The following is a 446985-nucleotide window of genomic DNA, read 5'->3' on the forward strand; positions in this document are numbered from 1 at the left end:
TGTTTTTGCAGAACAAAAACGGAGAAAGTATTCATCAGTCCTTTAATAAAAAATAATAGTATTTAAACAAATTAGAAAAGGAGATGGATATTTAATATATCAATATATATTTCTTTTTATTTGCCACCGAATTTCTTTTTATTTGCCACCTTTAAATTCTGTTGCCGGCGGGATAGGACCTTCCGGCGAGCCGGAGTTGTCCCTCGAGCCGTAGTTTGCCCATCGCTGCAATAGATGAAAATACGTGTGGATAATATTTTCATATGTTATCAATAATTTTAGTAAGATATAAAATTTTAAGCAATATTAAAAAATAAATTATGATGTCTATTTCTGCTAGTTGCAGAATTTTCACCTTAAACCTTTAAATGGACAAAGAAATTTTTTTCGCCTTCTGGCTATCGAGATCCAAAACCTTACTTATTCTAATTAGTTCTTATTAATAAATATTTTGTGTACATCAAACTTTTTCTGTACAAGTTCTTGGAAAAATCTTGATAATACCAGGGATAATAAGCTTTTTGTAAAAAATTATGCTGAATAGGTCAATATTGCGCAATAATAAGTGAAAAGAGCCTTTACGTTAAATGAATAAATTTATTATGTTCTTTGTTATTAAATATACATTTACCTTTTTTATTTCCTTGTACGAAGTAAAAGAAATATTACTATTATTAAAAATTACTACTATTATTAAAAATTACTACTATTATTAAATATTACTATTATTAAAATTTACTATTATTAAATTATGTACGAAGTAAAAGAAATTAATAATTTTGACTATTTTTTGGGGTGACTTTTGCCACCCGTACGTACAGAATAAAGTACTCCTCCTCCGGAGGTTTTCTAAAAATGCAACTGGCTCGTATCCACATTCCCGTCTGAGAAAATTCACGAAAACTCCCCTGCAAGAACTTCTCTGAGGATCTGAACACTAGTCGATTTAGCAATTTTCAGCTATTTTACCGTTTAACGGCTAATGAGTCTCAAGAATTATTTTAATTATTAAACAAATGCCAGGCCTTTTACTATCAGGTCATTAGGCGACGAACTCTCCAATACTTTTTAACAGTGAAATAAAAATCATTTATTGCAGAACACTCGTCCAGACAAGCAGCGGTCGTGCCTTGTTCAGAGGCATAAGCATTCCGTACCGTGCCCATGCGCATAGGTTAAAAATCTGTTCTCAATGCTTGGAAAAGGCTGTCAGCTGAATTCATTTCCTATAAAGTTTTAGGTATTGGTGTATGTGCTTACGGCAAAGCCTCAAGGGCTATCTGCCTAAGGAGAGGAATGCCTTCGTGGAGGACTTTCTAAGGGAAACTGGCCCGTATACACGTTACACATGGGAAAAACCACGAAAGCCCCATGTAGCCAGCCCATTCGCGGGATTCGAGCCTCGGACCGAACTACCAGTATTCAGCGACTTTACCTCTCGGCGGCTGGTGGGGCCTTATACACTTTTAGGAGCGCCTTGACTTTGCTTAGGCTCGAGAGTACACTTCCTTACCGTTTGCACTTTTATAGGAGTACCGAAAACATTATTACAGTTAATGATGTGCGTTGTATTTTTGTTACCATAAGATTTAATTTATATAAAAAAATGTAGTGAATTTTTTTTCCTGGAGAGAGAATTATTTTTTCCAGTTCGCTAACTTCGTAAATATGTATAAATGTTTTTAATAAATGTATTCTTTATTTAAAACCATTCATATTAAAGGTGTTGTAATAATTAATTCATTATTTCATGTTCATTACAGGTCTACCAACAGCCGAGCGGTAAAGTCGCTGAACACTGGTAGTTTGGTCCGAGGTTCGAATTCCGCGAACGAACTAGCTGCATGATGTTTTACTTATATGTAACGTGTATATGAGCTAGTTTCCCTTAGAAAGTCCTCCACGAAGGCATCACTCCCCTTATGCAGATATCCCTCGAGGATTTGCCATAATCACATACACCACCACCATGTTCATTACATATCCTTTCTCTGCAGATGCAGTCTTCGAAGGTGAGACAAATCAGCTTTCGCAAATAGCAAAAACGTTTAGGAGGTAACATAATGCACAGTTAATTCTCGATATTTGTAACCAGTCTGAAAAAGTAAAATTTACTTTTGAAGTTAGATAACTATAGATTTAGAAGAGAGAAATGGAGATACGTTATCTTTAAATTGAATAATATTACTTTGTGAATATTGCCCGTTTTTTCATGTGTAACATGTTTTGTACATTTGTATGCAATTAGTGTTTATCAGAGAAGGAAGTTTCATTTCTTACACACTTGTATTAAATTCAGCGATAACACTGAATGCATTTTTTCATTACACAAACACAAAATATTAGACATGGGAAAGACATGGAACATTAATATGGAAATAACGTATAAAGTTGCAAAGGAAGTATTTTCTGCAATGTGTAAAAAATCAAAATGTGCTATAAAATATCAATGATAATGAGCAGAGAAAAGCTTTACATTTGGGTCGAGATCGTCTTGTAATCTAACTTGTTTCGATTTTTGTACTAAATTCATAAATTCAGCTATTTATATAATCTAAGCACTTAAAATTGCTTCTGATATAACAGCGTCTTTAGAGGATTTTATAATTTTATTATTTCATGAAACAGGAAAGCCATCAGCATAAAGCTCCATGTAAATGTTTTCGTCTGGCATTAATTATTATTCAAAGAACACAAAGGATAAATTTCACTCTTCCGTGTCACTCATGCGCTTCATTCAACAAAACAAAACCATAAGAACCTAAATGTCATTACGGCAAGAGAAAATGATGTCATTGGAAAATATACCTAATCATAAGTACGGATTTTTTCCATGTGTGTGGCGCGGTACGGAAAGGCTTATATGCTGTCCGGAATCATACATCACGTGTTCAGGTGAATTATTCAATTTAAAACTAACAAATTAGGTACTAAGATCATCCTGAGCGGGGACTTAATGGGTGAAGGTTCACCGTCTGAGATTGTGCCTGCTTCCGATCTGTCTCTGCGAGTACGTCCGTTCAACGTGGTTTGCCTGTACGAACACGTGCCTTGCTTATCTGACTGCATCAGCATTTTTTAATGCTATTTTGTGGTTTGTATGATTTGTGAAATGCTGAAACGCTTTCACTAATTTTTTATTTTCGATTATTTTTTGGCCTTTTGAGTTTTATTATGAAATTTAATACCGCGTGTCTCGCCAAATAGCCTAATTGCTGGTTACTTGTTTTACGTTATATTACGCTTTACTGCTCGATTTAAAATAATCAGATAAATTTTTCTCTGTTCTGCACGACATTTTTGGATTTTATAACGCACGTAGTTACCCCCAAGCTTTCACTTCAGGTGACTGTCAGGGGCCTCGTGTGTTCTCCGCCTACACATCCGTCTGTGGAGAAGGCTGTCGAGCCAGGGCTCCATTCCGGGGTGTAGGACTACTGCCTTATGGGCGCTGGATTTCTGGATTTCTCTGCGTTTTGCTTTGGCTTAGCGCGACCATGGAGAGGCTCATAGAAAGTTACAAATTACAAATACATGAGTTGGAACAACTCAAATTGGATAAAGGTGAACTAATAGAAATTGAAACGAAATTCGTAAATTTTTTGTTAAGCTCACTAGAAATTGTCAATGCACTACTTATTCAAAGTAAAACTGACTCAGTTTTAAATCATGATAAAACACAACCTCAAATTCCAACCACAAGTAAAAATTATGAGGAAAATGAGAGGGCACATAGCGCAATTAGTATACATGATAGCACAATTGTAACTGATGATGAAAAAACACTTGATAAAGATTCTAGCTCTGAGGACGACTATCCACAACGTTTTGGAGACAAAACAGTCCGAACAAGAAATCCCAGACAGGGTATTAAGAAGATCAAATTAGACAATTTCACACAAATCATTTCACCAGTTATAACTCATAAAGATAACAATGGTACTAATGTACCGCAGAAAAATTCACAGAGTACTAGTCAGGAATCTGTCATTCCTGAACAACACACTACCTCTGATAACAATGAAATGGACACCAGGTTGCTGAAGATCAGCAAAATATCACAAATGATAACAACGCACAGGTTAAAACACCTAAAAAGAACAAACTACCTCCGATAATTCTCAAAGAAACTAAATTCAAATATAAAGCGTTAACAGGGTTATTCCATCAACACAAATATAAGTTCATAGGACAGAATATTAAGGATGGTGTTAAAATTATTACTACTGATCCTGAAAGTTATAAGGGAATTGTTAGGATCTTAAAAGAGATGAAAGTGGAGCATCATTCGTACATTTTGCCAGAGGATAAGAATCTCAAGGTAGTAATTAATGGACTACTTCTCACGACTGAAATTGAGGAAATTAAGGATAATTTAACAGAATTAAATTATCAGATAATTGAAATAAAACAAATGTCACGACGCAGAGGCGGTGAAGTTCAGAAACTTCCACTTTTCCTGGTTACCCTACCTAAAAATGAAAACTCTAAACAAATATATCATGAACGCTATTTATTTATTCAGAGTCAAAATCGTAGTAGAGGCCGACAGGGACCATTACAATGTTTTCGATGCCAGGGTTTTGGCTACACTCAGGCGGGTTGTAATTATGAACCGAAATGTGTCAGGTGTAGTAAAAATCATTATGTAAAAGACTGTCCGGACAAAAATAAGAAAGATGTTCCCTTAGTCTGTGTAAATTGCGGTGGCAACCACACATCTAATTTCAAAGGATGTGAAAAATTTCCGAAAAATAAAACAGAAAAGCCTAAAACTTTTTCTAACAGAATAGTTGAAGGTAAATCTTTCGCAGCTGCTCTTTCAACAGCTATCTACAGAGATACAATTACTGAGGCCAAAAAAGTCTTCACTGATCTCGCTGAACTGGTTTCAGCAATAAAATCCGCTGGTTTTTTCCAGCTCACACAACAAGTTAAGGACTTGAACAGAAATCATCAAGAAAGCAATCAACCCATCCAAATCATGATTTGGAATGCTCATAGCATCTTAAATAAAATCCAGGAATTTCATAATTTCTTATTGACCTATGATATTGATGTTGCTCTAGTCACCGAAACGTTTGCGAAACCATGTTTGAATATTAAGATCGCAAATTACAACTGTTACAGGTGTGACAGACTGAGTCACCGTGGTGGGGGGGCCGCTTGTAAGGATCTTAAGTTTTACTAACGTTTATTTTATTTTAAATCTTTACTATCACTTCTTATTTTCTACTTCCGGCCAGAATTATAAGCGTGAAGGAGTTTATGCAAAGTTGTCTGGCGAACGCCAAGTATTTAAGTGTGGCCTTTTTGCCAAGCAGAAGAGAGGAAGCCGTGAGTTCGAAGCAGGCCGCTTACCTTAGAAGTTACGCAGTTGCTACTTTGCCTTCCAGGCCAGAGGTTTTAATCCTCTTGATAAATTAAACGTATTGTAGTGTTCACAGTCTCTGTGCTACATACGCTTCCTGTTATTATAAGGCCAATCTTATTCTAAAGTTAAATTAGAGTTTAGTTTTATTTTGATATCTTTTAAGTTAGACCCCGAGTGGAGGGTCATTGTATTCCGAAGTACGGAAGTCATTGTATATAAAGAAAAAATAAAGGGTTTTGTATACCCTTCGTCTGTATCCTGTCTACTTACTACAATTAGTGAACATAGCTTTAGTAAGCTCTCTGTTCTAGTCAGGTCATTGTATGTTTCCGAAGAAGGTTAGAAGAAACATTGAACCTGATAGTGGCGCCCGACGAAGAATAACCATGGCCGAGTTTCAAGAAGAACCTGTGCTGCCTGCAGAAACAGCTCAGAATCCAGAAATGCCAGCTGCCGCCCTGGAAGGATTTGGGTACATTGTCCAGACCATGCGCGCTTCGATGAAACCAGAAGCAACGTTTAATGGAAACTCACAGGTAACCAGTTTTTTGGAAAAATTGGATGACCACTTCATGCTCTACCCCGTGCACGAGTTTCAAAAAGTTACCTTAGCTACCAGCGCTTTGAGAGCCAAGCGCTTAACTGGTTCAAATGTATCGGCAGAAGTCTCTTGGGTCAAGCAGGAAGTCCCACCTATACCTACGAAAATTTCAAGACTGCCCTACTAAAAGCCTTCCCTGTTGTAAGGGATCGTGCGAAATTAGAAACAGAACTTTTCAGTATATATCAACAAAGAATGGAAAACCTCTCGAGTTTTATTTTTTAAGAAAAATTCACGTTTTCAAGCTCTTGTATGGAAACCGTCCGGATCCTGAAATAATTCAAGTGATTTTGCCGAGGTTACTACCCCAAGTGCAAGACTTTATTGAATTGAGAAATCCGACTACACTGGAAAAATTATTTGAGCTAGCAATCCAGTTTGAAAGTAGAAGAACGGCGGACGTCGAAAGAAGACGCCAATATCAACAGCGAAACCAATTTGGTACGCCAAGACTACAGCAAACTCAAGCACATGGCTACGGAGAAAAAGCGAATCAGTGGGCAAGGAAACCCGAGCATTCAAAACCAGCCGGCGAACGTCGACAGTTCAATAGCAACCCAGGAAAAAAGTCTCAAGGCCAGTGGAGAAAGAAGGAAAGCACCGAAAGGAAAAATAATTTAAACTAAAACGGATTTCTGCTGACGAGAGGGTGCGGAAATCCGAAGGCCACGAAAACCCCTCTTCCTACAAGTTAAATACAGTAATGGTGAAAAATTTAACTCTTCCGAAGATTGAAGTCTTGGTAAATAATATCCCGGCCACCGCACTCCTGGATACCGGCGCGCAGTGTTCCTGTGTGGCAGAAGTCTTTTTTAGAAAGTATTTTCGCAAATACCGCATATATAATGCGGATAATACAACAGTATTAGCGGCGCAAGGAGAACAATGTAAGTGCGTAGGTAAAGTACCTTTGTACATCCGTATCAAGGACGAACAAGTAAAGGTGATGTTTTTTATAGTAAAGAATTTGCAAGCACACTTAATACTAGGAATAGACTTTCTTTCAGACGCACAAGCTACACTGGATTTTAATGAAGCGTCTCTTAAGCTGACGATGAAACCAGTGCGTGTAGAAAAGGTTGAACCGCCAAGGTTAAATCTTGACCACCTGCCTAATGGCGAGCAAGATAGAATCCGACAAGTGGTAAGTGAATTTGCTTCCTTATTTAGTGATATTCCAGGATTTACCCAGGTTACTAACCATAGTATTGACACCGGAGATGCATTGCCGGTTCGTCAAAAACCATACCGGTATGATAAGAATAAGGAAAAAATTATAGAATGGCATATTACCGATATGCTACGTAAAAAGATCATAACGCCTATCTCAAGTAGTTATGCTAGTCCGGTGGTTTTATGTAAGAAAAATAATGATTATCCTTTGGAGCATCCAAAAAGGTGGAGATTCGCTATTGATTACCGTAAATTAAATTCCATAACGAAATATCCGGTATATCCGTTACCGATCATAGAAGAAATTTTAAGGAACATAAAATCAACCAAATTTATGACGACTTTAGACTTAACGACTGGTTATTTTCAAATAGGGGTCAGGCCTGAGGACGTGCCTAAGACTGCTTTTATAACCAAGTCTGGCACTTATGCATTTTTGCGTATGCCGTTTGGCCTTTCTGGGGCCCCAGCAACATTTCAGCGATGCATGGACATTGTGTTAAGACCTGTTCTTGGAAAGTCCACACTTATCTATTTAGACGATATCATTATTACTAGTGATAATCTCGACCAACATATACAGGATTTAAGACAGGTGTTTTCTTTATTAAATGAGGCCGGTCTAAAAGTTAATGTCGAAAAGTGCAAATTTGCAGCCCCTGAATTAAAATATTTAGGTTACAAAATATCGCAAAAAGGGATCGAGACAGATGAATCAAAAATAATCGCTGTACAAAAGTATCCGACTCCAAACACGGCAAAGAAGCTCTCTTCTTTTCTAGGACTTTGTTCATATTATAGGTCCTTTATAAAAGATTTTGCGGCTATCGCTGAGCCATTGTTAAAATTAAAAAGGAAAAAGGCAAGATTCTCGTGGACGGCCGAAGCCAATAGTGCTTTCGAAAAATTAAAACAAGCATTAACGCAAGCCCCTGTGTTGAAATTTCCTGAAAAGGATGAAAATTTAGAAATTTCAGCGGATGCTTCGGATTATGCGGTAGGAGCGGTACTTTCGCAAAATCAGCAGCCAGTGGCATTTTTTAGCCGAACTTTAAATCAAACACAAAGAAACTATTCCGCGACCGAGAGAGAGGCACTTGCAGTTCTGTTAGCAGTGCAAAAGTTCCGAGTCTATTTTGGAAAGGCGCCGATAACAGTATATTCTGATCATGCGGCGGTAACTAGATTGTAGTCTGGGAAAAATTTATCCCCAAGGTTAATAAGATGGGCACTCAAGCTGCAAGAATATAATCTGGTAATCAAGCATACCCCCGGAAAGGAAAATATCGTAGCAGATGCCCTGTCACGAATTAAATTAGACGAACAGGATAATACCGTAAATGTTGCAATGCTGACAGCGTGTACAATAAATTCCCGAGAAACTGTAATAACCGAACTGGGTAAGGATCCTGAGTTTGGAAGTATTTATGAGTATTTGAAGGATCCTGAAAATTTTAGCCACCAAGATATTGTGGCGATAAGAAATAGGGCGGCCCATTACGAACTAATAGATGGTCTATTATTTTATACAAAAACTACGAATTCCAACAACGAATTTCGACCTGTTATCCCAGCTAGTCTTAGATTAAATATCCTGCAAGAGCTCCATGACAGCCCTTTAGCTTCTCATGCTGGTATTCGAAAAACTACTCAACGCGTACGCGAGGCAGTCTACTTTCCTGAACTGCAAAAGTTAACAAGGGCGTATGTCCAGTCCTGCGCAACATGTCAAGCCGTTAATTATATTAATTTCCGCCCGGCCGGGTTTCTAAATAGTATTAAATCCGAATTTCCAAATGAAATAATCGGCATCGATTTATTGGGCCCTTTCCCAAAAAGTCAGTTAAACAAAAGTCGCTATCTCCTTGTTATAGTTGATCATTTTAGTAAATGGACCGAAATTGTTCCCTTAAAACGAGCCTCCGCGAAATTAGTTACCGATTCTATTTTAAATAAATATATTTTAAAATACGGGGCGCCCCTAAAAGTTATATCGGATAATGGTCCTCAATTTGTAAGTAATATATTTGAAGACATGTGCCAAAAACTGGGCATACGTCATTTAAAAATGGTCCCGTATCGGCCGCAATCAAATATAGCGGATCGGGTCAACAGAAATATAGTGAAAATTATCCGTAGTTATGTTAAAAATTTTCATAAAAGCTGGGATAACTATGTCAATGAATTTGCTTTCGCCCTTAGGACCGCAAAACATGATACAACGGGCAAAACTCCTGCTGAGTTATTTCTAGGCAGAAAGGTTATAACACCGTTAGATAAACTATTTTATGTTCAACAAAGAGCCCCAGAATTTAAAATGGGTGATATAGAAAAACTAATAAAAGAAGCAAAAAAGAATACGGAAGTAGCACAAAGAAAACAAAAATTGTATTATGACTTGAAACGACGGGGAGTAACTTATAAAGTAGGGGATGAAGTACTAAAAATTAAGCATTCACTTTCTTCAGCACCAGAAGATAAAACTGCCAAATTTTTCCCACGCTTTGAAGGACCATATGTTATAGAAAAAATAACTCACGCTGTTGTAGTGTTAAAGGCAAGAAATGGTGAAACCTGTTCCGCAAACATTGATCAAATCAAGCCCTACTTCGATCGTAATAAAATGCAAATCTTTTCAGATCTTTTGCAGGATCCGGTACGGCAGACACCGCAGGTACAAGTTCCAGAGGTGGGAAAACGACAAGTACAAGGGCAAGCCAATGAGAGACAGAAGCAAGTGAAAAGAAAATTGCCCCGCGGAAAAACTGAAGGTAAAAAGAAAAAGAAGCCGTTCCACCGTCCAAAAAACAGAGTTCACGAACACCCCCAGAATGAAGAAGGGAGAAGGACGACGTATGTGGAAAAGACCGGGAGAAAGGACGGCAACTATAACCCGGCTGTGAAACGGAAGATTGACTCATCCGACAGAACTCTCCGCAGCAAAAGTCGCCGAACTGCGGAAGGGCCATCAGCGGCGGAGGAAAAAGTACAAGAAAAATTTGAACGGCCAACAACGAGGTCCAAGCAGGATCACGACAGAAGTTTCCCGGTTCCACCAAGACCAGCTGCCTTCAAACGGCCAAGACCACAAGCAGAGCACAAAAGGAAGATGTTCAAGGGTGGCCGTAGTGGTGAAAAACGGAAGCTTCCAGAGGAAAGCACTGAAGGGCGAGCCCGTACAAGAAGGAGGATCAACCAAGCTACGGTCTGCAGCACCTTTAAAGACTGGGCCCAGAAAAGGATGTCTGAATATTACAAAGATAAGTAAAATTTTATGTTACTTTACAAACTTAAGTTAATCTTTCATTCTTACTGCAAGTGGCAGATTTCAAGAAGTTTTACCTCATGCGAGGTCTACCTTTATCGCCAAAAGGGCGAGAAATGAGTTGTGACCGATTTTCTTATTATGTTTTTCAATTACTCGCGCGTAAAACTAAAGTTGATGTATAATAGCGTTGTATAAAGACTTAAATATTGTAAAAAGTTATTGTATAAATTTTATTTAAAACATTCTAACAAGAAAGAAGTTTTAGTCTGAAAGACTTTTTGAAATGTAGTATTATTTCAATGTAGAAAGAATTGGCACTTGCTTTGAAAAGAATAGAAGTGTACAATGTACAATGTACAATGTACTACTAATGTATGTTTTCAAATGTGTAAAATTAACGGCATCTTGATATGTTCTTGTATACATGTGAACTGTTATTTTGAATGTTTAGAAATACCGTGGTATGGTAAACGTGAAAGTAATGTTAAAAATTTGTTATTCGTGTGACTGTAAAGATTAAATCATGACGAATATGTGGTAAAGGTTGAATGATGTAGTTAGGCTCTCTGACGCTACACTTTAGAGTTAGCCACTTTTAGAATAGTACCTCAGGGTTTAGAGTTGAAATTAGGGTGTGTTAAGAGGTCTCGTTATGTTGAATTTTAACACGTTAGTGTTTTGATTGTAGGAGGAAGTGTGGCACACGTAGACAGAAGTTTGGTGTTCTTTTACAACACATGTCAGAGAGCACGGGGAGAGATAATTAAAATAGTCATGAATGAAATAAGAATGTTAAGAGCAGTATAATGGTATATGTTACTTGCCATGTCATTGTGTAACATTTCATTAAACTAGTTTTCCTTCCAGATCTCTGGAAGGAACCAGAATTGAATAAAAGCTCCTGGTTAGATGCAGTACAGATGAAAAAAAAAAAAAAAAAAAAAAAAAGATTGTTGTATATCCTGGGAGCTGCTATTGTAACAAATTTCTTTCTTTTAAATTTTCTAGTTTCTAACGAAGTTATGATTGTAAAAGGTTGGCCTCGCGTTAGATTCTAGAGCTAAAAGTTTTCAACAAGGTCGTTTTAGACCTCAGTTTCAAACTAATTAACTCTGGCGGGAAGTATGTAAGGATCTTAAGTTTTACTAACGTTTATTTTATTTTAAATCTTTACTATCACTTCTTATTTTCTACTTCCGGCCAGAATTATAAGCGTGAAGGTTTTATGCAAAGTTTGTCTGGCGAACGCCAAGTATTTAAGTGTGGCCTTTTTGCCAAGCGAAAGAGAGGAAGCAGTGAGTTCGAAGCAGGCCGCTTACCTTAGAAGTTACGCAGTTGCTATTTGCCTTCCAGGCCAGAGGTTTTAATCCTCTTGATAAATTAAACGTATCGTAGTGTTCACAGTCTCTGTGCTACATACGCTTCCTGTTATTATAAGGCCAATCTTCCACGTGTATTATTCTAAAGTTAAATTAGAGTTTAGTTTTATTTTTTAGAATTTTACGTTAGACTCCGAGTGGTGGGTCAGTGTATTCCGAAGTACGGAAGTTATTGTATATAGAGAAAAATAAAGGGTTTTGTATACCCTTCGTCTGTATCCTGTCTACTTACTACAATTAGTGAACATAGCTTTAGTAAGCTCTCTGTTCTAGTCAGGTCATTGTATGTTTCCGAAGAAGGTTAGAAGAAACATTGAACCTGATACGCTATCTACGTAAAGCACTCCTTGCAATCATGCCTGATTAGCGAAGATAGAGGAAACGGCTATGAAGCTGTTACAGCTTCTGTTTTGTTACCAAATTATGGCATAATTTATTTTGTTGCATTGTATAACCCTCCACACACTCCTATAGATGAGCATAAACTCGCACAGTTACTGCCCAATTCGGAACATATCATCTTAGCTGGCGATCTCAACGCGAAGAATGTAGAATGGGGATGCAGACGCACCAACAGAAATGGAGAACTTTTACTTGAATTCATTAATAATTATCCTATATATTTTTATGCTCCAGCTGACTATTCCTATCTTCCTGATGACCCTAGAAAAGGAGACATCCTGGATGTTATTCTTACCACCACTTCTATCCCGATTTATCTCGATGTGAAAGTTGAATTAACTTCGGATCACGTGCCTCTTTTAGCTACGCTTGGTACGAATAAAAACACTGATGAAAGGTTTAAAATCTCTACAGACTGGAATAAATATCATAATTACCTCATTGAAAACCCTCCGGCTATTAAGCACCTTAAAACAAAATTTGATATTGATTACGCAATTGATGTTCTCAATAATAGCATACTTAGTGCATATAACAGGGCTACTAAGAAAATTCCCGCTGATAAGTACAGTGCTAGATTGCCTAATAACATTAGAAACCTGATATCACAAAGAAACAAACTACACAAAAGATGGCATATTGCCTGGGATCCTAGAATCAAAAAAGAGTTAAATAAACTCAACAGAGAAATAAAGAAAAGTATTTATAAACATAGAGATGAGTCGTGGAACGCAAAAATTGAAACATTCAATGAGCCGAATAATGCATTCTGGTCTTTTGCAAGGAATCTTCGCGACAAAAAGCCGAACAATAAACCAATTTACGGAGATAATACTATAGCCGTCACCAATAAGGACAAAGCCAATGTAATGGCTGATTATTTAGAAAAGCAACTTGTTCCTAACCAAGATCCGAGCGACCCTTTATTTTCTTATGACACAAGGTATTTTATTCAAGACTGGATTAACGGCCCGGGACCCAAAAACAAGACTAATTATACTTCACCTAATGAAGTTAAGGAGATTATCAAAAGAATGAAGAATAGAAAAGCTCCCGGTTTTGATAACATCACCAATGTCGCTATCAAAAACATGCCTATTAATGTTATCACAAAATATGTCAGCATTTTAAATACCTGTCTTGAGAGAAATTATTTCCCCGATAAATGGAAAAATGCTAAAGTTATTTTATTACCCAAGCCTGGTAAAAATGCTACCTCCCCGGAGGGTTACAGACCAATTAGTTTACTGCCCGGTCTGGGCAAAATCTACGAACGAGTTATCTATAAGAGAATCGAGCCTTACATGGATAAGATACCTCCTGAACAGTTTGGCTTCCGCAAGAATTTGTCCGACTAAGCAGCTTGTCCGACTGTGTGAATACATCGGTTCTGCAGTTTTCAAACATCAGAGTGTCGCCTTACTCATGCTAGACTTGGCGAAAGCTTTCGACCGCGTTTGTCATGAGGGGCTTATTCTCAAGCTTATTTCCTTGGATTTTGACAGAGACCTGATCTTACTTATTTATTCTTTTATTAAAAACAGAAAATTCTTTGTCAATATTGGTAACGACAACTCTGATCCCAGAAGACTCAACGCTGGTGTAGCACAAGGATCAATTTTAGGACCTATTCCTTTTATATTTTATGTTGCTGATTTCCCTAAAATATGCACTGACCCAAATTTTTACTTCGGATGTTACGCCGATGACACGGCGCTTGCATATACGTCTCCCAACCAAGAACTTGCCATTTCTAAATTGCAGGATAAAATTCCAGAAATTGAGCAATGGTGCACGAAATGGTGCATAGCCATCAATGCACAAAAATTCCAGCTTATAATCATAGGAAAAAGGCACTCTAGAAGTCCTTTTGTAAACAAACTTAAAATCTTTAATGTCGAAGTTCCGCTTGTGAACAAAGCTACCTACCTTGGTGTTGTGTTAAACAATAAATTCAGATGGAAAGACCATATCCAAAAAGTCAGAGGCAAAACAGTTGCGGCTATCAGAGATCTTATTCCATTAATCGGAAAAAATTCAAAACTCGACTTACGAAGAAAGAGGCATATTTATACTGCCATTATTCGGCCTATCTTTTCTTACGCGTCTCCAGACTGGGCGACTTATTCGAAAAATGACCTCAAGAAATTACAGATCACACAAAACAAATTTTTAAGACAGATCACGAATGCTCATTTTTATGTTTCTAATGAAACTTTTCATAGAGATTTAAAAATAGAGAATATCGAGAATTTCCTCAATAATGCAAATCGGAAATTTTTTGATAAGGCGAGAAACTGCTCGCACATGAAATACTTTAAAGTTTTCGACTATACCGTGTTTCCTGAAAATGTCAAAATCAGACCTTTAGCGGCCTTCCTCACCAGGGACACCAATTTTCCTACTTAATCAGTCTTTTCATGCAACATCATCTTTTCTGTATATATTGTACATAAACTTTCGTATTGCAACTCGAACTCTTTTGTATTTTGTATTGTATATGCTCATTTATTGTATTTATTTTATGTAATAAAATTGTATTTGCTAATATATCATGTTTTTTCTTAGCATACCTATCATGAACAACTTTAACTCTGACACTCCACACCTTGCTGCCTCTCCTGGTCTTGGGCTTTAAGTTCGATTCTCTGCTTGTGGCGTCCTGTGGTCACCCCCTCTTTATCTCATTTCCTATTGCCTCCTATCACTCGGTCCAGACACTTTTATGTCATGTGCCCCTCGGGAATACTTGTCATGAGCCGGACACGTTGCATCAAATGCAATATTTCGGCATAAATTGTAATGAATGAATGAATGAAGGTACTAAGATAATCATATTCGGCCAAACGTTCAAAGTGGGCCAAAGCGGCAGATCTGGAACATTGTAAGTTCCAAGGTCCTTACAGTTCATTTTACTAACCTTGGTAAGTTGCACAAAACACACCCCAGGGCTTATCACCAGAAACGATTCGATAATGAAGAGAGTGCGAGAAATTCATACTTCAAATCATAGGCTCCGCAGTGGATGGTGTTGGGCCAATACCTGTTTATATATTTTAGCCATCAGGTGTGCCCGTCTTTCTTTACTTGTCACTTGCATACTTATCGCTTGTTCTAAATTTAACTTTAAATTAATAATTGAAAGTTAATTTAACCATACAACGACATTACGCAGAAAAGAGCGGAAAGAAGGAAAATAAGATGGAGATAAACTTTAAACCTTGAATTGAAAAGCAAATGCAAATTAGCTAAACCAAGTATAAAATTTAAAAAAAAAAAAAAAAAAAAATTATACAAAATGTAATAGATTTAAGTGTTATTTTACTGTTTCCTTCTCTTCTAGCATGCGCGCAGAATGAAAAGAATTGCACAAGCTCCTTTTGTAGGTTAGTTCTTAGTTCATGCAAGAAAATATTTTCCTCTCTACCTTTTAGATACTTTATACATAACAGTAAAAAGTATATTACTTCCTTTGGGAGAGGAGCAGAGGGCAACAAAACAACTTTTTCGGTAAGCGAAAAGACTTTTTGCTTATCTCTAAATGCCATGCAGGTATCCTGAGGCGGAGAAGGGGCAATTACGAATAAATAGAACTTGTAGAGAAATGCGCGATTCCTGTTTTCAATTTATAATGCTCCAATCAGAAGCTACTTCATGAACTGAAAATACTCCATAGAATATACGTGATCCTATTTCTTCACATTTTCGTGATCAGATTTTGCATTCTTGTTTCATTCTTAGCCTTTATATTTTGGATACTGTATTATTATTACTTTGCTTCTATACTTCCAAAATGGGTAGGCGTAAAGGTGAAAGTAGTCGTCGGAGAGTTCATCCAGTGCATTCATTAGCTTCAAAAACTCAAAGACTGCGCCGTCTGAAAGAAAGAACAGCGTCTCAGTCACCGATGAATATAGATCTTATAGAACAGTATGTTTTATGTACCCTTTTCCTCTTTTTTAAATAGAAGGTTTTTTTTTAATGCATCTCTTTAACATTTATTAATTATTGATGATTGTTGGCGTATTTGTCATGTACTGATTTTTAACGTTAACAGAGACGAAACTAAAGCAACATTTTTCAATATTAGCTCTTTATAGCAGTTCCACTTTTGTGCCAAAAAAATTTGTTAAAGTTAATAATATTTGAAATTTTAAAATATAATCAGTGAATAATGCATTCATCTTATTACTTAAGTGAATTAAATTCCACAGATGTACATACAGATAGCCAACAGTATTCACCAATGGCGTAGCTAGGGTGGGGCAAGAGGGGACATCTGTCCCCGGGCACAGCATCCAGGGGGCTCCAAATTGATGCTACGAAAATTTTTAATGGTATGTTTTCCATTCTTGGCACACAGAAAGGGGCGCAAATTCTTCAGTTGTCCCCGGGCGCTGAAAACCCTAGCTACGCCACTGGTATTCACGATTCGTTTATAAATAAATATATCCGTATGAGGTTAACCTGAAAATTATAGTGTTTGGATATAACAGCTTCAATCCTGATTAAACTTAGGTAACAAAGGGTATTCGAGAGGCTACTCGAAACTCTATTTTCTAAAAGATTTATCATGCTTATCATCACGTAAAATGTGTTTTCAAAGTTATAAAAGTTTCTGAAAATAAGATAGATAATTTTATAAGAAATATTTAAAAAATAGTATTTTTAGGTGGCTCTGGCTAAATAATATTCTCAATTAAAAGACAAATTTTTCGTATTCAAGCAAATACAAAAAAATAGAAATTTTTTGCAGAATTCGCAGAGGTATTTAATATTTTAATGGGAGACAGTCACAAATTCAAACGTTGGGGTGGGTGTGTGTAATTATGGCAAAGCCTCGAGGGCTATCTGCCTAACGGAAGGGATGCCTTCGTGGAGGACTTTCTAAGGGAAACTGGCTCGTATACACGTTACACATGGGGAAACCACGAAAACCCCATGCAGCCAGCCCGTTCGCGGGACTCGAACCGAACTACCAGTGTTCAGCGACTTTACCGCTCGGCCACTGGTGGCTCAAACGTTGGGAGTTGAAATTGTTTTACTGCAGGACGTCAAAACACTAAATTCTATTTTGTAATTACAATTTGAAAATCTCGATTGATAGGCTGTGAAATGTAATCTGAATTATTAAATTTGTATGCAAATACTATATCTTTGAATTTCATAGATTGGGCAAATACAGTATCTTAGGATACTCTAAGCTTATATTTGAAATAAGCTCATATTTGATGTAGGCTTTAAAAAACCTTTATCGATTTCGGAAAGGCGTACAGGTACAGGTTCTTCTTTGTTCCTAATGAAAAGGAAACTGTACCTGGTTGCCCTCAAAATCAGTCGAGATTTAATTAAAATATAAGGTATTTTCTCCCTTCTCTCAGCATGCCTTCGTGGTATAAAGGTAGCATACTCGGCGCGTATTCGAGATGTCTTGTGTTCGAGTCCCGGCAAAGGCACTGCTCATTTTTCATGCCTCCTGCTTCCAAAAATAACCGAATATCTCTACACTGGCGGCCAAACTAAAAAGGGTACTGAATGATGATTCTTCGCCCCAGAAAGGGAGATTATATAAGATATTTTCTCCCTTACCTCGGCATGCCTTCGTAGTGTAACGATAGCATTCTTGGCGAGTATTCGATAGATCTCGGGTTCGAGTCCCGGTGAGGGCACTCCTAATTTTCCATGCCTTATCAGGACTTAGTAGGAAGGGCTAGCTCATAGAGCTTTTCCCCTTGAAACAGGAAGTGAGAAGCGATACATAGTCACGGTGACATTGTCGGCGGAGATGCAATTCACAACATAGTAGTTACATTTTTAATTTTAAGCACCAGTCAGTGCTGTAGCTAGGGTTTCCAGCGTCCTGGGACAACTGAAGATTTTGCGCCCCCCTCCTCTTTGTCAACAGTGGAAACATTTCATTATAAAATTCCTTAACATCAATTTGGTACCCCCTGGGCGCTGCGCCCGGGGACAGATGTCCCCCCTTGCTTCCCCCTAGCTACGCCCCTGGCACCAGTACTTAAAATGAACTTATGTAAAAAATAGTTATACTTTGGAAGAGATGATGTTATTGCATTTTACACTGAACATTAAAAAAGTTAATAATATTTACTCATTTAAAAAATAATATGTAAAATAGGTTCGCTGTTGTAAAGTTTTCGTGTAAATACGATGGAATATTCCAAAATGTTTCATATATATATATATTTTTTCTTTGTCAAAATTCTGGGTGTTAAACTATATAAAAATGAGTATTATATATAGATGCGCATTTTCATACTGGCTACCTTTCAGTAAAAGAAAATAAAATATTTTATGTATTGCACCCTAATATTTTTTGTGACCAAAATAGTTTTTCAATTGATAGGTCTTTACTCGTTTAATACCGAATATTTCAGTACAAAATTATTCACTGAGGGATGAGTAATAGAAATTTGTATAATTTAAATGTAATTTATATAACTTAACCCCCAAATTATCTTTCTTGATTATCTTTTAATAAACCTGAATGATGAACTAGATTATTTGCTTTCATTAGAAAAGTTTTTATGTTTATTAGATTATTAGAAAAGTTTTGGTTTAAACAGAATGCGAAAACGTAGATTTTAACAGTATGTTTATATTATGTATAGTTAACGCTTTTATAAAGAATGATAAATAATTTAAGTGCGTTTTACAAGCATTTGTAATTGCTCCTCATCTTTTGTATAGTCTTTTTAGTGCTAGCTGTCGTGTTAAAATTTGTCAATGTCCTTTTCCTCGCTCAGTTTTTCTTTATGAAATCAAGAGGCTCTTATGTTCAAAATATTACTCTAATAAATTTCCCTAAACCCCATTGAAATCATAAAATTATAATCTGCAGCTTTGCACTGTATATATTTTTAGCTATATTCCAATTTTGATATCAATGCTCAGTTTTAAGAACATTTATAATCTTTTTCATATTGTTTGTTGTCACTAATTTAATTTCGATTTTCTTATCTACCAAAATGTACTCTTTTTGTCAATTTTTTTTTCTCAAAACTTTACATATCCATACAATCTATTTGGTAGTCATTGTATTTTTAATTTCCTTTGAGTGTTTTCATGAGCTAGCTGAAGTTCAGCTGAAGGCTTTGCGTAGGCTTACTGAGCCTGTGATTTCACCTTTCTACGATACGCAGATACTCGTATGTGTAAAAGCATTCATTCAGCTGATATCGCATACAGCTTTTTATCGCACTGAAATAATCCAAAATAGAGGCTGAAAATAAGTTCACGAACTTTAGTTCCTTTGGTGATAAAAGTGCTCAGAACATTACTTAAAAAGTAGGTACTTAGCAGCTAAGAGGAATTGAAATGGATAGATCGTGAAAATTATTTGGTACGACATCGAATGGCAAGAGAAATACTCTGAATTAGCCCTTCTATAATACTCTTTGTTCTATAGCTTTTATTGTAATTTCACATTTCCAAGGGAACATTTTTTTACTCTAGCATTGACTAAATCAACGAATTATCTTAATTTTTGCTGAGTAATTTTATCTTCTTAATCATAATTTATCGACAAGTTGTTGAGGATTCCTTGGAACATTTTTAGGGAATCTGGCTCATATTCCCGTCACACATTGCAGAAACCCCAAGAAATTCTACGCAGCCAGCTCGTTCTCCTGGAAGCGATCACCAGTTTATAAAACAGAATTTTTTTTCTTAATATGTATTTTCTTAATATGTATAATATAAAGTACATATAACAGTTTAATCGCCTTTGTTATAAATACGTTATATCAATAGAAAACGAAAAAGCTGAAAAAATGATTTTGAAGTTTAACTTTATTGCATTCAAATTAGATCTAACTGAATACATATACGCATTTTTTATGAGCATACATATATAGCTATATGTAACATCGAAATCGCATTTGTTTCCCATTTTCTTTTGTAATCTTTTATTTACTATTTTGCTTGTGTGTAATACACTGCTCGACACTGAAAATGCAACACCAAGAAGGAGTGGTCAGAAAGTGATGAAATTTGGAAAAAAGACAGAGACAGCAAGCAGCCATAAGTGATCTTTATTTCAAAATGATAGTCAGAATACAGAGCGAGAACGGCGTCGGCTCAGTAGGTTAGATCACCACTGTAGGGGCTTCTGACCTAAGGTTATACCTATCAGAATAATGCCCATACAGCGGAAACAGAACTCCATTACGTAAGCCCGGGAACGCAGCGAGCAATCCGGGGACATTTATTTAAAAAAATCTTAAAGTGTTACCGAGTCACAATTTTTTTATACATAAACGTCTTTGCACTTTCATGCTGCAATGTGCTTTCAGAAGAGACTGAACATAATTGCATAAAGTAGTGTAGGACCGCCGCGGACAGCGATGCACGAAGAAACACGTCTAGGCATACAGTCAATAAGAGGAATGGTGTTCTGAAGTATGGCTCTCCATTCCCTTTCAACTATTTACCACAGTTCGTCTTCTGACCGAGGCAGGGGCAGAGTCTGCAAACGGCGTCCAATCACATCCCACACATGTTCGATTGGTGACAGGTCAGGAGAGTACGGTGGGCAGGGAGCATCTGTATACCTTGCACAGCATGTTGGCTGATGCGAGTACTGTGTGGTCGGGCGTTATGCTGCTGAAAAATTGCATTAGGCAGACCCTGAAGGTAAGGGATTGCCACCGGCCGCAGTATATTATCCAAGTATCATTGGGCCGCCATAGTGCCCTGAATACGAACTAGAGGTGACCTGGAATCGTAGGCAATAGCGCCCCAAACCATTATGCCACGTTGTCGAGCGGTGGGGCGTTTCACAGTTACTGCCGGATGAGATCTGTCTCCACGTCGACGCCACACACGTATGCGGCGACTGTCATTGGATAAACAGAAGCGTGACTCATCTAAGAACAAGACGTTTCGCCATTCTGTCATCCACATCCGCTCCAGTCCGGCACCATTCTAAACATGAAGATTCTAAACATGAATAATGAAAGTAGATTTAGAAGATTCGGCCAGATATTGATGGAAAACTCTAAATAATCTTTCAACAGAAGCGTGACCTATACGGAAGAAAAATATAGTACTATTTTCAAGAGATGTTCATCCATACAAATTTAAAAGAACGCAGAAATGATAATCAAAACATGGTCGATTAATTCATACAGTGTATTTTATTTTCACACTTTGTTATGCACCTGTCAAACCTCCTCAGAATAACAGTTTCAAGAAAGACAAAACATATTAATACATAAATAGAAAAAGTTTGATGCATCTGAAAAGTTTCCTACAGAATAATAAACTTAAAAATAAACAAAGTGAAAATACTCTCAGTTTTCTAACAAACACATATATGAAATCAATGTACTGTATCTGCTTTTGGATGCAGTATGCACTTAAAGTTTTGAACAATAAAAAATAAATAACAGTGACATAGTGACAATGTTAGTATCCTTTCCAGAAACTGAAAGCCAAGATTTACAAAAACAATACTGTACAATTTCGGAAGTATTTTTTAAAATATTATTTAAAAGATGGTATTGAAATATATGATGAAATATGTGGTTCTAAAGGTGCCTGCAACAACATGTAACTTAAAAAGCTCAAAACCATTATTAACTAATCTAATTGTTTAATATTTTCTAATTTATCGCACTGTTTAAAATATTTTAACTTGATTTTCGTTTTAGGGGTATTTTGCTGCTATGCAACCAACCACGCTTTTTGGTACTAGCGTGGCGGGGCATCACCTGTGATGCAGTATGCGTGTGTTTTTACCATCTAATATGCTATTCTTATGATTAGTAATTATTTCAATAAAAAAGCCGCAAAAATACCTGGCATGTGCATAATGGAAAAGCAAAGGGTTTTGTTTAAAATTTTTTGTTGATGCTGGAATCGGAGAATGACAGCTTCAAAACCAAGCTTAATAATAAAAATTGCCGTATAGTTATGACTTGTCACAAAAAAATCGCCATATGTGTTGAATCAAATATTTTAAAGAAGTCCCATAAAAGTTAACAGATTTGTTTTTCAATTATAATTTCCTTGCTTCATCTACCATTAATCTCTTGTAATATATTTTAAAAAAATGACAGAGAAACTTAAAATCTTCTCAAAAGTGCCATTTTATTTATTCACAGGCCGGTTCCGAAACCTGAAGCATTGATCTTGCGTATATTTCATGACTAGCTTTAGTATATAAATTCGATTTAATATCGATTGGATTTAGTTTCGTCAGCTGTATTTGCTCCGTGAAAATTTGGGCTAAATAGCTAAATAGAAGCACGTTATTTAATATATTAATTTCTTCATAATCCATTTTCTTTCATTTTCACATTGCTTCTTCATTTTATTTTTAACATAAAGGAAGTTTGTGATTTTTTTTTACTTCTTTATTGAATGGTTTTTTGATGCTTAATTCAGCTTTTGAATCTCAATGCAAAAGTATTCGGTTTACAATGTTACATAGTTTAGAAACTGACGCATAAAGATAATAACAGCAGAAAAAGAGAGATATTCGACTTCTCTAAGATGAAACTTTGATCCAGAATGATTTAAATATAATTTAGTTTTATCTCTATTTGCTGCTATAAGTTTTGGCCAAGTTTGAAATCATTATTTACTAAAGTCTTGTATAAGTGTCCTGCGTCATTAGTTTTATATGAGAATTATATGACTGCAATTAATTTTGAAATGACGCAGTTCAGAACGATTTATTTTAAGTAATTACAATTTTATGTTAAAAAGATTAAATTGCAAATGCTAATAGGTATGTGTGCAAAATTTCGAGAAGAAACAGTAGAAGTGGTCAAACATTAATTTCAACATTTACAGCAGCAACCAGATAGAGAAACCAGTATAATTAAAACTACGTTAAGTTACTAAACTCTTAATTAATTTTAAAAGTTTCTTCTATTAAAAAATTATTCCTCTAATTTTTAAAACTATGTAATTATCTAGTTGTTTCTTTTGGGAAATCTAATTGCAGCTCTTCTTATCTAGCTTCTTTTGTCGTTAAATTTGCCTACGCCTCGCATTAGGTAACTGACTGAAAATATTTGGAACACTGAAATGTATAAAACTGATACATCAAGTAATATGGAAAATTTCATGCCTGTTAGGATTTTCTGAAAGTTATTAGCAATAATAAAGCCGGAGATGTTTTATTTTTTAAGTTGTAATTTTGCTTTTATTATTCAGTTATCATTAACATATCTGAATTTATTTTTCTCTCCCATAGATCTTCAAATCTAAAGCCAGTGGACACACTGCAGGTTAATGAGGACAGCAGAAATGATCTTCAATCAGTTGATGATATTGTAGTTCAAAGTGTCAAATAACGGAGGAAATTTTACCACCTTTGCTCACTGAATTTCATGAAGAACGTAAAAGTCAGGACTTGCCATCAGGCCGCTTTATCTGTAATATAGCTCTTGTCATAAATCAATCCAGAAAGGTAGAAGAGCACACATATAGTTGCAAATTTAGTGGGAAATATGTATTCTCGAGCGTTAAATATACTGGACTTGCTGCATCATTTAAATATGTTTGCAGCAGTCTGTTGTGCCCAGACGTAGCTATTATTGAATCTGACACAGAACCAAATGCGCTGAATAACTTAGCTGTTTTAGGGGCTTTAACAACGGGCTGTGGGTTTTCTCAAGAAGAAGAAAAATTTAGTATTATGAATATCAAATATATGTCACAATACATGTTTTCCTCTTGCGAAAAAATCACCGGTAAAATCATTGAAGCTTATGCGAAGGACTCAATGTATAGTGCTGTGGCAGAAGAAAAAAAAAAGGCAGAGGAACGTGGAGACAAAGATAATGATAATTTTTATTGTATAACGGCTATAACCGACGGTGGATGGTGCAAGAGAAGTAATGGGCACGGATATAATGCTTCAGCAGGAATATCAGTTATTATAGGTATGGCCACTCAAAAAATATTATTTATCGGTGTTAGAAATAAAGTGTGTCTTATCTGTAATTCAATCGAACAGGGAAAAATAAAAGCAAAAGAGCACTTTTGTTGGAAGAACTGGAACGGTCCTTCGACTGGAATGGAAAGTGATACGATAGTAGAAGGCTTGCAGTACTTAGAGGAAGTACATAATATTCGATGCACTCGTTTAGTGGGTGATGGTGATGCCAATACCATGATGAAAGTGAGAGAGAAAGTATCATATGGAGGCCGCGTAAGGTCGAATGCGCAAATCATGCTGTACGAAGATACGGACGAGCACTCGAGAAACTGCTACGTAGCAGCATCAGGTTTTCAGGGGCAAATGGCATTAAAGCCAGAAAAATTCTCAAGAGCCGTATGTCAAGATTAATACGAGGTGCAAGGGCAGCTATAAAAAATCATGCAATTTCGAACCATAAGGAACCAACTCAAGAGATAGTAGACGCATTAGTACAGGAGTTACAAAATTCACCAAACCACGTCTTCGGAAAACACGATGCTTGTGGGTCTTTCTGCAAACGAAAGTTTGCTGACCCTGATGAATCTGTTTTTGAGACAATGGAGTCTTCGGGTATGCTGCAAGCAATAGAAGTAGAAATTGGACGTGTTTTAGTAGCATGTTCTAACACACTAATCTAGAATGCAACAAATAACCCTGCAGAAAATTTTATGAGCCAGTTGTGCAAGACTTCGGGAGGCAAAAGAATCGATTTTGCAAAAGCAGGAAGCATAAATAGAAGAGCAAACATAGCTCTTATGGCCTTTCAAAGTCCTGCACAACAATGGCAGAGTCGTATTTATAAGGCAGTATCGAGCAGAAGTCCTCAAACGCCTTTACACAGATTTTTAAATTCCCGAAAAAAAACGACATTTTGAAAGAATGAAAAGGCGCAGATTATTTGATCTTGAAAAAAAGAAAAGAGTTCAGAGGAGACTTTTTCACATTAAAAGTGGAGGAGATAATCAATATGGTATTTCTGCTGAGAAACCAGACATATCTACAGAAGCCTAAATATTCTTAAAAAGAACTACATGTCGTCTATTCAAGTTCTGCGTAAAGACGAATTAGAATTAGGAACTAGAGGGCAAATTCTATCAGAAAAGTGGAGACAGGAAAGATCCAAAAGAATATCTTCTTCTTATTTCAAAGAAATTGTAACCAGACGACATACAACGCGAACTGCCAACCTAGTGAAAAGAATTGTGTATGAAAACACGACAGCATGCGAGGCAATGCAATATGGTTTAGCTAATGAAGCTAAAGCTCTGGCGCAATATGAACATGACAAACAATTATATGTTCATAGATGCGGATTATTTATAGATCCCGCAAACCCTTTCCTGTGCACTTCCCCTGATGGTCTTATTGGAGACATCGGATTAGTGGAGGTAAAATGCCCGTACTCAGCTAGAGATTCCACTAATCTTAAGGAATTCTTTAAACAGAACAAACAGCAGGGATTAAAATGGAATGCAAATGGTTCATTTTACCTTCCAGATACTCACAAATATTACTTTCAAATTCAAGGTCAGTTGAATATTACTAACCGAAGTTGGTGCGATCTTTTTTATTGGTGCCAAGGAGACACATTAACTGTTAGAATAGAGAAAAACGAGAAATTTTGGAAAAATATTCTTCCCAAACTCAATTCATTTTTCTTTGACTGTGTGTTACCCGAAATTTTAGATCCCCGGCTACAAGGAATATGACACTTAGGGAACCATATTATATAATAGAAAAAGTAAATAGTAAAAAAGGACTGAAATCGAGAAAGCTAAATACAGAAAAAACTGAAACTAAACTCAAACATAAGAAGACTAAGAACAGAAGAGTTGTCTCTACAGATGCATCTGAAAGTCAAACCAATACATCCCAATCTAAACGAATTAGAAAACCCAAAATTATATTTGATTTATAAAAAAAATTAGAAATTAAAAAAAAAAATAATGCTGTGAAAATACTTCAACTAAGCTCTCATGCTGGGAATGAACGATTTTTGTTCTCTGAAACTGTTTTTTCCGCTTTAGTCGCAGACAGCATCTAGACATTAGTGTATATATGTATATTTATATAGAAAATATATATATTTATATAGAAATTAGTGTATATATTATATATGTATATTTTGCATTTATATGTGTATATAAGTTTATTTTTATGTATTTATAGTTTCAATTTCAGATACCAAAGGATGCTTTCTTTCGCTGTACGTATTTACTGTGGAAAAAGGCCATTGTAAAATTTCAGTTTTAAATTTATTCATTAAAACTACTGCAAAAAAATTCTCTTTTACATTTGCATATCTCTTTACAAATAATTTTACAAAGAAAAGATATGCAAAGAAATTAACTCGATTTCTATGATTGATACCTTGGTGCAACTTTTTCCAAAAAACATAGAATTTATATTCCTATCAATAAATTATGAATTATTTCTCTGTGTAATCTGATTAACATGTTAATACCAGAATTTCCCTACCCGTACGTCAATTTTTAGTAGGATGTTCATATTTTAACGAACTTCGAGTGTTTCAAAGGCTGTAACTTGTCTCTTGACCGTGAAAACGGGAACGAGGCCAACATGAATTTGTTTCACTACCTGAAAGGAGATAGGTCTTTTTCGCATAATTTGATTTTATTTTGATGTTTCATCTTATATTTTAATGCCTTGTGTTTTAATATATCTCATATTTTATGATTTTAGTTCCGTTTACATCTAATATCATTACCTCAGAACAAGAATATAAAATTTGAAAACTCCTATTTGATGAAATATTGTACTGTCACCACAAAATCAGATCCTGCTAAGCGAGTCAAATAGCAAAGCAAGTCAAAAATTTATTTCAAAATTTTAAGTCAAAAAATTAGCAGAAAAAACAGAATAACATCTTGTAAATGTATGAAAAGTATAAATCTGTCTCTGCTATTTAATTTTCAGTTTTTAATTACAGAACAGATGGATAATTTAATACAGCTCAATAAATATTGATATATATTTTTGTATTTCTTTGGGTAGTTAAAATGAAAAAAGAGAGTTTACAATAGAAAGATACTATATATAACGACTGAATATTTAATTACTGAAAATAGCTGATTGGTTTGGTTTGGTTTTATTTAATTATGGTACTGCACTCAAGGGAAATCTGCCTCAGGGAAGGGATGCCTGCGTGGAAGACTTTCTAAGGGAAACTGGCTCTTATACACGTTACACTTGAGCAAAACCACGAAAACGCCCATGCAGCCAGCCCTTTCAAGAGATTTGAACCTCAGATCAAACTACCAGTGTTCAGCGCTAGTGGGTCAATAGTCGATTGATTGAGGGAAAATCGATAAAATTTGTTAACAGAAAAACTGGGAATAAATTATATGAAGTTTATTTTCAAACTGCCTAAAGATGAAAAGGTTAAAATTCTGAGATAAAACAAATTTAAGGCAGAATTTATACAGAAATCCGCAAAAATTGCGTCGAACTGAAATAATAACAGTATACTTATAGCATTTCGAATTCTATGACATAATGTACTATTTTTCCCATGTAATGATGTGGTATTTTCCGATATTAGCTTCTCTCTCTTATAAGGTGCTCAGCAATGCTATTCCTGCATTGAGAAAATAGCCCTTATGTGGTTTGCTTTGTTCAGTAAAAAAAAAAAAATTTCAATTTTTTTCGTTTTGACACAGGAAGTTTGAAGTTTTTGATTTGACACAGGATTAAAAATCAACTGCTGTTTAGGAAAAATGTTACTTTCGAAATGCCGTATGGTTTTTAGCCATCAGTTTTATTAGTATTAAAAAATTACATTCTAATAATTTCATTGAGCAGAATATTTTGCATGGTACTTACGAACGATTAGAAAAGAATAAGAAATTTGTGAAACAGACGATATCATACTTTACTCTCTTTTTTGCTAGTTTTCAGGTTAGGTTACACACATAAGGAAAAACACACGCAAGAGTTATCTTGCCTACTTGGAGTGTGTGGGATTATGGCAAAGCCTTCAGGACTATCTGCTTTAAGATGAGGGATACTTTCGTGGAGGATTTTCTAAGGGAAACTGGCTCATATACACGTTACCCCCACATGGGGAAAACCGCAAAACCCCATGCAGCCAGCCCATTCTCGGGATTCGAACCTCGGACCGAACTACCAGTGTTCAGCGACTTTAAAGCTCGGCCCGCTGGTGAGCCCTGCTTAGTAGGAGAGATGTCCATGTGGAGGACTTTCTAAAGGAAAATGGCTCGGAATTCTGCACTGGCTGCACGGAAGATAAAAATATTCTTAATTCATTTTTCAAAGATGATTTAAATTTGTTTCACGAGTTAAATGGTCACTGAATTTAATAAAAACTAGTTTTCAATCATCAAACTAGCTTTAATAAAACATCATCAGATGTTTATGGGTGTATGTGATTATGGCAAAGCCTTGAGGGCTATCTGCCTAAAGGATGGGATGCTTTTGTGGAGGGCTTTTTAAGGGAAACTGGATCGTGTACACGTTACACACCGGGGAAAACCACGAAAACATTCATGCAGTTAGCACGTTAGCGAGATACATCGGACTGTACTACCAATGTTCAGCGATTTTACCGCTCATTCGCTGATGGGTTCATCAAATGTTTAATTTTGCATTTAAGAAATAGTTCTGTATTATCAGCATAGTGTTCTGTAATAGGTAGTTTTGAAATCAAATATAATAATAATGATATTTTAAAAGGATGGAGTTAAAATTTTTCTCCAGAAATAAAGGAAGATTTTTTTAATTTATTTTCCTCTGTCATTTTTACATTCTTTAATGTCATTTGATTATACCAAGAGGAGTGAGAAGTTCAAAGGCTGCCCAGGCAAACAAACTCAGAACCAGCCCCGGGCGATGAATGTTCTAGTTATGTCATTGCTCAGATATGACATATATATCATCTTCAATCTCTGATTTTTCATTTAAATTGAATAAATTTACAGAATAGAATATAGATTTTCTAAGACAATCTTCTACAATTCCAAAAGATTTCGTTTTCTATGAAGACGATAGCCTAAAAAGAAATGATATTCAATACCAATGTTTCATGTATATTTTTAGAAAGACTGGTCATTTTCAGAAATGGTTTTTTTAAAGTAATAAACAAAAACAAAAGGTTTAGTAACAAAAAGTTTGAGTAATACGATTCAGCTACATTTTTATTTTACCTCTCTTACTACTTTTAATTTGGTAAAATTTTATAATATTCGATGCTTAATAGACAAATCAAAATTCTTAAATAAGACAAAAATTAGAATATTACCAGTACAACACATTTGCTTTCTAAAAGGACCTCCTCCCCCCCCCAAAAAAAAAAGAAAAAAAAGCTTTGATAATTAATAATTGTTATCCTGGAGTTTTTAATCCTATGGAAAAGCGAAGTATTGCAAATGAAAGTTATTAAATTTACAGAAGGCAATGAAGAGCAGAAGGTATTAATTAATTCATTATAGCGCTTAACATTACACAAGTAGTAATATTTTCTGTGACTATCCCCGAATTTATTTTCTTTCTACTTTGAAAAAAGCCTATAGACTGGTATTCGTAGGTCCAAGTTCCGCCATTTTTGCTGGAATATCACACTATTTGTGCGACGTTGTCCAGCCAAAGAACATCCATACATATTCTTTGGCCCAGCTCAGTTGATGTAGTGCCCTGGGGCGCATGACTAACAGTGTTTTCTGGAAGTGGTTCTCCAAGGCATGGAGGTAGGAAGTAACCCTTTCCTACCTCCATGCTCCAAGGAGAGAGGCAATGATGGGTAAATGAGAGGACAGGCCTGGGAAGTAGTATTCATTGCTTCAGGCGTTGCGTTATTTAAATCTTATGCGGTGTTGCTATGGTTACCCGAATCATTAGCTTCAACTCTCTTTGGCAAAAAATTCCAAGCACCTGGCCCCAGCCAAAGAATATGTATTGTGTACGTGGATATTCTTTGCCCAAGCTCTTGTGATGTTATGCAGGGACGAACCGAATTTCCAGCGGCATTTTTGCGCGCGAAAAACGTGAGCCGAGGCCATTTTACAGCTGAAACGGGCGAAACAATAGACCACGATAGAATAATTTGCCATATTTTTGAAAAAAAAAAAAAATAAATAAAAATAAAAATCAGCTTCAGAAACGTATTATTCATATATGGTATTATAAAAAAAAATGGTGTAATTCGAAATAGTATCAGAATTAAACATCCATAAAAATCACTCTTGCAATGACACAATCATTTATAAACTTTAAAAAAAACTCTCTTGTAATGAGAAATGCATAATTGCATGTAGAATATGTTGTTTCTTTGCATATAATTGTACTTGTTTCGATTACACAGTTTCCAATAGCATGTGCAGACATACATGCTGCTGTCATCTCAGAAAATCAGCAGTGTAATTACACTGACACATTTTAATACTTCTGCAACAAGTATTCCATTAGAAGTAAATAAAAATAATTCAGTTCCTTTCGATAAAGTCATTGATGAGTACAACTCAATATATATTCAATCAACAGTATATTCAAAATTAAATTCTGCACATGTTAATAGTATGTCAGCTCAAAAAATGATGGAACACCTAAATGCCATTGAATATTTATTGCAAATTGGCCAACTCCCAAATACACAGGATGAAACTTCAAATAAGAACAATTTAGAATCTGCAAATAAACTTTTAACTAAGCAAAAATGCTTTTTTTCAGTTATGATACAAAACCAAACAAAAGTTCAAATCCCATTAATTCTGAAACCATAAAATTGAAAAAAAAAAAAAAAAAATTCATGAGCCAGCCACTTGTGATTGTTTGATTACTGATCCTTATAATGATCATTTATAATTTAAAAGGGAGGCTACAGATTGGAAATTAAACTTTAAATGTACCCTAGTCTTTATAGTTTCTACATATAATTACTGACATTTGTAGGATTTTGCTTTTTGTATGCAATTATTTTAACGGGTGATAATATGTGATATCCTATTAATTCACAAGTATGGTAGATAATTATATATGCATCATGGTGAAAAGTTAACATTAATGTTTCTATCTCTATGTCCCAAGTTTGTTTTGTTATTTTTATGTCATTAGTTTGTTTTATTTTTATGTAGCATTTGTTTAAAGTAGTTTCAATGATTATAAATTATATATATATTTTTTCCATTTGCTTGATAGTAAATGGAAGTATATTGTGTAATATTGAAATTCTAAAAGTAGTGGTTAAATCTTTGATAGTAGCAGCAAAGAAATTTTAAAATAATGAAGTTTTATTTTTGTATGCTATCTCTAATCATCTAACTGAGTTATCTGACTTTGAGTGAATATTTTTGGATAATATTCTATTTTTTTATATGAATAACTATAAGTCTTTCTGAATTATGTATTGAATAATGTTCTTGTTATCATTTCAATTATCTGAAATCAGTTTATAAGTGACTGAAATGTAATTTTTACTCATTAATATGCATGGTTATCTTCAATTTTTCCATAAACTAATAAGTACTGAGAAAGAGTAGCAAATTGCTAGAGTTTAAAAACTATAAATAAAACTGATAGTTTAAGAAAATATCAGAATTTACTATTCAAAGTAATTGCAAAACATCATGTGAATGTAGTTCACTTTATATTCACCATACAAAAGGTGTGATTCATCTTTATAACCTCAATATTATAACAGCTATTCTAGAAATATCTGCCTTGGGCAGCAATATTTTTAGAATTTTGAGAAGCACTAAGTAGCAAAATTTTCAGGAGGAGACAATGGGCTGCAGAATTTAGGATTGCATCAGGCAACAGAATTTAAAACTGGCAGCAAAATGCCTAGTTCCAGCCCATTTTACAACTAATGTAGTTACTAAGGGTACTGGGTTTCATATATGCCAGATGAATAATGCATGTCTTATAAATACTGTTTTAATAATGGAATAAATTGCATACAACATTATTAAAATAATTAAAATCTAATTTCATATTAAAAAATTCATATTATTAAAATCTAAATTCATTACTGAAATTAAACTGAAGATTTCATTCAACTTTCAGTCTTCTACTGAAACATTTTGAAGTGTTGAGAATATTTCATCATGCTATCCTTTAGCTTTTCTGATATCTAACTTTAGAGAACATTGTAAATATAAACATCCAGTTTCTAATAAAGAAATGTCCTACTTTGATTGTTCTTTCCTAGAATTCAGCAACAGAAAGTATCCTGGTCTTGCCTCAGGGAGTTCATGTAACTATACAAATAAAAGACCATTTGACATAGGTAAAAAAAAAAATTAATGCTCCATTTTTACTTAACATGTCATTTTTTCCAGAGTTGCAGTTTTCAAATTATAGAGACATTTTTTAATCTACACTAACAAAGGCTGATACTAAAATTCCTATAGTGAAATATTGTGAAAACATTAGCATATTCAGTGAGGCATTGGAAATGTGAATTTTTAAACGTTGGGTATTAACTTCATAAGCTTATGTGAAAAATAGGCATAATAAAATTTTAAACTTAATCAGCATGCAATTTTCATAATAGAAAAGGAAAATTATATTCAATTTCATAAGTTATTTTACCTTTTATTTATTTAACAGTAACTTTTCTCCAAATAAGTTATACATTAAAGAGACTGTTAAATTTCTCACAATTCTAATTGCACAATTTTTTTTTTTTTTTTTTTTTGGCAAGAATTCAATATTGTAAAAATCTTCATTAAGAGGGAAAATTAATCAAATAATAATAAAATTTCATTTTACATTTATTCATCTTATGTATGAATTTTACTTACATGGTGATAGCTTCATATCCACAGATTCAGTATGACTGGGGGGGAGGGGATTACTAAATGGTTTCATAAATTACAAGTTTCAAAATGTTATCAGAGTAACAATTCATACCATAGTTGAAGTACAGAACTTCAGACATGTACACTACTGTCTTCCCATACATCCGCATAATTTTTTGGGACTGATGTAGCTAAAATATAGGAAATTAACATGTTCACTGCCAAACTGTACCTGCATTCTCAATTTACAGGAAACCTTTGTATTAACATTCCCCCCCCAAAAAAAAACCATAAATATGTTAGTAGGCAATTTCAGTTATATGTATTCATTCAAGAGAAAGAAAGTACTTAACTTATCTTTATTTGATGACTCATACTTTTTTTAGACTTTCTTCCATTCTTGCTTCTAGTACTCAACCTGCACATAATAGAAATATGCTATTGCAACTGTCTTATTTTCTAAATTCTAAAAGCCAATGGCTTGAAAACTACTAGCATATTAGAACATGCAAAATGAAATGTTTCTTCTTTTAAACTTTTGCCATGATGGATGAGATGTTTCATCTTCCAAGATTATCCGTTGTGCATTAGAGACAAGATATTTCACCCTCTACCCAATAATTTTTTTAATTGCTGCAACCATTCTTGTGACTTATTTATAACCTTTGCATATCAGTCTCTAATATTGTTTTCATAAAATTTCTACAAGATGGCACTAATCACAACGTTTTGAGAGCTTTGGCACAATTTTCATATCTGCAGAACTTGTTATGTTTGATACACATTTTACACAATTTTTGCATTTTTTGAAACGAAAAATGAATAAACAAAATCTTCTTTTGATTGACAAGCCAATAAAATATCTCAATTTATTTGATGAAGAGCTTGTTGATGAAATCGATTAAAATGGGAAAAGCAGTTGTAAACTTACTGACTTGTTTCCTATTCAAGCACCAAAGCTCTATCTTCGAAGCCATGATGATGACTTTGAAGATAGAGCTTAGACATCGCCTTACACACAAAAATAGTAATGGTGGCTATCCACATTATTGGTCATGTGAACAGTACACTGAGATATGTATCCACTGAGATCAGTACATCACTGAGATATGTATCCAATGGCATTCTATACTAGCAAACCAGATGCTGGGCCCATATGACAAATGCAAGCTATCTATGTTCATTCTCCTCAGTGCTTCCATGTACCATCATGATGCTGTATGCATAACTGTGATTTATCTGACAAGACGATGTGTACAACTCCTGTATCCAGCGTTGTCATTCATCATACCATTGCAGATGAACCTGTGTCTGCTGTAAGCATCAAGGTAAGCAACAGCAATGGTTACTGTGCTGACAGTGATGCTTCAGATTTCAGCATGAACACTTGTCATCCTACATAGAAACCACATTCCTTTCCTAGGAAACATGATGTTGCTGTACAATCCTGAAATGCTGAGATGATATATCTGTTCTCATGGGTGCTAGTGGATTGGAGCCACTGAAATCCTGCATGACATTTAGTCTAGCCCTCCTGGACCCATCAATTCCATATTAGCTTAATAATCATAGCATCTCAACCAGTACTATCATGGAACAATAAACCACAATTCTGTGGCAGTCGAAATTTAACAGATGCTGATAGAAGTTTCTTCTTTTTACGTGAGGCATAACATAACCTTAACACAAACCACCAACATTAAAATGAAATTTCTGAATGAGAAACTCACCATGCAATCTTTCTATTCATACATAATTCCCACACAAGTCTTTCTATTCATACACACAATGTAGATTACTCGTACCTACTTTATGTACATGCGCTGGAACGCTTATCATTTGCACCTCCCAGCATACAGTATTTTTCATGCAAATCTCTCATTGGTACATGCAACCTTCATGGTGCAGCAATCTTAATGGCCGCTGTGTATGTGTGTGTGTGTATATAGAATATATATAAGTAATTCAAAATGTTCAAATCAGACATAAAATTCATAATTTGCACTAATGCTGCAAATTAGCTAAATAACATATTTATAATGATTAAAAATAAGATTAAAGAAAATTATCTCTGAGGAATTAAAGAAAATGAGAATCTTATGCAAAATTTAATATATATAAGGAAAATACACAAAATACATCAATTGTTATTACAATATTATATAATACTGACAATTATTTATTCATTCATTCTTTCATAACAGTGACAACTTTTTTGGCTAATCTTTATTGTACGGCACTCCCTGGTTTTTCTTAAAAAATCGCGAAGGGTTTGGTTTTTTACCAAATCTGGAAGCTTTGCTGTACCAAACATGTTTTTGGAAGCCCTAATGTTGATAATGCTGTGTTAATTTGTGTGCTAATGTTAAGTATGGCTGAAGTAAGTACAAGGATGAATGTTGACGGGTTATAGTATGATGAAATTGTAAATTTGAGATTTTTGTATAGGTTAGATGATGGATGACAGACATTTTATTTTTGCATGAAAGCTGGTTTAATTGCTGAGAGATATGAATGTCCTATGTGTAGCATGATATGAAATTGTGTGAAAGGAAATATGTTGTTTGAGTTATCGAAACGAAATTTACAGCACTGTTCCTAGGTCATTGGCTGCCTGTGTACTTTCCTAAGATTGTCGCCCCTCAAATTAAAAAAGTGCTCAATACTTAATAAAATTTTAGAGTCCAGCTGCCCGTCAGGAACGACCCAGAAAATTTATGTTACAAAAATTAAAATTGTTATTTTATTATCATTCAAAATTTATATTTTTGGTTATTTATTCCTCTCTATCTGTTAAGACAGCATTTTGATGCCATCTTGGATTTGGCAAGTTTTTTTAAAAAATTGCCAAGGGTACAGTACAAGTAAATTTTTAACACTTTTTTTGGAGGAGGTATTTTATGAGCATCATTGCCAAAACAAGTTTATTATTGGTGCCTTTCATTCTAGGTCACACAAAACTAAACTTGATTTAGCAAATTTCTGAAAATGATTCAACCTTGAAAGATCATTAGAAATAAATACAGGCATTTCCTCTGCACTTTTCTTTATACAATTCAGAACTCTTTTTTTTTTTTTTTTTTTTTTTTTTGCTAATATTTAATTTATATGTGAATTCCTTGTAAAATACATTTTAAAGATTTTTAAAGAGATGCTTTAAAATTATCATCAAATGTTAAATCTTATCAGAACAGTCATTACCAACAGAAAGATCTGCTTATCATAAATAGTCATACTGTGGTTTAGAGAAATAGTTGATCATCAAACATGTTACAAATAAGTGAATCATAGCAATATTGGAAAAAAAATACTACACGGTAAATAGCATTTACCTAACTTAAAATATACAAGCTGTCTGTATATCCAGTCATATATATTCCAAAATATATAATTAATGTAGATACACTGAAAAAATACACAAAAATGTTTGTCTTCTTAACTTTCAGCATTCATTTCTTGTTTATATCTCTGCTTGAAAAGGAAACATTCAATTTTATTTCTGAGAAGCATAACAGAATGAGAAAAAATTAATATGCAGAATTCAAAATATTCATTTACTTATTTACATTTGACAGAAAATTGCAAATACGTGTCGAAACTGGCTAATATTCAGTCTTTTCATTTTTGTTTATTTCCTAAATTATTATTATTAAATCAAACATTAATTATCTTTCAGGAAGCAAATTTAAAATAATAAATGCTAGAACAAAAGCATAATAAAATCATTTAAATTATAGTTTAGCTTTACAGATGATGAAAGAAAAATTTCTTATATTATATTGATGGAGGGTGTACAATGTGGTGTGCATTACTCTAATGTAAGTACACCTAACCTAATTTAATTATGCAACATCAAATTTCAATCAAATATAGATTTCTGCAATCTAGATTAAAAACAACTGCTGAATAACAGACTGAGTTAGTACATTGCAAACCTACACAGCAGTAATAAAATAAAACATTACCCTCTATATCAGGGGTCTCCAAACTACAGCCCGTGGTCCGAATTTGGCCCACGAGCCTTATCAATTCAGCCAACCAATTTGTAAATAGTTTTATAAAATTTAAAAGAAGCAAGATACCATACACAATAACTATTTTATATAACAAATAATCGATAAATATATTTACAGTCATGCATGTTCTTTCTAAAGCATATTATAAATATTATACTACTGTTTCTAAATTTACAATGAGTAAAATACAGCCAACACTCTATTATAAAATTTGTCATATTTTTTTATGAGAAAAAAGGTTCCATACCCACTTTCATAGTAGTATTCTAGATTTGTTCATAAAAATTTTTAGCAACAATTTTGTTTAAATATTCAAAAATTTTTTTTAATGTATATGTTAAAATTTATCATCGCATTTTGAGCCCCCCACAAATATGAAATGCCTATGAGCGAGTTTTCATCTGATCAAAATGTGATGCTAAATTGTTACAACAAGCAAAGAAATCCACTTATAAGTAAAATTACATCGCAAACCAAAGAAATCTTTGATATGCTGCGACAAGATTGTTTTTGCAAACGTTTAAACAATTTTAAGAAATTCATGTTAGGTGAAACAACATGAAAGTCTAAAAACCCCATTTCTTCGGATTATCATAGCAATATAGATTCAAATTCATTATATTACATCACCACGGAGTGATGAATTAACTACGTATTGGCCGTCAAAAGATAGTAAAAGAGGTAATATGTCCTGCAGGCTAAAGAAGTTTGGAGACCCCTGCTATATATGAAGCAAATTCATAACATATAGAATGCTTTCATATTATGTAAAAATTACTAAACTGACAGTGCTGTTTAATGATAGCTTTCATTTTAATTTTAAATGCTATTTCTGAAAACAAATGTACATTGTGTGCATAGAATAAACACATTTTATAAGAAATAAAAGTTAACAAAAGAACACATAAAAAAATCATGATCTCTCTAATTGAGAAAGGTCAAATAAACTATGTTATTAAGTGCTTTAAAAATATCGCATCAGTTTACCTAATTTTTAACTATAAATGAACAGAAATTAATGCCTACACATAGCAAGTAAAAATTAATCTGATTATCAAATAATACTGATTACAAGCAATTACTACATAACAAAGAATTAACAAATAGAAAGAAATATTGTCCAGTTAACAAACAGTTTATGAATAACTAGCTTTTACATTTACATCGCTTTTAAACAGCATTTTTGTAAAACAAACTGCTGGAGACAAGATAATTCTTAAATGCTATAATGATAAAACTTAAATATTCAACAGATAGCATTAACTTCTTGCATGTTAAGAAGCAAATCTTGTTTAATGTCTCCTCCTATATGAAATTATGTAATTTCCTAATTTCAAAATATTCGGTAACTGAAAATGTTTCAACCAAAAATTAAATAACACGTCTAAATATCAGTATAGCGTGAGCACTTTCACTACTAATTGCATTGAACACACATGCTAGGCCAAACGATCTTTACTCACCATAAAAGTTTTATTTATTCCAATTAATATGATTAAAAAATTTTGATGAAAAGTACGTAATATGGACAATATAAAAATACTACCCCCGAATAAAAGAATCCTTACTTACCAGAATGCTTTTTTTATACTGTCACGTTTGTTTTACTTGCAAATATTTTGTTACGTTGCACAAATTCATAATAAAAATATGGCGCCAAGAACTTGTATTTTAACATGAGCGAAAACTTCGCCAAAGATAGCAACACATAATTCTGACGTCAGAAATCCAGGGCAACGGTCAGCGCCATCTATTGTCAAAAGACAGCATTCGTAATTCTCAAAACTTACTCTTAAGCATAGAAAATTAAATGCAACTTAGAAATTAAATGCAACATAGAAAATTAAATGCAAAAATATAATCTAGAGATTATATTTTTTATGAAAAATTGCAAGTAAAAACTTTATAAAAAATGATTTATTAATGGTCTTTGTTAGTTAACTATGTCGGTTTAATATTCTATTAAGTGCTATAAGTTGCATTAATTTTCTATCCTTAAGTTTCCTTCTTATTTTCTCAGCAAAAATTTATTAGTTAATATAAAATACGAAAGACAAATTATCCTTCTTTCCATCTTACGCTCACAAATTATCATGGGAATATCTATTTACAGTTATTAAAGCCTGAAAAAAGCATGTCTGCGATGTTATCGTCATGCGATGATTTGTAGATACTTTATTTTTTACCACGATATTTTCGACGACGCTGTTTTTAAACTGCGAAGTTTTTGAACCGCTTTATTTTCGACGACGATGTTTTGTACCACGATGTTTTAGAACTGCGATGTTTTCTCCCACGATGTTTTGTAGCACGACGTTTTCGCCTTGCGTTGTTTTCTCCGCGACGTTTTCGTCCGCGATGTTTTTGCCGCGATGTTATCGGCGGACACCTGATGAATTACGCATTGAAGAACTGAAATATTTTTATTGCCGGCTTGCCCAGAATTTTTATGCTAACCTCGCAAGTTTTAACAACCCTGTTATAAGGGTCTACGATTATGATATAAATGACCCAAATAATTGTAAACGGCCTATGGCCATACTTAGTACTCATATTGTCTAATTTGAATTATTTTACCTTTATGACTTATGCTATGAGTTAAGTGCACCAGTTGACTCACACTATCTGTATTGTATGTATTATGGTATCTCTAGGACTCATGTTAAAGCCAGCTCTTTTCCCCTTTCTCAGCTCTCCCACATGCTATTTTCAGATCTTTATTGGAACTCGGCGCACACTTTATTTCTCCTAGAATATCTTATTATCATATTACTCAAAAATATGGTCATAATTTATTTAAAAAATATTATATCTTATGTTAGTTACTCGTGACAGCATTCGAAACAACCTACATGTTCGACAAGGGGTAAGGTCCTTGACCGAGGCACCCTGGTGTTACACCGTTTCTAAGTGCGACATTATTGTTGCTTGGTCCTAATGCAGGTGTTTCAGTCGGTTTCATAGGGATATTAATAGTGTGACATGTGGCACTGTTTTGTTGGAACCATATGTCCTCTAACTCACACAGGAGTTGTGTGGTGTAATCATGAGAGTACTCGGGCAAGGGGCCCAACCTGTCTAAACTGGTTGTAATATTTATATTCACATGTTTATGTGAGGATCTACGTGACCTAAATTTCAAAATTAGTTCACTGCTATAATTCACTAAACTCAGCGTCCTCCAAATTTTGCCGCAAAAAGCTTATTATCATCCATCGGTATATCGATTACCAGTTACTGTAACTACATGTCCTACCTCCTTTTACAGAAACTTTGGACTTTATATAAGTACTTTAAAAACGTTGACGAGCAGTATTGTAGTTCATTAGTTGTTGAAGAAGATAATCTTTTGTTCCTTCCAAAAATTTAAAATTATCGTTTATGGATACAACCTGAAATCCCATAGACAAGGTAAGATATTTCCTTTTCCTCTTCTTCATTTATATTAGCTTTTACTGCTCATTATTTATAATCTTAATATGATTTTCGGACTTTATGTATGCATATAGTTCCTTTTTGTATAACGTCCTTACCGACGTTAGAGATTGTTTACATTCCGATCTCCCCTTTCGATAGGAGCCTTACCCCATCGTCTTAAGTAGGGAGAAGGTAATTCGAACCCAAAGATTTGTTGTTAAAATTAACGTTATGAGTAATTAGGTGGCGGATATTATCCTTCTGCGTTTCCGAAATTTTGGAGAATTCTGCGTTTCCGAATAAAGGCTTTCTCTGTAGGGGCGATGATTTGAGGAATTGAAGGTTTAGATGTCTTTGAAAAGTTGAAATTATATTTTAATACTTTTAACTGATCCTGCGAAAGATTACTATTGGAGATATTAACGAAGTGGAAAAATACTTTTAAATACGCTAAACAACAGTTTTAAGTACGCTAACATTTACGATTTTGATTGTCATATTGGCGTGTTTCTCTTCTAGTCTAGTATCTAAATTACTTTGGCTTTCTAAAAATTTGGTTTTCTACTCTTTAATTATTCTAGTCTTTACTTGATAATTTCTCTAAATTTCACTTATTTAAATTTATTTTTAGTAATTCACTACATTTGGTTTTTTCTTTTGGTTTTGAATCTTCCTTTTACCATTGTCTACGCGGATGACGAAACACGAAGCGAATAATTGAAGAGTTAGGTTTGGAGACAATTTCCCCTTGATAAGTGTCTGTCTCCTGCCTGCTCAACAATTATTCACTTATGCATTTTTACACATTTTTGGGATTAAAAAATTTATTGGAATTATATATTATTCATTTGTTATATATTCATAAATATTGATACTTGCACTTGATTTACATATGCTCTCAGAATTTAAATGATATAGTAGATTAGTTCGCAGCAATAATTAATCATTTATTTGTAATTCAATTTCATTTAAAATTTAATTAACTTTAAATTTGCTTTTTACGAAATGAGAATGTTTGTTAAATTTCATTCCTTGCAGCAACGGCGCAAGAGAATTATTTAAATTTAATTTAACTTTACTATATTCTTTTGAAACAATATATATATAATAGATTCTGTAGTAGAACGCCGGCCGTTGAATCCGTAATGAACAGCGAAATTTTTGATGGCTTCGAGATGTTGAAACTCCTGTCCACAATGAATAAGGAATTTAGCAGTCGAGGTAGATTTAATTCAACTTTTATTTCAGAAAACATGTTGCGGCCACAAACAAGTTGGCACATTATTTATGCCTATTCCAAAAGTTTACATTTTTGATAAATTTTCAGTAAGAAAGAAGGAGCAGACAGAATGCAGTTCAGCTAGGCCAAAGCGTAGTAAGCAAGTGCGTTATGTTCAAGGTGAAATCTTAATTCCGACTTAGCTTTGGTTCTCAATGTATTTTGATTGGATAGTTAATACTGCTGTAAAATTGCTATTGGCTATTTGAGTTTCCATTTACATTATCAGTATTATGTAAGAGTCATATGATATGGATTAATCTCGAAATAACGCAGTGCAGAGAGATTACTATTTTTAGAATAGAGAAGAAAAATAAATTTACGCTGCTAATTTTAATCTTTTACATAATCTTTACTTTTTTTACACACACACACACACACACAGAGATATATATATATATACACCCACTCTGTTACACGGCTAGGTGAGCTCAATTTTTTATTGTTATATGTTGGTAAATTGTGGGTTCTTGGCTTTGAAAACGATTTAATTATATTGTTCTTATGGTCCGATTAATGGTCCTTATAGTCCTTTAGTTAATTTGCATGCAGTAGCGTAGAATTATGAATAATTTATAAGTTGTTTAAGTTGTAATAATCCTAACGAAGCCTCTCTTTCAAGTTTACACTTTGTAGGGTTTATATTTATTTTAACTAACATTTATTTTAAGTTTAAACTATCTTTCCCGTCAAGCCTTACTTTGCCCTGGAACTGCCAATGCCAGAGTATGTAAATTTTAGTAGAACGCGCAAGGATTCAAATTATCAGCGGAAGTATTCTGAGTTAAATAGAAAGGAAACGAGTTCGAAGTGTGCTTTCTTACTTCACGAGCGCGGGGGTAGTTAGTCAGAAATTGAAGAACCACGCGTTTCGGCTTGTGTGCTTGCCTCGGAGAATTGTTAATCTTTCAACGTGATATTCAGAGTTTGCTGAATTATCAGCGGTATTGTAGAACGCGGTGAGGTCAGTTACGTTTAGAGAGCCTCGTAGTTAGTCTCTTATTATTATTTCTTTTCAGGTTCTTATTTTTTATTTTAACCGCCGGGTCGGCGTAGTTTGTGAGCGTCAAGAGCACGCATTTGTAATTTCTAAAGTTGAATAAAAAGGGACTTAAACCCTTCGCAGGACTCTGTCTGATTTCCAGTTTCAGCTGTCACCACTTGGTTGCGTGCAGGTTGGAGGCGCGCAACTCTACAACTTGAAACTCTTAATAGAAGAATGAATTAGGTTAGTCTATACCACCAACTTCAGGGTACTTTCTAACGAGCGGGATCAAAACTCAGCTTTTAATTTTGTGTACCAAAAAATCTTTGTTTTAACTGCATTTGGTGTCTAATGTTTCTCTGTACTTTACAATTTTTAATGAAGATGTTTTGAGTTATTATGTATTTTTGCCTTGCCGAAATGAAAACTGAATTAATTGAACAAGAAATATACTTTTAATGAAATTACAGGAGTGAAGTTTAAATGAAATGCAGCAAAAGATGTGTAAAATTTAATAGACCGTACAAGATGTGGTGTCCACATGAGATTTTTTGCTCTTGCTAAGAAATGCTTCAGAAGCTGTGTTTCATAGCATTTTTTATCCTATATATTTTTTAGAATCAAAATATTTTTAAGACGCCAAAATGAAATAGAATGCCATTTTAAAATCTGACATGGGAAAACAAAATGTTTCATTTTAATGCTATTTCCTTATTACAATTCCAATAAGTTAGCATTATTTTAACGATAGTTATCAATTTTATTATGTTTGTAAAAAAACAAAAAATTCGCATATCTCTGTATTAAAAATTTTGTATGCAAGTTGATCTTGAAATCAAAAAATGATAGCACCGAATAATAAAAGAAATCTTATCTCTAAAAGGAAAAGTTGTTTTTATTTAATATTTTTTTAATCCTTCATTTTCAAAAAAAGAAATAATTTCGAAATGTTAATGTTTCAACAAAGGCAGGATCTCGTGCCCAAAAATTCGGGAATCGCACCGATTATATTAAAAAGAATTCAAATGATGATCCTCCAAATGCATATTTGTCAATGAATCTCCAAAAAATATTCCTCAAAATTGTTAACTCTCAGAATGGCAATCGCGATAAACAGACAGAAATACCAGATGAATAAAAATAAGAACTTTTTGCAGATTGTTGGCCATAATTAAGGACTGTTAAGGGCCAAAAATTGTTTCCAAAAAACCTAAAGACCTTTAAATATTTTTCAAGACCATTCGAATCCTGGAGTATGAGTCTGAAATGCGACCGACAATGTTTCTTCCTGTTAGGTAGGACTTAATGATATTTGTGGTGTCGTCTGGGAATCACATGCTGAGTAATTCAACTGCCCCATGAGCGTCAATACACCTGATGCAGCTATTCAGTAAGCAAACCGCTCTACAACTTTAACTTCTAATAATTTTGTACTCTTTCAAGTGAATGTCTTGTAAATTCATTAACAGTGAGTTTTAGGAGTTCAGTGAGATTTCAATTCAGTTTTACATTCAGTGAGTTTTAGGACACTTAATATTGTTATGAAACGTACAGGCGCGGTAAGATAGCTTCCCCGCAAAGCAGTTTCAGGGTTGCCATAAAATGGCAAGGGAACAAATGGTTGCCACATTTGGAGAGAAATTGCTCAATTGGCGACAAAATTGACGATATGCCATGGACGGATGGAGAACCTTCTGGAACGAATTCTTACCGGTTTAGCCCAGAATGTTCTCGAACACAAGCCGAAAGCTATATAAACCCTGCTGGTCCGCAGTCAGTTAGTGAGTGTGCCTCAAGAGTGCGAGATAGTTAGTATCGAGTTGGCGTTACGCGAGTCAATCCCTGCGGAGTCGATCGAGTTGACAGCCGGGCATCGAGTGCCGAGTGGGTCGTCGAGTGCACCGAAAGAGTCTCGTAGTGTATTGCGGTTAGTGCATCGTCGAGAGAGCGTGTTGAGCTCCGGGAAGGACTGAACTGAAGAGTCGGGAGCTGTGCTCTGTGTGTCGTAGAGTGCATCGCGAGTTGTAGCGTGGAAAGTCTCGAGAGTACGTGGAGTTCCGAGAACGACCAAGCAGAGTCGAAAGCTGTACTCTAGTCTCAACTGTGATAGCCTGATAGCCTGGAGGCTGTGTCGCTGATCGTGTCAGCGTGTTTATAGTAGATCTTCAACGACTGTAAAAGTGTTTTGGAGCTGTCCTGATTAATATTGGTAAATAAAGTGTGTTTCGATACTTCATCAAGAAGTGTTGTCATTATTCACTCCAAATCTACGAATCCCGTACGAACGTGAAGGAAGAGAAAAACGCAACAACTGATGTCAGAAAAGAAAAACTTAACAATTTAAAGAGTCAAGTAACCACGAAAACTGATAGAATCACCACAGACGTAAAAAGTGAGGTTTTTGGAAGTACGAAGATGGCATGCGTATTCGAACTTCATGGGGTCTAGTCTGGACACCGGTCGAGATCGATATCGGAAAACCAGTCGGGATTCTCTTTCCACTCGACAGCAGAAAGGAGAGCGAGTCTGGCTCCTTCAAATTCTGTCGGCGGTAAGTGAAGTGGAAATTCCGTGCGGAAGTGACGTTTATTGCATAGCAACCAGTCTATCTCACCTCTACATTGCTCCAGGCTCAGAGAAAGGAGGTAGTTTGTTGTCAAAGGGGCTGTTTCGCACGTGCTTATTTCTGAGGATGGTGGTAGAAAAAAAAATTCGAGTTTGAGTAAATGGTGAAATTTTTCGAAAAAATACGCTGCTGGATTTAGTAAAGAGTATGGAAAAAAGAAATGGGGAACGTTAATGGATATTTTAAATGCGGAAAGAAATGGCCTTTTCAAAACTTCAGGTATGTGAAGAAACGTAAACATAATTTTACGTATGATCTTTTGCAAAATGGAAATTTTCTAAAAAGTTACATGTTTGTGAACTATTTGTTAACAGGAATTTTATGATTAAAATACATTATTTTGTCTGAAAAGGTTATGCAACAACGTCATAAATCACTGAAATATAGCACCGCGTACGCGTGTTTAATATTCCTAATGAATTTGAATCAAAAAATATTTTAATTTTTAGCAACCCATGATTATATCAATAATTTTATTTATTCAGGAATTATACCTACCACGTAGCTACAAATATACTGTGTATCGTAGATGCCAATAAACTGTGAGTAAAAATACTCGTATAACAAACTTTTAACAAAAGTAATAGGAAGAAAAATAAAAAAAAAATAACTATAGGTTAAATCATAACACATATTATCTTGCACACACACATATATTTTAACATATGCAGTGAAAGGAAATTGCAATACATATTCCGAATCCCGCGAACGGGCTGGCTGCATGGGTGTTTTCGTGGTTTTCCCCATGTGTAACGTATATTATGAGCCAGTTTCCCTTAGAAAGTCCTCCATGAAGGCATCCCTCTCTTTAGGCAGATAGCCTTCGAGGCTTTGCCATAATCACACACACACACACACCTTAATTTAGTTTATTTCTTAATCTTTTAAGTTGAAGCCCGAGTGTCGGCTGTATTCTACAACTCCAAGTCGGAGTTCTGTTAAATCTTATTTGAATAATAAAAGGGTCTTTTAACCCTTTTTAAGTTTATTTACTGTCTCACAAACTCAAACGATTATTTGCTTCCTAGTTCTTAACATTTTTCACTTTCAACTGTAACTTAGAATTACACACTGGGGAATCCTACAAGCATGTTGAAATAAAACGGAAACTATCTATTATAAATTAAAATTTTAAATGATAATTTAAAAAATTTTATTTTTAGATACAAGTTCTACAATAAGAAATAGAAGAATGAGAAAGAAAAGGAAAAGAATGGAAATGGAGAAAATTGAAGATGAAGAAAAGGACATCATTCAGAGTCAAAAAAATATCTGCAATTTATTAACTCAGATGCACAATTTATTTGAGAAATCTGTAGAAAATCAAAGAAAAATTATTGAAAACCAACATACAATCATAAATATATTGAGAAAATGAATAAAAAAATTTTAATATAACTTTATTTTCTATTCTAATATATTTTTTAAAAACATAGTTTTGAACTCGATACTGAATCATAACAAAAACTGATTTCTTTGCTTAAAATTTAGAAATCCACATATTTCTTGATTAGTTTTGGCATTATCAGATCTTTAATGATTATTACAAATTCACTTTTGACCAACTTCATGTAATTTTATTCTCACGAAACATGTCAGAGTGCTCAATCTAATTAGAGTATCTGCCTAAAGAGAGGGATGTAAATCCAGTAAAAGCATAATTATGTTACTAATAACTACACATTATGACCAATGTATAATGATACTGATCACTACACTTTAAAAATACTTTTATTTCACATAATAATCAAAAGATAATGAAATAACACTGAAGAAAAAACTGTATAGATGATCTTGCCATCTTCGAGAGGTAACACATTGGTCATAGAACTTCTTGGATGTTCTAATTTTCGTCAAAGAAAATCTGCAAGTATCCTAAAAGCACTTATTTTCTGAAAGCTAACCAAGCATACTATATAGACAGTCACAAAAACAAGTGCCATTGGGACTCCATACAGTACAGGGCGATACTATATTAAAATATACGAACGTCAATATACACTCATAATATTTTTGCACAGACATAAAACCATCATTTAACTGCATAACTCAAATTTAAACTTTTGTTTTAATAATAAAATATACAAATTATTCCTGAGAAAATTTCAGCCATTAATGAGATGAGGGAATTGAATATAATAAAATTCCTTCGACAACAAAAATTTAAAATAATTTTATAAACCTGCTTGAAACTGAAAACATTAAACATTAGAAAAAATCAGATTTGACTATGGTTAAGATATTCAGATTTACACACACGATTAAATATAAAATATTTCTATCAAAAAGATTTAATACCAGAGATTTTCTTATTATTATAAAAATACACAGGTTTTATGCCAAAGTAAGTAGAAAAATAGTTGTCCATAAAAGCTGCTCCACATGTCTTTCAAAATCTGAGCAAATGGAAAAAATGAGCTTTATAATTCTGTACACTCAAAGACAAATATTCTTTAATCTATTTTGTCAGAATCTCTGGTTATAAGTATTTTACATCTCTTTTTAGAAAGCTAAAAAGACTAGAACATAGTTACTAGAACATAATTATAATTTGTATATAAAACAATCTAAATACCACAACATGCAGTGTAAAACAGCAGAAAATGATTAAAAATGACTAAAATAATTAAAAAAAAAATGTCAAATAACAACACCTATAGCCACAGCAAATTCTGGAAATCAAATGGCAGACAATGATCTGTATGTCTACTAATTAGCATAAAAATACAACGAAGGCAACCTTTCAACCAATATCGCCAGGTAGACTTTCCGTGTTTGTCTGTACATAATTGTGCAAATTGTGTAATCATCATTTTGAAAACTTCCATGTGGAAAAAACATAAAATACATTCAGAACCTTAAATATATATATATGAAATGAATAAAAAAAAACACATTTTATTTAAATTTGTGAAATTTATTCTTATATATATATATATACATTCTTAAACAGTAATTAATTATATATATATATATCTGAAAATTTAATAAAGTATTTTTAAATAGTACAGACATGAATAATGTTATGCATGATTACATAACTAAAGTATCTAATATTGCATACAACGAGGCCTGGCACTGGGTGGTCAAATTTAGAAGCTATTTTTAGAGCAGCAAAGATTATGCAAGGTGAACATTACGCATTGACTCGAAATTCTCTGAATTATGAATCATATTGAAGCTTCATATGCAATATGATATCTACTCAAAGCTTTCCCGTTAACAATTATATAAAATGAGACGGCAACTTTCCAAAATCTCATTTTCGTTAACTACGTTATTTACTTTGGAGTATAATCATATAATTTACTTACGATCATTATTATATGACGGTCAAACTTTGAAATCGATGGGAATAAAGAAGTTCTCAGAATTGTCAAATTAAAAAGATTTTTGTTAATCTGCACTTGAAAAATAACTATGACTCAATGTTGATGCAAATATTTACAAAATACAATAAATAACTGCATATATTAATGGCAAAAACAACTATGATAGGGGAACATTAAAGCATGATTAAAATGAAAAAAATCCATTTCTCAGCTAATCACTAGCTTTATAACATTATATGACATCTGTTTGAAAGAAAACAATTTTGATATTGCAAATATTCTCTTCTAATGAATCACATTATATTAGAAATAAAAAAATTCTGAGATAATTTCAGATGGATTTTACCTAATAGCCAATGCATTAATGTGATAATATAAATACATATATGTATGATAATTCTTATCACCAGTAGTGAAAATCAGCCATTATACTGCAGTTAACAGCAATACAAAACGCATTTGAGTAATATGAATGAAATATTTTCAACAGCACATAATAGCAGCATTAACATTTAATACAAAAAGATAGATAAAAGTCAGAAGACAGTTGCATTACAGAAAATATAAGAAATTAAACTGAACTTTTTTATTTCCAATGCTGATTTTTCTTTTGATATTCTCTGGTTATTTCAACTAAGGAACTATTTCATGATAATGATAAAAGTACAAATATTTACAAGCTTTCGATAGTATAAAATTATTACTATTAGAAAAATAAACGTTTTATTTGAATGCATATAGAATACTAAATTTAGAAATGAAATTATAAAATGCTTATCCGTAAAAAACTTATGCTGGAAAGTAACACATGCCTGTTAATAAGTAAGCAATAATTCCCAAAATATTTCGGCTTTTCTTACAGCATCTATCATATACACACCTGAATTTCCATAGAATATCCAGCAACATTTAAATAAAGCCTCATTTCCTAGCATGAATTCTTACAGCCAAGCGAATAATACCATTATCGATAATTCGACAGAATTGTACTGATCTTTCAAACGCCAGAAATTAATCATGATTGTGATTTTGCCGGTCATCAAAATAATATAACTTCAGCCATCTTGTTTACAAAACTGCTGTTAAGAGAGTTTGCGGCCACTCCGATCTGGTCGCAAAATTTGCTATAATCGTAACGTCATTTTCAGAGGCGTGTCTTCAAAGCGTCGCACTTGAATTTGGTTTACCAGCTAAAAAACAGGCAGTTGCGACTGGTAACGTCGCACTTGAATTCACCCTTTACATGCCCCCCTTTTTTTTTCCTGGGCAGAAAGATGCAGACTCTACCAATTCCTACTTTCAAGGTGGTTAGGTCGTCTGTCGGCTTGGTTACATCGTCTGTCTGAAGTCTGGTTTCGGGTAGCTAATACTCAACGCATGCGCAATAGACACCTTTTGGGTGTATTAAAGTATGGCAACCATAGTTGAGGTCAGGTTGATAGTTTTTGCTTGGCGACGATTGATGTATAGTTAACTGCGAAGTGTGACGGAAGCCAATTTTAGCAGAAATTTCATTTGGAAAAGATTGATTTTGTAAATGATAGTCATAAGCTGAAAAATTACATTTAGTGCTGTCTGGATTAAGAATTACTGGTTTATTATTCAGATAAGCCTTAAGTATGTGGGAATTGATTTACTTAGGCAAATAAGCAAGATTTTACCTAAGTGTATATCACTTGGGTAAAATCTTATAGGTATAAGATATATCAATTTATGATCTTTATATTTAGCTAATGATTATCAATCAGTATTGACTGAAAACTAGATTAAAGTTTGGCAGTTTATTATGAACATTAAGCTTGTTCAACTTTTTAATTATAAACTTTACTGCAAAACAAAATTTTTTTTTTAACATTTGATGTATATTTTTATGCATTCAGAGTTCTCAAGTAATCATCAATTATGTATATAAAAAGTATTTAGTACTAAGAATAGATTATCATATCCAGCAAGCTTCCTATATCTGGTATATTCATACTGATTATTCAAAAATAGCCAATTATTGTACTTATAAAGCAAATTAAACGTGTATAAAGAAAGAAAATATTCCCCTTTATTTTAAATGCCTTTGAATTTTTATTACTTTAAAATATCATGGCAAAACATTTTTAATAAAAAAACAATCAAGACAACATTCTTTTCTTCAAACCAAGTTTAACAATTTTTAAAGTAATAAAATATTTCAAATCTTGTTGACTGGAGATTTATATATTTTTAGCATTCACATAATTAAGATGTAAAAATAGTGGGAAAAGTGCAGAATCGCCCACTGCTTGGCACGTTTTTAAGAATTGCACATACTCGGTATCCATGTACACATCGACCTATTTTCACCTAAAAAACATCCCAGAATTGCACAAAATGGCATTGTGCACTCCCTTGACTTTATCCATGTACACATCGACCTATTTTTCACTTAAAAAGTCAAAGAAAATTGACAAAAATCCAATTCTTACTCTCGTAAAAAGCGCCAAACAAATAAGTGGGCGATTCTGCACTTTACCCAAAATAGTCAGTGTTAATAAAATGACCATAATGTCCCGAATTTCCTGGAACAGTCCCAAGTTTTCAGTGCCAGTCCTGATTTTTTACAACTCGTTTTTTTTTTGTCTCAAATTTATAACATTTGTTCTAAATTGTCCCGAATATACATAATTTTATTAATTATCAAAGATGCATTACATGCTGCTAAGGATATGTTTTTATGTTTTACTGCAGTTTAATTTAATTTAATATTTATTTTTACGTTTTTTTTTTTTTTTTTTTTTTTAGCAATGGGTTAAAAAAGTGTACATTTAACGAAAACCTACAGAAAGAATACTACTTTATTGAAAAAACTATAAACGTACGGTGCAATACATGTTCTCAAAAATTTTCATTAAGCTATGGTGGATCTACAGATATAAAACTTCATATAAATAGTAATAAACATAAAATGTCACACTTGTGCTGCTGCATCTAGCTAATCATTAAAGAATTTCTTCAAATAGGAGAAAAATGAGTGATGAGAAAGAAGAATTAGCTGTAATAGAAGGTACTTTTGCATACAGTACAATCAGAAGGAAATAAAACTTTTTCAAATACTTGTTAGATTTATAGATTGGAGTTATGCAGTTCGTGTAAAAATTTTAGAATTTAAATCCTTACCTAGTTGAAACATCTGATATTGCCAGCAACTATTTAACTACTTGTCTTGAAGAAAATCATTTAAAGGAAAACGGTTATTGGTCTTTATGCCGATAATATGAACTCTAACAATTTTGGATGAACTAATAGAGATGGAGAAAATGTTTTTGTTGAACTTAAACAAACCTTAACCATGGTTTAAGTGGAGTCGGCTGTGCAGCAAATATTATCTATAACATCAGCTGATGTTTTGTTCAGAAATTAGGAATCAGAAATTAGGAACTACTCTGATATGCGCCCTCAAGTCGCCGAATTTCTCGCCAAATATTTTTGGCGAGAAACTTCACACTGCCATATTACTATCTAAATTTGTTGTCTACATTTTGAATTTTTAGCCTAAAAATGTCTCCAAAAATGCGGTTTTCGCACATGCAAAAACTACGTTTTGAACACACAATTTAGCTAAAAATCCGAAACAAAAACAAAAAATTTAGATAGCAAAAACGTAAAGTTTCTAACCAAAAATATTTGACAAGAATCCATGTACACAGCGACATGTTTTAACTTAAAAAAGCATCTACGAATTGCACAATGTAGGCAACGAACGAATCTACAAACTACGCACACCTCGCTTTAATAAATTAACATAACAACAATAAATTTCAAAGAATACCATGTACACAGCATCCTGTTTAAACTTAAAAAAAATTCTACGAATTGCACAAATTAGGCAAGGAAGGAATCTACGATCTACGCACTCCTCGCTTTAATAAAATAACATAACAACAACAACAAGTTTCAAATAATACCATGTACACAGCATTCTGTTTTAACTTTAAAAAACATCTACGAATTGTACAGTCTAGACACTAAACAACAAAATAAACTAAAATAAATTTCAAACAATTTAAAAAAACAACAATAACGAAGAACCAATGAACATAAGATTCTACAAAATAAGAACAAGGATAAAATAAAATGCACTTACCATGAATTAATGTGTTTTCGAATAGCAGAAATATAAATTTCATACCACCTTTAACATGCTGCCACGTAACCACTATCGTATTTACATAACAGCCAGACACACTATCGAGAAAATTTATACTATGGTTCACAAATAAATAAAATTACAAATCCCTACTTCTATTATGCACTGCCATTAAAAATAATCTCCCAGACCCTCTCTCCACACTTCCAAATACCCACTACCCCTCAACAGGATAGCCACAATCATATTTCCTTTTGCCGAACTTCAATTCAACAACTACCATTTTATCTTTCCCTCCCATCTTCTCAGACACAGAGGCGAACCAACGAGCTCCAGCGAAAGATTTTTCAACGTCAACAGGGTTGCCATAGAACATGCAATCATGCCAAAAACCAGCGCAGAACACATATCGCCACATTTGGTGAAATTAGGGCGTATATTAGAGTTGTACCAGAAATTATTTCTAAGATATAAATCTTATACTGTTAGAGAAGAAATATTGAATAATTCCACACTTCGTAGAAACTGATTTTTTAATGATACTAGGGTATTCACAAACAAGATGGTTAGCATTACTTCCTGGCATTGAAAAGGTATTCCAAATGTTTTTACCACAGAAAGCTTATTTTCAGTCTCAAGAAAAATGTCTCATGCTTTTTCTTTTAAATTCTGGGAAAATACTGTGGCAGAAGCTTGGCTACATTTTATTAATACTCAGGCTTCAATATTTCCTAAAGTTATTGCAACACCTGAAAATCAAACTGTGTCTGTATTTGTTGTAATTGCTTCAACGGATGCTCTGAAAGCTTCACTATTAAGCAAGATAAAGGATAACTTGTTGTTAAAAATAAATGTTAAAAAACTTGAAGAGAATGCAAACGTGTAACAATACAAAAGTATTGAATTTCGAGAAGCTATTGTTTCATTTTATTAGACTGCTTTTACTTATTTGGGGAAATGAACAATTTAAAACAATATCAGAGTTTTTTTTTTTTTTTTTGTCTTAATGACACTAATGCTGCAACTAAGTGAGTATTTAGCATTATAAACAGTTTATGGACTAGTGACAAGACACAGCTTAAAATAGACGATTCGAAGGGTTCGAATCACCAACATAAATTTTCATGAAAATTGTACGAATTGTTATAAGAAGATCAAAAGAGAAAAATAGGTTTTAAGAAATATTCATGATTCAGAGAAATATAAGGCTACTTCATCAAAATAATTTAGAAGGATTATAAATTTATTATTTTGTTTAAAAATGAATACTGCATTTTGATTTATTCTTTATTTATTAAAAAATATGGTACTATTCCGTTTTGAGGACTGTAAAAAAAATTGCAGTGAAAATATATGTGCAAAAGCGCAATCTAGCAAACGCGCCCACTTAACAGCGCGCCAAATCTAGTGTACGTGCTGATTCCAAATTGCGTAAGTTTAGATAGTTCTATATTTCTTAAGATGCCATTGAAATACCAGTTTAATTTGTAAATCCTTTTTTGATAACGCCAGGGATTTAACAATTTGGGAATTGAAAAGCCTGCAATAGAATTTTTTCAAAGAAAAGACATCATTCATTATAGAAAATTATGGTGAACAACCAACGAGATGAAATTATGCTTTAGCGATAACTCGGTAGTGAAATAGCGATGCAGGAATCCATTCAGTTATGTTTAGCCTTTACTTATATAAATTATAATGATCTGAAATAGTTATGTACTCTTATGCTTCCATTCAATTATATTTAGCCTTTTTTATATAAATTATAATTATAAAAAAGTATTATATGAAATCAACCTTTCATCTAATTTAAAACAATATTCTTGGATAATTATTTACTATTATACTTCCTTTCTTGTGTTAGAGTTGCCGCAATTATTTTTGGTAGCTCTGGCATCAACAATAGTTTAGCAATTTTTACGGTCCTCAAAATGGAATAATACCAAAAATATTATATATCACAATTTTAAAAACTTATTTATTTTGATTTATATATATATTTTGACGTGCATACCACCTCCACCACAATAACAATAATAAACTAATTTATTTGTAAAAAAAAAAAGTATTTAAAAAAATTATATATATAAAATGTCCTAAATTTTGAACTTTGAAAGCTGGTCACCTTAATGTTAACCAAATTTTTGCCAAACTTTGGCTATGCCTCTTTTCTCTAAATTACACTCATTTTTGAAAATAGCTTCTCGGTACATATCCTGGTAGTTGGGGAAAATGATATTTCAGTTCTTTCTGATAATCTGTAATTCCAGTTTCAACATTTGATAGAAATGTCCTATATTTGGCATATTTTCAAGTATGCATGGACCATTAGCCAACTTGCTCATATGCCTACCTCACTGCATGTCTGAGATCATGTCTTTCTATATATTTTACACTTAACCATCATTTTACTGACAAATGTTTTCGTTAATCAACTGTAAAAGTGTAAATATCAACCCTACAGACTATTGTTTTTCTCATAAAATTTCTTGCTACTTAAGAGATATAACTTTGTATTATTTTTTTGTCAAAGAATTTTACCTATGAGCTGTAAAGATACCCAAACAAGCATTTTTTGCCATTGAGTTGGTGACGTTTTGTTAGGATGCAGATAAGGTATTCATATTTCCTTAATTATTTTTGATCAGATAATTAGTTTCATTAACTTAGGTATATTGATGTTTCTTTTCTATAACTGGCTCAGAAAGGTATTTATTTAAACAATAATTAAAAATTAATTGGTCCTCTGACTGCAGATCTTAGGCATTTGAAGTTCTGTAAAACAGTCTCTGAAATGTTTAAGGATCTTACTAACATGATAAAAATTTTCATTTTTATATTTTAATTCAATTAATGATCTTTTGTTTCCTCTGAGAGAATTTGATTAGGAATTTCAGCTTTTTGTTTTAATTAATAGGTATAGAACAATTTAGCCAGTGCATTGTAACCTTGATTCTTATCTTTTCTTTTTTAAAAAAAAAGATTTTGAGTTTTCAATCCAAAATTAATTATGACTGTAAAAAATATTAATTTAATTCAGTCATTGAGAAATGCTTGTTTATATGTCCTTTGAAAGCGTCTTTCATGACTCCAACATCATATATTTCACAACATTTATTTTGAAGGGGCTAACTAGTGGCTGAGTGGTAAAAATCCTTGAACACTGGTTATTCCAGTCTGGGTTTGAATCCAGGCAAATGGGCTGGCTGCATGTGCATTTTCATGTTGTCCCCATGGGTAACATGCATATGAGCCAGTTTCCTTTAGAAAGTCCTCCACAAAAGCATTCCTCCTCTTAGGCAGATAGTCCTAGCATGCTTTCCCATTATAAACTAAAACTTGATTTTAAGGACTGATTTAATGTTACTACCGAATGATATACTGCTGAATGATTTCTGAAATTATTGTTCTTGAAGAACTTAATTTAGCGATTTTTTTTTTCAAAAAGTTAGTAAGTTGAAGTTTCTTTAAAAAAACAGTACAATAAATGTAAATGATTTGCAACTAGTAACCATTGATGCCCTGAAAAGTTTAGAACTTCATGTTCACTAGCAGATGAAAGAGAGAAATAATGGCTTCACTGTGTTATGCAAGTGGTTGCTAATGCATTTAAACATTATATTAAATAATTTTTTTCTTCCTATTCAGATTTATTTGTATGGAGGGAAAAAAAAAAAAATCTAAACCAGGGCTTCTCACCAAGTACTAAATTTTCTCTCCCCAAGGAAGAATTTCATGATCTAAGGATGAAATTGTTCAACTACGGATTAGTATATTTATTCATCAGGAAAGAACAGCTAAGTTGTGACTGAAATGAATGGGATGGAAAAAGTTAAATTTAAGCATGATTAAGTGCAGTGAAACTGATAGAAATGTTTCCTGTTTTTATTTTTTAAATTAAATAATGATTTGTGTACATAAATAATGTACATTTATTAAATATAATAAATTTCTTATTTATAAAAGTTTTTATACTGTACTGCATTTCAATTTTTAGTTTTACCTATTCTTTGAAATGCGCTACTCAAACCTGAGATGAAAGATATTGTACAGAAATGTAACAATGATGGTTAAGAACCACTAATCTAGACACATAAGTTACATTGTCTATGTACTGTTCTGTTATCAGGACCGAATTCAGAAATGTATGTATATATGCATGTGTTTATAAATGCTTATGCTGATGTATGCATGTGCATATTCTGTATGTATGAATAGTGCCTGTATGTATGTGTAACACGCAGATAAAAGCACATATATGCATATACATGTGCATACATATGAACAGTACCAAGATTTGTCATATGATTAAAATTTATGGCATTTTCATAACATACTAATATATAATTTTTAATTATACTCAATCAAAATTTAATATTTTCTCCTGAACCTTAATTTTAAGACATACTATACTTTTTCATTGAATTCGACTGCTGTTTGTACACATTGCGTCTGTTTTTCAACATTATTTTACTTATAATTTGACTCAAATAAATTTTATATGTAGCAACTAGGTTGTTGAACATTCTACCTCAAATCAAGCTGAGAATTTAGTATTTGGCCAACTTAATATTTTTTGTATTTTTAATTACTGCATTAAATTGTTTCATTAGTTGCTCCCAATTTACGTGTAAAGGTAGTTAGTTTACAATGTCCTCCATTTCTCAAGTTAGATGTAATCACATGTATAATCAATAATAATTATAATCAAATGAGAAAAATTAAATTGTATTTAAACAGTTGATGCCATTCAGAATTAATAATTTAAAATTAAATGATGATATGTATTTCTATAATGTTTATTACCAGTTTCTGCAATTCCTCGAGTTTCGAAGGATGGCTCATAATAATGCGCGCCCGTAGATTTTGTCGGAATGCATATAACTTCGAATGATCACATTACATATAACAAACTAATATATATAATACACGCTTAGCAACAGAAGCCAGACAAAATTTAACGCAACGGCATGTCTTTCATTGCCAATCCCGCGATATATCGCCAATACTGGCAAGCGTTAATGCTAGCAAGCGGTAGGCAATTGCTAAAACTAGTTAGTATTGTCGGTCTGTCTGACACTAGCGTCTACATCCCAAAACGGCAGCCTATGAGAGAGGCGATTCTATTATTTTCATCGGGGAGTAGGAGAGTTAGAATGGTTTTCTGAGGAATGCAACGGCAGTGGACTATATGTTTGCTTACATTTGGAAGTTCAAAAAATTGCTAAGTTGGATTGCCTTAGTTTCTACGGTTACTTACAGGGAAATATTAGGCAGTTTTTTCGGTTTGCTGATAGAGGGCAAATAGACAAATTACCTTTATAATTCGTGTTTATCTATTTAAACTTCAGAAGATTTAAGATGAAGCGAATATATTTAACACAACAGAACACAATCTTAAGACTTGTAAATCTTTTAAAAGACAACAGCAAATTTTTAAACATTACTGTAAAAAATATCTTCTCTTTTAATTATAATAAATAATGAGATAATGCATAGATGAATTGTTAATTATATGATAACTATGCATTTATAAAAAGTTTTTAATAATGAACTATAAATAATATTTTTAATTATCGATGTATTGTTTTTCTTAAGACTTGTAAATCTTTTAAAAGACAACAGCAAATTTTTAAACATTACTGTAAAAAATATCTTCTCTTTTAATTATAATAAATAATGAGATAATGCATAGATGAATTGTTAATTATATGATAACTATGCATTTATAAAAAGTTTTTAATAATGAACTATAAATAATATTTTTAATTATCGATGTATTGTTTTTTAAAAGATTTACAAGTCTTAAGCTTGCATTCTGTTGTGTTAAATATATTCACTTCATCTTAAATCTTCTGAAGTTTAAGTAGATAAACGCGGATTTATAAAGATAAATTATCTATTTGCCATCTATCAGCAAACCAAAAAAAAACTGTTTAATATTTCCCTGAAAGTAACCGCAGAAACTAAGGCAATCCACCTTTGCAATTTTCTGAACTTCCTAATGTAAGCAAACATCGCGCACAGCCGTTGGCGTTCCTCAAAAAAACCATTCTAACTTAGGTACTCCCTGATGAAAATAATAGAATCGCCTCTCTCATAGGCTGCCGTTTTGGGATGTAGACGCTAGTCTGTCTGACAATCTTAGAGATTGGCTCTCAGTTCGTGGTTGTTTGGGGCTCTCAGTTCGTAGTTGTTTGGCGAATGTGGCGTTGATACATACGTGTTTACCGCAGTGTTACGATATATTTTGCCGTTAAAAGTACTGTTATATAAAAGTAAATCTTTTGTAAATGATTCTGTAGATGATTAATATACGTTAACTGGCGATGATATAAATATTATTGTCTTTTATAATTTCTGCAGGAGTTCCAGCTGTTCCGATTGATTCCTACAGGTAGTTCCATAGTGTTGTAATGGCCGTTCCTCAAAGCGAACTAAAAATGTAAGTATAGTTTCGAAATTCGTTCGGACTGAATAATTGTTTCATATTATACCAACTGATTAAGGGTGATATATGTGAATGATACACAGTACAGCAGAATATTCGTTTTTTTTTTTTTTCATTTCTTTGAATTTTATTGAGTATTTTATTTTTTTTTCTCATTTCTTTGAATTTTATTGAGTATTTTATTTAAAAAAAATTTTTTTTTTTGGATAACATACATTTTTTTGCGCAGATGGGAATACGTACATTTTTTGTTTTGGTAGGAATACATAAATTGTTTATAAGAATATATTTATTTATTTAATATAAGCATTAAAACAATGGCTCACGATCTTTTTTTTTGGGCACTTCAACGCTTTTTGCTATTACTTTGATGGCCATCCCCCCTTTTCCAAAAATAGAAGAAAACATTTATTTAAATTCAGATTATTTTTAATGTTAAAACAAAACACGAAATATAATAGAAATAAGAATAAAATAAAAGCAAAAACAAGAAAAAAAAAAAAAGAAAAATGAATAAAAATTAAGCAAGAAAAATAATAGAAAATATTGATAAATATCAAAACTTGAATAAAAGTAGTTTTTTATATTTATAAACTAAAACTAAATACTGAATGTGTAAATAAAAGACTGCCTGCATTGCCCAACCCCTGAAGCTATGAAATTCCCTGCCTTTATGGGGAAATTCCTCAGTAGTTGGAAACCTCTGCACTGAATATAATTTATATTGTGAAAAGGAATTAAGTAATTAAATGCTTTAAAAAATTAGCAACAGGAATTGGCATAAAATATGTAAAAATTCTATTGCAATTCCCATTGCTAATTATTATATTTTTAAAGCCATGATTCCGTTAGCTGTCAATATGGTATTGTTTTTAAAAAATAAACACTTTGTATTTTATTTTTTGTTTTAGTTTCAGCCTTGAATTCCTTTTTATTGAGGGGAGGGGGCTAATTTTAGGAAAGTTTCTCTTAAAATTTGTCTGTCAACTTTTATATTTTTTTCCAAAGGATCTTTCTGGAGATCATTTAAGATTTTTCTAGCTGTTAAGTTTACTGAACCCTACAGGTTGCACCCTCTTAATTTACTAAATTACACCTTATGAAACCTAAAAGGTTTTGGTAAGATTAAGATCTGGGTTGGATGGTATGTGGTGCAGGATTTGTAGCATTCTAGTTTTGCTAAATAATTTGTGTAGAATCTCTAGTTATATTTAGAGTCATTATATTATTGATAATAACATAATTGATATAGAGAATTGAATACTTTAGGTACACTATTGATGAACAAGAATTTAATGGTACATATTCCCAAACTATTTTCATCAGTATTATGTAGTTGTTGCTTCATGTGATTACATTTGCCCATGGCTATTTTGGCAGCATTAACCAAATGATAATATTAAATGATGAGAAAATATATCCTTCAAATAAGCAATGGAATTTAACTGATTTAATATAAATATTAATAAAAGCACATAGTTACTTTCAGAGCATTTTAATTAGGAAAATACGCTAGTTTGTTTATAAAATGTTCATGTCTTTTACAAAGTTCTTTTATAAAATATTCATAATGCACCTGAAAATTATTTGACCAATGCTGTGTCCTTATTCTTAATACTGAGAAGATATTCATCATTGGAAAAGATTTTGCAAGTATAAAATATAAATTGAGCAAACAAGCAACCTGGCAGAAATGTTTTCAGAGAATTTTATTTTCAGGACTAGAAAAAATTCAGCAGAATTTTTTTTTGTTTCTAAAGAAGAGGGAACTGTGTCTGATCATCTTCAAAATCACTAAAGTTATTGAAAATCTGCATCAAACTCAGTGACATAACTAGATAGCAGCCTCGGGCAGTACATTTTTAGGGGTGACATTTTTTGTGTGAAGCATTATGGTAAAAATATATTTACAGGTACCTCTTGGCAAAAATTGGCGGTACATGGGGACCGAATTTGTGCAATTCTTTGTCTTGTTATTTTGACTTTGTGTAGTAGCGATTTTTGGCATACACAATGGCCTACTTTCACTTAAAAAAACTTCAGAGAGTTGCACAAACTTGGCATTGCACACTCCGTTGACTTTATCCACGTACACATCGACCTATTTTCACTTAAAAAAAATATCAGAGAATTGCACAAAGTGGGCATTGTGCACTCTCTTTGTCCATGTACACATCGAACTATATTCACTTGAAAAGTCAAAGCAGCCAACAAAAGAATATATAATCTCAATAAACTACATTTTAAATCAAAATATGAAATAACATAAAAAAGGAAATTCATCTTTGTACTACACGAAGGAAATATCCACTTACCTTATTTACGAATTAACATGTCTTCAGTCAAACAAAATTCCTTAACAGCATCTAAAAACTTCTTAAAATTATCTGAGCTAGAATCTGTATACTGGCGTTCCCACATAAATTCACAAAATAAGAGTAAAAATATCCTCCATAGCACCGTTTATGGTCCGATGTTCGACTATATGCATTTTCTTCCTACAAACAGGACACTTATAATACAAGGGGTACCCTTCTTGCTACTTTAACCAACATTATTTTATAGGAGATTATCAAGGTTCAGTGGTTAGTCAGGTGGATCATCAAAGCTGGTGATGAATGATTAGATTCTAAATTGCCATATGGAATTGAGAAGAATAACTGTTTTTCTCTAGATCAAAGTGGTCATGTGATTTCAACAGCTACATATGTTTGTTATATCTTTTTTATTCCGATGTAACTTTTGATTGCAAATTACAAATATCGACTAAATTATGATTAGGGTAACATTCATAAGGAAGAATTTCTTGTTAAGAAAAAAGTATTTCAAAATTTTATTTCTGTTATTGCTAGGAAAATTGAAACGAGAATTTGGAAGGGCAGTCCTTTTTAATATTTGCAATTTATTCAAAAATACAGTCTTCAAAACAAAGTTCTACATATTTTAATATTAGTGTAAACTTTCCTGTCAATTTCTGTTAAGTGTTGGTAGTTGTGAAAAGCATTTTCGGCTAATCTTTGAAATATGGTAACATGTAGTTTGGCGATATTTTGGTAAGGCGATGAAGGTTACTAGCTAGGACATTAGCAGTGTACATGGATAAAGTGAAGAGTGTGCGCAGTGCCATTTTTGTGCAATTCTGGGATTTTTTTTTAAGTGAAAATAGGTCGACGTGTACATGGATACCATGTATGTGCAATTCTTAAAAACGCGGCAAGCAGTTTGCGATTCTGCACTTTCTTCCAATTTCGCACCTAATCTTTGTCATGATTAAGTAGTTTTGTTCCATAAAAGTTCTAGCATATGCGTAATTCAGCTAGCAGATTGTTGGAAAAAAATGTTGAGTTAAAAAAGAAAATGCCTTTACTTCGTGAAAACAAAATGGCGTCCAAACAAAAACTAGCAGGTTGCTGTAGCAGGGTTGGTCGCCAAATTTTTGCCAAAAAATCGCCAAGTTACCATAATCCAAAGATTAGCCGCATTTTCTAAATAAAAATGATTTGAGAAATATTTAAATACTGCAAATGTATATTTTGCATTTAAGAAATCTTTCTCAATTGTCTGCATAACAACAGCAAGAGCAGGGCTTAATTTCAAAAATCAAAAGTGTAGGAGACCTAAGGAAGGCCATAAGGAAAAATAGACACAATTAAATAAATAAAAGAATAAATATTGAATAAAAATTAAATAAAACATAAATAAAAATATCCATAAATGAAATTAAAGTAACGATGAAGCATTAAATAATAAATTATAGAATATTCTAACTTAGTTGGGGCTCGGGTCAGAATCGCAACATTGCTGAGACTGAAAAGTCACGGAGCGGAGCTCTGCTGGGCTCCGGCTGAATTTAAGCTGTGAGCAAGAGCAACCAAATAGATCTCTTTATAATGGTTTTGCAAACAAGAAAACAGTTGAAACAATACTGCAATTTTAAAATGTTGGAATAAATGTTTTCAGTATAGCAAGGAGAAAAAACATTTGTTTCATTAAATAAATTGGTACTTCTTTGTTATAGCGGGCCCAAATCATATTTGGTGATTTTAGATTTGTGCCAAGATCTGCTCTATAATTTCGCGAAGCTTGTGAAGCGCGAATGTAAAAATAAATAACACAATATATCATAACAATAATACTCGCATGTCATTTCCTAAGAATATTTTTAAGAATCCTTATCATTATTATTATTTTTTTTTATATTATGTAATTTTCTAGTCAACTGCAGTACTTTCACACATATTAAGCTGTCTGTTACACCATTTCATGGACCTCAGCTCCTCTGCCCAAGAAGACATAAATCTAATAGAAGTGACTAACTGTATTCTGGAAGTGCTGAACCATTTTCTAACACGGAGGCCCTTCTTTTTGCAATTTTTAATATTGCATTTCCAAATGGTTTCACCATTAACATAATTTCTTGATGTAGCCATTTTCGCATACTCGTTTGTTAGGTACACAACCTCTTTCTTGAAAAAATGATATGATATCCACCCCATTACTTGATAAATTAAAGATCTTTTAAAATCCTGTTCACACATACACAATATATATTTTTTTAAATAAATCATGCGAGTTCGAAAATCTCATCCAAAATGAATAAATAATATAAGAACACCCGGTGAGAGCAAAAATGCAACATGGTGCTAATATACAATTATGTGGCAAGGTACAGCTGGTACTAATACGGTACAAAGTCCGATTTCGGGACTTCGGCGGTGCCAGATTTGGGATTTTTTCGGATGTTAGATCATGAGCTTAAATCTTGTAATATGGCATGTAGAAATTATAAAATTAAAAATATGAAATCGTGATTTATGAAATAATGAAGTATTTATGATCTAAAGGGTATGAAAATTTACAAAAAAAAGCTTAATACTTATTTGTTTACCTTATTAAATATTTCTTTCAGTGTAAGTTGTTTAAGTTGCTTTATTTTTTGTGCTAATACTTTCTCATTAATTCTGTAGACAGACATAATCTCTTGAGTTACATTGTTGAAGTCCTGCAACTGCTGTTTCAAGAACTCCGACTAACTTGTCAATCGAAATTTTCTCATTTTCAGTAACTTCTCTGTCACTTTCTTCTATCGGTAGCAGTGGGATCTAGAACCATACTACAGATTCATACGTTCATTTATTGATTGATGATTGAGAAGCATTGTCATCATAATGAAAAACTTCTTTTATATCATCTTCATTTATTACCGCTTCTCCACATTTCTTTACAAAATGCGTTAATTGAAAATTTCACCTTTGTTTTGCAATAGCTGAAAAACTTTAAAATTCGTGGCTATCATCATTAAATTTAGCTATCCTTCACTATACATGCAGGGTTGCTACCCTACCTGGTAAACCGGAAAAAGTCAGGGAATTTGAAAATTGACCAAAAAAAGTCAGGAATTAAAATATTTTAGTCAAAATCTTGAAAAGTCAGGGAATTTCGTACGGTGATCCCCCCCCCCCCAAAATGCGAGTTTTTCGCCAACGTTGGAAGCGATCACTTTCATGGTGAATTTTGTATCCGGTGAGCATCATTCGGGTAGCTGCCGTAGAGCTAATTTTCATAGCTCCAATCAAATTGTCTTTAAGAAGGCAAAGCTAGTTACTAGCAACTTTTGTTTCTAGTAACCTCGAGAATCGAGAGACTCATAAGCACATGTGCAGTGCGTGTTGAACTAAAGGAAATACCTTCCCATTCTCGTATAAACCCATAAACGTAATGTAAATCAGTTTGCTATTATGCCGCTAGAAAGCGGAGGGAAAAATTCGCCAAGGGATTTGGCGATGGAACCTAGCGGCAAGAATTTTCCCCTCCATGATATGTACATGAAATTGAGGAACACATTAAGAAAAAACATTCTTTGACGAAATGTTTTCATTGACTTTTCGCAATAATTTAAACTCGGATTTTCATCCTTTTTTTGTTCAAAATAACTAATCCAAGAATGAAATTACTTGTGTGAAAAAATATTTTCTTTTCCTTTAAAGTTTAAAGAAATTTAAAACTATATTCGTTGTATGAACTCTTGATAAACGCGAACTTCGACGCCGGCTTTGAGCTTTGGCGATAGATATTTCGGGCATGCGCTGCTGTTTCCCTCTACGTTGGGATGGAGGCACTCCTGTTGCCGAGAGGTTTTTTCTTCTTAATAATACATATTCTCTGTATAAAACAAAATCGGTTTAATCCTAATATATGGTGCACACGGGATTTGGTGACATTATAATGAGCAGTAAACGGGTCTTTTGGTGTTGGCAACAATTTTCAAAATTGTGCCAAGGCGGCAGTTTAAACTAGGATTTTAGTAATTGCTTTATTTGTCATTTTGCAGTAAAATAAAAAAATAGTAATCAGTCATATAAGGCTAACCATTTAATACAGTCAAAAGTCTTTAATCCGGACTCGTCGGGACTTCGGCGATTCCGGATTATCGATTTTTCCGGATTATAGATCATCAGTTTAAATCTGCTAAGATGGCATGCAGAAATTATAAAACTAAAAATATGAAACCGTAATTTATAAAATAATGAGCAATTATGATCTAAAGGGTATCCAAATTTACCAAAAAAAGAAGCCTAATATTTATTTGTTTACTTTATTAAACATTTTTTTAACGCGCGGATGCGTAAAGCATACCTTACTCATAGCTGAAATTAGAAAATTGCAACCAGAAAACTATGTGATTTGTATTCGTGATATTTATAATGACGAGGAATTTGATTTAAATCATATCAAAGACGGAGTACATCAAAATTAAATACTACATTTAGTAAGGAATTGTAAGCCGACTAAAATAAAAACATCTGCCCTGAAGATAACGATAGTGTTGACAGATCAACTTCCAGTCCATTGCGCGCCGCGACGTGCGCCCCCCCCCCCGCGCAGAGCAGCGTGAAATTGATAAACAGATTTCGGAACGGTTAGATAAACAAAGGATATGCTTTTATCCATTTTTTTGTAGCAATTCGTTTTTTGTTTGATGGACATCGAAACATACTTTCGTTTTCTAGATCCTTTGGGAGCTCTCCAGCATCAGAAATTCTATTTGACATAATCGAAAGTTCAAGCTTACTTTTAGAAAATTGCTCTTACAGTCTGCAAAAAATAATAAGCCGGATCCAATTTGAAGATTAAGGAACAACGCAATTATCAACATTAACTGAAATAGATAATTAGATAATTTTAGCTTATACCGTCCGTCATACATTAAACGCGCACGTGAAAACGTATTCTGCACTTGTGCAGATGCATATGCGCAGTCGTAAATGTCTTGCGTGCACGAGTAAAACGCCTATGCGCATGCGTCAATGCGGTGCATGCGCAGAAAGATTTTAGCTTTGAGGTCCAGATTATAGATCATTCCGGATTATGGGTGTCCGAATTAACGACTTTTGACTGTATAACTACATCCATCAAAATATCGTTGATTATTGTAATTCAATTTTTAAGTAATTAATTTTATTTTAATGTAATTCGTACTATTTAATGTGGCTTCCTCCCTCTAAATTTATTTATTATTAGTTAATAATACTTCCAAATTTCAGGTAATTTTCTCTGGCATAATCCTGAAACTAATTCTAGCAATATGTGATGATATACTATCACGAAATTTAATGCACATATTTTTGCTTATGTATACTGCTAAGTAAATATGAAATACCTGAATTTATTTAAAAATATCATTAAATATACTTCTTTCTTTCATTGCTAAGTAAATATGAAATACCTGAATTTCTTTCGTTTAGCTGCAGAATGTCTGCAAAAAGACATTAATCCAGATTGGGCAGATTCTAATCTCAGTTTTCAGTGTAGAAAGCAACTATTTTAGCTATAATAGTAATTCTTTGGGGGTTATATTATATATTTATATATTATATATATAAGTCATGTGTAATTGGCAAATTTTTGTGTTTTCAAGTGGTACCATAATTAATTTCTCTCTCAGCACAACGTAAGTGCATTGCATGGTTAGACTGGAATTATATTTATGCTTATTTCTTGCTTAAGGCCTATCAGAGCTCTGAATAAATAAATTCACACATATACTAAAGCCTTACTGAGGGCTGGTGCTAGATATCTTACCGCCTGATGTAGTGTCTGTGGGTCCTAAATTCTGTGACTCGGTGTGGCCATATGAGCCCTGGCGCTGGGTTTATGTGAATAACAAATCAGTTATTCTTAATTCAAATAGCCCTAAATGTAGTCTTTGGGTCTATGTGTATCGCCAACAAAAATCTATTTTTAGCATATGGAAAGAAATTTTTGGTAAATTTTTCCTCGTCAACAATTATTAGTGCATTTAACTTAAATCTGTAATCATCGCCAAGCCTAATGTAAGCATAAAAGGTTACTGTACTCCTTTATTATTCAATTACTAACATAAAAAAATTGTCTAGGCATCACTACATGAGTCATGGAGGAAAACTAAACTGCATTATAAATAAATTTCAGGAACTTAAAATTATAAAAATATTCAGATTTATAGAAGTATATATTCGTATATTTGTATGTACATGCGTGTGTGTGATTATGGCAAAGCCTCAAGGGCTATCTGCCTAAGGAGAGGGATGCCTTCGTGGAGGACTTTCTAAGGGAAACTGGCTTGTATACACATTACACAGTATGTACATGAGAAATGAACATAAATTGACATTTTGATAAGCATTAAAAAGTAAAGTTAAGGATTTAAGCATTCAGTTTAAACTTTTAAACAAGATTATAATATATGTGGTGTACAATTGCAAAAAGTTTAGTTTTTTGAATCAAAAATTTAATGTTTGCAAATTTGGAAATTGATAAATATTCATTTTTATTTGATTTCACCATGGATGGAGGTGAAGAAGAATCTAATAATCTGAAATAAAAATAATGTAAGCCGTCAACATTTACTTTTGAAAATATGTAATCTTGGATGTTTTTATGAAAATCCAGACAATATAATTAATACATAAACAGGAATTCTAATGGAAAATAGCATTATGAATTCTAATTACCCGTGTAAGTATTAATTTTCTTTCACTTTTATTACAGATATAAATTACAGATCTGTAATAAATTACAGATTTTATTACAGATCTGTAATAAAAGTGAGGTTTTCACTTTTATTACAGATATATATTGAGTTTCAGCTTCCTAGCATTCTTGTGCATGAAGTAATATTTAATGTCTACATATCATTGCCTTGTACCTGACAAATGGATGTGCGTAAGAAAATGAATCCCCATTTGTAGCATAATGATTTATTGTGCACTGTTTTCATCTTTTATTATTGAAGATTGAGGGAAAGATTTCTTGTCATTGTTATAAAACGGCTTTGGTCTTGGAAAAAGACAAATGCCAAAACTTTATTTTCTTCTGTACTTTCAAGATAATAAGCTTTCTTTAGATGGATGAAACTAGAGTCATCTGAAATAAATATATTTGTATCTTGTTCACCTTCTGCATCATTTTCAATGTTTCTTCTAACCTGTAGAAAAAAGAGATAGAGGGCGCTGTGCCACCCGTATGTTTAGCTAATTAAGAGTTTTCACCAGAGAGAGTTGAGAGGTTGATGAGAGTGTTTGAGATTGGTAGGAACTAGATATCCTGTAATCTGTATATAATACTTGTACATAGTCTTTGATTCATAAATAGCTTTAGTTAAAGGAAAGTATCTTTATTTGATATCATGACATATCAAGATCCACCGATGCTGCGTATGGAATATTGAGTAAGTTATTACATACATCAAGTTTTTGGTAACATCAGGCCAGAAGGTGAGTCATTTCATTTTTACCTGTATGCAATTTATCTTTGAAAATGAGTTTTGAAGAAACTATCGAGAGAAATAGAAAAATTAGAGGTTCAGTTCGTACCAGTATAACAAAATTAATAAGGAAATTGGAAGAGGAATTGCAAAGCGAGAATCCGAACCTAGAAGTGTTGCAGGAATCGCTTTCAGTGTTAATCGAGAGAGAAACTAGCTTGTTAAAATATGATGAAGTTATTAATGCTCAAAGCACTGTTCAGGAATTAGAGACAGAAGTAGAACATTGTTTAGAATACAGCGAATCCATCATTATATGTAAATCGAAAGTCAATAGATATATTCAAAATGTGGGTAAAACCGGAACAGCTTCACAAGTTTCGGAAATCAAAACTAATTATAATACTAAATTATCTCGCATTACCTTAGAAACTTGCCGTGGCAGTTTATGTAAATTTATTGAATTGTGGGCTGAATATAAAGCTGTCATTCACGAAAACAATACTCTTCAAGATGTTAAGAAATTTAACTATTTAAGATCTTTACTCACCGGATCAGCTGCAAAAGCTATAAGCGGATTGCCATTAATAGGAGAAAACTGTAAAAAGGCCATCGAAATCTTAACTGACAGATTTGGGAAAAAAGAAATGTTAGTTTGCATATGAACGTTCTCCTAGCTTTGGAGCCAGTATGTCATTCAAGTGATGTATCCAGTTTAAGAAGACTATATGGTGAAATAACGGTTTGAACAAGAAGTTTAGAGACATTAGATATTAATTTTAATTCTTATGGCAATCTATTACTTCCTATTTTATATAAGTGTATACCGCAAGATTTAGGGTTACAGTTTAGTAGGGAGCAAAAGGTCGGCACAGAGTCAACAGTGTCAGATTTATTGTTGTTTCTAAAGAGAGAAGTAGAAGCCAAAGTCATTAACTCTGGGTTTTAATCAACAAACACTTCCGAAATCAAGCGAAAGAAATACCGATAACTATCATAAGAGTGTTGCTCCAATAAAAAAGAAAATGGTATCATCAGTCGAAAATTATATGTGCGACTTTTGTCTTAAATCTCACCTCTCAAAAGACTGTGACTTAAGTATTTCAGAAAAACACAAAGCTTTATACAATCAATTTAAGTGCAAGCGCTGTTTAAAAAAAGGTCACAAAAAACCATTTTGTAAGGCAAAGTGGGTTAAATGTAATATTTGCAAATCTATGTCGCATTTAGAGAGCCTGTGTGATGCAAATATTCAAGAAAATAAATCCATAAAAAGTACTGCGAGCGCAGCAAAAGAGACAAATGTTAGTTCACTATTCCTCAAAACACTGAGTAAGCAAATTCCTTATGACGGGATTTATTATCAAACATCGAGAGGCCAACTACTCGGAAATAATTCCACATTTAATGTTAGGTTGTTATGCGACTCAGTGTCCGAAAGATCTTATCTTTGTCAGTCTATTTCTAGGAAAGCAAGTTTACCAACTATTGGTATAGAAAGATTAAGAATTCATACATTTGCATCTTCGAATCCTCCAGTAAGGTAATTTAAAAGGAAAAGACTTTCTTTAAGAAATAAGACTGGGTTCACTCTAATCATCGAAGCACTCGAAGTAAAAACCATATGTTCCAATGCATTACCCAGGCCATCAGCAGAAATTATACACAAGTTACGCGAAGAAGGTTTGACTTATCTGACAGCTGCGATAGTGAATTGGGAATGATTACTTGAACTGCATTTTAACGGGAAAAACACATCATTTAACAGACTATTTAGTAATTCAGAAGTCAAACAACAAAAATCAGCATTATATTTTCAAAATTTTCACAGGACTAGTTTCGATGGTTTTACCGAACCTCCATCCTCAGTTGCAAAACCACAAATGAACAAGATAGGAAATAATGATTAGATAAGATAAGAAAGCCGGGACAAGAATAAGCGAGTGGCGCCATCTGTCGGTGAAACCAGAACTAAAACATAATTTCTTTAAAGGCCGAAGGCAAAGATGGATTGGAATTAGAATCATTAACTAGAACAGAAAGATTTTTTGAATGTGAAATGCCTCTAGAAAATCCAGTTCTCCAATGGAAGATGTTTTTTGAATAATTTTCGCAGCAGAAAAATTGAAAGTGTGATTTTCGGACCAACAATGTTGAGCAACAGAAGACTTCTGTGTTTCCTTTTTTCTAACATATGCCTCATGTTCCTTGACGCGAAATTTTAAGGCTCTCTTAGTTTGGCCAATGTAAATTTAACCACACTGGCAAGGAATCCTATAAATACCCCAAGAATTCATATGCGGAATGGGGTCCTTGAGTATGGAATTCGGAATTTTATTGATAGGAGAATAAACAACCCGAAAGTTAAATTTCTGCAAAATATGTGCAACTTTATAGCTAATTGATGGAAAGAAGAGAATGACAACATAATTTTTATAATCTCCTAAAACAAGAGTGTGCCTTTTAGTGTGTTGAGACAAGAATATTTTAACTGCTCTAATAGAAAAATTAGAGGTTCAGTAGTAAATTAATTAGAGTTCAGTAGTAAAATATTTAGTATTGCACGAAAGCATATTCTGTTGGACGTTGAGTGGTAGAGTAGGAGAGAGTAAGAAGCTAAGTTCAGGGTCAGACTCCACCGGTTTGTTTATACACATTGATTTGGAAGAGGAATTAAAAATATCTGAACAGATTCGTCAGCTTTGGAAAATTGAAAGTCTAGGAATTTCTGAGTGCATGTCGGAAAGGAGCGCTGCCGATAAGCGGATAATTACACAATTTGAAGAGGATTTGAAATATGTAGATGGGAGGTATGAGGCTTGCTTGTTGTGGACTAGAAATCCAGAGTATTTGGAAAATAATTTTGGTTTAGCGAAAAGGCAGTTCGAAAGGGTGCAGCGAGAGTTAAAAAGTAACAGCTTTGTGAGGGAACAGTTTATGGAAATAATTAAATTTCAGACACAAAACAACATTATTCAAGAGTGTGAGGATACGAGAAAGGGATACTTTATGCCATTCCGAGTAGTGGTCCGTAAAGATAAAAAAAAGCACTCAAGTTCGAATGGTATTTAATTGCAGCAGTTGCGAAAGAGGAAAGCTATCATTAAACGATTGCTTAGAAAAGCTTTTCGAATTCTTGCTTTTCGAAAATTTAAAATTGGATTCTGCAGTGACATAGAAAAGGCGTTTTGGATGATTGGGATAGCAAGGGAAGATAGGCAATATTTAAAATCTCTGTGGTATCCTGATAATGACAGTGAGGTCTTTAAAATTATGCAAATGAACAGGGTATTATTTGGATGTAATTGTTCACCGTTTTTATTGAGTGCAATGATCAAACATCATTTAAAGAAATACACAGAAACAAACAAAAACTGTATCGAGATGTTAAATAGCTCACTGTATGCAGATGATTTGTGTTATGGAGGGGAAAGTGTAGAATCAGCTTTCAATCTTTCATCAGAGGCGGTATCTATTTTGAGAAACGCAAGTTTCAATTTGAGAAAGCTAAACACTAATTCTAAAGAGTTGTATGACTTGAGGCTTCAGAAAGGGTTTTGTGAAGAAAGTAAGTTTGACTGAGATAGTAAGTTTAAAGTGGTAGGCTTAGTGTGGATTTTAGCATGGTTTGAGAGTAGACTTTGCATCATTGTTGAGTAGTTTAGAATCATTGAGAAATAGCAAAAGATCAATGTTAAGCACAGCAGTTAAGGTGTTTGACCCAGTCGGATTTATTTCTCCATTTGTTGTGCTGGTTAAGAGACTGATGCAGGAAATATGGGAGGGAGGTTTGGAGTTTTGGAGTGGGATTCAGAGTAGCCAAAGGAGTTATGGTGCAAATGGATAAAGTAGTGCGTTGAAATTGAGGAATTAAACGCGTTGAAAATAGAGAGGTACTACTTTCCAGAAGTTCTAAGTAAAGGTCATTCGGTTGAAATTCATATTTTCAGTGATGCGTCAATAGTGGCATATGTAGCGGTGGCATATTTTAGATATAAGAATAAGAGAGGAGAGGTATGTACATCGTTTATAATGTCAAAGTGTAGGATAGCTCCGTTAAAAAAGTTGTCCCTCCCTAGGTTGGAATTGATGGGGGCTGTATTTGCAGCTTGGTTAGGGAAATATTTATTGGAAATGTTTCAGGATTTGGTAAATAGGTTAGTTCTGTGTATGGACAACAACTTGACCAAGGCCTTAGCATATAAATGATGACAGAATAACGTAATGGAATTTTATCTGAGTTTTGACTAAGAATCAAGGGGTTTCATAACCTTCTTTTAACACCACCCTCTCGAGGGGATTTTTGCTTCAATAGATTTTAAATGCCCACATGCCAGAAAATCACTATACATTTACAAAGCATTCGTATCTTCTCTGAGATTTGAACCTAGTCAGTTGTATGACAGCCTAGCTCTTCAAACCACCATATATTATTATTATTATTATTTACGTGTTCCACCATAAGGCACTATATGGAAGGGAGGGATGTCTTCGTGGAGGACTTTCTAAGGGAAACTGGCTTGTATTAACACATTACACATGGGGAAAACCCCAAAAATGCCCATGCAGCCAGCCCGCTCGCGAAATTTGAACCTCGGACCGAACTACCTGTGTTCACTATACTTTACCGCTCGGTCGCCGGTAGACCAAACCACCACTTTATCATCGACAATCATGGATGCTTTTGTGCAGGGCAGGTGTTGAATGCTATTGTACTGTGTATCATACCTCTGACTCTTGCTTTGTAAGAGCATAATTTTGGTAACATTTCTATTTTAAATCAAATGTTTTACTGAGGAGAAAAGGTCTCGTCGAAATAGATATGTTTGTGGCCAAATTTGCGAAGTATGAAGCCTTGAAAACTTGGATTTATTTATCATTATTCTATCCATCTTTGCAAATATAATTTTGCCACATCAAGGCAGCAAGTTACCAAGTCAGTGTTCTTAAAGCAATAATGGATGTTGATCCTAGTAAGATGCTGTCTATTAATTCACTGTTTCTTTGCTGAAGAATGAACATCACTTCTATATATAGCAAGATAATGCAATTTTGTCAAAATCTGGCGATTTAAAATTCTTAAAGCATGGCAAAATAATTGTTTCACAGGGCAGATAATTTATTCGGTGACGGAGTGGCGTGCTTATTGGATGTGTTCTTGAGCAAGTGGTGAAGTGCGTTATGAGCGACCCTTTCAAGTGTTAACGGTGCTAATCCTCTTTTTACAAGCTTTTATTTCGTTCACTCGTAGTGTTTGTTGGAAGAGTCAAAAGTTTGTCATCAATTTTAAACTACTTCTTGATATGCTATTGAGTTAAAGTTTTGTACACTTAATGTTTGTGGATGACAATGCAAAGCGATGAAACGATTTTTGGTACATATCTTCGTTAAATGAACAAATTAAAAATCTCATAAATTCACTGTTTACACTGTCGGATAGGGCGGAAAAAATTGATTGAGTGAAATTCTTATCAAAATTATTCTTCAAATCTTTAACATAATTTCTGATTTTTTAGCGAATTTTCGATTATTTCACGTTCATAATTTTAAGATTTCAACACTTTAAGAATGTATCGGTTAAACATTTTGAACTTTTCACAGATTATAAAGGTAAACACTTCGCCTTGTTTTAAAACAAGAATGATAAAATGTATTAATTGGGAAAATTTCTTCATTAAAAAAAAGTATGCTATAATGTGAAACAGAAGAGAAAATGTCACTCCTTCTTCTTCGGTATTTGTTGAGAATTTGTTAAAAGGTGATAATGTTGCAGTGTCATAATGAAATCCATCGCATCAATTTTTTACTTTTTCCATTTCATAAGTTTGTGAACATTTTTCTCAGCGTTTCTTTTTAAGAATTGATGTCTTAATTTTATTTTGGTACGTAATATTATATTATTTTATGGAAATTTAAAATTTCTGACTTCGAAACTATATCTTTTGTAAAGATTTGAAATTTTTAAGGTTATGAAAAAAACTTTTCGTCTTCTGATAGACGAATAATAAAAATATTAATTAGGCAACTTTCTAGATTTTTTTTTAAACTAGCCACATTAAATAAGATTTTAACTCATGTTATTTTTCATTATGGTGAAAATTTCCCATCCTGTTTTTGAACTATTTTTTGATAAGCTGACATGCTCTTATTTTCCACATACTCCAAAATTTGATTTAGATTTTTTTAAAAATTTAATGGTGAAATGATGTCTTTGTTTGATGAACAACTAAAGCTGTTAAGAATTCTACTGTTTGCCCCATCTGACAGAGGCAAAAAAATTTTTGAATGAAGTTTTTATGAGATTTTAATGTAGTTTCTTTCTTTTTTTTTTGGGAGGGGGGGTTCCTGGTTGTTTTTCGATCGTTTGAGGCAACAGGGATGTTGGAGGTAAAAGAGTGATTATTCACTGTTCAAAATTATTTGTCGTTTGATTAATTTAATCGATAACGTGTCCTTGAGACTAAATAAATAAAATAAAAATGAAATAAATAAAGAATTTTTAATAAAATCAGCTTTTATTTAAAACTCAAAATTATTAATGAGCTAAAAGGAGACATATTATTTATTTTATAGTTTAATGGGAGCAATAAATTAATTCTCTTTACAAAATTCATCAACTGTTTTTGAGCGCTTAACTAATGAAATCGAATAACTGAATTACGTTATACAAACTAAAAATCACAGAATTTTATTGTTTGCACCATCGGCTAGAGGTGGAAAAAATTTGTAAATGAAACCTGTATAAAAACTTTAAGATAATCCCTGATTTTTTGGTATTTTTCGAATATTTGGCGTCTATTGTATCAGTAAAAAAATTTTGAAATTTTCACAGGTTGTAAAACAAACACTTCACCGCCTTTTAAAACAAGAAAGATAAAAAATATTATTTGAGTGATTTTCTACATTAAAAAAATATACTATGAAGCAAAAGCGAAGCAATTTGAAAAGAGAAAAGAGTTTCAAGTTTATTATGTCGCACTAATTAGTGAATTCAGTTTGCATTTCAATTTCGAGTAAATTGTTTAAGGATATACATGAGCGATTCCAGTGATTTCAGGTGACATAAATTTTTTGTTCGTAAGTTTTGTTTATCGTTTAAAACATTTCTGTAATTGCAAAATTAAAGAAGGACAAATTGAAACTCGACGCTGAGAAATTAAGACTTGAACATTCCGGAAAATGACAAGATTATCAGTCTAATTAATTCAGTAGAGAATTGTAATGCTTTCAAAATGATCTTGATTTAGTAAAAAAGGTAGTACCTTTGGCTCTTTATGGAGGAAAAGATAATGTGGTGAATCAAGTTTTTCAAAATTCCGTGTGGAATTTTTAAATTTAAAGTTTAAATGATTTCTCGCATGTATCTATCTTTTACTATCTTTTGCATCATTGGATAGAGCATAAAAAATTATTTTAAATGAAATTTGTATGAAATTTAAACTTAATTTCCGTCTTTTTGGAAAAATCCCTTTATATTTTCTACAAATAAAAGCTTATTTTATAAAATCTTTATTTCATTTGATATTTCCTACCCTTCTCATTTACTATCTAAAATAGGCCACCATTGATGTGTCAAAGGAAATATAAACTTGAACCGAATAACAATTACTTAAATCTTTTGCCAAGTAATACCTTTCTATTTTGTACTCATTGAATTGCATAACTTCCTAGCAACATTGTATCCATTTGTACTGAAAATCTGCAGACAACTCTGAATCCCTATCCAAACCTTGCCGCCATATTTCCTATACATGTCTTTTAATTTATATCACAAACAAGGAAATAAAACTCACTGGATCAAACACCTTAATTTCAGCTCTTAACACTGATCATTTGGTATTTTGCAACTGTTCAGCCGTGATGTGGGTAACATTCCTTAAAGCATCCTCTTCCAAATTCCATATCAGGTCTAATACTTCTAGCTCACTATCCGTCTCGAACATTCTTCACACAGCCCATTCTGAATCTGTAAATTATACAACTCTTTATAGTGAATGTTTAATTTTCTCAAAACTCACTTTCTCCCAAATACCCTTTCTGATGAAAGACTGAAAGCTGATTCAACACTTTTCTCTCCATTACGCAAATCATCGGCATACATTGAGCTGTTTAATATCTCAAAGCATTCCTCATCGTTAGTATTTCTGTAAATGCTATTTAACTGTCGCACTCAATAAGAACAGTGAGCAGTTACACCCAAGCAAAACTCTATTTGCGTAATTTTAAAGTTATCATCAGGCTACCATAAAAATTTTAAATATTGTCCGACTTCTTTTGCTTTCCCTCTCTTTAAAAACGCATTTTCTACGTCTGTGCAAAAGCCTAATTAAAATTTTTGAAATGCAAATACGATATATAAGATATTTAGATATGGCCCTTTTTCTAAATGGTTGTTTTAACGATAGATTTCCTTTTGTGCAATTGCAAGCAATCAAGTACCATTTGAATTTGTGTATTTTTTTATCTTTATGAACCACCTTACGAAATGGCATTAAATACCCCTTTTCTATATCATCATACTCTTCGATAATGTTTTATTGTGTCTTATATTTAATTATCTCTATAACTTGTTCTTTCAAAACGTTATCATTTTAACCTCACTGCTTATTTGAACTGCCTTTTCGCTAAACTAAAATTATCTTCCAAATTCTGGACTCATTTTCCCACAATAAATTCGCTTCATACCTTCCCTCTACGTTGTGCAAATTATCCCCCAACTGCTGAATAATTTGTTTGCCTTTACTCTATTCAGAAGCGCCGGTTAGTAGTTCTTGAATTCTCGACTTCCCGCAACTCACGAATCTGCTTTAACAATTTTTCTTCTGCTAAATCAATTCGTATAAACAAACGCATCGAGTTTTCCTCTAATGAACTAAGTGACGCATCTGTGCTATGTCACTCCCGCCACAGACACATAAATCAAAATTCTTACTTTCATAACCTAGATTTGGCTGTCTGCACAATTGTACTGGAGCATATAGTTTTGATTCCAAGAGCTTCTCTAGTCAGAGTGGTGGAATCGTAGTTATTTTTTAATGCAAATCGTTCCTTTTAAATTTGGTCAGTCGAAAAGTTTGAAGATGCAAAGTGTGAATTATCAATCATTTTTTTGCCTACAATTGGTAAAATGTTTTCTTGATATGGGTTGACACACGTATGTTCTTTCTGATGCTGAATCCCACTACAGGGTTGGCCATGGCATAGCTCGCGAGCCACCCGTAGCTCTCGCATGCGAATAGTACGACTATTATGCAAATAAAATATATGTATGAAATAAGATAAACTCTATGTGTAAAAGAAAATAATTAATTTCATTTCTTTTTTTACACAGTTGTTAGTAAACTTATCAATGTCCAAACGTAATTATTATTTTTTTTTTTCATTTCTTGTTAGTTAAGAAACTTAATAATGTTATTCAAAAACATACGAAAAAGTATTGTACTGATTCTATCAAACAGTTTTGCAAAGAAAATCTTTAAAAGTTGAAAGTATGTTGGGGTAGTCTGTGTGTGAATCTGAAAACGCCATATAATGCACCAGAAACATTTAATATTGTACAGATTTTGATACAGGTTGAAAAGAGTTTAGAAGTTGATTCGATATCTGAATTGAGGAGAAAATTGTGACAATTTGAAGCTTTGGCAATTTCTAGTAAATATGAGCAGCTGAGAGGCTAATTTTAATTTAATGCAATATATCATTTTTACATATATAAATCCAGTCGTATACTGGCAAATCGAACATATGTATTCTTACATTCTCTCGCTCACCCAACTCTGCGCCCTCTTCAGGCGTCTTTTAAACAGTGCAGTCTGTTGGCAGATTACAACATTCGGCTATTCTGACACAAAAATCATCTCGATTGTTGCACATCTAGTTGATTTTCTCATTATTACACTTTCTGCATTAAAATTAACAATTAGTTAATGCCCTGTCCCAGCGAGTTAGATGGCCAGGATATTGATTGGAATTCATCCTTATGTTTCTTGAACCACTCCCAACACAATTCGAGCCTTGTCACATGGGGCGTTGTCCTAATGGAAGAGTCCATTTCGAGTTGGGAAGACGTACGCCATGTAAGAGTGCAACTGATTCGCAGTAATGTTCAGGTAGTCTGCATCTTTCATGGTGTATTCTAACAACCCAGAGCCACCCACGAGAACGTCCCCTAAATCATAATACCACTGCCACCACCAATGTATGATCTGTATATGACCTGCTGTACAGGGGTGAGCAACTGTTCGACTGGAAGACTGCGTAGCCTGACACGACCATCGACGTGATGAATGAAAAATCTTGATTCATACGACCAGACAACTGTCTTCCTATGGTTCTATCTCGGTGGTCCCAGGTTCACAGTAGACGTAATTCGCTATGACCCTTGTTAAACAGAGGCACATGAGTGGGACGTCTGCTGCGCAGTCCAATATCCTTCAGTGTCTGCTGAACTGTATGTTCCAAAACACTTGCACTCGTACCTGTATTGTATTGGGCTGTCAGCTTGTTGGGTTATTAGATTTTTTTTTATGCTGGAGACATGAAAAATGAGCATTGCCTTCGCTGGGACTCTAACCTGGATCTCTCGAATACGCACCGAGTGTACTACCATTACACCACAAAGGCATGCAGAAAGGGAGAAAATACCTTATAAACAACTCCCTTTTAAAGGGCGAGTGGAGGTTAGGAGAGCCAATCCACAAATCCTAGTGGTGAAGAAACATCATCCACCACCTTTTCGTTCGGGTGCCAATAAAGAGTCATTAGGTTAATTTAATACTGGAGACATAAAAAATGCCCTAGCTGGAACTCGAACCTGAAGCTCTCAAATACGTATCGAGTGTACTACCGTTACACCAAAAGGGCATGCCAAAAGAAGGGAGAAAATACTAAGCGGAGCTACTGTCTGGCGCCAATGTTGCTGTACCAAGCGGGACAGCAACATCTTTTTTCTTTGATGACGCAGGGACGTCCAACACCTTGGCATTTACTGCTGGTTTCAACGTCATTTATCCACTTTGCTTAACCACTTGCACTACGACTAAACTGCACAGTTGCGGTGCCGTGCACTACAATATAACAAGTGGTAAAGTGTCTCATTTATGCCGCTCGGCGTCTGCGAGTGCAATCCAGAGCTGTAACTCAAGAAATAAACAATCTCGTTGTTAAGCGACATGTGCACCACGTTATTTTTATTTTTGCAATAAATGCCTATCGATGTGTTGTTCACGTCACTCGTGGTTTGAGACAAAAGCATCTCGACGTGCGTGGCATGTCTTTTTAGCGCAAGTGGTTAAATACTAACAGTGGCAAATCGTGAACAACCTACCAGTCCTGTAGTTTTAGAGATATTCCTTCCGAGTTTTCGGGCCTTTACAATCTGCCCTTTATCAAATTTGCTTAGATCAACAGCTTTTCCCATCACTTATAAAATTAAGTGCAAGAATGATTCCTTACCTTCTCCAGCAGCAATTAAAAACCATTCCCACTTAATTGCAGACCATCCACGTCATCCAGACAAGTTGATTGAAAAATGTAGGAATGGTCATAATGTTTTGTTTCGTCAGTGTATGTATAAACACACAGTTTCATCAGACGTTAAACAGAATTTCGCGCTATGTAAAGGGAGTTAATTTAATTAAGAAATCGTCTAGATTTATCACTAAATATTAAAGTAGTTGTTTTTTTTTGTAATAATTAGCATTCAGTATTTATTAATTGTAAAGTGGTTAAAATATAGTAAGTGCTATTTTATGCATGCTTGAAAGGTAATTTCAAAGATTATAGATTTGTGCATCTGTAGTCATTAGGGTTTTTTAAAGCAGGAAACATGAAAAATCGCATGCGGGGAGAAACATTTTCCTTTACTTGCAGAGTAAAGATAGTTCCTTTACTTGTAGAGGGAAGGAGGGAACTTCAGTCACCAAATGCTGATGGCGACAAATTATCGTCCACCTCATTTTTGTTGGAGTGCCACTTGTAAAGTCATCTTGGTTTTTCAAAGCAGGGAGTGTGAAAAATCTGCGACACCCTGATCAGGATTCGAATTCCAGGTCTCTCTATTACCAGCTAGGCGTGCTTCCAATAACAGTATAAAGGAATACAGTACGGAAGGAGAACAATCCTTACATATCGACAGTTTTTTATGGCATTTTTCAACATATTAGTTGTTAATTAATACTGATTTATTAAGGTATTTATTTAAATCTTTGTGCTCAAGAAATCTTCCAGAAATGAACTTCATTTCTTTTCTGTTCATCTATGCTAGAAAAGCTGATTTTATTTGGTCATTAAATTAATAAATTTGTTAAGATTTTTATTTCTAGTGCTGTAAAAGTTCTATTTCCTTTAGTGCTGCATTACATGAAATTATTATATATGCATGTTTTTCAAAATGATGGTAAAGGGGGATATAAAAGGAAAAGTTTATAGTATATTTCTGTTCAGTTGTATTAAACTTCAGAACAGATTTAGCTTTTCTTATGCTTGATTGCTAACAGAATTTTCTATCACTATAAAAAGTGAAGCAGCACGGTCTTTAGTAAAAAAAAGTGGAAAGGCCATTAAGGTACATTAAAAATAATGTTTTACGAATTGTGCTAACACTACAGTATGTATGTTTATATAAATACAGTAGAAGACCAAAAGTCCTTACATAGACATGAGATAATGAGGATTTTAAATCATTTCAAATCAAAAATGCAAAATCACTAAACCGAAAAAGAACAGAGTAAATGAAAACAAGTTCACGAGAAATACATAGGAGCTATTTATTTTCTTTTGATTTTTTCATAAGGAATGATATCGTAAATATATTATAATTTTGCATAAAAAGCAAAAGTGTAAAAAGCATGTGAAAGATATTCGCTAGAATGTTCAAGCTTTATTTAAAATTCTGATACAATGAAAAGTACTACTTTTAGTTCAAATCATTGTAAAAAAGTTATTGCACTTTTTTTAAAATGGGGTAGTGGTCGTCGCCCAACATGAAACTCAGTGCTAAATATAGCCAGAGATAGTAATGGCAATCCTAATAATTTTTTTAAGACAGTGTTGTTCAAAAATATAGTTTTGTGATAAAGATGTACTGCTGCTCGAAAATATAATTGTGCATTAATGTTTGAGGACAGTATTTAAAAATGAGCATGAAACTCTTATATAAATATGAGTTTTATGTGAATAATTCGAGCAAACCAATTTCGAGTTCGCTGTCCTTCGTGTGGCCTGATTTGACCATTTCGATCTTTTATTGGTTCTAAAACATATATTTTTTTTGTGTGTTATTGAACAGAATTTGTTTTTGCTTTTCATGCTTCTGATTTGGGAGGATCTGAATCAAGTTCATAAATTTATCATGGCCAAGAGGAAATGAGCACCTGGTCACTGTCCGAGGCTTTGGGCACTTTACAGGTGACAGCTCAACTTTTTGCCTGTTTCTGTCCCGATATTGAAGGAAAGCATCGCATGGGATGGATGAGAGATTCCTCTTCCCCAACCACTAACCTCTCGCGAGGACTTTTAGGTGAGGGCCTCCATGCTGCAAAAGGCATGTGCCACCATGCCAACAGGGCAGCGAATATTCTTTCACAGCATGGGTAGTTCCTTTTGCCGGGAAGAATTTAATAATAGACCTTTTATCGTTTGTAAACTCCATCTCAGTTTCTTCGTTAAAATTTCACATGAAAAATGTGCCAGGGGATCAAACATAGTGAGTCCAAATATTTAATACTCTTTCCAGTGTAAGTTATTTTTAAATATTTATTTGTCGACGGTGGAAAAAGCAGTAATTAATAGAATATGGTAACATGCTTTAATAGTGAATGAGGAAACTAAAAGCCGTTAATCTCTAAATGCCACCTAATCATCCACATTTCACTATTGACATTTTAGGCCCAGGCATTGCAGATTTTCGATCTTCTACTGTATTTGTAAAATAGTATCATTAATCTATGTATATAAACATTATTATTTTTTCTTTTTAGACTGGTTGCTGGAGATGTTCTTGGACGGTTTGAGCTTCTTTTCGAAAAAGTTAAAAAAATGAATAAGGATAAAGGCCCATTTGACGTATGTACTTTTAAATATCTCTGTGTTGTGACTGGCAAAAATATTTAAGTATGTGTGAATTTTTATAATGTTTGCATTATATCTTAGATGGCTATATTTTCTTGCATTATATTGCAGAAAGAAAAGTGGTACTAATTTGTTTTAAGTACTTGAAAACCTATTTATTTGAATTACTTAACCATTCATTGTCTGCTTTTGAAAATTCATCATAATCGAGAATACTTAAATTATTCATTATGTACCTATAAGGATTATGTTAATTTTATTAACAGTTAAATTTTAAGTTAAAGTTGCTTTCCTATCAATTCTTAACTTCAACTTACCACTTCCGGTCAGAACATAGTTTTAGGATCACGTCTGCATACATAATGAGAAAGAGCAGTATTTAATCGCAAATTTCTTTGGTCTTAGAGAGAGATACTAGGTATTCTGGCTGCATGCATCCACCTTTTTAGGCTACTCCCTCGTAAGCTATTATTATGTTCGGCCGTACTTTAGGCCCTTGATAGCTTCGCAGTCTGTTAACGTTAAGGGACCAACTTTGTTAGAATCTTGATAGCTTCGGCTATATCTCTTTAGTTAGTATTATTCTTAGTCTCTTAAGTTCAAGCCGAAGTGTCGGCTTTATTGTACACTCCATGACGGAGTTTTGTTAAACCTTAGTTGGAATAATAAAGAGTTAGTTTACCCTTCTAACTTGTTGTTTCTTGTCACACGAAATCAAGCGATTTTTTGCTTATCAGTTCGTAAGATTCTTCACTTCCAACAGTAATTTAGACTTTCAAAGTGAGAAACTCTACAATTGGCTCCCGAAAAGTTGGCAACGGACCATGTCGTTAGAGTTTGGGAAATTTACGTTGACCCCTCTTACCTTTTAGGTTCCTCAGACCTCCACAAATCCAATGGAAGGATTTGGATTTATCATAGAAACAATGCGTGCGGCGATGAAGCCAGCCGCAAGATTTCACGGCAAAGGCTCAGTGATGACCTTCCTGGAGCTACTGGACCTGCATTTCAGCTGGTATAAAGGGATTAGTCTGTAACCTGCAAACATTAAAGTCTGTAACCTGCAAACATTAGAAGTTCTATTCCAGCTCGTGTTGAAATTCCAAAGTAGAAGGAACTCGGAGAAAGCACGTGCAAGTCAGTTTGGCCAATATTCAACGTTTGCTCCTCAGAAGAAACCGCAAGTTCAGCAGAATATATATCGGCAGACTGGAAAAGGTGGAAATTAGAATAACAACAGTGCGGATAAATCTAAGGGTGGCGGATATAAAAATCGGCGTAAAGAAGGGGCGGGGAACCAGAATTTAAACGCAAACCGGTGATTGAGAAGGGACAACGGTCGCTGAGAGGGAAGAAAAGTCCCTCATAAATTAGTCTCAATACAGTGGTGGTGCAAAATCTAGTCATGCCTGAGATACATGTCCTTGTAAATAACGTGCCTATTACTGCCCTCCTAGACACTTGGGCTCATTGTTTGTTTCTCTCAGAAGATTTTTTTTAAAAAACATTTTCGTTGTTATAGACCATTTAAAACTATGTTCTGGCCGAAAGTGGTCGGTTGAAGTTAAGAATCGATAGGAAAGGAACTTTAATTCAAAATTTAACTGTTAATAAAATTAACATAATCCTTACATACTATATAAAAGAAAATAATGCTGTCATTCTTGTGTTGCATTAATTTTTCTTTTAAGAGAATGGTTTAATGTTTCAAAAAAACTTAAGTTTATTTTGTAGAGTCCACTAGAGTAACTCCTGTGTGAAAACTTAAAAGTAGTAACTGCATGGAAGAAAGGTTAAAAGTACCCTTTATTAACTCTATAAAATTTACAATGCTCCAACTCGACGCTATCAAACTATGCCTCTGCTTGGGCGGTAACTGAAATAAAGAAGAATTAACTAAAGATTTAAGATATGTAAAAGTCATCGAACTAAACTACAGGGCTCAGAATAATGCCTGTGTATTAACCCTTAGGGCTCCTATGTTGAGTGTGGCTTGACATAATATTTGTTACACCAACTCCTTTGTTGAGCTAGACTTGACATTATGCATTGTATTTTCTAAAATAATTTTAAATGTTTAAACCTATTTTTCCCCTTTCAAATATTTTGTAATATGTAAAGGAAGACTAAAGTTATTATGTTTGATGTTTGACCAAGTTAGATAATTTAAAATTTGTGAGTATAATTTTAACATATGTCCAGTGTGGCTCAACATCATGTTTTTTACACCAACTCCTTTATGGAGCTAGACTCAAAATTATACATGGTAATTTCTAAAATATTTGAAAATATTTAAAACTTTTTTTTTCTTTCAAATTTTTTTGTACTATGTAAATAAAGACTAAATATATCATATTTGACCAATTTATACTATTTAAAATTTTTTTTAGTATTATTTTTTCATTAGGATCAAAAGAATCATTTATAGTGTGGTGTAGTGGTCAAACATGCTACCCAAAGCCTCTGTTGTATTTTAGGGTTGAAATGATTCCAAACTCAAGTTATAAAGCAATAGCCAGAATTTTAATAAAAATGTAAATGAAATTAAGATTACATCAATCTGATATGTAGATAACACTTAATCCATAGTACTTCTAAATGGTTACAAATGTACTGTGCTAAAACAACAGCATATTCGGAAAGATTAGTCCTTGCTAAATCTCCTAGCACAGTAAAATAATCCAAGCAGAACAGTGCTACCTCCAGTATTCTCGATGGGCATACTGTCTTCTAGCTTGGAAAAGTCGGCTCGTTGAATTTCGAAGTCCCGTATATGCTCATTGAGGTATTCGGCTACGCCCCTCTTGAAACAACCTTGCTTCATGATGTCCAAACCTCAACTTTCCTCTCGCTTGTCAGCCCACCAGCAGCTGAGCGGTAAAGTCGCTGAACACTGGTAGTTCAGTCCGAGGTTCAAATTCCACGAACTGGCTGGCTGCATGGGTGTTTTCATGGTTTTCCCTATGTGTAACGTGTATACGAGCCAGTTTCCCTTAGAAAGTCCTCCACGAAGGCATCCCTCCCCTTAGGCAGATAGCCCTAGTGTGCGTTGCCATAATTAAATACACCACCATGTCACACCTCTCTCTTGTCATACTCTAAATCATAGCGCGAATATCGCCTTGGGTAAGAAACAGGTACAGTTGCAATCTCCAAGCCGGCCAACTGGAAGAACATAGCCTGGTTAGCTATGGAGTAACATTATGGAAGGTGTCAGAGTCTTCCGTGACTTTGCTTCAGGTTTGAATACGCGCTTTTCGTTAAATGTTTAGATTTGTTTGTTTTAAATAATGTATAGAATTAAATTTTCAGAGACTTATTTAAAAACATATATGGAAGGTCATTTAATTATAGTTAAGATTGATAGCTCCATAAGAATTATTTTAAAAAGTATTGACAGAATTTCTATCCAATTTTTTACGACATTTTGTACGATTATTTTTATACTGCACAGGAATAATTTTTTAGGATTTGCTGAAAAACAAAGTTTTAAAATAATTAAATAAATAAAGGTGGCTATTTATTAACATAAATAAATCTTTATAGTTTGATTATTCTATAAATACTCCGAAAAATATAGTTACAAAATTAACTGTTGATTTCACTGATCCCAAATTTTGCAGATGTGAAGGAAAGATTCCCTAGTATAAATACACTCACGTTGTGAAAATTGCAACACCAAGAAGGAATCGTCATAATTGAATGCAATTTAATACACAGTTGAGTGGTAGTGGTACAAATAAATGATTAAATGTTCAAAGCAAACAAACAAGAACAAGAGATCAGAATCAGTATTTTGTGTGGCCACCACGCGCCGCAATAAGTGCTGCTACACGACGTGGCATGGATTCAAACAAAGTTTGAATGTCTGACTGAGGAAGAGCATTCCATATCGTTTGTACGCGTACCCAAAGTTCGTCTGCAGACGCAACAGGACGAGGATCACGAGCAAGATGCCGACCAATGACATCCCACACATGTTCAATTGGCGACATATCCGGGGAACACGCAGGCCAAGGAAGAAGCTGTACCTGCTGCGCTGCAAAGAAGGATTTAACAATCCGAGCAGTATGAGGGCGGGCATTGTCCTGTTGAAATACAGCGCCTGGCAAGCTTTGAAGGAAGGGAACAGCTTCGGGCTGTAGAACTTCACGGATATACCGGTTACTGTTCAGATTGCCCACAATTCGTAGCAATTGAGATCGTCTATGATATGCTATGGCGCCCCAGACCATAACTCCGGGTGTTCGTCCACTGTGGCGTTCGATAATGCACTCCGGAAGGTGGCATTCACCGGCATAGCGTCTGACACGAATGCGGCCATCATGGTACCACAAATTAAAGCGGGATTCGTCAGAAAACACGACATGCTGCCAATCAGCACACCAGTCTCTATGCTGATTGGCCCATTGTAGCCGCAGGCGGCGATTGTCGTGCATTAGGGGGATCCTGTATAAAGGAGTCCGTGCGCGCAGTCCACACTGCAGCAGACGTCTACGAATTGATGAAGCACACAATGAAACACCTGTAGCTATTGACCACAGTGCTGCCAATTGTCTAGAGGAAGCTGTACGGTCCGTCCGCGCCATGCGGACCAGGTGTCTATCATCGCGAGCTGACGTCACATTTCGGGGTCCACTCCCGGATTTCCGAGTTGTCCGACACTCGTCCGTCCACTGCTTCCAAACGCGCATCACTGTGCTGCTGTTACGCTGCACACGAGAGGCTACTGCACGATACGACAATCCAGCTTCACGAAGGCTGATGATTCTCCCTCGTTCAAACTCTGTAAGTTGTTCAAATCTCGCTCTCTTTCGTCGACGAGGCATAAGTACAGATTGAGTTAACGTTTACCACTAGCAGATAACCACCGATAACCATACACGCCTCGCTACAGCCGTCTATTTATTCGGATCCATCAGCCGTTCAGAGGGCGCTGCTCAGCATACGCATGCGCTACGGATTTGCAATTCTAATCATTTGCATATCATGCGCTACTTTGCATTTCCTGAAAATTTCAGCTCACTCGCGTAAGTCCTTCATGGTGTTCCAATTTTCACAAACGTGAGTGTAATTAACTGACGTTATTTAACCAATACTAAACACTAACCAATTAAAAGATATAAAACTGATTTTTCTTTATCACGATATAATTGTTTATTAATCATTATTGCATTTTTAATTTTAAGAACAACTTGAATGAACGATTAGTAATATACCCAATGCTTTAAAACTATAAATACTTCAGAGCTTTCAAAAAGTATGCAAGAGTACTTTTTATTCATTTCAGTTATTATCTAACAAAAAGAACAGAAGTTCAAAAGTCTCAGAAAAATTAAAATCCTCTTGGCATTTGCCAACGTAAATTAAATAAAGCGTAATTTTGTGCAGCGTTACCGTAAGTGAATTATTACTAATGTAATGATATCTTTATAATCTGATAAAGAAATCATAAAAGACTGAACAGATGTTGCTTCAGTACTTTCAAGATTCTTAGGAAAGCCAATTAATTTTTTTCCCTATCTATGTCACCTTTTTCACTCGAACTTCATCAATAAATAAATTCACGAATTGTTCATGTTCCAGTAATTTTTAAAGTTCATTGATACATCAGAGTTTAACAGGCCTAGGAGATGGTAAACGGACGGAAGACAGATTAGTTGACTGTCATAGAGGAAACTGTAACAAGCAGCTTGCTTAATGTGTAATGATTTCTCTTGACTTGATTTAGTTTATTATAGTAAAGCAAACTAGGGTTATCTGTCTGAGGGATGCCTTCGCAGAGGACTTTCTAAGGGAAACTGGTTCGTATACACGTTATACAGGTTATACTTCGGGAAAAATCACGAAAATACCCTTGCAGCGAGCCCCTTCGCCTGGATTCAAACGCAGGTTGGACTACCAGTGTTCAGTGATTTTACCGCTTGGTGGCTGTTGGGATAATATATAACGAATAAACAAAGACCAGTACTTCTAGCCATTTTATTACTCAAGTGATTTTTATTCAACATATGCTTCCTAGTTATATACTGATAAGTTGTAGTTCGATTTTAATGTTTTTAATATTATTCTTTTGACATAACTATAAATGTTTTAAAATTCAGTCCATAAATTAAGTTTAGTGTTTCCATTTAATGTATTTTTAAATACTCCCATTTCAACAACTTCTTGCCCAAGAAACGCTGCTATATTCATATGAAGTGATACATAGATACTTTTTCCAATTTTAGGCTGTAGATTAAAACTGAGCAATAAAATATAAATTTCGATCAGCAGATTTTATGTGAAATTATATTTAAATCATCTGAAATGTTTGGTTTATTCCACAATGAAGAAGAAAAATCCTCAAAAGATAAAATTTTGTCCTTTTTTCAAAAATTTATTAAAAATATGGTTATCCATATTGGCTTTTTTTTCCTCTGTGCTTATCCTTGGTGATGTCAGATTCTCAGCGAAGTATTTTGGACAACCAGAAAATGCATGGATAAGCATTAGGGTGTCCTTTACACACTTAAATAACAAGAGCCTTCGTTTTTCGATAAATAATCGTACCAAATGGTATCATCATCTCAAAAATTTTTCTCACATGCAACGCTCGTTTGGAATTTTTTATCCAGAAATCTTGTTTTAATGTATCTTTTGGAAACCTGAAAACCTGTATATACAGTCAAATGTCTTTAATCCGGACCTCATAGCTACAAACTTTCTGTGCATGCGTCAACCAACGCATGATGTGTTGACGCATGCGCGTTTAATCGTGGCCTTCGAGAATCGAAGGTCACGGTTTAATGTATTACGGATGGTATAAGCTAAGCTAAAATTATCTAATTATCTATTTCAGTTAATGTTGCAGATTGCGTTGTTCCTTAATCTTCGAATTGGATCCAGCTTATTATTTTTTGCAGACTGTTAGAGCAATTTTATAAAAGTGAGCTTGAACTTTCGATTATGTCAAAAAGAATTTCCGATTCTGGAGCTGTGAAAGGATCTACAAAGCGAAAGCATGTTTCGATGTCCATCAAACAAAAAGTGGAATTGCTGCAAAAAATAGATAAAGGCATATCCTTTGTTTCTCTAACCATTCCGAAATCTGTTTATCAATTTCACGCTGCTCTGTGGAGGAAGGGGAACACGTCGTGGCGCGCAATGAACTGGAAGTTGATCTGTCAGTGTTATCCAGTGTTATGTCAGTGTTATCTTCATGGCAGATGTTTTTATTTTATTCGGCTTATAATTCCTTACTAAATGTAGTATTTCATCTCGATGTACTCCGTCTTTGATATGATTTAAATCAAATTCCTCATTATTATAAATATCACGAATGCACATCAAATAGTTTTCTGGTTGCAGTTTTCTAATTTCGACTTTGCGTAATGTATGCTTTACACATGCGCACGTTGAAAGAAATGTTTAATAAAGTAAACAAATAAATATTAAGCTTTTTTTTTTTTGTAAATTTTGATACCCTTTAGATCAACCCCCCCCCCCGGTGTGTTCTCCCTCAAAATTGGGGTGGAAAGTTTAACAGTTAGCTAGGTTCAGCAATACCTCAATTACCTGTGGTACTACGGAGGTGCTAGCTTCTACCTGTACCTGTTTATTTCGTAAATTACGGTTTCATATTTTTAATTTTATAATTTCTGCATGCCATCTTACCAGATTTAAACTAATGATGTATAATCCGGAAAAACCGATAATCCGGAATCGCCGAAGTCCCGTCGAGTCCGTATTAAAGACTTTTGACTGTATATATATTCATTGGTTTTATCATAATTCGATCTGCAACTTGGAACACAACATCCTGCAGGAATGAAAGAAGACTTAACTCATTTTAGCTCTACATTGAAGTTGATAGCTATATTTATTAACAAATATTTAAGAAATAAGTAAACTTAATTATCAGTAATTAACTATTAACCAAAACAGCATAACTACTTTACTTAAATTATTTAACTCAAATTTAGTAATAAGAAATGCATGAATAATGAAAAAAACAGAGTGAAATGTTAATGTACAGCACGCAAACTAACGTAGAATTCTTCGCTTGCAATGCCCGCAGTGCAGAGTGAAGGTTGAAAGTTCAGACGCCTTTCGTGGCCTCAAATACGTGACTTTGAAGCTGACCGGGCCATCTAAATTCAGGAAGGTCACGGCAAGAGTCCCTTTGTCTGGGAACTATATCCTTGGAGGACGAGATAAGGAACATCTGCATGACCTTGTCTCAGTATTGCTGTCTTCAGGATAGCAAGTTCCCGACGTAGAGAAAAATCATATTCTTTTGTCGTATCGTCGTAATCGTATTTTTAACTGTATTTGTATTAAACAAAATATCTTTGATATTATGCCTTGAATCAAGATAAAACAATAATTCACCAATGAATATTAAAGTAGTGATGACGAATGTATGACTCAAATAGATAATGAACTTGAATTATTGGAAGATAATATAAATTTAACAAAAGCGAGCTATTATTATCTGAGCTATTATTTTCGGTTCCTTTTCAAACCTAGACCGATTCCGACGAAGAAATTATTGTAAGAAGAAGACTTATAAACGATAAATTAGGATAGCAACGAGCAACCATCTCTTTCTACATATAACAGGCAGTTTGTTGGAACTGATGAAACGTTATGGACAAATGTCACTGAAGAAGACAATTATCATCATAATATAAAATTCTTAGTTGGTGAAAATGTTGTTGAGCCACAAGTTCCATCCAGCTGCACATCCAGTTTTAGAATTTTTTGAGTTTTTTTTTTGGCTCCTACTCTACTAAAAAATAGTGAGTGGAACTAATACATACGCAGCAGTAAAATTGGAAAGATGTAACTGAGAGCGAAATGAGAGCTATTATTAGTGTCATCATAAATATGGGTCTTGTTTCACCAGCTTTGGAATCATACATGTTTTTTCCGAATATTTTGGTCACTACATTTGGAAACAATTTCACCAAACACTCAAAAGACGAAAACAAGGATAGAAAGAGTGAGCAACTTTCTGGATTACCTAAACCAAAAATTAATAGAAAATTATATATCTCGTGAAAATTTGGCATTTGACGAATCTACAATCTCGTTCATGGGGAAAATAATCTTTCTCATGTCTAATCCTAAAAAACCAACAAAATGGAGACTTCGAGTTTATGTTTTAGCAGATTCTAAGACAAGTTATTTATATACATTTGTTCCATATTATGGTAAAATTACAACAGAGGGCTTAATTAGACCAGATCGTAATTTCACTAGCAGAATTGTGATGCAACTCTATCGAAATTTACGAAATTCGATTCCTGAAGGTAAAGGGTATCATATTTTTACTGATAGATTTTATACGAACCCCACTTTAGGTGCAGAACTTCTAAAACCTAATTGCGTTCTTACTGGAAGAATTATGGCCAATCGAAAAGGATTGCCAGAAAAAAAAATTAGCTGTTGTACATAAAATTGCTTATAGAAAAGAAGAAAACGTTAGTAACATGGCGTGACAAAAGAGTGGTCACAATGTTTAGTACAAAACAGTTTTCTGTTTCACAACCTGCGAGAAAAAGATCAAAGACGACTGAAAATGCTAGTGAAAAAGAAATAAACAAACCGACTACCATATTAGATTATAGAGAAAATTTATTGATAAATCTAATTAAAGACTTTCGTGCTCCTACACAAAAGACTCGGGCGATTATCCAAAGATGATAATATCTAATGGTTAGATGGGAAGACTAATTTTATTTTTTCTCATAAAAACACAAGAACTGTGTGATGTGTTACAACCGGAAGGTCAAAGGAGGAAGAAAAGAAAATATTCTATTGTGATGCTTGTGATAGGAAACCCGGTCTTTATCCAGACGAATGTTTTAAAAAATAACATACTTTGAAAAATTATAAATAATTAAGGTAAATAAATTAGTTAAATATGTAAATTTATATTTATGTACTATCCTACTACTTAATTTAATCGAAAACATATCTGTTACAAACACTACACAGTTGCAATACAACCTTTTATTGAAACCCTCTTTTTTTTTTTTTTTTAAATATATTTGGTAAATGGATTAAAGAATTGTTGGTTAGTGAGGAAGAAAACATTAAGGAGTGGAAAGGGTTAAACCCCCGTCGAAAACTAGTGGCAGCAGGTAAATACAATTAAGCCACGCGAACCAGCAACAGCTCTGGGAGCAGATGCTTAAGCAGCAGAGGTGACGGCAAACAGTCTAACAACTCTCTTTCCTACTGAACCTTGGCTTTTAAACTCTTTCTTCCACGTGGAATTTGCATTCCTTCACGCGCGCTACCAAATTTAAGTATTCTGGCACTGACAGTTAGGGGAATGAAGACTTAATAGGAAAGAATAACAAATTAAATAAAATTGGTTATTTAAAATAAATATAAATCCCTACAGTTGCTCATGCCAGAATTTAGCAGACTTGGAAAAAAACCCTTAACGACCTGTTACAAACTGTTAAATTCTACATCAAACAAGCCCTGAGCCCTGTTTACATACAAAATCTAAAAATTTTTAACTAGGTAACAAAAGTAATACATTCTTCTTTTTTGCTTCTGCTGATTTGCTTCCCTGTAGTTGCTTTTGTTACCTAGTTAAAAATTTTTAGATTTTGTGTGTAAACAGGGCTCAGGGTCTGTTTGATGTAGAATTTAACAGTTTGTAACAGGTCGTTAAGGACTTTTTTCCAAGTCTGCTAAATTCTGGCATGAGCAGCTGCAGGGATTTATATTTATTTTAAATAACCAATTTTATTTAATTTGTTATTCTTTCCTATTAAGTCTTCATTCCCCTAATTGTCAGTGCCAGAATACTTAAGTTTGGTAGCGCGTGTGAAGGAAGGACATCTGGAAGGAATACTTATGAGTAGGCGTTGGTATCAAAAAATAAATAATATTTTATTTTCACAAATATTTATCCTTTTATTGAGGTTCTAAGCATCTTGCATTTAACAGTTTTCTTAAAGTTTACCAAACATTGCTGTTTTTACGGGACACATTTGCTCATACACAGTCCTGCTTTATTTTAGCTTAATCCCCTTTTTGGCTCTCCACAATGTGTGGTGAAAACGTAAGTGCTATATATCAGAGTGAACAAACTCTCCACCTAAACACACGAATTGTTAACACATAACAACCTTATTAGACACTCCCTAATTCAAATTCTTAATTTTCCATGAGCTAATAAACATGAAAATTAACTAGAGTGTTGGTAGAGAGTCCTACAAAAACTCATTCATACAATACTAAATTTTCCTCACTTTGGGGCAGGAAACATATGCAAGCTTTCGCTTGAAAACGCATGATTTGACTTGGCTAAATTTTTCTAATTCAAGCTCTTCTTTTGCATATATTAACTTTTAAATACATTCCGAGAATTTTCGCACTAAATAGTTATTCTATGTATTCGTTGAAATTTAAATATATATTTACAGTATCATTTACCTTAATACAACAAATATTTTCACATTTTTCAGTTACATACTCTTACCACAATAGATAATAAAAATGAAATAAATTTTACTTCATTTTTCTTCTTTCCAAAAGGGTGAACCTAAAAACAAATTTTCAATAACAAGTACATAAAAATTTTGGCTTGTATCAGGCCAGAACTTTTGGCATGTTAACATAAATAGTCTTTCCACAAACAAAACCTGGCCCACCAGCGGCCAAGCAGTAAAGATGCTGAACACTGGTAGTTCGGTCCGAGGTTCGAAACCCGCGAACGGGCTGGCTGCATGGGTGTTTTCGTGGTTTTCCCCATGTGTAACGTGTATACGAGCCAGTTTCCCTTAGAAAGTCCTCCACGAAGGCATCCCTTCCGTTAGGCAGATAGCCCTCGTGTGCTTTGCCATAATTGAATAACCTAACCAAACAAAACCTGAACTATTAGTTCTTTACATTAACATTACATTTCTACAATACACTATAGCTTTGTGCTTTCGTCAAATAAAACTAAAATAACTTTAGTCTTCTACCGAGGCAATTGACTTTAACATGTAACTTTGTATTTGAAAATGTTTGCATGTAATTTTACAAACAGAAAAGATTTATTAAAAAATTCACTTATCTTTGTTTTTTTTCACTTGGTATTCAGCCATCCTTTTATTGCAAAACTCGCTCCATGTGATGTTATTCACACTAGAGAATCTCAACCTCTAGTGTCCCTAGAGAAAGTTGGCCTGGCCTCTTCTCTACTCTGATCACCCTCCTCTTCTGCTGGAATGGTGGTGTCTCTGGTCTTTTCCTTTTGCTGGCAGGAACGCTGGTTCTTGGAGCGTCGGTAGTCGAGGACTTTACCCTGGTAATTCTTGGTTGGTTGCTTCGGCCCTTGCTGTGCGCCTTGAGCTTCGGCTGGTCTTTTCATTTTACCCACCGGTGGTCTTGTTTGTACAGTTCTTTCCGAGTACCGCCTTCTTGCTGTATTCTGGCGTTGTCTGCTGCGAGATCTTGTCAGGGCACGGCACGTTGTTTCTAGCTGGGGCCTTTCTTCTCGACGGTCCTTCATCTTTATTCCCCCCCCGGAGATTCTATTAGTCGAGGGAATCTTTTCTGAGGAACACTTCGGGTTGTCTGAGGTCTTATCATCTGGTTGGTTCTTCTCTTTTATTTTAGTGGTGAAAGCGCTGATAGGGCAGAAATGGACGTTGAGGATGTTGCCTCTTCTGATTCGGAAGCCTGCAAGAAACTTTTCAATATATCAAGGTCTTTACGTTCAAAATATCGCTTTAATTTATCCGGACTGGCCTGAATTCTTTCACCTGAATCTGAAGTAATATGGGCGCCTAGTCGGGGGGGAGGGGCTGGTCTCCCGAGCACCTTCCCACTTCACCACTACCTGTACTTAAAAAAAGCGCTAATTAATTTTCAATAGATAAGACTTAAGTTTTTAAAATATTACTTTCCAGCTTCCCAAAATATTCATGTGGTTAACAAAAAATGAACGGAAAGTCTACGATTTTCCATTTAGAAGTAAGAGCAGGAAAAATCATCCTTCTTCAGCTAAAAAGCGGCGGGAAAATACTTCGAAGGTTAGGGGACACTTTCAAGTCATAAAGCTTTTGTTCTATTACAGCTTTGAATATCCCTCCGGATCCGGTCCCACTTTGCCTCTAGCTATCAAGCTTAATGTCACTAAAGAAGAAAAAGCCCTTTCGTTTCGGACCAAGCATCTAAAAGCATAAAGTTTGAAAGAAAATAAGTATTTAAAAAAAATAAGTTGGAGTATTTAATTCTGATATTTGCTACTTATTATCTAAATATTGCACACAAGAGGGAAGGAAACACAGTAAAATAATTTTGAGTGATTGTTTTTTACATTAATTTCGAATTTCACTTAAGTCAATAAATGTAACAAAAATATTAAGTTTTTTTTTTTGAATAATATAGAGAGCATGCCAACTTCGATGCTTTCAATGCAATGAATTTTATTTTCTTAGTCATCTAGCAATTTAAATTATTGTCATTTAAAATTATCTAATAGGGTAGTTGTTAAATACGCAGATAAAAAATTCATTCACTGCCAAGTAATTTATTTTGCTTTATTATTAGCCCAAAGGGACAAATTGCCCAGAAGGGCTATTAATTTCATTTTGGAATTTTGCGGCGTTTCATTTACTCAGTATAGGCATCTGGAAGCCCAAATTTGGAGTTTAGAATTTGCTTTATTATCTATTTCATATTTTGTAAAACTTTAACGAAATTTTGATTAAGAAACTCATCAATTTCAAAATGAGCAATGGCAACACTGTACGAAAATTTTTTTTTTTTTTTTTTTTTATCTCCAGCGCGTGAGACTGTATATCAGAAATTCTACAGATATGCTCTTTTTAGTTTATTTTGTGGTATTGCTGTTGAATTCAATTTTATGGTTTACATGCGGAGAACATGATATTTAATAAATAAAATCTGAAAGCTTTTAGATTTATTTATTTTGTGTGCTTCTGTATTTGGAACAAATAATCAGATAAATACCAATTAAAAGAAGTATAAATTAAGAGATTTTAAATAGAATGAAAAAAGCACATAACCTAGTATTAGTGAGCAGAATGTATAAGTTTGATGAACGGTGATAGTTCGACATAGGTTAGAATATCCGGTAACGAGTTGCACGAGCTTTTATGGTTTTCCCTTGCGTAGAAGGTAAACAGACAAGTTTTCCTTTGAAAGTCCTTCACGAATGGGATGGCATCCCTTCCTCATAGACAGGCAACCATTGTTTGCTTTTCCATACCGATTTAAACAAGGAGTAGCAAGCATATATGAAGTACTAATTATAATGATAAAAATTTGATGATGTAATTGTAAGATCATCGTCGACATCATGCCGAAACCACGAATCAACAACATCCCTTTCCAAAAGAAATATATGAAATACTTTGTTTTGCAAAAATTGATCTTCTACACTATAGTTTTAATATGTTTATCAAAAACAAATGCATTTTACTTTTTGATCATAATGCAAAACAGAAAAATAATATTAAAAAATTCAGTATTAATATTAAAGACTATTACCGTTGTCCTTGATAGGGGAATGCAAAAATATTGTTAATTTTTTCCTGGTTCATTATAACAGGTTAGATTCATGGCCTAAAATTTTAAAATATTTACCGTAATTTCCGGAAGAAAGGCCGCATCAGCGTAAACGCCGCACTCGAGAAAAATGGCGGGAAAAAAATTAAAATTGCACAGAAACGCCGCAATAGATTAAATTGCGCGTGACATCGTCGTGGGCCGTATAGATGCAAAAACTCAACCTAAGTCCTGATATATGACATACCAGTTAAGAAAAATGCATGAAATGAAACCATAACTCAAAAATAAATTAAAGGTAAGAAATGTATAGCTTCTGTGCCGTTTAGAGATATTTTCAAAAATTTTCCGCTCCCTAATTAAAAACTATCCAACAAGTACTTGTACCCTAACTGATGGGATCTGTATTTGGCAGAATGCCAAGAAAAATCTATTCATGTTGAAGGGGAAATACGCCAGAGTTCGTTATTGCGAGGCAGGTGGAGTCGTGTCCGCCTTTGAAAAAAATTGCAGAAAAGGCAGGGGTGGGGAGAGGATGGGTCCTGGAAGATTCATCGAATGGCAGAGGAGAGAGACTATTCAAACTGATGAGAATGTTGATTTGAAAGGGGGGAAGAATGTTATTGTTCTGAGATCTCGTTTAGGGTGAATAAGGCATGTAGGTCCGTTCAAGGGAAAGAACGTAAACAAAATAACGTTCGCAAAAAGCAACTGAGTGATCTTTTGTGTGGGAACAGCACCAATCTATGCACAATGACAAGGCCATCCAAACTATGTACAATGACCATCATAGGAAATATTTTATTTTTAATGCACCTAAACACCGCATGGGTAGAAACGCCGCACCCGCTGAAAATTTAAGTTTTAAACACGTCAATGCCGCGGCGTTTCTTCCGGAAATTACGGCATTCATTTTTTTAATTCTATAGTGTAAAACATCGATTTTTGCAAAATTCTTAAAGCAGCTTTTTTTCTTCAGTTTTAAAGTTTCTGTTCCTTTTTAAGGAAAAAGTAAACATCTAAAAATAACACAAAATGTAGGCACATACTCTTTGCTCTCTTCCTCTGTTTAATAAAAAGGCGTATCTACGAATAGAACCGAGGCATTTTACTTAATTGCAGGAATCTCTATAGAAGGTCTAATTAACCCTTAAGGATAAACTATGAGGGATCCGGCCAATTTTATTATGAGAAAGTGAAAAGTAATAGATCCAATCTAAAGTCTTCGAAAGTTACTGTTTGTTTTTCTTACAAATTTTCCTGTGCGTTGTGTTACTAGAAATAATCCTTTAACTTGTATTGGGTTAATATAAATCACTTAATATGGGACGCCCTGAAAAAAGAAAGCATAAATTAGAAAAAAATGTAAAAAAATTGAGGTTCTTTTCTCCAAAAACATGTACATTTTCTAACGAAGTGAACTCTACCGGAAGCATTTCTGTTGTGAAAAGAGGCAACTAGTCTTTCCTCCTCGTTTGAAAATTCGGACTATTATATAATTATAGCTATTATTATAATAGGTATAATTATAATAAATAAAATAATTTTTCAATGCATTCAAAATTCATTCGTGTATTTATCTAAACTGAAAATTTTGGTAAGTGGTAAAATTTTTCAATTTTTAATTACCTGTGTTTATGAATTGTACCCGGAACATTAGTTTCATTTGGAATAATCTTAATTTTATTTAACTATACTGTTCAGACATATCATACAGATAGTTAATGCTTCCATGCTGCACAGTTAGAAGACATAATTTTCACAACAAAATTATCTCTTTAATGTATGATATTAATGAGGGGACAGTTATTTTAATTCTTATTTGAAGTTTTTCTTCGAAGAGCAACACTAATCACAAAGGAATGACTAGATTAAAATTTGCTAATAATGTCTCAACTTCACCGATTTTATAGAGCTGTAAAAGGAAAATGTCTTATACTTATTCGTATGCTATGACGTATTCCTTGCTCCTATATCCAAAAATTGAATTATTTAATCTTTTATGTTCTATTAAAAATTCTAAGAAATGTGAGAATCATTGAATTAGTGGCAGGAGAAAAAGTACAAAGCCTCTTTCTAACTCTTTTACGTTGAATAATCAACTGTAAATAACTTAAGCTGTGCTGCATCTGTTAATTAAAAACACTGAATCGATATGTAATTTGACTTATCGCTTATGAAATTACAAAAAATGTTTAAATGTGATCGATCATATGTAAAGTATTATCTAAAGTGCTAGGGAAGTTTTCTAAAATTCTAATCCATAAACTCAGAATTAAAATAAAGGTTTAAAAATAATTTTATGCTTAAATGATAATCCCAATGACATAAAAGTAAATTAATAAAAAGTAACAAAAGGCAAACATTTTTTTGTGAGATATCATTATTATTTCCAGCTATATATCCACATATTCGAATACTACACTGACTACCAATAAGTATTTGGACACCTATCCAAATGACGATATATGCGGTCATAAAGTACGTCACTAACTCCGCCGGTATATATCGTGTAGGAAACAGCATCGGCTTTAGTCGCATGCAAGATGCCTCGCATTTCGAAGCTCTCTGATTTCGAGAAAGGTATAATTATCGGGTATCTCAAATGTGGCCGATCCTTAAGGGACATATCTAGCAATCTGAAGTACCCAAAATCGACGGTGACCTATGTGATTAAGAAGTGGAAAGTGAGCGGTGATTGTCGGAATGTGCCCCGAGTCGGCAGACCAATGAAACTGGGAGATGGAGACCGACGAGTGCTGTCCAGAGAAATTCGGAAGAACCGCACCCAACCGATGAACCTCATCCGCTAGGAGTTTCAACAGGCGTCCAGGAGTATTGTTTCAATGAATACCATTCGTAAGGAAGCACATCTACTTGGTTTTCATGGTTATTTCTGCTGCCCATAAGCCTTTGGTCACAAAGTCCAACCGCGCTGCTCGGTTAATGTGGTGCAAAGCACATCGAAATTGGACCGTAGATCAGTGGAACGGGTTCTTTGGAGTGACGAATCAAGGTTCACCCTTTACCGTTCGGATGGCAGGGTCTGGCGTCTACCTGGAGAACGTCTCCTGCCAGAATGTATTGTGCCAACAGTCAAGTTTGGCGGAGGTGGAATTATGGTCTGGGGGTGTTTCTCCTGGTATGGGCTGGGACCCTTGGTTCCCATTTCATGGTAAGCTCAACTCCAATACCTACTGCACTATTTTGGATGACAATGTGCTTCCTACGTTGTGGCAGTTTTACGGGTTGGACCCCTGTTACTTTCAGGACGACAATGCCAGTTGTCATGTTTCGACGTTAACCAACGCTTGGTATGGTGCCAATGGAGTTCATCGAATGGACTGACCTGCCCAGAGTCCAGACCTGAACCCTATCGAGAACCTCTGGGAGAGTTGCATTGCTGAATTCAGGGGTGCACTACTCGTGCAAAATCGGTGAAAGAACTTCTATGTCTTCTCCAAGCCGAGTGGAAGAAAATACCACTAGCTGTCATACAAAGACTTGTGGAAAGTATGCCCGGAGGGTCCACGCTGTAATTACCTCTCGTGGAGGCTCTACGAACTATTGATTTTGAAGTTAGTTTTTCTTTTCTATCACAGGTGTCCAAATACTTATTGGTAGTCAGTGTTTTTATCAAGGAGAAAATATATGTTCCCTTGTCTGTTTTAAAAACAAATTAAATACAAAGAATCCATCTTCCTGAGAAGGTAACCTATAAAAGTGATGAGTATTTCTGAGAACATAGCAGATCAAAATTGTCTGCAATAAAGGACTTTCGTTTTTTTTTAAAAAAAAGACTCACAGTATTTAACGCATTCAAATTTCACACCGATAAAATAGTTGAATAATACAGATCAAATAATACATTTTTTATTCAAATAATAAATTCCGATAAACCGTTTAAATGAAGAATGCTAATAGAAAAATCCCTCAAGATATTGATTGACTTTAACGTAAAAGGCGCAAAATCGCTTTCTGTAGCTTAGCAGTCGTTAGCCCTTATCTCGCAGATAAAGAAGCACTGCCTGAAATCCGTCTTTATTTAAATTCAAATTAAAAATATTATTACTTATTTTGAAATAAAAATTGTGAAATGAATCTATCATATCATTTTAAACAGTGTTCATAGTATTATTCTTATTCTGTCGTGATGTTGGGAGGCCCCAATTTGTCAGCAACAGTAGTAGTGACTGCTATGAACTGGAAATTACACAGACTCTTAAAAAGGGTTTAACTCCCTTTTTATTTCACTTTAAAAATCACAGTTGCGTTCGCTTGACGCTCACAAACTACGCCGACCCGGCGGTTAAAGAAAAGTAGAAAAGTACAACTAAAAATAAATGACAGGATGCATAACTAATGAAGTCACTATCTACGAGGCTCTATAATTGTAACTATCTTAACCGCGTTCTAAGCTACAGCTGAGATTCAGCAAACTTTCTGATTAAGAATTTGAAAGATTCAACGAACGGTCGAGATAGGCACACAGGCCGAAACGCGCGGTTCTTAAACTTTCTACCAAGTCACCTTCACGCTCGTGATTCAAGAAGCACACTTACAAATCTCAAATTCTATTTAAACTCAATTACTTCTGCTAAAATTTGAATACTCTGCGCGTTCTACTATGATTTACATACTCTGGCATTGGCAATTCCAGTAAAAAAAGTAAAGGCTTGACAGGAAAGATAGCTTAAACTTAAAATAAATGTTAGTTAAAGTAAATATAAACCCTACATTTGCCGCTGCCAGAATTTGGTAAACTTGGAAACAGGTCCTAGAAACGACCTGTTGAAAAAGTTTCCACATTCTGATCTAAAACTCAAGAGCTCCGTTTACATAAAACAAACTGTTTTCTCAAAAATTAGAATCATTTCTGTAGATACATAAAATTACCATCTCTTCTTACAGGATCCTTTCTGGTCTTCAGCAATCAATCTTTTCTCTTCCTTCCAGCATCTGGAAGGAATAAGTATCAGTATCTTCTAAATACATTATGATTTACACTTTCTTAACACTGGATAAAGTTTTCGTTTTCGATCCTTTTATTTTTCTTAATTAACTGCTTAATTCACATTCATTCAAGTATTCAAACATGAATTTAACTTTACCCTGGTTCTCCACCATGTGTGGTGTCAAACGGGAATATTCGTGTTTTTGTATTACAACACTTCCCCTAACCACAATGATTTGTTAGAATTCCAACAACCAAATATGACGCACCTTAATCGACGTACTGAAACTCGATGAGCTATGTTTAACATTCTTAAAATTCAAGTGTAGGTGGAGAACCCTACAAAACACATTCATTCTAATTCCCCCTCATTCATCTTTAGACATGCAGGCTTTCGCTCTAAAGCATGTTTTTATCTACAGTTTAATACTTAAATTTGAATTCATTTCTTTCGAGTATTTACTTTTAGCATCTAAAATTTTATGCTTCTAGACTAAATTCTACTTTTACATAACTTTCAAGTATTTACGAATATTTACAAAATTCTAATACATATGATTTTTACAATTTACTATAAAATGAATAATATAAAAATAAAGTTTTACTTCACACTTTCTTCGCCAAGCTGGCGGCACTGAAACTAAATTTTTCATTAATACAAGAATACGAAGTTATTTTACTTTCGGCCAAATTTTGGCTTTAACATAACAGAATTAGTCATTCGACGAACAGGAACTGCTTGCTGCTAGATTTTACACTTAAAGAAAATAATGCTTTTGCCTTAGCTAAATAAAGTAAAACAAAACTAAGTCTCAACCGAGACAAATTGACTTCCGTCAAAACATAGAACTTCGTATTTACGCATAACATTTCAGAACAAAAGAAAAAAAAAATTATAGGAGATTTTAACTTATCTTTGACATTTCGATGCTTGGAAATCCGACATCCTCTTCTCGCAAAATTGGTGATAAGTTATAGAATTCATGGACGTCAATCTCCGCTTTTGGGTTCTTCTAGTTTCCATGGTGACTTTTCTTTTTCGCCCTCTGTACGCCCGCCTCTTGGGGTGGTAGTCTTCGGTTTCCTGTCTTTTCCGTTTTGCCCCTGGACGGCTGGTCTTTGCGGCCTCCAGTCTGGAATCTTGCTTGAATTTCTTCTGTTGGTGACAATCTTTTCGTTCCTCCTTCTGTCTTTTTTTTCTCGTGAACGGCGGCCTTGTTTGCTCCTGACTATCTGGCCCTGGAAGTGGTTTCCTCGACGCAAATTTTCTACTGTGGAAAGTTTTATCTGGTCTTTTCCTATTTACCAAAGATTCTTTACGCGGCGGCGTTGATTTCCTGCACTTCTTGAATGCTGGAGTCTGACCATTTTCCTTCCTTCTTTTCGGGATCCTAGAATGACTTGTAGAAGGGCTATGTTCCTCTTCTGTTCTCTGCTTCTTGGGTGGTGGAGCGGGTGGCGTTACTTCTGGACCTTCCACTTCTTTTGCGCTTGAGTCCTGCAAGAAACTTTTAAGGATTTCAAAATCATTTTGATTATAATATTTTTTCACCTGGTCGGGACTTGCTTTACAGATTTCCCCTCTCTCGTTCTTAAGGCACAATACGACTCCCTTGATTTCCTGAATTACATAGGGGCCTTCAAAATTTGGAGCCAACTTTGCAGTGAAATTGTCTGGGGCACTTGATAAAGAAAATTTTCGCTTTAACACATTATCCCCAACTTTAAAATCTGCTTCACGGCGTTTTTGATCATAATACAGTTTCTGTCTATTTCTTGCCGTATCCGAACTTTTAACCGCCTGATCAATGAGTTTCTGTATATCTTTTTGTTTGAATTCTTCCTCTCTTTGTTGCACAAAGAATAATTTATCTAGTGGCGTAATTAACTTCCGTCCTAAAAGTAATTCTGCTGGAGTTTTTCCCTTAGTATCATGATTTGCTGTTCTTAAAGCATAAGCTAACTCATTTATGTAGCCATCCCAGCGCTTGTGATGTGTGCTAACATAACTTCGAATTATTTTTATAATATTTTTATTAACTCTTTCTGCGATGTTTGCCTGTGGTCTATACGGAACCATTTTGATATGGCATATGCCAAGTCCAGTGCAAATGTTTTCAAATATTTGGTTAACGAATTGTTTACCGTTATCGCTAACGGCTTTTATCGGTGCACCGTATTTTAAAATATATCTGTGTAAGAATGCATCTGCGACCGTTTTGGCTGACGCGCGTTTAAGTGGAACAATTTCTGTCCATTTTGAAAAATGATCTACAACTACTAAAAGAAAACGATTTTTATTTAACTCACTCTGAGGGAAAGGACCAAGAAGATCTATGCCTAAAATTTCATTCGGAAATGTAGCGTGAATGCTATATAAGTACCCGGCCGGGCTGTAATTAATATCATTTATTAATTGACATTGATTGCAGGACCTAACATACGCAGTTACTATTTTGTATAATTGCGGGAAATATACCGCCTCGCGTACCCTTTTTAAAGTCTTTCTGACCCCTAAATGACCCGCTGTTTTCGCGTTGTGTAATTCCTTCAAAATGCTTATTCGAAGCGAGGCTGGGATGATTGGTTTATATTCGAAATTTTCGTTTGTTGCTTTCGTATAAAACAATAAATTATCTATTATTTCATAGTTTTCTGCTCTACTTCTTATTGCATCGATACCTGTGTGTTCAAAGCTTTCAGGGGTTTTTCAAATACGCATAGATACTGCCAAATTCAGGATCAGCTTTCAATTCAGCAATAATTGTTTCTCTAGAATTGTTTCTGTAAAATTTTTGAAGTCAACACAGCGAATTTGAGTTCATTGCCTTCATCGTCCAGTTTTATTCGAGATAGTGCGTCAGCAACATTGTTTTCCTTACCCGGTTTATATTTAATTATTAGGTTATACTCTTGAAGTTTTAAAGCCCATCTTATTAACCTGGGCGTTATTTTTTCCCCGAGTAAAGTCTACCAACAGCCGCATGATCCGAAAAGACTGTTACTGGCGCTTTGCCAAAATAAACTCGAAATTTGTGTACAGCCATTAATACGGCTAATGTTTCTCTCTCTGTAGCTGTATAATTCCTTTGCGTAGGGTTCAACGTTTTACTAAAAAATGCCAAAGGATGGCCATTTTGCATGAGAACAGCACCTACGGCATAGTCCAACGCATCTGCTGCAATTTCCAGGTTTTTGTCCCCTTCCGGGAATTTCAAAACAGGGGCATTGATGAGTGCTTCTTTTAACCTTTCAAATGCAGTATTTGCCTCTGCTGTCCACGTAAACTGACTTTTCTTTCTTTTAATTACTAACAACGGTTCAACAATGTTCGCATAATCTTTTATGAACGACCGATAATAAAAACATAACCCAAGGAAAGAAGAAAGTTTCTTGGCGGTGTTGGGAGGTGGGAAATTCTTGATGGCTTTTATTTTTGAATCCTGAGTTTCTATACCCATTTGCGAAATTTTATAACCCAGATATTTAAGTTCTTTAGTCGCGAACTTGCATTTTGATGCGTTAATTGTAAGACCGGCCTCTTTTAATAATTTAAAAACCTCTTCTAAATCTTTAATTTGTTGTTCCAACGTACTACTCGTTATAATTATATCATCTAGATAGATTAAAGTCGATTTTCCTAGGACAGGCTTTAGAACAATGTCCATAGCTCTCTGGAATGTTGACGGGGTCCCACACAACCCAAAGGGCATGCGTAAAAATGCATAAGTGCCCGATTTTGTGATAAACGCGGTTTTATGTATATCTTCGGGTCTCATAGCTATTTGACAGTAACCAGACGTTAAGTCCAACGTAGTCATGTATCTCGTAGACTTAATCTTTCTAATAATGTCCTCTATAACCTTCAAAGGGTAAACTGGGAACTTAGGTACACTATTAAGCTTTCTGTAATCGAGGGTCCACCAGCGGCCGAGCGGTAAAGTCGCTGAACACTGGTAGTTCGGTCCGAGGTTCGAATCCCGCGAACGGGCTGACTGCATGGTTGTTTTCGTGGTTTTCCCCATGTGTAACGTGTATACGAGCCAGTTTCCCTTAGAAAGTCCTCCACGAAGGCATCCCTCCCCTTAGGCAGATAGCCCTAGTGTGCTTTGCTATAATTAAATACACCACACCACAACTTTCTGTAATCGATAGCAAACCTTCAAGCCCTTTTATCCGAAGGAGGGAAATCATTCTTTTTCTTACATAGTACGACTGGACTCGCGTACTCACTATTTATGGGCGTTATTATCTGGTTCTTCAACATTTCCTGAATGTGTTCTTCAATTATTTGTTCTTTCTGTTTATCATACTGGTAAGGTTTAGTCCTACAGGGTTTGTCGGCAGTTAATTGTATATCATGCGTAACAATTTGACAATTACCAGGCCGTTCTGAAAACAATTTCGAAAAAGTACTGACCACTTGCTGGATGGCTTGGCTTTCATGGTCATTCAAATGGCTAAGGTTCACTTGCGGTTGTTTCACTGGCTCCACCACCCTCCGATCCATTTCCAGCATAATCGAATTTTCCTGAAAATTCAGTTTGGCCTTCGCGGCCTTTAAAAACTCCATGCCTAAAATGACTGGACTCTGCAAATTTTTGACCACAAAAATTAATACTTTGAGGCTTTCATCTATAACCTGTATTTGTAATGATAATTTCCCAATGCATTGACAGGTTTTTCCCTGCGCCACTATAATTTCTGTGTTTTTATTTTTAAATAATTGTAACCTATTAAAATTATTCTTAAAAAATGTATCACTCATAAAATTACCTTCTGCCCCTGTATCGATGAGGGCTTCTACTGGTACATCGCCAACCAGGACTTGTATAATCGGTAATTGTGAGTTCTTTACCACGACCGTATTTAGGTATCTTCTTGAGGGTTTTTTCGAAACTTCCGGGGTCTGGACCCTCGCTTTTACAGGCCCCTCTACTCGTTTAAAGGTTTCCTTTCAAATTCTGTCTTCTGGGTACGCGGACGGTTGTTTTCAAATTTCCTTTTTTAGGCCTTGACCTTCGAGCTTTGATGAGTTGGCTTGATAGCTCTTTCCCCCATAAGAGCGATTTGTGTTTTCGGTCTGTTGATTTGAGGATTGCCTTCGGTGACTTCGAGAATACGATTCCCCTCTAGCATTTTCCGCTATTCTGCGATTTTTGAACTTGACCGCCAACTTGAAGAGTTCATGCAAGGTGCTTGGGTTTCGTATTTCGACGTAATCTTGGACAGCAGGTTTGGCCTCCGAATTCCCCTAATAAAAATTTCCCTATATTCTTCCACCATAGTGAGGCCTGTCCTCTTAGTGCAGACGTGGCAATGGCAACTTTTTGTTTTTCAGGCACCAGGGTATTGCTGGAAATGATTTTCGAGGCCTTCTAAGAATATCGCCACCGAATTTTTTCCGTCGAAATTGACGTTTGGCTTGATTGATGCTCTCATCGTCTGGACCAGGTATCCAAATCCTTCTAATTTGTTCGCCATTTCTTGTTGTTGGAGTTGTACAGGAGCTTCCATCCAGTTTTCGGCCATTTCAGTTCGTAAGGTGTTCGGGCGCCAATGTGATGTTGGGAGGCCCCCAACTTGTCAGCAACAGTAGTAGTGACTGCTATGAACTGGAAATTACACAGACTCTTAAGAAGGGTTTAACTCCCTTTTTATTTCACTTTAGAAATCACAGTTGCGTTCGCTTGACGCTCACAAACTACGCCGACCCGGCGGTTAAAAAAAATAGAAACAGACAACTAAAAATAAATGACAGGATGCATAACTAACGAAGTCACTATCTACGAGGCTCTATAATTGTAACTATCTTAACCGCGTTCTAAGATACAGCTGAGATTCAGCAAACTTTCTGATTAAGAATTTGAAAGATTCAACGAACGGTCGAAATAGGCACACAGGCCGAAATGCGCGGTTCTTAAACTTTCTACCAAGCAACCTTCACGCTCGTGATTCAAGAAGCACACTTACAAATTTTGTTTCCCTTCTATTTAAACTCAATTACTTCTGCTAAAATTTGAATACTTTGCGCGTTCTACTATGATTTACATACTCTGGCATTGGCAATTCCAGGGGAAAGTAAAGGCTTGACAGGAAAGATAGCTTAAAATAAATGTTAGTTAAAATAAATATAAACCCTACACTGTTATGAATATATTTGTTCTTCTGTGTAATATTATTAAATGGGTAAGTTTAAATATAAGTCTGTTTGTACTTTATATTGTCTTACATTTTGGTGGCTAATAAATTTGCATTCTGGGTTACATTAAACCTATGTGATCGAGTCTCCTCATATGATTTAGGTCGGCAAAAATAATATTAGACCTTTGCCGGACTAGATGGACCATGCAGTATAAGGTGTACCAGCATTTTTATTAAAGCTTTTTCGATAAAATTGAAGACACATGTGTGCCTCAACTAAACTAGATGCTTATATGCATAATCAATGGAGTGCGCAATGTAAGCCAGACGCTATGGTTCTGCTGAGTTCAATCATTTCATTTACTTTCATTGTAACATTCATAACAGCATATTATCTATCTCATTTAGAAAGAATTACAGTTAAACTTCAGAGACAACCTAGAGTTTTGAGAGTATGTGATCATGATGGGCAAATGTGTAAAAAATTAGATGTAGAGTTTAAACTGCTACGCATCATTCAAAAGCAAGTCTATTGAAATAATGCTCATTGTGATTCTGTGCCTAATTATTATAAAATTATTTTAGCAATCCCTCTACTTGACCATCCCATTTTCCATTTAAAATCTCAATTTTTCAAATTTAGAAAAGACTGCATCATCCCCTGTTTAGCAATACAGCCATCGGTTTGCGCTGATCATGTAAATAAACTTGCTGTAAATAGGTTGAGGGTGATATATAAAGATGATTTACCCTCTCTGGAATTTCTAAACGAAGAGACGAAACGTTGGCGATGGCATTTTATGTCTATTCCCAAAGCAAAGCTCCCAAACACACCGGTTTTGGCTGTAAAAGGTTCAAGTAAAATCTTTTTACCAAATACTGATGTGCTTTTGCACATAGCAGCTACACTGCCGATAACATCTTGCTAATGTGAACGTTCCTCAAGTGCTTTGAAAAGATTAGAAAATTATAATAGAGCTTACTATAACAGAAGAGCACAGAAATTCTTTGGCATTAATGCACATTCATTATACCAAAGAAATAGCAATTCACAAAATTATTGATATATTTGCCTGTTTACAGCCACGAAAAATGGAATTCGGGAATATTTTAATTGCCGAATCAAAATGAAGGCCAGAAAAATGTTTGCCTTTTAATTTCATGTCCAAAATAAATTATGTGTTTACAATTTTTATGTATTTAATTCAATATCTTTATTATATGATTATATGCAACAGGAATATGGATTTTATATATTTATGGTTGTATAATGAAACCAAGGAAATATGAATTTCAAAGTTCTGTTAATATTTTAATAATAATTTTTAATTAATTTAAGAACAAAAATATTGAATTATGCATTTAGTATGTTTGTAAGGTAATAATTATAAATACTATAATGAAATGCAATATATCCATAATCATGTTACATAATTTTATTATTAATAAAATTCATAATATAATTATTATTTATATTAACATAACTGCCATTAATATAATATATTTGTCACGGCCATTACTGTAATATATTTGGATGGCCAACCTTTACGACGAGCGCCGATGACCGATATTTGTTGTTATGCGCACGAAGGAATAGAACTGCATCTCCGACTCAGATCCTCCCTTGCTGCGGCCACCAGAAGATTGGTGTCAATGTCAACTGTGCCTCGAAGTCTTCATGAAAGAGGTCTGTACCAGTCCCTCCTACATGTAGGAGGTACTGTCTGTACGCGAGGCATTTGTGTGCCACTCACGTCACCTCATAGAGGGAAACATTTCTGCTTTACACGTCAACATGTCCACTAGGCAGCTGACCATTGGAGGGTTGTTCTCTTTACGGATGAGTCCAGGTTTAGCCTGCAGAGCGATAATAGGCGTTATTTGATTTGGAGAGGATATGAAATCTGTTATCATCCATCAAACATTCGTGAAAGAGATGCATACGGAGGAGGCAGTGTCCTCGTTTGGAGTGCTATCTCTTTGAGTTGGACGCACAGACTTCCATGTCTACACGTCTTCCACGTGAAACCTTGTGAATGCTCAGGCCTATATGTATGACATCCTTGATGCTTATGTACGTCCTTATGCTGGGGCAGTAGGGGGTGGTTTCCTGCTACAGGACGACAACGCTAGACCGTACAGGGCTCGCATCATGCATGATTATCTTCAGCAGCAAACAGTTCAGCGCAGGGAGTGGCCAGCGTGATCACCGGACCTGAATCCTATCGAGTATGTTTGGGATGCTTTCCGTCATACTGTTACAGAGTATGTAAAGGAATGTGCTGTTTAATATTGAAATTATTAGTCTTAAAATTGCCAAAGTAATATGATTTAGATTATTTGCATCCGATACAGGAGTGAGTTACTTGGGGGATAGATGACAGTTGAGAGCGAACCCGGGCAGCTTACAAGGACTATTTGGGTATTGTTCGGAATCCGCAACTGTACCACTCAAGAATTCCCTGGCACCCCAGGGGTGTGGTTTCGGAAGTTTAATAGCATCTTCTGATTGTACACGGCTATGCAGGGGCAAGATATAAGACAACAGTTTCATACAAGTTAAAAGATGCTGTTACACTGATATTGTACTCTGATAATGCTGTTATACTGATATTGTATACTGATATTTAAACATTTTAACTGATATGTAGACATTTCATACTGATTTTACTCCGCGATATATAAATTCCTCACTGTTGCGCATTTATAAACATAAATTGCGCTGATGCGTTTGATACTCTAATACAGGGTTTGTACGGTCCTTAAGAGTCCTTAAAAGTCCTTAAATTTTTTGGAATTGATTTTTGGTCTTTAAAAGTCCTTAATTTTGGCTAAAATCAGCAGAAGGTCCTTAATTTTAATCATCTGAAATTTCTGTCTCTTTTTATGACTGCCATTTTGAGTGTGAATTAGCATTTTGGAGGAATATTTTTGGCGATTCACTGACATATATGGTTATCTTTTGAATGGGTTTATGGGTTATAATTTGTTTCTATTTCTAATAAAAATGATGGGATACTCGAGTTTCTAAGCAAGAAGTGAAACATAAGCATTTCGAAATTCCTTTTTTCTAATAAAGAACACTTAAACAACTTTTCGCTTTTGGGGATGTGAATTCTTTTATTAAACAGCTCTAAATTTGGCGACTTGTCAACATTTTGGCGATTTTAGGATCAGTTTCTATAGAAAATTTTTAATTCCGAGATCTGACAATTTTTCGACCAGTTTTTTTAAAGCATCATAACATTGATAAATTTCATTAAAATAATGGTAATATATTGAAATTATATATAAAATAATAACATTAAAATAAAACATTCTATTTTTCGCTGTCATATTATAAAGTTTCATTTTGGCAACTTATACAATATTATGAATCTGATAAATAAGGCATATTGCTATAAAGCATAATTTACGAAACAGCTCTTAGCAAGAACAAAATTAGCTATGCAATTAATTAAAAATGTCTTCTTTTTAATTTTTTCATGGTAAGCATTTTTCCCATGCAATTGTCTCGGAATATTCAAAATTCTCAGAATATGCATCAATCAGTTTTCTCTATAAAATTAATTTTACACTTTTTCCCTCCTTTTTTTTCAAAATATTTCTGACTTTTTGCTGTTACAGAATTGGTAGGGATAATTTTTCTTTAGTATTTTAGACATTGCAGCTTGGAAAGTTTAGAAGGGTTTGAAGTCAAGATTTATAGACCCACGATCCTAGAAGATTTGAGAAATATGTGACAAAATGAAAAATGTCTTCATGATATCGATACGTAATGGATGTATTTTACAGAAAGTTTGGGATGAATTTCTTACCTTTTGGAGAACGTCTGGAAGAACAATGAAAACATGATATTTAAATGTTTTACTCCTGATACTAAAATCTTTTTCTTAACATGTTTATCTTCCCTTTATTTTCTCTACCTTTCACTAGACACAAGCATCAAAAATATCAAAAATGCTTCTAATCTTATCACTGGGCAGGCATTATAGAAAGGAATTTTTTTATTAATAAAGAAATTGAAAATTTACAATTTAAAAGATTCATCTAATATGCCTTAATGCGTCATACACAGAGCTGGCACTAGGCATTTTCCCACCTGATACAATCTCTGTGGATCCTAAATTCTAAACGTTTTGCTATTTATAGATTTTGTTGTTCGGTGTGTCACTAAATTCTAAAAATTCTGCCACACCAGCTTTGTAACCAGGCTTTACCATATATATTTCATATTTCTTCTGAATGTTCATATTACTAAAGAAATAGAATTAGCCACTTTTTCTATACATTCTAAATGCATTTAGTGTTTTTTAGAATAACAGAAATAATTAGATCCAAAAATTCTAAAATGAAACGGAACTGTGTTGAAGAAAGAAACTGAATGCATAAAGAAAATTACTCCTCAAAGATATGTGCAGTTATTATTATGTAACTTACCCAATTGTTTATAATTTCAGCCTTTCAGTTTATGATTCAGTCGGGGGTTTGGGACTATTTAACTTTTACCAGATCAAGTAAACCCTCATAGGTACCTTGTGGAGAGGTTGACAAGTTAGGAGATAAGCACGCAGAAACTAGCATTGAGACAAATCTCTAATTGTTAGAAAAGATGATTAAAGAGAAGGAAATCAATATAAACTAGCCAAAATGTTTGGAAAGGCTTCAAATTAAAATGAAGGATAAATATTTTGTTGAGTGTTGTTACAAAACACATGTTTTGTAGCTTTTAATGTGTATCCTAATATCGTTTAAGAATCGATGTCATAAATTACATGTATTTTAAACTGTGAAATTTTATTAGATTTTGATTTTAATAGGCTTTTTTAACAAATATTGTTAAAACATAAAATTTAATAGTGACCATGTAAATCCATAATGACTAAGGTTATCTAATTACCTAATTTAATTATTTATAACTAACTGCTGACCCTTAAAAGTTATCTCTACATATTAAAGCGAGTTATTGCCTTTCATCAACACTTACTGTGGTCACAAGATAAAACACAAAAATTAAAAAATTCAAGTAAAACTTATTCTTTGCATCTAGTGAATACAAAACAACTTATCATCTGCGGTACTTTAATCGCTTATTGGAACATTAAAGTATATTAACTGGGCTACAATCCCTTGGAACTCTACACAAAGCTATGACACTAACTGCATCAAAGCCTGACTAAAGTTTCTACACTTGCCAACTGTGTCTACATCAGACCTTTCAGGTTTGTTCTAATGAGCATGTCTCTCTCTAGACAAGCAACAGCCGTGACAACATTCAGTCTTTTGTTATGAATCATGCTGATTATGATCTTACTTCTTATTTTAACCTATACGTTTGACGTAAAATCTACCTGCTATTTACTAAACCTCTAGACTGACTAAGTATGTAACAAAATGAGATAAAAAAATCAACATAAAGCTAACTATTAGTAAAACATAAGTAAATGTCATCTTCTTTCAAATATGTCCAACTATTATAAGTGTAAAATATTTCATCCTACTTGATAAATTGTATAAAGTTTATTTTATTCTCAAACTTATTAATCATTATGTTAATTAATTCATGTTTAGTAATAATGCATACTACTCAGGGATTTGTTTTATTTTTAGGATGGTATTACAAAAGTGAAATTCAGGCATAGAATAGTATTTTTAATTGAATTTATTCAGTTCCCATTTGCTCATAGGTCCTTAATTTTTTCATTAATGGTCCTTAAAAGTCCTTAAAAGTACTTAATTTCTGTGTGCAGAAATGTGTACGAACCCTGTAATAGGTTAAGATGCTGAGAATACACTGAAACAAAACTATCCATTTTACACTGATGCGTCTTTGCACTAACATAATCATACTACGCAGGTTTTTACAATGGCATTTAAACATTTCATACTGAATTTTCTATGATACATTTAAAAATTCTCTATTGGTACGTATAATTTTAAGATATATTACTCTGGTGCATTTTATCACCCCTTAGGTTTAGACACTGAGGATACACTTGTACTTAAATGTCTATTTGACACTGTTATGTACATTGTTGTGTATACATAAGCATGTACATTGATATTTTATATCGATATTTAAACATTTTACACTGAATTTACGCTGGGACGCACACAAATTCTACACTGATATGCATAAACAAAAATTGCCCTGTTGCATTTTTGTGCAGTTAGGTTTAGACACTGAGGATGCACTGGTGCATACGCAGTAGAATACAGATAAACATTTATTTTACATTGGTATTTAAACATTTTATGCTGATTTGACTCTGATCTTATATTTACAAGTTCCACACTGATGCGTATATTTAAACATAAATTACCGGTGCATTTCTTGCATACGTATAGCTTTAGACACTGAGGATACACTTATACAAAAACGTCTATTTTACAACTGTTGTGCATACATGAACATTTTCTGTGATATTTTACACTGATAAATTTTGTACTGATTTTATTCTGCGATGCACACAAATTCTACACTGTAATGTATATATTAAACAAATATTGGCCTGGTGCATTTTATGTGCGCCTTTTTGTATATATATGTTACCGTGAAAGACCGAAATTGGAGAATGTCGACTTTCACCGGAGAATATCAACATTCACCAAATACGTCGGTGAAAGACCGAATATTTCACTACATTCTTGTATATTCGGACCCTCACCGGTGTATATCGACAATCACAAGAAAGAGAAGTCGAAAAGAGAGGTCATAAAGTGCCATAATAGTTTAAGTTGTTGCAATAAATAAGATTTGAATCACATAATTTAGTAAGTTTTTTTATTACTGTTATTTTATTTTCTCATTTAGAACGTATTATATAATTAAGTAAGTTCTTAACTTCTATTATTTTCCTTTCTCATTTTGAATGTATTGTGTGTTTTAGGTTCTCATGTTCTTAAGTTCTTATTTCAAGTTTCAAGTGCGTTTATTCAGGACTGAATTACGGAGAAGAAAATATAATATTGTTATATGTTCAACATTCACCATTAGTACATGGTGAATGTCGACGTTGGCCGGTGTAAGTCAGAAATAAGAGTATTTGGAAAATATTTCGGACATACACCAAGAGACTATGTGAATGTTGACATTCACCGGTGAAAGTCGACATTCTCCAGATTTCGGTGTTTTACCGTAACATATATATGTAATAAGACTGTGCCATTATTGTGATAACTTGGTGGAAAGCAAGTTGCAACGGATTGCCGGTGGTTCTTTGCATTATAACTTAAAGAAATTTTAATGCGTATTTAGAAAGATGACATTCGAAGAAGACATAACGATGAATTTCACACATAATTTTATTCCTTGATAATGAACATCATCACTATGGGTGCGCTATGCACTCCACAATTTTTTACAGTTTACATTTCTTAAACAATGGGCGAAACTGGAAAAATAATCTCTGCGTGGCTAGCGGCAATGCGACACAGCAGTATGAAGCAGAAGAGAAGAGCGAATGAAGAGAGTTGCAATGCAATTGACCTTTTATACCGGATTACATTTCAGATCACATGACAGTTTAATGTCCTGAGGTTGGGTTTAGGTTTCATCTATAAGTACGCATGAGAATTTCAGGGAGTTTAGTTAGAAAACTTATTTCTCTATTATTTTTAGAATGAAGACAGGAGTTAAAGGGCTGTTATTAATTTATTATTTGAGAAAAGGATATTTCACATACATAAATTACCCTAGTGCATTTTACACATGTAGTTGCTGCGGATACGTTAGGTTACTTCTGAGTGTTCGTAAGCAAAGTTCCATCATACATACTAAATGTGGTATTCCGCAGAAGAGCGCTAGTAAGATACAATGAGACACGCTGGAGCAGCATAGGCTTTACGCGACTGACCAGGCTTCCGACCCGTGTGGAATAATGCCTGTTCGGTGGAAGAATCTACTTTAGACGAGGCTTCTTTATACATTGTTCGTTGTCACAGAAGAGTTAGCTATTTTAAGTAATGTTTGCTTAGACATCTTGCATAGGGATGCTACGGTTATTCGTCAAGTGAATTATTTTTGACAGTCAATAACATTAATTCGTGTTTGAATCCATGTTATTAACTACGAGGCCATAGTAGAGGTAAATATGGTAAATCCAAAGTTTTAAGAAAATATCGTACCTTTGTGGATATTTCCGGGGAATTGTTCATAAGATTGATGCACAGCGATCAGGCATTACCATTTAGAATTTTTGTACCGTTATGCTATTATGAATTATTATCACATACACGACACCCCCCTGCTGTACATAAATTACATGTAATATCAGTATCTTTTTCATGGGGATATATATATTTGCCATAGTTATTAGCAGATTAATATAAATTATCCTAGTAATACTTTGGGTTGTAACAGTATACTCAGATAATAGTAGACGTAAACATAGTATATGAATGCATTCATGTTTAAACATACGTACAAATTTGAACATTTTTAGCATAATTACAGTATGGCAGTTTACATATGCCGTATACATAGTATAAAAACAGTATATAAACACAGTGTGTAAGTACTGACATTACATATATACAGCATTGCCAATAATACAAAATACGGCATAATGTGAAGTTTTGCAATAATACAGTAATGATTTCACAATAGTGTATTACGACGATTGTAAGATGAAATATGGGTATGCTGTTCAGAACATACGCTTAAGCAAGTGTATATTAACAGTAGAGTGTACTGCAGTAATGAATTATATTAATCAGTTTATTAAGCGTACTGTTATACCTCATTAAATGCAATGCCCGGTCTTTCCAATATAGTTCTGATGGCTTTGACAGGTGGTATCTTTTTTGTTAATTCGTAGGAGAATGTATAGTGGTTAGGATTGCCTTGCTGACACACTCGCGTGTATCACCTTCGGCCATTCCAAAACTGTGCAGAAGCGTTGAGAATCGGCCGTGGCGAGGAAAGTAGTTAACGCTGATGAAAACGAAAGGACATCTGTAGAGACGTATGGAAGGAAGCGATGAGTTAAGTCTTTCGGTGGTTGATCCATCCAACCTGGTTTGCCATTTGAAAATTAACTGCAAAGATAGTCTTCTTAAGGAAAGAATTTGGGAACAGTTGTGGATGTTCTTGTAGATTCATACTCATTGCTTCTTGCTTAGCAAGTTCGTCTGGAATTTCATTACCAATGATGCCAGTATTCCAGCGCATACTGGGGGTCTGAGTACTGGCTAAATATGAAAGTTGTTTTTGTATTGCATGGACTATTGGGCTCCTGCACCCGGTACCGCCAATGGCTTCGAGACTCGAGTTCGAGTCCCTCAGAATTGGTACAGGTACATTAAGGTGGCTAGAGAGATTAGTAGCCTTTTTTTAAGGCCGTTAAATCCGCTTGCAAGACATTTATTTTGATGTAGCCTTCGTCACCATTTATGTATAGGAACACCATTTTTCAGAACACATAGGCCACTGCCAGTTCACGTTTCCGTCCAATAGCCGTCAGTATAAATCTTAATTCCACAGTGTATTATTGTTGAAAATTTAGTCCGAATATTGGCTTTCAAGATCATTACTTGAAGGATAGCAGAGATAATTATGTGTTTTCCCTTCGTAATCAGTATGCAAATATGTCCTGTTCCATAGAGTCCTATCTTGCCCGAGGCGCAGTACATAAGTGAGTGCACCCTCCTGCTTTGTATATAATAATGAGGGTGCACTTTAAGTTTTTATAAACTATTTATTTATAATAATAGAATGTATAATATTACAGAGACCTGCCATACCAGCATTGTTCTATTTTCATATCAGTATCCAAAGTGTTGCCAATTACAAGTTACAAAATATTAAATGTTGCCATTTACAAATTATTAAATATTATATCTTCCTTTTTTTCAAAAAGTTCTTTTTTTTTTTTAACAGTCTAAATACCTGGCCGGCTTTCTAATCACTCTCCCACTTCTAGTTCTATGCTCGTCATCCCTTGTTTCTGAGATAGCAGTATTTGGTAGTTCTTCTAAACTTTGCCCTTTAGAATATGTGGAATCATATCCTTTTACATCTGTTTTCCGTGCATTAACTCCTTGTTCTGTTCCTCTGATATTCTCTTCAACAGTTGAACTGTTTTCTCTAATGTCTTTTCTATTTCTTCTCAATACTGATTCACTTGATCTCAGTATATATGATCTAGGCGTCTTACATACTTCTTCTACAACTGCTGGTTTCCAGCGATTATCTTGATATATACCCTAACACAATCTCCTTTATTTAGCAATGGTAATAGTTTTGTATGACGATTATAATGCGACTTCTGCTTAATTCTTTCTTGGTTGATTTTTTCTTTTACGTTTTTCACAACTTGAGGTTTAAGTAATTCTTCGGATGTAGGAAGAATCGTTCTTGTTCTTCTATTCGTAAGTCGTTGAGCTGGTGATCCTAGCATCTCCTTAGTTGGAGTGTTCCTATGAGCTAACAATGTTAAATAAGGATCAGCATGATCTGCTTGAGCTTTCTTTGACAATTTCTTCGCAATTTGCACTGAATGCTCTGCTAATCCGTTCGACTGTGGATGGTATGGACTGCTTGTTATACGTTTAAATTGGTATTTTTTTGCAAATTCTGCAAATTCTTTACTTGCAAACTGATGTCCGTTATCAGATATCACTATCAATGGTATACCGTATCTTGCAAAATGAGATTTCATGTAACTGATCACTGTCTGACTTCGAGTATCTGGTAGTTTGGAGATTTCAAAAAAGTTGGAATAGTAATCTACAATTAATAAGTATACATCTTTGTTAATCTCAAATAAATTTGTTGCAATTTTATACCAAGGTAAATTGGGAACTTCGTGTGGTATCATAGGCTCTCTTATGTTTTTATTCTGGTATTCATTACTTATAGGACATTTTGAAATTTTATCTTCTATCTGCTTGTTCATAAGTGGCCAAAACAAAACATCTCTAGCTCTTTTCTTACATTTTTCTATATCAAAATGACCCTCATGAATTAAATTTAACATCTCTTTTTGCATGGATAAAGGAATAATTACCCTTCCTCCTTTGAAAAATAAGTCATTTTCCATTGTCAACTCGTTTCTGTAGTCCTAAAATACTTTGATTTGAGGTTCCACCTGATGTTTCCTTTCACCTCTTTCACCTGATGCCAACCTCTCAGAATATATTTCTTTAAGCACTTTAGTGTAGCATCACATTCACTTTCTTTCTTCAGTTCATAAATTTTGTCATCAAATGCTGGAATCAGCGTACAAATTTCTGTATCTTCATTATTATCTTCTTCTGTTGTATTCAAATATGCTCTACTCAAAGTGTCTGCTATTAATAAGTCTTTACCCTTTTTGTATCGTACATCTAGATCATATTTTTGTTAATTTAACAACATTCTTTGCAGTCGCTGTGGTGCTTTAAAAAGAGGTTTCTTAGTTATGATTTCTAATGGTCGATGATCAGTTTCAACTGTAATACTCTTGCCATATATATATATATTGATGAAATTTAGAACATCCAAAAGTAATAGCTAAAAGCTCTTTTTCTATCTGAGCATAATTTTTCTGACTTTTCGTTAGAGCTCTGGAAGCATAAGCAATTGGTTGGTTTTCTTGTAGTAAAACAGTACCCAATCCTTCAGAGCTTACTTCCTTATTAACATCATAGAATTTTAATACGGGTGCTTTTGCAACCAATTCTTTAAGTGTTTTGAAAGCTTTTTGATGTTTTTCAGTCCAGTGCCAGAGAACATTTTTCTCAACTGTCTTAAATGTGCAGTAATAGTAGATAAGTTAGGAATAAATTTGGCTAAATAATTTATCGTTCCCAAAAAGCTTTGTAGCGAAGGCACATCTGTAGGTTCTGGCATTTTAACAATTGCTTCCACTTTAGAAAAATTAGGTTTTAGTCCATTTTCACTTAACTCATGCCCTATATAATTCACACGATGAACTTTTATTTTACATTTAGCCTTATTGAACTTCAAATTATTTTCTCATGCTCCTGAAGTACTTTTTAAGTCGTAGTTCATGTTCCTTTTCATTAGATCCCCATATTAAGATATCATCTATAATACATTCAACGCCTTCTAGACCTTCTATTATTTGGCTTAATTTTCTTTGGCAAATTTCTATTAAGAGCTGAACATATGCCAAAAGGTAATCTTTTAAATTTGTATCTGCCAAAATTACTACTTTCTTCGTCAAGCTGGATTTGCCAAAAAGCACCATTAGCATCTAAAACAGAAAATATTTTTGCCTTTGGCATTCTAGTGACATCTTCGTTAACGGTTAACATAGGATAATGTTCTCGATTTATAGATTTATATATTTTATTTTATATATTTCTCGTTTTATAGATTTTTCTCGTTTTATAGTTCTCGTTTATTTAAATCTCTGGGATCTAAACATATTCTTAGTTTGTTCGGTTTGACAACTGTGACCATTGAATTTACCCATTCACTTGGTTCTCTCACTTTCTCAATTACATTTAAATTTTCCATTCTTTGTAATTCTTTCTTCACTTTATCTCGTATAGCTATGGGTATTTTTCTAGGAGGGTGAATTACTGGTGTTGCATCTTGTTTTAACTGGATTTTATATTCGTCATTCAAACAACCTAAGCCTTCAGATACATCTTTGTATTTCTCCAGTAAGTCTTCAGTGTAAACAGACATTACTTTTTGAATCAAACCTAGTTGCAAACATGATTTTAATCCTAATATAGAAGGTACTTCTTTGCCAATAACTTGGAATTCCACAACATAATTATTTTTTCCATATTGGCAGTTAAGTACTACTTTTCTTAAAGTATCCATTTTATTCCCAGAGAATGTAACTAATCTTTTAATTTCAGACTTCTGTATCGGAACATTTAGCAATTTCACTTTGCTTTTAGAAATAACATTGCACATTGCTTCAATATCTAACTGCAAATTTAGTTTACTTTTATTTACATTAACGCCAACAGTCTATTTCTCTTCCTTGTTATCTGAATTAAGGTTTAATGTGCCGACATACAATTCTAACTCTTCCTCACAGTCATGATTTATTAATTTAATTTGTCTATCTTTTTTGTTTACCCTGACTGCTTCATTTTTATTATATAGCTTTTACTCTGATTCGCGAAATGATTTGCCTTTTTACACTTATGACAGATTTTTCCATATGCTGGACACTTTCGATACTCATGAGATGTTCCAGATTTAGAACAAACATTTGTCTGTTGTTTCTCGGTATTTACCTCTTTGTAGGTATTCTTATTATGTTTACTTAGTTTCTTTTTCACTAAGTTTACAACAGTTTCCTCATATTTTATGATTTTCATTTGATGTGCACTTATTTCAGTAGATCTGCATATATTAAGAGCTTTTTCTAATGTTAATTCTGTTTCATGTAACAATCTTGCTCTCACTACATCATCTTTAATACTGCAAACGATTTTATCCTTTATTAAACTATCCGTTAATTGGGTAAACTCGCATGTTCGAGCTTTTTTGAAGATCAGTTACATATTCATCTATGGTTTCTGACGCGGTTTGATTTCTAGTAAAGAATTACTGTCTTTCATATGTAATGTTTTTCTTAGGAATACAATATTCTGTAAATTTTGTCTGAATTTCGCTTAATTTAATTTCTTTACTCTCGTCTATAGGAAATGTATTATATATTTCAAGACCACGAATTCCTATTACACGAAGAAAAGTATTAATTCTTACTCTCTCTTCTTTATTTTTTTTTTTATGTAATCCACTAGCTACTTCATATATTTCGAATGATTGCAGCCGTCTTTGCCAATTTGAAGCAAGATTTCTATCAAATTTCATCGGCTCTGGTGGTTTTAAACTTTCCATTTTGAAAGCAAAATACTCCTGACACCATATAGAATAATGAGGGTGCACATTTAGTTTTTATAAACTATTTATTTATAATAATAGAATGTATAATATTACAGAGACCTGCAATACCAGCATTGTTCTATTTTCATATCAGTATCCAAAGTGTTGCCAATTACAAGTTATTAAATATTAAATGTTGCCATTTACAAATTATTAAATAATATACTGTGCGGTCAAGTCCAGAGGCGGAGTACCTGTGAGCCTTTGAAAAGCTGTGGTAGGAGTGGTACGGTATCCCTTTTTAATTAACAGCAGGTGAAGTCGCGGAATTGTTAGAAGTAATTTTCGCTCATGTTTAGTAAGCGCAGAAGCCCAAATACCTGATCCATAGACAGCAATCCGCACCGTTACTGTGTTGTACCATTGTTTGAGCAGTTTTAGGAGACTATATATCATATTGTTGAATGGAAACAAGAGATTAAATAATTCACTTTACAAGTTTATCTACATTACAAACAATAAAAGCGTGGAGCGTCCTTGATAATAATACACACGTAATTACTTTTTATAATTTAACAATTTTATTTGTAAATAACAGTAATTTTGCCAAGATTATTTGCGTACGAATAATTTAAAAACCTTACGATAACTTAATTTGGGTGAAAATAATACACTTTTCGTAGTGCTATGAAAACTTTCACACTACTTTCATACTTACTGCGAAAGGTGTATGGAATGAATTTTTAAGGATGCTTGCCAAAAAGAGTACCTGCATTTAAATTGCCTGTTTGGCATCGCCTTATTGCTCGAGTAAACGACGAAACACCTTCGTATTTATTTCTTAATTATTGTTCATTGAACGAGAGTTGGTTTGTTCCCCTTGAAAATTCAACTAATTTCCGATCAATGGCAATGATTACTTGCATTTAATTTAATTACTTGCTTTTAAATTATTCCTTTTGCAATTGAAATTTTGTTATTCATGATTTAATTCAAGTCCCCGTTAAACATTTTTAACAATTTACATTCAAGTTACTTCAAAACATCTTTCGAAATAGAACTTACTAAGTATGGATATACTCTTTTCAGATAATTCTACTATAATTAATCTTAGGAGATAATATAATCAATATTATTTAGTAAATAAATTAACTTACTTTGCAGCAATTGCGCAAGTAGTAGAACAACTCGATTTCACAATTGCGCAAGTAGTAGAACAACGCTAAGTGAATTTAAGATCATTTTTCATAATAAGTATACTTATTATGAAAAGTACGAAATGAATTTAAGAGATTCACGCCCGAAAGAATGTATTAGAAACATGAAATTTAATGAACAATGATTTTCACTTCCATCATATTTAAATTCTTATGTAAAAAAAAAAATACTTTAAAAACATTGGGAAATTTACTACGGTTTACGTATCCAATATTGAAAGTATCTTTACTTTGAGCACAAATTAGATAATTCTTTTTAACATCTGCTTCTCAGACTAGTTTAATCTGTTGAAGCACTGAAAATTTTGTTTTGAATTTCATCTTGCAAAGAATATTCACCTGTAAATTGTGGCTTAGGAAGGAAATGCCTCTCAGACACCACACTAATTAATGTTTTAGACATTCACCATTCACTTAGTCTGTCTATCTTGCAAGTTAGTTAATACCATGTCTCAAAAAGCTCAAATCTGAGAAGCATTAAATGTTAACTCGACAAAAATAAAAGATCTTCGCGCCAAACTGAATCTGCATCCTTTGCACGGCGGATCAAATGCTGGAAACTAGTAGCTGAAGTCGGTTTCATATCTCGGCTCATGATCTGCGCATTTTTGTAGTTTTCTCTGTGTGTAATGTGTATATGAGCTCTGTCCTTTAGAATGTCCTTGTCAAAGTCATCCCTTTCTGTAGACTAAGTGTATTTTGCAATAATCGAATAATCTGCCCTTCTTTGCACATAAGACTATCGAATGCATTATAAGCATTTATGTTACGTTCTGTACAGAGGATTTTCTGAACTTTCGGTATCACGTACGTATTTTTGCAAATGATACTACTATTAATATTTAGGAAAGAGGTATGTCTGTTTCTGAATTCGAGCTCTTCGTGGGGACTTATTTCTGTACTTAATTCAGTTTTGTTAATTCATCCCATAACAAAAAATTAAAGAGTTTATGCAATGTAATGCTCATAAAATTGCAGATTTGTATGAAATGTCAATATTTTAAACTTGTTTAATTCCAATAAACGGTTTGTAGTGAATACTGCAATAAAATGCATTTATTTTCAGTTCTTCTTTTGTGTCGGCAGCTTTTTTGGCCCTGATGATACTGAATGGCAGAAAGTAATTTCTCGTGATATAACTAGTAAGAACAACTTTCTATTTATATTATTCTCTTTATATTTATATTTATATTATATTATTCTTATTTTATCAATCTTTCTATACATGTATTAATATTACTTATTCATTGCACCAAAACATTTCTCTCCTTTCTGATCAATTAAAGGTAATTTATTAATTTTCCAATAAATCGTTTTATATCTTGTATGCTATAGAAATTAGAAATATAGTCAAGTCTTGATGTGTAAATGTATATTTATTTTCCATTCTGCATTTTCGTTGTCCTTTTCTAATCTTTATATTGGTGTTATTTTGTTTTGAAATTATAATTTTTCAGAGAGGAAAGAAACGAATAATGAGTTTAAAAATAATTTAATGCGTAATTTTCGTGCTTGTACATGTTGATGCTAAATAAAAGGAACAGTCTCTAAATGTATAAATAAATAAAAATCTACATGGTATTGTAATGCAATCAAAACTTGAAAGTGTGTCATTCTTAGGACAGGTCGACTGATGGGGGAACTTCTGAAACGGAGCTAAAATTTTATTCACTTATGTATCTGTTTTACTTTGTTTTAAAATAACGGCAACTAATTTTAACCATTTTAGAAAACAAAACTTCCCCTCTTAATGTGTGCGCAACGTACCATTATTTTTATTTGTTGTGAGGAGTATTCCCCCTTTTGAAATCATTGAATCACCTGTAAATTGTGATTTGGGAAGGATATTATCTCAAAATATTTGCAAATGCTTAAGACATCCACTATTCATTCAGTGCATCTATAAAGTCTTGAAATACCATGACTCAAAAAGCTCAAAATTGACGAGGAAGGTCTTAACCTTGAAATTCAAATTTTTGTGATAAAAAAAATATACCGGATGATTAAAAAATATCTGGTTAAAGTATAAAACCAGGTAGAGGAATCGAATAAACATATTTTCTAATGGAATGTGTGTGCGGAAATAGCTTTTTGAGGTAGTGTAGGGTGGTGTTGAGAGGTAGGTAAAAAGCTTTTTGCTGACATAACTTTGCATTCTCAATGCAAATTTCGAGGGGTATGTGTCGTTACTTGAATGCGGAACCTCTGAGATACATTTTATCTCTGGAGGCTACTGCAAAAATAGAGAAGCTACTCTAAGGAAGGTGACTGAGGCTCAGTTTTACCTTAATTCTAATTAAACATATTTTAATATACATTACTTAAATACTCTCATATTCAGTTAAATTAACTCATTGAGTCTTAAACTCTTAAATTAAATATTTACTTGAATCAATAGTAATCTCAGTCCTAAAAGAAACGCGAATACTGCAGAATGAACTGACTCCGTCTCCCCGCAGTCTTTACTAAAGCTCTTCCCCCCTCAACGCTTCCGAACTTTTCGCCTCTCGGTTCTTCGGTCAGTGACTCTTTATCAAGGCTCTTAGCAAACGCTATAACCATTGAATCTGTTTGACCTTTCCCGAAGCAGTTGTAGCGATTTTAGCTGTAGCAATTTTTATTGGTAGCGTGATTGAAAATAAGGTAAGTGTTAAATTTCACAAATTGAATTTTAAGGTAAGTTCAACTGCTTATCATAACAAAGTAGTTTGCTTAGCAAAGTAGTCCTTTTCCAAAAGGAAACGATAATCACTTGAGTTCAAACAGAGGTAGCGGAGAAAAAGTCCGGCTACGCTTCCTTGAGGGTTTCTTTTTCCGCTCTTGACAGAGCTTAGTAGTGACTCGGGACGAGCCGTAAAATACACAAGAGAGAAAGGGGCTCTCTAAAGCTTACTAGCGACTCGGGAAGAGCCGTAAAATACAAGAGAAAGGCTCTCTCTTCTCTACGCAACGACTGCGTATCCTTCAGACTAAAAAAACTCTCTAATTATTTTCACTCACTGTTTTTATGTCCAGGTTTTCTGGGCGTGTCTTGTGCGTCTGCTGCAGTGATTCGCTAAACGTCTTTTTCGGAGCATCTCTCCATTGGTCAACAGGCGCTGATTGTTCTCAGATACTGTCTTGACAGCCTGAGAAACTGAAATTTTCCGTGGGAAAATTCAGAATGTCTTTTTGGGAGGTCTATCTAAATTATTTCGAGAAACAGGCAGTTGGCGACAGTCTGTCGCATACACACAATGGACACTCCACAACCCGTGAGAACTTGTACGAAAGTTTTCTCCTTTCGTAAAAACAATATGCTTTCCGCACTTTGTTGGGGGTCACACTCGACCTCAAGAATTCGTAAGTGTCATCAGGGTGGTCATCTGGCGCCCATTTGAAGTCTCCTTTACCCAGACTTCGTGGGAGCCCGTGGGAAAATAGCTGACGACGTTACACAGTCTTGGACTCGTTTCTCCCTCTGATATTGATACTCTGCATCCATTTCACGCTGACGCGTGCCGGGTTGCCTGCCCCCTTATCTTTCTTCTATCTGTGTTAAGTCACTCCGAGCATCACCATCGAGATAGATGACGATGGTGACGCTCCGGGCAGCTTGCGACCCGCGCTGTGAATAACAACAGGTCTGACCTTTATACTCCGTGCAACAGCTAAACGCTCTTTGTCTGTCATGGAGGACTGTCTTATCGATTTCATAGCCCATCGGCTCTCTTTTCCTCTTCTTTAGCGCATGCTTTTCTGAACCATTTTATATTTAATAACGATGATGTGGAGGTTTTTGCATTTATTTGAAAAGGTACTCCGTAACATAACGCCTTGGTCCTCATGCTCACAGTTCCAAGTACCTCCTTTGATCAGTTGCTCTGTTTTCGTTTGCAGCTCCATAGATTAAAGCGACCGCATTTTCATTGACACGCAGCGGGACAAATGGAATGAAATGAGAATTGTAGTTTAGTTATGAAAGCAGACGAATAATTCAAAAAAATATATCTTGTTATATAAATAAGATACATAGTGATTATGTATCTTATGTACATTCATATACTTGTCTATAAATATACAAAAATATATTTATTATTAACTATTGGTAACTATAAAAATATTTGTAAAAAACAATAATTTGAATATTATGTTTTTCATTAATTTAAAATTTTATTTAAAAAAAATATGATTTTCTTTCACGGTCATACTTTTTATCCGTGCGAATACTTTGCAATAAATTCGGATAATTTATTATTAAAATGTCGTGAAATTTCTCTCATGAATTGGTCAAATTATATTTTACGCTTAATACAGATTTTAAAATTTTAATATTGAACTGCGTTTTTTCAATTGTCCATATTTTATTGATACTAGAAAAAACACGTTCTGTTGCTGCATTTGTTTCTGGAAGGGAAAGTGCATGTTTTACAGTTTTCAAAATAGTTTCATAAAGAATATTATTCTGTTTAAAATGAAGGAATAACTCCATCCATTTTTTGTCTGTTTTCACATTTGCAGACAACCAACATTTAATTTTTTCATCAGTAACTTATCTTTTTACCAATGACACCTCACCAAAAAGATCCTTTTTTGCAAATATTATTTTTTGGAAAATGGTTACCAATATATTAAAAGATTTTTCCACATATTCCCATAAAATCTCCTTTTCTAATGTCACCCAATGAAAATACAGTCAAATACCGAAAATCCGCCATCCTGAAATCCGCGTTGCCTCTCAAAATATAAACATTTAGTTTATAGGTTCCGGAACTGCAACATGGAGTACGAAACAGGAGTTAAAAGAGAAGGGCTAGCTCATAGAGCTTTTCCCCCTGAAACAGGCAGTGGGGAGTGATGACGTAGCTATGATGACACTGAGCGTGGAGATGCAATTGACAACATAGAAATTAGTGTTTTTAATTTGAAGAACCAGCTTTTAAAATGAGCTGTGTGTGAAAGATAGCTATAATTTAGAAGAGACAATGTTACTGCAGTATGCATTTTACACTGAACATTAAAAAATTTAATAGTACTTACTCAATTTTAAAATAACAGATAAAATGCGCTACTCTTAGCATAAAGTTTTTTTTTTTTTTTTTTTTTTTAAATTTGCAGGGATTTTTTTCCTTTAAATGCCTGTTTATTTCTAATCATTTCTTTAGCTGCATGTTAACTAAGAGAACTGTACTACTGCTTCTAAGATAACTATAATAACAGCTATTTAAAATTAATCAAGAAACAACCTTAAATTGTCATAGTTTTCAAAATTTCTGCTAATCTAAGTTTAAGTTTCAGCCTAATTGTAAATTTTACATTGGCATATTTTCTCCTGATTCAATATAATAACATATATTTTTTAAAATAATTTTGTAACTTAACATAAATATTACATTTAAATAAATGCATGAAAGATTGTTATCCTAATTTAGACAAAACAACTTTACTCACAATACCTAAAAAAATTATTTAATTTTTCAAAAGTGGGGGTTAAGGAGGCAGGTTTTCTTATGCCAATTACTTTAATGTTATATTATTATATTTTATCTGGATTGCTAAGCTAGCACAAAATCGAATCAATAATAACACAGGATACAATAAAAATAACTTTAACTTTACAAAATTAGTTCTCATTTGAAATATGCTTTACGCTATTAACTTCTAAAATGTCATCTAGAAATATTTCAAATCAAAACATATTATGTATGGTTATTTGTACAGTCACAATGCAACTACAAGTTGTTGAGGCCCACCAGCGGCCGAGTGGTAAGTCGCTGAACACTGGTAGTTCGATCCGAGGTTCGAATCCCGCGAACAGGCTGGCTGCATGGGTGTTTTCGTGCTTTTCCCCATGTGTAACGTGTATATGAGCCAATTTTCCTTAGAAAGTCCTCCGCGAAGGCATCCCTCCCCTTAGGCAGATAGCCCTCGTGTGCTTTGCCATAATTAAATACACCAACACACCAACAAGTTGTTGAAATATTATTCATTGGCTACCACATTCGAAGCAATCCACTTTTTTGCCTTTTAAGTTGCTTTTCTTTGGGAAAAAACATATGCATTTCTATTTAAGAAACATATTCTACATAGCTCTTATGACAATGCAACATGAAATATTTTCACTTGTCCACCTTATTTTTTCCTAGCAATGCGTCAATCTGCAACGTTGTAAAAATATGATTTAGACGTTTTTCCAAATTCTCTGATCTGTGTTGTTTTTTCCTAAATTTCGCTGTTTGGGATTTTAATTTCTGAAATTCCATTACAAATTTCTTTGCAGATTTCGTCCACCTTCTTTGTCGCTGAACAAACATTCATTTTATAAAATTTTTCTTTTCTCTATTTTTTCAATATTTTATTACAATTTTCTAAGGATATTATTTTGTTCTTCAAATTATCAATACATTCTTGTTTATCTTTACACTTAGGTCATTCAGGGCTATTGTCACTTAGGGCATTGTCACTTGTGAATTTTATTTCAAAATCATTCACATTTGATTTATTATTGTCAGCTTGAATTTCGTTCTCGGCCTCAAAGTAAATTTTCTTTGGGCTTAATTCGTGTAGTCTTTCAAAAGCACTCTGCATTAGTTTTCTTTTCAAATGTCTCTTATTTCTTGGTGTTATTTAATTTACTGCACATGATAAATTTACTTTCGGCACAGCGTTGCATTTCAACAGTTTCTATTGCGGCAATCCAAGCGAGCGATTTCTCATGTGATCTTCATAATCACTGCACAGAAAATGTTCGCCACAAATTCTTGCTTTTTTCACATTAATAAAATCCTGTCTTCGACATTTATCTATCCATTCTTTCGACAAAAGCAAATTGTCCTTTGGGAAAGCATGAAATACAATATCTCTTCCTTTCGTATTTCTATAAGTGTTACGACACGTTGCTGCAGCACAAGAAGCCATATTACATAAAGGATACTTTAAATATAGAATTTAAAATGAAAACTGACTAAAACTATATATATAGATATACACAAATTATTAGATATTTGCATTATTAGAAAACAAATATGTATGACTAAAATTAATTTGAGATATGCGAACTCCAGAAAATTGTCTCACAACGCAAGTGAATGAAACTACAGTTTTAAATGTGGAAAATCAGAGCAGGTGCAACACAGACACGCCAGATTACTTCACCCCCTCCATAAGGCTCACGTTGGCGAGGAGTCAAACAAAGGAATGACCTAGCCTTTCTATTTATCCCTGAGTACGAAATATCAAAGAAAAAATACTTACTGGATAATTTTTGGAATTATATATTTACAATTTGGAAATGGAATGGAATTATATATTTGGAATATATACCCATAAAATTATTCGCAAGGCTTTGGAATGCAACACCACAATGACCTTGACAAAGTATGCAAAGAAGGATATTATTTCAGAGAAGTGTAGGAAGAAATTGGAGAGAGGGGTGTGTCTAAAGCGGTGAAAGTAATGACTGCGCGGCATTGACTGGTGTTGTTAGGGTAAAACATATTTTTTTTTAATTCTGTGATCTCAGTTTTCGTTTACTTTTTGTAGTAGGTTTCAGGAATAAAGAAATCTTTTTGATGATTTCTTTTCTTATATCTTCTTGATGTTTTCTTTTTTGAATTATTTTTTGATGAACTGCTCGTGCTTCATATTGTTACTGAAACTAACCATTTTGTAGATGAGTATATAAACCAACACCTTGCAAACGAAAAATCAAGAACAAAATTGTGGCATTCAACCCGTTCAGAAGAAATATATGTTTTTTTAGGCATACTGATTTCACAAGGTATAACACTGAAACCTGATATAGTACAAAGTCCGTGATCCGGTTGTCCATTATCCGGAATAATCTATAATCCGGACCTCAAAGCTACAAACTTTTTTTTTGTATGCCTTACGCGTTTAATGTATAACGGACGGTATAAGCTAGTCTAAAATTATCTTTACTGATTCTAAGGCATTTCAGTTAATGTTGCAGATTAACTGAAATGCCTGTTCCTTAATCTTCTAATTGGATCCGGCTTATTATTTTTTGCAGACTGTTAGAACACTAAAAAAAAATTAAGCTTGAACTTTCGATTATGTCAAAAAGAGTTTCCAATTCTGGAGCTGCCGAAGGATCTACAAAGCGAAAACACGTTTCGATATCCATCAAACAAAAAGTGGAATTGCTGCAAAAAATGGATAAAGGCATATTTGTCTCAAAATTATGCGAGGAGTATGACATTAGAAAGTCAACTCTATATGACATAAGAAAAATGAACTTTTTGAATTTTTTGTAGATTCTGACACCTCACTTGCAATGAATAACAGAAAAAGGGTTCGTTATGCTAAAAATGATGATCATGACAAAGTGATGATTGAATGGGTCAGACAGCGTTGCAGCGAGGGCGTGCCATTGACGAGTCCAAATACCAAAATATTTCATGAAGAAATGAACTTAAACACTGAGTGCACATGTTCGACAGGTTGGTTAACCAAATTTAAAAATTGCCATGGTATAAGACAATTAAAAATTTCAGGTGAAAAAGCTTCAGCTGATACTGAAGCTGCTGAACAATTTGCAGATGAATTCGTTGAACTCATTACTAGTGAACAATTATCTCCAAAACAAATTTACAACGCTGATGACAACGCAGCGTCTTTTCTGGCAATATGTACCGCGAAATACCTTGGCAACCTCTACAGGAAACGCTGCAACTAGTGTCAAAGATTTCAAAACGAGACTAACAATTTTAGCGTTCGCAAATGCTGCAGGAACGCACAAGTGCAAACTTTTCGTAATCGGATGGATTGGGTTATTCAATTATGGCAAAACACACGAGGGCTATCTGCCTGAAGGGAGGGATGCCTTCGTGGAGGACTTTCTAAGTCAAACTGGCTCGTACACACGTTACACATGGGGAAAACCACAAAAACGCCCATGTAGCCAGCCCGTTCGCGGGATTCAGACCTCGACCGAACTACCAGTGTTCAGCGTCTTTACCGCTCGGCCGCTATTTCGTAATCGGAAAACATTTTCCCCGTTATATATAGTGGAAATAAAAAGAGCATGGATGACACAAGCGTTGATGAATGATTGGTTTGAAAATCATTTTATACCCAAGGCTTGGCGACATTTGAATTCGGTTGGTTTACCTGATGACTTAAAAATAGTCCTGATTGTTGACAATTGTTCGGCGCATACTTCACTTAAAGTTTTAGTGAAAGATAATGTGTTCGTTTTATTTTTCCCTCCAAATTGTACGTCTATCATTCAGCCTATGGATATGGGAATAGTGCACGTGCTGAAATGCAAATATATAGTAGCATTTTAAAAATATATGTTAAATTTCTTGAACAATGGCAAGCCTATTCAAGACGTTTAGAAATTTTTTAGCATAAAATCTGCTGTCGGAAGATCGTAGGAGGATGTGTCTCCAGATACGTTAAAAAATGCTTTGCATAATTTATGGCCAGCTACCATATTTCATGGTGAGGACGATGAAGATGATATTGCGAATTTGAAGGTTTTCGGACATCGCAAACTAAAGGTGAAATTTTCCAGTTATTGGATTTTGTAAAGAAATGTGGAGAAATGGTAATAAATGAACATGATATAACAGAAGTTTTTCATTGCGACGACAATGCCCCAATCATCAATCAATAACTGAACGGCGAAATCTGTAGTATGGTTCTAGATCCACTGCTACCGATAGTGAAGAAAGTGACAGAGAAGTTACTGAAAACGAGAAAATTTTGATTGATAAGTTAGTCGGAATTCTCGAAACAGCAGTTACAGGACTTCAACAATGTGACTCAAGAGATTATGTCTATCTACAGAATTAATGAGAAAGTATTAGCACAAAAAACGAAGCAACTTAAAAAACTTACATTGAAAGAAATGTTTAATAAAGTAAACAAATAAATATTAAGCTTTTTTTTTTTTGTAAATTTTGATACCCTTTAAATCATAATTGCTCTTTATTTCATAAATTACAGTTTCATAGTTTTAATTGTATAATTTCTGCATGCCATCTTACCAAATTTAAATTGATGATCTATAATCCGGAGAAACCCCTAATCCGGAATCGGCAAAGTCCCGACGAGTCCGGATTACGGACTTTGTACTGTATTACACTTTACTGGTTTAAAAATGAATTGATCGAAACTCCATTTTAGGGATCTTTTTTTATTATAAAAACATCATTTTTATTATACTTTTACTCAAAACATTAAATTTTGTGCATTCATTTTTTTCTCTTATTCTTTATTTTGTGAAAGGAAACAGTTTTTAGAAAGTAAAACTTGCACTTATATAATCCCTAATACATCGTATAACTATGCGCGTCTGTGTGAAAAACCGTGGCACTGGGAAATGAATCTTGTACGATTTCCGCGGCAGTTTAGGGGTTAACGAGAGACTACGGAAATTCTAGTTACTGAAGTCTTGTTCAATTAAAGTAGTACAAGGTTAATATTTAGTAATAGATAGAAGTTTTGCAAAGTATGGAGAAAGTTAAGAAAATGTTGTTGAATGGAATATGATAGCTTGCCTCAAATCTGAAAGCTGCTAGCCCTCGCGTGCTTTACCCGTAATCAAATTATGCCTCAGTACTGAACAAGGAAATTTGTCACCATAGTTAAAAAGGGGGGAAAAAACTGTAAACTATATTAAAATTTTTAAAAAATCGTTCAAAAAAATTGGATTGCTTTTTGAAATTGTGTAAAAACAGAATTGGGGGCATTCTGTATTCTAATCGCTTCATTGACTAAATTAATTGTTCTTTTTTAGACTCTGTTACTGAATCTTATACTGCTTAATGAATGTAGTTAAATTGTTTTGTAATTTCTAATTATTTTATGTCAGATCCTTATCCACCTTTTTTTTTCTTTCCAAATTTAGCACCTATTAATCCTACATATGTTCTTGGACCGAATCAAACTGAGCATGTCAAGTATTTTCCTATGGAGACTGGTCTAATAGCACCTGGCATTATGTTTTTGGGTAAGTGTATGTGTACTTAAAAGTACTTAATGTTTTAGAGGAAAACACAGTTAAATCTTAACTAAAGAAACCACCCATGTTGCTATATACGAATTTTCGCTTATTTAATGTGAAGTAAAATACTTATTATATTAGGCAAACATTTCATGTAGTAAATAGAACACATGTCTATCCATTACATATATACATTTACATCATTTGGTCAGTATTAAACAGTGACATAGATGGGGGGGAGCTTATTTTCTGGGTGGCAATTTTTGAGTGAATTATTTTATTTTTGTTAGTCAGGTGGATCATCAAAGTAGGTGAAGAACAATAAGGTTTTAAATTGCCAGATGGAATTGAATTGAGAAGAAAAAGAGTTTTCACTTTAGTTAAGGTAATAGCTACATATTTTGTTATACCATTTTTTATTCCATCGAAACTTTTTAATGCAAATTACGAATATAAACTAAATTATGATCATAGTTGACATTAATAAGGAAGAATTCCTCGTTAAGAAAGAACTATTTCAGAGTTTTATTTCCGTTACTATTTAAGAAAATGAAACAGGAATAGGGATGGGCAGTCCTTTTGAATTTTTGCAGTTTATTCTAAAATACAATCTCCAGAACAAATTTCCAAATCTTGAAATATTAGGGTGATCTTCCCTTTCTATTGCTGTAAATGCTCCTAGCTGTGAGAAGCGTTTTCTAAATAAAAATAATTAGAAATACAAATGTATATTTTGGATATAAGAAATCCTTTACAGTCTACATAACACCAAGAACAACCAAATAGATCACTACAATGTCCCTGATGGTTTTGCTAATGAAAAACATTTGATTTTAAAATATTGAAATTAAAGTTTTTCTTTAAAATTAAACATAGAGTTTTATTTCCATGCATGCCATTTTGATATTTTTTGTAGTTTTTTCTTTGTATATCAAGAGGACATCAAATTTAGGGACGTTCTGGGTGACAAAAGTTCTAGCTATGCTACTGGTTGTATAGCTTGACTGTGGTATTTATTGAACTGTGAAGCTTTATTATGTCTAGTCAACTTCCTATGTTAAACAGTATGAAATGTTTTTTATAAAAAAGTGGAATAGATATCAGGCAGTCATTTGAATCTGTTCATTTCTGTTTTATTGGAAAGCATACCAACAAATAAATAAATAAAACCACTATTACCTTATTTTATTTCTACTTTTAAAGGGAAAATACTATATAATAAATAAATCTATTTGTTATAATAAAAAATATGTTTTGTTATAATAATAATAACTGTTTAAACTGCAGATCATTTGTTTTAAAATTTCATCCTAAATGTATTGATGCGACAAAGTGATTCAAACTCGGGAATTTGTCATTATAGGCGATCAAGGCGTGATGACTGCAGATTGTGGTTTAAAAATTGCCTATTTAAGCAGCATAGAACAACAAGGCAGCTATTTTGGATTTTCTAAAGAGAACGTTGATGAACTGATTAAAAGTGCTTCTGAAGTGAAAATTGATATGTTATTTACTTCACAATGGCCAGAGGGGATAAAAATTCATGCCAAAGAATCTGTATGTAGTATTTTTATATTTATTGTATGTATGGTAATTAAATAGCCACACAATTATTTGCTTCTAGAGTGCAGTTAAATTACAGTATGTTTTTTTTATTAACTTTTATTTGATTGATTTTATTTTCTGAACATGTAATAATCAGTTTTAGCATATACTGATTACTACATGTTTAGGGCTCTTAATTAGCTGGTTGACTTTTTCCTCTTTCAATGACATGTATATTTAAACTTGCTGTTAAATTATTTGTGTTTTAAATTCTTTTGTTCAACATATTAATGCAAAAGTGATAAAAGAATGTAAAGTAAACCTTGCTTCACCTAACTTCATTTAACCGGAATCCTACTTAATCAGAATGGGGAGGAGTATAACGATGATTCACTGATTGTGGAAAGTAGTCATTTGCAACTCCTGAAATAATTTCTTTCCATTGTTTCTTAATAAATGTCTGTCTGTGATCTTGATCCAGGAGACAGCTACAAGCCCCCCTACCATTCGTTGATATCTGTTACCCAAGTGCCAGTTAATTAAGGGTTGACAATATTATGCAATTATGGTGCTGCTGCCTCAATTCTGTGCATGCAAGGACACTACCTTAATGTACATATATAGCTGGATATATAGCCTTCTCTGAGCAATTGATAAAAGTAACATCATGGATAAAACTCACTATTTAGATGCCTTTTATTGAAAATAAGTAATAGGTACTAGGTAATTTTCAGACACACAAGTCAGTTCCTGAAATACTTCAAGAACTGGGTTCCATAGCATCAAAAGTATGGAGAGAGTACATAGATAGTGTAAAATGAAAGAGTAATTGGGCAAATTACTTGGGATAAGCAGCCTTGAATAATCATGATATTCAAAGTCTTAGCCAAATCGTACATAGCCGCTACACCAAACCTTAGTTCGGATGACCACCTGATATAATGAGGTGCCAGTCCAACAATCAGTAAGCATATTGTGCAACACTTGCTTCACTGGATTGCACTTCAGAAGCTGAAGACTCACCAGAGTAATACTTCTAACTACACGCCACTGCATACAATGTCTTGCATGGGCATGTCTTGCAAAAGCGAAACTGTTGACGATTGGAAATGAGTAGCACGGAGTTATGAGTCTTGATCCTGAGTGCATCAGGATGATAACCAGCTAAAAAATTGGCACAAGCCCCGTGGAATCATGTATTCAGCATGCCAGATTGGAAATGTAAAGGGTCATGATGGCTCAGTTATGATGTGTGGTATTTTTTCTTTGGCAGTGTTTGGGAACTCCGGTATTTATATCAAGGACCCTCATTACTTGCATTTACCTAGACTCTCACTATCTCACTTAGATATTTTCATGCTTTTCTACCATCTGGTTGAAAATATAATGTAGCAGCAGAACACCTGTTGATGTCACAGATTCTAGTTTACTACCACTTGGTTCACGGGGTATTTCATAGAATTCTTCCTGATGCAGAGTCTGATTTAAATCCCATTAAACACATTTGAGGTACACTGGAAGAGGAGAGGCTTGCATATCATCCACCGCTAACATTCTTATCAGATTTATAAGAAAATTTGAAGACGTTTGACATTTCATACCTCTGGAGCACTTCTGTAGACTTGTTGAATCCATGCCTTGTTATGTGGAATCCATTTTCAAAGCGAAAGAAGGCGGCAGCTCATTACTGATCACATATCCCTAATTAATTGGCTCTTCATAGTGTATGTTAAGTATTCAATGTATCGCTATTTATCTTCCGAAGTTGGTGAAATTTTTGTTCCAGTTTTATTGCTCCATGAGCATTGATTTTTTAATCCCTATTTGATATTTTCTTAATTGGAAATTCTTGTAAATAATTTTCTACACTTTTGCTGTGTTGTTTTGGTATTATTGCATTCTTTATTTTCTTTCGTTTCAAAGAATAAAAAAGTTATTTTCTCATATTGCCATTGACGAAAATTAAATCGTTTTGCTCTTTGTCTCTGCTATTTCATGCATCTGATATTTGCCACCTTCTTGTGTTTTTCTCCATTTGGTTTAATGTGCCATCAGAAAATGAACGGTTTTTATAAGTTACATCTAAAATGTATGAAATTTTTAATTATCTCCATTTTTTTTTGTTTAAGTACAAATGTCAGAATATGACCTCCAAATTTATACAATTAAATAGAATCATAAATCTTTTCACCTTTCTAAAATTACACATGAGTTCAAATTGTCACTTCTTCATCACATAATAAGAAACACGGGTAATCATTTGTCATGAATTACATCATTTTCATTTGAAAATTGATGATTGTTTTATTTTTAATTTTTTATCTCTTAATCATAAATCTTGATATAAAGCTGAAACTAACTGCTTATGAATGGTGTAAAAAAGTTTGTTGCCTCTATAGTCCCAAAAACTCATTCCTCAGTCATCTAGTCCCATCCATTCTGGTAATCTTATTAATACTGATCCCATAGTTAATGTACTTAATGTTAATCTTTCAGATGATCGGATGAAGGTTTCAAAATATAACTTCAAGCTTTCTCTAATATGTTAACCTTCAGCAACCCCAAATCATTGCTACTGTTAAAAAAGTTTTTAAATTCAGTAATATTTGGACATGTAACAGTTAAAGTTGCAGTCCACTCCCTACTAACCCAATGTTAATTTCATTCATTTAAAATCTAAATCAAAATCAAAATAAGGTCATGTATGGAATTCATTCTAATCCAAAAATTATTTCCATTGTTGATAAGGTTGACGTATTGTTGTTATGGACAAACACATTGATAGAGTCGTGAAACTTATAAGTGAGAGCCTATACTGCTCAATCATTAAAGATCCTTCAGCTTTTGAGCTCTCGAAAGTTCAAGCAGCTGTTAAACCTTCTCATATATTCCCAACTCGGTTTTAAAATGAGTTTTTGCTATTTCACCTTTTGCTAACTGTGTTAGGTTTTATACCCTTCACAAAGTTCAGAAAATCTGAATTCCTTTTCGCCCTTTAATCTAGGATGAGCATTATGTGTTTTAGCCAAACATTTGGTTTCAAATTTTTCCGATTATTTTCTAATAATATTTAAACTAAAAGAATTTTTTGAAGTTGTGGATAAATTTAAGTTTATTTCTTCTTATCGTGTAGTTATGTTTTTGACGTTAGAAAAATTCTATTTTCAATTTTAATTCTTGATGAATTTATAGCACATCTTGTGAATGTGGTTTGAGAAATATCGGGGGGACTAAAACAGCGTTAAGATTTTGCATCAAGAAACATAATCTTATGTTCGAAAAAGAGAAATAAACAAATCTTTGATAATCATAGTTGGACATGTAATCACAGTTTTGACTTTAGTTCTGTGAAAATTATCTCTGTAACTTCATCTCTTAATTAGATTTCCATGAAACTATTCATGTTCATAAAATTTATCCTATTTAGTTAATGACATTAGTTGCAGTCCATTTCTTCCTAACACTTTAGCTTTTTATGTTTCAGTTGGTCATGTTTTATTAGTATCTTCATTAATAAGTTCTGTTACGTTCGTTTTCGCTTTGCTCCACTTATTTCGTTCGATGTAAAATGGTTGTGCTTCTTCTGTTTTTTGCTCCTGAAGAAGAGAGACACGTGTCCGATTGCCCTTGAAGTCGATAGAATTTTATTCAAAACCTGTGTGGAATTAAATATGACTTTTTTTGTGGAATTTTAAATTCGTTCAAAAACTGCTCGAGAAAAGTAGTAATTTTATGTCGATGTATTTAATTAGCAGCATAAATAATTAGACTTCATTTTCTGATGGCTCAATAATGTAATTATCTACTAACTGTGAAAGGGATTATAACAATTTAATTTTACATGCTGTTTCAAGACTTGATATAAAAAAAAAGTGCAATTTAAAATTGTTCATGTACTTAAAGCAAGGTTTTATGTCTCAGTCCTTTGGTTAGACATTTGCATGCCTCCTTTCTTGATGTTTCTAATTTTTTTGCCTTTCTTTTGCATAGAAAAATGAATCATCAGCCATCAATTTTGAATCAAAACTGGTTGGAAATTTGGTAAAAGGAGTGAAACCTCGTTACCATTTTGCTGGCTTTAGAAGCTTAGATTATGAGACTCTCGCAAAAAAGTAAGCTCCTAAAAGTACATTCACTTTTGTTCAAAGTTTAATTAATTATTTATTTATTGAGTTTAAAAGGGTTTTCTGAATTTTTTAGTAATATTTTTGCTTTATGTACCACTTTTGGCATACTTATTTCATTTCAAAATAATGGAAGATTAGGACCCAAGAGGGGTTATTTTAGTAAGTCTTCAATGCAATGTTAATACAGCATAACAGTTTTCCTTTTAAGACTTTCCATTAAATAGACACATTAGAGAAGCTGTAAAGTAGGCATATTCATATAAATTATGTTTAATACAAACTATTTATTTATTTATATCAATTACTTAAAAACATTGTAGCAAACTAATCGGTTTTTTATTTCGTTTTCCCCAACTATTAAATAGCTTTTCTTAGATTGATTAAAGGAGCATGATTTTAATAGCATTCTAAAGCTAAACTCATAATATAGTAAAAATGATCTTAATTGAAATGTTAAGACATTGTAAATATTCTCCATTATGGAAAAATTCCATTTAACTAAGCTGTAATAAAAATATACAAAGTACATTACATAGACATTATTATTATGTAGTTTACTTCTCCTTTATTATTTCCAAACCCAAAACTTGCAAATATGCCAAACATTGTAACAAATTGTTTAATTTTTTTTTAATATCTTCAGAAATCAAACTGGGTCTTCTGGATACTAGTTGCACATTGAGTTCACGAGCATTTCTTTAAAACTTTAGCCTCAGAAATTACATCAGACACATCTAAGTATTTCTCACTTAGGCAAAATTTTGTAGCAGTTTTAAATTTTCTGATTGTATCTTGAAAAATCTTTAAACTGCAGTGTGGCATTTTCCCAACTTCCTTCTATTATTTCTAGTTTTTTAAAATTCTGAATAACAGACCAGGTATTTAATGTGGAGGTGTTAATTTATGCGTTTTGGTCTATATTAATGCCAACCTCAACCTTGCATTTACGAAATGCAGTTTCATTCTTGCTGTTTAATATGCCTTTAAGATCTGATCTCTTCCTACATTAATACATAGCATTAATTTCACTTCTTTGACAGAAGTTCTGCTTTCTTTCACACATTTTATGAGTTTTTGTGGATGTCTTCATAATATAATGTAATTGTTGCATCTAGAACTAAAGAAGCTGTCACAATTTGTGATATTAACAAGGAACACAGTACATTTGACAGTGTATTTTTGCACAGTTAATGATATCTTGGTTCATTGGTTGAGAAAGGTTAATGGTGTTTAGAGGACCAACAGAATTTGGAAAATTCACTGCAGTAAGTGAGATGCATCCAATAACAACAAACATGCTGATTTTGCTTATTCATTCTTCTTTTTTAAAGTCCTTAATTTGTCCATAATATGCAACATCATTTGAGCCCTTATGTAGGATCTCTGTTCAAAATTGAGTTTCTATATATCTATGTTTTTTGAAGTAGTGAAGGTATTCTCTTTCAAGATAATAAAATTATGATTGAAAATTACAATCACTCAGTACCATCATTCCAAAATTTCCCAGACTTTTTTTCTGAACTTAAATAACCTGCTTTCTGTTCAATATTTTCTTGAATCTGGAAAATTATGAAATTGTGTTCTTTTGCTCTTCTCTGCTATTAGTTTTCTTCAGAATCTAAAATTAGTCATATTTCCTTCTTTCTTTTGGTTGTGGGTTTTTATATTTAGAGTAGGGAATGGATGCAATAATGCTTCATATTGACATCATTATTGCTTTTTATATATTCTACCTAAATTTTAGAAAAATGTATATATCTCTTTAAATACAAAATTCCCATTGGTTTCAGTGTGGCAATAATTAAAGCATGGCTGACAGATTTAAGATAATGTATTCTATAAGTGTTTTAGAAAAATACTGAACTTTTCTAATAATTGATATAAAAAATTACATTCTATTCCATGTTCTTATTAAAATAATATGGTGAAGATATAACTGGTTTGAATTCACTTCTGTGCAGTTGCCATTGTGTGCGTAATTGGAGCATTGTCTTATGATCAATTACTAGCTACTCCTCTTATGTCTCTGCAAATCAACTAACTCAAAATAAAGCTTCTAAACTTTATTTTGAAATGAAGTGAGAAAGCTGCTTAGTGACCTGAAATAAAATTTTGTATTTAAACAGAACATATATTTGCTGTCATGTTTAAAGCAACTGACAGTTAGTGCAAAAGTCCTGCAGCCTCTGTTTGTACACATACATAATCCCATCTTACCACATTTTGAAGAGCAGTACAAGTTTCAAACATAATAAATAGTGTGCCATTTTGAAAAAGAAATTCAGAACATTTTACAAGTATAAAAATATGATCATTTGAAAGTAATTAAAATTTTTTAAAGGTGAAAAATCATTTCCAAAAAGAATGTTTCTTGAAAGCACAAGGGGCCAACAAAACTTGGGATCATTTGGTTGTAGTATATCTGTTTCAACTTGTGCATCTTGAAGATAAAATGAGTTTATGGTGTGTTTGATGGTGTTCAGAGTCATATGTGGAGACAATTATGTATTATAAATCTTTTATTAAAAGTATGTTTTATTCCCAATCTAAGCGCAGAGTATAATGAAGGAATGTCTTGTTTCCAAGTTTCCTTGAAATGTAGATGTCATTTCTTACACTGCATTAGTCATTCCAAAATTACTAATATTTTGGTAGATTATTATAAAAGAAAGACCTAGGGAAACTATCATGTGAAATGACTTCATTATTATTCCTATGAGCTGGAAGCTTTATTTCTATAATTATGAGAGATTGATAAGTAAGCTGTAGTTCTGATGCTGCCGAGTATGGTGTAGTTCTTTTGTTATTGTAGTTCACTTGCACTTCAGGTTGTAAAATGGAGCCTGAAAAAAATGCCATTGGAGCTAAGTTTCCATTAATATACAAAATCCTTTCAATAAAAAAGGATGAAGTGTCCATAGTGGGCATAAGATTATAAAGAACGGATTGCGGATCAATGGGGTAGTCTTGTAGAGTGATAGAAATCTATTTGATAGTGAAAGCAGAAATCTGTTTAACAATGCTGCAATATTTAATGCCAGTGAAAGGAGGTTAAAACTACTGTAATGTTTAAAGAATAAAGCTTCCTGCTTTCGTCATAATTTTTTTTTATATTGTTGGATTTTATATTGTTTTTTTATATTGTTAGCTCGTGGAATGGAATGCCTAATATATACTCATGCTTGAAAATGCTATGTATTTAACACCTAATATATACTTCATGTCATTGCTTTATTCACTGGCATTTTCAGAACAAGCAAATTCATTTTTGAAGGTCCTGCAACATCTGTTTTAAACATATATATACCCATCTTAACACACTTTGAAGAGCAGTAGGAGTTTTAAATATAATAGTGTGTCATTTAAAACACATTGTAGAAAAAGGAATTGATAACTTTTTACAAGCTTAAATATGACCATTTCAAAGTAATTTTTATTTTTTAAAGATGAAACATCAAATTTGTCAAAATAGTATTTCTTGAAAACACAAGTTGCCAACAAAATTTGAGATCATTTAGCACACATCTCTAGTACATTTGTTTAATCTTGTGCTTCTTGCAGATAAAATGGGTCCATAGTGGATGTGATGATCATTTGGTAGTTAAGAGCCGTATGGAAAGACTATTGCATACTGTAAATCTTTCTTTAATTGAAAATTATATTGAGACTGTCATTTCTCATACTGTCATTTCTCACACTGTTATTCCAAATTGTTCCAAGGGCATATGGCCCTTAAAACAATTTGGAATAAATGGGAAAACAAAAACGTGAAAAAAATCCTTATTATATGATTCATGTTCATCCACCTGATTTCGTGAATAAATGCATGTGTGTTTATGCTCATGATTGCAATGTGGTGATCAAGGAAACAGTCAGATATCATTTGCACTGCATAAGGAAGGTGTAAGCTGAACAAGTTGGTATACTCCACACATTACGTGCAGTCAAAAATGAACAAGGGACATCTTGTTTTTTCGTTGCTGTCTCTGCACATCATATCCATATTTATTCTTTTGCTCATGAGTGACAAAAAGTGGTCCAGTGTGATGTCTCCAAGCATACCAGACATTGATTGGCAACACCTGATTATGTTCCTTACACCTCTGGACTAACTCTGCACCCACAGAAGATCATGCTTTGTGCCTAGTGGACTAGTCATTAAATAATGCATTAAAAGCTATTGACACCAGGCCACGCCATCACTGAGGGCCTATACTTTCAGTATTTGCTATGGAGCAACATGCATCACAGCAGCAAGAGTCAGAGTTGGTTAATTGGAAGTTTGTTGTACCTACATGACATTGGAATGGCAAGGTCGACCAGGGATACTATTCTGTGATTTGGCTGGGAGGTACTATGCTCGCCTGACCTAGTGCCCATAAATTACCACCTCTTCCATTCCCTGGACAATCATCTTCGTGGGAAATCTCTTTGATGATGAAACAGACATGCACCACACAATCACAGACTTCTTTGTATTCAAGACTTCCAAGTTTTACTGCCAGGGCATTGCATAACTGTTGGTAAAGGGTGTCAGATGCTGATGGAGATTGCTTTGAGACCTAATAATGAGTATCATGCACTGCTTGTTTCTGATGTTCACGAATGGCAGGAACATTTTGGTGGTCCTATTTTATTGTGATGAATATGTCTCATATCATAAAGTTATATGAACGTGTATCATATCACGAAGTAGATTTACCCAAAATGTAATGTTGTTGTTAAATTGAGTGGATGAATAAATAATAAATAAAAACACGTATACGATAATGCTAAACACACAAAAAAAGAAATAAAAAGCAAACAGTAATGTTTGCATAAATTGTAACGATATGTAATAAACTATTGCTATTTTATGTGATATCGTACAATACATTATAAGGGAGATTACCATTTTATTTGACATTTGTAAATAGAGCATCATATAAGTTGTGATGAATTTACATAAGGTATTAAAAAATCAAAAGCATTGTCTAATGAAGTAATGATTTGTGAAAATCCTGCAATTGTAATACATTGCCTTTGTGATTTAATTCATTCCTGGCCGTAATTAGAATGCATTATTTCTTAAAATAAGGTGTAACTATCAGTTTAAATTTGGCTTTCATTAAGGTATCACCATGGCAGTGCTATGTTACGAAATGATTGTTTTACCCTGGGTGAGAAAATTTGAAAGCTTTTATTTTTTTAAATTTTATGTTTAGTTTCAAAATTTGAAAGCATAATTTGAGGTTGTTTCAAAGAAGTGTGTATTAGCACATGGACTAAAAAAATAAAATTTCTCAGTATTTATCGTACTTTTGCATATGTAATAAAAGTTTTTTTTAAAATAAATATTATGACCTTTGGTATGTTTTATACTGAGCAAGCTTCTGTAGCAGATGACTTGAGTGCGAGCAATGAAAGCATCTTTTAACAACTGATTTTTTTTCTTTTATGTATTCTGGTAAGATATTTGGATGTATTACTTGGAAATTCTTTCAGAATTCTTATACTTTGGAAAGTTTAGAAATCTGTTTCAAAGCATTTGTTTGCAAGCTTCATTCAAATGTAATTTTTGCTGTACTTTATCTTTTTAAAGGAGCTTTGTTCCGATAGAATCGCCAGGTTCTCGTCCCACAAAATTTATTGGGTTAGCTCCCATTGGAAATGAAGAGCAATTGAAGGTAAGTAATTATTTCAAAACTTTGTAATTTTACTTTAAGTGTGGGAATGAGCTCAGAATGCCACTGAATTACAAATTGTTCATGAATATTTTCAGTCATTTATTATTTATTGCATTAATTTAATGATGTATGTATTTCTTTACTATTTTCAAAGCAAAAATGTACTGCAACACTAAACTATACTTAAAAATATATTATACTCTAAAAATTATACTTAAAAAAAAAAGGAATATTTTTTGTACTTTGAAATAAAATTATGCAAATTTATTCTTTTATCTTTAATAATTTTTAGATATAATTAAACTGACATTTTTTATATTTTATGTTTCATAATTTTTAGATACAATTGAAATCTTAAATCTTATGCAATGCATGTGCATTGTACATATTTTATATAATCTATCTGTTATTAACAAACTAAACTATTTAAAAGCAGTAGATGCGTATCTTAAAAATATAAATTTTTTACTTTTAGTTTGATTGATTTAAGTAAAAATGCATTTAATTCATGTCTAAAAAAACATTAAATACTTTTATAGAATTACACATTTTTCTCTCTTTAAATATATGGAAGATATATAATGTTCCCATGTTAGACTAAATGTACACGCATGTGATATTGTATAGAATGCTTCACTATTCAACTTGAGCCATTTCTATCGTTAACCCGTACTGATAAACCATATTAAACTTTAAAAGTGGCCATAAGGGCGATCTTTAAAATATGAACCCTTTCAGGTTTTTTTTATTTTCAGGAGCAGGTGATTCATTTATGCATCCCATTCCTGTGGAAGTTTTATTTGCTATAATTTTTCATATCAGACATGCCTTGCTTTTACACCAAATTGATGGAGTTACCATACTTGTAAGGCAAAAATGACCTAAATAAATACTTATGCAATACACTGCATATCAATCAAGATTTTTATGCCATTCCTGCTACTTGAAGCAACTGTGAGAACCTAAGGCACTATCCTTGTAAGGTAAGAAAGGCTGGGTTGAAAGGGCTGGTCGCCCTGGCTAGTGGAGTGGCTAGTGTGAATGTGAATTCACGCTTGGCACTTGGCTTTGGTGTTTCTCGACTCCCTATTAAGCAGGAGGAGAGTGTCTGGGTGTTGCTATGCGATCAAGCCTTGCAGCTTAAGATATTCTAGAGAGCACCTGTTGGGCTAAGTCTCTCTTAAGCTTTGCATGCCATAGTAATACATTGCATATGACTTTCATACAAAGTTGCAAATGGAAATAGTGGTAAATTGCTCATTATTAAAAACTACCCATGAAATAAAATCAAAAGACATGACAAAGTATGTAGAAGCAGATCATAAACACATGAACACTAATGATTAATTAAATAACTTTTTAATAGTCTAAGATGTTTTTAGTTACAATATGAAAAAAGAAGCAATTCCAGTGGCTTTAGTAATGAAATTAAATTTGGAGAAAAATGTTAGTGTAATTACAGCACATTGTGTTGAATCACATTATTGAATAATACTATGGGAGCACTAGTGTTTTGCTACCGTAGGCAAACCTCAAAATTGCCGCCCCCATACTTTAAAAACTTCAAATTAAAAAGAAAACAGATTTATAAAAGTGATATCCAGAAAAATACGATCTAATTGAATTAAGACAATAACACTCATTCAATATTTATGAAATTCTTTTTATTAAAAACACACAAACTTTGGAATTAGTACAAACGATACTTTTAAAGGAAAGAATAAAGACTATTAGTACAGTATTCAAAGTTAAAACCTAAATTAAAATAATCTCTTTCGAACCTTTTTTTTTTTCTACAAAACATGACTAACTTGTTTTGCTAATTTATTACTCAGTTCATGTTCAATGGCCAACATTGCTAACCCATTAAGACGATTTTGTAGACATTGTTATTAAGTATTTTTTTATTTTTAGTTTAGGAAAAGGTCTGTTGCTGGAAGCAACAGTTATGGTCGGGTTTGGCAAAATTTTTAAAGCAATGCTTAAATTTGGCCCAATGGTTAAGGGAGGTAATAAGTTTAAGAACGTTAGCTGGACTTTCTTTCTTTTTTAAAGTGAAGAAACAAGGTCCATTTCGTCATACGATTCTAAAGCATTAAGATCGGAGGTATCACCATGTGTTAAGACGTTTTCCAGATCTTTACAATGTACTAACACTTCATTTTTACGCATTAAGTTTGTGCACAGGGTATAAAAAGTCAAAAGAATGCTTGTGACTATTGAGGTTGAATCTCAGCTCCAGTGCACTGATCGCCTAATCTACAGTAAAGAGAAATGAAATTCTATTTTATATTTTTCTCTTGAATCTTGTATAGGTTGTTCTACACTTTCATCAATATGGAAGTCAACAGTTCATTGTTGGTGATGCCCATTAACAGCTGAATGGTAAAGCTTTTAGAAAAGTTTTAGCTAGTCTAAAGTTCAGTTTCTTGTACTGAGTTGCTAGCAGCATGTGATTTTTATGGTTTTCCTTGTGTATAGTGTAAACACTTGTCAATCTCACTTAGCTTTGTTTGGTTTATTTAATTATAGCAAAGCATTCGAGGGCTATCTACCTAAGGGGAGGTAATCCTTTGTGGAGGACTTTCCAATTGAAACTGGCTGGTATACATGTTACAAATGGGAAAAAACACTAAGACATCCATGCATCTATCCCGTTCGCTGAGATTCGAACCCCAAACCGATATACCTGTGTTCAGCGACTTCACCGCTCGGCCGCTGGTGGCCCAATTTCACCCAGGAAGCCCTCTCTGAGTGTCTGTTATGCATTGGTTATAGCCAAAAACATCGTGGAGGAAACAACTCAAAGCGAAAACATTGTGGTACAAAACAATCGTGGGAGATAAAAGAAAGCAAAGAGAAAACATCGCAGTTCTAAAACATCCTGGTACAAAATATCATGGTTGAAAGTTAAGCGGTTAAAAAACTTCGCAGTTTAAAAACGTTGTTGAAAACATCGTGGTAAAAAGTAAAGTACCTACAAATCATCGCAAGAAGATAACATCGCACATATGAGTTTTCAGGTTTAAAAAATTGTAATTGCATATTCCCATAATGATTTGGGAGCGCAAGAAGGATAGAGGGATATTTTTACTTCTACATGTCGTATTTTTGAATGAACTAAAAGATTTTTGCTGAAAAGTAAGAAGGAAATTTAAACATTTAAAAACTGATAATGAGTAGATTTACATAGTTAATTAAGAAATATCATTGATAAATTAATCTTCATTTATAAATTTGTACTGATAATTTTTCATGACAAGTGCGGTCTAATGCTTAGAAAAAGGAAGATAAATAACTACATGAGGTTAATTTAAAATGCTATTAAGTGTTATAAGTTGCATTAATTTTCTACTCATTTTCAAATTTTAAATGCTGAAGTTTTCTTCTTACTTCTTCAACAAAAATCTTTTAGTTCATTCAAAAATATGAAATGTAGAAGTAAAAATACCCGTTTCCTTCTTGGGCTTCCAAATCATTATGCGAATATGCAATTAAACTTTTAAAACTTGAAAACTCATCTGTGCAATAATGTCATCATGTGATGATTTGTAGATACTTTTTTTTCTACCACGATGTTTTTGATGATGATGATGATGATTTTAAACTGCGAAGCTTTTTAACTGCTTTATTTTCCACCACGATATTTTGTACCACGGTGTTTTAGAACAGCGATGTTTTCTCTGCATTCGTCGCCGATGTTTTTGGCAGACACCATGCATATTGGTCTTAGTTCTGTGTCTTCGTTAACGAAATGATATTAATTGCTAAAAAAGTGTACCAAGTGAAGTAGCTGTCTTAGGTAAAAGATATTAAATGCTCATGTAGCAGAGCTTCCATTTGTTCCAATTTATGCAGTTTATAAAAGAGACATGAGTTCAATCTGAAATTTTGGTTTCCGTTGTTTTATTTCTACCATTTCATTTTAATATCGAATTTTATTTTGATGGGAAAACACGTGGGTGGGAAACGGTGTTGTGAGTGCTTAAATATAGGAGAATTCTCATGCAAATTTAGCTAATCATAGATTAAGTGAATGATTGCAGTGAAAAGAAAATATTACTGTTTTCCAATTGTTTATTATAACTATTTCAATTTCACACTGAACAACATCCATCACAAAAAGAGTAATTTCTAGGCTGTGTAGGATTTGTCTTCTGGTGTGGAATATGCAGTCGCTTATTCGACATAAACTGGCAGACAGAACATAGGATAAGCAAATATGCCAAGTAATAGCGAGATATTACGAAAAAGCCAAATAATATTGAGGGTGATGTTAAGAAAAAACGTCAGAGTATGTTGTAATTTTATACATTACGAGCTCTGTAATCATATTTACAACAAAACAATAAATGTCAACTGAAAAATTAACTTACAATCACAAAATTGTCTGAAGTTAAATTTAGTCCTGTTATGATTGAAAACATTTTTGATGGTAATTTCTGCTTTCTTAATGAGTGCCGTTTCTTCATTGCCAAATCTCATCATCTTTGTAGCATCATTTTTTTAATTCCTGTAGCTTTTTCTTTTTGCTCAATATATTTAATTGCAGTTTCTAGAGTCGTGACTCCGTAATGTGAAATTCTGCAAGACGTAACAGTTGGTGCTTGATGTTCAGCTGCGTTTTCATCACAACGAACAAGAGCAGTGGCGTAGCAAGGGTGGGGTAAGGGGGACATCTGTCCTCTGGCACAGCATCCAGGGGGTGCAAAATCGATGTTATGAAATTTTAAAATGAAGTGTTTTTGATTCTTGGTGCACAGAAAGAGGCAGAAATTCTTCACTTGTACCCGGATGCTGAAAACTCTAGGTACTGAACAAGAGCTACAGTTTCTTCATCAATTATTCCATATTGATCATTGTCATTCATCCAACTTTCAATTTCTTGCAAAGGTGCATCTTCACATCCAGGAATACATTGCACTAAAGGTAGAATGGTTTCTTTGGTTTTTCCGTTTTCATACATACGCCTAGCAGCTTCTATGATTTGGCAATTGTTGTAGCCTATACGTCAGCCCAGGCCCATGCAACCCAATAAGCAACAACCTTTACATTGATGCCTTGCAGTTTTTCAATTATATCTTGTCATTCTTCAGTTTCTTCTATCACTGTGGACAGTAGCTTTCTGCAATAGTTCCTTTCTATTGTTTCCAAAACACCTGGGTCCAGAGGCTGGCATATGGCGATTATATTGGGTGAGGGCAGAAACATTGCTTTAATGTCACCATCTTAAAAACTAATATATATAATAATAGCATTACTAATAGCTGAATAGATGAAAACCAAAGGTAGTAACATACTGAATTTCAAAATAAGATGTTTTCACTCTCAAAGGTGCTCTTCTGAAAATATTTGGTTGTTATGCACAGCCTAGTGGAAACATAAGGAAATATATCACCTAGACTTTAACTTTTATGTTAAAATAAAACTTAGTTTTACCTCAGAATATGGTATTTAATTCTTTCTTACAAAACCTTTAAACACAACAAATATATATGCAGGGTGTATATGGAACACCTCCAAAATTCTGTATATTCATTATTTAGCAGCAAAACAGCTTTCCTGTGTTTTTTTCTTGTATGTATTGGCAACATCATTATTATGTTCGATGAAAAATTCAGCCATGAGAGAGTTGATGGTCTTTAAGCTTAAATAAAATAATTAGATTAAAAGATGGAGTAATTTAACTAAATACAAATTTACATGCAACATAACAGACTTAAAAAGCCGGTCTTGGAAAATTTCACTGCTTATCCATGTGACTTTCTGACTAAAATATTTAATGGGAAGAGCGTTTTTTGAAAGTGCTTTAAAGACCAAGATTTTGGGACTTTCCAATCATTACAAAGTCCATTTTAAAGTTAGTTCTAGCATTAGTGCATGCTAAAATTGTCAGCCTTTCTTTACTACGCTTATAGCCAGGAGCTGCCGCTTCAATTATAACTTCTTGACTCCATTTCATCAAAATTCAATGATAGTTTTTAATCACAAACATTTAGTTGAGAGATACTTTAGCTTGTTTTCTGTCAGTCAAGTCCACTGACACTTTCTGTGAAATCTGTGTTTCTCTTTATTGAAATCATTATGAAACTGTAAAACCTTTTGCTGTAAAATAGGCCCTGAAATAGGCCCACCTTTGTCCCTGCACTATATAAATCAAACATGCAAAGCATCACTTTCTTTTTCATAGTCACATTTCTCCTTTTAATGAACATTCGGTAACTCTTGATGCCCATAATTTTTCTGTTCCTATTCCTTTCCTTTTCAAGTGTCCTACTGGTATTTTTCAAATGCCAAAGTAATTGGCTACCTTTTGTCATTGTCTTGATTGCCATTGTCTTCTGCCTGTCTCTTGATTACCTGAAGTTTTTGTTCATCAATACAACCTTCTTTCTTTTCATCACCATTCTTTCTGTACTTGTTTAATTTCAACTTTTAAACACCACAACAGTGTTTATCAAATTGGACATCACACAGTACAATGCACAAACAGTAATAGACGATAAGCTCATCTGCATACAATGATAAACTGCACTGCACTGCACTGAATGACAGACAAATGAGTCATAGTGTAGACGAGCATGCCAAGCAATACAGTTGGGAGCAACAACAAAAACACTATGTTCACAACTTGCAGTTCTTGTTGCCAACCGATGCAATTTTTTTCTCCCGATTGTATGTCAGATAAGCGAGATTCTGCTGTAGATGCAAACTAGTTTTCTATTAGAAAGGACACTATGATGGCATGTGCATTATGTAATTATTTGATACATTATTTTTGTTTACAGAAAATTTGTATTTTGAAAGCTGCATTGAATACGTGTACTAGAGTTACCAGATTATCAAATCATTATATGATCTGAAAGGCTGCATGAAATCAGGAAAACAAAATTATCAAAGTTTTTATAAAAGTAAGCTATATGTAATATTATAAAGCAGTATTTAGTAAAAGCAGTTTGTAAAGCAAGTTACGAGAAAGAATGCATGCAACAAAGGTCTATTCTGGAATGTTCAATATTTTTGAACAAAATACAGATAATTCTTCTCATTTAGAAATGTATAGTGTTAGAGACGGTGCCAGCAAAGTCTTTGTAGCTACGTAGCTGAAAAATTTTGAGAAATAATGTTATTTTTTGACTCTGCAGAATTCTGTAATGTTGTTTTCTTGAATCCTGCAAATAACTAATATATAGAATAATAGTATAACTAATAGCTGAATAGATGAAAACCAAAGGTAGTAACATAATGAATTTCAAAATAAGATGCTTTCACTCTCAAAAGTGCTTTTCTGAAAATATTTGGTTATTATGCACAAGTGGTTATTTAGTGGAAGCATAAGGAACTATATCACATAGACTTTTATGTTAAAATAAAACTTAATTTTACCTCAGAATATGATATTTAATGATCTTTCTTACAAAACCTTTAAACACAACAAATTTATTTGCAGAGTGTTTGTGGAACACCTCCAAAATTCTGTATGTTCATTCACTTGTTCAAAGTAAGGATTATACCTTGTGCGAAAATGGAAACTTGGATAATATGCATGAGTATGAATCACTTCTGGTAGTGAAGCATTCTTCCGTGTGCACACATATACAGGAATATAAATACTACTTTGATATTTGTAACTATCCCAGGAATAGAGAGTCTGGCATGTAATGAGGTAGAGAAGCCCATGACTCATGCTGCATTTTCAGTAGAAGAGATATAAAGTCTAGAACATAGAAAGGTTTTTAAGGAAAGAGCAAAAATGAAAGTAGTCATGAAGATATAGGTGATAAATCATCTTAGCAATTACTTTTTTCCAGGATATCGTAGCCAAAATGTTCAGTGATTTGCATGTTTGGTAATGGTTGTTTTACTGAAGAACTTAGCATTAATTCTTTGAAAAATTCCTTCATATTATCAATTTCTAAATTTCTGGTGGAATAACGTTCTGGAGGAGAGACAAGGAGCGATTAGTTTGTTCATTAGTATTTTACTTTCCAGACTCTGAAGCTTGTTCAAGTTTCTGTCACAGGTTAAACACATCACTGAAAGTATATTGCTTAGAATAGACTTGATGACAGTAAGAAAGATTTTACATCTGATATGATCTGTTATAACATAATGCATAAAGAATATGCTGCAAAGGCCAGTAGTTAACCAAAAGTAGATTTTTTAATCACATCATTCTGTTGCCTTTTGCTGTAAGCTCCTGAATAGCTAAACCTAAAAATGTAACTGTTCTTCTATAAACATAAACGCCGGTTAAGGATTTATTAATAGAGCACAGGAACAGTTACGAAGAAAACGCACATCAGAACAGAACATACACTAAAACTAAACACCTAAGATTTACAATTAACACTTAAAATTAAAAGTTAGTAATTAAGGACACATACAATGACCTATCCTCAATGTAGCTGGAGGTTGACTGACTCCACTAGTCGCTCTCTTCTCCATGAAATGGCATTTGATAAAATAGTTTGGTTGCAGTCAAAGTATTTAATGGTAGTAATTTTGTCAGCACAAATCTTTCCTGGAAGAAGTTGGTATCCAAAAGAGTATTTAAAATTAGTAATTTTGTTTGCATCAACCATGCATAGGAGTTGGTATATACTTAACTTATTTGTAATATAAATGGGAACCGAACTTTCTTAAAAATATTTTTTGAAGGGGGCCTTTCTGAAAGAGGGTAGTGCCATATGCTATGTCATAATCATTTACATACTTTTACTATGTATTTCTTACCCTTTGTTTTATCAGAAAAATTTTGTTACTAAAGGCTTAGTCATATATTTTACTTATATGAATAATAATGATGGACTTTTTAAGTAGTTAATCTGATTTTTCTTCTTAGTTAGTTTTCTACTTAGTTGTTAAGTTATTTATGTGTCTGTAAACTCTGTATGGACTATGTGCATTTATTGTCCTGTATATAATTAAGCATTTTATATTTTTATCCTCTAGAACTTCTATGCTTTTAAAATGAAGTCATCTGTTCAAGATTCTACAGGTGAAGGATCATCCACTGGGACTAAAAGAGCATTACCATACCAAGTAAATATTAAGATTAATCTGCATATAAGTAGTATGCATTATGTTGCAATCAATGACATGATACTGATTGAAAATTGCTTAACTAGAGCTCGTAGGGCATTAGTATAATATATTTGCCACAGTTACAGCCTTTATCCTTCAGGGAAGTCTTTCCATGTTCTGAAAGTATTTTCTTTAATTCTTTCTGCAATATGGCAAATACATTTTGTGACAGTTTGATCTCGCTCTAACTTACCCCAGATATATTTGGTTAGGATGATTATAATTTTATAATATAATAATTTAATTTTATAACCCCGCGAAACAGACCGCTAATTCAAGCGTCACCGCATGAAAAGAAAAATTAATATCCACACTGCTGTCAACATGTTAATGAGGATAATTATAGAAATAAAAAGTACATAAAGAATTGTTTAAAAGAGGAATAAAAAGAATCATTCTATATGGTGCTCCTATGTGATGGAACAGGGAGGAAAAGACGGGAGTCAAAAGTATACAGATCCAAAGAGTGGCTTTGCTGTTTATCATTGATTGCTACAAGACAGTGTCGGCTGTAAGCATATAAGTTTTGGTGGGAGTCATACCCCTTGATTTAAAGGCATATTTAGAAGTTCAAACTTATTTTACACAGAATTTATGGAAGTTTAAATATAAGTGATATGGGTATTGGTATAAAAGAAACTATTGTCATCTCACAAGAACAGAAAGTTTTAAATGGAATAAAGATAGCTCACAAGGTTGTGGCTTAGAAATGTTTATTGACGTCTCGGTGATTACAATGCGGAGAAATATGAAGATAAAGTTTTAGATTAAATGAAATGTGTACATTCTTTGAGATTAACTTGTCAGCTTTCAAAGACTCTTTAATATGGGTGGACACCTGAATAAGAAAAGGCAATTTGGGAGATTGACCTGCCTCAATTTATACCGATTCCCAAAGTGTACTGCAGGCATTAAGAGTGGATTTTGAGAAACATGGATGTAGCCTTTTGGCAATAGATGGCACTGACCCATTGCACCTGTTTTCTGATGTCAGAATAATGGGTTGCTACCTTTGGCAGGATTCTCGCCAAGGTTAAAATAAAACTTTTTGCCAAAGAGAGTTGACACTAATAACCGGGGTAACCATAGCAACACCGTATTAGGATTTAAATAACACAATCAGTTAAGCTAAGAAAACCACCTGGAATACTTCAGAATGGAAAATTTAATTGCTTCATAGGGGGTCTATAGGCTTTTTTTCAAAGCAGAAAGGATATACATTCAGTGATCATCTTTCACTTATGCAATGTTAAGTGCTGTAATGAATTAATACTTTCTATTCGTTCATTGCCTTCTGTTGCGGCAAAGCCAGCGAACTATTAAAAATAACGTTACCCTTTTGTGAATGGCATCACTTACGTTTTTGTATTCATAAATGTTTTTTTGCTTGTTCTATATTTTATTTTTATGTTAGGAAATAAATAAGTATAAAATACTATCTCCTAATATCTGGTGCCAAAAAAATCATTTACAAAACAGGACCTTAAACTTATACTTCCTACTGTTGAATTATTCTTGCTGAATTATTTTACTTCCAACATTAAAATTTAGTTTTTTTTCCCCCCTGTTCTACTACTCGGGCAATGGCGCCAACCGGCGAAGCTGTAGACAAAATGACACAACTGAAACAAAAGTGAAAAGACGTGCGAAGTAATGTTTCTCGCTTTTCCACTGAAATTGATACTTTGAACAATCATATCTCAATTGAGAAAGGTGAATATATTTGTAATCGCTCAACAACTGCTTTAAATGATATGAAACTAATAGATAATGAAATTCACAACTTCCTTTCTGACGATGAATATGAAAGGGATAATTTGCAGTGTGAAAACTACATGATACTGGTGAATCCGCAATTTTCAAAGCACGAAAAATTATTCACAACAAATTATCGCCAACTGCAAATAATGTTACTGCTTCGAATATCAATTCAATGATTTAGCGATGACATTTGGCGACCCTTTTACTACAGCGCCTATGTCGCAATCATATACAGTTAAATTGCCAACAGTTAAACTACAATCATTTACAGGAGAAATTGAACAGTGGCAATGTTTTTGGGAATGGTTTAAATCTTGTATAAATGCCAATCCACATCTTTCTGTTATTGATAAACATGTTTTCCTCAGAGGTTATTTAGATGGTGAAGCTAAACGCCTTGTTGATGGAATTAGTGTAATAGGAGACACCTATGAAACAACAAAAAAAATTGTTGGAGGAAAGATACGGAAATAAAGATCGTTAGAACATTTAAATGTTATTCAACACCCATCTCCTACGCATCTAAATGAGCTTTACATAGAATGTAACAGAAGAATTCAAGCTTTAACTGCTCTGGGTGAAAATATTGAAGCATACGGTAGAATCCTAGTGGCAAAAATTATTCGTGCATTCTCCAATGATATTTATTGCCGCTCGATTATCTATGCCAAGCGTGAAAAAATAAACGAAGGTGATACAGTCAAAAGTCGTTAATTCAGACTCGTCGGGACTTTGGGAATTCCAGATTATCGATTTTTCCGGATTATAGATTATCAGTTTAAATCTCGTAAGATGGCATGCAGAAATTACAAAATAAAAAATATGAAACCGTAATTTATGAAATAAAGAACAATTATGATCTAAAGGGTATCAAAATTTACAAAAAGAAAAAGCTTAATATTTATTTGTTTACTTTACATTTCTTTCAATGTAAGTTGTTTAAGTTGCTTCATTTCATGTGACAATACTTTCTCTTTAATTCTATTAAACAGACATAATTTCTTGTTTAGTTACAAAGTTCCACTGTTCAAGTCCTATAATTGCTGTGTCGAGAATACCGACTAATTTGTCAATCGAAATGTTTTCGTTTTCAATAACCTCTCTCTCACTTTCTTCACTATCGGAAGAGAATTATAATGACGAGGAACTTGATTTAAATCATATCAGAGTACATCAAGATGAAATACTACATTTAGTAAGGAATTCTAAGCCAAATAGAATAAAAACATCTGCCCTGAAGATAAGGATAGTGCTGACAGATCAACTTCCAATTCATTGCGCGTTGCGGCGTTTCTACCCCCCTACCGCAGAGCAGCGTGAAATTGATAAACAGATTTCGGATTTCAAAACATACTTTCGCTTTTTAGATCCTTTACATATTATTAAATATATATCGGAAATTCTATTTGACAAAATCGAAAGTTCAAGCTTACTTTTATAAAATTGCTCTAACAGTCTGCAAAAAATAATAAGCAGGATCCAATTCGAAGATTAAGGAACAACGCAATCTGCAACATTAACTGAATTAGATAATTTTAGCTTGGCTTATACCGTCCGTTATACATTAAACGCGCATGCGTAAACGTATTATGCTCTTGCTCACATGCATATTGACAGCCGTAAAAGTCTTACGCGCACGCGTAAACGCGACACATGCGCAGAAAGTTTATAGCTTTGAGGGCCGGATTATGGGTGTCCGAATTAATGACTTTTGACTGTATTACTAGATTGATACAGTTCTTGGCAGAAGAAGTGGAAGGTATAGTTCAGCACAAAGAATTAAAGGTATGTCTTTTTCTGATCACACCGTAAAGTGCACTGTAGAAAATTTTAATATCCATTCCAAAACAGTAAACAAACGTAAGAAAATTTCACCAGTTTGTGCATCTTGTGATACTACAGGACATTGGCTTCAGTATTGTGAAACTGTTACAGACTATGATACTTGTGTTCAGAAACTTAAAACTTCAAATCACTGCTTTCTGTGTACTAACCGTGGTCATAGAGTTTCAAACTGCCCAAGAAAAAATACTGCATGATGCACTAAATGCAAGAAAAGGCATCATGTTTCTATTTGTCCTCCTGTTGAAAACAATCAACTGCAGATAACTAAAAGTGCTGTAAATCACATAACCTTTCCTAAAACAATTTTCACACATTTGCAAACTGCTCATGTGTACGTTACCATCCCCACAGGCATTACTAAATTAACACGCTGCATTTTAGATGGTGGTAGCCAAGCAAGTTTTGTTCACACAAACCTCATTGAAAAACTTAAGCTTAACGTTGTCAGTTCAAGCATTTGAATCTTTTACTTCACAAGAACAACATAGATGTGTTCAACTGTCACTTTCAAGTTTATGGAGCAACCAAGCATTTTCGATCTCTGCATTTGAAAGCTCCAATTCCTACATCCTACTGCTCCACCAGAAATAGTTCACTTTGCTCAGAAGAAAAGATTGAGAATTGCTGATCCACCAGATGACTCTTCACTACCCATAGAAATACTTATTGGTGGTGATCATTATTGGCAAATTGTTTCCACAGAAGCTCCAATCAAGCTTTCAGAATCTTTTGCTATGATACTGTCAGTGTTTGGATGGGTTCTTAGTGGATTAAGAGTAAATACTACAATCGCTGAGAAGACTTCTGTCCATCAAGTTTATGTGCAAGTTAAAACTGATTGTTTAAATGATCAGGTACATCGCTTCTGGGAATTAGACTCCATAGGGATACAAGATGCGCAGAAACGGAGAATGTCTACTCGCAATGAAGAAATTTTATCAGAATTTCCCAAAACTTACAACACTGAAGACAATTGAAGAATTGTGTCTAGAAAACCATTGGTTTCACCTTTGCCTACAAATAAAATTATAGTGGAAAACATATTTTATTCTCTTCAAAAAAGACTTGCATCTAGTGATGTGTTAAAGACACAATATGACAAGTGCATACTGAATTACATTGAACAAAAGCATGTTGAAGTTTGTTCCATAGATGAATCCAATGAGAAGCCAGTATATTATCTTCCTCATCATGCTGTAAGAAAGAAAACGCAATCTGAAACCAAGTGGAGAGTTGTGTTTGACGCTTCCTCGCATGCTCCACAGAAATTGTTTCCACAGAATGATTTCACTGAACGATACCTTGGAAGCTGGCCCGAATCTTCTTCCTGAAACTATTGGTTGTCTACTAAGATTTTGATTGAATGAATTCTCTGTTACATGTGATGGTAAGCAAGCTTTCTTACAGTTGTCACAACATAAAAAAAATAGGGACGTCGCAAAATTTTTGTGGTACAAATTAAATTCTGATTCATTTCAACCTACTACTTTTACAGATGAAATAACTGTTTACAGATTTACTAGTTTACCATTTGGCCTTACTTGCAGTCCGTTTTTACTCTGTGCTGCCACACGAGAATTGGCTGCAAACCATATCGCAGAATTTCCAATTGCTGCACCAATGATAGATAAACATGTCTATATGGATGACTTTCTTGCTAGTATGGAAACTGAATCACGCATTATAATGCTATATCACGAGATCAAGAATTTAATGGCTCTAATGAAATTGCCTATGGAAAAATGGGCTACAAATTCTTTGAAACTCAAAGATGTACTACAAACACATGAAGAATCTCACAAAACAGAAACAACCGTCTTAGGTATTGGCTGGAATACAACTTCTGATACTTTGAAGCATGCATTCAAGACTTCCCTCTGTGTTTCTACAGACAAACCACTTGAGATGGTTACTCCGCTGCATTGCTAGTCTTTATGATCCCTTAGGACTTTTTTCACCGTTTAGTATTCTTGGGAAAATCGTATTCCAAGATACATGGATTCTTGGAAAGAAATGGGATGAATTACTATCTGCTAATTAATCAATTTTATGGTATGCAGCTGTGAAAGTACTTGATGACATTTGCTCCCTTCAAATTCCTCGATGCATAGGCATTTCATCACATGTTCCTTTTGCTATTCATGTGTTTTGTGACGCGTCTGAACATGCCTATGGTTTAATGGTTTAATTCTGTACATTGTTACCTTTAAAGGTGACCAATCGAATGTGAATTTAGTGTGTAGTCGCAACAAACTAGCACCTATAAAGTTACCTTACCTCGTTTGGAGCTCTTGGCAGCTCTAATGGGAGCACAGTTGTTGCAATATTTCTGTGCTGAAACGAACATCTGTTCGTCAAATGCAACATTGTGAAGTGATTCTCAAGTTGTCTTAGGTAGGATACGCAGTGACCCCAACTAATGGAAAACTTTTGTTAGCAACAGAGTAACAGAAATTATTTCCTATACTAATCCTTCATAATGGAGACATTGCCCTGGCAAAGATAATCCAGCTGACAAACTTTCTCGAGGTGTTTCATCATCAACACTAAAAACCTGGAAATTTGGTGGAATGGCGCTCCATGGTTAGTCAAATCTCCAGAATATTGGCCTCATTCTGATACTATTTCTAAAGGTTACAGTCATAACTTAGAAGCGGCCCACCAGCGGCCGAGCGGTAAAGACGCTGAACACTGGTAGTTCGGTCTGAGGTTCGAATCCCGCGAACGGGCTGGCTGCATGGGCGTTTTCGTGGTTTTCCCCATGTGTAACGTGTATACGAGCCAGTTTCCCTTAGAAAGTCCTCCACGAAAGGCATCCCTCCCCTTAGGCAGATAGCCCTCGTGTGCTTTGCCATAACTGAATAATCCAATCCAATCCATCCATAACTTAGAAGCAAAGAAAGAAAATGTTCAGACCCTTCACATTGTATCTACTCAACCAATCATTAAGGTTGGAAACTACAGTTCTTACTTTCGATTGTTACGCATAACATCCTGAATTCTTCGTTTTATTCACAACTGTACAAAACAGGAAAAGTTAGTGGGTGAGTTATATGCCACAGAACTGAATCAGGCTCGTATTTATTGGATACAGACCGTTCAGAAAGTATCATTTCCTTCGGAATATGAAGCTTTGTTGACAGGAAAATCACTCCCTAAGAAATCAAGGATAAAACAACTTAACCCTTTTTTTCAAGAACAATGTTACACTTCTTGGTGGTCGACTACAGTTTTCTGATTTATTTCATGCTGGGAAACATCCCATATTATTGGAAGGTTCTCAGTATTTTACAAGCCTACTGATACACCAAACACGTTTACGAATGCATCATGTCAATGTTCGGATTGTACTTTCTCAGCTTTGTTCAGAATATTGGATATGAAGAGCAAGGCAAGCCATTAAAAAGTTGATAAAGACTTGCCTTCCATGTAAAGTACTGAAATAAAAGAGAAGTGAACAGATAGAAGCTCCATTACCAGCTGAGCAAATTCAAAAGTCATCTCCTTTTGAAACTTCCGGAATTGATTTTGCTGGACCACTCTATGTAAAAAATAATCACTCCGTTACAAAAGCTTACATTGTCATCTTTACATGTGCTACAACTCGAGTTATCCACTTAGAATTAGTGTTCGATCTGCGTACTGACGTCTTCTTACTTGCATTACAACGTTTTGTCTCTAGACGTTCACTTCCTCATACAGTGTACACTGATAATGCCACAACTTTCTGTGCTGCGGACAAAGAGCTGAAATTATTCTGGGATACTATATCCTCTGCCAAGGCACAACAGTTTTATGCCCACCACAACATCAAATGGAAATTCATCGCCCCACGAGCGGCTTGGTGGGGAGGATGGTGGGAAAGAATGATAGGCTCAATTAAGCGAGCCTTCGGAAAACATTAGGTAAGGCTCTTTTGGATGACGCTGGTTTGATCACCGTATTATGTGATATTGAAGCCATTCTCAACAGTAGACTGATCGTCCATGAATACGGAATAAAAGATGACTCTGAGGAAGCTTTAACACCCTCTCACTCCCTCATAGGAAAGAAATTAACTACTATTCCTTCCAGCCCCACAAATCCTGAAACAAATTTAAATCGTATGTGGAAGAATCGTCAGCATTTGATGGACTCATTTTGGAAAAGATGGCAAAAGGAATATTTGATGGACTTGCGTACATTTCATCAAGTGCAGAATCCATCTGAAACAAATAAAATCCGGAAAGAGGACATTGTCCTACTCCAAGAAGATGTTAGACCTCGCCACACCTGGAAAAAGGCCTGTGTTGAGGAGCTAATTCTTGGCCATGACAAGAAAGTCCGTATTTGTGTTCTGCGCACCAATGGACGTACCATTACCCGACCTGTGCAGCTAGTCATCCCGCTCGACGTTGACCGGGGGGGGGGGAGGATGTTGTGGCAAAGCCAGCAAACTGTTAAAAATAACATTACCCTTTTGTGAATGGCATCACGTACGTTTTTGTATTCATAAATGTTTTTTGCTTATTCTATACTTTATTTTTATGTTAGGAAATAAATAAGTGTAAAATACGATCTCCTAATAGCCTTCTGCAGATTTAATAAATTTCATTTCCAATATTTGAGAATGCTGATTCGCTTTTTGATAAGATTGTAAACTCTAGGATAACAATTATTATTAATCAGAGCTATCTTTCTTTCTTCCCCCCTTTTTTGTGCCCTTGTGTTGCACTGGTAATATTTTTATTCTTGTCTTATTTAGGAATTTTGATTTGCCTATTCTGTATTGGACATTATAAAATTTTTACCACATTAAAAAGTAGTAGGAGCTGTAAAATAAAAATATAATTCAGTTGTTTTATAGCTAATTTTTTTGTATGATAACTTAAGACGACCACCTCTTAAAATGACCAGTTTTTTTGAAACAATACATAAAGCATTGCTTTTAAACAATCGTCTTCATAGAAAACCAAATCTATTAGATATGTTGAAGATTGTCTTAGAAAGGCTGTAATCAATTCTGTAAATTTCTTCAATTTAAATGATATTCGGCATAACTAGAACCATACCTGCCAACTTTTACGAATTTTTCGTAATTTTTACGAAAATGCGTTTGTCTTTACGATTTTACGATCGTAATCCATTTTTTACGATTTCTTTCCTTTTTCAAGTGTTTTTAGTGATTTTTGTCGAAATTTTAGAATATTTTGCCAATTCCGCGATTTTCCCCAATTGCATCGTGTTTTACCGCCAACTACCGACTACTTCGAATCCAGTAACCTGCGGTTTCTCCCAACTCGCCACTTAACCAGCCAGTCCAATGCGCTGAACTTGTTTCTCCCACTTTTTTCTTTGTGGGCGCCAGATTATTTTTTTCGCGTTCGCTTCAGCAGCAAGGGAATTACTCAGCTCGGACTCAGCGAGTGTGGATTGTTGCATTCTTTTTTTTTTCACGTGCTAAGAATTTTCTTAAAATGTCGTCGTTACGAAATGAGTTCAAAAAATCCGTATTCTCAATATTTTCGGCCTGCCTACAAAGCCGAATTTCCAACAATTAAAGAATCCTTCAAAGAAAATAACTATGCATTTTGCAACGTGTGCGTGTGTGACTTCATAATGAGTCACGGTGGAAGAAGCGACATTGTGAAGCATGTTAAGTCTAAAAAGCATAAAGTTAATGCTTCGGCTTCGACAACGTCAAAGAAAGTGGATGATTTTTTTTAAATTCGGCTACGAGTTCGGATGCCGATGTCATTTTGGCAGAGTGTTTGTTTACTGCATTCCTCATCGAACACAACGTGCCGCTAAGCGCTGCCGATCACGCCGGTGAACTTTTCAGACAGATGTTTCCTGACTCTAAGATTGCTCAGAAATATGCTTGTGCTCGCACGAAAACATCTTCTATTGTGAACGAAATTGCTTGCGATGCGCAAAGTAAAACGATAGCTGCACTCCAGAATCAAAGAATCTCTAAGGCATTTTCGGTGTCAATCGATGGCAGCAACGTCTTCTTTCTTCGAATTTGAACAAAGCATATTGTAGTTTTGTGTTAAGTACCATTAAGATTTTTGAAAGTATAAATACCCTTCTACAATCAGCTTTGCCAAAATCTGTCCTGCGTATCCAAATTCTTAATGATCTTTTGAAAGAACTTTATACTAAGTTTGTAAAACCGTCCGTTGTGAAAAACAGTGTGTTGATTCGGTTGCCTATTATAGTTTGGCAAATCAAAAGGATGGCAATGATCTTATAATTGGAAATCAAACCAGGGAACTTGTAAATTCTTTGCAATAATTTTTTTGTGTAACATTAAGTTCTTGTTTTATGTTTCCTAATAAATTTTTTAGTTACTACTTAATTGAGATTTACTAATGTAAGTATAATTTTCTTTTTTCTATTTGTATAAATTATTTTTTTAATATCAAAGCATGATATTAATTCTTCGTGTTCTTCTGAATTTTGGAGAAATCTTCTGAATTTTTATCTTTAGATGTTGGCAGGTATGCTAGAACATTTGCAGCCCGGGGCGGACTCTGAATGTGTTAGCCTAGGCAGTCTGTGAATTTGTCTCGTCTTGGTATAAACAGATGACTGAATGTAAAAACGACAAAGAGAAAAATACATTAAAAAATCAACCTTTAATTCTGAAAAAAAATTTTAATTTCATCATTTTAAAATTTAACAAATATTTGTTTGCAAAGCCACCTATTACAGAGTACTATGCTGATAGTACAGAACTATTTCTTAAATACAAAATTAATCATTTGTAGTTCTATAATGATTTTTATTTAAAAAAACACTTATCACAACTGGAAACACAATTGTGGGAAAAAAAAAAATTCTCAGCAGTAAAAAATTACATTATCTGCAAAACTGTGTTTTAGAACAAATAGTAAAACATCAATAGGACCCATATTTCATATTCCTGTTTTGCTTTTTTTAGTAGTAATAACGGAAATAAAATTTTGAAACACTTCTCTCTAGCTCCTCAACTGAGCTCAGCTTATATTCCTGTTACGCACTGCAGTGGGTGCAAATAAAAGCAGCTCGTATTACAAATTTACGTCTGACAGATATAGCTCGTATTTGGAAAGGAAGAATTGCTTTTGCTTAATCTCGCTACCCCCCTGTAGGTTTAATGCACCGAGATCACAATTTAGTTGATATTCGTAATTTTCAAGTTGTGAATGAATAACAATGGTGTAAGAGTGTGTAGCTGTTGAAATCTCGCAGTGATTCCTTTGGATACTAATCTACAGAAAAATTTATTTTTCTTCTTAAATTAATTTCATAAAGTAGTTCAGAATCATATTGTTCTTTATTTGCTTGAAAGATTCACAGGACTAACCTCCATCAAATATTATTTCATGTGAGATTGGTGCCTCAAAATTATGTTTTCTGTGGCAAACTAGTCCCCTCTAGCTACACTACTGTGTCTGACATCACAAAAAAGAAATGAAGATGAAATTTTCGTATATAATTAAAAGCCTTAATTAACTTTATAAGAAAAATACAAAGAAAATGGAACCAAATTATCTGAATAAAAATGTGTGTCTAAATTATAAGACATATGACTACATTGTAAATTTAAGTTCTGATTTCTGCATTTCAGCTCTTTATTAGCACTTGGAAGTAGGTCTTACAATTATTACTCAAATGGAAAAATTAAAGCTCTGTTCTTTTTAAAATAGGAAACTAAGCCACATACTGTAATACCTATGATAAGGAACTCGCTGACCAATTATCTATCGATATGCAATATACTTCAACTTATGCACCATAAAGAATATAAGGAGCAGTGTTGCAAATCATGCATTAACTTCAAATGTTTACCAGTATTAAAACTATTTATTGTTGAGATCCATTAGCGGCCCACGGTAATATTGCTGAAAACAGCTAGATCAACTCCATTTCACATCCCGGCGAATGAGCTGTCTGTACGGGAGTTTTTCGTGGTTCTTTTCCCAAGAAAAGATGTATACTTTTATAACATGTAAAAATACAACCAGGATCTCTTGAAGTGAGGCTTGTAACATTAGCAAATTAGGTTTTATGGATGAAAAAAAGTATTAAAAAAGGCATGACATATTGTTTCGTATATGATACTTTTTGGAAGTATAAATGAGATCATATATTTTCGATTTCATAAAGATTCCGAAGATTTATATAATACCTTCTTTATTTAATGAATCGGTAACTGAAACTGGAAATGGTACTTGCATAAGGATGCCGATAATCAGTTTCAAGGAGAAACTGAGCTTCAGTTTGTGCACGTTACCTCTTGCTGTGGCACCGTTATGAAGGCATACCAATTTGATTGCATCCTTGCCTCATGATAAAGTTCATTGAATTACCTTAAAAAAAATGATAGTTCAGCATTCTAACCATTATGTAACTAAAGACTGTTCCCGTCACTGGGGGAACTTTAAATATATTTCTTCGAAAATTCATTCTTCAAAAAAATAGCGAGCTATTTTTTTACATTTTTAAAAGTTTATTGAGGTCATTATGTTTTAATTGAAAATGATTCATGCAGGTTTAATCTTCTTAAATAAAATGAATTTTAAAATAAATCTTTCATGCAGTAGTAAAAAACATGTAGAACTATGAGACGTAAGTTTTCACATTTTTTCATAGTACACACCTTAAAATATATTAGTTTAATGATAAATAAAAAATACTGTACTCAGGAAAAAAATCTGAAAACTAACAGCCTTATGAGTAGCTGAAAGATTAAACCGCTGAATACTGGAGTTCGATCCCAGGCTAACGGTTAGCTGCAGGGTTGGTTTTCCCCTTATGTTAGGTAAAGACGAGCCACTTTTCCTTAAAGGCATCTCTCTTGCATGCTTTTCTATATCTGTATAACCTAACCAGAAAACTAGCAACAAAAGAGAATAAAGTATGAAATCTCCTTATACAAATATCTCATTCTTTTATAATCGTTTAGAAGTACCATACAAAATATTCTGCAACAATGAAATTATCAGAATGTATTCTTTTTTAATACTAACAAAAGTGATGGTTGAAAAGGATACGGCATTTCGAAAAGGAGCACTTTTGAAAGTAACTCTGCCTAAAAAAGCAGATAACTTTTAATCCAGTTTTCAATCGAAAACTTGATTTTGTGCAGGACCTCCACAAAAGTCAATAAACGTATGCAACCACCTGGTGGGCCCCCAACAAATGTTCGTTTACTCATTCCTTTCCCCCTTTTGAAAATTTGTCTCCATGTGACTAATTTTTATTTCAAAAATTAAATCTATCTGCTGAAGGAGTTTTTATTTTGATAATGAAAAGATTCAAAAAACTGAAACGTGTGTTTAGAAAAGAAAGGTATCTGCGAGAATCATCCCATTCGTTATCTAATTACAAACTTCCATGCAAGAGGTTTTTATTTCAAATAATATTCATCAATATCAGTTCTCAATATTGATGCTTTCCTTGTTAATTGTTCTGGGTTAATTTCTGTGTTATGTGCTTTTCCATGTTAATTGCTCAATTTTTACTCAAAGTGATCTCATTAAATATAATGGCTTCAAGGAATTTTCGACTTACTTATAAATCGTTTTCTATTTTTCACCACAATCTTTTCGATGACATAAAGAACTTAAACATATTTCAAAAGCAGTTTGTGTTTTTAACTTAAAATTACGGGCCTATTAATCTCTTTAAGCTTTATTTCAACTATTAAAAAGAACTATTTTATACCAGATTGTATCAAACGAAACAGCATCATCTAGTGTGTCCACCTTGGTTTAGCATGCAGTGCAATTCCTGCCATCGGTTATTATCAATAGAAAGCTCATTTAGAAAGACTTATCCTTAGTTTCAAAGTGCACCTCTTTTCCTGGATATCTTCGCCCGGATGTAGTAATGATGCCTTATCTTCAAAACTATTAATAAATTTGAATCCATAACCCACGATTGGCTGAGTAGGTGAAATCATGGGACACTGGTAGTTTAACTGAAGTTCGAATTCCAGCGAAAGGGTTGTGTTTTCGTGTAATGTGAACATAAGTGTGCTTTCTTTAGAAAACTGTGCATAAAGGATTTCTTTTTTCCACAAATCCAGAGTTTCTTAAACTGTGGGTCACGGGACCTGCAATCGGGGGTCGTCAAAAATTTAGCAATTTTGGTATTTCTTTAACTTATTATAATAATTTTACAATTACCAAATATTTTTAAATAATGTACCTGAAAATACATAAAGTTAAGACAATACAGACAAAGAAAAAACGAAAATGTCTCGAAGCATTTTTTTATATAATAGAAACTTTCATTTTACTTCAAAAATTAAAGTCAATGACCTAAAACTGCAATAGTATATACCAAGGGAAAAAACTGATAGTTTCACTCACGCGTGTGTCGGGTTTGCACAATACTTATGGGGTCCCACAAAATGTTCGCAAATATTAGGGGTTCCACATGCCCAAAAAGTTTAAGAAACCCTGCATTAATCAAAATGTCACATGCTTTCCCATATTCGACTAAAGAAATAAATTTCCATATCATTGTCACATTAATTCATTCCGGCCCCAATGAAAGTGCTACTTTCACCTTGGCTTATCATCTTTCAGTATCAAGGCCATTCAAATTGAAGCTCAATTCATTACTTGCACATTATCTAAGTAACACATTCATTCATATTGCCTCTCAAAAGTATGCATTAGTATCAGTAGCATAGCTAGAAGTCTTGGGCCCCTATGCAAAATCTTTTCTTGAGCCCACACACCAAGGTTTAGATACTAAAAAAAAAAAAAAAAAAAAAAAAAAAAGGTTTTAGATTTTAACAGTTATCCAGAGGTGTTTTTGTATGCTCTTGCGCTGGGCGCGCAGTCTGCTTGCTGTGTCACACTCTTGCTGTCCGAACTTTCTTTTTTTGCCTTTTTTACTCGTAGCTTTATTATTAAACATTGTTTTCTTTGCATTTACGCCACATACAGTTCAACACCAAAATCATAAAATTTTTAAAAGCTGAATAGCAGTACATGTTTAGAACCCCTGATGCAGCATTAAGTGTTGCTGTACATTTTTATATTCGTTTCAGTTTTTTCCCACTTCATTATATCAATATTCAGTTTTCTCAACAAGATGGCTACCTTTTTTTTTTTTTTTAATGTGTGTGTGTGTCTTTTCATTATTAACTTTTTATGTGTTTCGTTTATTAATTAAGTAGGTATCACATTAATTTCAATTACGTAAAATTCAGTTCAACGACAAAATCACGATATACAGTCAAAAAAGTCTCTAATCCGGACGTCCATAATCCGGAATGATCTATAATCCAGACCTCATAGCTACAAACTTTCTGCGCACGCATCAGCGCATGCACATAATACCTTTATTCGTGCGCGTTTAATGTATAACGGACGGTATAAGCTAAGTTAAATTATCTAATTATCTATTTCAGTTAATGTTGCAGATTGTGTTGTTCCTTAATCTTCTAATTGGATCTGGTTTATTCTTTTTTGCAGACTGTTAGAGCAATTTTATAAAAGTAAGCTTGAACTTTCGATTATGTCAAAAAGAATTTCCGATTCTGGAGCTACCAAAGGATCTACAAAGCGAAAGCATGTTTTGATGTCCATCAAACAAAAAGTGGAATTGCTGCAAAAAAATGGATAAAGGCATATCCTTTGATTCTCTAACCATTCCGAAATATGTTTATCAATTTCACGCTGCTCTGCGTTGGGGGGGATGACACGGAGCGCAATGAAATGGAAGTTGATCTGTCAGCACTATCCTTATCTTCAGAGCAGATGTTTTTATTTTATTCGGCTTATAATTCCTTACTAAATGTAGTATTTCCTCTCGATGTACTCAGTCTTTGATATGAATCAATCAATTAATATTTATACATCGATTAATAACAATGATGATGCTTTTTTCATGCCTTGAAACACTTTCAAATCTAACCATCAAATTTCAAACGTTTTAGGATACATTCTGTATCAAATTCAAATTTTCTAGTGAATATATTTTGGCAGAGCATTCTATACCTCTTTTAGCGATTTTATCCAGTTTAATAATTCTCTGGTAATATAATAAATAATAACTATAAATTTCACATTTAAAAAATTAACCTCAATGTCGTCAGATCACAGTCTTGATTGACTTACTCTACACAATATTGCTTCATTTTTTTAAAACAGTTTAAACAACTAATTCATCGAAATTCACAAATACCTCAAATGTTCATTGTCTTATTCCATTGTCTTGAAACTCTTTCAGAAATAACAGACCACTACTCAAAAATCTGCATTTTGTTTTGCTTATTATGTGCTTCACCCTTAGGCACACTACATGAAAAGGGAGATATGCCTCGTGAAGGTCTTTTTGGGGGGAACTGGCTTGTATCCATGTTACACGTGAGGCAAACCATGAAAACGCCCATGCAGCCAGCCCGTTCACCGGGACTCGAACCCTGGACCGAACTACCAGTGTTTAGCGGCTTTTACCACTCAGTTGCTGGTGGGCAAAGAATATGCATTAAATAACAAAGATTTTTCATTCATAATTTTGTATTATGTTTAGTCATCATTAAAACAAGTTGCTAAATAAAATTTTAAGAAAGAGAGACAGAACTTTATTTTTTCATTTAGAACCCAAAGTGATTATTTTTCAGTTATATAAAAATAAAATGATAACATGTGGATAACAAAACATGTATTTTATTTAAAACATTTTGGTATTTGTAACATAAATTAAAAGTAGCAAATCAAGGGTATCGAAAGACGTACAATTTTAAAGTTACCGCAAAATCGCTGTTGCAAGTTATCGAAAAATAATCGAGATGTGGTTTTTGCGGAAAATTGCACTAAACTATAGAAATTTCTATTTTTCATTCTACAATGAATATTTGTTTTATGCTAAAGTGTCCCGCTTTTCAATTTATATGGAACTGTCCTGTGTGGAAATACTATGAAAGCACTTTAAAGGAAGCTCTGGATGTAAACAAAAGATCTAGAAAACAAAGCCTGGGAGCAGTGCTTCACTCGTAGCACTTGGCCTCTCCTTTCATTCTTACCTGCATTTGGTACCTATGTGGCATTTAGAGATAAGCAAAAACGCTTTCCCTTACCGTAAAAGCTGCTTTGTTTGACCTTTTCTCCTCTTTCTAAAGGAGTAATAGATTGACAACTGATATACTTTTTACAGCTGTGTAAAGTATCTAAACGATAGAGAGGAAAGTATTTTTTTGCATGAATTGAGAACTGACCTACAGAAAGCGCTTTTATACAATTCTTTTCATTTGCGGCATACTCTAAGAGAAGCAAACAATAAAATTATACTTGAGACAAACCTATTATAATTTTGTGTAATTTTTTTTTATAATTTTTGTGTAATTTTTATATTTATCTAATTTTTATTCATTATTCGTTCAAGGATTACAGTTTATCTCCATCTTTTTTCCTTCCTCCTTTCAACGTTTTTTTTTGTGTAATGTGGTTGTATGGTTAAATTAACTTTAAATTATTAAATTCCATCCACTGCTGAGCATACAGAATGAAAATAACCTAGGATTTGAACTCTGAAATCCTTTTCCACTTTTATATACTCCCTTCATCATCGAACTTCAACCAGCAGGTTTCGTAGCAGTCCTTACAAGTGCTTATAATTCCTTATATTTGAAAATAAAATATAAAGGCCCTTATAGGTGCTTACTTTTTCTTTAAAGGCCTTTTTTTTTTTTTTTTTTGTTTTTAGTGCTTATTTTTTGCTTTAGTGCTTTTTTTAATGAACACGCATTTTTCCTCCGTACCAAAGCCGAAACTAAATAAACAACTTTTCTTCCTTATATGGAACGTCAGATGGTGAATCATACTCCCAGAAATAGCTTTTACCCCTTTCTCTGCATTAACGTAACCTATGGTGTGCGCGAGAGTACAGACAGGTGCACGTCGTTCTATTGGTCAAAGAATTGCGAAAACCGTAGAAAATTCCGGTAGATTCGGTATTCCTTTCCTCCCACCCAAATACTACACACGTTTGAATTTCTATCAAGATTTTAATAATTTGCATTCTCATTCCACGTGGTCAGTTCATTTTCGTGTTTATTATGATCGTTATGCTTATATTATGAGCATATGTATGAATGTTTATAATATAGTTGCAGTAGGTGCTGAAGTGTAGATAAACTTCCAAAAATGGGCGTATTTTTACACAGATTAGCTTTCTAAGGAATAATATTCGGAATGGCTTAAATAAAAAGAAAGTATCGAATAGTCAAAATATACATATATATTTTTTAATCCCAATACATTATACAGTGCGGAGGTTGGGAGGTTCTCCCCTTCTCCGCAAAATCACTTATAGTAAAGCAGCGGACTTTTTTTTTTGTCACTGTCCAATCTGGATTGAATAGGACTAAAAGTTTTACGGTCTACCCAACCCAATCAAAGAACGATTCTATTTGGGAAATTTAGCGCAGTCTGTTCAAAATTAGAATAAAAAAACACCCCAGATTAGTAAGTCTCTTTCTTTTCCTTTATTTAGTTCTTTATTCTCCAAATAACGGCAGCTGTTGATTCCGTTTGCGTAATATCACGTATGGAAGAATTACGTATTGTGCAATAACGTTTGCGGTATTTTGCAGAGATAATTAATTTTGATGTTCAGTCTGAGATTTATTTATGAACACTTAAAAGAGTTTTACTGTGCTTTCTAAGCAGAATATTTCTCAGTTCCGTTGGTCTATTTTTATATGATGCACATATTGAAATGTCAAAATCATTTATTTAGCTGAGAAATCTAAAGAACTGCTCCCCCCTCCTCTTTTTCCAGTAACGCTCGACTATACGGAATATTTGGCAATTTCCGAGTATGCGGGTTAGTTAACACGGGAAGACGCATGCTGTATTATGTAACACAAGAACCCACATGGGGTGTCAACACACCCCAAGCAGTTAAATGACGTACGAATTAAACATATTATTACAATTACGTAAAAGAATGCATTCTATATTAATTGCAACATTTATTGTATAAAATAGCTTAAAATAATGCTAATTTTAAAATTAATAACAAATAGATAATTTTTTTTTTTTTTTTTTTTTCAGATGTCTAGGAATCATTGATTTCTATGAGAAATGTTTGTTTTTTACTTTTGAATGCAATTATCCAAACAAGTTATATAATTAATATTGAAATCAATTAGGTCCAAGAAGCATTGAATATTTTGTAATATATACATGAAGCATTTATTTCACAGTGCTCTTGGCATATGTTTTGTACACCTCACACATATAGTTTGTGATTTTCTGTCTTTTTCTTTTTTAAGCACATGTAAAATCTCCTGTATTATATATTTTTTCTTTTTTTTTGTGATTCATCAAATCATTTTCTGTAAGAAATTGGCCAATTCATTACTGTTATACCAATTGTCTGTGGTAAAGTTTCTTTCAGATTTGTATAATGGAGCTAGGATGAGCTTTGCTATTTCACTAGAGCTGCTGACTTTCTTGTACGGCCTATCTGGCTGCTGATATGCGTAAGTTTCCATGTTCAAAGCATAAAAGGTTCTAGAATCAACAATAGCAAATATCTTTATACCATATCTTGCAGGTTTCTTAGGTATATATTGCCAAGAGGAGCATCGTCCTCGAAAAGTTTATAGCTTTTCTTTCAATGTAACATATTCCCCTCGCTGATATAATTTCTGTCAATTCTTGACAAAATTTTCAAATAAATCTCTTATTGGAGCTAATCTTTATCCTTTCCTATAAAATAGTCAGTTTGATCACAAGGAATGTCTTCTGAAGAGTTGCACTCTTCTTCTGATTCAGACTCATGATCACTAAATATAACTTCATTATTTGAATCTTCTAATTCTTCTTCTATAGAATCTTCATCTGACGAAACCCCTTCTAATAATTTTTGAAGTCTTTTCATTTCTTAATCATATGTCAAATGAGGAAAAGACTGAACGGTGCGACTTGCACACGCCATGGCCCACACTAAAAAATAGTAACACAAAAGCGCGCGTGGGGTGTCAGGACATCCCAAACTATTATTTAAATAACAATAAATGGCACGTCTTCCCGGGTTAAGCTTTTACTGTTAAAGGATGGCTGCATGAAGCAATTTCCCGTCTCCTGATTTCAAAAATGTTCCTCTTTTTTACTTAAATTACTTTACTTGGAATATATGTTAAGGGAAAACTGTTATGTAATGAAAATTTAGAAAAAATGTTCAGAGTTTTGATTTAAGTTAAACTATTTAAATATTAATATGAGTGGAAAAATAAATTGTATTTATTATTAGGTGCCAAACGAATACAATTAATATGGCTTATTATTATTTATTTTGTATATTTTAAACTGAAATTTCATCATTAAATCTTGTAATATAGTTTAGTTCTGCATAGATTTTTTTCCTCTCATTGTAAACTAATTCTGTAAGTTGAACTGTCATTTTAAATTTAAAAAAAAAAAAAAAAAATGTTTTCCATGGTTGAGGTAATGGTTTATTCTCTTAATAAATATTGCATTGCTCATATTTTAAATTGCAAGTCTAATTTTTCTTTTAAGGTTATGCAGTTTTGTATAATGTAATTAGACAGGTGCTTATTTTTTTTCTTAAAATGTGCTTGAAAAGTGCTTATATTTGCTTATTTTTTTAACTAAAATGTGGCTATGAACCCTGACCAGCGATCGCTGTTTGGAGGCCCTCGAGTGTGCATCTGCCGCTGTGGACCACTTTGGACTTTTGAGCGGATATGATAGTCTTAATACCTGTTTATTTCAATTTTAACTGAATAATTCCCCGGAATACGTGATGTATGACTCCAGAAAAGGCGTGACTGATGCTTATCTGGGCAAGTGTTATGCACTAAATAATTTTTATTGCGTTGTTAAAAGTATTGGAGAGCTTGTCGCCTAATGACCTGATGGTCAGTGGCATGTTTTTAATAATTAAAACAGTTCTCAAGACCCATTCGCAGCCAAATCTTAAAATAACTGGAAATTGATAAATTGACCATTGTTCAAATCCCCAAAGAAGTTCCTGCATGGGAGTTTTTGTAATTTTCCCCACACATAATGTGGATACGAGCCAGTTCCACTTAGAAAGCATCTCAAGAAGACATTCCTTTCTTTAGCCAAACAGCTTTCGTATGCTTTGCCGTAACCAAAATAATCCTGTTCAAAGCAATGTTTAAAAGCTACAAACAGAACAAGAAACAGTTTCAATTAAAGATGCCAGGGTTTTAATTGGAATAACATTAATGAAGTTTAAAAAGTTAGTTTTAGAAAAAACTATAACAAATTGCTCCTTTTAGCTTTTTGTTATTATGTCACCTTATATTTTATACAGTCAAAAGTCTATAATTCGGACACCCATAATCCGGAATGATCTATAATGCGGACCTCAAAGCTACAAACTTTCTGTACATGCGTCGCGTTGATGCATGCACGTAAGACCTTTACGGCTGCGAATATGCATGTGCGCATGTGCAAAATATGGTTACGAATGCGCGTTTAATGTATAACGGACGGTATAAGCTAAGCTAAAATTATATAATTCAGTTAATGTTGCAGATTGCGTTGTTCCTTAATCTTCGAATTGGATCCGGCTTATTATTTTTTGCAGACTGTTAGGTTTGCAAAGTATTGAATATAATTGATGTATGGGCACATTTTGTGTTGTAGAAGTAACATTTTGATGAACGAAACACGTCATGAGAATCTGTAAATTTTACTTCTTTTCCTAAAATAAAAATATTAACCATTTTAATGCAGAAAAATTAAATATTACTTCAAAATGAAAATTGACTATCTGCAGAAATGGAGTTGTGGCGCCCTATATTTTTCAATATAGGTACTAATCGAAAAAACGCTAAAAAAACAAAAGTGATATTCGGCAAATATTTATTAATTAATAACATGATAAAGTATGCTATTTTTTTTAATTCAGTAGAATTTCGAGGATATATGTAGCAGCAGACTTTTTCAGTACGGCACTGCATTTTTTTAATGAAATTTGTTTATGTTGAACGAATAGGCAGACATTTGTCAACAAACCGCCTTAAAACATTACTCATCTTTTCGCAATAAAACATTATTGTGGAAAGAAATTATGAAAAAATGGCAAAGATGGGAAAATGATTACACCAGAAGAAAAGTTTTTTTGGTTTCTCTCCAAAGTAAGACACAAGACTTTTCAGTGATTAAAGAATAAAATATGCATTAACAGGTCATGCCAATGTCCAAAATATTTGAATAGATTTCATAAAAAGAATATAAAATATAAATGTGGTTGGGATACACAATATGCAGATTTCAAACATTAATAATGGGAATGCATACACACAGTTTCTGTAAGGGAAGAATATTTTTAAAATGTTTCAAGAGAAAATGAGAAGTATTTATTTATAAATGAAAAACTAGAGTAGGAATTCTAAACATCTTGAATAACTACTATAGATTAATAATGATATAAAGTAGTTTAATTAACTAAAAACTTTTGATGGAACAGTTTGCTTTAATAGGTTAAGTTAGGTTACACATAACCATGTTGTGTAAATAATCAAAAGTGGCATTTAAAAAAAAATTCTTATTGGTAAATTTGTCCAGCTGCTTATGTGTGTGTAAACTCTGCATGGACTATCTATAATTATTGTCCTTTATATAACTATGCATTTTATCTTTTTGTCCTGTAGAATATAAATCCTCTTAAAAGATTCAAGCCTCTGGAAGGAACATCACCAACTGAAAGGAAACCAGTCCAGGTAAATATTAAGAAACTTGTAATCAATAATTTTTTCATAAGCTGATTCTGTATAGAGGTAGTCGGCCTTATGTTGCAATTAATGGTTTGATACTCACTGAAAATTGCTTAACTGAAGCTGGTTTGGGATTAGTATAATATAAGTTTGCTATTTGCCATGATCACAGCCTACCAATTGCATTGGTATCGAAAATTTTTACCAGTAAAAAGGGCAATGAAAAATACGCATATAAACAAATGAAGTTGACAAAACTAGGTAAGACATAATTTGGCAAATAATTAGTAAAAGTGATATTGTGTGCGATGCATATGATCTGCATATCACCATAGTGGAGTACTGTTTAGGAATGATGCAACAGGACACTGATCCAGCCAATGTCTTGCCTGAATTGTCAGAGTTCCTTTGATCTCTGTGGTGATGAGTGCCTTTTATCTGATGACACAGCAGTACTGAATTTTGTCATTTGTATTATCTTTAAGTCTCAGATGCTGGCTGTATTTCAGTGGACAGCTTCTCAGGTAGTGTTCAGCAGCATATGCTACTACAGATACATTGATCAATATCACTCAAGCCACGATTATGGAAATAGACACACTATATCATATCATAGGCCATGACGCATAATATATTGTGTCCACTATGAGGTGGTCTATTAGACAGGGAAACCTTATGGTGGATATCATCCTAAGAAGACCATTAAAGAACATTTTTCTTCATGTATGGCACAAAATGCTCAGTTGTTTCAAGATTCATCATGAAATTACAGCAATATATTGAGCAAATTCAATATCATGACCGTAACCACGAAAATGCCGCCAAATAGGACAGTGACACACAGATTTGACTGACACTAAACTTGCACTTCAAGATGATGAAAAAATTAACAGCAGTTACAGTGTGACTGTCTTAGAAATTGCACGGTCGTCTGAGTACATCTTCATCCTTAACCCGTTTGTGACGGGCACTTCTGTTACCGAAGTGTTCTCTTGGGACAGCATGTTAACTGGATGCGTTGTCCTGTGGGGACGGGCAATTTATGCTGCTAAGAAAAAATTTCGTATAAATGAAATTTGTCATCCAATTTTTCCAATTTTGGGTACATTATAAGCAGAACATTCAGGTAGTCGTCAGAATTAATTTTAAGCCTTTATTATTATATTTTCTTTAAAAAATTTATAAAATACTCATTCTAGAATAATATAATTTTCCCCTTATCCCACAAATAAATATATATAGAAAAATATCCATACAATTGCAGATTTTATTTAACACAACACACAATTAAAATTAAAAAATATTAAAACTGTCTTTCTTAAAAATTCAGCGAGCAAACAACGAAAAGTAAGCAGTGTTTGAAAATGAGACAGTGTATGATATTCTTTGAAAGATGGGTGTACGCAAAGTCCAGCATTGCATTAGTCACAGGAATATAATATCTGTGGCTATTTTACTCAGCAAATTTAACTCATTTAGCATTTGTATATGTTCTACGGTCAGACAGTGCTTTCGTTTTGTCATTTAAAAAAAAAAAAAAAAACCTTTGGCTAAGCGATACGAAATATTCATCTCAATGCCGGAAAACTTAAAGAGTAATAAAAAAGTCTCTAATGATAGAACATCTACTCCACTATAACTGATAAAAATATAAAATAAAGAAAAATTAATAAATTTAATTTAAAATATTCCAGAGCATCGAGAACATTTGTTTATATAAAAAGATGCAGTAAAAGCCATTACATTACTTAGCACTAACGAATTAGCGCTTGTGTATATTCTATGTTTAGATACTACTTTCGTTTGCCATTAAAAAAAATTACTGACGATTAAAAAATTCATCTCAAAGCACAAAAAAATCTAAGAGTAATAAAAAAGAGGGAAAATATATGAGTAATAAAAAATCTCTAATGATAGAACGTCTATCCCACTATATCGCAAAAATAAAAATAAAAAGTACCTCAATGCAGCGAAAGCACGGGCATTTGTTTATATCAAATGACGCAGTTAAAGAGACATTACATTGCTCAACAACCACCCACGAATCTCACTCTCATTACGAAACAGTATGGAAAGGAAAATATATGAGTAATAAAAAATCTCTAATGATAGAACGTCTATCCCACTATATCGCAAAAATAAAAATAAAAAGTACCTCAATGCAGCGAAAGCACGGGCATTTGTTTATATCAAATGACGCAGTTAAAGAGACATTACATTGCTCAACAACCACCCACGAATCTCACTCTCATTACGAAACAGTATACCAAAAATAAAAATCATTGCATAGGAATGAAGGTAAACATACTTAACTTTCGATATATTTTCCCATAACAGGCATACAGCTACATCTAGCGGCAACAAAAAATATTAATTAAATGTTCTATTTAAAAAGTCAAATGTGGTACTCCCGTCCTTTAGATTGAATTAATGGCAATTCAAATATGACACATCCGGCCATGAGGTAATGTTCGCTGCTGATGCACATATGACATGCCCGTACTAAACAGGTTAAAGTTGCATCCTTAAAGAGTGGGCCTTTTGTGAATGAAGGTGAAGTGAATAAGGGGGTTGCATACATTCATTTCTATTCCAGCTTATTTCTGCAATGGGGAGATCCTGAAATATTGGCAAATGTGGATGGTGATAGTGATAGGCTTTTAGTTTTGTACAAGATAAACATTCATGATGTATTCTTGTGGCAGCTAGCACTTTCTTAGCTAGTCTATATATTGTTTGAGATTATGATTCTGTGTTTAATTTTATTAGTATGTCATAATTTGTAGTATATTATTAACTGTGTGCCTAATCAGTAGAAAATTCATTGTAAAACCGTTTTTAAAGGAAATATAGTTAAACCCATTAAAATTAGACAAAATTCAAATGAAATTTGTGAAAAACTCTTTTAACTTCAAGTGGGTTTGCCATGGGTGAAACAATTTGTGTAATCCTTTTTTAATACGATTTTAATTTTTAAACATTTAGGAATAAGTGTTGTGGAAAAATAAAGGTTGTTTTATTTATTTGCAGGTTTTTCATAAAACTGTGATTTATTGAAATTTTAAGTGTAAATAGTGTACTTGTAAAATTAGAATACTGTAATTCTTTTCTTTGTTTACCATTGATGTAAGCACTGAATTGATTCTTCTTTTATAGCTTAATAGTGTATGAATGTGCTATGAGGAATTACATTTGACTTTTATTAAAAGCATGCTTTCAAAATTTTATATTTCTTTATTAGCAATTTTGTAATGATGCTTCCTGAACACTAGAATACTGCAAATAACATTAATAAATCAGTAGTTTCAGTTGTTGAGAAACTGCATTACTAATAGTTTCAAAATATGAACTTGGACCTCAGATGGAAAGCTGGTGTAAACTTGGTGTTGCATTGTTTTAATCGCTTTTGTTATATTGGTTGTTGAGTAATCTGAAACCTTTTTGTGCAATTCTTTTGCATGAAATTCATAGAAGCGATGAAAAGATTTTGAATATTTTCTGTTTTTGTAATATATTTTTTATGTATACTTTATTTGTATGGTGTATTAAGGTTAATGACATATTTAAATATTTTTTTATCTCAACAAGTGTGAATTAATTTTGAAATACTTAACAATATGCTTTTGAAGTGCCTTATATGGGAAAGTTGCTAGCTTGTTTTGATTTCTAGCAATCGCAATGATGTGCTGAAAATCTCGTAATTTTTCTGATATGATATTTAAAATTGGATTTTTAATTGCATTACTTTTTGTATACACTGGTGTGCAAAAATTAAGGACGAGACGGTTTTTTCAATATAACTTTGTACAAAAGCTTTCCAAATCAACACATTTAATACCGTAAGATCCCCAATACGTAAGGACATGAGTAATGTAAGCAACACTTACTAAAAGAGGAATCAGAGGGATAAAAAGAAGCTTTATTAAAAAAGTAGCATGGAGCGCAATGCGACTGAAGGCCGAAACATCCCTGTGATGGGTGTCCAGCAAGAAACATCAGGTCTTTAATAGGGGATATGATCTCCCCTGACTGCTAGGCAGGTTTCACAGCGTCTGCCCATGCTGAGAGTGAGGATGTCAGTGAGTTGTTGAGGCATTGCTGCCCATTCATCTTGCAGCGCCAATCGAAGCTCCGGAATCGTTACTGGTGGTAAGGTACGTCTGCCTAGAAAATCCCATACATGCTCGATGGGATTGAGATCCGGTGATCGTGCCGGCCAATCCATACATTCAATTATCCTCACTCTCTAAGAGCTGTTCGGCAGCTACTGTGCAATGACATGGTGCATTGTCGTCCATGAAAAGGAACTGCGGACCCATAGTGCCTCTAAAAAGATGCACATATGGAAGAAGAATCTCGTTACAATAACAGGTCCCTTTGACTGAACCTGCGTCGAAGATGTGAAGGTCTGTGCGACTACCAAGCATGATGCCTCCCCAAACGAGAACACCGCCACCTCCATACCTGTAACTTTCAATGATGTTCGAGGGATGATTGCGGCTTCCCCGCTCTCTCCAGATGAGTATGCGATGAGAATCGCTACTCCGACTGAATCTGCTCTCATCTGTAAAGAGTACTCGTCCCCATTCATTGTCTCTCTAATTCCGGTGTTCCCGGCACCACAGAGAACGCCTTCTCCGATGGGCAGGCGTTAGAGGTACACACCATACAGGGTGTCGTGCAAACAGACAACCACCGTGCAGTCTTCTGGCCACTGCAAAACGCGATATCGGTTGTCCAGTCGCCTGTGTCATGTGTCTAGCGATTTCTCCCGCTGTCTGCCGCCTGTTTCTTCTGGCCTGTAAGGCAATGTATCGGTCATCTGCGGGTGTGGTTCCTCGTGGACGACCACTACTAAACCCCCGAATAGCTGTTCCTGTAGTTTCAAATTGTCTCCAAAGTCGTGAAACGATGCTATGAGCAATTCCAATCTCTGCAGCCAGACTTGTCACACTGCGGACTTCCTCCAACTTCCCAATGATTTGACCTCGGGTGAAAGCATCCAGATGTCGTCTAACAGATTGATTATTTGCCATTTCTTGCTGAGGCAGCAACTCGGTGTGATTTTAACTGCTATACGGCGTGCAATCTCTTTGCCAGAAATACTGATCTTACACCGACAACATGCTTTATACTACTCAGACACTCCTCCATTACGTCTACCTGCATATCTGCGCATGTGCTACTGTACATCACCTTACGTAATCTCCTGATTTGTCTTTCTGTCCACTCTGCCTCTTTTCAGCTGATATGCTAATTTTTCGACTTCGTCCTTAATTTTTGCACACCAGTGTATTTCAAGAATGATCATGCATGGGGGCAAAAATTGTATTTAATTTCATCATTCATATCACAATATGTATCAAAAGAAGCATGATTATTCTCAAAAGCTTTACAACTTTCTGTACAATATAAGTGATTTGACAGAATTCAAAGAAATTTTGCTATTAGAAATAACATTAGAAATAACAATTCTGCTATTAGAAATAATATTAATAACCTTGTCATTTTTCCATTTCATCCTTTTGTCAGTTATAAACTTACATGCATTCTTCAGAAGTTCAAGTCATTTTCTTGCCTATCAATAAAATCCATGGTTTGACTCATAAAGATTCCATTTCTAACTTTAATTCTTGGGGAATTTATATCGTGTTAGCTTGGTTTGAGATACAGCAACCAAACTAAAAGAGCATGAAAGTATCATATCAAAGAACACAAATTTTATATCTGATAAGGCGAAATTAACAAATCTTTGGTAGCTAATCATTGTTAGAAATTTGATCGTAATTTTCACTTTGGGTCCACAAAATCATCCAGAAAGCTTCTTCATTTGGTGAATAGGATTTTCTTGAAACTTTCTGCATTCACAAAGATTCATCTTATTGAGATTATGACATTAGGTCCAATCCAGTCCTTCTTAACGCTCTTAAAATTTTATTAACGGAATTTCGCTAATATTTCCCCTGATAGATGGTGCTAGTTTCTCATTTGCTTTAGTGTGGAGTACAAATATGACCGTTGTGCCTACTGCTTTTCAGTCTAAAAAAGGAAGTGCTAAAGTGCACCAGATCTAAGGAGTTTCAAGAACTTATTAAGGAGCAAAATGCAGCATGCAAGCATTTTCAGTGCACTCAAAATCTTGCAGATAAACAGATACTCAATCGTCTGAACAATGCAGTCAAGTTCCATACTAAAAAACAAGCACATCTCGACTAGACGAACTACCTTAACTCACCTTCGACTGATGACAGCTCACTGTGGAGGGCTATACGGAAGTATACGAAATGCCACAATAAAATTCCGCCCCTTAAGGAGCCACAAAGGGTCTGCTGTACCAATACTGAGAAAGCAGAACTGTTAGCCGAGCATCTGGAATAACTGAGTGAAAAGGGAATTTCCCTGCTAGTTCGCAGTTAAAGAAAAAAGTAAGAATAATAAAAAATAGTCCTATCAAATGCGGTGCTCCTTCTGTCGACTTCGCACAGCCATTACATAATCGTCTGTCTGCAGCAGCCGTCTCCAACAGAAATGTTTAATAAAGTAAACAAATAAATATTAAGCTTTTTTTTTTTGTAAATTTTGATACTCTTTATATCATAATTGCTCTTTATTTCATAAATTATGGTTTCATATTTTTAGTTGTATAATTTCTGCATGCCATCTTACAAGATTTAAATTTTTGATCTATAATCCGGAAAACCCTCTAATCCGATCTAAAAAGCCAGCTGGTTTCAAAGACTTGATACTCAAAGGCAGTCAACTAATTTGATTCACTAATTAGGTCTAGAAATATTCAATGCAGTCTTAGCAAACATTGTTGTTCTGTCTTGATTCAGTACTTTTATGTTGCAGTCTGTCGAGTAATGCAGTTCAAAATCAATGTCACATAATTTTTCTCTTGTGTAATTTTAAAATTTTTATCCAATTAGAACAGACATTAGCTTTATTCTTGACTGATATATTCTCTTTGCAGAAGCAACTGGTACCTTAGCTGTCACAAGTGTAATATTTTCTCCATGTTTTAAAAATTCCAGATATGGAATAGCATTGTATGCTCTCTGTCCCGCTTCATAAAAATGATATAACTGATATGTTATGTGTAGCATTTTCTTCTTTTCACTATTGAATAAGTGAATTCTAATCCTAATAATATTGTAAAATGTATCTGTGTATCGCCGATGAGTGACAGTTCTCCTCAAAATAACTTGTAGAGACATTTTTTTGGAAGCAGGAGAATTGAAAAATTAGCAAATGATCAGAAGGTTGCGTGTTCAGATCATGTCTCAGTCACCATTTTATGGTGCATGGTGGTTATGGCTTGGTGTATATGCTTAAAAGACATGACTCCGTTTCATTAAACATAACTTTTATTCACACACACGATAATTTTAAACACAACTATCATAACATAACAAAATAACATAACAGAAAATTACTAAACTAAAATTCATACATCTTACGCTTGAGCTTAGGGCGAAGTGGGCGAGTTCACTGCCGCGCTAGCAGTTTTTACAAACACAACATGACATGGTCAAGTGGCGCATGCAACCGAACATCAGACTGCCACAAACTTCTAGTTTCATAGATCTGATAACACTTTCTTCCATTGCAGATTGTACTCTTAAGACTCCTGCATTAATATTGTCTCTAATCATAAAGGAATTAAAAATTTCTAATAGATCGTAAAATCATCTTAGTTTCCAGAACCATTCTGTTTGTTGATGCCATGTCATGGTTCTTCGCTGTGGCAATGAAATCTGCAATTTTACATTAAATATATTTTTTAAGGATCCATATATGCCCAAGGACTTTGTCAACATTCCTTTTTGAGCTGGCCTCTAAGTTCTGTTTCCAAATTTTCTGTACAGTTTCATTATTTGTCTTCCACTTTCTCATACTGAAGTTGGATATCTTCAGTATATTTTAGATATTCTTGCCTTTTTTGTAGCTGCTTTTTCATTTGATTCACTAATTAGGTCATTGATATGTAAGCATTCATCCAAAAAACTAAAGATCTTCGAATTTTTAATTTTTTTATATTTCTCTCTCTATATATCTTCAATGCGAGTGATAGGCATTTCCCAGCCCAGTGCAATCTCTGTGAATCCTAAATTTTGCTGCTTGTCATCTCTATAAATTCAAAAAATATCAATGCCCTTAAATTCTGTTGCCAAGTGTCATCCCTAAATTTTAAAACTTTGCTGCCCCTAAATACTACCGCACTAGTTGCAATGGCTTTGGCACTGGCCCTTTGTATCTTGATACTCGCTTCTAGGATAAAAGGGTTGGAATTTGGACCAAAAATAACTCTGGTCATGCTATAAAGTTTCATTTCGCAGACTAAAAAACTTTACTACATTTCGATTTTCTGCATTTAAAGCAATCTGCAGAAAGCCCTGCTTTATATCAGCTGTGTAAGCTACTTGTGATACTGAAATTTAATATGGAATTTGCAGTATTTCTATTCTCTCTATTGGCCGAGCAGTTAAGTCCCCTGAATACTAGAAGTTCGACCCTGGATAGATACTGAGCGAAAGGGATGGCTGCATGGTTAATTTGGATTTCCTCATGTGTAAGGAGAATTGAAGGCCAGTTTCGCTTAGAAAGACCTTTCCGAAAGCATCCTTCTTCTTGGGCAGATAGTCCTTTCATGCTTTGCCGTATTTGAATAATCAGTATTTCAGGGCAAATTTTGAAATTGAGCAATCATATAATGATACATAGCCTTTAGTATGAGAAGAAGCATCATAGTCAAATCGCAATTTAATGGAATCTTGATCTTCCTTTATTACCTGATGCAGCAAAAAATATGGTTTGAGTCTCAAAATAAGCTTCTTCTGCAATTCTTTCCTTTGAATGCGTGTATAAGATTTCTTTGTACTGATCGCAAAATGAAAGAAGTTCCCTTTGGAATAGTTTTATCAGCTGTTTTCATATTTCCTAATTCATTCGGAGGAAAAATGCATCTGATGTATACTATCTGCAAATTTTATAGTTCAGCAAAATTATTGAAAGGTTGGCTCCTCAATAATATTACATTTATTTTGAAAAGTGTATTTAATTGCTCCGGAGTCTAATTTCCTAAAATTCGTAATGGCATGTTAGCATCGTAAATAGGATTTGAATGATTTGCTACTTTTTAATATCGCAATTGAATTCTGAAGAATTTTGCTTCTTCAATGTATCATTGCCATTAATTATGCAACCAAAAAATGCGTGTGAAGCTATCAAATTCGTTTCAAATAACAATCTGATCCTACTAAAACAGGTATCTTAGGATCTGCTTATCTTGAAAGTTTCTATCTGTTAACCTCAGTTTATTTTCAAAACTGTAACTTTTAATTTCATTTCCATTGAAGCTTGTCTGATAATTTCTTTCTCAAGAGCCTCGATGGCGAGTTGTCCATTATGAGAATTTCGCAGATTAACTTTGTACTTCTTTCTTTTTTAACTGATTGGGGAAAAAAATCCCCCCCCTTGAAAAAAAAAAGCTTATATTTTTCTCACCCGTAATCAATAGCCTAAGTTGCTCTGCTTTAAGTTTCTTTAAAATGAAAGATTTCTGACTTGCATTGTAAAAAAAATAGTATTCTCTACGTTAAGATATTCAGATTATTTATGACACTTGCTGTAGCAATCTGTAGTAACACTGCATTGCGTGTTGTAGGCATACTGTTTGATAAATCTTTTTCTTCAAACTTTGATAACAAAATATTAGAATTTTTTAGGAGTGAGCTATCGCTACAAATTAATTCATGATGTTTGTGATTACAACCAATGCATTTTACGTCTGATTTGTAATTATGAGCTAAGTAATTTTTCTTTAGACAAGTGAAGCATCTTACTCCTTTTTTACTCCTAATGTTTGTACTGAGTTTTCTGATTTGCGTTTTGGGTTCTTACAAAATATACGGAATTCAGCAATCACACTTAAGGCTGTAGTAAAAGTTTTTATCGTATTCGTGAATGCTGTTTTCCTACAATGAAAAATTGCGCATATTTAATTTGCCAGACGCTCAACTCGATGTTCGTCCTCTGCTTTGTTTCGAAATAGAAACGTTCGTTCTCTGTTTTTTATTTCGGGTTTCAAATGTTATATATATATAAAATTCTGATAAACCCCACCCTATATCCTACCTATAATTTTTGTTAAATTGTAAATCAGTACTATAAGAAAACAGTTTAACTGGGATGGGAAATAACAAACTAAGTAAGAATTGAGTTGTAGTCCTAGTTATTTGAGATTCCTGATTTCGATTTTACAAGCATCATGCTATTCACAAAGCTCTTTAATTTATTTGCAAAACGCAGGTGGTTTAAATTAAGATCATTAGTAAATCCTCGAACTATAATTCCTTTATGGCTGCATCTTTCTTTCAACAATTTAGTGAATCATAGTTTTCTCCAAAATAAGTCCTTGTATAGTTATGGGTGTCAGTCCTTTCAGCATAGACTTAAGCTTGTTAAATTTTTCTATTTTATTAAGTGATGCATTCTTATGAATTGAACTTTCAAACGGAGGCCAAAATTCTTGAAATGTTTCTAACATGGCATCGAATTGTTCAATAACTAATTTCAGTAGCTGTGTATTGTATTTCTTTTCAAGACTCGTTTAAAGGATTACCAGTGAACTTCTTCCGGAGTTCAAACCCAGAAATTAATTTTTTGGCATTTTTAAGTTTACATTAAATTATTATTTTTTCGCATTTCTTAACAGATGGTTTAATTTTATACTTCGAATTGGGAACACGATCTCTATAAAATTGGTTACTTTCTTTTTCGGTCTCAAGTCTGTTTAAGTCATGTGTTCGACTTTTCAATTTAGAATTGTGTGCTGTGGGGAAGTATGCATCTCGTCCCTTAGCTCAAAAATACGTGTTAGTATGTTTGAGCTAATCATCTGACTTCAGTATATAAAAAAAGAGATGTATGTACACTGAGGGAGGGGGGAAGGTCAGTTCTATATCTCCCATTCTACTGAGTCAATTAACGAAATTCAACTTGCGTTTTTTATGTCTCGAAAGCGCAGCTTAGGATATGTATTAGATTTATATATAGCATTGTTCTAATATAGGTATTTTGACACAAAATCGGACTTTTTCTGAAATAACATGCCAATGATTTTCCATATTTCGACTCTACGACTCAAATTACGCTAAACTACTAAGTGTAAAAAACGCACGAGTAGTTTTTAAAAAATTAGCTCTCAAAATTTTAGCTACTCAATGTTAATTGAGTTTGGTACATATTCATAAATCTCTCTTTTTTTAATTAAACTTATTTGATTCTTCTTTTCGTATTTCGAAATTTAGGTTCATTCCAAATAAAATTCATCCATTTTTTATGATTTATTTTTAAAATTTCTATTTTTAAAGAATTTTTATAAATTTTTCGAAAACAATTTGGAATTATAATCTATAAAATTTTTACCATTGTCTTAAAGTAGACGTATTTCTAAGCATACCTGCAATAAAGATTACAGTTTTTATTCAAAATTTCCGAAGATATACGCGAATTTATATATTGGTGCGTTTTCAAATTTCGCATATTTGTTGAAAGCGATAAAACATCAAATGTATTTAGACACTTTGCTAAAATTATTTGGAAGTAGAAACGATGTGACTTGTTTTCCACTCATGCGCAATGTAAAAAGGTAGGAACGAGGTGCCTTTTTTTCCCGCTGCGGCATAATGGAAGGGAAAGGAAAAGGAAAATTGGTTGATACATATTAAGAAGCTCACCAAGTGAATTATTCTTGGCGAAAACTGAAAAAAATTGTGATAAAATAAATTTTTGAATTTCTCCGTAAATTTCGCACCAAATTTTACAAAATTTAATATCTAGGCATAATTTGAATCGTAGAATCGAAATATGGAAAAAAAAATTGATGTGTTAATTCAAAAGAAATCCGATTTGTGTCAAAATACCTATGTTAGAACAATGCTCGTAAGTCGGGTTTTCGAGGCATGAAAAACGCAATTTGAATTTTGTCAATCGGCCCAGTAGAACGGAAGATATAGTCCCAACATTTTTTTAAATTCGCCCCCCCCCGCAGTGTACACTTTCCGTGTCCTGACATAGTACTTTGGAATAAACGATTATTTAGTGCTGAGATTTTATGAAATTAATGACTATTGTGATGTCATCAAGAACAGTCTTATAATGAATAATGGGGGATAATCTTTTATCAAGCAGCGTATACTAGAATAATTTTTGGAAATATTTTTTTTAATAAACTTTGCAACACCAATAATTATGCCACTCATGGTCTGTGCTTCATCGGAACAGATATCAACGCATGGTATTCTATTTTCTTCAAGAAAAGGTATTTCTAATTCAGTCGTACGTGTTGGTAGAGATTCACGTAACAGAAGATGCTCCAATAATGGGATATCTTGCAGATTGCTTAAGGATGACTATTAATATCGCGATTCCAGCTACATTCATTTGTAATGAAAATTTGCGTGATTTTAGATGAAAAATAAGTTCTGTCTCTGATGTGCTTACCTACTGTGTCATTTGAAAATGGGACCTTAGCTATTTCTTTTGCGTTTTATCATCTCCATAACGGAATATTTAATAAGATTTTTTCGCAGCTGAGTAGAGTTCACTGTCCTAAACTATCTGATAGCTGACTAAGTGAGAAGCGTGAGTTGCTTTTTCGTTCACCGTTTTTTTTTTTTTATTTGAACCATAAGCTTTTTTAATATTAAAAGTTCACTTTCGAATGAACTCAGCATTTTTTTTTTTTTTTCTTTAACCCTCCCCTTATTGGCGGACACTTAGCCGACTTAGGCTTGCCTCTACTAAGGCCGGAAGAGGTAGCCACTTTATTGTGAAAGCACCTACTAGGTGGGTTACCGTTACCTCCTGTGAAGGAATGGACAATTACAGCCATGCCTTCTAAGGAATTGGAACACGGGCCCTTCAGTGTCGCAATAGGCTTCTTCCCTAACCACGATATCATGTGGGCGGCTTTTTCTTTAAACTCATCATGGACAGATTCCAAATGACGACGCGTTTTAGCTGGAGCAATTTGGGAAAAGTTTGCTGCATATGAGGATACTGTTCATAAATCCTAAAGACATAACTTTCATCATACTTCCTAATTTGTTTTAGTGGCTGCTCTAGGTTGATTACTTGTAGAAGCTTGCTTAGCTTCTTTTTGGGCGATTTCATTTGTACCACTCTATTTATTACCATAATTATCTTTAGCAAAAGAGCTAGTTATCGAGTCTGAAGCAGAATGCCGGTTCTTTTTAAGTCACCTCTCCATGGTGCAAGAAAATATTAGAAGAATTTTAACACAAAAAAATACAGTGACAGCTATATTTTAAGACCGAATAAAGTTTAAATGATTACTTGCATTAATAATATTGTTAACAGCGGAATATAAAACACGAACAAACTATTAATACAATTAATTTCTAGGTGCGTGAACTTCTAAGGCAGCAAATCTCGGAACGTCTCCTTCAACATTGGAAAACGTGGGGCACATTTTAATAATTTACGTGGGTGATTCACCAAGCAAACTTTTACATCGGCTGCAGATCACCTGATAGGATATTTCCTTTGGAAAGTGCTCACGATAGAATGTAGCCGCAATTTTGATTTATCTTGTATCTGAGTGTGTAATCGTCGAAAAATAAATGTTTATTACTCTGATTGGATTTGCTTATAATTTACATTATGGCCCCAAAGATGTATTTTTTACTTCTAATCTTATGGAAGATTATGTGTGATGTGATGTTATACGAAATAATAAAGTTTGTTAATAAGCAAAAACTTTCAATTAATTTATGTTTTATAAGAGACATCTTTGATGGTTAATTAAATGTGATGACTTCATGATGTGTCATCTGACTCCATGTGTTTTTCGCTGTTTTAAACTTTCTAATAAAAACGCTGTCTTGTAAATAAACTACAAATTTTTTGTTACACTATTAAAGTGCTTTTGAGCTTATCACAGTTATATTTTAGTAGTATAACCAGTTTGAAATAAGTATTTATAAATTATCTTTAAATAGCAATGATAGGCATGAGAATGCAATTTCAAAGCAATTAGTTCTTCAGTGTTACTTAAATATGGGCGAATAAAGTGACGGTAGTAAAGTTGAATTTTAGTATGTTATAACATTAATGAATAATACTTTGATGGTAAGCATGATGTAGTTTTTTAGAAAATCCTTCAGAGAATAGATAACCAGAAGAAAATAATAGATTGACTTCTGTATAAATTTATGAAACTTCTAAAATTATTTTCTGTACTAAATAAGAAAAGTAAGTTATTTCATGAAACATGAATAGAATTGATTTATAACAGAAATATGGATTTTGCCAGAAATTCAAAAAATTAGATTCCGTGAAGACATTTAAAATTACTGAGTCTTTTATCCTGCGGACATTTAAGTACCTACCTCGCAATACCTCATGCTTATTATAAAGAACTTGATTAAACGTATGAAGCAAACAATGTAATATAGATTTTTTATATTAATAAGCAGAATTTTTTAAGTTACATCGTAGAATTCTAAGGGAAAGATAGATCGGTATAAGGTCATATAATGCGAATAAGTTCCTTCATAACCTTCTTTGTGATATACATAGAAATGCGTACTATAATTCTGAGGAAATATCATGGAACAGAAAACGTATGTCTTGTTATAATTTAAGTAATTATAATATTTCATAAATTTTATTCATATTACTTTCAGCACCATTATTCTTACAATAAAGTTAACTGAGATCTTTTCAAACTCAGTTTGATTAAAATAAATGAAATAATCCAAATTAATTAATATAAAAATTTAAAAAAAATAAAATTTGGTAAGAACATCATTACAATTTTTAAAAAATCAAAGCATTCCTATGGTAGATCAAGAATATTTTTATTAACTTATTTTTATTATTAACATTCTTTCTTCTTAAATTAATTATCCAATCAGCTAATTAATGAACGTGAAAATCATTCTCTTTTAAACAGAGTTAATTTGTTAATAACGAAAGAATTAAAACAGACTAACTTTTGATTCTCAAAATATTATTTCATTAACACTATATAATGATCATTAGCATACATCATAAAAATTATTTGATTTTACTTATCGATAAAAATATGATAATTAATTTAATACAAAACTGATTTTAAGTAATTTAAAATTACGTAAATAAAATCTGTCAAATTTTCATTTTCAAAAAATCCTTCAAATAATCATAATTTCACCATGCTATATGATATTACTTTATGTATATTATCCATAAAAAAGTTGAAAAATATCATTTAAATAATAAGAAATACCACTTTATCCAGTATTATCTTATCTCCAATATAGACAGATAGATATTTACAATAAAAAAAGACCATACCTAGGGAAATCTAACAAAAAAGATAACAGGAGCAATGCCGAAGGGAAAAGGAAATAAATTACTTTCCATATTTAAAACAACATACCCATGAAGCTTAAATTTTTATTTATTTGTTTGTTTATTTTGATGCAGCAATTCTTTCTGGACATCCAATAGTAGAACAACAAAGCATGGTATCACTTCAAATTTAAAAAACATCTAAAATATTGTTGAGAGTATTATCGATGCTCATAGCATCAGAAAGCGATTTTTGGGCGAGGACTGAGTCGTTTCCGGTTTCAAATTTCGGGCACGCTACATCTGTTCACGTGAAACAATCACACATGCATTTGTTTCACGTGAACAACTGTTTTGGACAATTTTTCTGCCTGGTTTACTATTGAAAGAAAGACGTGCGATTTTTTCCTTCCTTTAAAAAAAAATTGCAAGTTGTTAGTTTTCAACCAATCAGCTATCAACTTGTTTGTAATAGAGAACGAATTTTTCCTGTGATAATCCGTGACCTTCCTGAATTTAGTTCGTGTTCTTCCAGTTGTCCGTGGTTAACCCCAATGTGATCTGTGGTGATTGTGACAAAGCAGAAAAATTGTTCCAAACGGTTGTTCTTCCGAAACAATCAGATGTGTGATAACAGCCTAACTCCATGCATAAATATTTTTTATAGTTTGCTGTGCGATGTGTATTCTAGAATTTTCTGCGCTGATGAACCGTGTGCACGATTATTGGTGTGTATCATGACTGTTTATGTGTATATATTCAAAGCCGTGCCTACATATTTTTTCACCTGCGCCAAAGAGGTAAATGGTCGTCCCTATATACAATGTAAGGTGTCTGGCCATTTGTGAGGGGGGAGAAGGAAAAAGCATATGTATGTAAGAAAACTAAAGAATTAACTAAAGATTAAATTAGCAACGTAAATTAATTTCCCTTCTCTATTCTAAAAATAGGCCCACCAACGCCCGAGCGGTAAAGTCGCTGAACACTGGTAGTTCGGTCTGAGGTTCGAATCCCGTGAACGGGCTGGCTGCATGGGTGTTTTCGTGGTTTTCCCCATGTGTAACGTGTATATGAGCCAGTTTCCCTTACAAAGTCCTCCACGAAGGCATCCCTCCCCTTGGGCAGATAGTCCTAGTGTGCTTTGCCATAATTAAATACACACGCACTTGCTATTCTAAAAATAGTAACGTCTATTTGCATTGCGTCATTTCGAGAAAAATCCATGTCGTATGACTCTTATGTAGTTCTGGTGATGTAAATTGAACTAAAGCAGCCAATAATAATTTTACAGCAATATTAATTATCCAATCAAAATGCTTTGAGAACCAAAACTCACTCACTCTGACTTAAGATTTCATGCTGAACAGTACGCACTTTCTGCGCTTTGCCTTAGCTGGACTGCAGTCTGCCTGCTTCTTCTTTTTTTGCGGCAAATCTATCAAAAATGTAAGCCCTTTAGAACAGTGTGTAGCCGTAACATGTTGCTGAATATAAAACTGAAGATTTAATCTCCCTTCGCCTCCAATTTCCTAGTTATTATGGATGAACACTTCTATGCCATTAAAATTCCTGCTCCTGAATATATTACATATATATTCTTTTTCCTTTACTTGTGTGTAACAAAAAAATGTGTAAATCAGAATTCTAACTGAAATTTGCAATAGCCTTTTATCTCTTCAGTTTGATTTGGGTATTTCCCATTTCTATTCTAAAAATAGTAGTTGTTTATAATAAACTTTTCTGGACTGCTTTATTTCAAAATTAATCCATATCTGACTTTTACATAACTCTGACAAGAAAAAACTTACCCATAAACCTTCTACCATAGTAATTTTAGTTTTAGCAGTTATCCAATCAAAATATATTGAAAATGAAACTAACCTACTTTGAATTAAGATTTCGTCCTGAACACGTCGCACTTGCTCCTCTGCTGCTTCTCTTCTTACTGCAAACATCTAAAAAAATGTAAATGTTTTGAAACAGACACAATTATTGTGTCAAGTTATTTGTTACCTCAAATGTCACTTCAAATACGAATGAATACAGTCAAAAGTCGTTACTTTGGACACCCATAATCCGGAATGATCTATAATCCGGACCTCAAAGCTAAACACTTTCTGCGCATGTGCCGCGTTGACACATGCGCATAGGCGTTTACGCGTGCGCATAAGACTTTTACGACTGCGCATATGCGTGTGCGCAAGTGCAGAATACGTTTTCGCGTGTGCGTTTTATTTATAACGGACGGTGTAAGCTAAAATTATCTAATTATCTATTTCAGTTAATGTCGATGATTGCGTTGTCCCTTAATCTTCGAATTGGATCTGGCTTATTATTTTTTACAGACCGTAAGCAATTTTATAAAAGTAAACTTGAACTTTCAATTATGTCAAATAGAATTTCCGATGCTGGAGCTCCCAAAGGATCTACAAAACGAAAGTATGTTTCTATGTCCATCAAACAAAAAGTGGAATTGCTGCAAAAAATGGATAAAGACATGAAGAAGGTGACAGAGAGGTTAGTGAAAACGAAAAAATTTCGATTGACAAGTTAGTCGGCACAGCAATTACGGGACTTGAACAGCGGAACTTTGTAACTGAACAAGAAATTATGTCTGTTTATAGAATTAAAGAGAAAGTATTATCACATAAAACGAAGCAATCTAAACAACTTACATTGAAAGAAATGTTTAAAGTAAACAAATAAATATTAAGCTTTTTTGTAAATTTTGATACTCTTTAGATCATAATTGTTCTTTATTTCATAAATTACTGTTTCATATTTTTAATTTTAGAATTTCTGCATGCCATCTTACGAGATTTAAACTGATGATCTATAATCCGGAAAAATCGATAATTCGGAATCGCCGAAGTCCCGACGAGTCCGGATTAACGACTTTTGACTGTATTAAATCTATCATGTCTGCAAGCTTTTCAAGTATGAGGCGTCAACTACCTTCAACTTTTCTTTATATATATGTAAGTTAAAAAATATGTAAAGCAAATTTCTAATTTAATTTTGTAATAATCTTTGAATTATCGGTTTTAATTTGAATATATCCCCTCTCCATCCTTTTCATGACACTGTAAGCGCAGATAATTGAATTGAAATTGAAATTACGAGTATCAAAACTTTCATAAGCAATTTGGGGACTGCAAATTAAAACCGTTTTCCTTCTCAGATCGGCCTCCCTCCTAAAATACATCACTTTTTTCGCGTATGCTTCTCTTGCTAACAATCCTGATGCTTTTGCTCTCGTCACATTTATATTTTGAAAACGTAATGATACCGATAAAAAATATTTGACTAACTATTTGACTAAATAAAAGGAGAGTATTCTAATCCAACCGTGATTACAAATTTCATCCTTCTATTATGCATCTACACAATGCCAACTTTTCTACATATTTATTGCATACACCCACACATATCCCCAAAACACAACTATATCAGTAAATTTTTATATTCATTAAAGATAATTATTTCAAAACATACCATATCTCTTATTATAATATTTAATCATTGCTTTATATATTTAAAAAAAAAAAGACTTAAAATAATTTACGGCTTTAAAATGAAACTCTTTAAAAAATTATCCTTTCCATAAATGGCAGTTAACATTGAAATATACTGCTGGTCATTAAAGTTGCTACGTCACGAAGGAAAGCAAATCGCAGAATCTTATTTACTGTGGAAATACAATATAATGCGAGGAAAACATTATAAAATTTTCAGATTGTTTGGGGTGCGTGCATGGCAACAACAACGGCTGTAATGCGGCTAAACGTCGAATCGAACTGAGCTAAAAGGCAATTCGACGCTGTGGATTTTATTAATGCTACCGGATTTCTAAAAAGCACTATGGATTTCAGGAAAAAAAACTTCGTAATATTTGTGAATTAGCTATTAAGGAAAATCATTATGTGGATGCTATGTTTCAAAGACTCTTCGCTGAAACTCAGATTAAGGAAATGGAAGCCAAACGTAAGGACGTATTAGGTAAGTGCGAAACTTTTAGGGCGCGTAATAGTTCTATTGAAAATTCTGTTGTTGTAAATTCAGATGTTAAGAATGTTATTGTGTTTTAGGTAAAATATCTAACGATAGTGATAAGAATACTAATAATGTATTGAAATGCTAGTAAACTCAGTACTTCTAATGAATTACTCTTCTCTGATGTTGTTAAAAATAGTAAAGCATTAGAAAAATCTAGTAAACTTAAACGTAATTCTAAAAAAACGTTGCCCAAGATAAAACCATGTGCTCGAATGGATTTACTTCCTCTAGGAAGACTACCAGGCCACGTAAAATGTTAAAAAACAATGTTCATATTGCAATCTGGAATAAATTTGCTACCCTTAACTGTAGTAAAAATAACGCTGAAGAGGGCTATTGAAAATGTTGATAATCTGGATACAAATATTGATAGTGCTAATGCTGCATATAAGGATAAACTACCACAACTACGTGTGATTCCGATTATGGTTATTTCCCCAATTAAATTTAGTAACTTTGATAAGAAACTTGTAATGAACTGAATGTTTTCTTCACAGGGAGAATTTCTGGTAATTTCTTAAAATTATTACCACTTACTGGGTCATCATCGTGAGATACCTAGATACCAATAGTATACAATACAATATTACTTACTACATGCTAAACGTAGGTTTAACACGTTACCTTCGATGGTTACCCTCTGAGTGCCCCAAGGAGAAAATTAAAGATGAGTTAATTGCAGAAGACCTTAATGTTATTAAAGTGAACCAAATGTTCAGATTTAAAACTCGTGTTCCACTACCTCTATTTCAAAGGCAATTAGCTAATGTTGAAGGCACTGATAAAATCTATGATATCAGTAATTTACTACGTTTTGATGTTAAAATAGAACCATACAAATTCGAAAGTGGTGTTGCTCAATTCCATAATTGCCAACATTTCTATCATTCATCGGAGGAGTGCAGATTTGCTCCGAGGTGTATTTATTAGATGTTCATTGCTGCATGTCCGAATTTTGCTTTGGACTGTGAAGCAAAATTCATTGAAACACCGGCGCGTTGTAACTGTGGCGGTGACCACGCAGCCAACTTGACTTTTTGCAGGTCGTTAGTGAAGTAAACAAAATCTTTAGTGAATTTTCTCTTTTTTGATGCAATTAAAATAATCGCGAATTGATTTGATAAAATTCGTGCTGCACCTCCTCCCATAGATAAAATTTTTGTCTTCTTTAACGTATTAGAAGGTATTTTTAGTCGGAAATTTATCTAGTATAAATGGAAACTAGCCTTTTTGCATTTTCGATTCCTTTTGAACCATCTATCGACATGTATAATTTAAATTTTGTGCTGGAACTTTGACTACTTTGAGCTATTAGTTTATGATGTTATTTGTGTTTATTATGTTAAAATTATATATTATGTGCCTTATATTTTCGTAAATGCATTTGCTCGTATTTTTCTCATGTTAATCACGTGTCGCCAGCTCGATATTTTTACGTACTTCTCAATATACATGATTACCTTATGGACTTGTGACTTTTATGAAATTTTCTCTTTTTTTATGGACTTTTGCTTAAACATTAGAACTTTAAATTTTGTATTTATTTTGATACATTGAGAAATAATTTATTTTTCGGTGGAGGTAAGGTCGTTGCACTTAGGTACTCCTGTGATGCACCATTCTACTCAGAACAAGGAAACGGGTTAGACCAAGGGAGATCTGTCCGTTAAGCACTGATAAGAGGTGAACAATAAACAGAGTGGTAACGGTCATATGCCAGGTGCGTTATAAACGAATTTAAGTCTTTATGGCCAGAACTTAAACTCGTACACGGTAAGCCACGCCACTATCAGAACCAAGGCTCAGTTGAACAAGTCAATCAAGATATTGAAAATGTGTTTGCCACATGGATGTCCGATAATGAAAATGTAAAATGATCAGAAAGGTCTACCATTTGTACAGTTTATGAAGTTCAGGCCCTCCCCCATAAGGAAAACTCCGCTAAGTTTTCCATCGAGTCTAGGTTTAGGTTAACTAGTACATCGTGTTTACACATAACAGAATTACACGTCATTATTGTTTATTCATGTCATTTCTTCTTTAGAGTGGGAAGAAGATTTGAAAAGTTATGGATGTCGTTAAAATTAAAATGTCGAAAACTCATAGAGAAGATTCAAAACATAGTTCAAATCAAAAGTTTCAAGTTTCACTGCTGTTGCCAAATTAGATATTTAAAAAAAAAAGAAAAAGAAAAGAAAAGAAAACTAAGCATCGCAGCGCCGTCTTGTGCGGACAAGATACAAATAGTTAACGCCTGACGCACAAATAGTTAATTCTTGACGAAATAATCTTCAAGTTGACAGATTTCTAGTACCTGCAATAGTTACAAATTGTACTAAGAAAAGAAAGCCGTGGTAAGGTTTATCACAGTGTGTTACTGTCCGTCTTGTAGCTCTGTTTCTTTGAATGGAGTTCCTACATAGAATACTAATTTGTTTGCCAGAGGAATAAAAAGAATTTTTTTTAATGTGGGTTGAGAGAACTAAAATTTAATTTCCTTTATGGTTCCTGCATGTGGCTTTCAGAGTATATACAATTTTAAAATATATTAAGAGCATTTTTCGAAGATAAATGTAATTTTTATAATGTGCTGCCTACATTACCAAGATTTTCATAATGACGAATTAAACAGAATGAAATATATTTTTGAAACTTGGATATTATTACACATTTTGAAACAGAAAAATCAATAAGTAATTTAATACCTATAATAAATCTACTATGATGTATAAAAATATGAATAATTCGGATATTTTTTCTGGAGATATTTTTTTTTGGGGGGGCAATTCTTTTGGCATTCGCTACGCATATTTAAAATTGAATATTATAATTCAGTCTTCTTCCACAGTTTGTAAATTTAATGTTCACAGAAGTCCTTAAAGACTTACAATCCATTTTAAAAGCACAGATCATTACAAGCATAACTTTATTAGACACAAAAAACTATTGTTAATAGCTGTGATAGCCATAGTGTTATTTATTCAAAATACCAGGACTACTATTTCGTCTAATCGCTTTGGCGAACAAGTGGAGTCCTGAGTAGAACAGTGAGTTCACTTTAAACTATGTCCGATGAAATTGTAGAAGATATGACAAAGATTGAAAGGGTGTAATTACCCTTTATTCTTCACATTTCAGTAAGAGCTACACTCGAATACTTTACAAAGTTTAGAAACACTAAGATTGGCCTTTTTATATCTTTACGTACGTAGTACGCAGAATGCCGGAAAACTACAATACGTCTTCAATATCAAGAGGACTAAATTTCTGGCCTTAAAGGCGGACATCAACTGACTGAAAAGATAGCGTGAAATAAGGTGGCGAGAAATCTCTCTCTCTCTGACCCTTCTTGGCTAAAAGCCACAACTAAATACTTAATAGTTTGCAAGCTCAATTGCATACTATAACTAACCCCGTTTATTCTGGCCGGAAGTAGAAAATAAGAGAGGACAGTAAAGTTTGAAAATAAAATAAACGTTAGTAAAACTTAAAATCTTTACAAAAATAGTTACTTAAAATGTATTTAATGAAAAATGCATAAGTACTTCTTTTGTCTCTTATTAACGTGTAGAGACCATTAGGCATTTTATTCTGTAGCAGGAGACGTGAAAATGTGCAGTGCCCTCGCCGGGACTCAAACTCTGGACCTTCCAATTGCTAGCAAGTACTTTCCAGTTACTTTCCAGTTGCGCGGTAAAGAGGGAGAAAAACCTTACATTCTGTCCCATTTAAAGGGCGATTGGAGAGGCCGGGACCCAGATGAAAAACCCTAGTGGTTGGTGACAAATTGTCGTCCACCATATTTTTAAGTCGTTTAGTTCCAGTACCACTTGTAGAGGGACCTTTTAGAATTTCTTTAAACGTGGGAAAACGAGCTATGCCCTTCATCGACATTCGAACTCCAGACCTTCCGATTGCTAACCGGACGTGCTTTCCAGTTATACTACAATATATATATATATATATATAGCCTGTTAAAGAATAAATATTGATGTAATTAACATCTGTGGCGATTATCATTTCTCTAGTTATCTCACATTGCTTCTCCCGGGTGTCGAATTATACCTTGTAATTTGAACGATTCATCGTAATCTGCCGTATGAAAAGTTTGGATGGAAAGAAATGCGTACGCAGCCAGCATAAAAGTAGTTAAAAGCACACGCAGCCAGCTGAAAGGTATTTATGCCAAGCTGTTTCTTCGAATGAGTGGAAGGTACTCAGTTCCCTCGCTGTTACTTATTTGAGACTGTGTTTGCGATTATATTTCCTGCTTTGCACGCTCCTAAAAGACTGGACGTAAAACGGCCTTACTGACGTGTGATGCTCATTGCGCTACAATTATTTCTGTTTTCTGGACCGTTGTTCACTTCAACCACACTAGCCATGGATCGGTTCCTGAATTTCCTGAGTGCTGAAATCACAAGCCTGGAGATAGTAAAAGATGAAAGAGACTAACGGATGGCCCGAAATCTGACGTTTTTTAAACACTTTAAAGACTTAGTTGACCAAGAATTTTAACGAACAAATGCTGACTCAACTGGGTATCTCCAAGAAAATGGCTACCTCTTTCATCTGTAAAACCATGTTGACGTCCTTTCTTTTCCAGCTAGTAAAGCAAATACTAGACATGCTCAAACCGGAAAAATTCCGATGAAGGCATCACTAAATACCATGGAGGTAGGAAAGGGAGGAGGTGCCATTCCGCGCTAGAAGTGAAGCACTGCTTTGAAGCTTGGGTCACCAGACGGGTGTTTTTTGTTTACATTCATTAGCTCGCTTGACAAAATTCTGATAGTATTTCGACACACGGCAGTTCCATAGAAATCGAAAAAGACACACTCTCGCATGAAAGAAACATTCATAGTGTAATGGATAATAGCAATTTGTATAGTTTACTGACATTTACGCAAAAATCACATCTTGGTTATTTTCCGATAACTAACAACAGCGATTTTGATTATGAATTTGTTTTATAAATTCTAAGCTGTTGCACTACAAAAATATAGATTTTAAGAAAATTGCTAAAAGAGATCTTCCAAAATTTATTTTCTAGAAGATTTGAAAAGTTTGAAACTTGATGGCTAAATGTAAATATAAAATTATGTATGTTAAAATATTTGTAATTAGGCTCATAAGTCAGATTAAGTTTTTATGAAATAGAGTAACACATGCAAGGGCTATCTGCCTAAAGAGAGAGATGCCATCGTGGAGGAATTTTGAAGAAAAACTGACCTTTGAGTGGGTATTAAAAATAATACTTATAATTTTCATTCAAATTATATTCATGTATATTTTTTATGTAAAACTTTCGGGTGTATGCTAAATTAGTGTAAATTACTTTACACGAAAAATATAGTGAATGCACAGAAATTAAAGATTTGCACATGCCGGAAATGATAAATAGGAAATATGTATGGGTATTTATGCATGTGCTTGCAAAAAGCGTGTATCTGCCTTTGACAAAATACTTAAATATTCATTAAATTATTTATAAATGTATTTGAAATGAAGAATTTATTCACTTATAAACAACTGTGAAAGTACTGTGAAGAAATCTAATGATTAAATGTATCTAATTTATAATGATTATAAATGTTATCTAAATATATAATAACCTTAATATTGAATTGTAAACATAAATTGAAATCCTGTTTACAAATACGTTATAAAACTATTTAAGCAAGAATTGTTCGTATTGGAAAGCAGTCTGTTAAAAGGTATTGTAAAGCAAATGCTATGAGATGCGCACTTAAGAACGTAATAAAGAGTTTTGGAATATGTATTGTTGAAATGAAGGGTAAAAAAAAAATCTGATAAGTATAATTAAAAGAATTATTCCCTTTACATTTTATAACTCAGTTACAAGTTTTAAATAATACTTAAAAAAAAAAAAAAAAAACTTATTTTATTCCCTTTCAGAAATGGTCAGAGAAAGTCAAATACTATTTAATGCCTATTTAATTTTCTCTAATTTAAAATGAACCGAATTGAGCATTAATTATAAATTGACTTACATTTTTCGATTTAAAAGAAGCCAAAAAATCATGTCATATTTAAAAAAGTATTTTAGGAAGAAGCTCTATAAATAGAAAAGAAATAATGCATAATTTTAATATTAATAATACAATAAACTTTGATCTTAATTTTTGTACCTTAACCGAATAAAATCGAATTACCTTAATTTTTTTTTTCTAATATAATTAACGAAAACTTGTGAAAATATTTCATTCAAATTAAACCATTCTCAGAAAACTGTCCTGTGAAAAGTATAGCACTTAATTCCGTTCAGAATGAAATGTTGTTTAAAAATATGTTGTTTTCACATACTTAGGACTCTGAAGTGTTGTAGAAAAAGAAAATGTATACATTTATATGTATATTTGCGACGTAATTACAAAATATTTACACCCGAACGCGTCTAATCCCATAGAACTCAATGGTAAATGACCCAATGTTTTGGTCACCACGTAGGGATTGCCGGTGCTTCAGAGCAGGGTACGGAGAAACTTGTTTAGGGCGACTCCTTCTTACTTCCTACCTCCATGCTAAATACAAAGTCCTGGATGAACGTTCGGACTCGGATAGCAGCCCTAAAGATGACGTCACGAGATGAACACGCAAACCCATCAGAAAACCAACCTCGCTGCAAGCTACTGAGAAACCTGATTCGTTGAGAAATAGTACGAGACCGTTATTTTGGACACTACGCCATCTAATGGCGCTGAGCAGTCATTAAACTTAGCACGTCAAACTAATTAATGGTAGAAAATCTCCTCCTATTATGTTAAGGGATTCCAGAAACAACTGGAACTAAATCCGTGCTTTGCTAAATAGGCACAACTTTTTACTTCACGACTGTTATGGCCAACAGATAAGGGATGGCATTAAAATATAAGCCGAATTGCCTACTACTGACAATGACAATGTGCTCAACGACGAAGGTATCTTCTCTCATTGCTGTGAACTTCCCAAAAGAAAAATTATCAAAGCCGTGATTAGGAGTTAACCGCCTCTATGAAGAGTGACGATATAGCTGAGGAACTAACTTCAAAGTGGTACAATGTTATCAGAGTAAACCAGCTGACAATACGGGGAAATAGTAAAAAATAAAGTTCCCGCTTTTCATCGTCACTTTCGCCCGTGCATAATTCAGTAAGGCAATCTTATGAAAAATTCGTTCTCGTAACGATACAATGGACGTGCAGGATCCTTACAGTGTTATCGCTGTCAAGGGTTTCTTTACTCCCAAACATATTGTCATCACAAACCGCGCTGTATCAAGTGTGGTGAGACTCGCGAATCTTTTAATTGTGTTAAAGATAAAAGTGAACCCCCAAAATGTGCAGATTGCCAGCAAGTGGGTCACACTGCCCACTTAAGAGGTTGCAACAATTCCCGAAGCAGAAAGTCGCCCCTCCACCAAAAACTTGTTTCGACACACTTCTGACAAACCAGTTCTACTCGCAAGCCCTTACCGGTGCTTTAATTCTTAAGTATATCAACATAGTCCAAGCAAGTCCTTATTGAAATGAAAATGTTTATTTCAGTATATAGAGAATCCAACCAACCTCTCCTTTTTAAACGTATCAGTGCTGAAAATAATACTGTACCTCAAGACCCCTTTTGCAAAGCAAGCTATTAATGGATAATTACATCAATTCCTGTACTCCGATCCGCTTAACAGTCTGGAATGAAAACGGACTTCAGAGCAGACTTCACGAGCTGCAAAATTTTTTCACCGAATACGACACTGATATTATTATTATTACTGAATGTTATGCTCAGCCTTGTTACAATCGATCATTTGTAAATCCCAAATTATCGGTCGTAGCGGGATCGTACAAGTCATCCCGGGGGCGTAATGGCAAACCGCACATTGAGTTAATCATTGTTAACGAATGTCTCTTACTGCGCATGCTCAATGGTTTACCGTTGGCGTGGGAGGAAATCCTGGCGACAAAGGGGGGCATAAGCAACCCTACACACCTGTTCGTCATGTAAGTCTTATCGACTGTTTACAACTATAATAGTACGAAAATTTGTTTGCAATGTATTTGCGTCTGTTTAATTTCAATTTGGTTTAGTTTGTTCATAAATATTATATTTAATATCAGTTATTTATAATGATTTCTTTGACATGAATTCAGTAATTTAAACTGAATTTATTCCTACATTTGTTATAAGTATATACGATTTGTTACAAGTATATACGATTAGATTGTATGGTAAATACTCAATTGCTTTTATTCCTGAGAAGTATAATCAACAAACATTCAGCTAATGTACTTTAAAAGCCTTAAAATTTCGCGTCAAGCAACATGAGGCATATGTTAGAAAAAAAGGAAACACAGAAGTCTTCTGTCGCCCAACATTGTTGGTCCGAAAATCACAGTTTCAATTTTTCTGCTGCCAAAATTATTCAAAAAACATCTTCCATTGGAGAACTGGATTTTCTAGAGGCATTTCACATTCAAAAAAATCTTTCTGTTCTAGTTAACGATCCTAATTCCATCTTCTTTGCCTTCGGCCTTTAAAGAAATTATGTTTTAGTTCTAGTTTCATCAACAGATGGCGCCACTGGCTTATTTTCTGTCCAGGCTTTCTTATCTTGTCTGATCATTATATCCTATCTTGTTCATTTGCGCTTTTGCAGCTGAGGATGGTGGTTCGGTAAAACCATTGAAACTAGTCCTGTGAAAATTTGAAAATATAACGCTGATTTTTGGTATTTGACTTCTGAATTAGTAATGTATCTTATAATGTTTCCTGTTTTGTAATACTTCTTAAACGAAAATTTTCATAGTTTACAATCTATATTTACACTCTAAGTAATGAATCAACTTACAATCTGACAAAGGTTTAACCTAAGTTTTAAAACCCCAAACTGTTTACGCCCAGATAAGAGAATATCAACCATATACCGTAGTTATGTTCTTTTAAAATTGCGGCAAATTCTGTTCTGGGCATGCGCAGTATGCGAAAGTCTTTTAATAGTGATGAACTGAATGTGCGGTCTGCCATTACGCATCCCGGAGGTGGTGTCATGCTTAATGGGAAGCGAAACTTCCAGTCTTGTCTTGTCTTATCGAGAAAAGCACGGACATCCTACTTACAAGGATTTACACTTTAGTGCTTTTTACAATCCCCCACTAAATAGATTGTGTGAGAAAATTTTATAATCTTATCTTCCTCTGGACACTCCTACTATTGTAGCTGGAGATCTCAATGGCATGCATGTAGCCTAACTGCCGACGGAGTAATCCAAACGGGATAGGCCCAGTCACTCTGTAGTGATTCATACTCCGAACGAATATACACATCGATCAGATAGGCTAGAGCATTCGGACATTTTGAATATTGCTTTGTCTTGCTACTACCATCCCTATCACATTAGATATTGCGCATGAAATGTCCTCTGACTATCTTCCTACTATTGTAGTCCTCGGAGTTTCAAAAACTGTTTACTCTATTAGATCTATTATCGACTGGAGGCTTTTTGATAATTTATGAAAGATTGCCCACTAAAGGACACTCCTAGGATTACCTAAATGGCTGAACTCTTCCGATGCACGAAATCTCACTAGACTGGCCACTTCCTCTGAAGTTTTGGATTTAATAAAAAATAGCAAAGAAAAGCACCAAGTATTGACGGTATTTCGAATAGTGCCGTAAGAAATCTTACGAAAAATACTGTGTATAATCTCACTAGCAAATTTAACCCACGCCTATCCAGCTGATATTTTTCCAAGCAATGGAAAACCCCCAAAATCATCATGATCCCAAAACCGGGGAAAAAAACCACACCCATCCAAATGGATACAGGCGAATCACTCTCCTGCCTCGGTTAGAGAAAGTTTACGAAAGGATAAAAAATTTTGATTGACAAATTAGTTGGTAGACACAGCAATTATAGGACTTGAACAGCAGAACTTTGTAACTGAACAAGAAATTATGTCTGTTTATAGAATTAAAGAGAAAGTATTATCACATAAAACGAAGCAACATAAACAACTTACATTGAAAGAAATGTTTAATAAAGTAAACAAATAAATATTAAGCTTTTTCTTTTTGTAAATTTTGATACCCTTTAGATCATAATTGTTCTTTATTTCATAAATTACGGTTTCATATTTTTAATTTTATAATTTCTGCATGCCATCTTACCAGGTTTAAACTGATGATCTATAATCTGGAAAAATCGATAATCCGGAATCGCCGAAGTCCGACGAGTCCGGATTAACGACTTTTGACTGTATACATTCTTTAAATAACTTATTGTATTTATCCTTTGTATTTATTGTATTTATCCATGCAACTCCAAAGTTCCCGTGGTATGTCAATATTGTGTGTAATGCAAATTATGCACCATTAATATGTCACTATTACGAATGCTGCAATGTAAACAAATTCTCGAACGTGGCGGTAGTGTGCCTCGTGAGGGTGCACTTCCATAGATGGGTAGTGCAGTGGGGCGATATCACTTTTGCCCATGGCGATGTTTTGGTGCCCCCTGTACTTGTTTCTGTCTGAACCATTCGGCTTTAGAGAACATCTCTGTACCACCAAACAGTTCGTTCGTGTCGTTGAATTTGCTGGTGTTGTTTTGCACTCCAAATTAAATGTTGCTATCCTCATGTTACATGTGGCGAAAGCATTTGACCGCATCTAAGGTGAGGGATTAATATCAAAGCTTATTGATTTTAACTTTGAAGAAGAACTTATCCTGCGTATTCTATCTTTCATCTCAAATGGAACTTTCGAAACTTCGGTTGGAGATGCATTCTGCGTTACAAAATACACTCATGTCCATAAATTAAGCATAATGCAAAATCAGGCAAAGGAAGAATTAGAAGGAAAACAAATTTGACTTATTTGTAAAGCTTATTTATTAAACAAAAGGTAAAGAGCAAAAAAAGATGCAATATGTTTGATATTATTAAAAAAAATTAGCAATTTTTTCTCCCTGGAGCAAATTAAAAAAAAAAAAATATATATATATTTCAAAAAAAAAATATTACATGATTGGTATGATTGTTAATACACTGTATGTCTCCCAGACGATGCAATACAGTCCGTAGAACGCCTAGGCATGCTGAGTTTCAAATTATCGATCTGATCTTGGGGGATATTACACCGCTCAAAAAGCAATGCTCTCCGAAGTTCCGGTAGACATGTAGGAGGAGGTTGACGGGCTGCAACTCGTCGGCGAAGCATGTCCCACACGTGCTCTACTGGATTCAAGTCCGGTGAGAATGCTGGCCAGTCCATACGGGTGATATCCTCCGATTGAAGGCATTCGCTTACGATGTTTGCACGGTGACGACGGGCGTTGTCATCCATAAACAGAAATTCTGCGTCCATGGCGCCCCGAAACAAACGTACATGTTGTTTCAGAATGACGTCTCGATAGATTTGGCTTGTCATGGTTCCAATCTAAACATGCAGGTCAGTTCTGGAACCCAGAATAATTCTACCCCAAACGAGCACTCCTGCACCATCGTAACGGTGTCGTTCAGTGATGTTTTCTTGGTGGTAACGGGAACCTGGAGCTCTCCATATGAAAGTCCGGCGAGAATCAGACTGCAAGCTAAACCTGTACTTGTCGGAAAACATCACACAAGCCCACTGTTGTGGTGTCCACAATGCATGCTCTCTACTCCATGCTAACCGCAGGCGACAGTGAGTTGCAGTAAGTGGAATGCATCTGACAGGTCTACGAGCATGTAAACCAATCTGCCCTAAGCGTCTGTACACGGTCTGCCTTGAAATTGCCGTATCAGTGGCTGAAGAGAGCTGACGAGACAGGTCTGAGGCTGTGCTCCGCCTGTTTCTTTTGGCAGTAACTGCCAAATACCGGTCTTCATTCGGCGTTGTAACTCTGGGGTGACCTGTGCTGTAACATCTGCTCACATTACCATCATCTTGGAATCGTTGCCAAAGCCTGGAGATGACACTCTGGGCAATTACAAATTCGTCTGATACTTCCAGTTGGGTACGCCCACATTCCAGACGGCCGATAATTCTACCACGTAAAAAATGATCCAAATGCGTCCTTTGTGTCATAACTATTCGGTTATTGCACTGAAATGGTTATAAAGCGCCTGCAAACAATTTTACTTCTTTGCCTGTATTCCTTATATATCACTCTCTTACACTCTCGTCATTGTGACGTATCATCGGTGTCATCTGGTTACTTCCTGAAATTTGCGTATGATTCTTGAAGATGTGTGTAGTGATTTTACAGGTGATATGTTTATTTTAGAGTTCGATTTCTGCGTGACTCCGAATTATGCTTAATTTATGGACATGAATGTACATACAAAGTGGTGTAATTCAAAGCTCAGTAACTGGGCCTGTACTTTATCTGTTTAATGTGACTGATTTTCCGAAAATACATCTCAATAACACCTCGATCCTTTCTTATTACGCTGATGAGACTGTTTTTCCGTAAATAGACATCATGCGATCAAGAAACTCCAAGACAATATTCCTTCTCTCGAACAGTGGTGCAAATACTGGAAAATTCGTATTAATACACAGAAATCTTAATTACTGATTATTAGAAGAAGCGAAATGTTGCTATTAAAAAAAATTTATATCTATTTGATGTACCAGTTCCAGTTGTTTCCCAGGCAAAGTATTTTAGTATCATCATAAATGACACAATTGACGTGGAGTAACGTATTGTGCATGTCAGAGATAAAGCTCCTTTAAAGTAAGGAAATGCCAACTCCCAGTTATTGGGAAATACTCAGTTGGACCTGGCGAAGAAGTGACTTATTTAGCTTTTCACTATTAGACATATCATGACGTATACGTCTCCTGCCTGGGCCGTCGTTGCTGCCTTGGACATTAAAAAACTTCAAGTGGTAAAATAGATTTCTATGTATCATCACGAATGCACACTGTTTTGTACGCAACAGTTTACTACACGAAGATCTTAAAATGGATCCTTTGGATAAATTCCTACGAGCTACAAATAACAAGTTTTTCCAAAACGCAATATTTTTTGAACATATGAACTATTTCAATTAGGATAGATATCTACGAGTTAATATTGCCTACCTTCTTAGCGAAAAGCATGACTTCCCCATTTAACGGATTTGTGTATATATTTTTGCATCTGCAAATCCATCATGCAAAATTATGATCTATCGTGCAGGCTCGAGGGAGTGCAAACTCAAGAACAGCGTGGGTGGTGGCAGAGGGACGTGATCAATTGTCACATCTGCGAAAGGAGACATCTCATACGTTCAGTGAAATTCCACCGTTAAAGGCTGGAAAATACATAATATAACAAATATAAAATACAAAAATAGAGTAATAAGTAATTAAGAAAGACGCAGACAATTGTTAATAAAGTTATGAAATATTTACAATGTGTATAGTCATGTAACAAATGCTATAAATTATACAAAGCGGCAGAGTCCGTAGTCACCCACCTAAGTGCAGTTTAGTGTGATCGTTGGACGTTACCGTACTGGCAATCGTCCGATGAATGTGTCTCGGATGTCAGACATTTGGCCGTGGCCAAATCTTCTGTAATAATAGAACCCGATGCGTTACGTGTAGCAAAGGACATTTCACATACGCGTTCCCGTTACCTAAGGACGACAAACCAACTCGTTGACAGTGTCATGAAAGTCAGGTTGTTTCTTTCAAAGGCCGCGTGTTATTCATAAACCGCGCAATAAGGACTTCAAGAATTCGTTAGCCGCAGACAAGGCCATCGAAACAGTAAAGGATATTCCTAGATATACGAAAGAAACTCAGCAAAGCACTGTGCAGAGTGTTTCCGCCCAACAGCAAGTGATGGATGCAATCGTAGGAAAGGATTTTAACAATTTTCTGTGGAAAATTATTGAAAGTTCTGTAAAGTTTAGGAATGTGAACTCACTTATCCAAAAACTGAAGCTGTCACTTTCTGTGCTATAATTTATTCGGAGAGGAGGCTTTGTAATCGTATCTCTCTCCTAAACGATGTCACGATGTTTGAATAGTCACGTGGTGCACTTTCTTTACCCAGCAATGTCTCCTATTGGTCAGTACAATAGGAATTTCGCAATTTGGAAGTTCCTCATTTCTTTCTTCGCACGGAGAAAGGATTAAAATTTCCCTGAGATTGTTTTAAACGTGATGTGCCCATGAGGCTTTAAATCGAAATTGCTTGGCCAGTTAAGCATAATCAACTGACTATCGAACCGGCGGAGAGAATGGCAAACTGTAATGGACTGAAGGAAGCAAGGTCAAGATGACCAAGCAAAGAATACTCGACTTTAAATCTTTTTAGCATTGCTAGTATTACATTTTTACAACGTTTCTTGATTAATGTCAGGGTGTCATTTGCAATTTTACTTTAGTTATGTTAGTTTACTAATTTTTGTTACCTAAATAGATCATGTTGAATAATGGTTTAGTTGTTAGCAGATTCTGTTTTATTTCACAGACCTTCTGATTAAATGGATTCATAAGGGAGTGAAGTTGTTTCTTGCTGCCACGTATCTACAGATTTGAAAACTTTTTTGAATTGCGAGAATGAATTTCTGCGATGGACGGTTAAAAAAATTGACGTAACATCGGTTCTGGTATATATGTGTTATATAATTTTCGAAGGAGCTACCTTAAACATATGTCCGATAATCAATGTAATGTACTCATGTTCTTATGCCATTGTATAGTTAATTAATACTAATTCCGTTTTGTAGCATAATGGACATTTAATACAACTTTTATAACAAAATTCATTCAGTGTTAAGGAACATTTCTTATAGGAAAGTAATATTAATGCATTATAAAATATATTAACTTAAGTAACATTTATACATAATAATTTCTCATAAGTTTATCAAGAAAAGAAATAAATAAATCAGTGATATATCTTCCGGGCATATTCTTTTTGTAGGACTTTTTTTCCTCGTGGATCTTATCCGTGTACCATGCATAATAACGTCGAAAGTTTTGATATAATATTTAACGAAATACACTCATGTCCATAAATTAAGGATAATTCGGAGTCACGCGGAAATCGAACTCTAAAATAAATATATCACCTGTAAAATCACTACACACATCTTCAAGAATCATATGCAAATTTCAGGAAGTAACCAGATTACACCGACGGTACGTCACAATGACGAGAGTGTCAGAAAGTGATATATAAGAAATACTGGCAAAGAAGTAAAATTCTTCGAAGGCGCTTTATAAGCATTTCAGTGAAATAACCGAATAGTTATGACACAAAGGACGTATTTAGAGGATTTTTTACGTGGTAGAATTATCGGCCGTCTGGAATGTGGGCGTACCCGACTGGAAGTATCAGACGAACTTGTAATTGCCCAGAGTGTCATCTCCAGGCTTTGGCAACAATTCCAAGATGACGGTAATGTCAGTAGACGTTACAGCACAGGTCGCCCCAGAGTTACAACGCCGAATGAGGACCGGTATTTGGCAGTTACTGCCAAAAGAAACAGGCGGAACACAGCCTCTGACCTGTCTCGTCAGCTCTCTTCAGCCACTGGTACGACAATTTCAAGGCAGACCGTGTACACGCACTTAGGGCAGATTGGTCTATATGCTCGTAGACCTGTCAGATGCGTTCCACTTACTGCAACTCACTGTCGCCTGCGGTTAGCTTGGAGTAGAGAGCATGCATTGTGCACACCGCAACAGTGGGCTTGTGTGATGTTTTTCGACGAGTCCAGGTTTAGCCTGCAGTTTGATTCTCACCGGACTTTCATATGGAGAGCTCCAGGTACCCGTTACCACCAAGAAAACATCATTGAACGACACCGTTACGGTGGTGCAGGAGTGCTCGTTTGGGGTGGAATTATTCTGGGTTCCAGAACTGACCTGCATGTTCAAATTGGAACCATGACAAGCCAAATCTATCGGGACGTCATTCTGGAACAACATGTACGTTTGTTTCGGGGCGCCATCGGCGCACAATTTGTGTTTGTGGATGACAACGCCCGTCCTCACCGTGCAAACATCATAAGCGAATGCCTTCAATCGGAGGATATCACCCGTATGGATTGGCCAGCATTCTCCAGTAGAGCACGTGTGGGACATGCTTGGCTGACGATCTTACGCTTTAAATGATAAATAACGTAAATCAGTTATCCAAAGTACTCCACATTACATGGGATAGTCGGGACTGTATTGTCAATAAATAAAAACTGATTAGAAAAAAAAATAATAATTGTGAAATTCCCGTGAACTTTTTATCAGTGTAGATAATGACATAAATCAATTAATGTACAAATAATTTTTATAGCATTTTTTTAAGTTGCTGTAGATAATCTACTGCCCAATATTTACATTACAGTACAGAGTCCAAGATCCAGAATCGTCGGGACTTCCGGAATTTTAGATAATCAGTTTAAATCTATTGAGATGATGTGGAAATTATTAAAAAAGTGTTCTTAATTAATATTTCTTTAAGAATAAAGTATTTTACTTAAAGTTTTTTTTTTTTTTTTTTTTTTTTTGAATCGCCATCTTAGGAAATTAAAATGGCATTCGGAGCCGAAATGTTTATATTATCAGGATTGAAATCATACTACAGATATTCACTGTTCCGTTAACTGATTGATCATTCAGGCATTATCATCGTACTGTAAGATTTCAGTTGTGTAACCTTTCATTTAGCATTTCTTCTCGTATTCCATTAATAGGAAATTTCGCTTTTGTGATATCCGAAAAGCTTCCGATTCGTGGCCTTTATCATCATCCTGATCATGAAGTTTGGTTGCTGGCTATTAATATATGCAAAACATTAAAAATATGTATATTTGTAGACACGTCCTGTCATGGTCTTGGAATGCCCCACGCATCAGATTTTATAATAAAATATTTTAAGAATTCTTAGGTGGTCTTACAACATCGGTTCTTAAAAACCTGTTTAATGTCTTCATTTCAGTGTGCGCTAATTTCCGATATCCATTGACTGATTGACGGATGTGCATTTTTGGGTAAGGAGTAAAACAGGAACGTTATCATTTAACAGTAATAGACAGAACAAATTAATAAGCTGTTCATGTCAGAAAATTGCAGTTAGCAATTTGCTATGTTAACTGAACTCAGGTGCCTCGGAATCTAATTCTTTCTCTCTTCGCATCAGCTATTCCAACAAAAAAAAGCCTGTGTAAGTGACATTCTACTCCAAATAAGTATGTCCCGGGTCTTTATTTAATGTTTAAGTCCAACAGAAAAATGCTACCCCCCCCCCAGCTACTCAAGGGCTGGAAGTGCGGTCATGGCGAACATCAATACAACGTCCACCAAGATATCATTTACCACAGTATAATTTCCTAGATAGCGTGTGCTTGAAAGTAACACAGAGTAATATTACTTAGTCGAGTGAATTATCGCTTTTACAGCATACCTGCTTTTTCTGCATTATTATATTGTCTAGTCTTAGACTATGTAAAGAAAAAAAATTTCTAGTGGTCCTGAAGTCCAGTTTTAGGACTTGGTAGACTTTGTATTGTAGTTGTAAAAGTCTGTATTTATTTGCGAATAATTTTAAATTTCAAATCAGAATTATTCGCAAATAAATGTATTGCGTAATTTAGTACATTATATGCATACAAATAAATATGTATATATTTTAGTTGTACACTATGGATACACTGCACATTTCGGTTTAGAAAAAAAAAAAATAATAATAATAATCGCATATCACATGACTTTACGTTTATAGGGAACAAATAGTGTAATTTACAAGTTTTGATTGTTTTGGGAAATATCTGGCCCGACGAAACGGAAAATAAAAGCGTGAATAAAAAAGAAAATGCTCATAAAAATTTCAAATAATTTCAGATGTATATCTGTTTTCGGTTTCATTAGTAGATTCATTTTAAGTTTCTAAAATAAAACATTAATTTTTATTTAGTGGCATAACTAGTCCTATTAACGACCGAGGAGTCCATTTGCCGCCTCTTTGAATGCACACGAAAAAATCAAATCTATAAAATGCTGAAACGACATATAAAGAAATAAGAGAAATAAATAAAAGCTCTCTGTTAATTTTTGAAATAAAACTTAAATTCCAGCGTTTTAAACTGTTATTCTGCTTGTTTTTCTGCTAACAAAATCGTGGATGACACTCTAGAAGTCTGTTTTATTACTCCAGTTGCTATTCTGAAGACAGTAGCGTATTTATTAAAAGCTTTTAGTGCATATTTTTTATAAAGGATATTTGTTTGTAATTCGCTGCTTGACAGTAAATGAATGAATATGGATAGATAAATAGATATACAGAAGCTAATGAGTTATCTGAATGATTAATAAAACACTCATCATTCAAATATTAAAAAGTATTCCATAAGTTAAAAAAGGATAATTATAATAAATAGCATGCTGATATGAGCATCTTCGCATGGTCTGTGCAATAACTAAAACTTGGCTGCTGTCTGTGAAAAAACTGTGTTTTTCCCTGTCTGTGCATTTAAATTCTAGATCAAAATTTTCAGTCTGATTATCCTATGATTGGTTTCGTCCTTTGTCTTTTTTTTTTTTTTTTTTTACTTCCAAATGAGCCTTTTAGTCTAATTAATTATTCATACATTTATTCATACTTTGAGAATCATGTATTATTTATTTTACTGTCTAAGATTTTTCTTTAGGTTAGAGCTATTTTAAAATAATCGAGTAATTTATTACGATTTTTAGAACTCTGTTTATCAATTTTCTTCGCAATAGTCATGACATGAAATTGAGATAATGAATGTAATTTGTATTAAAAGGTTTAATCTGTTGTCAAGATTAGACATAACAAGGGAAAAGAGTAGAAATCCTAAAATATCAATAGTAGAGCTGATATTTTAGGATTAATGGATGTTAAGACTATTTTTATCCAGTATGCTAAACGCTTTGATTTACAGAATTGCTTGTCTTTAATGAGCAAATGCTGAAACGGTGTTCGTACCTGAAGGCAATAGACAGAATCTGTGTTTCATGATTAGTAAATAATTATATGTTTGATACCTCTGATCTCAGTATGATCTCTGTCTAAGCGCATTTTCTGTCAGCAAAGCCCTTCCTCCCCCCACAAAGAAACTACAAACCCTAGTGTTTAAAGGATACGTCCATAATCTTCAACATGCTGCTCTGAAGAAAAAATCTGGAAATGTAATTTTAAAGGATGAGTTCATACTGAAGATGATATTATTTTGAAGAAATCTCTCAGAAATTCCGTAATATGCTACAAAAACTGCTGCAAAAGGGATTTAAGTTTTGTTAAAAGCATTTAGTAACAACGCAAGTAATGACACATTATGTAGCAATAAATGGTACAATTGGCATTCCTTGTGCTGTTTAAGGAACTTTATTGCCTGTGGAAAATTATTAAAAAATTATTAAATATATTTGACACTGCCCTTACATAGCCCTATATGTATTTCGAAGAATTAGTAGTACCAAAACATTTTGAAAAGCACTGAAGAGATAGATATTCTTTTTTTACGACTGTTTATCTATGTTGTAAACTACGTTGTGTTGATTCCTTTTTTTGCTTTTTTTAAATTATTAAGTTGTGCTTCAAAATATTGTTGGTATCTTTCTTGTGATTTGCTTTTGTGAGGTATCCTGTTAGTATCTCAGAAACATTTCAGTGTAAAATAGTTATTATGCAGTGTTTTTACTTAATTTTGGACAACGCGATCAGTTGTTATTGGTTTTAAATTGTTAGAGTACACTGAAGACTAAAAATACATAAATTTTATATTATGGAAACTAAGGTAACTTCTAGTTCAGCAAGACTTTTGTTTGCACAAAATTTATATCTGTAATAACTTTGGTGTTAATATTGTTTGAGAAGGTAAAATTTTGTCTGAATACTATGTTAAATTCTATATATCCTGTACATTTCAAATTATTTATGAGGGATCGGTGGCAATCTTTTGGCGCCATTGCGGGGTGAGAATTGTAGTTGAATGCTGGTCAGAAACATTCCCTCGCTGGTTCCATTGAACACGGGATAGAACCTACATTACTTGGCTAGAAGCCAAAGATTTTTCCTCAAGACCAAAAGTTTACTCAAAGCTATGGGGTTAATACTTGCAGCCATTTTGAGTATTTGTGTTGGTAAGTTTGTTTATATTCTTGCTAAAGGATGATCATGGATCTTAAGTCAATCATCTAAAAATCTAAAAGTAGGAAATAACAATTCTGTTTGGTAGAATTGTTTTTAAAAGAGCCCCTTTACCACCCCCCAAACACTAAAGCTATTAATATAATTTAAATTACTGTGTAATATCTACTTGTTTATCTTTTAGTGTAACAGCTGAAGTACTTGTAGGTACCACATAGGAGAAGGGTTAAAAGAGCCCTTTATGAAAACTATTTAAAACTCACAATGCGTCAACTTGACGCTAACAAACTACGCTTCGCTCAAGCGGTAACTCAAATAACAAGAACTAAACTAAAAACTTAAAGATATTAACAAACTGTAGAATTACTCTACAGGGCTCAGATAATCGTGTTACCTGAAACCGCTTCAAATTCTAGTGGCAGCCAAGTAATAGCTGTTACCCCACGTTAACCAGCAATAAATGCAGAATCAGAAGCTCACGCTACCAAGGTACAGTGCTTACCCACACTCGCTAACTTTCCCTTTTAAAACTCGCTATTTAAACCTTTTTCCCTCAAGGTGGAATTTGCATTCCTTCACGCACGCTACCAAATTGAAATATTCTGGCGTTGACAATTAGAGGAGTGAAGGCTTATAGGAAAGATAGTATAACTTAACTGGCTATTCAAAATAAATTCCTACAACTGTGTTGGTACAAATATAATGCCTGCTTTTTAGCAGCAGTTGTATAAATCTTCAAGGCAGAATTAAAATTGAATTTCTCAAGCATATCACCGAAGTTTGTAGTCATCATAGTATCCATGTTCTTGAGTAGAATTATTGTAGCCGTTGTTGATACTGAAAGCATTGCTTTGACTTGATAGTTATTGTTGTGATGAAAGTATTTGGAAAGGTTTACATACTTCAAGCATTTCATTTATACTGAGCCATTTGTTTCAAAAAATAATAGAAGTTTATATTTTATGAAAAGCATTGCTATACGTAGATGAATTACTTTGAGGTTAAAAGACTGATTATGCATTTTTCTGCATTAATAAATTAAAGATGTTTATAAATATTCTTCTAGAAGTATGTGAATGAAAACTTTTATCTTATTTATGTTGTAATGATTTTATGTTCTTAAATTCTAGTACTTTTTCGACATGGGACCTAGTACCAGCACTGAGAAACGCCCAGGAAGTGCTCTTAGCAAATATGGGGAGTCTTCGAAAAGCCAAGCTAATGAAGGTATAATGTTCATGGAATTTGTAGCTAATTACGAATTAATTTTTGTTTGAGTGTACATTTTGATAGTAAGCAAAAGTGGGTGTACGTATTAAGAACGCACTATGTATTAAGAAATTTGTATTAATCCTATGCCAAATCACAAATTGCTATATAAATCTGAATAAAAAGGTGAGAGAGAATGAATTATTGCATCATGTCATGTCTGTTGGAAAATGAAAGCGAAAACATTAATGATTTAATCTCATTATTGCTTTCATAAACCAGAACTATACAAGCTGTTTATGATTAAACAAATGTACTTACATACAGTGGGAACTCCTTTTATTTCAGTATAATACCAGATGAAAACAAAGAGGTTTTAACTCTTGCTGTTGACACTTTTTGATCAATGTTGCGTCATCCAGAAGAGTTTATTTCTTGGGGGGGGGCATAATACGTACGAATGAAGCAGTACAAAACAAAAGAAAATTTCATTGAATCAACATAAGCACCATTTTGTCCTACAATTTTTTGCCGGCTCTCCGGAAATTAAGAAATTCCTTATTTATAATAAAAAAAAAAATTTAAAAAAATTATGTTATACAGTTTTCTTTGGTAGCATAAACTAAGTCCAACTGTAATAGACTCGGAGCGAATTATCGCTTTGTCTGTGAATAATTTTAAAGTCTTAAGAAAGTTTTAAAGGAAACCTTTTTAATAAATCAGAACTGGCGCGCAGATGCACGTCTCGTCGTGCTTGATAACTCAGGCAACCACTTTGGGCGATGTAACTTAAAATAATAAGCAATTTCAAGATTTGAAACTTACTAGTAGTCAAAGGCTACACAATTGATTTAACGTGAAGTTGGCTAAACAATTTCTCACCGGCGTAACAATTTAAATGCCGTAACTGTATTGAAAAGCTAAATAGTACAAGCTTATCTGAGCTAGCGAAACCTACTAACGTGGAGGCAGAAATACGATCTGTCTTTATAATCCAACAACGTCACCTTAAATACTTTGAAACTCAATTTGCATTCTGGTAGAGGAACAGAAGGGAGAAGTGACAGGAAAATTATCATAAAATAGCTGGAATAACTTTAAAGTTTGATTTGTAAGGAAGGCATTGAGGTACTTTTGTTTCAGTTGCACAGTCCAGGTCCTTTCAGAGAATTTTGAAGTGACCTAATCAGATGAAAATCCGGTTACAGCCGAAGACATCGCGGCAAAAACACCGCAGACGAAAACGTCGCAGAGAAAACAACGCAAGGCGAAAACATCGTGCTACAAAACATCGCAGTTCTAAAACATCGTGGTACAAAATATCGTCGTCGAAAATAAAGCGGTTCAAAAACTTCGCAGTTTAAAAACATAGCCGTCGAAAATATTGTGGTAAAAAATAATCTACAAATCATCGCATGACGATAACATCGCAGACATGCTTTTTTCAGGCTTTAATAATTGTAAATGGATATTCCCATGAAGATTTGTGAGCGCAAGTTGGAAAAAAGGATAATTTTTGCTTTCATGTTTTTTATTCAATAATAATTTTTGCTGATAAAGTAAGAAGGAAACTTAAGCATAGAAAATTCATGCAACTTATAGCACTTAATAGAATGTTAAACCGACACACTGGTTAAATATCTAAGGTCATTAATAAATCATTTTTATAAAGTTTTTACTGGTAAAAATTTTCATGAAAAGTATAATCTAAAAAAGATTAGAAAAAGGAAGGTAACTGCATGACGTTAAATTGCTAAATTATGAGATTATATTCTTCACTTTTGTTTTAATCTAATACTCTTACAGTGAAACTTATTTCTTGTTTGGTTTCAGTTTATTTTTGCAGCTTGCAGTCAGTTACTTGAATGTCGATTTGCTAGTTATGACGAAAGTCAGCTATATAATATTTCGGCAGTGTTTGGATTTATTAGATTATGCCAAAGCACACTACGGCTATCTGCTTAAGGGGTGGGGGAGTACATTCTCAGGAACTGTTTCATATGCACATTATACTTCAGGAAAATCACGAAAATCTTCACGCAGCTCTTTTTGTTTGTTTTTTAGAAATAATGTATACTTGCAGTGAACATTCTTGGTGACTATCTCCCTAAGACGAACAATGTTTTTGAGAACAATAAAAATATGTTTTAATCATTACGCAAGTTCACCACATCCACACAAGAATATATGGAGTTTTGAGTGGTCGCTTTAAATTGGATTGCTTACATTTACTTTTAGATTTAGGCTGCCCAGACGGTATGAGGAGCCGGGCTGCGATACCAAAGGTCCCGGGCTCGAATTTCGGGGAAGGCAGGGTTGTAACTGTCCATCATAGGAGGCAAAGGTGGCCCACTTATTTGGTGCCTCCATAATAAAGTAGAAGGCAGTGTTGTAACTGTTCGTTATAGGAGGCAAAGGTGGCCCACTTATTTGGTGCCTCCATAATAAAGTAAGCCTTAATAGTGACCAAGCCGAAGTCGGCTGAGGGCCCGCCGTTGGTAAAAAAAAATTTTAGATTTAGACTAGACATTTCTTATTAAGCACTTAAAATTATTTTATTTAATTTTTCATATAAATTTTATTCGAAAATTTGGTAGTTAGTTATTGAACTTACAGTGACCAACTTCCTAAGAGAATTTTTAATTTTTTTCTTCTGTGTTTCTTAATTTTCAGAATATTTTAATTTATGTACTCCAAAAATTCTATAGCGAAATTAAAATTAATATTTCTGAGTGATATTCTATTTTGTGGTGATTCGTTGTCGTCGGAATTCTTTGCCTAACAACTTTGAAGCGACTAATTTTTCTTGTAAATTTTTAATTAAAGATAAAATTTAATGAAATAAAAACTTAATCAAATTTCCCTTAAATTTTATAAAGGATAAAAACTGCATATACTTTACATTGACTTTTATTTTCAGTGACTGAAACATTTCAGATACACTTTTTTTTTTTACTTAAATGACAATTTGTTTGGAATAAGAAAATGTAACTTTTTTATGTTTTATAAACATATGATTTTGAATATCAACCATAAATAAATTTTACAATCCAAGTTCTCTTTGTACATGATTATGTTTTAATTAAAATAATCAGAAAAAATATTTTTCCATAAAATGAAAGTATTTAGTGTTCTACGTATTCAACTAAAAGTATCTAACACATTTTGCAAAAAGATATCTTTAAAGAAGGCATGTTTTCCATCATTTATGTTTCAAATCAAACACAAATATCTTTTTCATCTTTGTACTTTATGGAGTTAGCCATTTCTTATACTTTGATATGCGTTCTCTTTAATATATGTGCAAGGCAAGTATGTTGGTTGTGATTCATACCATATATTAATACTTGTATGTACTGGAATCACATGCTTTTTTTGGAGCACTGGTTTGCTCAGACCTCCCTCTTTTTTGTTCATTTAATTGTTGCAACATGTTTAATTTTTATATAGTTTCGATGGTGTGGGACTCTGAGAAGTTGTATATAGTCCTTATTTATTTTAAATATTGTCCTCATTCATCTTTGTAGTCTTTATTATATTATACATTGTCCTTATTTATTTTAGTAATAACCGTGGTTTCTTACTGATCCTGTGACTCAATTATTTTAATGCTTGTTATATGTTAGTGCATATTCCCCACTGAAAATATATTATAAAAGTCTATTAATATACGTCTTCATATTAAACATCATTTGGATGTAAAAAGCACAATTAATTCAAATAGACTCATGAATCTATGAATTTTTTATGAGCAAAAATTTATAATTTTACGTGTCATATAGTGCAGAATATCAAAAACAAGGATGTACAAGTTGTCAAAGTATAAAATTTTTAAATGAAAGGAAAAATACTTTTTTTTTTTTTTTGAGGAGTTAAGTACATTTAACTAATATTACCCATATAAAAATGGTTAACTCTATGAAGTTATAAACTTATATGCAACATTTTTTCCCTTTTGTTTCATGCAGATGCAATAATAAACACTGTTGTAGAGTTTTTAATGGCTGGGAAAAGAGATAAAGAAGCCTTTTTTTCCTCCCTGTGAAGTGAAAGTTGAAGAAAATATTTAATCTTGAGGTAAAGAAATCCGACAAGCAATTAGTACATTTGTTATTTACAGTGATGTACATGGATAAACCAAATTCTACATTTACCAAATAACGCACCTCTCATTGATTTAGTTAATTCACAATATATCTTTGTTTATTATTATGAACTGTGAAATTGTTTATTATTAAAAACTGTGTGATCTGTAAAAACTACAGTTAATTACAGATGAAGAAAAACTATAAGATTTGTAAAATTATTAAAAAAAGATACTTTTGTTTGATTTAAAATGTAAAATATGGAAATTGACATGCCTTCTTTCAAGATGTCTTTTTCTAATAGTTTAATGCATAGAAGCACTAAATACTTTCAATTTATTAAAAGAATATTCTTTCTGGTGAATTTAATTAAAAAATAATCATGCAACGAAGCAAACCCGGATTTTAAAATTTAGTTATGATTGATATTCAAAATCATATGTTTCTAAAGCATTTAAAATGATACATAAAAATGTTACATTTTCTTATTCCAAACAGTTTGTCATTTAAATACAAAAAAATTGTACTTGAAACATTTCAGTCACTGAAAATAAAAGTCAATGTAAAATATGTGCAGTTTTTATCCTTAAAAATTATATAAGGGAAATTTGATTAAATTTTATTTCATTAAATTTTATCTTTAATTAAAAATTTACAAGAAAAATTAGTCGCTTCAAAGTTGCTAGGCAAAGAATTCCGACGACAAAGAATCGCCACAAAATAGAATCTCACTCAGAAATTCAGAAATATTAATTTTAATTTCGTTACAGATTTCTGGAGTGCATAAATTAAAAACCGCGGTAAGAAAAACATTTAAAATTGTCTTAGGAAGTTGGTCACTGTAAATTCAATAAGTAACTACGAAACTTAAATAAAAATTAGTCGCTTCAAAGTTGCTAGGCAAAGAAATCCGACGACAAAGAATCGCCACAAAATAGAATCTCACTCAGAAATTCAGAAATATTAATTTTAATTTCGTTACAGATTTCTGGAGTGCATAAATTAAAAACCGCGGTAAGAAAAACATTTAAAATTGTCTTAGGAAGTTGGTCACTGTAAATTCAATAAGTAACTACGAAACTTAAATAAAAATTAGTCCCTTCAAAGTTGCTAGGCAAAGAAATCCGACGACAAAGAATCACCACAAAATAGAATCTCACTCAGAAATTCAGAAATATTAATTTTAATTTCGTTACAGATTTCTGGAGTGCATAAATTAAAAACCGCGGTAAGAAAAACATTTAAAATTGTCTTAGGAAGTTGGTCACTGTAAATTCAATAAGTAACTACGAAACTTTCGAATAAAATGTATATGAAAAATTAAGTAATACATTTAAAGTGCTAGAAGATTTTCGTGATTTTTCTGAAGTATAATGTGCATATGAACCAGTTCCTTAGAATGTACCCCACAAAGGAATCCCACCCCTTAAGCAGATAGCCGTAGTGTGCTATGGCATAATCTAATAAATCCAAACACTGCTGAAATATTATATAGCTGACTTTCGTCATAACTAGCAAATCGACATTCAAGTAACTGACTGCAAGTTGCAAGAATAAAACTGAAACCAAACAAGAAATAAGTTTCACTGTAAGAGTATTAGATTAAAACAAAAGTGAAGAATATAATCTCATAATTTAGCAATTTAACGTCATGCAGTTATTTACCTTCCTTTTTCTAATCTTTTTTAGATTATACTTTTGATGAAAATTTTTACCAGTAAAAACTTTATAAAAAATGATTTATTAATGACCTTAGATATTTAACCAGTGTGTCGGTTTAACATAATATTAAGTGCTATAAGTTGCATGAATTTTCTATGCTTAAGTTTCCTTCTTACTTTATCAGCAAAAATTATTATTGAATAAAAAATATGAAAGCAAAAATTATCCTTCTTTCCAACTTGCGCTCACAAATCATCATGGGAATATCCATTTACAATTATTAAAGCCTGAAAAAAGCATGTCTGCGATGTTATCGTTATGCGATGATTTGTAGATTATTTTTTACCACAATATTTTCGACGGCTATGTTTTTAAACTGTGAAGTTTTTGAACCGCTTTATTTTCGAGAACGATATTTTTGTACCACGATGTTTTTAGAACTGCGAAGTTTTCTCCCACGATGTTTTTTGTAGCACGACATTTTTGCCTTGTGTTGTTTTCTCCGCGACGTTTTCGTCCGCAGTGTTTTTGCCGCGATGTTCTCGTCGGCTCAGGCAAACTCGAAGAGTTTCGCAAAAATGGGTACCTGCGTGAAGTCGCGCTATCCCGGCGTAATGCTTCCGACTTTCGAATTTTTGTAGTTTCGAACAGTTTATGGTACATGTCGATGCAAATGAAAGTTCAGAGCCGTGATAAAAACTGGGAGAGTACGTAAAAGAGTCCAATGGAAACACCCCTGCAGTGCAGGCCGTGACGAAGGTAAGTGCGCATGATAAGCAAATGGCATGGAGAAGAAAACAAAAAATGCCTAAAGCTTACTGAATATAAGAGTCCTCATGTGTGTAGTTAACATAGTAATAGTAATTAGCATAAAATAACATTGAATATAAAGCATAGTGGGAAGTAAAAAATAAAATATATACAATATATACAGGTCAGACATTTATAGCAAAGACAGCAACACCAGAAAACAATCAGTATGAGAAAGTGTATGGATATATTTAAATTGTGACAATTAGGTGAATGCATAAGTTACAAAGATAACTACTGATCGAGGTACCTGAGGACTAAGCGGTCGTTTTCTATTTCTTTGAGTGTTGTAGTCGTAGTAGGCACTGGAATAGTGCTGTTGTTGACGTTAGGTATATTTTTTAGAATTTTTCAGAAAGGAGAGCGCAATAAGCATATATCGTTAGAATCTCAAGCTCATGGTGAACTGCCGTGTTTCTGATGAAACATCGACAGTTCGCCGTATATATTTTGCAGTGTTTGAAGCTTCTTAACATTAGTTATACTAGCTTATCCCCAAACAGGACAGGCATATGAGAGTATGGGATGCAAAAGGCTCTTGTAAATGAGCAATTTGTTATCAATAGAGAGAACGTCTGACACCGAAAATCCAAAGGGGCAAGGTCTAGTGAATTATGGTAGGGATGGCACAAAATATCCTAGCTGTACTCAGTAAGTCTTTGATATTCATCAAAATGTGGGGATGAGCATTTTAATGATGGAAGACAGCATTCAATGAATGGTCAGTTCTGGGCTGTTTGCGTCCATTTTTGCTTTTAAAACTGCCATTTGGGAACAGTATTTTTTGGAATTTATTGTATGATTTGGCGACAATAATTCATAATGTGTTGTTCCTTTGTAGTCCCACTATGCACAAAGCATTACTTTTTTTGGGATGCAGCCCCTCTCTTAGAATTACTAAAGGTTTTTTTTTTTTTTTTTTTTTTTGGTCTTACTGCAGGATTTTTTTCGTGTAATATTCCTGTATAGTATCCACTTCTCATGTGCAGTAATGGGCTGTTTCAAAAAGAAACTTTTTGATTTCTTTTCAACAAAGAATCATATGCCGAAACTCGAACAAGCGTAATTGGCTATGTCTCAGTCTCAGGTTCCCATACATAATAACAGCTTTCATAGTCAATCTTTTACATAATAACAGATTTAATAGCCAATCTTCTACATAATAACAGCTTTCATAGCCAATCTTCTACATAATAACAGCTTTCATAGCCAATCTTCTTCAAATGATCATGTGCTGTACGTTTTTAATATTTATTCTTTTTGATAGTTCGTGAATTATATAATGTGGATTTTCAGCGTTAGCTTCTTTTTATAGACCTTTGCTTGCAAAGGATGTTGTCCAGAGTGAGCCTCATCTTCGAAGCTGAAATTAGACCTTACTTCTCGAACTACCTTTTAACTATGTCACTGGAAGCAGCACTGTCCATATATAGCACAAATATGTAAGTGTCCCGAATATCTAAGAGTAGTTCTCGCTTGATACTCCGACAGTAGTCAGCCATCGTACATCCCATCAACCTTGGTATCATGCCTCCATAACCTTCAAATCTGGGTGGAATCGCTCACCCTGCTCATCACTGACTGCAACAAGATTTTTCAGGAAGTTATCAAGATGGCTATGTAAAAAATGAAATTTGATGCTCATGTTGCAACCAAGGATTTTGAAGCTTTCCAAAGATTTCTGGACCGTTTTACTCGTTTATTTCCAAGAAAGTCTGACAACGGAGAACAGTTTTTGAATGCCAACCAAGCACTCTTTTGAAGTTCTGTCATTGTTTCGAAGAAATGTTCATCTTTAAGGAGTACCGAATCTGTGGACCATCAAACACATCAGCCTTTATCTTTTCAAATAACTGGCTAGGAAATGCCGAAATGAAACAATCTCCTTCAATTGGCAAAGCTTTAACAAATTGCATCATGAGACTCAGTTTTATATGCAGAGGTGATGTTCTTTCTGTCGGCTGTTCAATTTAAAATAGGCATGCGTGACAAAAGTATTTACGTTGGTCCATTGACTAAGAATTGTAAAATTGCCACATAAATAACAAAACAAAAAGCGGCTGTTTAAACACTAACGATGCGATGTAGCAGAGGCAGACAAGGGAAGGCTTCAGTTCATATAGAACTAAAAAGTAAACACCGCTAACCTTACATACAAACAAGAACTTGAACTCTATGTCGGAATGCGCTTCACTATATCAAAGCGACACACAACGTCTCACTACAGTATCTCAAGCTTAACTGAACTAATCTAGATAAGTATGCACCTATCGCTGGTCTCCTACGGCGTCATTCACCCGTCGCCAATCGGAGAGTTTGCAGCCAATAGGAGTGCAATAGTACTTCATATGATCCACGCTAGATGCCTCGGAGAGTGGTCATATTCACATAAGGTGAAGAGAAAAAACTTGACATAGTAGAAGAAAACTTAACTACAATTTTGAAATTAGCATGCCTATTTAACTGGAAAACAATTCAAAAATCGAACTTAACATAAATTGTGTTACTTACTTTTCCCTAGTATAAAAATAATGAAATTGAAAAGTACGCCGTTACAAAGGTCATCATACATAAATACTAGCTAACGGCAGCAGTACTAGTTGCTCGTATAGTTTCGGTCGTAATTAATCGTATTAAAGTTACCTTTTCTAAATTTATTTTGTAAATGCTGTTATACCATGTACTTCATATGAAAATTCCTGACTGTGATATAAAGGATACAGCTCTTGCATGGTATAATTCAGTTTAACGTCCTATGATATGTTGTTGGCCTAAAATTGCCATTAGGCTTAGGCACAAGATGATGAGGACTAGACTAATTAGAGTTGCTGGATGGCAGATACCATAATCTAAATTCTTGTACTGAACTCCCCCCTCCCGATAGGTAACTTTATAACTGGCTAACTTTATAACAGGATTTAATCTTTTAGAGGAAACAGGCTGTCTTGTTGCCTCAATTTTATGTACCATGTTGTGTTTAACCATAACATGAGAAGGGTAACAGCGAAGTTAGTATATCAGAATACTTTAATTTCAGGCTTACGAATTTAAGATTACCGACTATCAAAACTATCTGTACAGTATAATTTTTAGCTGTGAAGTCTTTGGCTGAAAATGTAGTGCAAGGATCTCTTAAGCAGAAATACTTTAAATCAGTCAGTAAGCCACAATGGAGCTGGAAATTTGTTCCAGTTATGTATTTATTTAATTTACTGCTAAAATAAATGGCCACTGAAATGTATACAAATTTAAGAGACCAATTTTGGTAAACAGTACAAATAGTTCTCGGCCCTGTAGCCAAACGGTTAAAAACTGCTGAATGCTGGTAGTTTGTCCTAGGTTCGAACTCAGACAGACGGGCTGGCAGCAAGGTTAGTTTTCATTGTTTGTCCCGCGTGTAATGTGAATACGAGACAGTTGTCCTTAAAAAAGTTCTCCACAAGTGTATTTATTTCCCTCTAGACAGATAGCTTCGAGTGCTCTGCCATATTAAATAACTAAACTCGACAGTTATCCATGCACGTCGTCGTCATTAGTGTAGAAAATCATAATTTTTGAAATAATTACCAACTCGCTACTTTGCTATGTGTGTATATATCTATCTATCTATCTTCTTGTTCTTCGCCTCTTCTCGTCGTCGAGATGACATCCTTCCTAACGGAGCCTGTGGTGCCTAACAAATTAATATCATCCCGATGAAAAAAAGAAGCTACTGGCAGACACATGCTTACTGATTCAAGCGTTGCAGGTTACATACTGTTAAATTACATGAAATATTACATGGTGCACAAGTTTCATGCTTTAGACGATTACATTCATTATTCTCAGTAGTAAATTCTAGCGTTGCAGATTACACACAATTATGTTATGTACAGCATTAGATGGTGCACAAATTCGTGCTTCTTTAGGCTTTTTTATTATCCACAATGATTTTTTATGCTACGCTGTGCGTGTAACATATTACAACATTTAATGTTTGAAGGGAGTATACATATATATATATGTATGTATTAAAAATAAAAATATAAAAAAAGTAAGAAGAAGAAAAAAATTATAAAAGTAGAGCTTGATTAAATAATATATTAAAGGTAAATAACAATAAGGATAGTGAGAAAACAAATATCAGACGTTGAGAGGTAAGTCTTCAAATAAATTCACTAAAGTTTAATAGTCAACTAGTAGTATCTATAATGCGCCAAGTCATGTGTCTACGATTGTTGCATCATTGATGTTTATCCCAATTATTGTACAATTTATGGATTCTAGTATTTATTTGTTCATTATATGTTAAATCTCTATCTATAACTAGCAACTAGCGAGCATTGTGCTGTTGTGACACCGTGCAGTAATGATCACGGCAGTGCATGAGTGTCTGCCAGCTTTGCTAGTATAATTCTGTTTTTTTAGAGTGGCACTGAACCAGGCTGACCAGTTTGCATCAGCTGGCTTATTGAGGTGGGATTTTTTAGTGTCCGAACATTCAAACGTATTATGTTCCGGATCTCGCAACTAGCCACAGTCGCATAGATCTCTTTCACTAATATGAAAAATAGGTTAGAAAAGAACCATATCCAGTGAGGAACCACGTTATCCAACTCGTGTTTCCCAGCAAACTCGTCAATACCATTTTGAAGGTTCTTCTTCCAGTTAAAGCTTGCCATTGCTGCATCAAAGATTGTCATGTCGAGGCTTTGAGGTGCGAAACTAGGACTTGTGTCATATATATATATATATTACAGGTCTTTTTTAGTTTGTTATCCTATCTTAAATTATATATATATATACATACATACATATATACAAAGTAGTAAGACAACATGAATTAGAGAGACCTTAGTGGTCAAGAATTTTACGCATTGAGCTGCAAAATTTTTAAAAAAATTTTAGAAGTAAGATGAATGTTTAAAAGCTTATGCTAAAAAAATACGTTTGACTCTATAGTTCCTTAGCAAAAATGTAAAATCATGCAACAACTAGAAACAACAATAAAGTAGGAAAAGCTAAATGTTAAAATTACATATATATATATATATATATATACACTGACTACCAATAAGTATTTGGACACCTATGCAAATGACGATATCTGCGGTCCTAAGGTATTTCACGAACTCAGCCGGTATATATCGTGTGGGAAACAGCATCGGCTTTAGTCGCATGCAAGATGCCTCGCAGTTCGGAGCTCTCTGATTTCAGACAGGTATAATTATAGGGTATCACAAATGTGGCCGATCCTTAAGGGACATAACTAGCGATCTGAAGTACCCAAAATCGACAGTGGCCTATGTAATTAAGAAGTGGAAGGTGAGCGGTGATTGTCGGAATGTGCCCCGAGTCGGCAGACCAACGAAACTGGGAGATAGAGATCGACGAGTGCTGTCCAGAGAAATTCGGAAGAACTCAATCGATGGCCCTCATCCGCGAGAAGTTTCAACAGGCATCCGGGAGTATTGTTTCAATGAATACCATCCGTAAGGAAACACATCTGCTTGGTTTTCATTGTCGTGCTACTGCCCATAAGCCTTTGATCACAAAGTCCAACCGCGCTGCTCGGTTAATGTGGTGCAAAGCACATCGAAATTGGACCGTAGATCAGTGGAAACGGGTTCTTTGGAGTGACGAATCAAGGTTCACCCTTTACCGTTCGGATGGCAGGATCTGGGTCTGGCGTCTACCTGGAGAACGTCTCCTGCCAGAATGTATTGTGCCAACAGTCAAGTTCGGCGAAGGTGGAATTATGGTCTGGGGGTGTTTCTCCTGGTATGGGCTGGGACCCTTGGTCCCCATTCATGGTAAGCTCAACTCCGATGCCTACTGCACTATTTTGGATAAAAATGTGCTTTCTACGTTGTGGCAGTTTTACGGGTTGGACCCCTGTTACTTTCAGGACGACAATGCCAGTTGTCATGTTTCGACGTTAACCAAGGCTTGGTATGGTGCCAATGGAGTTCATCGAATGGACTGGCCTGCCCAGAGTCCAGACCTGAACCCTATCGAGAACCTCTGGGACGAGTTGTATCGCCGAATTCAGGGGTGCAGTACCCTTGCAAAATCGGTGAAGGAACTTCTATGTCTTCTCCAAGCCGAGTGGAAGAAAATACCACTAGCTTTCATACAAAGGCTTGTGGAAAGTATGCCCCGGAGGGTCCACGCTGTAATTACCTCTCGTGGAGGCTCTACCAACTACTGATTTTGAATAAAATTAGTTTTTCTTTTCTATCACAGGTGTCCATATACTTATTGGTAGTCAGTGTATATGTAATGAAACTGTGGTTCAGTGACACGACGTGAATGGTTTGACTAAGAATGCGCCACAAACTTGCATTAAAATTTTCCGTGAAACTGGATTTTTTTCCTATGATTCACTGTGAACACAGAATAACAAACCCGTAAACATTTCTTCATAATTAGAACTAGTCGAAAAATGTAATCACAGAACACTTTCGGAGGCATTGAAATAAGAACGCTGAGACGTAGATGCGTAGAAATGCTGATTGCAGAAAGACGTCTGGCCGAAAGGAAAGCACAAGCAAAAGTGACCCATCAGTTCATAGAAAAAAGGGAGGGAGTCAAAAGTTTCAGTTTTAGTTTTGGTTTACAATTTGGTGATTGGTCAAGTGGCGTCTGCATTAAGGGTTACGTAAGATCGCATGATTAATTTGAATGACGTAGTTTAGACTTACAGGGCTATTTTTAGGACAGAGCGATGAAGTTTTAAAATGAAATAAAAAATAAAATAGATTATAGTGAATTAAATTTAGAAGTTTGCTTTCATATCCTATCTATATCTATATATATATGTAATATATCAAGCAAGGTAGTTATTACGATACTGAATGACCAATTTGGTCTAGATAACATTTTGCGCAATATGCTGCAAAATAAGGAAATTAGAAATTGTAGTAAGCTCGCCTAAAAGTTACCAGGAGCTGTTGCTCCAAAAAGTTCAACACGTTTTAAAAAAATTATACATATGAAAATCAAACCATGTAACAGGTAAAACATAAAAAAAAAAAAAAATATCAGATAAAAAAGTAAGCGGAAAATGGTAAATTAGCCGAACTCTACTTCCAAACTGGCTTTTCAAGGGAAATTTTTTGGTTTGAACGTCGAATCAAGCTAACCTCATTACGCGTTTCGCCGAAATAGACAATTGAAACTTTTTCGCTACAAAATTTTTTAATTTAGACAAAGTGTCTTGGAAATTTTAATAGTCTCAATTCTCTGTTCCAATTTCCCGACGCGTCCGCACAAAATGACACATTAAGGTGTTAAAATATGTAAAAACTATTACGATGCATCTAAAATCTAGACTAAAATAAAAATAAAAATTAAAATTAAAATTAAAAATAAAAACAAAAATAAATAGCGGTCTGCTATTAGTCCTAAATATACAAAAACATACGGGCTGGACCTGCAAGCTTAAAGATTTATAATTTTATATTTTAGTAATCTGTAATTAGAATAAAAGAAAATTAAGATGAAAACTAACAAAGTGGGTCTTGCTAAGACCAAGAAAAAGTTGTAACAAAAGAAACATAAAAAACTGACCTGTGGCGATGCAGAGCTGTCCCTCTTAAAACTAAGTAGAAAAATAGTTGTAATTCCCTTCTGTGTACTTCAGTCGTGTGACGTATGTAGGGGGGAGCGATGTTCTGTGGGCATCAGCCAATACGAAAAGACTGTCCGTTAGCTGCACATCGTCTCTAATTATCGAAGGGGGTCGGAAAACTCGGAAAAACGTGAAAAGATTTCAAAATGGCGTCTGACATGTAGTTGGAAGAAAAAATTGTGACTGAAAGTGAAAATGAAAATGAAAATGGCTAATTCAGCTAAAACTACAAAACTTGGCCACAAAAGCAAAAGTAAAAGGAAAAAACAGTCACTTGTTAAAAAAGTCGTAATTCTTCAAGCTAGCGGGCGATCAAGCTACTATGAAAAACGAAAAGGCCCGATTTGTTAATAAAAGCAGTAAAATTGGCCGTAATAGAAATTTAAAACTATTTAAACAATAGTATTTAAAAGTAAAGTGCTAAAATTTTGGAGGAAAGAGAATGAATAAACAAGAATTATCTGTACATTTTTACAATAGATTCTCTGAATCAGTCATCCATCTTAAACCGTCCTTCGGGCTTTAGGCATAAAATATCATTATCTAATTCAAAAAATCTAAAAATAGGTAAGGCTAATGCCAGCTTTTTTTAGGGTATTTTTAATTATTTTATGAGGAATTAGGTTACTTTTCAAAATAGTTACGAAGTATAGTATTTCTTCTTGTAAGTGTTTCGCAGTATTGCAGATTCTTTTTATTCTGAGTAGCTGTGAATAAATTGTGTTAAGTATGACTCTTTTGGAAATATTTGAATTCCAGTTAGTTAATTTTAGTGTGGAAAAATTAAATTCTCTTCTTTTGTCGTAAACTTTAATAAAATTGTAATCTATAATATGTAAATCAAGGTAGACTACATTATGCTGTTCTGTATTTGTTTTATTTAGTTTTAAGCATGTAGGGTAGATATTAGCTACTTCTATTTTGTTGTAGCTATTAAATGCAATGACATCATCAATATATCTATAGATGTGTTGGTAAAATATACGTTCTTCTGTACTGAGTGAACGGACATAGGTCAATTCTTTTGTAAAAAGGAATAATTCACAGACAGAGCTTGAAAAATTACCGCCCATTGGGATTCCCTGTACTTGTTTAAAGATGCTATTGTCAAATTGAATAAAATTATTGAAGAGCACGCTGGAGAGGAATAGTTGCCATTTTTCGTTGCTGAGAATGATAGAAATTTGCGGAAATAAATCTGGAAGAGCTAGTAAACTTGTAAAATTTTCTTCAAGTGGTAGAGAAGAATAGAGGTTTTCAAAGTCGTAGCATTGGATATGGTCTATTTTAAGTGAATTCACAGTCTTAAGAACTAGTTCGTTACTAGAGATCATCCAGTTGCAATGCAGACCCTCAAAATCATAGTTATTAATTAGGTCACGTATCATACGAAGTTTTTGTGCAAAGAGATAATCTATTTCTTTGAGATAACTTTTGGTACTATTAGCTATAAACCTGAATTTTATTGGAGACTTATGAAATTTAGGTAAGGCATAGAGATTGGCAAACCTGTTGTTATATTTCTGGGGTTGTATTTTTAGCCTTTTATGAAGTGCGTTAAATTTATTGAGAAGAATCTTAGTACTGGTAGTGATTTTTTGGTAAGTGCAGGTGTTATTTAACTCTTTATGCAGAAGGTTGAAGTAGAATTGTTGTCAAATAACAGTAAAATTGTTGCTAGCTTTGTCAATCTTCGTGATGATAAAGTTATCTTGCAATTTTTGAATTAGATCCTCTAGACGTTTTTATTGTGTAAAGAGTTGAAAAAAGGTGACTTGAACAGCAAACATTGAAATTCTTTAATTAGTGCAGCTTTCCATTCAAGAAAAGTTGTAGTGGGTAAATTGGATCTATTACTAGCTAAAATAATAAATTTATCAAGATCATTATTGAATTGTTTGAGGCAAACGTGTTTATTAATACCGAAAGTAGGACGAAATTTGGTGCCAAGTTGCAAAAGGGTTCGTAATTCTACATCTTCAATGATATTAAGATCTCCAGTAATAACATGTTGGTGGAAAGGATCGACATATTTTTTGTAGACAGTCAATTGGCAATTACATTTGCTATTATCTTGTATAACGTGGTGGTTGATAATTAGTTGACCTAAGGTTTTTTCAAATTTAAAACAGGGTTTAATTTGAAGTGGTTGGTCAGGAAGTAAGTGCTGAAATTTTTTAAATATACTAGGTATTTTTAACTTATCGTAAGAAGGGTGTTTGAACTGAATAGTACAAAAAAGTTTTTTGTGAAAAAAATTACTGTTCTTTAGTTTAAAATTGCAGAAGTCTATAATCAGATCCTTGACAATTTTGAAGCATTGAGAAGGTTGATTTACTGTTTTTATCAGATTCCATAAGGTAGTATTCTTAAAGGTATGAAGAAGTTTTATGGCATTTTTTTGCGAATTCTTTATGTTCAAGGTAGGAATTAAGATTGTGAATAATTAATTTCAGATCTTGTGTTGAAAAAAAAAAAATTTTTTTTTTTGTTTTTGTTATCACCTCCTCTAGATCCTCTGGTAGTAGTATTGCTAAAAAATCTGAATTGTCCATATATAGAGATTTTTTGCTGTCTATTGGTAATATTACTAAGATATGCATTTAGTCCGTAAGGATAAAGTGACTTTTTTTGAAGTATGTAAATCCTCTGGTAGTAGTATTGCTAAAAAATCTGAATTTTCCATATATAGAGATTTCTTGCTGTCTATTGGTGGTATTACTAAGATATGCATTTAGTCCGTAAGGATAAAGTGACTTTTTTTGAAGTATGTAAATCGATTCCTTAAACAGTCTAAGTTTGGTGTTTGGAACAATATCAGGAACGTTTATTTCTATGTTATTAAAATTATGTAAATTATAATGTTGAAGAGTTGCTGTAAGCTGATAATCTTTGGTGCTATTATTGTTTTTATTTTTAAATTTTTTGATATGAGATCTATGGTTATTAATTCTGAGGTTGAGAGGGTTTTTTGTTTGACCTATATACGTGAGAGAACATTCTTTACAGGTAATTTGGTAGATGCAATTGTAAGTCTTTCAAAGTGATTATGTTTTACTTGAAGTAGAAGGAGGAGGAGTAGCATTAGCCTTACAGGTTTTTCAAAGCTGGTTGCTTCACTTAATTATTTCTATGTTATTTATCTGAGCCAGTGATTGAAAGTAAAGAGGGAGCTAGCCTGCTTTACAGTATTTTTTGGGAGGAAGACTAACCTATCATGAAAGGGGAACTGTAAACAGTTTCCGGCAACTTATAAGCTAAAGCTTAAAAACCTAAAAAACTAAATACATCAGAACTTACTGAAACTTTTTGCGCTTATAGCTGCGAAAAAGAAATAATATATCAAGCAAGGTAGTTATTACGATACTGAATGACGAATTTGGTCTAGATAACATTTTGCGCAATATGCTGCAAAATAAGGAAATATTTTTAAATCAATTGATTAAATTAAATTCTAATCTTATTGCTTAATAATGTGTTGGCGATTCTCTAAATTGCATCTCTGTTCCTAAATTTTGACGAAATCTTTTCTTTATTCTAAGTTATATTAATCTGTTGGCGCCCGCCAAATCGCCAAACTCATAAATCTCTCATATTACATAAAATCCTTAAGAATACCCCTGATGAGAAGAGAGCATCACCTCGTGATTTCAATATCGCTGATTGGATGATCACCATGACGCACACATATCTATAAATAGGGATTCTCCTTGAGGTACAGCAGGAACTCTTGTGAGATGGATGCTAAAATAAACGTATCACGTTATATTCCAAAATTTGTCTCATTTCTGTTTCCCCGGCTGCACAACACAAATAATGTATGAGATTCTACATTTCATATATGTAATGAGATGAAAATTGAATAGAAAACCGGTATAAAGCTAACAGCAACAATACTGGCTGCGTGAGCTCGTATAGTTAGGTCACAGCTGATCACAATACAGTTGCAGTGGATTGCGATTTCTAATAACAGACCACTCGGTTTATTTCTATTGAACTTATATTTAAAACTTGAATTAGCTAAAGCTGAAAATAATGCATTTAAAATGTGATTTAAAAGTGGCATAGTAAAAAATGTTTTTCCTCCTAAGTAATTATGGGAAAAATAAATTAGGCTACGTGGAAGAATAACCAAAACACTTTCTTATAAAACTGATGTGTTCTTCCATTGATGGCTTAAAGAGGTTAAGTTCTTGAGGAGCATGTAAACTGAAGAAGCCAGAGACCAAAGATTGTGCAGTAGAATGGAATCCTTTTTTTTTTTTTTTTTTTTTTTTTAATTTAATTTTTTCAGGTACCTAGAATTTACTTTGTCTAGAAATGCTATTCATACTGTTACTTGCAGCCATGAAGAATAACAATTGAGCACTTTTTTTACATGTGTGCTTGCAATAGTTTGGGCAACTTCCTGTATATATAAGAATAATATATTGCTATTAAATATGTAAAGCATGTTGAATTCTTCGTAATGAAAATGTGAATAAAAGTCTCCCTCATATTTTATGTGCTGTCGTATGTTATAAGACATATCAAAATTGGCAGCTCAAAAGTTTTGAAAAATCATTCTATTTTTAATACTGATTTCGTTTTACATAGATGATGTATTTTTACATTTATGTTGTACGTTTTTCTTTTTGTTACAATTTCAAATTTTAATTTTGTTTTATTTAACAGAGGTGAACCCCTCTGGATGTTGGTTCTGCTTACAAAATGACGTAGCGGATAAGCATCTCGTCATTAATGTAGGAGAAAATGTAAGTATATTGTAATAGAGAATAAATTTCTTATTAATTTTTGAAAAATATATTTAGTTTATTATTAGGATGTTTCCACATATTAAGTTACTAACTCACGTATCCCTATGTTTGTATTGTACTTCTGACCATCCTCAGCAATAAAAGGGACTTGTATGAATTTTTGCGTTCATGTCTGAATATGTTGTGTTCTGATTTTCATCTTTGTCATAAACTGTATATTATTAGTTTTCAATAAGGCTCTCACTCTTTTTATGTTAACAATATTTTAAATTGCGTATGTCTTCTCTTTTTAGGTTTATTTGGCTCTTGCTAAAGGCTGCCTTGTTACAGATCATGTAATTATTGTGCCAATAAGTCACATTCCATCATTAGTTTCTCTGCCCAAACAGGTTGAAGATGAGATGGAAAAGTATAAGCATGCTCTTGCGAACTTTTTCTTTGATCAACAAAAAGCAGTGATTTTCTTTGAAAGATATGTTCCTACTATGCATTCAAGTCTTCAGGTTAAATTTTACTTAATTTTCAAGTATTTTATGATTTAAGTACTTTAATGTGCAGTAAAGTGTTCTTTTTTTCACAAGCAGCTGTAAGAATACCGCTTTAAAATATTTTTTATTGTACTTTCTTTATAAATATTTGGTTCATTATCGCTAAGAAATTGCATTAGTATCTTTGCAATTTTGTGTCTGAAATAATGCGACTTTCACTGCGGTTTCATAGTTACTGTTTAGAGATAAGCTATATCTAGTGTGAGAGTGTGTTTAATAATTATGTCTCCAGTTCTGTGCAGTAATTCTTCAATGAAGTCGTTTTGTTTACAATGCTAATATCCTGTGCCTGCGAATTATGTTGACTTCTAAAAAGATTAATTAAGAAAGAAATAACATCTTGGAATTTCAGCAGCAGTGTAACCTACTTTTCTGTTATGATTCTGTATGTAGTTGAAGTGAGATGCACCATATTGCATAGAATGTCATTCATCAGTCAGCCAATTATCTATAGATACGAAATCTTAGTATTACTTAGCTGCTAACGGGATTCTTTATTTTCATCACCTTATTTGTTTGTGCAATTGATTATAGCAAAGCACACGAGAGCTGTGTCCTTGAAGGAAGATATACCTTTTCAAGTAACATTTTTCTTGGAAACCGGGGACTTACTTCTGGGTAAAACTACGGAAATAACTATGCACCTAGCTCATCTGCTGAATTTAGTGCGTGGGATGAATTACTGTTGTTCAACAATCTGATCTATTCAGTCACTGGTAGGCTTATCTTCCGTATAACTTTCACTGAAAATTTTTTAACTGGATATAGCATCTTACAGCAAGATGCTTTGTTGTCCAAAAATGATTTAGCTATTTTTATCACGGTAGTGAATGAAGAAACCAGTTTTCTCTCCAGTATGGAGATATTTTGACTTCAACGAACAGCATTTATTTTGACTTCAGTTATATGCAATTTGGATTTCAGAAATAATCCATAATCATGTCACCAAAAACAACGCTCTGTAAATTTAATGTCACATAAATAACTTTCCGTTTGGGGGAATGTCAATCTGTTGTAGATGAACTGTGAATTATGAAAATATGTTGTCGGATTCCATTGCTTGTAAGATTATATATACTATGTACACTGCGGAAAAAAAAAGGACAGTTCTGTATCTCCCGTTCTACTGGGCCGATTGAGGGAATTCAACTTGCGTTTTTCATGTCTCGAAAACGCGACTTAGGATATGTATTAGATTTAGCATTGTTCTAATATAGGTATTTTAACACAAAATCGGACTTTTTCTGAAATGACATGCCAATTTTTTCCATATTTCGATTCTATGACTCAAATTATAACAAACTGCCGAGTTTTGTAAAAATCGCAAGAGTAGTTTTTAAAAAAATAGCTCTCTAAAGTTTAGCTCCTCCATGTTAACAGAATTTGATTATATATTTATTAATACCTATTTATTTATTAAACTTATTTTATTCTTCCTTTCCTATTTCGAAATTTATGTTCATTCCAAATAAAATTCGCCCATTTTTTATGATTTATTTTTTAAATTTGTATAAATTTTTCGAAAAAATTTTGAATTAATATAACCAATAAAATTCTTAACATCATTTTAAAGTAGATGTATTTTTAAGCATACCTTCAAAAAATTAGAGTTTTTTATTCAAAACTTCCTAAGATATAATGAATTTACATGTTGGCGCGTTTTGAAATTTGACATATTTTTTATATGTGATAACGATAAATATGGTTTACGCACTTTGTTCAAATTATTTAAAAGTATGAACGAAGACTTTTTCTCCGCTCGTGTACAATGAAAGGAAAGGGAAATAGGTTGCTATAATTTAAGAAGTTCGCCAAGTGAATTATTCTTGGCGCAAACGAAAAAATGCGCTAAGGTAAATTTCTCACCAAAATTTACAGAATTTAATATCTAGGCAGAACATGAGTCCTAGAATCGAAATATGGAAAAAAAAAAAACTGGCATGTCATTTCAGAAAAAGTCAAATTTTCTGTCAAAATACCTATATTAGAACAATGCTGTATAAATCTAATATATATCCAAAGTCACGCTTTCGAGACATGAAAATTGCAATTTGAATTTAGTCAATCGGCCGAGAGGAAGGAGAGATATAGAACTGTCCCTCTTTTTTTTTTCTGCAGTGTGCATGTGTAGAGTGGCTATGAGCCAATTTTCCTTAGAAAGTCCTCCACAGAGGCGTCCCTGTCTTTAGGCAGATAGCCCTCGTGTGCTTTGTCATTATCAAATAAACCAAACTAATACTTAAAGGTGTATTTAATTTTTGTATGTCTATTTTAAAATTTTAAAGATAAATTTCTGCACTATGTTTTTCGTAATTTCTGCATAGGTCAGACTGAAGTATTTATTACACCTATTTGATCATGAAGTTTTCAAAATGTAATTAAAACATTTATGAAAAGAATTCTGCAGTAAACTGAAGTAGTTATTCTTAGTATATGATCTGAGCGGTAAATAAGATTGAAATAGAAAATTTGATCTAATCGTTTATTTCTTTAGCTAAACATTGGTTACATAAATGATTTTGGAAACTGCTTAAAAATGAACATCGCAAAATGTGTATGTTTGAGTGGGCGTGTGTTTATAAGAGAGAAATAAAATGATGAGCAACTGCATAAAAAGCAGTAGAAAGAAATTTAAAAGAGCTTTACAGTTATAGACAGTTTAGCTGAAAAATAAAAATAGCAGTGAAGCAGCAATATGAAAACACCAAATTAAAGTTTACTGGAATGTCTTTCTCTAAATCCAATGGTTTTTAAAAACTGATGAAACTTGTTAGTGGAATAGATCTTAAGTAAGAATTCTCTGAAATTATATGTAAATTTCTTTTGACATTACTGTGAATAAACCTTAGAAAGGTATTGAAATCGCTTTAAAGTGAATTTTGCTCTAATTTTGTGGAATAATGGGCGCACCAGCGGCCGAGCGGTAAAGTCGCTGAGCACTGGTAGTTCGGTCCGAGGTTCGAAACCCGCGAACGGGGTGGCTGCATGGGTGTTTTCGTGGTTTTCCCCGTGTGTAACGTGTATACAAGCCATTTTCCCTTAAAAAGTCCTCCACGAAGGCATCCCTCCCCTTAGGCAGATAGCCCTAGTGTGCTTTGCCGTAATTAAATGCACCTACACCTTGTGGAATAATGACTGTCACATGTGCAGAAGAAGAAGTGGATAGCTTGATATTTAGCTTTCATGTGCTTCTTTTACATATGTTAAGAAAAAACTCAATGGGGATTTGAAGTTTTTATTGCCAGATCAATAACGCTTATAGTTTGTGGAGGAATGGGAGGGAGACTAGATCTGGGACTTGAAGTTTTTATTGCCGGATTTATGATCTGTAGAGGGTAATTACTTTTTGTACTCTGTTTCAAATATTTTGATAATTTGGGTATATTTTGTTTAAAAGTCTGGTAATTTTTAAGCAACATTTTGTAATGATATGTAAAAATTACCTTTAAACAATTTCATACTGTTATGATTATTAGAGTTAGTGAATATTTTGCATGTAAACGTTACAAGGGAGATATTTCAATCATGAATGTTTAGTTTTTTAGAAAAAGTAATTAGCTGCTGAAATGCTTTTGCTAAGTTTAAGAAATTATTGAAAAAAACTATGGTTGACGATACAACAAAATCTGTCCGCATTCCAAATTTTTAATGTGCTGTTCCGCGAGCCAGTAATTAATCGATTCTCAGAACGAAAATATAAAATAAGAGGTAAAGTTAACAGGCAATAGATATACATTCTGCTTGTATGCACAGTAATTAGCTAATATGAAAGGCTAAATAATGAAGAATATTAATCTTTGAATCCAAAATGAAGGAAATTCTTAAAATTATAATACTGCCAAAATGCTTCATATTACAATCAAGTCAACATGATTCAAGTAATATACATTTTATGTAACAGTAAGTACACTGCTGGCCATTAAAAATCCACCATGAAGGCGGCATGCAGCAAACATCAGATTTGCATGTTAGGTACTACAAGCTGGTATATGCAAATAATTACCTGCTCATGCTCACAAAGCAGGTGTGAATAAGGTCATCTACACTATTTATAAATAGTACAGTTATATTATAATTACTAAATTTTTTTAGTACTCTTCCTGTATTTTCTAAAAGTGACAGAATTCCTGCCGTTGTAAACGCCTTTGAATTTCTTCAGCTCAGAAACTTTTTTTATTAAAAAATTCATTTACTGGGACTGCAAACACTCAGAAACACTTAAAACTATTTGCTGGGCACAAAATGATTTCATGATGCTTCGGTGCAAAATATAAAGCCCTTGTTATGTAAAGTAAGCAGCTAATGCGTCAGCGGCGAATTTCTGGGTCTATAATGTATTTTTATTGGTTCTGAATTTCTGAAATTGAAGCGTTTTTAAACCCATGATACAAATTGTCAAAAAAGCTGCGTATAATTACGCAATCTTTATATGAAGGATTAGGGACATGAGAAAAGCATTCCTTACTTCTCTTTGTAGATACATAATATCCATTTCTAGGGAAGAAACGTCTATCTTAATTTTATTAAATATATCGGTTAGGCGATCAAATTTGGACCAGTATCATTATAATCATTATTATTTTGTGACATTTCTCTAATAATACTGCACATAATTCCAGTCTGTTATAGTTTTAATTGGTATATAAAGATGTATTTCTGTGTTGAACTTTTCCCTGGGTTAAGTTGGCGACATTTATCTCTTGTCGATACTAGTATATGCAAGCTTTCAGTCATTTAAGTCTGGCTAATACATAAGCGCTGGAAACTTACAAATCTTTTGTTGTTGGCTTAAACAGTCCCGGATCTAGCGGGGGGCAAGCCGGGGTTCTTGCCCCGGGCGGCAATTCTCGTGGGCGGCAAATTCAAATATAATGCTGTATCGTATTTGATATGTTGTTCGCTAAAACAGCTCTCTAATTTTAGTACAATGTTAATAGTTTTAAGGCCGAGTTTGAAAACCTCTTTTAAGAAGATTTATAATTAAATACTAAGAACCCTTTTAAAGGAACATGAGTTAAAATAAAGTACAGTCGATTACAACTATAAATATAAGATCAGCAAGACGCAAATAGAGTGACTCCAGGCGTCACTGATAGAATCAGACTGACCCTATCAGTAACGTCTGAAGTCCCTCTATCGTTTTCTGTCTGGCAGAGAAAGAGAATGAGAAATAGGGCGATAGCTTATTGAAGGAGTCGACCATAGCAACGTCTGCTGGGAAATGGAGAGGCATTGTAACTATTTTCTAAGATCTAATCCAAAAAAACTAACCTTGGGCCATCCCGGACAAATGAAATAATTCAAATTAATAGTCGTCGAGTATATACAAGACACCATCATTATGTTTTCAAGATGAAACAAGGCATTTAGATTTCTTTGCAACCAGTCGGCAACATAGGCTCACCTTTGCTTTGACTCGGAACAGTGGAGCGTATTTTGGATTTTAAAGTTAGATTTATTATTTTTATGGTTATTTTTTAGTTTTCAAGTCTCTTCTGTACTCATTCGTTTTTTTTTTTTTCCCCCTTTAAATATGCTTGCTTTTAATAGCCCGCACTATATTTAGCGAGACGCGACCATTTATTTAGGACTGTTCAGTGTCTAACTAAGAACCCTTTTAAAGGAACATGAGTTAAAATAAAGTACAGTCGATTACAACTATAAATATAAGATCAGCAAGACGCAAATAGAGTGACTCCAGGCGTCACTGATAGAATCAGACTGACCCTATCAGTAACGTCTGAAGTCCCTCTATCGTTTTCTGTCTGGCAGAGAAAGAGAATGAGAAATAGGGCGATAGCTTATTGAAGGAGTCGACCATAGCAACGTCTGCTGGGAAATGGAGAGGCATTGTAACTATTTTCTAAGATCTAATCCAAAAAAACTAACCTTGGGCCATCCCGGACAAATGAAATAATTCAAATTAATAGTCGTCGAGTATATACAAGACACCATCATTATGTTTTCAAGATGAAACAAGGCATTTAGATTTCTTTGCAACCAGTCGGCAACATAGGCTCACCTTTGCTTTGACTCGGAACAGTGGAGCGTATTTTGGATTTTAAAGTTAGATTTATTATTTTTATGGTTATTTTTTAGTTTTCAAGTCTCTTCTGTACTCATTCGTTTTTTTTTTTTTCCCCCTTTAAATATGCTTGCTTTTAATAGCCCGCACTATATTTAGCGAGACGCGACCATTTATTTAGGACTGTTCAGTGTAATTACGTCAATTCTTAATTATTCTTATTAAGGCAATTCATAGTGAATTTCATTTAGATTAAAAGAAACCATTTGCGCGCTGAGAGGGAGAAAAGCAGAATATACACTGCTGGCCACCGTAAATGCAACACTTTGAAGGAAGCATGCAAATAACATGAAATGTACGGCAAGTGTTCTTCTTGTGGTTTTTTTTCAGAGGAAAAAAAAAAAAAAAACGATCAATTATGCCTTGTAGTAAACAACGATCATCGTTTGATCAAGTATCCGAGTTCGACAGAGGAAGGATAGTGGCCTACCGAGAGTGTGGATTACCTTTCAGGGAAATCGGTAGTCGTGTTGGACGAAACCAAGCAACTGTAATGCGGATTTGTGACCGTTGGATGCAGGAGGGTACGACGGACCGACGTGTTCGATCGCGTCCACCTCACTGAACCACTTCACGTGATGACAGGAACATTGTGCGCATGGCAGTGACGGATCGCTCAGTCACATCACGAACCATAGCACAGCACATTCAGTCTGTAACACATCAACCAGTGTCTGCGCGTACCATTCGACGCCGTTTACAGCAGAGTGGTCTGTCCGCAATATGTCCATTGCTTCGTCTACCCTTGACGCAGAACCACAGACGTCTCCGCCGCCAATGGTGAGATGAAAGAAGGATGTGGACGGCAGAATGGAATGAAATTGTCTTTACTGACCAGTCACGCTTCTGTCTGCAACACCACGATGGTCGATTCGAGTCTGGAGACACCGTGGAGAGAGGATGCTGAATAGCTGCGTTATGCACCGCCACACTGGTCCTACACCAGGTATTATGGTATTATTGGATATCACTCTCGCACTCCTCTAATACGCATTGCCAGTACTTTAAACAGCCAGCGCTACGAGCCAGTTGTCCTTCCTTACCTTCAGGGCTTGCCCACAGCCATATTTCAACAGGATAATGCGCGACCACACGTGGCACGCATTGTCCAAGGGTTCTTCGTCAATCGCCAGATTGAATTGCTTCCCTGGCCGGCTCGCTGTCCGGATCTTTCGCCGACAAAAAACATGTGGGCCATGGTTGCTGAACGATTGACCCAGATTACATCCCAAGCTGCCACACCATATCAACTTTGGCAACGTGTGGAAGCTGCTTGGTCTGCTGTACCCCAAGAACACATCCAAAGTCTCTTTGAATCAATGCCGAGGCGTGTGGCAGCGGTGATCCCCAACAATGGCGGCTACTCTGGCTACTGATTCTGGAAGGCTACTGACTCTGGCTACTGATACTTCACAGAAATCTATAAATTTAATCATTTGATACTTGGTCAACATGTTATCAACTAAATGAATTTTGTTGTGATATCTCTTGTCTTTCTTGGTGTTGCAATTTGGGTGGCCAGCAGTGTAGAAAACGAGCCAAAGATAAAGCTGAAACAGAGAAAACAAATTTCATTTAAGATGAAAAAATAACTTTACGGAAGAAGGAAATCGTCAGACCCTGCCGCAATTCTGATTATGCTGAGATTCTAGAGGGTATTAATATTTCTTGCAATTTGCACGACCAAACATGACTGCCTATATCATCCCCAAACAATCTACAAGTCAGCATTTGAAAGAACAACCTTCTTCATGGACGTCGAACGAATAGCTGGAGGACATGAAACCATGATTTATAAAGATGTTTTCATTTAGATGGGGGCGGGGAGCAGAAAGACGAAAAAATAAAAATTTTGATTTTTGGGACCCATGCAGTTAGCTGGTTATAGAAAAAAATAAAAGATTACCAACTATCTTTCTTAAGCAGTCAGTCAGTATTATTAGCCAGTAAACATCCAGAAACGTAAACCTCAGTCCCACTGAACGTCATGGCAGACATTTGACATGTAATACAGAACATTCATTAGTAAATAATGAAAAGCTTAGGAGATCTTGGTTTACATGTTCTAACAAGAAGAATGAAATTTTCGTACACTCTGCAAGATTTATCAGAAAAATGGTGCTGGCGCTACACCATACTACAGGATTCATTAATTGGAAAAAAGTTTTAGGAAAATTAACTGAGCACGAAGCGTCTGGAATCCACAGAGGTGCATCATTAAGTGAAAAATTCGAGTACAACAAATGAAATCGTGACAAGGTATCGATCACGACACTGAGTGACTCATTCACACAGAGAAAGAAAAATTCAGAGAAATTCTATATAGTCATGGATGCGGTACTGTGTCTTTCAACAAACTGTCGTCCTTTTCTTGGGTCTGATGATATCCCAAGTAGCCTGTTCACAAAGTGTCTTCGACCAAGCGAAGGAAATTTTCTGAATTTAATCTCTTCGCTTGTCAAACATAATTCAACTCTTAAGTAACGGTCAAAGCACCAAATAAAGGTAAAGGAATCATGTTTATCCAAAGATAATTCAAAATGAAGTTATTAACTTAAAGGTAAAACAGTCTGAAGTAGCATTTTAAACGATATTAAAGAAGCCAAATACTACACAATAATGCTCGATTGCACTCCATATGTGTCTCATACAGAAAAAAATGAACCAGGTGATTCAATACGTAAAAACGTGTGGTGATGTGTGTGAGATAAAGGAAAATTTAAATGATTTCATAGAAGTTGGTGGAAAGATAGGAGAATGTATTTCAGAATGCATTGTAGAAAATTAATGCCTTAATTGACACTTGATGGCTTAGCCATTGGAAAATGTCGGTGTCAGTCTTAGGACAACGGGTCTAATACGACTGGCAATTCTAAAACGGTACAAAATAGGATTACAGAAATGAATAAGCTGGAGGAATTTGTGCCATGTTTGGATCACTCTTCGTATCTTGTCGGTGCGCATTCTGCTCCTTCGTGCCCGAAAGCTGTTAATCTGTTTGGAACTACTCAGAAAATACTTCGCTTTTTTGTCAGATGCACTACTCGATGGTATATTATGAAAAAATGTACAAAATACAACTTAAAAGAAAGCAGTCAGATGAGATGGTTAGGAAAATATATAGCTGTAAAATTCCTTCTAATGAATTTTATTTACTTACTTTTAAATATTTTATACTTCTAATGAAGTATAAAATATTTAAAAGAAATTAAAGCTATTTCTCTTGATGCGGAATCAAAGCACAAGGTAGGACATCTGGTACATGCTGTGAAAAATTTTGAATTTACTATCAACCTGAAAATTCGAGCTAATATTTTTCCAGAATTCAATCGAGTAAATATCGAAATTCAAAAGGAATTCCTCTTTTGCATTCTATGTAGTTAATGAAAGAACTGACCAAAACTAAGGAATTATAAAAAATGAGAGGAAATCCTATGGAATATTGGATACAAGAGTCTAAAACAGTAGCCGAAAAAATTGCAGTTGAGTCTATTCTGACAAAGAAAGAATTCCAAAGCACAAAAGCAATCTGATGAACATTTTGAGGATGAATTACGAGCACTTTAACCTGTTCAGATCGAAGTTTCAGCAAATTAAAACATTAAAAAATATCTACAATCATCGGTGAGCCAGGAGCGTTTATCAAGTCTCGCAATTCTGGCAACCGAAAATCAAACCGCAGATCAAATTATGACGATTCCATGCACTTATTTGCAGAACAAAAGGCTTACAGGGTAAAATTTTAATTTTCGTTACTAATTCCGTGATATTTTAATAACGTTAAGGCAGGTAAGAACTTAAAATTACTTATGAAATAGGAAGTATGAAAACAAGACAGGAAGCACGAATACTGTGAGTGACAGCCCATATTTTGTATAATCTTTTCAGAATTTTTCCTTTCCGCAATATCCCACATTTTGTATGCAATTGGTGGCTGAGAAATAAAAGCCGCTGAGCACTAGTAGTTCGGTCCGAGGGTCAAGTATATGTGAATTTGCTGACTATATGAGCATTTCCGTGAATTTCCCCGTGTGTAATATACGTAAGAGCTAGTTTCCCTTACAAATTTTTTTTCACGGGGCATTCCTCCTTTTCCCTGCAGTGCCTAATGGCGAAACACATAGTAAATAATCAGAGAAATGTCCTCAGCAGTGGCCGAGTTATTAAGACCACTGAATACTGGTAAGTTCGACCTTGCCTGGGTTCAAACCCAGGCAAACGGGCTGGCTGCATGGTTTGTTTTCGTAGATTCCCTCATGTGTAACGTGAATACGAGCCAGTTTCCTTTATAACATTCCTCACGAAAGCACCTCTCCTCTAAGCAGATAGCCCTCTTGCCTTTGCCATATTTATATAATCTAACCCAATGTAATTTAACCAGTATGCAATAACACGGAATAGTGAGAAGCTTAGGAGATGCCCCTTCCCCCTAATACGGAAAAACGAATGGTTTTGAGGACTGGAGGGTTAGAAGCACTTCAGGATTAGAGTTAGGATTAGGATTGAATCCGAAAATAAGCTCACCAGAAAGGCGGTTCTCATAGGGAGGGGACGATTTTCTAACTATGTAACTTTGGTACGTGTTTTTCCTTTATAACAAAACAAAACAAACAAAAAAAGGCACGTAAGGAATTTAGTATAAAGTGGAGCTTAGGTTTTTACTTGAATTGAAACCCTACCTATTTCTGTATATATTAAACAAATTAAAACTTGTTAGAGAAACTTAAAGGATGATGGGTGAGGGTGGAATTTTAGCTTTTGCCCCACATCAGAAAAAACAAAAATCCGGTGCTGGGCTTAAAGGTCTATTGCCGGGAAATATCCATGATCCTAGAAAATTCCCTGGACACGACCTTGTTTACGGTCAAATGCTGAAACATCTTGGCGAAAATGCGAAAACGTCATTGCTTTATATTTTTAATACATCTTGGCGCACAGGCAAGCTACCCAAAATTTGGAAGACCTCAACTATGATACCTATTCTGAAGACAAGAAAAGATGCTACCAACTGCAAAAGTTTTATACCCATTTTGCTAACCAGCATCCTTTCTAAAATGATGGACAGAATCATTCATACCAGATTGAAGAAGTAGCTTACTGAGAATAAGGCCGTGCATTTTTACATTCTCTGACGAATATTGCTCGTATAGCTGCCTTCAGTCACCCCCTGAAGTTTTGCCCACCTGTTCTGTCTCATCATCGAACGCTGCCCAGGATGTACACATGGGACGACCAAATTATACCAGCAAGGGAAAGGAGAACCCGAGGGCAACTTTCAAGGGAAAGAATACTGTGAGAAGAAAGCTGACTTTTAGTTTCATTTTGGCACAAAATAAAATTTCTGGATGATAAACACACTGCTTTATTGTACGGAAAGTTTTATAATTAATATTTCGGTTATAGCGGCGATAAGATTGGCACACATCAGAAATCGAGACACGACTGAAGTTCATTGAGCATTTTACATGTACAGAATAGGAGCAACCAGCGGCCGAACGTTTAAGTCGCTTAACACTGGTAGATCGGTCTGAGTTTCGCATCATGTTGTGAGACTTTCACTGTGTAAATCTCAATTACTGTAGAAAGTGACGAGTCTTAAGAACTAGATAGCTAATAATCGCTAAAGTTCGGGTGACAAAAAACAACAAGTTAGAAGGGTAACTAACCCTTTATTATTCTAATAAGATTTAAGAAAACTCCGCCTGGGAGTGTACAAAAAAAGCCGACAGTTGGGCTTGAACTTAAGAGACTAAGAAATAAACTAAAACTAAGATTAACTAATGAAATATAGCCGAAGCTATCAAGATTCAAATCGAGTTGGGCCCCTTAACTTATTTGACTACGAAGCTTAGCAAGGGCCTGAATACGGCCGAGCATAATAACAGCTTTGAGAGAGAGAGTGGCCAAAAAGGCAGAAGCGCTTAAATCAGAAACTCTGATTCTCTCTCCTTCTGTAAGTAACTTCGTGGTTTAAATACCGCTCCTCCTCATTAAATATTCAGCAAGATTCCAAAACTACGTTCTGGCCGGAAGTAGTAAGTTGAAGTTAAGAATTTGACAGGAAAGGAACTTTAACTTAAAATTTAACTGTTAATAAAATTAACATAATCCTTACATAGTGAATGGGCTGGTTGCATGGGCGTTTTCGTGTTTTTATTCATGTATAACGTGTATACAAGCTAGTTTCTCTTAGGAAGTCCTCCACGAAGGCATCCCTTTCCCTAGGCAGATAGCCCTCAAGAGCTTTGCCGTAATCAAACCACTTACAGAATAATTTATATCACAGACACCAACATGGTGAATCATTATTTGCTATTTTTTTTTTTTTTTTTTTTTTTTTTCTCTTTTTGTCTCTATGCGAATCTGAGTTCGTGGCAAATGAGTCGCGCGAAGATGCTTATATATATATGTTACGGTGAAACACCGAAATCTGGATAATGTCGACTTTCACCGGTGAATGTCAACTTTCACGTAGTCGCTTGGTGTATGTCCGAAATATTTTCCAAATACTCTTATTTTTGACTTACACCGGTGAATGTCGACATTCACCATGTACTAATGGTGAATGTCGACATTCACCATGTACTAATGGTGAATGTTGAACATATAAGAATATTATATTTCCTTCTCCGTAATTCATTCGCGAAAAAACGCCCTTGAGACTCAGAATAAAAACTTCAGAATATGAGAACTTAAAACACACAGTACATTCAAAATGAGAAAGGAAAATTATAGAAGTTATAAACTTACCAAATTATGTGATTCAAATCTTATTTATTGCAACAACTTAAACTTAAACTGTTGTGACACTTTGAATTGCACAAGAGGCCCTTTCTTTTACAACTGCATTTATTTGTGGAACACTTCCTTTTGGAATGGCAGCGTGTACATACTGTGGGTAAAAAAAGTATTTGCACACCTACATTTTTGTTTGCAAATCATAAAAAGAAGCATTAAGAAATAAAAAAATTGGTATTGCCAAATCAGAATAAGTTTAATCATCCAAAACAAACAGGAAAATTACAATAATATAAATAACAATGCTTTTTTTGTAACAAAATTAAAATATCTCATATCAAAAAAGTATATGCATACCTGCATGAATACATAAGCAATAAAATATATAAGCAAATTTCAAATAACTAATATTTAGTATGCATGCCTTTAGCATCTATTACTGCTTGTAATCTTGCTGGCATTGATTTAATTAAATTTTCTGTAACAGTAGGGTCAGTATTCGACCACTCTTCAATAAGGGCTTGTTTAAGGGCAGATTTGCCTGAAATCTTCCTTTTTCTTATTTTTAAATCCAAAGAATTCCACAAATTTTCCAAAGGATTTAAGTCTGGTTGGTGATTGTGGTGGAGTGGCAAGTGTTCTGGGTACATTATAAAGCAACCACATACGTGTTATACCGGCAGTGTGCTTAGGATTATTGTCTTGCTGAAAATAGTACGAATTCCTGATACCCAATTTTATTGCACTTTGTGGCAAATTATCTCGCAGCACATCTATATAGGTTCGAGCTGTCATATTCCCATCAATGAAACAAATTACCAACTCCTTTGCTAGCCATGCACCCTAAAATCATAACAGAACCTCCTCCATGTTTAACTGTATTTAACACGTTTTTGGTATGAAAAGCAGTACAAGGTTTTCTCCAAACTACTTTCCTGCCGTCTAATTTAAAGATATTGAACTTACTCTCGTCGGAGAATATGACATTTTTCCAGAAATCAATTGGCTTATTGATATATTCCTTAGCGAATTCAAGTCTCTTCAGTCTGTTTCGTTCAGTTATGAGAGGTTTTTTTCCTTGGTGATCTCCCATAAATGTGTGCATCGTGCAGGACATTTCGAACACTTTGAGCACAGATTTGAACTCCAGATGTTGAAGCGACATCATTGGCTAAAGTGATTGCACTAACAAATGGATTTTTTTATGCTTCTCTTATGATTTTTCGCTTCATTCGCAATGAAAGTTTCTTTGGGCGTCCAGAGCGCAAGTTATTTGATGTAGATCCTCTTTCTTTATAACATACCAAATAGTAGAGAAGCAAACATTTACTTTTTTACCTATTTCTTGATAACTTAGGCCATTTTCACGTAGAGAAAAAATATTTTTCTCGCAATGAAATCGGCAATTCAGATTTCTTAGGTGCCATTACAATTTGAATCGGCAATCAACTGATAACGTTTCGACAACAGCTCCTTTTATAGCCGTCTTACGTATGTTATTTACTGCGGGATGACTGTCAAATAATCGCATAAAAATGCAAATAAATGCAAATTTGCTAAAGTTGAGTTGAGTGTGCAAATACTTTTTTTGACATACGCTATTTTAATATTGTTGCAAAAAATGTTTTTTTATTAATATTATTGTATTTTTTGTAATTAATTTAAATGAATAGGCTTATTCTATTTTTTAAATGCCAATTTTTGTACTTCTTAATGCATTTTCTTATAAATTGTGAATAAAAATGTATGTGTGCAAATACTTTTTGTACCAACTGTATACTTCTCTTTTTTCGACCTACACCAGAGCATATCTGTGATTGTCGACATACACCGGTGAGGGTCCGAATGTACAAGAATGTAAAGAAATATTCGATCTTTTACCGACGTATTTGGTGAATGTTGACATTCTCCAATTTCGGTCTTTTACGGTAACATGTATATTGTATATATATTGTAATATTACTAACTGAATATCAAGCACTGTGAATTGGATGATTTTTGAGAAATCGAACTACCTCATATATATATATATATCTTCGTTTAGATTCTCCCACCCCATGTTCTTTAGAATTTAATGCAAATTTAATGAAACTAATACAAATCAAATAATTTAATCAGTTGGAACAATCGATGAAAAATCGGATATTTTTAGATTCGTAAGATTCATTTCTTTTATTATCTGACACTGCGGACAAGATTTTGCTGTTACCGGTATCCCTGAAATAAAATAAAAGTTATGGTAAATGTTACACTCCATTTATTTGATTTAAAACTAGACCTGTTAAATTAAAAACGGTATGTGTCTTTTTAATAACTTACCTCACAATTAATTTAGCAAAATGTAGATAAAACATATTTAGCATTTCAAATAATGTAAAATATTATAGTTATCTCTATTCGTAAAATTGTTTAAAAGCTTTAGAAATGCTTAAATGGCTTAAAAAATAAACGGAAGAAACGGAATCATAATTATGATGATAAAACTGAAGCCGTAGATGGGCAAGTGGGCGAAGTCCCTTTAATGCATTTATAAAATGAACTTTGCCGGTTTCATAGATTTTTTCATTAATCATTATGTATAGTATTTTCTTCCTTCTTATCATGTGCCTTTGTTGTGCAAACGGAAGCACGTTCGGCTACTAGTTAGGAAGTCCGGAGTTTGAACCCTCATGAGGTTCTTCCACAGTTTTCACGTTTCTTGATCCGAAATAAAAACATAATGACTCTAGAATGTATTATCAAAGATTTTAACTGGCATTATAATTTCATTTTTTTATTTTAGTTCGGAATAATGACGTTTTGTTAAAAATGTAGCAAGTAACTTAAAATGAATGTTTTTTCTGCTGGTTAACCTTCCGTTTAACAATACATGAATATTTACTGAGTCTTTCACTGAGTGACGTGATCAAGTAAAATTAAACTTTCTCATCGTCCTTGTATTACAGGACCTTTTGTTTCATAACCAAAATGGCGGCAAACCAGCCAAAGGCTGAGCTGGAGGAAACTATGAGAAATATATCAATGCAAAACGCACGCGCAATAAAGCTTAAAAAACGGCAGTTTGAATTTTTTGTGCAATGAAATCGCTTAAATTCTTACCCATTTAATCCAAAAGCCCTCTTGTGAGAGTAATGGTAGGAGGAGAGATGTACAAGACTCGGAGATTCCATTTCTAGAAGTGTTTACTATCAAATATGAGAGAGTCGGCGGATAACCTTCTGTGCTCTGCCATGCTTGGATACTATCATATTAACTGCTAGCCAAACCTATTTCGCTTTGTACCCCAAAAGCACGTAGTGAAGAAGGAGAACGTTCCTTATAAACTTGAAGCTTGCGCTTATAACATTATAGCTCATCTGGCAGATTGCTTATGCCATCGTGGAATCTGTCTGCCTGGGTGAGACTGAATGTTGTGTGTATAGCATTGTGAAGTATGTGTTTGTGTTAGCAGAACATATTGCTGTGTTTGAATTCAGCATGCAGTTATCATTTTATGTATGATTACACCAAATTCCTAGCACTAAATTTCGTTGAAAACACTTTTAGATATCTGGGTAAAATATTTTGTCTTATATTAGCTCCAAGCTGAAAAATTTGATTTTTCAGGTTGCGCCAATTGAAAATATCCGAGGTTACGGAGTTAAAAGTGCTTTGTTTGAAGTTGCTGCTGAAAACCACGTCCATGTAGAGGAGATATCTCGTCACTCATCTATAAAAGAGGTACATTTCGTTCTGTATACAGATATTACTTTAATATATTGTATTTATTATTATGCAACTAATCATCAACTTTTTTGTTATGTTTAGGAAGTTCCCTTCAGGATAAATTTCTCTTATCTCGCTGTATGAAACAATTGCAAGCTTATCAACATTGCTAAATTAAATTAATCAATCAATATTTGCTAAGTAAAAATGCTGGAATAATTATAATTCATTCTGTAATCAGTATAAGTTACAAGGTGTCTCATAAATTTAAGCGCATTAAAAAAATCATCTAAAATCAGCAAACTGGAATATAAGAGTGCAGTTTGCACCTAAAGGGTTCACACGGGAACGTTACTCTTATTATTATTGTGTAACATACATTTTAATTAAAGTTTTCGCCGGAAGATGACCCTGTACGATTAATATCGTAAAACTGTACAAATGAAATTTTAAAGAGAGGTTATTTCTTTATTAAAATAAAATGAGTGTTTCTACGATGGAAAGCTATTTTATAAAGTAGAATTATAATATGCTTGCAAATGGAAATTGATAAAGCACGATATTGTTGTCGATATTGTTGTCTGCGACATTAGACAACATGTAAAAGTTGTCTAATGTCGCAGGAAAAAGGGGGAAAATTCAAGATAGAGTTTTCAAGGTAGGATTTTGAATTCTGTTAATTTTAGAGTAACAGTATATGCAAAGTTTATAACACAGAACACACATGAATCAAAATATGAAATGCTATCATTATTTAATTTTAAGCCCTTGTACTCAAAATGCAGGCTTTATCAAAATTTAAATAAAATTATTTAGTCAAATATATAATAGTGCTGCGTGCGTACCGGTTCATTAGGAATTGAATGCACAAGTCCGATGAAAAATGAACAAAATTTATTATTATCACAACAAAATAAAACAAAATGCTTAAATTTCCTCAGATATTCATTCAGTATTACAATATCTCACAGTAGTTTTCTTTTAACTACTAAAACTTTCAACAGAACTCAAAATCAAAAGAGCTAGAGAAAGCTAATCCGCTACAGCAGTGTTTCTCATCCTTTTAGTATTCACGGCCCAATTTTCAATCATAATTTTCATCGCTCCCCCTCCACACCGCATGCAATAAAATGTATACAGTAATAATGTATTTTGACTATTTTGGCGCTAAACCTACACTACAACCTTAATTTTAAACTTTATAAATTACCAAGAATACGGAAATTTATTGACATTTTGCAACACCGATCCTCAGCATTGAAAAAACAAGAATCCTATGCCTTTTTATTGCTCTTGCGTCCCGCCATGTCGGGCATTCTCACGGTTTCGCGAGAAGTTTCGATTTGTCTGGAATTTGTCTGGTCAGCTTAAAAGTTAAGTTTGGAGCATGCGCAGATGTGAACAAATGTTTTCTCGTAGGGAGAAGGAGAAAGTTCTATGACGCCAATTTCAATTCCAGGCAATCTCATTCGGGTCGATCCTTCTATCGATATTGAATCTATTCTGAATGTGTATGTTATATATATTTTCGTGCAATTGCAATTCACCGTATTAAATATTCACGGCAGCAGACTTATGCAGAATCATGGATAAATTTTTAAGCGGGCGTAAGCGAGCATTTTTTTAAGCAGACAAGCGGGCGTAAGCGAGCATTTTTTTAAGCGGGCGTAAGCGAGCATTTTTAAGAGGGCGTAAGCGAGAGACGATAAACGAGCGTGGTTCCAAAAATAAAATCAAGAAAATATTCTCAAGAATACTTAAATTTTGGGTTCACTGGTACTGAAGTAAATGAAGAAGAAAGACCCCTGTGTATCATTTGCTCAAAAATGTTGGCGGCAGACGGCATGAAACCTAATAAACTTAAACGACATTTGGAAACGCTTCATAGTGAGTACGTAAACAAACACAGAGAATTCTTCGAATTAAAATTAAAATCATATGAAAAGAAAATATCATTGTTTAAAAAAACTTTGTCTGTGAATGAAAAAGCTTTAATTGCCTCTTACAAAGTTTCATATAAAATAGCCAGATGTAAAAAGCCTCACACCATTGGTGAAGAGCTTATTTTGCCAGCCACAATTGAAATTGTAGAAATTATGTTTGGAGATAATTTTGCAAAACAATTGCAGTCTATACCTCTTTCAAATGATACTGTTGCCCGTCGAATTGCTGATATAGCTGAAGATGTAGTAGAGTGTCAGCTTTTGTCGAAGTTACGTGACAAATTGTTTTCAATACAACTCGATGAGGCAACAGATAGTAATAAAGATGCTCATTTCATTGCATCTGTTAGATTTTGTGATGATTTGTCAGTAGTAGAAGAATTACTTTTCTGCAAACCAATACAACTCAAAGCAACAGCACTCGCATTATTTGCTATCTTAAATGATTTTATGAACGAGGCAAACATAGAATGGAAAAATTGCGTCGGAATATGCACCGATGGTGCTCGTTCTATGTCCGGAAGATTCCAAAGTATTCAAGCACTTGTGAAACAAAAATCGCCACAGTGCGTCTGGACACATTGCATGATCCACAGAGAAGCTTTGGCTTCCAAGGAAATGAGTCCTGGTTTGAATATTGTGTTAACTACTGTTGTAACCTTAGTAAATTATATAAAAATGAGACCCCTGAAATCAAGAATCTTTTCTGCACTTTGTAAAGACATGGGTGCAGTACATGAATGAAGAGAATTAAGAGAAGAAATCGCCGTTTTCCTAGAAGAGGAAAACAGACCGGAAGCTGAGAATTTTCGCGATAGTTTATTTGTGATGAAATTGAGCTACATGGTCGACATATTCGAGAAATTAAATAACTTAATCTTCAACTGCAAGGAGCAAATATATAAAGTTAATGCTTTTGTAGGAAATTGGAATTGTGGAGTAGAAATTTAAAGCAAGAAAACTTAACAATGTTTGCAAATTTGAATGATTGTATTAAAACTTACAAGGCTGAAGAACAACATGTAAAAGTTGTTTTTGTAACCATTGAAAATCATTTAGCAATGCTAGCAAAGAATTTTAAAAAGTACTTTCTTGCTGACGACAAACTGATATCAAGTTACAAGTGGGTGAAGGATTCCATTTCAAAATACTCCCGAAGGACTCTCAATTGAAGAGGAAGAAACCTTCATAGACTTCACGGCAAGCGGCGAAACCAAAAGACAATTTAGTAATAAATCACTCTTTGAATTTTGGGCAGGAGTGGATGATTAGTTTTCTGCACTAAAAACAAGGGCATTTCGCATTCTACTACCATTTTCAACATCTTACCTTTGTGAAACTGGATTTTCTGCGGTGGCTTCTTTGAAGACAAAATATAGATCTCAGCTAAATATAGAAAAAGAACTGAGAGTGTCTATTTCTAATATTAAACCCTCCTTCGAAAAACTTTGCTCTGCGAGACAGGCCCAAGGAAGTCACTGATAATTATTAAATTTGTTTTTAATTTAGTAAGTTGTTTTAATTTAATAAGTTAATTATTAAATATGTCGAAATGTATTTTGTTTTGTATGTGTGTGTGTGTTCTTTCCTTTCAGTCACTTAATCAATTTTTTTAAATAACATTTTCTCTTGGATATGCTCGCGCCGAGCAGTTTTCTAAACAAACTCTTAAGACAACAACTAACTAAATTAAGTCGTTCTCCTCCTTTTTATAAGCTTTATAAATTTCGCGTGATTGTTCTAGCAATTTCTCGAAATCAAAAAGAGATATTTATTTATTAAATGTTAAATGCAAGCGCTGTTGTATTTTTTAATTTTCCGGCTTAGCTTTCTTTTAATATTCGTCACGTGCTACACTGCATGGGGAATAAAACAATTTTATTTATAATTCTACTAACATTAACTAATTAAATACCAAATTCATAACAACAGGAATGCAAGTAACTACAACTTACCTTACGCAAAGTTATAGGCCTCTATTTAAGTACTTTTGGGACTGGACAACTTCCTGTAAAGCAGTAATCTAAGCGAATAACTTAAGACTGAATTTTTATAGTTCTCTGAAAACGTACTTAATGTGTTAACAGGTTCTTTTGCGAACATGCTTTATAATTATCTTGTAATTCTACTTCATCATAGTTCCTTAATGGCGATTTTATATCTGACGTAGTCTCGACCTTTGTTGAAAGCCTGTATGTTGCACCTGAAATTTCCATCTCTAGAAAATCTTCGAATAAAATTTCAAGATTTTATTTCTTTCAAAACATTTTTCACTGTTCGGAAGCTACTTGTTCCTCTTGAGCTTCAACAGGCTTGGTCGTTTGATGGTATTTTTCAACAGTATTCTGTTCTTTAATCTTTTTGAAGATAATATTATGCCTGCTTTTGAAATTTTCTAGCCATCGTTCTTATCTTTGAATTCATTATTTATTTAACCAGACTTTTTTGGAAAAATCCTCAACATTCCACTGTAACTTTAGTGGAATAACTGTAAGTCTTTGACTGTGGTATTGTTCAAACCATTTCTCATTCTTTCCACATCTGGATATGGCCCACCAGCGGCCGAGCGGTAAAGACGCTGAACTCTGGTAGTTTGGTCGGAGGTTCGAATCCCGCGAACGGGCTGGCTGCATGGGCGTTTTCGTGGTTTACGTCGTGTGTAACATGTATACGAGCCAGTTTCCCTTAGAAAGTCCACGATGGCATCCCTCCCCTTAGGCAGATAGCCCTCGTGTGCTTTGCCATAATTAAATAATCCAATCCAATCCACATCTAGATATTCTGATTTTCGAGCTTTGTTTGCTTGTTTGCATCTTGGTTTCTCTCTATAATTTGCCCATTTTTTGTTATGGTTACAAGAAAAAATAACCTCAGCTCTTCTCTCGTGGATCATCTTTATTACTAAAGATGTCGGAAAATATTATAGTATTTTTGTAGTTGGAAAGTTACAGGGTTTGAATGTCCAAAGAATCATTCCACCAGCATCATACATGGGAAATACGAGCGCATAAATCCTTCAAGCCGCTAAGGACTACCTAGTATTTACAACAGTAGACAGCATATTTTAACCGCTTACTTGTCGCTTTGACATTGGAATAAAAAATTCAAACTGGCAAGGACTTCAAAGAAAATACTTCAGTTAGCTATGAGAAAATATGTTAATTTGATACTGAAAATGTAGGCGATAATTTTATCAGCACAATCAAGAGATTTAAAGTAAACAGAATCGAGGTATTCAGGTTTGACTTGTACCTTAATTTTTTCCATTTTATTTGTAGTGTGATCTTGACAGTGCAATTTTTCAAGGAAAATTTGAACTAAAATACGTATATTCTTTTGCCAAAAGAATCCGAAATGTCTTTTAGTTGCAATCATGTTCTGATATCTCTGTTTTATAATGTTATATGATGGTTTGAAAAATGTTTGAATGAAATGTTTGTCTCGTATGAAAAAAATTAATTAAATCTTAACTAAATTATTCTGTATTGAACGATAAAATCAGTAAAGCTTAGATGAATCATTTTCTTAAATTTCTTTTCACTAAGCATGTAATTGAGCTGTGTTTTTTACAAAGTAAATATGTTTTTACAAAGTAAATATGTTTGAAGTGTTTGACTTATTGTTCTTGCTTTTCGATTTGCGACCGCTGGCAAACAGTATCGAAATACCGGCGCACGTCGAAGCTTTATTCCATATCAAAATTACGATGAAGCAAAGTTTCCATAGCATATTCATTATACACTGCTGGCCGTTAACATTTTAAAACCAGAAAGGAATAATCTGACAAAAGTCAAAATCACGTAAAAGGAAGAAGTCGGGATATGCAAATGATTAGTATTTCAGCATGTAGGGATTTATATTTATTTTAAATAACCAATTTTATTTAATTTCTTTGCTATAAGCCTTCATTCTTTGAATTGTCAATGCCAGAATATTTAAATTTAGTAGTGCGCGTGAAGGAATGCAAATTCTACCTTGAAGAAAGAGGTTAAAAACCGAGGTTCAGTAAGAAAGTGGGACAGTTAGACTATTGCGGTCACCTCTGCTGCTTCTGCTCCCAGAGTTATTGCTGGTTCGCGTGGCTTAATTGCATTTACTTGCTGCCACTAGTTTTCGATGGGAGTTTTAAGAAACAGGAATTATTCCGAGTCCTGTGGTTTAGTTCAGCGACTTGTACATACCTTCAAATCTTAGATTAAATCTTTTGATTTCAGTTACCGCCCAAGCAGAGGCGTAGTTTGTTAGCGTCGAGTTGACGCATTGTAAATTTTACTGAGTTAATAAAGGGTACTCTTAACCCTTCTTTCTTACAGTTACTTCTCTTATAGTTTTCACACAGGAGTTACTTTAATGGACGCTATAAGCACATTTACACGACGCAGGAGGGAGAAACGACATCTGAAGCACTGCACAAAAGAAAAGTTGCGTAGTGGATTTCTCATTCGGAAAGTGGTGTGTAAGGTTTTAGTTTGCTCAAAGTATCATGTTATGCCTCGAATAAGAAGAGGAAATACTTACCAGCAAACTCCAAACTTCGACAGAGGCAGGATCGTTGCCTATCGAAAGTGTAGATTATCGTTCCATGATATCGCCGGTTGCACCGGTCGACATCCAACCACTGTTATGCGAATATGGAATCAATGGATTTCTGATGGTCATACTGAACGGAATGTTGGATCTCAACGCCCTTCCATGACTAACGCCATAGAAAATAAACATATTGTAAGTTTAGCCTTGTATAAATTGTACAACCACATCACGGACTATCAGTCAGGAAATTGGCGTGTGTGTAGCACGCCCAGTATCAGCTCGTACGATGAGTCAACGTTTGCCATTTGCAGCACCGTGGACTATCAGCAGGGTGACCATTACTTCGGCTTCCCTTGACAATGCAGAATAAAGGTGTGCGAAACTACAAAACTGGGTGCGGGAGTGGCACTGCATCGCTTTTTCAAACGATTCTCGGTTCTATGTGCAGTATTCTGATGGCTGTATAAGTGTCTGGAGTGTCCAAGGAGACCACACGTCACCGCTTGCATTCGATATCGGCATAGGAAGCCTGCACCTGGTGTGATGCTTTGTGCAGCCATTGGGTACACGACATGCACAGCTCTAGTTCGGATCGACGGTAATTTAAATGTTTCTTACATCTTACATCCAGTGGTTGTGCCCTATCTTTGAGGCCCCCAAATGCCATGTTATAACAAGATAATGCAAGACTACACGTTGCACGCAGTGCTCTGACCTTCCTCGATACATAGGGTATCCGACTGCTGCCCTGGCCTGCACGGTCTCCAGATCTGTCACCCATTGAAAACATCTGGTCATGGGTTGCTAAAAGACTGACCCACCACCCCTTTCCAGCTAATATGGTTGTTGAAGTGTGGCATAGACTTGAAGCAGCATGGAATGAATTGTCCATTTTTGCCATCCAAACCCAGTTTGACTCCATGCCTAATCATTAGGCATGCCCTTACGGGCTAATGGGGTAAGGGCCGTTTTAGGTGCCAGGGAGGCAGCTGTTTCTACTAATTTCGCACTCCTGTAAACCTCCAAAATGCTAACAAATTTAATCATTGTGTCTTCATGCCATGCTGTTTACGTGCAATAAATATATTTTTTGTATTTGCTTTCCTTCATGGTGTTGCAATTTTAATGGCCAGCAGTGTAACAGGAAGCTAGCTCAATTTCTTAGGGAGCTAGATTTTTAATGTGTTGTCCAATTTCGGATTAGAAACTAGATCAAAGAATTTAAGTGAGAATAATTTTTTCTCTTTCAAGCAAAAAAGAAATGCATCTTGCTTTCCTTGCATCGATTCTGGTTTTCATTGAAATGGCTTTAAAAATGGGAGACTCCCATTTCTTAAAATCTGTTAATGCCATTCAACAAATTTTGCTAATAAAATATTAGTCCCTGGAAAAAAATAATAATCGCATTTACTTGTGAGTAGTTAATTTGTTAATTTTGAACGCAGACCGGCCCACCTGACAAGCGAAGCTCGTCTTATGACTCAAAGGGCTGCGCCCACATCAATTGTGCCACATCTTGTGAACAATAATAATTACCTACGAAGTTTAGTCAATGTGCTTAATTAGGGAAAATAAATTGAAATCCTAAACTCTAGCGCAAATGTAATGTCCTGCGATATAAAATGCATGAAATTACGTGCATTAGTTGTATTAGAAATGAAATTTGGTAAAAGTTATAAAAATATAATAAGGATTACTGTTATTTATAAAATACTTAAATTATTTGTTATGTCAGACAAATTATATTACACACAAACACCTTAAGGCGACAGAAAACTGCAAAAAAATTACATTACAAATGCAATATTATTGCATTTCTAACTAGCAGCAAATTGCAAAAATCAAATACGCTCTTATTACATTTTTAACATATTATTAATTTTGGCAGGAAGAGCTTCTGTGGCATTTGGAGTTATAAAGGGGTTTTTTGAATTTTTACATTTGCAGAGATTCGAGTTACAATTACTAGTACAATTTCGATACTGAAATCCTTGACTACCTTAATCCTTACGAGCACATTCTCTTAGACGTATTTCAATACCTAGAACTTTGGTTTAAAATGCCATGTTTTGTATCTAGTTTACATAAGTTTTCTTTTTCCTTAGAAATTAAAACAGCTTACCGTCTGTCACCTTACCTCTGGTATTTCTTATCCAAACAATTTTTCATTTGCAACTGGAAATTTTAACCTTGAAAGCCGTAACATTTCTTCTGTTTGCTTATTTAATATTGTTTAGCAATTGGTCATTTTTACTTTAGAAAATATGTGGTTCTCCTTATGCTTGCCCTACACTCTTATTTCTGTTTTTGATTGGACTTGCAACATTTTATTTCTTGCAGTCTTCATTCGAATCGCTTAGTTTTTCTAGTTCCATTTCCATACTGTCATCTTTCATTGCAACTGTATCCTCATCGTCTGTTGAGATTACTGCCTGACACTGGACATCATTATTAGACTGATTTCTTAATACAGGAAAATTTTTTTCATTTGTAGTTCCTGACAAAGTATCAACTCGCAAGTAAAGTCTGAAGCCTACTTTAGCTTTATAGCCAAATATAGGGGCTTCAGATGTATTGTGATCTATTTTTCAGAAATCAAATAAATTTTATTCCGTCTAACCACTTTGTATTGTTTGTTTCAAGCAAAGAGATTATTTTTTTCAGTGCATTGGTTTGCTTTTTCAGCTGAGTCTTGTGACTGTGTTGGTTTTTCCGAGAACAATTTTGAGTTCATTCAACATTCCAAAAACTTCTCCAGTAATTTTATTTGCAAATTCTCGGCTACTGCCACTTTGCACAGTGGCGTAGCGAGGGGGGTGCAAGGGGGTGCATGATGCCCCGGGCGCAGCTTATAGAGGGGCGCCAAACGGTCTCCAAACAAGATTTTCCGGAAAATTTCAGCTTTTACTTTGATTGATTTCTAGAAAATATATTTAAAATTAATAACTATTTTAATATAATTAATTTTTTATTTTCTTGATTTGTCTGATAAAATGTGTAATAAAATGCTTGCAGTACATCATCCAAAACGTTCTTTCTGACCACTTTATTTCTAAAAAGTAGAGATATATATTTAAACGAAATGCTTGTATATCTCCCGCTTTTTATTTTAAAACGATAACACGACCTTGTTATCGTTTTAAAATAAAAACACGACGTCCAAAATCTGATTCCATAATCTGGAAATGACATTTTGGGAAATTCGTAACGCTTCCGCAACAATGGATTGCATTTGTCTCTCCTGTAAACGACTAATGGCCTTCCTGGCTACCAATTCAACTAAGTCATCTTGCTGAGACATCGTATATTCACTGCTACGAAGCACTCAACACATGTGAATTGTTTTTAATCTTCTATTACAAAAGGAATACTGCAGGTCGCTTTTTACTCCTTATCTAAAACGCATAGTTTTCGACGTCACAGACTAAATTTGCATATTCCAAACTTTGTAAACGTTATAATTTTCCTTTATAATCTCTTCTATTTTCTTTTGTTCAAAAAGGTTATCGATTATATGGTCATTTCATACCGAACCCACAATATCCCCTAATTGTTTTGAGCAGTGAATGTGACTATATGACGTTACTCCGCAGTAGAAAAGAAACGGAACCTAAGACTACTACAGAATATAGAGAAAATGTTTTTCCAAACCTAAGAGTCGCACTTCAAATACTACTTACTATTTCATTATCAAATGCTAGCTATGAACGTTCGTTCAGCAAATTAAAAGAAATTTTCACATATTTATAATCAACGATGGAACAAGATCCTTTAAGTCATCTAGCATTTTTAAGTGAGGAAAGAGAAAAATTTGAAAGGATCGACTTTGATGAAGTAAATGATAAATTTGCTTCATCCAAGGTAAGAAAAATGTATACAAAATAATTAATTTTATTCATGTATTATATTAATATTAATAAATATAAGAGTCCGATCAAGTCGAGGTGCACGTGATTGAAGCGAGATGAGGACAAATTAAAATTTTTAAGTTGGCTGGTGGTGTGTCTGACAACTTTAGATCTTTGGCACTCCAAGCACGAACGTGTCCGGTTGGCTATGTCCTTTTGCATGCTAGGCCATACAAAATGTTGAGATATCAGTTTCCTCGAAACCTTGATGCCAGGATGTGGCAGACGACATAACTGACTAAAAATGGCATGGCGAAATCCGGAGAGAGCATAAGGTCGAAATCTTGAATCCTGAACATCACAATAAAGTGATTTTCCAGGTGACAGCTGCATGGGTTGCAAGTTGAGATTGGTGGAAGATTTTCTTTTCAAGAGGGTTTGTAGATCTGAATCCCGGTGTTGTTCATCCGCAAGGGCAGCAAAGTTTATTGGCGAAGGAACGGCTAGTTCTTCAATACGAGACAAGATGTCTGTACAATACTCTGCGAACCCGCAATATAACGGATATCTGTTGAAAATTGCCCTGTGAAGTCTAGGTGTCTCATTTGACGAGGAGAAGCTTTATCCGAACGCTGTTGAAAAGCATAGGTTAAGGTTCTGTGAACTGTGAAGATCATACTAGCATATGTCTCTCTAGCATATGCCGAAAATATTTGACAACTTCATAAATTTCTAATAATTCGCGATCGTAAGTGCTATATCTGGTTTGTGCTGGTGAGAGTTTTTTAGAAAATGATGATGATATGATAAGTAGTTTCCATAATTCTTGATCTTTCTGTTTTAAAACTGCTCCTATACCTGCTGTTGATGCGTCAACGTGTAGAGATATTAGTTTATTTTTTGGAAGCAGAAGAGATGAAAAATATGCAACGCCTCCGCCGGGAATCGAACCGCGGACCTCTGGAGTACTGGCCCAGCCTGCAGAACCACTACACCACGAAGGCACGCTAGGAAAGCGGGAGAAATACATTATATGCTCCCCTTTTTAAAGGCCGCCCCAGTCCAGGATTTAGAGACCCAGTCGCTAAATCCTGGGTGTGGAGAATCCTCATTCCACACCCCTTTTACTTCGGGCGCCACTGTACAGACATTAGGATATTTGGAAGCAAGAGAGATTGAAAAATTAGCAACCGCCTTCACCGGGAATCCAACCGCGGACCTCTGGAGTACCGGCCCAGAGTGCAGATCCACTACACCACAAGGCACGCTAGGAAAACGGGTGAAATACCTTATAAACGTAGAGTGATAATGGTTTAAATGCGGAAGGATATTGCAAATTTGTTGCCGAAATTAAATCATTTTTGGATTTTCGGAACGCTTCGTGAGATTCTGTGGTCCAGGTTATAACACGTTTATCATTTTGCTTGATTCCAACAAAAAAAGAATTTAGAGGTGTTTGTATGGTTGCTGCCTGAGGTAAGAAACGTCGATAAAAATTGAGCATAGCAAGAAATCATCTTAAGTCCTTCACTGTGTAGATGGTTTGGGCATATCGCGGATAGCGGTGACTCTATCTGGAAGGGGTTGAACGCCATCAGAGGAAATTTCATGACCAAGAAAGGATACACTTGGTTGGCCGAAAACGCATTTGGAAACATTTAAGACTGACACTGTACCTTTGAAAACGTTAAAAAAAGTGTTCTCAAATGTGATAGGTGTTCTTGTTCTGAAGAGGAGGCGATTAAGACGTCATCAAAATAAGGTACACAAAAGTCGAGGCCGTTTAACACCTGATTCATGAAGCGTAGGAACGTTTGAGCAGCATTGCATAAGCCGAAAGTCATGACCGGAAACTCAAATAGTCCAAAAGGCGTAATAACCGCAGTTTTTGGAATATCAACTCAGTTAACGGGCACTTGGTGATACGCCCGCTCAAGATCAATGGTTGTAAAAATAGCTTTTCACTCTAAAACTTGCATACAATCTTGAATGTGAGGGACTGGGTAACGATCAGGAATTGTAGCTGCATTTAACCAGCGATAATCGCCACTTACCATTTCGTTTCCGAACTAGATGGAGCGGACTAGCGCATGAACTTTTTGAAGGAAGGCAAATTCCCTGTTCCATCATGTATTGAAATTCTTCTTTGGCGGCTTTAAGCTTGTACGGAGGTAAGCGTCTTGATTTAACGGCAATCGGAGGTTGGTAGTTTCAATATAATGTAATACTTCGTGCTTGGGTTTGGAAATACCCATAACTGGGTGCGTGTTTGTAGGGAATTCTCTGAGAAGTTGATGCCATGGGGAGTTACCCGAAATCAGTTTAATGCTCAAATCTTGACTATTGCGAATTACTTCCGGATAAGTTAAGTTGGTTGTGGAATCTATCAAACGGCGATTCTTAAGATCGACAAGCAAAGAAAATTTTTGAAAAAAGTCAGCGCCATTAATAGGGCATGAAACAGTAGCAATAATGAATGGCCATTGGAAGTTGCGGTGCAATCCTGAATCAACAGATATCAGGCGTTCACCAAAAGTTTGAATAGGAGTTCCATTTGCTACATAAAGTTGTAACTTGGTAAGGCGCTTTTGTTCGTGAAAATGTGGTGGAACGACAGAGACATCAGCCCCAGTGTCTACAAGAAACCTTAAGCCCGCTTTCGATGACAAAAAGGCGTGCAAAATTCCAGCCGCTGTCGTTCCCAGCTTCGAGCAACGGCCCTTCTCGTTTCCCTGGTTGACACGGTGGGTGGCATTTGTTTGCCTTGTTTCCAAATTTGCGGTGGTAAAAACCGGAGGAGGACTTTTATAACGTTTCCTCAGTTGGCTACGGCGTGTATTTCGACCACGTGATGTGGAACGGTTGCGCTGAAAAGGTTCAGCTTGGATGACTACTAACTGAGCAACCTGTTTAGACAAATCATTAATATAAGCTTGTAACGCCACAATACCTGGACCAGGAGCCTGCACTGCGTGTATTTGCGCTGGAATGGCCAGCTCGTGAATTTTATCAGCGATTTCGGGAAGATTTTTAAGTGGCTCGCTACTGGCCGCTAAAAAGGTTTGCATGTTAGATGGGAGTCTATTCATCCATAATATTTTAAGAATGTTATCCGTTAGGTTACCGGCGGCTAAGTCTGACATTTTAGACAGCAAGTGAGAAGGCCTCATATCACCCAACCGTAAATCGTGTAACAGCTGCTCGATTTTAACTGTCTCGGATTCTTCATAAACAGAAATTAATTTTTTTTTAAAAAATTTGTATTTGTCCGTCGCCGGTGGATTCAAAATTATTTCACGAGCTGATTGCAGTACCTCTGATTCTAACGCGGTGATCGCTGTATAAAATTGAGTTTCGTCGGCAGTAATGTGACTCAACTGCGCATCCAATTGAATGAACCATAACGATGGGCCTCAGCGAGAATAAAGGCGGTGTGTTACGTAATGCCGTCAATAAACTTCGGAAGATATCCACGAGACAGTTTTATGAATAACTTTGTTGAATGAACACGAGACTTTTAATGTTTTAATGACGCGAGTTTTATGTATCCTTTTTTTTTTTTTTTTGTGGATGGCATCAGTTTTCGGCGTTGCCATGCACGTTCTAATCCATGTTTGCTTAGTGATAGAAGTGTTCTATGAATTTAATGTTGATATGGACCTGAATTGAGTTATATATTGTATTTGTGTTCTGTTTATTGAATAATATCCTAGTTCCTGCTTTACTGTGAAACTGTGAAAATGCTGATGTCGAGTATTAATAAAAGAGTTTATTCGTCAGGAAGCATGTGCAGAATTCAAGTAGATAAGATTTATTTCTTTTTCTATAAATATTGAAATTGTAAACATATATTCTAATAGTAGACTCACTGTGTCTAATTATTATTAAGGTTTATATACGTATATATTAAGAACCTGTGAAAAACAACCGTTGACGGGTAGTCTCGGCGTAGTTCTGATAATTTTTTGATAAATAGTTTCCGTTACAAGTGGCGTCCACGACAGGACGCAGTGAGGTTTTTGTTAGAATTATTTTGTTGAATTGTATTTTGTGAAGTAAAGCTGGTTTCATTCATCGTTTTATTATGAATCCTTTAACTGCAAAACGCGAAGGATTGCGTTCTTCCTTTACCAAGACTGTTAATGTTTTGAAAAATGAAATTGGTAAGGATGATTTTTCAGCAGGTATAATTAAAGATAAATTTACAAAGTTGCAAATGTTACAGAAAGATATTGAGGAACTTAACGAGAAGATTTTGAATTTTATAATTTCGACTGATGTAACGCCTGAAAAAGTTAACGATGAAATGGAAAGTTGGGATATTTATAAGGATGAATTTATTACCATTTCTCGTTTAGTTAGTGAGAAATTAGGTGCCTTAGGACAGATAAATTTAGAAACTAGGTCGCAAGGTAGTGTTTCTAGTAATTCACCTCGTAATACTAGATCGTTAAAGCTCCCGAAAATAGAGCTTAAGAAGTTCGATGGAGAATTATTGAACTGGCTTCCGTTTTGGTCTCAGTTCGGAAAAATACACGAGGACCCTGATTTGCACGAAAGTGACAAATTTCAGTATCTTGTGCAAAGCATGAAACAAGGGACGCGCGCTAGAGACTTTATTGACAGTTACCCAATGTCTGCGAAAAATTATTCAAAAGCTATTAGTGTTCTTAAGGAACGTTTTGGGAATCATGATTTATTAATTGAGGTATACGTGAGAGAGCTTGTAAAGTTGATTGTAACGAATGTTAAGACAGGCAGTAGTGAAAAATTACCATTGCCGCAATTATTTGATAAGATTGAAGCACAACTAAGAGCTCTCGAATCCTTAGATATTAAAACGGAAAGCAATGCTTGTTGGTTATATCCCATGGTAGAATCATGCCTCTCGGAGGAAGTCCACAGAGCCTGGCTAAGAAGTCCGCTTTTTGGAGAAGTAAAGGAAAGTCAGAATATTTCTGGCCTAACTAATTTGATGAAATTTTTAAGATGCGAAGTGGAAGGGGAGGAAAGACTTAAGTTAGCGCGGAGTGGATTTGGAATTTTTGAGCAAAAAGACAAGTATTGTAATAAATCGAAAAGGGAATTAAAAAACAAATTTAAATCTAAACAGTTAACGAGTGTCTCTACGGTGGCAGGTTTCCTTACAACGAAAGATAATAACTGTATTTTTTGCGATAAACTACATGATAGTAAGGACTGTTACGAAGCACGCTCTCTGTCATTAGATGAGAAAAAGAATAAAATTAGGCTTAAGAGGTGTTCCCTAAAGTGCCTTTCGCCTGGACATGTTGCTAAGTCGTGTGAACAGTTTGCACGTTGCTATGTGTGTGGTAAGGCTGATACAGTTTCTCTCTGCCCAGATCTGCAGACACAGAAAACGCAGGAAAAGGTAACAGAGCCAGACACTTTTCAGGCAACTACAGCGGGACAGATGTGTCCCACGGAGGTAGCTCTCATGACAATTAAAGTCAATGTGTTAGGAAATTCAGGCACGAGAGAAGTACGAGCGCTTCTCGATTGCGAATCACAAAAATCGTACATTTTGAAGTCTACAGTACAGGAATTAGGACTAACTCCCATCGCCGAGGAAACTGTAGCTCGCACGCTTTTTGGAGGGGTTAAAATTGAACCGAATGTACATAAAAAGTATCGGATCAAGCTACGCTCTCTAAATCCGTATATGAGGAAAGAAATGGAATTTTTATTTTTGGATCAGGAAGCTATATGGGGAAATATAGCACGCGTACCTAAGGGCCCTATTTTAAAAGAGCTTAAGTGTAAAAGGATATGGCTTTCAGACATAGGAACAGGTTGCCCGAAGATAGAGAAGCTAATCGGCAGTGACATTTACGATTCAATTCTTACAGGGAAAGTAAAACAGCTTGATGGAGGTTTGACTGCAATTGACACTACATTAGGATGGACTGTTTGTGGTCCACTTAAGGAGCATTCCGAACCACAAAGTAGTGGTATATCTATTCTGAATGTAAGTCTGACGTTTCGGGACCTAAACGTATCCGATCTTTGGAACTTAGAGACAATAGGAATTTCAGATTCCAGCAGTAATTCTACAAAGAACGCGGAAGAAGATATTGCTTGGGAACAATTTTTAGGCTCCTTGGGTAAAAATGAAGAGGGAAGATACTGTGTTGGTCTACCCTGGTTAGAACATAATATAAATTTACCATCCAACCGGGATATTGCGGAAAAAAGGCTTCTCAACACAACACAAAGACTTAAATCTTTGAATATATTTGAAGAGTATGATTAGGTTTTTAGGGAATGGCTTGCTGAAGGCGTGATAGAGGAAGTTTCGCTGTGCGATCTTAAGTCTAAAGGACATTATCTGCCGCATCATCCTGTTATTAAACCGGATAGTCTTATCACAAAGGTACGGCCGGTATTTGACGCATCATGTAAATCTAAACGAGCACCTTCTCTTAATGATTGTTTGGTAAAGGGACCGAATTTGATCGAAGAAATACCTGCCTTATTATTAAGATTCAGAGAGAAACGCATAGGAGTTATGGCTGATATAAGACGCGCATTCTTACAAATTGAGCTTAGAAAAGAGGATAGAGATTTTTTAAGATTCCTTTGGTGGAAAAAGGATGGTCTCATAAAGGTGTATCGTCACACAAGGGTAGTTTTTGGTGTTAGATCCAGCCCGTATCTTTTAGGTGCTGTCATTTCTGTCCATTTGTCTCGAGTGTCTTCGAAGCAAAATCACGTAGCAGAAAAGCTTCGAAATTCTTTTTATGTCGATAATTGTGTCACGTCTCTTGACACAGTGGAAGAGTTGAAGGATTTTATGGATAAATCAATTGACATTTTGGCAGAAGCTAAGATGGACCTACGGATGTGGACATTCGGTCCTATAAACGACGTTAATAAAATTTCGAGGAATGATAATTCAGAATCTCTTTCTAAGAATCAGATTTCAGTCTTGGGTATTCTATGGGATAGAACGGATGATAGCCTTTCTGTTCATATTAAGCCTGTGCGAAATCTAGACAACCTGTCAAAAAGAGAGATTTTGTCATTAACACAGGGGATTTTCGATCCGCTAGGGTTCTTAGCTCCTGTATTATTACCGGCTAAGTTGTTGATTCAAGAAGTTTGGTCTATTAAAGCAGATTGGGATTCTCCACTGTCAGAAGAGGTCAAACAAAAATTTTTGAAATGGTACTGTGAATTACAGATCTTATCAGATTTGAAAATATCCCGCAGAACAGGATATGGAAACAAACAAACTTGGACTTTGCATGTTTTTTGTCACTCGAGCCAGAAAGCTTACGCGACCGTAATTTTCTTACGCTGCGAAAACAATGGTGACACATGTGTAAATTTTCTGATCGCAAAATCTCGTGTTGCACCTTTAAAAAAGATGACAATACCACGTCTTGAACTTTTAGCTTGTGTTTTAGGAGTACGTCTAGCGAAGTATGTTGTAGAGTCATTATCCTTAGACGAAATTGAAAAACATTACTGGTCTGATTCCACCACAGCTCTGTCATGGATCAAGCGCAATGATCAATGGGGAACTTTTGTAGGAAATCGTGTCAAAGAGATTTGTGCACTTTCAGAGGAAAATCAGTGGTCTTACGTGCCAAGCCAGTTAAATCCAGCTGATATACCATCTCGTGGTTGTACCCCTCATCAAATTCTAAAGAATTCATGGTGGGAGGGTCCTAACTGGTTAAAGAATCCGAAGGATAGTTAGCCACGCCTTGAAATAAACCCAATGAGGCATTAATTTCTTCCGAAATCAGAAAGAAAACTGTAGTATTAAACGTTAGCGTGAGTACTGATACATCTAAGTGGTATGAAAAATATTCTAAATTTTCAGCAATTGTAAGAATTTTAGCATGGGTTCTAAGATTTATTAGACGCTGTCAGGCAAAATCTGTAAATAGAGCAAAATTCTTGTCTGCAGCCGAGTTAAAAGATTCAAAAAACACTTTGAGTCTACTAGTTCAACGTGAAAGTTTTTCTCAGACTGGAGATGTAATAAATGGTCTTTCAGTCGTCAGAGATGAAATAGGACTGATAAGAGTGAAAACAAAGATTCTCGCAAGAGATGATGAATTTGGATTTAAATATCCAATTCTACTTCCGTCAAAGCATCATATTGTGCAAAGTCTAGTGCTCGAATACCATAAAAAGAATTCTCATGCCGGTGTTCAAATGCTCATGTCAATGATTAGAGAAGAATATTGGATTATTTCAGCTAGACAAACAATTAAATCAATAATCAAGAAATGCATTACCTGCAAGAGATTCACAACAAAGTCACCTTCAACCATACCTATTCATTTGCCTTTAGACAGAGTACGGGACGCTCGAACTTTCGAAGTCACCGGAATTGACTTGTGTGGTCCCCTTATTCTTAGGAAAAGAACTAAAGCCTGGGTGGTGCTGTTTACATGTGCAGTCTACAGAGCAATACATTTGGAGATTGTGACATCCTTAAGTGCTGATTGCTGTGCACTCGCGTTGAGAAGATTCATCGCTCGACGAGGCCGTCTGACATTTATCTATAGTGACAACGGCACGAACTTTATCTGTGTCTCTGGTGCATTGAAACAAATTGAGTGGCAAAAGATAGCTGCTCTTGAAACTCTAAATCCAATTAACTGGAAATTCATTCCCCCAACCGCAGCATGGTGGGGCGGTTGGTGGGAGAGACTAAATCGCATAGTGAAAAATCTACTTGTTCGAGTTCTTGGTAAGTCGTCGGTTACGTATGAGGAACTGCTCACAGTTCTTTGCGACGCAGAAGCCACCGTTAACAACCGCCCGTTACCATACATCTCCAACGATGCAGATGAGTTGAGGCCTCTAACACCATCCAACTTTCTCCAAGATGTAAAAGAGATTGGAACGGCTGATCATGATCATTTGGATAGGAACAAACTGGTAAAGAGAGAATGTTATTGCCAAGAACTGCGTGAACAATTCAGGCGACGTTTCCGGAAAGAATACATAAAAACTCCACTTGGTCATCTCGTTCGTCCAGTCCAAAAAATTTGCCCTCTAGAAGTTAATTCTTCTGGGGATCCCATTATACCAGATCAACATACTACTAATGACCTACCAGCAACATCACAGAATGACATTCCAATTCAGCAGGATGTTACGTAATGCCGTCAATAAACTTCGGAAGATATCCACGAGACAGTTTTATGAATAACTTTGTTGAATGAACACGAGACTTTTAATGTTTTAATGACGCGAGTTTTATGTATCCTTTTTTTTTTTTTTGTGGATGGCATCAGTTTTCGGCGTTGCCATGCACGTTCTAATCCATGTTTGCTTAGTGATAGAAGTGTTCTATGAATTTAATGTTGATATGGACCTGAATTGAGTTATATATTGTATTTGTGTTCTGTTTATTGAATAATATCCTAGTTCCTGCTTTACTGTGAAACTGTGAAAATGCTGATGTCGAGTATTAATAAAAGAGTTTATTCGTCAGGAAGCATGTGCAGAATTCAAGTAGATAAGATTTATTTCTTTTTCTATAAATATTGAAATTGTAAACATATATTCTAATAGTAGACTCACTGTGTCTAATTATTATTAAGGTTTATATACGTATATATTAAGAACCTGTGCAGAACAACCGTTGACGGGTAGTCTCGGCGTAGTTCTGATATTTTTTGATAATATTTTCGTTACACGGTGGCTTAACTGCCACTCGCTGCAATTGCGAAGCAGCATCGTTGTCAAATACTTTAGATCAATGAAATATGCACAATAATATGTGTGTATGTGTAATTATGGCAAAGCCTCGAGGGCTATCTGCCTAAAGGGAGGGATGCCTTCGTGGAGGACTTTCTAAGGGAAACTGGCTCGTATACTCGTTACACATGGGGAAAACCACGAAAACGCCCATGCAGCCAGCCTGTTCGCGGGATTTGAACCTCGGACCGAACTACCAGTGTTCAGCGACTTTACCGCTCAGCCGCTGGTGGGCTGCACAATAATAATATGTATAGAAAAATAATCAATATGTATATAGTGACACAGTTTCTTGGTACTTGAAATCAGAAAAATTGGAGGCTCAAATGCAGCAGACGATACATATATCCGCTGAAATTATGACAGAAATATGTTGATTAATCGGAATGCGGCACAACGCTTGAAATGACAGGTAAAATGTCTTACTTGCATCTCATCACACTGGATAACTTACCGCTGCTCAGAATTTAGACATATAAACTCCGTATTCGTGCAACATTGAAGGTTGCTATTCGTAATAAATACGTGTCACCAATTATGGTAGAACAATTTTGGAGACAGATCGTTAAATAATTATAACAGTTGAATGGAATAAATATTATTTTTGTTTTGGGTTGCTATGGGTTACCAGACTGGCAGAGTTGAGTTGTAGTAGGCAAGTTGCCACATATCTATTTATCTATAATGTATCTTAAACTTTTAATTGTTTAAAACTGTGCTTTTTAAAAACACTTATATGTAAAATAAATAACGCCTTTTTAACTAATATCATTGTATGTCTGATTTTTCCGCCGACACAGATGCATTTCCGAATCCAAGGCTAGTGTAGTGCAGTTAGGTAGTGACTATTCTTAATATATTTTTGAGTATTTTATGGCAGATTCAGCATTTTATTATTATTTGCATTATTTTCTTATAACGAATATATTCTGTACATTATATTACTGAAATGTTTTTGTGGGGGGGGGCGCCAAAAAGGTATTTTGCCCCAGGCGCCAGATATACTTGCTACGCCACTGACTTTGCAAGAGGCACAATGCTCCAAATATTGTGAACACATGCAGCATGTGAATGAATAGATGAGCAACTTCGTCAGCTCGTTTTGTTTTCTTAATTGAATAAATTTCGTTAAGCCGTCTGGATAAACCACAATAAACTTAATGGCGAGCTTGTGGATCAGTCGAAATTGTCGAATTCGAAGTGTTTGTTGGCGGCTCAAAAAATGCAGGCACCTTTATTTAAAATAAGCATTCAACTGATTTTGTCTACCTGTTACCAACAGGCAAAACCCAGACTCTTGCACTTGCAACAGTTATCATACTTTTGCGCAATAATATGGCCACTGATGCGGGAAAACATAACGCACGTGTAATGGCAAATCTCAAACTGAACATGTCGATAATTATTACATTTACCGTTGATTGTTGGAAATTTTTAATAACAACAAGTTAATGTGATAAATTCTATTAAATTATTTATTTAACCATTTTATTGTGTCTTTATTAATATTATTTCAGTTATTATTAATAAAATTACCAGTTGTTATTAATAAAAACGGTTTGATCTCTTTGTTCGTAACACACACATATCATTATTTTGCTTGAAACATTTCAGTATGTTCAAGATTTGGAATTGATTTCTTCTACTATCCTGGCATTTCTGTTTGATGAGATTGTATAGATACTGAAGGAATGTGAAATATTTATATTAAGAATACAACTGTTTGCTTCAATTTCCCTTTTATCATGTCTTAAGATTTATTTTTACATTTTAGGTAATCCAACCAAACCAACCATACTTTTATTTGGAAGTTCGAGTTGACAAGATACCTATCTTTAAGGCTGTGAGTAAAGAACGAATTCCTGTAAAGTTTCCGAGGTATGCCAAAGAAATTTTTCTATTTGTAGAATTTATTTATTTAAAAACGTTTTATATTACTGCTTAGTATGGTGTTTCACAAAAGCTACACTCAAAAGCTGTGCGAGGTCCGCGTTATGGGTAGGGAGGGGGAACATCTCCCATCCACACTACTGGAACAGCACTTGTGTTCATGCGACTGTGTATGGGCGTGCTTTGTCGTGAACCGAAGAAATGTTTGAGGAAAGGTCAACCTGCCTCGTCTCGTCTTCTGAGTCGCCCGTTAAGGCGTTTTAAAAAGTTGGTGATATGCTTTTCCTGTAATAATCGTACTAGGGTACATAAGTTCTGTCAGCAACTACTACGAGTATTTATAATCCCAACAGTTAATCCAAATATAATTCAAAAGTAGCAATAAGCGTCTAATTCAGTAATGTTCATTATAGCTTTTCGAGTTTTCTTTCGTCTACATCCACGCTTTCGATTTTTCCTTTGTCTGCATTATATTAAAGTGAACCTGTCTTTTGTTTCTTGTTATGATTTTATCACGAAAAGTGATTTCATCTGTATTGTAACATTCCGCTGCGTACGTTTGCACAATAGTGAACCACTAAAAGCAGACGCATGCATAATGACAAATCTCGAACTAAACGTGTTGAAAATTATTACATTTACCTTTCATTGTTGCAAATCATTATTAACAAATTTATTCTAATAAATTATTTATTTATTAGAATACATTCATTTCTTTTTATTATGATTAATCATTACCACTTGTTATTAATAAGAACCGATTAATCGCATATTTCACAACGTATTTTTGCGAATTTTAGATATATGTAAATAAATTTAGTGACATTGTATGTAAAACTTTAGTATCTCTTGTATAATGTAGCGTAAAACCCTCAAGACAGTGAGGGGCAAATCCACTTAATATTGAGATAAATAGCTATCTGGCTATGGAGAGATAGCACGCACCTAGCGATGGTTTTGCCGACTAATTTTTGTCAACAAGTTTGGCGATAATTCCCCAAAAGTCGTCAATCTTGGTGACCATTTGGCGACATTTTTGTCAGACGCCTGTGCAACTATAACTTGTCCTATCACTATATAACTGTAACCATATCTGACCCTAGTAACTGTAACTGTGGATGCCTTTTGGAAATTTATCGGTGGCTGGGGGAAAAACTGTATAAGACTGAACAAAGCATTGGTTCTCAGTTTTAATTCAGAGTATTTAGAAATCATTCTGTGAGCTTATACACTGAGACTTTGTAAATTATGTTGTGTTTAACATTCTTAGTAGTTTGAAGTGTAACTACTGTTTGTGTTCTGACATGCTGAGAAGAGCTGTAGTAGTACTTTTGTGAAATATTCCAGAACTTCAAAATGTTTTTTTTGGGGGGGGGAATAAATATTATGAAATTATCATCGGTTTTGTGTGCAATTAAATCCATTACAAAACTGTACTCACGTAACAATATATGGCATATATAAATCATTATTTTGCTTGAAAATTTTCGATATGCTCAACATTTCGGATTGATTTCTTTTGTAGTCCTGTCATTCCTTTTAATGACTTCGTACAGAATATTATGCTACGGCAAATTTATAAAGCTCCTTCGTTTGTTACGAACGATGATATTCATAATGCAGCCAAAATTCTCCCTACGAAACGCCGTACTCCACAGCCTCCCTGTTTCTCATCCGGGAATTGCATCGTCAAAAAAGAGACCCAGAGCTATTCTAAAGAACGCATATAATGCGCTTCCTTTTCCTAAAAGGCGTTGCTATGGAGACGAGGCGCCTCGAAGGTTTCAATACACTTGTTCGCTTCCCTCCACCGCCTGAGTGAATTCGCTGATCTTTCAGCTTCCCTCAGGCAAAGAATCTTCTTTGCCTCAGGGTCACTCTCTCTTTGTCCCGTAATCGGGCAATCTTATTTCTTTCAACCGTAAGCGGTTGTTAACTGACTTTAAGCACGCTTTTGTTCTTAAAAGAGTTCTAGTGCATTGATTATTATTTTTATTTAATTTTAACTTAATCTCACTGTGAGAATTAATACTATTTTTGATTAGTTGACATAATACTTAAAGCTAAAGTAATCACTTTGTATTTATAAAAGTTTCTCCTCAGAGGCATTGCTGGCCGTGTCTCTTTAAATCAAACTCGCCTAACGAGTTCCCGCTCCTCCTTCCCTCCCAGACCCGAAGCACTTGTGACATGAAATTTTTCGTGAGTGTTTCCGCTCTCGTGTTGTTAACACCACATGATCATTGATCAAGGAAACGTCGATGCTTGTCAAAATTCCTGATCCAACCCCCTCAAAATTGATTCTGGCCCTTTTTCGACACAAAAAAAATTACTAAATTAAGTCCTTCAGTGTTTTTACTTTTTTTCACTGTGGAAGGCAGTTACTCTTTTGTTAAATTTAACATTTGGTACTAAATTTTACCTCTTTGCGGAACCCTCTTTTTGGCGATAAAAATAATTCTTTGATGATGTGTGGGATAAAAGCAATAAGCCTAAGTGCCTCGTAATAGAACCTGTCCATGGTCCTTGGAATCATGGAGGCATGTATCTGATAACATGAACTGTGCAGATGTGTTATCTCGGGGTCTCTGGTAAGCACTTGCTTAGCAGAGTAAAAAGTGGAGTGGTATAAGGGAACTCTCTGGCTAAGAGAAAGCCGTGAATTTTGGCCTACCAATATTTTGTCTGTTAGCCGAACGAAGCTGACTTGGAAAAAATGACGGTAAAACTCAGTTATTTTAACTTTTCAGAGGATACCACTCCTAGGTATGCAGAACATTGTCATGCTGGAACTCAAATGCTTCAATCTATTTTAAGAGAAAGATTCTGGATACTGAAACAACGTAAAACTGTGTGTAATGTGTTAAAAGTTTGTGTGATATGTAAACGATATAAAGCGAAATCGATGTCTTGTGAAGTGACTCCTCTTCTTGAAGATCGGGTGGGAGATTATAGGGCTTTTGAAATTCTGGGAGTAGATTTAGCTGGCCAGTTGTTTTTGAACAATGGTAAAAAGGTTTGGATAGCACTGCTCACATGCATTGTGTACAAGGCTATCCATCATATATCTAATTTTTTTTTTTTTTTTTTTTTTTACAGGACGCTGATGGTACACCCAGAAGTACTTGAGTTACCAAGGCTCGTCATTGATTGGAGAAGATGTGGTTATACCATAATTGAAGAAGTATCATGGGTGGAACAGTTCCGAAGTGAATTTAGAAGATATGCTCCATAAAAAGAGGAGGCTTTAAATGTGCAGGATTTCACCACCATTTAAAATGTCATGTATTCACATATATGTCATGCATTCACTTCTTTTCTAACTTGGTGTTTTTGTACTTTTCTTCATTTCATTTTTAATACATAAAGTGTTTGCGCTTCATTGTCGTGAATATAAATTGTTTAGCTGTTTGTGCTTCATTGTCATCTGAATATACATTGTTTAGCTATTTGTACTTTATTGGCATCTGAATATAAATTGTTTCCAAATTACTTTAGTAGCTTGTTTTTGTTATAGTACTATAGTAATAGAGCACAAATAAAATTTATATATGCTCACTTCTAAAAGTTAAGCACGGAGAGGAAAATGCTAATTTCCGGAAGCCAATCAGAGTTGAAGAGGATGCAATTCGCTGCAGAGGTAGATGGAAGTATGCGAATATGTTAGGTAACAGCCAATCGTGCTTTCATGTCAAGAAATATGCAAAAAAGGCAGTCTTATAAGAAACCAACTTTATGAAGGGTTACAGAAGTTGATTGTAAGTGCTGATAGAATGTGTTTAAAACTTTCGTACAATTTGTTTTCAAGACATACGGGTTTCTATGACTTCCAGAAGACGAATGGAAGATTCTGAGCGCTGGCGTGCTGTGTAGCACATTGAAGCAGGACAGTCGATCACAGATGTTGCTCTTTTCTTCGGCGTTCATCATTCTGTAATTTCACGTTTATGGAAACAATTCCAAACTACACAGACAGTTGTCCGAAGGCCCGTAGCTGGTTGCTCCAGGGCTACAACCCCCACGGAAGATCGATATATTGCTATTGTAGCCAAGCGGAATCGCAGAGCGACCACCACACGTGTGACATCTATGGTTACAGCGTCCATTGGTAAAGCGATATCTGCAGCTACTGTACGCCGAAGATTACATATGAGTGGACTGTACGCCCGGGTACCTCAAGTTTGTGTTCCTCTATCCGTCCAATCACATGTCAATTGGAAAGTGTCTGACTGGGACAATGTCATGTTTACTGATGAGTCAAAATTTGCTCTGGAGCCAGATGACAAGCATATAAGAATATGGCGTGAACAACGAACACGCAATCAGTCCTAAAACATCACCGAACATCACGCATTCCGAGGCGGAAGCATTATGGTGTGGGCAGGGATTTCATTAGGATACCGCGCCCACCAGCGGCCGAGCCGTAACGTCGCTGAACACTGGTAGTTCGGTTCGAATCCCGTAAACGGGCTGGCTGCATAGTTTTCATGGTTTTTCCCATGTGTAACGTGTATACGAGCCAGTTTCCCTTAAAAAGTCCTCCACGAAGGCATCCCTCCCTTAAGGCAGTAGCCCTCGAATGCTTTGCCGTAATCTAATAAACCAAACCATTATGATACCGCACCGACCTGCACATCTTTAAACGGGGTTCTTTGACAGCTGTCCGGAATCGAGATGAAGTCCTAGAAGCCATTGTGAGATTGTACGTTGCAGCAGGCCTTACGTTTATTTTAATGGACGATAACGCACATCCCCATAGAGCTCACATCGTCGATGATTACCTGGAGAGTGAAGGGATTGCGCGTATGACGTGGCCAGCACATTCACCCGACCTTAACCACCCATTGAAAATCTTTGGGATGCTCTCGGCCGTGCTGCATCTTCCCGTCTCTCACCTCCAGCCACTCTTATTGAGCTAGAAACTGCTCTACAAGAATGGCGATTGCTTAATTCTGCGGTGGTTGACCACCTAATTGAAACCATGGTCACAAGGTGTAAACTTTGTATACAGATGAGGGGGGATCACATACCCTATTCATGTCCTTTTTTTCATTTTATGCTGTTTATTTTCACTTTATACATAAATCTGTTTGTCTCCAGTATGCCATTATCTGACAACTTACAAAAATTTAATATTGTTTTCATTTCTGTATATAATTGATTTTATTTTATGCATAAATATAGTATATGCTACTTTCCTGCCGAATTTTGTGTCAATCAAAGCAGTATTTATTGATTGTTTTGTATTTCACATCTTCGTGCTTAACTTTTCGAAGTGAGGGTATATATGCATTTTGAGTATATCATGGTGACGAAGAGGCAGTGCACCAAACTAATAAAATGTTGGTACACTTTGAAAAAAGGAGGGGATCAGTTCTAAATCTTCGCCCTAATTGCCGATCGTCAAAATTTAGCATGCATGATTCTTATCTTGAAAGGATATTTATGTTTTAACATACTTTTTTTACTCATTGTCGGATATTTTAAAGTAACATGCCAAATCCCCCTCTTCCACAGATTGATTTGACAGATATAAATAAGTCAAGCGCCAAGTTTTTTTTTGAAATCGTGCGAATAATAAAAGTTGGCTCAAATTTTGAGCTTTCAACAACAAAAGAAAAATTGCAGTGCCAATTTCTGATTTAAATTAACCCTGGACATCATTATAACATTCATTCTTCAATAAATAGTAAATACTGTAAAGAAAGCAATAGTGTTCAATCGCTGAAATTGTGCTAAAATAAAATTAAAGCTAAGTAATGTTGTTTTACGTGTACTGTACACATGCTAAAGGTCTCTTGTATTTTTTGTGTGTGCGTATTTACTGCATGTTAATAGCAAGTTTTATTTTTTGGGGGAGAGAGTAATTATGTTGAGTCTGGCTACTTTAAATATTTCTCTGACATCTGAATTACCTTTAATTCAGGTACTTAAAGAAACAGTCTCAATCCCTTTGTAATCTTTAATAAATTTCTGCAGAGCCCAGTCATAAATCGTAATACTGGTCAAGTTGTTTTGTAAACCAATAAGTGCATCATAATGGTGGTGTCACATGCCAGTTTCAGCAAATGAGTTATTTCAGAATCAAAATATAACGCACAGAACATTCTGCACAACATGTATACAGAGAATAAGGTCAGCGCCACTTCAACTAGGGTAGCAATAATGCTTATTCTAGTATAGTTACTTCTGTTTCATCGTAACAAGCGTGTGCATTGCAAGAACAATGCAACAGTATATTTAACTGTTTTACTCCACTAAGGTTAAGAGTAGTATTTGAATAGTTATTATGGAGAGATTTTATTATTTTAGGATAAAAATATTTTTTACCCATAGATAAATGGTTGAATTTGAGTAAATGGGTAGCAAACGAGCGATCTTCAAAAAGGATCTAGAAACCAGGAGAATCTAAGATGTGGGGAAAAAATATGACGAGTCAGTTCTCCGATTTGGAACAACCTCTTTACTTAATCTGCAGTAATGTTTTGGCTATGGAGCATATGAAACTATCAAAATTAAAACGGGGACTTGAATCTAGGCATCCTTTGCTTCTCAATAAAACAAAAGAATGTTTCCAATGACTGTTAAAAGAATATTTTGAGAAATTTAATGATTGTTGGCAAAAAATATTTATTCGTGTCTTACAAAGTTTTATATCTCATTTCTAAAAAATAAAAAGTCATGCACCATTGGAAAACATCTTGTAGTTCGGCTAATTACTACACAATGCAGTGGTAACACTCATTAACTAACTAAATATATTTTGTGAGGAATGTGATCTTTCTATTGTAACTTGTGACTCAACCTCAATAAGACTTTAAGCGACTTATCGCTAAATCTTGACTTTTTATTATAAACTAAAATAGATGAATAGCAGGCATACCTGGTGCTTACAAATCAGCCAACATTTATGGCGAGAACTCAAAGCATACCTCAAGATACATACACACACCCATAAAAAAAATTGAGGGAGGAATGTAGTAAACAACTAACACTAGAACATAACATTACACAACAGGAATATCTATCCTGAGCGAAATACAATGCTCCGAGGTCTTGCTCCTGAAATAAGTCATGAGTGAATTCTTCGAAATATTTATCTCCCCTTTTATCCTGATATCTATTTGTCAATGTACACATTTTGCAATTTCTGTTGGAAAGATTACAAAACAGAAGTCTCTAAAATGTAAGAGAAATTCCCCTAGACTCCGATGCAATACGGCAAGAAAATGTAGAAGTCGTTTTAGAAACAGCAAGAATAGGTATTATGAATTTTCAGCTTAAAAGTATATGTGCAATGAAAGCAAGAATTTAGAAAGTATCATTTTTTTAAACAAAGTTTTATCTGTTCTTATACATGACTTGAATGCCATGATAATAAATATTTTTGCTTGGATTACAATAAATAAAACACTATTCTGCTCGGGCAGTGCAAATAAATAAATATATTTATTTCTATTCTTTCATAATTTGGGTAGGTTTTTTTTTTTTTTTTTTTTTTTTGCCAGACTTATAATTTTATATATAAATCTTAAAATTCCACTTTTCATTCATCGGTTGTTTGTCTGAATTTTATAAAAAGGAAAGATGTCAAGTGAAGCATATCAAAACACCACCTGTAGAATATAACAGCAAAAATTATAAACAACTTTTGTTCCATTACCATTTTATTCAACTTAATATAACAGAATTATATAACACAAAAGAGTATAATTTTCTCAGTAAAAATGTATAATTTTTATTTCAAATACAGTTAGAATCTGAATGAAAATAATATAAGAATCGGTTAATTAAATATATATATATATATGCATGAATGTAAAATATACTTACAATGAATGAAGAGCATGACTATTTACAAAGAATTCTTGTGTTTTATATGGACTAGCAAAGGGAAACAAACAAAAAAAATTAAAAAGAAATAACAGATCTATCACTTTTGACATTTTAATTTATGAAACAAAATGTAAAATTGCGAATTTCCTGTTGTTTGTATACAATATTTTATAATCAGTATTTTTTATCGCTTTAGAACTAACTCTAAATTATTTATAATTCAACAGAAGTGTCTGTGCTATATGTTAAGTATTTTCTACAAATAATGCTGAATTCAACAAGCATCAAACAATGTTACTAATCACTTGGGTCAGACATTCAAATGTACTCACTAAAAGCAGCTAAATTATTGATTTCCATTGTCATTTCTTAATTATATAACATTCATGTAATATATCCAATGAAATTATATTCAGTGCGTTAAACCTGCATAAAAACACTGTCAATGTGATTCAGTAGCATACGTACACACAGATAAGCAATAACTACCATCAGTTGGAGTTTGTGCAAATATAATAACTCATGATGTAAATTCTGAATGACGGATTACAGAATAGGTTGTGAAATTTTAAGAACTGAGAAACAGATTGGCAATTAATACAGTGATATATACAGTCAACAAAGTAACTATACATTCAGAGATATACACATAAATTGTCTAATATATTTCCAAAAAGGTTAAAATCAACTGTGCGAATGATTATTAAGGAACTGAGAGATTTTCAATGAACTGTAGGCAATCACGTGTAAAAGGGCTTCTAAAATTCTGTTAAATGTGAAGTTTATTTAAACTAGAATATTTATTGAATATATTAAACACTAAAGAATTGGATGTGATTTGTTTACATTATTGTAAAAAGAACGTTTATTGATTATAATCTACTTTCAAAGCACTAACACGATAAGATCTAGCATCTTAGCTTACTTTATGCTTATCTAAATCAATTATCTAAAAAATTAAATGAAATCATATACACCATATGTTTATAAACTAGGTAGTAAGTATAATACTAAAAAGACCAATTTTGGTCAAAATCTTTTGCACAATATTATACATGACTAAGCTACAGCAGGAACCTTAATTTTTTAAAAATTTATAAACTGATACAATATTGCGTTTAAACATTTTTATTCCCTACCCACAACACCCATAGAAAAGCAAAACAGTTACATTGTTATGCTATGCATGCTTTTTACATAACATGATTATAAAGATTTATTTATCAATAGCAATTACAATGCTGTTCAAATTCCCTTGATCAATGGCTAGTTTACATGAATGACAAACTGTCATTCTAATAAAGTTATGAGCAAATGCTAGTATGCTCATAAAAACTACTCAATGGATACCTGTCTCAAATTTTTATTTTTGTAATTTTCTACATTAAAAAAAAATTGCTGCATGCTTTCTGATTTTACAAACAGAGATTGACTGTTAAATGATGGATATTTTTAAAAAGTAGAACTAGCACTCACTGGAATTGTTACCACTGTATCTACCGCAAATAATTATTTAGCAGCAAGTTTTCTATTTAATTTAAAAGGAACTAAATTTATCATTCTAATATTTATGTATTCCATTTGCAAATTCACAGTTATGTTGGATATTAAATGAGAAAGAAATATCAAGCAATTGAAATTTCCTGAAATCAGTTCTCAATATCTCCTAATTAAAATGGCATTTAATACTACATGCTCTGCTGTTCACATGAATTTCAAAGTAAAGTTTGCTGTTCTTAATAGTAGGCTGACTGAGTTTAATGTTGAATACTGTCATTTATTAGCACATCATTTATTATGAGAAAGCACTTATGCCCACTTAAGTCATTTAATGATTTTTGTTTTATTGTATTCATAGATGCATGACATAACTTTTCAGCACTCTTTTGGTTACATAATAGCAGCCACAAGTAGCCCATGAATTGGACTTGCTCAATTTAAGGCAATTATTTAAAAGAATTGTATGTTACAACTTTTTCAGATTATGCAAAATTCGATAAGTTCTGAATTTGAAATAAAAATTTAGCAAAGATATATTTTACATTAAACAACTTTATTCATAAATAAGCAAAACGGTCAACCAGTAATTCTAAGTTACAAAATTCTGAAAAAGAATACATTTTATATCATTTAATTCAGAAAGATACATATTTGATAAGTTTTAAGTAATATTCATTGAGGTATTTAAGAATCCAAAATTACAAGCATTTACATACCTTAATATCATACTAATATACAAACCCAACACTTACAAAATTAAATAAGACACAAAGAAAACAAATAACACAAATTTAAACCATATATACAATATGGAAATTGAACAAAAAATATGCTTGCATGTTATCCATATAAATTTGTATAAAATCATATTACATTTTGCTCATATATATCATTTCATGTTCTAAAGCAATGAATTACTAGAAAATGCTACATATTAAACAAAATATTTAAATGCGTACAAGCTGTATTATTGTAATACTAAAAATCTGAGTATAATAACTTAAAATAACTTTGCATGGGATTATGTTATAAATAACATTAAGGTAAAAACTGAACAAAATGCACATAAAATCTTATGAGTACAAACTGTTTCCAGTCACACTTTTGCCCTTGGAAAGTACTGAAGAATACAAGATATTCAACCCCAAAGGGGACATGAAAAATAACATTAATAAATTAAAAGTCATTATTAACAAACCATTTATACAACAATTTGATAATACCTATAGGTACACTTCTCTTTCTATGTACATATACCCAAAGAAAGGATTAATAGAAAATAAGCTGAATTCTAGTAAATTTTTGTGGCCAAAATTAAGGGTAGGGCTAAGAAAAAGGAAATTTAATTTGTATATATAAAAATGTATTATATTCATAATAATCTTGTGTGAAGGACTTTGATAAAAGGGAGAGTTCAGAAGATTACATGGGATGCATGAAAGGTGGCTACAGAATTTGTTTCTTTTAACAGTGATTCTAAGCATGTTTTTTTTCTATAACAAGGTTTTTCTCCACAGAGATTTTATTTTATTTAAGTTTCAGCTCAGGAGAGAAAACAGATAGTTTTTGAAAATACAAACATTAGCTTTTTACACAGTCCATAGCTAAAAGACCATTAGAAAAACTGCAAAATGTTCCATCCTCTTAAAGTATAATGTTCAGCGAGATATAAGCAATTAACACTTCAGGACTAACTACACCACTGCTAGTTCCTGTACATTTTTTTCCAAATCATGCATTCCTTTACAGTTTTGTGTTATTAAATACCATAACTTTCAATAGCATGTACTTTCCTTTACTCTAATGCTAGATTTTGATACAGTCACTACCAGAACACACGTAGCTTTGTCTGATTATTTTTATATCCCATGGACACAACACTGGGGATTATATTCCCTAGTTTGGAAAAGATCTTCCTTTTCTTTCTAGTGTTTACTTTTACTCATAGTACTTATACAGTTCCAGTTGTCACTTCTTATTATGGATCATTAAAAATGTGTACAAGTGATGCAAATTTCAGGATTTCAATCATATCAATTATGCAAGAAACTTCACAATAACTTTTTTCATATAACCATCAAATGCTGTTGGTATGTATATACAGTATCAAGCATATAAAAAGAGCAAATCAATGCCAAGATTGATTTTACGATTCTTCCTAACTCGACAGTGAAACTTTGGTTAAAACATCAATTAAACAAAGCTCAACTGCCCAGGCAAATGACCACCCATGGCAAGGCACATAGGGGATATCTGCCTAAGGAGAGGGAGGCCTTCATGGAGAACTTTCTAAAAATAAACTAGCTTATATCTACATTACAAGCTGCACTTGGTGTGAATTCATAAACTATTAAAGCTTACACTAAACTGTCATAAAACAAGATGAGTATATATGAATATCCATTAAAATAGATTTTTCTGCATGGACTGTAAAATACATGCTTAAGAGTTTAGAATGCACAAGCAATGAAAGTGGTTGATTTTCTTAATGCATGAAAAAAGAAAGTGGATTATTTTCTTAGCTTATTTGTCTGTTTACATTTTTCTATGTAATGAAGGTAGAAAATATTCAATTAATTTTTAAAAATACCTATTAACTAATATGATTTTAAATTATTTCCTACAATTAAAAATATCCAAACTGAAAACTAGGACTGCTGATATTTAATAAGTAGGTTTAAAACATGTTGTTTCATCATATATTTAATTTATTACAGCATAATTTTTCTAATAGGATGTTCTGCTGTATGAAGACCCAATAAAAAGTTAAATTTTACATTTTTACAATCATTCTCATAAAATTTTCAATATTATTTAAAGGAACTCTGTAAAAGAAAATATATACATATGATAAAAGAAAATAAAGCCACCTTTTATGAACAAAGTTGAGAAGCTAACCGATGATGAAAACAACAGACAAGTATATAAATTATAATATCAGATGTAAATTTAAAGCATATAAAATGAGATACAAATGATGCATTTTAAATTCATAAAATTATTTGAAAGTTCACAAGCCATAATCTGAATCTGCTTGTCTCAGTAAACCTAAAATTTATATTTAAAATCATGAAAGCTTTATTACAAGCAACTTCAAACCACAAGCACTATAGCTATTTATTTTGCTTCACAATTCAGGATATCTTTCTTACCTTTTTAATTTTACTCAATTTTGTTCAAACTAGATGACATTTATCTGAACAGATCAGACAGTGACATATTTGATTAGGTTAATCATTTTTTTTTATTTATTCTTTTTATAATTTTTTAAAACATTATAATTTCCCTATATTCTGTATAAGGAAAAATATTTTTTTTTACATATTTATAACTATTATTACTAACAGAGACAATGAATGAAAACAAAATCATGATCATGAACTAGAAAAGTAGTAGTTTAGAGAGTAAGATTTCAAGTCACTACTTCTGTTCTTAGTTAGAAGTCTTTCTTTTAATTATTTAAATAAATTACACAGCAGATTTTCAATTATCTACATAGCTTCACTTTTTTCCCTAGGCCATGTAAAAAAATATTATTTAACTAAACAATGTTTTTCAATTCTTTTTAGAAGCTGGTTAATTTAGATAAATCATGTCACATGTAGACTGCCTGAAACTTTTGAGAAATGCATAGTCTGTAAACATAAATGAAAATTAACTGCATACTGCTACAGTCTTTACAATTTGATGCCTATTTTGAAATAATGCAGGGATCTAATCCTTAAATTGCACTATATTTTTTTATATTTTGACACTAATTACATAAATCAAATTTTAGTTTTAAAATCACTTCTGAAGCCAGCTATTATTAACTCACAGATCATCCCTTAGATATCTGTGGCCCATTTGCTGACCATACTGCAAAGTTTCACTTGTTTACTTTGTGAACCAGTGCTTACTCATACGGGGAGCTCATTTTTGAAAGTAAATTTAACAAATGTGATGCCATTATGTCAAATGCACCTTCACTTAAGGAATTTTTGCCTTATTATATGCAGTTTAGACTTTCCTTTAGCATAACATGCAGTATGTGGAATTATCATTTGCATTAGGTATTTAAAATAATAGGAGGAACAGATTATCAAATGAATTGCAGCTCTAGTTTGTCTGGATAGTTGCAGTTCTACTGTACTTCCTCAAATGAAACTATTTAGTTTGAAAACTTAAAGATAACTATATACATTAATCATAATATGTATACAGAAATTACTTCAAATATGTTCAGTACAACAGCTGCATTCCCAAAGCTGTCATAAATACCAGAAATAACACTAATATTTTTGCACAGCTTATCAGTTTAAGGAATGAAAAATTAAACAGGCATAACTCTCATTACTTTTCAGCTATAAACAAAATTTGCACATATTCTTAATGTTATAATGCAAAATGATATACAATATTACACAATTAAGCTAATTTTTAAACATAAGAAAAAGATGTTGACTACACATACAAAAAATATACAATCTTAATTAAAACATTTACCAAAAGCTGTGACTTCTGATATTCTGAGAAGAATTTTCACTGCTTCCTAACCCTCTGAGTAACAAGCTTATATTTTTTTAGATTTGCTCACAAAGAACTGCATTTAATGAGCATTTCCCAGTTAAATTTGTATACTTATTTTACTCTTAGTTTTCATAATCTACTAATTTTCTAGTCTAGTATGATATCTAGATAATAAAGCAAAATAAGAAAGGAAATTATTTTTATTGGAAAGGTAATATTTGTTTTTCATATGTTATCATGCTGAGGATGACAGTGAAACATCAAATGTCATAAAAATAAAACTGACCATGGGACTTAAAGAGTATTAAACACATTTGTTAGCTCTGGAAGAATTTTAAAATCCTGTTAGTTGTCAAGTAGTATTAAATGCTCTGAAATGTTCAACAGAGCCATGAAATGACAGCCACTCCATTCTTCTAAATTAACTTTTCTACAGCACACAGACAACTATTGCTTGATTATATGTGCATTATTTTCTATCAAGAGAAATTCATCGCCAGCAGTGACCAAATACTCTAATAGTTACACAGAAATTCCAGATCTCAGATTTGAAGTTATAAGCATTTAAAGAACAAGTCTGGACAGCAATTTCATAGGAGGCTAATTCACAATTTCTCCCCCTTTGTTTCTGAGAATATGTCTTACCTTTGGCTTCCTATGCAGAACACCTCAAACTCAAGCTAACTTGATCATACAACAGAACCTTTATTAATCAGTCCTCCATCAACTAAGCTGTCTGTTAATAAAGTTGACAACCAATTCAAAGGCACCACCCAGGAAATGTAATAATATTAGAAACAGTGCAGCAAACTAAGAGGAAAAAAAAAGAGATGTATATTGAGAATGTTCTTATTGATCTATCTTTTTGACCTTTCTGAACACTGACAGGTCAAATTAACCTCCTACTCTGCATTATGGTAAAAGTTTTATTAACATGTGTTAAAGAGGAGAACAATGCTGACTGATAATGAATTAATATATATGTATTAAAGGATAAAATTATATAATGCTGTCACTCAAGATGTTATTTAAACATGGATAAATGCAGAAAATGGTAAACAAATTTTGAATGACAAAAAACAGATTTGACGTATAAATCTGGAGAACAATAAAAACTGCAGCCATGAGAGTAATGCTGAGGATGATGGTGAAACGGACAAAATGAAAACTAGCAATGCAGAAACATTGGTTTTGCTTCATTTTGACAACGACAAATCATGCAGGGATTATCATCCTATGAAGCGTGATGATTTTGCAGATGACATCAATGGTACACTGGCCCACATTTGCATTACATACACATGAGAAAAACCATAAAAACTTTCATGCAACTAACTCATTCACTAGTTTTACCACTTGAGCACTGAAGCCTTCAGCAAAAAACAACATTCTAATGCTTCTCATATGGATCTTTTGTTGACCAAATAATGATATGATTATGCGGCAGTTGATAAAGTTATGGGACTGCAGGAAGAAAAAGGTAACAGGATTTTTCAAAACAGTAACTAATAATAATATGCATATACAAATTTGACAAAATTTCAAAATTTGCATAAATTTTCATATTTATAGTTCATCAAAAGTTTACAACTTTTCTATTAGTATGCATGAATATTTGTTTCACAAAATAAAACCTTAGGGACAACCAGTTTAATTAATGAAGACACATTTTTGTTGAGTAATAAAAGAGTTTGTTACAGTGTTAATTGTAATACTCATGCAGTTATTTTTAGACTTTAAACAATTTCAGAAAAATCCTGTCAAAAGAAAAATTTGCACGATTTAAAATTTAGCCCCTACAAGCTTATGCTTTCGATTGACTGAGGTGGTTACGGTTCCTCACATAGGAAAGTTGAGGTTTGACAGTTTCTGGTATGTTTCCATATAAAGGACTTCAGAATTAGAGCCTCTTTCACTGAATTCCAAAAGCTAACAGGTATCTTAAGAAGTGGGAGAACTTCCTCCAGGAAATGTTTTTTCCAGATTTGAATAAACAAAATAAAGAACCATTGCAAATTGCATTTTTTTCTCAAAACACACAGTTTATCTTGAGAAAAAAATCTTTCATTTAATATTTGCTTGAGTTTATATATTTACATAAGTGCAGTTATTTAATCTCTTTGCTTTGGTCATGAGAAATTAATTTCAAAATTCTATACAATACGATATGAGACACAAAACTGTCAGGACTTCAGCTATTTTGGATGTAATGAAGCATTTTTGATTTAATGGAACCAAATTTTACAAAAAAAGCTCAAGGTAAACATTTCTCTCAATACAAGTTGTTTAAGGAATTTTGTTTTTGCGCTTATACTTCGTGTTTAATTAATAAAGAGAAAATTTCTTGTTCAGTCACAAAATTCCATTGCTGAAATCCTGTAATCATTACGTCATAAATTATGACCAAATAGTCAATTAAAATGTTTCATTTCCAACATACAAAGTTTGCAATTTGTTAACTGATTGTTGATTGGGTCATTATCATTGCAAAGAAGACTTTCATTTTCATTTAGCATTCCTTCACATTTTCAGTTTATCTAAAATTTGATTATTCTTTTCCACTAAAGCCACATCACTTTTTTTTCCCATTTCCTCAGTGTCAGGTGGCACCAGTTTGGTCTGGTTTCATTCCTCCACACTTTTCTGCTAATGAAAATTTTTTTAAAAATGAAATGTATATTTTCAGGATTTTCTAAGAAATGAAATAAAATAAACTACTATCCTATTCTATCTGGAAAGATGTATTTCGCACAAAGAGAGATTATGTTTCAGTAACCACATCATGAAATTTAAATGTGATCAAAAGTTGAAATTTCTGCTTACTTGTATAGATTTTGCCTTTTGTTAATAATTGGGGCATTGTCATATCCATTTATCATTTCTGTCAATTACGTAAATGATGTAGAGTTTTGCAGCAGGAGTGAAACAGACATCTTTCACTAAAATTTTGATTCTCGTAAGATTATAGTTATCACAATAGAGAACAAAATAAGTTGGATTATGCCAAAAGAACATAATTCACTGTGCTGAGTCTAAGAATTTAATCATAATTAAATTATTTCTCTCATTTTACTGCTCTGTAAACAAAATGAAACCAGTTCCTGCAACATCCCACTACAAACAAGCACTAGACTCCAGGCTTCACTTACTGTGCACAAAGCCAGATAAGCTGAAAAGTTTTGCACTCTTATGAATAATGATTGGAGAGACAAAAATAATGTAATTTGCTAGTCTGAGTGTGTTTAAATGCAGAAAAAATGCACGATGATTCAAATTATCACTAATAATGATGCTTCTGAGTAAAAGAAATCTCAACTAATTTGGTCAAAAACTGATTTACAGCACACATGCTTTTCTTAAGTGTCATATTCTTCATTCATACATAGATGAGAAAAGAAAAACTTTCAATTACGAGAAAAAAGTGAGGAAGATAATAGATCATTCCAGTTCTCAGATAACTGGATTTCAGACTTTGTACCATATCATTCATTTTTACATCATGAATTATGAAAATACAGATTTTGTGCAAACGCTTTTAGCTATAAAGTAATAAGTTATACACCTGTACTCATAAATTTCCCAATTTAGTTTAATTAATGTTAAAAACAACAGAAAATTAAAATGCCAAAATACCTATGTTAAGTGTTTTGGGAGAAATTTTCAAAAAAGCTTTTAGTAATGATATACAGAGAATATGAACATATGTTAACCTTTTATTTACATCTAAAATTTTAAACTTCACTGCGCTACCAGACTAGCTGCATTATAATAAGTTATTTAGGCAGGATATCTCATCAGGTATAAATTTTCAAAGCAAAAATAATAATAATTGCACACAGTATAAAAAAACTTGTAACAATAATCTGAAGCATAGATTTAAAGAATTTTTAATTCTAACTTTAAATATAATTAAATAACTGTTTTCACAGCCAACTTGTCCAGCAGGTAGACAACACAATTCACAGAGAAATAAATACTGAAGTCCCTTTTAAGTTAAATAATTTGAGATGTAGACCTCAATTTTCGAAATCGTCCATCTTCACGTCAAGGGACAGTTTTCACAGGAAAGACTTGCTTAGGGAGAAATGAAAATCACTGGAAAAGAAAACATTTTCTTTCTTATATGCTATCATCTTAGTATCATATCAATGAGCAAAAGCAATGATTTTCTTTAATTTTGAAATATATATATATAATAATTTGGAATATTTGGAGTATACATACCGGGTGTCCCAAAAATGACTGATGAATTTTGTAAATCAATAAAAAAAGACGGAATGTGAGATATGTATCGTTTGCAGCCTTATGCTTAAGAAATCAGGAAAGTTTATCCCACCAAATTTCAAATTTAGTTAACATTTTCATCCACAAGTGGCGCTGAAAACTATGAAAAAATAAAAACCGGTATGAAAATTTTGCAAGGACTGTTGCAAAAAACTAAACAAACACATTTTCAATGTAACCCCCATTTGCTGCAACAACGTGGTGCAGTCTCAGGCAAAAATTTCCATACATCCGTTCAAACATCTCACTTGGAATTGTCTCACATGCAGTACAGATGTGCTGCTTCAGCTCCACAACTGTTTGTGGAGTTTGGCGGTATACCACATCATTCAGGTACCCCCAAAGAAAATGGTCGCAGGGTGTCAAGTCTGGCGAATAAGGAGGCCATGCCATGCCACTTCCTGTATGCATGTCGTAATGCAAGGCAATTACCGTATTTGACGGCATATAAGATGCACTTTTTTTCCTAAATTTGGTCTCAAAAAAGTTACCTGCGTCTTATATGTGAAGAACACAGGTTAACTTTCAATACTGAATGCTATTTTTAGCCCGGATAAAGGACTAGACACACATAACTTTTTCTACATTTGCCATAATTATTTTGCGCATGCATGAATATCTGTCGCCAAAAAGCGCCAAAGTTTGAAGCTGATGTCGAAGTTCGAAACAGGTTCGATGGTCACATTACGTCTATGGAGCCTTTCTTTCTTTACATAGACTTTCTTTGACTTGGCCGACACACGTGTTGGTATCGGTGCTACTCTGGATAAACGTGTCGGTATCGGTGCTTAAAACTATCTGTTTTTAAAAAATACCCTGGAAAATATGACTACAGGAAACAAAGAGATTAAGATATACAATTCAGTATAAACTAGGAGTGTTAAACTACGCCAAAGTGCAGAGAAACAGAGCAGCAGAAAGGCATTTCGGTGCCCCACCTACCGAAAAAATTATATGTACTTGGCGACTGCAGGAAGATCAACTGAAAACTGCTAAAAAACAAAAACATAACCTTCGATGCCCAGCTCCATCTTGGCCTGAACTTGAAAATGCCTTAAAAATGTGGGTGATAGATAAAGAGGAAATCTGGGATAAGTGTTTCAACTAAAATGATAATCAATGAGGCCAAAGGATTTGCAGAAAAACATGGAAATCAGAACTTTTCAGAGTCTGAGGGCTGGTGCTACAGGTTCATGAAAAGGGAAGGCTTATTAATGCGCATAAAAACAACTACTGCACAGAAATTGGCAGCAGATTATGAAGAAAAAATACTAACATTTCATAGGTTTGTTATAAATGCACGCAAGAAAACTTCTTTTCAGCTCGGTCAAATAGGTAATATGGATGAAATTCCACTCACTGTACCATCTAACAAGACTGTGAGTATTAAAGGGTCTAAATCAATAACCATAAAAACCACAGGTCATGAAAAAACCTGATATATGGTAGTTCTAACATGTTGTGCTGATGGCACAAAACTACCACCGTTTTTCATATTCAAAGGAAAAATTCATTCAAAATAAAAACTTCTAACGAGTGTAATTGTTCATGTTCATCCGAAAGGCTGGATGGACAAAGCTGGAATGAAACTGTGGTTACAGAACGTATGGGCGAGCGACCTGGTGGACTTTTAAAAATATGGGTGGTAATTGCACTGAATGATTGTTTATTTGACTTTTACGAAACGCGAGAACTAAAAGAACATTTTAAGTTATTGTGGTACCACGCTCTCGCGAAGACTATTGAAACTTTTTTCCTTGTGTGTGGCCTTCTAAATAAGGGTGCATCTTATATGCTGTCAAATATGATACCCTCTCACTGAAATGTTCGTTCAAGAAATCAAATACTGCGGACGTCCGATGTGGGTGAGCACCATCTTGCATGAACCAGGAGGCATTCGAACGGTCCTCCAAAGCAGTATGAATCACCACATATTCTTCCAGAATCCCAAGATATCATACAGCATTTATCGGTTGCTCAAAAAAAATGGCCATATTATTCCTTTGGAGGAAACTACAGCCCATACCATTATCTTTGGTGAATGCTGGGATGAAGGTTTAGCAATATGAGGATTTTCTCTTCCCCAAATTCGCGAGTTCTGCTTGTTGACATAGCCATCGACGTGAAAATACGCTTCATCTGAGAACCATATTTTGCCAACATCGAGTTCACCATCATCCACAAGTTGCAGAATGGTGTTTGCGAAATTATAGTGTGCATCGATGGCATTTGGACTGAGGGGTTGGTGAGTCTGGATTTTGTACGGGAACATGTGAAGGCTGTCGCGCATGAGACGGTGAGTGCTCATTCTTCGGAGTCCAGTACAATATGCAACACGGCATATGGAAGTCCAGGGCTGCTATTGGATAACCTGCTGTACGGCTTCTGCGTTCGATTCTGTAACTGCAAGGCGTGGCTGGCCTACATTTCTAATATGGTCATCATTCGCACTCCCTGTTCACTCGAATTTTTGGAATAGAGTCCTTATCGCATTGTCTGATGGTCCTGTTCTCACATGAAATTTTCTTTGGAAACTGCGCCTTGTTTGAACAAAACTCTGTTTCAGGCAGATCTACTGTTCAACAGAAAAAAACCCCACTACGCTATCAGCTTGACAACGAACTACGGAATGGTGAGCTGAAATACTTCATTTTAACTATACCTGTTACAGATCACCTGCAGTGCCACCTGCGGGTGAAAATGTTAACTAAATTTGAAATTTGGTGGGATAAAATTCCATGATTTCTTAAGCATAAGGCTGCAAACGATACATCTATTGCATATTTTTTTTTATTGATTTACAAAATCCATCAGTCATTTTTGGGACACCTGGTATATATAAACTTAAAGCATTAGAAGTAAAATGGAGTTCTTTGTGTATATATATATATATATATGTGTGTATACACTCTGATATATATATTCAGAGATGCTTAGTTTGTGCTCTTACTGTTTCAGAATACACAACAAATTCAGTATATATGTATGGAAAAAATTTAGCAAAATATACAGTACCTAATAATAACAATGCTTGTTATTAAGCCATTTTATTATGCCCTATTCTGTTTTAACATGTTGAATGTTAACCATAAGATAACTCATTACTGCCATTCTGCTGGCACATACCCATCACAAATTAACTCATTTTGTGAAAAACCTTTTTGGTGCCAACAATGGGCTAACATATCAGGAATGCATGGGAATTTCATGAACTGGCATCTGTTAAAGGTTCATCAACAACAAGAAGATAACATAAAAAAGATTTATTTATATTTTATGCAAGGTTTTTGAAATATAAAAAATGTAACTAAACATCATAAATTTTAATTATGGTATATTTTAAAACATTGTTCCATACATGAAGGAGGCCCCTCTTTCCATACTAAGAAAAAATATTAATTTTCTTGACGTCTCTTTTAAGCATGCAAACATAGCAGACCCTTGTTGACAACACTTTTCTTCTGTGGAGGTTACACTCCTAATGTGATAAAATGCACTTGTTTTGGTTCTTTATAACTTTTTGGTATTTTATTCACAATTAAAGATGAAATGAATATCAGATTTATTGTGGTAGACCTATAAAGGGATAAAAGGAGCACATGATACACTGATAGCAAAAAGTTCAAAGCATCTTTTTACCATTATCTGGCATGGTGATGCATTTCCAGCAAAGAAGTTCAAGCTTCTTCAATCAGTTTCATGATCAGAAACAAATTCCAGATGTATCACAGCCACCTTACTTACCATATTTCTCACTCTATAGCCTTGTTGTCCTTTCTTATTAAGACTGTTTTACAAAGTCAATGGTTTTTAGACAATTCAAGATATCCAAAACGACACAATGGTCCATTTATGATCAATATATGAGGCATTTTATCCATGTTTCCACAAATATTTAGAATACAGCCTGACTATGAGTTTTAATAGATATTGGTTCAGAGATGATCAGATAATATATTTTTTTTAATATTTAAAAGAGGCTTGGCCTACAACCCCTTTCCACTAATTTAATGAATGCAGAAGTACACTGATAGCATTATTCAATAGATATAACAAATAAATTAATGCATTATAACCATCTACCTGTGTTCAATTGCAGCTTTCCATTTTTTCTTCATGAGAGTTATCTCTCATCTTCCTAATAAATTATCTTTCCATTCAATAGATAGAACCTGATTCATTTTTCTATTACACAAAATCAAATTTTTGAAATTCTTTTATGTACAACCACAACTTTACTTATCCAGCATTAAGGCTAGAAAATTAATTTACTGAATTTAGCCTTATGTAGATAGATTATCCATACATTATTTTGAACATGAATAAATGTCAACAAAAAGATACTGCACATGTCATATGTCTGACATGTCTAATGCACAGATATATCAAATGAAATTCCATTCTAAAAGATCATGAATGCATATTCTTGTTTTCAAGCTGAAAGTTTCATTTTTGATTAACAGATTCTTCTTGTCTCCCAATTAGGAGAGAAGGATGGTTTTATTTCTATTGACCTACATAGCATGGACACTTTTTGCTGTTTCTTTTGGGTGATGAACTAATGTTGTGAAGCGATTTCAATGGAAAAATTCTCTGGAGAAGTGAGACATTAACTTATGATTAAGATAAAGTCAATGACTTGCAATCACTGGCAATAATGGCAAGACTAATTTCTTCCTTGAACAAACACGTAGTTTTGATGCTCATACATGCCCTAAATTACCATTAAAGACAGTTAACACATCCCATTTATCTCTTTTGATAGAGAGAATCTGCTTCCCAGAGTTAAACTGCTCTCAAATCGTATAAACTAGACTCGGAGGAAATGGTAAACAGTGTGCTTACTCACTGAAACAGTAGCAGGCACCCCTGATACTTTTCTATATCCCCCTTACATCAATTTATAAAAAAAAATATTAACAATGCTTCCAAAATATCCAAAGATTCATAGGAAGCAAAGCAAAGTATTCCCCCTTCCCAATATCCTAACCATGCTCAACCTAATGACCTTTAAAAGAATTTAAAGGAGAGATTAGAAACTGCAATAGAAAAGTCGAAGAGATTCGTAGATACCCACATAACATTAAATCCCATATGCCAAGCAAACACAGAGCAGAAAAGTGTTTAAAAATACTAGGTTTATACTGCAACTACTAACTTTCTAATTCTAGGGGGAGAAGGGAATAAGAATACAGAACACAGCAAATGTTTCGCAGACACTCTTACTGCCATCAGTAATAGCAGCAGTATCCATAAGCATTAATATTCTGCCATTGCATTTAGAAAAAACTACCTACATTATACTCCACAACTCGGAAGGCTTAACAGTGCGCTTTAACATTTTGGAACAAAATTAACTTTGTGACCACGAATCAATTACACCATTTAACCACTGCGCAGCATTCGGGTACTTGGAAATGGAACTTTTTTTATTTTCCCGAGCAGTGCTCAGGCAACATTTCTTTCTAGCCTAATACACTGATTTGTTTGAATTTTTTGCTTGTTTAGTGTGTAATGTTTCTGTTCATAATTCTGTTTGTTTTGTTTCTGTTTTGTTTAGTGTGTAATGTTAGTTTGGGTTTATATAATTAATTTCTTCATAAAAATGTTTAGGCCCACCAGTGGCCGAGCAGTAATGTCTCTGAACACTGGTAGTTCGGCCCGAGGTTCAAATCCCGTGAACGCGCTAGCTGCATGGGCGTTTTCGTGGTTTTCCCCATGTGTAACGTATATACGAACCAGTTTCCCTTAGAAAGTCCTCTATGAAGCTGTCCCTCCCTTAAGGCAGATAGCCCTCGAGTGCTTTGCTGTAATCTAATAAAACCAAAAAAAACCATAAAAATGTTTATCAAAAATATGCTTATTTTTTGTCATAATATGACGGAAAAAAGAAACTGTAAGTGGTTAAAATAGGTTCAATTTTAATAATTGATAAATGAAGCAATAACAGAGTTATTTTTATGCTTGGTGCAAAGCTCCACAATTTTGTCAATCACATGGGGTGAGAATTCGGCTGTGACAGCGTTTTTACACTTTTACGTTACACATTTTAAAATTAATGCTACACAATGAATTTCACCTTTTTATCTTCTAGAGAAACATCTTCATTGCTACAAGTATTTTTTCATTTTGCAATATATGCATTCTGAGGCAATATTGGCTCTGGTTAAATAATTTTTCACCTTGGCACAATTTCAATTTTTTTTTTAAATGCTGTAAATCACTTGACCATGTTTGTTTACTTTTCAGATTGTTAAGTACTCGATTGCAGTTAAGTTCTTTCATGTGACTTGAGCTTCAAAATAAATTCTAATAATTTCTTAAATATCAAAACATGCATCTGTTGTAAAATCAAAATTAAACTCAAAGCTAAATTAATACAAACACCTTTCATTATAAATGATGATGATAAATTCCATTAAGTTTCCGTTTCCACATTTAGTGAGAAACTTTTTATTTGAATTTGGATGTTGTCATAGAGATTTCCCTGATGCTAAAACTTTTTACAACTCATGTCTAGGTTTAAGATTTAATAACTTATTCCTATGTGTATTAACTTACCACCAAAGTAGTTGAATAGCTGCATCATAATTCTCATCAGATAAAGCAAACCCAGCAATTATTTTCTTTGCCTGCTAGCTCTAATTTCATTAAAATTATCATGACTATTTAGATTAGCAGTTGTCATTTAATCTAATTAGTGTAATTACATTCATCCTTTTACCAGCACAAAATTATTTTTATTTTTCAGTTTTTATAAACTGTTATTTTTTCTTGATAGTCTTGGGCAGTTTGAATTTCAGAACCTAAATCTTTAACTTCTCCTATCATGTTTTCTATATCTGAATTTGATTTCGAGTTCTTTATGTTTAAGCAGGTCAAAGTAACTCTTAATTCATAATACCATACTCTTCAGAAACTTAGTTCCTATTTTATCTAGTATCAGTTTCTAAGCTACACACAGTTTCTTTCTCAAATTTATTATTAATAAACCTACCATTATTTCACACTGGAATATATTTACCTTTTTTTAACTTGCTTGGTAAGCAATCCATGTGACCTAAATCATATTAACTTGATTCTATCACTAAACATGACAGACGCTCCAAGCTATAATATGTGTAATGGGTGGGTTAATGCAGACTTTTAGACCCAAGCAAGGTTCTTGTCATTATTCCAGTAAATATACGGCAGATTTGTAGACAGGACATTCATTAAACAGGAACACAAACACATAGCACACACCTTTCTTGCAAGTAATATACACTGCTACCCATTAAAATTGCAACACCAAGAAGGAATGATCTGATGAATGTAAAAATCACATGAAAGGAAGAGAGTTTGGGATATACAAACAATTAGTATTTCAGCACATTTAGATGATACAGGAGGGAGAAACAACATCTGAAGCACTGCATAAAAGAAAAGTTGTGTAGTGGATTACTCATTCGGAAACTGGTTTGTAAGGTTGGAGTTCGCTCAGAATATTATGTTATGCCTCGAATAAGAAGAGGAAATGCTTACCAGCAAGTTTCGAAATTTGATAGAGGCAGCATCGCTGCCTATCGAAAGTCTAGATTATCATTCCGTGATATCGCTGGTCACACTGGTAGACATCCCATTATCGTGAATATGGAATCAATGGATTGCTGAGGGTCATACTGAACGTCATGCAGAATCTCAACGCCCTCCCATGATTAACGCCTGAGAGGACACACATATTGTGACATCAGCCCTGCAAAACCAGACGACCACATCGTGGATGATTAGTCAGGAAATGGGCATGTTTGCAGTACGCCCAGTATCAGCTTGTAAGGCACGTAAATGCTTGCAGCAGCATGGACTATCAGCATAATGATCATTACTTTGGCTTCTCATGACAATGCAGCATAAAGAGAAACGGCAACTCTGGTACACCAGACGACAAAGCTGTACAGGAGCGGCACAAAGTCACCTTTTCAAACGAGTCCTGGTTCTATGTGCAGTATTCTGATGAGCGTATACGTGTTTGGACTGTCCAAGGAGACCACACATCACCGCTTGCATTTGATATCGGCATAGGGCCCTGCACCTGGTATGATGGTTTTGGGCAGGCATTGGGTACATGACGTGCACAGCTCTATCATGTTTTCTATATCTGAATTTGATACCATAGTTATCTAGTTCGGATCAATGGTAATTTGAATGCAGATGGGTACATTTCTGACATCTTACGTCCAGTGGTTGTGCCCTATCTTCGAAGCCTCCAAATGCCATGTTCACACAAGATAAAGCAAGACCACACGTTGCATGCCGTGGTCTGACCTTCCTTAATACATAGGGTATTCTATTGCTGCACTGGCCTGCACGGTCTCCAGATCTGTCGCCCACTGAAGACATCTGGTCAGTTGCTGAAAGTTGGTAAGGGCTGCTTTAGCTGCCAGGGGTGGTAGCTGTTTCTACTAATTCTGCCTCCCCCTGTAAACCTCAAAACTGCTTACAAATTTAATTATTTTGTCTTCATGCCATACTGTTTACGTACTTTTTTTTCTTTTTTTTTGGTATTTGCTTTTCTTCATGGTATTGCTATTTACTGCATGGTATTTATTTGCATGGTATTGCTATTTTCTTCATGGTAATAGGCCAGCAATGTAGATTACAATGATAATCCAAATCCAACCTCTTGCCTTATGTCACTCAGTTTAACACTTGCTTTACTTCTCTCTCATGCACCTCTTTACATATGCACACATTTACATTGATGTCAATGTATGAAACATACCTATGAACATTATGGGCATAAGTGCTACTTTATATAGGATACGCTCAAAAAAGTGTCTTACCATAAAATGTATGAATTTTAAAAGCAAATTGATTACTCTTTGACAGAATGGAGGATAAGGATGGATCTTCATAAGGATGTCTGCACATTTGTGCAGATCAGTTTCTTACTCGCAGAAAGCAACCTCTGCAAAAACATGCACACCTTTATGTTGAAGCAGCACAACGGAAGCAAGGTTATAGTTCATTACAGTTTACAGGGTTAATTGTTTAGTTTAGAAAAGTAAATGAAAATTCGTTTGCATAGCAAACCCCTCGCATATAGGTGCCTGCACTTTTATGAAGGTCTCCTTTCCCAAGTAATAACGTGATCTGACTAAAGGATGTGAACATCTTTTAGTCATAGAAATTTAATGAAGGTTTATGTATTTTTTAAACACTAGCTGACTTGCATGAATGTATGAGCAACTTTACGAAACTATCCCTTTTATAAACTCTATTTTGGAGGTTGTGGGCAACTGCAAAATGTCATGCCTTACAACAACTGTTCACTTCACATTGATCCTCCCTAAAAGTTCTCTGAAACCTATTTTCAAGATTTCCTCATTAGAAATTAAGAAAAGCCAAAAACAAAATTAACATTGAGACAAAATAATTAGTGTCACAACATAAAATAATAATCTCACTTTTCATGTTGCTTGTGATATACTGCTAGGAGCAGGAACTGAAATTGCCGGTTGAGGTAATGTCAGAAGGACATCAGCTTGTCCGTTAGTCAAATTATGATTCAAGATCTTCACAGCAGAAAATTTGGCTCTTTGATAACTTCTGAGAACACTGAATCCTAATAACCTGTAAACAGAGATAAATGGAATTTAATAAAAGCACATTTTATTTTGCAACTATTTTAACAAGTAAATTAATTACATGTAAATTAGTCATTCTTATTCATTTATCATGGTTCTAGAAATAACTATCTAAAATTATAATATATATATATATATATATATATATATATATATATATATATATATATATATATATATATATATATATAATTATATTTAACAACGTATATTAAAAGCATTTTAAGAAATAGCAGAGCATTATAACAGAAATCTATGAAAAGCTAATTCTCAACTGTACAGAGTTGTATCTGTAGCTCACAGATGGACAGCCTGCTGCTGTATGGCATGGTGGAATTTTAATAGCGGCACAAGAGACTTAATGGAAAATTAATAATGTCTCTTCAGAAACTTTGTCAAAATCCATAAAAGCCCTACTCATACACTACTGAATACAACAGTGTCAGAAAGAGACAGTGTTCAACATCATTAAAACTGCATTGCAAGACAACATGTCATGGAATGAGCTTAATGGTTACATTTGCCTTGTTCGGGCACTGCGTTTTGCATGGCTGTAGATTCTTGAGCAAGACCATGTGATATTCTGGCTGTCTGGCTCTGTTGATTTTACACTGCCAATCAAGCCATTAAGCTTTTTTTAATATGTTTTTAGTAATGTTTTGTAATGTTTTTAGATTTTGGAGTCATTTCAAAAACTTTATTTTGGCTATGGAGTAACCTTTCGACATCAAAAAGAAAATACAAAGAGAATATTGCAGGTCTTCTGGGAAGAATAATTATTTATGCATCAAAATGCTTCGAAGCCTGTTTGATATGTGGAATTTGTGTAGCAGTATGAAAAAATTGACCCTGGACTACATTTAAAACAACTGCTTAGAGAATTCAACAGCAAATATCCTGTTGGATCACACTTGTTAACAGAATTTAACAATAAAAAAAAAGGAATCTTCAGCCTGTTAACCTTTTGAGGCCGGGGCTTTGGTAGCAGTAAAAGCTACCAAAGGACGGGGAATCTTGAACCGAATGCTTTCCCCCCTTTAAGAAAACACCTCCTATTTCAACAAAGATTCTTGTGTGTAGTTTAATGGATTCTCAGAGGGGTGCATCTATGTAGTAAAACGAAGACCTTTGAAAGAGATAAGTGGTTAAAACCCAAGGAACGTCAAATTTGACATTTCACTCCACTTTTCAGCCTGGAAAATGGGGGAAAAAGACATGGCCTCTAAAGTGGACAACCCCATCTTTTCAAAGAGAGGACTCTATGGCCACTATAATGGCCATCCTGTCTTCAAAAAGTTAATAATCCTTCAAACATCAAAAATACAGTTGATAAAATAGCTATGTCCAGAAATACCGTCACATGTTGCACAGATGACACAAGCTATGATATTGGCTCTAGACTACAATATTGCAAATGCTTTTCATTAACTTTGAATTAAAGTCGCATACATCACTTTTTTATCCAAATAGTTGCAATTTTCCAGAAAAGGTTGGCCACCCCTGCTATGGTTACTTCCAATTTACTAGTATGGTCTTCTGGAAACAGTTATCAATGCTAAAAATTTTATAATTGTGAAATTTGTAAGTACTGCTCTACATAACAAATGCTATGTTGATGGCCTTATGCTAAATATGATCACAATATTCCACATCTGATGTTAAGGCTCTCAAATGATGAAAACAGGAGGTTTCATGTAAATTACTCTTATAATTTTCCACGTTACTTACACAGTTTTCTTCTAACTCAAGGAATCACCTGTTTAATTCAAAGGTTCAACCCATGCATTACCTCATTGAAGGCTTGCTCTGCAGCAGCTACTGTAGTAAAAGCTCTTTACCCAATTTCGCTAAACTAAAACTGCAAAAACCTATCGCTGCTACAGAGCAATGATGGTCGATTTTTGTTCATTTGATTATGGGAAAACCTTGTTCAAATTACTGGTTTACATTTATTTAAACTTAAACTAGAATAAAAGTAACAACAAAATCACAGGCGACACATGCCCCTGAAACACATTCATAGAATATAATAGTGAAGTTAAAAAGTACAAAGAAAGTGTGACAATGTGATTATGGATTTAATAAACCCAATACCTCCTTAAGGGAGGGGATTCTACTCTGATGGATTTCTTTGGTAAACTGGCTTCATAATTATATTCACATTAAACTTAGAAAATATTGCCCATTTATCATAAACTATCTATGTTCAGTGATCTCATTCACTTGAACACTGGCAGGTCAAGAACAAAATAACAAATGAATTTGTGTCATTTTATGGATAGACAAACTGTGTTACAAGTTACTTCTAAAATCATATCTATAGTGATTCAAGATTTTGTATACTCTCTCCAGACACAGGTAAACAAGATTTTAAAATTTCTTCATTGCTCTTAGGGTTTTGTAGTGATACATAAGTATTAATATTAATTTATAATTAGCAACAGAGTTTACTTTCCAGAAGAAAAAGTTGAATAGCCTTTTGTAGGCTACAGCTAATTTTTTATTGAAAAATATAAATATGCAAACTGCAATTACAGTCTACAAAAACTTCATTTCACAATACACTAATTAAAGAGCATACCTTTCTAAAGTCAATTATACCACTTAAGAGTTACTGGAAATGCTGAAGCTTATTCTGCATCAGCACCTTCTCCAGTAATTATCATGTTAAGAGTCCTTTTTTTCTATTACTGATTCTACTGAATCAGCTTTTGCTAGTTGTAAAATGTTCACTTTTTTGGGCTGAATATTATTAAAACGGCTTCTCTTCTTTTTCCTGATCATCCCTTAATTTTTTTTTTTTTTGAATTTTCCTTTCACTAAAGCATTTTATTTACTGTGGGTCCAGAATGATTTTTTGAAAAATAAATAAAACTTTTAAGTTTAAAAATATAAGTGAACCAAGAAAAAACAGTATGCTTAAATACAGAGATCTAAATACACCCATTATAGTATTTTATTTCTAAAGCAATCCTAAACATGATTCAAATGCATGCTTGTTATTCAAACAGTACTGTTCTGTTATCGGAACCGGATTCAGAAATGTACGAATGTATACATACACACATGTGTTCATATTTACAATTTATGCATGCATGCATACATACATACATTTCTTTATCTAGTCCTGATAACCGAACAATACCATTCAAACCAGCATTTCATTGTTTTTACAGTGTTTTGAAGGGAAGCACAACTTCTATTGTTCCGTCATATCTTGAAACAGCACATAGTACAGTTGTTGCCCTTCTCTTTCCTAAAGATCATGCATCTGCCACTCACAAATGTAAGGTAAATGGAAATGGTTGGCAGATGAAGTAGTGTAACTACACTAAGTAGCTTATAGTACACTTTACATAATCCTATTATTTCTTGGCTTTTATATCAAAACAATGTATTTTGAATTAAAAAGTACCATAAAATGAAAAGTAATTTAAAAAGTAAAAAAAGAGCTGAAGAAAAAATAAATGAATATGTAAAACGATTTTTATGCATAAATTTTCTTTCCATATAAAATTAAATGATGAAAGACAAAAACATTTCACCAATTTACACTTTTTAGTTTAACACAAATGAAACCAAGAGTTGAAGTTCTGACATGCCTCCCTTCGTCCATCCTTCAAAATTTTATAGAAAATATAGATATTTAAAAATCAGTTTATTTCATCTAAATATTGTTCTTGCTAAATTAAAACATTTACATTCAAATGTAAAATTGCTGATTTAAGAGATTATAATGACCTTACCGTAAGCAAATATACACAGCTAATATTGCAGATCCTGCAGCTAAAGTACGAATTCCCACATTTTCAAATTCTTTTATTAGAAAACATGCTAAAGCTACAGCACTAAACATCAGAGCAACAATTCCAGCAGTCTTTGCCCAATGAGCAAATGTGAAACCATGAGGAAGCCAAACACAGCTTTGTCGTAATTTGTACTGAAAACATATCCAAAGTTACTCTTTAAAGTACAGAGCAAATGAATGCAATGCATACACAGATAATAAAAAAGGGTGAGGAAGCCAAAAGAGAAAATATAACGAAATTACACACAGAGCCTTATAAAATTTGTTACGATTTCTTAAAACAAAAAATTTACAATTTTATTACAAGTTTGAGTAATTTTACCAACTTAATAACATACTGTTACATAAACAACATATATTTATATAAATGTCATCTAAACAAAATTCACATACATGAAAAACAATGCACCTGAGAGAATGTGACCTAAATGTTTCTTTATGAAGCTAAATTATTCTGTAGGCAAAATAATTTTATGCACTTCTGCAGAATCTTTTTGCTTTATGAAGTCAATAGATTAATTATTACTCTTAAAGTGCTTTGATGTGCACTTATATTTTACAAAAAATTAAGATTCTTCTAAACAGTAGTTAATTTTATACTTTTTTTTTTTTTTTTTTTTTTTTTGTCATGAAACAGCAAAAACTAAGTCTCTGATTCTTTTCATCAAAGTGTACTTTAGAGACAGAAAATAGGATATAGACTTTCTTCCAAATTTAAGGAATTTACATAAATATAAGGAAAAAATATTCATACATCTTCTGAACTTTGACATACAGAGAAGAATGTTATAATAAAAATGATTTAATCCAGATACATAATACAGAGTGCTATATGCTTAAGAAGCTATACAATGCTTAACTTGTATAGCTTCTTAAACATATACTGTAGCATATACTATTAAGACAGCAATGCTTAACTACTATAATTAGAAAAGATTTAAAAATTATGATTAAGTATGTTTTTAATAAATACTCACAGGTTCATTGCATACTTTGCACTTTGCAGCATCTGGTTGGCTAGAAGACTAAAAAATATATATATACTATATATAATGTGTTTTATTTAATTGAAATAAAAAAACTCAAAATATTTCAAATGCTTACTTCTATTAACCACTGCTTTAAACAATCATGATGCACAACTGAAACATCCCCCCTACACCTGCAAGGTTGAATCAAGGGTCCTGAGTCTTCCCTTTCAGGATCATAACATATCCAACATTCTGGGAGTTTCTCAAATGACTTGGTGGTATCTAATTACAATAAATAAAATTAACATATTACATTTAGAGCTCAAAGAAAGTGTAAATCTGCTTGCATCACTGCAGCATAATTTTAAAAAACTGCATATAAAGCCAAACGTGCCACTATGCTTACAGCAATCCTAGTGAATGATAACTTAAGCTTTACTTCAACCTAATTACATTTTTTTTTTTCAATAGGCTGTCTGTGGCTTTGTCAACATATTTAAGTAAAAAAATCTACTTCTCACACTCAACAGCTTGAAATATGCTCTAAACAAATACTCCTTTCACATATTTGCGCTGCAATGCCATTACAAATTAATAATCATTGGTTAAAGTGGAATTCCATCAATTATATCCAAGTTACTAAAACCCTCGATGATCTTAAAATATGCACACACAAAAAATATTTTGTAAACCTGCCATCTGATTTAGAAACTAGAAAAATAATGAAAATATTAATTATATTTTATTCAATAAGCTTATTGGGAATACAGACCTATATTCAAATAACTTGCCATTTGTTTTGAAATTAAAATATTTTTGTAGATTATAAAATAAAACTATATATTTTTGTAGATTATAAATTTTTGGATATAGAAGAATAACTAGCCATATTACTTAACATTGCTTGACTATACAATATATTGCTATGAAAGTGGCATACAGATACAGATGATTTCAATTCAAGGACTACTTTCTGCTTTCCCAACATAACTAAGGAAAAATTTGAAATGAATATTTTGCTTCAATTTAAAAATGTGCCAAAATTTACTCAATTTTCCCATTTAGAGATTTTAAAGAAGCAAATCATATTAGTCGCATAAATTTTGTTTCCGCTTCAACGAATGAAGTAACATTAATGTAGGATGGTATCTTCAGTGATGGATAGATGGTATTCAATGGCATTCAACAGAACTGTTTGAAAAGAGACAAGATGAGGAGGGGTGCAAGATGAGGATACAGGTAACAGACACTGCATAAAGATGAGATGATGACTTTTCTTTGATACAATACTTGTCACCTAGTACATATCATTTTCATCCTGTTTCATATATGTAAATCATTATTAAAACTTAGTTATTCATTTGGATTTAGTTTGTTTCTCAAGACCACCAGCAGGTAAGCCTTATAATACGAATTTAATTCCATGAACTCGTTGACGTCGTTAGTCTACTTCAAGAACACTAGCTGAAAATCAAAATACTGTTGAGATTATATTTCCTTCTATTTATTTCCAGCTTAGTCCCAGTGGAGTAGCGAGCATAACTGGTGCGAGACAGAAAGAAACTCAAAATACAATGCATCACTTTTACATTTACTTTGGATACGCCAACCGTGGAAGTCTGGGTCATAGGAAAATGATAAAGACTGTTCTGATTCCAAGATTAATATTTATTTACATTTTTTGAATATCGAATTACACAGGCAGAAAATAAATCAATCATTGTTCTTTTTCTTCCCGAAGGAGTTATGTTGCCACACTGCCAAAAAGAAAATCGCACGCGAGGAGTTTCAATGATGGTGCTTCATTAATGCAAATGATGTCACCACACCAACACTAAAACAGAAATATTAATATGTGGCTTGGAAAGGATAATCTGACTTTAGCAAAACACATTTAAGCTATTTCCTTATCTCCTTAGGTTATTTAGTAGAATACTTTAAAAGTGTATCTGGCCAATATTTATATTAAGCATGAAAAACAAGCAAGGAAACGAAACAAACCTCACCAACCAACCTGAGCAATGCTGAACCACAAGAAATAGAAGTTAAGGCCAATTACCAGTGCTTAGTGGTTTAATATCCCTTCAGCTATTAAATGAGTAAAATTACTTCTATTAAATCATTTCAATAACACCTTTTTTAAACATTTACTAATAGGACTCTGACTGTTTCAAAATTTTTAAATCATCAATAAGTTAAAACTAAGCAAGATAGCTAACAAACAGATATATATACAATTCCAACATTTATGCATTAATTGCATACAGCAGAAGTATTGCAATATAACCAACTTTTTATTTAGAATAAAACATGAAAACTGTTCCTTCAAAATTACACGTCTAAAAAAACAATTATATGATATATTACAGTTTTAAATAAACATTAAAAAACGGTTATAAACAATAGTTACTATCTAAACTGTACTTCAAATATTACAATAATTATAATTTATCATTCTTGAGACAGATAAAATTGGAATCACCAGCCTACTGCATCAAATTTTAACTATATCCAGAAAATAAATTCAGTTTTTAGCCACTTAACACATGAAGACTAGAACTGCAACAGTGGTCATTTCGATCATTAAACTTTTTTTTATCATTTAAGAAATGAAGAAATTCTTTTTAGTGATCAACTTTACAGAAAAACGAGATTCAATAATAGCTTTAAAAATTTTGAAATAATTAAAAATCGATTAATTGGCTGTAGAATATCACATGTTAATTAACCAGTTATTACGACTTTTTGTTATAACTTCTTTCTATATTTCTCATGAAAACGCAAATTAATTATTTGAGTATTTAACCTGAGGTTTTTCGAGTCAGAGGATGTTTCTGACACTGTGTGGTATGTGGTTAGTTTCTGCCAGCTCTAGTAGTGTAATTATCTTGGCTTTGGGTCACTTGCCACGGATACTTTAACTTGATGTGCTGGTAAATTATTGAGCCAGCTTTTAGCTTATTATTTAATTGTGGTCTTGGACTACTGATCAATGTTTAATTTGAATTGACTGTTCTTATTTATTTGCATTGCCACAAGCTGTGGTCATTGCAATAACACCAAGTCATGTCTTTAAGTTCAAAGTTCTGTTTAAATGATAACTTGCTTAAATGTCTGCTAGGGTTATAGGACTAAAGTAGCAGTACTAGACCAAGTATAACCTTACATGGTTAACAAACATATGCATGTATTTATTCTTACAGAGAACAAGTTTAAACTGAAGCTGCAATATGCATTTCAAAACACATTTCATTAGGTATCGCAAATCAAAATGCGGAAGAAAAAAGGAAAAGACATGATATTCTTTAAGAAGTAAACAAAATATATTTTTTAATTAAAAAATTCTTCTTCGATAAAAATATATCTTTTGATTAAAAATACACACATCCATTTATCTATTATGCATGTTTCATGTCTATACCAAGTGCATTTTTAAATCACTTTTTAAAATACCTAACCGATGCTTCCAATTAATAATAAATGAATGATTACACTAGAATGATGTATTTATTTAAAGCAGAATACTATGAAACACATTAACAGCTTTTCTTTTTAAAAAAATATATTTAGTTTAAATATTTTAAAACCAGAAACAGAAAATATAACTGGTGGGAAGTAACAAAGCAGTAAATGCAAATTGAAAGTATTTCATAACCGTCTGTACGTCAGTATAGTGTTTAAGAATGTGATGTATATTTTCTACATACAGATAGTTAACTTGCATTTTAAATACGTCCGATTTCTGTTCATGCATTTTTGCTCACAGTACAAATGGTATGGCAACTAACTTGAAGTATCAGTTTCCATGTTTCTGGACTATGTCCTAGCTCTTTCTAAACAACTTTTAAATTTTGTAGCAAGCTTTACAACTACATTTTGGACTGTGGTAATTTTACATTAGGTAACCTTTTTTTGCAAATAATGGCCGATTTATCGCAGCTAAGCTAAAAGATGTTTTCATCATACATACTTTAACATTTCACCGAACGCATCCACATTTTATTTATTATTGTTTTAAAATGCTATTTTTTAAAGACATATCCCATGTTTATTACTTTTTGATGTGAACATAAAGCTGTCAGAATAAAAATATTTGTCTAATGTTTCCTTGATACAAAGTCAATGTTGTAAACTCTGCATATGAAGGGCGGCTTCATAACATTTGTTAGACATTATTTCTTTTTTAGAAAATATGCTTATTTCCACAGATTTTAAATTTTCTGCATTTATGCATTCAGAATTAACAAAATATATTTTGTTTACTTCTTAAAGAATATCATGTCTTTTCCTTCTTTCCTCTGCATTTTGATTTGCGATACCTAATGAAATGTGTTTTGAAATGCATATTGCAGCTTCAGTTTAATTATTCAGAAAAAGATTTGCAAATTTTGTAACATGATGATTTCTTTTCACAGATCTTACTTTTACTTTAAGTAATTTGCATTAATTTTCTGCTCCAATTTGTACAAGATCCTTTTACACTGTAAAGCATAATGTGGTAAATGTTTCGTCTACACAGATCTTCCTTAAGAAACTATAAAGAGATTTTTATACGTACAAGAAACAATTTACTGCATATTTTCTAACAAGCTGCTTGCAGCTATATGAATAGATGTTTAATATAAAAACATTTAATTTTTTTTCACTATTAAAATGGTTATTCATGAAAATTAACTTTTGTAAGTTCATAGCAATATACCGATATGGTAGTCAATTTTGACTGCAGCTGTGGTTCTTAAACATGCTTCTAAACTTGAGTCAAAAACATATATCTTTTTTAAATGTCATAATTAAAGAAACATCAAGAGTTTTTCTTGAAAACTAAAATACATCAGAAGTTAAAAAGATGCAAACTTTGCAAGTAGTCAGTTTGACCACTAATATTAAAAAGGTGCCTGCGAACTTTGCCAGTGGTCAACTTTATCATTATTACAGTTCTAGGTTTACAAGATACTATGCAACATCTTCATACAGTCAACTCCCAATATACTGGGGTAATACCAGGGAAGGTATCGCTGGTTAATTTACAACCTTGGTTAATATGAAGGTGGTTACGAACAAGAATAGCCCACATTACAAAGAACAGAAAAATATTACATAATTTCAACAATCCAGTATTCCTTATTCCATACTCAATTCCGAATGTAAACAAACAAGACAAGGTTTTCAGAAAATTCAGCATGGTTAATTTCATGACAGGTTTATATATCTCTTTTTAACTCATGTGTACATGAAAATAAATTCTACAACAAATATATATTATAACTTACTTGAAAAAAGTTAAATTGTATCTTCATTGAAATTAGTCTTTCCACACATCAGTTCGTTTTTCTATTATCTCCAATTTTTCACGTACGATAAATCGCTGTTTTGGGGTGAATATCCCACAGTCCTTTAATATCAATTCTGAGTTTATAATGTTAATTAATTTTTAAATTATGTGCCATATATTAAGAATTTTCAGGCATTGCATTCCAACTCACAGCTATTTGTTTACATTTTGCATAACAAGCCAGCACGTTTACATTGTTGGTGAATGTGGTCAGGTTCTTGAAAATAACATGCAAAAGTATTTTTCTGGCACGGAAAGTGGAAAAAAAAGAGGGGGGATCTAAGGTGCAGAAATTTAGCTTAAACAAATCCAAATTGGATTTCTAGTGTACCAACAATTTAACTATATTACCAAGCAGTTTAATCTAGCAAATAAGCTCATTTATTGCATAACCAATATTAAAAATGATAATTACATCATTATAAAATAGATGATCAATGGCTTTGCATATTTTCATGATTGAGCAATTTACTTTTAAAGAAAGATTTAAATGTTTTTATATTCCAGATTACATAATAATTCAAGTTCATACTGTTGTGGAGAAAAACAACTCCCAAACATTACAATATGACGTATCACTGGTGTAATCTTGTGCATTTCTTCTTTTTTTTGGGGGGGGGGAGGTATTCTCCATAAGCAAAGTTGTTTTATACCGAATGGTCTACAATAGTAATTTTTTCCACTGCTGTACAATAACTAAACATTTCTTTTTGATAGATATCAGATAATCCACAACCCAATTGAGGCATTTCCCATTAATCCGCATTTGACTGTATATTCCGCAAAATTAAACTTATAATTAAATTCACACAAAAAAGTGTATAATTAACTGTAATATTAATTTAATAGATTACAAATGCAAACACAATATGACTTACCACTCTTTAAAATTGCTACTTCTTTAGCCGATGATACCAATGCCTCAGCTTCTCCACCATAATGTGTCTGCTTCTTTATTTCTAACTTTCGCAACAACTTTTGTGGATTCAAAATCCATAATTGCTCTGGCCTAATATTTCAAACAAAACAAAAATGAATAAAATAAACTGTTACATAAAAATGCACAAGTGAAAAGAGACTTATTTATAAACTCCAATATGTTAAAAACAGAACTCACCTTATACAGTTCCAAAGCACACAAGGAAACCATAATGCTACGCCCATTTCTACAACTCTAAACACTATATTATAGCAATTCCTGCTTATGACAGGAACTCTGAAAAATAGAGATGTTTATGAAATGCAGGTATGTTACATATGAAGTAAATGATTAAACACAATTAATTTTTTCCTACATTTATGCTTTTTTGGTCTTAAAATTTACCAAAAAAAATGCATATTAAATCTTACTCAACATAGTCAGAATGATACTGCTTTCTCACTGCAATGAAGTATTGGAGACCATAGATATAAATTCATAAACTTACATTTTTAAATGCAATGAATTTTATAATAAGAGTATTTTATTATTTACCCTTACTGTAAAATACTGTCAGCATAAAAATTCTGAGTTCTAGAAGTTTCAATACAATTCAGAGAAAAATTCTAATAGATAAATAATATTTTTTCACCTGCAGTGACGTATAAAAATCTTAAAATTTGCACAACATAAAAGCTTACGAACAATCAGTTTGACAATAACAACTAGTTAGTTTGGCTACCATTAGCCTAGCAATATACCTGCTGCCATTTGGGCTCCATTTGGAGCCAGTTGCTTTATTTACTAACCACTTTGGTACTGACTATGCAAGCCACTTTAATGCTATACCATGTGACTTAGCTTTTTTCTAGGATTCTTCTCTTTTTCTTACTTTTCTCCTGAAATTGATTACATGCAACTGGGTCATTAAAAATTGCATCCACACAGATTATTTAAAAAGTAATTTCTACAGCTCTCCTGTACACAATCCAGGCATGAACATGAGTTGGTACTTACACAATAAACCAGTCTTCTAAAGACATTTCAAATGCTAGTTATATTAGTGAAATTTTATCAGATGCATATAAGCAGGGATTCCCAACCAGGGGTGCAAGGTAGCGTTCTACGCACTGCGAGATAATATTTCCATTTTTTTTAAATAAGTTAAATAATTTTTGAAAAATTACATGCATGACACTGGTGGGAGTGAGAACATTTCTTGTGCATACATTGATAAGATATCTGCCGTGTAAATTTAACTCGCATTTTGCAACATAATATAGCCTAGTTAACCGAGTGCATTCAGTATTGATTCTGTGTTCCTGCCCTACTTATTTCTCATCTATCTTTAATAAATGAATATACTTTTGTCATATTATTTACCTACTATTATTTTTCTTCTAATCAACTTGATCCATACTTTTAGCAATATTAATATTCATGATGTCAGAGGAAAAAAATTGAATAATAATTATGTGAAGTTTGGTCTCAGTTGCACCAAAACAACTGACTATGTACCAATCCCTCCCTCAACGCATACTTGTGGCACCATCTTTTTAAATGCAAATCTGAAGCTGTCTAAACTGCTGAAATATTTCAACAACTGTTATGGTGGTGCTGGTTTTGCAGGCTGTAAGTTGAATCATTGAAAGTTAAGAGAGTCGAATTTGGCTCTCAAGCAACCATTACAAAATTAGATTTTATACCAACTGAAAAACTAGTGCTGATGGCTTCATACCCTATGACATATAAAGAAGACAAATGCAAGAAGCCTCATACAATTTCAGGAGAGTTGATAAAATTATATACATTAGAAACGACAACTGTTCTGAAAGAGGAAGCCTCAAACAAGCTTTCAAGTGCTGTTATCCAATAATGTTATTCAAAGCCAAATTAGTGATGAGAGTTTGGAAATTTTGGATCAAGTAGTAACTGATATTAGAACTAGTCCCTTAAAAATCTCTCTCTAGTTTGACGAAATAACTAATGTTGCAAAACTGCAGTCAACTCACTGCATTGGAGGGATGATGTCGGGATGGAAGATTTCCTGTTCTGTTAAGGCATGAAAACAACCACAAAAGGAAAAGAAAGCTTCCATTATGTAAACGGCTTCTTTGTCTGTATGACTTGGATATCCAAATTATTGCTTCTAAGTATACTGAGGGTGCCTTTGCAACGTTACGAAGTAAACTGGGATTTCTTTTTTGCACTGATGAAACAAGAGAATTCTCACTAACGAGAAAATAAAAACTACCGTTTTCTTCATCAACATCCTTTGGCATCAAAAGCATTACTTACAGAGATGAAAAAAATCTTTGACACTTCAGTGTTGATCTTCAATTAGATTGGAGGTTATGCTCCGAAGCACTGCTTCTTTAAGTTCTTTGGTGAAGAATTTAGAAGAAAACATTTGGTGTTGATTTCCAAAATGAAAGTCTACTAGCTCTCACATAGGAATGCTTTAACACACTCTTCCGAACTGCCTGAAATTTTTCTAAAGGAATGAGACTACCATCTGGTTGGAGAAACAGAATTAGAAGAATAAGCATGAATTCAACCACATGTTAGCCTCTTTGAGTGTATTTTTCACTTGTATGACATTAATGCATCTACCCAAGGGAAAAGTTACAACTTTGGTGTTGATGAGTTGGAAAAGAGCATCTTTCTAATTTTCCTTCACCTTGAACAAATAAGAGGTTGATAATAAGTCTCCAATTCCAAGTGTATGTGAAGAAATCCAAGTGTATGTGAAGATTATGTTCCCATATTCTTTCAATTTCGGTATGTTAGATGATGATAAACTGAAGGAAGATCTTTTAGAATTGCACTCAAACAGCAGTCATGAAATGCAGTTTGAAAGCAATACAATAGTATGGAACAATACTGGTGTTCAGCACTGAATATGCTCCCAAAACTTCGAGAAAAGGCACTAACTGTACTTATCCTATTACTGACAACATACTTATACATGTCTGGATTTAGTGCTCTTCTGCCAATCAAAACAAAATTAAAAAATCACTTGGATACACAAGGAGATACGCAAATTGTTACTAGCAACCAAGGGTGTTGATACAAAAAACTCTTACGCAATAACCAGGAAAAAAAAAAAAAAACAATTAAATGTATGAAAATACTAATTTTTGAAATATTTTTAGTTCTGTGTTTCATTTTTGCTTATTATTAAATCTGATTATACAACTTTGTTTTTTCGAAAGCTGCTTTAAGTGATATCAGAACATAAAAAAATTCTCGGGGTTATACAACTCTGTTTTCGAAAAGCTGCTTTACGTGACATCAGAACATAAAAAATTTCTCAGGGTAGAGGAAAAAGGTTATGAACTCATGCATTTAAGAATGGTGCAGAAAATTCCAATGTGTGAAGTGTGTGATGAAAGATATTAGACACCTAGCCATTGTGAATTCATTCAGCAAGTTGACAATTGTATTAGAGCAAAATATGATTTCAAAAGCTTTATTTGGAACTTCCTCAAATTTCTAAATTTGTTATTATATCATTTTAGAAAGGCTTGGTTAACACAAATTTTACGCTAGATGAAGTCAAAAACGTTGATCAAAATTCACAAAACCACAGGAGCTTTGACATTTTTTAGTCTAAGGAGGAATCATTTTTGGACAAGCTGATAAGTGGTAACAAAACTGGGTGAAGTTTGCAAATATTAAAACAAATAAAGTCTTTCTAATGGATGCACAAAAATTTAAATGATGTTTTTCAAACAAAAAGTTATCGAGAATGGTTTTGGGACCGGAAATAAGTACACCCCTAAATTCATGGAACCTGAAGCCACTAGAACTAACTTGCAAAATATCAGAAAAACTTTTGAGTAGTTTGCAACAATCCACATCAAGGATATACTAAATACATAAATACTTTTTTAATCAACTGAATTAAGAAAGCTAGGAATCAGAGTTTGAACATATCTTCATATAAGGAATTCCAAAGCATTCTTGGCTCTTGTCCAAGGGCGTATGCATGAGTCACCAGCATTTTATTCTTGCACACTGTGGGCTGAAGGTTTAAATCTTTGTACTTTTCCCCTTCCGCCTTTTCTTTTCCAAAGCACAACAAGTTTCAGCAATTTCTAAATAGCATCTCAAGGAATACTTTTTCCTTTACATGATGTATTTGCACAGATACAGTTATAAAAACATTATAAAGTCAAAATTATCCCCAACGACTAAAATGTATCCCCCTAAAAAATATTAAAAATTTAAGAATTTATTTTACACTAAAGCGAAAAATTAAGCTTCATTAGTTCAGATTTTGAAGATGGAAGAAATTATATTTCACGGGATACGGACAGGGACTGGCTATTCAGTTTTAATGAAAAGTTTGCAATTTATCTTATAAAAATAAAATAACAAACTTTAATTAAATATGTTTAAAAAATAAATAATTACAATGAATTAATAAAACAAAAAATCTTGAATTAAAATATATTTAAATATTTTAAAAATAAGGAAGAACACAAAATACAGAAAATAAGTAGCACAATTTACGCTAGTTTCCCCTCAACTGATATTTTAGGTTTTAAGAACAAAATATGATTTTTCAAAAATGTTTTGTAAAAAAGGTTCAAGATTCTCTTTTAAATTTTTCCCATTTTAAGGAGGTCGTCATTAAATCTATACAATGATGTACAGTCAAAGATGTTCTTGTAGAGATATTGTTCATCAGGCTCAAAGCTCAGTTTCATCACTTTTAATGGCAATAGCGTCTATACAAACTTTAGCTTTCTTTACACTAGTATTTCATTATGTAGTTTTCCAGTTAAAGTGAACAAAATTCCCAAAATAATTTTTCATGTTTTTATATTAATTGTAATACTATTCGAAATATGATTGTGAGGTTTATATTTTTCTTTGGGTAAATAACAAAAAAGCAAAAAGAACAATGGGTTTCAAAATACGAACTAATTTTGACAAAGGGTCCCATCTGACCCAGGACAACCCACCAATGGATATATACACTGCGGTCACAGAATGCAAAGAAGCTGCTTGCCCGTATTAAAGAGTAATTATGTTATCACATGCAGAGTTTTTAATTTTTTATATTTCAATTAATTTTAATGAAAGATAACTTTTAAGACGTAAAATGAACTACTGTCAGTATACACATTTTGTTAGCTTTCAAAATGCAAACTGTTATTTATGACTTACACGAAATATCTGCTTCTAACCTCATACACAGAAAATCCAATGGAAAGAAAACCCTTTTCTTTCAAGTTCAATACAGTCTTCTTCATAAAATAATACAAAAGTCTCCTCACAGTATTTATCTAATTTGAATAATATAAAAACATGTTCCTTATTGATTAGTATAACTATTTTGAGCAGCTCATTTTAAATGCATAATTTTATGCTCTGTACCTTTATTTTCTTAGATAAATTCAGAAACCAAAAGGCCTATCATTCAAAACTTTTAACAGTAAATTATTCCTTCAGAAGATTACAGTGTAATCAAAATCTTTTTTCAAAAATACAATCATGAACTTATGCTAATAAATTTACTGAACAATTATTGTGTTTCACTACGATTCATAAAAGTTTTAAAAATTAAATTATTTCCTATAATGCTTGTTTTTCGTATATCCATGTGACTGCAGAAAAATACCTTTCACAAAGCATTATAAACTTTTTCACATACATTTCAAATGCATGCACAATTGCAGTGGGCAAGAGAAAACATGTTAGAAATCCAATGGTAAAAGAAAACAGTATTAAAAAAATGTTTTACAAATATTATGCTAACGTAATTGCACGATGTTCTTTTAAAGCCTATAAACTAGTTCAGCTTCAGAATTAATACAGAATCCGAGATGTTGTATTTGTATTCAACATAACAAAATTAGAAAAGAAATGATTTTGTATACTTTTAAGTTGCCCCGAGTAATTCAACGATATTCAACTCATGTAAATATACCTATATATACATACATCTTTACTAAGAAAACATTTCTTGAGAAATTTTAAACATATGCATGAGCTTAAGATACCAGTCTTGATCTTCACCATGAAAAACAACTAGGTTTTTTTTTTATGTATATTATTATTAGTTTAGCCACATGTTTTACATAGATAACTCTTGTTAGATGTATTTATCAATAATTATTTAGAACAGTGGTCTCAAACTAAACTAACTGCATGTGCAACCTGGAAGCAGCTGATAGTAGATATTTTTTACAGAATTTGAAATAACTAATTAAATTTCAAACTAATTTCAATTTCCATTTGCTAAAGATTTATCAAAACATACATAAGCAATAATTATAATGCTTATTTTCTATCTATAAGAAATTTCTGTTGGTTACATTTTATAATTCAAATATACTAACCACTAAATATTAAATTTTTGGAGTGACATTTATTTCTATAATTGTAATATGTTGAATTAACTATTAAATAATTTACTTTTAACACAAACTTAAAACAAACAAGGCATGAAAACGCACCACATTTTTAGAGAAAAGTTCCACAGTGAAACAAAATTTAAGAAAAAATAATGACAACCTTTCTCATGCAGAAAAATAAAAGTGCTCGTATGTAAGTAATTATACATTTTTCTACTTTCTATTACAGCTTTATACTTGATGGCTTTTCAATTCTGATAATGTTTGTAACCTTGGAGAAGAATTACTGGAAACTCTTTTTATGGATTGCAGATATCTATTGGTCAATGGAACCCTTTTGTTAGACTTGATAATTTTCTATAGTGGAAAATACTGCCTCCAGATAAGTTTACTCCAAAACAATGCAGTTACTCTTATTCAAAAAACTGTAACTGCAGAAATTTATCTTTTTTTGGGGGGAGGAGTACAAATAACAGATCTGTATCTTCAAATCTTTACATAAGGTTTGTGCCTGGTTCAGTGCCTTCACGGAATACTCGATACCAATGAATGAGAAAAGTTTCATAGTTTTCCTCTTCGAGGTACAGCATCTCATAATTTGTAATATACTACAGCAGAAAGTGTGAAGGCATCTTGACAAGTAATAATGTAAAAAAACTTTTATAAAATTCGCAATTGTAACCTAATAAAATTTAATCATATACTCAAAATTTCAAAATTCACAAAAAATACTTGTAGAAAACATCAATGAAATATGCATTAATTTTTCAGCATGCCACATTCCTGAAACTGCTGGTAGAACATCTTTGGATGTTACAGCCTGCCGAGTGCATCATTTCAAATGGCTTGAATTCTCAGAAACTTTAACAGAACCACCTTGATAAGAAAGAACAACTGGGTTAGAAAGCGAGAAATCTGGCAAACAGTGTAGTTGTGGCACAGCCAAGACCTGTTTTTGTGTGACTTTTTGTCCAACATGCAGAGCTTGAAACCCTGAAAGGCTGAAAAACACATTTTAACTACAATAGAAACAACATGGCCCCAGACAATGCCACATTATACATTTTTTGTTTCCATACAGAGTAATCTAAAACGCACTAACAGCCAAATTTACTTACTTTACGTTTTACATTAGTGATGAATTTCCCAGAAAATTTTTCAACAGAAAAGTATGCATTTGAAATACTAACTACATAATGACATTTCTGTACCTCTTGTCACACACATGTGTACTTTTACATCTAACAAACCAAAATTTACCTATTAATTTCAGTGGGCTTCTATAATGCCTTCCGTAGAAGATTTCTCAATTTGGGACATTATTTAAGCATGCGAACGTATACAGATAATATATACAATAAGATAAAGGCATCTCTTACTTATCCTTCCAAAAGTCACCAAGACTGTCAGAAAATATAAAAACAACTGTGAAAAGTAGTAATACTGCTTGGGAAATTAGTCCAATTCTTGACTGCTGTAGCTGTGATGTATCTGTAGCTGATGAAGAGCCTTGAATAAATTCTCCCCGCACCTGACATGAAAGATATGAATACAGAACATTTCATAAAATAAAAAGTTTATAGGTTCTAGTATATCTCCAAGCTCAATACCCAAGCCTCTTAAATACTTTTCAGAAAACAAAATTTAAATAATCATGATAAATTTACAAAATATAAGCAGCAGAAATTCATAAAATTATATATCATAAAATACATACAATCAAGGTATTATATAAAGCACAGAAGAGGACTATGAACAGTCAAAACAGAAAACAATCTACTTAATTCTGAAATAAATTTACAATGCTAACAGAATTATCTCAAAAATGAAATTATAAAGATATTTTTACCTTAAAGTAAACTTCCACACCATAAATAAGGAAAAAGATTACGACCACCAACATCAAAAGTGCATAGCAACCATGGAAGACATTTATAAAAAGGCTCTAAAAAATAAAACACTCGGTTTAAAACACATTCAAAATTTATAGCAGCATTATACAAAAACTAATAATTGACATTTTATAATGACCGGATTTAATAACCTTTGTGTTGCTTAATTTTCAAAAAGGTTTCATACTCTATTAACACCTTAAGCAGAAATGACAGGTCTCACACAAACACATTTTCTATACCAAACTAGACTTTGACAGGTGAAGCCCACTACATATTTAAATGTTTTAAAACTATACTTTACATCTAACTCCTAAAAATATTGTATTTATATTCTACTGCTATATTTACTATCTAAAATTCTCTCATTGCAAATAACAGTAACATGTAAGCAAATCATTTGAAAGTAAATAAATTATCTGATACAGGATCAAAATGCTAGCTTAATGTGTAAATATTTGTAAAGCCTGTATCACATCTACAAGCTATCCTCAACAATGTGTCAACAGAAAGCTGAGAAAATTTTTGTTTTCAGGATATCTGATTGGTTAACTTAAGCAAAAACCTGTTCTTTGGAGGAATCATACGAGAAACAAAGCTTCAAGCAAAGCATTTTCAGTTCAATTTAAAAATATCCTGTATAGCTAGCCAGGACACTGGTTCCAGCAAAATATTAAAAAATGGACAAACTCATTCTTGGAAACGTTTTTTGCAGCCTAATGCATCTTTAGATAAGATAATCCCATAAACTGAACACATTTCTGAATCTTCTACTGCTGTGTGCTTTTTTGTAAAGTGACATCCTAATATATGCAACCTTGCATGGAATATTATAATACACAAATTACAAGAGAACCCAATAAATAAATGAATCTTAACTATGATACCCCTTCCAAAAAAGTACTGCTATGTTGCATTACATTCTTACTACACAAGGAGTGTAATGAACTAAGAATTAGCAAGTAAACATACGTGTATCTACTTATCACTCCTAAAAGCCAGTTGGCATTTAAAACAGAAAAGCTGAAGAGCATTTGTATACAGATCACATAAAAATTATTTCAATATACCAAGATTATTTAATAAATTAAAATTCAGTATACTTACTCTCTCCATATCAGACGGATCAGAAAACTGAAGTAGTAATAACTCAGCCAGCAGCAGTGAATAAGTAATGATATTGAACAATATGAAACCCAAGAGTGATTTGCTTAGAAAACCTGGCTTATCATATGTTAAGTCTCTGAGATGAAATACCTATAAAAAAGTCAATCAGTTTAATACACGGAAAACAAAAGTTACTTTTAAGAAATATACAATGTAAATGTGATTACAGAATTAAGCCTATAAAACTTCCATAAAGTTGCCTCTGAAATGATGAAAAATACATTTTTACCTTAAATTATACATATGCATTATTTATACTATAACACTGAGGCTCACCTCTGCCCAAAAGCAAACTATGAGTGAAGAACCAGATAGAAGTATCGGATAATATGCACTCATAAGACTGGATGCCCACAACATAGCTTCATGCTCCTAAGGAAATTAAAAATGTAATTAGTGGCATAATTCAAAAGGAACTTTAATGAACAGTGACTAAAATAAATATGCTGTAATGTTAATTTTATTGCTATTTCATACTGATGTTCAAAATTTACACAATGCCAGCATGCCAAGTAAAACATAAAATTAGTAACACAACAACCTTGAGTTTAACGTGGATTTAAGTCAAGATCTCAATCGATTTTGAGGGCAAGAGGCACAAGTCCCTCTTCATCAGGAGCAAAGAAATCTGAAAGACTGGAAAGCAGTGGCCATAGCAGTCATATTTATATTCCACAGTAAAGCGAATGAGAATGTAGCATCTATCGCCAAAAAATATTAATGAAATTCAAAATAAAAGTTAATAAAATTTTAAAAGTGTTAGGAAGGACTGGATTAGACTTAAGGCTCGTCTACACGAAGCGATTTTCTCGGCCGAATTTCTCGTAGAGCAACAATTTTAAGGATCTGCGCATGCGCCAAAAACCAGTCATGTTCTCTGTTGCGATTTCAGAACTGGTGTTCACTGCTCACTAGTGTATGATAAAAGCGGAGTCTCTAGCCGATAAGATTGCTTTGAGTGATCACGTGCTTTTCTCCTCATTTGGAATAATAAACATGGCTGCATTTTGTTGGAGCGAAACTCAACTAATAGATTTCTATAGAGAAAATGTTGTGTTGTGGGACACGAGTAATGTAAATTTTAAAAAATAAAAAATTAAGGGATTCTCTTATTTTGGTGAGGTTTGTCTTCCCATTACTGAAAAATTATTTTAACTCCCACAAGAAAAGTTCCAAAAACTATTAATGATGCCATGCCATGGGTACTAAATGAAAATATTCAGAAACTACTTGAAACTGTGGTTGCACTTATTGAAAAAAATTCAAAAAGCAAAATCTCCAGTCGAGAATAAAGTAGTGCAGGAGACTCAATTGACTTCACTGAAAATGGGAGTTAACCAGGTGACGAAGTACATAGCTTTTCCGACACCTCCTACAAGAGCGATCATAGCCTAGTCGTAAAGAGCAGACTAGTTTTTCTCCGTGCATCGAGATCGTCGGTTCGATCCCCCACCTTAATTTTGGACTTTCTATGCCTGGAAGAACTTTTTAATTTAGTTTCTCCATCACTAAATTCAAACTGCATGACTTAAAAGTCACATTTTATTTTTTCGCCTATGGGTGTGGTGTTTATTGAATTTTAACGTCTTTCTTTTTATTTTTCGAATGGCCGTTGGCACATGTTTTAGATCTACTGGTCAAAAGAAAGTCACAAACTCGGTTTTCTGCTAATTGAGTTTTGCGAAAGCAAATTACAGCCCAATCTAATACAATATTGCCAAACTTTATTCGCTGATTAACTGATAGAGTCATATGATCATAGTTTTCAGACTGTATTAGTTATTCAATTATGCTGATATTAGTTTTTTAATGTTCAATAAATATACTACTTAAGACTTTGCACCTTTATGATATTTTTGCACTGAAATTGCACTGTTGTTTTGTAATGTAGTAATCCCTTATTCTTTATTACTACTTTTTACTCATATTGGTTTGATATTCATGACATTATTGTCTGTCTATTCATTAATAAAGGTTTTGATTAAGTTAGTAGCACAACAGTTACTTATTTTTTCTGAAACATGGTTATTTTATTATTTCAAGATTTAAATGCACAAATAGGAATGCCAGAAAGTGAAATTTAAAAATAAATAAATGAAATAAAAAAGGTATAATCTGTGTACTCAGTACACAAAGGCAATGCATATTTTTTTTTTTTTTTTTTTTTTTTTTTTTTAATTTTCAAACTAAATTTAGCAAAAAATCAAAATCACGCGGCATCATCCGTAAATACTTTCCGAATTGTACCGTGTCTTCAATACGCACCTCCCGGAGCAGGGTATTACGAAGGCACTATGAATTTCTTGTCGTTTCACCCAATTTCTGGTCCAAACGCATTTTTCCTCCTTCTGTAGCACTAGCTAAGTTCAAAATTGTAGCTGTATCTATAGTAGCAATTTAAAATAGTCATCCATTATTTTGACTTTTTGACAACACCGTAAGCTTTTTTTACAAATCGTAGACAGTGTGATACTGTAGAGGGCAGGAACACTTCCTTTCATAGTGATTGGCTGAGTGAATTCCTGTACTAACGAGAAAACCGTTCCGTGTGGACAGGCGAGCTATCTCAGATATTGTCGGCCAAGAAAATCGCTACGTGTAGACGGGCCTTTAAAGTCATCAACTAAAGTTAAATCTTTCTGAATGTGAAAAGCCTCAAAAAAATCCAATTCAGCAACTCAAGAAGCTTTTTGAATGATTTTTGCAGATCCAAAGTCAAAGTTAAGATTAAATTTCCAACAATAATTAGCTATCAAAGTTTTGCTAAAAGGTCATAAAGCTGAAATTAACATATCTCCGATAGCTAATGCCCTTACCTTTAGAACTGCCCTCATAAGTTTAAATCTATATTTGTTTTAGGAAAGGAAACTATACGTGTCCTCTCTCTCTCTATATATATATATGTGTGATATTTCGGCAGTCGTGATGAAGCTTGGCATCAAAGTTCAGGCATTTCGTTTGCAGAGAGGTAAATAGGAAGAGACTAGATGATTTAGCTTTTAATCACACATTTTTATTTAATCCAATTAGCAGACCATTTTCCTTTTATATGAAACTCTAAATTACATAGCCATAGTGATTTTAACTAAGTATGATTGAATTTAAACTTTATGCGTCGTTACTATTTCTAACAAAGGTACGAAAGATGGACAGAGCAGCGCAGTCTTGTAGCAGCGATATTAGGATGCAGTCTGACTAAAAAATGGCGCATACTTCAGTATTTATAGTAGCGGTTACGTAACAGGCTAGGATATTCTAGAAGGTACTGGTCTAGGGGGAAGATTCTAAATTGCAGAAAATTAATTAAAGGTTGCTGGTTCGCAAAGAGCACAGCCATCCTCTTTTTTATATTTTACACACACACACACACACATATATATATATATATATATATATGGGTTTGTGTGTGTGTGTGTTATGTACATGTTTGTGTACATATATGTATGTGTATATTTATTAACTAGAGAGAACATCTCCTTGGAAAAAGCACATCGAGCACACAGAGATCATCTCAGAAAAAAAAACCACTGCAACAATAGAAGTTACTGCTAGTTAGATTCATTTTTGTAAAAACTTTTAATTATATTAATTATTGTTTATTTCATGGAAAATGGCTGGCACCTTTCCCAATATATTCATACTTTAATTCAAATAAATTATTTATCTCATGTCCTTTTCATTTTCAAGCATATTAGAACATCTAAAACAGGGCTGTCATTTATTTACTTTCCATTGACATGGGGAAACAGGCGATTGATTACCCTGATATAAATAACTGATGGCAGCAGTAAAGCCTTAATATTCAAATGAAAGAAACCAAACTGGTGTTTGCATTCAATTCATATTAAGCAGTGCCTAATGTTACCTGAAGTTTAAAATCATGGTTTATCATCAGCAGAGAAATAAATTACTGCTATAATTATTTTTTTACATTTATTTAGATTTAAAAAAAAAAAAAAAAAATTCCATTCTTTTATCTGGAATTAAAGCACACGTTTTCAAATATTTGGTTAAATTAGATATGCATGAAATCTACCTATGAGATAAATTAACGATAAACCTTTCATTGAACTAATGGGATGAAAATATTAAATACTTACTGGAGAAGAAAAATAGTACCCTCTCAATGCAGTTGCCATACATATTAAAATATATAGAATTTTCTGTGTTGTCACATTAAATGCCCTGAACACAGAACGTGGTTTCATTCGAGTGAACTCTGATTTCACACATAATACCTACAATAAAGGAACATATTTTCAAAACTTCAGTAAACAATTACAAAAACTAAACATTAAAAATGGCTAGAAAATATTAAAATGCTTACCAACTGTATAAATGACACGCCACAGATAATATAGAACACACTGGAAAAAGCAATGTAGTAATTTAAATTCGGATCTCTGCACGTTCCTCCGCTGTACTGAACCTATGAAAAAAATGTTACCCATGATAAACAAAAAGACCAAACTTCTCTTTCTTAGAAGGTCGAAATTTGCATACATATTTGCAAAGGAATGAGAAATGTAACACAAATTATTGACAGACTTAAGTTAGCAAAAGGAAGAAAAGGAAAAAGTAAAAATGCAATTAAAGTTCAATAACAACATATAATTATGGATGAAGAAGCATATAAATCAGAGCCAAGTCAGGATATACACTGGTATGCAAAACTTAAGCAACAGCAGGGTTTTTTGCCATAACTCCACGAGAAATCAACTGAGAGATATGAAATGCAGAAATGAAGGAGAGTACTATGTACATAAAGGATGACGAAAGCTGAAAAAGGAATACAATGCATATGTTATGGAATCAATGAAAAACAAGCTTTATTAAACGCATAGTATCGTGACTCATGCTTGTCTATCCAAGAGGAAGAACAACAAGCAGATGTTTCTTAATATGGGATATGCCCTTCCCTCACTGCAATCGTTGCTTCACAACACCTCCGCACACTCAGAACCAGCCAGTGCAACATTTCTTGCGGTAGAAGTGCCCATTCCCCAATCAGCATCTGTTTGAGTTGTTGGGTGTTCTGCGGAGGACGTAAGCGTGCTGCATTGCATCTTCCCAAAGCATTCCACACACGTTCGATGGGATTTAAATCTGGGGAGTATGCTGGGCAATCCATTTGAGTGATATCTTCACTTTCCAGTAGCTCCTCCACAGCAAGAGTCCGATGTGGCCGTGCATTGTCATCCATAAAAATTAAGTCTGGGGCAATGGCACCTCGGAACAGACGCACATGCGGAAGGAGTAGCTACTCACAATAGTAATCCCCGGTTACAGACCCTCTGTCGAAAACGTGGAGCTCAGTTCGCATGTTCAGCATAATGCCTCCTCAGACAAGAACTCCAGGACCACCGTTATGGTGTCTTTCCTTGATATTACTGGGATAAAACCGGGTGTCGACCTCTCTCCAAATCAAAATGCGTTGAGAATCGCTTCTGGTACTGAACCGACTCTCATCCGTATAGAGGACACGACTCCATTGATCAGTTGTCCAGTTTTTGTGCTCTCTGCACTACTGTAAACGGTGGCGTTGGTGGCCAACTTTCAACGGGAGACAGCGTTCAGGATGGTGGGTGAATAGGCCCCTTTTGTGAAGGCATCTGGCCACAGTAAACCACGACACTTGTCGCCCCGTTGCTGTACAGAGTTGCTGAGCAATGGTGCTTGCTGACTGTGTCGGCCTCTTTTTGCCTGCAAGACAATATATCAGTCATTCCCTGCAGTTGTCGTCCTCGGGCGGCCACCACCATCCTTTCTAACAACTGTACCTGTACAACGCTTTCCAAGCGTGCAAAACGACAATTTTATTGATTCCGAACTCTGCAGCTACACTGGTGACAGTACGCCCCTCCTCCAGCTTTCTGATCATTTTTCCATGTGTGAAGTCGTCCAGGTGATTTCTTCTAGCCATATTTCATGAACTGACTCACTGGCACTTGCAACAAATATGTTGAATTGCGTCTCCATCCTTCCTTTTATTCTACTGTTGAGCTACGTGCGTCGACATCACGCGTTTTGTGTACGCTCACGTTGCCTCTGATGTTTCATTCCTGATATTTGCATACGCATGACGTTTCTACTGACTTACGTGTTCATTGTACTGATCTCCAGACCTCCTTTTCTGCAATTTCATGGTTATCTGCTAAATTTTTACACACCAGTTTACAAAGCACAGGAAGGAAAGTCACTCTTTTTTTGCATAAAAGGCACTGATTAATAATGCTGAATGTGCAAGTGCAGGGATACAATGCAACAACTACTGTTTTTCCCCCATAATCTCTTCTTAACACTTTCATAATACAATTTTAGCAAAAATATATGAAGGAAGAGTTACTCGATACTATTTTATAATAGCACCAATAATTAATCATATGTCTACTACGTAGATATTCATTATGCCCATCCTGGGAAGTTTTTTAAAAGATTCCAACTTCTTTCTGATTATTCTGCACCACATGATTTCAACACTCATTAGAACTATTGTGTTTCAGGTGTACTTTTGAGCATACACGAGAAAATGCAATCCCGCATGCACATGTCACATGCAAGTATCAGTACACATGAATAATACGGCCACTCACAAGCCAGCAGTTGTTTGAATGTGACCTGCTTGCAGGAAATCTCAATTTAGTAGGGAGAAGGAATTTATGGTACACCTGCCTTCTTTCGCTGAATATTAGATTCTCTACTTCTAGGCTTAATAAACAAGGAAGAGAAATTTTTTTTTGTTATTTTAATTTTATTTACATATTTATTCACTTATTGTTTTGTGGTCTGAAAGTCATATTAGATCATTCTGGATACTGGATTCTGGATCTGAATCAGCTCTTATTGACAAGAAAAAGGGAGGTTCAAACTACAGATGTACCTCTGTGCAAAAGAATTACAACCAATGTTAATAGTTAACATGCATATTACCAAACCACTACAGATATACAAAATTCATCACAAATTGCCAAAAGCCTTCAAAATCTTAATTGCCAGAGTGCACAGGCATCTTTGGACATTAAAATCGGTAGAGACCCTAAAATGATGCGAGGAGCTGAGAAATATGCAGAAGTGTGAGTTACTTGTTTAAAAAAAAAGTTATGTCAAACCCTATTAAAAATCAGAATTTTATTATAAAATCAGATTCATTTAAGTGTATGCTTTGTAAAACTTTTCATCCATTGTATAAATGCTCGTTATTTTTACAAATGAAAGGCTATGGAAAGATTCAATGTTTAAAAAAAAAAAAAAAAAACTATTTAAACTGTTTAAATTTTTCACATAAATTTTTGTACTTCTAAATACACCTGTAGTTTCCCTACTGGCAAATACGATTCTTTTTTTCACGACCACAGAAAGAACCACATTCTTGGGTTTCAACCTATTAGTCATCATCATGACCCAACAATATTTTTGGTGCATGAAATTCCAGCAGATTTAAAGAAAATTAAAGGATGATTTCATAACCACATAAGTTTTCACATCGAAATGAGTATAAAAATAAAACTTCTTTTGGCAGCTGCCATAGTTTGGGATGTGGACCCTCTCCAAAAAAATGGCTGTTAAGATGCCAGTTAGTGGCTTGCTGGAAATGTGACAAATATTAAATTTAAGACAAGGACCCTTATCAGCCAGAGCAGACTTTGTTCCAGCTATTAAAAGTTATAAAGTTTTATTAAAAATGTAGATAATTTTAAATTGCCTGAGTGTATATATTTAACAGACCCAGATTTTGACAAGCCAGGAAATATCAACATAATACTGGGTGCTGTTTCAAATTAGTGAAAATGCATAAGATATGAAATTTCTTCTTCCAAGTTCAAAATAATATTGAGAATTAATATCCCAGTCTAAAAGCTTAGAAGCATGCATTAGTAAATTTCTGAACACTAAAGCAGCCAACGAACCTCTCCAAAGCCCAGATGAAGAACTTTATAAATTGCACTATCAGAAAACACATAGGAGGGATAAGAGTAAATGCTTTATAGTATAAATGCCATTTCAAGAAGTACTTCGTCAATTAGATTATTTGAAAAACAAAGCTAACAAACATCTTAATGAAACAATTTACAGGTTAAACAGAGACTCAAACATAAAAAACTTTATACAGATTTTTATCAATGATTATGAAAGCTTAAATCACATGGAAGAAAATCCTTCACCTGTTACTTTTTATCTTTCTCATCATGAAATTTACAACTCAGAAAAGTCGGAGATAAAAATGTGCATTTTTTAAAAAAATGTCAGCCCCTACTAATCTGAGCTTTTGTCTGAGAGGTTGAAGAAGATATTTTTAATTGTCCCATTTCAAAAATGTAAAACAGCACTAACTGCAGACATGATACAGGAACTCTTAAGTCAACCCCTTAAAGGCCACGGGCATGCCTTGCTCAGCAGATATATTAACTGCCCCGAGCGTATGTATGTGTATATATATATATATACACCCTTCCAAAATGCTATCACTTGCTTTGTGCTGCCGCCAGTAAAATCATTCGCAAAGCTTTGGAATGTAACACCACAATAATCTTGACAGAGTATGCAAAGGAAGATACTATTTCAGAGAAGAAGGGATGTTTCTGAAACTGTGAAACTAACAACTGCACGATTATTGGTTGTGTTTTTGTTTAAGTAAAACGTATTGTTTTTATTCTGTGTCTTCCGTTTTCATCTACTGTTTGTAGTAGGTGCTTTTTTTACGAATATGTCTGACGGTGACGACTAATGACTGCACAGTTACTGCTTGTGTTTCTGTTTGGGTAAATACACTTTTTTTAATTCTGTGTCTTCCATTTTTGTTTACTGTTCATAGTAGGTGGTTTTTCTACGAATATGTATGACAGTGAAATAGATTATTACTTTCCATCATCTTCGGACACCTCAGAATGTAATATTACGTCAGATGAAGAGGATTACAACTATTCTCCGAAAGATGCTTGACGTTGGATACGACTTGATATAAAAAAAACTTGCCTATGCTGCCTCAACGCTTTCCATTTAGGTATACTGATTTTACAAGGTATAACACTGAAACCTGATATTACAAATACTTTACTGGTCTAAAAATAAATTGATCAAAACTCCATTTTGGGGGATTTTTTTTTATTATACAAACATAATTTTCATTATACTTTTAATCTAAACATTGAATTTTGTATTTTAATTTTTCCTTTTATTCTTTATTTTGTGAAAAAAAAAAAAACAGTTTTTAGACAGCAAAACTTGCATTTATTCCTCCCCCTTACCTACTGCATAACCACACGCACCTGTGTAAAAAACGGTGGCATTGTGGAGTGAATCTTGTATGCTTTCTGCGGCAGTTAAAGGGTTAAAGGGAAATTTCATTTTGGTTTCAGTGAACTGACAAAAACTCTTGGCATAATTTGGTTGCCAGAATAAGGTACTTTTTACTTTGCAAGACCCTTCATGAAAAGAGAAGTTCTTCCAGTCTTTGCCCGGCTGTATGATCCTACTGCTTTTATTGCGACAATCATCTGTAAAACAAAAGTCAAACTTCAGAAACTTTGGTCTCTAAAATTGAAGTGGGATGATGAATTACCCGAACCATTTGCCAGTAAATGGAATAATTTTGTTTCAAGTTTACAGGACTTGGCAAACATTAAAACAGGAAGATATCTTTTGCATTCTACAGATGATAAAATCGCTGTCGCAGGTTTGTCTGATGCTTGACCATGGAGGAGCTAGTGGAGGCTTACATAACACCCAATCAAGATAGCTCTTGTTTAAAGACCATATGAGTACCCTGTTTATAGCTTTCACTTTATATCTTCTACTTGCTAATCTTGTTAAGAGAGTTCTAACTTACTTAAATTTAGACACTGAAAAGGTAACGTTATATTTGGATACCACTGGCATGGATAAATCCCCCCCCCACAATAACTCAAATTTTTTGCCAGAAATTACAAAAATTCAGGCATTAACAGAGAATTTCCGAGTGCAGAAGCATCCATTCTGAGAAGAAACCTGCAGATTTAGTTTCCCATGGAGTCAAGCCTAATGGACTACTATCGAGACAAAATCTCATTTTGCCTTGAATAGATAGAATTTGGATTGTGAAATAAAACAACTGCTTTTATTTCTTAATCAGCTAATTTTATTATTTTGTGGTTACAGTCCAAAAAATTAACAAAATATTAACTTGCCCTTAATGAAATTTATTTATAAGCAGATTTATAATAAGTGCCAAATATGTATGACTGGGTTATCTGGAAAGTTCTGTATTTTTACTATAAGTACAAATAAAGCAGTTAAAAAAATGTGAAAATTTCCTTAAATCACATATGCACCCCTATAGCTATTTGCCATCTATCATCATCTTCTATGGCTTTTTGCCATCTCTCAAGGACTTGGAAAATTCCTTTTTTTTTTTTAAATTTTTTATTTGTAAATAAGTTACTGAGGTGCTATTTGAAAATCTCCAAAGAAGTCAACTCCAGGCTGTTCAGAGAATTCTGAATAGACCTGACAAGATGAAAATCTGAGGGAGCAAGACCTGGTAAATATGAGGAGTGATGCAAAACATTCCAGCCATACTCTAGATGTTTTCATCTGACATTCCTCGAAATGTGGGACTGAACAGTCACAATTCAAAACCACACCTTGATGAATGGCCAGTTCTGGGTACAGCTTTAATTTCTGCTTTGAAAATTGCCATTTGGGAACATTATTTTTCCAAATTTATTGTCTGATTTGGTGGCAACAATTCCATTATAGTCCTGGGTGCTCAACCTTAATTTCCTTTGAAAAGTGCTATTTGAGAACAATATTTTTCCAAATTTATTATCTGATTTGGTGGCAACAATTCCTTTACAGTCCCACCAAACACGAAGCATTACTTTTTCAGGTTACAGTCTCCCTTTCGATGTCACCAAAGGAGGTTCTTTGGGTTATCTCATAGTTTTTTCCTTGCAGCATAATTATACAGAACCCACATCTAATCTCCAGCAATGTGCCATTTCAAAAAAAGGGACTTCTTTATTTCTTTTGATGAACTATCACATGCCAAGACTCGAACAAGCATATTCTGCTCTGTTAAAGTGTGGAATACCCATAGCAGCTTACAAATCTAATCTTCAAATGATCATATACTAAACTTTTTGAAATATTTAATCCACCTGACAGTTCTTGAATTGTATAACTAGGATTTTCACTGACAACTTCTTTTAATATGCCCCTATTTACAAAGGATGGCCGTCTAGAGCAGGCATTATCTTCGAGGCTGAAATTTCCTCGTTTAAACTTTTCAAACTGTTTCTTTAATAAATCATTTTGTCCTGCATTGCACAAATTTTATGAGCAGTTCAATTAGCATTTTTTCTTGTTTTTTTAAATAAAAAAGTACAATATGAAGAAAATGAACTTTTCAGTTCCCCATTCTTAGCACAGCACTGAAACAAAAATTGTGCCACAACATTCAAGAATACTGCAACATGAGCAGGAAAGACCTGTAATAACCGGCAGCAGGTTGCACTGATTATTCCAATGCAAGGATTTTTTTTTTATGAAAGGCAATTTTAACATAATTAATAGTTCAGAAATCTGCTCTGAAAAAATGCATGCACTAACTGCCCTTGAAATATCTACCTTATTGTCAAAAAAACAAACCACGTAACTTTCATTTATTTTTTTAATTAAATTTTTTCATTTGTTTAGTATTTTTTCTAAAATTAATTTAATTTTTCATTTTTGAATTTAGTTTATAAATTTGTCTTAATATATAATCTTTAACTCTAGGATATTGTGCTATTAAATGAAACTTTATGTGATAAAACACAGGTACTTTTGTTACATATCTGTGTTAATTCCTCCCCCCTCCCAAATTTTCATACACTTGCAATTACTGAAGTATAAAGTTTTCTTTTTTTTTAGTTAAGTTTTGTTTGATTTATGTTGTTTCAAATGATCTACCATAATAAAAGAAACAAAATAAATTCAGGTAAGAATGCTTGCTTTCCTTACAGTTTTAAATTAAAATAAGATTTATTACTATAATACTGCAGCTTCAGATTTATTTCACACATAATGTTCTAAGTCAAAACTTCATGATTATGTTGATTATTAGAATTGAATGAAAATGTTTATTGAAAAGTTAGCATTTGATCTAAAATAAATTATTTAAATTATATTTTATTAAATGATGTATTTTGATATAGCTATTTAAAAAAATGAAAATTGTAAATGTGCAGAAATGCTTGTATAAAATCAAGAAATTGCTGATATTTTTTGTGTTTCTTCAATTATGAATTAAAAAAAAAATAAAAGTATTAGTGTCTGGTGTGATGAGTCAGCGCCCTGCTGAGTTGTAGTAAACAGGATGTCTAGTCCACCAGACTATCAGAGAGACAGATTTGGATTGAAATCATAATGGTACATTTGTTTGAATTAATACTATTTGTTTATGAATGTAACAGAAGTAAATTTTAATATGCTAAGAAATGATTTGTTTTCTACTATTCTATTAATTATGAAATGTAAATAATTAACCAAACAATTTTCTTCATAGTATTTCACTAGGCATTAATATTGCAGCATGAGATTCCAAAAAATAAAACATTTCAGGCATTTTCATTCAGTACATGTTGATGATATGTAAAATCATGTTGTTGAACAGAATATTACGTTTGCACAGGAAAGTTATTTTAATGATATAACATCTGCATGAATCAAACATTTTTAAGAATGTTTACAGTTTCTAAGCTAACCTAAAATTTTCACATTTAGAAAATTTATGTATCACATAGCATTAGTTTCCCAAGGCATAGAAATTAGTAGCAATAGAAAAGGTAGTAAAATATTTTCAGTTAATGGAAGGGGATAATATAAATGAGATTGTCCTGATAGTTTCAGTAGGAAAAGAAACTATGATTTCAGATTTTGAGAAAAATAAGAAAACTGAATTTTTGGATAGCAAAGATGAAATTCTCTACATTTAAGAATTCTAATGAAACTGATGAATGTAAATCCTATAAATTCATGTACTGCAACAGAACTAGAATGAACTATTTGTACTAAATATGTGGAAAATGCATACTTTAAGTACTGTTTATTTCCTAAAAATATTCTGCATATATTCTTTACAAGGGGCAAAAAAATTAAAAGTAAAAAAATAGCTAAAAAGCTGTATTTATTATTTTTTATTTGAAAATTAAATTGAATAACTAGTTTTCAAGAATGGCGTAAGACTAGAATTACATTCAGCTCTGGTAATTTGAGTTTTAATGATAGTTTGCTATAACAAATATGATTTTTTTGTGTAAGTATAATAATTTAACATTTTTTCTAGAGAATGAAGCCAAGAATGCTTTGGATAATACTACAGTCAAAAGTCGTTAATCCGGACCTCAAAGCTACAAACTTTCTGCGCATGCGCGTAATACCTTTATGCATGCGGATATGCGTGTACGCATGCACATAATATGTTCACGCATGCGCGTTTAATAAGTACAGTATAAGATAAGCTAAAATTATCTAATTATCTATTTCAGTTAATGTTGCAGATTGTGTTGTTCCTTACTCTTCGAATTGGATCGGACTTATTATTTTTTGCAGACTGCTAGATCAATTTTATAAAAGTAAGTTGGAACTTTCGATTGTGTCAAATAGAATTTTCAATGCTGGATCTACAACGGGAAAGCATGTTTTGATGTCCATCAAACAAAAAGTGGAATTGTTGCAAAAAATAGATAAAGGCTCCTTTGTTTCTCTAACCATTCCATAATCTGTTTATCAATTTCACGCTGCTCTGAGCGAGGGGGGGACGTTGTGGCGCAATGAACTGGAAGTTGATCTGTCAGCACTACTCTTATCTTCAGGGCAGATGTTTTTATTTTATTCGGCTTATAATTCCTTACTAAATGTAGTACAGTCAAAAGTCGTTAATTCGGACACCCATAATCCGGAATGATCTATAATCCGGACCTCAAAGCTAAAAACTTTCTGAGCATGCGCCGCATTGACACATGCGCATAGCCGTTTACGCGTGCGCGTAAGACCTTTACGACTGCGCATATGCGTGTGCAGAATACGTTTTCGCACGCGCATTTTATTTATAACGGACAGTATACGCTAAAATTATCTAATTATCCATTTCAGTTAATGTTGATGATTGCGTTGTTCCTTAATCTTCGAATAGGATCTGGCTTATTATTCTTTGCAGACTGTTAGAGCAATTTCATAAAAGTAAGCTTGAACTTTCGATTATGTCAAATAGAATTTCCGATATATATTTACTAATATGTTTACTTTCGCTTTGCATATATTTACTAATATGCAAAGCGAAAGTATGTTTCGAAATCCGAAATCTGTTTATCAATTTCACGCTGCTCTGCCGGGGGTGGAGGGAGGGAACGTCGCAGCGCGCAATGAACTGGAAGTTGATCTGTCAGCGCTATCCTTATCTTCAGGGCAGATGTTTTTATTTTATTTGGCTTATAATTCCTTACTAAATGTAGTATTTCATCTTGATGTACTCCGTCTTTGATATGATTTAAATCAAGTTCCTTGTCAGTATAATTCGCTTCCGATAGTGAAGAAAGTGACAGAGAGGTTATTGAAAATGAAAACATTTCGTTTGACAAATTAGTCGGTATTCTCGACACAGCAATTATAGGACTTGACCAGCGGAACTTTGTAACTAAACAAGAAATTATGTCTGTTTAATAGAATTAAAGAGAAAGTATTGTCACATGAAATGAAGCAACTTAAACAACTTACATTGAAAGAAATGTTTAATAAAGTAAATAAATATTAAGCTTTTTCTTTTTGTAAATTTTGATACCCTTTAGATCATAATTGTTCTTAATTTCATAAATTACGTTTCATATTTTTAATTTTGTAATTTCTGCATGCCATCTTACCAGATTTAAACTGATGATCTACAATCCGGAAAAATCGATAATCCAGAATCGACGAAGTCCTGACGAGTCCGGATTAACGACTTTTGACTGCATTTCATCTCGATGTACTCCGTCTTTGATATGAATGATATAAATCAAATTCCTCGTCATTATAAATACCATGAATACAAATCAAATAGTTTTCTGGTTGCAATTTTCTAATTTCGACTATGCGTAATGTATGCTTTACACATGCCCACGTTGAAAGAAATGTTTTTTTTTTTTTTTTTGTAAATTTTGATACCCTTTAGATCATAATTGCTCTTTATTTCATAAATTACAGTTTCATATTTTTAATTTTATAATTTCTGCATGCCATCTTACCAGATTTAAACTGATCATCTTTAATCTGGAAAAATCGCCAAAGTCTCGACAAGTCTGGATTAAAGACTTTTCACTGTATTATGTACAGCCATGAAGTCGTGTTGGATACATTACAATGTAATTTTCTATTCTGCATTACATCAGTTAACCTTAATACCCTGTTACAGATAAATTTTAGTATTCCTATAACAGTAAATTTGTGAAAACTATAAGAAAAATGCAAAATATTAGTTAAAATGATAAAGGTGGAGTCTAATTGAATTTAATAAGTTGGAAATATTGTCTGTCTTTCTACGAGTTAAAAAATAACTTCAAATAAGATTTCTTTTTTCAAATTTTTATGTTACAGGGCTCGTACACATTTCTGCACAAGGAAATAAAGTACTTTTAAGGACTTTTAAGGACCATTAATGAAAAAAATTAAGGACCTATGAGCAAATGGGAACTGAATAAATTTAATTAAAAATATTATATCTATGCCTGAACATGAGTAGGATGCATTATTAATAACCATAACTTGATTAACATAATTATTAATATTTTGAGAATAAAATTAATTTTATGAAATTTATCAAGTAGCATTAAATATTTTACACTCATAATAACTGGACATATCTGAAAGAAGATAAGTGACATTTTAGTTACGTTTTACTAAGAGTTAGCTTTTTTTTTTTTTTTTTTTAATGTCTCGTTTTGTGACATACTTGCTCAGTCTAGAGGTTTAGTAAATAGTAAGTAGAGTTTATGTCAAGCAGCATAAGTTAAAATGAGCATTAAAATCATAATCAGCATGATTCATAACAAAAGACTGGCTGTTGTCACCGCTCCTGCTCGTCTATAGAGAGACCTGCTAATCAGAACAAACCTGAAAGGCCTGTTGTAGGCACAGTTAGCAAGTTTTGAAAGTTAGCTGACCTCTGTCTGACGATGTTAGTGTCGTAGCTTCATAGAGTTTCAGGGGTTGTAACTCAGTTAATATACCTTAAGGTTCTATTAAGCCACTAAAGCATTAGAGGTGATAAGTTGTTTTGCATTAAGTCTCACTAGATGCAAAGAATAAGTTTCACATGAATTTTTATATTTTTGTGTTTTACCTTGTGACCACGGTAAAGGTTTAACACGTTGAGCCCGGCGCCGAATTGGCTGTCATTTCTGTTTAGCTGGCAGCGATCAGCCGGTGGCAATATTGCGATCAAGCGGTGCAATATTGCCGACTTAAATTATTCATAAATGATACAAAAAGGAAGGAGACGCACACATAAAGTCTGAAAAGTATTGTTCAAAATGTTATGATGACAATTCAAAACTATTTGGATGCAAGATAGCCAAAAATGTTACCATAATAGTTTTTTCGTATTGTAATATGCGTAAAGCTAAGTCGTATTTTTGTTTAGAATGTTTCAATAAATTTCATTAAAACTACATTTGATCACATTTCATTAAGACTATACTTATTTTTTAACTTTAATACTGTCGGTCCAGTGGACCGATGCCAGCCAAACGAAAATTCCAGTGCAGGTTACCAGGGGCTCAGTATGTTAACGAAAGGCGATAACTTGCTTTAATATAGAGAGATAATTTTTAAGAGAATGCATTTAGTTATAATTAAATTAGGTATTAGATAACCTTAGTCATTATGGATTTACATAGCCACTATTCAATTAAATTTATTTTTTAATAATATTTGTTAAAAAAACCCTATTAATATCACAATCTCATAAAATTTCACAGTTTAAAATACACCCAATTTATGACAATTGATTTTTATACAATATTAGGATAATTACACATTATGAGCTAAAAAACATAAAACTCAACAAAATAATTATGCGTCTTTTTAATTTGAAGGGTTGCCCAGACATTTTGGCTAATTTATATCGATTTCCTTCTCCTTAAGCATGTTTTCTAACAATTAGAAATTTGTCTCAATATGTAAAACAATGTTCTCATTAGTTTCTGCGTGTTTTATCTCCTAACTGCCAACCTCTCCACAATGAGGGTTTACTTGATCTGATAAAAGTTAAATAGTCCGAATCCCCTCCCCCACAACAGATGTGAAACAAATTATCACTATGTCTGAAAGTAACTATAAATCAGATAATAAATTTAAATAAAGGTTTAAATAAGCTTCTTATTAAAAAAGAACTTGGAACATATAGACCTGTTCTTATGCTAACAAAATCAATTACAGTTTGTGGTGATATAATCAAAATAGAAGAGTCAAATTCAAACTAAAAATATGGACTAGTGGTCAAAGACTATACAATTTAATTTCAATTTAATCTGGTTCAGTAACTCTATTGTCATAATAAACTCAAATGTCAGCAGCAGTAATGGAAAGACTAATAATTATAAATTATCAGAGAAGACAGAACTAATGCAGGGAGCAAGTGGAGGTCAGAAACACACTACTCTTACACTCCAAAAAACCTCAGTTTACAAACTGTCTAAGTGATTTGCATTCTAGTAAGGAAATAGAAATCGGAAATTATAGTACAGGCTGAAACTGAAAACTACTGGGTAATTTACATAATTTTTTAATAATAAATAAACTTTAAATAGTTACTAATTCTTAAATGCAAGCAACACAAAAATACCTTACACATAAAAAACATTTTTATTACTTACATCGTTTATGAAAACAAAATAAAAAATACAAAAAAAAGGGGGGCACTTTAATCGGTTTTCATACAAATATTATGAAGAGTGGCAGACTTTGCTTTCATTAAGAAAGAAACTTCATAATTTTGTTCATAGCAATTGCCACGTAGGCCTGCTTTCGCTAATAAAAGTTTTTCTAATGTGTCATCACTAATATTAGGTCTAAATTTAGTCCTCGTTTTCGCAACAACACTGAAAATCCTCTCACACTCCGCATTACTATGGGGAACTATCAAGATGGCCAACATAATTCTAGACAGTTAACTACATTTTAAAATTCCATCAGCACCTTTCAGTTTTCCAATTAAACTCCACTGGGTGTCAATCCTAGCTGATTTTATAACTTCATCCAAGTTTTCTAATTGTAGACTGCAATATATCAGTGGCAACATCAATATCATCATCTTTCATGATTAAATGAAGTAATACAGGAAATCTGTTCAAAAAGTACCTTATATCAGAAAAAGATGCATTTGCTAGAGCAGAAACATCAGCAACTTCATCGTTGACTGGAAATTTATGTAGTATGTAATCACATACTCGACAGAAGTAACTTCTAACATGAAGATAAAACTTATTTTTGTTTTCAAGCCTACCATTACCAAGTGCTAAGCAATAATCCAGAGGGACTGCATTTTGTTTTAAAGATTTAATAATTAGCTGTGCTATATTAAAGCCTGTCGAATGTCTTTCTAAAGTGGGGACAGAAAGTAAACTGCACTCAATTTCTGAAGACTCTGGATTAAAAAAAGAAACAAAAATTGGTTACAGTTTTGAATCTATATTATTGTTTCTATCCATAGAGAGGCAGAACGGAGTTATTTTAATGCAATTAATAACTCAAGATTTATTTTTCAAACGCATTTCTTTAACAATTGTACCTGTTTTGTCCTTGCTTGTGAGCATTTCTTAGCGATTTCACTATCGGGAAACATTTTTCTAAATAAAGCTGCAGCGTGATCCAATGCATGGAACGGCAGGTTGTGCTTCAGTAAAAAGGCAGAGAACAGACATTCTGCATTAATAACTTTTCGGTCCTTTGTTTCCGAAGAAAAATCCAATTTTTCGTTTTTTTTTTTTTTTTTTTTTTTTTTTTTCAAAACAACACATGTTGTCCTTGTGTTTTTGTGTATGCACGTGTTTGAGAACATCCGCCCTTCCACCATGCGAAATCGAAAAATCGCAATGACAGACGGTATACGTCGCATATACATTACATTTCCTTGAGGAAATAATGGAAGGAAAGTCAACTGTGTACAATTTTTGAAACGTACATGAGTATTTCACCTTTCTCACAGACATAACAAAAGATGATAATTTCTACTATTTCCTAAAGACACGTGTACTCACACAACTCAGGACAAGATGAATGAAATAACTAAAGTACATCCAAATAACAGCCTTGAGCTTGCTATGTGCTCATTGGTTATATATGTCAGATGACACGTAATGGAGCTCGATGCCCATTGGAGAACTGGAGAACGACGTTTCTGGATACGTATGCTCTCACTCACAAAGTAGAAATTCTTATCTGATTCGCAAGGTTTTGTTTTAGATATAATCTAGAGAAAATTCAGTTGCTTTCAGACGTCCAAAATCACTTTTTTTTTTCTTTTGTTCATATAACGAAGTATTAAGCCAAGTTCCATAAAAATCGTGAGAAATTTTAAGAATAAGAAAAAGTCGGGAGAAATATATTGTAAATCGGGTTGGCGGAAGAGCGGTCGAAAATCGGGAGAGTTGGCAACTCTGTTTGATGAATTATTTTCTTTCTTTTTACATATTTAGTTTCTTTTTTCAACATGTTTTCTTTACACTTTAAATTTTAGGGATTTAATTAGACTTCTGCTATTCTAAAAGACTAAATAAATTTAGAATGTATGGAAAACGCTGCTAATTTTATTTCTTTAGTAATACTAACATTCAGAAGAAATATGAAATACATAGGTAAGGTCCAGTCACAGAGCTGCTGTGGCATAATTTCTAGAATTTAGCACACTGAGCAACATAATCTAGAAATGGCAAAAACTTTTAGAAATTAGAGCAGGCATTGGAAGCAGAATTTAGAAAGGCACCAAGCAGCAGAATTTAGATCCACAGAGACTGTGTCAGGTGGCAAAATGCCTAGTGCCAGCTCTGTATATGATGCATTAAGACATATTAGATGAATCTTTTGAATTGTCAGTTTTCAATTTCTTTATTAATAAAAAAATTCCTTTCTATAATGCCTTTCCATATGATAAGTTTAGAAGTACTTTTGATATTGTTAGTCTCTAAAATGTAAGAAACTGTGTGTTACTACCATGGAGACATTTTTCATTTTATCACATTTTTTTGGAATCTTTTAGAATCGTGGATCTATAAATTTGCCTTAAAATCTTTCTAAACTTTTCATGCTTCAATGTCTAAAATCCTAAAGAAAAATTACCCCTACCAATTCTGTAACAGCAAAAAGCCAGAAATGTTTTTTAAAAAAAATCGGAGCAAAAAAGTGTGAAATTAGTTTTATAGAGAAAACTGATGCATTTTCTGAGAATTCTGATCATTCTGAGCAATGGAAAAAATTCTTACCATGAAAAAATTAAAAAGACATTTTAAATTAATTACATAGCTATAGCTTTTGCTAAAGACAGTTTTGTAAACTGTGCTTTATAGCATTATTCCTTTCTTATTTTTCAGATTAAAAAAATTGCATAATATGTGGCCAAAATGGAACTTTATAACATGGCAGTGAAAAATAAAAATGCTTTATTTTAATGTTATTTCTTAAATATAATTCCAATATTTACCATTATTTTAATGAAATTTATCAAGGTTAGAATGTTCTAAAAAAATCGTCAAAAAATTCCAGATCTCGGAATTAAAAATTTTCTATAGAAAACGATCTTAAAATTGCCAAAATGTTGATAATCACCAAATTTGGAACCGTTTAATAAAAGAATTCACATCCCCAAAAGCGGAAAGTTTTTTGAGAGCTCTTCATTACAAAAAATGAAATAATTTTGAAATGCTTATGTTTCACTTCTTGCTCAGAAACTTGAGTATCCCACCATTATTTATATTACAAATAGAAACAAATTACAACTCATGAACCCATTCAAAAAATAGCCATATTTGTCAGAGAATCGTCAAAAATATTCCTGCAAAATGCTAATTTACACCCAAAATGTCAGTCGTAAAAACAGACAGAAATTTCAGATGATTAAAATTAAGGACCTTCTGCCAATTTTGGCCAAAATTAAGGATTTTTAAGACCAAAAATCTATTCCAAAAAACTTAAGGACTTTTGAGGACTCTTAAGGACAGTGCGAACCCTTTGTTATTTGTTTATTTTCATTGTAATCTAATTTGTCATTTCTATTATTCTGAGCTTATAGCCCTCGTTACCACCCTCTTTATTTATCATAATTACTCACATATTCCATCCCCCTTTTCACTAATATATATTATGTATTTCAAAGGACTTATCAATTTCAGCAATACTCTTTTTACCTAAACATATACTTTGGTATTTGTGTGTACGTTATACGTTATTACCGTAAGTCAGTTTCTAAATAATATGCTAAAAAATTAAGAAGAGGGGAAATATACAAATAAATTGTGGTATTTAGTGGTATTTAAGTCTGTTTCTAATACTTATACTAGAATGCAAAAATTACCAAATACTATTAGCTTATATTCTATTTTAAACTGAAAAGCTCCTTTGCACCCAAATTGTTAGACTCTCAGAACTGGTACTTTGACATCACTTCTATTCCTCATAAACAGTTCAGCTGCATGGAGTTGTCTCAGTTTCTGCCAAGTCTAATGTAAAACATGATTAGCTTCTTTTAAATATATCCTTCTTATTCCACTAGGTAGATTTCTTTCGTAATTTGCCTTAATTGAGTCATCCTGCTAATTAAGAATTTATTAAAGTTAATAAGTTCAGCTATAATTTGGTAATTACTATCAGAAATAAAAATTTATAATTTTTACTGACATTGTTTCACTTAAATTATTGTGTGTTTAATTCCTTTTAAATATAGTAAGCAAATGCATTATTAATCTGCGGGCTGTTTTTTTAGAAAATTTGTTAATGATTTATACCCTATTAATATTGCTAAAATTTTTGTGATTTTTACATAAATGAGCTTTTTAAAGTAGCTGCATCAAATGGTAGAGGAAGAAACTTCATGTGGATCATAAATTAATATTACATGAGAATTTTTCACTTATTTAAAAAAGAAAATATTTAAGACATAATTGAATTTTTTCATTGGATTATTTGCAAAGTTTACAGCAAATATTTCCTGCAAGTGAAATGACAATTTTTATTTTGCAAGGACAGGAAATCTACATAGTGAAAGTAGTAACCCTATTTTGAGATGTTAAAAAAGGAAGATGAGAAAGTTTTGAACTTGAATTGATTTTTGAAGGAAGACTTCAAGCATTTAGTCTTGCTGTTATTCTACAGGGCATTTTTACAATAATTTATAATTTTATTGCTATTCAACTTTCTGTTTGTTTTCTTATTTTGCTGAGAATGCTCAATGTAGACATAAAATATTTTATATTGAAAACTGATACGCCATTGTTATCTTAAGTATATATTGTTAGTAGATCATAATTTTAGATTTATCTGATTTTTTAAAGCAGAATGCTATGTACATAGGGAGAAAATTTGGATTGATTTATTTAATTATGGCAAAACAATCAAGGGCTATTTGCCTAAGTGGAGTGATACCTTTGCGGAGGACTTTCAGGGTTCGTTTAGCCACATTTTAGTTAAAAAAATAAGCACCTATAAGCACTTTTCAAACACATTTTAAGAAAAAAAAAAAGCACCTATCTAATTACATTATACACAACTGCATAACCTTAAAAGAAAAATTAAGACTTGCAACTTAAAATATGAGAAATTCAGTATTTATTAAGAGACAATGAGCATTACCATGGAAAAGAAATACATTCTTTTTTCTTTTTAAATTTTAAATAACAGTTCAATTTACAGAACTAGTTTACAATGAGAGAAAAGAAAACTATACAGAACTAAATTATATTACAAGATTTAATGATGAAATTTCAGTTCAAAAAACAGAAAATAAATAATAATAAGCCATATTTATTATATTCGCTTGGCACCTTAAAATAAATACAATTTATTTTTCCACTTATATTAATATTTAAATAATTTAACTTAAATCATAATTCTGAACATTTTCTAAATTTTCATTGTATAACAAAAAAGAGGAACTTTTCTGAAATCAGAAAACCGGAAATTGCTTTAGCAATAAAAGCTTAACTAACCGGCATACTCGGAAATTGCCGAACATCTGAAAATTCTGAATAGCCGAGCATAACTAAGTGGAAGGTTGCGGGGGTAGATTGTAGCCGTTTTTTAGATTTTCCGCTAAATAATGCTTTTGACATTTCAATATGTGCATCATATAAAAAATAGTCCAATGGAACTGAAAAATAATCTGCTTAGGAAGCACAGCAAAACTCTTTTATCTCTGCGAAATATCACAAACGTTACTATGCAATACATGCGCTTTAATTCTTCCGCATGTGATATTATATTATGCAATCGCAATCAACAGCTGCCAGTATTTGGAGAATAAATAACTAAATTAAAGGAAAATGCCCCTTTAATTTAACGTCTGCTTCATCTGGGGTTTTCACTGTCAAGTACCCATATGGCATATTTATCATTGAGCAGGACACACTGTGCTTAGCACGATATCCCTGCCATTAAAGAGATTTACCAATCTGGGGTGTTTTTCATTTTAATTTTGAACAGACTGTGTTCAATTCCCAAAATAGAATCATTCTTCGCTTGGGTTGGTAGGCCACAGAGCTTATAGTCCTATTCAACCCAGATTGAAAAGTGACAACAACAACAAAAAAAAAAAAGTCTGTTGCTTCCTTTGCTGCGAACTGTAACGGTTTCAATATTTGAGGTTTTGTGGAGAAAGGGGAAAATCCCCAACTTCCGTACTGTATAATGCATTGCCCCGCCCCCCAAAAAGAAATTATTTTGACTATTCGATTACTGTCACTTTATTTATGCCTTTCCGAATATTATTCCTTATACAACTATTCTGTGTTGAAACACACTTACCCATTTTTGAAGTTTATCTATACTTCAGCAGTTACTGCAAATATATTATAAATGTTTACATATCCTCATAATACAAGCATACCGATCATAATAAACGCGAATATAAACTGACCACGCAGAGCGAGAATGTAAATTATTAAAATCTTGATATAAATTCAAACATGTGTAGAACGTGTGGGTGCAAAAGAATACGGAATGTAGCGGAATTTTCTACCGCTTTTGCAATTCTTAGACCAATAGAACGACGTGCACCTGTCTGTACTCGTGTGCACCAAAGGTTATGTTAATGCAGAGAAAGGGCAAAAAGCTATTTCTGGGAGTATGATTCACCATCTGACGTTCCATATAAGGAAGAAAAGTTGTTTATTTAATTTCGGCTTTGGTACGGGGAAAAAATGAAACAAAAAAAAAAAAAAAAAAAAGAGCAGTAAAAGCAAAAAATAAGCACTAAAAAACCCCCCCCCAAAAAAAAACACCAAAAAAAGTCTTTTAGAGAAAAAGTACACACCTATAAGGGTTTTTATATTTTATTTTCAAATATAAGGACTTATAAGCACTTGTAAGGACCACTATGAACCCTGACTTTTTAAGGGAAACTGGCTTGCATGCGTGGGGAAAACTCACAAAAATGATCATGCAGCAAGCCTGTTCACCAGGATTTGAACCCCGGACAAAACTACCAGTGTTCAGCAACTTTATCACTTGGCCATCCATAGACATACAAGGGGAGAACAACGGTTCAAAACAGAAGGATTTCTAAAGAGGTAAGTATTTTATCAAAGATGGTACTGGCTTCTTTAATTTTATTGATTGTTTGCTCTTGGATCAAATTCCTAGTATGCTGCCATTTTTAAAATGCCCATAGTCTTCTGCACATTAGCTTGATGAAAAATTAATTACCAATGAGCTTACAAATCAACGAGTTCATGACTTTTCAGTGGGGGTTACGAACAATGAAAGTACCAGATGATGATGATGATGATGGAAGTACCACATGGAGATGTGTTATTCAGGAAAAGGGTACAAACAATAATGCTATACAATTTATTGTTTAAAATTAAGGTGAAATTGACAATGGGAAGCAAAGTTAATAATTCCCTGTAATATTAAATGTAATTAACACAATTTTATAAAAACCAGAATTATTAACTTCTATAATTAAGACACAATAACACGCCGAATAAATACTAATTCAGAAGTCAAACAACAAAAATCAGCGTTAATTTACAAAATTTTCACAGGACTAGTTTCGATGGTTTTACCGAACCATCATCTTCAGCTGCAAAACCGCAAATGAACAAGATAGGAAATAATGTTTAGATACGATAAGAAAGCCTGGACAAGAATAAGCAAGTGGCGCCATCTGTTGGCGAAACCAGAACTAAAACATAATTTCTCTAAAAGTCGAAGGCAAATTTCGATTGGAATTAGGATCGTTAACTAGAACAGAAAGATTTTTATGAATGTGAAATGCCTCTAGAAAATCCAGTTCTCCAATGGAAGATATTTTTTGAATAATTTTGGCAGCAGAAAAATTGAAAGTGTGATTTTCGGACCAACAATGTTGAGCAACAGAAGACTTCTGTGTTTCCTTTTTTCTAACATATGCCTCATGTTCTTTGACGCGAAATTTTAAGGCTCTCTTAGTTTGGCCAATGTAAATTAAACCGCACTGGCAAGGAATCCTATAAATACCCCAGGAATTCATATCCGGAATGGGGTCCTTGAGTATAGAAGTTGGAATTTTATTGATGGGAGAGTAAACAACCCGAAAGTTAAATTTCTGCAAAATATGTGCAACTTTATAGCTAATTGATGGAAAGAAGGGAATGACAACAGAATTTTTATAATCTCCTAAAATAAGAGTGTGGCTTTTAGTGTGTTGAGATGAGAATTTTTTAACTGCTTGATTAATAATGTTGGGTGAAAAGCCCCTGTCAATAGCTATTGCTTTTAAATAATTTAGTTCTTCATCAAGGGCTAGTTTGGAGGAGCAAACTTGAAGAGCACGGAAAACATAGGAATAAAATGAAGCTAACTTTTGTTTAGTCGGATGACATGATTTAAAGTGTGGTGGAAGGCAAACCGATGAAGGTTTACGGTAAACTGTAGTACTGAAGTTGGATGTGTTACGTGTGACCAGAATGTCGAGAAACGGAAGAGAATTGCAAGTCTCAAGTTCAAAAGTGAACTGAATAGCAGGATCAATAGAATTCATTGTTGAAAGAACTCTATTGAAATCATCTTTATTACCTTCAAACAGGGTCAAAGTATCATCTACGTAGCGGAACCATGCCGGGAAGTTTAAAGTTTCAAACAATTTTGATTCATAATAATGCATGTAGATATCAGCCAGGATGGGACTGAGGGGGCTTCCCATGGCTAATCCCTCAGTTTGCTTGTAATATTTATTTTGGAAAACAAAATGTGTTTGTTTCAAACAGAGTTGAGTGAGAGAAATTAGCTCATCAATTTCGATGCAAGAGAAATGAAATTCGCGAAGTCTGGTTTCTAGACATCTTAATGCACCCTCCACTGGGACATTGGTGAATAATGATTTTACATCAAAAGAAACCATGAGTAAATTACGAGGAGAAATATTTTTAACCTTTTTTACAAACTCTATTGAATTTTGTATGGTGTAAATGTTATTGTCTAATAGAGTGGAAAATCTAGAAACTAAATATTTAGCTAATGGATACGAGGCAGTACCTAAATTTGATACAATAGGGCGGAAAGGAATACCACTTTTATGAACTTCTGAATTATTAACTTCTTTCGGTAAATGTGACCCTCATAATCTTTCCTTTTTTTTTTTTTTTTTTTTTTTTTTTTTTTGTGATTCATCTGAAAATGTTTGCATCTTTTAGTGAGAGTTCTCCCCGACTGTTTATAGCACACTGCAAACATAACAAACTTTCAGTCCTCTAGGTTCAACTGTACTTCCATGTACATTTACTGTTTTTTATTTCTTTTTAAACCATGAGTTTTATATCTTAGCCACTACATGTAACATACCGAGATACTTCCAAATGTTCTTTGCTACCAATTCCTTAGTCTCATTTTATGATTCAAATATACTTACAAATTATTATCTCTTTTTACTCACATGTAAATGAACAGCAGAATTAATGTGCTTTTAATGTCTTGATTGCTTCTTGTTTCATTGGTGGAAGCAGACAGGTAACATATGGATGCTAAAGAAAAATTCCACTTTCGGATCAAAATCCAAAATTCCAGATGAATGGGAAGAAGCATTATTTGATCTCAAGCATTCTAAATCCTACTGTTTTTCAATATCAACTACATTTACATGCAAGGTAAACAAATAAATAATTTGGTATTTATTTACCCTACATTTTTCTTCAAAAAATGAAAATTAAAAAATGTTTAAACAAAGATATATAAACAAATGCTGAAGTTAAATAATTATACTAAAAATATACTTTAATTTTTTAACTAATATAAAACGTCTGGTATTGTAATTAGCTTAGTAAAAGCTGAAGTAGCTAGTAGCTTAGTAAAAGCTTTTAAGAGCTTTAATTCACTTTATAAATTAGAATATACACATTTTTGTTCATAAAAAATAAAGGTTATGTTTTTTCAATACTGCTGTCAAAGTTACTGCACAATTTAGAAAAATGACAAAATATTCTATAGTTTATACACAAGTCTTATTTTTACAGTTGTACGAAGCAATTTATAATGATGTAACTTACATTTAGGCCAAACAATCTGAGGACTAACTTAAATTTCAATATCTACCAAAAATATTATAATAAAGTTAATGGAAAAATAAAATAAAACTTACTTCACAAAAACACACACCATCATAACAATCACCATGGCCTGAACACCCATTGGTACAAGTTACATTGAAATTAGCCATTGTAGTCCACATAAGAGAAAGAGAAACAACTGAAGAAACTTCATCAGGAGGCTGAGTACAATTAGACATTATTAGTTGTCAGACTGCTATTTTCTCTCGTACTTCTTCAGTCTAACATTGAGAATTTCCTACAATACATGAAAGAAATATTATTTCAGAACATTTCAATACAAAATGCCCAAAATCCTTAAATATTCAAACCATGTTCTTATGTGTACTTAAAAATAAACAAAGACAACTGAAAAGCCTTATAACTAAAATGCAGAAAAATGCAGTATTAAATTTCTGAGCAAAAATGGCTCTATTGATCTACCTGTCAGGTGCTATATTTACACTGCACGTATTTCTATGATTTATACAAGGATTACTTTACTGTTTATTTTTATAACCTGATTACATATTGCTCATTTCATGATAATGAAGATAATTTTCAGATCATTAACTTTTTGAAAGCAAATGAACAGGAGTCCTGACCTGAACCAAACAGGGTAAATTTTACTCTAAACATTATCCATACACAAATACAGTACAAAATCCGGAACATGGATGTCCAATATCTGGAATGGTCTAACCACCAGATTTCCAGACTGTTATTTAAGAGTTCTTTTCCCTTATAAAGTTTAGGAATGGAATATAACAGTCAAAAAAAGAGAGAGTGCCAAAAAATTAGTATTCTGCCAAGTGAGATTCCTATATGCCACTTTCAAACACCCGCTAGCTAAGAGAATTGTAACACTGTCAATGAGAACACATTGACTGATGTTTTACTGGCACACGCCATGACCATCCATCCTTTCAGCTTCTGAGTGGTTGTAGTGGGTTGTGTTGTGGGTAGTATTAAGCGCTTTCATATCTGACCTGAACAATAAGTGAAGCCTCAAGAGATATTTGTTTGCAGTGGGACATACTTTCCTCTACTGGTTTAGAAGCAAGCAAGGGAGAAAGAATTAAGATTCTGAGGAAATCTGAGTTGTTTTTACACAGCAAACTAAACTCTTCCTTAACTATCTATTTTGATACAACTTACCATTTTTGCAGGCAATAACTATTGCCACTGTCTTTAAAATTATAGTTTGAAATTTCAATCATATTGAAAAGAATTTCTAAATCTGGAAGTGCTGCAGGATGCAGACAAGGAAAGCATATTTTGATGTCAACCAAGCAATAATTGGAACAGCTAAGGGGGGGGGGAGAATTTGAAAGCGTTCAGATTTTATATTATGCCCAAAGAGGTGTTTTTAAACGTTCTGCGTGTTAACTATTATTATTGTATTTACTTATTAAATATCATTACTTATTAAATTTACTTATTAAATATCATGTTCTTCACACTTAAACCATAAAATTCAATTCAACAGCAACAAAATTAATAGCCTTTCTGGGCAAATTGCCTCTTTGGGCTTAAAAAAAAAAAAAAAAAAAAAAAAAAAAAATGGATAAAGACATATCCTTTTCAAAACTATGTGAGTATTACTGGAAAAACAGAAAAAAGAACATTTTGAATTTTTTATGGATTCTAACACTCTACTCACAATGAACAGGAAAAAAAAAATAAATAAAAGTGATGATCATGACAAAGTGGTAATAGAAAGGATGAGACAGTCACAGCCACAGCATGTCATTGATGGGTCCACTGCTAATGACTCAAGACAAAATACTTCATAAGGAAATGAACTTAAAAATTGAGTGCACATATTTGACAAATAGGTTAACTAAATTTTAAAATCACCAATATTACTTTTTTTATACATGTATTTTCAGTCATCAATTCTTATCTCTTGGACACATAAAAAATCTCTGAACCAGCTTAGCTTGGTTTGGAGGCATTTAGGGAAGAGCTTCTCTAAAATGTGAAATCATTTATGGTAAATCTTAAGTAGTCTCTAATTTCTTTTTCCTTTCCTCATTTGTTTTTCGGTTGATGATTGTTATTAATCCCTTAATACAGTGTCTTCTTTGATTTGTTTTATCTCTTCTTATTTTATTATTCAATATAGTACAAAGTAAAAAATTCAGACCACCAGCCACCCCCACCCAAAAAAAATAAATAAAAAGGAAAGCCATAAAAAGCGATTCCCTCCTCCCAACTGAGATTCCTGCATGTCACTTTCACACATCTGTTGGCTAGAGAATCACACCGTTGTTAGTGACAACTCGCTGACTTCCATCATATTGATATTGGCTGCAATCACAATTTTGGCCCTTGAGTGGTTGTGGGGGCTAGCATTTTTCTATCTGACCTAAACAATAATTGAAGTTCCACATGCCATCTTACTAGATTTAAACTCATAAACTAAAATCTGAAAATTTCCCAAACTCAGAATCACCGAAATACCAGTGATTACGGGTCTCGAACTTTGTACTGTACATTAACTAAGGTTACTTAAGAAGTTTTAAGATATTCAGAGTTCATGACAGTTGATAGATATCATCATATTCCTTTAATTTACATCATACTATACATCACACGTTGCAGACTCGAAAACACTTTCAACCAGATGCCTACGAGATGGGGACACTCACAATCCTGAGAAAGCCCTGTCGCCGAGTAGGAAACTTATGTTTTATAAAAAAAGGGGAGGGGGCAAGATCCAGAGTATACCATAAAAAATTAACATTATGTTTGGGAAATAAAGCCATTTCTTATGTTACATTCTTTAGATGGCTTCCTTGTATCTATGGCATAACTCCTGGGAAAATACCAAATGTGAAAGCCATCCATTTGCCTAAGCAAAAAATGCTGCTTACTGTAGAAACTCCACTGAAGATTACTCATACTCAAATATCCATGAGATGGTCAAGGATAATCATAATCCTGTTAAAGCCATGTCACTGAATAGGAAACCCTTTCAGACATTAATGTTATATAGTTTTTAAAAAAGATAGCTACAAAAATTTTAATTATGTTTGCAGTATAAAACCCCTTCCTTTATTATGATATTTAGATGGTTCACTTATTTTAAAGTGGAGATCTGGGAAGATGGCAAACATGAAGGCTATCCATTCACTTTAACAACCTCCCCCCCAAAAAAAATTGAAAATCTTGAGACTGAAGATTATTTTTTCAACAATGTGCATATTGAGGATGACCTACGGACCAGATCGAGAATCATAAACTCAGGCTTAGACTGATCCTCCAAGTAGGCATCCTATCTTCTCGATTACAAGGAAAAATTCAATGACTGATGCAAATTTACATTAAAAAACACAATAATGGCCAAACTTGTTGTACAGTACAAAGTCCGAGATCTGGATTGATCTAAAATCTGGACCTCAGAAACACCAAAAACTTTTTTTGTAATGCTTTATGCATGCACATTTGATTTTCCCCCCCTCTTAATAAATCATAAGGAGAGTCCCGATTCTTAATTTCACTTCAGCACTGAAAAAATACCTTGTTATTGAAAAAACAATCACGAATTTGTGAATAAAGCAACTTAAAACAATCATAATTTTTAGCATAAATTTGTGTGATCAGTAATTTGGCTCTGTAGCTGCATATCTGCTTGGCATACATCTCAAACTGAAACATTCTATATAGAAACATCCTGGATTTTAACCTAATAATGTTTTATATCCCCGACACCAAACCTGGCAAATCATTATTTATTACATTTTGCTTTTATCACCTCATGTTTATCAACTCGTGACAACTTGAGTAATAACTCGCTCAACTATGTCTAAACATTTTTTTATATCAGTAATTGAATAACAAAGAATATAGTAACTTTTCATGTTGACATTACGCTTGGCGATGATTACAGAGTTAAGTTAAATGTGCTAAGAAATGTTGACAAGAAAAAATTTAACAAAAACTTCTGCAGCCCGGTGCAGATGGCCATACTGGGCTGCAGAATTTAGGGAGGAGATTTTTTTTTTTTTTTTTTTTTTTTAAATTTAGAAGCATCAAACAACAAAATTAAAGGACGGCAAATTTTTAGAATTTAGGGAAAGCACTGGGACACAAAATTTAGGGGTAGAAAAATTTAGAACTTAGGAAGGCTTAGGACCCAAAGAGACTGTATCAAGCAATAAGATATCTACTGCCGGCCCTCGATGAGTGAGATATATAACAAGCAGGCTTAGTGATGAAAACAAGACTAAAGTTAGTGGAACAATTTGTCTTTTGTCGCCAATCTCATGATACATAGCCCCTATTGTATACAGAATGTTATTAAGTTAGGCTGAAAATATACTTTACTGATTCCAAGAAATTTTAGTTAATATAGCAGATTGCACTGTTCCTTAACCGTTTGACGGGCAAGGAAGTGTCACACGTCCCACATTTTTTATCTCCCAGATGTAAGCTGCAAAATTCCATTTAAAATACATACAATTATGCCTTTTAGTTTTCTAACTGTATAACAGATGACCACACAAGTATTCTTTCATGGAAATGATGTAAAACAAAAATTCTTTGCAGGTCTAATTTTGAAGCATTTTTTTTCTCTTAATGTCTCATGCAAAGAATATTTTTAACTGAAAGTTACCTTTTCTAATAAAAATTATTATTTGAATTCATATATAATGGTTGAAATTAAAAGGTGGGGAAAATACGTCCCACAGTGCATGTAGGAAAGGCTGCTACTAGATGGCAGCACCATTCAAATATTTTAATTCAAGTATGTTCATTTCATATATAGATAATGCAAATTTATATTTTTTAATAAATTGCAGTAATGTTAAAACTTGAAAAAGATTTACTACTTTTTCCGAAAGAAATGAAAATATAAACCTGTACAGTACAAAGTCCGAAATCCAGATGTCCATTATCTGGAATGATCTAAAATTTGAACCTCAAAACCACCAACGTTTTTTCATAGGCTTTATGCATGCGCATTTGATTCTCCCCTCCATGCTTGATAAAACATCTGGAGAGTCCCGATTCCAAATTTCATCTTGACATTAAATACCTTGTTAGTGAAGAAACAATTTTAGCATAAATTTGTATGATCAGTAATTTGTCTCAGTTGCTGCATATCTGCTTGGCACTCATCTCAAACCGAAACATTCTACATAGATAAATCGTTGATCTGACAACAACCTGGTGAATCATTGGTTAATCTTTGGATTATGGTAACTTGGCGATTTTTTGGCGACCAACCCTGTTACAGCAACCTGCTAGTTTTTGTTTGGATGCCATTTTGTTTTCACGAAGTAAAGGCATTTTTTTTTTTTTTTTACTCAACAATTTTTTCCAACAATCTGCTAGCCGAATTACGCTTATGGAACTTTTATGGAACAAAAGTGCTTAATCATGACGAAGATTAGGTGCAAAATTGGGACAAAGTGCAGAATCGCCCACTGCTTGTCGCATTTTTACAAATTGCACCATGTATATTACGAATTGCACTATCATCCATGTAAACATAGTCCTATTTTCACTTAAAAAAATCCCAGAATTGCACAAAAATGGCCTTGTGCACACTCTTGACTACATCCATGTACACTGCTAAAATCCTAGCTAGTAACCTTTATCGCCTTACCAAAATGTTGCCAAACTACCTGTTACCATATTCCAATGATTAGCCAAATCATTATCTATTACACTTTCCTTTCATCACAGCATGTTTATCAAAACATGACAACTTGACTCGTGTAGCGATGCCTAAAAAATTTTTTTGATGTTAGTAATTGAATAATAAAGGAGTACCGTAACCTTTTATGTTGATATTATACTTGGCGATGATTACAGATTAAGTTAAATGCACTAAAAAATGTTGACAAGGAAAAATTTGCCAAAAATTTCTTTCCATACGCTAAAAATAGATTTTGTTGATGATACTCATAGACCTAAAAATTACATTTAGAGCTATTTGAATTCAGAATAATTGATATGTTATTCACATAAACCCAGAACCATTGCTAGGGCTCGTACGGCCGCACCGAGTCACAGAATTTAAGACCCAACTCGTATAATGATTTTCATCAGAGACTGTATCAGGCGGCCTTCAATATGGGTTAAGTGTATGAGGGAATTTATTTATTCAGAACTCTGAAAAGCCTTAAGCATGTGCAAGAAATAGACATAAGTATAATAAATAACTAAACTAATACAATTCAGGCTTAATTGTCTCAGTGTGCTATAGAAGCAAGATAAAATTTAAGGGAACAATTTGGCATTAGTCATGATGCATAGCCAAATATGTATAGTGAACAAAGCTAAATTTGATGATGATAGCCGCGAATTTTAAAGGTTTCCGGATATCGAAAAAGAAAGGTGAAATTTTCCAATTAACGGATTTTGTACAGAAATGTGGAGAAGCGGTAATAAATGAAGATGATATAAAAGAAGTTTTACATTGCAATAAAAATGCTTTTCAATCATGAATCGATTAATGAATGGCGAAATCGGTTAATCTTTGGATTATGGTAACTTGGCGATTTTTTGGCGAAAATTTGGCGACCAACACTGCTACAGCAACCTGCTAGTTTTTGTTTGGACTCCATTTTGTTTTCACGAAGTAAAGGCATTTTTTTTTTTCCAACAATCTGCTAGCCGAATTATGCTTATGCTAGAACTTTTATGGAACAAAAGTGCTTAATCATGACGAAAATTAGGTGCAAAATTGGGAGAAAGTGCAGAATCGCAAACTGCTTGCCACGTTTTTAAGAATTGCACATACACAGTAACCATGTACACGTCGACCTATTTTCACTTAAAAAAAAATCTCAGAATTGCACAAAAATGGCATTGCGCACACTCTTGACTTTATCCATGTACATAGCTAGTAACGTTTATCGCCTTACCAAAATGTCGCCAAACTACCTGTTACCATATTCCAAAGATTAGCCGCGAAATCTGTGGTATGGTTCTAGATTCAGAAAATACCGCTACTAATGTTGAAGCAAGTGACAGAGAAGTTACCGAAAATGAAAAACTTTCAATTGACAAGTTAGTCGGAATTCCCGACACAGCAATTCCAGTACCTGAACAATGTAAAGAAATTATGTCTGTCTACATAATTAAAGTGAAAGTATTAGCACAAGAAACGAAGCAACTTAAATCACTTACATTGGAAGAAACGTTTAATAAGGTAAATTAATAAATACTAAGCTTTTTTTTTTTTTTGTAAATTTTGATAACCTTTAGTACTTCATTATTTCATAAATCCTGATTGCATATTTTTAATTTTATAATTTCTACATGTCACCTTACTAGATTTAAACCGATGATCTAATATCCAAAAAATCCCAAATCCGGAATCGCTAAAGTCCTGATGAGTCCGGATTTCGGACTTTGTACTGTATTCTATTGCTGCCGTATATGCAGCATTAAAATTAGCAAATGACATTCAAAAGCAGACAGCATGTGATGAGAGAGAAATATCCCACAATCCCATTAACTCCAGTTATTTAAAAAAAAAAAAAAAAAAAAGTTAGGTTGCCAAAATTACAGATCGACAGAAAAAAGGGAACTACTCTGATATGCGCCGTCAAGTCGCCAATTTTCTCGCCAAACATTTTTGGCGAGCCATATTACTATCTAAATTTTTTGTCTACATTTCGAACTTTTAGACTAAAATGTCTGCAAAAACCACATTTTGAAACACAATTTAAGCTAAAAAATCCAAAACAAAAACAAAAAATTTAGATAGCAAAAACGTAAAGTTTCTAACCAAAAATATTTGCCAAGAATCCATGTACACAGCGATATGTTTTAACTTTAAAAAAATCTACGAATTGCACAATCTAGGCAAAAAACACGAACTACGCACACCTTGCTTTAAGAAATTAACATAACAACAATATTAATCTTTGGATTATGGTAACTTGGCAACCAACCCTGCTACAGCCCCCTACTAGTTTTTGTTTGGATGCCACTTAGTTTTCCGAAAGTAAAGGCATTTTTTTTATTTTTTTATTTTTTATACTCAACATTTTTTTCCGACAATCTGCTAGCCGAATTACACTTATGCTAGAACTTTTATGGAACAAAAGTGCTTAATCATGACGAAGATTAGGTGCGAAATTGGGAGAAAGGGCAGAATCGCAAACTGCTTTCCGTGTTTTTAAGAATTGCACATACACGGTATCCATGTACACATCGACTTATTTTCACTTAAAAAAACAACAATAACGACAGAAATTCATACTAAAAAAACAATGAACATAACATTCTACAAAATAAGAATGAGAATAAAATGCACTTACCATGAATTAATGCTTTTTCGAACAGCAGAAATACCAATTTCATACCGCCTTTAACATGCCGCCACGTAATCACTATTGTATTTATATGACAGCCAGACACACTATCCAGAAAATTCATACTATGGTTCACAAATAAATAAAATCACAAATTCCTACTTCTATCATGCACAGCCACTAAAAATAATCTCCCAGACCCTCTTTCCACACCTCCAAATACCCACTGTCCCTCAACGGGATGAACACGATATTTCCTTTTGCTGAACTTAAATTCAACAAATTCCACCATTTTATCTTTTCCCCCCTATCTTCTCAGACACAGAACATGACGCGAACCAACGAGCTCCAGCGAAAGATTTTTTAACGTCAAAAGGATTACCATACAACACACAATCATGCCAAAAGTTAGTGCAGAATACATATCGCCACATTTGGTGAAATTAGGGCGTATATCAGAGTTGTACCGAAAAAGGTTAGGTTATCCAAAATAAAATCATTATCCAACAACAAAACTGGCCAATTTGACATGTTTTTTTATACTTCACTTTATAAAGTGCCTTCGGTACTTACGTATTATCACAACCAGGTTGGCGCGATTTGCAAGTTTGAGTAAAAAAGTATGAATGGAAAGAAAATGTACATTTATTAATTACAGATAATTTTTAATACAGTTTTTATATTATTTTGTTTTAAAATATAAAATAGCAATTAAACCCTTCCGGTTTCGAATTTGAATAAGTTGCAGAATTATTTTTTCGGCGGAAATCTTTTGGCTATTGCTTTTAGCACTGATTGAAAACCGTCTTCGCCATTAACAGCTTAAGCTTAGCGCCATATAAATTCGATAAGGTATGAGTCAAGATGATGACGGGCTGTTCCTCTCTGTCTTTTGTTGCGCCATTTGGTTGAGCCCCACATGCACTGTACATGTTGTGTGTGAACGCCCGTGTTGGGATCCACAAAGTTATATTTGTGATTAACAGTTCCATGCAGAAATCCAGCATTTTCGAACTCACTTGTATTGTATCATTTCCAGCAATCCGAATAAATGATGCTTCCTTCCTTGATATTTTCGCAAATTTTTCCATGAGGGTAACGGCGCTTCTGTTAGGTACAGTAACCAAAAAAGTCTCTTTCTTTTCTCTGCAAATTCCGCCGAAAACCCATTGCTGTGGTAGTACACGCCCAGTGTTATTTTTTCTGGTTGATCTTTATATTATGGTAACTTGGCGATTTCTTGGTGAAAATTTGGCGACCAACTCTGCTACAGCAACCCTCTATTTTTTTTTTTTTTTCCGCTGCCATTTTGTCTTCACTAAGTAAAGACATGTTTCTTTTCTTTTTATTTACTGAACACTTTTTCCAACAATCTACTAGCCAAATTACACTTATACTAGAAATTTTATCTAACAAAACTGCTTAATCATGACAAATATTCACTGCAAAATTGGGGAAAAAGTGCACAATCACAAACTCCTTGCGCGTTTTTCACAATAACACATACACATAAACCATGTACACGTCAACTTATTTTTACTTAAAAAAACATCCCAGAATTGCACAAAAATGGCATTGCGCTCACTCTTCACTATATCCATGTGTACTGCGTTTTTCTCATAAATTAGAAAAATTTCACGAAAATGCATGACAATTTTCTGAATCTTTAAACCCGATAAAAAGAACATATATGAAATTACCTTATCGCGAAAAAGTATATACCCTTTCCAAATATGAACATTTCTACGTATAAAATAAATAAAATATCTAAAAACTTTTACCTCTAAATTATCTATTGTATTGTAAACGTCACTAACGAATTCATACCGCAAACATTACAAATACTTAGTGTCAAATATTTAAATTATTTCCATGCACGTTTACTTCAACTAAAACGTATACCAAATTCCTACAAACATAAAATTCACAAAATAACTATGTTAATGTTAATCTCCCCTCTATATTGCTATATTCTCTAGAACAATAAACCTCTGTAAAATGATTTTTTCAATCTAAATTTCAGTGTTATTTTCTCCCTTTATAATAATATTTTGATTTTCAAATGCTTTTTTTAGTCCAAAGGGATTTGAATCCCGAAGGACTATTAGTTTCGTTTTGGCATTTTGCGTCGGACTCATAAATGTCGGTTCACTTTTCAAACTGTTGCCACAAAATGTTAGAGTCCTGCATTATATCTGAAGAAATTAAATAATGAAAAATCTGCATAAATGTATGTATATTTCTCGTATTGTGATAAAACAACGGTACATAGAGTCATCGAATTTTGAATAACGTAATTCTCCAACGAATATGAGCATGTGGAAGACCAAATTTGAAATTTGAAATTTGTTTTATGATCGATTTCCTATTTTTTAAAACTTTGACGAATTTTTGATTAACAAACTCAAGGATTTCAAAGCGAGCAATGGCAACGTTGTGCAGAAAAAACATTTTTATCTCCAGCGTGTGAGTCTCTGTATCAGAAATTCTAAAGATATGCTCGTTTTAAAACTATTTTGCAATATTCCTGTTGCACTGGATCTTATGGTTTAAGTGCGAGGAACATGATATTTAATAAAGAAAGGTAACACACAAAATGTTAAAAAACGCCCCTTTGGACGTAATTTAAAATCTGAAACACTTCAGATTTTTTTTTTTTTTTCGTTTTCTTTTGTTATTTTTTCCGTCTATTAACACTCATTGTGGATATTCAACTTATCCCTGAATAAATAGCTATTGTTCAGATTTCAAAACAGATGAAGACCACCCCTTTTGGGAATTGGAGTGGGTGAGGGGGGTGAAGTATAAATGTATGCCTAGTCTCATTTCCCAGTAAGCTTTGGAATTCTGATAAGGTTTATGGACATCTAGACCTGTCTGGTCACCTTGTCACAGAACAAGTGCCCTTTGTTAGAGGGACAGGGGGAGATGGAGGCGGGGTGTTGTTAAGTGACGTACTGAAAAGTGAGTTCAAAGGTTGTTTTATAGTCTTTAACGATTTTGAGTTCTACGCGAAACATTTGGTTTAAACTTTTCTTTCTTTCATGCGATATTGTTCCCTAAGATGGCAGGGCGAAAGCAACTATCTTTTCGAGATAAACTGAACATTATCAATGATATTGATGAGAGAATGAAGCAGATTGATGCGGCTAAGAAACATGGACTATCGCAATCTACAGTTGCAACATTCCTATAGAAGAGAAAGCAAATCGAAGATGCTGTAACTTCAAATGAAATTAACCTAGAGCGAAAACGACTGAAAGTTGCGACAAATGAAAACACTGATGCTGCTGTTTTAAAATGGTTTCAAGAGATGAGAGCAACAAATGTCCCAATAAATGGACCTTTATTATGTGCAAAAGCACGGAAATTTGCAGTAATGCTAGGGAACGAAACTTTCAAAGCTAGCAATGGTTGGTTAATGCGTTTCCGAGATCGTCATGGAATAACTTTCCAAGAAGTTCACGGGGAGAAAAAGTCAGCCCCAATAAACGACGCAAATGAATGGCGGCAAAACAAGATGAAAGAAATCTTAGAAAAGTATGCTCCAGAAGACATTTATAATGCAGATGAAGCTGGGCTGTTTTTCCAACTCCTACCTGATTGAACATTGGCATTCAAGGGTGAAAAGTGTTATGGAGGGAAGAAATCAAAGCGAGACTGACTGTTCTTCTGTGTACAAATAGCACAGGAACGCATAGAATACAACCTCTCGTCATTGGTAAATCATTGAAGCCAAGGTGCTTTAAGAACGTGAAAAGTCTTCCCGTGGAGTATAAAGCAAATAAGAAGGCTTGGATGATGTCTAAATTTTTTTTCGAATGGTTCCAGAAGTTAGACAATGAAATGAAGAAGAGAAAGAAAAAAATCATTTTGTTGATAGATAACTGTGGTGCTCACACGTCATTTCCAAAGCTACAAAATATCAAAATCGCTTTTTTCCCTGTCAATTTTACAGCCTCTTGATATGGGCATAATTAAGTGCTTCAAAGGATATTACAGAAAACGGTTGGTGGACTCCATACTTGTAAACTTTGAAAATAAAGTAGAAGACCCTTTCAAAACTGTAAATGTCAAGGAAGCATGTGACAATATTACTGGAAGTTGGTGGGAAGTAACAGAAAAAACTATTCGGAATTGCTGGAAAAAGGCCGGTCTTTGTGTTATGGAAGATAAGAAATCTGACAATGATGAAAATTCCATAGACGATGATCTCTCAGATGATCAAGAATGTGTTTTGCACATCAAAAAATCCATATCCCAACTTGAGGAAACAAGCGGTAAAAAGTGTGGAATTAGTATAGAAGACTATTTAATGGCAGATGATGATCTTATGGTTTTCGCAGGAGTTACTGAGGAAGATATTCTCTCTGAAATTACTGATGAGATAGGAAACAATGATGAAGATGATGATGATAATACAGGTCCATCGCAGTCCTTATCGTCATCCCAGGAAGCTCTTCAATCTGTGAATTCTCTACGGACATTTTTTTTCAAGCCTTCCGTCGACAAATGAAGAACATTTTCGTGCACTAGACTCAATGCATACAGTATTGGTGAACTTAACAGTTAAAAAAAAAATATTGGATTATTTTCAATAAATAGTGTTTTCAGGTATGTGAATATTTCTGTGCTTATTTTCTGAATTTATCTTATTTATTTATTTTTTTAGTATTTAAACAAACCTTTTTAGTATTTAGTATTAACAAACTAATTTCTTCTAAATATAGACTTAAAAGTAGTATGTTATGCACCTTAAACTAATAATAATAAGAAACTCTTATTAAATGCTCAAAATATGTGAGCCCTAGATATAACAATATGCCTCTCTACAACAATATATTTATTTGGTCCCTAAAATATTGTTGTAACGAGGTTTCACTGTATTTGGTTTAAAGGATACTTATATTGCAATCTATCTTTATCTTTAAATTTCGGGTTTGCATGTAATGTCTTTAGACTAATATGGTTTTTTTTGAACGATCAAATTACAATATGCAATGTTTCATTTTTTTTTTTTTTTTTTTTTTGTAGTCAATTTAAAACAATGGCATATTTTATTGTTTTTTTCCAAGTATTTCAAAGGTGTGTAGGGAAATCCTGGTACATTTGAGATTCACTTTTTCCAGTTTTATAAGAGTTTTTATGTAATATAAATTTGTTTCTTTTTTCGGTTTTGAATCTCAAATTTACCGGGAGAATGAAACACGTTTTCAAAGCTTATTAATTGACTTTTTTTTATGAAGATTTAATTTATTTTCCTCTGATGACTTCTGAATTAAAGTTTCAATAAAGGGAGATTAATTTTTATATTTTTATTATCTTGTATTTATTTTCCCTTTTGCATTTTTAGTTTTCGAGTTTGTACTACTATGATCACTCTTATTTTGAAATGTTTTGATTTTATGTTTAACCCCTTTACAAGGATGTAATTATTAATATTGTTGAGGAATCACCTTACTTTGACTCCAATTTACTTTTAACTTAAGATGCTTTTAAGTTTATATGTGTGTGTGTGTGCAGTTATAAAACACAATAAATTGTACTTCTCTGATAAATATAATAAATATAACAGACTGAACTGGATAATAAGAATCACAACTAAACACAAGACAGCATTGCCTAAGGAAAAGAATCTATTCATGGAGGATCATTTTACAAGAAACTAGCTTTTATGCACCTTACACATGGGAAAGAACTAAGGAAACTCCTATGCAGCTAGCCTGTTTGCTGGTATTTGAACTACCAATGATCAGCAGTTTGACCATCTAACCACTGGTGGACCGACAGATTTAACAGGAGTTGAAATTTTAAAATTAGGCAAAATTTAATCATACATTTTTAATTCTCTTAACATAATCTCCATAATTTGATTTTGCTTGCTAAAATATCAGTTCACTTTTTATTTCCTTCCAAGAAGCATCCTGCTTCTTTTTTGTAAGGAAATAAGATCCTTAATACTTACAGAAACATTTAAAAGTTTCTCATTATTTGAATCCAAAGCATAATGCACATCTGCAAAGAAAACATATCTTAAATATACATCTAACATGTAGATCTAGTAATAAATTCGAATGTTATGAATGTACATGAAAGAAATAATAAATTTTAAAGCTAGAAAAGCTGAATTATGTAAAAGTTAATTAAAAATAATGAGAACTGATAAATTCGACGCTTATACCCAATGACTTCATAATATCTAATAATGCTCTGAAACCGTAATTTCTAAACAAAACACTTAATGATTTCACATAACTGGTTTAAAAATCTATCAGCCTACATAAAACAAGTTAAAATGTTTAATTCTTTGTCAGCCACCACAGTTTGATTACCGCTTAGACCCATTACGACAACAAAAAACATACTATCTCATTTACTTTTCTTTCACAGAAACAAGGAAACTACGCTGTGGTTAGGGCCCCACATTACCTTAATTGGGCCCTGCCTGTTTATTTTACGCAAGACTGTTTTATAACAAATCGTGCTGTGTATCGCAATAAAACATAAATACATGTATACCTTACAAAAAATAAAAAGGTTCGAAATGACACTATTTACCATCAGCTACAACGGTACAGTTAGAGATTTTAATTAAATAATTCAAAATTTCAGATATACACACACATCAAGTACAATAAAAATTCCACTGATTATGACGTTACTCACTTATATTAAAATGTGAATTCTGGTTCTGATTTCAAAGATATTCATAAATGAAATACAACTATTACTCATACTTTAGAGCATTACTTTGAGAGATGTACTACAAATTTTATTCAGTAGAAATCTGAATTCAACATACCTTGAAGTCTCATTTGTTTGAAATAATGAGACACCTTTAAATGTACATCCTTTTCCATAGACACAATGCAAAATGATAAAAATGTATTCAAATTAGCAAACACTGTAACATCAATATATATGTTGCATCCATTTAACAACTGCTTGGAATCATGGGATACTATGCACCTAGAACTCAAGAGTTGCACCAAATCACCAACAAAAATTTTAAAATATACTGAAGTGAAATGATGAATTCGTACTACGCAAAACGTAAGGCCTTAGCAAAACGAAGTTCTCAATCAGGTAAAAATTTCTACTAGGGGAAATTTCATAGTTTAAGAGGGGGGAATGCGGTCAGCCTTTTATTTATCTGTTAATTTATTTAACCTACCTGTTAAGGATTTAGTTTTAATTCATGAATATAAAAATATACTTTTATTCAAGTTTTGATATTCATCAACATTTTCTATACTGTTCCTTGTTTAAATTATATAAAACACATTAAAAAATAATCTAAATTTAAATAAAAATATATGAGGGAAAAAAAGGGTCGAGAACCACTGTACTAGAGGGAGGGTACACCACTATTCACATGAAATCGTCAAGGACCTTAAAATAGGAGGGGGAGCTTCTCAATCTTCTCCCTTATCTTGAAATGAAACCCTACGTAACAAGAGTCAGCCATGTTCGTAAACTCAAAACATTGCTTTACAGCAGTGAAACCTACATGTTTCTACGATGTTCTGTGCATGTATTTTCCAGTAAATATATGTTTAATTTATAATGAAATGCCTCGCTAATTGTTAAATTTTTATTTTAAAGGGATAAAGACATAGATATAATAATACTATAGATCGCGCATCTCACAGAGAAACTTGATTCCAAGCGAGAGAGTTAGCAACAGCCATCAGAGTGGCAAAAAGATACGCAAAACACAAGGGCGAGTTGTTGGAGATTTTAAATTGAACTATATGTCACAGAATAACAAAAATTTTAATTATTGAAATACCCTCTTAAATGAATGGTGTCAGTACTTATACTATACTATTTGAAAATAACGTTTAATGATATCATTGTTTCATAAGAATAAATTGAATTTAATTTTAAAAAATTTAATTTAAATACAAATTTAATTAAATATTCTTTGCGCCATTGCTGCAAGGAATGAAATTTAAATTTAAACAAATTTAAATTTAAATTTTAACAAACACGTATAAAAGTAAAAAAGTAAATTTAAAGCACAAAAAAAAAGAAAGCCAAAATAATTTTTTTTTAAATTTCAAAAAAAATGGGCAAACATATAAAAGATTTAATTCTCGAACTAATCTACAATATAATTTAAATTCAGAAGCATAAACAAATCAAGTGCAAAAACAATCCATGAAAATAAATTCAGTAATTTAGCAAATTAAAATTAATCCAAACAATTTTTTTTTAAATGCATAAGTGAATGACTGTTGAGTAGGCAGGAGACAGACTTATCAAGGGGAAGTTGCCTCCAAACCTAACTCTACAATCATTCAATTCGTGCAAAACGAATACGAATCAAGATGCTATTGAATACCTAGACCTGCAAATTATTAAACACAGTAAAATTAAATTATTTGATAAAAGAAGGAATTTCCATTTTCATACTATTAAACTAATTAATTGGAACTCTAATATCTCTAGAAAAGTAATAGAAAACACGTTTCATAGCCAAATAATCAGAATAAAAAATATATGTACTGAAATAGACAATTTAAAGGAAGAAATAATAAAGCTAATTAATGTTCAAGTTGCTAACAAAGTACCACCAAAATTTATTAATTTATATATTAAAAAGGCAGGCATTGACTTTACTTTATAATTTTTTGGCTCTTTTTGATATGATAGCATTACCTTAAACCTTAGCTGGAGGGTAATGAAGGATATAGAAGAGTAGAGAAATTATCTTGTAAATTTTTATTGTAAATAAATTTGTAAATATGTATATTTAATCAATACTGGATTCTTTCCTTTTACTAATAGAGGGCCAACTCTTTTCAAAAGTCTCAATTATAGCCCGAATTGAGTGAAGATTTTAATCTTCTTCTTCTAATTTTCCATACTTTAGCCAGTATTTAGTTAAGTTTTGATATACCAATTGAAATCAAGTTCATTAAACTTTTAATATTTTCTTCCATTAAATAAAACTTTTAATTAACTTCCTTAAGAAATTTCTGGGAATTTTATAGAGGTTTTTTAAGGACTTCGTTTCAAAAAATTTTGGAAAATTTTTAGACATTTTTAATTTTACTTAAATTTTAAAACATTTCAGTTTAACTTTAAAAACTTAAATTTTAAAACATTTCAGTTTTACTTAATTACTTTAATTATTTGCAATTTTCACACAAAAAAATTTTTCACTTAACGTTTTTTTACAATATTTACACAATTTTTTAACAGAACACACATTTCACATTACAAACAGTTTACATTTTTTAATTCACAATACCACTTAACTTTATTTTACTTCAAACACTTACATCTCTTGATTGGCTCATCTACTTAACTCCCTAATTAATTGATAATTACATACCTTTAGGATTTTTAATTTTTTCTAGATTTATTTTTATATATTTTAATATTAATGTTTGCAAAAAATTTTTAATATAACAAAGATAGCAATTGACACTCAACTTTACCTACATAAGCGCCATCTATATAATTAATTTGAAGAACACACTTACTTCTCTTTAAAAACACTTTTACAGACCCCAACACTCATATAGTAGGTAAGTTAGAATTAAAACTTACTATTTACTTGCTTTAAGTATTTTTAAAAATTTTTATGTAGTATTTAAGTATTTTCTAAATATGAAATTATATTTTTAAGTATATATCTGTTTTTAAAAATTGTAAATTAGTTCTTTTTGTTTCTTATTGGTTTATATGGATTATGTCTAGTTCTTTTTTAGTTTCTTTTTATTGATATGCATATTCGTGTCGGGGAGGTTTCTGTAGACAAAAGTTTCTAAAATACATTGGTTTCTAGATTATTTTTTAATTTTTATAAATTTTTAATTTAATTTTTTTAAGTTTAATTTAATACTTTACTTTACTTGCTTGTTTCTTAAAAGACTTCATTAGTATTTTCCTTTTAGAACTTTATTTCTTAAATGCTAATTTCTAAGGGTACCACTTTATTGGTATTTCTTTTTGGACATTCTTCACTTTTTACTTTTGGTTTTGACTTTTACCCTTGCCTGCATGGATGACGAAACACAAATTGAATGATTGGAGAGTTAGGTTTGGAGGCAACTTCTCCTTGATAAGTCTGTCTCCTGCCTACTCAACAGTCATTCACTTATGCATTTTTTAAAAAAATGTTTGGATTAATTTTAATTTGCTAAATTACTGAATTTATTTTCATGGATTGTTTTTGCACTTGATTTGCTTATGCTTCTGAATTTAAATTATATTGTAGATTACTTCGAGAATTAAATCTTTTATATGTTTCACATTTTTTTTGAAATTTTTTTAAAAATTATTTTGGCTTTCTTTTTTTAGGGGGGGGGGGCTTTAAATCTACTTTTTTACTTTTATACGTGTTTGTTAAAATTTAAATTTAAATTTGTTTAAATTTAAGTTTAATGATATCAGAATTACGTGAAATACGGCAGTTGTGATATTTGCTGTAATGTACCGGCCATGAACAGAATTCAGAAAAGATGCATTAATATTATTAGAAAATAATATATAGAATAAATTTCAGACATTTCTTAAATATCTTGTGTATTATAAGGAATATATTTGTAAGACTTAGTTTAAAATGGTTTCTTAAGTATTGTGTGTTACAGCAAACTCATATAGAGTTAGTGTTTGCGTGGTATACTGTCATACAGAAATAAAAAATGAAATCTGGAGCTAAATATAATCTTCGTAACGTAACTTAGTTACTGGTGGGGGAGTAGTGTAGTGGCCTAGTTATTGCATGCGAAATAATAATTTTTTATTTCATATATTTGTTCATGTGTTTAATTATTTAATAAAATTAACTTTAATATTTTGTTAATTTTAATATTTATATTTCTTTTATGCTGAATGGCAACAAGTGGTTCATATTTATATTTAAATTTCTTTATGATGAATGGCAACTAGTTCTGATTGATAATTGCTTGGTTTTGGTTTCCAAACGTTGCTATTTTAGTAGCGTCGCATTTCGATAGCTGGAAAATAAAAAGCAATAAGCTTAGCTATGTGTTTATAATTCGTGCTGTTCTTAATCATAAATTAATTTTAAACATTAGTAGCCAAGGCCACATATTCAAAAGATATTTTATTTTAAAGCCAAAATTAAAATTTTAATGTAGTTCTGATAGCATTTACAAAAAATATGATATATTCTAAAAAAAATCATTAGCATGGAATGAATCTTAGCAAGCATCATATGTTTTATAAAATTTTAGTACTTTTTAATTATATGGGCACCACAAAAAATATAAGCTACTTTTTATTATAAGAGCATTAATGAATCTTAAATACATTAACTACCTCCTACTCATGTTTAGGTATCTTGCAGATTGTGAAATCCATTTTTTTGTATAAAAATATGCTTTTAGTTAAATAATGTGTATATAATGAATGTAATGTAAATAATGTATAAGTCATCCATCAAATTATGTTTTGTACAGTTCTAAAAAAGGTTGCGAGTCATAACGTGAATATTTGGCTCAGTTTCAATCGTAAAATCGAGATGGTTCATTCAATCACATTATTGTCCTCTTCGGCATGTTATCACATATTTTAGCAATGTTTTTATAGTACCCATATAACAGAAAAGTACCAAAGGAAGAAATATTTAATAAGAAATATGTTGTGTATTTATTTGGTGACATGGAAGAGTAAAACATATATGCAACATTTAAAATTGCAAAATTCTGCAAATCATTACAATGTTAATAGATATTAACTAGTAAGACAAGTATAGATAACATTTGTTCACACTTTAATATCAGCAATAAGTTTTACATTCTAATTTTTCAAGCATTCAGCCAAAACAGATTTATTATTGGTGCCTTTAATACAAGGTCACGCAAAAATAAACTTGATTTAGCATATTTCTGCGAATCGTTTTAAAAACATAACACCTTTCCCCCCTCTATTGTTCAGCACTTTTCTCTCTACATCTGATTATCACTCACAAGTGTTCACAAAGTAATACAGAAAACCTTTGCTGGAAAAAATATAAACGTAACAAATAAGAAACAATGATAATATAATAACAAAACAATAATAAATAAAAAATAATAACTAAACAATGATAATATAACTATTTTATGAAAACCAGTCAAATGTATTCAACACTATTTCATGAAAACTCAGCATTAAATGAATCATTACAATTAACATAAAAAATTTTAAGGCCAAGCAAAGATGGCAAACTTCTGTAGGTAAGAGAGCCAATTTAAAATGCATGCTGGTTCTGTGGATTCAGTTACTGAAAATATTCATTTAAAAATTATAAATAACAAAAATGCATTGCAACAACTATGTATCATATCTGCTATATACTTCTTTAGTACAAGCGCTGTTTAGTAGGAAAAGATCGAAAGTTTTCCTGTACCTTTTTAAGATGCTCTGGAAAATCAAAAATGATTGGAACTGCATTCTCTTTTAGGATTTTTTTGGACATGTGGTTTTCATAAAAACAATTAGGTCTGAAATGCTTAGAGCAAATAAAAGAACGCGTAGTTGGCGAAATCCACTTATTTAATCGTTCTCTGTTAGAGAAAATGGAAACCTATAAAATAATAAGTAACTTTAAATATTATGAAAAAACACAATACACTAAATAAAATACAATACTACTATGAGAAAATACTATACAATTTGAATATAAAAATCCTGCATGCAGCAGTATAATATTTTTTATAATCAATCAATAAGTAATGTTAACATTTTTGACCCAATGTTTCAGAAAACATTTCTCTCTCCTATATTTTAGATTTTGCAATATATATCTGAAGTTTACTGAATAAGAAAACTTATGTTATTTCTAATATGTGAGTCATCTTGTTTCATGTAGTATGTATTAATAAATAAAAGGATTTCAAACAAAATTTTTAATTAAAAGCACAAAACTTTGGATAATTAATACATAAGCTTTTTAATTTATATAATTACAAATATATAAATTTAAAAAACTATGCATTAGTTATTTAAACTTATCCCCTGCATTTTAAGTTTCACAATACATATAAAGAGCTTACTCACAATAAAGAAACTTATATTATTTCTAAATATGTGAGTTACGTCGTTTCATACAATATATTTTAATAAGTAAACTGAATTCAGGCAAAATTTCAGCTCAAAAGTAAAAAAAAATTAAATAAATGGCACATATTTTTTTTAATTTATTAATTTTACCCGTGCATATCTACTTTAATACATTATTTACAATATTTAACACTTGATTAGGAATGAAGAAAATGCTTTAAAATTTCGCAAACAATTTCCATATGTTACAAAAATATTACAAATGGAAAATTCGTTCCTATTGCTTACTTATGAAAACTTATTCATATTTCCTTCCACAAATCGATTAGTACAATTAAAAGCAACGCAAGACTTCGGCATGGAAAAACCTATGGAAATTTAAGGAAAGGAAAAAACAAGAAAATTCACCATTTCAAAGACAAAAATTAAAAACAGGGATGTCTAAAGGTAATGTTTACTATAGATAAAACACAAAAAAAAAAACGTGCTTCTTGCCACTATCATGGCTGATGCCACAAAGTTTATTTGGAATCAAAATTACATGTTTGAAAGACTAGGCTTGCTCCATCTATTAGTATTACTATATGCATACTTGCCAACCTATGACACTCAAAAATCAGGAGATTTTTTTAAGAAATCAGGAGATTTTTCACAATGTTAAAAAGACTTTCTAAATGATAAAAATATTGTTTTTAATAATGAATTAACTTTAAATAGTTACTGAGTCTTAAATGCAAGCAAACCAAAAATACCTTAGACATAAAAAACATTTTTATTACTTTACATCGTTTAAAAAAAAAAAAAGGCACTTTGATCAGTTTTCATACAAATGTTATGGACAGTGGCAGATTTTGCTCTCGTTAAGAAAGAAATTTCATAATTTTGTTCATAGCAATTGCCACGTAGGCCTGCTTTCGCTAATAAAAGTTTTTCTAATGTGTCATCACTAATATTAGGTCTAAATTTAGTCCTCGTTTTCGCAACAACACTGAAAATCCTCTCACACTCCGCATTACTATGGGGAACTGTCAAGATGGCCAACATAATTCTAGAGAGTTCACTATATTTTAAAATTCCATCAGCACCTTTCAATTTCCCAATTAACCTCCACTGGGTGTCAATACTAGCTGATTTTATAACTTCATCGAAGTTTTCTAATTGTAAACTGCAAAATTGCGACTGCAGTATATCAGTAGCAACATCAATATTATCATCTTTCATGACTAAACGAAGTAACACAGGAAATCTGTTCAAAAAGTATCTTATATCAAAAAAAAGATGCATTTGCTAGAGCAGAAACATCAGCAACTTTAGCATGCAAAATCACTTCATCTTTGACTGGAAATTTATGTAGTATGTAATCACATACTCGACAGAAGTAACTTCTAACATGAAGATAAAACTTATTTTTGTCTTCTTCTGAAAGTTCTTCCACTACTTTTGCAGTTGCAGCTCCTATTACCAAATCTTCATCTTCCTTCTGATTTTCTGTTTCACCATAAATCACATCATATATAGAATTACAAGACAAAACACAAACTGGTTTTACAAACTTTGATAAAATGTCTTTAAACAGATCATAAATCATTGATTGCAAAACATGAATTAATGGAATTCTGCTTTGTAGAATTGTGTTCAGAACATCGAATGATAGCAAAATGAATTGTAAAAAAAAAGCAAAAAGCTTTGTTAAGGTCCAAAGAAAAAACCATAAATATTCGTTCTTCACAAGATAAACTTACAGTAATCGGAAAATGTTTCGTGTGTTGAGCAATTTTTTTTTTTTAATTTTGAGAGAAATTTGTATCAGCTTTACGCTTATATTTTGCAGTATTATTTTGAGAACTGCCAGTTGAATTGCTGAATGATGCAGAAATTACAAAAAATCAAAATTTTTCTCATTTCAGTATTATGCAGCTGTTGGAACTGTTTCAATTTTTCCTTTCTTTTAGAACTCCTTTCAAGATAATAATAAATATCAACAATGTGTTCATCCACATTTAATGGTAAAGAAGCTGCCCCTTTTTCAGCTGCTAAATTTAAGAGGTGACAGGTGCACCTCATAATCTGCAAATCTGAATTTGCCTTTCTTAAGATGCCTGCAACACCAGTCTTCAAGCCTACCATTACTGGTGCATTATCGGCACCAAGCGCTAAGCAATTATCCAGAGGGACTGCATTTTATTTTAAAGTTTTAATAATTAGCTGTGCTATATTAAAGCCTGTCGAATGTCCATCTAAAGTGGGGTCAGAAAGTAAACTGCACTCAATTTCTGAAGACTCTGGATTAAAAAAAGAAACAACAATTGGATACAGTTTTGAATTGGTATTATTGCTTTCATCCGTAGAGAGGCAGAACGGAGCTGTTTTAATGCAATCAATAACTGAAGATTTATTTTTCAAACCCATTTCTTTAACAACTGCACCTGTTTTGGTCCTTGCACTTGAGTATTTCTTAGCGATTTCACTATCGGGAAACATTTTTCTAAATAAAGCTGCAGCGTGATCCGATGCATTCAGTGGCAGGTTGTGCTCCAGTAAAAAGGCAGAGAACAGACATTCTGCATTAATCACTTTTTGGTCTTTTGTTTCCAAAGAAAAATTTAATTTTTCGTTTTTTCAAAACAACTCATGTTGTCCTTGTGTTTTTGTGTACGCACATGTTTGAGAACATCTGCCCTTCCACCAAGCGAAATCGAAAAATCGCAACGACAGATGGTACACATCGCAAATTTATTACATTTCCTTGAAGAAATAATGGAAGGAAAGTCAACTGTGTACGATTTTTGAAACGTGCACGAGTATTTCACCTTTCTCGCAGACATATCAAAAGACGATAATTTCTAAAACTATTTCCTAAAGGCACGTGTACTCACACAACTCAGGACAAGATAAACGAAATAGCGAAAGAACATCCAAAGAACGGCCAACGACCTTGAGCTTGCTTTGTGCTCATTGGCTAATATATGCCAGATGACACGCAGTGGAGCTCGATGCCCATTGGACAACTGGAGAACGACGTTGCTGGATACGTATGCTGTCAATCACAAAGCAGAAATTCTCATCTGATTCGCAAGGTTTCATTTTAGATATAATCTAGAGAAAATTCAGTTGCTTTCAGACGTCCAAAATCACTTTTTTTTTTTTTTTTTTTTTTTTTTTTTGTAACGAAGTATTAAGCCAAGTTCCATAAAAATCGTGAGAAATATTAAGAATAAAAAAAAGTCGGGAGAAATATATTGTAAATCGGGTTGGCGGGAGAGCGGTCGAAAATCGGGAGTCTCCCGCCTAAATCGGGAGAGTTGGCAACTCTGTATATGTATGGATAAATAATATGATACCTATAATTTACTACGTACGGGAAATTATCAAGAAATGTTTCGAAATCTAAATGCATCTGTATGACGTTAAAGCTTTTAAAAATGATGTTTCTGCATATTTCAAGGATTTGTTTAGGTTTCATTAGCTGCCAGTTGGGTGTACTTTCCATTTTTTCCTTTAAAAAGATATTTCTGATTTATTCACAATATTACGGCTACTTATTAAAGAAGCATTCCATATACAAATGTTTAAGAAATAAGAAAGAAAGTTATTTTATTTTAGTATGCTTAATAGTTCAGCTTTAAATTGTAATACACTAAAAATAAATTCACTTATTTTTACTTGGCTATAGCAGTCATTTAGTTTTAACTAGCAGTTTTGCTGGCTATAGCAGTCATATCTAAAAAAAATGGTCACAGGTTTCATTTTTTTAAAAGGAAAGTTTTAGCTGGATCCTTTTTTATCAGGATCCAATAAGACAAGTTTTCTTATAAAAACAAGACAATATGTATTTTAAATTTAGATCTCAATTCAAAACGAATTATGGTTTCAGAATTCTTTTTACAAAATTTATCTACAATTTTATATCAGCAAAAAATCTGAAAGCGTTCAGATTTTATATTATGTCCAAAGGAGCGATTTTTAACGTTTTGTGCATTACCTTTATTTATTAAATATCATGGTCTTTGCACTTAAACCATAAAATTCATTTCAACAGTAATATCACAAAATAATTTTAAAAGAGCATAGCTTTAGAATTTTCGACACACAGTCTCGCACGCTTGAGATAAAAATATTTTTTTTCGTATAGTGTTGCTATTCCTCGCTTTGAAATCTTTGAGTTTGTTAATCAAAAATTCGTTAAAGTTTTACAAAATATGAAATAGATAATAAAACAAGTTCAATTTCCATTACTTTGAGTTCTTTCATAATGCCAATTTCCAATGTTTAATTTTTACAAATAGTTTTGAATTAAAATGCATAAACACGAGGGTGTCGGGGACAATTACTCGAGTAATTTATCAATTTTACTGCAGAAATTGCTTTTCACTCAAAATTGAATTAGCGAAAAGGCTTAATAGGAATGAGTTCTTTGGTGCTCTGCATTGGTTCTTGATCCCTTCAATTCACGGAAATATTAGGCCTAGCTTGAATTGCCGGTTTGGCATCGCCTTATTACTTGAATAAAGGACGAAACACCTTCGCATTTATTTCTTAATTATTGTTCATTGAACGGGAGTTGGACTTGAAAAGTCAACTAATTTCCCTTTGAAAAGTCAACTAATTTCCGTTCAATGGCAATGATTACTTGCTTTTAATTTAATTACTTGCTTTTAATTTATTTCTTTTTACAATTGAAATTTTGTTATTCATGATTTAATTCAAGTCCCCGTTAAACATTTTCAACAATTTACATTCAAGTCACTTTAAAACAATTTTCGGAATTTAACTTACTAACTATGGATTCACTCTTTTAAGATAGTTCTACTAAAATTAATCTTAGGAGATAATATAATCAATATTTCTTTAGTAAATAAATTATTATTAACTTACCTTGCAGCAATTGCGCAAGTAGTAGAATAACTCAATTTCGCACTATGTGAATTTAAGATCATACAACATATATATATAGGTATATTTTGGATATGTCAGTCCACATGTTCAATTATTGTCGATATTTTACTTACTTTTATCGCTATAATGCTTATATTGCCTAGAAATTTGCTAAGTTTATGCGAACTGTTTTTACCACCAGAACAGTTTATCTTGATCAAATATGCTCAAATTACATTCATAACAGTTCACAAAAGTTAAAAATGATAAATAATTAGTACTTAAGTAAAGCATTGCTTTATATAATACCTTTACAGTTTATAAAAATAGTAACAATTGATTTCTTACTTTTCACAGAAATTATAAAGCGAATTGCTTAAAAGAATTCAAATTACATAGTTTAAAACCTAGCGTATATCATTGCATGTTAAGGAACAATGTTACCAGTTATAAACTGATACATTAAAATATGTTTGAAATCTTTTGATTATTATTAAGCTTTCTTTTCACATCTGGTAAAAATAAATACATGACACTGTTTTATTTTTCATTATATTTATCAAATTACATAAAAAAATCAATACTTAAGAGTAGAAAGTAATCCCAAGAATCTTTTTAGATGTTCTGTTTATACATCAATTTGCAATACAAGATCCCATACATAAAAAATTATAAAAAAAATTGTTGCTATGATAAGTCTTCCTTGCACGAGTCACAGTAGCTGCAGTAATATGGCCGTCGAGGATTCATCGTTTGAGTTGAACCCTCCCACCGTCTCTTCCAACCCAAGGATGTTAGAATAGCCTCCTATTCTAACCTCCTTGCCCCAACCTACTTGGAAATCGTTTGCGCTTCTGTGAGGGAATTTTGCTCATTTTATTTCATACCGCATAATTCCAAACCCTATCCCTCTTTTTTAATTTTTGACCTCATGGAAATATCGATTAGTTTCAGCTAGTGAACAGAAGTCGGCATACCCTAGTTCAGGGTCTCTTAAACTGTGGATCGCGACCCCCACCTGCAGCAGGGTGGTCGCCAAAATTTTTATCAGTTTTGATATCTGTTATTATAATAATTTTACAATTACCAAATATTTTTACACCATGTATCTGAAAATAGATAAAGATAAGACAATACAGACAAAGAAAAAAACGAAAATGTTTCGACGCATTCTTTTTATAATATAAACGCTCATTTTCCTTGCTTTGCACGTGAAGCTGTCATTTCGTCTGTCACTTATTTAAATTTTCACATTGTTCTATGTCTTAAAATTAGAAATTAAAGTTAATGACCTAAAACTGCAATGGTATATTACAGTACAAGTGAAAAAATTGACAGTTTCACTCACGCGTGTGTGGTGGTCACTTATGGGGTCCCACAAAATTTTTGTAAATATTTTTGTAAATAGGTCTTGGAGGTCGCGAAAAAATCTCACTGGTAAAAAGGGGTCGCGATTGAAAAAGTTTAAGAAACCCTGCCCTAGTTCACGGAGTCTGAACTAAGTTTTTATACTCCGTGCCCTAGCTACGCTACTACGGCGTGCTTTTCGGTAAATCGAGGTATATGACAGCTGATTTTTTGTTCTTGTTTAGGGAGATTTTCTTAGGAAATTTACGCGAAATCTTGAATGAATGAATACAGTGTATCTGCGTATCAAAATTAATAAATTAAAGTTTATCTAAGAAAAATATAAGTAACTTCATAATTATCAAAATACTTCATTGTTCTTGTAGAACGGTGTCTGATACACTTGGGTGCCTAGGCTGACGCCTTACCATAAATCAAACATAGTTGAAAGTTTCGAAATATTTTAGAAAGTAACTTATTTGAGATATAGCAATTTTTTAAATTAAAATTTTGAAAAGATTCACGCGCTATAAATTCAAGCCTCAAAGCTGTCTAACTGAATCTATGTTATCGGGGTAATTTTGAATTAATAGGTCTCAAGTGGTGAACAAATACATACAATAAACACAAGATGTAAATATAAATATGCATAAACAAAAACAAGAGTACACATTAACATGACCAAGTAGATATAAAAATCAGACTTCTGTGCTTACACTTGGATTGAGAATGGACATTGGCGTCTTTTATTAGTATCGTTCTTATAATAGTAATTATAAATTCTGAGTTTGGAGTTACTTATAGTATGTAAACGAATGTGAAACTGTCTGGCCAGGGGGTAGTAAAATTGAGTGGAATTATGCGCAGTTTCACTTGAATTATGCCTAATTATGTCTAGGAATTATGCCTAGTTCCGCATGAATAACATTGTTTCTAATATAGTATGGTCCGTTTGAAATTTGCCGTAGAAAACATTCTGGGCAGTTTGCAGTTTTTTTACGTTGAATTTTACATGGATATGCCCAGACTAGACAAGCGCAGCATGGGACGTAGAATAGAGCATGGAACGCAGAATGGATTTATAAATGAGTAACTTATTATCTATAGGTAGAACGCTGTTTCTGGCAATTAAGGGGTTGAGTTTTAGCTTTGCGAACCCGAAACTTCTGAATAATAGAGTGTATATGTGGGAACCATGTGAGAGAATTTGTGAGGATCATCCCAAGATAAGTGACTTACTTAGCCCAGGGCAGTGAGGTTCCATGAAACTGCAGGTTTTGTTCAACGTTTCTCTTCTTAGTGAACACTATGGCAATTGGTTTTAGAACGTTGACCTGAATTTTCCATTTCAGTAGCCAGGCCTCTAGTGCATATATGTGATTTTGAAGATGTTGTATGATGGGACTAAGAAAAGCATTTTGAGCAAGGATCGCTGCGTCGTCAAGCATACATTTGCTAGTTTAGTGTTGGGTATATCGTTCTCATAAGTATTGAAAAGTGTAGGCCCTGGTTGTGAGTCCTGGGGAACGCCAGCTGAAACCAGACGTTTAGTGGAGTAAGCGTTAGAAAGGTGAACGACACAGTGTCTACCTGTTAGGTTGGATTTAATTATCTGTGTAATGTAAGCTGGAAAGCCCAGACTGTGGATTTTGTATATTAGTGCGTCCATCCAGACACTGTCGAAAACTTTGGCTATGTCCAGGAATAAAACCCCAGTATACTTCTTGTAGTGAATTTCTTCAGAGATGTGTTCCACAACACGATAAAGTTGATAGGATGTAGACAACGACTTCCGAAATTCAAAATGTTGCAGGATCAGTATATTGTTTGCTTCCAGATGATCACGTACTCTTTTGAGAATAACAACATCCATAAGCTTACTTATGCAAGGAAGTAGACTGATGGGTCTGTACGACCCAGGTTTATTTGGTTTGAGAATAGGGGTGACTTTAGCTGTTTTCCAATCCTGTGGAAAGTATTGCCATCGAAGTATAGTGTTGGAAATGTTGGTTAGCTTGAATATTAACTTGAGTGGTAGCATTTTCCTCATCTTGTTTATTTGGTCAATACCGGGGCTTTTGTTGTTCTTTAAATTCTTAACATAGCCAATAACTTCCGATGGTAGGACTGGAACGATGCTGTTAGTGCGTGGATTTGTTATGTAATTGTTACGGAAGTCAGAGATAATTTGTTCTGTTGTTAGGTCATGCATGTTGTTTATGCAAAACTGAGATTCCAAATGCGAAGCTAAGAGTTCTGCTTTCTCAGCTTCGGTGTAATGGATCCTGTCAGGGACTTTAAGGGGCAGGATATTATTGTAATATTTCCTATACCTAAACCATGCTCTCCAGATGTAACTATCATCCGTAGAAAGAAAACTTAGATAATTAGTTCAGTTTTGTTGTGACTGAAAATTTGTTGAGATCTGACGGCATCATTTAATCTATTGAGCAGTTGCTTGTCTGCAAGAAATCTAGTGCATTGGTTATGTCTTCTTGCAGCTTCTTGTCATTTAATTAAAGTTCCATACTTCTTTTGGGCTTGGAATTTTTGATAATTTTACCGGCATTTCTGTGGGTATGTAATATTGAATCCGTAAAGTCCATAACCAAACTATCAATGTCATTCTCATTATGTACTGTTGGCAATGCTTAATGTATGCTGTTTAGAGCTTTGGCAAACTTAAGCCAGTCAGTAACAATGGCTATTTTGACTGGTGTGATATAACAGCTGATGCCCAGGAGAACTCTGACCGGATTATGGTCAGAGGAGAGCTCATCCAGCATAGAAACATTCAGTGGGTCACTGGTATTTCTGAGCAGGAAGAAATCTATAATTCCTGAAGACCCAGTACCATATCGGTTTGGAGTTTTTGGAGCTGCTATGCGTAATGCGCACCGAGTCGGCTAAATCGTAAATTACACGTTCGTTGCTGTTTGAGTTGTTTCAGTTCCACGTGCGATGTCTGGCGTTAAGGTTCCCAACTTTGATAATACGGTTTCCAAGTGTGAGTAAAGTATTCAAATCGGATCGTATGTTTGTGGGATTCCGATTTGAAGGATTATAGGTGGAAATAAATGTATATGTCAAAGAAGCGTTTGTTGTGAGTGTAACTGCGGTGGTCTCAAAGGCTAAACGCTGTGGAATTGTAATAGAATAATGAGGAATGCAGCGTTTGATAAGGACAGCTATACCCACATGGTTCTGCTGTTTGTAGTAGACCTGCAGGACCTATAAACATTGTAACTGTCTACATAAATAGGATATTAGGGGTAAGCTAATGCTCCTATATGAATATGATATCGGGGGAGTACTCATTTATAAAGTCCCGAAGTTCATTATTTTTCGGGATATTCCATTAGCATTCCATATAGTTTTGAAAATGTTTAACTGCATGCTCTCGCGTTTAGGGAAGATCCGAAATTTTTAGCAATTTTCTGTGAATGGGAAAGGCACAATTTTTATTCTGTGTCATAGTCCTGTTTGTGCTTTATGGTGGCCGTACAGGTCTCATTTGCTTTTTCAGATAGTTGAATGCTAACCTTCTAAAACCGGGCCGAAATTCTCATAATATAGCCTTCAGACCGGCGCGATCCGAAACAGTTTTGCCCCCTCTTTGACATTTTCCTAATGAGAAAAGTCGTTAGTTCCCCTCCATGGATGAAGTAAACTTTACATGTTTGTCGGACGCTTACGTCCCATAGTAGAGGGGTTGCTAGATTTGCAATTTTTTCGATGATTATTTTGCTTTCATTTAAATGAAGTTCTAAATAAATAGTGCATAAATAAATATGCAGTACTGGATGCATATCCAGTGCACACTTTATTTAGAACAAAATGTATGCAATGTTTATATTTCACTCACTATTTCTAATCAATCTCGTAAATAATTTGTGAATTTTTTAACTTTGTTTTCACTCTTCATTTATATTCGCGTATTTTCGTATTAGAAATTAGAAAGCGAGAACAAAATTTAACAAAATATAGTAAATACGGACTAGATTTGTAAGTCTGCAGGCTGGAATGCGATTGTTAATAACATATTTTCATTAATAAAATAATGGTAATGACTAATTTAATGAAATAATAATAATAATATTTATTACCATTAGATGATTAGAATGAGATTCGATAAAATTAGATTTTGAGATGAACTTACAGCAATAAATAAAGCTTTACATAACAATAACAGAGATTTAAATCTGCTTTTTTCGATAATTTTCCTATTATAATATAAAAATCAAAATCCGAGATACATTGGTTGCGTTTAATCACTTAACTTTGTAGGGTTTATATTTATTTTAACTAACATTTATTTTAAGTTTAAACTATCTTTCCTGTCAAGCCTTACTTTCCCCTGGAACTGCCAATGCCAGAGTATGTAAATTTTAGTAGAACGCGCAAGGATTCAAATTATCAGCGGAAGTATTCTGAGTTAAATAGAAAGGAAACGAGTTCGAGGTGTACTGTTCTTACTTCACGAGCGCGGAGGTAGTTAGCCAGAAATTGAAGAACCCCGCGTTTCGGCCTGTGTGCTTGCCTGGAAGAATTGTTAATCGTTCAAGTGATCTTCAAGTTTGCAGAATTAGCAGCGGTATTGTAGAACGCGGTGAGGTTAGTTACTTTTAGAGAGCCTCGTAGTTAGAGTCTTGTCTTTAGTTTCTTTTCAGGTTATTATTTTTATTTTACCGCCGAATTGGCGTAGTTTGTGAGCGTCAAGAGCACGCACTTGTAATTTATTACGTTGAATAAAAAGGGACTTAAACCCTTAGCAAGACTCTTTCATTTATCCAGTTTCAACAGTCACCTCTTGGTTGCGTGCAAGTTGGAGGCGCGCAACGCTACATTGGCGCCCGAGCACTTATCGAACTGAAATGGCCGAAAATTGGATGGAAACCGCTGGACAACACCAAGAAATGACAAGCCAATTGGAAGGATTTGGATACCTGGTCCAGACTTTGAGAGCGTCAATCAAGCCAAACGTCAATTTCGACGGAAAAAATTCGGTGGCGATATTTCTAGAAGGCCTAGAAAATCACTTTCAGCTCTACCCTGTGCCTGAAAGACAAAAAGTTGCCATCGCCACATCCGCACTAAGAGGACAGGCCGCGCTATGGTGGAAAAATATAGGCAAATTTTTATTAGGGGAATTTGGGAGCCAGACATATACATTTGAAAATTTCAAAAAATCGTTAGTAAAGGCCTTCCCCATAGTGAAAGACCGAGCAAGGCTGGAAGCCGAACTATATAGTTTCTATCAACGGGATATAGAAGAATTGACGGACTTTATTCTACGAAAAATTAAGCTGACGGATATACTGTATGGGAAGAAACCCGATGCGGAGATTATTGAAATAATCTTACCAAGATTGTTACCCGTTGTTCAAGACTACTTCGAAATTAGAAACCCAAGCACATTGCAGGAGCTCTTCGAATTGGCGGTGAAGTTTCAAAATCGCAGAATAGCGGAAAAAGCTAGAGGGGCAACGTATTCTCAAAGTACCCGAAGGAAATCTTCAAATGAGGAAACCAGAAATGGAAATCGCTCTTATGGGGGAAAGAGCTATCAAGCTAACTCATCGAAACTCGAAGGTCAAGGCCCAAAAAGAAAATTCGAAGATAAACATCCGCGTACCCAGAAGGCACAAATTGAAAGGAAAGCTTTAAACGAGTAGAGGGGCCTGTGAAAGGGAGGGTCCAGACCCCGGAAGTTTTAAAAAAAACCTCAAAAAGATATTTAAATACGATCATCGTAAAAAAACTCACAGCTACCAATTATACAAGTCCTGGTTGGCAATGTACCAGTAGAAGCCCTCATCGATACAGGAGCAGAAGGAAATTTTATGAGCGAAAATTTCTTCAAAAAGAATTTTTATAGGGTACGATTATTTAAAACCAAAAATACGGAAATTATAGCGGCGCAAGGAAAAACATGTCGCTGCATCGGGAAATTATCATTAAACTTACAGGTAAAAGAGGAAAGCCTCAAAGTATTAATTTTTGTAGTGAAGAATCTGCAAAATCCTCTTATTTTAGGTGTGGAGTTTTTAAGGGCCGCGAGGGCCAAATTGAATTTTGAAGACAGTTCCATGGTGCTGGAGATGGACCAGAGGGTGGTGGAACCTGTGGAGAAACCGCAAGTGGACCTTAGCCATCTGAATGACCATGAAAGGCAAGCAATACAGCAAGTGGTGAGTAATTTTTCTAACTTGTTTCCAGAAAAACCGGGAAATTGTCAAATAGTTACGCATAAGATACAATTAACTGCCGAAAAACCATGTAGGACTAAACCTTATCGGTACGACAAACAAAAAGACGTAATCATCGAAGAACATATTCAGGAGATTTTAAAGAATAAAATAATAACGCCCATAAATAGTGAGTACGCGAGTCCAGTCGTACTATGTAGGAAAAAGAACGAGTTTCCTCCTTCGGATAAAAGGGCTTGGAGGTTTGCTATCGATTACAGAAAACTAAATAGTATTACTAAATTTCCAGTTTACCCTTTGCCGGTTATAGAGGAAATTATTAGACAGATCAAATCGACAAGATACATGTCTACTTTGGACTTAACGTCTGGCGACTATCAAATAGCTATGAGACCCGAAGACGTACTAACGTCTGGCTACTATCAAATAGCTATGAGACCCGAAGACGTACTAACGTCTGGCTACTATCAAATAGCTATGAGACCCGAAGACATACATAAAACCGCGTTTATAACAAAATCGGGCACTTATGCATTTTTACGCATGCCCTTTGGGTTGTGTGGGGCCCCATCAACATTCCAGAGAGCTATGGACATTGTTCTAAAGCCTGTCCTAGGAAAATCAACTTTAATTTATCTAGATGATATAATTATAACGAGTAGTACGTTGGAACAACACATTAGTGATCTAGAACAAGTTTTTAAATTATTAAAAGAGGCCGGTCTTACAATTAACGCCTCAAAATGCAAGTTCGCAACTAAAGAACTTAAATATCTCGGTTATAAAATTTCGCAAAAGGGTATAGAAACGCAAGATTCAAAAATAAAAGCCATCAAGAATTTCCCACTGCCCAACACCGCCAAGAAACTTTCTTCTTTCCTTGGGTTATGTTCTTACTATCGGTCTTTCATAAAAGATTTCGCTAATATTGTTGAACCACTCTTAGTAATCAAAAGAAAGAGAGGTAAATTTACGTGGACAGCGGAAGCAAACACAGCATTTGAAAGATTAAAAGAAGCTCTCATCAATGCCCCTGTTTTAAAATTCCCGGAGGGGTACGAAAACCTGGAAATTGCAGCAGACGCGTCAGACTATGCGGTGGGTGCGGTTCTTATGCAAAATAGCCATCTTCTGGCATTTTTTAGTAAAACGTTGAATCAGACACAAAGGAATTATACAGCTACAGAAAGAGAAACATTGGCCGTATTAATGGCTGTACACAAATTTCGAGTTTATTTCGGCAAATCGCCAGTAACAGTCTTTTCGGATCATGCGGCTGTTGGTAGACTTTACTCGGGGAAAAACCTAACGCCCAGGTTAATAAGATGGGCTTTAAAACTCCAAGAATATAATATCACAATAAAATATAAACCGGGTAAGGAAAACAATGTAGCTGACGCACTTTCTCGTATAAAACCGGACGATGAAGGAAATGAACTTAAATGCGCTGTGTTCACTTCAAAAATTTTAGATTCTAGAGATACGGTTACTACTGAACTGAAAGCTGATCCTGAATTTGGAAATATCTATGCTTATTTGAAAGACCCCCGAAAGCTTTGAGCACACAGATATCGATGCGATAAGAAGTAGAGCAGAAAACTATGAAATAATAGATAATTTATTATTTTATACGAAAACAACAAACGAAAATCTTGAGTACAAACCAGTCATCCCAGCCTCGCTTCGATTAAGCATTTTGAAAGAATTACACGACGCGAAAACAGCGGGTCATTTAGGGGTCAGAAAGACTTTAAAAAGGGTACGCGAGGCGGTATATTTCCCGCAATTATACAAAATAGTAACGGCGTATGTCAGGTCCTGCAATCAATGTCAGTTAATAAATGATATTAATTACAGCCCGGCCGGGTACTTAAATAGCATTCGCGCTACATTTCCGAATGAAATTTTAGGCATAGATCTTCTTGGTCTCTTCCCCCAGAGCGAGTTAAATAAAAATCGTTTTCTTTTAGTAATAGTAGATCATTTTTCAAAATGGACAGAAATTGTTCCACTTAAACACGCGTCAGCCAAAACAGTCGCAGATGCATTCTTACACAGATACATTTTAAAATACAGATGCACCGCGTAAAGAAACCGTGGTAAAGAGCAAAACACCACCTACAACGGATCGCAGGAGAAATTATACATCAAGGAGAACGCGCCCACGGCCAGAGAGTCAGGTGCCAGCAAGGCCGCCGTTCCGGAAACTGAAACGGCAGCAGGAGGAACAAAAATACCAGGAACAACAGAAGAAATTCAAGAAGAACTCCAGGCCGGAGGACGTCAAGACCAGCCGTCCCATGGAAAAACGGAAACGACAACAGCCCGACGATTACTCCGCCAAGAGGCCAGCATGCAGAGGACGCAAAAGAAAGACTAATGTGGACAACACTCGGAGGTCAGTAAGGAGAAGATTGACGTCCATGAAACCTATAACTTGGGAACAATATTGCCAGAAAAGAATGACGGAGTTTTAAGCATCGAAAACTCAAAGATAAGTTAAAATCTTCTATAAAATTTTTTTTCTCTTTTGTTCCGAAATGTTATGCATAAGTACGAAGTTCTATGTTTTGACGAAAGTCAATATGTCTCGGTTGAGACTTAGTTTTGTTTTACTTTATTTAGCTAAGGCGAAAGTATTATTTTCTTTAAGTATAAAAGCTAAGAACAAGCATTTTCTGTTGGTCGAAAGACTAATTCTGTTATGTTAAAGCCAAAATTTGGCCGAAGATAAAAATAACTTCGTATTCTTGTATTAATAAGAATTTTAGTTTCAGTGCCGCCAGCTTGGCGAAGAATGAGTAAAGTAAAAATTTATTTCTCTTATTCATTTTATGGTAAATTGTAAAAATCATATGTATTAAAATTTTGTAAATGTACGTAAATACTTGAATGTTATGTAAAAGTAGAATTTAGTCTAGAAGCATAAAATTTTAGATGCTAAAAGTAAAATGCTCAAAAGGAATGAATTCAAAATTTAAGTATTAAACTGTAGATAAAGTCATGCTTTAGAGCGAAAGCCTGCATGTTTAAAGATGAATGAGGGGGAAGTTAGAATGAATGTGTTTTGTAGGGTTCTCCACCTACACTTGAATTTTTAAGAATGTTAAAGTAGCTCATTGAGTTGTAGAATGTCGAGTAAGGTGTGTCTATTTGGTCGTTGAATTCTAACAAATCATGGTGGTTAGGGGAAGTGTTGTAAGACTAAAACACGAATATTCCCGTTTGACACCACACATGGTGGAGAGCCAGGGTAAAGTTAAATTAATGTTTGAAAAATTGAATGAATGTGAATTAAGCAATAACTAAGGAAAACGAATCGTTTAAAAACAAAAATTTATTGTGTCAAGAAAGTGTAAATTATAATGTATTTAGAAAGATACTGATACTTATTCCTTCCAGATGCTGGAAGGAAAAGACCAAGATTGATTGATGAAGTCCAGGAAAAGTTGCTGTAAGAAGAGAGAGTTATAAGTATACACAGAAATTTAGTATACAATTTGTTACATAAGATTTTTTTTGTGTAAACGAGGTTCTCGAGAGTTAGTTCAGAATTATAAAAACTTACAACAGGTCGTTTGCAGGACCTGCTTCCAAGTTTTCCAAATTCTGGCAGCGGCAAATGTAGGGTTTATATTTATTTTAACTAACATTTATTTTAAGTTTAAACTATCTTTCCTGTCAAGCCTTACTTTCCCCTGGAACTGCCAATGCCAGAGTATGTAAATTTTAGTAGAACGCGCAAGGATTCAAATTATCAGCGGAAGTATTCTGAGTTAAATAGAAAGGAAACGAGTTCGAGGTGTGCTGTTCTTACTTCACGAGCGCGGAGGTAGTTAGCCAGAAATTGAAGAACCCCGCGTTTCGGCCTGGAAGAATTGTTAATCGTTCAAGTGATCTTCAAGTTTGCTGAATTAGCAGCGGTATTGTAGAACGCGGTGAGGTTAGTTACTTTTAGAGAGCCTCGTAGTTAGAGTCTTGTCTTTAGTTTCTTTTCAGGTTATTATTTTTATTTTACCGCCGAGTTGGCGTAGTTTGTGAGCGTCAAGAGCACGCACTTGTAATTTATTACGTTGAATAAAAAGGGACTTAAACCCTTAGCAAGATTCTGTCATTTATCCAGTTTCAACAGTCACCTCTTGGTTGCGTGCAAGTTGGAGGCGCGCAACGCTACAACTTTAACAAATATTACATTGGACTATCAGGCAAAGAAGGTATATCTTTAACGAGAATTTTTCTTTGTAAAATTGGCTTTTGTTTATGTTAGCAGAGAAAAAAATCCGTGACTTATACATGCAATCATCAAAAGAATTTTGAGAACAGTTTTAAATGTTCATGAAGAATTAATTATACATCAATTTCTTTTCATAGGTAGAAATTTCGTCTAAAACCATCGTTATATCCAAAAGTTGAAGTCTATTTCATTTTCAACTAATATTCTATTTGCACATAATATATTTTCTAATTTATTTTAGAAAGAGTAATCTTTCACGTTTTCAAAAGAATAAGGAAATATTGGGTGTTGACACAATGTAGTAAATCTGTTTTTCATATTTCTTCCAGTAATGAAAACGATTACCCTGGAATATTTTCAAAGCAAAATTAAGAAAACCGTTTACGCCAAATTTTGCATGAAGTATCTTCTCGTGTATTTTTTTATTTAAAGTGTGGAATTTTCTCTTTGAAAATATCAAAAATCATGAAGAGTAAAATTAATTCATGAGAAATAACTTTGAAATGCAATAATTCCATCGTAATATGAAATAGTGGAGAAAAGTGCAATACAGTTTATTTATTCACAAATAATCCCCCTCATATGCGTAATTTCTGTACTGTCGATTGAGAAATATAGGTTAGTAAATTAAACCGGTTATTTCAATACTTTTCCTTTATCAATATTTTTACGAGCTCTTCAGTAGAGCGGTAAAGGTGGCTGAACACTTGTAGCTCGCTTGGGTTTGAATCCCGGATAATTAGTTGGATTCACGGTTTTTGTGTAACGTAAATGCAAGCCATCTTCTCTTAGAAAGTCCTCCGCGAAGGCATAACTCCCCTTATACAGGTAATTGTTGTGTGCTTTGATGTAATTCAGTAAGCGAACAAAATTAATCCAATCAATACCGAAGAACGGGTTGATTACATGTGGAGTTTTCCACCAGGAACGTAGATGCGAGCAATTGTCTCTTAAAAAGATTTACACGAAAGCATCCATCCCCTTAAGCAGATAGCGTTCGCGTGCTTTTCCGTAATCCAATCCTAATTTTCATACATTTAATAGTAAGTTGACATACACCTTATTACAGACAAAATAACAACCTTTAACAACCTTTTTTAAAGATATTTTTTATCAACTTGTCTGAATTCCCTTTATCTCTTGAGGAGTATAAGAATTAAGACACTTGAGAGTATAAGAATTTCAGCAAATAAAACTGGCCGAAATTTTATAAAATGTAACTGATGTTTTGATTCAATTTAGAAGTAACGTGAGCTTTACTGATATTTAAATACTTTTTGGCAGATCTCATTCTAAAAGAGGATCTAAAGATAAATTGATTTTATTTAATTTACAATCAATGAAAATCATTGAAAGCAATCACTGAATGAGTGAAAATCACAAAAACTATTATGCATACAATTGTCTCTTATTTATCTCCTGATAAATCAGACAAAATTGCCTGCATAATAGAAGCACTTTGAAAGAGTTAACAGTTCTTAAGGGTTTTATGCACTCCACAAAAAATGTCAAAATAAAATCTTATTATTCATAAGTATGAAAAGGAAGTAAACGATAAAAGCGGTTTTACCTATTTTCTAGAAGGGCATTAAATCTAAAATATTAATCTATTCTTATTTGTTATAATTAAAAAATATTAAATATGGTAAGCTTAAAGAGTGTGCAAAATCGCTGACGTTTTAATCATAGCAAAAGTCAGTACTAAAAAAATTAGCATTAAAATTATGAGACAGATTGAGAAAGAGATAGCCTCTATTTAATTTTCAAGTATATTGGCGCGAGACGAAACCTGCGGTTTTTGCCAAAATGTAGCCAAACTGATAAGAAGAGGGAAATAATGCGTAGCCAGCGGCTACTCTGAGCAGCGACAATAGACCACCCAAAGATCTACAGATAGGCGATTCTCTAAAATGGGGAGGGCATGGATGGTACGACCATGGAGGTAGGAAGTAAGACCTTTCTTACCTCCATGGGTACGACAGTTGTATCAATGCCGGCGTCTGAGAAAGTCATTCTCCTGGTACAACTGCTGTACCAGCCGGCTTCGAGAGGCTAATACGCTATAAGGTTTTTACTGTAATTGCTAACTAAATAGGAAGAAACAAATGTGCTTCTTGTTAATATTGTCTTCCCTCTAGAGGTAATATATATAAAACAAATTTTAAATTTATATATATATATAAAGATAAAAATGTGTGTATTAAGATTACAATTTAAACTAACTGTAAACCTTTAATTCTCTTTCTCTGTTTTAAAAATCGTAATAACCTCTCTGGATTGCTTCATTTATAGATCAATCCATCATGCATGGCCTGTACAACACCGACGACGCAGTTTTCGGGAACTGAAACTTTTCTAACCTAACCTTAACAGCCGGCCATATTGGATGAATGCGCCACTTTCAGCTTGAACTTCAGTGCTGCTTGGTCGCTGGGATCACTTCCTATGACAATAATATCAAAAATGTAGATGTTCTTGAATAGGCACGATTGGAGTGCCAAGTGACCTGTGGCCACAAGTGTCAACTGGAAATAAAAATGGAATTAAAATCACGTCGACTGCCAAGTTTCTTACATATTACGAACTCAACGTATTAGCATTGTTGATTACCAATGCTACGCAATCAGATTTCATTCTCTTTAATATGGATCAAGTATCTACGCCAAACAACATTGTTACGCTTCTACATCTCAGTGTCCTTATATCAGTGCTTCCAAAATTGTTCTTTCATTACATATATATTGTATATATAACAAAGGAGTTTAAAAAACGTATTTAGAAAACGAAAAAATAATTTAGACATAAATTTGCGCCATGTGCTTTAAAAATAATAATTCAAAAACGCAAAACTAAAAACGAAAAAGAAAATGCGCTTAAATATTTGAAGGTTAACCTAGTATCTCCGTGAAACAAGTTAAATGAGTGTGTTGCGTGCGTACGCGTTCGTAATGGATTGAATGCACAAGTCTGATGAAAAGTTAATACAATTTCTTTTTATCACAAGAAATAACACAAAATACTGAAATGTTTCCTCACAGATATTCGTACAATATCACAATATCTCACAATAGTTATATTTTAAAGTACTAAAACGTTAAATAGAACACAATTCAAAACGAAGAGAAAGCTAATCCGATCTCAAAATAACAGCAGCTAAGCAAACAACAACAACTTAGTAATCTGGAACTGAGATATTTTCCACCGGCTTTTTAATGCTCTTTAATCATGCAAGATAACAGTCTGGTAATTTCTATTTCCTCGAGGTTTCTGGAAAGCAAAAGAGTAGCGTTATAGTTACGGCTAACCCACAATTGCATTTATTTAAGTAAATAAAAATTACGAGATATCTATTTATTAAATGCATGTGCCCCTGTATTTTTACTTTTTCGGCGTAGCATTCTCTTAAAACTCGTCAAGCGCTGCCTTGCACGGGGAATAAAACAATCTTAATTACAGTTCCACTAAAAATAGGAGAATAAATACAAAATCCGTAGCATTGCCCCCTTCCCAAGGATTGCTCGTCCCAGGCAGTACAATCCCTGGACTTGTCCCAGGCAGTACAATCCCTGGACTCCTGGAAGCTAAACTTACAACTAAGCCATCAATGCAATAATAAGCATTACATTACAATAACAGACAACATAATCAATAATTGCAATAATAACTTCAAACAAATCAAATACTAAATACAAATCAAATCAAATACAAATTTAGAAACAAAAAAGACCATGGTCTTATACTATTTACAATTATATACATTACGTACTATGGCCATAGTAGGAAGCTTACCTGTCGTAATGAACGACTTTAGACTTAGAGTTCGATGACTTACGGATCCGAACCACGACGTCGTTCAGCCTGTTTAGGATTGTGTAAGGACCATCTCAAAGTAAATGTAGTTTTGGACAGAGTCCTTTCTGTCGAGTCGGGTTCCACAACCACACCTTGTCTCCTTCGTTGAATCTATGTCCAGTAGCTCTGGTGTTGTATCGGGTCTTCATCTTCTCCGTCGCCAAGTTGACTCGCTCTCGCGCAAAAATATACATTACTTCAAACCGGGCCTGGAGATCTTGGATGTATTCCTCAGGCGATGAAGGCGCATCCGGAGGGCGACCCAACAAGAGATTACAAGGTAGACGAAGGTCAGGACCGATGAGCATCTGGGATGGAGAATTGCCGGTAGTCTGGTGTTTATCTTCGACCCTAGTAGGATCTCAGCAGCTTTCTGAGCAAGGTCTCTCAGACAAGGAGTCGCGTTTCCAGGTGATGATCGCTTCTGGTGATGGATAGTTATGTCCCTTGATTCTGAAAGCAGTTTGTTGTGTTTGAAGTCCAAGAAAAAATTGTATTTCCTTAAAAAGTCCAATCCGAGTATGTAAGGATCTGTAATATCTGCCACACATTCCATGTGATAGTAGGCGTCATTTCCAAACGTGATGTTTACGCTTAACTTCCCACCTGTGTCGATTTCATCACCAGACTCAGGAGGGTAACATAGGATGGCGTCCAAATGATTTTATCTTTAAAATGTTGATGTAAATCTTTTCGAATGATGGTAATATTAGCTCCTGTGTCAATGATCATATTTGCAAGGATATCCATCTATATGCCCATTTGATGGATAGTCCATTACTGTTGGCACTCACTGCAGAAATCTTGAGCGCTTTAAAACGGGGTTTTCACTATCGTTCCTCTCCGCGATATGATCATTAATTTATTTCCTGCATCGTTGCTGGGAAATGATCTTATTTTCCGTACCCTGGACGCCTATTCTAGGATCACTGGATCTATCTACAACTTGAGCGAACAATATTGACTCAAAAAAACCGGTATCGACAACCCATCACAACTTATCGGAGAAAGCCATTCTGTGGTCCTCAGTTGGTGGGCGGGTGAGTCCATTTTACTTTAAAACTGAAAGGGAACAAGGCTTCAAAGAGCTTTAGACCAATCACAGTAGAGACGAGTGACGAAATTTATAGCGCGCGCTGGCTGAAGTTCTAGGAATATTCTCCCATTATTTCACCAACTTACACGCTGCATTTGTAGTTTGGAAAAAATGGCACAAAACAGTATTATTACCAACACGCAGCAGAATATGCTGCTGTGTTATGTGAAGGAAAATCCCGTTTTTTAAGGGGAAAGTTAACGCAGAAATTTAGGACTAAGAAATAAAGAGTGATATGGGATACCATGAAAGCAACGGTAAATAGATAAGAGTAAATGAATTAAGCTTACTTCAAATCTTTTTAGAAATAAAGAATTTTATTAATTTAAATTTATAATATGATTAACTTGCATTACAATCTATTTGCAAACTAAGTTCTTTTTTTTTTTTTTTTTTTTTTTAATATGCTTACATTAAGCTGTTTTCACGCATTTTATTTTACAGTTAATATTAGAAGAATATTTCTTTAAGTAAGAAATTAGAAAGAAAATATTTCTTCCTTTTTTTTTATTTTATTTTTCTATAAAAATTATTTCTTTCAGGAAAAGAACTAAAATTCATTCGCTATTACAGTATGGCCGATTGCTGCTGCATTCAGCTATCACACACGCATCAAAATGTTTTATTTTAAATATTTTTTTTCTATAATTAACATGAAAGAAAATATTTTTTCAATATAAAATATATACCAAAATTATACTAATCTATCCTGTATGTGTGATTAATTCGTAGTGTAATTTTTGTGACACAAAAACTAAAACTTTTTTTTTAAATATTACATTGCTGTTATTTTAATTTCATATATATATATATATATAAACTGCTTTTTTAAAATATTCTTCCTTCTCAAAAGATTTTTTTCTGTGAAAATAATGAAAAGATAGTAATATTATTTTCACAATGCAAGTACTAAAGTAAAAATAATCAGTGTACGACGTATATAGGAAATTGAGGAACACGGGTTAAGATGAATCGCTCTTTGACAAAACGTTTCTTTGACTTTTCGCAATAATTTAAACTCGAATTTTCGTGCTTTTTTTTTTACTTAAATTAAATGATCCATTAATTAATTTAGCGCGAAAAAATATTTTCTTTACCGTTACTCAAAACGATATTCCCGTTAATAATATTGTAACTAAATGCACTTAGATAATTTTATATAAGAAAATCTTTTATATTAATTCAGATTATTTTATAAATTTATCAGTGTTTTTTAAATATACTGAAGGTGATTTTTTTCCACGATTCGCGTTGTTTCTTTAAATATATTTCTGCAGTTGAAGTCCTCGTCAAACCAGTGTTTCGACACATTAAATAGAAAATTAATAATAATCAATATCTCTTTTACAATATAAAAATGAGAACTCTGCTATGAACAGTATTTTTTTTTAAAGTTTGCAAAGAAACAATGATTTTTTAATACTAATGGATTACAAAAGTACTATTCCATGAACAAAAAAGAGAAAAAAATATTTTCATCTCTAGCGCGCGAAACTATGTATCGGAAATTCTAAAGGTATGTCTCAGTCTTATAGCATTGTTACTTTATAGCATAATACAATAATAATACAGTATAATTCTACTAATAAGCCCACCAGCAGCCGAGCGGTAGGGTCGCTGAACGCAGGTAGTTTGGTCCGAGGTTCGAATCCTACGAACGAGTTGCCTGTAGCGGCGTTTTCGTTGCTTTCCCCATATGTAATGTATATACAAGCCAGTTTCCCTGATAAACCAATTTTAAAACGTAAAAAAATTACACACACACACACACATACAAAAAAAAAAAAAAAAAAATCCGAAAGCTTTCAGATTTTATATTAACCCAAAATGCCGGTTTTTAAAATTTTTTGTGTGTTACCTTTATTTATTAAATATAAGGTTCTTCGCATTTAAACCATAAAATTCAATTCAACAGCAAAATCATATAATTTAAAAAGAGCATATCGTTAGAATTTATGATACATAGTTTAGCGCACTAGAGATGAAAATGTTTTTTTCTGTATAATGTTGTCATTGCTCGCTTTGAAATCATTCAGTTTCTTAATTAAACACTCATAAATGCTTTACAAAATATGAAATAGATAATAAAACAAATTCCAAGTTCCAAATTTTGGCCTCCAAGATGCCTATATTAGGATGGAGGCTTACGTTATTCAAAATTTCATGGCTCTAGGTACCGTTGTTTTATCACAGTGCGAGAAAAATTCATACATTTATGCAGATTCCTTATTATTTAATTTCTTTAAATATAATACAGTGCGATGATATTTAGTGGCAACGTTTTGAAAAGTGAACCACTACAAAATGGCAAAACGAAGTTAGTAGCCCTTCTGGGCTAAAACTTATTTTTAAAAGTATCACACTAGTAGTAGTACTGCTACTGGAAAAATATTATAAAGCTATTTAATAATTTTATAATTTTTTTTTTTAAATTTTTGTTTTACAGTAGTGTGAATTTCGCGTAATAATGAACGACATTCCTTTTTGTGTACAGTATTGTTCGTAAGGTATTCAACTGTTAGATTTTAAAATAAACGTAATTCTTGCTGTACATAAATCGAGTAGAAGCTTATCGGATGTCTATATGTACTTGATAAACTTCTACATTTTTAAAGCCTATAATTACAATTTATATCTACAATTTCAGGAATAGTATAAATAACCATTCTTTCACTAGAAACTGCGTTCTTGTTTTCTGAATGTGGCTCCAAATACTCTCTCAGTTCATCGCAATTTAAAATAACTATAAATTTTGGAAATCTGAAATACGCAATGAAAACATTTTTTGACAGAGCAAAAGTATCAACATATTTTCTATAAATTCGCCACCGATTCAGAGATCCACGACCGTATTCTTCGTTTAAATATGAAAAAAATCAGCGGCGAAAACATATACAAAGCCATTGAGTACGTCAACTGCACAACCCTGATTGACGACGCGAAAGCACTTTGCACGCTTTCTACAACTTCCGTACTCAGAGAATATAGGATGTCGGGCAGACCTGTTTTTCACTAGCAGTGACATCTGGCGGCCCACAACTTGCTGTCGACTCTCGTAGTGTAGAATAACCGTCCTGGGGTGCTCTGCATTTCCTTCGTACGTGGCCTTCAACTCTGCAGTTCCAGCACTTTGATTCTTGTCACTAATTTTACGTTTCATGGCATTTAATTGTCTGTTTACACTGAAGTGACAAAAGTCATGGGATGCCTCCTAATATTTTGTCGGTCATCCTTTTGCCCGGTGAAGTGCAGAAACTCGACGTGGCATGGACTCAACAAGTCGTTGGAAGTCCCCTGCAGGAATATTGAGCCATGCTGCCTCTATAGACGTCAATAATTGTGAAAGTGTCGACGGTGCAGGGTTTTGGGCACGAACTGACCTCTCGATGATGTCCCATAAATGTTCGATGGGATTCATGTCGGGCGATATAGGTGGCCAGATCATTCGCTGGAATTGTCCAGAATGTTCTTCTAACCAATCGCGAACAACTGTGGCCCGGTGACATGGCGCATTGTCATCCATAAAAATCCCATCGTTGTTTGAGTACGTGAAGTCCATGAATGGCTGTAAGTGATCTCCAAGTAGCTGTAGGTATCCATTTCCAGTTCGGTTCAGTTGCACCAGAGGATCGAGTCCATGCCATGTAAAAACAGCCCAGACCATTATGAAACCACCACCAGCTTGAACAGTGCCTTGTTAACAACTTGCATCCATGGCTTCGTGGGGTCTGCGCCACACTCGAACCCTACCATCAGTTCTTACCAACTGAAATCGTGACTCATCTGACCAAGCCACGGTTTTCCATTCGTTTAGGGACCAACCGATATGCTCACGAGCCCACGAGAGTCGCTGCAGGCGATGTCGTGCTGTCAGAAAGGCACTCGAGTCGGTCTTCTGCTGGCATAGCCCAAGGAAGACAAATTTCGCCGCACTGTCCTATCGGACACGTCGCTCGTACGTCCCACATTGATTTTTGCGGTTATTTGACGCAGTGTTGCTTGTCTGTGAACATTGAAACTCTACGCAGACGTCGCTGGTCTCGGTCGTTAAGTGCAGGTGGTCGGCCACTGCGCTGTCCATGGTGGAATGTTATGCCTGAAATTAGATACTCTCGGCACACTCTTGATACTGTGGATCTCGGAATGTTGAATTCCCTAACGGTATCCGAAATGGAATGACCCATGCGTCTAGCTCCAAGTACTATTCCGCGTTCAAAGTCTGTTAATTCTCGTCGTGCGGCCATAATCACGTCAAAGCCTCTTCACATGAATAACTTGAGCACAAATGAAAGCCCTGCCAAAGCACTTCGCATTTATACATTTTCTACGCGATACTACTGCCATCTGTATATTTGCATATTGCTATCCCATGACTTTTGTCACTTCAGTCTAAATCGTCTGTCTTATTTTCCGTGTTCTGGGGTGTTCTGCAGTTCCTTCGTATGTGGCTTTCAACACCGCAGTTCCAGCACTTTAGGATTGGTTTCTTTTCTCCCTGTCCCGTCTCAAGGAATAGGGAGATTGGCCCTGAGCACGGAACATAGGTTCCGTTTTATGTTCCGTGCCCAGTGGCGTAAATAAGGGTATGCAAAGAGTGCCGTAGCATAGGGGCCCAAAGGCTTAGTGGGCCTTTGAATGTCCTGCTGAACTACATTTATATGTTTAAACTTAAAATATGATGGATTCATATATATATATATATATATAATAGAATCCGTCTTCTTTTAAATTTCCAGGGACCATCTGTATCATATGAGACAGTTAGGGGGCTCTTGAAAGCAGACAAAAAAGGTGAATTCAGTGTTACATACACCAAAACTTCAACTGAATACAAAGCAGAAAAGCTATATGCTTTTACTTTGATTCCCTTCTAAAGAAGAGGTTTCCCCGCTCAAACGGTATAGTGGTTAGCGCCGCTGACTGCCGAAGGGCCCAGGTTCGAATCCCGGAGGTGGGAAGGCATGGATGTTTGTAAATGTATAGTGTCAGTGCGGCATGGCGGCACTCTAAGTGTGCGGCGAGCCAAAGTCCTCTCGTGTGGTTTGGTTTTGGTGGAAGGGGAGAGGGTAGGAGACTTAAAGCTTAATTATAACAATTAATTTATTTACATAAATCTTAAGATAATGGTTTAATCTCGAATAAAAGTTTTAAAAAAAGTTAAACTCATCTCTCCTCTTCCCTGCTTTCTATTCATGCTTCCTATTATTTTTACAGTTTTTCACTTTTTCTCGTTTGTCAGACTGAAATAGTTTATAACTCTGACACGCATTAATTTCAATACTAGTCTTCGTGTACATACTTTTATGATAATGAAATCTTATTCGAATATTTAAGCAGTTAATATTTGTAAATTTTATGGTTTAACTTCAGTATATAGTACATTATAAAGTTTATCCGCAAAAATGTTATGTAGATTAATTATTAAATTTTTTTCGTTATTTTAAAAGCACTTAATGTATTAAAGCTTTCCTCCCTTAAGGTGATTCGTGATTTCCTCAGCATCAAAGTGTAAGAAAATTAAAAAATGAAACGGTGTGGAGATTCAATATCGGCGATTACCATGGAAGGCCGAAGACAGCAAATCGTATTTAATCCAGCAACCTGGTAATCTGGATTCGGAAGGCAGAATACGCTCTGTCTTATAACCTAAAGACCTCATCCTAAACACACGCGAGCTAATTTGCATTCTGGCATGGAAACGGAAAGAAAAAATGACAGTAAAGGTCTAAATCATAAAAGAACTAGTTAATTAAAATAAAGGAACTCTAGGACTTACCTAAATAGGAAAAATAATATAAATTATGTATTGAAATTATATTATTATTTCTTCTCTAATTCAATAACTGATAGGTTAAAATATTTCTAGTAAAAGTTAAAAACTGCAGTACAAAATTTAGTGCAGTATAATTAGGCATTTCTGGAGAACATTAACATCATATTTTGTTTTACGAAGCAAAATTATTTGTGCGTTTATTTAAACAAAAAACATGAAGTGTAACTTAATTGACTTCTAAATTATGACTTGCTAAATTTCCGTTACATTTTTTACTTAGATTTTTGAAAGTTGTGAAAGATAAAAAGAGCGATTTCTAGTCTAAATATTGTTTCCCTTATAGACTCGCGAAGTTAACATACTGTTTGTTCATAAGTCGATTATGTCAAAGGGCGAGAGGGCTGTTTGCCTAATGGAAAGAATGATCTCTGACAGAAAATAACTCGTATTTACTTACATGGAAAAATAGAAAAAAACAATAAAAATGTTTATGCAATTAGACCATTCTCTAAGTTTCGTACCTAGGATGAACTACTACTGTTCAGTGGTCTTAATCATTTGGTCACTTGTGGGAATTTGCTGTATTGATGAGACTCCCTTAATTTTAGCTCGCACAGATGGTTGGTGATCGAATGTTAAGATTAAATAAATGATTTACAATAATGTTTAAATTGGAAATGAAAGTAAAGAAAAATGTGAAATAAATTGCTTATAATTCTAAGAAACAATACAGAATATACTGTTTTAAAATAGGCATAAAATACTGAATGATACTATTAAACTTTTCTTCTTGATTTATTAAAAGATTTACTATACTTATATGCCTTTTTATTTATAAAGTAGAACTTAAAAAAATCTTATAACATTGAGGAGAAAGCTTTAAATGGGGTCAACAGATGTGGTCAACAGGAATACAGTACTGGCAAACATTACCCATAAGAAAAGAAAAGAAAAACGCGAGAGAAGTTCTCATCATATCGCAAGCTGTATTGAAAAGAAAAATTGGGAAACAAATAACTGTATTGATCAAATATTGGAAAAATCTGTAAAAGATGAATTCCATTTCAGTTAGTTTTAAAGAGATTAAATCCAGATAACTTTAGTAAAAAATAAAAATGGTTACATACATATCTAATTTTTTTAATCTGATGTCAAATTATTAGAATAATATGACCTTTTGATTCATGACGTTATAAAAATGATCTCAAGCACTGTTAAATATTAGAATTCTGCAACATAAAATGAGTTAATTGATTGTAAGTAGTATTTGTTTGAAAACAAAGATTTTGGATGAAATTAAAATTTCTTTGTACGAAGGAAAGAAAGTATCGTAATCGCGAAAAACTTCGGTTATCATATTTCAATGGAAATATACATTTTGACTGTTCTCGAATTCATCCACCAACGGCCGAGCGGTAAAGGCGCTGAACACTGGTAGTTCTGTCCGAAGTTCGAATTCTTCGAACGGCCTGGTTGCATGGGCTTTCGTAGTTTTTCCCCTGTGTAAGGTGTATACGAGCCAGTTTCCTTTAGAGAGACCTCCACAAAAGCATCCTTTTCCTTAGGAAGATAGCCCTCGAGATTTGTCGTAATCGCATAAACCAAACCGATTTTTTTTTTTTTTTTTTTTTTTTTTTGGTTGTTGCTTATTACGTGCTCCGCCCTTAGGCACTACACGGAAAGGGAGGGATGCCCCGTGGTCTTAAACCGAATATATTTGGTTATTATTTTTCTTGCGTGACGTCTGTACGTATAGACAAAATAAAGCAGTCTTTTTTCCAAAAAGGATTGTAAAATGGATTCAAAATGGTTTTTTTCTGGACATTTGTATGTTCACATGTACGTACGTATGCATGCACATACATATATGCATCGCATAACTCAAAACCAATTAGCCGTAGAGCGTTGAAATTTTGCACATGGGCTACTATAATATCTATTTAATGAACTTCTCCTTTTCATTGCAATTGCCAGAGTACATTTACATTATATTCGCCCTCTTACCTTGCCTTTATTTTCGAAATCGTTGGTCGTAGTCATATCTTCCCATTACAGAAGTTTTTTAAATGACGAAAAATGTTTTGGCTATGTCAATTAAAAAAAAAAAAACATAATTCTCGACAAATAACGAAATTTAACTTCCCGGTTCCTATACTTACACTTGGGAAAGTTCTGTACTCGTTATGAAAAAATAAATTAGAAGAAGTTTGACTTCCGTATGACCGGAATATTTAATTCAAAATTTGCAGTTTTTGATGCCATTTTCAACTTGCATGGCAAGAATTTTTTTTTTTTTTTTTTTTTTTGGCATAGGGGCCCAAGAGTTCTAGTTACGCCACTGGCCGTGCCATGGAGTGTTCTGCAATTCCGTCGTATATGGCCTTCAGTACCTCATTTCTAACACTTTAGAGCCAGTTTGTTCTCATTCCTACGCAATATCAAAAGCATTGACTTCTCTGGATAAATCATCTAAACGAGCCATCCCTTGATCCACTGCTTCGTAGATTCGCACAGCTTTGACTGGGTAGCGATCTCTACGAGTTGCTTGCTGGGCTGCCACGAATTTCATCGCGTACACTAGAGCGCTTTTTACATCCTTGACATCCGTCATTCGCAGAGCTTTCTATGTTTTGGGATCACGGATGCCATTGATAAAGTACTGCAGGGACAGGATTTCCCTTGTTTCTTTAGGTCACTCCGTAAAGACGAGGTGAGATAGCCTTTCAACATCCATGGCGAGCTCCTGAAGTGTTTCGGTGGACTTCTGTTGACGGTTTTAATTAAAACCTGTTGTAGCCTTTCAAACATTTCTCCCCAAAGCGCAGCTCCAATGCACCGGACAGAGCTTCGAAATCCAGCTTTTAGTTTTCGGGAAGAGCCTGAAGGATATCCGCTGCGTCTGCTCTCAAAGAAGCGGCGAGATGACAGGCCTTAGCTTGGGAATCCCATCCATTAGCATCCGCTACTACAGAAAATTGTGTATTATACACTTGCCGGGAGGTCACCCCATAATATGTGGATAGCTTCAGAGAGGACCGAGCAGATATGGGTAGAAATTTTAAACCTTCAGAATTGTTTCCTGCTGTCGCTATGCACTTCTATATGGTATCAACTTCTTTGGCGACGGAAGCAGAAATCCTGTCATCAAATTGTTGTTGGACGGCAGAAACTCTTTTTCTATTTGTTCTTTTACAGAATAAACTCTTTTTTCGATTTGTCCAACTATATTTTCAACCGCGTCTATTCAGCCTTCCATAGCCTAAAATGTGTTTTATATTATGCAAGCAATTTCCTTTTCCATTTCTTCTTGACCTGCTTGAACGGCTTTCATCTCTTTTTTAACGGACTTTTGACCAGCTTACATATCTACTTGGCACGCTTTCATTTCTTTTTTAACTTAATCTTTCATGTCTTCTTTAAATGATGCTTGGTCAGCTTCCATCTTTTCTTGGAATGCAGCAAAAGCAGTTATGAGCTGTCTCAATTGTTTTTTCCATCGCTGAAGTGATTGGCATTCAATCCCACTTCTGACACTGCGTGCGTACGGGTTCGTAATAGATTGAATGCACAAGTCTGATGAAAAGTTAATAAAATTTATTCTTATCACAAGAAATAAAACAAAATGCTGAAATTTTTCCTCACAGGTATTCGAACAATATCACAATATAACACAGCAGTTATGTTTTAAACTAAAACGTTAACTAGAACACAATTCAAAGCGCAGAGAAAGCTAATATGATCTCAAAATTACAGCAGCTAAGTAAATAACAACCACTTAGTAAACAACTGAACCGATATTTTCAATCAACTGAACTTTTAAAGCTTTTTCATCGTGCACGAGAAACTTTTTGTAATTTCTATTTTCTCGAGGTTTCTGGAACACAAAAGAGTTACAGTTACAGCTAACACACAGTTTTATTTATTCAATTTAAATAAAAATTACGAGATATCTATTTATTAAATGTATTATCTGTATTTTTACTTTTTCGGCGTAACTTTCTCTAAAAACTCGTCACGCGCTGCATTGCACGGTGAAATAAAACAATTTTAATTACAGTTCCACTAAAAATAGCAAACCAAATACAAAATCCACAACAAATGAAATACAGATTTAAAAAAATACCATAATAAAAACAAAAGTTTCAACTAGGAAAGATTGGGAAAGAGTACTTATAAAATACAAAATAATAAAATGATAAAAATATTGATAATCTCTTCTGTTTAATGCTTCAAACAGAACTTGTCAAGGGAAAAGCGTTTTGAAGCTTTATTGATAGCAAGTTTATTAACTAATGAGGATAGACATGTTTCGTTCAAATGAACGAACTGAGACTTCTCTTAAACCGTTAAAGAATAATCCCCCTTTCTTTACATACTGCATAGAATTGAAAAGTCTTATTAAATTCACTTCTTCTCTCGATATGTCTTCGTCCTCTTAATTTACGAAATTTACGTTAATGTATAAAGAATTCAATTCTAAAAATTAAAAAATTTTTATCATCATCAAAAAGACCGAAAAAGGCTAAATATGAAACAATCACAATATAAAAAATATACAGGAAATGTTACAGAATTAAATTATCAATTAGTTTTCAGAAATGAAAATTTCATTGAAAGTTTTATTTAAAAAAACAACCTAAAACAAGGGCAGGCTCTATTACATGAAGTATAAGAACAAACTTTTTTGGAATTAAAATCCTGCCAAAGCAAAATTCTTGTCAAAGTAAAAATGTAAATTTTGGAGCAAATTTGCTCAAAAAGGCAAAAAAAATTATATGTAAAAAACAATGAAATTATTGAACAAACGTATCCTTCTATATATCCAAAAGTGACAGAAAGTACGAACTGCCAAAATTCCAGACGCTGAAAAGTTTGCCAAAATTCGAACGAAACTTGAGGAAGGAGTTTCTAGAAATTTGAAAAAATCTTCTACAACGAATAGAAAAGAACTTCAAATCGGAAACAAGTCCGCGCTTTCTTGTTGCTATGCTATTGGAGGCTTTCCGGTAAAAGGGGTTGTGTGTGTGGGGGGGGGGGGTATGTGACAGAGGTAACAAGTGTCTAAACATGGCGTCGTTTTTTTTTTTTTTTTGCTGTTCTAAAAGAGAAATCATCCAAAATGGCTAAAAGATAAGTCTCTTAATTCAAACTGACCCAGAAGCAGAGGAAAATGAAAAATGTTTGTTAGTAAAAGTCTTAATTCTTCATGCAGTCGAGCTATAAAAAGTCCTAAGAAAAGAAAATAAGCCCTTTGTTTTAATAACAGAAACAGAATGGCTGGTAATTCTTTAGAATACATAAAAAATGTTATTCTGATCATAACAGCCAAATTTAAAGAGAAAAGAGAAATTTAATTACATATTTACATTGAATTAGATGTAAAAGTCATCCACTAGTTACCTCCTTTTGAGGTTTAGGTAAAAAGTATCATGTCACTATAAAAAAGTAATTTAAAAAATAAAGTTAATTCCAGCTTTTTTTAATGTTTGTGAGATTATGAAATTTGGAATTTGATTTTCTAAGAGGATGTGCATAAAGTATTGTATTTATTCTTGAAGAAAGTATTATTGCATATTCTTTTTATCTTAAATATTTGGGTATTAATAGCATTAATAATAACTTTTTAGAGATGTTAGAGATGTTTTAGAGATAATTCCAGTTGGTGAGGTTTAGTGTGTGAAGCTTGAAATCTCTTCTTTTATCAGAAAATTTTAAATATTTGTAATTTAATATATGTAAATCAAGTATGTATAATTTTGCTGATAGTATTGTTAAGTTTAAGGCAGGTAGGATAGATATTTGCGTGCTCAGTTTTGTTAAAGTTATTGCTAGAAATAATGTCATCTATATAGTATCTGTAAACGTTCGAAAAATGTTTACGTCGTTCCAAATTCAGTGATAATTGAAATTTATATTCTTGTGTGAATAGAAAGAGATTACAGACGGCTGAAGAGCTACTCGAACCCATAGGTATTTCACGCAGGGTTATGCACACATGAAGAGTACATGGAACGCAAGATAAGAATAAACTAATGTATTTATAAATTTACTAAGATTGGATGAAATGGTGATAAATGATGAAAGTGAATGTATAGCTGGTAACCCCACAACTAATCTCAATCCAGATATTGTTCGTGTAATGATGAATGGTTCTTGCACTCCATTAGTCTCTCACAGGACTGTCATTTACGAGCGTATAACTGGATTGCAGTTTCTTGAACATTTTTCGAAGATCCAAACATTCTAATATTCATCCTCTAAAAGCCTTGTCGTAAGTGAACACGTCTGTTCCCTTCCATGACTTGGAGTCGTCTCCGCTTCTCTGCGAGCTGAGCTGCGCTGGCAGCAGAAGATGACGTCACATCTCATTGGCTATTCGCAAACTATTCCCCTCCCACACATATATATATGTAACAATTCAATGCTTAGGAGGAATCCGGATACGTTAACAGCTTGCGATCTTAGATGGCTGAGTGGAAAGACGAAAAGATGACGCCGACAAAAAATGAATTTTGAAGAAATCCCAATCTTTATTTTCATGCATATAAGATCATCTTAGTAGATATTTATCCAATAATAATGAATTACAATAACTTTTACATACACAGATAGAGGGACACGATGTCATTTTAGGCAAGTGGGCTTAGTAGCGGGGATATCTAGCAGTGGCGGAAGCTAGGAAAAGAATGACGTAATTTCTTGCGAGCGGTACTTATACCGAAGTAGATGCAATTGTAGACACGCTATGATTAGTTAATTTTATGTTGTTACGTAACATGGGAGGATCTCGAATTTGGGAGAAGAGATGAATTTAGGGGAAGAACACCAAATCTAGAATAGTTAATTTTGAGGTCGCTAATTATTCTTAAAGCAGCTATCATACTTTGTTATATCTTACATATTCTCCTCGTAACAGTCGGCAGGATAGGAAAGGAACCAGACTGGCAAAGGTCAGAATCGGGAAAAAAAATGTCATAATTAGTTTTCTTTAAAGTCTTGATCAGGTGTTAAAATGTCATAATTGGGAAAAATATTTGTAATGCAGAACTTGGGAAACTAAAATAAATTCATTTTGCAGAGAAACAGAGATTCTACTGTTTCTAACGGTTAATTTAAATTCACTAGCTGGATTAAAAGGTCTGAGTATTTTTGAATGAACAATTTCTGATTTCTTTTTAGTAAGAGGTTTAGCCTTATTTATTTCAAAAGTAACTTCAGAATATTGTTTTAAAATTTTGTGTTAGGGCCTGAAAAAGGAGGAGAAAGTTTGCAGGTATTAGGATATCGAAATTCTTTATACATTACTAGATCACCTATTTTAAAACTACTGGGTTTATAATGGGTATCATATCTTTCTTTATTTACATTATGGTAATCATAAGACTCTTTTTGGGCAATTTTTCTAGCTTATTACGATGTGATAATTTAATGCGTGGGAGGAATCCAGATACATTAACAGCTTGCAGTCTTACATGACTGAGTGGAAAGACGAAAAGATGACGCCGACACAAAATGCACTTTGAAGAAATCCCAATCTTTATTTTCACGCAAATAAGACTATCTTAGTAGATATTTATTCAATCATAATGAATTACAATAATTCTTATATACACAGATAGAGGGATACGACGTCATTTTAGGCAAGTGGGGTTAGCAGCGGGGATGTGTTAGCAGTGGTGGAGGCTAGGAAAAGAATGACGTAATTTCTTGCGAGCGGTATTTATTCCGAAGTAGATTCAATAGTAGAGACAAGCTATGATTGGTTAATTTTAGGTTGTTATGCAACATAGAAGGATCTCGAATTTGGGAGAACAGATGAATTTAGGGGGGAGAGCATGAAATCTGGAATAGTTAATTACATCTTACACACACACACACATATATATATTCATATTGGCTTGCTACTTTCGTATATATATATATATATATATATATCATTTTAGAAAGGAGAACAAACTAAAAAAGACCTTTGTGGTCAAGAACTTTTGCGCATTGAGCTGCAAAATTTAGAAAACAAGTTAAAAGAATATTCTTAGTGCTTTCGCTAAAAAATAGCTTAGATACTGTGGTTCCGGTGAAAAAAATATTTTACCATAAGTAAAATAAAGTGCAATGAAAAGCGTAAGCATTAAATAAGCAATATAATCACTAGAATATTTACAAATAAAATTTAAATCTAATTGTAAGTAATATGTTGATCAAGGAAAGGCAAACTTTAAACAATGGAATAAAAGTGTGATATAAAACTTAAGCAAAAATACAAAAACAAAAAGTGGTAAATGGTAAATTAGCCCAATTCGAATCTCATTACCGACTCTTCAGGGGAAATTTTATAATGATTTTCGAATCCAGCGAATTCCATATCGCGTTTCGTCGAAACAGACAATTGAAACTGTACATGAAACTGTTTTTGAATATTAACTGAAAAAATTTAGTCAAAAACTTTATTCTCAATTCTCTGTTCCATTTCCCGACGCGTCCGCTTGAAAAAACATATTCAGGTGTAAGAAAAACTATACATAATGGCCTGATTAGGCAAATGTACAAAATAAAAAAGCGATTTGCTATTAGTCAAAAATACAAGATTTTTAGGGAGGACCTACTAGCTTATAGAGTTTAAACTTTGTGAACGTAGTTAAAAAATTAAAATAAAAATAAAAAATAAAAAGCGAAGAAGACAATTAAAAGTATTGAATGGGTCTTGCTATGACCAAAAATCAATACAAGGGAAGGGAATTTTTTTAAAAAAACAGACCTGGAACGGCGACATCTTTGTGCTTGACCCATGTAACTCAAAAGGACGATTGCCTCGAGAAAAGAAAGTAGCCAACCAACTAGGCAGGATGACGTAAAAGGGAAAGAAACATCATGATGAAAGAGCCAATGAAAAGTGACTGACCGTTGGTATAAACCTGACTCAGTGTGAGGGGGTGGCAATTTGCTGAGGAATGAAGAAATTGTTCAAGATGGCGTCTTGCTCGACGAGTTTTAAGGAAGTTGGGTGTAGTGAAAGAAAAATAGCTAATTCTACAAATGTTAAATATTGGCCACAGAAAGCAAGAATAAATCAGAAAAAAATAGTAAATTGTTAATTAAAGTCGTAATTCTTCAAGCTAGAGGGCTATCAAGCTACTTGAAACGAAATGGCCCATAAAATCAATAACAGGATAGATATGGCTAGAAAAGCTTAAAATCTATTCAAGAATAGAATTAGAAGTACTGCCAAATATGAAGAGTAAAATTGAAGCTGTGAGAGGAATTAATTTTACATTTATACATTAGGTTCCCTGAATCAGCCATCCACTTCACACCGTTCCATAGAGCTTGTAAAATAAAGTATCATTATCTAACTCAAAAAATCTAAAAGCAAAAGTTAATGCCAGCTTTTTTTAATGCATTTTTAATGACTTTTGTAGGAATAAGGTTGTTCTGCAAGATAGTTACAAAGTAGAGTACTTCTTCTTGGAGGTGTTTTGTAGTATCACATATTCTTTAAATTCTAAGCAGTTGTGCGTTAATTGTATTGACTATTACCCTTTTAGAAATATTAGAATTCCAGTTAGTTAATTTAAGTGTTGGAAAGTTGAAATCTCTGTGTTTATCATAGATTTCCAAAAAATTTTAATCTAGAATATGCAAATCAAGGTAAACTATATCATTTTGCACTGTGTTAGTAGTATTAAGTTGGAGGCAAGAAGGGTAGATATTAGCTTTTTCTATTTTGTTGAAGTTGTTAAAGGCAATTACATCATCAGTATAACGAAAGATGTGTCGGTAATATTTTTGATCTTCAATATTTAGTGAACGTACAAAAGTTAATTCTTGTGTGAAAAGGAATAATTCACAGATTGCTGTTGAAATGTTGCCGCCCATAGGTATTCCCTGTATTTGGTTAAACATGTTGTTATTAAATTGAATATAATTGTTGAAAAGAACGCTTGAAAGAAAAAGTTGTCAATTTTCAGTAGATAATATTGTAGTAATCTTCGGAAATAAATTAGGAAGAGTAAGCAAGCTGCTATGAATTTCTTCAAGTGGTAAAGTAGTATAGAGGTTCTCAAAGTCGTAGCATTGGATATGTTCTATTTTAAGTGAATTTAAGGTCTTAAGACTTTGCGCATTGCTTGATATCATCCAGTTGCAATGTTGATCTTTAAAATCATAATTATTGATAACGTCTCGAATGAGAAGAAGTTTTTGCGCAAAGAGATAATCTATCTCCTTGAAATAACTTCTGGTACTGTTGGCTATGTATCTGAACTTAACAGGAGTCTTATGAAATTTTGGAAGTGCATAGAGATTAGCAAACCTGTTATTAAAATTGTTGGGACGGATTTTAAGTCTTTTATGAAGTGCATTAAATTTATTGAAAAGTATCTTAGTGCTGGTAGCGATTTTTTGATAGGTGCAAGTGCTATGCATTTCCTTATGCAGAATGTCATAATAATTTTTTTTTTCAAATGACACTGAAATTGTTACTAGCTTTGTCAATCTTTGTGATGATAAAGTTTTCTTGTAGTTTATGAATATGAGATTCTAGATGACTTTTATTGTGGATATGATTGAAACTAGGCAATTTGAAAAGCGTATGTTTAAAATCTTTAATAAGAGCTGCTTTCCATTCAAGAAATGTAGTCGTAGACAAGTTGATGCTATTACTAGCCAAACTAATAAATTTATCAAGATCATTGCTGAACTGTTTTAAACAAAAGAGTTTATTAAGACTGAAAGTCTGACGAAATTTGGTACCTAGTTGCATGAGTTCTCGCAGTTGCACATCTTCAATGATATTGAGATCTCCTGTGATAATATGTTGGTGAAACGGATCTACAAATTTATTGTAAACAGGAAGCTGGCAATTTCATATGCTATCATCTATTACATTGTGGTGGTTAATTATCCTGTTATCTAAAGTCTTTTCAAATTTAAAACAGGGTTTAACCTCAAGTCGTTGGTCAGGGAGCAATTGTTGACATTTTTTGAACATGCATGAATTCTTAACTGATCATAATAAGGGTGCTTGAATTGTACTGTACAAAACGTTTTTTGCGATAAAAATTACTATTTTTTAATTTAAAACTGCAAAAGTCTATTATTAGATCTTTGACTATTTGGTGACATTGAGATTGTTGATTAAATCTTTGAATAAGATTCCACAAGGTTACATTTTTAAAAGTATGCAGAAGGTTAATGGCATTTTTTGCGAATATGAATTAAAAAATTCATATACAAAGTGAATCTGAACAAGTGGGCAAAGCTTTAGGGGGTGACAGAAGACATCTATACGAGCAATATTCGTCATAGAACGCATGGTCGGAACGCAAGCGGTGAGAAGTTAAAAGGTAGTTTTCTACTGTCACATTTAAAGAATTAACACAAGAATGAGTCAGCTAATGAGCTTTTCAGCTAATTCAGCTTTATTCAGCTAATTCTTTAAGCTAATGAGCATCTTTTCAGAACTTAAATATGATATTTAATCACTATGTAAATTTTTATACTCCAGACTACCACAAATCGTTTCAGTTTGCAAATATTCTTAATTTATCATATTGATAGTTGATATATAAGCATATAGTGTGCTTGGTATTATTATTATTTATTACTCGCAGCCCTAAAGAATATATTGCATTGAATAACAAAAATTATTCTTTGTTTAATGTAGCATTTAGTGTTCTATTGTATGTACAGTTTTAATATTAAAACTGCACATACAATTAAAGCATTATTTGAGCTTCTTACAGAAAATTATTTACTACATTTACAATAATCCTTGGGATTCCTCTTCTGTTGATATTTTTACAGTTTTTGATACGGGTTTGGAAGCTTGAGAGGCCAAATCTTCATAATGATGAGCAAAAGAATCAGAAAGTTGCTGGTTTTCATCTAACCCGATAGCATGACATGTATAGGAGTATCTCTTTTAGGTGCTAAGTATCGTATTGAAGCATTAGTTTCGCGACTGTCTGGAGTTTAACATATGCATAATCTAGGTTAGCTCGATGAGCTCTGCTTCCTGCACAACAGCTCATATTTATTAGCTCGTGTATGTTCTTCATTAATACTTTTCCGAGTTGTGTTAACCATGTAGGTACTGAGCGTCCGTTATAGGATGTTTTAGCATGGATGAACATGCTTTCATGTGGTGTGGAATTTGTTGCTTTCCATAATAGCGACCGGATCGAATGCGAAACAGGTTGTAGAACTCCTTCCCAAAGCCGATAGCCATTTTCTTTGATTTTAGTGCCAGCTGGATGCTGGATGGTGTTCCATATGAGTCCACAATACTTCTATACTTGACCATTCTCTTGAGGATTATATGCAATTGTGCGACTTGTTGCTATACCAAGTGTAGTTAAGAAGGAATTTAATTCACGAGGCATAAATAAAGATCCTCCCTGATAATGTATGTAGGCTGGCATCCCCATAATTGAGATAATATTTTTCAGATGAGCAATAACAGTAGCAGATGACATATCAGGGTAAGGTTGTAGGGTTTATAGGGTTTATATTTATTTTAACTAACATTTATTTTAAGTTTAAACTATCTTTCCTGTCAAGCCTTACTTTCCCCTGGAACTACCAATGCCAGAATATGTAAATTTTAGTAGTACGCGCAAGGACTCAAATTATCAGCGGAAGTATTATGATTTAAATAGGAAGGAAACAAGTTCGGAGTGTGATATTCTTACTTCACGAACGCGGAGGTAGTTTGCGAGAAATTGAAGAACCCCGCGTTTCGGCCTATGTGCTTGGCGGGAAGTAGTGTTAATCGTTCAAATGAGCTTCAAGTCTGCTGAATTAGCAGCGGTGTTGTAAAACGCGGTGAGTTAGTTATTTTAGAGAGCCTCGTAGTTAGAATCTTGTCTTTAGTTTCTTTTCAGGTTATTATTTTTATTTGACCGCCAAGTAGGCGCAGTCTGTGAGCGTCAAGAGCACGCAATTGTAATTTATTACGTTGAATAAAAAGGGACTTAAACCCTTCACAAGATTCTGTATTTTATCCAGTTGTCACAGTCACCTCTTGGTTGCGTGCAAGTTGGAGGCGCGCAACGTTACAAGGTATCGCAAAAGGGAATCTTGAAAACTCGTCCAAAATAGTAAGAAGGAACCGATTCCTGCAGGCTGTAGGCAAAGAAACTTTGAAATCTAGATTTAGTCTTTCAAAAGTTGCAGTTGCTTTAATTGTCTTTTAGATCTACTGAAGCGAGGTGTTACGTTACTGCAGCGTAAACATGAATTAACAGTTCTAATTTTTTCTTGTGGAAAAGGCAAATTTTTATATCTTATCCAGTGATGCATTCGAGTTATTCCGAGATGACAAAGTTCATTAAGTAGTACATTTAGATCTATTTGAGTCTTATAGCTGCATTTATTCTTGACAAATAGTCTGCAGTTTCATTTTTATTTCCAGGAAGCTATACAGTATCTAATTTGAAACAAGTAAAATCTCACCGCTAACGCATAGTCTTCTCAATTTTAAAGTTACTGTAATGCTGTTGATAAAACATAAAGCAAACTCCAATGTAAAAGGCATCTGAAGATTACGAAAGTGCCTGCGGCGGATTATGATAGTGCTTCGAATAAGCCTATATGCAGACAGTAATACTAAAATACAATTTATCTGAGTGATGTTTGATGTTTTTGTGTTAGAGAAACAGGTCAAAGTATGCAATTATATAAAAGAACACTCTTTCAGACTATATGCTTAATAGCGTTAGTAGACACTATACTTAACAGCGTGCCACGGATATTTGATCTGTAAAAACTTCAAAGAACCTGCCAATTAAATAGTTTCTGCACTTTGGTAAAGATTCAACAGTAGAATATGATCTTCTTCAGTTTGGCGTCTTGACTTAACAATAGGTCTACAATCAGGTGTTAAATTAGAGAACTATGACACAGTGGCTAGAACAGCAATTGTTAACGAACAAATTATAAGAGGTAGTCTGTCACCTTTAAACTCTATCTCAACAGAAGAATGATCTTTTAATAAATCATGCTGATAAGAAGGTGTACATAGAGGTTTTTCATAATTAGTACCTTTACATTAATATTATACATGGGTTTGCAATTTGATAGTAACTAAATGACATCCTGTAATATCTGAGCTCAGAGAAGAGTTAGCCATAGTTATTCTACAAAAATATGGTTTTACTTGAATTTGACATCTTTTTATAAACACACTGATTTATGAAACTGAGCGAGGTGCCAGCATCATTTAGGTCATTCAGCTGAATCCTATTTAATGGGATTTACTGACTTTTTAAGACAGTGAGGAAGAATTGAAGCTGATGCTAGTATATAAACTGTTGCTATGGAATTATTAGTACTGCGTACAAGTTTGGATTTGCACAACGTTTTGGTAATGACCCTTTTTACTACATGCTTGAGGTAATTCATCCCTAGCTGGGCAAACACTCCATATATGACGGCTTCTTTCACAAAAGAAATATTTTCTGGGACGTAAAAGATTCTAGTTAAATTGATTGTCCTCGGAATCTAGGTTACTTTAGAAGTGTGTAGCGACTAATTGCTGACTACCCGAAACTGCAAGAACAAAACCAAAGAAGGGTTAAAATGCCTTTTTATTTTAACTAAAGAATATTCGCAATCGGCCCCTCTCAGGCTTACAGAAAGCGTTCACTTAGGCTTGAACTTAAGATAAAAAACAGAAACTAAACTAATGATTGCTACGTAAAACTAGTCGAAGCTGTACAGAAATAACTAACTGAATTGGCCCTTTTTTAAACCTTACCTGAAAATATTAACAGATACGTAACAATGCGCCGAAAGTAGTAAGATTGACCTTAACAACGAAGTGGCTAGAAGGCAAAACACGCTCTACTGAGAACTTCTGAGCTCTACTACGCAAGTGACCGAAACTTCCCATTAAATATTGGTTCTAACTCATTTACATAAAGCGCGATACTGAAAACTCCTTCTGGTAGGGATTTGTAGGTGGGAAACAAGGGAATAAAGAAAAGGGTTTCAAAAATAAAATAATAATTAGGAAATTAAAATAATCCCTACAAACGAATAGGACCAATTTTCATTATCGACGTTTTTGCTCTCAAACTCTTCAACAGCAGCTATCGATGCTGAGGAAGATGTTAAATATGAGGCAGAATAATAGTCAGCCAGCACGATCATAAGCTTTTTCTAATGAAACGCTGAAATTTTCTATTAATCGTTCTCGAATATGGGGATTTTTCAAACCTCGGAGGAATATATCTGTAATATATTAATTATTATATTCTTCAGCAGCAACAGAGTTAAATGCACAATTGTTTTAATATTTGTAAATATTCATTTATAGACTTACTCATTTGCTGAACTCTAGAGGCCAAACAGTGCCGGGCAAATATTTCATTTCTTTTAGTAATATACAATGAATCTGAAACATTAATTGCATTACCATACGATTTTGAATCATTTACATATTGTTAAACACTTTCAGATACGAAACCACGTAACAACCGTCATTTTCTTTCCTCAGTTGCCTCCTTCACTTGCGTGAGGAAATTTGAAAAAGTTCTTATAAAGTGTTCCGATTTGGATTCTGCTCAAACACATATGGCGTCAACATCAAATCTCTCTGGTTTCAAAAGGGCTTCCATTTTGCCGATTAATAAATCAAAAATAATAAATTAATCACCTCTATCTAATGTTTCAAAGAGAATTTGTCAAATGGTAAGGATTTAAAACATTAAACCTGGTTGATTAATGAGTGCTGAATAACATGTTCTGTAAGACTTTCTCAATTGTAACACTCTAAACCGTTGTAAATTCATTTCCTATTGGAAATAATAGTTCTCAGATAGTCTTACATTGTTGAAGTGCTTCCCCGACATGTTATCCTTACTCTCTGAATTAAAATTACAGTAAAAATAAAAAGCATCATTAAAGTAAAAATGTGAGCTAGCGCTAAAGTAAAATGTGAACTAGCGCTAAAGCAACTAAGACAAAAAATACTTTGAAATTTTAACCAAAATTTTTTAAATAAACAGAAAAATTTTAAACTTTCCTGGAACGTCCAAACACAATTTCGGAAGAAGCAAACTTTTTTAATATATGCAAATTAATTTGATAATAATAAAAACATGATTGAAACATCTTTAATAATGTTTTCAAAATATCTTAAGGTCAGAATGAATTTTAATTACTCTTAGTGTAATGCTTCAATTAGGACTCGTCAGGGTCCTAATTGAAGGTGATTAATTAATGTGTACATATATAATATGTATGTGGGGGGGGAGAGATATAAAAATATGTAAAACAAACGTCTAACTTTTATTTTCAATAGTTCAATAACTCATCATTTTGATTTGGTTATTCCCACTTTCTGCCCTAAAAATAGTAACGGCTTATAATTCGCTCTAAACTGCGCCATTTCAAGATTAATCTATGTCATATGATTCTTGCTTGATGCTAATGACGCAGGTTGATGCTTACATAACGCTTCAGTCAATAATAATTTCAAATTGACTAATTGAAACTTAGAATTAACAAAGCAAAACAAAGCTAAAAGAAAACTAATACGTTCTGAAGGGGAGTTTCATCTTGATAACGCAGCATTATTCTTCTAGCTTCTTTGCTGCCAACTCACTTTCCGATTGCTGCTCTTTCCTCCATTGGGATCAATCATTATAAAGCTGCAGAAAAGGCAGAAATGTGAGCAAGAATGGGTGGGCAGATAGTGTCCGATCCACTGTGTAATTCATATTAATAACACGCTTCTTAAGGGAAAAAAATTAATCGACCACTACGATTTTTAACTTCTATGCCTCAAGGCGCCTGACTCCTTATGTCATGTTCTTTGCTGCACACCTTCTTCACAAGCACTTATATGTGCTTGTGTGTGCGTGTGTGTATAGAAGTTGCTGCCTACTATAGCTTACTATACTATAACTTACTATATAATATAATACTACAGTATATAGTATAATACGATGTAGTATAATAATTTATACATAATTATACTATATGTAGTATTATACTACATATGGTATAATTATGTGTCTTATTATGTAGTATAATACTACATAGTATAGTATAGTACTACATATAGAAGTATAATATTACATATACATACTTTTTTGTCAATGAATGGTACAGAATAATTGACAGAAGTAAATTAACTAACAATATATTCTAGTAAACTAGTAAACAAGCAAAGCCTGCAAAAAGAAAAGAATAACATTTAAAGAAATGAGCGAAACATAATTGCAAAATCGAAACCTAATGCTGATTATATCAACAATTAGCTTATCAAATCCAAGAGACATATTTGTGATTACTAACTGCGAAGCTGAATATTATTAGCAAACGATTTCTTTCTTTTGATTTTATGAGTGTCGATATATTCAGTTTTAATTTTAACTCAAAATATTCTTATATTTATTGAAGCAAATTTAATGCACCATCGAAATGTGACATAGAAACTGTAAGTCTGTAAAGTTTTTCAGTTCCAAATCAGTTTGTTTATTTTCTTGTTAAAAATGTGAATTAAAATCTGCATATTCCCTTTCCATGTGTCGTGTGTATATCCTGTGAAAAGTATTTATCAAACGCACCACAAAGTCCCGTTAAATGTGTAGGGTTTATATTTATTTTAACTAACATTTATTTTAAGTTTAAGCTATCTTTCCTGTCAAGCCTTTACTTTCCCCTAGAATTGCCAATGCCAGAGTATGTAAATCGTAGTAGAACGCGCAGAGTATTCAAATTTTAGCAGAAGTAATTGAGTTTAAATAGAAGAGAAGCGAGATTGTAAGTGTGCTTCTTGAATCACGAGCGTGAAGGTTGCTAGGTAGAAATTTAAGAACCGCGCGTTTCGGCCTGTGTGCCTATTTCGACAGTTCGTTGAATCTTTCAAATTCTTAATCAGAAAGTTTGCTGAATCTCAGCTGTATCTTAGAGCGCGGTTAAGTTAGTTACGATTATAGAGCCTCCATGGTAGTGACTTCGTTATTTATTCATCCTGTCATTTATTTTTAGTTGCATTTTTGTCTAGTTTGTTCAACCGCCGGGTCGGCGTAGTTTGTGAGCGTCAAGTGAACGCAACTGTGATTTTTAAAGTGAAATAAAAAGGGAGTTAAACCCTTCTTAAGAGTTTGTGTAATTTCCAGTTCATAGCAGTCACTACTACTGTTGCTGACAAGTTGGGGCCTCCCAACATCATAAATGTCAAAAAACACTATTTTTCTTTCATCGATATTTATATCGATTACCATTTATCAAAAAGAGTGGAACATGGTTATAGCTGTTTTCTTTGTTGTTTTTCCCCTTCAACACGCTTTCGGCACAAGTTTAATTTGTTTCTTGAATGCTTCAGTTTTATTTCACAAATTTAAAGTAGTAGTATCTCCTAGGCTTAAATTTAATTCATTTATTAATAAAAATATGTCCAACAAGTAAACCGGTTTAGCAACTGAACTGACGCCATCGAAAATATTTCTCAGTAGTTTTTTTTTTTTTTTTTTTTTTTTTTTTTTTTTACTTTTAAAATTTCTAACTTCCTTTTCTTTTTCCCTTGAAAAGTTCCACCTTCTTCGCCCTTCTCTCTTGAAAAGTGCCAAATTCCTTTTTTTTAATCCATAGTCTTGTGAATGCTTTTCGCCTCAACAAACGTCGTAGTAGTACATAAACTTATGTTCAGCTGTATTCCTATAGCGCTATATCCCCTCATTTTTGAGCTGAATAAACATGCTTTAACATTAAAATCCAATTCCTTCGACTTCGAAGCCATTTTATCATAGTACGAGTATTAGCAAAATAACGTTTTAAAAGTTTTGAAGTAACACTTCAGACTTTATAGTAACATGGTTTCTTAACAGTCTAAACACGTGACCCCAACATAACAAAATTTGCGTAGCAGTTAGAACTTTGCCAATACTATTTTGACATGCAAATTTACGTTTTTGGTGTATATTTTGTGTAAAAGGCATATTAAATTGAAAGTTTCATTAGATTTGTGTGTTTATTGCCTCCTGTGTTCGGTATGTCCAGCTAAAATTGTCAAGCATTTCTTTTGTTAGGTAATATGATCAATCGTAGGCAATTGCCAATACTTTTTTACCCACTTTATATTTGAATCAACATTTCATCGACGCATGTACAAATATTAAATATTAATGTTATGTTTTCATTGTCTATCTCTTACCTAACTACCCTAACCTTTTGCTCAAGCGTATTAGCGACATTACAGCTTAACTGACTTCCATCGTAAATTAATAGCACAATTATGATAACCAGTTTAGAGTTTATCCTACGACTTGCAAAAGTACAGAAACTAAAATTTCATAGCTTTCATTACACTCTTTAAAATTAACAATGCTTCAACTCGACGCTAACACACTACCCCTCTTCTTGTGCGGTAACTGAAATCACATAATTAAACTAAAAATTCGAAGATATGCACGAGTCGTAGAACTAAGCTACAGGGCTCAGATAATTCCTGTTTCTTAAACCCACGTCGGAACTAGTGGCAGCAAGTAAATGCAGTTATTCCACGAAAACTCCGGGAGCAGAAGCTTGAGCAATAGAGGTAACGGAAATAGCCTAACCCTCTCTAACTTTCCTACTGAACCTCGGTTTTTCAACTCTTTCTTCACAAGGTAGAATTTGCATTCCTTTAAGCGCGCTACCAAATTTAAATATTCTGGCACTGACGATTAGGGGAATGGAGGCTTATAGGAAAGCTTAAAATTAAAACTTAACTTGTTAGTTAAAAATAAAGATAAATTCCTACATACTGAAAGCAACCCAACTCAAAGCAAATGGTTAAAATAAAAAATTTGAATTACATGTGGACCTAGCAGTCACAAAAACTCAAAAGTTCAACAGAAGCAGAATTCCGCTAACTTGCGGTAAACACAACGTATATTCGAACTAAATTAAATACAAAATAAAAATTCAACAAGCCTACTAAATCTAGATTCGCTTCTAAGTGTTTGTTAGGGGTAAGTAGAAGCAATATTGGCTAATTCCGGCTCAGATGGAATGAGTGTTTTTTTTTCCTCTCAGGTAACAACATAGTAATCCACGTTCGGAAAATCCACCGAGATTCTGAAAACAGTTTCTTTCCCTAATTAGGGCCATGCGCTGAAACTTCAACAGGAATTGCAACGGAATGTAGAAAACATACATGTCTCTTACTCCTAGAGATATAACTCCTGAACTTTGTTTCCCTTTTTGATTGACACATGTTAACTGATTTGATGGATTTCTGAAATAGGCAGAAATGTAAAGCAACTTAAGAAAAGTTTTGGGTGGGGTTAGGGGAACCGTTTTCTTCTGGCAACGAATAACATATTTTGCATTGTGAATTTAAATGCTATCTAAAATCGAGAATATTAAATATCGTGTTTTTTGCTCTTGAACCATAAAATTTAATTCAGCAGCAATATTACAAAACAATTTAAAAAGAGAATAGCTTTAGAATTTCCGACACATAGTCTCGCGCGGTGGAGATACAAATGTTTTCTTTTTCGTACAGTGTTGCCATTGCTCGCTTTGAAATAGTTGAGTTTGTTAATCAAATATTCTCTAAAGTTTGCAAAATATGAAATAGATAATAAAACAAGTTCCAAATTAGGGTTTCCAGATGCCCATATTCGGGTGGAGGATTACGTTATTCAAAATTGGATGGCTCTAGGTACCATAAATTTATCACAGTGCGAGAAACATACATATATTTATGCAGATTCTTTATTATTTAATTTCTTTAAATATAATGCAAGGCTCTAACATTTGAGGGCAACAGTTTGAAAAGTGATACGCCATTTATAGTGATTCGACACAAAATGCCAACAGGAAATTAACAGCCCTTCTGGGCTAACGCCTTTTGGGCTAGAAGCTTCGAAAAATAGTATGTATATCAAGCAGGGGCGTAGCTAGAGTTTCCAGCACCCGGGGACAACTGAAGAATTTGCGCCCCTTTCTGTATGCCAAGAATGGAAAACATTTCATTAAAAAATTTCGTGGCATCAATTTGGCGCCCCTTGGATGCTGCGCCCGGGGACAGATGTCCCCCCTTGCCCCACCCTAGCTACGCCATTGATATCAAGGTAGTTAATGTTTAGAGATGCTGCACGACAATTCTGTTCGAAATTCAAAGCGAATTTAGAAAACGATGATTGTGATTCTGACAGTGATGAACCTGTAAATGAGAAAATAATTCTGAAAGAAAAAAAAATAGACGCTCGAAGTTAAACTCTATTATGAATCTCTTGTTTTTAAAAAAGAATGGTTAGATTTATTCTGTGCATTGAGGAATATCCAGATAATCCGAAGTTAGTATGCATATCAAATCAGTTTCTATCAGTATCAACTTTTAGTCTGGAAACAAATGATCACAAATAAAAACTTTCTTAAGGCATTTCCGATGTCAAATTTAATTTCAGAATGATATAAAATGACTTATGTCTGTTTTATCAGATAATGTGGCTTGTATTTCTGTATAAAAATAGTTCTTTTTTTTTTTTTTAAAGAAAATCTAAATTGCATTGTTAATCAATAACGCATGTAAAATCAACTCCTGTAAAAGATACTTTTGTGCACAAATACATGATGTGTTGTAAAGCTGACATACTAGTAAGTCGCATTTAAACATCTATTAATTCCTGTTTTGAATTTTGAGGTTTCTTGATTTAAAAGCAAGACAATTCCTTCCTCTGTATAGTTAGCACGATTTAAATTAATAGAAAATTTATTAAAGTTTATTTTTAGAAAAATAAACAGTATTGTTTTACTTAAAGACATTTGAAAAATTAAATCAAATTGCAACTCTGCTAAATCTAAAGTTGATTATAGATACAACAGTTAAAACAAGGATTGTTTTACTCCATAAAGGTTAATTAAAGCGAATTCATTAAAAACAATTTTATTTTTGAAATGAAAGAAAGCAAACTAATTCCTTGCCCCCATATTTTTCTTTATCATTTTACTTCTTGTACCGTGTATGAGCAATTTATAAGCCATAATAAGAAATTTAGCCAGAAATGTTGACTGATATTTTCAAGGGTATCCAAATATTTACTGCTATGCTAGAAAAGGTGAAACTGCTTAATTTTCTTTAAATTAAAAATATTTAATTTATTATTTACTTACTTAATTTTAAATTCAAAATATTTAATTTATTGTTTAATTACTTTATTTTAAATTAAATTTATTTACTTAATTTTTAAAAATTTGTCCATTATCGGATTACGCCCTTTTGATCGCTTAACTGCATAGTTTTCAGATAAATATTTAAAAAAAATAAACATTAATTAAGTAAATAATGCAAAAATACTTTGAATTAACATTTTTATGCAATAAAATATTCTTTATTATTTTTTATAACAAAACTTTTAATAACTTTTATTTGCTGCAACGAAATTCAAGCACCCAAGAAGAAAACAAACCGTTTATGAATGCATTTTAAGTTAAAAGTTTTTATCTTTAGTATTTAAGCCATTTTCTTTCTTGGTTGCATGCTAATACCTTTAAAAGAGTTATCTGTGTCTCAGGTGCTCAAAACAAATTTATTTATTTTATGTCTTTCCTCTTTCATGCTTTATTTTTCAATGATATGTAATAAGGTTTGCATAAACTTCTGGATATAAACAATTTATAATTGTAAAGTGAGAAAAGGGTTTTAAATTTTGATTTTTTTAATAAATGAACCTCATTTATGAAACCCATATTATGTATATATTTTCCATTAAGCATCCACTTATTTATTGCACTAGTTGTTCTTTCTCATTATATTTTAAAATTTTTGAGGTAGGTCTTAATCCTTATAGTTACACTAAATGGAACGTTTCCTTCTACTTAAGTTATATATCAACAGTGTTTCTATACACTTTGCTTTACGGTTAAAGTGACCTCTATGTTTTAACTCCTAACAACTTACTAAAATACGTATCTCAAAAGTGTAAAAACTTTCATCGAATTGGAAGCAGAGCAATTTAAGTTCTTATACGATGTAATGCTAATGTTTTGTTTTCAGTAACATCTAAAGTCTAGTCTATCGTCTAAAGCTTAATGTGACAAATCCTTCAAAATAATTTCTTCCTACTGACGTTACAGCCAAGACCTCCGCAAGGAAATTCCAATTTCCTACCATCGGTCAAGTCTTAAGGAATAACTTCCAAGAATCGAGCAGAAGCAAAATGGTTGGCTGTCAGCGCCCTCTTGCGACAAGCTGCTGTTTCCATCCGGGGAAGTCCTTTCGAGCCGAACGACCGCCTCCTGAGTTCTCCGTGAGAAGCTTGAAATTGTATCTGTCTTCTTGGGAGTAGATAAACCTGATGGGTTAAAAGACGATTAAGTGACTGTGCAAATGATGGAGAAGCCTCTCTGGTATTGGTTTCAATGACTAGGACATTTCGAAGAGAAAATGACCTGAAACATCCACCACGGCTGCGCTCCATCACGACACTTGTGTGACCTCATTTCTCGTTATCTCCCTAGAAAAAAGTAAGTGGGTCAAAACTGATGTACCGCAGTATGAATAACAAACAGATATTTAGAGTAAGTACAGATTTTGTATCTGATAATAGCGGCGCTGTCATTCTAGGGAGTACGTTAACATTATAATAAGATATTTAAAACTTCAGAGCTCACTCGTGAGCGATAAAGTACTGTCCAGGAAACTGTATGTGGCGTTCCTGCGCATAGTGTTTAGTGATGTATTTCAGTATAGCCGCCGCGAAAGGATGTAAATTCTAGATGAACTGCAACCTTTATTTGAAAGCAGTGCCTTACTGGCTATTAACGCCGATAACCCTTCTGCTTTAGGTCCGCTTGCAAATGGGACAGAGAGGGACTCTTCTTTTAACCATTGTGCATGTATGGTAATATGGATAAGGGACATTAAATATTACGGGTAAAATTATCTGCAGGATTAATAAATGATCCGTTCTCAAGCTATGCATACAAAGAGACTTAATTAAAATATGGAAAATCTTTGGGTGAAATGTACAGATTTAGTTGCATTTATTCTTACCGAAGAATGCAATATGTTAGCAATCGAAAATTGCGTGATTTCATGGAGCTTCATTAACATAAAGAGAACATGCAGTATCGAAGCATAACTAAATTGTAGCACTTAGGATGAGAATATCTAAGATGGAAATCGCAATATTTGCATTTCTTAAATCTAGCAAATATATCATTAAAATACAGCATGCAAAAATGAAATTAGAATCTATGCATTTCCAAAAGAGTTATTATACAAAATAGAACTTCTTTTATTCCTAAATTAAAAATTTATTTGCTTTCCCAGAATGAAAAATAAGAATGTACGTAAGAAATTTTTCGAGATCAAGAATTTAGCTATTCTTGATCTAGGAAAGTATTTAAAGTTTTTTAACTGGCTGGAATGTATTTAACTTATCAGGGTATCAAAATCTATAACTAATTTTCAGCGAAATACATATATTATTTAGATCAATGCTTAATTTTTTTATCGAGCTCAGTGATCCCACTTATTCAAAATCTATGTCAATTATCAAATTTTTCGATAAAAAATTCTCAGTCCCTTTTACAGGTCAACTTAATGCAAATGTCCGATCCTTAATTAATTGGCAAATTATCATCTACATATTTAATTTAGACGAAAGTTAGGAGGAGCTTCGGCGCAGGATTTCTTATGAGACTTACGTTTTTTGGCAGAAATCGAACACAGGTTTTCAGTATTCTGACTGGCGACCACTATAATACGAGAATACGTAAGAAGAATGTCTTTAAGATTTTTTTGCAATTCCTGTTTTTAAGTAGTTTTCAACTTTTGAAAGCGTTATGAAATTATGCCACAAATTATGACATACAGTATGTGAGAAGAAGGCATTGCTAGAAAGGAAATAGATTTTATTTTATTGCAATGATCCTGCATTTTATTTCAGCTATCTGAAACAGAAACTGAAATTTTAGATACCATTCGTAATAGTATTAAAAGCTGCTTTAATCACTTAATAAAACTGCAGTTAGAAAAGAAAATGCTGTAAATAATTCTTTCGGTAACAGGCATTTTAACAGTATAGCTGAAGATATTATATCTTTGATCTTTAATTACGCTTAAATCGTTGTAAATTTGTTGACAGATTTCTTATTCCAAAAATTTAATCACACATTAATATCATTGCGTGTGTAACAGATGGAAATCTTAATAGGTTAGAGTTTGTTCTTTTTAAATTAAAGAGCAAAACAGTAAGTATTATATCAAGTAAAAACGTGAGTTGTATGAAACCCAAGTGCACACTATCTTACAGACATAAGCATAGCTATAAGACATAAGCCATGTAAGCATAGCTATATTAGACATATAATTATAGATATATAAGTATAGCAATATTAGACACATAACCATAGAAATATAAGCATAGATATATTAGAAATAAGCATAGCTATAACATAATCATAGTATAGTTATAAAATGGAGACATTATATTAACAGGAAAGTGATGTTTGTATTCAGTAACGTTAATTATGTTAAAAATAGTCTGTTAGGTTAAAAAGCTCAACAAGCCTTGTACTATCAAGAGTTTCATACAAATTAGATACATGCTGATAAATCTATTGAAATAGAAATTTAAAGTTCACAGGTTAATAGGCTTAAAATATGCTTTTTTCTTTTACTTCAAATTGTATTTGAATATTCAACTATGCAAAAAGAACCGCCTTAGTCATATTTCTGAAATGTCTGACCGGGACAATTCACTATCTCTTTCATGGAAAAGCTGACATTTTAGTCGTGTTTTGATTCGATCCTTCCCATTATAATTTTATTACCTATTTTATATTGTGAATGGTGGTCGGGAATTCTGATGTCACAACTGATAAGGTTCTATGAAAGCCGAAGTGTGGCAGATATTTAAATCACTAAGTGCTGGAAAGTTAACGACAACTATTTAGCCTTAAAATACAAAATTGCGTAACTTTGTAAACTTTGAAAATTGTTTTCAAAATCTGACATTTAGCATGGACAATTAATTAGGAATCTTAAGACATTCTGAATGTCCTGAAATGTGTTCTTTTAAATGATAAAAGCTTTTAATTCATCAAGCCAATTGAGCTTCGTTTTCTTAGTATGTAAGACAATTACCTAGAAAAGAGACTTAAAACGATCATTGCACAGTTTTTTATTTTTGATTTCTTTCTGATTAGAGTAGTCTGGTAAAATATAGGGAGAAAAATCGAAATCTGGGCACTATCTATTTAAATTGCTGCATGAAAATTGAATATTAAAGCTATCGTAATTGCTTAAATTTTTAATTGCTGAACTTATCAGGGTTTTTCCCTTATACAACAAAACCTGCCAAAATATTTTCTGCAGAAAGCCATATGCACTCAAGTTACCTATTGGCCGCAATTAAATATGCTGTTCTCTCAGCTGAACCAAATGTGCTCTTCTTATCTCTTATAAATAAGCCAGTGTTCTTGGCTTACTTAGAAGCCAGCGTTCTTGGCTTCTAAGTAAGTCACTCAGCCAATATAGCGTTTCAGTGACGCTAACTGTCGTTTCGAAGGGCTGGGGATCGAATCTCGGAAAAGGCATGGATGTTTGTGAGCATATAGTATCCGTGCGGCAAGAGGGCACTCAAAATATGTAACGAGCTGAAAGTTCTGTGGAATTTTATTAGAGGAAGAGGGATGGGAGTTCCTTAGACCGTCTAGGAGACGTTCTGTCTCAAAACGGGGGGGGGGATCTGCACAGTTACTGTGGCGAAATTATACTTGTACGACCAATGGAGAAATTCTAGTGTTCCGCTCACTTCTGCGTGTACCTGGGTTCAAAGTAAATCTTTTGACTATAATGTTCTAAAATATGTCATTTTATTGCATTTGTTTCTTTAACTAGTTTGTGGGGTTTCAATTTTTTGTCTAACAGCTAAATGTGTAGGAACCTCGTGAACAGGTAAGCAAAAAATCGCTTTAGTTCAGTACTTAAAACTCAAGAATTACCTTTATTTCTCAAAATAAGAACTTAACACTTGGCTCCTTTCTCAGAGCGTACAGAAAAGAATTCACTTGGGCTTGAACTCAAGGTAATAAGAAAAAAAAACTTAACTAATGCTTAACTAAAAAGATACAGCCGAAGCTATCAAGATTTCTAAGTAGTTGGTCCCTAAATATCAAATAAGTTGGCAAAGCTATCAAGGCCTGAAATACGGCCGAGTGTAGTAATAGCTTAGAGAGTGCGTAGCCAGACTGGAAACGCGCGCTAGTCAGAACCTCTGGCTATCTAACGAAGTCAGTGGAACTTCGACTTAAATACTGCTATTACTCATTTGCATAAAACGCGATTCTAAAAACACATTCTGGTAGGAAATTCTAAGCTGAAATTAGGAAGGATAGGAACGTAGCTTTAACTAAAGATCACTGTTAAAAACTTAGGATAAACTTAGGATACAAGTTAAACAGATATATTTCTTAATTAACATCGCAATAACAACCTTGTACTTAGCATACATATATTAAAACACTCAATCGATTTCGAGGGCAGGTAAAGGTCCCTCCTCATCAGGAGAACGAAATTACTAGAAAATGAAATCACGAAATGAAAGTTTACAAAAAATGAACGAAATTACTGGAACTTCTCCTGATGAGGAGGGACCTTTACCTGCCCCCGAAATCGATTGAGTGTTTTAATATATGTACGCTAAATACAAGGTTGTTATTGCGATTTTAATTGTTACATTGGCGTGTTTATCTTCTATTCTAGATATATTTCTCATTTTAGAAAATTTTTTTGTTATGGTCCTGATGAGCTGTGACGAAAGGCTGTTTTTTCATTTGCATTATCAAGTTGGTGCATATATCTTTCTAGACAGATTGGTTTGAACTGTGTTGTCCTGTAACGGAAAAAATTCAAATTTTATTTCTATTATCTCAAAAGCTTATTTCAAACTGTCAAGCCATATTGCATTAAGCAAAAGGCAACAATGTGATATTTCACTATAGCATGAGAATGTAGATTATAAAAATTGAGTTACGAAGATACCATATACATCTTAAAATTTATGTAAACTAAGAAGCAAAAACCAAGTGCTACACTTTAATTTCAACTATATATGTTATTTAACAGTTATCTGTGAAACCCGTACGCGAAAAAACACGTTAATAAGATGTTTATTGAATTTTACTAGATCGATGTTTCTAATAACCTAATAAGCGATCTCAGTAATTAATCTTCATGATTGGAAGATTAGCAACACGTATAGAATCCAATAATCTACATACGATGAGTACTTTTTTAACTCTATAATCATATCCGAAAGCATATCCATTTATTAACATGGGGCATTTTAGTACAAACTATGTCAGCATTTGTCCTTTGATATGTTGAATTTTTGAATGATATGTATTTGCGGCACGTGCATTTGTATAAATGTTGCAATGCATACTTAAAATAATAATGTTTACTGCCTCTTGTTCCTTATTGTTTTTACGTCTCAGTCGTACTGATTATAATTAAAAAAAGTACGTAATTCTAATGAATACCATTATTAATTCCATGTTTAGCTTCAGTCATAGTTATAGAATATAATTTATTACCTATCTTCGAAGGTTTTCTTTAATTAAGGAAAGATGATTTTATAAGAAAAATGTTTTAGTAGTTGTACAAAACACAAAGAATATTACCAAAAAAAAAAAAAAAAAAAAAAAAAAACAGCTGCCAGTTTTTAGCTATTCAGAATCGAACTGCCAACGTCTATAATCGAATCTACCCGGGCAGTGGTGGGACTGAATCACAGAAACAATAAAGTTGGTAATTGTTATTAAGGTTTGAAATATCCTTTGTATTCATATCCCTTTTTATTACTACAAAAGTAGGCTGGTTTCATAATTTTCAAGGAAAGTATTTCAAATTTGAAATCTCAGTACTCATGGAATAAAAGTATACGAATCTGCATATCTAGGAAACATAGTGATAAAAATTACTTTCCAAAACGTTGTTTTCATGTAAGTAAAAATATTTAAAATATAACGATAGCTGGCAAATCAGCGCTGTGTTACGATTTTCAATTTCAAATCTTTTCCACATATTGGGTGCTTTCCCAGGCTAAATCTCTTATTGAACTGGAACATAATTTGTCATAAAGGAATAGATTATTGATGAATAACTTGCAAAATGTATCTATTAATGCATGAGTTTCATTCGTTTGTGTTACACTTATTTTTATGACTAGCAACATATTATTGGCTTTCCCTCAGAATTTTTCATGCTTTTACAAAAGTTTTATGTAAGAATATAAACGTTTTATTTTTATGAATATGACCCAACTTAATAAGAATAAAATGAAAAGAAACAATTTAATATTTGAAAAATAAGACCAGAATTCAGGAATCTATACTGCGAGCTTAAGCTGTATTGGTAACATAGCTTCAGCTAGCAGTATTTCATGTGGCAATTAATGTGCTTATTGTGCATTAACTATATATTGCGGAGGAAGTACAACGAAGAAATTTCAAAATAATAATTTGGTTTAGAAAATTTACGTATACATAAATTATTCACGCACAGTATTTGCTGAATGCAAATGCTGTGAGAATGTGAGATTCGCAAGTCCACTAACTTCACGTTAAAAACGAAAATTCAACTGTAATAACAATTTGACTTTGTGTAAAAATATGTACGTAACGACTAACTGCTCAATAACTGAAGTAAAAAGTTTGATGATTTACTTCAAAGTGTTGATTCAAAGTTTAGTGAAATACTGTTAAAGTATAAAATTATTTGCATGAAAATTAGAGTAAATTACGTCAGTATATGGAAAGGGAACAAAAACTTTTAAAAGGTTCCAGTAATTTAGAAACACAGAATGTTAAAATTTAGCTATTTAACATAATTGGTGTTACAAGTAAACTACATTTAGCAATTAACTATTGTTCTCTGATTGTCCAAAGTTTTAAAATATGGCCAATATAGTTGTCAATAAATATTTATATTTAATATTTTTACTGAATTACCTATAGGGTTATATCATATAATTTAAACTGAAATCATTATTTTAATGAGCAGAATCAGTTATTTTTTACCTCTTATATCTGATGTTCAGGGTTAAACCATTTTTGTAAGAATCTTAATTGGAATTATATACAGGCAGGAGGTCATGAGCGTATGTGAAAGTTTACATCGATAAACACAGGTACCACTCTACAACAATTGACTGTTAGTTTCATACAATTGCGATACAAAATTATATCTTATGGAAATGCATACACATAAATGAAGATCACGGCAGTGTCTTCCATTTGAATGAAACAGACACATTTCTTCAGAAAGCGATGTAATGTTTACCATAAGCTGCTTGAAACTGTGATTCGTTAGGTTGTAAGAAATGTTCTCCTCCCTTAATACTTGCCTTCGTGTAGCAATTGGAGGCACAGTCAACTAGTATATGGAGGTCTGGAGTTCGAGTCCCGGCTAAAGCATTACTGTTTCTTCATCATTCACGGCTTCCAAAGAATTCTAAATCTCTCTGTAAAGTTGCTACATTATGGCTTGACTTCTGGATAAGACATCAAAGGTTATAACTATAGTGTATTTAAAGTCTGTCAATACGGAAGTTCGCCATATAGTCTGGTAAAGAGAGAGAGAGAGAGAGAGAGAAGGGGGTAAAATCCAAGTATATCTTATTATCTCTTAGAAAAGATATACGGGATTCTTGGTAATTTCTATCAGGATTGCCGCTTTGAGGCTAATTTATGTGGTGTATGTCTCTACAGGCTTAGGTTCTCATCCGAGAGCAGATACTGACGCGATTCGGATTCTTAAAGTGCTATATGCTGTGTAAGCTAGTGTTTCAATCAGTTTGTAAATAGCCATAAACAAAATATGAAACGACTAATTTGATTGGAGTGGAGTTGAGAAAGCTGCTAAAAAATCTGTAAAAGTTTAGCTTCTTTGGGTGCAGTAATGGTCCTTCTCCAGTGTCTTAAATATTCAATAGTAAGTACACAGTTAATTGTCAATGCAGATTCAAGAGCAAGTACATTGTTTTATTCAAAATTATAATAATGCTTAGTTAGATAGCCCTTTTGAGCTTTGAAGGGATTAAATAACCCAATCTAATCTATTTCTTCTAAAAAGTAGAAACGTTTGTCGGACGTGAAAAGAACTAGAAAGAAGTAAATGGACATTTTGACTGGGTATTGGTGCACTAGTTGATCACGAAGCTTAACGGGATTTTCTGATCTTGAACCTATCTTTTAGCCAGTGGTAAATAGAAGATTTAGAGAATAAACATAATCAAATATACACGCGTGTGTCAAAATTAAGAGAAATTGCACATTATGTTTGTTTTTACGAAAAGTATTCAACCAGAGGTACTAATTATGCCGCCGATGAATTATACAAACTTTCAGAGCTAAATACATAAGCACACACGTGCGTGTCTGCGAGGCTGTGATTGTGGAGGGGATATGAGCACACGAGATGTTTTTCGGCGATTCGTGTGCTCATACTCCTTCACGATATTTTCCGTGTTTCTTGCAAGAGTTGAGTAAATTTTGTAAGGTATCAGGTAGAATGAGTAGCCAAGAACGTATGGATGACCAAATGAGATGGGCAACTGCCGGCAGATTGGAGGCAGGCCATTCAGAAGCTCAGGGGTCTACAGAGCTCAGTGTAACTCCCAGTATCGTCAGCAATTTGAGGAAACAGTTTCATGACATTAAGTCCGTATCGAGAAGAACTGGACAAGGTTGAACAAGATCCACAACAGCGAATGATGATAGTTATTTGGCACTTTCAGCACGGCGACACAGGACTACTACAGCTTCATAGCTTTCAGTGAGCTATATGCTGCCATTGGAACCCGAGCTTCATGGTCTACAGTTGCCCGAAGCCTTCATGAGCTAGGACTGTATGCCAGAAGACCCGTTGTTTGCGTCCTGTTCACTGCAGCACACAAGAGAGCGAGTTTAGCGTCGTACAGACAGCAAGCGCCTTGGACCAAATTTAAACGCAGCATCATGCGTGTTACAGAAGAGTCGAGATTCAGCCTGGACACTAATTCTCGTACCTGTATCTGGAGAGAGCCTGGAATGCAATTCCTACCTCATCATGGAAAAGGGTCATTACAGTGGTGAAGGTATAATGGTTTGGGCAAGCAAGTGAAGGGTGGACGGCAGCACAACTCTTCATATATTTGAGAAAGGCTCTGTGCTGAAATCCTTCGTTATAATGTTAGCTTTTTTATGAAGTTTTATTAACCATTCTTGTGCTGTTAATTATATCTTATGCGTAAAATTGAAGATTAATAGTTGGCTTTATAACATTATGGATCCTTTCATTTTCCTCTGTAAGGAGGAACTTGAGTTTCATATCTGGCTCAAAGTACGTGGATAAAAAGTAATTGCAGTACAAGTTCAGTTCTTCCCGTTGATTTCTTTTAGTTTTAAAAGTAAAGCATTTGTTTAATACTTTAACCATTAGAATACGAAAATTTAAGTTTAGGAAAAGAAGGAAACACTTAAATTGAATATTCTATTTATATGAAGAAGGAAAATGTTGAAGAATTATTACGATACATTTTTTAAAAATGTTATTGTAACAAATCAAGCTTATTGCTTGTTGCTCAAGAAATTATCTTAAAAGAAATGCATTTGTTCAGGTAAGTAATTATTTGCATATATTTAAAGATTCTGAAAAGCATCGACAATTTAGTCTCCTTATTGTTTTGTCATCGAAAATTCTTCAAAACATTATAATTATTTAAAATAATATCGTATGCCCTACGCCAAAACCAAAAATCGTCATTTGTTGCTGTTTTCAACTAAATGCGGAAGGTTTTAGATATTTTATACTGTGATAAAGGAAACGATGCACAGGAAAAAATTATTACGTTCTTATATATGCGTTTCTCTTTTTTTTGGGGGGGAGGGAAAAATAAAAATATGAATTTTTTGAAATCTTTAAAAATACGTTTTCTCAAAATATCAATCCTGTGGATTAGCGAATTGGAGTCATGCCAATGATATGCACATTTATTTTTCAAATTCTATTCTTTCAAAAACAAAATAATTTTCGTTGTTCTAAGAAAAAAGCGTAAATCACTCTACTCTTGAAGTATGTTAAGTCTTAATTTATTATTTATTTGTTATAGTAATAACATTAAAACTTAGGAATTGCGGTGATTTTTCTTTTAAGAAATATAACGTGTAATATGTTTTTAAAATATTTAAAACACGCTTTTAGTAAAATAATTATCCTCTGATTTGAATAATTCATTAACTAATACTTCCATTTCAGCGTGCTTGATATTAATAAATATATTTATTAGTATAAAAGCATGCTCACCTTAAGAACTAAGCCAATCAGAGGCCTAGTGATAAACTCGCTGAACACTGGTAGTTCGACTGGGTTCGAGTCCCGAAGAATGGGCTAACTGTATGAGTGTTTCGTGCTTTTCCCTATGTATAAGATGGTTACGAGCCACTCCCACTTCGAAGGTTCTCCACGAAGGCATCCTTTCCTCGTGTTATTTGTCGTGATAAAATAAACCAAACCATTTTAGAAGCTAACAGCATATTTAGAAAGCTGTTTTTTCTTACATGTAAAATATACCTATAAGGGACTTTTGAATGAATAAAAGGATTATTTCTAAGTATGACAGAAGATGCACTTTAATACGTAAAAGCACGCTATTTACTTTGTTAATATTCTAAACATTATTTTTATGATATAAACGGGAATTTTGACAATTTTAAATAAGGTCTAAAACGCATTACCGAACTTTGGCATTAAAAGCGATTAATTTTTTAAAATCATGATGGTTTTCACTAGTCTTTCTACATGGCATCTTCTTGTTTTTTCTGAATGGCTAAAATAACATATAGTAGACACTGCTTAATGTGATGGCGGTTAATGTTAGAATTCGGATATTCTTATCGAACTGCCGAAATCACGCCCGAGTATACGAAACTATGGAAGATCTATCTGCTGCTCTGATTAACAATTTTAACAGAATTATAACATAAAAATATAAAAAATATGTTTTATGTTATAATAAATTATTATGAGAAAAGTAATATGATCAAAGTATTATTAAAATTTCTTTTATGAATACTCTGATCATGTTAACAACAAGCTGAAGTAAAATAGCCAAATAAAAGATAAAGTCGACGAATAAGTTTAAAATGCATTTACAAAATTGACTAGTTATAGAAAAATGTCGCCTACTAAGGATTTAAGTCACCAGCATCTTGGTTTCGATTTTAGTCAATTGTTTGAAATCAGGTTAAAAACAAAACTTAGTTTGGCGCAGATTTTCAAACTCTATTGGTTTTGAGAGGATCAGACACTGGTCTGTTTTTTTTTTTTTTTTTTTTTTTTTTTTTTCAGGAGCAGAAAAGTGTCTGCAGAATTGTTTTTCTTCCGCTTGAAAATATCGAAGCAAAACTAACGATGCTTTTTTGCTAATTTTAAATTTTACATTGGGAAGTTTTCTTCCAATGAGGGATACTTTCCGAGTATAAGTGGGGTAGAGCATCGATCAAATAATTTCCAGAAACTTCATGAACCGTTCATTAATGAACTTTTTAAATTAGAGGCATTATAAATTTATTAACAAACTTTTGCATTTTCCTAATTAAAATGCTGTGCTATTAAATTAGTTAAATTCCACTGCTATTTTGAAGAATATTGGTTCTCATCGTTTAATGTTATCAATTGGTAAATGCTATCAAATAACGGTGGAAAAACGTGATCACATTAATCGGCGTCTACTGTAACATATGTAATCATTCAAAAAAACTCTAATTATTATATCTTGGATTCAATGCCTTGCTGAATGCTTGGAAAATAAAATTGTTATATTATCTCGTACGCTTCTCTGCTAGTTGAATTGAATTTTAGCTTCGGCGAGCAACATTTTCTTAGTGAAAATTTAGGGCAAAGGGCAAAGCCAGTGCCTTTTTTAGGCGCTTTTAATTCGTATTTCATGTTCAACTTAACTTTCTCAAAATTTCCCGCAAATAGCGAAGGCTATTCTGTTGTAATTTCTGAGTTTTGCGTAAATAAATAGGGGTATTTACGTATTATCCTGTCGGCTGTGAAAGTTGGCTACCATCGAACCATGAAAGCTGGGGGTGAAATCTCGCTAAAGTTGCGTCAATCTTGCCTAGGGAATTGTGAAAAAACTGTTTATTTAATAAACGTTAGTATTCTACCCGCTTCCTTTTCTCAATTTTAGTTTATAAAAATTCACTCATTTGTATCTTTCCTAATATAAAGCAGAAAAATTCTCATGAATTTGAATTTTAAGTGTCAATATATTTCAGTTCACATTAATGAGGAGAAAAAAGTCCAAGTAAGTATAGAAATCTAATGAAAGAAGAAGACAAAATGAGTTAAGTGAAATACTTCAGCTGAAGAAAAGAAATATGTAATTAATTACATCTGTAAATTTACCTGTAAAGTTTTGATATTTCTAAGTGATGCCTTTCAAACTGATCGGAAAGGCATTTAAATGACAGCAGTTTTGCAATTTACTGTGGTTTAATGTTTCATTTTCTGATTTATCAACAAAAGAAATCGGGAAAACTTTAGAAATGTTAAAATTTTCATTATGAAGAAGAAAATGAGAATGCCATTAAATAAAATCCCTATTTTTTCACATTAAGAAATTTAAGCTTTTATACAGTATTAAAATTTAATGCATAAACTTTTTACACTTCAGATGGGTTGCATAAAACTAATAACAATAATTAATAATACAGGGAAAATGTGATTGAGTTAAAATGAAATCATTTTAGTAATCAATTAAGTAATAACGGTATAAGGTATATCTCCCGCTTTCCTAGCGTGCCTTCGTGGTGTAGTGGTTCTGCACACTGGGCCGGTATTCCAGAGGTCTGTGGTTCGATTCCCGGCGAAGGCGTTATTGATTTTTCATATTTCCGGCTTTTCAAAATTACCTAATGTCTCTACAAGGGACAGCTTAATTTCACCAGCCTTTTATTACTTAGAGGCAAAATTAGAAAATATAAAATGCAATTAATGCTTTACAATTTATATTGTAGATTAAATAATTACAGCAGGAAAAGCACGACTACAGGCACAATTCCATAGACATCTGCAACTGTTTTTATTAAGTTTCAGTGTCCTGTGAAAAATCTGATTAAGCTTTCCGCAACTGCTCTTATTTATTTAAAGCTGAACAAAAAATTCAGACGAAGGACATTAGGGCTATCTTGAACATCTTCCTTAGTCTCATTAGATTATTCTGTTTAATATAGCAAAACATCAGAGGTCGTCATCAGATGATAGTTAGCTCTTTTTCGGGAGAAATGTGACTCCTATTCACATTTCAAGCTGATGAAATCATGGAAATCTATGTAGCTAGCCCGTGGGTATCGGTTGATCTACCAATGCTAAGCTACCAATCCAGCTGGTCATCTGTAATACATCAGCAATAGTGATTTGGGACTCTAATACATCAAAGATGGCGGAATAATTTGTTCTCGATGGTATTTCTATTCAGATACGCAATATTGCTAATATTGTATGGTCCGACGCAATTTTATGATTATATCCATATTTATAAATGATTTTTATGTTTTCCTTCTTTAAAAAAAATTCATGTAAAATCTTTATTAAAGAAATGAGTAACAACTGATCTTACAACAACTGCTCTTCTGAAAGGATATGATTTTTCAGATTATGACAAAACACACGAGGATTATCATCCGTTCGGTTTGAGGGGACGGTGTCTTCGTAGAGAGCTCGATAAGGGAAATTGGCTCGCATTAAAGTTAAACGTGGAGAAAATAAAAAAAAAATCCCGTTAACTTAGCCCGTTCAACGGCACTTGCAATCAGATTGAACTACCGGTGTTCAGTGGCGGCATTGATGGGCACCATCATGAGAAGAAATATGAATGAAAACAAACTATCTCTTCTATAGATTTGAAATTATTTATTTACAGTTTTATACTGTCTTTGTGTGTATTATTTATTTTAATGTTTTTATTTTCACAAAACATCCCAATTTTTACAATAATTACTGAGTAAAACTAGCATTTACTGTTGAAGAATAGAGTTCTTTAAGGTTGTCTTTATTAGGAAAAAAAGTTTTAATTTAGAAGTAAATCATAAAACCCAAATTGCATGCAAGATGTCAGCAGATTCAGCTTTTTTTTTATATATAGCGTTAGGGATCCTACAGTGCATAAACGTAACTCTCATTTTCCCTTTTAAGGCCCATTACCTACAATTTACAATAATCGCAAATGATGAGGCTTTGGTAATCCATTCTGTTGTTAGATTACTAAACATAAGATGGCCGTTTCGGTGTCATGAGAGGCTCTCAGTGTTGTAGCAAGAATAATAATTGGTCTTGCGACAAATACTTAGCACTTTTACGAAATGGAGCTTTGGTATTTGAGAAAATTTAGTAGGAGATAATTATTACAATTTTCTTATTAATCAAATAACGTATATTTCCTAATTGAAGATTGCGAGCTGGATGGGCCTTTATATGTTTAAATTAATATTTTATGTAATTAATCTTTAATTCAAGAATAAGAATAATGAGGAACTGTTTCGGGCCATTACTACCCAATGTAGAAATTTTCGCTCTGCAGTAAGCTAGAGAAATTTAATATGAAACTTAATTATTTCTCCCGTCTTCTTAGCATGCCTTCGTAGTGTAATGGCTAGCACGCTCGGCGAGTATTTGAGAGGTTCGAGTTCCAGAGAGGGCGCTGCAAATTTTTCGTGTCTTCTGCTTCAAAAATACCTAATGTCTCTATAACCCTACAAATTTAAATCACCTTTTTTGAAAGCGTTTAGATTCAATGATGTTAGAAAAGTGATAAAGTTTTTATGGATTGTTGGTTTCTTCATTTAACTGAATGTGCAAACTACACTAAGGCTATTATGAATTCTCTTCAGTTAATTTATGGCACATTATTCTGTTGATATGGTCCAAATTTGTAAAGCTACACAGGACTATCGCATTAATACTTCCACGTACTCTCTACATGCACCGCGATTCCTCCCGCATTTTACCCCTAGCATTTTAACGCCAGGCTCTGGAAATTAAAAAAATATTCCCATAAATTTCCTCTTTTTCAATGTGTTTTAATGAGGAGGTCCCTCAATTTTAAAATGAATTCATCCACGTAGAGAATGTTTTCACCTTACTAACAAATACAAACCTTTGCAATATCTGCAACGATCACTCCAAATCTTTCCCTTTTAACTATTAAACTTTATGCCTTAATTCAAGAACAGACCAATCGCAGCGAAGAAATCCCGAACTGACATTCAGTCCACCATTTCGATGAGTTAGCTGCACATTCGCCTTTTTTTTTTTTTTTTTTTTTTTTTTTTTTTTTTTTTTTTTAAGTCCTAAGGTGTAATAGAGAAAACAGTAAGAACAAGCGAGATTCAAGTTACAGGGAAGTCGCAATGAAGATATCTTATTAGATATTGTAATGTCACTTTTAAGGAAATAATACTGTGATAGTTACCTGTAGCTCATCCATGACTACTTTTCCTTTGTTATGTTCCTATTGTAACCGCGTCTTTTTCAGAAGTAAAACTATTATCATGATTTTCTCTTCTCGATTTTCGGACAATGAAATTAGTAAAAAAAGAGTAAGGAAATAAGCGAGGAAATGTATACATATGCAAGGTGTAAATAAGCTGTAAACTGTAAAATATTTCTGAAAACGTGATCTTGCTATTAAAACATATCTTGTTTATGCACTTATTTCAAAATGTTCTACAGTCACGTATGTCTTCGTAATATTTTTCAAGTCTAGATAAATACCGTTCAAATCAATGACTGACACGTATTAAAGGGTGTCCCAAAATTCACGCAAGATTTGAATTTTGCGCCATTTGTGCGATAAAGTGTTGCCAGCGAAAAAAATGATAGAGTGATAGCTGACAGTTTAGAGTTATTAAAAATAGAGAGCTACACAAAAGAACACCCCTTTTTCATTGCTGAGCAATATTTTGATATAACGAAGTTTTGACAGCTACAGTTTGCAATTTTCGGAAAATTATGGTCGGAGTAATGATTTAACTTCATCAACTGTGAAGAGGTTAATTAAAAAATTTAAGGAGACTGTATGAATTAGTGATCTTAAACACTCAGGCCGTCCTTCAAGTCGTTGAACACAAAGCAGTTCGTGAGAGTGTTGCTGAGAAACCAGGAACATTAATCAGCACCTTGGTCAAGAACTGGACATTCCGAGACGCTCTCTGCAGCGTATTCTCACAAAAAATTTGCATCTTCATGGTTACAATTGACTCAAAAACACCACGCACAACGAAGAGAGTTTGTTGAATGGATTATAGAACAACAATAAGTGGATGCTGATTTTCCGAGCAAAATCATCTTCAGCGATGAGGCTCATTTTCATCTTGATGGCTTGGTTAATCGACAAAATTGACGCATTCGGGGTTCAGAAAAATCCATGAGTGATTGGTGATTATTTGATGCAGATTTTGGGCTGGAGGCTGGCCGCGCATTCTTCTTCGAAATTGCGGCTGGTCAAGCAATACCAGTTAATGGTGCTCCCTATTACGACATGATAATCCAGTTTTTTGTGTCTAAATTGCAAGATATGGATATGGACGACATGTGGTTTCATCAAGACGGTGCTACATGTCATGCAGCTTATAAAATTACTGCATGAATCATTTACTGGTCGTGTCACTTTCAGTTTTAGTGATCATAATTGGCCGCCCAGATCATAAGATTTAACGTCGTTGGACGTGTTTCTTTGGGGTTTTTTGAAGTCTAAGTTTTATACCAACAAGCCCACGACTACCCACACCTTGAAGGAGGAAACTGAGCATTGTATCAACGAAATTCAGACACTTTTATGCAAATGGTCATGGAAGATTTCAACAAAAGAGTGTGCATGTGCCAACAAAACCGTGCGGGTCATTTACCCGATATGCTATTCCATATATTACCCTATACTGTATAGATTAATATATGGAATGAATTAATAAAACATTTACAATTTCTAATTCTAAACCTGTGTCTTATATCAAAATTACTCCTTTGAATTTTGGGACATCCTATATACCTCATTATGTACCTTGGATCCCCATTCAGTCTCGACATCATGAACTGATATTTCATACACATCAGTTGATTCACTTATATACATAACGATTGATTCACAAAATGCTACAAAATGCTAAGAAATCTATAAGCTGCTTCTGTTGCAAAGCATCAGTATCACTAGAATGATTGGAAATTTAGTAAAACAAAATGAAATAGTCGGATACATTCTAATAGCATCCAGTTATAATGATTTGATGTTTTGAGATCTACATGCATTTTATACGGAGCCATGTTCTTTCCAATTAATACTAGTTGCAATCGATACGACTATAAAATTCAGCCGTTTCCACAAATACTTTTAATTAATCCTTTTTTATTGTGTCTAAAAATGCCACATTATGGGTCGTACACAATTCTTGGAAATCTATTTCGAATCTTAGATTTTAATTCTATGCTGTGAGAATGCTACTGTAATTATAAAACATTTGGAATTAATCTATAAAACACAAGACTTAAATTTATGAATTAACATTTATTACAACTCTTCCAAAACAATCTCCTTCCACTGTAATGCATTTAAGGCAACGTTTTTTGATTCTACTACTTTAAAAAGACTCGTTTTCGGGAAACCCTATCAAATATAGTCAGAGATATTTCTTTTATAGTATCAGAGATTCAAAACAGTGATCAGAGTGGAAATAAGAAAAGGTCATATGGGGGATGCCATATCATGAGGATTTTTTACCTAACATTCACGAATTTAGAACATTGACTTAATGAAATCCATCAGTTATATCTCCAAAATTTAGGCCTTTTTTAGGAATAATTTCATGCAAATATGACAAAATGGTCAAGTGATAGAGGCTTAGCCAGTTCGTAGACATTTATAATGCACACCACCATGTTGAACGGGGAAAACAATCAATATTACCTTGACTTTAACAACGTCATTTTGGGTTTGCTCAGAATTGGAAGCGTTTTTCTTTTAACTGTTGTTTAGCCCACCAGCGGCCGAGCATTAAAGTCGCTGAACACGGGTAGCTCAGACCTGGGATCAATTACATTCGAACAGGATGGCTGGAGGGGCGTTTTTGTGGTTTTCCTTATGTGTAACGTGTATACTAGACAGTTTCATTTATAAAGTCCTCAAGGAAGGCTTCCCTTCCCTTAAGCAGATAGCCTTTGCATGCTTTGTCATAATTAAATAAACCAAAATTGATTGATTGAAAAAAGCATAGTCCCTGTTTTCCATTGATAATAATGCATTTTAAGAAGCACCCGCCATAAAAACGTATCACCTAGGTCCCTTGTTATCGTCGAAAATATATCAACGTAACAGCTCTAAAAGTGAAGTACGACGACCTCATATGATCTTAAAAAACTGCCTTAGAGTCACAATTCCATGAATAGAACATGGCTTGACAGAATCCCAGTGATAGAGGGAACTTGTTTAATAATATTCGTAATTGTTAAACAACGACAGTTAAGCACCAGATCTTTGACTTGAACGAAGCATTGTTCATTATTTGAAGTATTATTAGAGCGTAGTTCATATTCGACGCGTTCTCTTCGTTCCTCAGACAATTAATACCACTCATTAACTTTTTTTGATAAAATATTGACATCAAAAACATTTTGCAATATTTCAAATGTTTTGTAGCGGAAATTCGGCTAAGAAAGCAAACATTTATGTGTGTTCTTTGCAGAATTTCCTTTCCCATTTTGGGAAATCGCCAAAGAAAAAATTCTTTATGCATTTAAAACGAATTTGTGTACAAATAATAAAATGCGGATTGTTTCCAGATGTCGATGAAAGTCCTTAATAACAAGAAAAATGTTTGCATTTGATTACTTCTCTTCCTTTCGTTTTCTCATACCAGAAATGCTCACTCTCTTCGGTTCTATTCGCTCAACAATGTAATCACTCTGTTTTCTATTATAAAATATAAATATACTACTGGATAAGACTACAATCTCATCTGCTCTAATCTTTGTTTTAAAAGCCAGTTTCGCTTAGTTTCATAAATTAAAAATGAAATTTATAATATAATCTGTCATAAATGAAACTGCTATCAGATTTTCTGGAGGAAGAACGAATGATGACATAAAACTACAAATATAAATTCCTTGATAACGTTAACTTTCTGCAAAGCGTTATTGTGCATATGACTCAAGAACATTCTGAATACTACATTATAATACATAATAATACATTCTGAATACTTAAACCAAGTAAGATTTTAAAAGCTACAACATTAGACCTTCATGGAATAATCTTAACTTTGTTTCCGTTGGAGAATAATGATGATTTCTTGCAAAGTTTGTGTAACTTGTTTATTGAATATACTGAATACACCAACAAATTAGCATGTACTATAGCACTGAACCAATAAAACGCAGTATATAAAAATATTCGTATCTAGGAAAATTGCCCCAACTGTGACCGAGAGGTTAAGATTGGTACTTAGACCTGGTTTGGATGAGATCTCAGACAAAGGAGCTGGCTGCAAGATAAGACATGGTTTTCCCCATGTGTTACATAATATAAGCCAATATCCCTAAGAAAGTCCTTCACGAAGGCATCCCTCTTCGATAGCCCTTGTGGCTTTGCCATATCTAAATAACCAATAATCTGGAACAATTTTCATTAAGATCGGAAGCTAAGTCTGAGTTAGTGCCTCTACAACACAAGTAGGAAGAAATACATAAATGCTTTATGTAGCTTGTGTAACTCTTGTTTATTTAATACTACAATGCGCCTAGAACTAACTATCAAAGGGGAAAGGAAGCAGTTGTGGCTGCTTCTGAAGACAAACTGATTCGTCTTTACTCTGCAGTTGAGCAGAACCGCGGAAAATTCATGATGCCAGATTGTTCAGCCATCGAGACTGGTTTAACTATCACAAATAATTACAAGGTTTCCCAACCTTGGATTCTCATTTTTTTCTGAAGAATAAAATGAAGGTTAATCTCTTCATCTAGAAATAGAATAAAATTTTCTGATATTCTGCTGACAAGCAGTTCAAAATTGTAAAATATAACGAGATTTGGTAATGCAGCGCTATGTGGCGATTTTCTAAATATTCAAAATGCAATTTTATGCATGCACAACTGATGGGTATGAGGCCAGAGAGCAAGAAATCAAAATTTCTGAAAATTATTTTGTTGTAAAACGTTATCTCATATCACAGTCTTGTTTCCGGGATACAAAAAGAAGACAATTTATGTGATAATAAACATTTTGTCTGTGGATTGAATATACGGTACAGGTGAGGTGCAGTAAAAAAGTTATCAAAGCAGTAATCACTTTTACACTAGCTGCATTTAGCGAAATGACTCGAATTACGAGCTTGGCAATAGAAATTACTGAAGTTTATTGAACACAAATTCAACTGGATTCTTGGACTGATCGGGGTGTAACTTGTATATCAACGTTCTTACCAGGACACTTTCAAACATTTATGTAGCTTGGTGAAGGCGTTTAGGAAGCGAGCTTCCCTAACTTTTAAAATAGATTAATCCACGCAGAGAATTGTTTTCGTCTTAACACTGTTTTCTTCGACTGATTTCCACGTCGACTGTTTTCGTTGTTCGTCGTGGGTTTTGGATGCAAGGGCTTCGATTGATAAAGCAATAATAGTGAAAAACTTCAGGGAAACGGGGATATCTGATGTTCATGACGGTTCTGAAGAGCATCGCACGGGGAAGACAGACTGAATGGTGATGAAGAGAATGACGACGGTGACCATGGTGACAACTCTCAAGCTGTAGCAGACGACACAAACATCAGTTTCAGCAGCTTTAAATGATATGAGGCCTAGGGTGTAGCAGTGGACAACAATAATATCAGACGAGATTCAAGATGCAGGAAGTACATATGAAAATATCTTATTAGATATTGGTAATATTGAGATTGCTATGTACTCGTTTTAGAATGTATAGCGCTTTGAAATAAATATCATTGTGATAGTTATCGGGAGTTTATCCATATATACGTTTCATTTGTTATGTTCTTAGTGTAACCGCGTCCTCTGGAATTAAATTATTCCCAATATTCTCCCCTCTCGATTTTATTGTGATAAAATTAGTAAAAAAAGAGAGGGGAAATACAGTGCATTTCTTAAATGCACTGCATTTCTTAGGTTAGATAGTGTAATGAACAAGGAGCGAAATAAAATGACATATTTTGCTGACACTCCTAGTTTTAAAACATGAGCACTGAAACGATAAAAATAACATATATTCATTTAACGTTGGCCAGTACCGCCCTAAAATAAATATACTATGTTATTTTTAGTTGCATAGTTTGTGCGTTTACCTTTATGTAGAAAATCGTTTGGTACGTTTTCTCCTAGGTTATATTGTTTGAATACGGCAAAGTTATAGAGGATATCAGCGTAAGAGGAAGGATACCGTCGTGGAGGACTTTCTGAGGGAAGCTGTCTTGTATTCATGTTAACATGGGGAAAATAACGAAAACCGAACATAAAGCCAACCTGTTTGCTTGGGGTCGAATCCAGTTCAAATTACCAGTATTCAGTGGTCTGAACTACTCGGCCGCTGGTGGGATATATCCTGTAACGGAAAAGATCATGTAATTTGAAAGTATTGTTTTATTGAAACAAATCACATGAAAGTTCTCAGTTTATAAAAAATTTTACAGACAAAATTTTCCAGATTTGAAATCCATATTTGTCAAAAGGTTGAATTAGAAGCACAGATTTAGGAAGATTATTTAGAAACTGGAAGAGTTTTCGAGAGGTGGTGATACTTCTGAAAAATCTTCCAGCTCTTCAACCAATTTCATATTTTTAAAACAACAAGAGTATATTAAATTCCGCCTTAAATTTGAAGTATTTTTAAAATACACATCTGATAGCTGTATATTCAACTCTTCTCTACTTGTTTTCCGATACAGAAGCAGTAGTATGAACATTATTTGCCTGAAATGTTCTTTTTCCGTACGATAACTCCAAATTGTCTTGTTTTTTCAGAAAATATAGTACGCAAAGTAGCTAATAGTTTGACGTTTCTATTAAAATTTAGCATAACCATGTGTCAGTTTTCATTGAACTGAAAAACTTAATAGCGCACTGAGTTTATTTTGATCCTAAATAATCAAACTTTCTTCTTGAATGAATTTATCTGTTAACATCGCTCAAAAAGCAAATGCAGTTTGTTGAAATACTGGTATTTTCTGTTATAATGGCATGAAAAAGTTCTCCATTATTTGCTGTTCATAATACTAAATTTACTTTTCAATTTCGAAAACAGGCTTAGGATGCAATATATGGCTCATCAAGATGCATAGATTTAAAGCATACCTACGTTTCAATTCAAAATCATACATATTGATTTAATATCTTCAAGCATTTTGAAATGTGTTTTTAGTAGAAACGTCTGGATTTCTCAAAAAATTTTTGGACCCTTTTGGAACTCATTCTATTGTACTGGAATATTTTGAAGTTGTTTTTTCTAATAATATAAATGTTGCAAATGTTTCACCATATTAAATCAAATTTGGACACAAAGTGTTTATTTTCCGTTTTTCTTTCGTCTTAAATTATAACAGAATTTTATCACCACCAGTGGCCGAGTGGTTAAGACCACTGAAAACTTGTAGTTCGACGGGGCTTGGGTTCGTTCCTAGGCGAATGGGCTTGCTGCGTGGTTGGTTTTCAGCATGTATAAAGTGAATACAAGCCAGTTTTCCCCAGAAAGTCCTCCATAAAAGTATGTTTACTATTGGGCAGACAGCCCTCGTGGCTTTGCGACATTCAAGTAACCTAACCTATAATCTCGTGATATATGATTGAGGCTTCATCGTTTTCAGATTAAATACTTATAAAAACATTTGAGAATACACTTAGATGTGTTACTTGATTCCGGGTCAATATCTGCACTTGCTGAATAATTTGTTAAATGGAAAAAAATTGGTATGTTATTTCAGAAAAAGTCACATTTTGTGTCAAAATACCTATGTTAGAACAAAGCTATATATAAATCTAATATATATCCTAAGTTGCGCTTTCTAGACATGACAAACGCAATTTGAATTTCGTCAATCGCCCAGTAGTATGAGAGATATAGAACTGTTTTTTTTTTTTTTTTTTTTTTTTTTTTTTTTTTTTGGTGTGCATGAACAAATTTAAAAATTCCTTTTTGAAGACGTGTCTCCCAAGCCCGGTTTAGAAAGCCATTCACGGATGCACCCACCCGTTTGGCAGGTGCTGGTAGGATATAAAAATTTCATCATTGGTCGTACAGGTATAGTTCCGCCGCTTTAACTGTGCATCTTCGCCTCACTTTTGATGAAGAA

The 446985-nt window shown here is 33.6% G+C and overlaps 4 protein-coding genes and 2 long non-coding RNA genes across 10 annotated transcripts in view; 4 read left to right on the top strand and 2 right to left on the bottom strand.

The window, feature by feature from the left end:
* The first annotated feature begins 24815 nt into the window (after window positions 1-24815).
* Window positions 24816-26251, top strand: LOC146993458 (uncharacterized). The gene has a single exon (XM_085807340.1). The coding sequence runs from the start codon at window positions 25185-25187 to the stop codon at window positions 25860-25862; it is 678 nt and encodes a 225-aa protein (XP_085663466.1). The 5' UTR covers window positions 24816-25184; the 3' UTR covers window positions 25863-26251.
* A 3578-nt stretch (window positions 26252-29829) lies between these two features.
* LOC146993459 (uncharacterized) lies at window positions 29830-29992 on the bottom strand. The gene is made up of 2 exons (XR_015038429.1): window positions 29899-29992; window positions 29830-29861 (listed from the first exon to the last, which is right to left on the bottom strand). It is a non-coding gene; the product is annotated as an uncharacterized LOC146993459 (long non-coding RNA).
* Window positions 29993-45261: 15269 nt separating this feature from the next.
* On the top strand, window positions 45262-47920 carry LOC146993460 (uncharacterized). Its single transcript, XR_015038730.1, has 2 exons — window positions 45262-45469; window positions 46414-47920. It is a non-coding gene; the product is annotated as an uncharacterized LOC146993460 (long non-coding RNA).
* Window positions 47921-50029: 2109 nt separating this feature from the next.
* On the top strand, window positions 50030-279474 carry LOC118190719 (CWF19-like protein 1). 3 transcript variants are annotated; one of them, XM_085807349.1, is made up of 16 exons: window positions 50030-50199; window positions 59066-59144; window positions 82875-82959; window positions 124677-124752; window positions 134469-134570; window positions 135928-136121; window positions 140100-140221; window positions 145818-145902; window positions 154858-154947; window positions 177239-177307; window positions 217943-218039; window positions 236865-236944; window positions 237241-237450; window positions 253925-254038; window positions 275866-275969; window positions 279081-279474. In XM_085807349.1, exons 2-16 carry the CDS (start codon window positions 59116-59118, stop codon window positions 279214-279216), a joined length of 1593 nt encoding a protein of 530 aa, XP_085663475.1. In that variant the 5' UTR covers window positions 50030-50199; window positions 59066-59115; the 3' UTR covers window positions 279217-279474. The 3 variants fall into 3 exon arrangements, with proteins under 3 accessions (XP_085663475.1, XP_085663476.1, XP_085663474.1); XM_085807350.1 differs by lacking the exon at window positions 50030-50199 and adding an exon at window positions 58812-58961; XM_085807348.1 differs by lacking the exon at window positions 50030-50199 and adding an exon at window positions 58821-58977.
* A 4156-nt stretch (window positions 279475-283630) lies between these two features.
* On the bottom strand, window positions 283631-367202 carry LOC118190718 (uncharacterized). Of its 2 annotated transcripts, none has more exons than XM_085807347.1 (15): window positions 367036-367202; window positions 352008-352213; window positions 328521-328622; window positions 328294-328431; window positions 324470-324565; window positions 324134-324283; window positions 322984-323079; window positions 322514-322665; window positions 314965-315063; window positions 314726-314856; window positions 308649-308797; window positions 308522-308569; window positions 307483-307676; window positions 303557-303722; window positions 283631-283865 (listed from the first exon to the last, which is right to left on the bottom strand). In XM_085807347.1, exons 2-14 carry the CDS (start codon window positions 352152-352154, stop codon window positions 303560-303562), a joined length of 1665 nt encoding a protein of 554 aa, XP_085663473.1. In that variant the 5' UTR covers window positions 352155-352213; window positions 367036-367202; the 3' UTR covers window positions 283631-283865; window positions 303557-303559. The 2 variants fall into 2 exon arrangements, with proteins under 2 accessions (XP_085663473.1, XP_085663471.1); XM_085807345.1 differs by lacking the exon at window positions 283631-283865 and adding an exon at window positions 285637-293921 and having other exon boundaries at window positions 367036-367201.
* A 56633-nt stretch (window positions 367203-423835) lies between these two features.
* The window catches only part of LOC118202690 (glucose transporter type 1-like), a 125274-nt gene continuing 102124 nt past the window's right edge, over window positions 423836-446985 (top strand). For both annotated transcript variants that reach the window (XR_015038435.1, XR_015038434.1), the window contains exon 1: window positions 423836-424105. The gene's annotated coding sequence lies outside the window, so the exon portion shown is untranslated. The remainder of the gene's footprint in view (window positions 424106-446985) is intronic.

Source organism: Stegodyphus dumicola, chromosome X1, assembly GCF_044657685.1.
Source record: "Stegodyphus dumicola isolate Sdum_Otavi_A_Nest chromosome X1, ASM4465768v1".
Classification (NCBI taxonomy): domain Eukaryota; kingdom Metazoa; phylum Arthropoda; class Arachnida; order Araneae; family Eresidae; genus Stegodyphus; species Stegodyphus dumicola.

Excerpts from the sequence above, each read along its gene's own strand:
- LOC146993458 (XM_085807340.1), top strand. The coding sequence starts at position 25,185 with ATGTCGTCTATTCAAGTTCTGCGTAAAGACGAATTAGAATTAGGAACT.
- LOC118190718 (XM_085807347.1), bottom strand. The coding sequence starts at position 352,154 with ATGTCTAATTGTACTCAGCCTCCTGATGAAGTTTCTTCAGTTGTTTCT. Across the intron at positions 328,432-328,520 it reads GCGTGTCATTTATACAGTTG|GTATTATGTGTGAAATCAGA; the intron begins GTAAGCATTTTA and ends CCTTTATTGTAG. Across the intron at positions 324,284-324,469 it reads TAGTTTGCTTTTGGGCAGAG|GTATTTCATCTCAGAGACTT; the intron begins GTGAGCCTCAGT and ends ACTTTTTTATAG.
- LOC118190719 (XM_085807349.1), top strand. The coding sequence starts at position 59,116 with ATGGCCGTTCCTCAAAGCGAACTAAAAAT. Across the intron at positions 134,571-135,927 it reads ACCTGGCATTATGTTTTTGG|GCGATCAAGGCGTGATGACT; the intron begins GTAAGTGTATGT and ends TTGTCATTATAG. Across the intron at positions 275,970-279,080 it reads ATTCCTGTAAAGTTTCCGAG|GACGCTGATGGTACACCCAG; the intron begins GTATGCCAAAGA and ends TTTTTTTTACAG.